We start from the raw sequence: 576,716 nt of genomic DNA on the forward strand, positions 1-576,716 counted from the left end.
GTAAAAGCAAGGGAGATGCATTCTTGTATTTACCTTGATATTTATGGTTATATATCCTTAATGGCCTTGTAAAAATAAAGGTAATCTTTTATTTGAAAGCCTTCTACAAATAAAAATAAACTATATTGTTGACTAAATCTTTAGGTTTTTATATGCTGACATGTTCCAAAAGCACAACAACCCTTATTTGCAAGTATTTCTTTAAACTCTTTGAGAAAGATCTCCAAAATTCCAGAGATTCATCCTAGATGAAGATTTCAAAGACAACGCAAATAGTTCTCTGTCTTTCTAGTCTGTTTCTTATTTCAGATAATTATACTCCTGGGATTACCTTACCACACTGCTTCAGAGCTCCTCTTTTCTGTATGTATTAAAGTTTACAGCAGTAACTTCTTGGTGCACAGACGCACCTTGGTTTTTGTGTGACAGAACACATTTTCCTTTATTCCCAATATGCTTTCCTAATTCTTCTTAAAATTCAGATGACTTTTTAGAACTAATGATACATGTCAGATTTGCTTCTTAGGAAACACTTGCTTAGACATTTGGTTACATATACTTATTGGGTATTCTAAGAAAAGCAATTTATTAAAATATTAAATATGAAAATGTTTAACTTTACTCTTGCTTTCTCTCTATGAGTCTATTCAGGGTCACTATTTTGTTTGTTGTTTAGTTACTAAGTCATGTTGGAATCTTTTGCAACCCCCTGGACTCTTTACTGTAGCCCTATCATTTAAAGAAAAAAGAAGAATAAAAAAACTGTTAAATGGGATTTGGCCAAAGATTTTTGATATAAATATTAACTTGTTTGATTAAATTACCTATACAGTCATGATGTATGACTTTAATCAACAGATTATGCTCACTTATCCAAAACATAATTTTTATTTTTGTGAAGTGGTAGTGAAATCCTGGCATATTCTATGTACATAGCTACTTGCCTGAAATACATTTGATGTAGTAATACTTCCTGCTTTGTTCTTGGTCACAGCCATAGGCAAACAGTTAGTGTTCAAACAACGCTCTACTTGACGTGGCCAGTTTAATATACTTACTATTTCAAGCAAACACACAGGAGATTTTGGCCTAAATTTCTTTAGCGTTCTTACTTTATGTTTTATATCAACAAGACATAGATAGCCAAGGCTACTGCTATATATCAGCATAAGCGTATGTAAATCATTCATTGAGTAAAACCACAGTGTCTGTGAACCATTTTCTGTTCTCTTATTTATTGACAGTTTTGTTTTAAATTACAACACAATGAATTGATGGCAAACACAGAAGAGGCAATAGTATAAAAAGCCATTTAACCCTTCCCTAGGTTAAGACACGCACAGCAGACAAAAACTGCCCACCCAAAACCCCCTTCTTGAATGGAAACAAAATAAATATAAATTAATAAATACAAAACAAATCACTGCACAGCCCTTAACTCTTTGATTGCCATGGCAAGAACCATGCTGATGATCCCAGCTTATGACATTTACGGGGTTAAAGGTTGCCGCAGCAGTCAAAGGGTTATAGCATTGTAAACATAAGTATTTTGTGGAAAAGTTCAGTCATGTTAATGGTCTACAGCAATGAGATTAATATTATGATCCCTTGACCTTTAATGATGCAACATTATTAAGGAGTTAAAGAGATAGTAGCTTGGTGAGCTGTTACATAGACTAGTCAACCATTTTATTTAACAATGTGCTATGAGGCCTGATTTACCAGTAAAAGACAACTTGTGAATAATAAACACTGTTCAATGCACTGATCAATAAATCAATGAAAAAATTAATTTAAGCACCACAAAAGTTTGCCTGATTATATCTGACAGTCATAATACACTTTAGCACCATTTATTTAGCCTTATATTTGCACACAAACAAGCTTTGTGTTTGTCAGTAGAAACTATCTGAAATATATATATATATGTGTGTGTGTATATATATATATATATATATATATATATATATATATATATATACACACACCAGATTTAAGATGGTATAAATGTATAGAATCCTGTGTGGGCAAAAAATCACTAACAACTTGCAAACCTTATAACTCATTCAGCAAATAAATGTGTTATTTATTTCTTTCCTTGCACACAGAAGACTACATATTATCAAAAACTTAATGAAATAGTGTTGAGAGTAATGTGAACAATCCAGACAAAGTTAGATTTCAATGCTCTCTCCAAAACTGAGAATATCATGGGGACTGAAAATAAAGGTAAAGTATTGTCAGAAACCAAGACAAAATGACCTAAATATTTCATTTCGTAGTGTTTCTCTGTGCTTCACAGTTTAATTCTATTTAAATAAAATCTGCAATAATTTTATGTGTTAAATCCTTTTAATTTCCCATCACCACAATATAGAAAGAAATGATTTTTACAAGCTATAAAGTGTGTATTGTTTACCCAAGAGACAAGTTTTCTTTGCAATTGCTTGCATATAATTTTGACTCTGAAAGATCAAAGTCTGTGCAATTTTTAAAAATATATATGGTATTTACTTGACAAACTGAATTTATGGGCATTTACCCTCCATAATCTACCTAGTAAATATATATATATATTTACTAATTATGCCATATAGTTCCAAATATTTATTACCAGATAGCTCATATGGATGGCATAAATTGCATTAATTATCATACTGATCCACTGTTAGAATCAAATAATGTTAATATAGATTACAAGTTTTAAAATATCTTGAAGATAGGTTACTACACTGACAAAGCAGGCAATTTTCTCTACGACAATAATTGATTCTTTTAAAAACCATCAGTAGACTATGGACTAGTTAGATTTTATGTTTTACTAAAAAATTAAGTTCATTAAAAGCTATATCAGCACAAAATTGAAATAGCTAGTTTAATTTATTTATTTCCCTCCTATAATATAAAACAAGATAATTGTTTTAAAATTCTATATCTAAAAAAAAATATCTCAGTTGTGTCCAACTCTTTGCAATGCACTGGACTATAGCCCACCAGGCTCCTCTGTCCATGGGATTCTCCAGGCAAGAATACTGGAGTGGGTTGCCATTTCCTCCTCCAGAGGATCTTCCCAACCCAGGAATTGAACCCAGGTCTCTCGCATTGCAGGCAGATTCTTTACAATCTGAGTCAGCAGGGAAGCCCCAAGACTTTCACACCTGAAGCAAAATTTTATGGGTGAGTCTCTAAAACTCTTGAAAATGGAGGTCCACAATAGAAATGCTGATGTAGTCAAAACCAAGGCAGCAAAAATCTGCCACTATAACACCTCTTAATATCTTATTTTCTCTTTTTAATATATATGTCATTTATACATAAAGGGATATAGACCAAAGAATTGAAGTTTTAGGTATTTATGTACTCATTTTGTACCTTAAAAGGAATACTGTATTATGGTATTTATTTCCTACATATTTAAGATACAGTCACCAGAAGCAAACTTTCTTAGCTGGCTTATCAAGAGACAACAGCCTTCATACTCAGCATTTCACTTTTCTCAGGGAAATAACTCTAGAAAATTTAGAATCCAATGCAAGAGATTTGGAGATGTGTGAAGTTTACTGGGACTAAGTTTTCGCATGAAACTTGTGAGGGACAAACATACTTTCAGGGCACCACATATGATGTACAATTCTGTTCATTTCTGGTTTTCACAAAGGGAAGGGAAAATCAAAAGGGGGTGGGCAAGGTAGAAATAGAAAGGAATGCAAATATAGGCACAGACTGTACAGAACAGCATAAAATAATATATCCCTCCCAACCATCTGTATCTTGGGGTGTCAAACAAAGCAAACAAACACTTCAAAATTGAAGGAAGAGAAAAATCAGGCACACATACTTGTTTGGAAATCATGTTCTTGTTTTTTTTTTTTTTTTTTTTTTGAATTAAAAAAGTAACTGAATTGCCAAATTTTGTATTCAGGAATATATAAAGGAATAATCAGATACAAAAGAAGTGACAAAAATAATTAAAAACCTACTTATACCCAAGCAATATTATATACTAAAGAGCTGTGAGAAGACAGTCAAAAATGTGGCCTCCGTGATATTTCGGTGGTAGCAAAATGATGACATTGATTTAAGGGTTGAATGATTCCTTCAAGAAAAGTATGTTTTCACAACTGGGTTGTCAGTATATAGAGTGGGAACAAGATCAAATTGACAGTACAGAGGAGCAAATGAAACATGCATTCTAGTGACTTGTCAAATTAACAGCTCACACCAGGCTTTATTCATCTATATCTTAGCAAGACAGGCCAATGTAGAAACATACATTCAAATGAAGGTGGCAAGTTCAAGCAGCACATCCTAGTCTATCATGGTCTACCCTAGGAAAAAGCGTCCTGCCGTGCAGTCATATCTCCCTGCATCTCATCATACGTGAGGCATGTATAAAAAGGCCTGTGTCCAGAAGTATTTCTCCTGGGATCCGATCTAACTACAGATCAAGTGCTACAGAAATATCTGTGTTGTGAATGAATATTTGTTCATGGATAAGACAAGTGGATAGGATACTCAAGAAACATCTTGGTAAGTCTAAAAGTGGATTATTTCATTCATGTTCACCATTCTCTCCTTCCAGGTTTTCTATACGAAATAAGAGTTAATAACATCTCTGAAGCTACATGATCTAACATAATACAATTATCATATTTTCATATTTATATTTAACTGCTTTTCTTCTCCCTTCTTAAGGGCACATAGATCTAGTTCTATAGCAGAGGACATGGCAAAGTCACAGCATCCGCAAAACATTCTAGTTTATGACGTGTTTGTCCTACACTTTTCAGTGTGATCTTGAATGTAAAGGACTGCTGGGTGCAAACTTGAACATTATTCCCAGTCCAAAGCTAGTAAGACACATTTTAAGACCTGCTGCTCTTTAAAATGAAAAAGCATAGAGTCTTCATAAATCTTCAGAATTATCTTCATAAAACTTCAGAATATGTACCTTTTTATACTTATGCACTAAACATGGATTACTGGTTACGCCTTCATTTTCTTTAAAGAGCTTTAGTTACAGGTGCCTGAGTTACTGCACTACAGCACTCATGATCCTATACCCTTACTTAATGCAAAGAATTAGCTTTGTTCTAAAAAATAATACATGTCACATCCAGTTATAAGCTCACAACTATGTTTAGAAATTGAAGGCTGATACTTCAGTATTATACCAGTAAATTGACAGAAATTTTGCAACATCACATTGTTTTATACTCCATTTCTCTGAATTTGTCAAATCAATGTTCATTCTTAGGCTTTATATACAATTGGTTTAAATTTCAAAGTAGATATATGTATAAAATGTTGGAAGAGATATTTGCAACTGGGTGTTATTAATTTGACCTGAAATATATCAGAATCATTTCAAAATTACACCAAAGGAAACAAATGAAAAATGATTTGATTAGAACATGAAAGACAAAGCTTACACTTAGATGAGACTAGAACACTAAGGCAACTTCTTTGCTACTGTGCCAAGTGCTTTGTGTTATATGATTATTGAGGTAAATTTCTATCCTAGGGACATGGCTTTTCTTAGGAAATTCTAATATTATATAGATCTTTCCAATTGAGTTTACTGAATATCTAACGTTGACATTTTTAGCCTAGAAGGCAATGCATGAGTACCAGATGTGTTTATGCAGGGTAACAGCTAATAACCAATGTCTAATTATATACATTGATATATCACATGCTCATCACTTCTGCGAAGAGCTTGAAGTTGCATGGTTCTACTATTTTTACAGTGGCTAAAGTAAAATTTCCAGTTGTATTAAAGAATGCAATAGGATGTTTTGTATCTTTTACAAAAACTCATTTTTCCTCTTCTTTCACTTCTATTTAATAAATTTAACATTTAGCATTCCAATTGATAGTGCGATGCAATGCCTGGTTGCTGCATTCTTTATTATGAAGTTTTTCTTCTCTTTAGGAAGCTCTAACTTTTTAATTATAGGTTCTTTGATGAAGCTATGGTTCTCTACTAGGCAACATAGACTCTGTAACACAGATACAATATGCTCTGGCAGTTATAAACTGTGATCATAAATCACATCATAAATAAATCAATCATGAAGGTGTGTGAGATGCAATGTAATGGTTAGATTCTATTGACATGAAATCTTTTGTGATATCATAAGACTGGACTCACAGCTATTTGTAATGGCTCATCTGAATTCAACATTTTTGGTTTAGATAGTTATGTTCTGGTTTAACCTCTGATATTTTGGAATGTGTTCTTGAGAGAATCAAAAGTTAAATGAATTCTCTAATATGTTTGCCGAAAAAGATTTCACCACCAGCTACTAGGTTTTCTCAGTATATGTTACAGTCTCACAGATTCAATACTATCATAAATCACTGCTTTATTCATTTCTGGAAATGATTCCAAAACTTAAAAAAAAAGATTATTTTCATGACTTTTGTGTTAAAAGATTATTTTCAGTCTATTTGATTATAATATCCATTTCTTTTCAGGTAGCACATTGAGTTTAGTCAATATGGACACACTGCATGTTCTACTATAAGATCCACAAAGCATGGATGTGTATTTGTAGCATACTAGAGATACCAGCCTATATGTAGAAATGGAAAGTATTATACTACTATCCCTAGGATCCAGTATATACACATCACCAGGTATTGGAGTTGTCAGTGAAGTTGGGCAATGTTCTCATCACCACACTGTGTTTTTTAAATCACCCATAGAAAGTGAATAAAAACAAGTATATCGTATATGACAAATTATATGCCAATAGAAAAAGATTAAAAGCAATTTGAATATTAGAAGTAAAACTCTCTTGTTTCAGTAAATCAGTCTCTATCCTTTATTACTTAGTAATTATTTTGTAAAGTATTACTTAGTAATTTATTACAATCTGACTCAGAAAAGCCTTGCCCTCTGATTTATAACAGAATTTGTCTTTGCTAGTATCATATGATGGTCTCTAACTTATCCATATTATCTTTGTGATTGTAAAGAGCATCCGTAATCACCCGTTCTGGTGCCATGTCAAAGACAACATTGTTCTAAAACAGGTCAGCAGTTAAATTCACAACCTCCTCCACATGTCTGATGTGGATTTACTGCTTTATAGAGAATACAGACTGATTGGCTATTTTAATATTTCATTCAGTCCAGGTCATAATATATAGAAAAATAATATTTGGCTAAAATTGTAAACTCTATAGTTAATTTATGTAAAAACATTAATTTGTTTACATTTGTATTTATATTAAAGTAATGAGAAATAATGAAACAGAAGGAGAATTATTTTTTGCGATTGTGAATGTGTTTTAATTTCGACTTAGGAAACCCTAGGTCTTAAATTTCCATATTATCAGTGATAGAATGTTGGAAAATACTTGCTGGGTGTATACCTCTATTGATACTAAACTGTTCTTATTATTCACATTGGTTTTGAATCAGTGTGCTAGACCAATTACTCACTCTCCCTTCCACTGTTCCATTAGGATTGACATTTTCCCCAAACCCCAAGTGAAAGAGGAGTTAGCAACCATACAAAGTGCCTGGTGTACAATAAGCAAATAGAATCCCAATGTTTGTGATTATGCCGTACTTAATGTTTTCTTATCTCTTGTAATCTCACAACCTGAAAATTCAAAGTTCTAATAAAGAGATTAGCTATATATACCTTTTCTTATCACATAGATCTCATTTCATATTAAAAAAAAATATGACCCAACATTTTTCCATGATGTTTCCAGAATGCAAGCCAAATGATAGAACCTTTCTCTTCTTAATGCTATGGTTATTTTCTAGCCCTTATATATTTATAGTCTTACGATGAATCAGGATATTGTGACAAATGAGTAAAGAGGCCAAAGAGTGCTTCTTTAGTTTCTTTCTCATTTTGGAGGAAAAAAAATAAATCAATTTTCAATGCAGGTTGATGGAATTCCTCAATGATTTACATATGTCCTCAAATGACATAGTTCCTCATTTCAGTCTTTAGCAAAATACAATTTCCAGTTATTTATTTTTTTTCTTGGCATCAAGGTCTGAAAAATATTAAACCCTCCCACAAGCAAATGTCATATAAATGAGCCTATGTATATGGTCCTTCCTCCAAGCTCAGGAACAGTGACTGAGTATGCCACCAGCACCCTCTGGAATGGAAGCACTGAAGTAAAGCTACGGGCTCGTGCTGGGTCTCTCCCTGCATCCTTGTCCCTCACATACATAATCTCCATTAGAATCTTGTCAAAATGCAGTCTGCTGTTGCATCATGTTTTGCTGTAAAGCCATTAGCAATTCTTCTTTCTTTATTCTTTTTTCATAGTCTCATTTTACGTATAGGTTGTAAGAAATAACAGTCTGCAAGGCTTTGCAACATGCCATCCATGATTACAAAACATTTTCGCCAACCGAATTATAAACATGTAGTTTAACTGAAAGGCATTTTAATTGTCATGCTATGTTGAGTATAAATACAAATTCAAGGCAGCCAAACTATCCATTTCCAAATAAGAATATATACCTACACTCATTAAAATCATCTGGAAATGTGTATCATTAGTAAATGAGTAAGAAATTTTCACTAGTATAAAATTCCTGCTTTATATAAAAGCCACACTGGCCATTCAAGTAGTTTGAGGTGTTTTTTCTTTTAACCCCATAGTTTTATATTTGTACTAAAATGATGAATTTAGACTTGAAATTATGTTAAAGGAAAATTAAAAGTCACTTCTACCTTTAGGGCATTTTTAAAGTGTGCATGTAAAGAGCAAAGTGTCCATCTGTGGATCCACCATCAATGCGCCTTTTCTCTCTAAGGAAACAGCTCATGCTTATTAGGTTTTTAGAGGTCAATTAACACTCCAATGGAGAAGCAACACCAGATTTCCCTCAGTTTGTGCCAGTTTGCAAGTTAAAGGTCAAAGGGCAAAGACATAGAACAGGACTCTTCAAGGAAAATTTTCACGGAAGATAATGTTTAAGTTGTTGTTATTGACAGTCAACAGATCAGTAATCAAGTTCAAGGCAAGCTGTTCATTGTTTCAAAAGCTAATCCCCTCAAAAGCTGGCTTTCACACAAAGCCACTGTCTGACTCGTGGGGTGCATTCCTTCTGACCATCTCTAATAAGTTCACAGCCCAGTGGCTGTAAAGCCTTTCACTGCAAGAAGCAGCTCCTAAAAACATCAATTAAGAGGTCTGTCAGTTGCTGACTTTTCTCTAGGAAAAAAATATTGATACAAACCTGCTCTGCAGGTCACATGGAAATGACAATCCTGCTGTTATAGGACAAATTACACTCAACAATGAGATGCTTTGGTGGTCTCTTGGCTCTGTCAGCGATCAAATGGATGGCTAAATGCCAGAAGCCACACTAACCCTTTGAGAACTATGGTTAACATGCAATAGCTAGTACACTGGAGTATATTCATGCAATCTCAGAGTCATCATTTTAATTCATTCGTAAGATGGCAATGCTAATGGCATGTTCCATGGCAAAACTGATTTTTCATGCAATGGATTTTAAAACAGAAATTCAGTGTGTCTAACGACAACGACAACGACAACAGAAAAGACAGGCTGTTATAATCAGTTGTTCAAATAAAATTTCACTCTTACAAGATATTTAATAAAATACCTTTTTATTTGCCAGAAAATGTTTGGCAAGTAACATCATTTCTGTTTGTTATAAATGCATTTATGTAGTACTGTAAATCACTTAAAATTACATAGGGCTATAGGATATCTGTTTTAAAAACCTGAACTCCTTGAACCTATGCCTGTTTTTACCATTGCCCACTTCTATAATTTACCAGGTCCTAAGACTCTGAAAGCTGCTTTGATAGTTCTCAAAGGGTTACACCACTATATTACTGGAGTCACATACCCTTAGAAAATGACTGGCATTTTAAACCACTTTAAAGACATACTGCTTCTTGCTCCCCTTATAATGAATATTCCTGACAGACCCATGGAAGGCCTGGGGCAATGGCCTAGTACAACTTGGGGAGATTATCACAATGGTGTCGGGGTGAGGTGGCAGGAAGGGGCTTGGAAACACTTCAAAACAACCAAAAGGTCCCATCTGAATGTAGCTGTGAATATAAATGTGATGAAACATTGAAGACATAGCTGAGAACAGCTGTATAAAATGAAAAATGGATGTAGTATTAAGGCTGTTACTATATTGCAGATATTTTGGCCCCTTGTTGTTGGAAAATGGCTGTCCCAACAGTCTAGAGTCCTGCATGTGTGTTCCAGGTCTCCCACCTGACAAAAATGAAGCACGGGAGACTATCCATAGCAGTCAGAGAGCTATCTTCTTTGGAGACGAAGCTGTTTTGGGTCTTCACACTTTACTGAAAGTTCAATGGTGGGTTTTTTGTTTAGCCTTTTCTTTTTCCTTGCTATGAAGCAAAAATTCATGGGTTTTCCATTTTGCTTTTCTCCCCCCAGAAATGGGCTCAGACGTCAGAAAACAAAACAAAACATAATATTAGAAACCTTTAAGAAGAATCTTTTCTTCTTTTTCCTCTTTAGGTAATCCTGAAAATTAACTGGGCATTGAGCGTGCAGAGGAAAGGCCTAGAACTGAATGACAAAGAAAGACAGAGGACTGAAGAACAGCAGATACTGTGCATCATGGAAGCTTCCCCATGAGTGCATTTCCACTCATGTGCAGGGCCAACAACCCTCTGGGTTTGAAAGGTCAGCCCGAATCAGGCTGCCACAAGCCTGCTCCTAGCTAGGAAACCGCATAACAGCTCTTGTCTTGAATCTCAAGTTACCACAAACTCCTAGAAAAGAAAGAAAGGAAGAAACCCTCCATCACACCCACTCTTGCATAGAGCGTTTACAGTACAGTATGTGGCGGGGTGTTCCTTTCCTCTTGAACTGGAACACAGTGTAAACCAGGACAAGTAGGCATAAGGCCAAGATGCAGGGAATGACAATGGCTATGGCTTTCACAGTGCTGGCTGTGTTGTCCAGTTTGATGACAATGTCTACGTCATCTGGTGGGCTGTGTCCTTCTTTCTCTCTGTCTGTTGGTCCATCACAGCCCATAAAATCCTTGAGGATGGATCTGGGATATCCAGGTTCTACCTTGAGTATCTGGTTGTTGAATTTCCAGTACTCCTTTCCTTTGTAGAAATATGTAAAGCCTGGTTGGGGGGAAACACACACACAGGAATCACTTATTTGTAAAAGAGTAGAAGTATAGAAATTTAATTAAATAGGCTACTTAAAAGATGTATGTTAAGGCCACTCAGTTTTTATAGGAAGAAAACCCTATTCCCAGCTCAGCTGTCTGTTGACATGGATCTGGCTGTTGTGGTCCAGAAACTGGCCCTCAAATGCCTACTGACGGCTCAACAGGGAGAAAGAAATACTATTTACACAGTGTTAAAAGCCCATGCTATACGCATCTACTCTGCTGCTAGCTTACAGAGCTGCTGGTGCAGAATTACACATCAGTGTGAGCATACCAACCTGTATGAAAAGATACCGAAACAGCCTTAGAAACAGAAGCCCTGTTAGCCCTAATGCAGCTATTGAGGACACTGCATAATACATTAAAAGGAGGCTTCTCTGCAAAATAGTTCAAGGGAAATTTCTAATCATCTTAAGACTGGGAATAGTTGTACTCTTAAGAAACAAGTTTGTTTTGTCATTTGGAAAAGAAGTCATAAGAAATCATACATCATGAAACTGGAGATGATATCCTTGGTCTGCTAGGAATTTTAATAATTGAATAGATATTTATTGTATTTTGTGCAGTCATCTCATTTTCAGCTCTAGATCATGCCCATTTTGTCTCTCCTTTTGTCCTTGTTATTTAACTTTATTATAGACTAGGTGAAATTTTTATCATCTGGCTATACTTTACAGAACTTCAAAAGCCATTATCAATCCTTTTAGAGTAAAGGGTTAATGAAGTGTAAATAAATCTATAATTCTGTCTTTAATACTGCCAGCTAACCTATATTTCATGGAGGAGGAGGCAGTGGTATGCAGAAGGCTCAGATAACTTAGCAACACATATGATTTGTGTTCCAAAATATTATGGATGCAGATAACAGACTTGCAAACTACAAATACATGTGTTTTTCTGAGGACTATTCTCTTAACTTTTGTTGTTTTTCCCGGAAACAAGTCCAGGTTTTTCTTTCATAGTTTCTTCATGTCAAGTTTCTTTGTGATTTCACTTTAATTCTTGCTTTGAGATAAAATTCAACAAACTAAAAAGAAAGTTGTTAATGTTATAATCACTTAAAAACTATATTTTGGGAGCTATCTAATTTTGAATAGTATGCCTACTTTCTGAGTTAATAATTGTTAATGAGAGTTTTTTCTTCTATTAATGAGCACTTACTATGGAAGAATCTTTGTGTAAAAGCTTAGTAAGTGACATCTTTTAATCCTCACAAACACTCTGTCAGGTAGAATTAACTACCTATATTTTTCAGGCAAAGATACTGAAGCTCAGAGATAAAATGATATGCCCAATACTGCTGGAAAAAGGATTTAAATCTTGGTCTAGCTTTAGAGCCTGAATCTTAATGATTTTTCTAAGACTAGGTCTCTTAGAGATTTCTGTCTTTTCACAAATACTCCTTGGTTCAACATTACAGGTTGTGATAGATCTCACTCCTAAAATAATAACAACAACAACAACAAAAAAAACCTCTGACATCTCTTCAAAAATTTTCAGCTAGGATTGATCGTCACTTCAGGTCACTTCACTCTAGAAATCATTTTGTTCAATGCCATGAAATTTGGCTGTTGCTTTTAGATTTGAAGGGCAGTTTTGCAATCAGAACAAGTTGCCAAGTGAAAACTGGTGTGTGTAGACTCAAATTTTTCTGCAGGGAGCTGGTATTTGATCATGTTAATGAAAGCCAATGTAATTACTCAGAAACCTGGATAAAGAAATGTTGAGGGCCTGCCAAATAACAGTACCTTTGATGATCATAGTTGAATAATAGCATTGATCTAGAATTAAACAGACATTCAAAACAGGTGAACAAACTTCTTACATTTGTAGATAGGAAACCAACAGCTGAAAGTGTCCTTATCTTTAATTTTTAGTCAAAGCTAATTACTATGAAAACCACTGGGTGTCATATAAAAATTCAGAAGTTTGCATTTCCATATTTATCATTTGGTCTGCAGGCCAAATTATACACTATTAACACACTCCATATCAGTAGAATTGTAGTTTGCTCAATACACTTATTAAAGACAAGAAGTTTCATCAGCAGAATAACAGAAATCTGTCCAACCTTGATCCTGAAAAATTCATCTCATTCAATGATTTGGTTTTTTTTAACCCTTTAAGAAATGTCAGTGGGTTGAAGAAAATTTATGTACTTATTTTTTCTTCTTTTGTGAGTAACTTTGATGTTATAATCTTGTAGATATTATGCTTACTAAGAGTAGAAATTTGAGATGAATTCTTACCTGAATTATCATTTTTGAGAAATTCTGAGAAAGAAGTCAGTGAGGTTGTAATGAATTATTTGATGACCTTTTTTCTCCTGTATTTGACTGGTTTTCACTGGTGACTGTTCTATTGCTTAATCCTAAAATGTAAGGAGAGATTGTCTACCGTAGCTGTCTTGTTACAACTTCATAGATGATCCTGCATGGCAGTACCTATGTGTTCGCTCTGTTTTCCACTCATATATTTATTAGTAAGAGGATAATTAATGTTTAATAAATGTGAATAAATTAATTGAATCTTGTGAAAATGTTTGCTTGAATCCCACTGACAGATTTTAACAGAGAGTGAGAGTGGGTTAGAGAATTAATATACCAACAGAATCAAGTCAAAACTTTTACTAGGCTAAAAGTAGAGCTGTAATCAGTAAACAAAATGAAACAGTGTTAGAAGTAGAATTTTGTATTAAACTTAAAATTGCATTTTATAAGGAGAAAATATAGAATACCTAGGAGGTGGGGCTTGACAGCAATTAGAGATTTGAAGGTGGGTAATTGCAGTGATTATTCACTATAATTTTAGTATATGATGAAAAAAATCATGCCACTGCTTAAAACACTGTCAAAAGCAAGAAATAATTTCATGATATTTTACATAAGTAAAATATCCTTTGGATTACTGTAGCTATTTTCAGGGGTGGGCTAAAAATAAAGTGGGAAATAAGAAAATTGTTAAACTAAGAATAGTTACAGGTGAAAATTGGGATGCTGATGGCTTAGGAAGCTACATTCTGAGAAAGTCTAAGGTATGTCAAATATGACAAAGTGAAAAATTTAGCCTGACATGGCAGACTGTCAATTACCTTAATGATAAAGCATAGGAGAAGATGATTTAGCTTTTCCTCTTTGGAAAGAGTGTATTAGAGCAATTCAGTGAGGCTAGAATGTTCTAGTTTCAACCCTTAGACATATATTATCAATTTCATGATCACAAGTAAGTACTTAAACTAGCTGATGTTGGTTTTCTCATTTATAAGTAATTATAAATGAGGCAAGGAGGTATTTGTGTTGGACAATTAAGTTAGATAACACATTTATGTAGCACAGCTGATAGATGGTGGGAACTCAGTAAACAGCACCACAAATTCACATTTCATTGGTCAAGGTGGCAGAGTTAATATCGATAGGTATTGGTATTATAGGAAAGCATATTCCACCTTAATATGAAAATATACTTCAAAAATCTATAGCTCAAGATTAAGCTTTGGGGGATTTTTTTTTCTTTGAAAACTATGATGAGGAGATGATTCCTAGGAAGAAATTCCTACCTTGGTGGAAGGATGAAGAATTAGAGAAAACATTTCATTACTGTGTCATCTCTGATTTTATGACTGTCAAGTACATGTTACCCATATAGGGAATTACTTTGAGTCTAAATATAAATATAAATGTGCTTACTCAATAATTTGAGCTTGCTCTCTTCAATAAGAAACATAAGGGAAGAAGTTGTGTAAAATTTGAGTTCAAGGTTAAAAACACAAGCATGAGATCTGAGTAGAGAATTGAAATTGGAGAATTTGCTATTGGTAAACTCTCTAGACTAAGACCTTCCAGACTGATTAATATTGCTACCCTACAGAACAAGAGTTTCAAACAAATAGGAGATTTCCTTCACTTTATGGGATGAATGTGTAGAGTACTAAAAGGGGTCAAGTTAATTTCAACAACATTTATTGAATGGTTACTGTGCAACTGCACTTGAAGAATTTACACTAGAGGTGATAACAAATGGGCATATAAATTGATGCCTGTAATATGAGATTTTGAGTGCAAGGGTGAGGGTACCAAAAAGAATATACAAGCACTCCTAAAAGTTCAAAAATGAGCTCAGTGTTTAAGGATATTAAAGGAAGGGCTGGACTTGGTAAGGTACAGAAGACATAGATGTGTTGAAGTTTCATCTGTAGTTTTTGTCATCTGGAAGCACTGATTTTTTCCAACATGCTTTGTTTTTTTGCCACTATTTTACAAAGTTATTCTTTGCTATGTAGAAAGAAAACATGAAACTCTGAATGTAAAGAAACCATTTATCTTAAACAAATATTATTTTCAGATGGACAAGAATTTGAAGAACCATGGGGCAAGATTCAGCAAGAATATTTCTTTGTTATTTTTATACAATTATGGTTTATTTACAGAAAACCTGTATCAAATCTCAGTTTTTAGTGGCCTTGTGAATAGAGACAGGGAAAATAAAAACAGTTAATATGCTAGGAATTAAGATTATGCATACTTTTTCAATCTTTTGAAATGATTATTAAAGTTATCTTAATTATAAAAGCTACACTCATTTTAGAATATTAATAAAGGGAAGAAATTTTAGAAACTATTATCAAACTTGCTATACTTAATCACTGCTAAGATCTTGGTATAATTTTCTTTGCATGTATTTCTGTGTAGTGTGTGATGACTTTTATCGAGGGCAGACTAGAGCAGTGCTAGGTATTCTGTAAATGTTAGCTGGAGTCAGTTTTATCTGATCTGAAACAACCCTCTTTAACCTCAAGAAGTCTCCTTTCTCTACTAGATTCCTGGTGACAGCTATAATTTGGGGGGCATGATCTCAGTTTTCTGCCTTCCATATGATCATCTTTCAAATCTTTTCACTTCTTTGTCCTTTGCATTTGCAGAGTTTGTCAAACTTTTTTTTTTTTTTTTTGCCATGTTATTGATATAATTTTGCAGCCTCCATTTTGGTTACATTGTGACTTCCTTTATTTTCTTAATGATTTCCTTTTTATCTTAAACAAACATGTTTCAACTCAATTTGTCCTCTCCTGTGGATTTTTGCTTTTGTCACATACAGGCTATATTTAACTTGGTCCTTTGAGTCTCTGAACCAAGAGAATACTCCAAACACCGCAGTTCCAGTCACTGCTGCAGTCAGGCCTCAAGGTTCTTTCTGAGAGCCTCTGCCTATAGAATTTCACTTGTGGGATATGATTACACAGAATGTGGTATAAATTACATATAATGAGGATCAAAACACAGTTTGCGTTGGACTTTTCTGATTGGTATCATCCTGGGTCTCAGTTCCTTCAAGTATGCATTCAGCGTGAAGCTTATTTACACTCTGGCAATTTGTTGATGGTCAGTCATTGTTTTCAGTGGATGGCACTGATTTTTTTATACCCCCCGATTCTTCCTTAAATTTTTGTGGTTTCTCCTTCCCCTAGATGCACTTAATTTTGCTCTTGCAAGTGATGTTTATTTGGTTATCATTACGTATATGTTATAGAATTTTCATGCTCTTTAGTACCCACATAGTGTATTTTTTTCTTGTTCCTATTATAAACCATTTGATAAGATATGCTTTTTTTTCCCTCTATATTTCAGTTTCATGTCACTTTCCTTTTCTTGGAATATTATGAATAATTTTATTTTGAATTATTATTATGGCTCATTCATACTAATCTTTGAATGAGGAGAGAAATGTTCAAACTCAACCAACAGATATAGGAGTCTCAAATATGTAGAGGTACACATGAAAAATTATAATCCTCAACATGCTGTATTACTAGGTGTCTTTGTGACTCCGCCCACATTTAAAACATTTCTTGTGATCACTTCCTGTCCCACATATGCCTGTTATTATTATCTCTACATGAATTTTAGCAGAAAATAGGTGAAGTTACTTCAATGGTATTAAAAACTCTTCAGTTTTTAAAAATACTTTTTAAAATAAACTAAAATAGGTTGAGGCTGAAGAACATCTTGAGCATTATATTAAATACAAAGTTATGAAGGAAAGTTTATATAAATATGATATAGCCTTAGTAGGGCACTTTCTAATCTTTTAACACAGTGAATGAGTAGGATAAATTATTCATTTACTCAGCAAACTCATGAAATACATAATACATGTGTTGCATACCATTTTCTTTGTGAACAAAGGCTCCCTGAGGAGATTCAGGGATACCTTTCCAGACTGTGATTGGTTTGGGATAGCCAGGATCCATGGTTTTCATTTCTTCACTATACCTCCAATACCTAAAAAGGATAAATAAACAACAACAACAGATGCACAGGAAAGACAATTATGTATACACATAATAACATCCATTAAATCCTTTCTGTATACTACTTGTATCCCTGTTAGTGAGTTATAGAATTGATTCAAATCATGCAAAGACAGTGGACATAAATTATTGTTTCCTTTCCTGAATATGTTAAAAATGGGTATGTTAGTGTATATTTATGGTCCGCTAAAACTAATTTTAAAACACTAGCTAAGCATCATTACAATTCAAAAGGGTATCACCAACCAGTGTAGAAATCAGAGATATTCATGATTTTTAAAACTAAGACAGCAGAATACTTCTTTTGAAATAAGCACACTTTTGATTCATTTACCCACTCATTTATTTAACAAATACTTATTGAACACCTACTATGTTTCTAGCATAATTTTAGATGCTAGAGATACAACCTTAACCCAACAGACATGCCTCAGTTCTTATCTTATATTTTAGGATATGTAGGGATTACAGGAAAAAAATACAATTTATCAATAAATGCATAGTATCAAAAGAGCTGGGAAGATCTATTTAAGAACATAAAGCAGAACAAGTTATCTAGGAATATGTATAAGCCATTTAAAATCACTAGATTGAGAGGTCCTCTTTGATAAGCTGATATTTTGAGCGGACTGCAGAAAGAAGTAAGAAGCAACACGTATAGTTTTGGAGAGTACACCATTCCAGATAGGGTAACTGGTTATCCAAAGTTCCCGTGGCAGGCACAAGCCTGGAGTGCTTGAGCATCCAGTGAGGCTGGAGTGTCTGAAATTGACTTAGCAAAGGGGAGACGAGCTCAGAGTGGGAGCAGGCATCTCTGATTAGATAGACCCTTGCTGCTGCTGCTGCTCTGCTAAGTCGTCCTTATGCTCTGGCAAAACCTGTGGTTTTCCTCTAAGAGAGATGCGAAGCCAATGTAGATTGTCAGCAGAGGAGCTTTAAGATAGGGCTTATTTCTGAAAAGAACACACTGCAGCGGTGAGTGAAACAGACTGAAAAGAAGCAGCACGGATACCAGGTGTGACGTCATTTCAGTAATCCTGGAGCCACAGAGTATGCTGGAGAGCTGATAATAATTCAAGGGGTTGGGAGATTGCTTTGAAGGAAAAGTCCCGAGTGCTTACGAATGCAATGAATGCAGGATGTGAGGTAACAAAGCTGAGCATGACTCCAGAATTTGGGGCCTGAACATCCGGAGGAACGATATTGCCATTTAGTGAGATAGGAAGCGTGGAAAGGTAAGTGAGGGTGGTTAGAGGAATCATGAGTTTGGTTTTAGGTGTGCTAAATTCAGATGCCTGTTAGCAAAGCAGAGTTGTTGATGAGGCAATGGGTATATGAATATAGACTTTAGGGCAAGTCTCGACCAGAGTCCTTGGTGTGTAGACAGATAAGCAGATAAAAGCAAAGCTTCCAAGAGTCAGAACTCTCAGACTCTCACAGGGTGGTCATTGGGCCACTTTCACAGACCTGCTAGATATTGAAGGAACAAACTCTGAACATCTCTACTTTGGATTACTCCTTATTTTATATATGTTCTAAGAGTCAAATATTTTGTATCTATATATTCAAAAGTATTGACAAAACTGGAGTGAAACCATTGGGAGTTCACAGTGATATTGACTATTTTAGAGCAGGCATATAATGCTCCATGCATTAAACTATTTAATCACAATAAACCCATGAAAGAGTTGTCATTGACCCCATTTGAGAGGAGAATTCTTGGAGGACAATGAATGATATGTAGACTTCTAACCAATTCTGTTTGATTTCAAAAGTGTCTACTCTTTCCTCTACACATACCAAATATGTTTGATAACATTTTCTCCCTCCGCTACCATCACTAGACATGTTTTAGTACGTGCTAAAGGTAGCGTTACACCAAAAGATTTGTGGAGTAACACACAATGCATTTATATTGAGATTAGATATTTGGTTCAAACCAGAAGAAGAAAAAAAAATCCAGTCTTTTCTGGACATGCTCCTGTTTCAGGTCTATGGAGAATCCTTTATCTACTGGACTGTGGGCTCTTGTAAAGAATGTTTTGCTACAGATTCCGAGACACCTTAGAAAAGCAACATGCGGAATATTAGCACTACCGCCACCTTCCCGGGTCACAGAGAAAGTAGAAACAGATTGTTTCAGGATATATCCCAATAAGTAATTCACAAGGCAGATTTTATCCAAAAAGGGGAACACATGATGCAGGTGTTTGTCACAGATTCTTATCACATAGAAGATGAGGGCAGATCTGATAGAGAGATCAGGAAAGGCCTCAGGGAGAAACACTGAGCTGAAATCATGGTAGCCGGGCCTATCTTATTGAAGAAGACCAGTAGGGAGTGCAAAGTTCTACCAAAGCTAAAGTGCACTTTCATTCACATTTTTTTCCCATGGAAACACCAGATTTAAGTTATTTTTGAATATTTCATCACAGACCACACTGTGATGAATATAGCATGTTTAAGGAGGTTGAGATTGCACTCAAAATCTCCAGATCTTTTCTCTCAAGGAAATATTTCAATGATATTTACAATAGTCGTATATACTAACTAGTTCCTGAGTTGACCATAAAGAAATGTTTTTGCGGAGAAATCATCAAATGCCTTATTTCACAGATTCTAAGATGCATATATTTGCACATTTTGCATCTGTGTTATGTTTCCATCTCAATGCTATGCAAAGTATACTTGGCAGTTTTTTCCTCAATGATAGATTAAATAATGATGTAACTTTCAATAAGTGAAATTTTTAGTTAGCATAAACCTTAACTTAAAGCAAATTTTAAAATTTGCCTAACCAAGGAACAATTTTACATTCTAGTTGACAATGGGACCACATTCCATACATGATTTAAGGGAGATTCCTACATACTCAGAAACCATGTTTATTCTCCAAGGTTTAGTTACAACAATGTTCATGTTACAGGACCTATTCTTCATGAAGCATTTTGTAGATATACATAATTTTAATCTTATTTCACCAAAACCCCTCACCAATCTTTTATATTACAGATTAAAATGTGCTTATGCTGATGTCCTAACCATAGATTTAGAATATATGGTCACTCAATTTAGTCAATAATAAAGCATTGGGCATCGTATTATTCAAAGGTAATGTCTTAATCATATTTGCTTTTCTTGAATGTCACAGAGTTGAAACTCAAATGCTTTTTGACTCATAGTTTAGTACAATTTTCTACCGCATTACTGCTAGTGTTTCCCTTGACAGCGTTCTTACATCAATCTCCATGCCATCTTACCCTCCTGGGGCCCTCACTGAAATTCATAATGCTCACTGTGTCCATATAATTTTCCTTCATCCCTCACTCTATTCACTCACAGACATATTTACCTACCATTTTTGAGCACTGATATGCAAGGCACATAAACTTTACAGAGATCACAGTTCAAGAAAATATTAATGGAACGTGGATTTCATTTTACTCCTTCAGAGGAACATAATCTTGGTATGAATTTGTTAGGATAAAAGTGATTTTCCCCTCTTTTTGCTAGCTGATAATGCAAAACTATAATTTCATTTCACAGTTTTTTAAAAACTCATAGGTAACTTGGATCCTCAGGTTATCTGCTGTGTCAGCTTTGATACATACTCAGTAAACTTAAATGTGATTAAAATCATCTAACTATATTCAACCATAATATTACTCAGTCCATTATATGATTATATAAAGACATTACATTCAGCTACTTTATAAAAAAGCTGAGGCTTCTGAAGTTCGCATTTTAATTTCCAACAAATGTAACATATTTTAATATGAACAAAAAAGTTCAATCTGCTAATTTTTTTCTCCTGAAAAATAAACTTACAGGTTCATTGAGAAGAATATTAATGTATTCAGATGGAACATGATGTAAATAAATTGGAGGGGTTTAAAATTTAGACATTATAATGGAAAAGTTTTGGAAAGCTATTGTAAATAAATGGTATAGCTTTTTCTTCTAACATATCTACAATCTTTGCAGTAGAATTACGACTTTAAATTGCTGATTCTTTGAGAAATACATTGTAAATCGATCTTCTAAAATAAATCATAAATAGAAATGGGATTTACTCATCATTTTCAGACTATCAGTCATAATCATAAGAGAAAACAGTTATCCATGTAATAAAATACAGTAATCTCTTAAATTCCTTCTGTGTGAACAAATAAATAGTATAGAACATTCTGAAATGATATACTTTAATGTTTATGGATACTGAACTCAAACTGAACAAAAAGTTTGATTTCACATGACCTGGTCATTTCTTCATTCACTTTGTCTAATTTTTTTCTTTTTACTTCAGAGCCAGGATGTCTTTCTCTCTGTTATCACAAAACCAAGGGCCACTTTTTTTCACACCCAAATAATCAAACAAAATTTCTTTCTTCAGAAGCATTATTAAAAATGGAAAATAATCAAAAATAGCAATTTGTACTCTGCTGGATAATTTTAAAAACACAAAAAGGAAATACTTCATAAACACATAACTTAAGCTATAAGAAATAGATATTTTTTTTGGCTATTGGTGGTAATAATAATAAAACAAACCAAAATAGATCTACATTTTGTCTTCTTTCTTTGAAAATGTCTTAAAATCCTCAATGGTTCACCCTAGAATGAAGTATAGCAATAGAGTCTTGGATATATTTGTGAGAAGATGCTAAGAGATGATTTAGGATGATAGCATTTTAGAGCTAAATGTTATGAAGATCAAAATGTATCCAAGTATCAATATAGTATATTAAGAAAAGGGCAAGTAGGAGTCTGAAGGACTGAGCTCCATGCTGTATGTGGAACAGTCAAAGTGGACATTTTAATCTGAATTTATAGATCTGTTTAAAGAACCATCATTTCATCTACACTTCTGCACTTAGGAGATTTCATGTGGGCCCCCACATGCAAGGCAATTTATATGTCAATTACTCTCATATCTGGGCCTCCAACCCACCTTTCCTTGAGAACTCAGGCATCCAACTACCTCCTTGATTTCTCCAATTGTGAGTAAACAGGTATCTACTTACCAAAAGTGAGCATTTCAAACTCTAGATCCCCTTTCCCCAATATCCCTTCTCTTATATGTTCTATCTTCAGAAATGGTACAATCTATTCAATTCCGGTGACAAATCTAGATGTTATTTATTTGTTCTTCTCGCCTCTAAAATCCAAGCCTTAAGACCAGCTTACTATGAGTACATAAAAAACATACACTGTACTCTTTGCTCCATCTACACTGCTACTATTGTGTCAACCTGTACTACCTCAACAGCCTACCAGGTAACTTCCTTGTGCCCACATTTGAAACCCATTAGTTATATAGAGGTCATAGTGATGATTTTGAATACACATCAGAACATGTACTTTCCTGCTGAAAACCCTCCTACGCCTTTCCCTTGTGCTTAAAATGTCTCATCATCTGGTTCTTACCTACCTATGGGACTTCTTCGACCACCGACTCCCTATGCTCTCGCAACAATGTTTTTTTCTGATTTGAACATTCTAACATTATTGCTTTTGCACCACTGCTTCATGAGCCTACACTACACTGGCCTGAATAATTTCATGTGACTGAAATTTCTCCGCTCTTGAGTCCCTGCATTAGGGCATCCTTCACAATTTAGGCCTTCTTTGACTTACACACTAAGCTCCACCCTCTCTTTACCACCCATGAGACTCTATCACATTAGCACCTGTTTTTATTTCTTTGGAGTGTTTCTCAATGTTAAAATATCAAGGTCATTTTTTTCTTCTCTCTTTACAACAATATCCCTGATAGAGTCTAAGGATATTAGGGGCAGAAACCTTGTCATCTTTTTTCCTACTATATCTTTATTACCCAGCACACATCAATAGTATGTGCTCAAAACATGTGTTAAATAAATGAGTGAGGGATATGCCAAAACAAATACAGAAATCTTAAGGAAGCAGGAATTAGAGCTATTGAGAATGGAATGGGCTGCCTCATATTTATCCTGTTACCACAGTTAGTTAGGTATAGAAGGATGCATGCCCGTGGAATGCAACTGAGGCCATCCAGACTTTGGTAGGAAGTGAATAAGACACAGGGCTGACACATGGCAGTGTTTAAACCAAAGCTAATTTAAAGGTGAGCTTTGTTTGTCTAGCAGATTATAGAATTTTTTCTGATTTTCAATGTTCTTCTAGATATGTGTGGTTTGCAGCTCACCACAGTATCCATCACTCCCAACTGCCTTATATATTACTCCTATACATTATTTGTCTGACCCCTTAAATCAATTGGGGCTTCCCAGGTGCTCAGCTGCTAAAGAATCTGCCTGCAATGTGGGATTCGATTCCTGGGTTGGAAAGAGCCCCTGGAGAAGGGAAAGGCTCCCCACTCCAGTATTCTGGCCTGGAGGATTCCATAGCTGTATAGTCCATGGGGTTGCAAAGAGTCGGATACGACTAAAGGACTTTCACTTAAAGCGATTGAGGTTTTTACACCTAGACTAGGTTAGCTCTAAAATTCTTTTCTGATCTTATACTTAGATAAATAGAAGTCTGTTAATATGTTTTTTTTTTTAAACAGAAGAATGTCAATAAGAGGAAGTAATAAGTAAGGATAAAGGAATTTTCAATAAATTTTCTCTAAAAATATACATGGGAAATACATAAAATGTTAAAGTTGATAAGTATTGTAAATAAATAATGTTTATAAGGAAGAAATACACTGAATTTTCATATAAAAGTGACAACCAGATTGCTTTTTACGTTTGAGTTAGTTTAATGTCTTTCCATCTACTTTTAATCTAGAAAGAATATATTAATAAATGTTGTGACTTTGGAATTAAATATACAAATACCAAATAGTATTCTTATAAAACATCTATGACAAATGAACTCATATAAAATCACACACATGAAGATTAATTAGGATCTTGTTTTAAATATTTTTAAAATCTATAAAAGCAGTTACTTGAGCAGAACTTAAAATCAAAGTATTTCTATATGTTTTATATATTTGGCATGCAGTTTGTCAAGTAGGACATAAATTAACTAAAACTCCTTTTCTCATTTACTATAATCTTTATTATAAATTTGGTATCTAACCTTCATTGACTTCACTGACTTGAGACAGCCAACATTTAATTTCTAAACAATTTTTTGAAGAAGTACAAAGTTTTTAGAATGGAACCATTTTTATAAGTGAGGCTAACTGATAATAAAACAGCAGCTTTAATTATCATCTCTGAAATGCTCATTAAAACTGTAATATGAAAGCTAAGCTTTCATGCTCTGTCCTGTAGAAGTTAATTTCTCCAGGGTCTCTTCTCAGCCTTTTGTTTCTACCCCTTTCTGGGGTGGGGGGGGGGCACCCAACAAAATTCAACAAGCAATTAAAACCAGCTGAAGAATTAATCTCTAACAGCCTTGAGGGTCATTAATTTAAAGAGTATTTGTAAGTCCACTGATTTATTTCCATTAGCAGTCACCATGCTATGGCAATCAATTTTTTCATTCTTCTCTTTTCATACTCTAACCACATTTATATCTTGCTGAAAGTCATATACTATTTGTGGTAAGTAATATCTTCTACTATGATAGAGTTTTTTTGATGAACTTGTGATTGATTTAGTAAGAAACATCTAACAAAACTTTAGATTCTTCATAGTGAATTAAACTCTATGAATATTTTGCTATAGAAATATATGCAAATTTAATGCATAAAAAGTTCTTAACAAATAAATGTAAAGCTATACATTTTTATCCATGAATGCAAATGATAGAATCTTTTTGTTCACACATAAAGCTCCATGTTTCAAACCACTTGCTATCAAACATTACAAAGTACAAAATAAACAAGGTTTATATCCTTACTTTTCTCAAGTAGTTGGAGACATTTTATAGGGTTACATTGTTAAGATTATAAGGCAAATTCAATACTAACTTGTTGGTCATTAAAACCTGTTGTTTTTAATGTGTGTTTATGAGTTGCATGTGCTTTAACTACTTGTAAAATGACATACTTAAGTTCTATCTACCAGTGAAGTTTACTTACGAATGTCACATTTTGATCCAATTAGTAATAGTGCAACAAAAATTTGACTTTTCATCTTTATTTTTAACCAATTGCTAATTTAAAATAATAAAATTTTAGCCTTCAACTTTGATTTTATATGTAATATCTGTCAACAAGTGGCCAGGGGTAAAACTAGCATGCCTAGTGGCTACTGTACATCAAGATACTAACTATTCACTTTAAGATCTACAAACCCTGTTAGTAATGTTATAAAAGTAAAAGATGGGACAGAAAGTAACAAGAGACATTATACTTCAAGCTCCAAAGTTTTTAGTCCGGTGATAGTTTGGTTAGTTCATAGCACCTATCTGCTGGTACCTAAAGAACAATGTCTTAAGAAATGGAACTCATGACAAAACTGAAGGTATTTGAAAATGTTCAGAATTAACTGTGTGCAAAGTATAAAAATTTAACTTTAAATATAAGAGCAAAAAAAAAAGACCTGTTTAAAAGCACTTTTAAGTAAAGTAAGTAAAATTACAGAAAATGAATTCCAAGGATAAATATATACTGCCTATACAGCTTTATAGGCATGCTATGATTATGGAGAAGAGAAAGAATATATACTACATATATACATTCATCATAAAGCCATATTATTTGGGAATATAAAAGGAAGATTTATCTTCAATATTATTTTAAAATATGTTTTAAGAGATTTTCAATTCTATTAATTCTTGTATTTACATCCACACAGATTCTTTCATCAAATGTACATTTCTGTTATAGACTAGAAATATTGACTTCTCTAAACATCAGTTAACTGTTTTCCTCATGTGAAGTGTGTACTGACCTGTCCCCCTTGAAGAAATAGGTTTTCCCAACGTCCTCCCACCAAATGGCTGAATCAATACCATGAGGGGGAATTCCGCTTCCAAGAGTAATCAAGTCATGAGGGTAACCAGGTTGAAGAGTCGTGTCCTTGAACACCCAATATTTGTTACCTGTATGAAATAAGTGCAAATGCAGAATATACTAATTTAATGTCAGAAATTACAATATATCTATTAACACAATGCATTTAAAATTCTTTTACATGAAAGCCATGAAATAACTTAGCAGCAGTCACATCTGGAATACTGATGCCATTTTTGAAACATCAATGCTATTTTCAAAAGTGGACATAATGAAAAACTATTTAATAATGTAATCAGAATTTGTGAATTAATTTAAGAAATAAAAAAGATCTACAATTTGGCATATGGGAACAGTTGTGAATTAGAGGTCAAGAATGTTTTCCTCTAGCCTTATTTTCATTCAAGGCTAAAATCATTCCTGTGTCTTGGGCATTCTATATGACCTCAGATCGCCGTACTGATTACAACCTCTACTCTGTTAAAACACTTCCTCTAGGCTGGTTCTCTCCTTTTATTATATAAGCATTCACAAGTCTCTCTAGTCCTATAAAGTCATCCTCCTTTGACCCGATGCCCTTTTTTAGCTGTTACACTATCCTTCTCTTCAAGAGTTGTGACTGAAGGGAGCAAAATTTTAATCCTCATCTTGCTCAGAATTGTCAGAGTATGGCAATACTAAAAAAAAGATGAATTGCAGTCAGCTTTATTGCTGTTTTGAAATTATCTGCAGACAACGCACTTCCTCATGCCGTCCACCCTTGGCAGACTATGTAAACACTCCCCTCTTTGGTATGCACTGAAGTAGTTTGCAACAATTTCTCTTTCCACTAAAAGCTGATTTAATATGTATTGCTACTGATGCTTTTTGTCACAAAGGCACCAATTCCTACAGTTTTCCACCCCTATCTGTTGACACGGTTGGCCCCTTAAGGAACGTTCCTCCCTGAGCTTCTGGAAAACCGGTTTTGCTGTTGTTGCTTCTCTTTCTTCTCTACCTGCTCCCTCTCTGGTCTTCATTTACTTTATTCAGTCCTTGAAGGTTGGCATGTCCTATGCTTCTGTTCTCTGCACCTTCGCTTCTTATTTCACGCAGCAGAGGGGCAGAGTGGTGTCACAAACGCTGTGGCCAGGGTAGAGAGGACAGAAGTGGAGAGACAATGGTATTCAAATATTCTGAGACACAGCCACAAAGTCAGCAAACGTCTACTGCCTTAAAGGCAGTCCACCCTCCTCTGCCCAAGGCCTCGTCTCCTGGGCCTTTGGATCTTTCTATAATCAAGCAACTTTTTGACTTACTGACTCCTCTTGAGATTAATATCTGGCGAAGTAAAATAATATCTTAATATCTGACAAAGTATCTTGTGTCCTTTCTAATAGATGAAAGGCCTTCCTTGTAACATATTTCAATACTATTCTAGATAAGGACTATAATAAACTAGCATTCATGTTATACCTAAGGGACTCTTAAAAAAAAAAAAACCATTACTGGTCTAAAACAACCAAAAAAGCATATCTTCTGGCTAGTTTGGAGTCTCTAGTTTGTAAACAGACTTATCATATTTATCAAGAGCTTCAGCTACCATTTGCCATCATTTTAAATCAAAACAGCTTTTCTGAGTACTTTCAGTGTCCCAAGTATCTTGTTAGAAATTAAGGATACTAAAGAGAACAAGACAAACTATTATCATCCTACCTTCAAGTGAATTTGACAGATGAAAATTAAGAACAGAAAAATGTAATTGTAGTACTTGAAAAACTAATAAATGCTATGAAGGAAACACATCAGGGGCTGAGAAAAAGAAAAACAGAGGGAACTTACTTCAAGTAAGGAGATTAGGAAAGCATCTCTAAAGAAATAACACTTAAGCCAAACTTTAAAGAAAGAGAAGATGATACCTACGCAAAGAATACTGAGAAGAGCATTCCAAGAAAAAGTGTTATATATGATAAAAAAAAAAAAAAAAACAAAAAACCTGAAAGAAGATCCATGGAATGTAATAAGCAGGAAGAGAGTAGCACTCAAACCTACACAATGTGCTTGGATCTTAGTCTGAGTGCACTGGTAAGCCACCAAAGAGATTAAATTAACAAAGGAGTGTGACCCATTTCCTATTTTCAAAAGACGATCTTTGGCATACCTGGCATGTGTGCTAACTTGATGAATGACTCAACTCCTTAATCCTGGCAACAGATCCTTGATAGAGCTCATTTTCATTCTTCTAAGATCCATTTTCAACAAAAGACCAAAGTTATCTTTTGAGAATAGGAAGCAGATCATACCTCTTTGTTAACTTAATCACTTTGATGGCTTACCAGTTCACGCAAGCCAAGATCCAAGCCCATCATATAGATGTTCAGTGCTACTATGGGAGTGAACAAGAAAAACAACATCTCCACTCATGGAGATTAGATCACAGTGAATGGGTATGAAGAAAATTGACCGTAAGTAAGCAAAAGAATAAAGATAATTCCAAAAAGAAAAGTGCTATAAAATACAAAAGAAAACCAATAATATTGCAATGCTGGGGTAGACTGGGGCTTATTTGTACTGGAGATAAGAAAGATCTCTTTATTTGAGTGACAGGTGAATTGTGACTTGTATAACTGAAAAGAGCCAACTCACTGAAGATAGTTTGAAAGAGAAAAATCTTGTTAAATAGCTAGAACATTTCTAAGTGAAATTGGAAGCCAGTGAATAGTTCAATTAAAAAATATTTTTATTAGTAGTATGGATTAAGATTGCATCAGTAGAGATGGAAAGGAATCATGGTATATTGCAGATATAGAATTGATAGGCATTGCTGATGGGTTGGCTGTGTAGAATAACGAAAAGACTGCATGGAGAAAAATCCTGAAGTTCTGGCTTTGTAAATGAGAGAATAATAGTGCTGCATAAATAGACAAAGATGACTGGTGTGGATGGGTTGTTGGAGGTTCAAGTGAAAAGTTTGAGAGATCATTTAGATATTTAAATGAAGAAGTCAAGTAGGCAATTGGATATGTGTTTGGAACTAATAGATTTTAAGTCACAAGCATGAATATGACATTTATTAATTTATGGTTCATGAGATGATACTATGGAATACAGAGAGAGAGTGACGAGTAACCAGGACTGGCCTTCTAGAAACACATGACCCCCAAAGAGATCACATAAGGGAAAAGGGAAGAGCAGGCAAATAGGAAGGAAGTAGAGAAGACAAGGAAGGCAGGCTAAAGTCAAAGAACCCATGAATCCAAAGAAGATAGTGGTCACTAATGCCTTTCTCTAGTCCAAATATGTTTGGAAAGCTATTTCCTACAAAGTTGATACAAAGTTGACCTACATGCTCAAATTTGAACTCATCAGAAGAGGTTTCTTCTTGTTTTCTCTGTTTCGATAGATGACACACTACTTAGTGGCTTACATCTGAAACCTCCCTGTTCATAGTCTTTTCTGTCTATTGGGTTGTTACCTGTAGCTGCTTTGATTTCATAATTCTTCCTTGAGTCTTCCCCTTGCAGATCATCCTTGATACAGGTATTTGGTATGCTTTTCCATCACCCCTTGTAAAGTCAACTGTCTTTTCCACAAGCTCTAAGGTGGATCTTACCGTTCTCCATAGCCTCCCTCTATATCACCACTCCAATTCTAGGGTCAGTTAAAACTCTGAAGAGTTATGGAAATATGACTTAGGCAAATGAGAAGAGAGGAGCATAGCCACCCTTGCCTTTATTCTTGTCAATATGATCCAGGGTATACTGAGAGACTTTACCACTCAGCAGAAGGTAGGGCTTCCCTGGTGGCACAGACAATAAAGCATCTGCTGCAATGTGGGATATCCAATACCATTTTCCTGCCGCACCTTGTATATAATGCCCGAAAAGTAGTAGGCGCTTAAAAAATGGTTATTGATTGAAATAATTATATTTAATATTATATAAATAATTGTATACAATATCTAAAATCTTACATAAAGGGATAAAAATGATTACATAAATAATATCTTGGGCTTTAGCCTTGAGTCTTGCTGAGAGAATAAGAAAAATTTACTTTATAACTATCAGACAGTCTGAGAAACTTTAAAAGCATGACCCAGTACTATGTTGGAGGACTATTTAAATGATTATATTTAACTGTTTGCTGGAAAATATAATCATAAACATATATACCTCTTCTGAGTCACTGTTTAATCTGAATGCTTTATTTAAAAGAAACAAAAACAAAAACAAAAAAAAACACATCCCAAAGGCCCAGGTCACTTCCTTGCCAGAGTTAGTGAGACAGAAGATCCACAGAGCTGTTTTCCAGTTTGTTCTATATTTTAGTCTATGGCATATAAAATAGAAAGCCTTACAATAATGGAAGAAAGAGAATGAAAATCCTGTTCCTTACCTCAATGACTTAAGGAATCCAATCCTTTCATCTCACCTTTAATTAGCAAAGAGTATATGGTTTCAATGCCTCCCGTGAGAGCTACCCAGAGTGAAACGTTTGGCAGCTGGGCTCCGTGGGTTGTCTTTTATTCCCAGCAGAAGCACTCTAGGACGCTTTAGAGCACTTCCTTTAGCCGCCCCTAACCTCTGTGCTTTCCATGAAATCTCTTCACACTCTTTCCAGGCTTTCTGGTGATGCTGCTAGGCTCAAGGACATCCAGCTGTCCTGATGATTGCAGCATGAGAAAATGTCCGCAGAGATGCAGCTTACGTGTTGTCCAGTGTGAGTTAAACATTTAATTTTCCAAGTGCTTATTAAGGAAATACAATTGTATGATTTCTTTTGTATCTTGATGAGGCAAGATTTGAACAAAATTGAAATGACTTTGTTCCTATTTTTCAGATTTTGAGTAAGTATGAGAGATTCATATTCAACTATTTTTTTTTAACAGGAGAAGTGGATTTTTAAACTACCTTAGAACCAGATGGTCTGGTTCTGTAGGAAAATATTGCCTGTTTGGCAAAAAGAAGGCATTTACTGGATTTCATGTGAGGGTGATTTCTGGAGCAAGTGGAAAAAACTGGTCCTTACTGACATTGTACTTGGCAGGATACAGAGGAAAATATCAACAAGTCTGAATTAAAGACAGAGAAGCTTTATAAATAAAATGAATAACCTCAAAGAATGTTTGGAGCCTGCGGATACTTTACAGAACACCTATTCCAATAATTTTTCAATGAGATTCACCCAGTGGTCGGTCCATCCATCCATTCATACACCCATCCATGCATCTATCCATCCAGCCAATGTCTGCTTGTTAAAAGCCTATTATAGCCAGTTATTGAACCAGGAGGTGCAGATACAAAAATATAGGAAATATGCTAGGCTCTTGCTTCTTTGGAGCTGAGGGACTAGCACAAGAAACAAACATTATGCAAATAACACCATAATGCATTTTTAAATCATATGCTTGTTCCTACAAGGAAAAGCATAATGTCTAATTACTTTAAAAGATTTTTATTAGAAGGTCAGTGCCAACTCAGGAGGCTGAAACTCTTACCTGCTTTCCTAACACCCTTTAACTGCGTAAGCCCCAATTAATGAGAGGTGGGCACTATATTTTTCACATGCACTGGGTCAAAAGAAACGGTTGAGAATTCAGCCTAATACCTTTATTTTATAAGTCAAAAAGTGCTCTGCTTAAAAATCACACAACCAGTTGCTAATAGATTTGTACTACAATCCATGTCTCTTAATTCAGTGCTTAATTTACTAATGCAAATTGACTTTCAAAACAGAATATGTTTATACTCTGTCTGGCTTTCAGAACTCCTGATGATTTCACGCTTCCTTCCCCCTTTATCAATGAATCACTCTACATTTATTTTTGGAAGTGTTTATTAATTAATCCAATGTATTGTACTCATGGCTTGCTCACTGTATCCTCAGTAATTAGATACACTTTTTAAATTATTAATTTTTAAAAGAATTGTATTTTTGTCTCTTCAGAGTCTACAAAACTGTCTTTCTGTATTTAGTTTGTATCTTCTATTACAAAAGTGGTCAGTACACTAGAGCCACCCGATGCTGTCTCTTTTTGTAAATAAAATGTTATCTAAACACAGAAACACTAATTCATTAACAAACTATCTGATCTTCTTTTACCCTACAATGACAGCATTTAGTAACTAAATATAGATATAGATATATATCTATAGATATATAGATATAGATATCTATATATATAAATATAAATATAGATATAGATATAAATATAGATATAGAGACCATATCTGCAACCTTTAATGCCGAAGTCCAGCTCCAGCAGCCAGGGAATCAGCCTGAAGGGGTGAGTGGTGTCGGCAGGGGATGATGTAGCCTCTGACTCAAGGGACCGGACTACATGTTTATTTCAAGCTTCAGGTTGTCTTTTATATTTTGACAAAAGCATTAGGTCAGAGGTTTGACATTTTTAGTTTTCCCCACCAGATTTATTGTCCCCAGAAATTATTGTTGCCCTACAAACAGAGTTCCTGTTTCAGCGATTCTCTCAGAATGGGCTTTACTATCTATTATCTACTTCCTCTTATGTGTCCTATACTTAACTTGTGATTACATTGTAACTCATGCTACATTCCTGTTTATTTCTTATCTTTCTAAATCCTGTTTGCCCCTAGCATCTTAAGATCACTATCTCCTAAAAAGGTTTCTAGCTATTCTTAATTATTCCTAAACCCTAAGCTCAGCAAACTTCTTTTGCCATAAATATTTCCCTCATAAACAGGTCTCAGATAACAATCCTTCCCATGGCCTCAAGCTGTGGCCTATGGGCTCATTCTGGGACATTCTTTGTAAAAATCCTTGAACAAATAGTGGTTACTTTATAGATTATTTTCTGGGCACAACTACAGAAGGCTTCATGCTTTCTCATGCTTCACTCAAGAACAATAAGCACCTTAATATTCTTTCCAGCCAACTCAACCAAATAAAGGAAAGAACAAGTCAGAATCACAAAACCTAACTCCTTCATCCTGGGACCATGTCTGCAGGATGAGGAGAGGGGGTTGAGGCCATGCCTCCATTTTGTCTGTAATGTCTCATGCGGCTCTTGACACTTTAACAGAAAAGATTAGAGCATAAATTTCATATTGGCTGGCTTTTCTTCATATAAATAAGCCTGTACTTGGATTACCCAACAATTATGCCTATTTGGCTGATTACTGTTCAAGAGTGATATATTCTTTGAGAACACTATACTTTTTAAATTATCATAAATAATACATTCTTTATTAGACTCTGCATGACTAATACACTTTCACTGTGACTTAGTGAAACATTCAGTAGCTTTGAAATCAGGTAGAACCAAGGGATGATTGTTCTACCAATTATTAGCTGTGAGATCTTGGGCAAGTCACTAAATCTGAGCCTTCCTTTCCTAGTTTATACATAAAATACTGATATCTCTCATTCAGAGTTCTGGAAACAATGATAGATCAAATGTATAATATATCCACATTCATAGTGAAAGTGAAGTCACTCAGTTGTGTCCGACTCTTTGCGACCCCATGGACTATAGCCTATCAGGCTCCTCAGTCCAGGGAGTTTTCCAGGCAAGAGTACTGGAGTGGGTTGCCATTTCCTTCTCCAGGGGATCTTCCTGACCCAGGGATCGAACCCGGGTCTCCCACATTGCGGGCAGATACTTTACTGTCTGAACCACCAGGGAAGCTCAATTCACACTCATAGCACCCAATAAATGGTACTTCTTATTATATAACACAATGTTTTGCTGAACAAATTTGCTTTCTACTTACTCAAATAAATAATGTCAATAATCAATGATTACTGATTGATATCAGTGCCTAATTATTTAAATTAAGTTTTAATTTCTATATTGTTTATAGGTATGTTATTCAAGAAATGTGAATAAATGCTGGAGGCCATGTGTTACCAACGTTTATTATCAAGTAATCAGAGAATTTTGCATACTTAAGCAAATGCGGCAGAGGGTGAGGTATGTAGCTTAGGCCTGCCTTGAAGAAAGAACTGGCCATTCAGCTGAATACCTTTGGATCTGACAGTTGGGCCAAGCAGTCAGCTGAGTGCCTTTGATCAGGTAATGCTGTGCTTGGCAGCTTCCAGGCAATGACTTAACACTAAAGCAGGTACTACATTCTGGCCATTTTTGCCCTACGGGGACCTCTCCAGTGGGCAAGTTTTACTTGGAGCTCCTTTTTGGGTTTGCCAAGACTCTGCCAGTTCTGTTTACTCCCTCATACCTTTAACAGGTTTACCTCCCTCCCTTTTAGTTTATCTTAGTGTTGGCTTCCCAGGGGACTCAGACTCAAACACAATAAAGAAAAGGATGTGACAGACGTGTTTGAAAATGAGGAACATTTAGACACACAAGCACTGCAGATGAAAAATATTGCAGTTGGAAGTAAAAATGAAAACAGCTGTAAGAAAAGCATACCATATACGGTGGTCCTACATGCAGGGCCGCAAAGGAGACACAGATGTGAAGGACAGACTTTTGGACTCTGGGAGAAGGCGAGGGTGGCGTGATTTGAGAGATTCGCATTGAAACATGTACATTACCATATGCAGAACAGATGGCCAATACAAGTTCCGTGCAGGAAGCAGGGCACCCAAAGTTGGTGCTCTGGGACAACCCCGAGGGATGGGGTGTGAGGGAGGTGGCTGGGGGGACTCAGGATGGAGGGGACACACGTGTACCTGTGGCTGATTCATGTCAATGTATGGGGAAACCACCACAATATTGAAAAGCAATTATCCTCCAGTTAAAATAAATTAATGAAAAAAAAGAAAAGCATACCACAGACTTTTTGAAGAATTATAAATTAGTAGAGGAAATATATCACAGGAGATTTTCAAATATTAAACATGTAGCCCTTTGCTTCATATCAATATAAAATATAAATGTTAATATTAAATTTCTATGAATATTTTAAATATTTTAATTTAAAAAATAGCACAGTTTACTTGTTATAAATCTATTATTGTGTACACCAAGGCCACTGAATGTAAAGTTTTCTATCTAGTGTAATTTTTTAAGTATCAATTTTCCATTACTTCCTATAGAGAAATAAGTAATCTTTATATTCACCTATTTATTAAAAGATCTTTTAGATTATGCATTTCACTATGTAAGAAACAATATATTTCTACCCTAAATGAACTTCATTAGCACTTCCTAAACCTTTCAAGAGTGAAAGAAGCATAAAGAAATTGCAGTTTATGAGCTTCTAAAGTAAAGTAATAATGCAAGTCACATAAACCATTTCTTAAGCAAACTATTATTTTTTGTCATCTTCCAGTATCACATATTTTAGACAACTCTTTGCTTTTGATATGGGCTTCCCCTGTGGCTCAGCTGTAAAGAATCCATCTGCAATGCGGGAGACCTGGGTTCAACCCCTGGGTTGGGAAGATCCCCTGGAGAAGGAAAAGGCTACCCACTCCAGTATTCTGGCCTGGAGAATTCCATGGACTGTATAGTCCATGGGGTCGCAAAGAGTTGGACACAGCTGAACGACTTTCACTTCACTTGACTTCACTTTTGATACACGTCTTTTGTATGTCTTTCTTATTCCCAAACTTTATTCCCTTCCTCTTTTCTACCTTAGATATTCTAGTTCCTATTCTATAAGTGATTTTTGCCTTTTGAAATGAAATTGTCAAAAAGGATAAATTCTGCTTAAAGGTTATTTATTAATAACAACGAGAAAACTTTTCAGACAACTATTGAACTACTTAATTATTATTACTACTGATTTGGACAACACGAAAGGTGTTTTTTAAATTTATGTCTGACTCTCGAAGGACATTGCACCAATTCAGTTTCTAACATAGATTTTTGATATTATCAACTCATAACCATTCAGTGTGAACATGACTAATAATTGAGAACATAAATACATGGCTTGATCATCCTTACAAAACATTATTACTGGATATTAGTGATACTTGGATAGCTGACTAGCACAAAGTGTGTAGTAAGTTAAGTTGCTGGAACAAAGCATATTACTTCATTGACATGTGATACATTTTCTATTTCTAGGGCTTTCTCATAAAATAAACCAATTTTTGAAGACACATAAAAGAGAATGATTCAGTTTAACAGCTGTCAATTCAAGGGATAAAGGGTTCTGTTTAGACATCACTATTCTAAAAAAAAAGTTGGCTTAAAGCTCAACATTCAGAAAGCTAAGATCATGGCATCCAGTCCCATCACTTCATGGCAAATAGATGGGGAAACAGTGGAAATAGTGGTTGACTTTATTTTGGGGAGCTCCAGAATCACTACAGATGGTAACTGCAGCCGTGAAATTAAAAGATGCTTACTCCTTGGCAGGAAAGTTATGACCAACTAGACAGCATATTAAAAAGCAGAGAGATTACTTTGCCAACAAATGTCTGTCTAGTCAAGGCTATGGTTTTTCCAGTGGTCATGTATGGATGTAAGAGTTGGACTGTGAAGAAGGCTGAGCACTGAAGAATTGATGCTTTTGAACTGTGGTGTTGGAGAAGACTCTCGAGAGTTCCTTGGACTGCAAGGAGATCCAACCAGTCCATCCTAAAGGAGATCAGTCCTGGGTGTTCATTGGAAGGACTTATGTTGAAGCTGAAACTCCTATACTCTGGCCACCTGATGCGAAGAGCTGACTCATTTGAAAAGACCCTGGTGCTGGGAAAGATTGAAGGCGGGAGGAGAAGGGGACGACAGAGGATGAGATGGTTGGATGGCATCACCGACTCAATGGATATGAGTTTGAGTAAATTCCGGGAGTTGGTGATGGACAGGGAAGCCTGGCTTGCTGTGGTTCATGGGGTCGCAAAGAGTCGGACACGACTGAGCAACTGAACTGAACGAACTGATCTAAACAGTGCCAGGAATACCGTGTGACAGTCACATATATCAAATCATGAGACTGGCTAGCATTGAGCAGAAGGGCTTGTAATTTATATATTTATCTTTGTTATTGTTGTTCAGTGACTTGGTCGTGTCTGACTCTGCAACCCCACAGACTGCAACCAGCCAGCCTCCCCTGTCCTTCACTATTTCCCAGAGCTTGCTCAAACTCACATCCATTGAGTAGGTGATACCATCCAACTATCTCATCCTCTGTCGTCCCCTTCTCCTCCTGCCCTCAATCTTTCCCAGCATCAGGGTCTTTTCCAATGAGTCAGTTCTTTGCATCAGGTAGCCAAACTATTGGAACTTCAGCTTCAGCATCAGCCCTTCCAATGAATATTCAGGGTTCGTTTCTCTTGACTGGTTTGATCTCCTTGTAGTCCAACGGACTCTCAAGAATCTTCTTCAGCACACAATTCAGAAGATCAATTCTTAAGTGCTCAGTCCTCCTAATGGTCCAACTCTCACATCTGTACATGATACTGGAGAAACCATAGCTTTGACTATATGGACCTTTGTCATCAAAGTGATGTCCCTGATTTTTAATACATTGTCTAGGTTTGCCATAGCTTTCTTTTCAAGGAGCAAGAGTCTTTTAATTTCATGGCTGCAGTCACCATCCACTGTGATCTTGGAGCCCAAAAATACAGAATCTGTTACTGCTTCCACTTCTCCCCCTCTATTTGCCAGGAAGTGATAGGACTGGACCCCATGATCTAAGTTTTTTTTAATGATTTTAAGTTTTTTTTCTGTTTCAAGCCAGCTTTTTCACTGTCCTCTTTCACCCTCCTCAAGAGGCTCTTTAGTTCTTCTTCACTTTCTGCCAATAGATATCATCTGCACATCTAAGGTGGTTGATATTTCTCCCAGTAATCTGTGTGTTTTTTAATTTATTTATTTTTATATGAAGGATAATTGCTACACAACATTGTGCTGGCTTCTGCTACATCAACGTGAGTCAGCCATAGGCACACACGTGTCCTCTGCCTCTTGAACCTCCCTCCACCCCTTCCCACCCTTCTAGCTTGTTACAGAGCCCTCCCTGGTTTGAGTCCCCTTAGGCTCACAGCAAATTCCCATTAGCCAATTTACACATCCATTTTACACATGGTAATGTATATGTCTCCATGCTATTCTCTCCATTCGTACCACCCTCTCCTTCCTCCCCCAAGTCCATGTCCATAAATCTGTTCTCTATGTGTGTCTCCATTGATGCTCTGCAATAGGTTCATCAGTACCATCTTTCTAGATTCCATATATATGCATTAATATACAGTATTTGTTTATCTCTGATTCACTTCACTCTGCATAATAGGCTCTAGGTTGATCCACCTCATTACAACTGAATCAAATATGTTCCTTTATATGGCTGAGTAATATTCCATTTTATGTATGTGCCACAACTTTATCCATTCATCTGTCAATAAGACATCTAGGCTGCTTCCATGTCCTAGCTATTGTAAACAGTATTGCTATGAACGTTGGGGTACATGTGTCTTTTTCAATTTTGATTTCCTCAGAGTATTATGCTTAGTAGTGGGATTGATGTGTCATATGGTATTTTTATTCCTAGCTTTTTAAGGAATCCCTATACTATCTTCCATTGGAGAAGGAACTGGCAACCCACCCCATTGTTCTTGCCTGGAAAATCCCAGGGACAGGGGAGCCAGGTGGGCTGCTGTCTATGGGGTTGCACAGAGTCGGACACGACTCAAGCAACTTAGCAGCAGTAGCATACTGTCTTCCATAGCGGCTATATCAATTTACATTCCCTTTCCTCCACACTCTGTCCAGCATTTATTATTTGTAAATTTTTTGATGGTGGCCGTTGTGCCCGCTATGAGATATTTCACTGCAGCTGTAATTTGCATTTTTCTAATAACCAGTTATATTGAGCATCTTTTCATGTGTTTCTAAGACATCTGTACATCTCTTTTGGAGAAATGTCTGTTTAGGTCTTTGCCCACTTTTTGATGTGTGTTTTTTTTTTTTTTTTCTGGTATTCTGTTGTATGAATTGCTTATATAGTTTGGAAATTAACCCTTCGTTAGTTGTTTCATTTGCTAAAATTGTCCCTCATTCTGAGGGTTGTCTTTCACCTTGCTTGTAATTTCCTTTGCTGTGCAAAAGCTTTTAAGTTTAATTAGTTCTCACTTGTTTAGGTTTGGTTTTATTTCCACTACTCTGGAAGGTGGGTCATAGAGAATCTTGCTGTGATTTATACCATACAGTGTTCTGCCTATGTTTTCCTCTAAGAGTTTTATAGTTTCTGGCCTTATGTTTAGGTCTTTAATCCACTGTAAGTTTATCTTTGTGTCCACCTGATCTACCTCTTGAGAAACCTATATGCAGGTCAGGAAGCAACAATTAGAACTGGACATGGAACAACAGACTGGTTCCAAATAGGAAAAGGAGTACGTCAAGGCTGCATATTGTCACTCTGCTTATTTAACTTATATGCAGAGTACGTCATGAGAAATGCTGGGCTGGAAGAAGCACAAGCTGGAATCAAGATTGCCGGGAGAAATATCAATAACCTCAGATATGCAGATGATACCACCCTTATGGCAGAAAGTGAAGAGGAACTAAAGAGCCTCTTGATGAGAGTGAAAGAGGAGAGTGAAAAAGTTAGCTTAAAGCTCAACATTCAGAAAATTAAGATCATGGCATCTGGTCCCATCACTTCATGGGAAATAGATGGGGAAACAGTGGAAATTGTGTCAGACTTTATTTTGGTGGGCTCCAAAATCACTGCAGATGGTGACTGCAGCCATGAAATTAAAAGATGCTTACTCCTTGAAAGGAAAGTTATGACCAACCTAGATAGCATATTGAAAAGCAGACACATTACTTTGCCAATAAAGGTACATCTAGTCAAGGCTATGGTTTTTCCAGTGGTCATGTATGGATGTGAGAGTTGGACTGTGAAGAAAGCTGAGCACTGAAGAATTGATGCTTTTGAACTGTGGTGTTGGAGAAGACTCTTGAGAGTCCCTTGGACTGCAAGGAGATCCAACCAGTCCATTCTAAAGGGGATCAGCTCTGGGTGTTCTTTGGAAGGAATGATGCTAAAGCTGAAACTCCAGTACTTTGGCCACCTCATGCGAAGAGTTGACTCATTGGAAAAGACTCCGACGGTGGGAGGGATTGGGGGCAGGAGGAAAAGGGGATGACAGAGGATAAGATGGCTGGATGGCATCACCAACTCAATGGACGTGAGTTTGAGTGAACTCTGGGAGTTGGTGATGGACACGGAGGCCTGGCGTGCTGCGATTCATGGGGTCGCAAAGAGTCGGAAACGACTGAGCAACTGAACTGAACTGAACTGATGGTATTAGGACGTGTTCTAATTTCAGCCTTTTACATGTAGCTGTCCAGTTTTCCCACCATATTTATTGAAGAGGCTGTCTTTGCCCCATTGTATATTCTTGCCTCCTTTGTCAAAAATAAGGTACCCATAGGTGCATGGGTTTATCTCTAGGCTTTCTATCGTGCTCCATTGGTCTATATTTCTGGATTTGTGCCTCAAGAAAACTTGATTCCAGCTTGTGATTCATCCAGCCTCTCATTTTGCATGATATATTCTGCATGTAAGTCAAATAAGCAGGGTGACAATATACAGCCTTGACTGTACTCCTTTCCCAATTTGGAACCAGTCCATTGTTCCATGTCTGGTTCTAACTGCTGCTTCTTGACCTGAATACAGGTTGCTCAGAAGACAGTTAAAGTGGTCTGGTATTCCCATCTTTTTAAGAATTTTCCACAGTTTGTTTTTATTCACACTGTTAAATGCTTTAGTGTAGTCAATGAAACAGAAGTAGATGTTTTCCTGGAATTCCCTTGCTTTCTCTATGATCCAGGTAGAATCTCCTTGTTTTCTCTATGATCCATCAAATGTTGCCAATTTGATCTATGGTTCCTCTGCCTTTTCTAAACCCAGCTGTACTGGAAGTTGTTGGATCACTAACTGCTGAAACCTAGCTTGAAGGATTTTGAGCATAACCTTAGTAGCATGGGAAATGAGCACAATTGTATGGTAGCTTGAGCATTCTTTGGCATTGCTCTTCTTTGGGATTGGAATGAAAAGCGACCTTTCCTAGCCTTACACAATATGCAGCTACACTGAGTAGCATGTTGACCAGTGAAAGGAGATATTAAGAACTGGTTTCTAAGAAAAAACTAAAACTACACATGTGAGGTTGACAAGAAAATTCCTTAAAATATTAATATTTATATACATACTTATACCTTGCTTCATTATGCAAAAATGTGATAAAATGGTAAAATATAAATAGAAAAAAATAAGACTAAAGAAATTAGAATAGAGAGAAAAATAGAACATAGATAATAATATAAAATAGCAAAGATGAAGTTATTCATAATGTTGGCATCAATATATTTTACAAAGTCAGTTCTAATAGAAACACTTATTGGAAAATACATTATAATCATTGTAAATTGTAACACTGAAATTAAATTGGTATTATATAAAGCTTTGAATATGATATATGTAGTAAATTAATTAATTCTACATTAATATTTAGTTAATTTCTCATGTCACTGTTCTCAGTAGCACAAGAACTTTAACCAAGAAGAGAGGTTGCTGAGGAATAAGGCATCTGTGCCATCAGGGACAGACTGCTTGATTAGCACTAGGTTTAAGTAAGTGACTGAATCATAAAAGCAAATTTGGATGCTCATAATTAATATGCTATGGAACAATGAAGGAATAAAATTTTACCACCCATGGTCACCAATATTTTTAAATTAATGAAATATTTGCTGAAACTATTCCAACATAAACTCAGACAACAAGCAATAAACAGCATGTTAGCAACAAATAATTTAAGTTTCAATATATGTATATCCGATGTATGTATATATTGGATATGTCAACATATCCGATGTATGTATATATTGGATATGTCAACATATCCAATGTATGTAGACAATCAAAATAATGAAAATATTCATCATCTTGAAATATTTTCTCATGCCCCTCTCTATTTGTTACTGCCCAAATCTATCTCATTTTTCCTCAGGCACCCATTGAGGTATTTACTATCACCAGAGATTACTTTCCACTTTCCAGAATTTTATGTTAATGTAACAGTACAACATGTATGCTTTTTGTCAGAATTTTTAAACTCAGCATAATTATTTGAATCTCATTCATTTATAGTATGAATCAGTACTTCATCCTTTTTTATTGCTGAGAAGTATTCTGTTATATAGATATACCATAGTTTGTTTATCCATTAACCTATTTAGAATAAATGAATAGTTTCCAGTTTTTATCACAAATATGTCTGCTTGGAGTATTTGTGTATATGTTTTTGCACAAATGTTTTCATTTATCTTGAAAAAATTTCTGATTGCAATGGTATCTATATGCTTAACTTTTAAAGGAATTGTCAAATTGGCAGGGTTACTTTGGCCTGGTCAGTCTTTTTAAATTTAGTCATTGTAACAAATATGCATCTCATAGAGGTTTTAATTTGTATTTCCTAATTGCCAACATCCACTGTATCATCGAAAAAGCAAAAGAGTTCCAGAAAAATATCTATTTCTGCTTTATTGACTATGCCAAAGCCTTTGACTGTGTGGATCACAATAAACTGTAGAAAATTCTGAAAGCGATGGGAATACCAGACCACCTGACCTGCTCTTGAGAAACCTATATGCAGGTCAGGAAGCAACAATTAGAACTGGACATAGAACAACAGACTGGTTCCAAATAGAAAAGGAGTACGTCAAGGCTGTATACTGTCACCCTGCTTATTTAAGTTATATGCAGAGTACGTCGTGAGAAAGGCTGGGCTGGAAGAAACACAAGCTGGAATCAGATTGCCGGGAGAAATATCAATAACCTCAATATGCAGATGACACCACCATTATGGCAGAAAGTGAAGAGGAACTAAAGAGCCTCTTGACGAAAGTGAAAGAGGAGAGTGAAAAAGTTGGCTTAGAGCTCAACATTCAGAAAACTAAGATCATGGCATCCGTCATGGGAAATAGATGGGGAAATAGTGGAAACAGTGTCAGACTTTATTTTGGTGGGCTCCAAAATCACTGCAGATGGTGATTGCAGCCATGAAATTAAAAGATGCTTACTCCTTGAAAGGAAAGTTATGACCAACCTAGATAGCATACTCAAAAGCAGAGACATTACTTTGCCAACAAAGGCCATCTAGTCAAGGCTGTGGTTTTTCCAGTGGTCATGTATGGATGTGAGAGTTGAACTGTGAAGAAAGCTGAGCACCAAAGAATTGATGCTTTTGAACTGTGGTGTTGGAAAAGACTCTTGAGAGTCCCTTGGACTGCAACGAGATCCAACCAGTCCATTCTAAAGGGGATCAGCTCTGGGTGTTTATTGGAAGGACTGATGCTAAAGCTGAAACTCCAATACTTTGGCTACCTTATGCGAGGAGTTGACTCACTGGAAAAGACTCTGATGCTGGGAGGGATTGGGGGCAGGAGGAGAAGGGGACGACAGAGGATGAGATGGCTGGATGGCATCACCAACTCGATTGACATGAGTTTGGGTGAAATATGCGAGTTGATGATGGACAGGGAGGCCTGGCGTGCTGTGATGCATGGGGTCACAGAGAGTTGGACACGACTGAGCGACTGAACTGAACTGAACTGAATGACTAGTACTACTTAGCATCTTTTCATGTGCTTTCTTGGCATCCATTTATCATCCTTGTTAAAGTTTCTTTTCCAATCCTTGCTCATTTCTGAGTTGCTTGTTTTCTTTTTATTGAATTCTGAGAGTTCCTTACATATGCTGGATACAAACAAATCTTTCCTAATATATGTGATTTTCAAATATTGTCTCCTCACTGATGGCATGCCTTTTTATACTCTTGGTGTCACTGAAGAGCAAATTTTAAAAATGTTGATGTTGTCCAATTTACCATTTTCTTTTATGAATTGTGATTTTGGCATCAAATATAAGAAATTTTGGCTTAAGTCAAAGTCATGTATATTTTAATCCTGTTTTTTTCCTAGTTGTTTTATAGTTATATGTCTCACATTTAGGTTTGAACCACTTAGAAATCACTTTTACATATGGCACAAGGTGTGGATTCAGTTCAGTTCAGTTCAGTCGCTCAGGCATGTCCGATTCTCTGCAACCCCATGAATTGCAGCACGCCAGGCCTCCCTGTCCATCACCAACTCCCGGAGTTCACTCAAACACGTCCATCGAGTCAGTGATGCCATCCAGCCATCTCATCCTCTGTTGTCCCCTTCTCCTCCTGCCCCCAATTCCTGCCACATCGGAGTCTTTTCCAATGAGTCAACTCTTCTGATGAGGTTGAAAGTATTGGAGTTTCAGCTTTAGCATCGTTCCTTCCAAAGAACACCCAGGACTAATCTCCTTTAGAATGGACTGGTTGGATCTCCTTGCAGTCCAAGGGACTCTCAAGAGTCTTCTCCAACACCACAGTTCAAAAGCATCAATTCTTCGGCACTCAGTTTTCTTCACAGTCCAACTCTCACATCCATACATGACCACTGGAAAAACCATAGCCTTGACTAGACGGACCTTTGTTGGCAAAGTAATGTGTCTGCTTTTTAATATGCTATCTAGGTTGGTCATAACTTTCCTTCCAAGGAGTAAGTGTCTTTTAATTTCATGGCTGCAATCACCATCTGCAGTGATTTTGCTGCTAAGTCACTTCAGTTGTGTCCGACTCTGTGTGACCCCACAGATGGCAGCCCACCAGGCTCCCCTGTCCCTGGGATTCTCCAGGCAAGAACACTGGAGTGGGTTGCCATTTTCTTCTCCAATGCATGAAAGTGAAAAGTGAAAGTGAAGTTGCTCAGTCGTGTCCGACTCTTAGCGACCCCATGGATAGCAGCCTACCAGGCTCCTCCATCCATGGGGTTTTCCAGGCAAGAGTACTGGAGTGGGGTGCCATTGCCTTCTCCAGCAGTGATTTTGGAGCCCCCCAAAATAGTCTGACACTGTTTCCCCATCTATTGCCCATGAAGTGATGGGACCAGATGCCTTGATCTTAGTTTTCTGAATGTTCAGCTTTAAGTCAACTTTTTCACTCTCTTCTTTCACTTTCATCAAGAGGCTCTTTAGTTCCTCTCCACTTTCTGCCATAAGGGTGGTATTATCTGCATATCTGAGGTTATTGATATTTGTCCTGGCAATCTTGATTCCAGCTTGTGCTTCTTCCAGCCCAGTGTTTTTCATGATGTATTCTGCATATAAGCTAAATAAGCAGGGTGACAATATACAGCCTTGACATACTCCTTTTCCTATTTGGAACCAGTCTGTTGTTCCATTAAAGTTTATTTACTTGTTTTTTTGCATGTGAACATCCCATGCTTTCACCATCACTTGTTGAAAAATTATGTTTCCACTAAATTTCCTTTGTACTATTGTGAGAAATTACTATTTCATATATGTTTTTAGTTTATTTCTGGATTCTCTATATTATATATATGTCTTATTTGTATATTTATATAATTTATTCTCTTATATATATATATATATATATTTTGTATCTTTACACCAATGTCATGCTCTTTTGACTAATATCACTTTAAAGTAAGACTTGAGGGAATACCCTGGCAGTCCAGTGGTTAGGAATCCAATAAATTTGGCAGGATTCAACTTGTCAAATCTATGAATAAGTCACATTTATCTATTTATTTGTATTCTTTAGTTTCATTTAGCAATTTTTTTGTAGTTTTCAGTGTATAGGCGATCCACATGTTATTTGGCTTTATCCCTAAATATTTGGTATTTTGATGCCTTTGTAATCTTTAAAAAATTCCAATTATTGATTATTGTTTGCTAGTATATGATGGAAGACAATTCTCTGTAGGTCACTTGCTTCTCAGCACCTCTCATGAGCAGAGGCACTGATAGTGTCTCTCTTTTGGACTTTATTTTCAAAGATGTTAGTGTATCAACAATCTTGGGTTATAAAGAATCTCCCTCCATAGTAAAGGGAGGATTTGCTTACTTTTCAGTAAAATAAATAAAATGCCTCCCTCTGGGGAAAATTTGGGCCATTTACAGCTTATTATAAAACATTTAAGTTTGCTAAGAATGTGGTTCCTCTCCTTCACATATCTGATTACAAGTATTTCAATGGGTCAATTTCACATCACCCTTGAGAACTGGGGCTCAGGGAACTCATATAAATGGCTACTTCTTTTGATCCTCTCTTTTTCTCTGAGTCAGGAGTTTCATATCTTCTACCAACATTCATGAAAGTGTGGTAGGCTAACTTATTAGCTTAGGATAAAATCTCAGACTCTTCACAGTCTTGAAAACATATATAAATATAATTAATTTTTGCGTGATAGTATTATAGCTTGCAATCTTGCTAAACTCACTGACCAATTATAGATAAATGGCTGATGGCATCCAATTTTCTACACAGACAATCACATTGTCTGTGAACACTGTTTTAGTTCCTGTTTATTACACTAGTGCATAACACCCAGTACAATGGGGCTTCCCAGGGGGCACAGTGGTAAAGAATCTGTCTGCCAATGCTGGAAATTCAGGAGATGTGGGTTCGATCCCTGGGTCGGGAAGATCGCCTCGAGTAGCAAATGCTAATCCATTTCAGTTTTCTTGCCTGGAAATTCCATGGACAGAGGTACCTGATGGGCTATAGTCCATGGGGTCACAGAGAGTCAGACATGACTGAGCATGTATGCATAAAATATTGAATACAACTGGGAAGTGTGGATACATTTGTCTTATTTCTGATCTTATGGGGAAAGTCAGACACTGTGAATTTTTCCTGACTATATGGATATTTTTGTATCCCTACAATTATTCTTGACCTTAGTTTTAGGACTGTTACTTCAAAACAATGTGATTACTTCAGGTGTTTTAAGATTTGTTAGGGAGGAATGAAACAGTGCTCCTTCTAGGATAAAATTCCCCACTACTGAGGCAAGACTATGTTCACTGTGCACGGACAACCCGTGACTGGTGGCAACAAGTACTTACGTTAGCCCTATGTAAGTGTCAGGCTTTGTTTCTTTTATATCCATTTCATGATTCTTTCTCTAGACTTCAGTTGCATGCTTATACACATATACAGTCCAATTCTCTCTCTCATACGTTAGGAGTTTCCGCTACAAAACTCCACGTCTTCAGTCTGTACAGCTCTTTCCTCTGCATTACTTTGTCTTGTTAACTGTAGGCACCTTGGTGTCCTAGACTCTCAGCTCTGTCTCCTCAACTGAGAGAATCTTTTGAGCTCTACCTGGATTCTTAGATGTTGGTCCATAGCCTAGAATTCTTTCAAGACAGGAAGCTAGGGCAATTTCTGGGCTTACTTCTCTTTGTTTTTAACTGTCAAGATTCACTACCTTTCTTGATGTCCAATGTCATGAAAATTATTGTTTTATATACTTTATCCAATTTTTAGTGGTTTTAGGTGGAAGGTCAAATCTGATCCCTGTTGTTACATATTAGCTGGAAGCAAAGACAACACTGATACTACATCTTTGCATATCAAAAAGCAATAAAATTCTATGAATATAAAACTGACTACATCTATAGATGTTTTTATAATTGTGTATTGACAACTTCCACTGCATAAGGCAGGAGGTACAAGTTAGATCTTTGCATCAGGAAGCCCCCCTGGAGGTGAAAATGGTAACTTACTTCAGCATTCTTGCCTGAAAAATCCCATGGACAGAGGACTCTGGTGGGCTACAGTCTACAGGGTTGCAAAGAGTCAGCAACTGAGCACGCATGCACATAGTACATATTAGAAGAAGAGAAAAACAAGGAGAAAGAAACAAAGAGAAAGAGGGCCAAGAAAAGAACAACTTGGAGAAGAATAATGCTTAAATACATTAGTAACAGTCATTCAGGATGACTGGTAGAGGCTGAGACCAACTTGTGTAGAGCTGTGAATACAAACACAGATTAGGTCTTGCGTTTTATACTTCATCCATTCAATAATTATTTGTTTAGTGTTTACTACATTCCAGACATTGATTAAAACAGAGTTCAGCAACTAGGACAAGCTCCTGTTTTTGTACAGCCCACAATCTAAGAAGAGTATTTACATTTTTGAAGGTTGAAAAATAAAAGGATCTGTAACTGAGATAGTACAGGCTTCAACGGCTGAAATATTTGCTATTTGGTCATTACCGAGAAAAGTTTATCAACTCCTGGTTTGAGGTACTGGAAACAACAGTATTAAAATGAAATAAATAAATAAATAACGAACTAGAGATCTGGACCTTATGAGCCAATATTCCAGTGAGAAGGATACAGATGAGCGATAAACAAGTGAAGCATATAGTTTACCAGACAATATGTAAAAAATTAAACAGGGAGGGAAGTTGGATCCCTAGAGATGAAGTGGTCTCAATGTCCCTAGAGCAAGTTGGCGATGATGGTCTTGAGATGAAAGAGATGATCTGATTACCTACACTTTCAGGTGATAAAGGCCATTAAGAGATGGTGGCAAGCTGGAACAGGGATTTTGATTGTGTGATTGCTTCAAGAAAGATAAGAAAGGGGGTGGTGTGTCACCCAAAGCCCAGAGTTCTGGGACTCTTAATCCTCGTGACAATAATGAGATAGATACCAGAAAAAGGAATAGTCTTATTGGAAGCAACCAGAGCTTCTGGCTCCCTCTGGATAAGCAATGGCATTTGGAATAAAGGAGCTGCATGTCCACCTTTATTTGAAGGTAATGTGAGAAGGAAGCATCATAGCAGGGTCCTTGGAGTGGCAAAGTTTTAAGATTAGACATTTCTTTATAATGACAGTATATCAAGAGGCACCACTGACAAGCTAAACATTCAGAAGTATATATGTGACAAGAGACAGAGTTGTTCTGTTAGCATCTCGACATAAGAAACACCAGACTGAGTCAAAGAAATGTTTAACCATACCACTTTTATCAAAATGTGTGTTGAGCACCTACTATGCACCCAACACTGCTCTGGGCACTGAAAACATAGTGGTGTGTAAGAAAATAGAAACCAGTTCCATCTGTCATGAAATTTACATTTGAATGCTACAGGTGATTTCACATTTTGCAAGGGCTGGTGCAAGCTGGAAGACACTGCTTTAAATGGAGTGGACAGGGAGTGCACTCTGAAGAGATCCCTTTTATGCCAGCTGTTGAAAGATGAAAAGGAGCTAGCCATTCCAGAGTGAGGGAGTGAGGAGAGGCAACATGGATAAAAAGTGAGAAGGCCCTGCGGCAATAAAGAACTGGAGGAACACTGATTTAGGACTGTGGCAGTTTCTCCTCAGGCAGTTTTGTAAGAGAACACTATTGATCCTGGGATGAGAGGGGACCGCCTGGGACAGCCCTCCAGCTGTAGGCTACCCAGGGTTGCGTCTTCCCTCTTTTTTTTTTTTTTTTTTTTTTTTTTGCTGCTACCACACACAGGACCAAAGAAAAATGCAGGGGAGGATAATTTCTTTCCAAGTATCATGGCTCTAAGATCCAGACCCTTCAGATGTATCTTTTCTTTGTCTGCAAGATACAGTACATGTCTACTTCCTTTATATACTTATTATAGAGAGCAGGAGGGCAATAATATTAATAGTAATCGTACCACCAGCAGCAACAGTTGGCACTTATTGAGGGCTTACTTGTACCAAGCACTTCCCATGTACTCTTAATTTAGTCTTCAATCCTGAGATGGGGAACAGTAGTACCACCATTTTCCAGGTGGAGAAACTGAGGCACATGGACTTGAGTAGCTGTATAGTTTATACAGCTAGTAAGTGCTCAAAATTAGCAATATGACTTCAGGACCATGGTATTCTTATAATTAATGTACATTACCCCCTCTTTCTCAGGTTATAATTTGTAAAGACAAAATAAATTCTGAGTATACACCTTGATTTTATATGGGTGGTTTGGACTTCACTTAAAATATGACAAGTATGACAAGTATCTCACAAATCCTGTATTTTCATTACTCTCATCACCACTACAAATTCTTCTAGTTTGGTCCTGAGAATAATTGCTTTATTTTCTTAAGATTCCTTTTTCTTTTCCCGCAATCTCAATCCTTATTTAAGCTTATTCTCAGTCCTTTAGACTCTTAAGTAATCCATTCAGTCACATTCATTCTGCATTCTACTTTTCCTCAAGTCAACTCAAATTTGTTCTCTTCACAGTTCTTTGAATCCTTCAACTCAGTCAGTCTCTTTTCCCTGGGCCCCCTGCCCCCAACAGACTTAAGATCTTAAGAGTTATTGTTTTGAATATTAGCAAAAGAATCCACCCGCAATGCGGGAGACCTGGGTTCAATCCCTGGGTTGGGAAGATTCCCTGGAGGAGGGCATGGTAACCCACTCCAGTATTCCTGTCTGGAAAATCCCCATGGACAGAGGAGCCTGGTGGGCTACAGTCCATGGAGTCACAAAAAGTCAGACATGACTGAGCAACTAAGCACAGAACAGCTTTAGAAGATGGGAGGACCAGTCACTTGACTTAAGTTCAGTTTAATTTAATTCAAATAATCTCACTTTTGCATGCTAGACATTAGTATTTGTGCAATTGAAATTTGTCACTCAGATAAATAACAAACAACAGATTTTATTGGGTAAAATGATTGGGTGACTTTTTTCTATTCATAAGTTTTTCTTATCTTTATGAGTAATTTCTTAGTTTATTGAAAACTATTTAACAGAAATTGACTAAATCATGTAAAGAGATTAAGTTGACTAAATTACATTGAAGAGATTATATATGAAAATAAGTGAAATGAATTTCATTGTGTAAAAACTGCAAGCAATCCCAAATACTCTTAAAAAAAACCCAAATAACTTAGAAAAATTACTTTTAAATAATTAATTTATTAATCTGTATATTTATTTCTCTGGTGCCTTTAGGCCAAATCTAAAAATTCTAAGTGATCACAGTGCCTCTTAAATTTGACTTACAAATGGGGATATTGTATGAGAAAACATAAATTAGAGAATTAAAAATTATCTTTGATCTTGCTTCATTTATATTTGTAGCTAACATATGTGGTTCATTTTATAGAATGAATTAGCTACCTAAACTCACACAATAGGTTTTATTTATTCATCCCTATGTGTACAACAAGGTCCTGGGCAATGAGACCAGGATATAACAGAGCAAGACATGGGAAATATTCCTTACCTTTAAAGAAGACAAAATTTCCATCACTGTTTTCATAAACTGCATCAATACTAGGAGGCAAGCCCCGCCAGAAGTAAGTGATCTGCATGGGGTATCCGTCCATCACCCTGTGGTTTCTCACTCGCCAAAACCACTGGTCCTGCAGAGCGAACAGAAGCAACTCTCAACAAGAGCGAGGCCTCCAGGAACTTCCCTGGACAAGGGTTTAATGCTTTCACAGGCAGTGCTAGCGCTCTTATCACTGTCCTGCATCAAAACAGTCAAATAATCAGTTGAACAACTTGCCCACAATGATCACAAAGATTCTTGTAGTAAACTACCCAGTGTCTAATCTACACATTGTGTTTAAAAAGATAACATACAAATACTTAATCTTAGTAGTTTACATCATCTCTAGATGAAAAACAGAGGTAGCACAGACAAGACCCTGCCAGATTTGTGGATTAAGTGAGCTTTCCAAAATATAAAAGCAGCATAGCAACACACATGCACCTTTGTATTTATAGACATATGCAAGGTCTCTACACCTAAAGTGCTGGGATAAAATAGGGGGGCCATACCTCCTAGCATGCCCATGTTATACTACTGTCTCATGTAATTATAAACAGAGTCCTCTTTCACCTTCAAATGTATCGTGGTTTGGACAATAAATTATACTGTCATTATATATATATATATATATATATATATATACACACACACTATATAAATTATCACTGTATAATTTTTACAGTATAAATTATACTGAACAAAGGAATCTTGAAGGAAGATCATTAGAGTGGATTAAAGAATAGGTCAATTACTTCTATTTGCTGTCATAATAACCTATACTTCACTCAGTCATACCACAGGTCATTTTATATTAAATGTGTTTACTATTATCACCAGCGAATTATGTATCTGCCTTGCCCTGAAGCAGATATTTGTGAATATTTTTCACTTTTTAGACAAAACACAATATATTTTTCACCATAAATTCTGACTAAGGGCAAAAATTATTCCCCCAAAAGTTATATCTGATGACATTAAATTGTTTTCTATTGAAAATTTTGGAATAATTTATAGACTATCCAAAGTGGTTTAATATTATAAAAACAGGTATATTTTAAAAATTAGTGTTCAATAAATTAAAATTAAATATTTAATTATATTTCAAGCAAGGTTTCATTGGAAATTATGTGGTTGTTGTTAAGTTGCTAAGTCATGCATTACTTCTTGTGACCTCATAGACTGCAGCATGTCAGACTCTTTTGGCCTCCACTAACTCTCAGAATCGGAGAAGGCAATGGCACCCCATTCCAGTACTCTTGCCTGGAAAATCCAATGGATGGAGGAGCCTGGTAGACTGCAGTCTATGGGGTCGCTAGGAGTCGGACACGACTGTGTAACTTTCAAGTAGACAACCTGAGCGACTTCACTTTCACTTTTCACTTTCATGCATTGGAGAAGATGGCAACCCACTCCAGTGTTCTTGCCTGGAGAATCCCAGGGACAGGGGAGCCTGGTGGGCTGCCATCTCTGGGGTCGAACAGAGTTGGACACGACTGAAGCGACTTAGCAGCAGCAGCAACTCCCAGAATATGCTCAATTTCATGTTCACTGACTTGGCGATACTATCTAACCATCTTATCCTCAGCCACCTCCTTCGCCTTTTGTCTTCAATGGTCCCTAGCATGAAGGTCTTTTCCAATGTGTCAGCTCTTCGCATCAGATGGCCAAAGTATCAGCTTCACCATCAATCTTGCCAATGCATATTCAGGTTTGATTTCCTTTAGGATTGACTGGTTTGATCTCCTTGAAGTTCAAAGGACTCTCAAGAGTCTACTCCAGCACCACAATTTCAAAGCATCAATTCTTCAGTCATCAACCTTCCTTAAGGATAAAGTCTCATAATACATACTTGACTACTGGAATCAGCTCAGTCACTCGGTCGTGTCCGATTCTTTGAGACCACATGGACTATAGCACACCAGGCCTTCCTGTCCATCACCAATTCCCAGAGTTTATTCAAACTCATGTCCACTGAGTCAGTGACGCCATCCAGTCATCTCATCCTCTGCTGTCCCCTTCTCCTCCCACTTTCAATCTTTCCCAGCATCAGTGTCTTTTCCAATGAGTCAGCTCTTCACATCAGGTAGCCAAAGTATTGGAGTTTCAGCTTCAGCATCAGTCCTTCCAATGAATATTCAGGACTGATTTCCTTTAGGATGGACTGGGTGGATCTCCTTGCAGTCCAAGGGACTCTCAAGAGTCTTCTCTAACACCATGGTTCAAAAGTATCAATTCTTCAGTGCTCAGCTTTCTTTATAGTGCAACTCTCACATCCATACATGACTACTGGAAAAACCATAGCTTTGACTAGACGGACTTTTGTTGGCAAAGTGATGTCTCCACTTTTTAATATGCTGTCTAGGTTTATCACAGCTTTCCTTCTAAGGAGCAAGCATCCCTTAATTTCATGGATGCAGTCACCATCACAGTGATTTTGGAGCCCAAGAAAATAAAGTCTGTCACTGCCTCCACTTTCTCCCCTTCTATTTGCCATGAAGCGATGAGATGGGATGCCATGATCTTAGTTTTTTAATGTTGAGTTTCAAGCCAGCTTTTTCACTCTCCTCTTTCAACCTCCTCAAAAGTCACTTTACCTCCTGACTTCACTTTCTGTAATTAGAGTAGTATGATCTACATATCTGAGGTTGTTGATATTTCTTCCAGGAAACTTGATTCCAGCTTGTGATTCATCTAGCCCAGCATTTAGCATGATTTACTCTGCATCCTGATGTAAGTGAAAGAGGAGAGTGAAAAAGTTGGATTAAAGCTCAACATTCAGAAAACAAAGATCATGGCATCTGGTCCCATCACTTCATGGGAAATAGATGGGGAAACAGTGGAAACAGTGTCAGACTTAATATTTTCGGGCTCCAAAATCACTGCAGATGGTGACTGCAGCCATGAAATTAAAAGACGCTTACTCCTTGGAAGGAAAGTTATGACCAACCTAGATAGCATATTCAAAAGCAGAGACATTACTTTGTCAACAAAGGTCCATCTAGTCAAGGCTATGGTTTTTCCAGTAGTTATGTATGGATGTGAGAGTTGGACTGTGAAGAAAGCTGAGCGCCGAAGAATTGATGCTTTTGAAGTGTGGTGTTGGAGAAGACTCTTGAGAGTCCCTTGGACTGCAAGGAGATCCAACCAGTCCATTCTAAAGGAGATCAGTCCTGGGTGTTATTTGGAAGGAATGATGCTAAAGCTGAAACTCCAGTATTTTGGCCACTTCATACGAAGAGTTGACTCTTTGGAAAAGACCCTGATGCTGGGAGGGATTGGGGGCAGGAGGAGAAGGGGAAGACAGAGGATGAGATGGCTGGATGGCATCACTGACTCGATGGACATGAGTTTAAGTAAGCTCCGGGAGTTGGTGATGGACAGGGAGGCCTGCTGCTGCTGCTGCTGCTGCTAAGTCGCTTCAGTCATGTCCGACTCTGTGCGACCCCATAGACAGCAGCTAACCAGGCTCCCCTGTCCCTGGGATTCTCCAGGCAAGAACACTGGAGTGGGTTGCCATTTCCTTCTCCAATGCATGAAAGTGAAAAGTGAAAGTCAAGTCGCTCAGTCGTGTCCAACTCTTCGCGACCCCATGGACTGCAGCCCACCAGGCTCCTCCATCCATGGGATTTTCCAGGCAAGAGGACTGGAGTGGGGTGCCATTGCCTGGCGTGCTGCAATTCATGGGGTCACAAAGAGTCGGACACGACTGAGCGACTGAACTGAACTGGACTGAACTGAACTCTGCATATTACTAGAGATCTCTTCAAGAAAATTAGAGATACCAAGGGAACATTTCATGCCAAGATGGACACACTAAAGGACAGAAATGGTATGCTGTTAACTTTCTGTTCATAATTTCCATAATATTAGGCAGCTTGAATTGATAAATGTTTTGATCAACATGCAGGAGGCACATTTATGTGATTTTAAGATAAAAATTATGTCATGAAAAGGTTAATCTAATAAAATATATATGGGCAGTAAGGCCCAGAGTTTAATGTCAATACTATGTGGACACATGATATTCTGATAATTTAAAGCAAAAACAAAAGCATTTTGGTCTATCTGCAGCAGGGGTTTTAACTGAGTGGTGAAGTCTTTCCAATCTCCATATAAAACATTTTAAAATTATGGTAATATATATCCTAAAATAAAATTGCTGTAAACTACTGGATTCTAACAAAGAAATAACTGACTATAATTATTTATGGAACAATTAAACAAAACAAAAAGCTCTCTAAGCCGACAAATCAGAAGAAATTGGATGAAATGTCCTGGGAATATACTCAAACTTTTCTCAGAGAAGCACTTCACATTTCTAGCATCTCCCCACAATTGAGACAGGCCAACGCCTCTTTGAGACAAACAAGTTGCAGTCTGAAGATAAGAATACAACCCAACATGCCACTAAAGAAGGAAGAAATGAAACTTCTGCCTCAAGATAAGCAGACCCAATCTGCAGATCTTTTCAAGGTAATGCAGAAGCATAGGTGAGTTCATGACTATTTTTCATTGATAGTAGCCTTGGCAGAGAGCAATATATATTGCAGATTTTCCAGTTGTGATTCTACTCAATATATTCACAACTTCTCTGCTTAGCAGGATTCAATGGTAAGAATAATTAAGCCAGCTTTCTGTCACAGAGGATGTAAATGCACACCATGATCACTATAGATTACCATTTCAAAAAAAAAAAAAAAAGGTGGGGGGGCTTGTGTCTAATTTGCAGAGAGAATAAATTTAAAATGAGGTTTAGGTCTCTGTGCAAATTTCCTTTCAGAGGAAAGCTTCTCTGATCACCTTATCTAAAACTGAAACCCTTCATTCCACCCACTACACTGGCTTTTACTCTGCTCCTCCTGTTTTTCATCATTTGCCTTGGCCAACAAAGTAAAAGTAAGTGAATTTTCTAAGACAAAAGCTATATAAAAGAACATAAAGGTGCTAGGTATGGACAGATGATTAGTGCACATTCCATTTTCTACAAGGGTATGATATATAAAGAATTTTGAACCATGAGCAGATGGGAAAACATGGTTTCACCTTTCAAACAATGTAGATTTTGTTTTGGCCTATGATGCAAAGGAAAGAACGAGGAATCACCTCTCCAGAGTCCTAGACTGCTTGTTTGTATCTTGCCGCTGACCTCCTGTTGGCCAGAGTTCTTACAGAAAAGGGAGGAAGGAGGTAGGATACACTGGAAACCATCACAGCCAGCACATTTATAAAGTCAACTTATGGAAAAGCATCAGGCGTAAAAATTACCAAGGAATCTCTACTTAAACAGTAATATTTTACTTCCAATACAAACATTTTTGAGCTTATGCATAGATTTTTCTTTCCATGTCGTATGGGACTCAGACATACCCTGTTGTTCACCATTAACAAAAGAATACTAATTTTTAAAAGTGAAAAAATAATAATTATCCATACATAATATAATACTATAACTATTTGGTTTTATTCCACTCATATAGGCAAAGAATGTTGGTTATGGAGTATCGCTGTACTAAGTGTGGTTAAACTCTATACTACAAAGATGCGAGGAGCACATGAAAAGACACGTGCGTTGACACTGTTTTGTTTTTAGGTCCTGATATTTTTTTTTTTCCTGTTTCTTTTTGCATCGACTCTTGTTCAGAAACCAGTTTGCAATGATTATGATGAAGAAAAGGAGACTTTACTAAAAAATGCTTCATCATTTGCCTTTAGGGAAAGGAGCCACAAACTATAGATTCAAACGTGCCAAACACTACTATGACACGTTGCTTCCCCCCTCTCCTCTGGGATCTGAGGATCATGCATACTGGCAGGGTGATCTAAATTGTAATTCACATTATCATGTAACTGAGTCGAAAAAAACAGAAAAGATTTTATTCCTCACACTGAACTAGCAATTTTGGAGTTCCAAAAATATGAACTCTTTAAGAATGTACATTCATCCTAGAGGGAACAGAGACAAACAATAATTTCAAAAGGCTGTGTGAAATGCTATTATTGCTGCTGCTATAAAATGGGAACTACCATTTAGTGAATATAATGAGCTAGAAAACAGCTGGGCCATTAGCACACCTATCAAGAATTACCGTCCCTTTATTTCTGACCTGAAGAAAGATGTCTCATTTACAATAAAAACTCTGTTCCTGCTGAATAAAGTACAGGCTGTTTTTTGTGTTGTTTTTTTTTACTCAAGGTAATTGAGAGGGCAGTGTATTCAATTTAGTTTTTTAACCAGCCAATCTAAAATTGTCTCTTCAGTCTTTTTCTATCAACTCATCATGTTTTATTTTCTTCATAATACTTATTGTTCTCTGAAATTATCTTGTTTATATGCTCACCTGTGTCTCATCATAACTTGTACCTCATCTATCGTATTCAAACACAGCACTTCTCGGTTCTGGAACAAAGCCCAGCACTGTGTTAAATAAGTGCTCCAAGAGAGAGAAAAGCAGTGAAAGAGACATGAAACCAAACCTTGTCCGTGGCCTGGGGGATGGGTCTTGATCTGTCAGCATTTAACTAAACTGCCCCCACAGAAATTTTGCCATAGGCCCGTATAGTACCCATATCTACCAGAGTACTTAGATCACTGTACTCAGTTCAGTTGTTCAGTTCAGTTGTTCAGTCGCGTCTGACTTTTTGCAACCCCACGGACCACAGCATGCCAGGCCTCCCTGTCTATCACCAACTCCCAGAGCTTATTCAAACTCATGTCCATTGAGTCAGTGATGCCATCCAACCATCTCATCCTCTGTCGTCCCCTTCTCCTCCTGCCCCCAATCCCTCCCAGCATCAGGGTCTTTTCATATGAGTCAGCTCTTCGCATCAGGTAGCCAAAGTATTGGAGTTTCAGCTTCAACATCAGTCCTTCCAATGAACACCCAGGACTGATCTCCTTTAGGATGGACTGGTTGGATCTCCTTGCAGTCCAAGGGACTCTCAAGAGTCTTCTCCAACACCACAGTTCAAAAGCATCAATTCTTCAGCACTCAGCCTTCTTTAAAGTCCAACTCTCACATCCATACATGACTACTGGAAAAACCATAGCTTTGACTAAACGGACCTTTGTCAGCAAAGTAATGTCTCTGCTTTTTAATATGCTGTCTATGTTGGTCATAGCTTTTCTTCCAAGGAACAAGCGTCTTTTAATTTCATGGCTGCAGTCACCATCTTTAGTGATTTTGGAGCCCCCCAAAATAAAGTCTGTCTCTGTTTCCACTGTTTCCCCATCTATTTGTGGTAAATAGATGGCAAATAGATCACTGTATGGAATTATCTATTTGCCAGCCTGTTTCTATATGCTCTAAATGGGCATCTTTATCATTTGCTTTCTCTCTCCCTCCTTTCTCCTTCCTTTTCTTCCTTCTTTTTTTATTTATGACTTCACCGCCTCCAGGGATATTCACTCTAAAGTATGCCTCTATTCCCCAAGGGCTCCATCCTGCCCTGTGGGTGACCCTTCTGTTTTTCATCTTGTAGTATAGTATTGGCCAAAGTGCCATGCCATGGTCAGGATGTGCAGAGTGGGAAAACTATTTCATGAGTAAGGGATATTTCATGAAGTGACATAACAAGAATCAAGAGTTGAGCTAGAGCTACGGAGTTTTATTTTTATGACTTCCTCTTCAATCAGTCATATTCCGCCCCTCTCCCTGTCCCGCCCCCCACCCCCACCCCCGCCAGTACTAAGTATACTAAAAGCAGGATCTTCATTGAGCTGAGAGAATGTGAAATGTAGAGCAGACAATTAGCAATAAGAAATATATACTGGGAAGAAATAAAGAGTTATGTATAGACTCTATGTGAAAGCTCTAGGCAAGTGCAGAAGCTTAAGGGGAAAGGGATTAAAACAGGCCAGATGCCCAGGAGAAAAATGTGCTAGAAGGGAATTTTTTTTTTTCTTTTCTTTCAAAGGGATACACAGTTATTTATCAACAAATTAGATGTTAAATGCCTATGTTGAATTAAAGGTTTGTTCCTAACAGATAAAGGTAGATGGAGTGGAGAATTCCCAAGGAACTAGGAAGCAAAAAACCCTGAAAGATTCCTAAGGGAGTTTGTTTCAGAGTTCAGGAGCAGTTGTTGCCATAACAGGGGGGACTAATCCTCATTACCAACACCTAATTGCTTTATGCTAATATGGTCTTGAAAACATTCCTTCTGTTGCTCTTGTTTTGTTACTGCTGTTACTGATGGTTTATTTACTTAAATAGGGAGTTCGAAAGGTAACTGCCCTTCCTTAAACTCAAAATCCTCAACAGACAACCTGATGTCCAATAAAATAGTGATGTTCTAAACCGGTCCCGAGGGAAGTCAGATTACCACAATCATCAGCATACCCATAGCAAATTATCACTTTTGCTATTGGTTCACAATAATAATTTGCTATTAGTTTCACATCTACCAACTGAAACTAATATGAGTAACAATATTTGCTTACTGTTAAAGAAATAATTTAAAAAAGGATAAAAAAGAGAATCTCCAAAACAAATATAAGTTAATAAGTTTCATAACTTTTCAGTTAAATAATGGAGGCTTGGACAACTACTGATGCCATTGAATGGTTTTTAAAAATTATTCTAAGCAAGAAGTCATCTGATGACAGATGATTAAATACAATTGATAGATAAGAATGGACAGTTTGTGAAAGTGTAGAAAGCGTACTCTGGCCACCTGATGAGAAGAACTGACTCACTGGAAAAGACCCTGATGCTGGGAAAGATTGAAGGCAGGAGGAGAAGGGGACGACAGAGGATGAGGTGGTTGGATGGCATCACCAACCCAATGAACATGAGTTTGGGAAGCTCCGGGGGTTGGTGATGGACAGGGAAGCCTGGTGTGCTGCAGTCCATGGGGTCGCAGAGAGTCGGACACAACTGAGTGACTGAACTGAATTGAACTGAAAGTATAGAAGCTTAAGATGGTAATATTTTTGCATAAAAGAGATGGTGTGTCTCTTCTACTTAGCTGGAAGATTCATAAATTAAGAAGAATTTCAGAAATCTTTGAAGATGAGGAAAGATGATATTGACTAGACTTTAACAGGCCTTTCACAGAGGTACTATAGAAAAGGAAGTTCACACACATCATACCAAAGGAAGGTATTTAATGTAAAATAATCTATGCTCTACCAGGCTGAGGACAATGATGGACAAGTGAAATACTTCTTTTTCAGAGAAGGGGAAATGAGATGTAAAGACTGGAAGTTATAGCAGTTCTGTGGAGTGTAGTCTGCTGCTGCTGCTGCTAAGTTACGTCAATTGTGTCCGACTCTGTGCGATCCCATAGATGGCAGCCCACTAGGCCCCCGTCCCTGGGATTCTCCAGGTGAGAATACTGGAGTGGGTTGCCATTTCCCTCTCCAGTTCATGAAAGTGAAAAGTGAAAGTGAAGTCGCTCAGTCGTGTCCGACTCTTCACGGCCCCATGGACTGTAGCCTACCAGGCTCCTCCGCCCATGGGACTTCCCAGGCAAGAGTACTAGGGAGTGTAGTCTAGGGAAGGTGAAATGGTAGGAGGAAAGTGACCATTCTAGAAGCCACTCACATAAATGCTGTATGAAATGAAAACAGTATTTTGATGAGATATCAATGCCAGATCAATAAAATAAAATGTAGAAGAAAACAGGGATAGAGATGAAGGACAAAAATTAGGAATAAATAAAATAAAAATAAATGCAGAATTAGAAGGGTCTAACATAAGCTGCATCGTGCTCTGAGTATAGGGCGGAGGCTTACTTGTGTTTAGAAAATAAAGCACTGGGGAATTTAGGAGGCAAGAATATTACTGCAATGACTGGAAAGAAGAAGGCACTTGTTTTAGGTAAAGTAGTAAACAGTAAGTAATGAAGCATATATATCCCAGAATGAGGATGCCAAGTGAATAAAACAATATGGCAGATAATAAAGAGTAAACCAAATTAGTCTCCAAGTGTTAAAAAAAAAAAAGGTGAAGTTAATGAAAAGCATTTAAATTGGTGAGTATATCCCTCTTTGCTCAATCACATGCATTTCAAATATTCATTTTAGCTATGATTATTTACAACTTGTATGTTGGGATATAGCTGAAAGTTCAATTGAGAATACATTATCCTGCCTGCATTTCTTCATGAGGATACAAATTCACATGAAAGTGAAGAACAGTTTATTTAGTTGAGCAATTTAAGCTTTTTTCTGTCTTCCGAAGACAGAAATAAATCCTCATTTATCTTTTTTTGCAAGATTTCAGTGCTATTCAACATTTTTTAACTTGTATTGTATGGCTAAACAATAATTTGCAATTGTAATTCACTTAGTAACCATTATAAATATAGATGAATCCCACTTGATGCCATCCATTCATTCCTTAAAAGTTGCTTATTGATTATTGTGTGAAGCAAGTACTATTTTAATTGAATGCAAATGAATTAATATTCAAAGGGATGATGTTAAAGAAAATCACTTTGCTTAAATTTATAAACACTCTATTCAAGAGTAAATAAAAACAATATAAAATCATTTTGCATTGATACAATGTTTCTTAATGTTAGGTATTCATGGCTCATCTTTTTTAGTTTTTGAATCAGGCTACATTGAGACCATTATTTTCTAAAAGGAAAACTGAGCTGGAGAGTTACTTTATGCCTAAAGTGAGTTGGTGATACATTGTTTAGCTCACCCATTCTCTGGTGTTCAAACTCAATAGCAAAAATGGTCAATTATTTGAAAATTAAAAAAAAATTATTTGTATATTACTAGTTATAACTACAAACATGTCTGTACTATATTTTTAATCGAGTTTTACAAATATGCATTGATCATTCATTTCTAAACCTGAAGTTGAAGACAAAAATAAATATACATTTTAAAAGATTGTCTTGGATAATACTGAAATAGTTTTAACGTTTTGACTATGTCTCATGTGATCTAGTTTATACAAAACTAACATTGCAACCAAATATGAGTCTGAAGCATAATATTTTATTTCATCTGCCAAGCTTGACTTACAAAAGTAATCAAAATTGTTTCTGGAAAATCTTGATAATCGGAAAGGCTTTTCTTCCTCTTTCCCATTAATCTTCCAAAATTATTGTTTTTAACTTACAATAACTTCATTCTAGGGCTTAGTGAACAGTAGGCACTTTCATAGTTGATTACTACAGGTTTTTTTTTTTTAAGATTAATAGCAAGCAATCATCATAATTACAATAGCCATTTGTTTGATTTAAAAAATCAGATTTTTTACTACTATCAATGATAAAAGATAGATAAACTGTTAGTCTGCATTATTTCTATGCTATCAATCATTCTTATTAAACTCTTAGTTTAGTTGAGGGAGAGCAGGGATACACCACAATAATACCTATTTTTTCCCCAGAAGATCCTCACAGACTTTTTTTTTCCTAACTCAGATTTTGTCACTACAACTTTTTTACCAGTCAGAAACACTGAAAATTATGACTGAACACAAAATACATTAAGGGAACAGAGGTTAACTCTCTTTAATTTATTATTGCTTGTATATTGTTTCAATTCAATACTTCTCTTTGTTGAGTTTTGTACCATTACCTCCAAAACCATAAACAGATAAAAACTATATTTCAGTTTGACAAAGAAAACCAACTGTGAAAGTGTAGAAGCAGCGACATGACTAATTCATTATAAATTATAAATACACTGTATTCAAGATATCCTTTTAACTACTATATTAATCAATGCATTTACATTTAAATTAATTAAGTATAACTTCAAAATCAGTTCCTCTGTTGTACTGGACACCTTCCAGGCGTCCAATAACCACATGTTACAGGTGGCTGCCATATTGGACACTATGTATACATAGAGCATCTTCATAATCACAAGTTGTATTGAACCTTGATCCTTGGTACCCTGGTCCTTGGTGGATGTTAGGATTTTTTCCCCATCCTGATTTGTTTTAAAACTCCTATGTTGTTAATGAAATAAATTCATATATGCAGTAGTGGCCTAAGGCTATGGGAAAAATGTTGACTGAGATAATCCTAAACACTATGCTTCTAGAGCCAGTCTTCAGTAGAAACACCGTAACTATTGATGAGAAACTTGGAATGGTCCTACAATCCCACCGATGATGTCAGCTGAAATGTTAATTTTGGAAACATAATTGGATGTACCATGACTACAACTTTCAGAATTCTTTGATGTTGTTGTTTAGAACCTGAACAAAAATGTTATGCTATTCAGTTATAGGAAATGTTACGCTATTCAGTTACAGGTCTAACGGCAACGTCCTTTGCTTCTATGTTTGCCTTGCTGGCTCCTTTTGCAATTTAAATCTCAGCTAATATGTCACTTCTTCAGAAAGATGATCACCCAAATTACAGTAGTCATCTTCCCACCTGTCTCAACCCCTAACTTCTACGATATTACTGTGTTTTCATTTTAATCATTGCATTTATTGATACCTTATACCCCAGGTGGTACAGTGGTAAAGAATCTGCCTGCCAATGCAGGTTCCAGAAGAGACGCAGGTTCAATCTCTGGTTCTGGAAGAACCCACAAAGTAGGAAATGGCAATTGGTTCTGCTATTCTTGCCTGTAACATTCCATGGACTGAGGAGGCCGGCGGGCTAGATCCCGTGGGGTTGCATAGAGTCAGACATGACTGAGTGAATGGGCAGAGCACACTTATGTATATTTATCTGATTTTTTGACTGTTTCCTTCTCCATTCAAAGTTTGCTGTAGGAGAATTTTGGGGTGTTCACTGCAATATCCTGAGGTCTGATAGTCTTCCAGGCAAAGGCAGACACCTTATAAATACATATCACATGAAAAAAATCAATGAATGCATTGGGCAAGAAATGGAGACTTCAGTTATTCATGGTAGAAATATACAGTTCTAAAATATAAAAGCATTTATTCAAATAAAAAGTACATTTTTTTCTCCCAATATGATCTTTGCCATTAATATTTTCCAAACTTTATATTGCAAATGTAGCAACTTCAAAGTTATCCACTGCACACATAATTTACCGTTATGAAAGCTAAATAAGAAGTTAGCCTATAATAGACGGCCATGCACGGCAATGATTCACTCAGAAAATGGTATCTCTTTGGGAGTCTAGGGATGTATGTGAATCTATTGAATAATATCAAAATATGTAAGACTCAGGTCTTAAATATTCTTAAGGAATCCTATATAAGTGGAAGCCTTGAAAACGGGAAATTCAGTCTGCACAAAGTCTAAAATGCGGTAAATATAGGCAGATTTTAGGGAGGAGGGTTCAGGATGGGGAACACGAGTATGCCTGTGGCGGATTCATGTTGATATATGGCAAAACCAATACAATATTGTAAAGTTAAAAAATAAAATTAAAAAAAAAAAAGAAAACTTCAATACCACCAAAAAGATTGTGTGTTCTGAAAACTTAATGCATAACCGTGTACAATTTCAACTATATGCTGGCAGTAACATTGGTTGTATCAAGTTATCAAAAAACAGTGACTCTAAGGACACCACTAAGATTGTCCTTCCTAAGATCCCTTCCAGGGATCCCTGGATCCCTGATCACTGTCTTGTCAAGGCAAAGGGGCTTGTGTAACTCAGTGAAGCTAGGAGCCATGCTGTGCAGGGCCACCCAAGATGGACGGGTCATAGTGGAGAGTTCTGACAAAACATGGTCCACTGGAGGAGGCAATGGTAAACCACTCCAGTATTTTTGATGTGGCGAATCACCCCATGAACAGTATAAAAAGGCAAAAAGATATGACACTGAAAGATGAGCACCCCAGGTTGAAAGTATCCAATATGCCACTGGGGAAGAAAGGAAGGAGGGCAATTACTAATAGTTCCAGAAAGAATGAAATGACTTTCAGTGGTGGATGAGTCTGTGGTGAAAGAAAAATCCAAAGCTATAAACAACAATATTGCATAGGAACCTTGAGTGTTAGGACCATGAATCAAGGTAACTTGGACATGGTCAAGCAGGAGATGGCAAGAGTAATCACTGACATCTTAGGAATCACTGGACTAAAATGGGTTAGGATGAGTGAATTTAATTCAGATAACCATTATATATATACTACTGTGGGTAAGAATCATACAAAAGAAAGGCAGTAGTCCTCATAATCAATAAAAGAGTCTAAAATACAGTACTTGGGTGCAATCTGAAAAACGACAGAATGACCTTGGTACATTTCCAAGGCAAAAGATTTAACATCAGAATATCCAAGTCTGTGTGCCAACCACTGATGCTGAGGGAGCTGAAGATGACCAGTTCTATGAAGACCTACAAAATCTTCTAGAACTAACACCAAAAAAGATAGTACTTTTCATCATAGGGGATTGGAATGTAAAAGTAGGAAGTCAAGAAATATCTGGAGTAACAGAAATGTTTGGCCTTGGAGTACAAAATGAAGAAGAGCAAAGGCTAACAGAATTTTGCGAAAGAACGCACTGCTCCTAGCAACACAAGAAATGACTCCATACATTCAGTTCAGTTCAGTTCAGTTCAGTCGCGCAGTCGTGTCAGACTCTTTGCGACCCCATGAATCGCAGCACGCCAGGCCTCCCTGTCCATCACCAACTCCCAGAGTTCACTCAAACTCAGGTCCATCGAGTCGATAATGCTATCCAGCTATCTCATCCTCTGTCATCCCTGTCTCCTCCTGCCCCCAATCCTTCCCAACATAAGAGCCTGTTCCAATGAGTAAACTCTTCGCATGAGGTGGCCAAAGTATTGGAGTTTCAGCTTTAGCATCAGTCCTTCCAATGAACATCCAGGACTGATCTCCTTTAGGATGGACTGGTTGGATCTCCTTGCAGTCCAAGGGACTCTCAAGAGTCTTCTCCAACACCACAGTTCAAAAGCTTCAATTCTTCAGTGCTCAGCTTTCTTCACAGTCCAACTCTCACATCCATACATGACCACTGGAAAAACCATAGCCTTGACTAGACAGATCTTTGTTGACAAAGTAATGTCTCTGCTTTTGAATACGCTATCTAGGTGGGTCATAACTTTCCTTCCAAGGAGTAAGTGTCTTTTAATTTCATGGCTGCAATCACCATCTGCAGTGATTTTGGAGCCCCAAAAAATAAAGTCTGACACTGTGTCCACTGTTTCCCCATCTATTTCCCATGAAGTGATGGGACCAGATGCCATGATCTTCATTTTCCGAATGTTGAGCTTTAGGCCAACTTTTTCACTCTCCTCTTTCACTTTCATCAAGAGGCTTTTTAGTTCCTCTTCACTTTTTGCCATAAGGGTGGTGTCATCTGCATATCTGAGGTTATTGATATTTCTCCTGACAATCTTGATTCCAGCCTGTGCTTCTTCCAGCCCAAAATGGACATCACCAAATGGTCAATACTAAAATTAGACTGTTTACATTCTTTGCAGCCAAAGATGGAGATACAGTCAGCATCTGTACAGATGCTGATACAGTCAGCAAAAAGAGATCTGGAACTGACTGTGGCTCAGATCATCAGCTCCTTATTGCAAATGTCATGCTTAAACAAAGAAAGTTGGAAAACCACTAAGCCATTCAGATATGACCTAAATCATCACTTGATTATACACTGGAGGTGATGTATAGATTCACAGGATGAGATCTTGTAGACAAAATGTCTGAAGAGCTATGGATGAAGGTTTATAATACAGTATAGGAGGCAGTGACCAAAAGCATCCCAAAGAAAAAGAAATGAAAGAAGCTAAAGTGATTGTCTGAGGAGGCTTTACAAATAGTTGAGGAAAGAAGAGAAGTGAAAAGCAAAGGAGAAAGGGAAATACATACCCAACTGAAGAGTTCCCAAGAACAGCAAGGAGAGAGAAACCCTACTTCAATGAACAATGCAAAGAAATAGAGGAAAACAATAGAATGGGAAGGACTAGAGATCTCTTCAAGAAGACTGGACATATCAAAGAAATATTACATGCCAGGATGGGCACAATAAAGGACAGAAACATAAAGGACCTAACAGAGGCAGAAGAGATTAAGAAGAGGTGGCAAGAATACACAGAAGAGCTATATAAAAATGGTCTTAATGACCGGGATAAGCACAAAACTGTGGCCACTCACCTAGAGCCAGATATCCTGGAGTGTGAAGTCAAATGGGCCTGAGGAAGCATTACTAAAGCTAGTAGAGGTGATGGAATTGCAGCTGAGCTATCTACAATCCTAAAAGAAAACGCTGCTAAAGTGCTGCACTCAGTGTGTCAGAAAACTTGTAAAACCCAATAATGGCCACAGGACTGGATAAAGTCAGCTTTTATTCTAAACCCAAACAAGGGCAGTGTTAAGGAATCTTCAAACTACCAGACATTCATGCTCATTTCCCATGCTAGTAAGGTTATGCTCAAAATCCATTAAGCTAGGCTTCCACAGTACTTGAATTGATAATTTCCTGATGTACAAGCTGGGTTCAGAAAAGGCAGAGGAACCAGAGATCAAATGGCCAACATTCATTCAATCATAGAGAATACAAGAGAATTCCAGAAAAATATCTCTATCCTTGGTTCAGAGACTACACTGAAGCCTTTGTTTGTGTGGATCATAGTGAACTATGAAAATTCTTAAAAAGATGGGTATACTAGACCATCTTACCTGTCTCCTTAGGAACCTAAATGCAGGCCAAGAAGCAACAATTAGAACTGGACATGGAACAATGGACTGATTCAAAACTGGGAAAGGAGTATTGACCATGCTGCATATTGTCAAACTGTTTATTTAACTTATGTGCAGAGTATGTCATGCAAAATGCCAGGCTGGATGATTCACAAGCTGGAAATCAAGATTGTTGGGAGAAATAACAACAGCCTCAGATGTGCAGTTCAGTTCAGTTGCTCAGTCCTGTCCGACTCTTTGCAACCTCATGGACTGCAGCACGCCAGGCCTCCCTGTCCATCACCAACTCCCAGAGTTTATTCATACTTATGTCCATTGAGGCAGTGATACCATCCAACCATCTCATTCTCTGTTGTCCCCTCCTCTTCCCGCCTTCAATCTTTCCCAGCATCAGTCTTTTCCAGTGAGTCGGTTCTTCTCATCAGGTGATCAAAGTATTGGAGTTTCAACTTCAACATCAGTCCTTCCAATGAATATTCAGGACTGATTTCCTTTATGAGGGACTGGTTGGATCTTCTTGAAGTCCAAGGGACTCTCAAGAGTCTTCTCCAACACCACAGTTCAAAAGCATCAATTCTTCAGAGCTCAGCTTTCTTTTTGGTCCAACTCTCTCATCTATATATGACTACTGGAAAAACTATAGCCTTGACTAGACAGACCTTTGTTGGCAGAGTAATGTCTCTGCTTTTGAATATGCTATCTAGGTTGGTCATAACTTTCCTCCCAAGGAGTAAGTGTCTTTTAATTTCATGGGGTTAGTCACAATCTTCAGTGATTTTGGAGCCCCCCAAAATAAAGTCTGTCACTGTTTCCACTGTTTCACCATCTATTTCCCATGAAGTGATGGGACTAGATGCCACGATCTTAATTTTCTGAATATTGAGCTTTAAGCCAAGTTTTTCACTCTCCTCTTTCACTTTCATCAAGAGGCTCTTTAGTTCTTTGTTTTCTTCCATATGGTTGGTGTCATCTGCGTATCTGAGGTTACTGATATTTCTTCTGGCAATTCATTCCAGCTTCTGCTTCATCCATCCCAGCGGTTCTCATGATGTACTCTGCATATAAGTTAAATAAGCAGGGTGACAATATACAGCCTTGACGTACTCCTCTCCCTATTTGGAACCAGTCTGTTGTTCCATGACCAGTTCTAAGTTTTGTCTCCTGACCTGCATACAGATTTCTCAAGAGGCAGGTCAGCTGGTCTGGTATTCCCATCTGTTTAAGAATTTTCCACAGTTTGTGGTGATCCACACAGTCAAAGGTTTTGGCATAGTCAAAAAAGCAGAAATAGATGTTTTCCTGGAACTCGCTTGCTTTTTTGCAGATGATACCATTTAAATGACCAAATTTGAAGAGGAACTAAAGAGCCTCTTGATGAAAGTGAAAGAGTAGAGTGAAAAAGTTGGCTTAAAACTCAGCATTCAAAACACTAAGATCATGGCATCCAGTCCCATCACTTCTTGGCAAACAGATGGGGAAACAATGGAAACAGTAACAGACTTTATTTTCTTGGTCTCCAAAATCACTGCAGACAGTGACTTTAGTCATGAAATTAAAAGACATTTACTTCTTGGAAGAAAAGCTATGACAACCCTAGACAGTGTATTAAAAAGCAGCAACATCACTTTGCCGACATAGGTCTGTCTAGCCAAAGTTATGGTTTTTCCAGTAGTCATGTATGGATGTGAGAGTTGGACTGTAAAGAATGCTGAGCTCCGAAGAATTGATGCTTTTGAATTGTGGTGTTGGATAAGACTTTTGAGAGTCCCTTGGAATGCAAGATCAAACCAGTCAATACTAAAGGAATCAATCCTGAATATACATTGCAAGGACTGATGCTGAAGCTGCAGCTCCAATACATTCAACGCATAATGCAAAAAGCTGACTCATTGGAAAAGACCCTTAGGCTGGGAAAGGTTGAGGGCAGGAGGAGAAGGGGACGGCAGAGGATGAGATGGTCGGATGGCATCACTGACTCGATGGACATGAGTTTTAGCAAACTCTGGGAAATGGTAAAGGACAGGAAAGCCTGGTGTGCTACACTCCATGGGGTCGCAAATATTTAGGCATGACTGAGTGACTGAACAACAAATATTAGAATTCCCACTGCAAATTGATAAGTAGTGATTTTAGTTCACGCATCAAGCAATTTTTGGTTTCTCTGCATTATTAATTGAACGGTTTACAGCTTGAGCCATGGAGGTAGCCTGCTTCATTAATCCAAGGACTAGACATTGAAACACTATGACTTTCACCACCGAAGAACCTGGCCATTTTTAACATTTCAAAGTACAAGCAATTCTGATATATACTACCTTAATTTTTTTCTGCATCCAGATAATGTTATTTCTTTGCATTTCTTCCAAATGAAATTTAAAACAAAAGGTAAAAAATAAAGTCAAGATAATAACAACACAAATAATTGATGATATTTTACATAACCCTTAAATGGCATTTTTAATAGCAGAAGAGACCTCATTTTAGGCTTTACCTGGATAGACGTATTATAAATAATGAAGTGTTATAGCTTCTTTTAAGAGTGTCTAGATTATAGCTGAACACAAAACACAACCTAAACAGTTGTGGTATTTTCCTTTTTTATTTTCATGTTTATACCAGCAATTTCAATGATTCCATAAATGTTTCATGTTTGAAGTGCATAATTACGTCTTTTAAGAAAACAATTTCTATGTTTTCTTAAACATAGAAATGTATGAAAACAATTTCATACATACTATGTCAGAGTTTGCCCAAAACCCATACTGAATTCTCACTTTAATATGAAGTACTATAACATCTATTTAATATAATATGGGTCTGTCTATGGTCTAGACCAAGATGGAGTACATTACTGGAAATAACAGAAAGGAGTCTTTATTTCACATATAACATAACCACATATTCAGAGGCTTTGGGGTATTATAATAGTATATTTTTAATAAAGAAAATTTATATTTAATTATATTTATTTCTTTTTCTGAAACACATTTTAGCTCTAAATAACTATTCTATGATTGTTTCTTCTACATAATGCAACAGAATCCCTGCAAGTAACAGATACATGCTAGCTAACCAGATTCTACTGACAAAGAGAATTATTACCAAAATAATTTACTAAGATTATTTTTGTGCTATTATTAATTTGGAGACTAATATGTTAAAAATTAATTAAAATTATCTGAAATTATTGATAGTAATCCGAAGGATAAAACACCATTAACTAACGACATTGTTAGCTTCTTTTCTAATTAATATTATTTTATTTAAAAGTGAGCCATGGCATTATTTTCAAAATTGTTTATTGAGTAAAACTGTAAAATAAGAGATAACCAAAAGCAAAAGTACATTTCTGCTTCTTATTATGTTCTGGCTATTCTTGAGTTTGTGTAGCACAGATCCAGGGTTAAAAAGGTTACTTCATTTTTGCAATTTATAAAATATCTTTAAAAATATTTATGACATTTCAATATACAGCTCTCAAGGAAATGAAAGAGGTAGACACGGACCAACAATAAATCCCCAAAGAAGTTATGTCTTTGTTTCCCTTAACCAACACTTGGAAAACAGAATTGCAAGCTGAGACGTCAGCAGTGGAAAGCTGGTTCATTTTCTTGGAGGCCTCACGAGAAGCTCAGTGCCGTGTACTGTGGCCGCAGTAACGGGCTTTACTCAGTATGTTATGCAGAGCCTCCCTGGGAGCCAACATGAAAAAGGCCTTTTAAAGGAACATCAGCAGCTTCAGAAACTGCCTGTCAAGAGGACTTCAGTTTTCCTTCTTTGGCCTTCCTAACCACGTTCAAAGGTTTACTTCATTCCTGGTAGTTTCCATTTTATTAATGCATATAGCTTGTAACTGTAATTCAGGGTGGGCCCCATGGCTAAAAAATTATACACAGAGTTGATTAGGTACAAAAATAAAGGCAGAGCGACACAGATTCCACAGTGCATTAGTATTTTACTACTGACGACGGTTGGTATGGTGGAAAAGAAGGCAACGATCTGATGAAAGGTATTAAAAGGAAAAAAGCTCTATTAATTTTGCCTTGAACATTGCCTTAACTTTTCTGTAAGGTTGTTTTTTTTTTTTTTTTTTTTTTTTGGTAATTATTCCAATCATAGATATAAATGTCCAGAGGAATTTTTTAAAAATCTCTTTTTTTCCATTAGCAACATAAACCAAAACTGCCTGCTGGGGAGAACTGACTACGAGCCCTGGGTTCTGGTTTTGACAGCAGCCTCTGCCCTTGGTCTTCTGTGCAAGTCACTTGTCTCTGTGGCCTTAGTTCTGCATCCATACCATGGGAAAAGTTGTCTGAATGCCTCCTGCAGTTTCAATGGCAAGTTGTAGGGAAAATGGGGGAGTTGATAAGTTTCCAGCTCTGTGAAAACTTATAAGAAAATTCATAGGAGCAACTGTCCTATTTATAAATATTAAAAAGCTTCAACAACAACACAATGAAATAGTGAGGACTGTTTGTAAGGTGATTTTTTTTTACAGTTATAGAATATACTTCAAAATTGAGTCCATCCTTTAAATATAAATCTATGCCTGGTTAGCTAATAATTCTATGAAAAAATAAAGGGTGCCCTTAACAGCATCTTTTTGAATAGCATTGTCCAGTTAGTAGCTGAGCATTCAATAGACTTCTTAAATCACTGAATACCAAGCATTCATTTAATAATGATATATTTATTTACCTCCAAAAGCTAAGTACTATGGCAAGCATTGGAAACAGAGTGGTAAATAAGAGTGGTAGAGAAAAGCCAAATATAACTTGCTGAACTTTAAACACAAAAATATTTTACTATTTGTACATCATAAGAATTTGAAACAATAAATAATGTTAATCCTGATATATTGCTAAAGGAAAAATAACCAAAATATTGTTTGCTTACATTGTTGAATGGCATTCACTATATAGGTCACTAATCTATTATCCACAACTCTAAAATTCAGACAGATTGAAAAACAAAAGTTGTTTCTAGAGTTTGTTACAAGCTCATCTGTCATAGAATCTGATTTGAAAGGACATGAGGAATTTTAGAGACATTTTACCATGGTTACTGAGACAATTTATAAGTGTCAATAAAGACATATTAATGGGTTTGATTATGGACCACTTCTCTTGATCTTTTTAGGGTATTTTGAAAACAATATTTCACATATTGAATTAGTAATAAAAATAAAATTCTTGGCCGTATTGTATTAAAATAAAATAATCACTTCAGTGTTCTCATTTCAAATACAAATGCCACTGGCAATGGCATTTTGAACAAAACTGAGAATTTAATTTTGTTTTCGTCTTTCTTCAGAATATTACTGCCATTTTTGGTTTTTGTCTTTTGATGTTTTTGAAATAAACAAGATAAATAGAACTATTATAAAAAACAAACAAAAAAGCAATTTCAGTTCCTGGTCTTTTGTGTGAGGCCTTAGATACATAATTTACTGCCAGACTGAGACAACCCCTGTCAAAAAGATGATTAGAAACCTTCCCAGCAGGCAATATGAAGGCTGATGGAATCCAAAAAATTTGCATCATCCACATGAAAGCCACACTATCTTCTCGCAAGTACCATCTAAACACAGAACTGTGTTGAAGGACGACCAAAATAGCAGAATGGGTAAACCCAGAGCTCACTTCTTCCCAAAGGCACACCGAAACTGCAGTATTCATAGAGTATCTATCCACGGGAGCAGCATGAGGACCACCAGAAAAGCTTATCCACAGCTAAAGTGATAAAGAAGAAACCACGGTCGGGTACAGTCAAGACTCAGACACTGGAGTCGGTGACCCACACACAGAGGCCACTTGAAATTACAGAGGTTCTTTTCAAGGAGAAAGGGACTGAAGCACTGCCCTGGGCTCCCTGGTGCAGGAGTGATACAACAGGAAGATGAACTCCCAGAATATCCGACCTTGACGGCCAGTGAGCGGGACGGCTGCAGGACACTGAGACCATTAGCAGAAGGCATTTAGGGGAGCTCCTTCTATGCTGAGAACACTGCTGCTGGCGAGTGAAATTCTGGAGTCCTCTTAAGAAACCTGAGGGTTTACCTGCCCATCAGCTGGTCTGCATCAGTATGAAGCTTTCTAGGGCGCACAGCCAGCTCTGCAAGGACCCAGGCTAACCCACCGGCAGGTTGGAACCAGCTACCAGGAAACAGGTCCTGCAGGGCAGTTGCTCCAGAATCCACCCTCCTCACCAACAGGCCAACAGCCTCTACAAGAAGCAGGGCCTGGCAGACAACTGGGCTATGGGTCACCCCTGCCTACATGGTGCCCACATTAGTCAGACCCACCACAACATAGAGTGCGTGCAGCCTACATAGAAACTGCTCCTACAGCAGGTAACTCTGTGACCAGGAAAGGGGGTGTGGCTGGCCCCAAGAGGATGTCTCCTATTTGGGCTAACTCTTCCAGTCTGAGAAACTTAATCCAACTACTTACCATATAAAAATAAAAACAGAGAATCAGACAAAATGAGTCAACAGAGGAATGTGCTTCAAGTGAAGGAACAAGATAAAAATCCAAAAGAAGAGTTAAGTGAAGTAGAGATAAGCAATCTACCTAGTAAGGAGCTTAAGGTAATGATTGCAAAGATGTTCAATAAACTAAAGAGAAGAATGTATGAACACATAAGTTTAACAAAGAGTCAAAAAATATAAAGAAAAATAACAGAGCTGAAGGATATAGTAATTGAAATAAAAAATGGGCTTAAACAGATCAATAGTAGATTAGATGATACAACAGAACAAACCAGCAAACTGGAAGACAGAAAAGCAGAAATCACTAAAGCTAAGTAGAAAAAAGAAAAATATTTTTTTTAGAAATGAGGCTAGTTTAAGTGACTTCTGGGCAACATCAAGTGTGCTGACATTTGCATTATAGGGGGTACCAGAAGGACAAGAGACAGAAAGAGACAGAGAATTTAATTGTTGAGATAATAGCTGAAAGCATTTCTAAAGTAGGAAAGGAAACAGGCATTCATACCCAGGAATCACAGATAGTCCAAAAAACGATCAACTCAAAGAGACATGACACACTGTAATGAAAAATAGCAAAAAGGAAAGATAAATAAATAATTGCAAAAGCAGCAAGGAAAAAGCAACTAGATTGAACCTTGAACAAAATGGGCTTGAATTGCATAGACTGACATACATGTGGATTTTTTCCAACAGTAGATGTTACAGTAGTGCTATACAAACTCCAGCTGATCATAGACGCAGAAATACATACGGAAAAATCATGGCTATGGAAGAACTGTGGATGCAAACACCCAACCCTAAGTTATACATAGACTTTTGACTGTACAGAAGGTTGGCAAAACCACCTATGTACAAGGTAACTACCATAAGTCTTTGTACAGGAGGCAGTGATCAAAACCATCCCCAAGAAAAAGAAATGGAAAAAGGCAAAATGGTTGGCTGAGGAGGCTTTACAAAAAGATGAGAAAAGAAAAGACGTGAAAGGCAAAGGAGAAAAGGAAAGACATATCCATCTGAGTGCAGAGTCTCAAAGTATAGCAAGGAGAGATAAGAAAGCCTTCCTTAGTGATTAGTGCAAAGAAATAGAGGAAAACAATAGAATGGGAAAGACTATAGATCTCTTCAAGAAAACTAGAGGTATGAAGGAAACATTTCATTCAAAGACGGGCACAATATAGGACAGAAATGGTATGCACCTAACAGAAGCAGAAGATATTAAGACGAGATGGGAAGAATATATAGAAGAACTATACAAAAAAAGATCTTAATGACCCACATAACCATGACGGTGTGATCATTCACCTAGAGCCAGATCTCGGCGAGTTTGAAGTCAAGTGGGCATTAGGAAGCATCACTAAGAACAAAGCTAGTGGAGGTGATGGAATTCCAGTTGAGCTAGTTCAAATCCTAAAAAAATGATGCTGTGAAAGTGCTACACTCAATATGCCAGCAAATTTGGAAAACTCAGCAGTGGCCACAGGACTGGCAAAGGTCAGTTTTCATTCCAATCCCAAAGAAAGGCAATGCCAAACAATGCTCAAACTACCGCACAATTGCTCTCATATCACATGCTAGTAAGGTCATGCTCAAAATCCTCCAAGCTAGGCATCAACAGTATGGGAATTGAGAACTTCCAGATGTACAAGCTGGATTTATAAAAGGCAGAAAAACCAGAGATCAAATTGCCAACATTCGTTGGATCATAGAAAAAGTAAGAGAATTCCAAAAAAACTATTTCTGCTTCATTGACTAAGCTGAAGCCTTGGACTGCATGGCTCACAACAAACTGTGGAAAATTCTTAAACAGATGAGAATACCAGACCACCTTACTTGCCTCCTGAGAAACCTGTATGTAGATCAAGAAGTAAGAATTAGAACCAAACACTGGAAAACATACTGGTCCAAAATTGGGAAAGGAGTTTGCCAACGCTGTAGATTGTTGCCCTATTTATTTAACTTACATACAGAGTACATCATATGAAATACCAGGCTGGATGGATCACAAGCTGAAATCAAGATTTCAGGGAGAAATATCAATAACCTCAGATATATACAGATGACACCAGCCATATGGAAGAAAGCAAAAAGGAACTAAAGAGCCTCTTAAAGAAGGTGAAAGAGGAGAGTGAAAAAGGTGGCAAAAATGTAACATTCAAAAAACTAAGATCATGGCATCCAGTCCCATCACTTCATGGCATATAGATGGGGAAACAATGAAAGCAGTGAAAGACTTTACTTATTTGGGCTTCAAAAATCACTGCAGTCAGTGACTGCAGCCATGAAATCAAAAGACGCTTGCTCTTTGGAAGAGAAACTATGACAAACCTAGACAGCGTATAAGAAAGCAGAGACAGTACTCTGCTGACAAAGGTCTATCTAGTCGGAGCTATGATTTTCCCAGGAGTCATGTATGGATGTGTGATTTGGACCATAAGGAAGGCTGAGTGCTGAGGAACTGATGCTTTTGAACTGCGGTGTTGGAGAAGACTCTTGAGAGTCCCTTGGACTGCAAGGAGATCAAACCAGCCAATCCTAAAGGAACTCAAACCTGAATATTCATTGGAAGGACTGATGCTGAAACTCTAATAGTTTGGCCACCTGATGCACTGACTCATTGGAAAAGACCCCAAGGCTTGGAAAGACTGAAGGCAGGAGAAGGGTGTGATAGAGGACGAGATCTCTGGATGGCCTCACCAACTCAATGGACATGAGTGAACAAACTCCATGAGATGGTCAAGGACAGGGAAGCCTGGCATGCTGCACTCCATGGGGTCACAAAGATTCAGTCATGACTGAGCGAGTGAACAACATGAAACTTATAGACCAAAATGGAACATCTCACCATGTCTATGATATCCCAGCACTAAGATCCCTGTCTCTTAATTTTTAGTCTTTTATTTCTTCTCAAAGAATATGTTCTTTTTAAAAAAAATTTATTTATTTTTATTTGGAGGATAATTGCTTTACTATGTTGTACTGTTTCTGCCATGCATCAGCACGGATCAGCCATAGAGATATACATATGTCCACTCCGTCTTCAATCTGTCTCCCACCTCCCACCCTATATCACCCCATGCACCCACCCACGGAGCATCGGGTTGAGTTCCGTGTCATACAGCAAATTCCCAGGTGTACTGTGCTTCATCGCTCAGTCGTGTCCAACTCTGTGTGACCCCATGCGCTATAGCCCACCAGGCTCTCTGTCCATGGGACTCTCCAGGCAAGAGTACTGGAGTGGGTAGCCATTCCCTTTTCCAGGGGATCTTCCTGACTCAGGAATGGAACCTGGGTCTCCTGAATTGTAGGCAGATTCTTTACTGGGTGAGCCACCAGGGAAGCCCAAATGGCTCTGCTTTGCATGTGGTAAAAGACGTGCTTCAGAGCTCCTCTCTCAATCCGTCCCACTCTCTCCTTCCCTCCCGCTGTGTTCACAAGTCTGTTCTCTGTCTCTATTGCTGGTCTAAAAGTAGCTTCATCAGTACCATTGTTCTAGATTGCACATACATGTGTTAATACACAGTATTTGTTTTTATCTTTCTGATTTACTTCACTCCGTATAAAAGGCTTTAGGTTCACCCACTTGACTAGAACTAACTCAAATTCGGGATAGCTCTGTCAGTTCACATATCTCTTCTTCAGAACAGATTTTAATGATATTTTTGATCACGTTTTAAAAATTAAAACACACTGTCAGGAATATATTCTTATTACACTATATACCTCTTTTCTTTGCACTTACTACAGGTACAATTTTACTTTTCTTCTTCTAATTTGGTGGTTAAGGTATAATTCCCACATAGAATTATAGTCTCTGTAAAGGCAGTGCCACCGAGGTGATTGCAAGAATCTCCCCTAACAGAAGAAGAAAATCGGGTTCAAAGGTGGAATCCTAATCATACAGTGTTCAAAGCCTAGCTTTTCCGTTTTTACTTTAACATAGTATATTTTCTTAAATACAACAGGGATACAACACACACTCATTAAATAAATTAAAATATTGCTGTATATAAGTAACCATTTCTCCTACTTTCCTACATAACCATTTCCCACATTTATTTATACAAGGAATAAAACCTCTCATAAGGAAGGTAGAGGAAAATTGTCCTTACATGTTTATTTAGGAGACTATAATTTTTTAGTCTTCAGAATTCTAACTCTATAAGGTTTCTTTATTGAAGGATAGTTGACTTACAATGTTGTGTTAGTTTCAGGTATACAGCAACATGATTCAGTCATGTAACTTATTTTAGATCTTCTACTGCTGTTTTGTTTAATGAGAACAATAGGAAAACTAGGTTGATACACATGATAAATATATTGTAACAAACATCGTGAAAAATTTCCAGAATCAACAAGAAGACTTGTTTTTCTTTTCTTTTCTAGCATTTCTCTTTCTGATGACAACAGCAAATAGAGCGGACAACTTAGAAAATATTGTCTCTATTTTAAAGGATTTCAGAATTAAGAACAAGTAGTTGTGTGTATCAGCAGCTCACAAATGGCCAGCTCTTACAGCACTCCTTCGGAGCTTCAGATCAAGGATATAAACAGTCTTTGCTTAATGTTCTGACCAGTAGCTGTTACAAATTACTGCACTTTATAAGTAAAGCAGGGCAGACCAATGAATGCAGAGACTCAGCAACTATTCTAGGCAAGATGCAAAAAACAGTGGTTTAGCAATAGTCACACTTAATTCTCAACGCCTCCTGAGCGTTGATAGCACATACTGAGTAAATTGCACAAATGTTTTCTTAGGTCAACCTCCCAAGGCAATAGAAATAAAAGCAAAAATAAATTGGATTGAATCAAGCTTTTGTACAGAAGGGGAAACCATAAACAAAATGAAAAGACAGTCTATGAACTGGGAGAAAATGTTTGCAAATGATGTTACTGACATGCATTTAATTTCAAAATATGCACATAGCTCATACAACTCAACAGCAGCAACAAAAAACCCAATCCAAAAACTCGCAGAAGACCTAAGTAGACATTTCTCCAAAGAAGACAAACAGATGACAAGAAAAAACATGAAGAGATGCTCAACATTGCTAATTATTAAAGAAATTAAAATCTAAACCAGAATAACATACCACCTCATAACTATTGGAATGGCTATATTTTAAAAATCTATAAAGAACAAATGCTGGAATAGGTGTGGAGAAAAAGGAACTCTCCTACATTGTTGGTGGGAAAGTAAATTGATATAGCCACTATGGAAAACAGTTTGGAGGTTCCTCAAAAACTAAAGATAGAATTGCCATATGATCCAGCAATCCTACTCCTTGGGATATATCTGGACAAAACTATAATTCAAAAAGATACTTGCATCCATATGTTCATAGCAACGTTATTCACAAGCCAAGACAAAGAAACAACCCAAATGTCTATTGACAGATGAATGGATAAAAATGTGGTACATATATAGAATAGAATACTGTGTATGTGTGTGTGTTAAGTTGCTTCAGTCATACCTGACTCTTTGAGATCCTATGAACAGTAGCCCGCCAGGCTCCTCTATCCATGGGATTCTCTAGGCAAGAATCCTGGAGTAGGTTAACATGCCCTCCTCCAGAGGATCTTCCCAACCCAGGAATTGAACCTGCATCTCCTGCAACTCCTGCATTGCAGGTGGATTCTTTACTGCTGAGCCAAGGGGGAAGCCCACAATAGAATACTACTAAGTCATAAAAAAGTATGAAATAATGCTTTTTGCAACTACATGGATGGACACAGAGATTATTATACTAAATGAAGTAACTCAGAGAAACACAAATACCATATGATATTGTTTAAATGTGAAATCTAAAATATGGCATAGACAAAATGATCTATGAAACACAAACCGACTGACAGAAATGGAGAAGGGACTGGTGGCTGCCGAGGTGGAGGTTGTGGTAGGGATAAATTGGGAATTTGGGATTAGCAGACACAAACTATTATACATAGAACAGATAAAAAACAAAGTCGTACTCTCTAACACAGGCAACCATATTCAGTATCCTGATAAACTGTAATGAAAAAGAATACAAAAAAGAATGTATAAATATGTATAACTGGATCACTTTCCTTACAAAAGAAATGAATACCACATTATAAGTCAACTATATTTCAATAAAATGTTTTTTAAAAATATTAAAATATGATGTACCTTTTTTTAAAAAATTAAGTTTCAGTAAACAATAGTTTTCTAGAGAAATAGAAACACTGTAACTTCTTTTTACAGAAACCTCAATAGTGTGGTACTTGAAAGACCTGGCACTTTTCATGCAATTCCAGGGATACCTTCTTGTCATCTGACCCTCTCTGATTCTCTTCATAATTTCAGCTCCCTCTGACACCTAGAGGCAAGCACTATCTTAAAAAAAAATTAGTCCTGGTCATTTACAATTCAGTGACCAGCCACCTATGCCTAGCACTGCAATTCTTAGAGCTGCTCTTTTGTCCTGATCATCAAATCCCTGTTTTTCTAGCTGTCTTCAGCAGCACCTTTTATGAATGGGACTCAGTCTTGCCCTAACCATTTCTTCTCCTAGGAGCCAACATTCAGTTCAGTTCAGTCTCTCAGTTGTGTCCAACTCTTTGCAACCCCATGGACTACAGCACGCCAGGCCTCCCTGTCCATTACCAACTCCTGGAGTGGTCCCAAACTCATGTGCATTGAATCAGTGATGCCATCCAACCACCTAATCCTCTGTCATCCCCTTCACCTTCTGCCTTCAATCTTTCCCAGCATCAGGGTCTTTTCATACGAGTCAGTTCTTTGCATCAGGTGCCAAAGTTTTGGAGTTTCAGCTTCAGCATCAGTCCTTCCAATGAATATTGAGGACTGATTTCCTTTAGGATGGACTAGTTGGATCTCCTTGCAGTACAAGGGACTCTCAAGAGTCTTCTCCAACACCACAGTTCAAAAGCATCAATTCTTCATCTCTCAGCCTTCTTTATGGTCCAACTCACACATTCATACATGACTCCTGGAAAAACCATACCTTTGACTAGATGGACCTTTGTCAGCAACTAATGTCTCTGCTTTTTAATATGCTGTCTAGGTTGGTTATAGCTTTTCTTCCAAGGAGCAAGCATCTTTTAATTTCATGGCTGCAGTCATGATCTGCAATGATTTTGAGCCCAAGAAAATAAAGTCTTTCCCTGTTTCCATTGTTTCCCCATGAAGTAATGGGACTGGAGGCCATGATCTAAGTTTTTTGAATGTTGCATTTTTGCCAGATTTTTCACTCTCTTCTTTCACTTTCATCAAGAGGCTCTTTCGTTCCTCTTCACTAGCTGACATAAGCATGGTGTCATCTGGATATCTGAGGATATTAATATTTCTCCCAGCAATCTTGATTCCAGCTTGCGCTTCATCCAGCCTGGCATTTCACAGGATGTACTCTAAATATAAGTAAAATAAGCAAGGTGACAATATACAGCTTTGATGTACTCCTTTCCCAATTTGGAAACAGTCCATTGTTCCATGTCTGGTTGTAACTGTTGCTTCTTGACCTGCATACGGATCTCAGGTGGCAGGTAAGGTGTTCTGGTATTCCCATCTGTTTACGAATTTTCCACAGTCTGTTGTGATCCACACAGTTAAAGGTTTTATCATAGTCAGTAAAGCAGAAGTAGATGCTTTTCCAGGATTCTCTTGCTTTTTCTATGATCCAATGGCTGTTGGCAGTTTGATCTCTGGTTAATTTCATTAGCTTCCCATAGCACCACACTCCTTCTTACCTCCAAGCTTGGCTAACTTTACAGGGTTTACAGATGCAGATTAAATATCTTCCACAAGAAATCCTTTATTTACTGGTGCAAAAACAGAAATATAGACCAATGGAAAAAGATAGAAAGTCCAGAAATAAACCCAAGCACCCATGGGTACCTTATTTTTGACAAAGGAGGCAAGATTATACAATGGGGCAAAGACAACCTCTTCAATAAATGGTACTAGGAAAACTGGACAGCTGCATATAAAAGAATGTAATTAGAACACTTCCTAACACCATACACAAAGATAAACTCAAAATGGATTAAAGATGTAAATGTAAGACCAGAAACTATAAAACTCTTAGAGGAAAACATAGGCAGAACAGTCAATGACATAAATCAAAGCAAGATCCTCTATGACCTACCTCCTAGAGTAATGGAAATAAAAACAAAAGTAAACAAGTGGGACCTGATTAAATTTAAAAGCTTTTGCACAGTGAAGGAAACTATAAGCAAGGTGAAAAGACAACCCTTGGAATGGGAGAAAATAATAGCAAATGAAACAACTGACAAAGGATTAATTTCCAAAATATACAAGCAGCTCGTACAACTCAATACCAGAAAAACAAACAACCCAAACAAAAAATGGGAAAAAGACCTGAACAGACATTTCACCAAAGAAGACCTACTGATGGCTAACAAACGCATGAAAAGATGCTTATTATTAGAGAAAAGCAAATCAAAAATACAATGAGATATCACCTCACACCAGTCAGAATGACCATCATCAAAAAATCTACAAACAATAAATGCTGGAGAGGGCGTGGAGAAAAGGAAACGCTCTTGCACTGTTGGTGGGAATGTAAATTGATACAGCCACTATGAAAGACAGTATGGAGACTCCTTAAAACACTAGGAATCAAACCACCATATGACACAGCAATCACATTCCTAGGCATATACCCTGAGGAAACCAAAACTGAAAAAGACACATGTATCCCATTGTTCATTACAGCACTATTTACAATAGCTAGAACATGGAAGCAACCTAGATGCCCATTGACAGATGAATGGATACAGAAGTTGTGGTACATATACACAATGGAATATTACTCAGCAATAAAAAGAAACAGCTTTAAGTTAGTCCTAATGAGGTCGATGAACCCAGAACCTATTATACAGAGTGAAGTAAGTCAGAAAGAGAAAGATAAATATTGGGTCCTAATGCATATATACAGAATCTAGAAAAATGATACTAAAGAATTTATTTACAGGGCAGCAATGAAGAAGAACTAAAGAGCCTCTTGATGAAAGTGAAAGAGGAGAGTAAAAAAGTTGGCTTAAAGCTCAACATTCAGAAAACTAAGATCATGGCATCCAGTCCCATCACTTTATGGCAAATAGATGGGGAAACAGTGGAAACAGTGGGTGACTTTATTTTTCTGGGCTCCAAAATCAATGCAGATGGGTGCAGCCATGAAACTAAAAAACACTTACTCCTTGGAAGGAAAGTTATGACCAACTGAGACAGCATATTGAAAAGCAGAGACATTTTTTTTTTTTCAGCAAGGGTCTGTCTAGTCAAGGCTATGGTTTTTCCAGTGGTCATATATGGATGTGAGAGTTGGACTATAAATAAAGCTGAGCGCTGAAGAATTGATGCTTTTGAACCGTGGTGTTGGAGAAGACTCCTGAGAGTGCCTTGGACTGCAAGGAGATCCAACCAGTCCATCCTAAAGGAAATCAGTCCTGAATATTCATTGGAAGGACTGATGCTGAAGCTGAAACTCCAATACTTTGGCCACTTGATGTGAAGAGCTGACTTATTTGAAAAGACCCTGATGCTGGGAAAGGTTGAAGGCAGGAGGAGAAGGGGAAGACAGGATGAGATGGTTGGATGGCATCACTGACTCAATGGACATGGGTTTGGGTGGACTCTGGGAGTTAGCAATGGACAGGGAGGCCTGGCGTGCTGGAGTTCATGGGGTCGCAAAGAGTCAGACACTACTGAGCAACTGAACTGAACTGAAGTGAATGGAAAAACAGATATAGAGAATAGACTTATGGACATGGGGAGAGGGGAGGAGAGGGTGAGATGTATGGAGAGAGTAACATAGAAATTTACATTTCCATATGTAAAATAGATTGCCAACGGGGATTTGCTATATGTCTCAGGAAACTCAAACAGGGGCTCTGTATCAATCTAGCGGGGTGGGATGGGGAGGGAGGTGGGAGGGAGGTTCAAAAGGGAGGGGATATATGTATACCCATGGCTGATTCATGTTGAGGTTTGACAGGAAACAACAAAATTCTGTAAAGCAATTATCCTTCCAAAAAAAAAAATTTTTTTAAAGCAAAAAAAAAAAAACAAAAACAAAAAAACTTTTAAAACACCAAAAGAATGAAAAAACAAGAAATCCTTTATTTACTGATTTATTTTTTGTGGCCTTCCTATGTGTTCCCACTGCATATTGTGTATCAGCCTATTAGAGCACATCACGAGGCACTGTGAATATTGAGTTTCTGCTAACTCTGCTACTCAACTATCATCTTCCTGAAGGAAAGAACGGAGAGTGACTCGGGCATCAGTTCATTCCCAATGTCTAGCTATTGTTTGGTAGTCATCAAAATTTTAAAAATGAAGACATTAGGAGAACTGTTAGATTCTTAAGAGCAAAGATGTTGTCACAGACTATTTGTAATCTCAGGTTAGCTATAGCGCTTTGCACAAGAGCAGTGGTAATAAGAATACCACCACCATCAACTGCTGTTGCAACACTCACAGCAGCTGCTGAACTTATTTGAGCATTTGCTATGTAACAGTCTTGCTGCTAAATGCCTCACACAACTTACAACGTGGTTTATCAGTGTTTGTTCAGCTGACAAACTTTGCTATATGACAGCTCTTACATTGCATAAATTAACAACGCTCTCTGGATTAACTGCCAAAGGTCTTGTCACTTTGCACGACTTAAAAGTATTTCCATTGTAAACTGAATAAATCCTCACCATGGTGCCTACAAAATGGAAAACAGAAGCAAAATATTTAGTAAGCTTTATTTTCTAGAGATTATTCTTACTCAAGATTAATACATAGTGGGCTAGATCCTCATCTAATTGTACCTTTTTGCTAGCCACGTTAAATCACATTATCAAAAGTTATTACTGTATTACATAGCCATTTTTAGTCACAGTCTAAGATAAAATTCAAAGGAGTGTTTAATTGTAGTTTTTAAGTTAAATAAAATGACAGGTTTGTAAGTATTCTTTTCTGAGTACCCTCTTAAATTATTTTTCAATTGAAGTAGAATTCACTGACAATACTATGTTAGCTCCAAGAACAACATAGTGATTCAAGAATTCTATACATTATGAAATGATCACCGTAAGTCTAGTGACTATCTGTCACCATACAAATATAACACTGACTTTATTCTCCACGCTGTACATTTCATCTCCATTATTTATTTTGTAACTGTAAGTTGTACCTCTTAATCCCCCTCACTTATTTCACTCATTCTCCCATCCTCAGGCCATCTGGCAACCACCTCTTTATGTTCTGTATCAATGACTCTGTTTCTATTTTGTTATGCTTGCTCATTCATTGCAGTTTTTAGATTCCACACATAAATGAAACCACACCATATTTGCCTTCCTCTGTCTGACTTATTCCACTTGGCAAAATATCCATTACGTCCATCCATATTGTCACAAATGGTAAGATTTTATTCTTTTTAATGGTTATGTAATATACTACATCATCTATTACATATGCATGTATATGTGTGTGTGTGTGTATTCTATGTATGTGTGTGCACATGCTAAGTCACCTTTATTATGTCTGACTCTGCAACCCTAAGGACTGTATCCTGCCGGGCTTCTCTGGCCAAGGTATTCTCCAGGCATGAATACTGGAATGGGTGGTCATGCATTCCTCCAGGGGATCTTCCCCACACAGGGATCGAACCTGCATCTCCTGCGGCTCTGGCATTGCTGGCAGATTATTGACCACTGAGCCACCAGGGAAGCCCGTATATGTATATGACATCATCTTTACTCATTACTTTATTGATGAGCATTTACACTGCTTTCAAATCTTGGCTATTTCAAATAATACTGCAACAAACATTATGGTGTATATATTATTTTGAATGAGTGCTTTGCTTCCTTCAGATAAATACGCAGGAGTGAAATGCTGAAATGCATGGTAGAAATATGTGGCAGTTCTATTTTTAATTTTTTAAAGAGCCTCAAAACTATTTTCTATATTGGCTGTAGCAATTTCCATTCTTTCCAACAATGTATAGAAGTTCTCTTTTCTCTACACTCTCACCAACATTTATTTGTTGCTTTTTGATAACAGACATTCTGCTAAATGTGAAGTGATATCTCACTGAGGTTTTGATGATGTTTAACATATTTTCATGTATCAACTGGCTATCTGTATTTCTTCTTCAGAAACATGTCTGTTCAGTTCCTCTGCTCATTTTTAATCAGCTTATTTTGATGTTCAGTTGCATGAATTCACTGACTATTTTGGATATTAACCACTTATCAGATATGTCATTTGCAAATATCTTCTCCCATTCAGTAGGGTGAATTTTTTTGTGTTTATAGTTTTCTTTGCTATGGAAAAGCTTTTTAATTTGCTGTAGTCCCATAATTTTATTTTTTCTTTTGTTGCCCTTGCACAAGGACATATATATATACACACATATATATACACATACACACTGCTGAGACCAATGTTAAAAAAAAAAAGAAAACATAATGCCTATGCTTAGGAATTCCATGTCTTACATTTAAGTCTTTCATCTATTTTGATATTTTTGCTGTTTGTTTTGCTTTGTTTTGTATATGGTATGATAAAGTAACCCAGTTTAATTATTTTGAATTTAGTTGTCCAGTTTCCCAACAGCTTTTATTGAAGAGGCTGCTTTTCCCATTGTATATCATTGCTTTTTTGGGTCATAGATAAATTGATCATGGAAGTATAGGCTCATTTCTGGGTTCTTTATTCTGTCTCATTGATCTATATGCATGTGTGTGAGTACCATACTGTTTTGATTAGTGTAACTTAGTAGAATAGCTTGAAATTAGGAAGTTTGTTACATCTAGCCTTGTTCTTCTTTCTCAAGGTTGTACTGTCTATTTAAAATCTGTGATTACATACAACTTTTAGAATTCTTTATCCTAGTTCTATGAAAAATGTCATTGGAATTTTTATAGGTATTGCACTGAACCTGTAGATCGGCTTAGGTGGCATGTCCACTTTAATAGCATTAATTCTTCCAATCCATGAGCACAGTGTATCTTTCTGTAGGTTTGTGTCAAAACCAATTATAGCTCTCTTATAGCTTTCTGAGTAAAAGCCTTTTTACCTCCTCAGTTAGATTTATCCTATGGTACGTTATTTTTATGCAATTTCAAAAGCAAATTGTTAAACTCTCTTTCTGATAGTCTGTTGCTAACATATAGAAATGGAACCTATTTGTGTATGTTAACTCTTACCACAACTTTCCTGAGTTTGTTATGAGTTCTGATGGTTTTTGGTATCTTTAGGATGTTCTGCATATTGTACCATGTCATCTGCAGACAGTAACAGTTTTATATTTTTCTTTCCATTTTGGATTCCTACTAGTTATTTTTCTTGTGCAAGTGCTGTGGCTAGGGCTTCCACTACTATGTTGAATAAAAGTGATCAGAATGGGCACTCATTTCTTGTTTCTTCTCTTAGATGTTCTTAGCTTTTCACCATTGTTTTCATCTGTAGGCTTGTCTTTTAAGACCTTTATTATATTGAGGTGCAGTCCCTCTATACCACATTCTTGAAAGTTTCTTTTATAAATAGGTGTTTAATTTTATCATAAGTCTTTTCTTCATCTATTGAGATGACCACATAATTTTTATCCTTGAATTTGTTAATGTGAGATATTTCAGTGATTGATCTCTATATATTGAACCATCCTTGCCTCCTTGGGTAAATTCTACTTGATTGGGGTGTATGATCCTTTTAATGTATTGATGAATTAAGTTTGCTGATATTTTGTCAAAAATTTTTGCATTTATGTTCTTCATTGATATTGACCAATAGTTATCTTTTTTTTTTTTTCTTTTCTTTTGGCGGTGTCTTTGTCTAGTTTTGCTTTCAGCATTCATTGAGTTCTTGTGAATGAGTTCATTGAGGAATTCTGTTCTATTTGAATGAGTTTTTAAGCATTTCTTCCTCTTAAATTTTTTGGAGTAGTTTGAGAAGGATAGGTTTTAATCCTTCTCTTGATGTTTAGTAGAATTCACCAGTAAAGCATTCTGATCCTAAACTTTATTTTTTAAGTTCAACTTCATTATTGGTAATTGGTCTGTTCATATTCTCTATTTCTTTGAGATTTCATCTATAAGATATTGTGCATTTCTAGGATTTTATCCACATCAATAAGGTTGTCAGTTTCACTGGTGTAGAACTGTTTGTAGTAATCTCTTATGATCCTTTATATTTGTGTGGTTTCTGCTGAAACTTCTCTTTCATTTTTGATTTCATTTATTTTGAGACCAATCTTTCTTTTTCTTTAGACAGACCTGCCAAAACGTTACTAATTTTGTTTATCTTTTCAAAGAAAATAGCTCTTAGTTTCTTTGATCTTGTGGTTGTTTTTTTTTTTTTCCAGTTTCTATTTTATTTATTTCTGCTTGATCTTTATTGTTTATTTCCTTCTACTAACTGAGTTTTGTTGTTGTTGTTGTTCATCGTTTTCTAATTCTTTGGGTGTATGGTTATGTTGTTTATGTGAGATTTTTCTGTTTTCTGAGATGGGTTTTTCTCACTGTAAAGTTCCCTCTTAGAAATGCTTGCTTTTTCTGGGTCCCATAGATTTGGGTGGTCATGTTACCATTTTCATTTGTCTCCAGACAATACTTGAGTCCCATCTTGCTTTTTTAATTGACCCACTGTTTGGTGTCATACTGTTTAGCCTTCAAATGTTTGTGCTTTTTGCTGTAGTTGATTTCTAGCCGCACAGCAATGTGCTCAAATAGGTACTTGATGTCATTTCAATCTTATAGAATTTATTAAGATATGTTTCATAGCCTGGCACTTGATCTATCCTGGAGAATATTCCTGGTGAACTTGATAAGACTATGTGTTTAGGTGCTTTGGAATAAAATGTTCTCTTTATATCTATTTAGTACATCTAGTCTAATGTGTCATTTAAAGTCAGTATTTCTTTATTGACTTTCTGTGTGACCTGTTTATTGAAGTAAGCAGCGTAGTGAGGGTCTTCTACTATTATTGTCTTACTGTTAATTTCTCCATTTATGTTTTCTACTATCCTCTGTATGTATTTATGTGCTCCTTCATTGGGTATCCTTAAATTTACAATTTTTATATCTTCCACTTGCATTGCTCTGTTTATCACTGTGTAATGTTCCTCTTTGTCTCTTGTTACAGTTTTTGTTGTAAAATACATTTTATCTGATATAGATATTACTACTCCAGTTTTCTTATCATTTTAATTTGTGTGCTACACTTTTTTCCCATTCCCTCTCTTGTGCTCTGTGTTAGAATTGAAGTGAGTCCCTTATGGATACACACACACACATATGTGTGCATGTGTGTGTGTGTATATATATATATGCTTAGTCAGTCATGTCCAACTCATGTGACCCCATGGACTGTAGCCTGCCAGGCTCCTCTGTCCATGGGGATTCTCCACGCAAGAATACTGGAGTGCGTTGCCATGCCCTCCTCCAGGGGATCTTCCCAACCCAGGGATCAAATCCAGGTCTCCCAAAGTGCAGGCGAATTCTTTACCATCTGAGCCACCAGGGAAGCCCTGGTGTGTATACATATAAGTCAAGTGGGCCTTAGAAAGCATCACTATGAATAGCGGAGCCTGGCGGGCTGCAGTTCATGGGTTGCAAAGAGTCAGATGTGACTGAAATGACTTGGCACATGCACACATTATACAGCTGCACTTTGTGCTTACCATGAATTGTATATGTAACAAGGTGTGCATCACGTGTTTAAGGATCTTTTTTTAAGGCTTAATTCAAAGTTTCAGCCTTTCATTTTTACTCTTTTACCATGTTTAGTGCTTTAACCATACATTTTACTACTTTTTGTTTGGTTTTGTGTATTCCTTAACTACTTACTATGAATGTAGATTATTTCACTAAATTCTTTTAAACTTTCTACTAGTTTACAGGTGATTTTGATCTACTATCTTTCCTGAATATTTGCCTTTAACCATGAGGCTTTCTTTTCTTTTTACAGTCTTCATATTTCTACTGGTCATCTTTTTTTCTACCTTGAGAAGCCCATTCCTTATAAAGCCATTTTAGTGGTGCTAAGGAGAAGGCAATGGCACCCACTACAGTACTCTTGCCTGGAAAATCCCATGGATGGAGGAGCCTGGAAGGCTGCAGTCCATGGGGTCGCTGAGGGTCAGACACGACTGAGAGACTTTACTTTCACTTTTCACTTTCATGCATTGGAGAAGGAAATGGCAACCCACTCCAGTGTTCTTGCCTGGAGAATCCCAGGGACGGCAGAGCCTGGTGGGCTGCCATCTATGGGGTCACACAGAGTCAGACACGACTGAAGTGACTTAGCAGCAGTGGTGCTAAACTCTTTTATTTTCAGTTTGTCTATAAAACTATTAATTGCATCTTCAAATTTGAGTGATAGCATGAGTAGATAATTCTTGGTTGTAGGCTTTTCCCTCTTATAAATTTAAATATACCATGCCACTCTTTCTGGCCTGCAAATTCTCCGCTGAAATGTCAGCTGATTATCTTATGTGAGTTCTCTCGTATGTACCTAGTAGCTTCCCCTTGTTGCTTTTAATATTCTCTCTTTGTCTTCAATTTTTGCCATTTTAGTTATGTCTATTGTATACCTCTTTGAGTTGATCTTGTTTGGAAATTTCTGACCTGGATGGCTCTTTCCTTTCCCAAGTTAGGGAAGTTTTCAGCTATTATGTCTTCATATAAGTTTTCTGTTCCTTTTTGCCTCTCTTCTCCTTTTGGGAACTCTATAATGTGAATATTAGTTTCACTTGATATTATACCAGAGATATCTTAAAACATCTTAATATTTTTTATTCTTTTTTCTGTTCAGCATGGGTGATTTCCATTACTATGTCCTCCAGCTCACTGATCCATTCCTTTGTAATATCTAATCTGCTTAACTCCTTCAAGAGCGTTTATTTCAGTTATTATGATCCTCAGCTATTTCTTTTTTATATTTTATAATCCTGTTAAGCTTCTCTGTGTCTTCTCTCTCTTCATTCATTATTTTCATTGAGCATATTTACAATTAGTAGCTTACACTCCTTATTCGGGAGGATCTTTATCTCTATTTCCCCTAGCTCTTCTCTGTTCTTATCTTGTTTTGTTTGGAATATATTCTTCTATTGTCTCATTTTGTCTAATTTCCTGTTTTTATTTCTATGTGTTAGGTTCTTTGTTAATATTTCCTAATCTTGGAAACGTGGCCCTGTGATGGAGATGTCCCTCAGGGCCTTAAGCACACTCCTCTCTGTGAGTATATAGGTCAGCAGAGCTACATACTCTAGGAGTGCCCCTTATGCGGGTGGCATGGGTCCTTCTGTTGTAGGAAGGACAAAGTATTATGGCTCATTAGCAAGTGTAACTAACTCCTAACTCAGTTGGCTACAAGGCTCTATTTTATACAGAAGCTGTCAGTGACTGATGGGTAGAGCTGGATCCCGGTGCAGCTGGCTGCCTAGTCTGAGGAGACTCTGGGTTGGTGCTTGTGCACTGGTCGCTGGTGCTGGCTTCTGGCATGACTGGCAGTAAGGGTCCAGGACTGGAGCCAGCCTTTTGTGGGTGCAACTGAGTCCTTGGACACTATTAGTTGAGACCTGTTCCTCACACTGCTGATTGCTCAATTCAGGGGATCCTGGGATTGGTATCAATTGGCGGGTGGGTTGGTGAGCTCCAGATGCTTATAGGCTAAAGGGTGGTGGTGGTGGTGGTTTAATCATTAAGTTGTGTCTGACTCATGTGACCCCATGAACTGTGCCTGCCAAGCTCCTCTGCCCATGCAGTTTTCCAGGCAAGAATACTAGAGTGGGTTGCCATTTCCTTTTCCAGAGGATCTTCCTGACTCAGAAATTGAACCCAGGTCTCCTGCATTGCAGGCAGATTCTTTACAGACTTAGCTATGAGGGAAGCCCTCAAAGGCTAAAGGGAGGATTTCAAAATTGCTTGTCAGCGCCCGTGTCCTCACGGTGGAATAGGTTCTCCCAGTGGTTGTAGCCTGTATCTCTATCTCCAGCAGGAGTCCCAGTTGTCTCCTACCCCTCAGGGAGACTCCAAGGTCAGCATGTGGCTCCGACCCAGAATCTTTTCAAATCACTGCCTCTATACTAGTTGTTAGAGTGTGTGAGATTTTCTGTGTATTCTTTAAGGGCAGAGTCTGTTTCCTACAGCTAATTGCCTCTCTCATGTGCAAGGCACATTTACTCTTAGACTCAGATATTCTGGGGGCTCATATTTCCATTGAAGGACCTGCAGGCTTTGGAGTCCAATGTGGGGCTCCAAATTCCATTGCTCCTTGGTGGAAAACCCCTGCAATTGTGATTATTCTCCCATTTGAGGGTTGCCTATCTGGACGTGTAGGTCTCGACTGTATTGCATCTCCACCCATCATACTCATCTTGCTGTGGTTTCTTCCTTATAGCTTTAGTTGCTGAAAATCTTTTCTTCAGGTAGTTCTCACTGATAGTTGGTCTGTAAATAGTTGTAGTTTTGGTGTGCTCATAGAGAAAGGTGAGCTCAGAGTCTTCATACTCTACCATCCTACCCACACCTTTCAAGGGCATACTTCAAAAGGTTTTGCCTACTTATATTTTTGAAAATTGTATGGCTTCACCATTACTTAGTGTACCACAGCCTTCAAAACTATTTAGTTTTTCCTGTGCAACTATATTTTGAACTCTTAAATGTATAAGCAACATGATAACAATAATTCAACTCAGAATTCCATCATTCTAAGATTTGCCTAATAAAGTTTTTCTATAATTTCTATGCCTTATAAACACACATACTTCAAATGTTACAATTCATGATGCATAAAATCTTATGTTTTACTATTTTATTTGTGTTTACATTATTATCATGTCTCATTATTTCATATATTCACCTTAATTGATCCTTAAGTCATTGCATTACATTCCATTGAATGTACTATTAATTGCTACACCATTACAATACTACTGAATAATTTGGGTTACTTGCAAACATTTTTTCCTATTGGCAAGAAAGTTGTAATAAATATTATTGTTCATTTTAGATTTACTTCATTATTTCTGGATGAATCGCCATGTATGGGATTACTAATTTGGAATCTGTACACATTTTCCTATTTATTTTAAGAAATACTAATGTTGCAGTTTAAACCTGAAATCTTTTTTTTCCATCTTACTCCTAATTATGTAAACAAACATAATATGATGCACTGAAACATTAAAGTATCCTAAGAAGCATATATAGAAGAATGAACAAAACACCTAAGAACCTCCCTCATGAAGATTAAGTGCAGAGAATGCAGAGTTAAAAGTAAAAACGTATTCATTTAATAATAATATGTAATCATTTAATAAGTATGTATTGGATGCTACCTATGGGCTGCTGCTCCTGCTTCTAAGTCGCTTCACTTGTGTCTGACTCTGTGCGACCCCATAGATGGCAGCCCACCAGGCTCTGCCGTCCCTGGGATTCTCCAGCCAAGAACATTGGAGTAGGTTGCCATTTCCTTCTCCAATGCATGAAAGTGAAAAGTGAAAGTGAAGTCGCTCACTTCACTCGTGTCCGACTCTTCGTTACCCCATGGACTACAGCCTACCAGGCTCCTCCGTCCATGGGATTTTCCAGGCAAGAGTGCTGGAGTGGGTTGCCATTGCCTTCTCCCACCTATGGGCTAGGTACAGCTAATTAATTTTAATCCTATGAGTTATGTTACTTTTATGTGAAGAAAATTTTTTTTTGATTATATTCTAAATGCTTATTAGAAAGGCTATATTTCAGCTCCCTTCCCCACCCCCACCCCCCGCCCCTGTGGTTCAGAACATTTTTTTTTTTTTAATATTGTTAATAGCTGTAATTTTTTCCTCTTGACTTTCATGGAATTTTTCAATAGATTGTCAAATAATTTACAAATAATGTGAGTTTTGGCCTCTACTTTGCTTTCAATATTTATACACATTAAGATTGCCTTGCAAAAGATAAAATAAACAAGAGTTTTAAGAAATTTTGAAGAGCTGGCTCAGTGTTTAAATTAGTTCACATAATTTACAAAGTAAACTAACGATCACAACATTGCTAGCTGAAAGTTTAAAAAGGGGATGGAAAGATTAAAGCTTCATTTTTGCTTTACAAAATATGAGGTCAAAAGTGGTATTTTAGCCACAAATGGCAAGTGTGAAGGAAAAACATTGGAAGAATCACTATTTTCATAACTTCTAAAATTTAAACAGCCTACCTTTATGTGAAACATAAATCTTGAACTAAATTTGCATTAAGGTTAAAGTGATATGAACTTTATGATGAATATGAGCACTTTCCACATAAAAATCTAAAGATATAGATTATGACAAACATGGAACAAGAAAATATTTATCTTTGATACTGAAATTATTTAGATCACTAATAAGTGCAGAATAGGAAGATTCATGTTGTTATGGAGTGAAACGATTTTTCAGATTAGCTCACAATATATTTTCAGAAAATGTTTTTGCATGACTATTACAGAATTGCCTGAATTATACTTAAAATTTATAATAAAATGTACATGATAAAATATATTTTAGTCTCCAAAATATGCACTGTAAGTATATATTAAATGTTCTATTTTATATTATTAATAAACATAGTTTTACTGAATCTAAACAAGTATCCAAAATGCTTATGGCTACCCCCAAATAAAAGTGCCTAAGGAGGAAATTGAAAACTCAAGTGACTGTAAATTTATTCTACTGAATTCTTATATATGTGCCCAACAGTTTAAGTAGAAAATGTCCATAAAAATTTAAGTATTTCAAGAGTAAATTTTAAATTTAAATCATAATTAAAAATAATTATCATAATTAAAATTTAAATAATTTTAATAAATACAGATAATTTAATAATCAATTAATACTGACATTAAAATGAAGTATTACACATAATTCCAATTACTGCCTAAAATGTTTATCTAAAACTTTTGAAAGACTATGATTTTGTGCTACAAGGAAATTTTAATTAATTCTCTGCCTATACTATCTTGGCAATTGCTCCCTTTGTTCTTATGTGAATCTAGCCCCAATTACAAAGTACTATAATATCAGGTAATACTTCCTGGCAGTACAGAATTAAACTCTGACTCAGAGTAATTTTAGATTATTCTATTCTGTGAAATTTCTCTAATTATTTTTTGTTTGTAAAACATTTTATGGATTCTCTACTAATAGAATATTTTAAATCATTTTACAGAGTAATATAACCAACAACGATAATGAACTTTTTCCTTTCCCTTATATCTTAAGAATTGGAACCATTTTTTTGTGAGCTTTAATCAACTAAAAGTTACTTTTTAAAATAATTTCAAATAGCATGAGAATTTGAGTTAATAAGTACACTAAGTAATTTAAAAGCCTGAGTCTGTCTCTTTACATAACAGCTACCATTTCCTGAGCTTACTACATACCTATGGTGGAATTTATTAGCCATTGTGAAATGTAAGTTATTTAACAATTATTTATTGTCTACTATGTTCAGAGTACTTTGCAATTCAACAACAAATAGAGAAGTAGACATAGTCCTTGCTTGGAGCCTGTGACAAGAAACATCTGACTCCAAGTCTCTCTCTAATGTCTAGAGATAAGAGTTTAAGTATTCTTCTATAGTGATGTTAACAATGACACACCACCATGCAATGGGAATGAGTGATACCGTTGAGAGCTGGTAGAGAATTAATCCAACTTTAAAAGATAAATCTATTTGTTGTGCTCAAAAAATGGCACAGAATTTATATAACTCACAATAAACCTTTCTGTATTTCTACAAACATTGCTCCCTTTCATGTATCTGACTCCACGTGTACCTATATAACAGCAGACTGTTTGGACAGGACTAGAGACTGGAGATCATATTCTGACTTTTACAAATTGCAGGAGAAATCTAGAAGATGATGTGAATATTTGTTATTTGATAGGGAAGGACCTGCAAAGACAAGAAGGACTGCAAGTTCAAGAAACAGCAGGAAGACAAGAGTGTCTGGAATTGAGTGGGTAGAAGTGATCAGAGTATAAAAATGGAGGTGAGATCAGAGAGGGAAAGGGAAGTGGAATGGTCAAGGGAGCCTTGTGGGCAACTGAAAGAAATTTGTTTTTCTCCACCAACTCCACTGAGATATATTGACAAAGAAAAATTATATATATTGAAGGTGCATGACTTAGTGATTTAAGTATACATTGTGAAATGATTAACTAAAATCTAACTAATAAACATATCTATCACCTCATAGAGTTATCAATTTGAGTGTGTGTGGTAAGAACACTTGAGATCTACTTTATTAGCTAATTTCAAGTCAATGATGCATTATTAACTGTAGTCACCATGGTAATCCATCTTGTAACTGAATACATAAGTTATACCACTTATAACTGAAATACATCTTATAAATGAGTTTTCCCTTTGATAAACATCCCCCATTTCTCCACACCCTCAGCCCCTGGTAGCCACCACTCTCCTCTCTGTTACTATAAGCTTAACTTTTTTAGATTCTACATATAAGTGAGATAATGCAATGTTTGTCTCTTTTGTCCTTATTTTACTCGGCATAATGATCTCTAGATTTACCCATGGCCTCACAAATGGCAGGATTTCCTTCTTTTAAGGCTGAATGATATTCTATTGTATATGTGTGTGTATGTGTGTGTGTGTGTGTATATATATATATATAATATATATATACACACATATCATACATTCTTTATCCACTCATCTGTTGATAGACACTTAGCTAGTTTCCATATATTGGCTTTTTATAAATAATACTGCAATGAACATGGGAGTGCAGATATCTCTGTGAGCTAATGTTGCCCGTCCCTTCTGGATACATACTCAGAAGTGGGATTGTTTGATAGGAACCTTGACAGACATTGAAGGGTTGACATTAGGGACAAGGGAGGAACCAGGGGAACAAGTGTGGAGGATATTACAATACGAAGGTGAGCTGTGATGGTGCATTTGATTGGACTTAAGCAGTGGAAGGAGAGAAAAATGGGTGGATTTTTAATGTATTTTTTGAAGGTAAAGCCAACTGGATTTGGCTCTATACTTTAGGATCTATTTACTAAATAAATGGGAAGATGGAACCGCCCTTATTTGGAGTGAAAAAAGAGAAGAAGCAGAGGAGTAGGTTCTTGAGGGAAGAGCAGTAGCTCAGTTTCAAGTCTGTTAAATTTGGCATCAGAGGTCAAGTGGGAACTTGAATACACAACCCTCATGTGCTCCTTCACCTCACTTCTCTGAGCCAAAAGGTCTGTATCTAGGATCCTTCAAAGCTGACCACAGTGATTTTGACATCTGGAGTTTCTTCTTATCCTAGATCACACCAATTGTTGGAAAGTTACCACCTGGACTCCACAGTCGTCTCTATGATCTTACTATTCCCAGGCTTAAGCCAATATTCTCTTAGGTGTAAAGGGCCATTTTTGCTCTCTGTTTTGTGGGCTTTGATTTAAACAAAGCATTTCTGATTGATAATTACATGTTGCCCCTTCCCTGATAAATTTAAGGTTTTTAAGGGAAAAATCATAGTTTCAACTTCTTTAAATTTCAAAAGTTCAATGTCATTAATACAGAAAAGGCATAATGTACACTTGAAAAACTGACCAAATATTCTGCGTGAATAATGTGATATAGTTACAAAGGTGACGTGAGGAAGGCACAGTTCCAGATTTCAAGAATGATAAGGTTGAAATGAGGAACATGCAGCACAGAAAGAAAAATTTAAAAACAAAATAAAATGAAAGAAAGGAGCAAATATTGGTTCATGGGGAGATGTTTAGCATAGAATGGGAAACACATTGATATTAAATACCAAGAGATTCGAAGCTACTGAAGAGTCAAAAAGCTCAATTTTGATCACTTGTAAGGAGTTTAGTTACAAATCAGTATTGTGGAAATATAATTTATCTCTTTCAATAAGCATCTCCTCTTTCTTGTATAACATCTTTTATGAAACAAAACTGTCTTGCAAATAAAACTGGATCATACTCTGTACTTACTAAACTTGGCTGAATGTACTTTTAATGAATGTCAAAATAGTGTTAACAAATGTGTTTCTATGGAAATAACAAGAAGTATGATTCTTCAGTAGAATTCAGTAGGTGGCTGTAAGAGAAGATGGTCATATTTAAGAACAAATCATTTTGTGGTAAATGAACAAGCAAAAATTTGACGAAGTAAAAGGAACCTAATGATTTTTTTTTGGATAAACGATGAAATGCTCTCTTTGTCAAAGCTGTTGCTTTTCTATATTAACTAGGAAGACACTTTACTGTATTTCCTCAAATGCTTTTCCATGACAGCTTTCAGCTTTGCCTCTTAACACTATCCTTTCTAGCTATATTCTAAAGAAGGGACCCTTGCTTGCTCCGCTTGATGTAAAGAGCAGGTCAGTAGTCCAGAACCACCCTTTCTCGTTTACTTTTTTATTTTTATTTTTTGAGCTATAAGAAACTGACTTGGTGGATATGGTTTTTCTTAGTGTCCTTAGTTTTAGGGAGAATATAGTTACTGCTGCGTTGTTCCACATGGAACAAAGTACTGTGTACTGAAACATACCCTCTACAAGGCAGGCTAATTCCACTTTCATTCTTTTTCATACCACAGCAGACTATACAATGTTTTTATCTTGTCCAAAGGAACTTTGAGAGTATTCATTTGAACAATCAGATTTTATAATTGTTGTCAGCCCAATCACAATAGCAGATTACACTCTTCAGACACTCTTAAAAATCACCTTCTATAAAGTGCAGACAAAGTTATTTTGTTATTGCTATTTCGTTTTTCTGTTCTTTGGCATTTAGTTTTGATTTTAATTTTCTTGCTTTACATTAACCAAAGATTATAAAGCTGCCTGTAAAGATTAACTTTCTCATGAATAAATAAATAATATGTAAAATTATGTTTATAATACTATCCATATATATATATATAATTTACTTATATTCCATATAGAAAGTATATCCAGGTGAATTCACTATAAATAAATGAATTTTTGTGAGCTCAATGTATATCCAACCTCCTAAGAAGACTGCTACCAGAAGAATTATGCTGAAGCTACATTTATAAAGAAAGTCTCCTTCTATTAAGAAAACAAAATCACTTGATGATATTATCTTTTACTTATATCTAGATTTTCTTCTTTTTTACTTAAAAATCATACATATAGAATTGAAGTAGATAATACTCATGGACATCCTGGGCAAGGAATAATGAACTAAAAGAATGGAATACTTTCAATTGATTGATTACTGTTGTATAAACAAGGTAAAGCTATAGTTTCATTCAATACATATTATACTGAAATTACCTAATTTATTTGCTCAAGCACCACGAGGTCCATACAAACCAATCCCTACTCTGAAGTTTATAATCTAGTTAAGAAACACATTACAATGAGAAATAATTAAAGAAAATAGAAATAAAAAAGCATGCAAACTGAATGTAGAGAATAAATATAAAAATCACTAAAAAGAGATTTTGGGGTTGATGAATAGTTAAGAGGGTCTGGGACATGTGGAAGATGTTGAGGATGAAAATTTTGGATAAGCAAAGGCTGTAGAGAGACCCCAAGTAATAAAACTAAAGTGAAATGAGTGTTGGTAAGAGTTGAAGAAACAAAGAGGTTTCCAATTTGCATAAAGAACAGTAATGAAGAAAAGTAGAAAATTGTTACATTATTAAAAGTGAAATCTAATAGTGGGTGATCTTAAAATGCACTTGAAGGGACAGACAATAAGGAGCAAACTACAAAAGTTAATGGTGAGTATGTCAAAGGAAAATTTAAAAAGTAGATGTGCCAAGAGAGACTGGCAACGAGTAACTTCAGGTGGGAAGATCAGGTACCTGGAAAATTATGTTAATTTAGAGGTGAAGGTAGTCTAGACCATGTAGCACAGAGGGAGTAGCTAAAAGGCCTGAAGTTCTTAACAGAGAAAAACAGAATTTGGGGGGCTCAGTCAATGTGGGTGCTCTCCGATTAGCCTTGCATGGCAGGTCCAAACCTCTGTGTGAAGCACTCTCCCCTATACGTCCACTTTGAAAACAGAATGTCAGCTCCAAGAAAGCAGGATCTAGCTTGGGTTTCTTTTTTTGTTGTTGTTTGTTTGTTTATATTGCTGTCTGTTTGTTTGTTTTAACTGCTACACGGCCAATGCCTAAAACAGAGTCTCACAACATAGGTTTGGTAAATATTTCTTGAATATTTACTATTTTAAAATATAGCTTAAAGTCTATTTTTCTTTTCAAACTTTCCCTAGCTCTTTCAGTTAGCAAAACTTAATGTGGAAAACAGATTTTTGGAATTAAGTAAACCTGTAGTCAATTATCGGAGAAGGCAATGGCACCCCACTCTAGCACTCTTGCCTGGAAAATCCCATAGATGGAGGGGCCTGGTGGGCTGCAGTCCATGGGATCGCTAGAAGTCAAACACGACTGAGCGACTTCACTTTACTTTTTCACTTTCATGCATTGGAGAAGGAAATGGCAACCCACTCCAGTGTTCTTGCCTGGAGAATCCCAGGAACAGGGGAGCCTGGTGGGCTGCCATCTATGGGGTTGCACAGAGTCAGACATGACTGAAGTGACTTAGCAGCAGCAGGCTTCCCTGGTGGCTCAGTCGGTAAAGAATCTGCCTGCAATGTGGGAGACCTGGGTTTGATCCGTGGGTTGGGAAGATCCCCTGCAGAAGGACATGACAACCCACTCCAGTATTCTTGCCTGGAGAATCGCCATGGACAGAGGAGCCTGGTGGGCTGCAGTCCACGGGGTCACAAAGAGTTGGACAGGACTGAGCAACTAAGAACACACACGGAGATTATCAACATAAAGTGCCTAGCTTATATTCAGGCACCTATTAGTTACCCAATGCACATAGTTATTAACTAAGAGCAGGTATCACTCAATCATATTCTCTTCCCTGTGATCAAATTTTTGTCTATTTCTGATTTACAACATTTATCACTTTGTAATATAGTTATGATATCTATCTATCTTCTCTGCCGCAGTACATCAACTTTTTAGTATGTCAAATACCAATTGCTTTAATGTGCCTAGGAAGCGTCTCTCTCAAAATTTGGCATAAGCCTTTTCTCAGTCAAGTGTGTTTTATATACTCAACTAGACTTCAGTACTTTTGCTTCATGTCTATTCCTCTTGTATCTTAAAAGTACCTAGGTTAATGTTTATCTTCACTCCTGGAGTATGAGCTCCATAAAGTCAGGGGTGTTACCTTCTATTTATAAATCCTGTGTGTTGTTCAGTCATGCCCAACTCTTTCCAACCCCATGGACTGTAGACTGCCAGGCTCCTCTGTCCATGGGGATTCTCCAGGTAAGAGTACTGGGGTGGGTTGCCATGCCCTCCTCCTCCAGGGGATCTTCCCAACCCAGGGATCAAACCCAGGTCTCCCACATTGCAGGCAGATTCCTTTACCAACTGAGCCCTCAGGGAAGCCCAAGAATACAGGAGTTGGTAGCCTATCCCTTCTCCAGGGGATCTTCCTGACCCAGGAATTGAAGTGGGACCTCCTGCATTGTAAGCAGATTCTTTACCAGCTGAGCTGTCAGGGAAGCCCTGGTCCCTAGTAAACTACCCTGGGCATACATATTCATCATAGGCAATAGGAGACGAGCATGAAAATTATAAACAAGATATCTTCTACAGAATTTATTCCTAGAAGTAGAGCAGGGCCTGGTGAAAGAAACTGAATTCAGATAGTTTAGAAACTCTGTCCAGCAGAGAGTTTTGATTAAGGATCCTAGGTACCATGAGAGTTTAGAGAAGCAGTCCTCACTATATATATATATATATATATATATATATACACACACACACACACACACACACACACTTGCTTGGACATTGAAAATAGTGGCCACTGCATTTTATTTGAGAGTTGGCCTATGTACTTTCAACTCATTCCTGATGCCAAGAACCAGTGGTTATTCAAGAGCACTCACTAAGCTCTCACAGTGTGCAGAGCATAAGGTTGTAAAAATAATCATTAGACATGGAGAGACCCGTCCCTTCTGAGACTGGCAATATAATTAGACAGATAAGAAGAATGAAATGAATGTACTCAGAGTCAATTTCATATCATATTTTCAGATAAAGATGACATTTCGGTGATATCACCATGATATCAAGGAATAATACTTGGATGTGGAAATTCAGCCAAAGCAATGAAATCAGAATCTTTCAGTTGTCATCTGGTATCTTGTAAAATAAGAAAATATTGCATTTTCTGTTCATTTCAACTAGTTGTTGTGGGCTTAGCCACAATGAGTAATGAGTAAGCTTTTTTACTTTACTCCTTGAATCTAAATTTATTATCCTACTTAAATTAAGTAAGAGATATCTAACGGAACATTGTAGGGCATTTATAAAATTCAAAAATATAGTCATGTATTTGAACAAAAGCATTGATTTTTTTTCTGGAAATTATGATGCTTTTGAGCATCTTACAACAAATCCAAACCTTAGTTTCAAATAAAGGAAATAAAGTACTTTGCCTATTAAAATTATATGAAATATATATATTTTAAAGTATGGCCTCTGGTAGATAGGATATTCTGTGTAAGTAGGACAAATTTCATTATTTATTGATTCATACCTACTAAAAAAAAGAGCACATTATTTTATTTTTAAATGAATGGTATTGGTAATATGTAGCTATTTTAATATACTGATGCCAACATAAAACTTAAATTTTTCATTAATCTTTCAGAATGGTTTACAAACATTGAGGAAAAAGTATTTTTCAGTATTATACTACATTCACTTTTTAGTATTATGTAATTTACTTTGATACATTGTTTTTCAGGGTTATTGTTGGAGAATTCAATGTCACTGAAATGCACATTTAGCAAAATATAAAATTAGTTTTAGTTTATAACATTTAAAAAATAATGTAAATTGGGTTCACATTAATTTTTGACATTGGATTTTTATGCCTATAAATGCTTGACTTAAAAAAAAATATATATATATATATGTAAAATCAAAATGACCATCTCAAAGAGATTTAACTTAAATGGCTACTAGCAGACCCTGAGCAAAATGAAATGATCAATACTCCTCTTAAAAAAAGCAGTGTTGTAATTGTCAAGTGAAATTATAAGGATCTCAGAAAGATGTGCAAACCAAAGATAGAGTAGCGGCAGCGCGCCTGGAAGTGGCTAAGCTCCCAAGCAAATCATCTCTATTAGTTCCTATTCATGACTGAAATTACGGTTTTTTTATCTGTTCATAACATGCAGCATTTTTTAGCCTCACATTTCTAAGCATTTTAGCTTTTGCTGACATAAATGCATTCCCCAAATAGAATGTTATGAGAATCTTCTGCTAGACATTTAAGCCCATTTGTGCATTTCTTTTCAAGATACTTTCTTTGAACCTTCTAACTGTGAAAGGCCTGGGAAGGTGGTGTTAGAATGAACGAGAACTTGTTTTCTAAAGCGACACTGTAGACACTTAATCTACCGTTAAAAAAAAAAAAAAAAGTCACAGCTTCCTACCTTGAAAACAAACATCTCACGGCGAAGAATAGCTAGAGTGTTAAAGTTCCCATCGCAGATGTTGGGTTTGGCTCCAGGATACGAAGGTCTGCCCGTGGGAGGCCGCGGAGGTTTGGGCCGGTCGTTTTTCCTTGGGTCAGCGGGAGGAACAGAGCGGTGTGGGGGCACCGTTGGTAGAGGTCTTGTTGGTGGAGGAATCTTGTCAGGCGGACCTTTTGAAAATATGAGGACAGCACTTGGCTCAGTTAAAATTGGAAGAGTGCTAGAAAAAATGCTACAGAGGACAGTCACTCATCAGTGAAGGGTTCTGACTAAGTGAGCTAAGAGGTCTTTAAGATTGTATATTTACTGAAATAACAAACCATTGCCAAGTCCATCAGAGACTGTCTTTATCATGCTGAATTCTAGATCCAAGTAACTAGGCCTTCTTTGTTAATTTTTAATGATTTTTTTTTTTTAATAGCTTCACCACAGTCCTTATTGGATATGGTGCTTTGAAATCTTTTTTGGAAGTAGGTGGTATATTAATAATAAATAAATTAAAATGAATACTGGAACCCTGCATGTAAACGCTACTAAAGTCAATCCTAGATTTTGAAAGATGATTCTGTGCAAATATTTCTAAACATTAACAAATCAAAGTTTATTCTATCCTATGTACCTAACTGTATTTTATAACCTTTTCTTGACTTTCATTATTTTTTTAATGAAATGTTTTGACAAATTGCTAGACTAGTGTTTCATTTGAATACTAAATCTAAAACGCCTATTGATTAAAACACTACGAGGTAAAATATTAATGTGAAGAAGTATTTCTAAAAGGGGGTTTCTAAATCAAGCCAAAGTTTATACATGTAATCTGCTACAGATGTAAAGCATCATTCCTCAAGGGATTTATGTTTTAAAAGAGAAATACAGAGCTGTTCACACTTAATATTTAGATATGGAAAGAATACTCTTTTGCAGACCTTCAGTCTAGACTACTAACTCATGAGGTCATGAGAAAGAGCCTCCTTTCAGTTAACTACTTCGGCAGAATGTCTGATGACACCCGCATAGGCAGAGGCTAGCTCATTCAACATATAAGCCATTTAGTTTTGAGTCCCAGACATTTCTGTTTTCTCAGTAGCACCCCAAAAAAGAGCAGTAACAAAAATTGACCTTTTTTTTCCCCAAAAACTTATTTTAACCCTGAGAGAATTCTCACCACTTTGAAGTTGAAAAACTAATAAATGAAAAACAAATTAGTGAATTTAAACTATGATACTTGAAAAATGTAAATTATAGTTTCTGAATACTGAATATTAATATACGTACAGCACACATTTACCTTTGCATTGTAAAATGAAAGCTTCATTTTATTAATTTAGTAAAGCATATTCTGTACATGTAAATTATAAATGTCAAGTTCTTAACAGTTAAATTTTTGTGTGAAATACATGTCTTTATAAAAGTCAATGGCCATGTTGAGGGAGTTAGGATTTAAATATGTGTAATAGTCTCTCTCCCTTTTGTCTTAATTTTCATTCATTGACTGAATCCCATAAATTAAAACAATTTTACTCTACTATAAATTTATTTTGAATTATGTGTGAAGAAGACTCTTGAGGGTCCTTTGGACTGCAAGGAGGTCCAACCAGTCCATCCTAAAGGCGATCAGTCCTGGGTGTTCATTGGAAGGACTGATGCTGATGCTGAAACTCCAGTACTTTGGCCACCTCATGTGAAGAGTTGACTCATTGGAAAAGACCCTGATGCTGGGAGGAATTGGGGGCAGGAGGAGAAGGGGACGACAGAGGATGAGATGGCTGGATGGCATCACCGACTCGATGGACATGAGTTTGAGTAAACTCCGGGAGTTGGTGATGGACAGGGAGGCCTGGCGTGCTGCGATTCATGGGGTCGCAAAGAGTCGGACATGACTGAGCAACTGAACTGAACTGATGTGTTAGTAAACTTAGCCATTTGTTATTTTTCACTCTTAGTCAATAACTACATGCTTTTGAGTTTATTCTGTTACATCCATTACACAAGATTATTTTCAGCATTTTCAAAAGTGGTTTGTTAGGATCTAACATCAAATATCAGTGAGAATCAATCTGTCAGCTTTTATCAAAGTCTCAGTCTCTTCCAGGAAAGTCTTCTAACTCACTGTGTTTATTGGTTATATTAATTTATTATATTTTACCTGAATTTTAATACTAAAGTTTATCAGATCTTTACTATAATTGCAGGTTTCAATTAACTCAGGAAGGAAAGTTTATCAGTGCCTAAGCTTTCCCATAATCTGCACATTAAGATATCTGCGATTGGTGCCAACTAAACTTGACTGATAGAAGACTTTTGCCAATAGATCAGACTTTCATTCAATATTTTTCTCTCTAATACAACACTTAGAGCACCTATCTCAAAAAAGACAACACAGGAATTCTATACTTCACTACAGAGTTAATCAAACAGAATCAGTGGTGACCTACCGTATATCTTCTGGATGCCCTGTAAGTCATCACTGGGCAGTTTGAAGTTGTCGGTCTCCATGTACTGGTAAAAAGGGGCCATGATGGCAGTAGGGTCGTTGGAGTGTTCCAGCCCCAGAGCATGTCCCAGTTCATGAACTGCCACAAGAAATAAGTCATTTCCTGTGCAAGTGAGAAGAAAAGGCATCATTAGAACTAATATCCAAGTATAGAATTGACAAGGACAATTGGTATTACCAAAATTTTACCCAAGGAAAATAAGAGGAACTCTTTAGTTCAACGATCAGTGTGATTTTTATCATTGGATTACCTTTGGGTAAAATCAAACATGTTACTTTTAAAAGAAGGGGCAGGGTTGGTGGTGAGGAGGTAATGATAGTGAAGTCACAAAAATTTAGAAACTTAAAGAGGAATAAAGAACAAAAGTTGAAGAGAGAACAGTAGCATCAGAAATCGCTACTACTGCTGTTGAAATATCCTAGAAAACATGCAATATACTATATCTCACTTATGTGATCTTCATATTGGACATAATTCTAACAATAATTCAGCAAAAAATACAAGGTACAATCCCTACTTTTACACAAATGAGTAGATTAAGGCATAGGGGGTGACAAATTTTGTCAACAATAGTAAGTCTTTGTATTTACATAGCTGTGACTAGAACTCAGGTTATTATAATTCCTAGAATATGGTTATCTTTCTTACCAGCTTAGAATATAGGAAAATAGGAGTGTAAAATAAAAGTCATAGGCTAGCAGTCATAAAACTAGAAATCTAGTCTTAGCTCTGCAAATACAAATTCTAATCAATTAATGCATGATCTGAACAAAATATATTTATCGTAGAACCCTCAGAGACAGTTAATTTGACTTTGTGTAATCAGACCCCTGCGGATGGCCTCTACATGCTGTCTACTCTTGGATCATCATAAGTCAGCGCCTGAGAACAGAGCCAGTCCTTCATGGATATTTGCTCATTCCAAAAATTTAATTGAGCCTCATGAGTATCAACGAATTGGGGCTGTTATTCTTCCAAGAGTTATGTTTCTAAGTGATAAGTTTAACATGACTGAACATAAAATGCAGTTTTAGGCAGTTGACTTGTTACAAATGCTAAAGAATTCAGTGGACTTCCTGAGTCTCACTTTAAGGAACATTCCTTTCCAACCACTTTTACAATGTAATCACTGTGGTAATTACCTGCAGAGGGCTATTTTTTTAAACATGAAAACTGGATGCATAACCAGTACTTTTTTTAATTCCATTCTGGAGTAGTCTGTCAGAGGGAAGGGGTGAAACTGTGGGGCTGACTGCACAGAGAAAGGAGCTGTTCAAACATTTCTGGGGCTTACCTGAGTTTCAGAGAATATCTGTTTAAATATCAGTGGGGAACAAATTAGAGAGGCTTAAAAAAAATAGAAGTTAAAAGAAAAATAATATAATTTGTATTATCTGTAATAAAAATGTTGACTACCTTTATTAAGTTTACTAACTCTGCACTGGGCCTTTTGACCTGTATTTTCTCACTTAATTCCCACAATTCTCCAATCACTATAATCATGTCCACTTAAAAAATGAGAAAACAAAGCTTGGAGACATGAAATACAATTTGCAAGTTCATGTAGTAAGACATAGGTGGATTTCTGTCCTCCTAACATTACATTCTAATGGGGGAGACCAGAGAGAAACATGATAGAAAAGTAAAATAAACAGGATGTTACATAGTGAAAAATGATACCGATAAATAATAAGGCAGAAAAAGAATAAAGTCAGAGAGGAAATGGAGCCTAGAATATACAGGGAATTTTAGAGAACAGTAATGGTTTTGCTTTCTAGGCTGACTGCAGTGGGGATCATTGAAAGGTTTTGAGCTGAGGAGGGACATAATCTGACTTACATTTTGACAGGATCATTCTGGAAACTACTTATGATAATCAAATGCAGTGGGCAAGGGGCTCGGCATGATTAAATCTCTGATGTTAGTGTAATAATTCAGGCAAAGATACTAGTGACCTGGCCCAAAGGGGGTATAATGAAGGTATACAGAAGCAGTCAAATTTTTGGTACATTTTGAAACAAGAATCACATAGCTTCTTAAAAGACAAAATGCAAGGTGTGAGAAAAAAAAAAAGTAAAAGATAACACCATGTCTTTTGACACCAGCAACTTAAAGAATGAAGATACCATTCAATGGACAAAACACTAGGAAACTTATCATTTGTTGCCTTGCTTTTTTTGTTTGGTGGAGGTGAGAAGTGGACAGCCTTACCAGGAGCTCATTCTTTGAGTATTAAAAATGGCCATAGAAAATTTTTCGAGATTCAAATAAATAAGAGAGTGAGTGTTGACTTGCCAGGGCATTTATCTCATGTAAGGAAGGAAGTGATTACATTATGGGATGAAGGATTGTAGCAAGATATGGTGATAAGATTAAGATCATCTCAAATGATGTTGTGAAAGGATATTTGGTGTCATGAGGCTAGTAAGAGTGAGCTGGAGAGATACTCTGTGGCAGTCATAACAGATATCAGAAATTGAGATTTGTAAGAGCAAGGTCAAGGATATACCTGTGGGAGTGAGTCTCTGAGTTAGAGTGGAATACAAACTCATTGGATGGGAGATCCAATAACTTAGAGGGCTGAACACTGGAAAAATTTATCTACATGACCATTGAGATCACCAAGAATTAAAATAAATGTGGTATTTAGCAGGGGAAGGAAAGAGTAGGACAAATTGAGAAAGTAGCATTGACATATATACACTGTCATGTGTAAAATAGATAACTAGCAAGAAGCTGCTGTATAACACAGGGAGCCCAGCCTAGCACTCTATGACGACCAGGGGGGCTGGAATATAATCATGACCAATTTGCTCTGTTGTACGGCAGAAGCCAACACAGCCTTGTAATTATCCTCCAGTTGAAGTGATATCGAAGGGATTAGGGTCAAACTGGGAGATAAAGTCATCAAGGATTCGGGAGAACAATGTGGCTGCTGGTAGACGACTACAACAAGGAGAGACATGACAGAACAGTCCAACAAAATCAGTCACAGCTTGATATTTCTACGGAGGATACTGGGAGTATGATCTTGAAGTGGCATTAAAAAGAAAAGAAAATATAAGAGGGCATGTATCATAGCTCACGTCCTGCAGTAGAAGGAATGTGGGGGAGAAAACAGCTAGCATTTTGAAGCAATGGAGAGACTAAGTTTAGTTACCGAAAGAATCTAAAGGGAACATTTTCAAAATAAGTTGATTGCTATTAAAGAGGTTTTGCTGACAATGGACTTTGAACATCTCTGGAGTGAACAGCTTCAGCAGAGAGAAGGAAGGAAATGAAGGCAGAAATGGCAATGTACAAATCGTAAGAGAATGAGAGTCCCAGGGGAAAGGGCTGGCCTGTGCTTCCTGTGGTAACAGATGAGAATGGGAGGAGAGGGCCTGAAAATAAACCTCATGATCCCAAGGTATCAAACAAAAGAGATCACTATTACTTTAAGAATACATTTAAAGGGATTAAATAACATAGACAAAGCAGGGAGTGAAATTTCAGGGGGTATACAGGAGGAAAATGTATAATGGGAGAAAGGACAGCTTCCTGCACCCACTTTTGCTTCAGTTTTTGTTATTTTTCCTCTGCCTACAAGATACTTCCACATTCTTCAGCAAGATAGCCAAGATCTTTTATCCATATTCCTTTCTCCTCCTTTACAACATTATTTCCTATTTCTTTTCCTTCTGATACCCTCTTTCTAGTTATATAAGTATGTGCTTGCTCAGCCCTGAAGGTAAATGCATGAACTGTCTTCCTCCTAGAATTGAAACATGCCTTCCTTTGCTTGGTGTGTTAAAGTTAAGTGAAATGAAAGTCTCTCAGTCGTGTCCTACTCTTTGTGACCCCGTGGACTATACAGTCCATGGAATTCTCCAGGCCAGACTGGAGTGGGTAGCCTTTCCCTCCTCCAGGGGATCTTCCCAATCCAGGAACTGAACTCAGTTTTCCCGCATTGCATGTGGATTCTTTTACCAACTAAGCCACAAGGGAAGCCCTCTTGGTGTGTTGGATGCATATCAAGCTGACTTGGTGTGAGTGCTCAAATGTTACCTTCTCTATAATGTCCTTCCCCGAAGGGGTACAATTACCACGTGCTCTCTTTTTGCTCCCATAACCCATTGTGCATCACCTTATCATAAAATTCAGTAGCATTTTATTGTCATCATCTCTGAGTAGGTCTTCCCAATGAATTCTGAACTCTTTAAAGACTGAACTTGTGCATCATGTATCTTCACGCCTTCAGTTCAAAGACATTGTCTGACATCTAGCAGATGATTAATCATTAAATGAAGTCACTCAGTTGTGTCCGACTCTTTGCGACGCTGGGGACTGCAGCCCACCAGGCTCCTCTGTCCATGGGATTCTCCAGGCAAGAGTACTGGAGTGGGTTGCCATTTCCTTCTCCAGGGGATCTCCCTGACCCAGGGATCGAACCCAGATCTCCCGCATGCCAGGTAGACGCAGGCAGACGCTTCCCTGGTGGCTCAGAGGTTAAAGCATCTGCCTGCGTCTTCCTGGAATGCAGGAGACCTGGGTTTGATCCCTGGGTCGGGACGATCCCCTGGAGAAGGAAATGGCAACCCACTCCAGTATTCTTGCCTGGAGAATCCCATGCAGGGAGGAGCCTGGTAGGCTACAGTCCATGGGGTCGCAAAGAGTCAGACACGACTGAGCGACTTCACTTTCACTTTCAATCATTAAATGAGCTGAATGAGTGAATGAGTTCGCAGGAAATGGAGGACTAATTAGAATTTGAATAGTAAAGAACAGAATGTCATTTCCACCTAAATATAGTTCAGATATTTTTCTTCCTCCCACAAAATTTATTGAAGTACAATTGACAAAATTGCAAAATATTTAAATTGCACATTGTGGTAGTTTGATATATGTTTACATTCTGAAAGGATTCTCCTCAATGAGTTAATAAACACATCCATTACCAGCTTGCTTTCTTTGCGGTGAGAACTCTCTTATCAAATTGCAGTGATAAAATTCAGTGTCATCAACTATAGTCCCCATGCTATACCTTAGGTCCTTAGGAATTATTCATCTTATAACTGAAAGTTTGTCCTCCTTTAACAACCTTTTTCTGTCTGTCCACTCCCCAGTTTTTTTTCAGACTATCATGGGTGGAAAGAGAATGAAATGAGGTAAGAGAAATCTGAGGAGACCACTACTCTTATATGGCATCAGACAGTGGGACTAGAATACGCCAGCACTCAATAAATGTCACTAAGTTGCTCAAAAGTGCCAGAAGATAGTTGTGTTTGAAGTAACGAAAAAGGCTATGGTCTATAGGAAATTGGAGAGTGCAGAACAAGCTTGCTTTTGTAAAATATTTTAGAGGAGAAATTACAATGATTGGAGGGACTAAGGATTGAGAGTGGGATGTTCACAGTGTTTTGATAGTGGAAAATCAAAAGGCACAGGAGGTCAGATTTACTGGAAAACAGGACTTTGAAAGATTACATTTTGAGTTAAAAATTAAAAAAAAAAATACAACGAAACATGCTCTTATGGATCATCCAGCAAGCATGCACTAGTCATAGGCAGAGATAACAGAAAGAAGAAAGAAGTCATTTAATTAGAGACGTAGGAACCATGGGAGTGTTTGTGAGTATGCAATATATGAGAAGGCTTCAGATTGTGTCTCAGAGAATACTCACAGGTGGGAGGAAGTAGGGAGGAAATGAATCACAGTTATTTTACATGTCAGACATCTAACACCAATTCTGGAATGAGCACCTTTGTGATTTTATATCAGAGATATATTCATTAAGATACAAATCTAATATTGATGAGATACTGCAACCACAAATAAGGTGCAAAGTGGTAGGACAGGTGTATGCTCAGCATCTGGGCATACTCATGCCCAGAAAATACATTAAAGGGTCTTAGGAAGCATTACCAGAGAAGGTACTGGTACCCCACTCCAGTACTCTTGCCTGGAAAATCCCATGGATGGAGGAGCCTGGTAGGCTGCAGTCCATGGAGTCGCTGAGGGTCGGACACGAATGAGTGACTTCACTTTAACTTTTCATTTTCATGCATTGGAGAAGGAAATGGCAACCCACTCCAGTGTTCTTGCCTGGAGAACCCCAGGAACGGCGGAGCCTGGTGGGCTGCCGTCTCTGGGGTCGCACAGAGTTGGACACGACTGAAGCGGCTTAGCAGCAGCAGTAGCAGCAGGAAGCATTACTACCAATAAAGCTAGTAGAGGTGATGGAATTCCAGCTGAGCTATTTAAAATACTAAAAGATAACGTTGCCAAATTGCTGCACTGGATATGTCTGCAAGTGTGGAAAACCCAGCAGTGGCCACAGGACTGGAAGAGGTCAGTTTTTGTCTCAATTCCAAAGAAGGATAAGGCTTAAGAATGTTCAAACTACTCTACAATTGTGCTCACTTCCCATGCTAGTAAGGGTATGCTCAAAAGCCTTCAAGTTAGGCTTCAGCAGTACTTGAATTGAGAACTTCCAGATGTACAAGCTAGGTTTAGAAAAGGCAGAGGAACCAGAGCTCAAATTGCTAACATTCTTTGGAACATAGAGAAAGCAAGAGAATTCCAGAAAAACATCTGCTTCTGATTCATTGACTATATGGAAGGCTTTGACTGTGTGGATCACAACAAACTGTGAAAATCCTGAAAGAGATGGGAATACCAGACCACCCTACGCATTTCCTCAGAAACTTGTAGGCAGGCCAAGATGCAACAGTTAGAACCTTACATAGAACAACTGACTGGTTCAAAATTGGGAAAGGAGTATGTCAAGGCTGTATACTGTCACCCTGTTTATTTAACTTATATGCAGAGTACATCATGAGAAATGCTGGGTAGGATTAGTTACAAGCTGGAGTCAAGATTGCTGGGAGAAATAACAACAACCTCAAATATGTACATGATACCACTCTAATGGCAGAAAGCAAAGAGGAACTAAAGAGCCTCTTGATGAGGGTGAAGGAGGAAAGCGAAAAAGCTGGTTTAAAACTCAATGTTAAAAAAACTAAGATCATGACATCTGAAACCATCACTTCTTGGCAAATAGAGGGGTGGAAAAGTGGAAGCAGTGACAAATTTTCTATTCTTGGGCTCAAAAATCAATATGGATGGTAACTACAACCATGAAATTAGAAGACACTTGCTTCTTGGAAGGAAGGCTATGACAGCGAATTGAAAAGCAAAGACATCACTTTGTGACAAAGGTCCATATAGTCAAAGTCTTTCCAATAGTCATGTATAGATGTGAGAGTTGGACCAAAAAGAAGGTTGAGTGCCGAAGAATCGATGCTTTTGAACTGTGGTGTTGCATAAGATTCTTGAGAGTCCCTTGGACAACAGGGAGAACAAACCAGTTAATCCTAAGTGATGGCAACCCTTAATACTCATTGGAAGGACTGATGCTGAAGCTGAACCTCCAATGATTTGATCTGATGGGAAGAGCCAACTCATCGGAAAAGACCCTGATGCTGGGAAAGACTGAAGGCAGGAGGAGAAGAAGGTGGCAGAGGATGAGACGGTTGGACAGCATCACTGATTCAGTGCACATGAACTTGGGTGAACTCTGGGAGATGGTGAGAGACAGGGAGGCCTGGCGTGCTGCAGTCTGTGGGGTCAGTGAGGAGAGAACAAATTAGCCAAGATGGCATTTTGAGGCTCTCTTGCCCCACATTTTGTAAATAACGACTATGTAACAGCTGAGATCACTTATAGCACTGCATGTGCACAGCACAAGGTACTCACTTCATCATGGGCTGCTTTGTGCAATACTCCTGTATGAATACAGCTTCGCCATGAAAGCCCTGGCTGCTGCTGCACTGGGACTACATTGGAGCAGCAACATGGTTATGCTATATGAGGTTATGTTATGGCTCCATTATGGCTTGGTTATGGTTATGTTGTGGCTGCTGCTATGGCAGCTGTGCCAGCCAGGAGAGAAGAAATGTGTCTGCAGTTCCTACAGCTTTTCTTATCTTCTTCCAGCCTCTTCGCTCACACCTTGCCTACTCTGGGCTCAAAGAACAGCATGCATAGTGTTAACAGTGAGACAAACAGGATGAGAAGCAGTACAGGTTCACAAAGAGTTGGATACGACTTCACAACTGAACAAGAACTACGACAACTGCAAAGAAGTTGCAAAGTAGTAGGACAGGTGTGTGCTTAGGGTCTGGGCATACTCATGCTTACAAAATACATGTACATTTGGCTGGAATGTGCTATCAGTGTGCTAAAAGTGAGAGAAATTTTTATCAAAGCCAGACCTAATGACAAAACAGCAATCCATCAAGCTTACAATGGACCAACAAAACAAGGCAGTGTAACCAGGAGCAGAAGACACAAAGGTTTGCAGTCAAGGTTCCCAAGATGCTATGGTGACATCCAAGCTTGGCAAGATGATAGCACTGATTTGGAAAATACCCTTAGACTCTCCTGCCCTTCTTTTATCAAAACAGATACAACTTCTTTGTCAGAAAGTCCCAATGTGATTCTTACAGGGATTATGTCTTGTCTTTATTCTTCAAAAGGAAATAAATCCAACCTTCATAACCTTCCTCCTGTGTATTATGTCCCCTTCCCTAGGAAAAATGTAACCTGAACTTTGTTCTTAGATAAATAAGTAGGAATTCATTCTTTCTCTCTTGGTCAGATAAGTATCACTGTTGCTGCTGCTGCTGCTAAGTCGCTTCAGTCGTATCCGACTCTGTGCAACCCCAGAGACGGCAGCCCACCAGGCTCCCCAGTCCCTGGGATTCTCCAGACAAGAACACAAGTGGGTTGCATTTCCTTCTCCAACGCATGAAAGTGAAAAGTGAAAGTGAAGTCACTCAGTCGTGTCAGACCCTCAGCGACCCCATGGACTGCAGCCCACCAGGCTCCTCCGTCCATGGGATTTTTCAGGCAAGAGTACTGGAGTGGGGTGCCATTGCCTTCTCTGAAATATCACTGTTAGCCATGTATCAAACTTTTGGACCTTGTTGAACTAACAAGTACTTCAAATCTCTCACAGGAAAACAGTGTTTTATTCACTTTTTGTTTTCCTTTCAGCTAGTAAGAGAAATGAAGAAAAAAACCACAAAAAGTAAGACAAGGTGATAACAGCAAAAATCATATTTCATATATCTATTCACTTCAGATTAATCCAATTTCTTCTAAGCATCTTTCCTAACAGTGGAGTCATTCCTTGTTTAAGAAATAAAGTAAGGCTTTAGAAGAAAATTAATAGGCTTAGGACATGAACCCATGACCTATTGAGTTTGCCACAGTACTTTTAATCAGAAGTACTGGCTAAATGCTCCAAGTAATTACCATCCTTCAGATGACTGGCAATAATATAATTAAAACTTACTGAAGATTCATAACAGTTTAAAAGGGTAAGTTGTTAAGTAAAGTACCAGTCTGTAGTTTGAATTCTACTTAGAACAAAAGTTTTTGGCCCATGATGAATTTTAGACAATTAAAATGCACCAGACTTTTTGCCTAATGATGAAAATAATAACTGCTTCTGTAACTTATCATTAATTTACATGATTCAAGATTCTCAACTGCAATATGCCTTGATCTTATCAACATGCAGGCGACAAGGGTGAAATCAGCTTAGTGGCTCTTAATACAGAAATAGTACTTGCTTCTTTTGTAAGATTTTGAGATTTGAGTGTGTTGTTTTCAATTGAATCCCTTATCTTCTTCACTTTTTATACTCCAATATAATTTCAGGACACTGAACTGTATATTATTAAATATAATGCATTATTTAAAATTTCCTTGTCATAATTATGTCTTTATATTTCATTCTGAACTTTTTCAACCCTCCATTCATTTCCATATGCAACTCCTTCTGCTAACGGCATACCTTGAATATCAAAAATGACTATACAATATTTCATATGTAAAAAATGTTATATGTAATCATGACATTCATAATCCTATAAAAGTATTAAAACATTAGCATCACTAAATCAATCTCTGTTTTTGCCCTTACCTTTGACTGTCCTGGTCCCTCCAGAGGCAATCACTAACTTGAATTTTAAATTTCTCAATCTCCTGCTTAATCAAATATGTGTCTTTAAATAAATTATAGTTTTATAAATGTAGTATCATTCCGAATGTTGTCTTCTGAAACTTTCTGAAGGTCTGGATTTGTTTTTCTAATATCTTTTTGTTTACCTCTGTCAGTCTTGCAAAAATTTTTAACCCTTCAAAACAAAATTCAGAAACACCTCTTCTGTGAAGCTTTGTCCACCTCCCCAGGTAAATTTAGTTTCTCTGTCTCTGTGTATCCTTGGCCTTTTGCACATAACTTGATTGTAACACATATCATAATTTCCCTGACAGCTTCTGATGCATGGAAATACTTAATATTTACTTGTAGGTAAAATGACTGGGAACACATTTGAGCAAATTCATAATTTTTATTTAAATATGTAATTTAAAATACTCGTCCATGTCTAGAAACAAAACTCAGAAATCATCATGAAATCTCTGATTAGTGGTAGTTACCTCAGTGCCTAATAGATAAATAGGACGGGCCTTCTTAAACTTCTGTTCTTTCAAACTATCCACACACTGGTTTTGCCAGTTGAGAAGCTAAAGAAATACATGGGAGTCAAATCTCCAAGGTGGCCCAAATGACTCCTACCGCCTGGTGTTTCATTATACATACTTGCTGCAGTAGAATATGGTAGAAGTGATGCTATGTGATTGCCAAGGTTAGGTCATAATATTCATTAGGACTTCCTTCTTGGTTATTTGTCTCTGGAGAATTAGTTCCCATGTCCTGTAAACAGCTGTCTATGCAGAGGGTACATGTGGAGAACCAGAGCCTCCTACCAAAGAGCTCCAGGAGAAAGCTTGGAAGTAGATTTTACAGCCTCTTCAGATAACTGCAGCCACAACCAATAATTTCACTACACATTCGCATGTACCTGGAATCAAAACCCCCAGCTAAACTGCTCTTGGATACTTTACCCGCCCCTGCTCCACTGAACTGTGTGAGATAATAAGTGTGTTAAGTTGCTAAGCTTTGGGGTGATTTATTTTTTATGCAGTAACAGATAAGTAATATGGGACATTTATGCACTCTAATTCCTCACTATGGGGTTAGGATTAGGAGATAGGAAAGATAAGCTTAAAAAAAATTGGGTAGAAAAATAAGCTACTCTGAAGCATCTGATTATTTGTACAATAATCCTGATATATATATATATAAAAAGGTGTCTTAAATATTGTCCAGTCCAATTATCTCTACATAAAGTGAAAGGTTTGGTGATAATTCTAACTAAATTTGAGAAAAATCTGTGACTGCAAACTTTCACAGATAAAAATATCAGCTATTTTGCTGCCTCATATGTTTTTGTCAAATATATAAAACCTGATACTTTGGTCGCCCCTTTATTTCTATTCTCTTGGCATCTCACTGAAAGAGAGGGCCTGTTTCTTGGTGGTGGTTTAGTCGCTAATGCATGTCTGACTCTTGAGACCCCCCGGGGCTGTAGCCCACCAGGCTCCTCTGTCCATGGGATTCTGCAGGCAAGAATACGGGAGTGGGGTGCCAGTTCCTTCTCCAGGGGAACCTCCCCACTCAGGAATTGAGCCCGGGTCTCCTGCACCACAGGCAGACTCTTTCCCAACTGAGCTATGAGGGCCTCTTTCTTGCTAGCCAGTAAAACCTGGGGTCCCTGCTGAAGAGCCAGAAAAGCCTGGGACACGTGTGAAAAAATAACAAGAATAAAATGCTATGTGTTGACCACTTATTATGAACTAGAAGTATGTCACTGAACTTGTCACCGAAACCTCATGACTGAACGTTCTCACTCCCTCCGCCAATGACGCTTTTGAGGCCGCGCTACTGGCTCGCTCAGGCTCTCCACACGGGAGCGGCCGCACCCTCCAGCATTCGCTCAGGCTCTCCACACGGGAGCGGCCCCACCCTCCAGCATTCGCTCAGGCTCTCCACACGGGAGCGGCCGCACCCTCCAGCATTCGCTCAGGCTCTCCACACGGGAGCGGCCGCACCCTCCAGCATTCGCGCAGGCTCTCCACACGGGAGCGGCCGCACCCTCCAGCATTCGCTCAGGCTCTCCACACGGGAGCGGCCGCACCCTCCAGCATTCGCTCAGGCTCTCCACACGGGAGCGGCCGCACCCTCCAGCATTCGCTCAGGCTCTCCACACGGGAGCGGCCGCACCCTCCAGCATTCGCTCAGGCTCTCCACACGGGAGCGGCCCCACCCTCCAGCATTCGCTCAGGCTCTCCACACGGGAGCGGCCGCTCCCTCCAGCATTCGCTCAGGCTCTCCACACGGGAGCGGCCCCACCCTCCAGCATTCGCTCAGGCTCTCCACACGGGAGCGGCCGCACCCTCCAGCATGGCCGCCGCCTCTGGACGAGTCATTCCCTACTGAGCTCTGCGAAGTAGGGCGGGAGAGAAGCTGATTTCGGGTAAGGTTTTCACATGTCCCTTATTTCCACTTCACTCTCATTAAGCCTCCAGTTCCTCAAGGGTCTGGTGCACTTCCGTTGCCTTCTTTCTGCCTGCTGTTCCTGGTCTCAACATTTCCTCATTGCCCAAGGGTCTCAAGCTACCGAATGACTCCTTGGCACCTTCTCTGGATGCTTTCTCTCAACCAAGTCATAGTTAACACGATGAAAAAAGCTTATTATTACAATAATTTATTACTTATTATCATACATGAGTTAATATGAGGCAATGAAGTTACAATTTTGAATAGCGTTTACCTGTGTGCCATGCAAATTTGACCGTTTTGTTTAATGACAACTCTAATTTTCTTTCACATATGCTCAAACCTTTAAAGTGTTTTGTTCTGTTAAAGTGTATAGTATTATGAATGACGTCTCCAGACTAGAATTAAAGGAAACAAAAAGTTTTTGTAAAGTGTTAAAAAAGCAACACAAAGAATATCAGTTAATATTCACATGTAGTATGTCTCACTATATTAGTTAAATTTTGTTATTATCACTATTTTCCAGATCAGGAAATGAAGACTTTTGTACATGGCATGACTTGGCCAAAGTTACCTAATAACTGGCAGGAACTGAGTTAAGCCCCCTTACAGTCTAGGCCCTGTACAATGTCACAAATCTTTGTCCATAGTTAATCAGGCACTCTATCAGACCTATTCCCTTAAATCAATTTCTCACTTCCACTGTATAATCATGAGGGATTTGATTTACGCCATACCTGAATAGTCTAGTGGTTTTCCCTACTTTCTTCAATTTAAGTATGAATTTGGCAATAAGGAGTTCATGATCTGAGCCACAGTCAGCTTCTGGTCTTGTTTTTGCTGACTGTATAGAACTTCTCCATTTTTGGCTGCAAAGAATATCATCAATCTGATTTCAGTGTTGACCATCTGGTGATGTCCATCTGTAGAGTCTTCTCTTGTGTTGTTGGAAGAGGGTGTTTGCTATGACCATTGTGTTCTTTTGGCAAAACTCTATTAGCCTTTGCCCTGCTTCATTCCATATTCCAAGCAGATGTTGGCAGTTTGATCTCTGGTTCCTCTGCCTTTTCTAAAACCAGCTTGAACATCTGGAAGTTCACGTTTCACATATTGCTGAAGCCTGGCTTGGAGAATTTTGAGCATTACTTTACTAGCGTGTGAGATGAGTGCAATTGTGTGGTAGTTTGAGCATTCTTTGGCATTACATTTCTTTGGGATTGGAATGAAAACTGACCTTTTCCAGTCCTGTGGCCACTGCTGAGTTTTCCAAATTTGCTGGCATATTGAGTGCAGCATTTTCACAGCATCATCTTTCAGGATTTGAAAGAGCTCAACTGGAAGTCCATCACCTCCACTAGCTTTGTTCATAGTAATGCTTTCTAAGGCCCACTTGACTTCCCATTCCAGGATGTCTGGCTCTAGGTCAGTGATCACACCATCGTGATTATCTGGGTCATGAAGATCATTTTTGTACAGTTCTTCTGTGTATTCTTGCCACCTCTTAATACCAGATGTTCAAGCTGGTTTTAGAAAAGGTAGAGGAACCAGAGATCAAATTGCCAACATCTGCTGGATCATGGAAAAAGGAAGAGTTCCAGAAAAACATCAATTTCTTCTTTATTGACTATGCCAAAGGCTTTGACTATGTGGATCACAATAAACTGTGGAAAATTCTAAAAGAGATGGGAATACCAGACCACCTGTCCTGCCTCTTGAGAAACCTGTATGCAGGTCAGGAAGCAACAGTTAGAACTGGACATGGAACAACAGACTGGTTCCAAATAGGAAAAGGAGTACGTCAAGGCTGTATATTGTCACCCTGTCTATTTAACTTATATGCAGAGTACATCATGAGAAACGCTGGGCTGGAAGAAGCACAAGCTGGAATCAAGATTGCCGGGAGAAATATCAATAACCTCAATATGCAGATGACACCACCCTTATGGCAGAAAGTGAAGAGGAACTAAAAACCCTCTTGATGAAAATGAAAGAGGAGAGTGAAAAAGTTGGCTTAAAGCTCAACATTCAGAAAACGAAGATCATGGCATCTGGTCCCATCACTTCATGGGAAATAGATGGGGAAACAGTGGAAACAGTGTCAGACTTTATTTTTCTGGGCTCCAAAATCACTGCAGATGGTGACTGCAGCCATGAAATGAAAAGATGCTTACTCCTTGGAAGGAAAGTTATGACCAACCTAGATAGCATATTGAAAAGCAGAGACATTACTTTGCCAACAAAGGTCCGTCTAGTCAAGGCTGTGGTTTTTCCAGTAGTCATGTATGGATGTGAGAGTTGGACTGTGAAGAAGGCTGAGCACCGAAGAATTGATGCTTTTGAACTGTGGTGTTGGAGAAGACTCTTGAGAGTCCCTTGGACTGCAAGGAGATCGAACCAATCCATTCTAAAGGAGATCAGTCCTGAATATTCATTGGAAGGGCTGATGCTGAAGCTGAAACGCCAATACTTTGGCCACCTCATGCAAATAGTTGACTCATTGGAAAAGACTCTGATGCTGGGAGGGATTGGGGGCAGGAGGAGAAGGGGACGACAGAGAATGAGATGGCTGGATGGCATCACCGACTCGATGGACGTGAGTTTGAGTGAACTCCAGGAGTTGATGATGGACAGGGAGGCCTGGCGTGCTGCAATTCATGGGGTCGCAAAGAGTCAGACAGGACTGAGCGACTGAACTGAACTGAACAGTCTAGGCCCACAACAAAAAATTAATGTGTGCTGAGGAAGTGGATTTCTTTACTTTGTCCTTAGCCCTAAACATCTTCTCAAGACTTCAGAGTTTGCATACAGGAGGCAAGGTCTACCCTATCAAGCTACCTGTTCAAAGTGCATAGCTGTTGCATAAGAACTCTTTCTAAGCATCTGTAACAATAATTTCTATTTCTTTTCTCCACTAAATGAATGCCAGAGTTAATACTTTCAAATGTACTTCCTAAGTACAATTCCAGCTGCTCAAAAAGTTTTAATCGTTTTCATTGCTTCTAATTTTTAATTAAGTCTAAAAGGCTTGTAGCAAAGAAAATATTTTCAAAAGAAAAGGAAATAGTACTGCTAAAATTAGGAGAAGGGTAAAGTACATGGATTTTCATTTTCACATTACATTTGAAAACATTTCCCCAGATACCGAAGAGAGTTTCTGGGAATGTTTCAGAGTTTGCCTGTTGGGATGCAGTTTCCTTTGGGGCATGCCACTGATTTAGAATAATAAGGCATAATTAAACACCAGGCCATTAAAATATAACAAAAACAAATAGCCATCTAATAGGTCTTCTAAAAATCAGTAAAGGTATTTCCAAAGATATCTACCACCAAACATTTATAGATTCTAATTTAATAAGGACTTTAGAAAAAAATCATATAATTAAAATAACTTAAATATATCTTAGGTAAAGTGGACACCTTGGGATAATATTTGGATAATCAAGGCCAAGGCAAATGTTTTATTCATTTAGGCTATGGTTTGGATATGAAATTTGTTTTTTAGTGAATTAGAGATGTATTCACAACATTTAGGGCTTCCCTGGTGGCTCAGCTGGTAAAGAATTTGCCTGCAATGAGGGAGACTTGAGTTCTATCCTTGGGTTGGGAAGATCCCCTGGAGAAGGAAAAGGCTACCCACTCCAGTATTCTGGCCTAGAGAATTCCATGGACTGTATAGTCCATGGGGTCCCAAAGAGTTGGACACGACTGAGCAACTTTCACTTTCACAATGTTTAAAATAGCCCTTCTAAAGAATAAGATTTGTTGTGGCTAATTGCACCATATTAAGTTTTTATCCCTCTCCTGTTGAGCCTAGTTAGGAGTCTAGAAACATTCTCATTTATGCCCCTTGTCATTTATTCATGTGTAGTTTATATGTGCTATACTCTCCCCCTGGGTAGATCAATTTAATGGTCAAGATGATTCTGGAGGATTACTTTCCTCTCTCTGTAAAGTGGTCATGTATGGATGCAAGAGTTGGACTCTGAAGAAAGTTGAGCGCTGAAGAATTGATGCTTTTGTACTGTGGTGTTGGAGAAGACTCTTGAGAGTCCCTTGGACTGCAAGGAGATCCAACCAGTCCATTCTAAAGGAGATCAGCCCTGGGTGTTCTTTGGAAGTAATGATGCTAAAGCTGAAACTCCAGTACTTTGGCCACCTCATGCAAAGGGTTGACTCAATGGAAAAGACTCTGATGCTGGGAGGGATTGGGGGCAGGAGGAAAGGGGGACGACAGAGGATGAGATGGCTGGATGGCATCACTGACTCGATGGACGTGATTTTGAGTGAACTCTGGGAGATGGTGATGGACAGGGAGGCCTGGCGTGCTGTGATTCATGGGGTCGCAAAGAGTCAGACACGACTGAGCGACTGAACTGAACTGAAACAAAAGCAATAGTGTAATAAATGCAAAGCCATTTCTCAGGAACTTAATTATATATCCTTTCACTGTATGTGAACTTTAAGTACTATCCATTCAGTAGCCATTCTTAGTATGGCTATTATAATAATCCCAGTATTATGTGCTATTTCCAGATCAGCAGCTATTTGACATATTTCTTTAATCATTACTAAGTATCCACTATATGCAAGGAAGTATTTATAGAATCATTGATAAACAATTTATCCTTACATACAGTTGATTTTTCTACTGTGGGCCAGACAATATGAAACACCATAGTCTCAGAGATAAATCTCCAAAGTCCCTTGTTCTTAATTAAGGAACCAAGAGTTTAGCTCAATGATTCTGAGATTTTTGAGGTTCACGAACTCTTCGGAGAATCTGAGAAACTATGGAAATTCTCACAAGAAAAATGAATGCATTAGCAATACTGATGTGATTTTGAAGTTAGGTTTACTTAAGTCATTTAAGACAGATCAGATTCAAAATGCTAACAGCTATTGTCTGTAAAAGTCTAGTAAATTATATAACTCTGTGTGATTCAATTTCTTTGTTTATAAAGTAGGTCTAATATAACTGATTTATAGGGCTGTTGGCGGGTTAAATAATGTAGTGTATATAAAATACTTCTTAAAGACATAGTTATCAGCTAGCATACTACTTTTAATACTACTAATATTATTCCTATTCTTAATACTGCTACTGCTGCTGCTGCTGCTACTATTCTTATTATTATCAGTAGACTTTACAAGTTTTTGAGTGAAAAGTTCCCTATTTTATATAACAAGAAATTGAAGCTCCAGTACATTGGGTTATCAGAGGTCTGAAAACTAAGTGTTAGAACTGGAATTTAAATGTCAGTTTTGACTTGACCAAAACTCATGCACCAACTGGTTAAACGTGGTCTTGACATAAAAATATGTGAGTGGCAATGTTGGAAAGAATGTTAACATCAAGTTTTGAAGAACTCTGAATGCTAGGTTTAAGAGTCAGATCATTGTGTAGGAGGCAACAGAACACCTTGAAAGACTAATATAAAAATGGTATTAAAGTGAAAGTGAAGTCGCTCAGTCATGTCCAACTCTTTACGACCCCATGGGCTGTAGCCTATCAGGCTCCTCTGTCCATGGGATTTTCCATGCGATAGTCCTGGAGTGGATTGCCATTTCCTTCTCCAGGGGATCTTCCCAACCCAGGGATCGAACCTGGGTCTCCCGCATTGTAGACAGACGCTTTACCGTCTGAGCCACCATGAAAGTCAAAAATGGTATTGCTATAGGGTAATTTGACATCAGTATGAAGGTGTGATTGCAGTGGGAAATGACTGAAGGCAAAGGCAGCGGTTAGAAGACTGCTTTAATAATCAGAGTTACTTGGTGACAAGGACCTAAACAAAGGCAGTGATGAAGGGACAGAAAACTGGAAAGGAAAATACTTGAGTCATAGATGATTGAAATCATTTCTTGAGTTATGCTTTTTCCCATTATTAAGTTAGAGTTGATCATAATCCCTTAAACAACAAAATACACATAAAAAATTGTCTCATATTTTACTACCATTGTTGGTTACTAAAGGTAAAAAACTTGAATCTAGATTTTTATTTTAATTTTCAAAGTATACTATTTAGTATACTAAGTGGTTATGATGTTAAAAGTTATCTATTGAAGGTCCTTTTATAAATATTTTGTATTATTTTCACATAGCGTCTAAATTCGACATTTTGCTGCAATTTTTGAACTCAACTAGATAATGAATAATTAACAAGAAATGGGAAAACAAAATTGTAAAATGCTTCATTCACTTGCTTGTACCAACTTATCTAGACTGTGATTCCTGCAAGTATTTAACTATACCCATTTCCTCAATGACATACCACAGAAGAGCTTGCAAGGTTTACGGGAACAGCATTGATATGGTGTTGCTAATACCTAGGGTGGGTCACAAGGAGATAGGTCAGCTCTTTTTGAGTAAAAGCATTGAACTTAGTAAGATGCAAGGAGGCAGAACTGGAAAAAGCATGGCTTCTGTAAATAGCATGCACAGCTGCAAGCTCAAGATCAGTCTGTGTATGCATGCCTTTGTTTCCTGTCAGTGTATCTGTCAAAACCTTCATGATGCTGGAATTCAATTCATGCTGGCATACAAGAAGAATAATTTGTAAAACAATTAATATTTTTTGTTCACAAAATTCCTATTTTTTTCAGTCTAAATATTTGGACACCAGAAAGGTTTTTATTTTACATTGTAGAACCTCCCCTGACACTCATTAAAGACAATCATGAATATGTACAGTAATTTCCAGGAAATTTCTGGGAAAGTAATTTTAGGATGGAGAAGAAGCCCAAGGAGTTAGGATGGAGTGGGGCTTATGGGCACACAGAAAAACTCAGGTATTTAGCTGGTTCATTTCTACTTCCTAAAGGAAAATGAAGACTGGTTAACAGTAAGGTTAAAATTACCAGTTCTTGAGGTCCATAATACAGTCCCACACAGGAAGGGTGTATAAACTGCATCCGTGAGAGATGCAGCAAGGAGAAATTAACAGGAAAGCAAGTGAAAGGATGTTACGGAAAGAGTTGAATAGATTGAGTCGGGTATCGAGTCACTAGAGTGAGTGTGTGTGGCCAGCAGAGTAAACCCATACAGTGTTTCTTCGCACTGGATATTATTTACATGCATGGAAAGGACTGACATATATTCAGGTACAACTGCTTGCTTTCTGAGAGATGGAAACATCAGTTCAGTTCAGTTCAGTCGCTCAGTCGTTTCTGACTCTTTGCAACCCCATGAATTGCAGCATCCCAGGCCTCCCTGTCCATCACCATCTCCAGGAGTTCACTCAAACTCACGTCCACCGAGTCAGTGATGCCATCCAGCCATCTCATCCTCTGTCGTCCCCTTCTCCTCCTGCCCCCAATCCCTCCCAGCATCAGAGTCTTTTCCAATGAGTCAACTCTTCACATGAGGTGGCCAAAGTACTGGAGTTTCAGCTTTAGCATCATTCCCTCCAAAGAAATCCCAGGGCTGATCTCCTTCAGAATGGACTGGTTGGATCTCCTTGCAGTCCAAGGGACTCTCAAGAGTCTTCTCCAACACCACAGTTCAAAAGCAAACATATTAAACAATTCTAGGATTTAAAAGTTAAGAGGATGAAACTTTAGCTGTTTTCTGAAAATTGCTTTTTATATTTCATTGCCACCTGATGATTCATTTTTGGTAATGTTACAGATTTGATTGCTGAGGCATACATAATTCCTGTTTTCAGGGGGAAAAAAGCAAAAGCAAATAAAACCAATTCTTTATACACAATGTATAGAGATTTACTAACAAATTATAAGTCAGTTTATTTTTATAAATCATTAAAATATAATCAAGCAGCAGTGATTATAGTAAAGAAATGATAAAAATTTAATTATTTGTTTAGAATTTATGTTTTTTCCTTTTTTACCTAACATAAGCATTTTCCCAGAAGAACCTATTTTGGGTCAATAATATGGTGTTTTCTTTAACATTCATCTTTAAAAGGAGGCATTTCTTTTTTGTTTTTCTCTAAAGCAATCCTGTTTTTACCTTTTCTAGCCTACTTTCTTTTAGTAAAACCCAACCAAATGTGCAAAATGCAAAAACAATGATAAGTTTAACACTTCACATAATTATGTATTTACACAACAAGCTTCCTATTTTATAAATATATGTGTGTGTGTATACATATAGATACACATATATATTTATTTATAGCTATTGATTAAAGGTGAAAGGTAAATGTGTTTGACTTTCTTCAATGCTTATTTTACAACAGTGATCTAAGTTCATATTTGTGTTCTAAGAGTGATAAGAAATGCATAATTTCATTTGAGTAATTATCATTCATATGTGAAAAAATTAAAATGCAGAATCACAAAATTGATACTTATTTGTGCAGTCAACAATAGAATTAGGTGAATTGACTCTTCAAAAATATTTCAGTAAAGTAGTGAACTTAAAATATATACCTTTATATGGCACATGTGAACAAAATCAGAAGATTCATACTCGGCCCAGTGTTCATAGAAAATTTTGAAACATATTTCTAAATCCTGTGGAAGGATGTGATGTCACCTAAGTGTCTTCCTTGTCTATTTTATTCAGGTTTGTTTTTAAAGTGATGAAACCGAAATAGAAGATGAAAATGTAAGAAAAAGAAAAAGGCATATCTTTTTAATAATAGAAATGCTTTTAATCTGGCTGTGATTTAGTCAACATACTCTGTTAAAAACCCTCATATTATTTTAATTATTTCAGCAGAGGTGTAGCAGAATGGCTTGTTTCATTCTTATTTAGCAAACAAATATTTAAAAGCCTGGGGTTTTAGCTTAGGAATTGGCAGAATGCTCTGTTGGCAATGTGCTTATTCATTTCAGATGTTCTGAAAAATGTTTTCTTTCTCGGATACATGAGTTGGAAGCAAAACTATAACCTAATCATCTTGATAAATGTGTGTGTGTGTATGTGTGTTTGTGTTTTGTAAATAGAGTAATGAATACAGCACCTATGTTTCATGCTTTTACATACCCTATGAAAACAAACTCATGTAATAATTTCAGTGTAGTCTTGGAAATTTCTTCCGCAGACAGGAAGACAAAAATTGTATTACACATATTGACTTAAAAAAGGCAAGGAATGCAAATTCCTTATTTTGAGATTCCTTTGCTTCTAATTACTTTTTAATTGCAAAAGGCCTAATTAACTGTAGTTTCCTCATTTATTTACTAAAAGGGATTGAAATTTATATCCACAGAGTACTCACAATGGTCTAGAAAGTTATCTTCACAACAGCCCATTGAGGTAGGTATAATCACCCCCAAATAATAGCTCAGGAAAGGAAGATTAGGAGTAAAAAACTCGAAAGCTGATTAAGTAGCATAGGCAAGTTTGAACTCCATTCTATTTGAACCCAAAGTCTTTTCCTTGGGCTGAATATGACTTTCAGTTGACTTGTTACCACACACACACAAGGGTGCCTTGATCAGCATTAAAGACCATATGAAACCTTATGGCACAATGAAAAAGAGAAACAATGATGACACCGGAAGGAGTGTCATTTCCTCTAACATTTGCTCAGAAACTGCAGTTTCCAAGAGTTTTAATAAGATATGGAAAGACTGTCCACTGCCACCTAATCAGTAACAGACGCCATCCGTAAGAAGTATAAAAGTCTCTGAGGAGCGAACCCAGACTCCACTAGAGAGCACCTGCTGTCCTATGCTAATGAAACATCCACGTCACTGCATTACTGCCCTGGCTAAAATGGTGTCTCAGCAACTACACTTCAGAGAACCCATTACAGACTATCGCCGTGATATGGTGCAGCCTTTCTTATACAGCTCATTTGCCACGGTTCCTCAGTACGTGGCTTAATTCTTAACAGTCCCCTAATACACCATCAATCTATTAACTAACTTTTTTCTCTCTCACTTTCTTCATGCTAATATCCTATATATAAATCCTATAAAGCATTTAATCATCTTCTGCGTGTTTAAAGTTTTAATGTCTGGTTTATAGTGATGACAACGTTAGACAGTCAATATTGAACTGAATATTAATGATTTTATCTATTCCATCTAATCACTAACTGCTACAAGGGATATGTCTTCTTCACAGGTAGAGGGTCCCTTTGAAACTAACGACTATTTTCATATACTCCCTCTGGCCTTGTTGTGCTGTTTTCTTAGTTAAATTAGCAACAAAATAATGTTTACCAAACACTATTTTTACTGTGTAGGTTTTGGGTATTCCACTAAATTTTTAATTTATCTTTAGCAAAAAAGTAAAGATTTTGTAAGTTTTAATACTTGAAAATTCTTGAAAAAAATCCTTAAAATATATGATTTTCAGATATTTTTTGTTGTTGTTCAGTCGCTCAGTCACGTCTGACTCTTTGTGACCCCATGGACTGCAGCACACCAGGCTCCCCTGTCCTTCACCATCTCCCAGGGCTTCCCCAAATTCATGTCCATTGAGTCAGTGATGCCTTCCAACTCCCAATCTCTTCCTCTGTCGTCTCCTTCTCCTCCTGCCTTCAATATTTCCCAGGATCTGGGTCTTTTCCAATGAGTTGGCTCTTTGCATCAGGTGGCCAAAGTATTGGAGTTTCAGCTTCAGCATCAGTCCTTCCAATGAATATTCAGGGTTGATTTTCTTTAGGATGGACTGGTTTGATAACTTCAATGATCATAACATCATTTTAGTTATTCATTGCTATATAACAAATGAGAAGTTTAAAACAAATGTCATTTATTACCTCACAATCCCTGTGTGAGGAACCTGCTGTGAGAATCCCTGTGGCTCAGGAACCTGCAAGTGATTTAAATAGGTTGTTCTGGACCAGATCTCTCATGAGGGTTTTAGGAAAGCTGTTGGCTGGGCTGTCAAAAGTCATGACTAGGGACAGCTCTGCGACCACAGCTTCTGCTTGTTCTCACATGTGGTTCTCACTGCATGGGCTTCCCTTACATGGCTTAAGTGTCCTTGTGATATGTTATCGGACTTCACAGTGACTGTAAGAGAGATAGAAGGATTGTCTGAGATAGAAACTGCAGTCATTTCCTACATAATCTTGGAAGTGATTTACCAAAATTTCTTCCATATTTTATTTATTAAATGTGAGCCATTATTGTCCAGCTCATACAGATGAACAGAAGGAGAGGATTACACAAGAATAATTACTGAGAAGCAAATCATTGGCAGTCACTTGGAGTTTGGTTCCTCCAACATCAATAATAATAGTGAATGTTACCATTCTGGAGCAATTTCTAGGTTTTAGATATTGTACTAGATATTGCACTCATTATAATAACTATGCAAGGCTGATTCTTCTGTCTATTCTTCTATCTGTCCTTCTAATTGAGAGGACTCCAGGTAGCTAGCATAGTTAAATAACAAGGAATATTACTGATGACTGATAACTGGCAGAGTCAGGATTCAAATTCAGGTCTATCTGTCTTCAAAATCATCAATCTTCCTCCCCTTCAATACTTTGCTGCTGTTTTTTTTGTTTTTTGTTTTTTTTTTTTAAATCTGCAACATTACTGATCTGGCCCATGCTAAGTCACTTCAGGTGTGTCTGACTCTTTGCAACCCTATGGACTATAGCCTGCCCGGCCCCTCTGTTCACAGGATTCTCCTGGCAAGAATACTGGAGTGGATCGCCATGCCCTCTTCCAAGAGATCTTCCCGTCCAGGGATTGAACCCATGTCTCTTAAGTCTCCTGCATTGGCAGATTGGTTCTTCACCATTAGCACCACCTGGGAAGCTAAATATCAATGATGAGTGATCTAAATTATGATTAATTTTATTCCACACAGTTTTTGAGGAATTCATTTTGCTTTAGCATAGAGGAAATGAGAATCTTATCAAATTATCCTGCTGTTCACTTTAATAAATTGGTTTAGGCGAAAGTTACAACCTTCAAAATCTGTTACTTTTCAACATTACACAAATAGATAAAGATTATAGAAGAAATCCAGCTTGCTAAATTCTGGTATAAAATGTTTGTGCTTAGAACTGTTCTCCCTAGAATTTTGCAGAAATGTAGGAGCCTCTTCATCCTTAGCTGCACTGTGAGTTTCCATGAGCCTCCTGAGGTCCTGTTCTTCCACACTGGCTGGAGAACAGGGAGTAAGTGATAAAAAGGGGCTACTGGAGGCTAAAATGAACTTTACTGAATGAGTTAAGATATCTGTTGATTAATGAATAATACACTTTCCAATTAATTCTGCCAAGGTAATCCCATCTCCACATAACAATAAGTAGTCTAGAGTCTTCCCTCTAGATTAGGTAGATATGTTTTTCAGACTAGTAACTCAAGTTTCAGGGGCCAGTATTTTAGAACAAACAAAATTAGAGCTGAAAATACAATGAAGAATTAAATGCAACAATTGAAAGCTGAATTAACAATATGGCAAATATTATTACTAAAGGTAATATAAAAATTTCAATATGTTTTCCTCTAATCATCATAGTTCCTATCATTATAACCATCACATCATCATCTATCATGTTAATTACATTCACTTTTTGTCATTTGTATCCTTCTGATCTCCATCTTGTGCTACCTTCAAGTCAACTATCTAAAAAAATAAAGGGAAAGAAGTGGATTGTAATTCATCAACCATCAGCATGCAGATCATTAAGTACAGTTTTCTGTTACACAGAAAGTGGAATGCAAAAACAAAAGATATAAGAGATCCTCTTTTGAGGACAAAAGCTTCAAAAAATAAGACACTAGTGAAGAGAAATGTAAAACCCTGTGGAAATGTAGATAAAAAATATAATTTTATGTTATTTTATAACATATGCTTTTTACCCAGCTAATTAGAAAACTCCAGCATTATGTTATAAATCCTTACAAAAATACTAATCATATGCAGTTGCTTTCAAAACTCCAGTCTCCTTTGTCCTCTAAGCTATTAAAGATATATAGCTCCTAGTTTAGCAAAATCATATTTCTTCACACTAACACAAATAAAGATCTCTGGTTTTTATTCTTTTACATTTAAATATTCAATATTCAAACTTTAAAGCTATTTACATTTTTCTAAATTATACATCTAGAACAGATCCTCCCCAAAATATTATTTTTACCCAGAGAAGTAGTTTTCAAACATCACATTTTTGTTTCTAAGACAGTTTTCTTTTCAGGATACATTTGGTTCATCTAATATCTTAATTTGATAGCAGTCACCCTTGTGGTTCAGCTGGTAAAGAATCCGGCTGCAATGTGGGAGACCTGGGTTTGATCCGGGTTGGGAAGATACCCTGGAGAAAGGAAAGGCTACCCATTCCAGTATTCTGGCCTGGAGAATTCTGGTTGCAGAGTCAGACCCGACTGAGAGACTTTCACTTCCACCTGTTTTATGGTCTTTGGTATTGACAATTGTCAAATATTTTTGAAAATATAAATAATTTAATTCACATATTTCTAATTTCTTAGCTTAACATATCCAAATATATTAGTAGGTATTAATCTTCCAAGGGACAATATTGTTGTTCCACTAATAAGTTACTTAATACAAATGTTATTTGTACCTACCCTTCATTATTTGCTGTTTTTATTATTTTCTACCAAATTGTTTGACTCTATATATGACCTGCTGGTCTATTTTTCTGCCCACCATTTTATTTTTATTATTATTTTTATTTTATTATTATTATTTTTTTTTTACTTTACAATATTGTATTGGTTTTACATCAACATGCATCCGCCACGGGTGTACACGCCCACCCTTTTAAACACCTGGATTCGGTACTTACATATGTAGACTTGTTTAATAACTTGTTCTGAATATGTAGACTTGTTTAATGACTTGTTCTGAAATATCAATCTATTCATTTCTGAAAATTATATGAATAGAATTTTCCCCAATAAGCTTTTCCACTATAAAAAGATAACAAAAACTCTTTCCTTTTTCCATAATAACTTCACTACTTATCTCACAGTTATTCCACTGATTCTTTATGCATTGTCTTTCTTTCAGCTGTTGTAAAGCTTTACTATTAATCTTTTAGTATCTTACAAGTACATAAACAAAGTTTATTTCAGCTAAACTTAATTCTATTACATGCATTTATTCATTAAGCAAAGACTTATTGAGTGTCACATCAAGTGCATAGACCTGATTGTCCACTAACTTAGCTTGATAGTGAAGACTGATAAACAGAAAAATACAAACAGCTAAAATCACAGAGATACCAGTTTATTCAATGCCCATATGTGCAGTGCTGAGTCGCTCAGTCATGTCTGACTCTTTTCAACCCCATGGACTCTGGCCTGCCAGGCTCCTCTGTCCATGAGGATTCTCCAGGCAAGAACACTGGGGTGGGTTGCCATACCCTCCTCCAGGGGACCTTCCCAACCCAGGGATTGAACCCAGGTCTCCCTCTTGCAGGCAGATTCTTTACCATCTGAGCCACCAGGGAAGCCCCAACACCCATATGCTGCTGCAAAGTCGCTCCAGTCGTGTCTGACTCTGTGTGACCCCACAGACGGCAGCCCGCCAGGCTCCCCCATCCCTGGGATTCTCCAGGCAAGAACACTGGAGTGGGTTGCCATTTCCTTCTCCAGTGCATGAAAGTGAAAAGTGAAAGGGAAGTCACTCAGTCGTGTCTGACTCTTAGTGACCCCACGGACTGCAGCCTACCAGGCTCCTCCATCCATGGGAGTTTCCAGGCAAGAGCAACACCCGTATACTTAATATCTAAAACAATGCCAGTACAGTGGCTTCAGAGACCATAAGATGAAGTCTCAGTCTCCGTCTGTGATTGAAAGGTGAATGTTTAACAAGTATGAGGAAGTTTTTTTTAACAAGTATCACAGGTGCTAAATGAAAGTATGTATACTGAAGTCTCAGATGAGAAAATGAACAGTTCTATTACAATTTTGTTTTAAGACTGAGTCTTGGGAGTTGAAACTGGAGGTAGGACAAGCAGGTATATTCTAATCAAAATGTATGCAGGAGAAACAATGAGAATTTGAAACAAGACAGCAGTGGCATGGATGGCAAGGATAATATAGCCTAATAGAGTTTCAAAAACAGAATCAATTTGACCAAATTAATGTGGAGAGTAGTTGACATAAAGGGCAAAGAAACACACACACACACACACACACAAATTAGGGTGACAGCAAGTTTCTGCTTTAGACAATTAGATAGACGCTGACACGGAAAAGGAAATGGCAACCCACTCCAGTATTCTTGCCTAGAGAATCCTGTGGACAGAGGAGCCTGGTGGGCTGCTGTCTGTGGAGTCGGACACAACTGAAGCAACTTAGCCTGCATGCATGAAACATGTACAAAGGTACAGAACACAAAAACTGCAGCAGATCTGAGGACTTAATGTAAGTTTTAAATATGCTCATTTGAAAGTGAAATTTGGGTTTGGCACTCAGAAGGAAAAATGGCTTAATATTATATTACGCTTCTCCAAATCTGTATTATATAAGTAGTTTAATTCATGGTAGCGGATAAAAAGGAAGACAAAAGGTATGGAAAGAAACCAAAGCAAAATAAAACCAATGGTTAATATTTAAAAGGTGGAAGAGAAGGAAATCATGAAGAAGAATAACTTAGAGTAGTTCAACCAGAGGAACAGAGAAAGTAGCCTAAGAGGAAGTTTAAACTAGCTGAAAGTTCTATGTTAAATACATGGAGGTACCAAGAGAGGGATGAGCTGAAAAGGTTAGTGGATTTGGCAAGTGATTTCTGAAAAACTGAAGGTGGATTTAAACTGAAAAAGTGAAGGAGAAGTAAAGCAGTAGAGATATTCTGCATTGTACAAGGTTGGCTGTAGACAGTATTACCATATTTTGTGGGTTCTCCTGTTTTTCAGATTGCTTGCATGAAGATTTTTTTAAAGTAAACATTTTCATTAATGGAAAATGTACATGTTACAGAATTGAACATGTTCTAAGTGTACAGCTTAATTGATCTTCAAAAATTAAAATCTATGTAATCAATGTTTAGATCAAGAAATAGAATGCTACTAACTATCCATCCCTTTGTGACCCCTTCCTGGTTACTACATCTCCAAAATAACTGTTATAAGATTCTTACAACCAAAGATTAGTGTGGAACTCTATGATAAAGGAATAAAATCTATTTTCTTTTCTGTGAAAGTTTTTTTTTTTTCAGGTAAGCATGTAGTTGGATTCATCCATGGTTTTGCATATTGTTCATTTTCAATACTAGATAGTATTCTGTTGAGTACCTAGCACCATATATTATCTATCATGTTGTTGATAAATATTGAAGGTTTTTCCAGATTGAGGTTATTAACAGTATTTTTTAACATTGTACTACAAGTCTTTTTGTATATGCCACACCATACCACACATGCATGTACACATACATACAATGAAATTTCCATTCATTGGAGACACATGTCACTGTTGTTCAGCTGCTCAGTCGTGTCCAACTCTTTCTGACCCCATGGACTGCAGCACGCCAGGCTTCCCTGTCCTTCACCATCTCCTGGAGCCTGCTCAAACTCATGTCCATCGAGTCAGTGATGCCATCCAACCATCTTGTCCTCTGTCATCCCCTTCTCCTCCTGCCTTCAATCTTTCCCAGCAGGGTCTTTTCTAAAGAGTCCACTCTTCACATCAGGTGGCCAAAGTATCTGAGCTTCAGCTTCAGCATCAGTCCTTCCAATGAATATTCAGGACTGATTTACCTTAGGATTGACTAGTTTGGTCTCCTTGCAGTCCAAGGGACTCTCAAAAGTCTTCTCTGACACCACAGTTCAAAAGCATTAGTCAATCGGTGCTCAGTCTTCTTTATGGTCCAACTCTCACATCCATACATGACTACTGGAAAAACCAAAGCTTTGACTATATAGACATTTGTTGGCAAAGTAATGCCTCTGCTTTTTAAGATACTGTCTAGGTTTGTCATAGCTTTTCTTCCATGGGGCAAGTGTCTTTTAATTTCATGGCTGCAGTGATTTTGGAGCCCAAGAAAATAACATTCAGCTTAAATAATGAAAAATAATTTTCCAAAATATAACTAGCATTTTTCACCTTCTTTAGCAGTATACAAGGTTCTCATTGTTTCAATTCTCATGAACAATGGTTATAATCAATCTTTTTGTTAGCTTTTCTGCAGGATGAGTACTATCTCACTGTGTTGTTAATTTATATTTCTCAGAAGACTAAAGATGTTGAACAATTTTTAGATGTGTATTCACATATTCCTTTTTGTGAATTGCTCCTTCAAATATTTTGCCTATTTTAATGCTAACTTACCTATTTTTAATTTGTTGGTGTGGTTTATACACATTAAGGGCTGGGAAGGATCTGAGCTTTTGTCCTATTTGACAGGTAAGAAATTAGCCTGATACCATTTCAGGCTGAAAGAAGACAAAAGATGCCTGGGTTGGAGACAGAGGATCTTATTACTCATAGTAAATCAAACATCAGTACATTTTTACTAGTTTACCTTTACTCCAAGTTCTATGGGGCTGATTTTGGCCCAATTCAGTGTGATGAATGAAGAATTTTGAGTGTGTGAGGAATAATTTTATGATTGGGTAATAAAATCTCTTATAATGTGTGCTCTTTGTTCTAGATAAAGATTCTATATTTATTATTCTACACAGGAAGCATGACTGCTCTTTAATATCTGTATCTTTCAAGGTTGCCTGTGATACAGATATTGTGGAAAGATAACCCAGAAAAAAAATATAGGTACTAACTCACTTTTAAGTTGTACAGAAATGCAAAAAATTGATGAGAAATTCTATTTTAACAATATATTCTAATTATAGGTAGAATTAGATTCTTCACATATAGGTATTACAAATATCTACTCCAAATAGCTCATCTTTTCGTACTCTTAATGGTATTTTTAAGTGAATATGTGTTCTTAATTGTAATGAAATCTAATTTACGGTCAATGTTTTTTTAATGTGTCTTGCAAAAAACTTTTTTGGACATAATTATGAAGATATTTTCCTGTGTTACATTTTGGAAACTAGATGGTTTTACCTTTCACATTAAAGTACATATTTGGAGGTTAGCTGTCAATGCTCATCTTTTTCTATCCAGGGGTTATCCAGTCAAATTAGAACTATTGATCATAAAAGCCACCCTTTCCCTATTATATTGCTATATAATGACTGTCATAAACAGTGGACTCTGTATATGTGGATTTCTTTTTGATTCTATACTGTTTCATTAATGAATTTCTAAAATTTATGATGCCAATATATCACTCTGGCCTAATGGTGGCTAACTAAAAATCTTGATATCTAGTCTCACAGGCCAGCAAAGGAATGCTTAAAATTCTCCAAGCCAGGCTTCAACAGTACATGAACTGTGAACTTCTAGATATTCAAGCTGGATTTAGAAAGGTAGAGGAACAAGAGATCAAATTGCCAACATCCGCTGGATCATCGAAAAAGCAAGAGAGTTCCAGAAAAACATCTACTTCTGCTTCACTGACTATGCTAAAGCCTTTGACTGTGTGGATCACAAAAAACTGGAAAACTCTTAAAGAGATGGGAACACCAGACCACCTCACCTGCCTCCTGAGAAACCCATATGCACGTCAAGAAGCAACAGTTAGAACCAGACATGGAACAACAGACTGGCTGTATTTATCAAGGCTGTATATTGTCGCTCTGCTTTTTAACTTATATGGAGAGTACATCATGAGAAATGCCAGGCTGGATGAAGCACAAACTGAAATCAAAATTTCCAGGAGAAATATCAATAGCCTCAGACATGCAGAACACCACCCTTATGGCAGAAAGTGAAGAGGAACTAAAGAGCCTCTTGATGAAAGTGAAAGAGGAGAGTGAAGAAGTTGGCTTAAAACTGAACATTCAGAAAACTAAGATCACAGCATCTATTCTGATCACTTCATGGCAAACAGATGGGGAAACAATGGAAACAGAGACAGACTTTTATTTTGGGGGGCTCTAAAATCACTGCAGATGGTGATTGCAGCCATGAAATTAAAAGACACTTGCTCCTTGAAAGAAAAGCTATGACAAAGCTAGACAGCATATTAAAAAGCAGAGACATTACTTTGCCAACAAAGGTCCGTCTAGTCAAAGCTATGGTTTTCCAGTAGTCATGTATAGATGTGAGAGTTGGACTATAAAGAAAGATGAGCGCCAAAGAATTGATGCTTTTGAACTGTGTTGTTGAAGACTCTTAAGAGTCCCTTAGACTGCAAGGAGATCCAACCAGTCCATCCTAAAGGAAATCAGTCCTGGGTGTTCATTGGAAGGACTGATGCTGAAGCTGAAACTCCAAAACTTTGGTCACCTGATACAAAAACTGACTCAATGGAAAAGACCCTGATGCTGGGAAAGATTTAAAGTGGGAGGAGAAGGGGACGACAGAAGATGAGCTGGTTCAGAGGCATCCCCAAGTCTATGGACATGAGTTTGAGTAAGCTCTGGGAGTTGGTGATGGACAGGGAGGCCTGGCGTGCTGCATTCACAAAGAGTCAGACAAGACTGAGTGACTGAACTGAACTGAAGCCCTCCATTGGGGTTTTTCCTCCTTTAGGCTATTCTTAGACCTATACATATCCATCTGCTTGAAATCATGTAGGATTTATTCTAGTGTGGATCTGCTTTATCTTGGATTTTATTTCCTTGAAATGTATTTTCCATTCATTTTTGAGAGGTATTTTTGCAGAAACTGAGTTTTAGGTCGGTTGTTATTTTCTAACATGTTAAAGAGGTCACCTTATTGTCTTTGACTCTCATAGTAATGTTGAGAAATCAGGTGTCAGTGCTTTTTTCCTTTATAAGTAAATTTGACTCTTATCCCCTTTTTTTGCTGCTCCTCACTGCTTCTACAATTTTCTCTTTAGATTTTAGTAGTTTTGCTATGTTTCTCTGAGTAATTTTCTTTGTGTTTTATCTTGTTGGGGTTCTAACATTTTTTTAACTTATGGTGTGATTTTTAAGTTTGTCTTGGAAACTTTCCTGCCATTTTCTCTCTAAATATTTTCTTCACTCTTTTCACCTATTTTCTCCTTTTCCATTATCTGAATTTCCACAGGTCATATCTTTTTCATTGTGTCCTATTTGTACATTTCTTTTCTCTCTTTTTAAGTGTCTCGATTTCTGCATACTTCAGCCTGGATTTTTTTAAAATTGATCTATCTTTAGATTTGATAATCACCTCTCCTACTGTGCTACTCTTCTGTTGTATATACCTCCTGAGTTATTCATTTCACTTAATTTTTTCGACTCAAGCATTTCTATTTGATCCTTTGTAATAGATTCAGTTTAACTGCTGGAATCTTCTCATCTTCTAATCTATTTCTTGGACATAGTCACCATAGTCATTTTAAAGTCTATGAATGATAATTCCAATATCTGGATCATATGTGTGTGGGGATGGGTGAGTGTGTGTGTGTGTGTGTGTGTGTGTTCAACTTTTTCTCTAGGTCTGGTTCTTTGGGTTGCCTAGGAATGTTTTTATTGAAGGCCAGACATTGTGTATAAAATAACCAGAGTTCCTAGATGATATTTTCATCCAGATTGTATTCAATTCTAAAACTAGGACAAATCACCCAAATCTTGTCAGAGACTGAATGGAGTCTGGTATACCTTCCTTTTAAGATCCTGCTACCAAGATATAATAACTCTCTAGATACCCCAGTTGATTAATGTGTTTACCAGAATCTACCATCACTGACAAGTCTTATATTCTAACTTTTGTAACCTTACTTCCATAAGCCAGCTAGAAACTCTGCTCTGTACTTCAGTGACTTTTTTTCTTGTCACTTATGACTTTTATCCTGTTCAGTTTATAAATTTGGCAAAAGCCTGAAGGGTACACCAAAGTATTGGGGTTTATTTCTTGATGTTTCCCTGTTTTCAAAAATCTGTTGCTGTTTAATCGCCAAGTGGTATCTGACTCTTGTGACCCCAAGGACTGTAGCCCACCAGGCTCCTCTGTCCATGGGATTTCCCAGGCAAGAATACCGGAGTGGGTTGCCATTTCCTTCCTCAGGGGATATTCCTGACCCAGGGATTAAACCTGTGTCTTTTGCATCACAGGCCGATATTAAGCACTAAGCAACCTGGGAGGCACATTTTCAGAAATCTTGGCCCTTAATTCCAGGGGCTTCCCTTGTGGCTGAGTTGGTAAAGAATCTGCCTATAAGCGGGAGACCTGGGTTTAATCCCTGGGTTGGGAAGATCCCATGGCAAATAGAAAGGCTACCCACTCCAGTATTCTGGCCTGGAGAATTCCACGGACTGTATAGTCATTGAGGTCGCAGAGAGTCGGACAGGACTGAGTGACTTTCACTTTCACTTTCATATCCTCAAACTCCAATGTTTTGTCTATCTCTTCCAAGTCTATCCCCCAACCAGTAATGCTGAAGAAGCTGAAGTTGAACGGTTCTATAAAGACCTAAAAGACCTTTTAGAACTAACACCCAAAAAAGATGTCCTTTTCATTATAGGTGACTGGAATGCAAAAGTAGGAAGTCAAGAAACAACTGGAGTAACAGGAAAATTTGGCCTTGGAATATGGAATGAAGCAGGGCAAAAACTAATAGAGTTTTGCCAAGAAAATGCACTGATCATAACAAACACCCTCTTCCAACAACACAAGAGAAGACTCTACACATGGACATCACCAGCTGGTCAACACCAAAATCAGATTGATTATATTCTTTGCAGCCAAAGATGGAGAGAAACTATACAGTCAGCAAAAACAAGACCAGGAGCCGACTGGCTCAGATCATGAACTCCTTATTGCCAAATTCAGACTTAAATTGAAGAAAGTAGGGAAAACCACTATACCATACAGGTATGACCTAAATCAAATCCCTTATGATTAGACAATAGAAGTGAGAAATAGATTTAAGGGCCTAGATCTGATAGATAGAGTGCCTGATGAACTATGGAATGAGGTTCGTGACATGTACAGGAGACAGGGATCAAGACCATTCCCGTGGAAAAGAAATGCAAAAAAGCAAAATGGCTGTCTGGGGAGGCCTTACAAATAGCTGTGAAAAGAAGAGAATCGAAAAGCAAAGGAGCAAAGGAAAGATATAAGCATCTGAATGCAGAGTTCCAAAGAATAGCAAGAAGAGATAAGAAAGCCTTCTTCAGCAATCAAGGCAAAGAAATAGAGGAAAACAACAGAATGGGAAAGACTAGAGATCGCTTCAAGAAAATTAGGGATACCAAGGGGACATTTCATGCAAAGGTGGGCTCGATAAAGGACAGAAATGGTATGGACCTAACAGAAGCAGAAGATATTAAGAAGAGGTGGCAAGAATACACAGAAGAACTGTACAAAAAAGATCTTCATGACCCAGATAATCATGATAGTGTGATCACTGACCTAGAGCCAGACATCCTGGAATGGGAAGTCAAGTGGGTCTTAGAAAGCCTCACTACGAACAAAGCTAGTGGAGGTGATGGAATTCCAGTTGAGCTATTTCAAATCCTGAAAGATGATGCTGTGAAAGTGCTACACTCAATATGCCAGCAAATTTGGAAAACTCAGCAGTGGCCACAGGACTGGAAAAGGTCAGTTTTCATTCCAATCCCAAAGAAAGGCAATGCCAAAGAATGCTCAAACTACTGCACAATTGCACTCATCTCACACGCTAGTAAAGTAATGCTCAAAATTCTCCAAGTCAGGCTTCAGAAATATGTGAACCGTGAACTTCCTGACGTTCAAGCTGGTTGTAGAAAAGGCAGAGGAACCAGAGATCAAATTGCCAACATCCTCTGGATCATCAAAAAAGCAAGAGAGTTCCAGAAAAACATCTATTTCTGCTTTATTGACTATGCCAAGCCTTTGACTCTGTGGATCACAATCAACTGTGGAAAATTCTGAAAGAGATGGGAATACCAGACCACCTGATCTGCCTCTTGAGAAATCTGTATGCAGGTCAGGAAGCAACAGTTAGAACTGGACATGGAACAATAGACAGGTTTCAAATAGGAAAAGGAGTAGTCAAGGCTGTATATTGTCACCCTGTTTATTTAACTTCTATGCAGAGTACATCATGAGAAACGCTGGACTGGAAGAAGCACAAGCTGGAATCAAGATTGCTGGGAGAAATATCAATAACTTCAGATATGCAGATGACACCACCCTTATGGCAGAAAGTGAAGAGGAACTAAAGAGCCTCTTGATGAAAATGAAAGTGGAAAGTGAAAAAGTTGGCTTAAAGCTCAACATTCAGAAAATGAAGATCATGGCATCTGGTCCCATCACTTCATGGGAAATAGATGGGGAAACAGTGGAAACAGTGTCAGACTTTATTTTTCTGGGCTCCAAAATCACTGCAGATGGTGACTGCAGCCATGAAATTAAAAGACGCTTACTCCTTGGCAGGAAAGTTATGACCAACCTAGATAGCATATTCAAAAGCAGAGACATTATTTTGCCAACAAAGGTTCGTCTAGTCAAGGCTATGGTTTTTCCTGTGGTCATGTATGGATGTGAGGGTTGGACTGTGAAGAAGGCTGGGCGCCGAAAAATTGATAGTTTTGAACTGTGGTATTGGAGAAGACTCTTGAGAGTCCCTTGGGCTGCAAGGAGATCCAACCAGTCCATTCTGAAGGAGATCAGCCCTGGGATTTCTTTGGAAGGAATGATGCTAAAGCTGAAACTCCAGTACTTTGGCCACCTCATGAGAAGAGTTGACTCATTGGAAAAGATTCTGATGCTGGGAGAGATTGGGGGCAGGAGGAGAAGGGGACGACAGAGGATGAGATGGCTGGATGGCATCACTGACTTGATGGACGTGAGTCTGGGTGAACTCCGGGAGTTGGTGATGGACAGGGAGGCCTGGCGTGCTGCGATTCATGGGGTCACAGAGAGTCAGACACGACTGAGTGACTGAACTGAACTGAAGAATATTCATAAAATTTCTCATAATTTTTCTGCATCCTAACAGCAACTCTCTATCCAAAGTTTCAGAATTTTCAAAGTGCTTCAACATTACCTAATATATAAGTTCCTCTTTTTGTTTTTTGGTTCTTTTTTCACCCGAATCTTTTCTTCTTCAGTTGTAGATCTCGTGGCAGCGCTCAGATATCTTTAATCACAGATATACACACATACACAGTTTTATCTTGTCTTTTAAACTCAGTGACAACATTGGCCTACTAGCACATACCATCATGGCCTTACATTTTAGCCTTTACGAAAACCATACATTTTCAAGGGACCCTCAACCACTCCTTTGATTTTGCCAGTGAGAAATAAAGACATTTAAAATATTTCTGATAATTCAACTTCTAAGCATCACTTTTTAGACATGATTTTCCTAAATTAAGTCTAGGCTATTATCCAAATAGGAAAAGGAGTTCATGAGGGCTGTATATTGTCACCCTGTTTATTTAACTTATATGCAGAGTACATGTGAGAAACGCTGGACTGGAAGAAACACAAGCTCGAATCAAGATTGCTGGGAGAAATATCAATAACCTCAGATATGCAGATGACACCACCCTTATGGCAGAAAGTGAAGAGGAACTAAAAAGCCTCTTGATGAAAGTGAAAGTGGAGAGTGAAAAAGTTGGCTTAAAGCTCAACATTCAGAAAACGAAGATCATGGCATCTGGTCCCATCACTTCATGGGAAATAGATGGGGAAACAGTGGAAACAGTGTCAGACTTTATTTTTGGGGGCTCCAAAATCACTGCAGATGGTGACTGCAGCCATGAAATTAAAAGACGCTTACTCCTTGGCAGGAAAGTTATGACCAACCTAGATAGCATATTCAAAATCAGAGACATTACTTTGCCAACAAAGGTCCATCTAGCCAAGGCTATGGTTTTTCCTGTGGTCATGTATGGATGTGAGAATTGGACTGTGAAGAAGGCTGAGTGCCAAAAATTTGATGGCTTTGAACTGTGGTGTTGGAGAAGACTCTTGAGAGTCCCTTGGACTGCAAGGAGAGCCAACCAGCCCATTCTGAAGGAGATCAGCCCTGGGATTTCTTTGGAAGGAATGATGCTAAAGCTGAAACTGCAGTACTTTGGCCACCTCATGCGAAGAGTTGACTCATTGGAAAAGACTCTGATGCTGGGAGGGATTGGGGGCAAGAGGAGAAGGGGACGACAGAGGATGAGATGGCTGGATGGCATCACTGACTTGATGGACGTGAGTCTGGGTGAACTCCGGGAGTTGGTGATGGACAGGGAGGCCTGGCATGCTGCAATTCATGGGGTCGCAAAGAGTCAGACACGACTGAGCGACTGAGCTGATCTGATTTTAACACACCTAATAAGTTATTTCCTTATTGTTCAGATGCTGACATTTTGTACATCTCATGAGTTGTATTACAAAAACTTTGGTTTAAGACTGTAATAAAATTTTAGAAACAAAAAATGTATATTTGTGTATTTAGGCATCTATTCTATTCTTTGTCCACATATTTATTTACTTTCCTTCAAAAAATATGGGAAATGCAGGGAATATGACCAGTTTTCTACCCTATTCTTTACTTTTTGATGCAAGCAGAAGAACCAAAGTTAATCACATTCCATTTTTTATATAGTGAAAGTCACTCAGTCATGTCCGACTCTTTGCGACCCCATGGACTGACTATACAGTCCATGGAATTGTCTAGGCTAGAATACTGGAGTGGGTAGCCTTTCCCTTCCCAACCCAGGGATTGAACCCAGGTCTCCTGCATTACAGGCAGATTCTTTACCAGCTGAGCCACAAGGGAAGCCCAAAAATACTGGAGTGGGTAGTGTATTCCGCCTCCAGAGGATCTTCCCGACCCAGGAATAGAACCGGGGTTTTCTATATTGCAGGCGGATTCTTTACCAACTGAGCTATCAGAGAAGCCACTCATCAATTAATGACTGAAAGTAAGATTAAAGCTATTAGAAAACTGGCCATATTTCAGTTAATTCTATATGTATATATACATACATATAAATTCCCTTATGTTTCATGTATTATCTACAAAATATTGCTATATTTCTTTGCCTTGAATTTTCTAGGTATTCTCTGAATATCCTTCTTTGCCTTTGTACACAGTTGTTTCAGTTATTTTATGCAACATAATGGATCTCCCCGGGAAAAAATGTATTTAAATAATAGTAATCATTTACTGCCTCTCATGGATTCTGTGGCTCAGACGGTAGAAAGTTGGCCTGCAGTGTGGGAGACCTGGGTTCAATCCCTGGGTCAGGAAGATCCCCTGGAGAAGGAAATGGCAACCCACTCCAGTACTCTTGTCTGGAAAATCCCATGGACAGAGGAGCCTGGCGGGCTACAGTCCATGGGGTCTCAAAGAGTCGGATACAACTGAAGGACTTTACTTATGGATTTTGTGGGCCAGAAATTAGCAAGAAGCTTGGCTCCAAGTTGTGTCTTGATGTCTCTTGTGAGGCTGAAATTAGATACAGGATAGATCTGCATTCTTCTGAAAACTTGCTGGGAATGGAGGGTCCACTTCTGAAGTGGCACACTCTCCTAACTTGCAAATTGGTGTTGGTTATTGGTGGAGGTCCTTCTTCATCTGGACCACTCCACATGGCCTGGGTTTGTGCAAAACATGGTAACTGGATTATAAAGGCAAATATATTGAGAAAGAATGAGGGAATGAAGAGAGAGAGAAGAAGATATCTCACTAGCTCCAAGCAGAAGCTATATGCTTTTTAGGACCTAGTCTCACAACACAGTCACACTGCATCGCTTTTTTCACATTGTATTCATTATAAGTGACTCACTAAAGGGCCCATATTCATTGGGAGAGAAATTAAACTCCATGTTTTGAAGTCACAAGTGTCAAGGAATTTAAAAGCACTACAACATCAGCATGTGCTTTAGTTAAATTCAAATTGTAATTTATTCAATTATGGAAACTTGAAAGATAAAATTAATCTGGTTTCCACTGTTTCTATGAATACAATTCTACAGAATTAATTTTCTGTAAGATATTGAATATATTACTAAGTTATTAAAATATTTTTATATATTTTTCAAAAGTCTTAATAATCTTACTGTGTGAATTTCATAACATTTTGATTAGAAAGAACTGCTGCCTACAAGAACTCAGAAAACCAATTATTTCACATCAAAAAATAGAAAATGGATAAAATACTGTCTGTTAAACCACATTCTATGTTCGAAGAAATTAAGAAATGTTTTTGCATATTATTATAGTGGAAATTTTTAAACAATGAAAAGACAAAAGAATTTATCATTTGAAAAAGCATCAAAGTTCAAATATTATTGAGATCAAATAGTAACACTGGCCTTTTCCAACTTATCAATAAAGTATTTGGATGGAGAAGAAAAAAAAATGTAACATAACACTGGGGAAATAACCTATGCATATCATTCATTTACCCAAGTAAAGGAAGGATACTCCCCATTGGTAAGCCAAATAGAGGGACATCCTAATTTTTCCTCATGAGAGAAGGTATTTTCGCACTCTCCCACTTCCTAAAAGTGACTGAGTGGAAGAAAATCAGGTAAATAGCCAATATCCTTATTATTTAAAGGCCTTTTACAAATTAATCAAATAATTCAGTAGGATGGTCCAATGAGAACAAAGGTGAGAAATAGGTAATGAACATTCACAAAACATATACAGATGAATAACATATATAAAAATGTATGCCATTTAGTCAAAAATATATGTCATTAACAAAAATTGTAAATGGGTGAAATTAACCTTTGCCTACTCAAACTCATAAAGATGAGAAATTAGATGTTACAAGTGTCAAACTCAGGTTTATAGCTTTGGCTGGTCGAAACTTTCTGTGGTTCAGCTATCCTGTATGGGAAGATGACCATCATCCCCACTCACAAACTATGATTTGAGCCTCAGTATTTAACCCTTTGCATTTCACTTTCCTCATCTGTAATTTTGGGATAACAACAGACTATACATGATACAGTTGCAGGGACTGTTGGTGGTGGTCAGTACCTCAGTCGTGTCCGACTCCTTGCGATCTCAGGGACTGCAGCATGCCATGCTTCCCTGTCCACCATCTCCTGGAGCTTGCTTAAACTCATGTCCATTGAGTCGGTGATGCCATCAACCATCTCATCCTCTTTCTTCCCCTTCTCCTCCTGCCTTCAATCTTTCCCAGCATCAGGGTCTTTTCTAATGAGTCCACTGTTCACATCAGGTGGCCAAAATATTGAAGCTTCAGCTTCAGCATCAGTCCTTCCAATGAATATTCAGGACTGATCCTTGCAGTCCAAGAGACTTGATATCAAGAGTCTTCTCCAACACCACAGTTCAAAAGCATGAATTCTTTGGTGCTCAGCTTTCTTTATGGTCCAACTCTCACATCCATAAATAACTACTGGAAAAACCATAGCTTTGAATATACAGATCTTTGTCAGTAAAGCAATGTCTCTGATTTTTAACATGCTGTCTAGGTTGGTCATAACTTTTATTCCAAGGAGCAAGTGTTTTTTAATTTCATGGCTGCAGTCACCATCTGCAGTGATTTTGGAGCCCAAGAAACTAGTCTCTCACTGTTTCCACTGTATCCCATCTATTTGCCATGAAGTGATGGGACCAGATGCCGTGATCTTAGTTTTATGAATGTTGCATTTTTGCCAGCTTTTTCACTCTCCTCTTTCACTTTCATCAAGAGGCTCTTTAGTTCCTTTTCGCTTTCTACCATAAGGGTGGTGTCATATGCATACCTGAGGGTATTGATATCTCTCCCGACCATCCTGATTCCTTCTTCATCCAGCCCAGCATTTCACATGATACATAGGTTAAATAAGCAGGGTGACAATATGCAGCCTTGACATATACCTTTCCCAATTTGAAACCAGTCCATTGTCCCTCATGTCTGGTTCTAACTGTTGTTTCTTGACCTGCATACAGGTTTCTCAGGAGGCAGATACAGTGGTCTGGTATTCCCATCTCTTGAAGAATTTTCCACAGTTTGTTGTGATCCTCACAGTCAAAGGCTTTAGCATAGTCAATGAAGCAGAAGTAAATGTTTTTCTGGAATTCTCTTGCTTTTTCTATGGTCCAACAGATATTGACAATTTGATATCTGGTTCCTCTGCTTTTTTTAAATCCAGCTTGAACATCTGGAAATTCATAGTTCATGTACTGTTGAAGCCTTGCTTACAGAATTTTGAACATTACTTTATTAGCATGTGAAATGAGTGCAAACTGAAAATCTATGGCATCTAACAGTGCTTAAAGCCCAGCATATGGCATTATTATCATTTTCTTCACCATTGTACCATACTTATTGTTATCCTCATGGTCAATGAATTGTACATCCTTCTGTACTGCTGGCTGGAGAAGGCAATGGCACCCCACTCCAGTACTCTTGCCTGGAAAATCCCATGGACAGAGGGGCCTGGTAGGCTGCAGTCCATGGGGTCGCTAAGAGTCAGACACGACTGAGTGACTTCACTTTCACTTTTCTCTTTCATGCATTGGAGAAGGAAATGACAACCCACTCCAGTGTTCTTGCCTTGAGAATCCCAGGGATGGGGGAGCCTGGTGGGCTGCTGTCTATGGGATCCCACAGAGTTGGACACGACTGACGTGACTTAGCAGGAGCAGCAGCATGTACTTCTGGCAGGAGTGTTACATGGTTCTTCAGTTTTGAAAAATAACATAATAATAAGTATAAACTCCCAAGGGCCTGATAGAGATGGACAGAACACTCAACTTAAGGGGAGGCAGATGATGATAATGATTTATTTCCACCTCTCATTGCCCCAACACTTCCAACCTGAACTGAAGAGATAATATTTGGGAAAGAATATAGTTAAGGTTCAAAATACATCAGGGTGAGTCAGGTTAGTTTGACTTAAATTATATCAGTTGATAATAAACCTAGGTAATAGGAACTGTTTCTTAATGCTTCCTCAGTGATTCCTTTACTTAGTCCCAGTGACTTGGAACAGCTAACCTCAGGCTGAAATGTGAAGTATTTTACTTCAAGTCCTCTTATTACTTGATTAAAATGATTATTTTATATTTATTGACAAGATAAAAGGTCTATTCTGTCTGGAAATACTTGTTATTAGATACCTTATCTCTAGTTTGGTTTCATTTATTATGTAATAATTCATTATGCTCTTAAGATTCTAAAGTAAATGTACTATATATATTTGTAGACCACAAGTTACTAATAAAATAGGTAATGATTAGGACCAAGTTTGGTAGGCTGATTAGATACAGACAGGGTATTGAGGGTTAAGTAGAACTTTATGATAGAAGGAGTGATGGGCATAAAATGCATCCATTTTTCCCCCGAAGACAAGAATTCATGAGGAAACAATGAATAAGGTAAGGCAGAAAAGATCTGTGAATATAGTTACATACTCTTTCAGTCATGAGTGCATGGGCTTATGAAGAGGATTCAGGTCAGAATACTGGAGTGGGTAGCCTTTCCCTTCTCCAGGGGATCTTCCCAACCTAGGGATTGAACCCATGTCTACTGCATTGCAGGTGGATTCCTTACCCACTGAGTCATCGAGGGAAGCCCATAATTACATAAACTGACTTCAATTTAAGATTCATGATTATCTGCTAAGGCCAAGGGGAATGAGGTTGAAAGTTTAAGGTAAATTTAAAGGTGCAGCTAATTTATCTTTTTCTGGATCTCCTTGGTGAGAAATAAACCACAAAACAGAAGTGAACCTTTCTCCTGTGTGTTTCTATTAGGTAAAAAACATTAATTTGTTGTTCAGTCACTCAGTCATGTCCTACTCCTTGCAATTCCACGGACTGAAACATGCCAGGCTTCCCTGTCCTTCACCATCTCCCAGAACTTGTCCAAACTCATGTCCATTGAGTCGGTGATGCCATCCAACCATCTGATCCTCCGTCATCGCCTTCTCCTCCTGCCTTCAATCTTTCCCAGCATCAGGGTCTTTCCCAGTGAGTCAGCTCTTCACATGAGGTGGTTAAAGTACTGGAGCTTCAGCTTCAGCATCAGTCCTTCCAAAGAATATTCAGGGTTGATTTCCCTTAGGGTTGACGGATTAGATCTCCTTGCAGTACAAGGGAAATCACAGGGAAGACTAACCAAACTGATCACATGGATCACAGCCTCATCTAACTCAACAAAACTATGAGCCATGCCTTGTAGGGCCACCCGAGATGGATGGGTCATGGTGGAGAGTTCTGACAAACCATGGACCACTATAGAAGGGAATGGCAAACCATTTCAGCATGTGTCCTGAGAACCCCATGAACAGAATGAAAAGGCAAAAAATGTTAATACCACTCATCTAACTAAATTTTTGTTCATTAAATCACTGCTGCAAAAAAAGGCTGTAAATGAGAAGCTTCATTAGGTAAAAATACTTTAAACCAGAGTTTTTCCTTGCTGATTTAATACAAAATCATAAAAATATTTTTAATATATCATAGATATATTTTATTGTTAGTATTTCCTTTGGCACTTTTCTAGAATGAGCAAATCTACTATAACCAAATGCATATCAATTTCCTTATTTTTTTATCAATATGCATCTTTTAATAAATTGAAAATATGAAGTGGCTATGGAAAAAAAGGTTAACATGGCAAATGAAAGGAAAGTTTTATCCAAGCATCAGTTCTTCTTTAAGGAAACCTGAATGTAGTATGCACACATCCATATATATACTCACATACACTTGCACATTTAGAAACCTTACAATATGAAATAAAAAACATGGCAAAATGTGGTTCACAAAGGTAAGATACAATCAGAGAAAGGAGCATTTAAATTGAATAATTTTTGTATGCTACAGATTAATATTGGATAATCTTAGAGTGAAATTGCATTTATATACTGAAAAATAAGTTTACGTAAATAAGAAATACGTTGTGATTTTTTGAACCTTTATATAATAGTAACATACTACTTGAGACAACTCTTACAGCTCTGAAATTGAATACCTTGGTGTATAATCAGAAACAAATATTTACTTTTGTGCATGAACAAATTTAGAACTATATATATCCAAGACACAATTTAAGACTGATCAGAATTTTAAAAAAAAATCTGTAAGGAGTAAGTTTGATAAATTTAAACTAGAATTGTGATAGAGAAGTAATCAAAGCCTCTTGCTCTTGGGTAGGGTATAGTCACCATTTGAATAAGTCAAATTGTTTGCATTTGAATAAGTCAAATCTTACAGTTGAGAAATAAATCTAACAGTTGAGAAAGCGTAAATAAAACATACGTTTATATGTTTTATTTTGTACAAAAACCTCATTTAAAAAAAATCCACTACTGCCTTTAGAGTGCTTTCAAACATTATTCTATTTTTAATACTTTGTAATTTTCTAGTATGTATTTTGTATTAAATGATGGTATAGGAGATAATATTGAACAGAAGTCATGCACCAGTTTCAATAGAGAAATTCACCCTGAACAGATTCAGACTCAAGTCTTCATATTTTCCTCCTTGTATCCTGCAACCTGAATAAAATGGTCTAAAGCATAGGTGTGCTCATTTTATTCTGTTGTTAAAACTCACTTGGTGAATTCTGCCAGATAAGTCGCTTCAGTCATATTGAACTCTTTGAGACCCTATGGACTATAAACCACCAGGCTCCTGTCTCCATTAGATTCTCCAGGCAAGAATACTGGAGCGAGTTGCCACGTCCTCCTCCAGGGGATCTTTCCGACCCAGGGATTGAACCCGTGTCTCTTAGGTCTCCTGCCTTGGGAGGTGGGTTCTTCACCACTAGTGCCACCTTGGAAGCCCTAATGGGCCACAATGGAAATCAACTTCATCAATTTGTCACTAAATAATTTTAACAACTTAAATCAAACCAAACTTTGTCATTTAACTTATCACTACTCATTATATTTATTCTCTCCTTTTCTAGACCTGTGGTCTCAACTGAAGGTGATTTTGCCCCCACCTTCCCCTAGTGGACAGTTGGGAAAGACTGGAGACAGATAAGACTGGTAGACACTTTTGGTCATTTATAATTGAACTTGCTACTAGCACCTATGGATAGAGGGCAGGGATGATGCAGTTAATGTATAGGAAACTCTTTCTTGGCCGTCAAAATTATCTGGCTCAAAATGTCAATAGTGCTGAGGTTGAGAAACTCTGTTCTAAACAGACATGTCCAAGTTATTTTACATTCTATGATTTTTTCCATATAGTTTCTTTGTCTCAGTATTTCCTTCTTCCCATTTCTCTGTCAAAATTTAATTATCTCTCAATGCAAACACTTTTTTTTTTGCATGAAAAGTTCTATTCAATGCAAATGGCATATTTGATTAGGATCTGTACTGACTATGCAATATTGACACAAGTAAAACATTATTCTTAACACATGTAAATTATGAAGCACCACATACTAACATAAACCTGAAAATCCATTATCCCAACTTCAAAATAAATTATTGCTGACTCCTTTATATCTACTTATATATAGTTCATATTTCATTCTTCTTCCTTTAATCACTACACTTAAAATTGTGACATCTTCCCTTTACTTTGAAAAGCATATTTATACGCCTGCATCTTGTTTTGCTTCTTTTTGAATCTTAGAGCAAATGATAACATATTGCATCTAGACTTCTGCAGTTTACTCTTTTTACTTATTATTGTGTCAAGAATCATCTATATTGTTAACTATAGCAGTAGTAACTGTACTTCCCTGCCACTTGACTGTCCATTTTAAAAATAAGTAAATAATAGTTATATATTTATTCCTTTGACAAACATTTTCAAGTCTTATTTTTTTGCTGTTATATTTGATCCTATTATGAAACCATTCTTGTGCATGTGTACTGGTGCAGATGTCCTTTTCATTATAGGGGACTGGAATGCAAAAGTAGGAAGTCAAGAAACACCTGGAGTAACAGGCAAATTTGGCCTTGGAATACGGAATGAAGCAGGGCAAAGGCTAATAGAGTTTTGCCAAGAGAATGTACTGGTCATAGCAAACACCCTCTTCTAACAACACAAGAGAAGACTCTACACATGGACATCACCAGATGGTCAACACTGAAATCAGATTGATTATATTCTTTGCAGCCAAAGACAGAGAAGTTCTATACAGTCAGCAAAAACAAGTCTGGGAGCTGACTATGGCTCAGATCATGAACTCCTTATTGCCAAATTCAAACTTAAATTGAAGAAAGTAGGGAAAACCACTAGACCATTCAGGTATGACCTAAATCAAATCCCTAACGATTATACAGTGGAAGTGACAAATAGATTTAAGGAACTAGATTTCATAGACAGTGCCTGATGAACTATGGACAGAGGTTCATGACATTGTACAGGAGACAGGGATCAAGACCATCACCAAGAAAAAGAAATGCAAAAAATCAAAATGGTTGTCTGAGGAGGTCTTACAAATAGCTGTGAAAGAAGAGAAGTGAAAAGCAAAGGAGAAAAGGAAAGATATACCCATTTGAATGCAGAGTTCCAAAGAATAGGCTTTAGCTTTATGTGAACCAAGAACTTCCAGATGTACAAGCTGGGTTTTGAGGAGGCAGAGGAAACAGAGAGCAAATTTCCAACATTCATTGGATCATAATTAAGCAAGAAAATTTCAGGGAAAAAAAAAATACTTCTGCTTCATTGACTTTGTTAAAGCCTTTGACTGTGTGGATCACAAAAAAAACTGTGGAAAACTGTTAATGTGATGGGAATACCAGACGTCCTCACCTGTCTACTCAGATACCTGTAAGCAATCAAGAAGCAACAGAAGTGAACATAGAACAATTGACTGGTTCCAAATTGGGAAAGGAGTACCACAAGGCTGCATATTGTCACCCTGCTTATTTAACTTATATGCAGAGTACATCATGTGAAATGCCAGACTGGATGAATCACAAGCTGGAATCAAGACTGCTGGGGAAAATATCAGTATTGCTGGGAAAGGCTGAAGGCAAAAGAGGCAGGGCGGAAGATGAGATGTTTGGATAGTATCACTGACTCAATAGACATGCATTTGCACAAACTCTGGGAGACAGTGAATGACAGAGGAGCCTGGCATCCTGCAGTCCATGGATTCGCAAAGAGTAGGAGTCGCTTTAGAGACTGAACAACAACAAATTCCCTGAGTGTCCAGTTACATTGAGTCCTTTCTGTATCTTCAAAAATACAAGACAGATTGATCTAGACAATATTCCCACAGACTATAGCACTTTTAGGTTTCTTGGTAAATCTGTCTGGCAACTATCCCTTCCTGTTCTCAAATATCAAAGTCAAAAACCTGAGAGCATCTGAACATGTTATGTAGCCTAGTATATACAGTTGCAAAATGAGCATAAAAGTTGGGGAGGTGGCAAACAAGTGGCTAAGGCCTAGGTTTACCTCTTGGTAAGCCTGTATTTGCACACTAATGACAAAATCTCTCTTATAGAAGGTTAACTTTCTCTGGCTTGCATCAGGCATGTCCCTTGACTCAAGCATCTTAAACTTGGCCTATTCAAATAATTTTGGGGATCAGATATAGAATTTGAGCATTCCACATGTAAGGGTTATATTTAAGGATGATATTGGTCAGTATTCTTCAGAGAAACACAGTCGATAGGATATACATGGCTATATTACAGTAGTTTGTGAGGTTATTGAGACTAAGAAGTCCAATGATCTACTCTCTGTAAACTGAAGAACCAGGGAACCTGAGGGTATAATTCCATTTGAGTCCAAATGCTCAAGAACCAGGAGTTCTGAAGAATAAAATCAGGGAAAGAAGTACTTTTTATGTGTTTTAGACCAAGAAGGGAGACGGAATTCACTTTTCCTCTTTTGTTCTACACTGGCCCCCAGTGGACTGGATCATGCCTGCCTACATGGGTGAAGGAAGGTCTTTACTCAGTCTACTGAATCAAAAGCTAATCTCTTCCAGAAATAACCCACAAACACATCCAGAAATAATATTTTACCAGCTCTCTGGGTATCCCTTAGCCCAATCAGTTTAACACATAAAATTAACAATCATAATCCAAAATCACTGCAGATGGTGACTACAGCCACGAAATTAAAAGATGTTTACTCTTTGGAAGGAAAGTTATGACCAATCTAGACAGCATATTAAAAAGCAGAGACATTACTTTGTCAACAAAAGTCTGTCTAGTCAAGGCTTTGGTTTTTCCAGTAGTCATGTATGGCTGGACTATAAAGAAGGCTGAACGCAGAAGAATTGATGCTTTTGAACGGTGGTGTTGGAGAAGACTCTTGAGAGTCCCTTGGACTGCAAGGAGATCCAACCAGTCCATCCTAAAGGAAATCAGACCTGAATATTCACTGGAAGGACTGATGCTGAAGCTGAAACTCCAGTACTTTGGCCACCTGATGTGAAGACCTGACTCATTTGAAAAGACCCTGATGCTGGGAAAGATTGAGGGCAGGAGGAGAAGGGGACGACAGAGGATGAGATGGCTGGATGGCATCACTGACTCAATGGACATGAGTTTGAGTAATCTCCGGGAGTTGGTGATGGACAGGGAGGCCTGGCGTGCTGCGATTCATGAGGTTACAAAGAGTCGGACATGACTGAGCGACTGAACTGAACTGAATGATGCAATAGATTTAAGTATTTTGATGTCTCAGATGAACTATTTATCATCATCTCTCTCTCTCCTTAGTTTTTAGATAGACTACCCCAACAGCTCTGAGCACCTCCTGATTACCTTCTGACTTTACAAAGTCACCTTTATACTAATAAACACAGCCAATGTAAGGCATTCTTTTTGCTAATAGAATAGCTAGTAGAACTGCATGGTGAAATAAGCTATGCATCTATATATTTCTCAGTCATGGTTCTATACATTATTTTAATATATAAAATTTCTGTTTGGAGACTGTCACTCTGGACTCCCATGACTGTGGTAAATTACTATTCCTTGTGGTAAGTTCATGTTTACATTGACTTTACCACTTAAATTTTATACTGTAGCCAAAGAAACCATATGATAATGATGACCAAAATGAATTTTAACATTTTGTTAGAGTTAAATTTTCCAACCCACGTTCAGCCAATGCATACTCTTCAAAAATTGTATCACAGTAACACTTTTCTATTAGAATTACTATGCAGATATTTTATTATCCACTCCATTAAAAAAAAAAAAAAAGGCCTTCGGTGGGGGGGGGGAAGGCATTATACTTACGAAAGGTGAATGTGGGGGTGTACTCCTTTATTTATTTTAATGTAACTATTGCATAATTCACTTAATGAGTATTGGATTGAGTTTTCAAATAGTATCATGACTATAAGTAAATTGATAGGAAAGTGGATAACAATGAATTAAGGAGTACTGGCAGCCTAGGTCACTGTTTATCTGTTTAGAGGTAGACAGAATTCAAATTGCCTTCATTAACTGAGCAATATGCTGTGGAAAATGAGCTTGGTACTTATCAAGAGGCTCTTTCATTTGCATTTTTGCTAAACTTTCAACTTTCTCTGTTTTCAAGATGCTTAAGAACTCTGAATAGGAGAGAAAAGAAAATTTTCAGGTAGGTAAGCCAGGGGACATGGGAGGACTAAAGAAACAAAAAAAAATATTACTGAAGATGTCAGTATTGTGCCTGTATATTTGTGATTCAAAAAGACAGTCTTACAGAAAGAAGCTAGAATGTACGAATGCATTTATTCTCCACACATTCATCAGTACCACAACAAAGCGGGAGGTTTTTCCTTTGATAAATGATCAATACTTCATAGGACATTACGCTAGCCACCCTGCTGTTGCTAGTTAAAAGTGTGAATTTCAACTAAGCAGTAAATCTTTATGGAGTTATATATTGAACAGTTAACTTCTCCCTTAATCGCCTACAATTCTGAAAACTATTATTCTGCAGAATCATTTTCTTTAAGCTCACTCAATAGGAAAAATATACTTATTGGACCAGTAAAGAAACATCAATATTTTAATCCAAATGAAACACTAAATATTAATTAATTGTTTTGTTTTGTTTTTAATGATATGCATATGTATAAAATTATTATATTTCTACAGCATAAGTGAAGAGGCGATCAAATGTATTAATACATGTTGCTGTTGTTCAGTCAGAAAGACTAGAGATCTCTTCAAGAAAATTAGAGATACCAAGGGAACATTTCATGCAAAGGTGGGCTCGATAAGGGACAGAAATGGTATGGACCTAACAGAAGCAGAGAATATCAAGAAGAGGTGGCAAGAATACACAGAAGAAGTGTACAAAAAAGATCTTCATGACCCAGATAATCACGATGGTGTGATCACTGACCTAGAGCCAGACATCCTGGAATGGGAAGTCAAGTGGGCCTTAGAAAGCATCACTATGAACAAAGCTAGTGGAGGTGATGGAATTCCAGTTGAGCTATTTCAAATCCTGAAAGATGATGCTGTGAAAGTGCTGCATTCAATATGCCAGCAAATTTGGAAAACTCAGCAGTGGCCACAGGACTGGAAAAGGTCAGTTTTCATTCCAATCCCAAAGAAAGGCAATGACAAAGAATGCTCAAACTACTGCACAATTGCACTCATCTCACACGCTAGTAAAGTAATGCTCAAAATTCTCCGAGCCAGGCTTCAGCAATACGTGAACCATGAACCTCCAGATGTTCAAGCTGGTTTTAGAAAAGGCAGAGGAACCAGAGATCAAATTGCCAACATCTGCTGGATCATGGAAAAAGCAAGAGAGTTCCAGAAAAACATCTATTTCTGCTTTATTGACTATGCCAAAGCCTTTGACTGTGTGGATCACAATAAACTCTGGAAAATTCTGAAAGAGATGGGAATACCAGACCACCTGACCTGCCTCTTGAGAAACCTGTATGCAGGTCAGGAAGCAACAGTTACAACTGGACATGGAACAACAGACTGGTTCCAAATAGGAAAAGGAGTACGTCAAGGCTGTATATTGTCACCCTGCTTATTTAACTTCTATGCAGAGTACATCATGAGAAACGCTGGGCTGGAAGAAGCACAAGCTGGAATCAAGATTGCTGGGAGAAATACCAATAACCTCAGATATGCAGATGACACCACCCTTATGGCAGAAAATGAAGAGGAACTAAAAAGCCTCTTGATGAAAGTGAAAGAGGAGAGTGCAAAAGCAAACCTCAACATTCAGAAAACGAAGATCATGGCATCCGGTCCCATCACTTCATGGGAAATAGATGGGGAAACAGTGGAAACAGTGTCAGACTTTATTTTTCTGGGCTCCAAAATCACTGCAGATGGTGACTGCAGCCATGAAATTAAAAGACACTTACTCCTTGGAAGGAAAGTTATGACCAACCTAGATAGCATGTTCAAAAGCAGAGACATTACTTTGCCAACAAAGGTCCGTCTAGTCAAGGCTATGGTTTTTCCTGTGGTCATGTATGGATGCAAGAGTTGGACTATGAAGAAAGCTGAGTGCCGCAGGATTGATGCTTTTGAACTGTGGTGTTGGAGAAGACTCTTGAGAGTCCCTTGGACTGCAAGGAGATCCAACCAGTCCATTCTGAAGGAGATCAGCCCTGGGATTTCTTTGGAAGGAATGATGCTAAAGCTGAAACTCCAGTACTCTGGCCACCTCATGAGAAGAGCTGACTCCTTGGAAAAGACTCTGATGCTGGGAGGGATTGTGGGTAGGAGGAAAAGGGGATGACAGAGGATGAGATGGCTGGATGGCATCACTGACTCGATGGACATGAGTTTGAGTGAACTCCGGGAGATGGTGATGGACAGGGAGGCCTGGCGTGCTGCGATTCACGGGGTAGCAAATAGTTGGACACGACTGAGTGACTGATCTGATCTGATTGTTTAGTCCCCCGGTTGTGTCTGACTCTTTGCGACCTCATGGACGACACAATCCCTGTCCCTGTCCCTCACCATCTCCCGGAGTTTGCCCAAGCACATGTTCATTGCATCAGTGATATTGTCCAGCCATTTCATCCTCTGATGCCCTCTTCTCCTTTTGCCCTCAATCTTTCCCAGCATCAGGGACTTTTCCTATGAGTCAACAGTTTGCATCATATGACCAAAATAGTGGAGCTTCAGCTTCAGCATCAGTCCTTCCAGTGAATATTCAGGGTTGATCTTCCTAAAGATTAACTAGTTCGATCTTCTTGCAGTCCAAGAGACATTTAGGGGCCTTCTCCAGCACCACAGTTCAAAGGCACCAATTCTCTGGTGTCTGCCTTCTTTATGGTCCAGCTCCTATGACCATATGTGACCATTGGGAAGACCATGGCTTCGATTATATAAACCTCCGTTGGCAGGGTAATGTCTCTGCTTTCAACACACTATCTAGGTTTGTCATTGTTTTCCTGCCAAGAAGCAACCATCTTCTGATTTCATGGCTGCAGTCGCCACCTGCAGTGATTTTGGAGCTCAAGAAGAGGAAATCGGTTACCACTTCCACCTTTCCCCTTCTATGTGTCAGGCAGCAATGGGGCCAGATGCCATGATCTTACTTTCTTTGTTTTTAACATTTAGTTTTAAGCCAGCTCTTTCACTCTCCTCCTTCACCCTCATCAAGAGGCTCTTTAGCTCCTCTTCACTTTCTGCCATTAGCGTGGTGTCATCTGCATATCTGAGATTGTTGATGTCTCTCCCACCTGTCTTGATTCCAGCTTGTAACTCATCCAGCTCAGCATTTCTCATGATGTGCTCAGCGTATAGGTTAAACAAACAGGGTGACAGCAGACAGCCCTGTGGTACTCCTTTCTGGATCTTAAACCAATCAGTTGTTCCATACAGGGTTCTAACTGTTGCTTCTTGACCCACATACGGGTTTCTCAGGAGACGGGTAAGATGGTCTGGTATTCCCATCTCTCTAAGAGCTTTCCAAGATATATGGACTGAGTTAAAAGTCCGCAGACTTTATTGTACACGTCCAACTCATATTTCCTATTTTTTAATTCTTTCCCACATATATATTCCTAGAAAGTCTTCAATCACACAAACCACATAAGCATTCATAATACCATTCATACTCAACTCAGTGGGAAAATTCTCATTTCCTATGTCACTTCAAATGCCCTATACTTTAAAAAAAAAAAAAACAAAAACAAACTTAGTTTTAAAAAGTATTGGTTCATGTCTGGAAAAGTTCAGCTAATAGAAGATACATTTAAAGTATCTGTGAGTCTTTCTTGATGGTTTTAATATTTTAAGAGAAAATACAGACCATTTAATAGGCATCATTTCTTTATATAGATTTTTTAAATTAAATTTATGAGGCCCTAAAGTCAATACAACTTCAAAGATATAGACATAAAATGTTTTTAACAATTAGACTCAATTGGAATAATTTATTGTATTGGAATAAAATACAATTTTCTCTTTTCATTAGTTTAGAAGAATATCTTTTCCCTGAAAGCAAATTTCAGTTTTTCCTGTGTCAGCAAAACTCTACCATTATAAGTGCTACTTTTCTCAATTAGTTAGAATGAAAATATTTTTCCATTATTTAAAACCATTTAAGTAATTGCCTTGAGGAACTGTGAACTACTTCATTAGAATGCCTGTGTGATATTAATAAAAATAAACATTTTATTTTAAATGAATTATGTATCAAACCACTATGGGCCAACTATCATGTTGTAAATATTTTATTATTATATGCTCAGGTATAGAATAAGTTAAACATGCCTGAATATAAAGCATTGCTCCTTATAATATTTTCAGCACTGCAATGCAAGATAAAGAATGAAATCAAGTGTACAGTTTGTTAGCAGTTTCTTGAGCTAATGATCAGTTAGCCAGGAATATACATCTGTTTGACTCCAAAGTATCTGGCTTTTCATTGCACTATAGTGAATTATCCCAGCATAATTGCCATTATTCTTCAAACCAGTTCTTAAAAGTGAAATCATAATTTTATATTATAGAAAATACACCTATTACAATAATTCAAAAGATCATCTTGTTTAATACTAGGCTTTGTATTTCCTTTTGGAAAATAGGATATTATTTATTATATTTTCTTTCTTTGAAAATTAATGTTATTTTAAGTTTAACCTGATCTAGTTCATTCTATCCATAATATATTTGAACCCTGCCTGATCTAAAAATGCAAAGATATTACACTAATCCAGCTAGCTAAATCTTCTAATGAACTAACAAATCTTAACTTGATGGCTGGGCTTAACTCATCAAGGAGGAATTTATAGTTTTACTAATGGATTAGTTGTCATTAAACAATGCATACTTGGATTTTAACATTTTATTGTCGTGAAAAAGAAAACTGTCTTGATTATAAGGATTATGGAGATGCTGATTTATGAATCTTATAAATCTAGAATTTGTAATCCTGTGAATATTTTTAAAACACAATTTGAAGTATGAATTGTTTCCTAGAAAGAAACACATGCTTTCTGTATTAAGGAGCCATATTTTTAGCTGTTGAGCTTTTTTTTTCTGCCCAAAGAATTTCACTGACATTAATTATATAATAATAAAGACATTAATATTCAATGAATGAGAATTTTTCAACATATATTTTTACCCTAACAAAGAGAATTTCCTTATGTAATTATTAAAATACATTCATGAAAAATATATTATTTTTTTTATGCTAATACTTTTTATTTGATCAGATTTTAAAAAGCCTCATAACAACTTGTTATATTATTTTGGTAAAATGCTTCAAATCCTCTTTTAAAATGATAAAGTATAAAGAAACAAACATTTTCAACATTCTTGTTTCAGGCACTGTGTTAGGTATTAGAGACTTAAGTCAAAACTTGGTTTGTATATTATAAGAAAGAACATTGAAGTCTAATGAAAATTAGTAAGAATGTCCCCACCCCCTAAATATATGTCAGTTCAAAGAGATTCCTGAAACTATACATTTTTTCATAGATCTAGAGGTAGAAAAGGATTCATAGGGGTATTTAACACAACTTTTTCCAAATGTGTTCCATGGAACACTATTACATAAGATAGTAGTAGTTTCACGAAATAAATAAATACTTCTTGTGGTCAAATAATCATGGTGTAAAATCAGTGGTGGAGAAAACTGCTGGTGCCTTAGCATGAATCAAGGGAGTGGTGCATGTGAAGTAAAATGTATGTTTTGAAGAAAACCTCTTGTGGAGTTGTTTGAGTTGTAGCTGAACTAGCTGAGCTTTTTTTTAATTATTTTTGCATATCAGAATAATTGCAAGGATTAGAAAACTGATAGATATGTTGCAATGGAGTTGTAAGAATCTAGTTTCTATAAAACTAAAGATATAATACAAAAACAATAACTTATGTAGTTGTATCGGATTGGGAGACCAAGGAAAGGATAAGAGACAAAAAAGAAGCAGAAAAATTTTACAGATTAGAAAGGTGATAATGGAAACCACCCCAAGCCCCCCCCCCCCCGCCCCCCAACACACACACACAGAGAAGATATGGTAGAAGCTACACCACCAATGTCAAACAAGGTTAAGTTTCAAGGGGAAACACTGGAATTAAGTGTTAAAAAACAGGAGAATTTGCTTAATGCATGTCTCATGACTTGAATATTATAGAATCTTCTAAATGACTTTTTATAGAAAACAAAATTCAATTTAGAGTATTTATACAGTACACTATAAAGGTTTAATCTTTAATCAAAAGCCACATGAAAAATTACTATTGTGTAATGACTTATACATATTCTTGTTGTAAAATGCTATAAAAGACCTCATATTGTTTGGTGATTTTAAAAACAAATTATTTGTTGAGCTTAAGTTTATAAATTAGCAAATTACTTGGGCATTATAAAAAAAAACAACAAAATAAAATAATAAAACTATGCACTTACCATCATGATTAGGATTTCCTAGTGTCCATGGCTCATCTGAGTCAAAATGAGTATCTCCCCCAATTCCTGGTCCAGGGAAATAAGCATGTGCCAAAAACCCTCCCTCTCCATCAAAAGGAGAACTGTCTCCATGAAAGCCAGATGCAAAAATGATGGTTATATCCACATCACGTTTGCCATTTTCTAATTCACTGTAGGGAACTTCCTCAAATGTCAGAGGAGTGACATTCTGCCACACGTCAAAGGCACGACGAATAGCTTTACGGGTTTCAGGGTCTCCCACTTTTGGAGTTACGTTCTTTATACTGAAATTTAGAAAAAAAGGATAATCAGTATGACGTTATTATATATAATCTGACCTATTACACATTGACTTTTTACATATTTTCATCACAAGCTGAGTAAAGAAATTAGAAAATGTCTCTTAGTAAGTAGGAAAGAAACTAAGTCTTTCTCTCTATATAGCTAGATTTCACTATGCTGGGTCATTAAATTCTCAGCAGTATAGTATTCATCTACCAAGGCTATAAGAGATCTTTTCTGCAGAATGGTTAACACTGGGGTAGTTAGATCAATCATCACTTTGTCTCCTGAACAATAATAGAAAGGCGGCTTTGCCAAATGATCAAACAGGTACAGCAGTTCTAAGCTGAAATAAAAAATTCAATTTCTGAACAGTAATAATTTCTTTTAGGGGCACACTGTTGTGTACACACGTTACTTTCAAACAATGTCTTTATGCTCATATCATGAACAATTCAGTGAATACGAAGTTATTTCTTTTTTTAAATAAAAGGTCAGCTAACTACAGTTTCTGATGTCGACTGTTCTCTTATATATTTAATTATCCATAGTCAAAGCCATGTGAGTGAATATAGCTCTTTAATACAAATATTTAACAGTTATATGAATTTAAAGAAGTAACTTGGACACTGTTACCTTATTTTTCTTGAGGCTAATAACATATGGGAAAAATTATAAATATATTTTTTTCTATTTAGCACTGATCAGATATTTCTTTTTTATCACTTATTTTACTATTTTATAAATAGAACATAAACAAATATATATATATTTAAGTATTTTATATTGTGGTAGTATAAGTTCATATATCTTTGCAAAAAGTAAAGAGCAAATTTCACAGGGGTTATAAGTAAGTTTCAGACCATTTCAACCAATAACTTTACACTGATGAATCCATGAGTTTCACTAAGGGAATATCTTAATGCATAGGAGGGTATAATATTCAGGTTAATATTATTATTTTATTATTGCATGGAGGCTAAATGATATAAAAATTATGATGTCTCTATTACAGCTATAATATATACAGGATTTGAAATTTTAAATAGCAAAAATGACTTTGCTATTTTCAACTATTTAGCTGTATGGAAAAATATTCAGGATATAATCTGTGTTGGAAAAATAATATGCAGATTGTATTTCAACTATCTGTAACTATGCCAAGATAATTACAACATTAGGCAGGAAATTAAGCATTTAGAAAAAAACACTTAATTGAGCATTTACTGTGAGCCAGGTGAGTTTTTCACACCTGTCATAGAAACAAAGGATCTCGGATGAATTTAGAAAAAATTTAGAATGGTAGAGCTAGTTTTTTAACCCAAATATCTTGACTCAAGAAGCAATTATATTAAATTCTAATGTAGACTACACAACTAAAACAAGGTTTACACTATTTTCTAGTCCATATTCTAGACAAGACTTATAATGACTATTTGATGATAAGTATCATCTATTATATACAAGGAAAATAAGGAGGAAAATCAAGTGAAATTGTTTATTTTTATTGCAGTATAGTTGATTTACAATGTTGTATTAGTTTCAAGTTAATAGCAATGTGAATCAGTTATACAGATACATATATATATGCTTTCTTTGAATCTTTTCCCATATAGCCAGATACAGAGTATAGAAAAGAGTTCCCTGTGATATACAGTAAGTTATCAGCTATCTATTCTATATATAATAGTAAGTATATCTCAATCCTTATCTCCCAATTTACCCTCCCCCATTTAATCCCTAGTAATCATAAGTTTGTTTTCTACATCTGTGATTGTACTTCTGTTTTGTAAATAAGTCCATTTTTACCTTTTTTTTGTGTAGATTTCACACATAAGCAATATCATATGATATTAGTCTTTCTCTGTCTGACTTACTTCACTCAGTATGACAAAGTTTATGTCCATCTATTTTGCTGCAAATGGCATTCTTTTGTTCTTTTTATGGCTAAGTAATATTCCATTGTATATATGTACCACTTCTTCTTTATACATTTCTCTGTTGATAGAACTGAGGTTGCTTCCATGTCTTGACTATTGTAAACAGTGTTACAATGAGCACTAGGGTGCATATATCTTTTTGAATTATGTTTTTTCTCAGGGTATATTCCTAGGAATGGGATTGCTGGGTCACATGTTAGTTCTATTTTTACTTTTTTAAGGAACCTCCATATTATCCTCTGATGCTAAATTCCAATGCTGTAAAGAACAATATTGTATAGAAACCTTGAATGTTAGGTCTATGAATCAAGGTAAATTGGAAGTAGTCAAACAGGAAATGGTAAGAGTGAACATCAACATTTTAGGAATCAGTGAACTAAAATGGACTGGCATGGGTGAATTTAACTCAGATGACCATTATATCTACTACTGTGGCAAGAATCCATTAGAAGAAATGGAGTAGCCATCATAGTCAACACAAGAATCTGAAATTCAGTACTTGGATGCAATCTCAAAAATGACAAAATAATCTCTGTTTGTTTCCAAAGCAAACCATTAATATCACGGTAATCCAAGTCTATGCCCGACCAGTAATGCTGAAGAAGCTGAAGTTGAATGGGTCTATGAAGACCTATAATATCTTCTAGAATTAACACCCAGAAAAGATGTCCTGTTCAGTATAGGGGACTGCGATGCAAAAATAGGGATTCAAGAGATACCTGGAATAACAGGCAAATTTGGCTTTGGAGTGCAAAATGAAGCAGGGAAAAAGCTAATAGAGTTTTGCCTAGGGAATGCACTGGTCATAGCAAACACCCTCTTTCAAGAACACAAGAGAAGACTCTACACATGGACATCACCAGATGGTCAACACCAAAATCAGACTGATTACATTCTTTGCAGCCAAAGATGGAGAAGCTCTATACAGTCAGCAAAAACAAGACCGGGAGCTGACTGTGGCTCAGATCATGAACTCCTTATTGCCAAATTCAGACTTAAATTGAAGAAAGGAGGGGAAACCACTAGACCATACAGGTATGAGTGACAAACAGATTCAAGGTTTTATTTTATTTATTTATTTATTTTTTAATTTTATTTTATTTTTAAACTTTACATAATTGTATTAGTTTTGCCAAATATCAAAATGAATCCGCCACAGGTATACATGCATTCCCCATCCTGAACCCTCCTCCCTCCTCCCTCCCCATTCCATCCCTCTGGGTCGTCCCAGTGCACCAGCCCCAAGCATCCAGCATCGTGCATCGAACCTGGACTGGTATAGAACAGTCTTATGGACTCTGTGAGAGAGGGAGAGGGTGGGAAGATTTGCGAGAATGGCATTGAAACATGTAAAATGTCATGTGTGAAACGAGTTGCCAGATTCAAGGTTTTAGATCTGATAGACAGAGTGCCTGAAGAACTATGGACAGAGGATCATGGCATTATACAGGAGACAGGGATCAAGACCATCCCCAAGAAAAAGAAATGCAAAAAGGCAAAATGGTTGTCTGAGGAGGCCTTACAAATAGCTGTGAAAAGAAGAGAAGCTAAAGGCAAAGGAGAAAAGGAAAAGATACACCCATTTGAATGCAGAGTCCCAAAGAATAGCAAAAAGAGATAAGAAAGCCTTCCTCAGTCATCAATGCAAAGAAATAGAGGAAAACAACAGAATGGGAAAGACTAGAGGTATATTAAAAAAAAAAAAATTGAGATACCAAGGGAACAATTTCATGCAAAGATGGGCACAATAAAGTATAGAAACGGTATGGACCTAACAGAAGCAGAAGATATTAAGAAGAGGTGGCAAAAATACACAGAAGAACTGTACAAAAAAGATCTTCATGACCCAGATAATCATGATGGTGTCATCACTCACCTAGAGCCAGACATCTTGGAATGCAAAATCAAGTGGGACTTAGAGAGCATCACTACAAACAAAGCTAGTGGAGGTAATGGAGTTCCAGTTGAGCTATTTCAAATCCTAAAGGATGATGCTGTGAAAGTGCTACACTCAAATGCCAGCAAATTTGGAAAACTCAGCAGTGGCCACAGGACCAGAAAAGGTCAATTTTCATTCCAATCCCAAAGAAAGGCAATACCAAAGAATGTTCAAACTACCACATAATTGCACTCATCTCACATGCTAGCAAAGTAATGCTCAAAATTCTCCAAGCCAGGATTCAACAGTGCATGAACTGTGAACTTCCAGATGTTCAAGCTGGATTTAGAAAAGGCAGAGGAACCAGAGATCAAATTGCCAACATCCACTGGATTATCAAAAAAGCAAGAGAGTTCCAGAAAACACATACTTCTGCTTTATTGACTAAGCCAAAGCCTTTGACTTTGTGGATCACAACAAATTGCAGAAAATTCTTCAAGAGATGGGACTATGAGACTGCCTTACCTGCCTCCTGAGAAATCTGTATGCAGGTCAAGAAGCAACAGTTAGAACTGGACATGGAACAATGGACTGGTTCCAAATTGGGAAAGGAGTAGTACATCAAGGCTGTATATTGTCACCTTGCTTATTTAACTTATATGCAGAGTACATCATGAGAAACGCTGGGATGGATGAAGCACAAGCTGGAATCAAGATTGCCAGGAGAAATATCAATAACCTCAAACATGCAGATGACACCATCCTTATGGCAGAAAGTGAAGAAGAACTAAAGAGCCTCTTGATGAAAGTGAAAGAGGAGAGTGAAAATGTTGGCTTAAAACTCAACATTCAGGGCATCCAGTCCCATCACTTCATGGCAAGTAGGTGGGGAAACAATGGAAACAGTGACAGACTTTATTTTTTTGAGTTCCCAAATCGCTGCGGATGGTGACTGCAGCCATGAAATTAAAAGACACTTGCTCCTTGGAAGAAAAGCTATGACCAGCCTAGACAGCATATTAAAAAGCAGAGACATTACTTTGCCAACAAAGGTTTGTCTAGTCAAAGCTATGGTTTTTCCAGTAGTCATGTATGTATGTGAGAGTTGTTCTATAAAAAAAGCTGAGAGCGGAGGAATTGATGCTTTTGAACTGTGGTGTTGGAAAAGACTCTTGAGCATTCCTTGGACTGCAAGGAGATCCAACCAGTCCATCCTAAAGGAAGTCAGTCCTGAATATTTATTGGAGGGACTGGTGCTAAAGCTGAAACTCCAATACTTTGGCCACCTGATGCGAAGAGCTGACTCACTGGAAAAAAACACGGATGCTGGGAAAGATTTAAGGTGGGAAGAGATGGGGACAACAGAGGATGAGATGGTTGGATGGCATCACCGACTCTATGGTTATAAGTTTGAGTAAACTCTGGAAGTTGGTGATGGACATGCAGGCCTGGCGTGCTGCAGTCCATGGGGTCACAGAGAGTCAGACATGACTGAGTGACTGAACAGAACTGATACCATCCTCCACAGTGGCTGTACTAATTTACATTCCCACCAAAAGCAGAAGAGGGGGGCCGTTCTTCCACATCCTCTCCAGCTTGTGTTGTTTATAGAATTTTTGATGAAGGCCATTCTGACCAGTGTGAGGTGACACCTCATTGCAGTTTTGATGTGCATTTCCCTAATAATTAATGATGTTGAGTATGTTTCCATGTCCTCTCTGGCCATCTATATGTTTTCTTCAGATAAACGTCTACTTAGATCTTCACCCATTTTCTGATTGGGTTTTTTATTTAAATGAGCTTTATGAGCTGTTTTTTATATTTTGGAGATTAATCCCTTTACAGTTGCTTCATTTGCAAAGAGTTTCTCCCAATTTGAGGGTTGTCTTCTATTTTATTTATGGTTTCCCTTCCTAATCACCTGTTTGATGGCTGATTGGGCATACAGAATATGTTTTAACTTTCAAATTTGTCTAATTTTCCTTGCAGTCTTATATTTTCTTTCCACCTTATCAGATTGCAGAAGCAAGTATTTTTATGATTCATTATTTCAAAGAACATACTACATCATGGGTACCACTTTATGTGCTAGACATATAACTGTGAATAAGTCTCTGATCTTGTAGATCTTATTTTAGTGATAAGAGATAAACAATAAAAATACAATTATATATGGTTATAAATGAGTGGTGAGGAGGTGAGATGAGTAGACGATAAATGAGATATCAGTGACAAAAGGAGCCCCACAAGCCTCAGACTGAGTTTCCAGCCAGTTCAGATAATGCGGCTGCTTAGTGAACTGGTGCAAAATGACCACTCAGTACAGTGATATGAATTGAAAGAGAATTGGCAGGGAATTGGTTATATTCTGTGAAAGCAAACCACTGGAGAGTTTTAAGCAGAGAAGTATTCTGGTATTATTTCAGTTTACAAAGATCACTTTGTGACCCCATGGTCTGTAGCCTGCCAGGCTCCTCTTTTCATGGAATCTTCCAGGCAAGAATACTTGAATGGGTTGCCACTTCCTTCTCCGGGGGTCTTCCCAACCCAGGGATCGAACCCAGGTCTCCTGCATTGCAGGCAAATTCTTTACCATCTGAGCCACCAGGGAAACCTGGGTTATTTTCTGTGAAAGCAAACCACTGGAGGGTTTTAAGTAGAGAAGTATCCTGGTATTATTCCAGTTTACAAAGATCACTACTCTTGATGAAAAATAACAAGGGGGACAAAATTGGAAGCAGTAAAACATTTCGGAAGTTTAAGCAACAGAAATTAGAGACATGTACTAGAGAGGCTGTCATGGAGATATGAAGAGTTAGACCATTTCAGTATGCGCTCTGCTCATAAATTTTTAATGGGAATTAGTGTTGGATTTCGGAGAAGGCAATGACACCCCACTCCAGTACTCTTGCCTGGAAAATCCCATGGACGGAGGAGCTTGGTAGGCTGCAGTCCACGGGGTCGCTAGGAGTCGGACATGACTGAGCGACTTCACTTTCAGGCATTGGAGAAGGAAATGGCAACCCACTCCAGTGTTCTTGCCTGGAGAATCCCAGGGACAGGAGAGCCTGGTGGGCTGCCGTCTCTGGGGTCGCACAGAGTCGGACACGACTGAAGCGACTTTAGCAGTAGCAGTGTTGGATTGAATGTGTAATGGAGCAACTGCTTTATTTTCAAAAACAGGATAACCTTACAATAAAGAAAATAAATGAAATTGTATTGTATGATATACATATAAGTATACAGTGGTTCTGAGAAAAATGAAGCAATATAATAAAGAATATTAAATGTGGAGTACGATTTGGACTTGAAAACACATCATTATGTTTTTCAAAGCTATGCACTGTTGAGTTTCCAAAACGTGCTTAACTACAATATTTGTGATGTCATTAATAAATACAAGACACAAGTATCTTTTCAAATTGTAGTTCTCTGCAAATATATGCCCAGGAATGGGATTGCTGGATCATATGGGAGTTTTACATCTTTTTTAAGGAACCTCAGTGCTATTCTCATTAATGGTTGTAACAACTTACATTCCCACTTGCATGCACTCCAGTGTTCATCGCAGCACTGTTTACAAAAGCCAAGACATGGCAGCAACCTAAATGTCCATCAACAGAGGAGTGGATGAAGAAAATATGATACATGTATACAATGGAATATTACTCAACAATAAAATAGAACAAAACCATATCATTTGCAGCAACACAGATGGACCTAGAGATTATCATGTTAAGTGAAGTCAAAGAAAGATTAATTTCATATGACATCACTTATGTGTGGAATATAATAAAAAGTACACAAATAGACTTTTTTACAGAACAGAAGCAGACTCACAGACCTCAAAGTCAAACTTGTGTTACCAGGGGGCAAACGTGTGGGAAAGTGATAGGTTGGGAGTTTGGGATTTACATAAACATGCTACTATGCATAAAATATATAACTAAACGTGACCTACTGTATTATACATGGAAGTCTACTCATTATTCTGTGGTGGTCTATGTGGGAAATGAGCCTGAAAAAAAATAAATATATATATATAGTTTCACATTATTGTAAATCTGAAACTAACACATAACTGTAAATCAACTCTATTCTAATAAAAAATAATATATATATATATGATACATTAGTGCACTTCAAAGTTAGAGCTGGAATTCTGACTTAGGTGCACACAAAAAACAATTTAGAAATCTGTATGCCATTAAGAAATGTATTTTGTATTTACTAATAACTGAAATAATTAAGGGTGCAGAGAGATCATGTGATATTAAAAGTAAACTAACACTGTTATTCTTGATATTCTAGTATATAATACATAAAATTGCTAATATGTATTTGCAAAAATATGATACAGTAAAATTAAAAAAACATTATATTTGAAAAACAAAGTGACTTAATTTTAAAGTGTTTTTACTTTATCTTTTTTGGCAGAAATAGAATGGTTATAGTTTACATTTTTCATTTTAATACAATATTTTCAGTTTTTAATTCTCTACTGGGCATTTTCATGATGCTATCTTAGTGATTCTCTTAAACTTTCAGTTTGGTAAATTTTGTACACTTTACTTTAAAAATACTAAATATTATCTTTAATAATCACATCTTACACAACATTACATAATAAAATTGACCTAATGAGAAATTTAAGACATCATTTTTCATCAGAACAATTGATACTGAAGGCAAACTATGTTAACTTATTTTTAATGTTGCTGTTAAAAGTCAGGATTCTCTAGTTTTAACTTCATTGAATCGATACCAATTCACTGAATTTTAAAAAATGTGTACTAATAATGGAGTATTTCTCCTTCCTGCTTTAACAGAGTGATGAATCTTTTCCAAAATTAGAGTATCAGTTTCTCTGTAATATGAAAATAAGAAAAAAAAGTAAATATTTTGGTGTTTGGTAGAGAAGGCAATGGCACCCCACTCCAGTACTCTTGCCTGGAAAATCCCATGGATGGAGGAGCTTGGTAGGCTACAGTCCATGGGGTCACTAAGAGTCAGACACGACTGAGCGACTTCTTTTTCACTTTTCACTTTCATGCATTGGAGAAGGAAATGGCAACCCACTCCAGTGTTCTTGCCTGGAGAATCCCAGGGACAGGGGAGCCTGGTGGGCTTTCTATGGGGTCACACAGAGTCGGACACGACTGAAGCGACTTAGCAGCAGCAGCAGCAGTATATACTAGACAGCATATGAAAAAGCAGAGACATTATTTTGCCAACAAATGTCCATCTAGTCAAAGCTATGATTTTTCCAGTAGTCATGTATGTAAGAGTTGGACTATAAAGAAAGCTAAGCGCTGAAGAACTGATGCTTTTGAACTGTGGTGTTGGAGAAGACTCTTGAGAGTCCCTTGGACTGCAAGGAGATCCAACCAGTCCAATATTATATTATATTATATTATATATATCCAATATTATAAATGTATTATAATATAATACATTTATATTATATCCTAAAGGAAATCAGTCCTGAATATTCATTGGAAGGACTGATGCTGAAGCTGAAACTCCAGTACTTTGGCCACCTGATGCAAAGAACTGACTCATTGGAAAAGACCCTGGTTCTGGCCAAGACTGAAGGCAGGGGGAGAAGGGGATGACAGAGGATGAGATGGTTGGATGGCATCATTGCCTCAATGAACATGATTTTGAGCAAGCTCTAGAAGTTGGTGATGGACAGGGAGGCCTGGCGTGGTGCAGTCCATGGGTTGCAAAGAGTCAGGCACGACTGAGAGACTGAACTGACTGATTATATACTAAAAGTTTAAAAGAAAACTTAAACTCTGCTTTTACAATTCTCAATAGAAATGCAAAAATTTATTCATGATAAGTGAAATATTAAGTTTACCCCACTATTTCTAGGGTAATTTTTTTAAATGCGAGAATTTGACATTTAAAGAAACAGTAACTTTGGTGAGAAAGACTAACATAACTCTACAAAAACTATAGGAATTATTTTTCTTTATTAGTTCTTTAAAATAAATTATTGTGAAATGTAAAATTATCATACATTTGTTCATTTAAATAGAAGTTACAGGAAATGTGAAACAAGGACATTGACAAAGGTTTCATCACTTTCAAATCAAATAAACTGTAGGTATTCAGGAGACAGTAAATATTACCCAATGCCTAAAATTACTTTGTAAAGTCAGAATTCTCTAGTTTTTATATATTGGATGCATACCAATTCTCTAATAAAATTTTATATACTGATAATGATTATCGCCCATAAAGTTATGATATGGTAATAAATCTTTTTAAGATTTTGAGTACTGTTTATCTCATTTCAATATAAGAAAAAACTTGAATACTTTTGACATTTAGATAAGATTCAGAAAGTATATGATATACTTATGTCAAGATATTTTGGTATGACCAAGTCTAAATAGCTTTTACTCAATTTGGTAGAAAAAAATAGTTGTTCAAAAAAGCATACTATCATTTTATTAAAAATGACTGCCATCTATGGGGTCGCTAAGAGTCGGACACGACTGAGCGACTTCACTCTCACTTTTCACTTTCATGTATTGGAAAAGGAAATGGCAACCCACTCCAGTGTTCTTGCCTGGAGAATCCCAGGGACGGGGGAGCCTGGTGGGCTGCCGTCTATGGGGTCGCACAGAGTCGGACATGACTGAAGCAACTTAGCAGCAGCAGCAGCAGCAATTAAATGGAATTTATTATACCCAGGAAAAGAGACAACTGATAAGAATATAAAAGAGTAAAAATAATAAACTACATATTTAAATTATCAGCAGATCCTTATCCAGAATGTATCAAAATATTCTATCAGAGGACAACTAAATAGATTAATTTACATTTATACATATTATGTTTGTATAGTTGATGTGGCTTTATTTTGTTTTTGTTTTTTTTTTAAATACAAGAAATCATCAGAGTAGAGATTGACTATAGAGTCCCTCTAGGAAAGCTGATGTTAAATATTTGACTATTTCCAAAGATGCTAGCTTTCCATGTAGGGCATTTGTTGTTGTTGTTCCATTTCTAGGGCATGTCTGACTCTTTGCAACCCCAGGGACTACATGGGTCTTATTTAACTAGTGGATACACAGGTTGGTCAATAGGATAATCAAGTTCAGTGAGCTCACTGGGTTGAGAGAGAATGATAAGAAATGTTTCCAGAGAGGGACTTTCTTTAGCAGTTTCTAGGTTTCTTTTCTGTGTATGTACTGGTAAAGTGAAATAACAACTTCTAGTGTTGTAACCTCGGTAGTCACAGAAGCATGAATTTGAAATCAAGGTTAGCTAAAGGAAGAATTTACTAGGGAAATCTATACAGTTAGTATAACATAGTACTATCATATCAGTTAATAAAACTACCCATTAATTTATAAATAGATTTATCTGGCAGTTGATACCAATCCCATTGACCATTTGTTACATAAAATATTTTGGAGTTTATATTCTATAGAGAAAAGGAATTTAGGCTAAATATATTTTATATAATACTCAGTAAACCTGGGAAATAGAGATCTATGTGATAAAGGTAGGACTCATTCAGTTCAGTTCAGTTCAGTGGCTCAGTCATGTCCGACTCTCTGCGACCCCATGAATCGCAGCACGCCAGGCCTCCCTGTCCATCACCAACTCCCGGAGTTCACCCAAATTCGTGTCCATCGAGTCGGTGATGCCATCCAGCCATCTCATCCTCTGTCATCCCCTTCTTCTCCTGCCCCCAATCCCTCCCAGCATCAGAGTCTTTTCCAATGAGTCAAGTCTTTGCATGAGGTGGCCAGAGTACTGGAGTTTCAGAAAGTCCCGTTAATATTTTGGAGAAAGTTTAACCAAAGTCTACTACAAATTCATTAATTTACTCAACAACTATTTATTGAGAAGATACTCTATGTTGTAGCATAAACTGGGTATGTTCCCTAATGAACTGAAGCTCCTGTATGGTCTTGAAGTAACATGCAATACACTGTTTTACAATTATTCACTTTCATACCTGTCTCCCATACTAGACTACATTCTCCACAGGAGCAGGGCCTTTGCCTAACTCATCTGTCAATGGACAGTTCTGCTTCAAAATGCTGCTCAATAATCATTTACTGAATAACAGGCACCTAATTATCCAAAAAGCAAACTTTGCCAAAAGAAAATTGACCATAAAGATTCAAGTAATAGATGAAGGGCCATCAGTACATCTATTACATTTATAACCAGCATGCATATTATGTATCAGCCGAAGTTATATATACCTGGAGGAACACATACATTATACGGCCTCAGAAGTTCCCAATTCTAGGCATCAAACCTTGAGGGCATTAAAGTGGAATGCACAAGGGCCTAGACATTCCCTTTAAATAGACTGATTATAGAAAGCTCCTTCCAAGCCCACATTTTAAATATAGGAAGACATCTTAAAGTTATGTAATCAAACTTTCCAACCATTCCACACATGTTCCCTAACTTCTCTGACAAGTGAATACATTTCCTGGTTTATATGTTTCCAATGATGGGACAGACTTTTAGGATAGATGGTTTAATTTTCCAATAGCTCAAAATATTAGATTTTTCTGAAAGCCTTTAAATATTTAAGAATAACAGGAAATTTCTCCCATAAATACTCCTTCCGCCATGTTGAGAATCCTTGGCTCTAATCTTGAGCTCTTCCTCATGCAAACTGTATATAAGATCTCTTAATATTTTGATTTCTTTTTATAGGTGTGCATTCATTTGCCAAGAAGCAGCTAAAATGTGGTGGCACAAGGCAAAAAGGATACATGAGATAAGACATGGCCAGCAAAGCAAAGAAAGAAGTTAGCATCTCCACTTTTTTAACACTTTGATTTCTGTAGCTCTAATCTGGACACTGCAGCTTTTTATTTTTGAGCCACATTATACTGTTGGCTCGTAATGAGCTTTCAATCAAATAAAACCTAGATTCAACTACCCTGACTCCAACTTTTATCTTTATTCTCTAATGGCACATTCAACAATCTTTTTCATGAATAATTACTTTTTGAGCTCCAGTGTCATATTTTGCATTTACTTTCCTAAATAAAATAAAAAAGTAGTAGCAAATGATGTTACTTATCATACACAAGGCAACGTCTTAACACCTAACATGTATTAAAAGACAATATGCCTTAGCTCTCACTGTCAACTTTCTCTTATCCTATCATCATATTCTCAACAAATTCTGGGATTTGTCTGATAAATTAAAGGAGTTAAGATACTAATCAGAATTTATTAAGTACTAATTATATTTTTAGCACTGTGCTTTTTTTTTTCCTTCCCCCTACTATCTGACTTGTCTCCCAAGCTTTGTGAGGCAGGTATTGTTATAATACTCTCTTTTCACACAAGGGAAATGAGACTTAGGAAGGATGAGTACCTTGATCCTGACTTCACAGAGAGCGAGTATCAAAGCAACAATTCAAATCCAGATCATTCTTACTCCAAAACTCTTAAGCACATGATGTGCATATCAATAATAGAACAGTTAAAAAATAATCTGGAAGTTTATAGGGATAAACACCTAATTATTTGAAAGTTCAAAACTAACTAAGACAATTGTCAGTATAGGGACTGAACAAAAATAGAATTATGATCAGTTCTAAACATAATCATTCTCGACAGTTTCCCGCTTTCTTTTTAAAATGAATGGTATAGTTAGTACCTAATGATATAGGGAGACTAAACAGGGTATGCCATCAAAAGTTTGGAAATCAGGTCAGAAAAGGAATAATATCTGAAATGAAAAGAGTAAATATCAATATACATAGCTGAGTGAAATTTATAGGCCTAAAATTGATAATATACTTTAATCTATTTTATCTACTTTAAAACTAGTATTTATTGATTTTTATATGGTATAAAGACTCTAATTTCATTCTTTTTCATATAAATAATCAATTATCTCAGAATAACTTAATAAGTAAAATAGCCCATCATTTCTCCACTGATCTACACAATCTACGCTGGCATAAATCATATTTTTAAATATAGGAATAAATCTATTCCTCCTCACTGTTGGACTATTTGTTTATCTCTGTGCTAATACCACATATTGCATTAATTAGTATTGATTTAAGAAAGTCTTCTTATCTAGTAAACGGGAACATTTTGAATAATATTGGACCTTCACTAATAATCAGATATTTTCTAGTCAGTTTGTTAAATTTACATAAAAATATTATTGGGAATTTTGTTAAAATTGTGCTCAATTTATGAAAAATTTGAACATTTATTATACTGAGCCTTTCTATTAAGAGCAAACTACATTTTGCTCTAATTTATTTTTTGTCCTCTTATGTCATTTAGTGCAAGTTCCTAATTTTCTTCTAAAGGGTTTACACACCTTTTGTAAATTTATTTTTTGTTATTATGATTTTGGGTCTATTTTAAATGTCATTTTTGTAAGATTATACTCAGTTTGTATGTCTGTGTACTTTGTATATTGATCTTCTAAAAACACTTCTAGTTTCTGCTCTAATATATGAAGCATTTGGCAGTTGTAATTCCCAACCTCACAATAATGAGAAAAAAAAAAAAAAAAAACGCTGAACAAACAAAAAATAATTCTTAGCTCCATCAGAGAACTGCAGTTACAGAGCAAACTGTCACCACCAAAACTGGAGAGGCAGAAGACTGCAGAGAATCCGAAGCAAAAGTCCCTGAAACATTTTACTGTTCGTTTCCAAGGCAAACCATTCAATATCACAGTAATCCAAGTCTATGCCCCAACCAGTAATGCTGAAGAAGCTGAAGTTGAACGGTTCTATGAAGACCTACAAGACCTTTTAGAACTAACACCCAAAAAAGATGTCCTTTTCATTATAGGGGACTGGAATGCAAAAGTAGGAAGTCAAGAAACACCTGGGGTAACAGGTAAATTTGGCCTTGGAATGCAGAATGAAGCAGGGCAAAAACTAATAGAGTTTTGCCAAGAAAATGCACTGGTCATAACAAACAGCCTCTTCCAACAACACAAGAGAAGACTCTGCACATGGACATCACCAGATGGTCAACACCAAAATCAGAGTGATTATATTCTTTGCAGCCAGAGATGGAGAAGCTCTATACAGTCAGCAAAAACAAGACCAGGAGCTGACTGTGGCTCAGACCATGAACTCCTTATTGTCAAATTCAGACTTAAATTGAAGAAAATAGGGAAAACCACTAGACCATTCAGGTATGACCTAAATCAAATCCCTTATGATTATACAGTGGAAGTGAGAAATAGATTTAAGGGCCTAGATCTGATAGATAGAGTGCCTGATGAACTATGGAATAAGGTTCATGACATTGTACAGGAGATAGGGATCAAGACCATCCCCATGGAAAAGAAATGCAGAAAAGCAAAATGGCTGTCTGGGGAGGCCTTACAAATAGCTGTGCAAAGAAGAGAAGTGAAAAGCAAAGGAGAAAAGGAAAGATATAAACATCTGAATGCAGAGTTCCAAAGAATAGCAAGAAGAGATAAGAAAGCCTTCTTCAGCGATCAATGCAAAGAAATAGAGGAAAACAACAGAATGGGAAAGACCAGAGATCTCTTCAAGAAAATCAGAGATACCAAAGGAACATTTCATGCAAAGATGGGTTCAATAAAGGACAGAAATGGTATGGACCTAACAGAAGCAGAAGATATTAAGAAGAGATGGCAAGAATACACAGAAGAAATGTACAAAAAAGATCTTCATGACCCAGATAATCACAATGGTGTGATCACTGACCTAGAGCCAGACATCCTGGAATGTGAAGTCAAGTGGACCTTAGAAAGCATCACTACAAACAAAGCTAGTGGAGGTGATGGAATTCCAGTTGAGCTATTTCAAATCCTGAAAGATGATGCTGTGAAAGTGCTGCACTCAATATGCCAGCAAATTTGGGAAACTCAGCAGTGGCCACAGGACTGGAAAAGGTCAGTTTTCATTCCAATCCCAAAGAAAGGCAATGCCAAAGAATGCTCAAACTACCGCACAATTGCACTCATCTCACACGCTAGTAAAGTAATGCTCAAAATTCTCCAAGCCAGGCTTCAGCAATCTGTGAACTGTGCACTTCCTGATGTTCAAGCTGGTTTTAGAAAAGGCAGAGGAATCAGAGATCAAATTGCCAACATCCACTGGAGCATGGAAAAAGCAAGAGAGTTCCAGAAAAACATCTATTTCTGCTTTATTGACTATGCCAAAGCCTTTGACTGTGTGGATCACAATAAACTCTGGAAAATTCTCAAAGAGATGGGAATACCAGGCCACCTGATCTGCCTCTTGAGAAATTTGTATGCAGGTCAGGAAGCAACAGTTAGAAGTGGACATGGAACAACAGACTGGTTCCAAATAGGAAAAAGAGTACGTCAAGGCTGTATATTGTCACCCTGTTTATTTAACTTCTATGCAGAGTACATCATGAGAAACGCTGGACTGGAAGAAGCACAAGCTGGAATCAAGATTGCTAGAAGAAATATCAATAACCTCAAATATGCAGATGACACCACCCTTATGGCAGAAAGTGAAGAGGAACTAAAAAGCCTCTTGATGAGAGTGAAAGAGGAGAGTGAAAAACTTGGCTTAAGGCTCACCATTCAGAAAACAAAGATCATGGCATCTGGTCCCATCACTTCATGGGAAATAGATGGGGAAACAGTGGAAACAGTGTCAGACTTTATTTTTCTGGGCTCCAAAATCACTGCAGATGTTGACTGCAGCCATGAAATTAAAAGACGCTTACTCCTTGGAAGGAAAGTTATGACCAACCTAGATAGCATATTCAAAAGCAGAGATATTACTTTGCCAACAAAGGTTCGTCTAGTCAAGGCTATGGTTTTTCCAGTGGTCATGTATGGATGTGAGAGTTGGACTGTGAAGAAGGCTGAGCACCAAAAAATTGATGCTTTTGAACTGTGGTGTTGGAGAAGACTCTTGAGAGTCCCTTGGACTGCAAGGAGATCCAACCAGTTCATTCTGAAGGAGATCAGCCCTGGGATTTCTTTAGAAGGAATAATGCTAAAGCTGAAACTCCAGTACTTTGGCCACCTCATGAGAAGAGTTGACTCATTGGAAAAGACTCTGATGCTGGGAGGGATTGGGGGCAAGAGGAGAAGGGGACGACAGAGGATGAGATGGCTGGATGGCATCACTGACTCGATGGACGTGAGTCTGAGTGAACTCTGGGAATTGGTGATGGACAGGGAGGCCTGGTGTGCTGCGATTCATGGGGTCACAAAGAGTGGGACACAACTGAGTGACTGATCTGATCTGATCTGATCTGATAAGAAAAAATTAAAAGGGTAAGTTAAATTCCAGTGTTACAATTCCAAAAAGTCATATCACCTAAAAAGCAGATTTAATCACAGGGTTATAGACTGCTGCTAAGTCACTTCAGTCCTGTCTGACTCTGTGCAACCCCCTCGACGGCAGCCCACCAGGCTCCCTGTTCCTGGGACTCTCCAGGCAAGAACACTGGAGAGGGTTGCCATTTCCTTCTCCAATGTGTGAAAGTGAAAAGTGAAAGTGAAGTCGGTCAGTCGTGTCCGACTCTTAGCGACCCCATGGACTGCAGTCTACCAGGCTCCTCCGTCCACGGGATTTTCCAAGCAAGAGTACTGGAGTGGGGTGCCATTGCCTTCTCCAATAGACTGCTTCCCCACCCTAATACCTTGTACCGCATCAGTGAGGCTCAGTATAATACAGTGGGTTATAAATGAGAAAGCTGCAAAACACAAAGTCTATTTAAGTGTTTCTAGAGAAAGAAGGACAAGATGGCGGAAGAGTAGGTCGACTCAGAGTACAGTCTCTCTCCATGGATGCATCAGGAATACAGCCACATATGCAGAAGTTCTCACAGAGCACCAGCTGAGAATTGGTAGAGTCCCTAATCACTGGAAAGGAATATATGGACCCAGGCACAAATCAGTAGGTTGAAGGGAAGGAGGGATAATGAGGAGGAGAGTGAACAGGACCTGACCTGCATCCCGGAATCGGGGAGCAGAGGCAAGGGAGAGAGCCCCCCATCAGGTCAATTGATCAGGACAGAAGAGAAGCATTTGAGCAAACTCCTGTGGATGATACACATGCAGAAAGCGGGGTGAAACCACTGCTGAGATCCAGGGGCAGAGCGACAAAGGAAGGGGTCTGAAAAATCTTTCCACCAGCTATTTAAGCGACAGATTAAATTCACACAACCAACTAGACAGACTCTTTGTCTGTAGAATATATCAAAGGACAATGAGTGTTTCCACAAAGGAAAACACTCTAGCTCTGGCAACTGGGGTCACTGGAGACAATCAAATGCAGGAGAAGGGCCAGATAGAGTCTGAGCTGTCCCCACATCAAGTCCAGGGACCAGGCCTCCCCAGCACTGCAGGGTCTCCCAGGGAGGCAGAAGTGAGCTGTGGCTCACAGTGGGAGAAAGGACTCTGAGAGCCGAGACCCGAGAAAAACATTTATTTTTATTCTTATGTTTTCATGTGTTCTGCAATACATTCTGGAATTTTTTTTCCTCTTTATTCTTTCTTTGTTGTTGTGGTTGCTGGTTAAAACAACAAAGCCTGGATGACAATACATCTGTTTACAACATAGTCAACCAAATATTGTAAGCCCACTGTTGAGGCCCTACAACTCAGAAAAACAACAACAAAAAAGATTCCTTTCCAAATATTACTGCTCACTAACAATGCATCTGGTAACCCAAGAGCTGTGATGGAGATAGACAAGATTCATATTGTTTTCATGACTACTAACATGACATCCATTATACAGCCCTTGGATTAGGAAGTGATTTTAACTTTAAAATCTTAATATTTAAGAAATACATTTTGTAAGGCTATAGCTGCCATAGATAGTGATTCCTCTGATGAATTTGAGTAAACTGAAAATCTTTGAGACAGAATTCACCATTCTTTATGCCATTAAGAACATTTATGATTCATGGAAAGAGATAAAATATCAGTATTCATAGGAGTTTGGGAAAAATTCATTCTGATCTTCATGAATGACTTTGAGTGGTTCAAGACTTCAGTGGAAGAAATGACTGCAGATATGGTAGAAATAACATGACAATTAAAAGCAGACATGAGCTTAAAGATATGACTGAATTGTTACAATCCCATGATAAAACTTTAAATGATGAGAAGTTGATTCTTATTGATTAGGAAAGAAAGTGGTTTCTTGAAATGGAATCCACTCTTGGTGAAGATGCTATGAAGATTGTTGGAATAACAGAAAAAAGGATTTAGAATATAATATAAACTTGGTTGATAAAACAGTGGCAGAGTTTGAGAGAATTGACTCCAGTTTTTAAATAAGTGCTACTGTGCATAAATTGCGATTAAACAACACTATATGTACAGAGAAATCACCCATAAGGGAAGAGTCAATCAGTGTAGCAAGATTCATTATTGTCTTCTTTTAAGAAATTGCCTCAGACCATGACTTTCACCAACCACCACCCTGATCACTCAGCAGTTATCAACAACTGAAGGTTAGCAATTTTTAATCAATAAAGTAATTTTAACTAAGGCATGCACATGGTGCTTTGGACATAATGCAATTGCACACTTAATAGGCTGAGTATAGTGTAAACATAACCTCTATACTTATACACACTGATAAACCAAAAAATCATGACATTTATTTTATTTGCTATTTCTGCTTGGTTGATATATTCACTTTACTGTGCTGGTCTAGGACTGAACCCAGAAGATTTCTGAGGGATGCCTGTAACGGCAGACTATTCTAAGTTTATGTGGGATGGTAAGAGATGCTGAAAACACAACAAAATACTGAAGAATAAAATCAGAAAATTGACAGTATCTGATATCAAGACTATAGTAATCAAGAAATGTAATATTGTTTTATGAGTAGACTCATGATTCAATGAAGCAGAATAAAGAGCCCAGAAATTTACCTACACACATAGGCAACTGACCTTTGATAGAAGATCAAAGGCGATGGAGAAAGGATGGTCTTTCTAACCAATAGTGCTAGAAAAACTGAAAATTCATAGGTAAAAAAATTGAATTCTAGACAACTGACTTTACACCTTTCACAAAAACAAAACTCAAAAATGGATCATAATCTTAAATATAAATGTAAAACTATTAAAATATTAAAAGATAATTAGATAGAAATTCTAAGTGACCTTTGGTTTGGATTTTTTTTGATAAAACACCAAAAGCACAATATAGAAAAGAGAATAATTGATAAGTTGAAACTCATTAAAATTAAAACTTCTACAAAATACACTGAAAAGACAATGGAATGTCAAGCCACAGACTGGGACAACAAATTGAAAACATATCTGATAAAAATTTGTGATCCAAAATATACACAGAACCCTTAAAATAGCAACTCAAAAGTTGATCAAAAGATCTAAACAGTCATCTCACAAAAGATGATGTGCAGATGGAAAACAGGTAAAATATGAAAATATGCTTAGCTTCACAATTCATTAGAGGATTGCAAGTTAAAAAATTGAGCAACCACTTATTAGAATCCAGAACACTGACAAGACTAAATCTTGACAAACTTGTAGAGTAAAAGTAACTTTCATTCATTATTGGTAGTAATGGAAAATGGAATAGCCACTTTGAAGATAGTTTGCTAATTACTTAAAAACGCTAACATAGTCTTACCTTATGATCAGCAAAATTCCACTCCCAGGTATTTAGATAAATAAGTTGAAAACTAAAGCCCACACAAAAACCATAACGCATGTTTATATCAGCCTTACTAATAATTGCCAAAAACTGGAAGCAACCAAAAAGTCTTCAACAGATGAACAGGTAACCAAGCTGAGATACACCCATACAATGGAATATTACTCAGGAACACAATAAAAGGAAATGAGCTATCAGGTCATGAAAAGACGGAGGAAACTTAAAGGCATATTTTAGTGAACAAAGGTAGTCTGAAGAGGCATAGCTGAAGTGGCTATGGCTGGTGTATCCAACCATATGACATTCTAGGAAAGGCAAAGACGATAAAGATATTAAAACCATGAGCAGTTTCCAGAGAAGAGGGATGAGTAGGTGCAACAAAGGATTTTCAAGGCAGTGAAAGTCTTCTGTGTGATACTGTAATGCTATGGGACTTCCCCAGTGGCTCAGTGGTACAGAATCTGCTGCAATGCAAGAGACACGGGTTTGATCTCTGGGCTGGGACGATCCCCTGGAGGAGGGCACAGCAACCCACTTCAGTATTCTTGCCTGGAGAATCCCATGGACTGAGGAGCCTTGTGGGTTACAGTTTACGGATAGCAAAGAGTCAGACACGACTGAAGCGACTGAGCACGCACACACGCAGGCAATGTAATGCTATATGATATGCATTTCTCAAAATCTGTAAAACTTTGACACAAAGAGTGAACTCTGGTGCAAACTATTGATTTTAGTCAGTAATATAGCAATACTGACTCAACAATTGTAACAAACACCTAATAAGGGAGAAACTGTGTGAGTGTGTATAGAAGTGGAGGGCGGGGTGAGAATAACTGTATTATCTGCTCAACTTTTCCATAAACCTAAAATGGCCCTAAAGTTAAAATCTATTTTTTTAAAACCTGGATATACTTTTATTATTTCTAAAAAGTTATCTAGCATTTATTCTGGGTGTTCTGTTAGAAAGTAATACAACTATGACTAAAGATAGTTTTATTTCTTTAAAAACCCTTACATCTTTTATTTTCTTTTATTACGTTACAACTAGAAGTAGCTGTGCAATGTTGTTGGAAGGGGGACAGAGAGAGCAAGTACTTTGCTGTTTCCCTTAACAGTATTTTTCCCAACACCTCACTTTATAGTGTTCACATTATATGTGAAATACATAAGGCAGCTGTGATTTTTGTTTTTCTAGATGCCACCTCTGATTAAGTATCTTCTTTGCTTTAATTCCAAGTTTTCATAAATGGAATTAAATTTTCTTGAACACATTTCTGCATCTGTTAAGGTGATCATATAGAGAATTTCCTTTAATACTCCATATTACTTTCAAGACAGAAGAGAGACCAACCCTGGATTACTAAGTTAGGTTGAATGACCATGGCTTGTATTTCTCTGGCATCCTGTTTCTTCCCTTTCAAAACAGGCATCACATTCATATGGCTGTTCAACTTCTCCATATGACTGTAATACCACAAGGAAAGATGAAGTCTCTATGCCTTATTTATCAGAACCTAGCACTGTTCTTTGTCCAAACTGGGACTCAATAAAATGTTGTTCAATTAATTAGTGAATAAATACGAACATCTCCACCAGCAGCCAACTGTCACTCCAGATTGGAAGATACTCTCATCCCTTGGGCATCGTTCATTGCAGACAAGAACGGAAGATACCTTGCATTGTTGCCAAAAATAGAAAGTGAAATGTTTTCACTAATACTAAGTTAATTAATAATTCAAAGACATATTGTTTACATTGCAATTATTTATATACTTTGATTTTTTTATTATGAATACTTGTTAAACAATGTTGTGTATTAGAATACCCATTTGAAAATTTCTCAGAATATTAGAATTCGCTAAAGAAGCTGGAAGATCGAGTTTACAAAAGTATTTCAAGAAATGCCTGTGTACTGGGCCTCCAAATGGACAACTTATTTTCTTAATTGCAATTTTTGGTTCCTTATGTTACTTTGGTTCCTTATGTTACCAGAACATCACTATATGTTACCAAGGAGTCAATATGTATAAGATCTCAAACAAAATGCCAAATCTAATACAGTTATGTAAAGTTTAAAAAATAAAATAAAATTAAAAAAAAAAATGTCAAATGGTTGTAAAAAATGAGAAAAAAAAAAAAACAATAAATCATCCTTAGCTATTTTACCTGTAAGTGATGTGCTTATGCTGCCACTTCTGGCCTGTCAATGCATACCGCTTTCGACGAATATTAAATTTGGAGCTACCTCTTGTCTGGTCGGGCACACCACATCGAGGCTTCTTCATCCAGCTGCAAAAAGCAACGTTTTCCAGTTATTACCCAACAAATCTAAAGATTAATTTCCAAAAGAAGTCCAATGAGAAGTTATGACAGTGATAATAAAACTGGGAAAAGAAATTAATAAAGGAAATTTTATTTTAAAATATATTGAAATTTAAAAAAAAAAAGGAAATTTTATTAGTTTTATTGTATTTGAATCTAAGAAAAAAGTATATGTTTTTTCCTGAATGATCAAGAATCACTAGTTTATAACTCATATCCTTTAGATAATTTTTCTAACTCATTTTGAGCTAAATGAAGAGTAGGTATTCTGAAGCTTCTAACTAGAATCTGCTGTTAACAAGAAATGTGACCTTGGGCAACTCTCATTCATAAAAGGAGACTTTGTACAATAAATTATAACTAAGGCCTCTTATAGCTTTATGTTCAACATTCAATAGTTTTAAAAATCTACTGCTGCTGCTGCTGCTAAGTCGCTTCAGTCGTGTCTGACTCTGCGCGACCCCACAGACGGCAGCCCACCAGGCTCCCCCGTCCCTGGGATTCTCCAGGCAAGAACACTGGAGTGGGTTGCCATTTCCTTCTCCAATGCATGAAAGTGAAAAAGTGAAGTCGCCCAGTTGTCTCCGACTCCTAGCAACCGCATGCACTGCAGCCTACCAGGCTCCTCCGTCCACATGGCCTTAAATTCCAGGACTCAAGGAGATATGCAGATGACACCACCCGTATGACAGAAAGTGAAGAAGAATTAAAGAGCCTCTTGAAGAAAGTGAAAGAGCAGAATGAAAAAGTTGGCTTAAATCTCAACTTTCAAAAAACTAAGATCATGACATGCAGTCCCATCACTTCATGGCAAATAGATGGGGAAAAAATGGAAACAGTGACTGACTTTATTTGGGGGGGGGGGGCTCCAAAATCACTGCAGATGGTGATTGCAGCCATGAAATTAAAAGACGCTGGCTCCTTGGAAGAAAAGCTATGACCAACCTAGACAGCATATTAAAAAGCAGAGACATTACTTTGCTAACAAAGGTCTGTCTAGTAAAGGCTATGGTTTTTCCAGTGGTCATGTATGGATGTGACAGTTGGACTATAAAGAAAGCAAAGCACTGAAGAATTGATGATTTTGAACTGTGGTGTTGGAAAAGACTCTTGAGAGTAACTTGGACAGCAAAGAGATCCAACCAGTGAATCCTAAAGGAAATTAGTCCTGAATATTCATTGGAAGGACTGATATTGGAAGCTGAAACTCCAATACTTTGGCCACCTGATATGAAAAACTGACTCAATGGAAAAGACCCTGATGCTGGGAAATATTGAGGGAGGGACGAGAAGGGGATGACAGAGGATGAGATGGTTGGATGGCATCACCGATTCCATAGACATGAGTTTGAGCAAGCTTCGGGAGTTGGTGATGGACAGGGAGGCCTGGTGTGCTGCTGTTCATGGGTTGCCATGAGTTGGACATGATTGAGTGACTGAACTGAATAAGGAGATATATGCTACTCTTTTCTAGCTTACACATACGCAAATTATTTTAAAAAGGCAAATAATATTTGCATTTTTCCATTTTTTTCTTCTTTTCAGTTTAAGCATTTTCTAAATAACAGCCATTCTCTCTGAATTCTTCATAATAACCAAATTTAATGCTTAAGAATTTTTTTCTGAATATGAGGTTTAGTATCACACAAATAAAATTTAAATATTAACATTAGGAAAATAAAATGTTGGTTTCGATTTATTTATTGTTAATGCTTATATAGATACAGTTGTCTAACCTCTTTTGGAATGTCTCATTTGACCATTGTCATGTTTTCTATGTACTTTCCTCTTGTCTACGGAGAAACATTTTCATGATTTTGATAAGTTTTTCATTAGTGACTCATAAAATAACTTTACCATTCATTAGGATATTTAATTTAACAATTACAAACTAAAGCAGAATCTTCATGATGTTACATGCTTCAGAAAGTGGAAATAAGAAAAGAATCACTTTTCATTATATTTCATCACATACTTAATTTCTATACTCTTTATATATAAATAATTGACTACAGAGATGACTGTCTAAAGATGTCCATTTCATGAAAATGAATGAAATTCATTAACATATTACATGGATAAATCAGCTAACCAGCTTTTATAAACATAATAATGTCATGCAACAACAAAAGCACAATTTTTAGTTTTTAAGAAAGACAACACTTTTCTGATAAGCATTATACATTTGTCCTCTTCTATTCTGTTGCCAGTAATAATGTAAACACTGGAGTTACCAGGCTTAAAAACTCCATTCTCATTTATAATGCATTGTAGAAGTACTTAAGAAAATCACCCTTTTCCTTTTTTTAAAGTCTCCAAACCAAATAAGATGTCTTGCAAATGCTAATGTCTAGAAGGCTATCCAGCTCTATGAAGCTGAAGTCTCTGGAACTAAGAACTGAGATATCTTACTTCCCAGGACTCTCTTAATCACTAAATTTGAAAGACATTTCACTAGACTATGAAACAGTCAAGGGCAGGGGATCTACATACTCCCAGTACCTGTACAATTCCTAGCATTTAAAAGATGCTCAATAAACAAATGAATAGAGACATTTTTAATGAAAACATTTTCATTATATTCTATAAGATCTAGATATACTCAGCTAACAAATATTAAGCATTAATGATGGACTTATGAAAATTTCAATGGCTTTTATATATGAGTATTTCATTAATCATACTCTCAACCAAAAATTACATTTCTTGAGTAAGTACTTATTCTGACTTATCTCCCTGAAAGTATTGTGAGAATAAATAATACTTAATTATTAAATATTAATAAATTTAGTTAATGTGGGATGTGACTACACTTACATTTAGCTAAAGAAAAGATTTAAGCAAACACTCTGAGTAAAAATCATTTTAAAATGGATAGTAGGATAAAAGTTGACAATTTGTATTTATACTGATACATTATCAGGATAAGGTGTATTTTCAATGAGGATATATTCTCTAGAATTACTTCCACAATACACAAAATTAAAAGATGAAAGCAGTCATGTTTTTTCAAACATTCAAACTTATTAATGTGAATCTCCATTTTAAGTTGTGTACATGTTGGATCAGTAAAAATTTTCTCAGTGAAGCACTGCATCTTCCAAAGGACAAGGGTTTTAGAGATGAGTATTAATTTGGTTCCTATGCTCAAAGATGTCTCTGCTAAGTTCCTAATGTATTTCTTTAGCTTTTTCCCACTTCATATAATTTTTTCTTATGCTCCAACTATTTACTCATTCCATCCTGATCCATTTTCCTACAATATTTTCAAGCTTTTATAATATGCTAAGAGATATATGAAAAAAGTGTGGATAAAAAGATAAGACAAGCTCTTGAAAAGCTCCCAGTCTAAGTTAATACAGCATGATAGAAAAAAAAATTACAGTATAATTGGTTAAGTATTCTCACATCTCCATGTAGCCACCTTGTCATTATTTCTAACTTTACATGTAATTTAAAAATTATAATTTTCCAGCCCCAAAATTGCAACAATTCCTCTGACAACTTAACTCAGCCAAAAGTCTTTATAAATGATATAAGCAAGATATACAGGTAACATCTTCCACAGATTTCTCCTCACATCTAATCAGTCATCATGCAGTCTCTTCTGCCTCCAACACTTCTCTGTATCTCTCACTCTTAGCAGTGCCTCCTCACTCCTAAAGATAAATCTTTTCAAAGCACGGACATGTTTCCTACATGTTCTGAGCGCAAAATGCTTTTATAGACAGAATCTTACTCAGGCATACTCTAACCCTTGTTCCCTTAATTCCCAAGATCCACACAAGCTCCTACAGAACTGTATCACTGATCCTGCTCTTGATGCCAACTGTCTTGCTGTTCACACTGTTCACTGAACCCAGGGTAGGCAAGGCATGCGCTGAGGATGGAAGGAGACTCGAGGAGCCACAGGAACTGCAGACACGTTTATTCTCTCCTGGCTGACACAGCAGCCATAACACAGCCTCTCTACTGGTTGCCGCATCAGCTGCAGCAGCAGCCACAACATAACCACAATGGAGCCATAACACAGCCATGACATAAGCTCATAAAAACAACCATGATGCCACTCCAGTGCAGCCCCAGTGCTCTAGCAGCCAGGGCTTTTGTGGTGCGGCTCTTACAGGCATATCACACAAAGCAGCTCATGACCAAATGAGTACCTCATGACCAAGCAAGTTCCTTGAGACCCAGTGAGTACCTTGTGACCAGGTGAGTACCTCGTGAGGAAGCGAGTACCATGTGACCAAGCAAGCACCTTGTGACTCAGTGAGTACCTCATGACCAAGCAAGTACCTCATGAGGAAGCGAGTACCATGTGACCAAGCAAGTACCTCGTGACCCAGTGAGTACCTCGTTACCAAGCAAGTACCTCATGAGGAAGCAAGTACCATGTGACCAAGCAAGCATCTTGTGACTCAGCGAGTACCTCATGACCAAGCAAGTACCTCGTGACCCAGTGAGTACCTCATGACCAAGCAAGTACCTTATGAGGAAGCGAGTACCATGTGACCAAGCAAGTACCTCGTGACCCAGTGAGTACCTCGTTACCAAGCAAGTACCTCATGAGGAAGCGAGTACCACATGACCAAGCAAGTACTTCATGACCCAGTGAGTACCTCGTGACCAAGCAAGTACCTCACGAGGAAGCGAGTACCATGTGACCAAGCAAGTATCTTGTGACTCAGTGAGTACCTCATGACCAAGCGAGTACCACATGACCAAGCAAGTACCTCGTGACCCAGTGAGTACCTCATGACCAAGCAAGTACCTCGTGAGGAAGCAAGTACCACGTGACCAAGCAAGTACCTTGTGACCCAGTGAGTACCTTGTGACCAAGCGAGTTCCTCATGATGTGTATGTGCAGTGCTATAAGTGATCTCAGCTGTTACATAAACATTATTTACAAAACCTGGGGCCAGAGCGAGAGGCTATGGGCCAAGAGAGACAGACCACACCATCTTGGCTAATTTGTTCTTTTCCTACACTGAACCCCTTCCGAGTCTCTCGCCTCATAATCTCCAAGCAGTCCATCTTCCACGATATTTCCTTGGCGAGTAACACTGACCCTTGGATTTACACCTTGCAATAGCAGTAGCTACAACAACAAACAGGGACATCCCCAATACAGGGCAAAACCCAATGTCAGGTATCATGCTGCAGACCTTGCCCTCATGGGCCTAGAAGAGCCATCCACCAGGTGGAGTGCCTTTATCTTCTTTGGCCAAGTCCAGCCCACCATCAGGCCTTGTGGGACTGCGGGAAAGCCTCCACAGGGGCAACTCCACTCCTGCGGAATTTTTATTAAAGACCCGCAAAGCCCCCCACAGGCACCGGGCCCACCCCTTCAAGGAGGGGCATTTTTTGTGTATTTTCCACAGCCCATCCACAAAATTCCAAATGCTTTCACACTGCTCTAAATCTGCACGAGAATCAGAGGTTAGTAGCACATCCTAGGACACAGCCTTTACAGTACACTGTTCTAAATCTACATCATACAACACAGGACAAAGGTTCTGACTTGCTGTAAAGAAGGTTGCATTTGGCACCGGTATCAACCAGGGCCATTACTCTCTGTACATTAGCTAGTGACCAGTGAATTCCAAGTTCTACTTGGAGCCTCTGGTCCCTGTTTGGGTTTTTCGGGCAGGCCCCTTGGTCTGAGTTCTGTTCAAAGTGAAAAAAGGCATCATCGAAAGGATCATCCTCAGGCACCAGGTCATCTTTTAACTGAACTGCCCAGAATCTCTGGCTATGGGTGCTTCTCGAACTTACTAAACTGCTGCTCTGATCTCAGTTCCTCCATAGCTCGAGGAGCAGAGCATTGGGCTGTCCACCAATTTTATTCCTGTCAACTCCCGCTGCCGGCAAATCAGCCCACATTTGCATTCTCATTACTTGGATGGGGCCTTTACCAGCTCGGGTCCCCTTTGGGGTCTTCACACTTCTAATCCCCTTTGCCTGCAGCCGTCCCTCTATTTCTCCCAAGGGAGCCACCATTGATATCACCTCATAGCTGGGGTGCCCACATAGGGGGCAAGAATAGCAGTCAGGGATCCAAAAGTGGTAGACAGGGCATTGTTCAAAATGGCATTTTGAATGCCACAAGTAAAATGCTCATCTTCTGGGCCTCAGGTGTTTGGGTTAAACATTGACTGCTTCATGCCCAGTTCTCTCACTACTTGAGTCAACTCATAGAGGTATACCATTTACTCACAGTATCCAGGAGCTCTCCCACATGTGACCACGTGGTGCAAATGGCAGCTTTAATCCATTTCCATGAGGGCATGTGTTTGGTTAGGTGCACCTTGCGTGAGTCGCCAGGATTCTGCAACCTTTGTCTCAGTGAGGGGTGAGTGGCTATAGATGCCAGTTCTACCTCATCCCCAACACATATAATCCTGTGCACCCCTGTGTCCCAAAGTCGCAAGAGCCATGCTGCCAAGGATTCCCCTTGCTTTTGCCGAAATTTCATGCCCAAGTCAACCAACTCTGCCGGAGTATATGGTCGATATGTCATGAGCTCAGTCACATTGGAGGACCTTTGAGGATGCCACCCTCCCCTCCCCAGGCCATAGGCTTCTCATGCTTCCCTTTCTGCTGTACAATAGGCCTCACTGCCAAGCGGGAACCTGTGGTCTCACAGAGTTCATTATCACAGTCCCTTACTGCCTCGCCCTCAGGGATGCTGGGTTCTTCAGGGCCACAAGTTCTTGCTCTAAGGCCAATATACGTTGTTCAAGTTCTTCTGAGTGTCTCTGCACATTGCATACCAGCGTGGCATCACAGAGTGCACTACCAATATTCACCTTCAGGGCAGTCAGGAAAATCCACCCCACGGTGTCAGCAGCAGTCTGTGCCATCTTGTTCGGCAAATGGGAACTCACGGCCTGTAACGCCATTTCCTTGCTGTCTGGGGACCCATCCATGCTTCCCTGTTTTCCACCAGAGCGCATGCAGAGAGAATCACAGCCACACAGTGCCACATGCTATCTGGTGGCCACTGGCTTCCTCCATCCAGTGGAGCCTCGGGCTCCTCTACCTGCTGGGTATCCTGCTGTGTACACCAGTTGTATCTCTGATCCTGCTCATGACGTCAATTGTCTTGGTGTTTACACTGTTTGCTGAACCCAGGGTAGGCAAGGTGTGAGCTAACAGGCTGGAAGGAGACTCAAGGAGCCATAGGAATTGCAGACAGGTTCATTCTCTCCTGGCTGGCATGGCAGTCATAATACAACCTCTCTCCTGGCTGTAGCAGCAGCAGCAGCAGCCACAACATAACCATGACAGAGCCATAAAGTAGCCATGACGTAACCTCATATAACCATGATGCCACTCCAATGCAGCCCCGGTGCCATAGCAACCATGGCTTTCCTAGTGAACTTCTTACAGGCATACTGCACAAAACACCTCGTGACCAAGCAAGTACCTCATGACCAAGCAAGTACCTCGTGACGTGCATGCACAGTGCTATAACTGATCTCAGCTGTTACGTAAACATTATTTACAAAACATGGGGCCAGAACAAGAGGCTGTGGGGCAAGAGTGCCTGACCATGCCATCTAGACTAATTTTGCTCTTTCCCTACAAGAACCAAATCCCTTTCTGCCTTTGCATACAGTGACTTCTGTCTGGAATGCTTTTTCCGCCTTGTTGACACTGACAATCGTGATCTTCCTGCATTATTTAACTTCCACAGGTACAGTTGACCATCTCACACAGCATGTACTACGGTGTATAACCAACGTGTGCATGTCTGTCTCAGTCTTTCACCAGCCTGTGCGTCCAGCCAGAGAGCACTGTATGGGGCCTGGACCCAGTGACGTTTCCAATGAGGAACATGAAGCAAATGAACGGTCTTCATGTAATTTTTTTTTTTGAACATAATGACCTGCCCCCTACTATCCTATATGTGTCTTAAAGACTTTGTAGCTCATAGCTCTGTGCCTTGAACAAAGGCTTCTATAGATGAATATTATGTGGAAACTTTCATATATGATTAAATCATAGAGTATATGACAAGTGTAAGAAATAAACACAAGAACAGGTATAATGCAATATAAACTAATAATTTAACTTAAAGAACACTTAATGGGCGTTGGTCAAGATAATTCTACGTTAACCTCACCAACATATATATCGAAATATTCTAGCACAGAGATATTAGCAGGTATTAACTATTAAAATCTTGATTCCAGCTTGTGTTTCTTCCAGTCCAGTGTTTCTCATGATGTACTCTGCATAAAAGTTAAATAAACAAGGTGACAATATACAGCCTTGACGAATTCCTTTTCCTATTTGGAACCAGTCTGTTGTTCCATGTCCAGTTCTAACTGTTGCTTCCTGACCTGCATACAAATTTCTCAAGAGGCAGATCAGGTGGTCTGGTATTCCCATCTCTTTCAGAATTTTCCACAGTTTATTGTGATCCACACAGTCAAAGGCTTTGGCATAGTCAATAAAGCAGAAATAGATGTTTTTCTGGAACTCTCTTGCTTTTTCCATGATCCAGCAGATGTTGGCAATTTGATCTCTGGTTCCTCTGCCTTTTCTAAAACCAGCTTGAACATCAGGAAGTTCACGGTTCACAGATTGCTGAAGCCTGGCTTGGAGAATTTTGAGCATTACTTTCCTAGCGTGTGAGATGAGTGCAATTGTGCAGTAGCTTGAACATTCTTTGGCATTGCCTTTCTTTGGGATTGGAATGAAAACTGACCTTTTCCAGTCCTGTGGCCACTGCTAAGTTTCCCAAATTTGCTGGCATATTGAGTGTAGCACTTTCACAGCATCATCATTCAGGATTTGGAATAGCTCCACTGGAATTCCATCACCTCCAATAGCTTTGTTCATAGTGATGCTTTCTAAGGCCCACTTGACTTCACATTCCAGGATATCTGGCTCTAGGTCAGTGATCACACCATTGTGATTATCTGGGTCATGAAGATCTTTTTTGTATAGTTCTTCTGTGTATTCTTGCCATCTCTTCTTAATATCTTCTGCTTCTGTTAGGTCCATACCATTTCTGTCCTTTATCGAGCTCATCTTTGCATGAAATGTTCCTTTGGTATCTCTGATTTTCTTGAAGAGATCCCTAGTCTGTCCCATTCTGTTGTTTTCCTCTATTTCTTTGCATTGATCACTGAAGAAGGCTTTTCTTATCTCTTCTTGCTATTCTTTGGAACTCTGCATTCAGATGTTTACATCTTTCCTTTTCTCCTTTGCTTTTCACTTCTCTTCTTTTCACAGCTATTTGTAAGGCCTCCCCAGACAGCCATTTTGCTTTTTTGCATTTCTTTTCTATGGGAATGGTCTTGATCCCTGTCTCCTGTACAATGTCACGAACCTCATTCCATAGTTCATCAGGCACTCTATCTATCAGATCTAGGCCCTTAAATCTGTTTCTCACTTCCACTGTATAATCATAAGGGATTTGATTTAGGTCATACCTGAATGGTCTAGTGGTTTTCCCTACTTTCTTCAATTTAAGTCTGAATTTGGCAATAAGGAATTCATGGTCTGAGCCAGAAGTCAGCTCCTGGTCCTGTTTCTGCTGATGGAGATCTTTGGCTAGAAAGAATATAATCAATCTGGTTTCGGTATTGACCATCTGGTGATATCCATGTGTAGAGTCTTCTCTTGCGTTGTTGGAAGAGGGTGTTTGCTATGACCAGTGCATTTTCTTGGCAAAACTCTATTAGTCTTTGCCCTGCTTTATTCCGTATTCCAAGGCCAAATTTGCCTGTTATTCCAGGTGTTTCTTGACATCCTACTTTTGCATTCCAGTCCCCTATAATGAAAAGTACACCTTTTTTGTGTGTTAGTTCTAAAAGGTCTTGTAGGTCTTCATAGAACCATTCAACTTCAGCTTCTTCAGCACTACTGGTTGGGGCATAGACTTGGATTACCATGATATTGAATGGTTTGCCTTGGAAACGAACAGAGATCATTCTGTCGTTTTTGAGATTGCATCCAAGTACTGAATTTCATACTCTTTTGTTGACCATGATGGCCACTCCATTTCTTCTGAGGGATTCCTGCCCACAGTAGTAGATATAATGGTCATCTGAGTTAAATTCACCCATTCCAGTCCATTTCAGTTCACTGATTCCTAGAATGTCGACATTCACCCTTGCCATCGCTTGTTTTTTGCCATGTCTTCTGTTTCTTGGACTGGAAGAAACACAAGCTGGAATCAAGATTGCCAGGAGAAATATCAATAACCTCAGATAGGCAGATGACACCACCCTTATGGCAGAAAGTGAAGAGGAACTAAAAAGCCTCTTGATGAGAGTCAAAGTGGAGAGTGAAAAAGTTGGCTTAAAGCTCAACATTCAGAAAACGAAGATCATGGCATCCGGTCCCATCACTTCATGGGGAATAGATGGGGAAACAGTGGAAACAGTGTCAGATTTTATTTTTCTGGGCTCCAAAATCACTACAGATGGTGACTTCAGCCATGAAATTAAAAGACGCTTACTCCTTGGAAGGAAAGTTATGACCAACCTAGATAGCATATTCAAAAGCAGAGACATTACTTTGCCAACAAAGTTTCGTCTAGTCAAGGCTATGATTTTTCCTGTAGTCATGTATGGATGTGAGAGTTGGACTGTGAAGAAGGCTGAGCACCGAAGAATTGATGGTTTTGAACTGTGGTGTTGGAGAAGACTCTTGAGAGTCCCTTGAACTGCAAGGAGATCCAACCAATCCATTCTGAAGGAGATCAGCCCTGGAATTTCTTTGGAAGGAATGATGCTAAAGCTGAAACTCCAGTACTTTGGCCCCCTCATGCAAAGAGTTGACTCATTGGAAAAGACTCTGATGCTGGGAGGGATTGGGGGCAAGAGGAGAAGGGGACGACAGAGGATGAGATGGCTGGATTGCATCACTGACTCGATGGAGGTGAGTCTGAGTGAACTCTGGGAGTTGGTGATGGACAGGGAGGCCTGGCATGCTGCGATTCATGGGGTCGCAAAGAGTCGGACACGACTGAGCGACTGATCTGATCTGATCTGATCTGAACTATTAAAATATGTCAAGTCTTCAAAATATGTTCAGAGCATGTGGTGACACTAAATGTGACATGCAGTGTTTGAGCTAAATCTGTCCTCAGGATTTTTAGGTGATTCCAACCGTTTATTCATTAATTATATAAGCATTTGTTTCTCTCACAGTTTTTAAGTTCTCCATGACATAAAGAGTGGTCAGTGTTTATTAGAACTTATCAATGAATTAAATGCTGTCTAACACTAAAAGAAAAATTAGCATATTAATGTTGCTATTCAGGTAAAGTCTGGTGATCCACTTCTAGTTATCATCCACCAAAATGTTAGTTGTATTCACATATCAATTTGATAAATCCTGTATTTACCTACACAGAAGAATGTAAAACCAGATGCAAAAAGTAAAATTGACTGATTGTCTCACCTAAGATAATAGCTTCATCATATGAAAAGAGAAGGTGTTGAAATGCATTTATGTGTGTGTGTGTGTATTATTTTCAAGTAGCACTCTTTTGTGAAAGAGGCATTACTAAAGCACTTCTCTTTTTCACTGTGACAATACAGATGCACCTGTGTTTCTCTATTGACTTACTTGCTAAGAATTTTAACTTGTCATTCCAAAACAAACAAAGACATGGGGAATAAGCACTGGGCTGAGGATGGGAGCCTCCAAGAGAGACATTCTGTAAAATCAAGGTTTAAGTAATGGCATCACCCAATATTCATAAATATAATGCTGTTATTAAGTGTTGATTTAACTGTTTAGAACCCAGAACACTTTTAAACTAGTTCAGCAGATCACTAATATCTTCATTTAAATTAATTCAACTTAAAAATTAAAATAATTAAAATCAACTTTCTTGTGAAAAGTTATATTATATAAGTTGAGAGCAGGAATTCTAGAGCCAAACTACCAGGGCTTCCCTTCCCTTCCACTGATTCACAAGCCCTGTGCTATTGGTCACGCTACTGTATCTTTCTATGCTTTAGCTTCCTCTTTGAAATGAAACAATTGTACTATTACTGAGTTAATATGAGAATTAAACTATTTAAATCATATGAAATACTTAAGAACAGTTCCTAGCACATAATAATGTTATTATTATTAACTAATAATTATAACACTTAATTCAGTTCAGTTCAGTCACTCAGTCATGTCCGACTCTTTGCGACCCCATGAACCGCAGCACGCCAGGCCTCCCTGTCCATCACCAACTCCCAGAGTTTATCCAAACTCATGTCCATTGAGTCAGTGATGCCATCCAACCATCTCATCCTCTGTCGTCCCCTTCTCCTCCTGCCCTCAATCTTTCCCAGCATCAGGGTCTTTTCAAATGAGTCAGCTCTTCACATCAGGTGGCCAAAGTATTGGAACACCCAGGACTGATATCCTTTAGGATGGACTGGTTGGATCTCCTTGCAGTCCAAGGGACTCTCAAGAGTCTTCTCCAACACCACAGTTCAAAAGCATCAATTCTTCTGTGCTCACCTTTCTTTATAGTCCAACTTTCACATCCGTACACGACTACTGGAAAAACCAAAGCCTTGACTAGACGGACCTTTGTTGACAAAGTAATGTCTCTGCTTTTCAATATGCCGTCTAGGTTGGTCATAACTTTCCTTCCAAGGAGTAAGCGTCTTTTAATTTCATGGCTGCAGTCATCATCTGCAGTGATTTTGGAGCCCCCCAAAAATAAAGTCAGCCACTGTTTCCCCTGTTTCCCTATCTATTTGCCATGAAGTGATGGGACCAAATGCCTTAATACTATTTTACAAATATCAGGAAGTAGTTGTACTTCTACTACAGGAAGTAGTAGAATCAGCAGTATACAGATTTCAATTTACGTTGACTTGTATGTTGACCTAAAGCACTCTGTTATTCAAGACCGCGAAAATTCTAGTATTTTGATAACAAACAACAACAGGTACATTATCCTCTGCTTTATGTAAATAATGTAACCATAAGCTTCTAAACAAGTTTGCAGTAATGCTAAGAGTCACTATACATTAAACAGTATTCATTATCTTCAGTTAAAAAAAAAAATGACGAGTTGGACATTTATGTCAAACATTTGGGGCTACCCATTGTATGACTCCAAGAGGTTCCTTCAAGTTGTAGTCCATCCCCCTGATGCCCCTAGTGGAGCTGCAGGAAGGCACCTCCTCAATAGACTAAGATGAGAATGCTGCCCTTAGGGGTTGAGGTTGTGCCACGCAGTGGCTTTGTGCACATATATCTAACTTTACCAAGAGAAAAAGATGTCAAAATATATTTTTTGTGCATTATGCAGTAGTAATCTCTGAAAAATATTCATCAGCATAATATATTAAACAGGTTTCTATCCTCCAAACTTTCCCAAGTTCTAATGAAAGGTAAGAGTAACATCTACTATTAAAGTTGACCAAGAAATCTTTCTAGAAATTTTAAAAATTGGCTTATTTTTATTGCCTTCAAAATTCTCACATTTTGCTTGTATTCACAGAGCTAAGTTCAACAATCATGAAGGAAATTTTTCAAAAGTTAATTAACTTAGAGTTCAAAATGTAGATAGACTCATAGCTCACTCTAGTCCAGAATCTCTTTTTTTCCTATTAACTTGTTAGCTGTCTGCATGGACACACATGTTATTCATAAAGATGAAACTTCAAAGTTAAACTACTTAAAAACCCACGCAAAGAGAATAAAAGTATTAAGACTCCATGACTATGTAAAATGATAGAATGCAATTTCAGCATGGATTGTTACCACACATACATTTGATATTACAGAAGCTCAGAGAATTGCTTAAGTTGTGTAATTATAGGAATTATACTCACAAAAATGGTACATAATCGGAGCTGAGTATCCTGAGTAACAAATACCTCAAGACTGGGGGCTTCCCTGATAGTTCAGCTGGCAAAGAATCCTCCTACAATGCGGGAGACCTGGGTCCAATCCCTGGGTTGGGAAGATCCCCTGGAGGAGGGCATGGCAACCCACTTCAGTATTCTTGCCTGGAGAATCCCCACGGACAGAGGAGCCTGGCGGGCTGCAGTCCATGGGGTCGCAAAGAGTCGGACACGACTGAGTGACTAAGAGCAGCACAGGATTTTTCAGAGGGAAAAACAGACAAGAGGCAAATGAAGCCACAGAGTTTCTAGTTTGAGTGACAATGAGAATGACACAAAGGACAGAGGAGGCATCGCAGTCTAGGAAGGGAAAATGATGAGGAGTTAACAAGGCTTTAATGGGTTCACCTAGAAATAACTACCAAGTATAACATTCCATTTAAAGGGAAAGGTGCTTTCTCAATTCCAAAATAATTGAGTTAGAATAAAATTCCTTCAAAGAAAAAAAACACCAAAAACAAACAAACAAAAAGCAGAAAAACTGGTTGGTTTTAAATTTAAGGCTGCTTATTTAGTTGATGTTTCATTATAATGCCGTAACAGAAATTTTACTTTAAAGCCTACATGCTGACACAATTCTCTGGGTCTGGAATCTGATCCACTGTATGCCAGAAAAAGACCCATGTCTTTTCCTACACCTCTATACTTTTTACATCATCTTGCCAAAGAAGAGTTACAAACTGTTCAGACCCCTTTCCACATGAAGGGTTCAAATGAATCCTGCACACATTCCTCTTCCATTATCTCCTGACAAAGACCTTTTTTTAGCTACTTTAGAAAATTAAACCTATCCACCTTGAGTCTTTTCAGTGATCAGCAGGGGCTCTCAAATGTGGGAGAGACACAAATGACACCTTTTATAGGACCCAGAGGTCTCATTTTAGTATCTAGTGATAAGCATAACTCAGAGAAGGCAATGGCACCCCACTCCAGTTCTCTTGCCTGGAAAATCCCAGGGACGGCGGAGCCTGGTGGGTTGCCGTCCATGGGGTCACACAGAGTCGGACACGACTGACGCGACTTAGCAGCAGCAGCAGCAGCAGCAGCAGCAATAAGCATAACTAACATAATTTGTTTTCCAGGTCACAATTTATTGTTTTTAAAACTGAGCCATAATTTTCATAAAAAGTTATCAGCTCTGCATTAGGGAATAAGAAGGCTTGTCCACAACACTTTTTAAATTGTTGGGATGAAAGAGTTCTGTATCATTCACAGCAACAAAACACAGAACTTGCTGGAGATTTTGCTTAACAACTTAACACTATATTTATTTTGGATAAGAGGCATGTTATGACTAAAATGAAAATTTGATAGTATACTATTAAGAGAGAATTCCAATGATAATAGGGCAGCAGTACCAAAATTCTATTTTGGTAGAAATAGAAATTCTATTTCAAAATCCTATTTCCAATATTGATAACAGGTTTCTTATTTTCAAAGAATGCATTATACTAATTATTCATTCTTTTTTCACAGATGCAAACCAAAGTTAATATTTAAGTATCTCTTTCAAAATGTTAGGGGAGGTAACGTATTTATTTTTATCAAACTGCTTGCAAACTGTTTAATCTTCAATCATTTGTTGTTTTCTTAATTTGATGAAACAGAAATAGTATGACTAACATACTTATACCATCATAGTTATACCATAAGTATAAGAAGCAAAATACAATTTTAAAATCATATATTAAATTAACTTAATATGTAAGAATTAATTATATATACCTGAGCCCAGATATTTTATGTATTTAAGAAAAATGTGCCATTTCTCAAAGGTACACAGCATGGTATAGTGGGAAGTTCCCCAAGTAAATGTCAGAAATTCTGGACTCTGAAACTAATTTGGACTTCACTTGGACTTTGACTTTCAGTTTTAAAAAAGTAGAGAGAAAAATGCATTCTTATCTTCCCTATTGTGTAGGGTTGATATATATTGATCATTATAAATGCTGAAGTATTTTGAGTATCAAGGACTCAATGGACACAAATAATTCTTCCCTGCACTGAAAGAATGAATCATCTCCTCCTTTGCTATCTAGAAACAATAATTGCTATTTGACAATGTTAAGGAACTGCTATTTGACAATGTTACGGAACTTACAGTGTACTTGTGGCAAAATAATTTGTGACTATGTCTAGCTATACAGTTAACATGAAGTTCCTTTTATTTCTAATAGAAAAACTAAATTTTCATTGACTTTAACATCAATGAAAAATATGTTCAGACATAACTGTCAATAAACCACAGCATCACATTGTTCAGTTCAGTTCAGTTTAGTCGCTCAGTCGTGTCAGACTCTTTGCGACCCCATGAACCGCAGTACGGCAGGCCTCCCTGTCCATCACCAACTCCCAGAGTCCACTCAGACTCATGTCCATCTAGTGGGTGATGCCATCTAACCATCTCATCCTCTGGCATCCCCTTCTCCTCCTGCCTTCAGTCTTTCCCAGCATCAGGGTCTTTTCTAATGAGTCAGCTCTTTGCATCAGGTGGCCAAAGTATTGGAGTTTCAGCTTCAATATCAGTCCTTCCAATGAACACCCAGGACTGATCTCCTTTAGGATGAACTGGTTGGATCACATTGTTATTGACAATTATTAATAATAACAAGGCAACTATTTTGATGAATACAGAATATCATGAAAAAATCACAGAATGCAAAATAACACTTTATTCTTTTTGTTTATCAGTGTTTCAACAATTACTATATTATTTTACTCTCAATTTTTAAATAATGATTTTTATACCTTGCTCACATGCACATAATTTATTTTCCCCCCACTGAAGAAAAAAACAACCAAATATCCACAAACTTGTCTACCAGTTTTTTTTAACTGTTTACCAGTTTTTTAACTGGTAAGTTGCTTTTCAAATGTTGCTCCTTTGGTTAACTTCTATCTTACTGTCTCTGCTTTTTCTCCTTTTACCCTCTGAAAAAATGGAATCTTTGGAAAATCTTTATATTCATTATTAGAATTCTTTCGTGTTTTCTTTTCCTCTCCCATTGAAAAGGACCTTGGTAACTAAGGCACATTCTTCTTTGTGTTATAACACTGATCATAATGTTTTGCTACAAGATGTATTGTACTACTCAAGCTGTTTTCTATATTTCTCTAATTTGTATCTTTCACTCAGAACCTAACATGAAGCAGAGATAATAAAGTTTCAATAAGGAATCAAGTATAAAATCAGTTGTGTTTGCTATATGATAAAAGCTGTATCTGTTTTGTTCTGATTTCTTTTAAGACAGTCAGATACAATATTTTATACTTTTGTGTTTTTATCACAACTAGTCCTCAGTTGAAACAGTTATAAATACATAACAGTGTGTTCTTAATAAGTATTGGTTTTTAGCATAGAAATATCCTTAAGATATGATCTGCTGAACTGTCATTAAAATGAGTCACCAGTCTGGATGAAACCAGACTTACCAAGATGATTACTTGTCTTATTTTTATGCTTCTTCTTTTAACTTTTCCTCTGCCAAAACTAACATCTTATTTATTTGGGGGATGTTTTTACTGAGATAATGGTATCAATTATTTCTCCAAAATCATCGTTTTATACAATCCAATTATATCTATACTGAGTCTGTTGCATTGATATGACTGTGCAAGTTAGAACTTATAAGTTCATTAGCATTATAATACTTATTCAAGATTTCTTCATTCTCTGTACGTTCAGGTGTTTATTGGTCTCAGATACCAGAATATCTACTACATTATTCTTGATGCCGTCTTGTTTAGGAATTATCCAACTGTGAATTTCCATAGAAATTGCTTGTGACAAATGTTGACTTGTGTCTTCCAGATGCTTTTCCTTCCACCGCTGCCACTGATGCCCCTTGCATGTCTCATGACAACTGTCACAGACCATACTGAAGAGTTGTGTGATCGACCGCCCCCCAAAAAAAAATCACAGTGGCATTTTGACCTGGTTTATATTTTCAAATTGCACTCGGTGAATGACTTGCTAAAACACAGGTGGATTACTAGATCTACTATGAAATATCTATGTCGTTGGCCCTTTCACACTCTGTTTTCTTAACAAGTTGTGGGAATGGGCTATAAGGGTGGATTTTAAGCGACAACTTAATTGCTGCAATTAAGTTCCTTTGAAGAAGAGACTATGTTTTTTGAATCTCAACATGCCTCTTTCACAGATAAAATGCCCAGGACAAAGTAACTGATTGAATAAATAAATGAACAAGTGATTGCTAAAAAAAATAAATAAAATAGAAAATATTATTAAAGAGTAGAAATCATCTTGGTTACTAAAAGATTGAAAGCACAGACTTTTCAGTGAAAACTTTTCGCCTGATTTTGCTAGCGTGAGAACTGTCACTAACAGAAAGCTAGTAAGCTATTAGCTGGCTCTCTGACTCTCTCCCCATCGAAAACAGAGCTCTGATTTGCTCGGCTTCTCATTTTCCTTGGTTTCAACATTTCGACTTTGGTCAATTTCAAGCTACTGTGATGACATCATGTGGGGAAAGAGATGTGCACACTCCGCTTCCTCCAGCCGTAGGAGCCCGCTCCGGCGCATCACGGATCACCATTCAGCCCTACGAGCCAGCTCCGGCACATCACGGATCACCATTCACCATTCAGCCGTACGAGCCAGCTCCAGCGCATCACGGATCACCATTCTTATAGTGGCTTCCGCTGCACATCTGTTTTGACTCCCACTGTTGGTATTTTCTTTACTATTTGGAAAATGTATTCCTAAACTCCAGTTAAGTAAACTTAACTTTGTGTGTGTGTGTGTGTGTGTGTGTGTGTGTGTGTGTGTGTGTGTTTAATGAAATCTCAAGGGAGTTCGGAGTTAAAGTAGAGCTTAATAGATTGTTTGGATCTACTAAGTTCCAAAGAAATGCACACGAGACAAACCATTCCATTGGTGGCTGGTGAAGTTCACTTAGAGTTCTTCAGACTACTTAGTTTGGCTCAAGAACTGAGACGGAGAGAATGCAGGTGCCCTTGACTTACTCGATTGTGTTTCGATCCACTTTTCCTGTCATGTTAATGCCGTAGAACTGCTGCATGGCAGCTAAGGCAGACTGCATGGTCTCCGCAGAGCGCAGCACCGACATCCTGGGGTCACTCGGTGGAAGGTAGCCGTACTTCTGTAACCAAACCTGCAATAACAAGCACAGTAACTTTTAGATCAACCGCACCATTTTACAGTATTTTTATGACTATCAGTTTATGTCTCTAGGTGACTTTAAACTTTATTTCCTCTTTAAGGGCATATCTTATTTAATTGCTTTGTCTTTATTAGCTTTAGGATATTTTTCATAATTTCAGTGCTTGTTACAGACCTAACAGATCCAAAACTCTAATTGTAAAGAAAAAGATTAACCATTTGTCACAAAATTATATTATATAAGGCACTATGGTGGAGAAGACTCGAGAGTCCCTTGGACTGCAAGGAGATCCAACCAGTCCATTCTGAAGGAGATCAGCCCTGGGATTTCTTTGGAAGGAATGATGCTAAAGCTGAAACTCCAGTACTTTGGCCATCTCATGCGAAGAGTTGACTCATTAGAAAAGACTCTGATGCTGGGAGGGATTGGGGGCAGGAGGAGAAGGGGCGACAGAGGATGAGATGGCTGGATGGCATCACTGACTTGATGGACGTGAGTCTGAGTGAACTTCGGAAGTTGGTGATGGACAGGGAGGCCTGGCGTGCTGCGATTCATGGGGTCACAAGGAGTTGGATATGACTGAGCGACTGAACTGAACTGAACAGTAGATACTGGATAAAATCACAGAGAAGATCATTTCTGCCCTCGAGGAACTCAAGTTCCCAAAAATGAAGATATTTTTTCAACAGTATGACCCCCCACTGAGATGTCTTTGCTGGAAGCGGAAGTTAACATACATGTGCCACATCTAAAGTGTCACTTTCCTGATCAATCAGAGCACTGACCACAGCTCCCATAGCATCACCACATGTGGCCAATTATTCTATAATGCCATTTGGGGTATGAATTCTATGCAACTGTTCTAGCCAAATGTAACTAGGTATCTTCAGGAACAGAGGACAGTGTCTCATGTAAAGGATATCCTTTCACTTATTCACCGTGGTTCACCTCAAACCAAATCAAGCAAGTGACCAAGCTTTTCATATACAGGTGAAATCAGACGATTTTGTTAAGAATATCTGGCCCTTTTCTTAAGGATTTCCTTATTCTAACTCTGCTCTTCTAAGGAAGAGAGGTTTAGGGGGATAGGGAGAGGAAGTTGTCGGTGTTGAGCCTAGTCTTGATTACAGCCAAAAATCAGTCATTTCAGGTTAGATTTTTTTTAAATAACCAAAACTCGGGTTATTTGAGGGGGCTGGGGAGAAACTCTACCAAGGAGCAGATGGTTTCTGGCCTTACAATTCTGTGCATTCATTTTAAATGCACAATTATATGTCCAGCCCGTATCTTATCCCATTGTCTCTTATTTCAATCTTCCATAGAGCTCTAAGATTTCTTAAAGTGCAGTGAACTAGCTGTCAAATGCAGAAAGGCCAAGTAATTCTGACTTCGAAACAGAATAAAAATTTCTCTATTGAATGGAAGATATTCACCAGTATGTGTTTCCCCTCATACCTGAGTCTACTCATCATATAAATAATAATCCTATGAAATTGTGACTTTCCCCCAATACCTGAGACAAGTCCATTATGACCTTATAACTAAAACACAAAAATGCTATTTTCTCACTGAACATAAACAGCAATTATAGAAGTTAAATTTCACCAAAAGATTTTACTTGATATTAAATACATTTGTCAAAGCCTTAACATGTAAAGTATAAGGTGGACTCTTTTGTGGTATGTCCAAGAAATCAACCCCCCAAAATACAGCACAACCCCTTGAAAATAAGACAAAACTTTATTCTAAAACTAATAAATTAGCAAATGCATCACTGTCAGGAAGGTTTATTGTTGAAACTCCATCTAGTAGATTCATCTACCACATAGTGAAGACATGTGAAGACACTCTTCTCATCTAACCTATAGTGAATAGGCTGCCAGGTAAGACACATATTTAGTATCCTAGTCAACTGAAATAGTGCAGTCTGAAACAGACCTTTTTTCCCCCTGAACGAAGGAGAAAGATTTCACTGGCAAGATATTATTGCTAGGAAATTCAATATGATTGCCATGCAATTTCACCCAAATTAGAAGATTCCATCGTGCTTTTTAACAGTATACATGCACAAATATTCTGAAATTGAACTCTTTATTTCCACATAACATTTTGTTTGCATCCATTCCTTATTCGCTATAGAGCTGACGTTGCTAGGTTACACGTGGGTGCTCAGCTACTGGCAATCATGTTTATGAGAACTGCAAAAAGAAAATTGTTAATAAGCCCTATGATTTATATATAAATAGAGAAACTATAAAATGTATAAATTAAGTGCACAGTGAAAAACAGCATGTTCTAAAATATACATATTTGATTTATGACTTAGCCTTTCAAACAAATGAGTTAGAATTACATAAAAAAATGAATGATTATATTTCTCCAAGTTTTATATCATATCATTCATCACAAAAGGCTTTTTTTCCAAATGAATGAGATGTGAACAAATGTTTTTAATTGTAAAATATCAGAAAGGTTAGATCTACCATTTTATGATCCTGACTAACAAACCAAAACCATCACCCAATAAGATGATGGGTCACTTTGAGTTGACCTGACCATTTTTAATATCATTGTTGTATGTTAGTCAAGAAATCTTCTCTGACATCAACAGCTGACCAGGAGTAATTCTCAATTGAAATTTGCAATGCATCTCCCCACAAAAGAGTGGAAAATCAAGCATGACTATATTTGGTATCATATTAGAGTATGAAACCAGCAAGCTCTCAATAATATTTCTTATTGAAGCAAAACATGCTGTAGACAACCTTACTCCAGGTCAAGTTAAAAAGCAAGTGACTAAATCTACAATTGCTTTCAAGTATAAACTTTATCTTGTGTGCTTATCTACATACATGATATTCAAAATGGAAAATATAGATGAAAAGAAGTACCTGCTTAATTTTTTTTTTTTTTAGTCACCAAGGAGGTAACTTCTCTTGAGTTCACTTTTGCTTTACATTATTTCAATTAAGCTGTTGAAACCACAGCATTCTGAGAGTCTGATCATTTTTGGTATGATAGGGAAAAGGTCTGTACAAAATAGTCCTAAACAGTAAGAAGCTAATGTTCTCTGGATAAGAATAATTTCATCAACATGGTGATGCAAAATTAGCCAAATAAAAGCTGAACTGTACACTCAGCATCAAGGGTAGGAAAGCTCTCTGGTCAAAATTTACAGTGCTTTGTAAACACTGATACTTGTTACCAATGAATTAAGATCAGGTTCAAATAGTGAAGATCAGGAGTAAACACTGACTTGAAATCATCATATAAGCAAAGGAGTCTCTGGTATAAGTAAACTCATTTTCTTCTTATAGAATAAAACACGCTTGTAGTACAAATAAAGCAAGATAGGTGGCTTAGCACGTCATCATTCTGTAATAGTGAATGGGAAACTGGGATACAATGTAAGTGACATAGGAAAAAACCTTCATTCACACCTCTTTTTTGCTTTCTACTAAATTATAATCTCTTATTTGATTAAGAAAAACTAAATCTACAAAGTAAAACTTGAAGGTATGCCCTATGCTACCAAGACTATTCTATAGACATCCATCCTCATATATTGTTATTTGAAATACATTCCTATTTTCAATATTAAAAACATATTGCTTCTCCTGGTTGATTGAAAATCAACTTGATCTATAATTGTTTGTGCCTCGATGCCTTTTTCAGTGTTTTCAAATGCACATACTGGATAGTCGAGGAAAATTTTCTTCATGGGTGTGCATTTGGGGGAAATGATAGTGAACTTGTACGGTTGATGTGTATAAAGTCACCAGCATAATTTTTGTTCAGCAAGTCATATTATACTTTATGATTACTGACTTGTCTGAGCTCTTGAAGTTTCTCCTAATGAAATTAGGATCTGTCCTTGGAATGAGCAAGACTGAAAATGCAAGTGAGATTTAAGTAGTCAGAATTGTGAGGAAAGACAAACTACAGAAGATACAGAATCATATACTGCTTGACTATTCCCCAAATCCCAAAACAAAAAGGAAGGATGTAAACCGTGGCAGTCAGTTTTTATTTTATTTTGCTCAAGGGATTGGCATGTGTATTCAAGAGCATAGAAAAAGTGTTGAGACAAAGGTTTCTCTGAGGGAAAACTTGACTCCTTTTACAGTCTGGGATTCAGCCTATCTCATTACCACCAGAACAACCAACTACAGAACTTCAACTGGTTCAACACAATTTAAGCTTGAATTACATTCTCCCTGTATTACTAATATATTCAAATACCTTGCCGTCTTGGAGACAAAACCAATTTCCTCACTTAGTGATTATCTAAATGCAGGTACAACCAGAAGAAGTCTGTTTTTTTGCAGAGCAAGAAGATATATCAGGCAATAAAAGGCAAAACCTTTACTATTAAGTCAATAGATTTTGCCATTACTAGACTGTGATATAAAGAAGGAGGAGCAGGCACTCAATGTTTCAGTAAGCTCTTTAAGAAAAAATGTCTTTGTCGCTAATATAGAGTGTAATCGTATAGTGAAAATCTATATTAGTTGATTCAGCTATGCATATCCATATAGCAAGATGGTACCCTGAAATATGGCTTTAAGTAGTAATAACAACAGAAAGGAGACATGAATGGTTCTTATGCCTAATGGAAAATGTAAGAGAGCACTTCTAGAATATATACCCTTATTTCATCTCTCAGGCCAGTAATGAAATCTAGAGAAATAAATCTCGATCCAGCTGTTGATTGTTTTATTATTCTTGTTTGAAGTCACATTGGAATTTTTGTGACCCCATAGACCGTAGCATGCCAGCCTCCTCTGTCCTCCACCATCTCCAGGACTTTGCTCAAATTCATGTCCATTGAGTTGGTGATGCTATCTAACCATCTCATCCTCTGTGCCCCGTCTCCTTTTGCCTTCAATCTTTCTTAGCTTCAGACTTTTTTCCAATGAGATCGCTCTTCGCAACATGTGGCCAAGGTATTGGAACTTCAGCTTCAGCATCAGTCCTTCCAATGAATATTCAGGGTTGATTTCCCGTAGAACTCACTGGTTGGATCTCTTTGTGGTCCAAAGGACACTCAAGAGTCTTCACCACCACAATTCCAAAGCATCAATTCTTTGGTGCTAATTATTTTTAATAGTTGAGCTCTCACATTTAGACATGTTGTAGTTCAGTCACTCAGTCGTGTCAGACTCTTTGTGACTCTATGCACTGCAGCACCCCAGGCTTCCCTGTCCTTCACTATTTCCCAGAGTTTCCTCAACCTCATGTCCATTGAGTCGGTGATGCTATCCAACCATCACCAAATGGAAAAACCATAGCTTTGATTATACAGACCTTTGTTGGGAAAGTGATATCTTTGACTTCTAATATGCTGTCTAGATTTGTCATAGCTTTCTTTGCACAGAGTAAGTGTTTTTTAATTTAATGGCTGTAGTCACCATCTGCAGTGATTTTGGAGCCCAAGAAAAATAAATCTGTCACTGCTTCCACTTTCTCCCCTTCTATATGCCTTGAAGTGATGGAACCAGATGCCAGAATCTTAGTTTTTTAATTGCTAAGCTTTAAGCCAGTTTGTTTTTGTTTTTTTGTTTTTTTACTCTCTCTCCTCTTTTAACCCTCATCAAAAGGCTCTTTAGTTCCTCTTCACTTTCTGCCATTAGAGTGCTACCATCAGCATATCTGAGGTTGGTGATATTTCTCCTGGCAATCTTGATTCCATCTTATGATTCATCCAGCCTGGCAATTCACATGATGTACTCTGCACATAAGTTAAATAAGCAGGGTGACAGTACGGAACCTTATATATACTTGTACGTACTCCTTTCCCAATTTGGAACCAGTCTGTTGTTTCGTGTCTGGTTCTAATGGTCCCTTCTTGACCCACATATAGGTTTCTCAAGAGACAGGTAAGGTGGTCTTGTATATCCATCTCTTTGAGAATTTTTCAAAGTTTGTTGTGATCCACACAGTAAAAAAGGCTTTAGTGTAGTCAATGAGGCAGAAGTAAATGGTTTTCTGGAATTCACTTGCTTTTTCTGTGATCCAACAAATGTTGGCAATTTGATCTCTGGTTCCCCTGTCTTTCTAAACACATATTTTGTATCTGAAAGTTCTAGATTCATGTACTGCTGAAACCTAGCCAAAGGATTTTGAGCATAACCTTTCTAGAAATGTGATCTGAGCACAATTTTAGGATAGTTTGAACATTTTTGCCATTGCCTTTCTTTGGGATTGAAATGAAAACTGACCTTTCCAGTCCTGTGGCGACTGCTGAGTGTTCCAAATTTTCTGACATACAGGGTGCAACACTTTTACAGCATCAACTTTTAGGATTTTAAATAGCTCAGCCATAATCTGTCACCTCCATTAGCTTTGTTCATAGTAATGCTTCCTAAGGCCCACTTGACTTCCTGCTCCAGGATATCTGGCTCTAGGTGAGTGACCATACCAACATGGTTATCCAGGTAGTTAAGATTGTTTTTGTACAGTTTTTCTGTGTATTCTTGCCACTTCATTTTAACCTCTTCTGCTTCTGTTGTCCTTACTATTTCTGTCCTTTATTGTGCCCATCCTTGCATGAAATGTTCCCTTGATCCAATTTTCCTAAAGATTTTCAGTCTTTCCCCTTCTATTGCTTTCCTCTATTTATTTGCATTGCTCATTTAAGAAGGCCTTCTTATCTCTCCTTGCTATTCTCTGGAACTCTGCATTCCGTTGAGTTTAATCTTTCTCTTTTCACCTTGCTTGCTTTTTCCTTCTCTTCTCCCCTCGGCTACTTGTAAAGCCTTCTCAGACAACCACTTTGCCTTCTTGCATTTGTTTTTCTTTGGCACCGTGTTGGTCACTGCCTCCTGTACAGTGTTAAACCTACATCCACAGTTTATCAGGCATTCTGTCTACTAGATCTAATGCCTTGAATCTATTTGTCACCTCCATTGTATAATCATAAGGGATTTATTTTAGGTCGTACCTGAATGGTCTAGTGGTTTTCCCCATTTTCTGCAATTTAAGCCTGAGTTTTGCAATAAGGAGCCAATGATCTCCAGGTCTTGTTTTTGCTGACTGCATAGAGCTTCTCCATCTTTGGTTATAAGGAACATAATCAATCTGATTTCTGTATTAATCATCTAGTGATGTTCATGTGTAGAGTCATCTTTTCTGTTGTTGCAAAAGGGTATTTCCTATGACCAGCATGTTCACTTGACAAAACTGTTAGCCTTCACCCTGCTTCATTCTGTACTCCAAGGCCAGACTTGCCTGTTACGCCAGGTATCTCTTGACCTCCTACTTTTGCCTCCCTATCCCCTGTGATAATACGGACGTCTTTTTTTTGGTGTTAGTTCTAGCAGGTGCTGTAGGTCTTCACAGACCTGGTCAACTTTGGCTTCTTCTGTATCCATGGGTAAGCACAGATTTGGATGTTGAATTGTTTGCCTTAGAAACGAACCAAGACCATGCTGTCCTTTTTGAGATTGCACCCAAGTACTGCATTTCAGGTTCTAGTTAACTACGAGGGGCTACTCCATTTCTTCTAAGGGATTCTTGTCCTCAGTAATAGATACAATGCTCAGCTGAATTAAATTCGCCCATTCCCATCCACTTCAGTTCACTGAGCCCTAAGATGTCTATGTGCAATCTTGACATCTGGTTGACCATGTCCACTATACCTAGATTGGTGGAACTAACATTCCAGGTTCTTATGCACTATAGTTCTTTACGTCAGCAGACTTTATTTCCACCACCACACACATCCACGGCTGAGTGTCATCTCCGCTTTGGCCCAGCCACTTCATCTTACTGGCGCTACCAGTAAGCACCCTCTGTTCTTCCCCAGTAGTGTGTCGGACACCTTCCAAGCCGGAGAGTTCATCTTCTAGCATCGTATCTTTTTGCCTTTTCATACTGTCCACGGGCATCACCAATTCAATGGACAGGAACTTGGGCAAACTCTGAGAGATAGTGAGGGACAGGGAGGCCTGGCATGCTTCAGTCCAGGGGCTGCAAGGATTCAGACACGACTTGGGGACTGAACAACAACAACAGCTGTCCGTGGGGTTCTCCAGGCAAGAATACTAGAGTGGGTTACCCTTTCCTTTTCCAGAGAATCACATTTTGTCTAACTCTTCAGTATGACCTATTCATCTTGTGTGACCCTGCATGGCATGGCTCATAGCTTCATTGATTTATGCAAACCCCTGCCGCGACAAAGTAATGATCCATGAAGGTGTTATCAATGCTCTTGTATAAAATTAAGATATTGCTACTCAGTTACTCAAGTGAGTCACAAAGGCAATAGCCATATTAAAACTTCCTCACTGACAGGCCTCAACATGCAGGAAGAACACATTAAAGTGATGCACAGATAACCTAACCTTCTTCTCTGAAAAAAATTAAATGATTAAACTATTAAATTTATTAGGGCATGAAAGGATGTATTTTAGATATTAGTGGAGAGGAAGCAAAGGGAGGTAGATTTAGAGTTTTATTTAAACCTGAAAACTCACTTTGCCAGTCCATATTCCTAGTTGTGACAGTTATTTCAGGTATAGTTTTCATTTCGGCTAATGTTTGGTATGGTCAAATGCAAGTTTCACATACCCAGTGATTAAATGATCTCAGTTATAGTATTTAGTATGGAAGAACATGGAAAAGGGTGATACGTATATTTTTATAATAACACTTCCACTTATATAATTATATATATATATATTTAATTATATTGGGACATATAGTTTAAAAGTTATTGGCTTCATGTTAAATTTAACATTTTTACTAAAAAAATATTTAAACTATTCTGATATAATTAATGCTGTTGCTGCTAAGTCACTTCAGTCGTGTCCAATTCTCTGTGACCCCATAGACGGAAGCCCACCAGGCTCCCCCGTCCCTGGGATTCTCCAGGCAAGAACACTGGAGTGGGTTGCCACTTCCTTCTCCAATACATGAAAGTGAAAAGTGAAAAGTGAAAGTGAAGTCGCTCAGTCGTGTCCAACTCTTAGTGACCCCATGGACTGCAGCCCAGCAGGCTCCTCCATCCATGGGATTTTCCAAGCAAGAGTACTGGACTGGGGTGCCATCGCCTTCTCCAGATATAATTAACAGAGTTTCTTAATAAAATGCAACTGAAAGAATGCACTTTTAATAGGTAAGTTCTTAATATTGTCAAGTTAGTTTCCATTTTCCAATATGAGACTTCTAACAGTTAAATTCTGTTATTAACCAAAGCAAGCAATAAAATCTGATCATCCCTTATCTTTTGCGATCATCAGCAAAATTATTTAAATTTGAGGACATTTTCCACTGATATTTCATATATTTACTGAGTATAAAGAATGGTAGAATATAGAACCTGGATTTTCTATTCTGAAAAGTGTATATAAATATGAATTATAGCTACCTATTAGCCCAAAAGTGCTTCCCTGGTGGCTCAGTGGTAAAGAATCTGCCTGCAATGCAGGAGACTGACTCAAGAGATACAGATTTGACCTCAGGGATGGGAAGATCCCCTGGAGGAGGGCATGGCAATCCACTCCAGTATTCTTGCCTGGAGAATCCCACAAACTGAGGAGCCTGGCAGGCTACAGTCCATAGGATCAAAAAGAGTCAGATATGACTGAAGCAACTGAACACATTAACCAAAAAGTTTTGTGAGAATAATAATTCAGAATAGGTCAAACTGAAAATTCTTAGGGTAAGCTAATGAGGCAGAAATTAGCCCCCTTGGTAAAAAAAAAACCTCTTGGAGGGCTGGGTCAGATCAGATCAGATCAGATCAGTTGCTCAGTCATGTCCGACTCTTTGCGACCCCATGAATCCCAGCACGCCAGGCCTCCCTGTCCATCACCAACTCCCGGAGTTCACTCAGACTCACGTCCATCGAGTCAGTGATGCCATTCAGCCATCTCAGCCTCTGTTGTCTCCTTCTTCTCTTGCCCCCAATCCCTCCCAGCATCAGAGTCTTTTCCAATGAGTCAACTCTTCACATGAGGTGGCCAAAGTACTGGAGTTTCAGCTTTAGCATCATTCCTTCCAAAGAAATCCCAGGGCTGATCTCCTTCAGAATGGACTGGTTGGATCTCCTTGCAGTCCAAGGGACTCTCAAGAGTCTTCTCCAACACCACAGTTCAAAAGCAGCAATTCTTCGGCGCTCAGCCTTCTTCACAGTCCAACTCTCACATCCATACATGACCACAGGAAAAACCATAGCCTTGACTAGACGGACCTTTGTTGGCAAAGTAATGTCTCTGCTTTTGAATATGCTATCTAGGTTGGTCATAACTTTCCTTCCAAGGAGTAAGCGTCTTTTAATTTCATGGCTGCAGTCACCATCTGCAGTGATTTTGGAGCCCACAAAAATAAAGTCTGACACTGTTTCCACTGTTTCCCCATCTATTTCCCATGAAGTGATGGGACTGGATGCCATGATCTTCATTTTCTGAATGTTAAGCTTTAAGCCAACTTTTTCACTCTCCACTTTCACTTTCATCAAGAGGCTTTTGAGTTCCTCTTCACTTTCTGCCATAAGGGTGGTATCATCTGCATATCTGAGGTTATTGATATTTCTCCTGGCAACCTTGATTCCTGCTTGTGTTTCTGGGTCACCTCAGGCCAAAAAACTACCAGAGAAGAAATGCAGTCCCACCCATCAGCAGATAATTGGATTGAAGCTTGACCTCCCTGGTAGCTCAGTCAGTAAAGAATCTGCTTTCAGTGCAGGAGACCCAGGTTTGATCCCTGGGTGGGGAAGATCCCCTGGAGAAGGAAATGGCAAACCACTCCAGAATCCTTGCCTGGTGAGCTGCAGTCCATGGGGTAGCAAAGAGTCAGGCACAACTGAGTGACTAACACATCACTTACTGACAAGGTCCTGCCCACCAGAGCAGATCCAGTTTTTCCCACTTTCCCCCTCCAATCAGGAAGCTTAAATAAGATAGAGATAAATATTAAAAGCAAAAAGGGAGAAAATGACAAATAACATACAAGGGAATTCCCATCAGGCTATTAGCTGATTTCTCAACAGAAACTCTACAAGACTGAAGGAAATAGAATAGCATATTTAAAGTGATGAAAGGGAAGAACCTACAACCAAGAATAAATACTCCACCCAGCAAGACTCTCTTCAGATTTGATGGAGAAATCAAAAGCTTTCCAGACAAGCAAGTTAAGAGAATTCAACACCACCAAATCAACTTTACAACAAATGCTAAAGGCAATTCTCTAGGTAGGAAACAAGAGAAGGAAAAGAAAAAGAAAACAAACTCAGAATAATTAAGGAAATAGTAATGCTTATTGATAATAACCTTAAATGTAAATAGATGCATGTGCACCAACCAAAAGACAAGCTGACTTAGCAGATGAAAGTGTGTGTGTGTGCACTTCCACTTACCACATCACTCTGCTTCACCCCCCAAATTGCAGGTAATTATTTTACACTGTTAGGTTAATCATGTTCCCATTATGTTTTGCAATTGTAATCTTTCATTTTTTGTCTGGCTATTGACCGTAAAAACTGATAAACATCTCTTACTTTTGTGATTATGTAACTATTACTCACTTAATACCTTTGTATAATGATTGGTCAACAGAAATATAATAGAATTCTGTATCATCAAAACTACCATTTAATACAAAACCTGTAATCACTTTTTAAAATCCAGATGCATATCAGAATTATCTTGGAATTTTTTTTTAAACTACAAATGTCCAGGTATTGCTTTTTATTTATTTATTTTTTTGCCAGAGCTCCAGATATGTTTCTAATGAGCAGCCATGTTTAAAATGTTTAAAAACAACTGGACTATAAGAGATCTTTTACTTTTATCTAATTTGCTTCACTTTTTCTACTTCATATTCAGTGCTCCCATTTCCTTGTATTTTCCAGTTTCTTCATTTCTTGTTTTTTATGTTCTTTTTCAAGCCTTTTTTATATAGAGTAGTAAAAAGCTTTTGTATACACATATATAAATATTATATATAATATATATTTTATAAAACATTAATATTGGCCTAACTAAAAAATGTATGACATTTTGATTCTACTTGTTTGACTTATTAGGAATAGAATGCTAGATTTCTAATTTACAAAAATAGATAAGCAACAAGCAACAGAGATTTACTCTATAGCACAGATATAGTCAATATCTTTTAATAACCTATAAGGGAAAATAATTTCAAAAATAATATATGTGTATACATAACTGAATCACAAAAAAAAGAATTCTACTTTTTGAAATTTAGTAATGTTTACCTTTTGCCAGTTTTTTAAAGTGTCCTATGGATATCTAAGAATGTATGAGATACAAAATTTTAAGTATATTTGTATATGATATAATTCATATAAATTAATAGAATTATAAATCTATTACACTTAATTATTAACATCATTCAAGATGTTTCTATTCTTACTTTTTCTGTACTTGATAAAATATTCTCAGAGGAATATTAATATGTCTTAGTGTGATTATATATTTTTTCTTTTCCCTCATATTTCTTCTGATTTTTGCTTTATGCATCTTTGTTTCTTTGTTGTTAGGTGTTTAATGGTTTATGACATACATTTTCTTTGTGAATTATACCTTTTATCATGAAAAATAATCAACTTTGTTTCATTTAAAATATTAATTAACTAATTTTTAAAAAAGACAACTACCCTTAAGGGGATTCCATTGTATGCTAGTCATTGTGCTGAAGAGTTAGAGTACCATGATACACTGTCTCTTCATCAGTCTTTATTGTGAATTTTCTAAAAGACATTAGTAGTAGTGATAGTCACTCAGTTGTGTTCAACTCTTTGCGGCTACACAGACTGTAGCCTGCCAGGCTCCTCTGTCCATGAGATTCTCCAGGCAAAAATACTGGAGTGAGTTGCCATTCCCTTCTCCAGAGGACCTTCCTGACTGAGGGACTGAACCTAGGTTTTGTGCATTGCAGGCAGATTCTTTACCATCTGAGCTACAGAGTTGAGCCTAAGTCACACGGAAGATGTACTGAACTTGCCTTTATTGAGGCGATGGACAGATTTAGTCTCACCAACACCAAAAAATGATGAATAAATTAACCTGGATTAGGTTCTTTGAGGTGGAGGTAAAATATGTGTTGGAAATGTAGGCATGAAATACCTGAGCATTGTATAAAATGAACACATCCACACATTTATCCATGAACTTCCCTAATTACAAAATAAGAAAAACCATAAACTTCACTTTTATTTACTGCACAGACTGATTCTGGTACCCTCCCTGGGACAGACTTCATGCATTCATTTGTCACTTGTGTTCCATCAAGTGTCCGAAGGAAGGAGGTGGGGTTCCACAGTCAAAGGGGCTTAGAGTGTTACCTTCAGGAGTTAGCTTGATGCCAGAACATTAAAATAAATAAAATAAAAATAACAGGCAGCTATATTTAAATGGATTCACAGATTATCGTTTTAAAAAGTGGAAATTGTATAATATTTTGAGATATGAAATGACCGAGAAAATATTTTGTTCTCACGTAGGAGTTTCCTGCCTGTGTGGGTGTACGCTCAGTCATGTATGACTCTTTGCAACTCCATGGACTGTAGCCTGCAGGCTCCTCTTTCCATGGAATTTTCCAGGCAACCATACTGGTGTAGTTGTCTCTTCCTACTCCAGCAGGTCTTCCTGACCCAGGGGTTGAATCCAGGTCTCTTGTGTCTTCCTGCATTGGCAGGCCTCCTCTTTGCCACCATGCCACCTGGGAAGCCCATTTCCTGCTTTACAAAGTACATAAAAAGTTGTCACTCTTAAATAAAGTTTTCATTTCTTTTACAAAAAGATAAAGTATATATTGTCTTTTTTTTGTAAAGACAAGTAGTTGCAAATACAGTTGACTCCTGAACAATGTGGGGGTTAAGGGTGCTGGCCCCCACTGTCCTCAAAAATATGTGTTTAACTTTTGTTGTTGTTGCTCAGTCCTCCAGTCATGTCTGACTCTGCAGCCCCATGGAATACAGCACACCAGGCTTCCCTGCCCCTCACCATCTCACAGAGTTTGCCCAAGTTCATGTCCACTGCATCTGTGATGCCATCCAGCCATCTCATCCTCTGACGCCCTCTTCTCCTTCTGTCCTCAGTCTTTCCCAGCTTCAGGGTCTTTTCCAATGAGTCAGCTATTCATATCAGATGACCAAAATATTGGAGCTTCATCTTCAGCATCAGTCCTTCCAGTGAATAATCTCCCTTAAGATTGACTGCTTTGATCTCCTTGCTGTCCAAGGGACTTTTGGGAGTCTTCTCCAGCACCATGGTTTGAAGGCATCAATTCTTTGGTGTTCTGCCTTCTCTACGGTCCAGCTCTCACAACTGTATGTGACCACTGGGAAGATTATACAGACCTTTGATGGCAGAATCATGTCTCTGCTTTTCAAGAGTGTCTAGGTTTGCCATCACTTTCCTGCCAAGAAGCAACTGTCTTCTAATTTCAAGGCTGCAGTCGCTGCCCACAGTGATTTTAGAGCCCAAGAAGAAGAAATCTGTCACTACTTCCAACTTTCCCCCTTCTGTTTGAAATACAGTAATGGGGCTGCAGGCCGTAGTCTTAGTTTTTTTTATACTTAGTCTTAAGCTGGCTCTTTCACTCTCCTCCTTCACCCTCATCAAGAGGCTCTTTAGTTACTCTTTGTTATAACTTTTAGCAACCCCAAAATGTAACTACTAATAGCCTATTATCATGAGGTCAGTGGCTAAGTGGTAAAGAATCTGCCTGCCAACACAGGAGACACAGGAAATATGGATTCAATCCCTGGGTCAGGAAGATCCCCGGGAGAAAGAAATGGCAACCCACTCCATTATTCTTGCCTGGGAAACCCTGTGGACAGAGGAGCCAAGGGGGCTGGAGTCCATAGGGTCACAAAGAGTAGGGCAGACACAAATGAGCAACTGAGCACATGACCAAAAGATTTACTGACTACATAAACTGTTGAATAATACATATTTTGTATGTTATGTATATATTTTATATAGTCATGACATATCTTTTCTTAATTTTGGTATTTCTAGGCTATGATGTTCATCTGTAAGCTTTCTTTTTTTATATTACCATAAATTCCGCCCAAAATTTCCAATACATACATTTAAATGGTTTCAAAATGTATTAAAGTCCTATATGAAGACCAGAAACTATAAATCTCTTAGAAGAACACATAGGCAGAACACTCTTTCACATAAATCACAGTAAGATCCTCTATGACCCACCTCCTAGATTATTGGAAATAAAAACAAGAATAAACAAATGGGGCCTAATTAAACTTAAAAGCTTTTGCACAGTTAAGGAAACGATAAACAAAGTGAAAAGGCAATCTTCAGAATGGGAATGGGAGAGAAAAATAGCAAATGAAACAACTGACAAAGAATTAACCTTCAAAATATACAAGCATCTCATGTAGCTCAGTAGCAGAAAAACAAGCAACCCAATTTAAAAGTGGGGAGAAGACCTAAACAGACATTTCTCCAAAGAAGACATACAGAAGGCTAATAAACACACGAAAAGATGCTCAACATCGCTCATTATTCGGAGAAGGCAATGGCACCCCACTCCAGTACTCTTGCCTGAAAAATCCCATGGACAGAGGACCCTAGTGGGCCACAGTCCATGGGGTCACTAAGAGTCGGACACGACTGAGCGACTTCACTTTCACTTTTCACTTTCCTGCATTGGAGAAGGAAATGGCAACCCACTCCAGTGTTCTTGGCTGGAGAATCCCAGGGACAGGGAAGCCTGGTGGGCTGCTGTCTATGGGGTCACAAAACCACAATGAGGTATCATCTCACATGGGTCAGAATGTCCATCATTAAAAATGTCTACAAACAATAAATTCTGGAGAAGGTGTGGAGAAAAGGGGACCATCTTACAATGTTGGTGGAAATTCAAACTGATACAACCAGAATGGAGAACAATATGGGGATTCCTTAAAAACCTAGGAATAAAACTACCATATGGCCCAGCAATCCCATTACTACTACTGAGAAAACCAGAGTTGAAAAAGGCACATGTACTCCAATGTTCATTGCAGTACTATTTTCAATAACTAGGACATGGAAGCAACCTAGATGTCCATAGACAGATGAATGAATGAATGAAGAAGTGTGGTAGATGTATACAATGGAGTATTACTCAACCAGAAAAAGGAACACATTTGAGTTAGTTCTAATGAGGCGGATGAACCTAGAGCCCATTATACAGAGTGAAGTAAGTTAGAAAGAGAAAGACAAGTATCGTATACTAAGGCATATATATGGAATCTAGAAAGATGGTACTGATGATCCTATTTGCAGGGCAGCATTGGAGATACAGACATAGAGAACAGACTTATGGACACGGTGGGGGAAGGAGAGGATGGGACGAATTGAGAAAACAACACTGAAACATATACATGACCATATAGAATATTAAAAAGCAGGGGAAATTTCCTGTATGAGGCAAGGAGCTTAGATTAGGTGCCCTGTGACCACACAGAGGGCAGGATGGGCTTGGAGGATGGAGGGAGACTGCAGAGGCAGGGTACATAAGTGCACACATGGCGGATTCATGTTGGTGTATGGCAGGAATCAACACAACAATGCAATTATCCTCCAATTAAGAACACATTGAAAGGAAAGTTTGCATGTATGCAGGGGCTTCCCAGGCGGTGCTAGTGGTAAAGAACCAGCCTGCCAATGCAGGTAAACGTAAGAGATGTGGGTTTGATCCCTGGGTTGGGAAAATCCCCTGGAGGAGGGCATGAAAACCCACTCCCAGATTATTGCCTGGAAGATCCCATGGACAGAGGAGCCTGGTGGGCTACAGTCCATAGGGCTGCAGAGTCGAAATGACTGAAGCCATTTAGCACGCACGAACATGTAAGCAGACCTGTACAGTTCAAGCCTGTGCTGGTCAAGGGTCAGTTCCAGTATACTACTCAATAGTTATTTTGTGAGTATATATTAAAAAAAAATAAATTTAGTCTCCCCTATTAAGATGAAAGTTATGTATTAGCAATTCAGGTGAAAAAAAAAAAAAAACAGCTTTTGAAAGAAAGATGCACCATGTAGAGAGTATTTTAAAGATGCATGTTTGGAAATGTTTCCATTATCACATGACTTCATTCTCAAAAGATATAAATACATTAGCTATTGAAATTGTCTCAGAATTTTGTACTTTAAAATTCCAGGAACAGATTTTTCCACCTGTGAAATAACCTGCCAAAAGACTAATTTCAGTAGGCTGTAAGTCCATTTGTTAAAAATATGAAAATGCAACACCTGATTTGTTTTTAGAAATGACTGATAGATAGCAGGAAAGATGAGAATTCACCATCTGAACTTTACCAAAAAACATTGCATAACTGATGAATAAGCCTAATGATTTGTAATTAGCTAATGACATAGCTCTTCCTGCTGCATTTACAGATATTTATGAGGTGTCTTTTGGGCCATGGTGACTTTTAAGATTAGAAATAAATGCTTATTGAAGTAAGTCAAAGAAAGACAAGTACTGTACATTTTTACTTAATGTAGAATCTAAAAAATAAGACAGATGCATGAATACAACAAAATAGAAATAGACTCAAATATATAGAGAACAAAACAGTGGCTGCCAGAGGGGAGAGAGGCATGGGGAGGAGCAAGACTGGCAAAGAAGATTCAGAGGTGGAAACCATATGCATAAAAAAAGTCAGTTGCAAGGATGTAATGTACCATACAGGGAATACAGTCAATATTTTATAATAATTTTATATGGTGTATGATCTATAAAATATCAAATCATTATCTTATACACCTGAAACTAATATAATATTGTAAGTCACCTATACTTGAATAAAAATGAGAAATAAAATGTATCTTAAAACTGTTTTACTTCAAAGTGTTGAATCAATATTTTCAAAATAATAAAGCATATCAAAAATCATTAATTTTGTCATCCTTAGCTCATCTTAATATTTCTATTTTGAGTTTGTTTTATAATATATATAATGTTTAGTTAGGGCTTCCTGCTGGCTCAGGGTAAAGAATGCACCTGCCAATGCAGGAGATATGGGTTCAATCCCTGGGTTGATAAGATCCCCTGGAGAAGGAAATGTCAATCCACCTAAGTATTCATGCCTAGGAAATCCCACGGACAGAGGCGCCTGATGGGCGAGTCCATGAGGTTGCAAAAGAGTCAGACATGACTTAGCGACTAAACAACAACAACAAATGAATACCAGTTAGTCAGTTCAAAGATAATGATAAAAAAAGAAATGGCTGATGGAGGAATACAATGATCTTATAGAAACTACTCTAATTTTTAAAATGAAACTAATGCCTTAAAATTCTCCCTGATGTGATATACTTACTCTCCCTAAGAGAAGAGACCAGAGTCTACCAATGTCTATATATTATATTCTGGCTTTGACCATTCCCAAGCTTTTCCTTTCTGTCAGCTCTATTGAAGCTACTGAAATCCTGTAGAATCAACTCCTTAGAATAACTTTCAGGACATTCATAATTTGATCTCTCGTTACTTTGCTATATGGAATCCATTTTTCAGTTGCAATGAAATTTCAGCCCCAGTCTCAACAGACCTTGATAATATCAACTGCGGCCAGTTTTTTACTGCCCGCTATACGCTAGGCCATGTACATGCATTGTCTTACAGTTATAACAATTCTGCGAGTTAAGCATTATCATCTCTATTTTACAAAAGACAGAATAAAACACCAGAAAGATTGAATAACATACCCAAGGACACACAAATAAGAGAGGAGTAGTCAGTATTAAAACAGAGATCTGACTACACCCAAGCTTGACTTTGTTGTTCAAGGCGGCCTCTCTGCCACAGAAGGGACTCAGTGGCCTGTCTAGACCCTAGGAAATCCTAGGATATCCAATTCACATTTCAAAATGAGAGGGCAGGCTGTCTGAAAACATATCTACAATAACTGATTTTTTAGTTTCTGTGCTAACAAAATATTCCATTTTACATCATGAAAGGAGCTGTAGTTGCATGAAGTTGCATAGGTATAAGACTAATTCCTCGGAGAAGGCAACAGCAACCCACCCCAGTACTCTTGCCAGGAGAATCCCATGGACGGAGGAGCCTGGTAGGCTGTAGTCCATGGGGTCGCGAAGAGTCAGACACGACTAAGCGACTTCACTTTCACTTTCATGCATTGGAGGAGGAAATGGCAACCCACTCCAGTGTTCTTGCCTGGAGAATCCCAGGGACAGAGGAGTCTGTTGGGCTGCCGTCTATGGGGTTGCACAGAGTTGGACACGACTGAGGCGACTTAGCAGCAGCAGCAAGACTAATTCTTACTTCTGAGGGCTTATTTAATTGCCAGTACAAAACAACCTTGTGTGTGTGCATGCTAAGTCACTTCAGTCGTGTCCAACTCTTTGTGATGCTATGGACTCCTCTGTCTATGGGATTCTCCAGGCAAGAATACTGGAGTGGGTTATCACGCTCTCTTCCAGGGTTTCTTCCTGACCCAGGGATTGAACCCATGTTCCTTAAGTCTCCTGCATTGGCAGGCAGGTTCTTTAACCCTACTGTCATCTGAGAAGCCCACAAAAAACAGCCTTGCACAGTCCAATTTGCTCAATATTCTTATTTCCAAACTAGAGTATTTCACTTCTGGCCATTCCTGTTTTGCAGTTTAAAAAAAAAAAAAAAAAAAAAAACACAAACACTGCAACCATCTTTGCCAGAGAATTATCCTTTCTTTTTACATCATTAATTTTTCACAGCACTTTCTAAAATAATAAGACTACAATAAATGTCAGTATTTCTGGTCAACTGCATCTACAGTTTCCTCACTAGTCCTTCAAATACCATCTACCCATTGATGATACACCAATTTAACACTTAAGTCATGTCTGACTCTTTTGCGACCCCATGGACTGTGGCTCGCCAGGCTCCTCTGTCCATTGGACTTCCCAGGCAAGAATACCGGAATGGATTGCCATTTCCTTCTCGAGGAGATCTTCCTGGTCCAGGGATCAGACTCATGTTTTCTGCATTAGCAGGCAGATTCTTCATCACTTTAAAACTGATCTCAGCATAATGCCCAGACTTTGTCATCACCCTACTGTTTAAATAAAAAATATAGGAATCATCCTTAATTCTCCTTTGCTCATCATTCATACTCAATGTATCATCATGCCTTAGCTCCAGTTATACAGTAAATTGAAATTCTTAATTCTGCTGCCACTTCTCAGTCCAGGGCACCCACGAGAAGTTATGAGATTTTCTAACCCACCTCTGTGCTGTACATATGGTTACTATACTCTTTCTTCCCCAACTAGTGAGAAATGTTTTTTAACTATAATAAAATAGATGTAATTTTAAATTTACCATTTTAATCAACTGTAGGATTTGGTGACATTAAGTACATTCACATTGTTATGCATCCATCACCACCATCCATCTCCAGCACTATTTCATAATTACAAACTGAAATTCTGTATGTATTAAATAATAACTCCACATACTCATCTCCCATTTCTTGATAACCACTATTCTACTTTCTGTCTATGAATTTGACCCCTCTAGCTACCTGGTATTCTGCAGTACTCTTGCCTGGAAAATCCCATGGATGGAGGAGCCTGGTAGGCTGCAGTCCATGCGGTCGCAAAGAGTCGGACACGACTGAGCAACTTCACTTTCACTTTTCACTTTCATGCATTGGACACGGAAATGGCAACCCACTCCAGTGTTCTTGCCTGGAGAATCCCAGGGACAGGGGAGCCTGGTGGGCTGCCGCCTATGGGGTCGCACAGAGTTGGACACGACTGAAACAACTTAGCAGCAGCAGCAGCTACCTGGTATTAGTGGTATTATTCAGATTTTGCCCTTCTGTGTCTGATTTATTTCATTTAGGATGTTTTCAACATTCCTCATATTACAGCATGCAATATTACACATGCAATTTTTAAATTTGAATACTATTGCATTGAATACATATACTATATTTTGCTTATCCCATTGATTCACTGATGAACATTTGGGTTGCTTCCATCTTTTGAATATTATAAATAACGGTGTTATAAACATTGGTGTACAAATATCTATTTTGATCTCAGCTTTCCGTTCTTAGAGGTTATATCTAGAAGTAGAATTGTTGGATTATATGTCAATACTATGTATAATTTTTTGAGGAACTGCCCTACTATTTTCCTCAGTGAAAGTGAAAGTGTTAGTCATTCAGTCGTGTCGGCCTCATTGCGACCCCAAGTACTGTAGGCCTGCCATGCTCTTCTGTCCATGGAATTCTCCAGGCAAGAATACTGGAGTGGGTAGCCATTACTTTCTCCAGGGCATCTTCCCAACCCAGGGATCGAAGCCCAGTCTCCCACATTGCAGGTAGATTTTTTTACCTTCTGAGCCACCAGAATCCTTATTATTTTACATTCCCACCTGTACTGCTAAGTCATTTCAGTCGTGTCTGACTCTGTGCGACCCCATAGATGGCAGCCCACCAGGCTCCCCCATCCCTGGGATTCTCCAGGCAAGAACACTGGAGTGGGCTGCCATTTCCTTCTCCAATGCATGAAAGTGAAAAGTGAAAGGGAAGTTGCTCAGTCGTGTCCAACCCTCAGAGACCCCATGGACTGCAGCCTTCCAGGCTCCTCTATCCATGGGATTTTCCAGGCAAGAGTACTGGAGTGGGGTGCCATTGCCTTCTCCGTCCCACCTGTAGGGAAAGAGCAAATTAGCCAAGATGGTGGTAAGAGAGCAAATCAGCCTCTCTTACCACATGTTTTGTAAATATTGATTATGTAACAGCTGAGATCACTTATACCACTGTGCCTGTGTGCCACGAGGTATTTGCCTGGCCAGAGCTACTTTTGTTCTCTAAGCATATACAAAGTGAAAGTCGGTAAGTTGCGTTTGACTCTTTGCAACCCCATGGTCTATACAGTCCATGAATTCTCCAGGCCAGAATACTGGAGTGCATAGCCTTTCCTTTCTCCTGGGGATCTTCCCAACCCAGGGATCGAACCCAGCATATATAAGCTTCACCTGAAAAGCCCTTGAGGCTAAGCTAGGTCTACCTTATGGCTGCATTATGGTTGGTGAGGCTGCGTGACGGCTGCGTCCCCAGGGTCAACCACGAGAGGAGAGAAGGCAGCATGTCTGCTGCTGCTCCAGCTACTGTGCCCGCAGAGAATAAACGTGCCTGCAGTTCTGAAGGCTGCTTGAGTCTTCTCCCAGCTCCCCCGCTCAGGCCTTGCCTACCCTGGGTTCAGTGAACAGTGAGATACAGCAAAACAGCTGGCATAGTTGGCAGGATGAACAGCAAGACACCACCAGTAACGCACAAGGGGTTCTATTTCTCCACAACTTCTCTAACACTTGTCATTTTCTGTTTATTATTGTGTTTATAAAAGCAATCCTAATGTGTGTGACATGGCATGAGCGGTCTTTTTAAAAGTAGATCAACTTACATCATTCATTTGATTATAGCCTTTTAGCAGTTATCCACCAACTTATTATAAAATTCAAACTGAATACTACTGTCCACAAGTCCATGCACAGCCATTGTTAACCATTTAACTTCTTTTCATAGCACCTTCTCTTGACATCCCAGGCACAGAATTGTTTGTTTTCCATTTCGGGAGCAAGCTAAGTTCTTTCCTGACTTTGTGCGTTGCATTTAATTTTCCTATGTATGAAATACAAAAATACATTTCTCTTCATATTTAAAAATTTAGTTCAAATCAGATTTCTTCATAGAAAACTTCCCTGACTCCACTCTATGATTACCACCAATACCACATAGCATTCCATTTGAATCTCTCACTGCATTTATCATAATCGCTGCACAGGAGCTTTGGTTTTATACAACCTTTATGTTCCCATTTAACCAGATAGGAGTAACACCTAAAACAGTTTATGGTATTTTCTGACCTTGGGTGATTAGAATAATAAGGCTAGCTAAGCTATATATTAATGCCCAATTGATATCACAATTGAAACCTTACAGGTAGTCTTAGTGTTTCCTGCTCCATGGGTTAACTTCTTGAGTATTCATCCCTTCCCCACCCTAAAACACACAACTAGGCCCCAGTTAGAGTCCTCAGACTCAACATTAAGAGCATCAAGTATGAACAGCACACTTGTTTATCACATTCACAGAAAAATTAACTTCCAGGCACCTCTAGATAAGCTCTAGGAAACACAGAACAAGGTAAAATGTGAGAGACAACTTGCATCATTGTTGGGAGCTTCACAGTTTTTAGCTTTTTTATCATTGCCAGTTCATATTCTACCTTTTCTCCCCACACCTGGAGATAAACATCAGTATGGACCTGCTTTTTTACTACTTGAAAATTGCTGTTAGGAAAACATCGATATCCAGTGTAAATAACATATCAATGTTAACATTTATTAATTCAGGCAGTGTGCTCATCTCTCTTGCTATATTAAGTCATGCAATTATTACAAGCTTGTGAGGTTGGTATTATTATCTTCATCTTACAGGTAAGCAAATAGATTGAGAAGAGTTAATAAACTTGCTCAGGGCTACCTTAGAGCAGGTAGGTGATATTCAGGAATACAAGTCTCAGCAAGAATCTAAAATGGCTCTTGAGCTTAACAACTGCCGAAAGCCAAGGAGACTTTGGCAAATCTAACCTTTATTATCTAAGATTAAAGATGATCTACAGTGGTCACTCTAGGTCAGAAATCAGCTGTGTAGCTTTACACAGTGGAATCCCATCAGTGGGAAGATGGGCCATTTCACTGTAAAAAAAAAAAGCAAATGATAAGCACATTAAGCATCAGCTATCTGCCCAAGAGGCTTCCCAGGTGGCACCAGTGCTAAAGAATCTTCCTGCCAATGCAGGAGACAAGAGATGTGGGTTTGATCCCTTGTTTGGGAAGATCCCCTGGAGGAGGGCATGGACACCCACTCCAGTGTTCCTGCCTGGAGAATCCCATGGACAGAGGAGTCTGGTGGGCTGCAGTCCATGGGGTCACAAGGAGTCGGACACCTGAAGTGACTTGGCACACAGCCACACAAGCATCTGCCCAACAACCTATATGCTACCAGTTCCAAAGAGAAAGTGTGAGCAGCAGGCTAGAAATTGTGATTCTCCAGACGTTTGAAAGTAAAATCTCGCAAAAATAAAAGTTTTAAGTTTTCCTTCAAAACATCACAATGTTCTGACGACAAAGGAGAGGTATCTTCTGTCTCTCTGATCTCTGCCGCAAGTTAAGAAGAGAGGTTTGATATTGCCAATCCACTTTTATATTTTAATTTTGGAAGCACTCAACATAAAGTCAGTTTGATGTAGCGGAGATGAGTTAATGAGGTTTGATTCTCATGATATAACCCCAGAAAATAGAGTGAACAGAGCAATAATATTTAAAAACAACAGCAAACATGTATTCCACTTTGAATACTGGGGGCTCTCACAAAACAGCTTTCTCTCTCCAGGCACAATCCTGTGCTTCAGAATCTGAAAGCATCCTTTGCCCCTAGGGGCATATAGTTCCTGGAAATGTGATTTATTTTTCTTTTTAAGAGGAGTAACACAGCACTGAAGGTTGAAAGAGTTTAACATTTGCTATAATTAAGATAATTAAAAGGTCAAATGCTTTGTGACATTAGAAACTTTTTTTTTTTCAAAATAAGGTTATCTGTTTTCTAAAAATACACATGCTTTAGGTTTAATGAGTTAATAAAAGTTTCTCAAGGGCTAAAGGCCCAATTCTAGGTCCCTCTAAAGAATAAGGGTTTTAGAACTCAAGCAAACCTCTTCCATTGTAGGTTAATTCAACAAGTATTAATATTTACTGAAAAACCATAATGTATAGGTTTTTGACAAGGGTTTGGGGTCATATCAGTGACTAATCCATGAGTAATCCTTGGTCTAATGGAATTTACAGGCTGATGGCTGGGAAGACAAGCATTAAGTAAACATCCCCTTTCAGACTGTAACAAGGGCTTTAAAAGAATGGAGTATTGTAAAAGTCTAACTAAAGGATCGAATTTAAATGTCAAGATAAGAAGCCACATGGAGTAAATTGATAGCTCAACTGAAATTTGAAATGTAAAATTAGAAAAGAAAGAGAGGCTCCTATTAAGGAGACAGATAAGCAGGTACAAATGCCCAGATGCTTGAGAAGTGGCTGTAACATATATAAACGTTATTTGATACCTGTCCCATCAAAACGAGTCCAATATCCCCTCCACATGCTTATGGGCAAGTCCTTGTACATGCTTTTGATGAATAGAAAATGATGGAAGGGATGCTGTCAGACTTTTGAGGCTATGTTAGAAAGGTAATGCAGTTTCTGCCTGGTTCTCTCTTTTGGGAGACTCAATCTGCGAATCCAGGCTCCATAGTGTGAGGAAGCACAGGTTAGGTGTAAAAGCCACACACAAATGTTCTCAGACGGCTTCATCTAATGCCTCAGCCAATCAGTCAGCATCGATTGCCAAGAACTGAATAACATGCTTTCAAGTGATTCCTGCTCCTAGCCTATGAGTAGTTCTCAGAGACAAACTCCCCTCGCTAAGCCTTGCCCAAATTACTTATTTGTGAGCAAAATTCATGTCATTGTTTTAACCCATGAAGTTTTGGGGTAGAATGCTTCATTGCAATAGGTAACTAGAGCATCCTGAAGAGCTCTGAGTTTTCAAAAAACTGAAAGAAAGTTATGCTGGCTGAAAGGGAGTGAATCTAAAAAAGAGTTATATCATAAAATTATTCAACGACTGGTGTCAGTTCACTTCAGTCACTCAGTCGTGTCTGACTCCTTGCGACCACATGAAAGTCCGCTCCTTGGACCACAGCACACAAGGCTTCTCTGTCCATCACCAACTCCTGGAATTTGCTCAAACTCATGTCTGTTGAGTCAGTGATGTCATCCACCCATCTCATCCTCTGCCATCCCCTTCTCCTCCCACATTCAATCTTTCCCAGCATCAGGGTCTTTTCCAATAAGTCAGGTGGCCAAAGTACTGGAGTTTCAGCTTCAGCATCAGTCCTTCCAATGAATATTCAGGACTGATTTCCTTTAAGATTGACGGGTTGGATCTCCTTGCGGTCCAAGGGACTCTAAAGAGTCTTCTCCAACACCACAGTTCAAAAGCACCAATTCTTCAGCGCTCAGCATCCTTTATAGTCCAACTCTCACACCCATATATGACTACCAGAAAAACCATCAGATCAGATCAGATCAGTCGCTCAGTCGTGTCCGACTCTTTGCAACCCCATGAATTGCAGCACGCCAGGCCTCCCTGTCCATCACCAACTCCCGGAGATCACTCAGACTCACATCCATCGAGTCAGTGATGCCATCCAGCCATCTCATCCTCTGTTGTCCCCTTCTCCTCTTGCCCCCAATCCCTCCCAGCATCAGAGTCTTTTCCAATGAGTCAACTCTTCACATGAGGTGGCCAAAGTACTGGAGTTTCAGCTTTAGCATCATTCCTTCCAAAGAAATCCCAGGGCTGATCTCCTTCAGAATGGACTGGCTGGATCTCCTTGCAGTGCAAGGGACTCTCAAGAGTCTTCTCCAACACCACAGTTCAAAAGCAGCAATTCTTCGGCGCTCAGCCTTCTTCACAGTCCAACTCTCACATCCATACATGACCACAGGAAAAACCATAGCCTTGACTAGACGAACCTTTGTTGGCAAAGTAATGTCTCTGCTTTTGAACATGCTATCTAGGTTGGTCATAACTTTCCTTCCAAGGAGTAAGCGTCTTTTAATTTCATGGCTGAAGTCACTATCTGTAGTGATTATGGAGCCCAGAAAAATAAAGTCTGACACTGTTTCCACTGTTTCCCCATCTCTTCCCCATGAAGTGGTGGGACCAGATGCCATGATCTTCGTTTTCTGAATGTTAAGCTTTAAGCCAACTTTTTCACTCTCCACTTGCACTTTCCTCAAGAGGCTTTTGAGTTCCTCTTCACTTTCTGCCATAAGAGTGGTGTCATCTGCATATCTGAGGTTATTGATATTTCTCCCGGCAATCTTGATTCCAGCTTGTGCTTCTTCCAGTCCAGCGTTTCTCATGATGTACTCTGCATATAAGTTAAATAAACAGGGTGGCAATATACAGCCTTGACGAACTCCTTTTCCTATTTGGAACCAGTCTGTTGTTCCATGTTCAGTTCTAACTGTTGCTTCCTGACCTGCATACAAATTTCTCAAGAGCAGATCAGGTGGTCTGGGATTCCCATCTCTTTCAGAATTTTCCACAGTTTATTGTGATGCACACAGTCAAAGGCTTTGGCATAGTCAATAAAGCAGAAATAGATGTTTTTCTGGAACTCTCTTTCTTTTTCCATGATCCAGCGGATGTTGGCAATTTGATCTCTGGTTCCTCTGCCTTTTCTAAAACCAGCTTAAACATAAGGAAAAACCATAACTTAGACTAAATGGACCTTTTTTGGCAAAGTAATGTTTCTGCTTTTTAATATGTTGTCTAGGATTGTCATAGCTTTTCTTTCAAGGAGTAAGCATCATTTAATTTCATGGCTGCAGTCACCATCTGCAGTGATTTTGGAGCCCGCAAAAATAAAGTCTCTCACTGTTTCCATTGTTTTCCCATCTATTTTCCAAGAAGTGATGGGACTGGATGCCATGATCTTAGTTTTATGAGTGTTGAGCTTTAAGCCAACTTTTTCACTCTCCTCTTTCACTTTCATCAAGAGGCTCTTTAGTTCTTCTTCACTTTCTGCCATAAGTGAAGTGAAGTGAAGTGAAGTCGCTCAGTCGTGTCTGACTCTTTGCGACCCCATGAACTGTAGCCTGCCAGGCTCCTCCATCCATGGGATTTTTCTGGCAAGAACACTGGAGTGGGTTTGCCATTTCCTTCTCCAGGGGATCTTCCCAACCCAGGGATCAAACCCGGGTCTATAAGAGTGGTGTCATTTGCATATCTGGAGTTATTGCTATTTCTCCCAACAATATTGATTCGAGCTTGTGCTTCATCCAGCCCAGCATTTCTCATGATGTACTCAGCACAGAGGTTAAATAAGGAGAGTGACAATATACAGCCTTGATGTACTCCTTTCCCAATTTGGAACCAGTCTGTTGTTCCATGTCCAGTTCTAACAGTTGCTTCTTGACCTGCATACAGATTTCTCAGGAGGCATGTAAGGCTGTCTCGTAGTCCCATCTGCCTATGAATTTTCCACAGTTTATTGTGATCCACACCGTCAGAGGCTTTGACACAGACAATAAAGCAGAAGTAAATATTTTTTCTGAAATTTTCTTGATTTTTCGATGATCCAGTGGATGTTGGCAATTTGATCTCAGGTTCCTCTGCCTTTTCTAAGTTCAGCTTGAATATCTGGAAGTTCACAGTTCATGTACTGTTGAAGCTTGGCTTGGAGAATTTTGAGCATTACTTTGCTACCATGTGAGACGCATGCAATTGTGCAGTAGTTTGAACATTCTTTGGCATTGCCTTTCTTTGGGATTGTAATGAAAACTGACCTTTTCCAGTCCTGTGGCCACTGATGAGTTTTCCAAATTTGCTGGTATATTGAGTGCAGCACTTTCACAGCATCATCTTTTAGGATTTGAAATAGCTCCACTGGAATTCCATCACCTCCACTAGCTTTGTTCCTAGTGATGCTTCCTAAGGCCCACTTGACTTTGCATTCCAGGATGTCTGGCTCCAGGTGAGTGATCACACCATCGTGATCATCTGTTTCATGAAGATTTTTTTTTGGTACAGTTCTTCTGTGTATTCTTGCCACCTCTTCTTAATTTCTTCTGCTTCTGTTAGGTCCATACCATATCTGTCCTTTATTGAGCCCATCTTTGCATGAAACATTCCCTTGGTATCACTAATTTTCTTGAGATCTCTAGTCTTTCCCATTCTATTGTTTTCCTCTATTTCTTTGCATTGATCACTGAAAAAGACTTTCTTATCTCTCCTTGCTGTTCTTTGGAACTCTGCATTCAGATGGGTATATCTTTCCTTTTCTCCTTTGCCATTATCTTGTCTTCTTTTTTCAGCTATTTATAAGGCCTCCTCAGACAACCATTTTGCCTTTTTGCATTTCTTTTTCTTGGGGATGGTCTTGATCACTGCCTCCTGTACAATGTCATGAACCTCCATCCATAGTTCTTCAGGCCCTCTGTCCATGAGATGTAATCCCTTGAATCTATTTGTCACTTCCATTGTATAATTGCAAGGAATTTGATTTAGATCATACTATGATGTCTAGTTGTTTTCCCTACTTTCTTCAATTTTAGTCTGAATTTTGCAATAAGGAGTTATAAGATTATGCAAAAACTTGTGTACGGTTTTAATTTGAAAAGCAGAAAAGGGTTTTAAGCCTCTTAGTTATATAATCAAATTTGTACTAGAAAAAATATCATTATGAACGCTGCACAAACAATGAGTTGAAGGGAACATGAGAACAAATGGAACAGTTAGTAAATGCAATTCTGACCATAGCTGAGGATATGGATTAGGACATGAATTAATGATATCTCTCAGAGGTAGTCAAAACTCTGCAAAGCTGTAAAGTATGTTACAGGTATCATTATCATGATTATTACTACTATCTTATTTAAGGTTCGGAGAAGGCAATGGCACCCCACTCCAGTACTCTTGCCTGGAAAATCCCATGGACGGAGGAGCCTGGAAGGCTGCAATCCATGGGGTCGCTGAGGGTCAGACATGACTGAGCGACTTCACTTTCACTTTTCACTTTCATGCATTGGAGAAGGAAATGGCAACCCACTCCAGTGTTCTTGCCTGGAGAATCCCAGGGACAGGGGAGCCTTGTGGGCTGCCGTCTATGGGGTCACAGAGTCGGACACGACTGATGCGACTTAGCAGCAGCAGCAGCAGCATTTAAGGTTGGTGCATATTCGGGTTCTTTGGTCTGTTTGTTTTTTGTAAAGAATGGTAGGCAGTAGGATACACAGAAATAGCAAAGTGTTTGCCATCAAGGAGTTCATAGTTGAGTCATCAGAGAAACAGCAGATATTCTGATAGAATCTTATGTGGACACTCTAGGTAAGCCTGCACAGGGCTACCAAACCTCACAAGGTAATGGCAACAGAATTTAAACACAACTTGAAAAACATTTTAACATTTTTATACAAGGCTCCTCTGTCCCCTTTCCATGTTCAAGTTAACGTCCCTAGGCCAGGCTTTCCTTACTTGTACTTGAACACTGTGACACTCTCCTAATTGCCTCATTCATTTCCTGGCTCCATTTCTTTCCATCTTAATCTATCCTATTTAGGACTGAAAGATTAATTATCCTAAAATATCATTTTCTTTTTTTAACTTTCCTGTTCAAGACATTACGATTGCTATCATTACTTCCCGTACTGGTTTAAAACTTGTTATCCTTGCATTTAATGAACTTCAAAAGTTCATACGCATCTGCGTCTGCAAACTCAACTCTGTCTAAAGACCTATATACTCCATGGGTATTATCCAAAGTGGTATATTTATGGAACAGACAATATGTTTCCTGGGCTCTGCCTATGTTCACGCCAGCCCCATACCACTATTGTTCTGAATATACCAAAATGCCTAGGGTGATCAATTCCTCATCTTCCTTGCCTTTGGTATCTCCTCCTCTTAAGTATACGTTCTTTGAGCTATACCCACTCTCTACCATAAACTCTGTTTTCTACTTGCTTGATTCCTCTCACCTCCTATCTTGTCTTATAATTTATGTTTAAAACACTTTCAAGACACTAGCTCAAAGTCTGCAACAGGCATCAAAGGTAGTTTTTCATCTGTCCTGAGGACGTCCCTAATTGATTTATCTGTGCAAATTGCTAGCTTGTCTGCACTTTACAAATCCATGGATTAGTTTTCCTAATGGATCAAGTGTTGTACATATCAACAGTCTGCATTCCCTCACCCTTAACTGACTTCTCTATGGCAATGTGGCAGGTAAGCTACACCTTCGTCATCGTACACTCCCTGGAAATACGAACACCAATATAACCAGAATAACACAATTATAACAGCGCTGCGTTTCGAGGGCAACTGTGGGACAGAAAGGCTTCCCTGGTGGCTCAGAGGTAAAGAATCTGCCTGCAGTGCAGGTGATGCAGATTTGATCCCTGGGTCAGGGAGACCCAGGGCATGGCAACCCACTCCAGCATTCTTGCCTGGAGAATTCCATGGACAGAGGTGCCTGGTGGGCTACAGTCCATAGGGTCGCAAAGAGTTGGACATGACAGAAGAGACTTAGCATGCATGTGCAGTGGAATAGAGAGAGGGGAATCAGCAATATGATGCAGAGGGGAAGAGAGGCCACAAAAGAGGAGGATGAAGCATCAACACTAGGAGCGCCAAAGGAGAGAGATCAACAGCAGAGGAAGAGGAGATACTAGGAAGCCAGAAGAGTCAGAGGTGCCACTGAAGTTGCGAGGGAATTATTTCAGGTCATAGCCCTTAAGAGTAATAAAACCTAAGAAAAAATACATTACGAAGTACTGGCAAAGTTGTTAAAAAAACAGGCCTACTTCCATACTGTTAAAGGCATTTAAATATACATAGTATCCTGGGGAATTATTTGGAATAAAGTAGATATAAATATCTATACAGCACATTCATTTCTGCATATATCCCTTAGAGAAATTTTTGTGCATGTATACCAGGATAGTTGTGCACAAATGTTTATAACAGTATTTCTCTACTAGAAAAAGAAAAGAAAGAAAGAAAACTTTTAACTAGAGAATGAAATGAATTAATAATATGTCAATAGCTGCTGCTGCTGCTGCTGCTAAGTCGCTTCAGTCATATCCGACTCTGTGAGACCCCATAGACGGCAGCCCACCAGGCTCCGCTGTTCCTGGGGTTCTCCAGGCAAGAACACTGGAGTGGGTTGCCATTTCCTTCTCCAATGCAGGAAAGTGAAAAGTGAAAGTGAAGTCGCTCAGTCGTGTCTGATTCTTCGCGACCCCATGGACTGCAGCCTACCAGGCTCCTCCATCCATGGGATTTTCCAGGCAAGAGTAGTGGAGTGGGGTGCCATCGCCTTCTCCGTTATGTCAATATAATAGTGTGGAAAAGAGACTTTGACCTTCTCCGAGTGTCTCACTGCTTCCTTTCAGTGTTCCAGCTCTCAGCTCAAATGGCATCTCCTCAGACAGAATCCTTTCCAAATCATCCTAAAAAAATACATCTCTCCTATTACTTTATATCTGTATAAGCTATTTGATTCCTCTAAAGTATATTCCAAAATAAGCATTGAATTTGCTTGCCTTTCACTCTCCAGACTCTAGGTTCCATTAGGGCAGAGACCATGATTTTCCTAATAAACTACAGAAGTCCCTAGTATGGATTAGGTACTCAATAAATATTGAATGAGTAGACAAATAATTATAATAGAATATTATGTACTAATAAAGAAGAATCAAGAAGAATGGCATTGAAACATGTAAAATATCATGTATGAAACGAGTTGCCAGTCCAGGTTCGATGCACGATACTGGATGCTTGGGGCTGGTGCACTGGGACGACCCAGAGGGATGGAATGGGGAGGGAGGAGGGAGGAGGGTTCAGGATGGGGAACACATGTATACCTGTGGCGGATTCATTTTGATATTCGGCAAATCTAATACAGTTATGTTAAGTTTAAAAATAAAATAAAATTCAAAAAAAAAAAAGAAAGAAAAAAAATTGAATGTAAAAAAAAAAAAAGTAAAACTGAAAATAAAAGTACTAAAAAAGCAAAAAAAAAAAAAGAAATATTAGAGAATTGATATTAAGAAAGGTACACAAAATAAAGAAAATGAATTACATTATATTGATCATCATTATTAAAAATATTTCATGTAAAAAAAAAAAAAGAATCAAATGGACCCATATGAATAGATAAAACACATGTACATACACATCTAGATGCTATGCTTACATGTACATATTAAATTTGTACGTTTGCAAAAAAAAATCATTCAACGTGTTTGCTTCTTATGAGTGGAATTTGTGGGTAAAACATTGAAACAGAAGACTATTTCTGTAGTATTTAACTTTTCTTCAATTATGATTTTAAAAGACCTAACAAATATATGTTTCAGGATTTGAAATAGCTCAACTGGAATTCCATCACCTCCACTAGCTTTGTTTGTAGTGATGCTTTCTAAGGCCCACTTGACTTCACATTCCAGGATGTCAGGCTCTAGGTCAGTGATCACACCATCGTGATTATCTGGGTCGTGAAATCCTGAAAGATGATGCTGTGAAAGTGCTGCACTCAATATGCCAGCAAATTTGGAAAACTCAGGAGTGGCCACAGGACTGGAAAAGGTCAGTTTTCATTCCAATCTCAAAGAAAGGCAATGCCAAAGAATGCTCAAACTACCACACAATTGCACTCATCTCACACGCTAGTAATGCTCAAAATTCTCCAAGCCAGGCTTCAGCAATATGTGAACCGTGAACTTCCTGATGTTCAAGCTGGTTGTAGAAAAGGCAGAGGAACCAGAGATCAAATTGCCAACATCCGCTGGATCATCAAAAAGGCAAGAGAGTTCCAGAAAAACATCTATTTCTGCTTTATTGACTATGCCAAAGCCTTTGACTGTGTGCATCACAATAAACTGTGGAAAATTCTGAAAGAGATGGGAATATAAGACCACCTGTCCTGCCTCTTGAGAAACCTGTATGCAGGTCAGGAAGCAACAGTTAGAACTGGACATGGAACAACAGACTGGTTCCAAATAGGAAAAGGAGTTCGTCAAGGCAGTATATTGTCACCCTGCTTATTTAACTTCTATGCAGAGTACATCATGAGAAATGCTGGGCTGGAAGAAGCACAAGCTGGAATCAAGATTGCCGGGAGAAATATCAATAACCTCAGATATGCAGATGACACCACCTTTATGGCAGAAAGTGAAGAGGAACTCAAAAGCCTCTTGATGAAAGTGAAAGTGGAGAGTGAAAAAGTTGGCTTAAAGCTCAACATTCAGAAAACGAAGATCATGGCATCCGGTCCCACCACTTCATGGGGAAGATATGGGGAAACAGTGGAAACAGTGTCAGACTTTATTTTTAGGGGCTCCAAAATCACTGCAGATGGTGACTGCAGCCATGAAATTAAAAGACGCTTACTCCTTGGAAGGAAAGTTATGACCAACCTAGATAGCATATTCAAAAGCAGAGACATTACTTTGCCAACAAAGGTCCGTCTAGTCAAGGCACAGGTTTCATCCTGTGGTCATATATGGATGTGAGAGTTGGACTGTGAAGAAGGCTGAGTGCCGAAGAATTGCTGCTTTTGAACTGTGGTGTTGGAGAAGACTCTTGAGAGTCCCTTGGACTGCAAGGAGATCCAACCAGTCCATTCTGAAGGAGATCAGCCCTGGGATTTCTTTGGAAGGAATGATGCTAAAGCTGAAACTCCAGTACTTTGGCCACCTCATGTGAAGAGTTGACTCATTGGAAAAGACTCTGATGCTGGGAGGGATTGGGGGCAGGAGGAGAAAGGGACGACAGAGGATGAGATGGCTGGATGGCATCAGGGACTCGATGGACATGAGTCTGGGTGAACTCCGGGAGTTGGTGATGGACAGGGAGGCCTGGCGTGCTGCGATTCATGGAGTCGCAAAGAGTCGGACACGACTGAGCGACTGAACTGAACTGAACTGAACAAATATATCAAAACCGAGGCACACTCTGGTTAAAAGCAATTCTTTTAGTGTATAACATATGATATCCCACACCATTTTAAAGATTGTTTAAAACAATATATTTTAAATGAATATCAGGGGTTATACTTGTACTGATTAATAGAATGTATCTGTACTTTTGTAGCAATGTCATTAGAACACTAATCCAGTAAACATTATGCTAAGACCTTCCACAATGACTCTTGTTTGTTACTCATCTGTGTTTAGTTTAAAATGTTATTTTGACTTGATAAATACTTCAATTAAAATTTGAAATGGGTCAACCCTGAAAACCCAAATGGTTTGAAAATGAGGAAAACTGGTCTGTGAAACAGAATTACATGATTACATTTGCATTCATTTAAAAATATTCTACCTCATACAATATTGAATGCTGCTCTCAGAAATATATTGAATAGGAGTAAAATAGAAAACATTGACATTTAAGGGTAAAAGAATAGATACGACGATAATGCCAGTGGCAAAATTTCCTAAAATTCAGAGCAAAGGCAGAAAAATCTTCAATTATAAGATCAAACACAGCAGTCACAGAATTGTTTTAGAAAGAGCCCGTATTTTTTTTTATAGTGCTAATCCTGTGTTATTTCTCTCATGAATTTTGTGACCATAGGACTCTGAAGCTATGTACTTAGCCTTATGATTACAGACCAAAGAAAAGCAGTTTGGAAAAAGAAGTCATCACTTAGACTAGTTAAATATAAAATTGGAAAAGAAATCAGATGGTTCTTTCTCTTTCTACTTGCTGATGTTTCTTCCTTCCCACTACCCCTCCCCCACCCCCACTCCCATCAAAATCTGACTTAAATTTCTCTATCCTTAGAGAATTCATCTTCTGCTAAGGAAACAGGTTACTGAACTTCTCCGAGTCTACCAAGCAGCTAGCAAATTGTGGTTTTTCAACGCTTGAAGCCTGCTAATTATAACAATGTCTTAAACCAATACCTAAATGCTGATGACTCCTCTATGTGTGCCCTCAGTTGAGCTCTCTCTCCAGAGCTCCAGAAAACGTGAAATACATATTCTCCCAAACCCACCATCTGCACTTAGATATCTCTATAGCACATCAGTCACCACGTTTAAAACTGAACCTTTCATCACTGCTCATGGGGCTCCCAGTGCAGGGAAAACATTACCAGTCTATGTTATTTATGGAGGTAAATGACACAATCTAGTCAACCAAACTCCAAATCTGGAACTTATCTCAACACTTTTTTTTTAATCCCTTTCAACAAATCAGTCTATACATCTCACTGACTGTGCACAGTAAATATATCTCAGATCCACTTTGATCTCTCCATCCTCAGCCTTAGATTGAGACTTCAAACTTCTAAGACTGAAAAATGGTAATGATCTCTTAATGTGTCTTACTGATTCTACTCTTGATCCAACTCCCTCTCACTAGTGTGATCATCTATAGCCAGAAATCTCCCAAACACTTGAAGAGCATACGATAAGGGGAAGAATTCATCTGGACTCATTCAATGAGTAAATTATCATTCTAATCCTAAATCTGAAAAGAAACAGATGATAAATTAGAGGACACTTCATGACTGAAAAGATAGGAAACTAAATAATAGCCACTGAATCTAAAGACACCGCTAAAAATGCTCTATGCTTTGGTTTCCACTTGCCTTTCTAGAGCTGGTTTTCTAGCCTCTCTGACCTGTACCCTGGGAGGCTGACTTGCATGGACTGTACCACTGAGGGCCCCTTGCCATGATGACCGTCTGGATTGTCCTCCTCCACTAGTGGAGGACAGAGGAGCAACGAAAGGGGCAGTTATGCTATCTATGCTCCTTCTCCTGCCCTCAGGGCATTTCTTTAGGTCACACATCTGGGGAAGTGATTCTTCCATGACCGCAGATTTCACCAGGCTCTGAAAACTGAATCACAGACATTTGCCCTCCTAATACTAGATAGTAACGACTGCCTGCTGTTGCCAATCTCAAGGTCCCTCACTATCCTCTGCAGGTTCTCTTAGCCCTCCCTAAATCTCAGAAAATAGTCCCTTCATGTAGTTCTTTTGGGTTAGGGTGCCACTTTTTTCCTTCCAGGATCCTGACTGACGTGCATGACTGAAGTATATATCAAGTTGAGCTTCTTCCATAAATAGAGAAAAGCAGGAATATAGAATATATCGAATCAGTTCAGTTCAGTTGCTCAGTCGTGTCTGACTCTTAGTGACCCCATGGACTGCAGCACGCCAGGCCTCCCTGTCCATCACCAACTCCCGGAGCTTACTCAAACTCATGTCCATCAGGTCAGTGTATCATATGTAATATAGAGCAATGCTCTTCAAAGAGTGGTCCAAACACTGGCACAAACTATTTTTGTGCCATGACTATTTCTGGCTGATGTGTGACAAAGTAAAGTACAGAAAATAAGAGTAACCTTTTAATAACTGTTATAACACTTTTACATGGCTCTCATTCTGGTGAGGTGACAAAAATAACAACCAAAAAAAAGTAAATATCATGACAAAAGGTAAATATATAGAATATCACATGGAGATAAGGGTCACAGGAAAAAAAAAAAAAAAAGCAGGAAAGGAGGACTGGGGAGGGCAGTGCCCAATTAGCAGGACAGGCAAGCAGACCCTCAGTAAGAAAATGATATCCTAAGAAAAAGCTGGAGGAAGGTGAAGGAAGGAATTGTGCAGATCCAGTCAGAGGCAGCAGTAGTTGTCAAAGACACAGGGAAGAGCTTGTTTTTAGAGCTGGAATAGGGTAAAGAAAAGGCAACACAACAGGAGCTAGAGTCAAAAAAGTTTCAGAGAACCAAGAAATGCAGCCTGTTTTAAGGACTTTGGCTCTTTGCATAAGAGCCAACTCATTGGAAAAGACCTTAACGTTTGGAAAGATTGAAGGCAAGAGGAGAAGGGAGTAGCAAATGATGAGATAGAGAGCATCACAGACTCAATGGATGTGAGTTTGAGCAAATTCCAGGAGATAATGAAGGACAGAGGAGCCTGGCATGCTGCAGTCCATGGGGTCACAAGGGGTCGGACATGAGTTAGCAACTGAGCAACAACAGTTGCATAAGATCATGGACAACTACAAAGTGATCAGCATGGAAATAATATAGCACATAAGAAAAAAAGAAAGACTATGACTTTATTGACTCATAGAACTTTTGTTACAGTAGCCATTTGGGATCAGAGTCTCATTCATTTTAATAATTTATAGACCCAGCCCTCTGGAGAAGGCAATGGCACCCCACTCCAGTACTCTTGCCCGGAAAATCCCATGGATGGAAGAGCCTGGTAGGCTGCAGCCCATGGGGTTGCTAGGAGTCGGACATGACTGAGTGACTTCACTTTCACTTTTCACTTTCATGCATTGGAGAAGGAAATGGCAACCCACTCCAGTGTTCTTGCCTGGAGAATCCCAGGGACGGGGGAGCCTGGTGGGCTGCCGTCTATGGGGTCACACAGAGTCAGACACGACTGAAGCGACTTAGCAGCAGCAGCAGCATGGGACAAATAGGTATTTAATAAAACATTTTATACAATGACAATGTTCACTGGATAATAAACAGAACTTTATAATATTCCAGGGTTATTTATTCAATATCCGGCTCTGATCAGATGCATATTTCAGTGTAGACATAGTAGTTTCAAATGCAGAGCTTTGCCTTACGAATTGTAGGCAAGCATCCTTAATTTGTGTTTTGAATTTTGAGTTGAAGTTTTCAGAAGTAGATACACTCATGTTTTTGAAAGGAGTAAAACTGCCTTTAGTTTTTTGTTATTACTATTACTTTAAATCAGACAAAAGTAGAAATAATGGTAAATGAATCTAATGTACACACACATCTTCAACAATTATCAATATATTCCTGATCTTGTATCATCTCTACCTCTACTCATTCCTTTCCCAGATTATTATAAAACAAATCCAAGATATCACAAGGCATGATATCATTTCACTAATAATTTACTTCAGTATCTACTTTTTAAGAATTTCATTACCATTATCACTCCTAAAACATTTACTATAATTTAATAATATATATCCACTCACTTTTCATATTTCTCCATTTGCTTTGTCATCATAATGATATGATTTATTGTTATAGTTTGCTTTTACCAGAATCTAAATAACGTTCTCAAAATTGTGATTTTTAAGTCTTTTAGGCTATTATAGTTTATAACTTCCCCAAGTTTATCTTTTTATTTTCTTCCAATTATTTATTAAAGAAATTTGATGGTTTTACAGAGATTTTTTCAAACTATATGCCTAGACTCCACTGATTACATCTTCATGGTATCATTTATCAAGTCAATTTGTATGTATCTAGTAAACTGGTAGACAAATGTTCACATTCAGATTGTGTGGGTGTAATTTTTTTTCAGCCAGAATCAGTCACTGATAATCATTGCCTAGGTATACTTATTTGTTAGGAATTGCAAGGTCTTTATTTCTTAGAGGAATAATTATCTGCACAGTGAGAATCAAAAAAATAAATAAATAAACTTATATCACAAAAGAAAGAAAATCACTTCCGTAAGGTCAATATGAAGTGGATGCTATAGACCAATTTGCTTTTAGTACTATATCATATCTACGTACATATAACTTATATCTATATCATATCTATGTACATATAACCTAAAATACTAACTTTTTACATATGTACAAAGGACATATTTAAGATTTCTGGCAGATTGAATCATTTATTTATATTGTCATGAATCATGAATTTATATTGTCCCCTCCTGAAACTCCACTAAATAAGAAAAGAAATAACCTCACAATGGATTATCTAAAAGTTGTATAAGGATCAGTCAGATTCTCAAGAATCCAGTCTGGCTCATCTGTGCACCCAGATTAACTATCCTGCAATCAAATGAGCTTTAAATTCTGAGAAATTTTAGCCAAAACGTCTCAGAAATGAGGGATGGGAGGCATGGTAGAAGTTCGGGGTGCAGCACAAAACTTCGGCACTGGAATGGGGGCTGGGGGAATGGTTGGTTGAGTGACAGTCTACACACTAAACGCGGAGGTCCTCTGTCCCTCCTGGGTCCCAGGCTGGCAGACCGGGTTATTTTCCTCAGGCAGGAACAGTTTTCTAGGGAAATCAAAAGCTAAAAGAAAATTCTATAACTGATAAAAGCCTAGAGGCCAGATCAATACACAACTATATCGAGTGAGACCCCCAGTTGCAAGTTTGGCCTCCATATTCAGCAAGCTTTTCAGTGCCCATGTCTTACATAGGCACAGAAAGCTGAGACTGCTCCATTATATTATGCAAATAACATTAGGCAAATGTTATATTATTTGCTTCTTATCAATTCTCAATTTTTCAAACTGAGAATTGACAAGAGGGAAATAACAAAACATTTAAAAGAAAGCAGAAAGAAATTACAAAGAAAATTACAAAGAAAGCAGAAAGACAAATAATGTCAAAAAAAAACAAGCCAAAACAAAATCTTTATAATTAACAACCACAAAGAAAAGAAAATTCATATGCAAAAGAGTAGGAATCAAAAAATAAAACTCTCTTGGAAAAACATATATATATACATAATATTACATATTTTATATACAACATAATATGTAATTATAAAATATATATCATGTTATATATATATATCATTATGTTTTACTGCAGATTGTGACTGCAGCCATGAAATTAAAAGACGCTTACTCCTTGGAAGGAAAGTTATGTCCAACCTAGATAGCATATTCAAAAGCACAGACATCACTTTGCCAACAAAGATTCGTCTAGTCAAGGCTATGGTTTTTCCTGTGGTCATGTATGGATATGAGAGTTGGACTGTGAAGAAGGCTGAGCACTGAAGAATTGATGCTTTTGAACTGTGGTGTTGGAGAAGACTCTTGAGAGTCCCTTGGACTGCAAGGAGATCCAACCAGTCCATTCTGAAGGAGATCAGCCCTGGGATTTCTTTGGAAGGAATGATGCTAAAGCTAAAACTCCAGTACTTTGGCCACCTTATGCAAAGAGTTGACTCACTGGAAAAGACTCTGATGCTGGGAGGGATTGGGGGCAAGAGGAGAAGGGGATGACAGAGGATGAGATGGCTGGATGGCATCACGGACTCAATGGATGTGAGTCTGGGTGAAATCCGGGAGTTGGTGATGGACAGGGAGGCCTGGTGTGCTGTGATTCATGGGGTCACAAAGAGTCAGACACGACTGAGCGACTGAACTGAACTGAACTGATGAAATACTGCCAAATGACTATAAAATATAATAAACAGATAGACAAGTTGGAATAATATATATATTACTGCCAAAAAAATAAGAGATGGAAATATCAGACCACCTTACCTGACTCCTGAAAAATCTGTACACAGGTCAAGAAGCTACAGTTAGAACTGGATATGGAATAACAGACTGGTTCCAAATCAGGAAAGAAGTACGTCAAGGCTTATATTGTCACCCTGCTTATTTAATTTATATACGGAGTATATCATGAGAAACGCTGCGCTGGAGGAAGCACAAGCTGGAATCAAGATTGCTAGGAGAAATATCAACAACCTCAGATATGCAGATGACCCCACCCTTAAGGCAAAGTGAAGAAGAACTAAAGAGCCTCTTGATGAAAGTGAAAGAGAAGACTGAAAAAGTTGGCTTAAAGCTCAACTTTCAAAAAACTAAGATCATGGCATTTGGTCCCATCACTTCATGGGAAATAGATGGGTAAACAGTGGAAAACAGTAACAGACTTTATTTTGGAGGGCTCCAAAATCACTGCAGATGGTGACTGCAGCCATGAAATTAAAAGACACTTGCTCCTTGGAAGAAAAGTTATGACCAACCTAGGCAGCTCATTAAAAAGCAGAGTCATTACTTTGCCAACAAAGGTCCATCTAGTCAAGGCTATGGTTTTTCCAGTAGTCATGTATGGATGTGAGAGTTGGACTATAAAGAAAGCTGAGCGCAGATGAATTAATGCTTTTGAACTGTGGTGTTGGAGAAGACTCTTGAGAGTCCCTGGGACTTCAAGGAGATCCAACCAGTCCATCCTAAAGGAAATCAGTCCTGAATATTCTTTGGGAGGACTGATGCTGAAGCTGAAACTCCAATTCTTTGGCCACCTGATGCGAAGAACCGACTCACTGGAAAAGACCGTGATGCTGGGAAAGACTGAAGGCAGGAGGAGAAGGGGAGGACAGAGGATGTGATGGTTAGATGGTATCACAGATTCCATGGACATGAGTTTGAGTAATTCCGGGAATTGGTGATGGGTAGGGAAGACTGGTGTGCTGCAGTCCATGGGGTTGCAGAGTCGGACAGGACTGAATGATTCAACTGAACTGAACACACTTAAGAAAAAAATTAAGTATGAGAATATCAGAAAATCTTCACCAGGCAGAAAGCACTGGATAGGGACCTAGAAACCACAGTTGAATAGTCAAGAAGAAGTAGAAATGAGCACTAGCCACATGACAGAGGACAACATGAGCTCCAGAATACAAAGACTGTGAAAGGGAAAGTCATTTGAGAAATTAATCTGCGTGGCAGTGAATCAAAGGGATGAAAACATGAATGAGGCTTCTGAAGGCTTGTGAGGAAAGGACAATTATGATGAATGTTTAAAACAGTTTCAAAACTTTAAAATGTTAGTGTTGGTCCTATGTATCTGACAGTAGTTTATACTAAGAAGGAAACTGATCTGTTCTCAATCTGTGAATCCACGTGCGTGCATGCTAAGTCACTTCAATTGTGTTTGACTATTAGCAATCCAATGGACTGTCGCCCGCCAGGCTCCTCTGTCCAGGGCATTCTCCAGGAAAGAATACTGGAGTGGGTTCCATGCCCTCCTCCAGGGGATCTTCCTGACTCGGATCAAACCCATGTCTCCTATGGCTCCAGAATTGTAGGTGGATTCTTTACCACTGAGCAACCGGGGAAGCCCTGTGTATCTACACTGCATGCATGCATGCTAAGTCGCCTCAGTCATGTCCAACTCTGTGTGACCCCATGGACAGCAGCCCACCAGGCTCCCCTGTCGACAGGATTCTCCAGGCAAGAATACTGGAGTGGGTTGCCATTTCCTTCTCCAGTGGATCCACATTACACTATAAATAAACTTAGGTTCCTTTTTTAGTTGCTCTTAAAGAATTTACAACAGGATTCTGGACACTGTTTAATATGAACCATATGTCTGACTAGAATATACATAATCATCTAGAAGGCACTCAACATACAGCAAACTACAAATATAATAAATGGATACTGGGGGGAGGTAATTTTTTTCTATCAATAATTACCTTTCCCTAACATGCATATGTTTATTGACTGTGGAAAGATTTTTCTTTAGGAGAACTTATAATAATTATCAATTATGATATCTGTATATCAAGTCCTTAGAACTTTTTTTTATGACTTTATATCAAACTACTACTTACTGCTTTTTTTTTTTTACTTGTTTTGAGAATGATCTGAATGAATTAACCATGCAAGACTGTTGGAAACAGCTATTTTGACCTGAAAATAAATCTGTTACTAAGCTTGAACTGAAGAGTTTAGCACATTATTTCTCAAATTATAATTTTACTTTCATGACATGTTAATAAGCAATCCATGAAAAAATAAACAAGATAAAAGATAATCCCATAGTCAAATTTATGTGGTAAATGCTGAATTCAAGTTAAATAGCTTTCTCTGATGGAGAAGGCAATGGCAACCCGCTCCAATACTCTTGCCCGGAAAATCCCATGGATGGAGGAGCCTGGTAGGCTGCAGTCCATAGGGTAGTTAAGAGTCAGACATGACTGAGTTACTTAGAGCTACTTTCACTTTTCCCTTTCCTGCATTGGAGAAGGAAATGGCAACCCACTCCAGTGTTCTTGCCTGGAGAATCCCTGGGACAGGGGAGACTGGTAGCCTGCTGTCTATGGGGTCGCACAGACTCGGACACGACTGAAGCGACTTAGTAGCAGCAGCAGCAGCAGCTTTCTCTGATGGATCTCAGAGAGCCAATATGAACCGAAAATCAACAAGAGAGGATTAGAGCAGACAGTATTCCCTAAACTTATCTGACCATACAACCTTCATGTATGTTTTTCCAGAACCCATTAACATCTATAAACACAGTTTGAGAGCATCTCTGGCCTAAAGGATTAGATAAACGTCTGATCTTTTCTATTATGTTTCCTGAGGGAGGTGTTAAATAAATCCTCACTAACACCTGAAATCATTTATGAACAAGCACCACCTGTTTAAATATTTCAACTACTATTATTATACATTGAAGCATAAAGGGTCTCTTCTAAATAAAAAAATACATTCTGAAACCATATAATTTAAATTTAAATAATTTTCATGTGAAACATCCAAAAGATATTTTATGTGTTTAAAATGGATAAAAATACACTGAGAGAAAACAGAAGAGCTCACACTAAAATTATTTATTTCAAATTAAAATTTCACACTTCCCGTGAAATGTTTCCACAGCACAGTAAAAATGTATACAAATTGTTGCTTTTCCATTTTCTTGCTCTTAAAATTTATCCAGCTTATTTTACCCAAGTTAAGTACAGAATTTATTACCATATTTATTTGAATTGGGGAGCTTATTTATAATCTTTAGAGATATTTCTTTGTAGTTATTTAAAATATTTTTTGTTTTAATTAATTGTAATAATCTTTCTTTAAGTATAATGGAATACATATATTCACACATGAAAACACATTTATTGGAGAAAAATATAATTGATAACATTAATCCTGCTTATTCAACTATAGGACTGCAAGAATGAGTCAGTCCATCCTAAAGGAAATCTACTTGAATATTCATTGGAAGGACTGACACTGAAGCTGAAGCTCCAGCTCTCTGGCCACCTGATGTGAAGAGCTGATTCATGAGAAAAGATCCTGATGCTGGGAAAGATTGAAGGCGGGAGAAGAAGGGGACGACAGAGGATGAGATGGTTGGATGGCGTCAGTGAATCAATGGACATGAGTTTGAGCAAGCTCCAGGAGACGGTGAAGGACAGGGAAGCCTGGCATGCTGCAGCCCATGGGATTGCAGAGAGTCGGACATGACTGAATGGCTGAACAGCAACAAATTCAACTATAGCTATGATGATCACGTCAGTGTTTCAACTTCGAATTTTCAACTTTAAGTATTTGTTTATGCATTCACACACCCATAAACACTGAGATAGATCCATAAATCCATGTACACACCCCAAATACACAAACATATCTCCAAATTCCCACAATTGTCCAAACCCACAAACATTATCACTTAAATACATACCAAAACTCATACTCTACCATATACACTAATACCCAAATATACAAACACACACCCCAGGTGCCAGTGGTAAAGAACCTGCCTGCCAATGCAGGAGACATAAAAGACACGGGTTTGATCCCTGGGTCAGAAAGAGCTCCTGGATGAGGGCATGGCAACCCACTCCAGTATTCTTTCCTGGAGAATCCCATAGACAGAGGAAGCTGGCAGGCCACAGTCCATAGGGTCGCACAGAGTAGGACATGACTGAACAGAATTAGCATGTACATACACCCCGATCTACCCCCAAACACAGACACATAAAATCATGCACACAAAATTATGCATGAGATTCATGCTGAATATAGAATCTACCTCATGAATATTTTTCTATATCACATGAACTGTAGTGGTTGCAGTGGATTCTTATGTATAAATTTACCATCAATTAAGCCATCTCTACTTCCCTGTAGCTGGAAATGTAGTTTGTTTCAAATTAGCCAAAATTATCACAAGCTTTTAAACAGCTTTTTTGTGTAATTCTCTATTCCTCCTGTGAAAATTCCTAGAAGTGCCAAAGTAGAATCAACATGAATAAACATTTTAAGGTTTGATACTGTTAATACTGTCCTATACAACGTTTGCACCATTTTTCACTTTTCCCATAATCCATGTGTGAGACCACACATTTCCCTACTCTCTGGATAACACTCTGAATTATAATTGTTTTTGTCAATTTCATAGGAAAAAAACGCATCCCACTCTTCCCATTTATATCTGTTAGATTACTAACAAGACTAGATTCTGTGTATGTGTGTAGGACTTGCAGATTCATATTCTGTCCATTTTTATATCGGTGTGTCCCCCATTTCTTATATAATTTTGATATTAAAGTTTGAAAAACTTTGTGAAAATTAAAAATATTTTCTTAGTTAGATATTTGCCTTTCAATTGTGTTCATGTCAATGCACAACTAGATGCTTTAAAAAATCCAGTCCCTGTAAAAAAACATGCAAGACAAATATTCTTCCTGAAATATTTTAAAGCAAGAGATACTCAAAGGGCCCACTATTTTTTTCATAGACATAAGTAGACAAATATATTTAAGAACAGTAAAACAACAATTAGAGAGTCAATATAGAGTTTGTTCTTCTCTGTTCCCTCTTCCTCCTACTTAGAAATATACAAGAGTAATCTACAAAGAATAAACAAATCAGTCAAATATGTTTTTAAGGAAAATGTTCTATAAAATAGATGACCAAGAAAATTAAAATGAATGATATTTAAGGGTAGTCAGCCAGATTACAATTTGTATCACAAAGACAGTTAAGTACCTCTGCTTTCAGACAACTGGTTAACTCATGCAAGAAAAAGAAAATCATTTAAATTCATATAATATACATATAACATAACTAATAAGATTTTTGTAAAGAAATGCTTATTTAATAACACATCAGGGAGGAGTGTCCATGATTAAAAGTGATGGGAAATTACCATAGAAATAATGATATTTTTAGGGGCTTCAGTGGTAGCTCAGTTGGCATAGAATCCGCCTGCAATGCAGGAGACCCCGGTTCAATTCATGGGTCAGGAAGATCCGCTGGAGAAGAGTTAGGCTACCCCGTCCAGTATTCTTGGGCTTCCCTGGTGACTCAGCTGGTAAAGAATCCACGTGCAATGCAGGAGACATGGATTCAATCCCTGGGTTGGGAAGATCCCCTGGAGAAGGGAAAGGCTACCCACTCCAGTATTCTGGCCTGGAGAATTCCATGGACTTGAAAAGTGTTGGACATGACTGAGCAACTATCACTTTATACTTTTCACAATGATATTTTTATATTATCAAATTTAAATTCCAAAATCTATAAAATTACAAATATGATGAATTTTTATGAAGCCAAAATAACTCTGTTAGGAAAATTTGACAAAGATATATCAGCCTTAGTTGTGTATGTGTCTTGATTCTACTCAATTCCCCATTCCCTAAGATAAGGTGATAAAAATCTTACCCACACAATAAATCAGCATCCTAAGTGGTTCCTTCCTTTTTCAATCTTGCCTCAACTCTCATATACTTTTCTCAGGCTCTATGCTTCTTGTTCTCAACATACAAATTTGGTTGTGTTTTCTACTCTTGCTCAAAAGAATTAAAAGACTGCAATATCTATAGAATAAAGTATGATTTCTGCTCCATGGTCTACAATTCTTCATAAGCAGACCCTTCATTTCTGAAGTCCAATAATCAATTTGTTTAAATTAATTTTGAAGAAAAAACTCCCTAAAATATGTAAGAACTTAAAAAATAATTGTCATATTATTTTATAACATAACTTTAATTGACAAAGTTTTAGTATCATTAACATCAAGTAGAACACCATACAAACACAATTAAGAAGTTGGTAATGACTATATACAGAATTCCTAGAATACAAATGACTAATGAACTTGAAAACATTCAAATATGACTAATCAAATAAATGCAAATTAAAACAAAATGCTATTTTCCCATATAAATTCAGCAATGATTAAAACATTATCATCTTCAGTACTAAGAAATGGAGCATTGAATCAAGCAATATCATATCCTGCTAATAGTGTAAACTGTCAAATCATTCTGGAAACAATTTTAGCAAGCTGTTTCAAGAGCTTTAATTTATAAGCATACTCTTTGAGGTACTTTTAGAAAATTAGCATAATAAAATAATTTTGAAAGCTACATTTGTACAAAATTTTTCCTGACAAATTACTTTAATAGACATATCAAAGTAAGCATAATGATTAAATGCCAGTATCCTTTAAATGAAATATTACATACCCATTAAAATGATTTTATAAATTCTAATGACATGATAAAATGCTTATGTTAAATATTTAAAATATTTAACATATTAATACATTAGTTAATATTATATTAATATATATTTAATATTTAAGTAATAGATGTATGGTACAAAGAATGCTCAAACTACCACACAATTGCACACATCTCACATGCTAATAAAGTAATGCTCAAAATTCTCCAAGCCAGGCTTCAACGGTACATGAATTGTGAACTTCCAGATGTTCAAGCCAGATTTAGAAAAGGCAGAGGAACCAGAGATCAAATTGCCAACATCCGCTGGATCATGGAAAAAGCAAGAGAGTTCCAGAAAAACATCTATTTCTGCTTTATTGACTATGCCAAAGCCTTTGACTGTGTGGATCACAATAAACTGTGGAAAATTCTGAAAGAGATGGGAATACCAGACCACCTGACCTGCCTCTTGAGAAACCTGTATGCAGGTCAGGAAGCAACAGTTAGAACTGGACATGGAACAATAGACTGGTTCCAAATCAGGAAAGGAGTACATCAAGGCTGTATATCGTCACCCTGCTTATTTAACTTCTATGCAGAGTACATCATGAGAAACGCTGGGCTGGAAGAAGCACAAGCTGGAATCAAGATTGTCGGGAGAAATATGAATAACCTCAGGTACACAGATGACACTACCCTATGGCAGAAAGTGAAGAACTAAAGAGCCTCTTGATGAAGGTGAAAGAGGAGGGTGAAAAAGTTGGCTTAAAGCTCAACATTCAGAAAACTAAGATCATGGTATCTGGTCCTGTCACTTCATGGCAAATAGATAGGGAAACAATGGAAGCAGTGACAGACTTTATTTTTAGGGGCTCCAAAATCACTGCAGATGGTGACTGTGCCCCGGAAATTAAAAGATGCTTGCTCCTTGGAAGTACAGTTATGACCAACCTAGATAGCATATTAAAAAGCAGAGACATTACTTTGCCAACAAAGGTGCGTGTAGTCAAACCTATGTTTTTTCCAGTGGACATTTATGGATGTGAGAGTTGGACTATAAAGAAAGCTGAGTGCTGAAGAATTGAAGCTTTTGAACTGTAGTGTTGGAGAATGGATGCTTAAGAGTCCTTTGTACTGCAAGGAGATCCAACCAGTCCAACCTAAAGGAGATCAGTCCTGAGTGTTCATTGGAAGGACTGATGTTGAAGCTGAAACTCCAATACTTTGGCCATTTGATGCAAAGAGCTGACTCATTTGCAGAGACCCTGATGTTGGGAAAGACTGAAGGCAGGAGAAGGGGATGACAGAGGATGAGATGGCTGGATAGCATCACCAACTCGATGAACATGAATGTGAGTAAACTCCGGGAATTGGTGATGGACAGGGAGGCCTAGCATGCTGCAGTCCTTGGGGTCGCAAAGAGTCGGAGACATCTGAGCAACTGAATTGAACTGAACTGCTAGGTAGGAAGTTTGATATGAGCAATGAGGAGTGGCTGGGCTGAAAGGGATGCAAGCTGATCTCTAAATTCCATCCCAGACATACTGAGGAGATCCCATATGTATGTCACAAAAATAACCACAGAAATTTTTTGTGTCCTAGGCACACAGTAAATATAAATTAACCCTGGGGACTTTTCCAAGTAACCTTAGGCTGCTAGGAGCCCCTAAGGGTTCATAAATATTTTATATATATATATATATATATTTATAATATATAAATATTATATATACTTCCTGTCTGTTCCTTTTGATTATGCCCCATGAAAAATCAGGCTTGTACCCACCACCAGTCAATGAAAGGGAATGCAAATTGGAATATGCTCAACATTGACTGACAGTTGCAAGTTATACAACAGCAGGCCCTGTTTCTATCTTCCCAGAATTCAGCCCATTATACTCAGATGTATATATGTGTGTATATATACACACACACACATATATATATACATATACTATATATATATACATATACTATATATACACATATACTATAGAGTCCATGGAATTCTCCAGGCCAGAATACTGGAATGGGTAGCCATTCCCTTCTCCAGGGGATCTTCCCAACCCAGGGATCGAGCCCAGATCTCCTGCATTGCAGGAGGATTCTTTACCAGCTGAGCCAATAGGGAAGCCCATGAAGCCTATGCCTTCTCCATCTTCTCCCCAGGATTACTGCAGTCGCCTCCTACCCGATGTCCCTGCTTGCAGTCTTACCCCTCACAGTCCATTCTAAACACAGGGGCCACAGTGATCTTTTAAAACCGTGAATCCAATCACCTCTCCCTCACAACTCCCTCTCTCCTCCTCCCACTCCCCCACACACATGGACACCCCCTGAACAGGTGGCACATTATAAATGATTTTTATTTACATACTTAAAATATTGAATGAGGGCTTCCCTTGTAGCTCAGGTGGTAAAGAATCTGCCTGCAGTGCAGTAGACCCAGGTTCGATCCCTGGGTTGGGAAGATCCCCTGGAGAAGGAAATGGCAACCCACTCCAATATCCTGGCCTGGAAAATCTCATGGATAGAGGAGCCTAGTGGGCTGCAGGCCTTGGGGTGGCAAGAGTCAGGCACGACTGAGTGATTAACACTTAATATTGAATGAAACAACTTCCTTTCTGAGAATCAATCTTAATAACAAAAATATGGGTAATTGGAGATATACAAAGATTTTTTTTTAGGTCAGTACTTAAAAAGGTTACTTCTATCCCCATGATATGGCCTGAAATAGCCTGAGTGTTAAATCAGAGGGTAACTATTAAATAAAGAATGGAACATTTCTTCTAGGCTATTGTGGAGTAAATGAAATTATTTTTAAAAGCAAAAATTTAATAGCACCCAAATTTTTGTGTTAAGCACTACAGAAAACTGAATACTTCAGGAAGATGAAAAGACAAGCCATAGACTGGGAAAAAGTACTTGTAAAGAGCACATCTGATAAAGGGTTATAATCCAAAACATACAAGCAACTCTTAAAACAAATTTTAAAAATCCCTGTGAAAATATGGGTCAAAGACTTCAATAGTTCACCAAAGATATACAGATGGCAAGCAAGCATATAGATAGTTCATGTTATATGTCTTCAGGAAAAGGCAAATTAAAACAATGAGATGCTAAATACATATAGATGATTACAAATCAAGAACGTGGACAACATCAAATGCTGGTAAAGATGTGGAGCACCAAGAACTCTCACTCATTGCTGATGGGAATGCAAAATTGTACAGTCACTTTGGAAGACACTTTTTTGGTTTCTTATTAAACTAAACAGACTCTTACCATATGATCTAGCAATCATACTCTTTGGTATTTACCCAAAGGAATCAAAAACTTATGCCTACACACAAAAACAGAGAAGGCAATGGCACCCCCACTCCAGTACTCTTGCCCGGAATGGAGGGAGAAGCCTGGAAGGCTGCAGTCCATGGGGTCGCTAAGAGTTGGGCATGACTGAGCGACTTCACTTTCACTTTTCACTTTCATGCATTGGAGAAGGAAACGGCAACCCACTCCAATGGTCTTGCCTGGAGAAACCCAGGGACAGGGGAGCCTGGTGGGCTGCCGTCTATGGGGTCACACAGAGTCGGACACGACTGACACAACTTAGCAGCAGCAGCAGCACACACAAAAACAAATGTAGATGTTTGTGTTTCTAGAAGCCTTCTTCATAATTACCAAAATGTCCTTCAGTAAGTGAATGGATGAAGATACACTCAGACAATGCAGTATTAACAGTAAAAATAGGTGAGCTGGCAAGCCATGAAAAGACATGGAGAAAACTTAAATACATATTACAAAGTGAAAGAAGTAATTTGAAAAGACTAAATGCTATAATGATTCCAATTATATGATTTCCTAGAAAAGACAAATATATAGAGGCAGTGAAACGAATCGTGGTTGCCAGGGTGAGAAGAAATGCGCCAGTGGAACAAAAAGGATCTTTAGGATCGTAAAAATACCGTTGATACTATAACGAGGAGCACACGTCATTATGTTTTTGTCTAAACGCATCGCATGTATGACACCAAGAGTTGACAATAATGTAAGCTATGGCTTTGGTGATTATGAAGTGCCAGTGTATTTTTATCAAATGAAACAAATGGGATGCTGATAATCAGGAGACTATGCATGTGCAAGGATGGGAGTTATACGGGAAATCTCTGTGTCTTCCCACCAATTTTTCTGTGAACCAATGTTACAACAATGGGAATATACAAAAGAGCAGGGTAAATAATTGAATCACTAAATAAAAGTGGTAAGAATGAACTGACATGGAACCATATTGCTATTCATGTTCTGTTCATTTTGTGTTATGTTTTGAGTTTTCCAGAATACATATTTCTTAAAAGGGGAAAAATTGGTCAAAGGATGGAAACTTTCAGTTGAAAAAAATAAATTCTGGGAATGTAATATACAATACAGTGACTATCATTAGCAGTATTGTATTATATACTTAAAATTTGCTGATAGAGTTTAGATTTTAGTGTCCTACTACCAAAAGAGAAAAAAAGAAAAAGATGCAGGTGCTAATTAGTTGATTATGATAAACACTTCTCAATATTCCACATATCAAATCATTGTCTTATATACATTAAATATCTATAATTTTTGTCAGTTGCATCTCAATAAAGCTGAAAAAATATGAATGAGTTCTGTTAGATGACCACATTCTATGAGAACATATATTCTAGAGCAAATGAAGCCATGAGGCAACAACATCAAGACAAAAAAAAAAAAAACACAGAGTATGTTCTCAAATCTCAATTTGACTAGAAAACATAGGGCAGAGCCTGGGGAGAAGTAGAACAGAAAAGACTGGTTACAACAAAATTACAGAGAAATCTTAGCCATAGTAAAACATTTGACTTTTATGAGGTAAGCAAGAGCTTGTTATAGGTTGTTTTTTTTTTCTTTAACAGATAGATGAACTATAGGATCAGAGCAGTATTTTAGTGACTTTGACCTGTACACATCATATTAGATTAAAAAATACTACAGGCACTTGATCACTTAAGGGGAAAAAGCCACTACCTAATGCCCTGGTGAATGTGGGAAGAATGATGTATACTAAAATTGATGAATTTATAATCAATGAATGTGGGTAATAAGGGAGATGAAAGCAACTCTTGCAGATGTGTGTTCAAAACTATATGACCTTGAGAATAAATAATTCAGCATTTAAAAAGCAGAGGAACAAAGGAAGGAGAAGATGGCAGAGTAGTAAGACCCTGACTTCACCTCCTCCCAAGGACACACCAAAATTACAACTATTTACAGGGCAGTTATCAATGAGAGTGACTTGAAGACTAGTAGGAAAGATCTACAATTAAAGATATAAAGAAGGAATTAAAACCATAAAGAAGGAATTAAAATTATAAAGATATAAAGAAGGAATGGTGGAGACACAATTTGAGGGTAAAGAACCACACCCTCAAATAGGCTACCAACACACAGAACAATTATTACAACTGCAGAAGTTCTCCCCAAGGATGACAGATCCACATTGGGCTCTTGAGCCCAAGGAATACTGTCATGGGAAGACAAGTCGTCAGAATGTTGGGCTTTGAAGGCCACTCATGCTTACTTTTGGAAGAGTCAGAGGGTGTGTGGAAGAGAGAGACTCCACTCAAAATCTAACAAACCCAAAGCCTTTTCCTGACCTTAGAGAACCCCCTGAAGAGGCAAAAAGCATTGGGACACCCTTTAGGAACATAAGATGCTGACTGCAGCCATTTCTGGGAGCTCATCCCACACAGGGACACCGGTGCTGGCAAGAGCCATTTTGACATTCTCATTCTAGCTTATAAGAGCCAGGACATTATCCTTTGTTGTTGTTCAGTTGTTAACTTGTGTTCAACTCTTTGCAACCCCAGGAATTGCAACATGCCAGGCTCCTCTGCCACCATTATCTCCCAGTGTTTGCTCAAATTGATGTCCATTGCACTGATGATGCTATCTAACCATCTCATCCTCTGCCACTCCCTTCTCCTTTAGTCTTCAATATTTCCTAGCATCAAGGCATTTTCCAATGAATTGGCTCTTCCTCGGGTGGTCACAACCCTATCCACCAGCCAGTCTGCATTCCAGCATTCCCAGGCTAAGCAGTTAGCTGGGTAGTGGTCCAGCCCCTTTCACTAGCAGATCTACTGCTTTAGCACCCCCTGATCCCCCAGCAAGCTGGAGATGTGATCCTGCCCACCAGAGTTCAAATGACCTGGTATCACCCAGGTCAATGGGTTGGCACTAGACCCAGAAAGCCAGTTTACCTACTTGTGATAGGGAGACCAGTCCAGGGCCCCCTGAGACATGGCACCACCCACCAGTGGGCTAACACCAAGCCCTGGACTTCTGTGTCCCCACGTGTAGCCATGTCAAGACCTAGTCCACACACCAGGAGGCTGGCCTCACCCCAGTACACGCTGGGCCCTGGCCCCACACAATAGGAAACCAACACGAGTTCCAGGAAAACTTGAGTACTTCAGCCAGCCATTCTGGAATCTAGCCTAATTTATCAGTGTAATGTCACCAGCCCGAGGTCACACTGGTCCCTGCAGCTAGCTATATCAGGAACCAGCCCCACCCACCAGGAGGCCACAGTAGCTCCAGGGTTACCAACCCCACAGTAGCAAGCCAATGACTGAGCTCTACACACAAGTGGGCCAACGCTAGGCCCAAGGACCTTCTGGGGCTCCACAGTCACCCACCCTATTACCTAGCCCCAAACACCAGTGGCCAATACCCTCTGCACAAGGCAGGGCCTGGAAACAACCAGAATGGGAACCCGGCATACTGACCAAACCACCTACAGTAGTCAGCAAACCACAACAGAAGGATCCAGGAGACCAGGAGACCACACAGTGGGGACCCCTAGAACATAGAGCTCTGGTGACCAGACAGGAGAGGTCCTGCTGGGACCCATAGGCCACTCCTCTAAGATTGGGAAACACCAACTTACCAAATACAAAGAAACAAAAAGGGTGAGGGAGGCAAAATAAGGTGCCAGAGGAATATATTCCAAAAGAAAACACAAGATGAAACCCCAGAAATAGAACTAAGTGCAGTGAAAATTAGCAACCTACCCAATAGAGTTTAAATTAATGATAAAGATTCTAAAGAATTCAGGGGAAGAATAAATGAACAGAGTTAAGAGTTTTTAACAGAGTCAGAAATTTTACAGAAGAACCAAACAGAGGAAGAATACAAAAACCAAAACAAGGATTGCCGTAGAAGAAAACAACAGTAGATAAGATGATAGTGAAAAACTAGACAGAGTAGTGGAAATCACTCAAGTTGAATAGAAACAATTTTTTTTTTAATTTATAATATTTCTAAGACAGGATCAAGCATATTAACATTTATATTATAGGGGTCCAGAAGGAGAAGAAAGAGAGAAATAGAAAATGTATGTGAAGAAACACTAGCTGAAAAATTCCCCAGCCTTGGAAGAGAAACAGACATCCCAGCCCAGAAAGCACAGAAAGTCCCAATCAAGTCAACACAGAGAGGATCACACCAAGACACACTGTCAGTAAAACAGCAACAATTAAATATACAGAGAGAATATAAAAAGACTGAAAGTTAGTGGATGGAAAAAAGGTCTTTCATGCAAATGAAAATCAAAAGATGGGACTGGAGGAATCAATCTGTCTGACTTCAAACTATACTACAAAGCTACCATAATCAAAACAATAAGGTACTGCCACAAAAACAAATATAGACCAAAGATATAGGATAGAGAGCCCAGAGATAAACCCACACACCTATGGTCACCTAATTTATGACAACATAGACAAGAGTATACAATGGAAGAAAGCTAGCCCCTTCACTAAGTGGTGCTGGGGTCTGGACAGCTACATGTGAAAGAGTAAAATTAGAACTCTACCTAATACTATTCACAAAAATAAACTCAAAATGGATTAAAGGTCTAACTGTAAGCCAAAACATAATGAAACTCTTAAAGAAAAATGTAGGAAAAACAGTCTTTGACATAAATAACAGCAAGATATTTTCGATGCGCCTCCTAGAATAATGAATATAAAACAAAAGTTAACAAATGAGACCTAATTAAAAACTGAAGCTCTTGCACAGCAAAGAAAAGCATAAACAAGACAAAAGACCGCCCTCAGAATGAGAGAAAATATTTGCAAATGAAGCAAGGGACAAAAGATTAATCTACAAAATATATGAACAGTTCATTAAGCTCAATATTAAAAAAACAAACAACCCAATCAAGAAATGGGCAAAAGACCTAAATAGACATCTTTACAAATAAGACATACAGATGGCCCAGAAGCACATGGAAAGATGTTTAACATCATTAATTATTAGAGAAATGCAAATCATAACTACAATGAAGTATCGCCCCACACCAATCAGAATGCTCATCATCTAAAAAACCTACAAAAAATAAATTCTAGAGAGGGTATGGAGAAAAGGGAAGCCTCTTGTACTGTGGATAGGACTGGAAATAGATACAGCAACTGTGGAGAACTGTATAGAGGTTCCTTTAAAAACTAAGCATAAAACTACCACACAACTGAGCAATCCCACGACTGGACATAAACCATGAGAAAACCGTAACTCTAAAAAGACACATGTACCCCAGTGTTCACTGCAACACTACTCAGAATGGCCAGGACACGGAGGCACCCCACATGTCCACCAACGGATGAATGGGTAAAGAAGATGATGTGCATACCTAGAATGGAATATTGCTCAGCCATAAAAAATGAAAGAGAGTCATTTGTAATGATATGGATGAACCTAGATTCTGTCATAGAGAATGAAGTATGACAGAAAGAGGAAAACACATATCATATATTAGTGTATATATAAGGAATCTACAAAAATGGCACTGATGAACTTATTTTCAGAACAGGAATAGAGATGAGGAGAATGGCCTTGTGGGCACAGTAGGGGAAGGAGGGGGTGGCATGACTTGCTAGAACAGCACCGACATATATACATTACCATATGTACAATAGATAGCTCACAGGAAGTGTCTGTGAATCACAAGGAGCTCAGTTCAGTGCTCCGTAACGACCTAAGGGTGAAGGATGTGGGGTGGGAAGGGGGCTCAAGGAGTGGATATAGGTACGCATACGGCTGATTCACTTGTTTACAGCAGAAACTTACACAACATTGTAAAGCAATTATACTCCAATTTAAAAAAAAAGAAGCAACAAGGGAAAAGTGACTAGCTATGTACAAATGAATTTCCATGAAACTATAAACAGAATTTTCAGCAGAAAATCTGCAGAACAGAAGGGAGTAGCATGATATATTTAAAGAGATGAATGGGAAAAACCTACAACCAAGAATATTACCAGCAAGGCTTTCTTAATAGAAAGAGAAATCAAAATGTGTTTACATACAAGCAAAAGCTAAGGGTTCAACACCACAAAACTAGCTTTACAAGAAATATTAAAGGGATTTCTCTAAGCAGAAAATAAAAGTTACAAGTAATAATGCAAAAGTTATAATAGAAAAAATGTGACTGCTAAAGGCAAATATACACTAAAGTAGCAGAACAATCATTTACAAATCTAGAAAGAATGTTAAAAGATAAAAATAATACAATCATCTGTATCCACAATAAGTAGTTCAGACATGCAAAAATCAAAAGGATTTAATGTCAAAACCACTTAATGTAGGTGGGAGAGTAAAAATGCAGGGTAGTTCAACATTAAGAGTTCATCAACTAACACACACACACACACACACACACACCTCTTGGTAACCAGAAGTCAAAAATCAATAATAATTATAGTAGGTAAACACCTCAAAAAAGAAGGAAATCCAAACATAAAGTCATAAAATCATGACAAAAGAGCAAAAGAAGGAATAAACAAAACAAGACTACAAAAAAAAAAAAGGAAAAAAAAGTAACAAAATGGCAAGCAGTCCATACTTATTGGTAATCACTTTATATTTTTTTAATTTTATTTTATTTTTAAATTTTACATAATTGTATTAGTTTTGCCAAATATCAAAACGAATCCGCCACAGGCATACATGTGTTCCCCATCCTGAAATCACTTTAAATGTATGTGGAACAGTGCTCTAATGAAAAGACATAGAGTGGTTGAGGGTTACACAAACATAAACAGTATTTATGTTTCCTACAAGAGACTCACTTCATATGTACAGACACACAGGCTGAAAATGAGGAAACAAAAAACGGTATTTCATACAAATGGGAACCAAAGGAAGAATAACAATACTTACGTCAGACAGAATGAAATGTAAAACTAATACTGAAAGAAGAGACAATGAGGAGCATTACACAATGACAGGGAGATCAAACCAGTCAGTCCTAAAGGAAATCAAGTCTGAATATTCACGGGAAGGGCTGGATTAAGCTGAAGCTTTGGCCAAATGATGTGAGGGGACAATTCACTGGAAAAGACCCCGATGCTGGTAAAGAATGAAGGCAAAAGGAGAAGGGGATGGCAGAGGATGAGATAGTTGGATACCTTTACAGACTCAATGGATTTGAGCAAACTCCAGGAGGTAGTGAAGGACATAGTGAAGGAGATAGTGAAAGGCAGAGAAGCCTGGCGTGCTGCAGTCCATGGGGTCACAAAGAGTCAGAGGTGACTTGTTACAATTGTTATATCTTCAGTTTAGTGACTGAACAACACAAAGCATCAGTCAAAGAAGATGATGTAACAATTGTAATTATATATGTGAATCCAACATAGAAGAATCTATATGCCCAAAGCATATATTAACAAATACTCAGGGCAAAATTGACAGCAACACAATTATCATATGGGACTTTAACAACTCACTTACATCAATGGCTTTAAATTGGCCTTACAAAAATTGATTTTAAATGACACATTAAATCAAATGGACTTCAGGCTTATACAAAGTGTTTCCACCAAAAGCAGCAGAATGCACATTCTTTTCAAGTATATATGGGACACCCCACAGGACAGATTACATTCTAGGCCAAAAAACAAGTCTTAATAAATTTAAAAAGAGTGAAATTATATCAAGCATCTATTCTCACCACAATGCTCTGAAACTAGGAATTAATCATAATAAAAAAACCCACAACACATGGAGGGTAAACAAAATGCTACTAAACAACCTGAAGAAATCAAACAGGAAATTTAAAAATACCTAGAGACAAACAGAAACAAAAACCTTACAATCCAAAATCTATTATCATTGTTAGTCGCTCAGTTGTATCCAACTCTTTGGGACCCCACAGATCGTAGCCAGCCAGGCTCCTCTGCCCACAGGATTCTCTAGGCAAGAATACTGGAATGGGTTGATATTCCCTTCTCCAGAGGATCTTCCTGACCCAGGGATCTAACCAGAGCCTCCTCCATAGCAGGGAGATTCTTTACTCTCTGAGCTACAAGTTGGTGGGAAATAGCAAAAACAGTTCTATGAGAGTAATTTGTACCAGTAAAAGCTTATATCTCAGGATACAAGAAAAGTCTCAAATAAACAAACCACTCTTACACTTCATGGAACTAGAAAAGAAGAATAAATAATACCCAAACTTATTAGAAGAAAAAATAATAAATATTAGAACAGAAATAAGTAAAATAGAGGATTAAAGATCACTCAATGAATCTAAGAGCTGGTCCTTTGGAAAAATAAACAAAATTGATAAAACTGTGATCATGCTCATTGAGTATGAAAGAGAGAGAACACTAACAAATAAAATCAGAAGTGAAAAAGTAGAAGTTAAAACTGATAGCACAGAAATCAAAGGACCACAAGAGATTAATATGAGCAATTATACACTAATAAAGTGGACATCCTAGAAGGAAGGGGCAAATTCTTATAAATGTACAATATCCTAGGACTGAATCAGGAAGAAATAGATTTAAACAGGCAAATTACCAGGAATGAAATTAGTAGGTTAGAAAATCCCAACAAACAGAAGTTCAGAACCAGATAGCTTCATGGATAAACTTTACCATACATTTAGAGAAGAGTTAACACCTATCCTCAGCAAACTTCTGCAAAAATATGAAGAGGAAGGAACACTACTGAACTCATTCTATGAGGCCAGCATTAACCTGCTGCCAAAACCATGCAAAGATATTACAGAATAAACAACTTACAGAGTAACATCACTGATGAATATAGGTGCAAAAATTCTCAACAAAATACTAGCAAGTTGAACTTAACAAAAGTTTAAAAGAATCACACACCATGATCAAGTGCGATTTAGCTCAAGGATGCAATGATTGTTTAGTATTCACAAATTGAGGAAATAAATACAGGAAAAGCTTTTGAAAAATTCTATACAAACTCATTATAAAAACTCTAAAAAGTGGGTACAGATGGAACTTACTTCAATATAATAAAGACCATGTACAACAAACCCACAGAAAACATCATTATCAATGGTAAAAAGTGAAAATATTTCCTCTAAGATCAGGAACAAGACAGGGATGTCCATTCTCACCACTATTATTAAAAACAGCTTTGGAAGTCATAGCCACAGCAATCAGAGAAGCAAAAGAAAAAATTAAAAAAGAACTCAAATTGGAAAAGAAGGAAAACTGCCATTGTTTGCATATGACATTCTCCTGTACATAGAAAATCATAAAGATGCCTCCAGTAAACTACCAGAGCTCATCAATATATACGGTAAAGTTGCAGGATAAAAAATTAATACACCAAAATCTCCTGCCTTCCTACACTAACAACAAAAGATGAGAAAGAAAATAAGGAAACAATCCCATCTACCATTGCAGCAACAAAAAAAAATGCACAAAGATGCAAAAAAGCAAAATGGTTGTCTGTGGAGTCTTTACAAATAGCTGAGAAAAGAAGAGAAGTTAAAGGCAAAGGATAAAAGAAAAGATATACCCATCTGAATGCAGAGTTCCATGAAAAGCAAGGAGAGGGGGGAAAAAAAAACTTTCTTAAGTGAACAGTGCAAAGATAGAGGAAAACAATAGACTAGGACAAACAAGTGATCTCTTCAAGAAAATTAGAGATACCATAAGATACCAAAGAGAACATTTCATGCAAAGATGGGCACAATAAAGGACAAAAATGGTATGGACCCATTACAAGCAGAAGATATTAAAAAGAGGTAGCAAGAATACAGAGAACTGTACCCCCAAAAAAAAACAAGGCCTTTACCACCCAGATACCCATGATGGTGTAATAACTCACCTAGAGGCAGACATCCTAGAATGTGAAGTCAAGTGTGCCTTAGGAAGCATTATTATGAACAAAGCTACTGGAGGTAATGGAATTCCAGTAGAGCTATTGAAAATCCTAAAATATGATGCTGTTACAGTGCTGCAGTCAATATGCAAGCAAATTGGGAAAATTTAGCAATGGCCACAGGACCAGAAAAGGTCAGTTTTAATTCCAATCTCAAAGAAGGGCAATGACAAAGAATGTTCACACTATTGCATAATTGCACTCATTTCACATGCTACCAAAGTAATGCTCAAAATCCTTCAAGCTAGGTTTCAACAGTAAGTGAACTGAGAACTACCAGATGTACAAGCTGGCTTTAGAAAAGGTGGACAAATCAGCAATCAAATTGCCAACATCCATTGGATCATAGAGATCTCTTCAAAAAAAATTAGCGATACTAAAGGAACATTTCAGGCAAAGATGGGCTCAATAAAGGACAGAAATGGTATGGACCTAACAGAAGCAGAAGATATTAAGAAGAGGTGGCAAGAATACACAGAAGAATGGTACAAAAAAGATCTTCACGACCCAGATAATCATGATGGTGTGATCACTCCCATTCACCTGGAGCCGGACATCCTGGAATGTGAAGTCAGGTGGGCCTTAGGAAGCATCACTATGAACAAAGCTAGTGGAGGTGATGGAATTCCAGTTGAGCTATTTAAAATTCTAAAAGATGATGCTGTGAAAGTGCTGCACTCAATATGCCAGCAAATTTGGAAGACTCAGCAGTGGCCACAGGACTGGAAAAGGTCAGTTTTCATTCCAATCCCAAAGAAAGGTAATTCCAAAGAATGCTCAAACTACTGCACAATTGCACTCATCTCACATGCTAGTAAAGTAATGCTCAAAATTCTCCAAGCCAGGCTTCAGCAATATGTGAACCATGAACTTCCAGATGTTCAAGCTGGTTTTAGAAAAGGCAGAGGAACCAGAGATCAAATTGCCAACATCCGCTGGATCATCAAAAAGGCAAGAGAGTTCCAGAAAAACATCTATTTCTGCTTTATTGTCTATGCCAAAGCCTTTGACTGTGTGGATCACAATAAACTGTGGAAAATTCTGAAAGAGATGGGAATACCAGACCACCTGACCTGCCTCTTGAGAAACCTTTATGCAGGTCAGGAAGCAACAGTTAGAATTGGACATGGAACCACAGACTGGTTTCAAATAGGAAAAGGAGTATGTCAAGGCTATATATTATCACCCTGCTTATTGAACTTCTATGCAGAGTACATCATGAGAAACGCTGGGCTGGAAGAAGCACAAGCTGGAATCAAGATTGCTGGGAGAAATATCAATAACCTCAGATATGCAGATAACACCACCCTTATGGCAGAAAGTGAAGAAGAACTAAAGAGCCTCTTGATGAAAGTGAAAGAGGAGAGGGAAAAAGTTGGCTTAAAGCTCAACACTGAGAAAACTAAGATCATGGCATCTGGTCCCCACACTTCATGGCAAACAGATGGGGAAACAGTGGAAACAGTGGCTGACTTTATTTTTGGGGGGCTCCAATATCACTGCAGATGGTGATTGCAGCCATGAAATTAAAAGAGGCTTACTCCTTGGAAGGAAAGTTATGACCAACCTAGACAGCATATTGAAAAGCAGAAACATTACGTTGCCAACAAAGGTCCATCTAGTCAAGGCTATGGTTTTTCCAGTAGTCATGTATGGATATGAGAGCTGGACTATAAAGAAAGCTGAGCGCAGAAGAATTGATGCTTTTGAACTGCGGTGTTGGAGAGGACTCTTGAGAGTCCCTTGGACTTCAAGGAGATCGAACCAGTCCATCCTAGGGGAAATCAATCCTGGGTGTTCATTGGAAGGACTGACTGAAGCTGAAACTGCAATATTTTGGCCACCTGATGAGAAGAGCTGACTCATTTGAAAAGACCCTGATGTTGGGAAAGACTGAGGGCAGGAGAAGGGGACGACAGAGGATGAGATGGTTAGATGGTATCACCGACTCAATGGATATGAGTTTGGTTAAACTCTGGGAGTTGGTGATGGACAGGGAGGCCTGGCGTGCTGCGGTTCATGGGTTCGCAAAGAGTCGGAGTGACTGAACTGAACTGAACCAAGAGGAAATCATAATTCAAAAAGGTACAAGTATGCCAATATTCACTGCAACACTATTTACAATAGCCCAGATATGGAAGCAAGCTATACACAACAGAATATTCCTCAGCCATAAAAGGGAATGAAATTCTGCCATTTGCAGAGATGTGGTTGGACCTAGAGACTCTCATACAGAGTGAAGTTAGTCAAAAAGTGAAAAACAAATATTGCATTATATCATTTACATGTGGAATCTAGAAAAATGGTACAGATGAACTTATTTGCAAAGTAGAAATAGAGACACAGATGCAGAGAACAAATGTATGGATACCAAGGGGGGATTGATGGTGGGATTAATTGGGAGATTGGGATTAACATATACAATACTATGTATAATATAGATAACTAATGAGAACCTACTATAGAGAAATGGGTACTCTTACTCAACACTCTGTGGTGACCTACATGGGAAGAAAAGAAATTTAAAAAGACACAAAATGATGGAAAGATACACTGTGCCCCATGGATTGAAAGAATTAATATAGTACGAATGACCATACTATCTAAGGCAACCTACAGACTCAGTATAATCCCTATCAAAATACCAGTGATATGATATTTAGTTTCAGAGAACTAAAACAAATCATTTTAAATCTTATATGGAAACACAAAAGTTCCTGAATAGCCAAAACAATCTTAAGAAATAAAAGCAAAGAAGTGGAATCAACAGACCAGAAAAAGTGAATAGATTCTATAATGATTCATTGAAATAACAAGGATATATGCATCCAGCTCAAAGCTGAGCCATTACTTAACCCAATATAGGTATACAATTGTTAATTCTTTAGTCAATATGGGATTTCCAGTGTGTGCTACAGTTAAAGTAGAACCTAAAATTATTGAACCTCTCTTTACCTAAAATCCTTAGCAACAGCACAGGAAAGAGCTTAAAGAGCACACATTCCATCAAGTCTAGAAAGGAATGTCCAGTGGTAGCAGAAAATAAAACAATCACTACACATGTCACATTTAAACCAGGCAGTTCTCCAACTAAAGCTTATGAGAGCCACAGAAGTTCACCGGAGGTCACCCAGGTAACAGCTTGTAAGTGTTAAATGTCTCCTAGCCTTATAGAGCTTCAATAATGCCTGAGAAAATACCTGGCTGGCTCCCTCTCTACTCCATCTAAAAATATCAGCTTCACCAAAATGATTCTAACTTCCTTATTTTCAAATGTTAAAGATGAAACAAGTTCTGTATTAGAATATGGCCATTTAAAATTTTTTTCTCCAAGATATTTTAGTGTGGTTAATGTATATGCTCAGTTTTAGATTATAACCTTAAAAATGTCATATTCTGATGCATTGTCTTATCTAGAGTATATTAAATCATTCAAAATTCTAGCATGAAACACTGCTAAAGAGACGTCCTGAGTCAGGGTATTTTAAAACTCTAGGTTATTTTGCTGCATAGATATCAAATCATATGAAGAATGATTGGGGGGAGGGAGAAAACCTGGAGGTTATCATTCATTTACTTCTTCAGACTTTGATCTATGAGGATCAAATTTCATTTATGGGCAAATAAAGAAGTGATCCCCATCATCAACTTAAACCTTGATGGATATTTAATGCCAATTTGAACTTCTGAAATAGCTTTCATCTCAGATTTCAAAGTGCTTTTGTAAGAAACTATGCTATATTTCTTTAATTGCATTGATTTAACCATATACTAGAAAATCATTTTACAGATGAGAAAACTGAATCAACTTTCCAGTGAATCACAGACCCATCTCTAAGTTGTGTCCGACACTTTGCAACCCCATGAACTGCAGCACACCAGGCTTCCCTGTCCTGCACTATTAGCCACAGTTTGCTCAAACTCATGTCCATTAAGGTGGTGATGTCATCCAACGTTCTCAACCTCTGTCACCCCCTTTTACTCCCGCCTTCAATCTTTCCCAGTATCAGGGTCTTTTCCAATGAGTTAGCTCTTCACATCAGATAGCCAAAGTATTGGAGTTTCAGCTTCAGCATCAGTCCTTTCAATGAATATTCAGGACTGATTTCCTTTAGGATTGACTACTTTGATTTCCTTGCAGTCCAAGGGACTCTCAAGTCTTCTCCAACACCACAGTTCAAAAGCATCAATTCCTCGGTGCTCAGCCTTCTCTATGGTCCAACTCTCACATCCGTACATGAGTACTGAAAAAGCCATAGCTTTCTCTATACAGACCTTTATCGGCAAAGTGATGTTTGTGCTTTTTAATATGCTACGTTTGTCATAGCTTTCATTCCAAGGAGCAAGCGTCTTTTAATGTAAAACTGCCCAAATACTTTCCGAGTTCCACAGAGTTACATTTACTACATGTTGAAGACTATTACATATTTCTGAGTTCTCGCTAGCAAATATCAGACCATTTTTCATAATTTTCTCAACAGAAATGTCACGGGTCCAGTTAAAAGCCAGGATTATAGACCAAGTGATCCTCACATAGGTTTGTGATTTGAAACTCTTCACAGATACACACAATCACAGCATATTCTGAATTTTTAAAAATATTTTCAGTCTTAAGAGGAAGCACTCCAGTCCCCTTCACATCTAATGTTAATATTGGGGGAGTTCATCAAGAGACCACCAGTTGAACTAAGAGCTGCCTCTGGGCTACTGGGGGCTCCCTACATCCTCCTCTGTCTTTGGAATATGCCTTCCATATTCCCAGAAGCTGCCCCAAGACAGCCTTGAGACAGGCATGTAGCATTGAGACTATTCAGACTACACACGTGACTGACTCCAGTTAAGTCCCTTATACAAGCTCAAAGGTTCTGATGAAGATCTACTCTCTGGAGGCCACTGATGGCAAGGGCTCATAAGTAATTTCCCTTACTTAATAAACTTGCTACCTACCAAACTGGAGTGGTCTGCCTCTCTCCTTCATCTCTTCCTGTCCTCTGTCCACATTTACAAACTAACTAAATATGACTATGATGCAAGCACACTTTTCCTGGCAACAGAGCCAACGCCAAGTCCAATACCTATCTCACACAAAGAAATGAATCAAACGCTGTCAATATAAACAGCAAACAGACTTTCAATATAAATGGACAATTTCTTTTCGAGCATCAACTCTATACAGTATCCAGTTAAGGCTGTGTGGAATAGGATTAACAGTAAGAGAGGCAATTCTTGCTTTCAGTGAATTTAGAATCTACATAAAGAAAAGACGCATTCACATACACAAAACAACTTAAGAAAAAGCAGTGGTTAATATAAGCTAATAATGCATAAACATGTAAATTTTGTATATCATATGGATTAAAGGTATCCTTTAAGTGTACGCTAGTTAAAAAGGAAGGTCTTTCTTCTGGAAATAGTAACATCTAGGCCAAGTTCCCTGCTTTGATCTTTGCACTGATCCTAAGACCCATTCCATGTGTTCCCAGTCATAGTATTTCTTTAAAAAGAAATGTGCATTTATTTATTTGGCTGTGTCTGCTCTTAGCCGCGGCACACAAGGTCTTTGTGGTGGTGTGTGGGCTCAGTAGTTGTGGGCCCTGAGGCGTGGCATGGGGGGTCTTAGCTCCCAGACCAGGGACTGAACATGTGCCCTCTGCACTGGAGACTCCTAACCACTGGACCACCGGATAAGCTCTAAGTAGTACTTTGATTTCATTTCTCATTACATTTCTCACAGCCTGGTTTCTTTTATCGATGATCCACTGTTTCTAGAATCAGCTTCCTAAGGTTAAAGGTCAGATCATGGTATAGTAAATAAGGGAGATTCTGGAGGGCATCCAGGTTTGAACCCTGGCTCTGCCACTTACCTTAAGTGACTTGGGCAAATTACTTAAGGTGTCTAAGGCACAGATTATTCCTCTGTTAAATAGGGGGAAAAATACACATACTTTGAAATTTTCCATTAGGGATTAAAGAAAATATGAATATTCCTAGCAGAATACTCAGTACCTAGAAATATTCAGTAGATGTGAGATATCAAGTTGCCTATCAAGATAAATTTCAAGCTTCTGAAGGAAATGGCAACCCACTCCAGCATTCTTGCCTGGAAAATCCTATGGATAGAGGAGCCTGGCAGGCTGCAGTCTAGGGGGTTGCAAGAGCTGGACATGACTTAGAGACTAAACCACCAACACAAGCTGGGCTCTTCAGTGTCAGAGACAGAGCCCCTCTGCACAAAGCAATATTGAAATAAACGCTGAATAATGATGAATAAGTAGACTTAACAAAAGAAATGTGGGAAACAGCCTTCCCTTAGCAGGGAAACTTCTCATACAGAAGTTTATTCACATGAACCAATATTTAATATACAGGATACAAAAGCACTGGTCTTTCTACTATCACTCAGTTGCTTTACATAAAAGGTCCCCAAGGTTAGTGTCAAGTCTAGTTATTTCACAGTAATGATTCTATTTTATGGCAAACATACAAACTGACATATATTATGTACAAGTTCAAGCAGGTAAGTCTAGTCTGTTAAAAACAGCACTATTCAATTAAAGATTTTTTTTTTAACCTAGCAATGAATGATTAAATCAGAGTTTCATTGACTGTATGCTTTAATAAATAAAATCTATTTATGCTTATTTTTTAGAGATGGAAAAAACCTCAAATCACTTATCCTTAATAAAGCAACATAAAGTGGAGTTGTGCTCATATTACCAAATAGCAGATGGATTACTTAGAAACTCATTTAATTAACCAAATATGTTTATTCATGTGAGTCTGTCATCTTGAAGCACTAACTTCATCTGAAATATAAACTAGAATTTTAAATATGCCACAGATCTAAAATGTGGTATTCATGTTTTCCTGAGAGTTTAATGAAAGTTAAAGTATTCTGGCAAGAGTATGATATATTCCAAACGAAGTGTACACAATTACTTTTCTTACCCACCCATTTCAGGAATAGCATTGGCCTTATGACTTATGTATCCAAGCTCTTTCAGATTTAATGGCTCAGGGTTCTATGGGTCTCCCCAGCAATGGTTTTTAACTTAATAACTGCTTTCTGATTTAATCATTTAACTAACTGTTCTTTCCTTGACCCTTCTTTAACTGTAGTGGATCTTTTGTTTCTTTCAAAAGTCTTTAGGCCAAATATAGACAATTCAGGGTTAGACTCTGACCTTTACGTCCAGACATAATTAGCACTGGGCCCTTTTAGCCCCTGTGACTCAGTCATGCAGACCCGCTATAAAGAAGGACAGTAAAGGAAGGTCAGAGACTAACGGAGGAAAGGTGCTAGATGTCCTTTAAAATCCCAGAGTGTACACTGCCTTTTATTCCATTTACTCATTCTCTTTTTAAATGTCTCAGAAGGGAATATAAAAAGCTTACCGCATTACTCAAGTTACCATGTGTGAATAAATAAAGCTTCAACCATGGATCAGGTGTTCTTAACCCATGGCCCTAGGGAAGGCTTCAGACTGCCGCAACTTCCCTGAAGTGTGTGAAAACATTGTGTCAATACACATTTCTTTCTTTCTTTTGGCATAGAGATTTCACAGGCTCAACTTTCTGAAGGATTCTGTATCACCCCCAAATTTTAAGAATCACTGATTAAAAAAAAAAAATACTGTGTTAGAAATCTATGTTAAAATATAGATTGAGTTACACTCAATGACTTTAACTAAGTTTTACATATTTTATTTTCAAAACCCATAACATCCAAGTGAAGCAACTTCCACATGGGCTTAGGTGTCTTCAGTCAAACTGGGCTTAGTCAAATTGGATTTCTTAGAAGAAATGCACAAGCAATAAACTAAACCAACTTTTTAACCTTGAAACTGATGATTTTTTTAAAAATAGGAATTTCATAAAGTGAAAAATTTGTGCATAGAGATGGAAATTGGAGGTGGAAAGCATACGAAGAGCATGTAAAACAGAGGAGGCAAAACAGAGCAATCAGGAGGTAGTGTAGGAGAATGGTTGGGAGTCTAGACTCTGGACTCAAACAACCTGAACTGGAATCTGAATGGATGGCTTTACAGTTAGTGCTGTGACCTAAAGTATGTCTCCCAATTAGTTTTCATGAGGATTAAATGTAATGTGCTTAGAACGGTGCCTGGCATATAATAAGCACTCTGCAACTGTTAATTGCTGGTGACATTAGCTGCTGGTGGCAATAATCACGACGGAAGAAGGTCCTGCCTAAAATGAGAATAAGTGATTAAAACTGACCCCGGACTGAATCTGTTTTCTTCTCTCTCCTTGCTGACTTACTGGGCCAGCACTCATCTCACCTGCTGTAAAACGTATTCCCAGGAGAATTAGTAGTAATAAAAAAACTATGCATTCATATAATACTTTACAGTTTCTGTCATATAAGAAAGTCAGTCCAGGTTATAAATATCTCTCTTTTCAGAGATAAAAAATTTATTTCAAAGATTGCTCAGAGTCTTATATAAATTAATTATAAATGAGCATATGAGCATCAGATTGATTGGTAACTAATAATCTCCCTAAATTTTGGCATTTCCATTTTACCGACAAGACCATTTTCCATATGATTTTCCATAAAACTTCTGACAAGAGTTTTGGAGGTGGCCAGATCTTAAACTCTTTTAGTCCGACAGTCTTATTTTATAGATGAAGAAACAAAAGCATGAACATAATGAATTTTAGCTCAAAGACATACATCTAGTTAGTAACTGGGCTGAATCAAATTCACATTACTGACTTCAGCTTTTCTTAATTGTATCTTGTCTCCTATATGTACATGATGCAACAAAGTGTTTGCTAAAGAGGATGAAACTGGTGATCTCTGTGTGTGCGTTTGCTTGCTCTCAGAGACTGAAAATGAATGCCTTGACAGGCAAATTATTGTATCAGTATGAGTAATCTTATGTCTTAGAGAAGATATTGGCTAGTTAGTATCCCTGCTGCTGCTGCTGCTGCTGCTGCTGCTAAGTCACTTCAGTCGTGTCTGACTCTGTGCGACCCCATGGACTGCAGCCCACTAGGCTCCCCCGTCCCTGGGATTCTCCAGGCAAGAACACTGAAGTGGGTTGCCATTTCCTTCTCCAGTTAGTATCCCTACTAGTTACTATAAGTAACATAACACAGAAAACAGTACACCATTCCTTCTCTCAAAGAAAACTGAGGCATAAGTTAACCTAAAGTTCACAGGAAGAACTTCAAAGTCAATGCATTCCCTCCAGCCTTATAGGGGTTCCCTGGTGGCTCAGCTGGTAAAGAATCCGCCTGAAGTGTGGGAGACCTGGGTTCAATCCCTGGATTGGGAAGATCCCCTGGAGAAGGGAAAGGCTGCCCATCCAGTATTTTGGCCTGGAGAGTTCCATGGACTGTATAGTTCAATTCATGGAGTCGCAAAGAGTTGGATACAACTGAGTGACTTTCACTCCACTCACTCAGTCTAAATTGGTCCAAACAAGAAATGGTGAAAGTGAAGCCAGAAATCTTATAACTCTCTTAGGAAAGATAGTATTTTTCATACCTTTAGGATCTTTGGGCTTCCCTGGTGGCTCAGACGGTAAAGAATCTGCCTGCAATGCGGGAGACCTGGGTTCGATCCCTAGGTTGGGAAGATCCCCTGGAGAAGGGAAAGGTTCCCACTCCATTAATTCTGGTCTGGAGAATTCCAGGGACTGTATAGTCTATACATGGACTGTATAGTCTACACATGGACTGCATAGTCCATGGGGTCACAAAGAGTCAGATACAACCGAGCAACTTCCACTTTGTTCACTAGCCTTGTAAAAAGATATTAATTATAGGGAGATGAATTGTTTCCATTGGAATGTGGGGAGCCCACCATAGGCCAGGTATAGGACAGGCCGTCCTGCCTGTCTCCTCACCATACTCCGGATTAGACAAGCAATGCTCTATCAGCACCACTTATAAAGGGAAAACCCACATATCAATGGAGATCACATATAAGGTTTTTACTTTTTGTCTTCTAGTCATCAGTATTTTTCATCCCACATGTATGTGCAACTTTGGCAATACTTTGAAATATGTTTAAGAGTTTATGATATTTCTTTAGCCAGTGAGAAAATACTGTGATAGAAGAAATGAAATGCCCAAAAATCAATTTAAAATCTTTTTCTTTTTAATTGGTTTATCTACTTTTTACAAAGAGTCAGCTTCAAGTTTTAATTTTTATCATTGAAATATTCTACTAAAATAAATATTAATTATGTTTACCTCACCTCATTGTAGAAAAAATTTTGAGGTGCACAGATAAAAATACAAACCATTATCTCATTATCTAGTATATGTTCTCTGAAAACAGTTCAGTATTAAAAAAAGAAAGGAAGAAAGAGAGAGAGGAAGGAAAGAAAAAAGGAAGAAAGTAAAGAAAGAAGAAAAAAGGACTAAAGGAAGAAAAGAAAAAGTAGACAGATTACTGAAGAGAAACAAGAAACATTGTTTCCACAGATGTAAACCACATATCTACATGATTATTAAAATACTAAAAATTTCCTCTAAAGTGCCTATTGTTGTTCAAATACAGTCCTTTTGATGAAGACAAACCAGATGATGATATACCATAAATCCTTTGTTAAAACCATTTTAATTATCTGCATAATTTGCATAATTCTTTTTTGGTTTCTTTTTTTTTTTTAATTCAGTTGGAAAAAAGTAAAAAATTAACACTAAGTAGAATAGATTATAATTTTTCATTCAAAAATCAAATATAGAAATTATATACTAATGTTAATAAAAATGACACTTTTCTACTTTTATGCATTTTTTTAAAGCATAGGTAAAAAAGGTCAGGGATTTATTAAGAAAGTCCCCATTTTGCAAAGCTAACTTGTGTGATCTACATACAAACTCTCCATCTTTCTGGATCACATGCCTGGAGGCTGCCATCACAGGGCTGCACAAGGTCTACACTGTCAGTGGGCACATGACCTCCTTAATCTGGTGCCAGGAACAGCTGTTGAAAGGTGTCTGTTATGTAACCCTAAAAGAGGAAGATGAGAAATGAACAGAAGTGACTCCTAAGCTATATCGTGGGGACCTAAAGGTCAACTTACCACTAACCAGCTGCGAGAGTTGATTTTGTGTGTCAATTTGACTGGCCACAGCACCCAGACACTTGGTCAAACACTAGTCTAAATGTTGTTCTGAAGGGATCTTTTAGAGGAGATTAATACTTAAATCAATAAACTTTAAGTAAAGCAGCTTTACTTTTCATAATGTAGGTAGATCTCATCAAATCAGTTGAAGGCTTTGAAAGGAAAAAGCCAGTCTTCACCTAGGAAAGATGGAAGCTTGCTTCTAGACTGCCTCAGACCCTAGAGGACACAGTGACTCTTCCCTGGGTCTTCCGTGGCCTGCAGATTTTGAACCTGCCAGCCTCCACAATCGCTTTGACTAATTCCTTAAAGTCTCTCTCTCTCTCTCTGCATGTTTAGTTTGTTACTATGTAAAATAGGGTGATGATGTAAATTGGGTTGGCCAAAAAGTTCATCCGGGTTTTTTGTAATATCTTACGGAAAAACACAAGCAAAAAGTTTGGCTAACCCAAAACTTACACATTTTTAAATGATTATATAAGAAAATGTGTATATAGCACTTTTTATAAACTAAATATTAGTCATTAATAGAGCTTTATTGAGAAGATGCCCCTTTTCTTTACCTTCACATTATTAACTTCAGCACAGGGGCAGTATCCAGGAAAGAGTGACTGATAAGGAAAAAGGCATTGTGGACAATCTAAAAAAATTATAAATATGGGTGCCACCATTAGTCTTCACCAACTGAACACCACTATGCACTGGGCATTATAATAGAGCATTAACACGTGTTTTTATTTAATATCCAATCACAGGAATTTTATTAAATTTCAGTTTCTCATTTTTAGATGTGGTTATTGAGTCTTAAAAGGATATCAAATAATCCAATCATGATCCTAAAAATAATAATATGAGAAAGAACTGCAAACCAAGATTTTTTTGACTACCTTCTTAATCACTGCATGGGAATAAAGTGGTTTGTGCCCAATCAGAGGACAGCTTCCTGGACCTGTGTGTGGTCTGAACTCCCAGGTGAGTGACCTTTGTCTCGACCATCTGTGCCTTAGCACGGGAGACCCAGCCCTTATATGAGAGCTGGCTTCCCTGGTGTCTCAGATGGTAAAAGTGTCTGTCTGCAATGTGGGAGACCCGGGTTCAATTCCTGGGTCGGGAAGATCCCCTGGAGAAGGAAATGGCAATCCACTCTAGCACTCTTGCCTGGAAAATCCCATGGATGGAGGAGCTTGATAGGCTACAGTCCATGGGGTCGCAAAAAGTCAGACACAACTGAGCGACTTCACTATATCACTAAACCTAAATGATGGGAGAGAGTAAATACATCAAAACCATCAGTTAAACAAGTTAGAATTACAGCTAAGTCACCTTCCATAACTGGAGGACTAAGCCTAGGAATCAAATGTCAACTACTAAGAACTGTCAATTACCTACAAACATGGCAATATTGTCATACTTCCCTTCTATTTCTCCTCCATACTTCTACTTTTAACATTTTGAATTTTTCATATTTGAAGCCGTACCAAAGATACCTGAACTAGCTCTTCTTGCAAGAATGATCAGCTGACATCATAGACATAGGAAGCATTGCCTTACCAATTGTCTCTCTCAGTCAAGCCTCAGTGTCTGGCATTAAATTTTTTTTCTTTGCAATCAGAGTAAGTTTTTACAAGTCTATATGTCTACTGTAAAAAAAAAATTATATATGAAAATTCTATCATCTTTGTGAACATTTTTTATTTGGATGACTTTTCTCTCCTTCAAATAATTTCCCTGCATTGCAGATGGATTCTTTACCAACTGAGCTATCAGGGAAGCCCAAAAAACAGACAGGGGGTATTGCTTTCACTCTCTTCTCACTCATTCTTTGGACTAGCACTACTCTAAAAAAAGATGCTGATAAACAGATGTTGACAGATGTATCTCCATATAAATAGATATAGTTTAAGCCAATTAAACTCAAAACTAAGAACGAAAAAATAAAAAAGATGCAGTATGTCCCTACTTAAGATCACTTATTTTATGGTTAAGACTTGACATCAGAAAAAAATGATGACGTTAGCATAATACATACACAAAGAATAATAAATGACTTTTTCATACCCCTTTTATCTATGGGTTACCATAGGTAAAGGACAGGTTAATCTAAAAGAAATATTTTTTTTCATGCAAAAGTAAAGTGATTATATTCAATGCTATTTTCTACACTGTCTTTATGACTTTTAACTATAGTTTTAGAAGATTTCCAATACAGAAGTTAAACACACAGTTTCATAGTTATCATAATTTTTTAAAAAGAGATAGCAATTAGTGATTCTACCAATATTCAATATTTCTCTTTAGTTTTCTTGTAGCCAAAACCCATGCCGATGATTACAGGCAATTTTCAGAACTGTATGTGATAATTCACAACTACTAATTGAAAAATATCTAGAATAAATAGTATAATACTTGTTTCTCTATTTTTAAACTTAGTATTTGCTGTTTTCTTATCTCCAATATATGCAGACTTTCTTACTACTATTTCTGTGGAGAAGGAAGTCATACAGAAATGACTATGTAAATCCATCAACAAGGAAAACATAAACTCGGTTACATCTTTGTTATACAGCACGACTCAGCAATTAAAATGAATGAAGTACTGATAAACACAACATGGATAAATCTCAAAATAGTATGCTGAATGAAATAAACCAGACACAAAAGAGTTTATACAGAATGACAGCTTTTAGATCTCAGTAAAATTATAACTAATCTGTACTACAGAAACCAGGTCAGTGGTTGTTTTGGTACTAAGGGGACAAGCAGAAAGAAACACGCACAAAATGGGATTATACATACATCAAAACTTGTCAAATCATACATTTTATATACATGCAATTTATTGTATGTTATTCACACGTTAATAAAGGCATTTTCAAAATCTCTGTGTAAAATGAATAGGTTGCAATCGATCTTTAAACATCTTCATTCCATCTTTAATTCGTTCAAAAGTACTAACTAGAAAAAAACAGGCTGATGGGAATCCAATAGTCACGTATGGATGTGAGAAAGCTGAACTCAGAAGAATCGATGCTTTTGAACTGTGGTGTTGGAGAAGACCCTTGAGAGTCCCTTGGACTGCAAGGAGATCCAACCAGTCCATCCTAAGGATCAGTCCTGGATGTTCATTGGAAGGACTGATGCTGAAGCTGAAACTCCAATACTTTGGCCACCTGAGGTGAAGAACTGACTCGTTAGAAAAGACCCTGATGCTGGGAAAGATTGAAGGTGGGAGGAAAAGGGGATGACAGAGGATGAGATGGTTGGATGGCATCACCGACTTGATGGACATGGGTTTGGGAAAACTCCGGGAGTTGGTGATGGACAGCGAGGCCTGGCGTGCTGCAGTCCATGGGATTGCAAAGAGTCAGACACGACTGAGTGACTGAACAACAAAGGAGAACATGGTGGAAAAAAACAAAGTGCCATTATGGAAAGAATATCAATGGTGGGGAGTCTAAGGCTAAAGGAACTCAGTACATTTTAGCAACAGTTGAAGAGGAAAATAATGTGGTAGGAGAGCAGTTACCAAGGACAGAGCAGGAAGAGATGCAAATGGAGAGGCGGAACCAAGATGATGTCTCTTTCAGGAAACATCCTTTCCCCTTAGACTAGCAAGACATCATTTTTGGCTTATAGTTAGTCAGAAGAGTAGCATGATTACATTTTTTTGTAAACTGATCATTTTACTGTGTCGATAATGAACAGAGAGGACTTGAGAAACTAGTCTAGAGGACTGATTTTAAGGCCACTGCAGTGATCTAGAAATTGTTCCAGTCCATCTAAGTTTGTTGAGCTTATTGGCATAATATTCTCTTGTTAGTGGTTCAGCCTCTGTTGTAGCAAACATTACATATCTACTTCCAGTGTAATTGAACCTTCCTTTTTTAAATTATTAATCCTACCAGAGATTTGTCTATTTTTATTAGCTTTTCAAAAATGAATGAGTCTTTGTGGATCCACTTTATTCTATGTGTATTGTATCATGTGCCTTTTTTTTCTACATCATTAATTTATGAATTATGTTCACTGTTTCCTTCTTCCTAAAATCTTTGGATATATTTAGCTATTATTTTTTTACGTTGAATGCTTAGCTAATGAATTTTTAACTTTTATTCTTTCTAATGCAGCATTTGGGTATAAATTTGTTTTTCGAATGCATTACTTCAGCTATAACCCACATGGATGAGTTGATAGGGATTGAGTAAATGGACAAATTGTACTGTGTCATTGTAATATCACTCAGTCCTATCTGACTCTGTGACCCCATGGATTGTAGCCCACCAGGCTACCTCTGTCCATGGAATTTTCAAAAGAGATGATTAAATATGCAATCTCAGCAGGGCATTGTAAGTACAAAAACTATGAGAAACTCCTGTCAGTTAATGATTCTTAACCTCAAACCCAAGTAGGCACGCTTAGCAACAAAACCATGCAACAAAAAACGTGAGACATGTCCCCAAACAATAACACAGTGGGGGTGTGGGCCCCACATCCTGCCCAGTGAGCTCAGTCAGTTAGGACAGGTTCTCTGCACACATAAAAAAAAGTCAACAACTCGTTATGAACCTAGCTTGACAATGTAGGGACAAGAAAATTCCCTGCTCAACCTGGTAAAGGAACTGATGATGGAAGCATGACATCTGCTCAAGAAAGACAAAGAAGGTCTTCCCCTCCCACTTCTGCTTTGATTATAAAGCTGCAGCACACTAAGTTCTCTTACTAAGTGGTACCCTCTTGCCTGCCCACGTGTCAGCCTCACGAGCATCCTGTTCTAACAAACCACTTCTTATTTATCACTTTGCCTCTCACTGAATTCTTTTCTGTGCAGAGACATAAAGGACTGGAGCTCGTCAGAGTCCCCCAAAACGACACCCGTCAGTTTCATAGTAACTGCTTTCATTCAGTTCACACTTTATCATTTCCATAAAGATTTTTTTTAATCTCTGAGTCATTTAGAAGCATGCTTTTAAATGTTCAAACATGTTTTTCTTTTTCTTTTTTTTAGTCTAACTTACTAATTCCAAAAAAATGGGTTCTGCCTGAAACGGTTGACTTAAAAAAATATTCACAACCTGAAAGTTGAGAGTTATATTTTAACTGGTGGGAATTTTTAGGACATCAAGTCCAGGAGATAGCATCTCAAGTAACTCTGAGAGAACAACTCTGAGAAAGTGAAGGGAGCACCCAGGTTATATACAAGTTTGGCAACAAAGGGCAGGTAGCCCGCACATCAAAAGAGTATTGTTTCTTAAAAAAACCCAGATATCCCAGGTTAAGGAAATTAGTACTTTTCTATGTATGGAAAGATACAAGGGTCTGGGCTCACTGAAATCACTTCTTTGATATGCACCTCACCTCTTTTGGGCTGGTTACCCTGAGTTTTTCACATTCCGAGTTTCCTTTCAGCTGGATGAGTGACTGAAGTCTGATGGCTGCTAGATTAGAAGCATTGGCCTTCCTGAGTGCCCTTAGGGCTCACGAGCTTACTCTGGAGGGCTGCAGTCACTGACATCTGTGACATCCTCTCTGTTGATATGGCAGGAAATATTCCATTTCTCAAAACCTTGCTTAACGCACTTAAGCTAAGTTTGTAGTCCACCAACAGGCATGTACAGTGCTTCATACATTCGTGATAAACATGTGCATTTCCCTTGGGACTGAATGAAATTACCTAGGTGGAGAGTTTAATATGATAAAAAGTGGAGGGAGCCATTCTGCCCTTTCTACCACACAAATGTTTGCCATATAATAGAGAGCTCCTGACTTACACGTATTACTAACAGCAATCTACAACTGTTCACTGTCCTATTTATTTCTCCATGCTTTCACAGATGCTTTTTGCTCTTCTTGTACACCTGCCCTCACTTTTCAGAAAAAGCATGTTTTTTTATAGCGCTAGTGTGGAGCTGTCTCTTCAAAAATCAGCTAACTCACCAACTCCTATAGAAACACACTATGAAAAAAAAAAAAGAAACACACTATGGTTTCCTGGTTTGGTTTTGATGCCTTGCCTACATGCTCCCCATGCTTGAGTGCTTGACTCACTAACCAGTGATTCCCTCCTCTATTAGACTTTGAATGTCTGTGGACAGAGACATTTAAGCCGTTGCATTTCTTGGCCTTAGGATAATGACTCAAATAGTGTAGGTGTTCCAAAATGCCTCGATTTATGAATGGATAAATGAGTCAGTGAGTTTGGTTTAAGCCCCCAAAGAAACCACATTAGCAGAATAATCAATTTTACAGCTTGGTTGTACCATGAGCAACATGACAGGATCACTTAAAATTAATTTTGTTACAAGAAGAAAAAACTTTATATCAAATTGATTGTAAGATTAATAAATCCTTTAATGAACAGAGAATTCCCTATACCAAGAAAGTTCAATTAAATAGTGAGTGTATTAAAGACATTTCCTAGTATTGAACAAGAATCTGACCAAAAAAAAAAAAAAAAGGAGCAATTTATGACATTTTCTATGTTCTCCATTGTAGGTGGGAACAATCATGTACCCCTTAGCTTGAAATAAGGAAAAACACAACTGTATTCAGCATAGAAACATCATCAACATCTCTACTGTGGAAAGGCAATGTTTAGCTTGGACCAGTCATGCTTATTCACTCATTCAGTCAGTCAGGCAACCATTCATCATTCGCATGTGAGTTTGTACATTGCCTGCTATATCTGTAAACAAAGGGTGCTGCTTCCATCAAGCCATCGCATTACAGCCTCGCAGAGAGTGATCCCTCAGTGATCCCTGAGGGAGACTCAGGATGGAGGCAAAGAGGACTGCCCACTGCCAAGCCCAGCCAGCACTCAGCACAGCCACACATCCACCCTCGCCCATGAGGCACCCTGAGGAAACTCAGGATGATGAAGCACAGGATACTGGTCCCACATAGCTGAGGTGATATCAGTGAGACCAGACTCTTGGATTTTTTCATACACACAAAGAACTAAATTCTTTAACTTGAGATATCTGGCTTATTTTTCTTAGCAGTAATCTTTTGATGTTGCAACCATCTGGCTTTGTTGCAAAAACTCCTATATATCCTGGCTCCCCCACTTCCTCTTCAAAACAGCTTCTCATCATCTGAGATGTTGTGTTTCAGGCTCAACGTCTCAGATTTGTCCACCAAGTAAAACACAGCTCTCAACTTTTAGGTTGTATTTTTTTTTTCCCCAGTCGAAAAAATAACATACTTAATGAGGATCTACAATGTAGTACTTGCTATTGACCAGTCACCAGTCTGACTCTCATTAAGTAAACAAATCACACAAAATGTTTGCTTGCATGGAGGTGAAAAATGAAGGATTTCCTGCCATATCAATGACAAGGATGTGACAGTCATCAGTGACTCCGGTCCTCCGAATGTGAATTTCTGAGCCCAGTGGGTGCCCAAGAAAAACCATACCTGCGATCAGGCTGCCACCACTCCTACTTGAGCAAGGAACTAAGGATGTGAAAAACCAAATTGCAGGATGCTGGCCCCAGATAGCTAAGATACATATGAGAGGGAGGATTTTAGGCCCAGGCTCTTGCATCTTCCCATACACAGAACAGTGTGAAAATCCCTAACTTGAGATATCTGATTTTCTTAATTAATAGCAATCTTTTGATGTTCAGACTACCTGCCCCTTGTTCAAACTTCTATTTAACCTGACTCCTCCCCCCACCTCCTTAGAACAGTTCTCTCATGGTTATCTGAGATGCCTTCTCCCAGGCTTGAAGTCCTAAAATTCTCACCAAATAAAACATAACTCTCAACTTCTAGGTTGCGACTATTTCTTAAGTCAACAGAAGTTAAATTCATTACTGCATATTAACAAATCTGAAGCAAATATTTATGAGCATAAGGATTTTCCCAACAAGGAAATTGTTCATGTGTCTGAACAACACTCACTAGGGAGAAGATGTAAGACTGTGGGTACATGATCTTAAACATTAGAGAGGAGTACTGAACAATGCTGAAAATTATTTCACCAGGAGTCACTTTAACCTAGAAGAAATATGTCTAAGGAAAAGCCACCTTTTAACCACATTTCTACGCTCATGAAACAACCTACGAGAAGTAGTTCTGCTTCCCAATTCCCAACCAGGTCATGTAAATGAGCAGGGCAGCTGAAGCGCCAATACTTTGGCCACCTGGTGTGAAGAGCCAACTCATTGGAAAAGACTCTAAGGCTAGGAAAGATTGAAGGCCAAAGAAGAGGGCAGCAGAGGATGAGACGGTGAGATAGCACCACTGACTCAATCAATAGACATGAATCTGAGCAAACTCGGGGAGATAGTGAAGGACAGTGAAGCCTGGTGTGCTGCAGTCCATGGGGTCACAAAGAGTTGGACATGAATTCGTGACTGAACAATAACAACAACAAGGGCCCTTTCCAGGACAGACTCTTCCCCAATATCCTCTTCTTTAGCTCATCTCTGAAGTACATAAATAATGGTATGTGATACACATTTTGAGAGTCACTTTACACATGCTAAAGCCCCCAGGAAATAGAAAATGTTAACTATTTGATGACCACGCGCACATAGCCTCCACGCCTACTGGAGCCTGAGAATCAATAATGTTAACCCCTATGACACTTCCCTGTTACCTCACCCTCAACCAATCAGAGAACTGTGCATGAATTGATTACATACCCCGTGTGACCACTGCATCCCCAACTTGAACCTGAAAAACGCTTTCATGAAACCCATCCAGGGAGCTCTGGTATTTGGAGTACCAGCTGCCCTGGACTCTTTGTTTGTTGTCCTGCAATAAATCCCGCATTCCCTTCACCACAACTCAGCATCAGTAGACTGACTTCACCACAGACAGGCCAACACACCCAAGTGTGGTTCACTAACAGTAATTTTTTTTTATAATTATTAAAAGAACTGATTTTAATGAAATATATTAAAATGATACTGTCCTTCAAAAAAAAAACCATAAATATAACCAAAGGCCACCAATGAAAGTCTAGTGAACTATAGGACTCTCTGCCAAGCTTATGACCAACTATGGTAAGATTTCCATTTCATATAAAGACCACATCATCTCAGGGACATTACAAAGCACCAGATACCTCCTTCAAAACATCACCATATTAAACAATAAAACTTTGGAAAAGTACTTTGTATTTCATACATATAAAATGCAAGAAAAAGTGAAAGTGAAGTCACTCAGTCGTGTCCAACTCTTTACAACCCCATGGACTGTAGTCTACCAGGCTTCTCAGTTCATGGGATTTTCCAGGCAAGAGTACTGGAGTGGGTTGCCATTGCCTTCTCCAGGGGATCTTCCCGACCCAGGGATCGAACCCTGGTCTCCCACATTGTAGGCAGACACTTTACCCTCTGAGCCACAAGGGAAGCCCGAGATTTCCATTTGGTATAAAGACCACATCTTTTCAGGGGCATTGCAAAGCACCAGATACCTCCTTCAAAACATCACCATACTAAACAATAAAACTTTGGAAAAGTACTTTGTATTTCATACATATAAAATGCAAGAAAAATTATAAACTGTGAGCAAACTGTGGTTGAATAATATCAGCCCACCAATAAAATAATCAATTAATTTTAAGGAAAAAAAATGTCTACCAAAAATTAACAATAGACATGCTTATCCTTAATTTTACTTTATATCGTGACTGAAGGAGATGATTTTAAATGTAAAGAAAAAACACTAAGTATTTTTTTAGCTAAAATGAATAGGCAAAAATATTGTATATTAATGCGTATATATGGACTCCAGGAAAATGATACTGATGAACCTATTTGCAGGGAAAGAACAGAAATGCAGATGTAGAGAATGAACTTATGAACATAGTGGGAGAAAGAGAGGGTGGGACAAAGTGATAGAGTAGCACTGAAATACATACATTACCATGTGTAAAACAGATAGCCAGTAGGAAATTAGGAAGTTTGCTACATAAAACAAGGAGCTCAGCCAGGTGGTCTGTGACGACCCGGAGGGATGAGATAGGGGTGGGTGAGAGAGAGAGGCTCAAGATGGGAATATATGTAGACTTATGGCTGATTTGTGTCATTGTACAGCAAAAACCAACACCATATTGTAAAGCATTTGTTACAGAGTCCAAGATCGCTGTGCTCACCGCATTACAGGCCAATAAATCCAAGACCAGGTAGTGAGCCAAGGGAAGAAATTTACTCAGGAGTTGGCTGACCAAGAGATGGCAGGCTGAAAGTGAAAGGGTTAAGTCACCCAGTCCTGTCTGACTACTTGCAACCTTATGGACTTTAGCCCATCAGGCTCCTCTGTCCATGGGATTCTCCAGGCAAGAATACTGGAGTGGGTTGCCATTCCCTTCTCCAGGGGTTGCTCCCAAAAAGAGGATCGAAACCCAGGTCTCCCTCATTGTAGGCAGATTCTTTACCACCTGAGCCAAGGAAACTTTCAAAAGGCAGGCTAGGGCCTCAAACACCATCTTGTCAGGGTCTGAATGCCAGGTCCTTTTATGGATCAGAGATGGGGAGGTGAGGAAACATTATGGATCAGAGATAGGGAGGTGAGGAAACAAAGTAAAAAGACCATTTAATTCCTGCAAACAATGCATCATGTGAAATGCTGGGCTGGATGAATCACAAGCTGGAATCAAGATCGCGGGGAGAAATATCAACCACCCCAGATATGCAGATGATACCACTCTAATGGCAGAAAGTGAAGGGGAACTAAAGAGTCTCTTTATGAAGGTGAAAGAGGAGAGTGAAAAGCCTGGCTTAAAACCCAATATTCAACAACCTAAGATCATGGGATCTGGTCCCATCATTTCATGGCAAATAGATGGGGAGAAAATGGAAACAGTGACAGATTTTACCTTCTTCGATTCCAAAATCCCTGCAGACAGTGACTGCAGTCACAAAATTAAGATACTTGCTCCTTGAAAGAAAAGAGTCAGACACGACTGAGCGACTTCACTTTCACTTTTCACTTTCATGCATTGGAGAAGGAAATGGCAACCCACTCCAGTGTTCTTGCAACTTATGGACTGTAGAATACCAGGGACAGGGGAGCCTGATGGGCTGCCGTCTATGGGGTTGCACAGAGTCGGACACGACTGAAGCGACTTAGCAGCAGTCACCATCTGCAGTGATTTTGGAGCCCAAGAAAATAAAACCTGTCACTGTTTCCATTGTTTCCCCATCTATTCACCATGAAGTGATGGGACCAGATGCCATGATATTCAGGAAATCAATCCTGAATATTCATTGGAAGGACTGATGCTGACGCTGAAGCTCCAATACTTTGGCCACCTGATGCAAGTAGCCCACTCGTTGGAAAAGACCCTGACGCTTGGAAAGATTGAGGGCAAGAGGTGAAGCAGAAAACAGAGGATGGGATGGTTGGTTGGTATTACTGACTCAATGGACATGAATTTGAGCAAACTCTGGAGATGGCGAATGACAGGGAAGCGGGGCATGTGGCAGTCCATGGGGTGGCTAAGATCTGGGGAGGACTGAGAGACGAACAATTCCCGCAACTGTCTCCTAGAATAGCAAGCCATAGGAAAGGGGATGTGTTAGTTTCACTTCCTTACAGTCATTTCATGGGTGGTGTGAAATGGAATATCTCCTGTCATATCAACAAAGACGTCACATCTCTCTGTGGTTCTGGCCTCCCCAAATGTGAATTTCTGAGCCATGCCAGTCAGCAGCTGAGGAGGGACACCGTGCCCTCTGCCACACAAAGAATTCAAGAATGTCACCATCCTTCAAGGGTGGGCAGAGTCAGGTTATCTCCCTGAGGCAGGCCTTTACGTATGCCTTTCATAACAACAGCAGCAAGACAAGGATTAAAGTCACAGAAGCAAATCCAACATAATCCAAAACTAACCTTTCTGGATTATATATTTATCCTGTAATTAAAAATAAATAAAAAAATAAGCAAAGATAACAAAGGGTAATTCAGTGTAGAAAACTGGAACAAAAAAACAAACATGAAAATAAAAAAAAAATCCAAAGATACTAAGGATTATATGATTTTAAAATTATAGGTAAGTATCTTAATGATGATATTTTAGAATACATGTTTTTGCTGTAGCAAAGCATAAGAACTTAAAGATTAATCTAAATATTACTTGAACAACTGAAGTACATATACTTTTCAGTTTAAATGAGGTTTTAAGGGACTGGACCAAAATAGTAAATAGGCACCTATTTCCCTCCTCTTATATACGTACCGAATGTACACAGGTATACCTAGAGCTGACTGAATTCTTCACATGGGGTAAAGAAGAAAATCACACACCAAAATCCATAGGGAAAGCTGAGACACACACTGACTTTAAAACCCACACCTAGCACAGTGCCATCCAATCTGGAGGCAACCCTCAACTCCCAGCTTCTCTCCGGGAGTAAAGGATTTGGAACACACATCTGGTGTCCGTACTTTTAGAGCTCCCACCTGAGTGATGGCCTCCCGAAACACCTAGCTCGAAAGTAAACAAGGCTTGCGTTCAGATGTGTGCTCTGTCGCTCAGTTGTATCCAACTCTTTTGCAGCATCATAGATTGTAGCCCGCCAGGCTCCTCTATCCAGAGTTTTCCAAGAAAGAATATTGGAACAGGTTGCCATTTCCTACTCCAGGGGATCTTCCGGAGACCCAGAAAATGAATTCTTGTTCTTGACTCTCCTATACTGGCAGGCAGATTCTTTACCACGGTGCCACCCGGGAAGCCCCAACTCCTGCATTCAGGAGTCTTACGCTATTTTTGCAAAGAAGCAGTTCTTAAAAGGAACACGAGCGCTTGCAACATTTATTGTCACAAGGCTCAGCACAGAGAGAGCTGGCAAGCACTACCATCTCCCAGGCTTTCCCTGGAAAGGATCTGACTGCAGCTTTACAAGCTGCTGCCTGAGGGTTCAGCTTTTAATGAGCATGCATCTTCACACTGTACTGCATGTGAGCCTCCTCAGAGACTAGGGCAGTTAGTGGGCACTTTCCTGTCTTCTCCCTAAAGCTCCTTCCAACAATAAAGCCAAGTTGCCTGTATGTTAGGAAAATACCTCAGAGTATTGGATAAAAACTGTATACATCCAGGGTCCAATGTTTACAGCTGCCATTCAAGGAATAGGTCCCCAAATCATTTATCTCTGATAGCTAGTGGGGCTCAGAGAACTAAGTCAAAGAAGTAGTTAATGGGTTTGTGAGCACTTGCCACACTATATCACAAAGATTCAGTGCAGAAGGAGCAGGCAATAATGTTCACCTCCCAGTTTCTGCCTGGAAGGACTGTGTGGTTAACTGCATATGTGCCTAGCTGCTGCCTGAGGATCTGGCTTCTAATCAGCCTGCATCTAGGTGCTGATTGCAATCCTCCTCTTCAGGACACTGAAAGGTCTTGAGGCTTCTGCGACACCCTCGAGTACTGGCAGCCACGAAGAACAAAGACAGTGGTTTGGACAATTAGAAAGGCTTGAGCAGTAACTAGGAGCCTGAGCTAGGTTTATTGACAAGGTTCATGTCCTGCATAAGACCAGTCTATAAGGATTGGAATAAATGATTGTTTTTGCCGCTGGGCAGAAACAAACACAGAGGGCTTCCTTGGTGGTCTAATGAGTAAGAAACTGCCTGCCAATGCAAGAGACATGGGCTCAGTCCCTGTTCCAGGAAGATTCCACATGCCATGCAGGAAGATTCCACATGCCACAGAGCAACTCAGCCTATGAGCCACAACTACTGAGCCAGCACTCCAGAGCCCACAGGACACAACCTCTGAAAGTCGTGCATCTAGATCCTGAGCCTTACAAGAGAAGCCACCTCAATGAGAAGTCCACAAACTGCAACAAAAAGTAGCCTCTGCTTGCCACAACTGGAGAAAGTCCATGGGCAGCAATGAAAATCCAGTGCAGCCAAAAATAAATAAATAAATATTTTAAAAAATAGTAACAGAAATTCAAGGAAAATCAAGAAACAAAGGAATATATTTCAAACAAAAGAACAAGAAAAATCTTCAGAGACCAATATTAATAAAATAGATATGAGCAATTTACCCAATAGAGAGTTCAAATCAACAGTCATAAATATGCTCAACAAAGTAAGGAGTTCAAATTCTGAACATGAGAATTTCACTAGAGAGAAAAGTAGAAACAGAAATTGTAGTGCTGAAGCACACCATTGAACTGAAAAATTCAATAGAGGCACAGCTAGAATAAGCAGAAGAAAAGATCAGAAAATTCAAAGACAGTGCTATGGAATTCATCCAATTAAAGGGGGAAAAGAAAAATGAATGAGAAAGAATAAAGATAGCTTAAGTAGTATATGGGACACCATCAAGCAGAGCATATTTATATGTGTGACTATATATCAGATCAGATCAGTCACTCAGTCGTGTCCGACTCTTTAAAACCCCATATATACATATATATATATATACACACACACACACACACACACACACACACACACACATTTATGTCAAAAAGCTAACACAAAGAAATAATGGCTGAAAAATACCTAACCTGGGAAAAGAAACAAGACATCCAAGTCCAGGAAGCCTAAATAATGTCAGGATAAAACTAAAGAAGCCCACAACAAGATACATTATAATGAATTACCTTATAATTAAATTGGCACAAGTTAAAGAATCTTAAAAGCAACAAAAACAACAACAGCAACAAAAAAAAACTTGCTATATAGAAAATAAAACCTTTAAGACTGTGAGCAGATTTCTCAGCAGAAACCTTGGAGGTTTAAAGGCAATGGATGCTATATTAATATTGCTGGAAAAAAAAAAAACAAAGACTCAACCAAGAATACTCCACCCATGAAAGCTGCCATTCAGAAAGAGAGAAGTAGTTTTCCAAAAAAAAAAAGAAAACACAAAAGCTAAACATCACTGAACTGACCTTACAAGAAACATTAAAGAGAGTTCTTCAAGCTGAAATAAAAAATACTAATCAGTAACATAAAAACATATGAACGTATAAAACTTGCTGGTAAAGGTAAGTATGCAAGCTACCTGAGAATACTGTAATAATATAATGAAAGTGAAAATGAAAGCGCCAGTCACTCGGTCATGTCCAACTCTTTGCAACCCCAGAGACTGTAGTCCTCCAGGCTCTTCTGTCCATGGGATTTTCCAGGCAAGAATACTGGAGTGGGTTGCCATTTCCTTCTCCAGGGGATCTTCCCGACCCAGAGACCAAATTGCAGACGGATTCTATACCATCTGAGCCATGAGGGAGGAAATATTATAATGGTGGTGGGTAAATATAATACTGGTATGAAGATCAAAAGACAAAAGGACTAAAATAACTATAATAAAATTTGTTAATGGATATACAGTATAAATATGACACCAAAACCTTAAAATTTGAGGGGACATGTAAAAATGTAGTGCTTTGTTCTGCATTTGAAGTTATCAGCTTAAAGTAGACTGTTATCACTGTAAGTTTTTTTTTTTTTTTTGGTAAGTATCATGGAAACCACAGGACAAAAACCTACTACTAGATACTTTAAAAAGTATAGAGAAAGAAATCAAGGCATGCCACTACAAAAAAATAAAAATAATCAAATTGCAAAGCAAGAGATAAAAAGAAGCAGAAAAGAATAAAGGAACTGCATAAAAGCCAGAAAACAACCAATAGTATGGATACAGTAAGTCCATATATACTTAACATGTAAATAAAAAAATTCTCACATTAAAAGACATAGATTCATTGAATAAATTATAAAACAATTCCCACTATGTGCTGCATACAGGAGACTCACTTCTGCTTTAAGGACACATTTAAGCTCAAAGGGAAGGAATGAGAAAGGATATTCCATGCAAAAGGAAAACAAAAAAGGCAGACATAGCTATACTATATCAGATAAAACACTTAAGCAAATAGCTGTAATAAGAGACAAAGAATATGATCCAATTATAAAGGGGTCAATTCATCAAGAACATATAATCAAATTTACATATGTATATACCCAACTTCAGACCAACTAAATATATAAACATTAACAAACCTAAAAACAGAAATAGAAAGCAATACTATTATAGAATGGGACTTTAATACCCAATTTTCAACAGTAGCTAGGTCATCCAGACAGAAAACCAATTAAAAAATTTGTCTTATCATACATGTTAGACCAGATAGATCTAACAAATGTATACAGAAGAGTCCACCCAACAGGAGCAGATTCCACATTCCTTTTAAGAATATGGATCATTCTCCAACTTAAATCATGTGTTAGATCACAAATAAGTCTTAATAAACTTAGGAAAACAGAAATAATATCAAATATAGTTTCCAACTACAATGTTACAAAACTAGAAATCGATAACAGTAAAGAAACTGGAAAATTCACAAATATGTGAAGATTAAACTATATGCTACCAAATGACCAATGGCTAACAGAAGAAATTAAGAATAAAATACCTTGAGACAAATGAACATGGTAATACAACATACAAACTTATTGAATGCAGCATAATTTGATCTAAGAGGAAAGTCATAGTCATAAATGCCTACATTAAAGAAAAGGAGATCTCAATTAAACAAATATACTTTACATCTAAAAGAATCCGAAAAGGAAGAACACATTAGGCCCAATGTTAATAGATGAAACTAAAAAAGATAAGAATGGGAAAAATTTAAATAATGACTAGAAAGGAAATAGAAAAGATCAATGAAAGTAACACCTGTCTACTTTTGGGGGTGGGGAGAGACAGGGGGAGATAAAAGATGTGGTTCAAATTTTTCTCTTTAAGGTATCTTGAAATTATAGATTCACTCTCCCTAAAATTTCAAAAAGTGTGAACATCTCCCAGGACCAGTGAGCACACCCCCCAGAAATTGCTTTCAAACCTGGGCCACCCACAGAGCCCCCCACTCCCCCCATGAAAACAGCTGAAAAGCAAAGGGAATGACAAGGACTTTGTGACTGTCCGCAGACCTAAGCCAAACCGAGAGAACTTTCCAGGTGTTTCTTGGGACTCCCTTCCAAACGAGCTACTCCTAAGAATCTTTACCTGTCTGTGCCTCCCTGAACTCCTGAAAGTCTCCAGTGTTTGTAAAAGATGGTATCATCTAGCATCTGACGAGTCTCTCTGGCAGACCATAGACCTCTCGAGCTTAAACCTCTAACCAGACGTGATTGGTAGACTGCTCTCCCGAGGGGTGGTTGCCTTCTGCTGCCCAGGATCATTTATGGACCAGCCGTTAGTTGAACATCTCAGCCCTTTTTGTCTACAGCACCTGCCTCTGTGGAACTCCCCGATGGGTGTGTCTACCCTCCACGGCCTTCTGTCTCACCGCTCCAAGTTGCAGCATCTCAGCCTGGAAGGCATCCAGCTTTCAGATCCTATTGTAGATAATCTTGCTCAGAACACAAATTTATGGCGACTACACCTTTCTGGGTGTTCTGGATTCTCTGAATCTGCCCTGGAGACTTTGCTGAGCAGCTCTTCCAGACTGGATGAGCTGAACCGCTCTTGGTGCTATGACTTCCCTGAAAAGCACATACAGCTGGCCGTGGCACACGTGTCAGAGACCACCACCCAGATGTGTCTCAGTGGGTACCTAAAGAATCTGCAGAGATCAGATGTCTCTACCTTAGTTGGAAGATGTCCCAATTTTGTCCACCTAGACTTAAGTGATAACGTCATGCTGAAAAATGACTGCTTTCCAGAATTTTACTAACTCAACTACCTCCAACACCTATCACTCAGTCAGTGCTATGACATAATACCTGAAACTTTACTTGAACTTGGAGAAGCTCCCACACTAAAAACACTACAAGTCTTTGGAATCGTGATGGACGGTACCTTTCAACTGTTAAAGGAAGCCCTCCCCCATCTAGTTAATTGCTCCCGTTTCACCATCATTGCCAGGCCGATCACTGGCAACAAGAAGAACCAAGAGATATGGGTCATCAAATGCCGACTGTCACTAGAAAAGCCCAGTTGTCTATGAAGCCTTTATTGCAAGACGATGTCTCCTCTTTTCTTTGAACAGGGAAAGTAGGCAGGAAGCCCCATTGTGGAGAGCTCAGCTATTTATATCCTTGGTTTTCCATTGCCTTCCTTCTACAAGTATATTAGAGAACCACTGGAGAGAGAAACCTATGAAGTGTTGCTTTTTAGAAAGGACTATGAAAGCTTTTATCACTGCTATACCCTTAAGAGCCTAAGCTCTATGCTTTTTGAAATTCCATTGGTAGTTTTTTTAATAAAATATTAATTATATTGGGATTCCCTTGTGGTTCAGACAGTAAAGCATCTGCCTGCAATGCAGGACACCCGGGTTCAATCCCAGGGTCGGGAAGATCCCCTGGAGAAGGAAATGGCAACCCACTCCAGTACTCTTGCCTAGAAAATTCCATGGATAGAGGAGCCTGGTGGGCTACAGTCCATGGGGTCTCAAAGAGTCAGACAGGACTGAGCAACTTCACTCACTCATTGCACAATATATAACTGTAACTTATTTTATACACAGCAGCTTGCACCCCTCAGTCCTCTGACTCTACACTGTCCCATCCCTTCTTCCCTCTCCAATACTATGTTCTCTATAACTGTGAAGCTGTTTCTATTTTCACTAGTTTGTTGTTTTTTTTTTGATTCACTAGTTTGTGGACTTTTTAGATTCAACATATAAATGATATCATATTACATTTCTCTCTATCTGACTTATTCACTTAGTATAATGCCTTCCAAGTCTATTCATGTTGCTGGAAATGGCAAAATTCCCATTTTACTCTTTTTTATGACTGAATAGTACTTCACTGTATATATGTATATATATATATACATGTACATATATATGTGTGTGTGTATATGTATGTATGCTGCTGCTGCTAAGTCGCTTCAGTCATGTCCGACTCTGTGCAACCCCAGAGATGGCAGCCCACCAGGCTCCCCCGTCCCTGGGATTCTCCAGGCAAGAACACTGGAGTGGGTTGCCATTTCCTTCTCCAATGCAGGAAGGGGAAAAGTGAAAGTGGGGTCGCTCAGTCTTGTCCGACTCTTCGCGATCCCATGGACTGCAGCCTACCAGGCTCCTCCGTCCATGGGATTTCCCAGGCAAGAGTACTGGAGTGGGTGCCACTGCTTCCTCCGATGTGGAGTACTACTCAGTATATGTACATATGGCTTCCCTGGTGGCTCAGTGGTACAGAATCCGCCTGCCAATGCAGGAGATGCAGGTTCTATCCCTGGATTGGGAAGAACCCCTGAAGAAGGAAATGGCAACCACTCCAGTATTCTTGCCTGGGAAATTCCATGAACAGAGGAACCTGGCGGGCTACAGTCCATGGAGGGTCATAAAAAGAGTTGAACATGAGTTAGTGACTAAAGTATATCTATACATATATACACACATACACACACATATATATATCTTTATCCATTCATCAGTTTGATATTTTTATTCATTCATCCATTCATGTTTACATATATATATATATATATATATATATATATATATATGCCTGTTGATGGACACTAAGTTTGCTTTCACATCTTAGAAGTTGCAAATAATGAATCTTTTCAAATTAGTGTTTTTGTTTTTTTTTCAGATATATACTCAGGAGTGTAACTGCTGGGTAGCTGTACTTTTAGATTTCTGAGGAACGGCCACACTGTTTTCTGCAGTGGCTGCATCAATTTACATTCTCACCAAGGGTGTGCCAGGGCTCTCTTTCTCCACATTTCTGCCCCCATTTATTAGTGTCCTTTTGATGATATTCAGATATAAGGCAGTATTTCATTGTGATTTTGATTTGCATTTCCCTGACGATTAGTGATGTTGAGCGTATTTCCAAGTGTCTGTTGTCCACCTACATTCCATTTTGGAAAAATGTCTATTCAGGTCTGTTGCCCACTTTTAGTAGGGTTGTTTATTTTTTTAGTTGTATGAACTGTGTATATATTTTAGATATTAATGCCTATCGGTCATATCCATAGCAAATGTTTTCACCTGATTCAGTGTATTATCTGAAATTTTTTTCCATCTTCAATATTATCATGGCTAAACGAAAGTGCAGATATTTTGATAAATCTTTTTTAAATGTATGCTGATATGATAGCTGTCACAATACAATGTAACAAAATTGTTTAAAATGAAATTTAAGAAAACTAAACTCTACTAGAGCCATCTCAGGGGAAAAAACCGAATGACTGTTTTGGTCACCCCAGTAATACAGCCACTATGGAAACATTACGGAGTCTTCTCATGAAATTAAATATAGAGCCAGAATATGATCCAGCAATCTCACTGCTGGATCTATATCCAGAAGTGAATGAAAAGAAGTAAAGGAAATGAAACCATAATCTCAAAAAGATATCTGCACCTTCACATTCACTGCAGTATTATTCACAATAGCCAAGGTGTGGAAACAATCTAACTGCCGTGAGTTTGAAAGAATAAAGAAAATGTGACATATAAAGTAGCATATTATTCAGCTTTAAAAAGAAGGAATTCCTGCCATTTAGAATCTGAATGTACCTGAAGACTATTATGTTAAGTGAAATAAGCTAGACAAAGAAAAACAAATATTACATGGCATCACTTGTATGTAAAATCTCAAAAACAGAAACTCAAACTCAGAAACAGAATGCTGGTTGCCAAGGGCAAGGAGTAGAAGAAATTAGGAGAGGCTGGTAAAAGAGTACAAATTTTCAGTTATAAGATGAATAAGATCTTTTGTTCTCCTGCATGACCTTGTGACTCTAATTGATTATACTGTATTATATAACTGAAATTTGCTAAGAGAGTAGAACTTGTATTCTTATAAAAAATGATAAATATCTGATGTGATAGGTGTGCTAATTACTCCAATTGCAGAAAAATTTTCACAATGTATATCAAATCATCACAATGTATGCTTTAAAATATTATAATTTTATATCTTTTATAAATAGGTAAAGGTGAAAAAAATGACATATTAGAAAATACACAATATTTACTTAGGCCACAGGGTAATATATACAATATTTTAGATGTAGATAGAAAATAAGAAAGAAAACTTAGAAACAACTCCTGTTAAATCTTGAAATAAATAATAAAACAGATACATTTTTATCTCTTAATCATGACAGGCATAGAGCCCACAATTGTATTTAGTAGTATTTAAACATGAAAAAACTCTGCTTATCACTTTGTGTCTATTTTACTTTTGTGGCTACCATCTGTGTCTTACATTTTATAGTAAGATAAAATTCTAGGCAAGATTTCTAGGTGAATTGTCAAATGGTTAGACAGTTACCTTGCCTTACCAAAATTTAATTTTTGGACACTTCCAGACAAAGATTGCAGTGGAAGAGGAGATATTTTAAGCCAAATGATACTTTACAATAAAGTTAAGTATATTTCCCTTGAGCAGACATAGCAATACAAAGAATTGTGCACCACAGAAGAATCAAAACCAAGCTCTCCTAAACTGTAGAGGGTGCAGGTCCACAGACTCACACTGTTATTGAGTTGCCCACATAACTTCCACTCAGGCGTGGTGAACTCCCAGTCTGAGTGCTGGATGGACTCTCAAAATCATGGCTTGAGTCCCTTCTAAAGTAAAAACAGTACTCTGAAATTGTAAATATAGAACAACTTAATCAGAGCCAACAAGCCACAATAATAAAGGTTTGGATAGTCACAGTTTAAAAGCTATGACTAGAAAATCTTGATCTTTAGCCTTCCTCATGTTAGCCAACAGACAGTAGTTAATCCTTATATCCCTATAGCAGTGGAAAAAAAAAATGAGGGAAGAATGTTATTTGGTAACATATATTACCCAAGCATTTAATGGAGAAGGAAATGGCAACCCACTCCAGTACTCTTGCCTGGAGAATCCCAATAAGGGAGGAGCCTGGTAGGCTACAGTCCATGGGGTTGCAAAGAGTCGGACATGACTGAGCGACTTCACTTCACTTTATTTTAAATGACCTTAGGTTGACTAGACAATCATTTGGTTGGATAATGATGGTACACCTATATGTCTTTAACATATCTAAAAGTAAATGCCCTGTGATCTTGTAAGCCAAAGTTAAATATATTTGCAAGAAGGCTTTACTGGATTTTACATTCTCCAGAATGTAAGTTCTCAGTCCTTTCAATAAGCTATCATCTTCCTCCCAAACCCAGACTTCCAGGCTTAAAGAATTGTGCCCCCAAATGAAAGCTACAGTTGTCAACCAGTTTGAGGATAGGAAGATAAATATATTCCCAAGGTTATATATGTTTGCTGAAGTCTAGATTTTGATTAGATGCCATCAAAATCATTCTCTGTGGCATGATTTTGGAAGGCAGAGATACTTCCACTTTACACAAGCTGTAGAAAAGCTAGAGGAAAAGACTCCAGAGAGTGTTGATGCCCTAGTATATGCCCTAGGTAGGTAAAGGTCAACACATGGTTCTCACTTCACCACATTCAAGGATCCATATGTGATTATGAGTAACAGCAGGCGTGGCCTTCTTGAGACTGCTGCTGCTACTGCTGCTAAGTCCCTTCAGTTGTGTCCGACTGTGCAACCCCATAGACGGCAGCCCACCAGGCTCCCCCGTCCCTGGGATTCTCCAGGCAAGAACACTGGAGTGGGGTGCCATTTCCTTCTCCAATGCATGAAAGTGAAAAGTGAAAGTGAAGTCGCTCAGTCGTGTCCGACCCTCAGTGACCCCATGGACTGCAGCCTACCAGGCTCCTCTGTCCATGGGATTTTCCAGGCAAGAGTACTGGAGTGGGGTGCCATTGCCTTCTCCAGGCCTTCTTGAGACTAAAGGCATTTAATTCCTGTCATGTTTGTCTTTCTAATTTTATTTCTCATCATCATGATCAACAGTAGAATCTGGATGGAGTTCGAATAAGATTGTAGAAGCTTAAAAAGCTGCATTTAGGGCAAGAATACTCAAATTTATTATGGAATGGCATTAGGTATTTGCTTTCTGCTGATGTAGGTAAGTTTGGCAATTTTTTTTTTTCTACATTAATAGTTGGAAGAAGGCCCAAGGCTTTCCTGGACTCAGAACTGTTTAGTAAGCAGGGATTTTTGTGCTGCATGTTAATAAAATGTATGACACCATTGTTTAATTTGGGCAACTGCTCAAAAGAGATGAATAATGAGCTGCTTTCTAGGTAAGAGTCCTTGAGTTGCTGTTGAAGATACTCTAAAGCTCAGGTTGCTAAAATTTACTCTTAAAGCCATTCATTTGAGACAAATCTTAACCAAGTTGTTGTTATTCAGTCGCTAAGTCATATCTGACTGTGACCCCATGAACTGCAGTATGCTAGGCTTCCCTGTCTTCACTATCTCCCCAAATTTGATCATACTCAGGTCCACTGAGTTGGTGATACTACCCACCATCTAATTCTCTATTTTACCCTTTTCCTCTTGCCTTCAATCTCCTCAGCATCATGGTCTTTTCCAATGAGTCAGCTCTTCACATCAGGAAGTCAAAGTATTGGAACTTCAGCTTCAGCATCAGTCCTTCCAATGAATATTTAGGGTTGATTTCCTGAATGATGTGCCTGGTGGCAAAAGTAAAGCCTGATGCTATAAAGAACAATATTTCATAGGAACCTGGAATGTTAGATCCATGAATCAAGGTAAACTGTATGTGGTCAAGCAGGAGATGGCAAGAGTGAACATAGACTTTTTAGGGACCTGCTGCTGCTAAGTCACTTCAGTTGTGTCCGACTCTGTGGGACCCCATAGACGGCAGCCCACCAGGCTCCCCCGTCCCTGGGATTCTCCAGGCAAGAACACTGGAGTGGGTTGCCATTTCCTTCTCCAATGCACGAAAGTGAAAAGTGAAAGTGAAGTTGCTCAGTCGTGTCCGACCCTCAGCGACCCCATGGACTGCAGCCTACCAGGCTCCTCCGTCCATGGGATTTTCCAGGCAAGAGTACTGGAGTGGGGTGCCATTGCCTTCTCCAACAAAAGCAAAAGACAGTTGTAATTTAGTATTTTACAAAAGTAAATTAGTTATCAGATTTTATTATTATTAAAGGTAAAAATAAACTTTATTTTTAATTTACCTTGTGAAAAATCCTAGTAAAGAATCTTTAAAATTAATTTTATGATCTTTCCTATGCTCAAGGCAATAGATGATCACCACTCTAATTATAAATGTTTTTCTGACCTGATGCTGGCTCTATTCTCTATCAAATCACATGTTCATAAATATAGGCTTCTAGCCAGAGTTACTTTTCTCATCTGTAGAGTTTTCCTCCTTATCTACTTCAAAAAAGTTTTATAAATTGGGAAACAAAAGATAAGAAATTGCTATTATGTTGTGAATTTATAAAAAATATATTGTATTGCAGTATCTGAAATGTGTCCTGAAATGGACCTGAAAATAAACTCCTTATCAAAATCTAAGAGCAAGTTTCTGAAAACTACTTGGGGATGAGTAATTCAAGGCTAGATGATAAAAACAGGTCAAATTCCCCTTTCCTTTATAACATTATAGTATTTTCATAACTACAATATTTTTATAACAATATAATACCATAATTACTCTCATGGCATTTTTAGCTAACATGTATTGAGCATCTTTTTTTTTTAATGTACCAGGCACTCTTATAAGTATTAATACTTTACATTAATTAACTTAACTGATCCTGACCATAGCCCTGTGCTACACACTCTAACATAGGAAAACCAAGACAAAGAAGAAGTTAAATAACCTGCCCAGAATTATAGAGCTGGTAAAAGAGAGACCTAGATTTTGAAAAAAAACAGTGCTGCTCAGAGTCTTGGCTCTTAACTACTCTGTTGTAACATCTCTTTTAATTTCATGAGTTTCATAGACATGAACAAAATTATGTGTCATAAAGATTTTGAAAACTCTTGTGCTATTACTCAATTATCATCCTTTCTAGTCTCCACAGATATTATTTATATATCTCCCTGATACCCAGGGATTTATGTTCCAAGGGCTATCAGTAAACCTCAGGCCCAACATATGTCCTCAGCTCCAGGGAAACTTCTCTTAGCTCCTTTGCATCCACACCAATACACTGGAATGTGAAGCTTAAGGCCCATACTGGTTTAATTTTAATTTGCTTTTCTTCCCTGAGCCTTTAACACAAAATCTTTATTCTTTCTTTGCCATATATTTTACCTGATCTTTCTTCTCTCAGTGTTGAGGTGTCCTTTTTTTTTTTTTTTTTTTTTGCCAATCATGGCTAAGAGGTCTGGCTCTCAATACCCACATATTAGAAAAGAAATTCTTCTGATTAAACATATATATATATATATATATATATATATATATATATATATTCCCACATCACAGTTTTACCATAAAAGGTCCACTCCACTAGAGAACCAATAACTAAAAAAGCCATCTCCCATGATTAAGAATCTAAGCATGGTAGAAGTTGATGTCCTTAGCAGTTCCTAAAATTTCAGACTTTCTGAATTTGGCAGCAGTACAGACGTTGCCTCTAGAGGAGCTAGTGATCACCAGTTACAGTATTTTGACAGGTGAGCTAGTCTCTCCCAGGGAGAGCCTGTGTAAGTGCAAACAGAAAGGCTTTAATACTGGAACTGCCTCAGAGGAAGAAAGTACAGGTGAGATATTATGAGATTACCCTAGACAGATTATAAAAGGAATATAGACGACCACGTCTTCATGAGATAGAGAAAAGAGTCTCCACAGATTCCACCAAAATAAGGGCAAAGATCCAACAAAGCTGGAAAGAATCATTCTTTTACCAGACAAGCAAATGTTGAATTTTGATTCATTTAATGTACTCTGAAGATGGCATCTTTTACCACTTTTATTTAATGGGGACCTCTTTTAGATGGGAGAAAATCAGTCAATTATGATCAAAAATAGGCTGACTATATTCAGGCTTTAATAAAACATTCTAGAGCTCACAGGAAAAACAAAATTCAATCAACTTCTAAGTATAAGAAAGTCCAGAGTGACAATATAGTAACATAAAATTAATTTTGTAGCAGGTTAAACATCAAATAAAAGAACAACCAGTGATCTGATAAAATAATACAGGTTAAACCTTATTTAAAAGATGGCCTATCCTGAGCAAGGAGATCCAACCAGTCCATTGTGAAGGAGATCAGCCCTGGGATTTCTTTGGAAGGAATGATGCTAAAGCTGAAACTCCAGTACTTTGGCCACCTCATGCGAAGAGTTGACTCATTGAAAAAGACTCAGATGCTGGGAGGGATTGGGGGCAGGAGGAGAAGGGGACGACAGAGGATGAGATGGCTGGATGGCATCACTGACTCGATGGACATGAGTCTGAGTGAACTCTGGGAGTTGGTGATGGACAGGGAGGCCTGGCGTGCTGCGATTCATTGGGGTCGCAAAGAGTTGGACATGACTGAGCGACTGAACTGAACTGATCCTAAGTGTTTAAACGTCTTTGAAAATAAATTAATATTTTGAAGTCCATGCGATAGTATTTCCATTGTGTATGAAAAAATATGTAAGGATCCTGTGGTATGGATTACACTATGCTGCTACTCTCAATCTCCTGTGTTCTATAGGTCACAACCTCTAAAGAAACATGAAGTAAGGGATTGCAAAGTCAGATTACATTTTAAATGACCTTTGATAAGCACTGTGTATAAAGCAATCTATTTCCATTTTTAGCTAAAATAGTGCTGACATTCGCTTTGCCAAGATTTTGACTAATCAGAGCTGGCTGTTTTCTAAGAGAATATATTTTAAATTTAATGATATGTTTTATTTTCCTCATAGGCATTATCCTGTTGGAAGGTATGATGGCACAAATCACACTTTATAACAGGAATATGTTTCCTGTGCAAGCCATGCATGACAGAAAACATTACAGAGTGGTGAAATGACCTATTTTAATCAAGTATCTAGGTGAAGTCAGCATGCTTTATTTCCATATAACAGTGCCTTGATTTTTAAAAAATGAAATAAAGATATTTAAATTTTTATTTGGAGATTATAAGAAAAATTTTTATATTTTAGTTTAATATTTTACATTCAGCTGACTTGTCCAATTGTACACCAAATGTTTTAATGAACCAGTTGTTATATCTAGACAATGGAATCCATCAAATAACCTGGTTATTTCCAGTTCAGTAATGTGCACCTTTATATCGCTTTTAAAACACCCCTAAGAAATAGACTAAGAGTATATCTAGTTTTGCCTATAGCCTCTGGGTTATAGGGAAAACTATGAGCAGACAGCTAATCTGATCACCTTTAAGTCTGATTGTCTAGCAATCTTACATCAATTCTCAAGATGGATGAAAATAAAATTTCAGTTTCGTGACATATCATCTTGTATAAAGACAATTTTATACAAACTCCACTGAGTAAGCACTATCCAGCCCATTCACTTTAAAAGATATTAGATGCTTATGGATATGTTTCATGGAATCATCATAGTATCTGTTATGGGAATCGGTAATGTACCCTAGATTTAAAAAAAAAAAAAAAACTGTTTATAAGCTAATGAGTGGAGGGACAAATTCACGTCTATTATTGTTTAAGGGAAATACACCAGGAGATAACTGCAACTGTTTAATTAGAGTAATTGTCTCTCTCATCTAGTGGTTATTTAAATATAGCAAATGTAACTATCTGGATTTAAGTTCAAGACAAGAAATTTGTCAAGCACTGATCCTCAGAATTAAAATAATTCAAAATTTTTTGTATTGAATTTTGTTCATAAAATTCTCTCACTCTGAGTGTATTAGTTTTTATATGATTCTAAATATGAATATCCCTTTATTTAAATGATTACAGAATAAACCAGAGAATCAGAGAAAGCAGTTATTCTGAAGGCCATAAGGAGCAATAATAATAACCAACTAACAATAATAATAGCCAACTATTGGACTTCCCTGGTGGCTCAGATGGTAGAGTCTGCCTGCAGTGCCGGAGATCCAGATTCTATCCTTGGGTCAGGAAGATTCCCTGGAGCAGGAAATAGCAACCCACTCCAGTATTTTTGCCTGGAAAATCCCACGGACAGAAGAGCCTGGCAGGCTACAGTCTGTGGGGTGGCAAAGAGTTGGACACGACTGAGCAACTTCACTTTAATTAAGAATATTAAGAAGTCTTTCTTATCTCTTTTTCCTGTTCTCTGGAACTCTGAACTTAATTAGATATACCTTTGCCTTTCTCTTTTGCCTTTTGCTTCTCTTCTTTTCTCAGTTATTTGTAAGACCTCCTTAGTCAACCATCTTGCCTTTTTGCATTTCTTTTTCCTTGGGATGGTTTTGGCCACCGCCTCCTGTACAATGTTATGAACCTCGGTCCATAGCTCTTTAGGCACTCTGTCTATCAGACCTAACCCCTGGAATCTGTCACCTCCACTGTATAATCATCAGGGATTTGATTTAGGTCATACCTGAATGGCCCAGAGGTTTTCCCTACGTTCTTCAATTCCAGTTTGATTTTGGCAATAAGGAGATCAAGATCTTAGCCACAGTCAGCAACAGGTTTTGTTTTTACTGACTGTATAGAGCTTCTCCATCTTCAGCTGCAAAGAAAATAATCAATCTGATTTTGATGATGACCATCTGGTGATGTCCATGTGTATAATTATCTCTTTTGCTGTTGGCAGAAGGTGTCTGCTATGACCACTGTGTTCTCTTGAAAAAACTCTCCCTGATTCTGAAGCTGAAGCTCCAATACTTTGGCCACCTCATGAGATGAACTGACTCATTAGAAAAGACCCTGATTCTGGGAAAGACTAAAGGCAGGAGAAGACAGAGGATGAAATGGTTGGATGTCATCACCAACTCAATGGACATTGAGTTTGTGTAAAGTCCGGAGATAGTGAAGGACAGGGAAGCCTGGCGTGCTGCAGTCCTTGGGGTGGCAAAGAATCAGACATGACTGAACGACTGACCAAACAAACAAACGAAGAATACAATTGTTAAACAGTTCCAAGAAACGCAAAGGCATAGTGGAGCAGTCAATAATATTCATTATGATTATCTAAAGTCTTCACAACATGTTTAAAATATACTCAGAAATCAGCATTTACTACAGCAGCAAATATTTAAATGATGTGTTAAAAATTTTAAGAAATTACATTGGAATATTTCAAGTAGAAATATTCAACAGATATATTTCCTACTATAAAGCATATGTAATCTTGCCATTTTAAGAATTTTACAGCTTTTTAAATCATGTAAACTACCATCATTATAACAAATGACAAGGTACCAAGGTGGTATAAAGAAGTGACAGCCATCAGGGAAACATGTGATACATGAGTCTGCCCTTGTGAAGCAGTGGTTGGTCCTATGAATTCTCTGCCACTGTTTACAGGGAAAAGCTAACAAGCCAGAGATTCACACTTGCAGTTCCCAACAAAAATGTCTGCCTGTCAGTCCAGGAGAGGGCGCACAAAGGAGAGGGAAACTGATGAGAAAAAGTGGGAAATCCCCAGGGCAAACCTAGGTTGTGCAGTCCAGTGAAGGGGCAAGTCCTGGGTTACGGATGTGGTGTGGGCTGGAGGATACTGGTTTTCCCTTCGCCTCGCATTGCTCAGGGCGGATCACTCACTAACCGCTTAATTTGCCATTCCCCGCTGCATGGAACACACTGCAGAGTAGGGATGCCCATCTGTCCCCAAGCATTTCCTTCTCACAGTGATCAGGTTCTGAGGTTCCCGAACATGGCTGCACATTGACTCCACCAAGGCAGCTTTGAAGAAACTGAAACTTGGGCCCCATGTCAGACCAACTAAATTAGACAAGAGCCCGCATGTTCAGGGTGGTATGGCCATAGACTCAGACCAACAAAATTAGAACTGAATAGTGGGCAGGGAGAGAGTCAACAAGATGGCATGCACACACACAATTCCAAAGATTCGGGGACATAAACTGAGTCTGAGGTTTCATTAGCTAATGATCTTTGGAGATTCCACCCACCTATAACACAATCTGTGTAAAAGAAAGACAATGAACAAAACCATCTACTCCATAAAATCAGAATTAATGAAACCAGAAGGACAAATATTTTGAAGAAGTATATTAAATATCATCAAATATATGAGAAGTTTAATATTTGTACAGGCATAAAAAGATATAACATGAATACAACTGGAGATAGTGAATGCACAAAATATAATTGTGGATATAATAAACTCAACATATTGGTTGAGGAGTGTAATGATTCAGGTAGAAGAATGGATTAGTGAATTAGTATCGATTAAGGAGTATCCCCAGAAAGCATCAGGAAAGAATAAATAGAAAATGTAAAGAAAAGTTTCAGAGATGAAGTAGACAGAGGCAAAAAAAGCCAAAACCTTCATCAAAGGCATAAGTTCCCATAGATGTTCTTTTTCCCCCTTACCTTTGTCCCTTTTCCTTCTTACCTGGAGAGCTATCATTTCCAGAACCTCCTGGCTTAAGCCCATGATTTCCAGTGCTTCCAGTATTCCTACTGTGGGGCTCAGAAGATAATAATCTCTAATACGTATGTTCATCATAACATACACAGAAGGAACTGCCTAGTGTGGGAACTGGAAAAAAACGAACTGAGATCCAGGCAGAAGTTGGTGAAAAGAATTTTGTTGCTGGAGCTGTGTTGGACATGTTTAAAAATAAACTTTTAATGTGTTTCCCAATCACAATACAGTTAAAATTATTATGACCAATATCTAGGACTTAAAAGAGTATTTTCATCAAACTTAATTTGAAATTTTGCTCGTTATGATTTTGGGGAAATTTTATATTTGATCTCCTTAAAAAAAAAAAATAAGCCTACTACCAACACAACTCTTTAAATTAGTTGACTGGGACAGATAGAAGTTCAGAGTGACTCAGGGATCCCTGGAACCAGAAACCCTCATACTAGAGGCAAGGGTGGACACCAAACTGTAGAAGCAGATAAAACTACATGATACACGGAAGAGTCAAGGTTCAAAACGTCACTTAAAATGTGTAGGGTGGAGAAGGGTAGGCAGAAAATACTTGTATCTGATGGGGACAGAGGTTGATTTATGGAAAAAGCCAAATCTGAAAGCCAGAGAGGCAAGAATGAAGATCTTAGGTACTGATCAGAAAGAAGGGACTGAGCATGGACTGTTATTTGTCACTTGCCTTTAGGTCCAACAGAGGCCTAAAGAATGGGTGAACTGAAGCACAGCAAACATGCAAGGGAGAAGAAGGGAAGACTGTTTAGATATTACAATTACGCTAACATCACATTCCCAGCCTTAAGAAGAGATTCATCTCCTAAACTTTAATGAGAACACCGACTCTTTCTGACTCCTGGGGTATCCTCGCCACTCAAAATACTTATGTCACGAGGGACTTTTGACTGAAACTGATTCAGGAATAGAAGCCACATTACAATAACTGGCACCTAAGAATGTCCTTTCCCCAGCCAGACAAATATTGCTCTGGAGTATCATTCCCCTACCTCAGCCAAGACCGCCTCTAGACTGTGGCTTTAAGGAAAAGTAAGAAGAACGCCTTCCTGTAGCTGTGAAACCTTACAAGTCTGAGGTAGAGCCCTAAGGGTAGAGAAAAAGAAAAACCTATGAGAAAAGGGAGCAAGAAGGAACCATCTCTTTATCAAACAAGATGTGTTTCTAATATTCCAAAGCAAGTGAGCTCAGCTAGAAAGTCCATTCTAAGATTTGGTTTGCTTTTCAACAAGCACTAAAGTGTTTAAGAAAATTAGGTATTTTGTTGTTCAGTCACTCAGTCATGTCTGACTCTTTGCAACCCCATGGACTGCAGCACACCAGGCCTCCCTGTCCCTCACCATCTCCAGGAGTTTGCCCAAGTTCATGTCTATTGTATCAGTGATGCCATCCAGCCATCTCATCCTCTGATGCCCTCTTCTCCTCTGCCCTCAATCTTTCCCAGCATCAGAGACTTTTCCAATGAGTCAGCTGTTCACATCAGAGGACCAAAATATTGGAGCTTCAGCTTCAGCATCAGTCCTTCCAACAAGTATTCAGGGTTGATTTCACTTAAGATCTCCTGGTTTGATCTCCTTTCCAAGGGACTTTCAGGAGTCTTCTCCAGCACCACAGTTCGAAGGATTCTTTGGTGTTGCTGCCTTCTTTACCGTCCAGATCTCACAACTGTACGTGACCACTGGGAAGACCATAGTCTTGACTATGCGGACCGTAGCTGGCAGAGTAATGTCTCTGCTTTTCAACACATTGTCTAGGTTTGTCACAGCTTTCCTGCCAAGGAGCAATCCTCTTCTAATTTCATGGCTGCAGTCACCATCTACAATGATTTTAGAGCCAAGAAGAGGAAATCTGTCACTACTTTCACCTTTCCCCCTTCTATTTGCCAGGAAGTAATGGGGCCAGATGCCATGATCATAGATTTTTGGGTTTTGTTTTTTATATTTAGTTTTAAGCTGGCTCTTTCACTCTCCTCCTTCACCTTCATCAAGCGGCTCTTTAGTTCCTCTTCACTTTCTGCCATTAGAGTGGTATCATCTGTGTATCTGAGGTTGTTGATGTTTCTCCCACCTATCTTGATTCCAGCTTTTAGCTCATCCAGCATTTCTCACGATGTGGTCCGCATATAGGTTAAACAAACAGGTGACAGCAGGCAGCCCTGTTGTACTCCTTTCTCAGTCTTGAACCAATCAGTTGTTCCACACAGGGTTCTAACTTACATCTCCTTCACCGATCACTGCCTTGTCATGTCGAAGAGGTTGCATAAATCAATGAAGCTGAGTCAAGCCATGTAGGGCCACCCAAGACAGCTGGGTCATAACAGAGAGTTCTGATGAAACGTGACTCACTGGAGGAGAGAACGGCAAACCACCCCAGTATACGTGCCATGAGAACCTCATGAACTATATAAAAAGACAAAAACTAGGTATAAAGTTCCTAAAATATTTCACTTCTTTTATTTTGGCACCAATTGCACACATTAATAGTCCAGTTGTGTAAGCAAACATACATCTATCAGCTGCTTCTACTATTTCCCCTCCTTTTAAAACATGCTCTAGCTGCATAGAACACCTATCCCACCCCTAAATTATTTCCTCTCTTAATATCTTGGCTAAACAGACATGGTCAATGTCTCAAATACTCCATTTCTGCCTTACAAATTTCTATTGTATTTTCATGATCCAACTTTAGAAATGATTAATACTTAGTTCCCTAACTGGGAACTTTGCAAAACTCTATATAAAGGTCAGCTATATCAAATGTATTGCCCAAGATTACAATCTGTTTGCTTAATAGATTGAGCATAAGTATCATGTATTTCTTAATTTTTAATTCCAAGTATCTGATACAATGACAGAACATAGAAGACACTTAATAATTTTTCTTTTGAAATGTTAATATTAAAAAGAAAAAAAGTTCCAAGTTTTTCATACTCTTAACTAAAAAGTCATAAAAATTTAAATGTGATACTACTAATTTCATTATGAAACCACTTAATCAAATAAGAACAATTTTATTTTTTCTTGGGATCAACTTATTTTTCCTTGGCCAATCATAAATGGAGCTCAACTAGCAAATCAGATTGTTTTGTAAAGTAATGAGCAAATTATCAGTGAAAACTAATTTAATATAAAATATGCAAAAGGCCAGTTGATAAATAACAAAAATATTTTTCTCTTAAAATTCATGATAAGTATGTACAAGATTGTCAGTAAGAAGTCCCTGAAATCTACTAAATCAGCCTTCAGTGTCTGTAGTTCTTTGGTATAGTTTTATCCTCCTCTAGTTTTTATGACTCTCTGAAAGTTGCAGATTTTTCCATGGTGCTTGGTATTACCCCTCTTCCACACATGCTGTTTCTAGCTCGTGGTGCTCATTATCTTAATGGACAATTACAGTTCTCCAACTGTTTTCTCAATCACTACAACTAAACAGAAAGATTTTCATTATTGGCAACACTTTCAGCTTTTCAATAGCAAATGCATCTTACTTTATTTCCCCTTTGAACTATTTTCTCAGCTTTGTAAAAACAAACCACTGCTCTCTCAAACATTAAGAAGGAATAATAAAGTTTCAAAATCTAATATCAAGATCTAGGTAAAAGTGAAGTTGAATGGCATTTTTATGAGCAAAATTTTAGAAACAAGTATTTTCCTGCCTCTTAACAAAGAACAGCTGATACTTAACAAAATTTAGCTGAATTTTAGGAATTTAAACCTTATTTCACATTGTTTTCCAGAATTTTAATTATACATCCAAAACATGTTAAGTGCACAATAAAAATTAAATAATTAAATAAACTTAAAATTCTCAGAATATCCAGAATTAATACTTTAGCCCAGTCAAAGCTTACTTTATTGTAACATTAATTTCTAAGAGTGATATATGTTCTTCTAGCCTGAGAAACCCAGAAAATTTTAATACACACTTTCTCAAAATAGAAGGAAAGCATTATTATTTTTTTAATTTCAAATGAAGATATATGAAACAGTGCTCTTACTAGAGGTCAGTAGCAAATGTAACTCCCAATAATCACTTATCTTCATCAAACACCTACTGTGTTTTCACAAACATCCTCTTTGTAACTCTAAACTTATAAAACAGGTACAGGACAGCTTAATGAGTTGTTTGAAAATCACACAGCTAATAAATAAATCAGCTGGGATTCAAACCCAAATCAGTGTTCCACTAGCTCTTGGTTTCTCTCAAGTTGAAGGACTACGAAGGGCTTGAATAACAACCTTATTCTGGATTTTAAGGAATTCTCCATTGGTCTCAAAATTCCAAACCAATCATTGCAAACGCTAGGATCTAATTAGTTGCAGGAACTCTCCAAACTTAAGTATTTGAAAAATAATATGTACCATTGACTTTCATTGTCAGTTTAATACTATCTCTGTGTAAAAATGACTAAAAACCACAGACTTTATTTTCAACATTTCACATAAATATCTATAAATGTATTGTGTCTGGTTCAACCAACTTTCATTTCTAGGTAATGACAATTTAAAGTTTTGACTTTTATTTTTGTGTTTTCCATTCATTGTGTTTTTTACCCTTAAAGATATTACCAGAACTTTTCTGGCAAAATGAATTACAAAGGTGACTGTTTTCTTATAAGACTTTTGTAGTTTTTGTTACATGAACACTGAGTATGCTTATCCACTGAAAAGCAATTTTCTTCATGGACATTCCCTTAAGACTGAAGTTTCAGGATATATATATACACACACACACATATCTCCACACACTCCTGGGTGGCTGCAGTCACTTATTCTTACATGTGTGCGCACGCTCAGTCAAATTCAACTCTTTGCAACCTCGTGGACTGGGGCTTGCCAGGACCTTCTGTCCATGGGATTTTCTAGAATACTGCAGTAGGTTGCCATTTCCTCCTCCAGAGGATATTACCAACCCAGGGATGGAACCCACGCCTCCTGCGTCTCCTGCTTTGGCAGGCAGATTCTTTACCACTGAGGTACCTGTGAAGAGTTGCTTTTACTCCCTGTTCTGTTTTTCAGATCCAAGGGGCACACATAAAATAAAATAATAATAGCGTTGCACTTTTCCATATTTTTGTATCACTCAATTTTACACTGAAAAATTGACTGTAAAGGAAGAGTCTATAAAAAGCTTGGTATGTAAAAGGATAATGCAAATTGGACAATGATTTATCTGGCACAAACCAGATTTGAAAAAAGCATATGCCAACTAGGCAGTAAATTTGAAAAATAAATGAGCACATCTCTGTGAACTAGTTGTGAATATTTGGTAAACAGTGGAAATGAATTTATTTAGAAAGACTATTGCTTCCTTAATCAAAATATTATTTTCTTGCTTTTCATCTATTCCCTCAGCTTTATAATTGAGTTGTAAGTTACTTGCAGAGATGCTGTTTGACAGCATATCTTGCATGTATTTGACAGTCTTACTATGATGACCATCACTAATAATATTTATTTAAATAATACAGCATATTTCCCAAGCCTTTTATACACAGTTTTGTTTATATGCATTTAGTTGTAACAATCTCTATCATAAAATAGTTATTTTCTTGAAAGTAAAGCATAACTCCAACCTTCTGATATGTGGGCTATGTATGGTGATTTCTTTCCAAAGTGTACAGTATGAAAAGGGGGAGAGAAAACTAATCTCATAGTACAAAACCTCACCCAAATGATCAAAATGAGCAACAGTGTTAGTATATAACCTTGATATTATGTGATGAACACGGTATTTTTCCACTGTAGTCTTCCTCTGAAAACCTGTAACACTAATCTATCCACAAGGAAAAAAAAAAGAAAAAACACTGGACAAATATCAATTAAGGGTCATTCAACAAAAACATCTGACTGATAATTTTCAAAATTGTCAAAGTTATCAAGAGCAAGGGAAATCTAAGAAACTGCCATCACAGCAGAGATGAGCAGAAGGTGTTATAACAACTAAATGGAATGTGGTGTCCTGAATGGGATCTTGGAACAAAAGCTGGACAACAGATAAGCTAAATAAATTCAAATACAGTGTGGACTTTAGCTAATAACAGACTATAAATCTTGGACAATTAATTGTGTCAAACACACTATACATATGTAAGATGTTAATAGTAGAGCAAATTTTTTTCTGAAGAATATAGGATCTGTATTATCATCACAACTTTTCTGTATTTACTCTAAATTTACTCTAAAATAAAACAAGAAAAAAAACCGGGAAAGAATTCACACACACACACACACACACCCTAAGTTACAGTTAGAAAACAGCTTCTCTGAGATCCAATGATCTGTCTGGATCACTAGTAAAGGTTGATTTTGAACCAAAAAACAAAAAAAAGATTTTTAAACTAAAAGCAAAGCTTTCCTCTAATATAACAGAGTTACCTCTTGAACAGCATTTATTGTAAATAAAGATTTGACACATTTAATTAAAAATAATAGATCCTTATTTGCCCAAAATGAGTAGAAAGCAAAGGGCTACTTTAGAAAATTTTATGTATATGCATTAAACACAGAAAATTCCCACACTCATACACACTAATGAATAGTTGAGTAAAAGTCTAATTTATTCACTAGTAAAATATACAGCATGGGCAGTCCTTTTGTGAAAATGGTGAAATCCAATCGTTTAGATCTCCATTTCTGTAGTCATGGCTTTAAGGAACTTTTCTGCAAATGCTAGTTTCATTTTCTCGTACTCTATCTTTTCACTTATTCAGAGGTCATTCCTATCTCTCCCCTTGGTTGAACCTCAAGGTTATCCCAGCTTATCTTTGTAATGTCTGCACCTGGTGTTCCAGATCTTCTTCAAACAGCTCATCTCCGTTTTCAGCTTGTGAATTTTCTGGACAGAATTTTTAACCCATTTATTCCAAGCGAAGATTATAATAAATAATGTTCCAAATACTTAAAAATAAAGACAAAAGGTTTCTATCACTTTCTTCATTAAAGAAAGGACCTAACAAGTTTCTATGTTTGTATTTGTAAGGACAATTTTATTAATTCTATTATAAAATTTTGTCTAATGTCTTATTAGCTTATAACTAATAAGAACCAAAGTTTTCGGTAAAATAAATGGGCTAATATTCTTTCCAAAATCAAAAATTAAATGGTCAAATGGATTTTCCATAACCATCTTTAATGTTAAATACTTTACATATGTGGTCATGTAACCTAATGCTTTGTTTTTTCCTTTTAAATAAAACTGTCTCAGGTAGGATTCTGACCTCCTTCCCACTCTAAGAAGAGAAGTCCCAAGACATTTAGAATTAAATAAATTTTCCCTGAACCCAACACACAGTCATAATTCTAACTATTGGTCACTAAACCAGCACCACCACACAGCATCAGAAGCTAAAACATGCTCTTGTTGGTACTATTAAAGATCCCCAATGCCAGGCATCAATCTTTGCCCTCACAAGTCCTTCCCAAGAGTGAGCTGGATTAGTCACAGTCCCTGTTGCCCATGGCCATCCAATATAGCAACTGCTCTATGGACATGTGATCAACATCTGAAGAAGCAGTTTCTGGAGCCCCTGGGATAGAGATCTGGGAGCAGAGCAGAGGCAGGGCCCTAGGCAACCGTGTGAAAAGGACTTGATGCAAAGGAAAACTTCTGAGGGCTACCAAAGCCTGGAAGATGGGAAGTAGAGAACACACTTCAATATCAATCCAGGCAGTGACCTAGAAGAACATGGTTCCTGGACCTCTGAGTTCTGAATTCTCAGTACCACCTTTACCTCCCTACTTATGTCAAAGAAGAACTAGACCTGGACAGTAGTTAAAGCAGTGAAACAATTGTTTTTAGGACTATTACACTCGATCAGGAGAATCCCAAATGCAGCCCAAGTTAGCAGGAATTTACAGCCAAGGAGTAGGGTTGGGACTGGGGATTATTCAGTAAATGAAAAATTACTAAGAGTAAGCATCAAGGGTTAGAGTTCTAGGTTAAACAGACCTCATAGAATTCTCCCTGAAGACAGGCCAGCGTGATCAGACATCTCTTGGAGGGACAGGGATGAAGAGCCTGATCAGATATTGAAGGCGATCATATATTTGGAGGGGAGAGGTGTTCTGGTTAAACTGACCAAGCAGGGTTCTTGCTAAAAACTTATTTTATAAGAAAGTGCACAGTTAGGTCTGGGAGAAGGTTCAAGAGCCTGCTTAGAGTTTGACTAAACACAGAATCGTGTCAGTCCCACTTCTTGTCCAAGGAAAGAAGGAACATACTTCTTTCCTTTGAATGACAAAAGTCCTTTTCTCATCAGGTTGCCTTTCATTCATTAAGGACCAGTTGAATCATCTGTTGGGAATTGGTAGTAGAGAGTCTTTGCAAGATGATTCTAGCAGTCAGGCATTTAATGAGGAGAGTTTCTATGAAAATAAACGAAAAGCAAAGGCTAGTGCTTAAAAATCCAGTTTCTGAATTCAGTGTGCAGCCAGTTAGGAAGATTTCTAGATGACAAACTTGAAGCATCATTAAATGGTGCAGTGATGGCAGCACTGGTCAGATCAGATCAGATCAGTTGCTCAGTCGTGTCCGACTCTTTGCCACCCCATGAATTGCAGCACGCCAGGCCTCCCTGTCCATCACCAACTCCCAGAGTTCACTCAGACTCACGTCCATCGAGTCAGTGATGCCATCCAGCCATCTCATCCTCTGTCGTCCCCTTCTCCTGCCCACAATCCCTCCCAGCATCAGAGTCTTTTCCAATGAGTCAACTCTTCGCATGGGGTGGCCAATAGCATCATTCCTTCCAAAGAAATCCCAGGGCCGATCTCCTTCAGAATGGACTGGGTGGATCTCCTTGCAGTCCAAGGGACTCTCAAGAGTCTTCTCCAACACCACAGTTCAAAAGCATCAATTCTTCGGCACTCAGCCTTCTTCACAGTCCAACTCTCACATCCATACATGACCACTGGAAAAACCATAGCCTTGACTAGATGAACCTTTGTTGGCAAAGTAATGTCTCTGCTTTTGAATATGCTATCTAGGTTGGTCATAACTTTCCTTCCAAAGAGTGAGCGTCTTTTAATTTCATGGCTGCAGTCACCATCTGCAGTGATTTTGGAGCCCAGAAAAATAAAGTCTGACACTGTTTCCATTGTTTCCCAATCTATTTCCCATGAAGTGATGGGACCGGATGCCATGATCTTTGTTTTCTGAATGTTGAGCTCTAAGCCAACTTTTTCACTCTCCACTTTCACTTTCCTCAAGAGGCTTTTGAGTTCCTCTTCACTTTCTGCCATAAGGGTGGTGTCATCTGCATATCTGAGGTTATTGATATTTCTCCATGCAATCTTGATTCCAGCTTGTGTTTCTTCCAGTCCAGTGTTTCTCATGATGTACTCTGCATATAAGTTAAATAAACAGGGTGACAATATACAGCCTTGACGAACTCCTTTCCCTATTTGAAACCAGTCTGCTGTCCCATGTCCAGTTCTAACTGTTGCTTCCTGACCTGCATACAGATTTCTCAAGAGGCAGGTCAGGTGGTCTGTTATTCCCATCTCTTTCAGAATTTTCCACAGTTGATTGTGATCCACACAGTCAAAGGCTTTGGCATAGTCAATAAAGCAGAAATAGATGTTTTTTTGGAACTCTCTTGCTTTTTCCATGATCCAGTGGATGTTGGCAATTTCATCTCTGGTTCCTCTGCCTTTTCTAAAACCAGTTTACATATTGCTGAAGCCTGGCTTGGAGAATTTTGAGCATTACTTTACTAGTGTGTGAGATGAGTGCAATTGTGCAGTAGTTTGAGCATTCTTTGGCATTGCCTTTCTTTGGGATTGGAATGAAAACTGACCTTTTCCAGTCCTGTGGCCACTGCTGAGTCTTCCAAATTTGCTGGCATATTGAGTGCAGCACTTTCACAGCATCATCTTTCAGGATTTGGAATAGCTCAACTGGAATTCTATCACCTCCACTAGCTTTGTTTGTAGTGATGCTTTCTAAGGCCCACTTGACTTCACATTCCAGGATGTCTGGCTCTAGGTCAGTGATCACACCATCGTGATTATCTGGGTTGTGAAGATCTTTTTTGTACAGTTCTTCTGTGTATTCTTGCCACCTCTTCTTAATATCTTCTGCTTCTGTTAGGTCCATACCATTTCTGTCCTTTATCGAGCTCATCTTTGCATGAAATGTCCCCTTGGTATCTCTAATTTTCTTGAAGAGATCTCTAGTCTTTCCCATTCTGTTGTTTTCCTCTATTTCTTTGCATTGATCGCTGAAGAAGGCTTTCTTATCTCTTCTTGCTATTCTTTGGAACTCTGCATTCAGATGTTTATATCTTTCCTTTTCCCAGTGGAATTTCTGGTCTGCATTTGACTGTCTCTGGTGTTGGCATGGGGAACTCCAGGGAACCTTCTGAGCTCACACACCTGTGGGCATGAAGCTTGCCCACACATGACCTGTCATGTGGATTTCTTTTAAAGTTTATATGAAGCCATCCAGCTTCAGATTGCAGGGCCTTGGAAAAAGAAAATTTTATTTCCCAATCATTCCAATTAAGAAAGGAGAAAAATCAGAAATATTAATTTGGATAATTTTAGGCAGATATTAAAGGAAACTAGAAAAATTCATATTCCAGTCCAGTTTATGGAATAAATAAGAAAGCCTTAAAGACAATGAACAGGACTAGAATTTAACATTCTCTAGAGTGTCTTATAGTTTTCTACTGAAACAATTTTTCTTTCTATAATCACCACTATTTCTATCTGTCTATATTGACAAAGTCCATATAGTCAAAGCTATGGTTTTTCCAGTAGCCATGTATGGATATGAATATTGGACCATAAACAAGGCTGAGCACTGACGAACTGATGTTTCTGAACTATGGTGGTGGAAAAGACTCTTGAGAATCCCTTGGACACCAAGATCAAGCCAGTCAATCCTAAAGGAAATCAACCCTGAAAATTCATTCAAGGACTGATGCTAAACTGAAGCTCCAATACTTGGTCACCTGATGCAAAGGGCTGACTCATTGGAAAAGGCCCTGATGCTGGGACAGATTGAAGGCAAGAGAAGAGGACAACAGAGGATGAGATGGTTGAGTGGCATCACTGACTCAATGGACATGAGTTTGAGCAAACTCAGGGAGATGGTGATGGACAGGGAAGCCTGGTGTGCTGCAGTTCGTGGGGTCGCTAAAAGTTGTATACAACTTGGTGACTGAACATTTCTACTAAAGATGGTCAAAGTAAGGTTAATGTGTTGCAAAATAAGTCTATTTTCATTAAGCTTGGCCTGATTATTCACAAAAATGCAGCAAGAATAGAGATTGACAACATAGGTCTTCGGAATTTGTTCTACTGGAAGTTCCCATAAGCAATCTCAGATTAGACCTTTAAAAGCTTCTTGAGGGTAGGAAGACATGCCAAGAGCTCACCTTCAGAGTTCACCTGCAATACCTGTATGTTTGAGGAAATTCTTTCCTTCTCCAGATCCCCAAACTATCCTGAAATTCCTGGTCCTAAAACAAGTGACCTTCCTTACTAACCTTACTAACAGGAAAACACCAGATCATTTTTTGAAGGAAGACTTTATTGACTCTATAAACAATCATAGTTCCTTAAAGATGTTTGTCACCTTTAATTATATGTACAGCTTTCTCAAATATGATATTCTAGTCAAAGTCTTGGCAAAATAAGCAATTTTCCAATGGTGAGGTGTTACAAAGAGAACAGATTCATATTAAATTTACACTAAAAATATATTTCCATGAAAATAAGAATACTTATTAAAAGTTTCTAAATTCTGGAAGGATCATATATGGAGAAAAAGATAAGCTGTTTAACTTCTGTTTACAAAGATACATTTACCAAATCGCTCTAAATTATAGCTTAAGAGAAGAGAATTAAAAAAAATGTCTTAAACCTGGAAAAAATTAAAGAATCAGCAATGTTTCAAATAAAGAGCCACAAAATTACAATTAACTTCATCAGCTTGTTTAGCTTCATGCATATTTAATATCTGGCTTGCTTTATCTTGAGATGGCAGTTTTATTAATCCAATTTTTCCATTAGAGTTCTGGAGATTTTTACTCACTTTGGTAACATTATTAGAAATCTGTACTTGTCAGAGTCCTTTGCATGAGTCTCTTATTAGGTAAAGCACTTCTGCAAAAGCAACAGAGTAAAACAATAACTCTAACACAGCTTCTATTCCTTCCAGAGATTAGCCTCTTAGAAATGGAGTAGTCTAAGAATCCATCTCAGTCTCTGCTTATCTGGGATTCTAAGTCAGCTTTTAGTGTATACTTGTAATCTTAAAAACCCAAATCTGTCCCTACCAGCTCCAACATATGCTTGTCTGGAGCAAAGGTTTAAGAGTCAGTCTCACCAACAGATCCCCAATCAATCAGTCAGCAGTGAAAGCAAAGGTTTCAAAGGTGTGTACTTAGGGTCCTGGGTGAGTGGTCTGGGGTTCCAATGATGAATCTGATCCTACCCAAGTTGAAGCACCAAAACTGTCAAAGGAAAAAACAGAGCTGGACACTAGTTAAAGCAGTGAAAAACAAATTTTATTTGAGACTATGGCAATAAGGGGTAAGAGACCTTAGTACAGAACTGAGCTCAATTCCACATAGACCATGGGCAAGTGGCAAGAGCCAAGAAGCGGAGAGGGAGTCCACGGATGGAAAATACCAAGAGGAACCCTGAAGGGTAGTTGGGGGAGGTTTTTGCTAAACCAACATAACAGGATTTTTACTAAAGACAAGCCAAGGGGATCAGCCATGACTTGAAAGATGGTGACAGATGAGGAACCTGAGCAGATATGGTGGCAGGAGGTGGAGTTCAGATTAAACTGACTTAGCAAGTTCATGATAAAACTAGATTGTACAAGGAAGAGACAGATGGGCTCAGGAGAAGATTCAGGAGCCTAACTAAAGTCTGGTCAAACAAAGAACATTTTTCACTTACTCCATCATTTTAAAATAATCTTGTTTTGTGCAAAATTCCAAGGGTACTCAAATATTCCCCCAGGTAAGCACATGGCTTAAGCATACTTATCCCCAGGGCATAATTGAGCTTTGTCAAGTACCAGAACTCCCATGTTTGCTGAATTGTGACAGACTTTACTTTTGGGGGGCTCCAAAATCACTGCAGATGGTGAGTGCATCCATGAAATTTAAAAAGACACTTGCTCCTTGAAAGAAAAGTTATGACCAACCTAGACAGCTTATTAAAAAGCAGAGACATTACTTTGCCAAAAAAGGTCCGTCTAGTTAAAGCTATGTTTTTATCCAGTAGTCATGTATGGATGTAAGAGTTGGACAATAAAGAAAGCTGAGGTCCAAAAAATTGACGCTTTTGAACTGTGGTGTTGGAGAAGACTCTTCAGAGTCCCTTGGACTCCAAGGAGATCCAACCAGTCCATCCTAAAGTAGATCAGTTCTGAATATTCATTGGAAGGACTGATGCTGAAGCTGAAACTCCAATACTTTGGCCACCTGATGTGAAGAACTGACATTGGAAAAGACCCTGATGCTGGGAAAGATTAAAGGCAGGAGGAGAAGGGGACGACAGAGGATGAGATGGTTGGATGGCATCACCAACTTATTGGAGATGAGTTTGAGTAAGCTCCGGGAGTTGGTGATGGACATGGAGGCCTGGCGTGCTGCAGTTCATGGGGTCGCAAAGAGTCGGACATGACTGAACGATTGAACTGAAGTGAACTGAACTGAAGCACATGGCTTAAACATACTTACCCCCCAGGCATAGTTGAGCTTTGTCAAGTAGCAGAACTTCCATGTTTGCTGAATTGTTGACCCCTTTTGGGATAGAAACTAAAACTAAACTGTTAAGACCATCCTAGAGAAGCGAGTACATAAAAGGACTGCAGTTTAATTTTGTTTCAACTTGCGTTATCACTTTTAACAACTTTAAAATGGCCTATGGGACTCAAGAACAAAATAAAACTTAGAGAAAATAGTGATATGAACCTCATTCTAAGATTTTTTTCTTTCCTTCAATAATGATAGGCTGTTAAAAGATTGTACACAGCTAGAGTTACTGAAAATAGGTAAGTCTAAAGTTAAAAATTACTAAAAGGACCTTTGAAATAAAGTTGATAATCCTTCAGGACAGCTATATTTAACTATCATTATTGTGATTCCACCATTATTGTTGAAATCAATCCATAAACAGAGCTTTCACGTTTAACAAATTTCAAATCAGTATCCTGTCCTTTCTGACGTCAAACCTGCCCCTAAATTGACAGAGATGCTACTGCACATTTCCCTTCAAACAATACTATTTTCGTGAATGAAGGCAAGAAGAACAATGAGAATAGCATGCTTAATGAAACAGCATCTTCCCACTTTTCTGACCAAATTAAGGTTTTCCTCTGCTTCAACACTGCTGCTTCCCTGAGGTTCCTATAATAACAAAGAAACATGGAGGTTTACTGTTGGTGAACATTAGTCTCAACTCATGCTGTGTCCTTCAAGGTTTGCCAAAAGCTTCTGGAGTCAACTCTATGATTCAGTGATTCAGAGTAATTTTTAGACAGCAAAAAGTCCCTGGAAGAGTCCATCCATTCACTGAACGGGTTAAAGAGTTCTAGGTTGCAGAAACTGGAACAGTTTCTTCCATTTGGCCCACAATCTCTGTTTTATTTTCAGAAACATCCTGTACAAAAATTTCTGCCAATGATATTTAATATAAATTTAATATTCTCCAAAGATTTTTTTATGGTTACTCTAATAGAACTAGTATTTTAGAGCTGAAAAGACTAGATGTCAACTACTCTAGCTCAAAAAGCTCCTGAGTCCAATGTTATATAGCTAAAAATCCTAAGACAGGAACCTAGGTCTTCTGATTATAAGACAAATGCTATTTTACCAAAATCTTCTTTTATTCAATAAACATTTTTGTGTAGAATAACAAAAACAAAAAAGCTTAAAAGATGAAAAAGCCTTGAAGCATAATTTGTTTTCCTCCTTAACAGTCAGACTATTTGTGATTAATTAATTAGGCTCAATCTTCTTTTAAAATACAGGACTGGAAAAGGTCAGTTTTCATTCCAATCCCAAAGAAAGGCAATGCCAAAGAATGCTCAAACTACCCCACAACTGCACTCATCTCACACGCTAGTAAAGTAATGCTCACAATTCTCTAAACCAGGCTTCAGCAATACATGAACCATGAACTTCCAGATGTTCAAGCTGGTTTTAGAAAAGGCAGAGGAACCAGAAATCAAATTGCCAACATCCGCTGGATCATCAAAAAAGCAAGAGAGTTCCAGAACAACATCTATTTCAGCTCTATTGACTATGCCAAAGCCTTTGACTGTGTGGATCACAATCAACTGTGGAAAATTCTGAAAGAGATGGGAATACCAGAACACCTGACCTGCCTCTTGAGAAATCTGTATGCAGGTCAGGAAGCAACAGTTAGAACTGGACATGGGACAGCAGACTGGTTCCAAATAGGAAAAGGAGTGTGTCAAGGCTGTATATTGCCACCCTGTTTATTTAACTTATATGCAGAGTACATCAAGAGAACCCCTGGACTGGAAGAAGCACAAGCTGGAATCAAGATTGCCAGAAGAAATATCAATAACCTCAGATATGCAGATGACACCACCCTTATGGCAGAAAGTGAAGAGGAACTCAAAAGCCTCTTGAGGAAAGTGAAAGTGGAGAGTGAAAAAGTTGGCTTAGAGCTCAACATTCACAAAACGAAGATTATGGCATCTGGTCCCATCACTTCATGGGAATAGATGGGGAAACAGTGGAAACAGTGTCAGACTTTATTTTTCTGGGCTCCAAAATCACTGCAGATGGTGACTGCAGCCATGAAATTAAAAGACGTTCACTCCTTGGAAGGAAAGTTATGACCAACCTAAATAGCATATTCAAAAGCAGAGACATTACTTTGCCAACAAAGGTCCGTCTAGTCAAGGCTATGGTTTTTCCAGTGGTCATGTACGGCTGTGAGAGTTGAACTGTGAAGAACGCTGAACACCAAAGAATTGATGCTTTTGAACTGTGGTGTTGGAAAAGACTCTTGAGAGTCCCTTGGACTGTAGGAAGATCCAACCAGTCCATTGTGAAGGAGATCAGCCCTGGGATTTCTTTGGAAGGAATGATGCTAAAGCTGAAACTCCAGTACTTTGGCCACCTCATGCGAAGAGTTGACTTATTGGAAAAAGACTCTGATGCTGGGAGGGATTGGGGGCAGGAAGAAAAGGGGACGACAGAGGATGAGATGGCTGGATGGCATCACTGACTCGATGGACGTGAGTCTGAGTGAACTCTGGGAGTTGGTGATGGACAGGGAGGCCTGGCGTGCTGGGATTCATGGGGTTGCAAAGAGTCGGACACGACTGAGCAACTGAACTAAACTAAGCTGAAAGAACTTCACAAGGCTTTCCCAAATTAACAGTAATTGATTCATGTAAAACCTTCCTCCCAACATATAAATTCCTTTTTGGGGAAATATGTCTAATCAACCAATTGTGCAAGCCTTCTACTTATAGGAAAACGTCCTAGACACCAATAGTAACGTGATAAGACTTTGGAAGCAACCATATTTTGAACATGTACCTTCTAGCATATAAATGAAAACGACCACATGTCAATTAAGGAAAAATATTAGTTTAAATTTAGTAAAATATAACATATTAGATAAGATCTAATTTAATACAAAGAGTTGAATACCCACTACTATCGAAAACCGCCCTGAGCTGCATTTGTTGGTTGTTGAAGCCCTTCAGTATTCGAGGGCTCTGGAGCCCTGACCGGCTCCTCCCACAGCAGCCGGAAGTCACGGCTCCTGAAAGCAGGACCAGCTTCGCCAGCACAGGTCAGGCCGCCCTGCGGGCCTCCCGCCGCTTCTCCTCGCCCCTGTTCACACATCTGCGTGCTTGGTTTCCTGGCTGGGACTGAGCAACTAAACACCAGCTTACACGCAGAAAAGAAACAGGCCAAGTTCCTTTTAGGGCCAATTCTGATGGCTTTCTCTGAAACAAAATACCAACCACTGACGTAAGCACAAATGTGTCCCTTTGTCGTCATCTTGCTTTCTTCCCTTCTCCTTTCTCACTCTACCTTTCCGTAATCACCCTGTCTCTCTCTCACACACACACAATCTCACACACAGTCACACACAACCACACAGTCACACACACACAATCACACATACAGTCACAGTCACACACACACAACCACACAACCACATACACAATCTCACACACAGTCACACACACAACCACACACACAGTCACACACAGTCACAAACACACAAAATCACACACAATCACACACACAGTCACACACAATCACACACACAATCACACAATCTCACACAGTCACAATCATACACAATCTCACACACACAATCACACATAGTCACACACACACAATCACACACCCAATCTCACAGTCACACAGTCACACACACAACCACACAACCACACACACACAATGACACACACACACACACACACAATCACACACACATCATGATCTCTTCCCTGTCAGAAGAGCAGGAACACACATTCCTAACTTGGGCTCACCAGCATATAACCTCCCTAACAGAAATTTTCTAAGTGTCCATGTTTTATGACCTGCTTTTCTTACAAGAAGTGTATGTTGGGTCATCATAGCTGAGGCATTTTTCTTCCTTTGTTTCAGAATATCTTTGTCTTTGTTTGTTTCAGAACCTACTTAAGCAATTCTGAATGTAATAATATGACAGTTTTCAAAACAAGAATCATAGATTCATTACGATTTTGTGGAATTTCTTTGGTTGTTCCCTAAAGAAGAAAGACCACTGCTTTCAACACACCTTTTCTCACCTTATTTTACTTCAAATTCAATTATTTACATTTCTCAAATATTATAACTAGTTGTCACCTTGCATCCTCTTAAAAGCTCTTCTTGAAACACTTAAGGAAGATGAATTTGATTGTATTTCAATTGATCTAGTTAATCTACTCTGAGATGAAAGGTGGTTTCATTTAAATTTAAGGACCTGCATTTATTCAACACATACACAGATAGTCCTTGCTCTTAAATAGTCCAGAATGTCTTAGGAAGATATCCATTTATACACAATAGTAAATACTTGTGGACAATGCTCTCTAGAAACCTGTGTAAGGACAAGAACAGAGGAAGGAGTCACCTTCCAGCAGTAAAGAGTTACTAGGGATCCTGTCTGTGCAGAATTTTGAAGTATATGTAAAAAGTGCAGCTAATATAGAAACAGAAATACAAACAATTGAAAAGTTAAATATATTTTATAATTATTTTTCAAACACATTGGAAGGGCATCTAACTTCACTGCCTATATCTAGCTGAGACACAGTTCAGTGATCTGTCTTGCCCAGGACTTACTTCAAATCTTCTTCCCCACTGCTCTGTCCAAGCTGCCTGCATAAACGCCTCTGCTTGTTGTCATTGTTCAGTTGCTAAGTCATGTTCGATTCTGCATGGACTGCAGCATGCCAAGCTTCTTTGTCCATCACTATCTCCTTGAGTTTGCTCAAACTCATGTCCATTGAGTCAGTGATGCCATCTAAACATCTCATCCTCTGTTGCCCCCTTCTCCTCTTGCCCTCAATTTTTCCCAACATCAGGGTTTTTCCAGTGAGTTGGCTCTTCACATCAGGTAGCCAAAATACTGGAGCTTCAGCTTCAGCATCAGTCCTTCCAATGAATATTCAGGGTTGATTTCCTTTCGGATTGACTGGTTCAATCTCCTTGCTGTCCAAAGGCCTCTCAAGAGTCTTCTCCAACACCACAGTTCCAAAGTGTCAGTTCTTTGACACTCAGCCTTCTTTATGGTTCAACTCCACATCCATACATGACTACTGGAAAAACCATAGTTTTGATGATACGGATGATAGGTTTGACATAGCTATTCTTCCAAGGAGCAAGCATCTTTTAATTTCATGCCTGCAGTCACTATCCACAGTGATTTCTGAGCCCAGGAAAATGAAATCTGACACTGTTTCCACATTTTCCCCATCTATTTCCCGTGAAGTGATAGGACCAGATGCCATGATCTTAGTTTTTTGAATGTTGAGTTTTAAGCCAGCTTTTTCACTCTCCTCTTTCACCTTCATGAAGAGTCTCTTTAGTTCCTCTTCACTTTCTGCCATTAAACTGGTATCATCTACATACCTGAGGTCGCTGAAGTTCTCTCAGCAATCTTGATTTCAGCTTGTGATACATCTAGACAGACATTTGGCATGATGTACTCTGCACATAAATTAAATAAGCAGGGTGACAATATACAGCCTTGACAATATCCTTTCCCAATTTTGAACTAGTCCGTTGTTCCATGACCGGTTCTAATTGTTGCTTCTTGTCCTGCATACAGGTTTCTCAGGAGGTAGGTAAGGCATTCTGGTATTTCCATCTCTTTAAGAATTTTCCAGTTTGTTGTGATCCACACAATCAAAGGCCTTATCATAGTTAATGAAGCAGAAGTAGATTTTTTTTTTTTTTAATTTTCTTGCTTTTTCTATGAAGCAGCATATGTCAGCAATTTATCTCTGGTTCCTTTGCCTTTTCTAAATTCAGTTTGTACATCTGGGAAGTTCTCAGTTCCTGTACTACTGAAGCCTAACTAGGCTAGTATATAATTTCCTTTCTTGCCTGCCTTTATGAGTGATGATTAAAATGCCCCTAGTTCTGCAGTTAGAAACCTATACTTAAGATCAGTAGCTAAAATAGACTTTCAACTTCAAAAACTATGACTAGCTTACCAAAATGAGTTTCCAGTGAGTCAGCTATAAAGCATACTAATTCTTGTCTAACAATGCACCAGGTCTTTCCCTGACTTGAAAGATTACTCTTTGCTTAAACCTTCATTCTCTTGTCCTAAATCTCCCCTACCTTAGTAGACGTCTGTCCTAAAACAAAGGGCATCACTAAAGAAACAAGACTACATAAACCCTTATTTGTGAAAAGTATGCCTTTTGAGAAAAACCATATCCTGTGATTTCCATATGACCCGGTGCACAGTAAGTGTTCAATAACTGTTTATAATAAGAGAAAAGAGTAAAGGGTTATAACTCCAAACACATTTTCATTTCTGACCTGGTCAAAATGAATCATGTTCCCATTGTTCTCCTATCCCAACAGCTTAGAAATTTGCTATTTATTTATACAGAGAGGAGGCATGTATAGAAGCTGTAATACTACAGGGGAAAAAAGTGAAAAATAAAGAACTATAACTTATAGAAAATAATTTGAAATAAAAATATTTGAGTTACATGTAACATATAAATTGCACAGTCATGACTCAGAGATTTCATCTCCCATTTAGAACAACATGAGAATTTTAGAACCACCATAAAATTTCAAGGAACTTCATGTGGTGACTGCCTGTGGGAGCAAGCTTCCTTTCTTCTTCCCTTTCTTTCTTCCTTTCTTCCTTTCACCAATCATCATCTCTATGTTATAGATGAAGAAAATGAAGACTGCCACCCAAAGAGATAAGCGCCTTGTCTAGTAGCTGAATTGTTTCAACTCATGTCTGTCTTAGTCCAGAAGCAGGATCCTTAGGGAGCCAGAGACAGATACTATCTACATTATAACATCTCTATTATAATCATCTGGATACTTTATGTCATGCCAAAATTACAGCTTTAGGGGAAAAAAAAATTGGTTAAGCTAGGAAACTGGATGAGTTCTCATGAGAAATACCTCAAAGAGAATAGAGTATATTAGATCAAATATTCATGGAAGTATTCTGTTAGAAAAACAAAAATGAAAATGATAAGGTCCATATACTGGAAAGGATGAAGTTTGTATACAACTTAAGGCATCTTATATTTTTATATCCCTAATTCTATATTGCTACACCTCTACTGATAGTAAAATCTACCACAATCTAAAATAGTAATAGATTTTTGCAAAATTTATCCTCCAAATCCTTGACAAATAATTAAAATTTGCAGAAAAACTGAACTGTACAGAGAGATCCACCCTATCATTATTTATAACAGAAATAAATTCCTAACAATTAGGATTACAGTCATGTTAACAATTTAACACTGACTGCATTAAATACAAAGCATAAAGGAAAAAATACTAATTATTAGAAAGTTATTTTAGGAAAAAGTACACACGCTCATGTTCCATGTTGATCCTACCCCTCAGCTCTAGGCACTAAGGAGCATCCCACCTTCCCCATCATTTGTCAGCCAGACCAGAAACAATCTGACTGGAAGCTGGATTCCTTAAGAGTTCAGTCATTCTGGTAAACTGATGTGAACAAGTCATAGAAAAATAAGTAACTACATCGTTGGCTCCGTGTTCTGCACCCAAGAAAAACTTTACTTGTTGCTACTAAAGGTAGAAAGTATTAGTTTAACTTAGTTGACTAAGTGAAGTGAAAAGCTACATATGGAAAAAGTATATACTAGGGAATAGGAAAAACAGGCTCACAAATATATCATTGGAAAAAAAAAAAAAACAGACCATTAAGAATACTGGAAGTAATAAAAGTTATGTTTCATTTTTCACCTTTGTTCTACATTTCTATATACTGTCCTATTGCTTTTCAAAAAAAAAAAAGTACAATTTCTTATCAGCATGGTAATATGAAATATTTCACAAAACACTAGCAGTTAATGAGTCTGTTTGTTTTGCAAAATAAAATAACAAATGAAAGCATAGTGAAGATAAAAGACCTATTTTCGTTGACTTTCTTAAGACATCATCACTTCCTCTTGCTTTTAAACCAAAAGACTTGTATTTTCTCTGATTTCTAGAGTTATTTATTCAAAGTCTCTGAATAGGTTGCTAAAATAATTGCTAAAATTTTTCTACTATATATAATTCCAACAGAGCATTCAGCATATTATCTCTCCATTGTCTAATATCGTAAATGACTACATCCATTTAAACATAATATCCAAAAGAATTATCTCATCTACTACCAAGAAGGAAAATTGATTAAATAAAACCAAACTATTAGTGAAAATAAAAATTAACATTTCAACCAATGACAGATGAGATTTAGGAACTTTAGTATAGATTAAAAATTAGGAAAAAGCATATATAAAGAATATAAAAGCATATATAAAATATAAATATAAAAATCCTCATGTTTCATTAATGAATTCTGTCATGTTCCTCAGTTAACATGTACTTTAACCCCTGGCAACCAGACTTCAATATATAAATGCCTTATGAGTAAATTACACCCATTTGAAGGGCATTATTGTTTTAAGTCATATATGCTTCCAATATACTTAATGGCAAATTTTTACATTAGTGATCTCAGAAAATGAATGCATTTCAAGAAACACCTCATACTCAAAAAAATTCTCAGTCCAGCCTGTCATAGGAAAATGCTGAGAATACTTAACACTTTTTATTGAAATAAGCCTTCAACATTGTATAAATGTCCTAGTTTTACTAAGCAGAACATATTGATCCCAATTTAATCATTCCCCTATGCGTTAAGTAAGGGCATCACTATAAACAATCATTTTACCATGATCTAGTGTTAGGTAGTAACTCACAATGGGCTGAAACTTTTCAAGCAATTGAATATGCCTCTTTGATTCAAATATTATTTCACATGGACAGTCATAATACCATCCCAGAAAAAAAAATGTTATTATATGTTCAACAGTCCAGCTTTATGAGGGAGCAAAAAAACCTCTACAATTTAAAACTGTACTATATTTCTAAACTACAATCCCCTGAACTCCTGTTCTACCACTCATTTTTCACTGCTATATAATCAATACTTCTCTCTCTATTTTACTATTCAGGATGTATTTTCCACCCAGCCATTCAATTAAGACTCCTTCTCCAATTCAGACTCTCTACCAACCACTGGGCCAAAAGATATCTGGAAAAGTAAATCAGGAATCATCATCCATCTCTAATACTACAGAAGGACTGATGTTGAAGCTGAAGCTGAAATACTTGGGCCACCTGATGCGAAGAGCTGACTCATTTGTAAAGACCCTGATGCTGGGAAAGACTGAGGGCAGGCGGAGAAGGGGACTACAGGAGATGAGATGATTGGATGGCATCACCGATTCAATGGACATGAGTTTGGGTAAACCCCGGGAGTTGGTGATGGACAGGGAGGCCTGGCATACTGCAGTCCACGGGGTCTCAAAGAGTTGGACACGACTGAATTGAACTGAACCTTAAAGCACTTTCCATTATAGATAGATAGATACATCCCATATGTATAATATGCCATGTAATCAACCACAGATGGAAGAAGAATAACAATATTTATTGTTATTTATCCTATTTATTTATACATATGTATCCTTTGTACTGAGCACTATACCTAGCATGATACACATCTTATATTATAATTCCCAAAGCAAACCTGTCAGGTTATAAATACCTGAAAAAAACTCAGAAAGTAACCTAGTCAAGACTACTTAGGTAGTAACTAAGTATCTCTAAAGACTGAGTTCCTTAAGACAAAGGACTATGTCACGTTTTTGTGTATCCCAGTGCTAACACAGGGATTAAACAAATATTTCAATGTTTGGGAATAAAGTTGAATTCTGGTCAATTCAAGCTAAAGAGCCACTCTCCCCCAAAATCAGAAACAAACAAATGAAAGTATTAATATAAAAAATAAACACTCAGGACTGTTTGCAGTAAAAAGATACATTGTTAATAGAAAAAAAAGTAGGCAAGGGAAACATAAAAGCTATAAACCTTTTTTTTTAATCGTTTTAAAGTTAATTTATTTTTTAATTGAAGGATAATTGCTTTTCAGAATTTTGTTGTTTTCTGCCAAATATCAACATGAATCAGCCATAGGTATACATATGTCCCCTCCCTCGTGAACCTCCCTCCCATCTCCCCCCCCATGCCACCCCTAGGTTGTTACAGAGCCCATGTTTGAGTTCATACAGCAAATTACAATTGACTATCTGTATTAGATATGGTAATGTAAGTTTCCATGTTACTCTCTCCATACATCTCACCCTCTCCTACCTCCCTGCCCCAACCCATGTCCATAAGTCTATTCTCTATGTCTGTTTCTCCATTGCTGACCTGCAAATAAATTCATCAGTACCATCTTTCTAGATTACATATATATGCACTGGCATACAATATTTATCTTTCTCTTCCTAACTTACTTCACTCTGTATAATAGGTTCTAGATTCATCCACCTCATTAGAACTGACTCAAATGTATTCCTTTTCATGGCCGAGTAATGTTCCATTGTGTATATGTACCACAGCTTCTTTATCCATTCATCTGTTGATGGATATCTAGGTTGCTCCATGTTCTAGCTATTGTAAATAGTGCTGAAATGAATATTGGGGTACCTGTGTCTTTTTCAATTTTGCTTTCCTCAAGGTATATGCCTAGGAGTGGGATTGCTGGGTCATATGGTGGTTTTATTCCTAGTTTTTTAAGGAATCTCCATACTGTCTTCCATAGTAGCTGTATAAATTTACATTCCCACCAACAGTGCAAGAGGCTTCCGTTTTCTTCACAACCTCTCCAGCATTTATTGTTTGTAGACTTTTTGATGATGGCCATTCTGACTGGTGTGAGGTGGTATCTCATTGTAGCTTCGATTTGCATTTCTCTAAATAATGAGCGATGCTGAGCATCTTTTCATGTGCTTATTATCCATCTGTATGTCTTCTTTGGATACATATCTGTTTAGGTTTTTTTTCCCACTTTTTGACTGGGCTGTTTGTTTTTCTGACATTGAGTTGTATGAGTTGCTTGCATATTTTGGAAATTAATCTTTTGTCAGTTGCTTAATTCACTATTATTTTCTCCCATTCTGAGAGTTGTCTTTTGACCTTGTTTATAGTCTCCTTTGGTGTGCAAAATTTTTAAGTTTAATTAGGTCCCACTTATTTTTGTTTTTATTTCCATTACTTTAGGAGGTGGGTCATAGAGGATCTTGCTGTGATTTATACCACAGAATGTCCTCCCTATGTTTTCCTCTAAGAGTTTTATAGTTTTTTGTCTTACATTTAATCCATTTTGAGTTTATCTTTGTGTATGGTGTTAGGAGGTATTCTAATTTCATTCTTTTACACATAGTGGTTCAGTTTTCCTAGCACCACTTACTGAAGAGACTATCTTTGATAATTTGTATATTCTTCCCTTCTTTGTCAAAAATAAGGTACCCATAGATGCATGGGTTTATCTCTGGGCTCTCTAACTTGCTCCATTGATATATATTTCTGCTTTCATGCCAGTCAGTACCACACTGCCTTGATGACTATAGCTTTGTAGTATAGTCTGAAGTCAGGAAGGTTGATTTCTACATCTTCATTCTTCTTTCTCAAGACTCCTTTGGCTATTAAGGGTCTTTCGTGTTCCCATATGAATTGTGAAATTTTTTGTTCTAGTTCTGTGAAAAATGCCATTGGTAATTTGATAGGGATCACATTGAATATGTAGATTGCACTTGGTAGTATAGTCATTTTCACAATATTTATTCTTCCAACCCAGGAACATGGAATATCTCTCCATTTGTTTATGTCATCTTTGATTTTTTCATCAGTGTCGTATAATTTTCTGTATACAGCTCTTTTGTCTCCTTAGGTAGGTTTATTCCTAGATATTTTATTGCTTTTGTTGCAATGCTGAATGGGATTGATTCCTTAATTTATCTTTCTGATTTTCCATTGTTATTATACAGGAATACAAGTGATTTCTGTGTATTGATTTTGTATCCTGTAACTTTTTTAAATTTACTGATTAGCTCTAATCATTTTCTGATAGTATCTTAAGGGTTTTCTATATATAGTATCATGTCATCTGCAAACAGTGAAAAATTTACTTCTTCTTTTCCATTCTGGATTCCTTTTATTTATTTATTTTTCTTCTCTGATTGCCATACTTAGGATTTGCAAAACTGTTGAATAACAGTGGTGAAAATGAACACCCTTGTCTTGTTCCTGATCTTAGAGGAAATGCTTTCAGTTTTTCACCATTGACAATAATGCCTGCTGTGGGCTTATCATAATGGCCTTTGCTAAGCTAAGTTCCTTCTATGCCTACTTTTTGAAGAGTTTTCATCATAAATTGGTGCTGAATTTTGTCACAGGCTTTTTATGCATCTATTGAGATAATCAGATGGTTTTTATCATTCAATCTGTTAATATGGTGTATCACACTGAATGATTTACATATATTGAAGAGTCCTTGCATCCCTGGGATAAACCCAACTTGGTCATGGTGTATGAGGTTTTAATATGCTGTTGGATTCTGTTTACTAGAATTTTGTTGAGGATTTTTTCATCTATGTTCATCAATAGTGGCCTGTAATTTTATTTCTTGTGTGTTGTCTTTACCTGGTTTTGGTATCAGAGTGATGGTGGCCTCATAGAATGAGTTTGGAAGTGTTCCTTGCTCTGCAATTTTTTGAAAGAGTTTTAGAAGGATAGGCATTGGCTCTTCTCTAAATTTTTGAGAGAAGTCACCTGTGAAGCCATGCTATAAACCTCTTCAGTTCAGTTCAGTTCAGTCACTCAGTCGTGTCCGACTTTTGCGACCCCATGAATCGCAGCACGCCAGGCCTCCCTGTCCATCACCAACTCCCGGAGTTCACTCAGACTCACGTCCATCGAGTCAGTGATGCCACCCAGCCATCTCATCCTCTGTCATCGCTTTCTCCTCCTACCTCCAATCCCTCCCAGCATCAGAGTCTTTTCCAGTGAGTCAACTCTTCACATGAGGTGGCCAAAGTACTGGAGTTTCAGCTTTAGCATCATTCCTTCCAAAGAAATCCCAGGGCTGATCTCCTTCAGAATGGACTGGTTGGATCTCCTTGCAGTCCAAGGCACTCTCAAGAGTCTTCTCCAACACCACAGTTCAAAAGCTTCAATTCTTCGGCACTCAGCTTTCTTCACAGTCCAACTCTCACATCCATACATGACCACAGGAAAAACCATAGCCTTGACTAGACGGACCTTTGTTGGCAAAGTAATGTCTCTGCTTTTGAATATGCTATCTAGGTTGGTCATAACTTTCCTTCCAAGGTTTAAGCGTCTTTTAATTTCATGGCTGCAGTCACCATCTGCAGTGATTTTGGAGCCCCCAAAAATAAAGTCTGACACTATTTCCACTGTTTCCCCATCTATTCCCCATGAAGTGATGGGACCGGATGCCATGATCTTCGTTTTCTGAATGTTGAGCTTTAAGCCAACTTTTTCACTCTCCTCTTTCACTTTCATCAAGAGGCTTTTTAGTTCCTCTTCACTTTCTGCCATAAGGGTGGTGTCATCTGCATATCTGAGGTTATTGATATTTCTCCTGGCAATCTTGATTCCAGCTTGTGCTTCACCCAGCCAGGCATTTCTCATGATGTACTCTGCATATAAGTTAAATAAGCAGGGTGACAGTATACAGCCTTGACGTACTCCCTTTCCTATTTGGAACCAGTCTGTTGTTCCATGTCCAGTTCTAACTGTTGCTTCGTGACCTGCATAACCCTCTTAAGAAATAATAAAACTTACTTAAATTTAGCTCTAAAGAAGACTGCCTGACATTTTTTAGAGTAGAGTCACACGACAGGTTTGACTAAAGAAATAAAACTATGTCTACACTTATTAAAGCTAGGAAAGGTAAGTATTTTTTTAATATCTCCTTTTTGCAGATTGTGTTTGAAATTTATTTCATTCTCAAGGTTTTCTATGACTTTGGCATGGTAATATAGACTACCTACCAATTCTAAAACATTTTTCTAGAACTTCAGCAGAAACAGAGGTTGATCCACCCACTTCTTCTTTACTGTTTCTGCATCCATTTGGCAGAAAGTACACACCCTGGGGCTCCTTGCTGGAAGAACTGCTCACTTCTCAGCAGAATCTGCAATTCAGGTTTGTTGGTTTCCATTAATACAGTGTCAGTTATATAGGCCACTGGTTGTTTCCTTTTTAGATTTCTGAATTTCTTCAGGCTTTGCAAGCATTTCAAAACTCTTGGTTTTAAAGCCGTCTTTTCAGGTAATTGGCAATTTTGGAGTAAGTTAAAGTTTTTGAATTCAAGAGGCAGGCCTATACACCACTATCTTTGCTACCACACTTTTACATAAATTATAAATATTGGAAAGCAATTGTGAGAATCAAGAGTCTCTGCTCCATGCATTATAATAATGTCATTTTCCATTGTCTCAAGAAACATGTTCAAAAACAAGTATAACACAAAGAAAGATGTGATTTCCTTAAAAAAGCAATTCAACTGTTCTTTTCTTTTTGGATGTCTAGCTATACTGACTTCAGTTTTCCAAAGTGATTTATCCTTTCAGATGTATTACAGCATATATCAACTGTTCTGCCATATTACTAAGAGCAAAGCTTAAATTACATGAAAGCCACAGCAGAGAGGGGCCCAGTGAAGATAAATTCCTACCCTCTCTGCATACTAGCGTGACAGTGCTGAAGTAACAAAGTTCCACAGACTGAATGACTTAACAGATGAAATGTACTGTCTCATAGTTCCTGAGGCTAGAAGTCCAAAACCGAGGTGTCGGCAGGGCTAATTCCTTCAGAGGACTGAGGGAAGAGCCCGTTGCAGACCTCTCATCTTGGTTTGTACATGCCAGCTTCACCCTATGGCTCTTCATATCATTTTCCCTCTATGCATGTCTCTGTGTCCATATTTCTCCTATTTATAAGGACACCAGTTAAATTGGATTAGGGCCTACTCGAATGATTTCCCTTTAATTTAATTACCTCTGTAAAATCTCTGTTCTCCCTATGAGGTAAAATTTTGAGGAACTGAGGATTAGGACTTCAAAATATAAAGTTTGTGGGATCACAATCCAACCAACAACACTGCCCAATCAGGGGTGGGTTCTTATAAATCCTCTAAAAAATGTATGATGTGCATGGATATAATTTTCTTTTAAAACCTCCACACCAAAGTATATAGTTGTATATAATTATCATATATGTATTTGTATATATAGGTATTTATCACTTTAGGTTAGTGCTAGATACAGGAACGAAGCTGATAACAATTTATCAGAAATAAGTCCATATTTTTCATAATATACAAATATTCTGCAGGAATTAAACATTAGAAACCTAGAGTAAACACTAGGAAGAATCATGACAAACTGAGCATCTCCGAATCAGGCACATGCATGTGATTATCTCAATTCTCACAAAAATTATCTGAGATATGACTTAGGCCATGCTCAGAATGCTCTGCTATGCTCAGAATCTCCTGGGTTGCAGGCACATAACTACCATGTCATGGATTAGTCATTATTACACAGTAGTGGTAATGTGGCTCTTCTGTGATAACTAAACATTATATAACACAGGGCTTTTATAATATGGATGTATTGCAAAAAGAGTGCCTCAAACTATATCACAGATAGTATACATAAATGTATAAAGAAATTTGGCTTACAGTTTCATATACCAGGGCAAGAAAGCCCTGAGAGCTTTTGACGATTTGGCAGGATATTACTGGGTATTACCCCTCCCCAAGTATGTCTTCCATGGTATAATTAGAGACCTGTAAATTAGATACTACCTAAGAGAAGGAAATGGCAACCCACTCCAGTATTCTTGCCTGGAGAATTCCATGGACAGAGGAGCCTGACAGGCTATACAGTCCATGGGGTTGCAAGAGTCAGACATGACTTAGCAACTAAATCACCATCAAGCAACTGTTTGCTAGAAGCAACATTCTTCAACTTTACTGCAGAAAAGCTTAACTTGAATATAACCAATATGACTAAGCATTCATTCTTACCAATCCTCAAACTCAGTTCTCAGATAGACAAAGTCAGGGTAGAAATTAACATTTCTGTTGTCCAGAAAAAAAATACACTGAGTTATAGAGAGGTCAAGTGACTCTACAAATTCATAAGACTAGTAATTTAGCTGGGACAAGCTCTTAATTATGGTCCTTTAACTCCAAATCCATTCTGGATTTCCCAGCTAAGGTTCCAAACATTCAAGATATTATGAAAGCCAGAACTTGCATGAGGCACTGATAATTCAATTGTGAACAGAGCATATCATCTTATCTTTGTTCTTTCAGAATGTAATATTGGTTAATCCATGACTACAGGGAGATTTATGCTTTGGAAGAAAATATTCAATAATATAATCAGAACAAAAAGCTGATAAATCACATTACATTTTAGACAACTTTTGTCCAAAAAGTTTGGTGGTGGAGTTTCCCAAAGTAGGTGGAAAGCAAATCTATGCTGACAACAGGGGCTTTAAGAAAATAAAGAAATGGAGTTGGATAACATGGTTGTCAGAGGAAACCTGGGTCAGTCACAAATTTACTCAATGTTCACAATCATTATATCTCACGTCTCATATTTCATGCAAAGATGAGCACAATAAGGACAGAAACAGTATGGACCTAATAGAAGCAGAAGATATTACGAAGAGGTGGCAAGAATGCACAAAAGAACAAAACAAAAAGGATCTTCATAACCCAGATAATCACGATGGTGTGATGACTTACCTAGAATCAGACATCCTGGAGTGTGAAGTCAAGTGGGCCTTAGGAAGCATCACTACGAACAAAGCTAGTGGAGGTGGTGGAATTCCAGCTGAGCTATTTCAAATCCTAAAAGATGACGCTGTGAAAGTACTGCACTCAACATGCCAGCAAATTTGGAAAACTCAGCAATGGCCCCTGGACTGGAAAAGGTCAGTTTTCAATCCAATCCCAAATAAAAGCCAAGCCAAATAATGTTCAAATTACCACACCACTACACTTTTTTCATACGATAACAGTAATGCTCAAAATTATCCAAGCAAGGCTTCAATAGTACGTGAACTGAGAACTTCCAGATGTTCAATCTGGATTTAGAAAAGGCAGAGGAACCAGAGATCAAATTGCCAACATACGTTGGATCATAGAAGCAGCAAGAAAATTCCAGAAAAACATCTACTTCTGCTTCATTGACTATGTTAAAGCCTTGACTGTGTGGATCACAAAAAACTGGAAAATTCTTAAAGAGATGGGAATACCAGACCACCTGACCTGCCTCCTGAGAAACCTGTATGCAGGTCAAGAAGCAAGTTAGAATCAGACATGAAACAACAGACTGGCTGTATATATCAAGGCTATATATTGTCACCCTGCTTATTTAACTTATATGCAGAGTATATCATGTGAAATGCCAGGTTGGATGAAGCACAAGCTGGAATCAAGATTTCCAGGAGAAATATCAGTAACCTCAGATATGTAGATGACACCACCATTACGGCAGAAAGCAAAGAACTAAAGAGCCTCTTGATGAAAGAGAAAGAGGAGAGTGAAAAAGCTGGTTTAAAACTCAACATTCAGCAAACGAAGATCATCGCATCTGGTCCCATCACTTTACGGCAAATATATGGGGAATAAATGGAAACAGTGACAGACTTTACTTTCTTGGGCTCCAAAATCGCTGCAGATGGTGACTGCAGCCATGAAATTAAAAGACTCCTTGGAAGAAAAACTATGACAAACCTAGATAGCATATTAAAAAGCAGAGACCTTACTTTGCCGACAAATGTCCATATAGTCAGAGCTATGGTTTTTTCCAGTAGTCATATATAGATGTGAGAGTTGGACCATAAAGAAAGCTGAGAACCAAAGAATTGATGCTTTTGAACTATGGTGTTGGAGAAGACTCTTGAGAGTCCCTTGGACTGCAAGGATCGCAAGCTCTGGGAGACGTTGAAGGACAGGGAAGACTGGTGTGTTGCAGTCCATGGGGTTGCAAAGAGGCAGACATTACTGAGAGGCTAAACAACAACAACATTTATAAAATGAGAGTTTGCTTTACTATTTTTTTCTGAATTGGTATTGGTATTCTGTAAAAGACAATTCTTCATCATGTAGGACAATTCCCAACATTATAAGACTTTAGCATCACTGTCCCCCAAAATTCTAGGGGTGTCCCTATTACTGTGGCAAACAAAAACACTCCTCCCCACTTCTAAAGTCCCTCCTGAAACCTCCAGCTAAAACAATAATCATGGCATCTGATCCCATCACTTCATGGGAAGTAAATGGGGAAACAGTGGAAATAGTGTCAGACTTTATTTTTGGGGGGCTCCAAAATCACTGCAGATGGTGACTGCAGCCATGAAATTAAAAGATGCTTTACTCCTTGGAAGAAAAGTTATGACCAACCTAGATAGCATATTCAAAAGCAGATTGGAGAAGACTCTTGAGAGTCCCTTGGACTGCAAGGAGATCCAACCAGTCCATTCTGAAGGAGATCAGTCCTGGGATTTCTTTGGAAGGAATGATGCTCAAGCTGAAACTCCAGTACTTTGGCCCCCTCATGTGAAGAGTTGACTCATTGGAAAACACTCTGATGCTGGGAGGGATTGGGGGCAGGAGGAGAAGGGGACGACAGAGGATGAGATGGCTGGATGGCATCACTGACTCGATGGACATGAGTCTGGGTGAACTCTGGGAGTTGGTGATGGACAGGGAGGCCTGGCGTGCTGTGATTCATGGGGTTGCAAAGAGTCGGACATGACTGAGCGACTGAACTGAACTGAACTGAAGACCTAATAGACTAGATAAAGTCTTAATTTCCCTCTGACTCTGTGATCTATAGATGTGTTTAGGCTAACATTATCTGAGTATTACTGAATATGCTATTCTTCAACATAACTTTCTTCAGTTGAAAAAAAAGTGAAATTCAAGTTGAAGTTCAACAACTTTTTATATAGTCACAGTATTGTAGGCAGTTTTACAGATTAGCTAGTAGACCTGTATCATTTTTTAGATCAGACAACACAGTGAAATTGTCAAATAATTACATAAGAAACAGGTTTCCTGCCACCTCACCCAGGGATCATTTTGTGGCATCATATTTCCACCCATCTGACACCCAATTTTCCCAAGATCCCTCCTACAATGGAATAATGGTCATGTTAAGACTTTGAGGAAATTCGTCATAGCATATAGTTCCATTTAATGCTGAGATGATCCACTTAGCAGTTCGTAAAAATATAAAATGTGCCTACCTGAGGTGAACAACTGTTTTGCTTTTTAACAGGAGGCCCTAGAGCATGAATAAGGGAACACATCACAATCTTTTTCCAACCAGTTTTTTCATTTGGATTTCAATCATGCTGAATCAGTGGCAATTACCTTCAAATAGCTATTTCATGACTCTTGAAAAACTTTTCTTTCTATGCTTCCTCACAGAAACTGTCCATGTTAATTGAGAATCTAGTAACTATTCTAAAATAGGCCCTAAAGAAGGAATAACACGGGAAATGAATATGTGTATACACAGAAGATGCGTATATAAGTGCTCATTTATATGGAACTTGTGGGATACTATGATATTATTCTTATTCCACATTTTCCCATCTGACCCCTGCCTATAAATATCGTGAACTTTCATTTGCTTTTACATAGCAGGACCTAGAGGGAGAGAGCCCTAAAATTTCTACAGAACGTCATGAATTGCAAAATACTTTAGAAAGCATGGCCATCTCATTCTCACAAAATTTTGGAGGTGATCCATTGCCATTTTACAGCTGTGAAAACGAAAAGCTGTTCAAAAGGTTAAGCAACTTGTCTAAGACACTATTGGGAGCAGCGGTCAAGTCTCAAATCTAAATCTTTTCAGATTTCAAGTGCTTTCTTGTAACCAAGACTCGCTCCCATTTACTGTGATTTCTCTGCTGACATAACACCCGTGTGCTTACTAATCTGCCTACCTCCTCTCAGAAGACTGTGAGCTCTTGTAGGCTAAGAACCACACCTGCCCTACTTTTATATAGCCAACACAGCACCTGCTGAAGAGCAGGCACTTGACTCACTGAATGCAGAAAAAAGAATGCCAGCTCAGGGTCAGCTGAGAATTTTGCTGTGTTAAAAACTAAGGGCTATAGAATTATCAGATACAGCACATTGTAAAATGATACTATTACAAACACTGAAAGGAAAATTCATGAGGAAATTTAGGTTGTATATATATTTAGTAGAGTCAAATTTGTGTAAGCTCATCATAGTTTACTGACAAGTAAATAAAAAGTGGAAAATACAGAAATTAGGGAAAATATTTAAGAAAATTGTATTGTTCAGTCGCCCAGTCATGTCTGACTCTTTGCAGCCCCATGGACTGCAGCATGCCAGGCCTCCCTGTTCCTCACCATCTCCTGAAGTCTGCTCAAGCTCATGTCCATTGCATCCGGATGAACATCTTGTGATGCCATCCAGCCATCTTATCCTCTGATGCCCTCTTCTCCTTCTGCCCTCAAGTCTTTCCCAGCATCCAAGACAGTTCTAATGAGTCAGCTGTTTGCATCAGAGAAACAAAATACTGGAGTTTCAGCTTCAGCATCAGTCCTTCCAATAGTATTCAGGGTTGATTTCCCTTAAGCTTGACTGGTTTGATCTCCTCACTTTCCAAGAGATTCTCAGGACTCTTCTCTAGCACCAAAGTTCAAAGGCATCAACTCTTCAGTTCTCCCACTTCCTATGGTCCAGCTCTCACAGCCATACGTGACCACTGGGAAGACCGTAGCCTTGACTACATGGACCTTTGTCGGCAGAGTAATGTCTCTGCTTTTCAACACACTGTCTAGCTTTGTCATAGCTTTCCTGCCAAGAAGCAATCATCTTCTGATGTCATGGCTATAGTCACCATCCGCAGTGATTTTAGAGCCCAAGAAAAGGAAATCTGTCACTACTTCTACCTTTTCCCCTTCAATTTGCCATGAAGTAATGGAGCCAGAAGCCATGTTCTTAGTTTTCATAATATTTCGTTTTAAGCCGGCTCTTTCACTCTCCTCCTTCACCCTCATCAAGAGGTTCTTTAGTTCTTCTTCACTTTCTGCCATTAGAGTGGTATCATCTGCGTATCTGAGGTTGTTGCTGTGTCTCTCCCCAATCTTAATTCTAGTTTGTAACTCATCCAGTCCAACATTTCTCATGATGTGCTCAGCATTTAGATTAAACAAGCAGGGTGACAGCAGACAGCCCTGTCATGCTCCTTTCTCAATCCTGAACCAGTCAAGTTGTTCCATACAGGGTTCTGACTGTTGCTTCTTGACCCTCACAGTGGTTTCTCAGGAGTCAAGTAAGATGGTCTGGTATCCCCATCTCTTTAAGAGCTTTCTACAGTCTGTTATGATCCACACAGTCAAAGACTTTAGTGTAATGGATGAAATAGAGGTAGATGTTTTTCTGGAATTTCCTTGCTTGTCTGTGATCCAACAAATGTTGGCAATTTGATGTCTGGTTCCTCTTCATTTTCTAAAACCAGTTTGAACATCTAGAAGTTCTTGGTTCACATAATGCTGAAGCCTAGCATGCAAGATTGTAAGCATGCTAAAATTTAAGAAATTTTAGATAACCTAAGAGATTTAGGAAAATTCTATAACTGGTTCTAAAATTCACAGCACTTTCTTATTCAATGACATTGAAAACTGCATTATCATTATATACTAATGGGAATGAAGAAGTCAAAGGAAAGAAATTGAAGTTTCTAGTATGGTGCACATAGAAAACAGTAGATTAATCACGATGGTGTGATTACTCACATAGAGCCAGACATCCTGGAATGTGAAGTCAAGTGGGCCTTAGAAAGCATCACTACAAACAAAGCTAGTGGAGGTGATGGAATTCCAGTTGAGATATTCCAAATTCTGAAAGATGATGCTGTGAAAGTGCTGCACTCAATATGCCAGCAAATTTGGAAGACTCAGCAGTGGCCACAGGACTGGAAAAGGTCAGTTTTCATTCCAATCCCAAAGAAAGGCAATGCCAAAGAATGCTCAAACTACTGCACAATTGCACTCATCTCACACACTAGTAAAGTAATGCTCAAAATTCTCCGAGCCAGGTTTCAGCAGTATGTGAACCATGAATTTCCTGATGTTCAAGCTGGTTTTAGAAAAGGCAGAGGAACCAGAGATCAAATTGCCAACATCCGCTGGATCATGGAAAAAGCAAGAGAGTTCCAGAAAAACATCTATTTCTGCTTTATTGTCTATGCCAAAGCCTTTGACTGTGTGGATCACAATAAACTATGGAAAATTCTGAACGAGATGGGAATACCAGACCACCTGACCTGCCTCTTGAGAAATCTGTATGCAGGTCAGGAAGCAACAGTGAGAACTGGACATGGAACAACAGACTGGTTCCAAATAGGAAAAGGAGTTCGTCAAGGCTGTATATTGTCACCCTGCTTATTTAACTTATATGCAGAGTACATCATGAGAAACCCTGGGCTGGAAGAAACACAAGCTGGAATCAAGATTGCATGGAGAAATATCAATAACCTCAGATATGCAGATGACACCACCCTTATGGCAGAAAGTGAAGAGGAACTCAAAAGCCTCTTGATGAAAGTGAAAGTGGAGAGTGAAAAAGTTGGCTTAAAGCTCAACATTCAGAAAACGAAGATCATGGCATCCAGTCCCATGACTTCATGGGAAATAGATGGGGAAACAGTGGAAACAGTGTCAGACTTTATTTTTCTGGGCTCCAAAATCACTACAGATGGTGACTTCAGCCATGAAATTAAAAGATGCTTACTCCTTGGAAGGAAAGTTATGACCAACCTAGATAGCATATTCAAAAGCAGAGACCTTACTTTGCCAACAAAGGTCCGTCTAGTTAAGGCTATGGTTTTTCCTGTGGTCATGTATGGATGTGAGAGTTGGACTGTGAAGAAGGCTGAGTGCCGAAGAATTGATGCTTTTGAACCGTGGTGTTGGAGAAGACTCTTGAGAGTCCCTTGGACTCCAAGGAGATCCAACCAGTCCATTCTGAAGGAGATCAGCCCTGGGATTTCTTTGGAAGGAATGATGCTAAAGCTAAAACTCCAGTACTTTGGCCACCTCATGGGAAGAGTTGACTCATTGGAAAAGACTCTGATGCTGGGAGGGATTGGGGGCAGGAGGAGAAGGGGACAACAGAGGATGAGATGGCTGGATGGCATCACGGACTCAATGGACGTGAGTCTGAGTGAACTCCGGGAGTTGGTGATGGACAGGAAGGCCTGGTGTGCTGCGATTCATGGGGTCGCAAAGAGTCGGACATGACAGAGCGACTGAACTGATCTGATCTGATTTTCTTATGAAATGGAAAAATCTTACCAAATACACTAGAATCTCCAACAAAAGACAAATTTTCCACCTGAAATTAAGCCATTCATCTATTCAACAAACATACTGATGAACACAAGGAAGAACTCTGAGGAGTGTGTGTAGTCTAATTCTACAATTTGCATTCCTTTTTTTGCAGATATTTCTTTTTTTTTTTTTTCTTTTTTCCCTCCTTCAAATAAAAACCTTATAGGAAGTCCTACAAATAAAAGAGATAAAACAGAGGCCTCACTGGTTTAAAAGGGTGGAAGTTGGGGCTGGAACCATAATAAGAATAACATTTTTTAAGCAAATTTCTCTCAAGAAGCCAGTTAGAAAATCATTGATCTAGTCTTCCAAGAAAATGGATTTTAAACAAAGATTTTGATTTTCCTTCCTGTCCATCTGACAGACATTGGTGCAAATGCAATGCGTTCATTCATTCTCATGTCAACAGATATGTTTTCTATTTCAAATTCCCCACTTTTTATTGCTCTTTGTTTCTTAATATCTCTACTTACTAGCTTTCCATTCTTTCCGTCCCCAGGGTGACACCTCCCATATTGAAAACATTAAACACCTGCCATGCTTCTTAGCTGCATCCCCTATCCAAAGGCAGGCTGAGTTCCTTACAGGAATTTGGGATCGGGAATCTTGGCAGAGTTCCTCAAGTATAAGAAGCTAATGCCCTGGGTTTTGTGTAACAGGCAACCAGAAACCATGGCACTCGCTGATAAGGGAGAGATACTTATACAGTTCACAGATCACACAAGAAAGTTTGGGTATATTGGTAATGTCCCAAGGTGTTTTGGGGCTTCCCAAGAAGCACAAGTGGTAAAGAACTCACCTGCCAACACAAGAGATGTGGACTCGACTCCTGGGTCAGGAAGATCCCCTGGAGGAGGGCATGGCTACCCGCTCCAGTATTCTTGTCTGGAGAACCCCATGGACAGAGGAGTCTGGCAGGCCCCAGTTCATAGGGACGCAAAGAGTCAGACACAACTAATGCAACTTAGCACACAAACGCAAGTTGTTTCAACATTAGCATGTCACTGCCTTTATAATTTTTACAGATTTTTCATGGAAAATAATACCAACTGGTTATTAAGTGCATTGTAATAAAATTTTAACACACCCGGGTGCTTCTGCCAGGGTCCAGAGAAGATTTGACCAGTATACGATGTGACACTGCAATTCACAGAGAGAGTGGTCCTTCAGACTTTATCTGCAGCCACGAAAAGGGCCTGATCTATGGCATTCAAGCCCAAGCAACAGTGTCCCTGCTATAAACACCGCGACTTCTCTTTCACTGAGAATGCCCTAAATATCAAGAAGAGCAAAGCAGCAAGTACCAGCACTATAATAAAACACTCCATAGGGCAACCAGGATGAGTCATGACCAAAGTAGAAAAAGACCTAGCACCATCTCAGGAATGAAACAGAGAAACAGGAAGAGAGATCATAGGAACGCACATTTAGTCAGAAACACACAAAAAATGATCAAGAAAAACAAATAACACAAAAGTGAGACCAGGGTGTATTTCCTGGCATCTGACGCAGGTCTGGGAATGGCATCCACACTATTGGTCACTGGAGAAGGCAATGGCAACCCACTCCAGTACTCATGCCTGGAAAATCCCAGGGACGGAGGAGCCTGGTGGGCTGCAGTCCATGGGGTCGCTAAGAGTCGGGCACGACTGAGCGACTTCACTTTCACTTTTCACTTTCATGCATTGGAGAAGGAAATGGCAACCCACTCCAGTGTTCTTGCCTGGAGAATCCCAGGGACAGAAGAGCCTAGTGGGCTGCCATCTATGGGGTTGCACAGAGTTGGACACAACTGAAGGACTTAGCAGCAGCAGCAGCAGCAAGCTCTATAATCTATTAAAACGTTTAGTATTCTCCTGATACACCCATTTGAAATGGAAGAGTTTTTAGGTGGAATTCAAAGAAAAAACTAGACAAAATATGAGTTTATTTTACAAACAATTCTTTTAAAATGTTTATGTTGGGACTTCCCTTGTGGTCCAATGGTTAAGACTCTGCCTTCGAAAGCAGAGGGGCAGGTTTGATCCTTGGCCAGGGAGCTAGGATCTCACTTGCCTCGTGGCCAAAAAACCAAAGCAAAGAACAGGAGCAATATTGTAACATAGTCAATAAAGACTTTAAAAATGGTCCACATAAAAAAAAAATCTTTAAAGAAATTTAAAACAAAATAAAATGCATATGGTTCACATGTTCACTGAAACTAGAATAATTAGTATTCAGTTCAGTTCAGTTCAGTTGCTCAGTCAAGTCCGACTCTTTGTGACCCCATGGACTGCAGCACTCCAGGCCTCCCTGTCCATCACCAACTCCCAGAGCTTGCTCAAACTCATGTCCGTCAATTCGGTGAGGCCAACCAACCATCTCATCCTCTGTTGTTCCCTTCTCCTCCTGCTTTTGATCTTTCCCAGCATCAGGGTCTTTTCCAGTGACAGCCTGACTTTCCAATGAGTCAGTTCTTCACATCAGGTGGCCAAAGTATTGGCACTTCAGCTTCAGACCTTCCAGTGAATACTCAGGACTGATTTCCCTTAGGATTGACTAGTTTGGTCTCCTTGCAGTCCAAAGGACTCTCAAGAGTCTTCTCCACCACCACAGTTTTAGACCCAGGCATAAAAAAATCTTACCCCTTGTTTCTTTTATCTACTTAGAATCCAGACTATAGCATCATTTAACACTGTTACTGTGGGATTAAATCACCAGGCTCACATTCAAGCACTTCAACACTTCTGGGATGGCACTACCTTCATAATCAGCTACCACAGAGGACATTACTATATCCTAAGAATCCAATATAGTGACTCAGAGAATTTAGTAAATATGTGTTGAATAAATGCAATACAGCGTTATTCAAATGTCATAACTTTGAAGTAGGAAACTTAAAACCAGACTTGAGTCATGCAGTCAGTTAAATATTTTTAATGAATTTGGGACATCTGGGGACGACAGAGGATGAGATGGCTGGATGGCATCACAGACTCGACAGACATGAGTTTGGGTGAACTCCAGGAGTTGGTGATGGACAGGGAGGCCTGGCATGCTGCAATTCATGGGTTGCAAAGAGTCAGACAGGACTGAGTGACTGAACTGAATCTCTAAATACCCGGGAGAAAAAGAAGACAACGTGAATAACCTGTGCAGGAACCGGAGAACTGGGTCAGCAATTGCTGTAGTCCCACTGCAATCCATACAGTATCTTACATATAATTAGAAGCATAAGAAGAGAAATTATTTGAAAGTCAATATATAGTTTACAAAATCATTTACAGATATCTCACTGAATATGTAAACTATTAGACACAATTTATTGATATGGACACTGAAAATTAGAGAACCTGCTCACAGTCATAAAAAGAGCCAGGGATGAAATGGTTATTGAATTAATCTATGCCTGGGCTAAGCCTATTAAAAAAAAAAGTCCTTGGCACAAAATAAAAATCTAGAAGCAACATGTGTATGTTCCATTGGCTGTCAGACCAACTGTCATTTCCTTCAAAATCTTTCCTTAAAAGCCTCAATAAGCCAAAGCTGTTTTGTGCCTCCAAAATCTTCTGGTGTCTCTTTTAACACTCATCGAAACTTATTACTCTTATGTAATGAATTATTTTCCCATCAGAGTTCCTAGAAAGAGTTTGTTATTTGAGTCAGACTCCAAACAAGTTCCAGACACTCCAGCAAGTGTCTTAAAGATGAATAATAAGCGTATCTCCCTTGTTTACTTCTTTATGTACAGGAACTGGTAGAGTAGCTGGCATTCGCTAGATGCATAGAATTAACTGGACGAGGAGAAGGAAATGGCAACCCACGTCAGTACGCTTGCCTAGAAAATTCCATGGATGGAGGAGCCTGGTGGGCTACAGTCCATGGGGTCACGAAGAGTCGGACATGACTGAGCGACTTCACGACTTCACGAAAGTAGGCACAGTTGATTTGGACCTAGAATATTATTTAAATTCCAGGAGCACTTAATATAAGATTAATGAGGAAAAATGCAATATTCTTTAGGAATGTATACAAAGATTATCAAATCAGAATAAAGAAGTAATAATTTCTAGATTGCAAAACTTATAGGTTATAAAAAGAGACTTATGAGCAACTTTAACTACTTCTGACCTACTAGAATTCTAATTTACTATGGAAGAACACAGATGGGTTAATTCTTGATGTACTTTCTGTCATTCTTCCCTAACTTGTATTATGGAAGTAAAGAAAGATGTTCATCTCTATATGTGTCTCTGAACAACAACAGCAAAATAAAAAAAATATTTCAGTAAACTGCATACAAGAGGAATCTTGAAAAGAACTTATTTATATATGAGCTGCTGCTGCTGCTGCTGCGTCATGAGCTAATGAATGGCACATCAGGCACTGTCAGTCATGGGTTCAGATTTTAGGAAAGTTGATTCTCAAAGCTCCAGATAATTAGTAAGACCACATTTACAACCAAAATGGAAAATATCTAAAAACTGAGCATTACTGACAAAAAATGCTGAAATGTTAAAAGTGAAGTAGTAAGAAGCACAGCCACAAAACAAGTACACAGGAACTTGCTATATAATAAAGTTTTTATTTAAATATGTAAAATTTGTATCTCTATATTGCATTACAGTTATATATATATGGCTCTGGGTCTACAGGAGAAGGCAATGGCACCCCACTCCAGTACTCTTGCCTGGGAAATCCCATGGGTGGAGGAGCCTGGTGGGCTGTAGTCCATGGGGTCGCTGAGGGTCGGACACGACTGAATGACTTCACTTTCACGTTTCACTTTCATGCACTGGAGAAGGAAATGGCAACCCACTCCAGTGTTCTTGCCTGGAGAATCCCAGGGATGGGGGAGCCTGGAGGGCTGCCGTCTGTGGGGTCGCACAGAGTCGGACACGACTAAAGCGACGGAGCAGCAGCAGCTGGGTCTACATAAGACTGGATATGAACACTAGTTCCGCAACTTAACAGATATTTAAGCTCTCAATTCATCCATCTATAAAATGGAGGCAATACCTACCTCATAAAAGGTTTTATGGAAGCTGAATGAGAGCGTGTATCTGTTAGTAGCTGATGTCATAGATCATCATTATCATACGAGGGCTGTCATATAAGGAGTAAAATTATAATTATTTATAGCATCACATCCTCATCATCAAAATCATCACCATTAATCTCCAATCATCTCTGAATCTCACAAAAAGAGAACATGGTATTAAGTCATGCCAGAATAAGAAAAATAACAAATAAGATATACAGCTTAGTGCTTAAAACATATGTGCAAGATCAAAATAAATTCTATTTTGTGTCTATTTATCCATGAGGAAAAAAACACTGCAAACAGTGAAAGAAAAAACGTGATTAAGAGAAAAGTGAGACGACCCTCTTGCACTGTTGGTGGGAATGAAACTGATACAGCCACTATGGAGAACAGTATGGAGATTTCTTTAAAAAACCAGGACTAAAACTACCATATGACCCAGAAATCCCACTACTGGGACATACTCTCAGGGAATCAAAACTGAAAAATATAAATGTACCTCAGTGGTTATGGCAGCACTATTCACAATAGCTAGGACGTGGAAGCAGCCCAGATGTCCACTGACAGATGAACGGATAAAGAAGTTATGGTACATATACCCAATGGAATATTACTCAGCTATAAAAAAAAAAAGGAATGCATTTGACTCAGTTCTAATGAGGTGCATGAACCTAGAGCCTACTATACAATACTGTAAAGCAAATCAGCAAGAGAGGACAAATATATATTAATGCATATATATGGAGTCTGGAAAGATGGAACTGATGATCCTATTTGCAGGGCAGCAAAGGAGACACAGACATAGAGAACAGACTTTTGGTCACAGTCGGGGAGGGAGAAGGAGGGATGACCTGAGAGAGTAGCATTCAAACAGTTATATTACTATATGTAAGGCAGATAGCTAGTGGGGATTTACTGTATGATGCAGGGACAAGCTACAGGGGCAGGATAGGAAGGGAGCGAGGAGGGAGGCCTAAGAGGGTGGGGACACGTGTATGCCTGTGGCTGTTTCATGTTGAAGTCTGGCAGAAACTATGACAATATTGCAAAGTGATTATCCTCTAATTAAAAATAAAATGAAAAAAAAAAAAAAAAAAAACAGGAACATTGAGACGAAGACCTCACTACTGCTGCTGCTGCTGCTGCTAAGTCGCTTCAGTTGTGTCCAACTCTGTGTGACCCCATAGACGGCAGCCCACCAGGCTCCGCCGTCCCTGGGATTCTCCAGGCAAGAACACTGGAGTGGGTTGCCATTTCCTTCCCCAGTGCGTGAAAGTGAAAAGTGAAAGTGAAGTCGCTCAGTCATGCCTGACTCCTAGTGACCCCATGGAATGTAGCCCACCAGGCTCCTCCATCCCTGGGATTCTCCAGGCAAGAGTACTGGAGTGGGGTGCCATTGCCTTCTCACTACAGTTATCTTTAAATCCAGGCAAATAATATTCTGGAGAATATAATTACTATAATATTATACATCTATAATTTGATGTCTATATCTATAGCCAATAAATGGAATAACTTCCAGGTAAATGTGATCACATAACCATGATGGATATCTGTGTTGTCACAAAAAAACAGGAAAGTAGCCAAAACCTAGGGTCATACCACTGTGAAACCTATGAAAAGGTTGATAAGAGACAGATGTTCAAAATTATAGACCAGTCAGCACTGATGGCTGGAGAACTTCTAGCAGAGATGTTTTGTAAGCATTCTGTAAGGGGAGTAATAGTCACCGAAAGGGAATGTGTTCCAGAATATTAAATGAAACCCTTGACTACCTGACCTTGAAATTTCTTCCACAGAGACTAGGAGTCAGAGTCCCATGATTCCATAATTTTAGACAAATCAAATGAAATAGAACGTAATGGGATTCCAGAGCTCAATCTCTGCTACCAGTCTGGCTTCAAATAAATCATTCCAGGAAAAAAAAAAAAAAAAAAAAGTGTCTTCTCTTGCTTGGAATAGCTAAATAGCAAAGAAGCTGGCTTTGCTGAGAGACTGGTCCCGAATCCTCTGAGTTCCTGAAGCCCCCAGGGATCACTGCTATGCTAGTAATTCTCACTGAACTAGAGGGTGACCCTCCACCTGTTATTACCAACAAAAGGTGCAAAGTGGGAGGAAGACTATCTCATTTAGATTTACATCTCGAGTACCCACTACTGCTCCTGGCATAAAGTAAATAGTAAACAAATTTAAAAAGTGTGGAATAAATGTATGGAAACGAAACCATGGACAACATGGAAATTCATGTGAAAACATATTCCAGTAGGTGCACTGCCGAAATGTAAAAGAGTCAGTCTGTTAGCCCTGAATGTTAACTCTGTGAAAGGGAAATGACTCTGATCAGATTCCTACTCCTATGATCTTGATGAAAGGAAGGGAACTGATCTTTGCTGTATCTCTGAGTGTGACATGTCAGAGTCATACCAAAAAATAAATTTGCACATAAAGGCATATTTATTCATCATTTCCCGATTTTCTGATCTATCCTTAACAACAACAACAAAAAAACTTGTCTTCTAGAAAATGAGTCCCATTAAAGAGTAAACAATTAAAGTCGCTACAGTTAAAGCAATGATTAGCCAGGCAAGATAGTTGAGAAGAACTCAAACACCTAAAACAGATAGGAACATAAATAATTTATAGTCTTATAGTGCTATTTCTGAAAAGGAACTATGACAATCAAAATTGTAGGTCAGTCTTCTCATTATGTTCTGTGAGCCTAGATAATGATCAAAAGGAACCACAAACAATTAAAATAGTAAAAAAAAAAAAAAAGACAATTTGGAATAAAAATTTTATGTATTAATCAATAATTATAGAATATTGCTAAGTAGCTATGGAATGCAATTCTTAATATCTTTAAGACCAAGATAGATTACCCATGCTCATTGATAAACTTTTCAAATAATGATATTTAATCCAATATATTTTGCCAAGAGGATGCACTGGTCATAGCAAACACCCTCTTCCACCAACACAAGAGACAACTCTACACATGGACATCACCAAATGGACAATACCAAAGTCAGATTGATTATACTCTTTGCAGCTTAATTTGGAGAAGCTCTATACAGTCTGCAAACAAGAACTCTATTCAGTCAGAAGCTGACTCTGGCTCAAATCATGAGCTCATTATTGCAAAATTCAGACTTAAAGAAAGTAGGGGACACCTCTAGGCCATTCAGGTATGACCTAAATGAAATCCCTTATGATTATACAGTGGAAGTGAGAAATAGATTCAAGGGATTGGATCTGGTAGACAGAGCCTGAGGAACTACAGACAGAGGTTTGTAACATTGTACAGAAAGTGGTGATCAAAACCATCCCCAAATAAAGAAATGCTAAAAGGCAAGATGGTTGTCTGAGGAGGCCTTACAAATAGCTGAGAAAAGAAGAAAAGCAAAAGGCAAAGATATACCCAACTGAATGCAGATTTCCAAAGAATAGCAAGGACAGATAAGAAAGATTTCCTCAGTGATCAATGCAAATAAATAGAGGAAAACAGAATGGGAAAGACTAGAGGTCTCTGCAAGAAAACTAGAGAAACCAAGGCAACATTTCCTGCAAATGTGGGCACAATAAAGGACATAAATTGTAATGACCTAACAGAAGCAGAAGATATTGAGAAGAGGTGGCAAGAATACAGAGCAAAACTATACAAAAAAAGGTATTAATGACCTGGATAACCATGATGGTGTGGTCACTCACCTAGAGCCAGACATCATGGAGTATGAAGTCAAGTGGACCTTAGGAGGCATTACTAGAAACAGAGGTAATGGAGGTGATGGAATTCCAACTGAGCTATTTCAAATCTTAAAAGATGATGCTGTTAAAAGTGCGGTACTCTATATGCCAACAAATTTGGAAAACTCAGCAGTGGCCACAGGACAGGAAAAGGTCACTTTTCATTCAAACCCCAAAGAAAGACAATGCCAAAGAATGCTCAAACTACCGCACAGTTGCACTCATTTCACATGTTAGCAAGATAATGCTCAAAAGCCTTCAAGGTAGACTTCAACAGTATGTGAACCAAGAAATTTCAGATATTCAAGCTGGATTTATAAAAGGCAGAGGAAGCAGAGATCAAATTGCGAACAAACTCTGGGTCATAGAAAAAGCAAGAAAATTCCAGAAAAACATCTACTTCTGCTTCATTGACTATGCTAAAGCCTTTGACTGTGTGGATCACAAGAAACTGTGGAAAATTCTTAAAGGGATGGATGTACCAGACCACCTTAACTGCTTCGTTAGAAATCTGTATGCAGGTCAAGGAGCAACAGTTAGAACCAGACATGGAACAACAGACTGGTTCCAAATTGGGAAAGGTGTACGGCAAGGTTGTATACTGTCACCCTGCTTATTTAACTTGTAATCTGTATGCAGATTACATCATGTGAAAGGCTAGGCTGGAGGACTCACAAACTGGAATCAAGATTGCCGGGAGAAATATCAATACCTCAGATATGCAGATAACATCACCCTTATGGCAGAAGGTGAAGAGAACTAAAGAGCCTCTTGATGAAAGTGAAAGAGGAGAGTGAAAAAGCTGGCTTAAAACTCAGCATTCAAAAAACTAAGATCATGGCATCCAATCCCATCATTTCATGGCAAATAGATGGGGTAAAAATGGAAGCAGTGACCGACATTTTTTGGCTCCAAAATCACTGCAGATGTTGACTGCAGCCATGAAATTAAAAGGCACTTGCTCCTTAGAAGAAAAGCTATGACCAACCTAGACAGCATATTAAAGAGCAGAGACATCACTTCGTCGACAAAGGTCTGCAGGGTCAAAGCTATGGTTTTTCCAGTTGTCACTACCAATGTGAGAGTTGAACTATAAAGAAAGCTGAGTGGCAAAGAATTCATGCTTTTGAACTGTGATGTTGGTGAAGATTCTTGAGAGTCCCTTGGACTACAAGGAGATCCAACCAGTCCATCCTAAAGGAAGTCAACCATGAATATTCATTGGAAGAATTGATGCTGAAGCTGAAGCTCCAATACTTTGGCCACCTGATGCAAAGAGTAAACTCACTGTAAAAGATCGTGATGCCGAGAAAGATTGAGGGCAGGAGGAGAAGGGGACGATGGTTGGATGGCATGGACATGAGTTTCAGCAAACTCCAAGAGATAGTGAAGGACAAGGAAGCTGGCATGCTGCAGGACACAACTGCATGGCTGAACAAAAAATAGATTTGCCATTTTGTTCAGAATCCCATGTTGCTATTCAATCCTTGTTACATACTACTTAATATCAATATATCAGAATTGGATCTAATAAACTGTATCACGGGGCCCTTTTATTAATGCTCATAGTTACAGTAACAATTCCAGAGAACACAGCTCACCAACATTATAAATATGCCATTGTCAACATTTGAAAATGCTTAGTAGTGCTCCTTTTCTTTTTAGACAAGATAGGAATCTATCCTCATATTCTCATAAGCTATAAATCTAATGTCCTCATGTCTGACCTTCATAAAATCAACATAACAGCACTACCAATCCTTTTGCAAACAAAAGGAATGTAATGATGCCATAGATATCCCTATTTTCTAGCTGACACTTTCGAAACATGTTTTTGATATCCAGTACACACAACTTTTTAAAGGCTGGTATAACTCAGATCTTGTAACATTATAAAAAATTAAAATGTTAAGCAAATAAATTTCAAAAAAAAAATAAATGTAATACAGAGAATCAGGCCATGAAGGATATATTAAGAAACAATGGTATTAGTGATGTCCCTATAACAAATGTATAGATTAAATTGCAAGAGTTTATGTAACTTCTTATACCTCTAAAAGTGTAAATGTGTGTGTCTGTATGTGTGTTAAATGTTTGCCAAAATGTGTTTATGTACATATGTATAATATTTGGCCAATATTCTGTGGTCTGCTGTATCTTTGGTCTGGAGTGTTACTCATTTCCCTTGAGGATAGTCCTGCTGTCTCTACAGAAGCTTAAATAAGATTTGAAAGTAATTCTTTGCTTCCTGTATTTTAAGCTCATTGCTTGTATCTGTGAATGCTCAGTTCAATCTCTTGGCAAATTCCAGAGAAGAACTATCCTAAATAACTGTGAAGACAAAATTTAGTTACCTGTGATTTCAAAGAAAATATTTTTAAATAGGATTTATAATACTAAAATCTCTTGCTTCATCAGTTCATGTCTCATGTCCTGAAGGGAAGTATATAAAACAGTCATTTCAGTCATTTTGATTCATATATTTTTACTCAATTCTACTTAGGGAATGGTAATTACCTGCCACTGAAGAGAAGTTTTCACTTCCCATCTCTAAATTATAAATATGACAACCCTGTAAGTTCCTTTAATCATTCTGCATTAGTTTAATGAATTAAATGTTATTTAGGCCAAGTTTCATTCCATCTGCTTCTATGTTAAGAAAAAGAATTTTAAATACCAATTCAGTTGAATGTATATATCACAGATATTCACTGGTAATACACTAAATTAAAGCAGTTATTTTTACTGTTTGCTAAACATTTTTTCACTCTATAAGATTTTCACAATAATGGATTTTCTTTTTCTGTTTATTGAACATTAGTAAATTTAGAACATCTTATCTACATTACACAGTTTAAAAGAGTAGTGATATAAATCTGCTTTAGGGAAAAGAATATATGCAATACACATTAACTATTCTTAAGCCATCAAAATAAAAGTAAAGACGTTCAACATTCACATTTTATTTTTTTAATTCCCACTTTAAAACTTTTGGAATTTTGAATATGAGCAAAAGCAGTGAAAAGCTCTGCAGCTCAATATTAATTACTGTGAACGTATCTCTGCTATATTCTTATTTTGTCACTATGATTAGCAGTATTTTCTTCAAATCCTTATAATTATGAATATTCTACTCAGGCTATTCAGACAAAGCCCCAAAGCCTTCAGATTTACATCTACATCCTGGTGTGCTATTAGGGGAAAATTCATCTAAGCTTTAGGAAGATTCTAATCAAGGTACTCATAGATGTCTTCCAGAGATAGTATACTGGATACAAACATGTATCATCCTTCTCTTTTCTGATCTACCAGAAACTGTGCACCAAGCAGATGAATTGATACCTATCCAGGCTTGAAAGCACTATTGTGAACCATAGTGGTGATTATGTTTAATTAACTACTGCTAAGGGATATGTTATAAAATTGGTACTCTTTGGACAGTAGATTTGACATTGAATGAATTTATGATCCACTACCAAGCCTGCATTTTGTGTATAACTAACAACACAAAGAACAATTTTTAGAACATTTACTTATATTATCAATATCAGGTCCAGTGCATTCTCAGAATGGCACTCTTGTTTCTGATTTAAAAAATCAGTAAGACAGTCCTGTCCTCATCTTCTGATCGGCAGTCATTCATGCAGTGATATTTGATGCGCTACGATCTTAAAGCAATTCATAAGATATTTCTCAGCACTATTAACTGATTGAAATCCCCCAAATTTATTGAGCATCTTCACTGAGTAAGATGCTAATGCTGGGTTACACGTACTTGTTTATATGTAGCAAAAAAAATGGCTGAAATATTTGAAAGAAAAGCCTAGAAAGGACAAATACAAACAGTCATCACTGATCCCTTGAATTTTCTCTTCCTCCTACACTCATAATTTTTAATCCATCGCCACTCAAAATAAAATCTTGAAACCTGTAATTTTGGCTGTCCTGATATCCTTGTTTGCCCTGATCCTCCAGGTAACACTAAGCCCTATAACATGGTTCTAAAGTATAGGATTTGTAACGGATTATGAGAACAGTACTCATCTACGGCAGGGGAGATGCCGCTGGACAGTGATCGGGTCAGTTATAAACTGCAGCAGTTGCCACGTTTAATCCTGAGACTTCCTGTTGCTGTTCAGTTGCTAAATTATGTCTGACTCTTTGTGACCCTATGGACTGCAGCATACCAGGCTCTCCTGTCCTTCACTTTCTCCCAGAGCTTGCTCAAATTCATGCCCATTGAGTCGGTGATGGTATCTAACCATCTCATCCTCTGTCTCCCCCCTCTCCTTGTGCCTTTAATCTTTCCCAGCATCAGGGTCTTGAGAAAGTCAATTCCTAGGCAAGTTGATAAGAAGTCCAGGGTCCCCGGGGATGAAAAGGGGGTCTCGGGTTCTTAAGGAGGAGGAAAGGGCAAACTTTTTTCTTTCCTCTACATTCCTTAGTCTTAGTCACATAAAACTTTTTTTTTTTTTCTTTAAGCCGGGAAGTGATGGTTACACAGCTCAGTTTAAACTCTGCACTACGGATTATGTAACAACAATGTATTCTGCTTGTGGACAGTTTCTCCTTCCTGGAAACCTTCTGACTAATCCTGATATTTTAGAATGTATATTATGGGAGTGGGTCTGGTAGGCTCTTTCTTTTGTTAAATTCTAATCCTGTTAGCCGAAAATGTAAATTGTGGGAGTGGGTCTGGCATAATGTTCACAAACTTGAGACATTCTTCTGATTTATTGTAATAACTAATTAAAAAGTCTATAATTCCCTCGCTAAAGACTAGCGAGGGGGGCACTCTGTCCCCCTTCTGATGTCCACGTCAGAAGCTTCCTCTGTCCCTCTTTTGCTTTAATAAATCTCTACTTCACAAAAGCTCTTGAGTGATCAAGCCTGGTCCCCAGTCCCGAAGTTAATCTTCTTCGGAGATCACGAATGAATCTGACACCATTCACCATAAGCTATCAGTCTTTTCCAATGAGTCAGCCCTTTGCATTAGGCAGCCAACATATTGGAGCTTCACCTTCAGCATCAGTTCTTCAAATGAATATTCAGGGTTAATTTCCTTTGGATTGACTGGTTTGATCTCCTTGCAGCCCAAGGGACTCTTAAGAGTCTTCTCATGGTACTTCTCAAGGTACTTTCAAGAGTCTTCTCCAGCACCACGACTGAATTCTTTCTTCAGCACTCAGCCTTCTTTATGATCCAACTCTCACGTATGTATATGACTATCGGAAAAACCATAGCTTTCACTAGATGGACCTTTGTCAGCAAAGTAATCTCTCGACTTTTTAATATGCTGTCTACGTTTGTCATAGCTTTCCTTCCAAGGAACAAGCGACTTTTAATTTCATGGCTACAGTCACTATTCACAGTGATTCTGGAGCCCAAGTAAAAAAATCTGTCACTGCTTCCACTTTTTCCCCTTCTATTTGCCAAGAAGCGATGGGACCAAATGCCACAATCTTAGTTTTTGAACGCTGAATTTCAAGCCAGCTTTTTCACTCTCCTCTCACTCTCACCAAGAGGCTCTTTAGTTCCTCTTCACTCCCTGACACTAGAGTGGTATCATCTGCGAAACAGAGGTTGTTGATATTTCTCCCAGCTAGCTTGATTCCAACTTGTGATTCTACCACCCCGGCATTTCGCATGATGTACTCTGCATATAAGTTAAATAAGCAGGGAGACAAAACAGCCATCCCCTCCTCCAGTGGAGCATGTTTTATCAGAACTTTTCGCTGTGACCTGTCAGTCCTGGATGGCCCTGCACAGCGTGGCCCACCGTTTCACTGAGTTACACAAGCCGCTTCATCGTGACAAGTTGTGGTCCATGAAGACCCCAGAGACGTGGGTATGTTGTAATCCTGGTGCTACAGTATCTTCGTGTAGGTTGCTAATTCCCTAGAACTCGGATGTGATGAGAACTATAAGAGACATATGGTTGGGGATATCCAGTCTTAGAAGAATTGCAGAAGTTATATAAATTACTGTGGAACATATGCCAAGAGTATAGCTGAAGAAATGACTCAGGCTCCAAAAGATGCATAAGTGAAACTCTTCTAGATGGTGCAGAATTTTTTTTAAAAAGATGGTAATATGAAAGGACTTCCCTGGCCTCCAGTGGTTAAGACTCCAGTGCTTCCACTGTTGGAGGAAATAGGTTCCAACACTGGTGACAGAACTGAGATCTCACGTGCCAGAAGGTGGGGCCAGAAAACTAAAAAAATAAAAAACTTAAATGGGAGCTTGAGTGGATTTTCGTATATAACTGAAATTTCACTGACATGAAATGAAAGAATGATGGGCACATCATGTCTGCAATTTGGTAGAAACAAAAGATCGTCTTAGAATGGGAAAGTTTTCACATTTTAGAAAGCAATTTGAGGAGATGTTATAAGGTTATGAGTGGAATATGATGACTTTATTATCTGGGGACGTCATATAATATGAATTGGAGTGTTTGCATGGATAGTATAGCTACAAACAATTAAAGAAGGGAAACACAGACGGTGAATTACTGACCCAACACTACACTGTCCATTACAAGGACAGATGTAATAGAAACATACGGCTGTGTAAAACTTGCATTGTGGCTAGTGGAACTGAAGGAAAACTGAAGCAGGACACAAAAGTGAAAATATTTCATCAATAATATTTTATTGATTATATGTTGAAATGATAAAATTTGGGGGGGGGGGAGGTTGTTGTTATTTAGTCACTGAGTTGTGTCAAACTCTTTTGCAACCCCATGGACTATAGCCCACCAGGCTCTCTGCCCATGGGATTTCCCAGGCCAATATATTGGAGTGGGTTGTCCTTCCCTTCTCCAGGGGATCTTCCCAATCTAGGGATCAAATCAATGTCTCCTGCATTAGAAGGCAGATTTTTTATCACTGAGCCACCAGGGAAGCCCAATATTTTGGATATATTTCATTAAAGAAAATATATTATCTAAATTCAATCTGTTTTACATTTTTAACATGGCCATCAAGTATCTATAATTACCTGTGTAGCTTGCATTATACTTCATTTGGGCAGAACTGGTCTAGTATCAAGTAAGGGCAGTATTGCATGGCAAGGTAACATCCTTCTGAAAATATTTCAGAGGTTTTAGGACAACATCAAAGGACACTGTATAAAACTTTTAAGAGTTTGAATTACCCAGTGCATTGTTCTCAAGTACAATTAGGACAGCGAGATTTGTAAAAACCACCTCACAGAATTGTAGGCAGGACTTTCTGGGATCTTACTAATTATGGCCTCAAAGAGGGCAATCTCCACTTAGTCATGAAAGGTGCCACTGCATTTGATGGTCAAGAGGAAAAAATAAAAAATGGGAGAACCCTTTGCCACACATTCTATTGGAACGTACCCTCTAACAAGCAACAAAGTCTTCAGTGAAACAGATGAAGCCTCAGAAATCCATGGTACTTATAAGTAAGAATCATAAAACTCCGCTGTAAAGAGTTAAAAAAAAAAAAAAAAAAAAAGACAAATGCCCAGAAGACAGAAGGCTAGTGGCAGGAGAAATTAACCGGAGGGCCCCAGGGGCGGATGAAGCTAGGTGGGTCAGAATTCAGTGGTCTCTCAACAGTGCCCACACCTCTCCTGCATCTCTCGTGACCGAGCAGAGTCTCCATCCATGGATACTCTTGAAGAATCTGCCTGTGCTTTTATAAGATCATCAGAGTTAACAAAAAGCCAAACTGCATCTGTTTCAAGTAGCACAATTTTTACACATATGACTTGCCTTGTATTTTCTTTCTCCTTGTCCCATAATTTAACAAAGTTATACCAAAATCAGTACTGCAATATGGTCGTGTTCACTTAATTCATGCCATTTTTTTTCCATATAGAGAATAGCCATGTTTCTGAAAAGCATTCTAAAGCTGAAACCACATCAGCAAAATTTATTTTCATATGCATCAACATGGAAAAAAGGTATTTACTTGTAGAGTGAAGAGAACTCCACCCATACATGCTGCTATAAGCAAGTATAAAAAAAAAAAGGCAAAAGATTAAAATACCAAATACCATCTCTATATGTTTTTAAAAAGAATGATTCAGGTTTATGTCTTAAGATGTGAGTTTACACAGACATAGAATACAAATTTATGGTTACCAAGGGGAAGGGAAAGGATAAGTTAGGAGTTTGAGGCTAGCAGATAACAAACTACTGTATTTGAGACAGATAAACAAGATCCTACTGTATAGCACGTGGAATGCACTCAATATACTTTAATAAACCATAACGAAAAAGAATATTAAAAAGTGAATATATAGATATATAAATGAATCACTTTGCTGTATACCAGAGAGTAACAAAGCATCATATTGATAAATTAACAGTACTTTAAGTAAGCCAGAAAGAAAAACACCAATACAGTATGCTGCTGCTGCTGCTGCTAAGTCGCTTCAGTCATGTCCGACTCTGTGCAAGCCCATAGACGCAGCCCATCAGGCTTCCCTGTCCCTGGGATTCTCCAAGCAAGAATACTGGAGTGGGTTGTCATTTCCTTCTCCAATGCATGAAAGTGAAAAGTGAAAGTGAAGTCGCCCAGTCGTGTCCGACTCTTAGCGACCCCATGGACTGCAGCCTACCAGGCTCCTCCGTCCATGGGATTTTCCAGGCAAGAGTACCAGAGTGGGGTGCCATTGCCTTCTCCGCTAATACAGTATACTAACGCATATATATGGAATTTAGAAAGATGGTAACAACAACCCTGTATGCGAGACAGCAAAAGAGACACAGATGTATAGAACAGTCTTTTGGACTCTGTGGGAGAGGGAGGGGAGGGATGATTTGGGAGAATGGCATTAAAGCATGTATAATATCATATAAGAAACGAATCGCCAGTCCAGGTTCAATGCAGGATACAGGAAGCTTGGGGCTGGTGCACTGGGATGACCCAAGAGGGGTGGTATGGGGAGGGAGGTGGGAGGGGGGGTTCAGGATGGGGAACACGTGTACACCGGTGGCGGATGCATGTTGATGTATGGGAAAACCATTACAATATTGTAAAGTAAAAAATAATAATAAGTAAAATAATAATTAAAAAATAAAATATATTTAAAAAATGAGTTAAATGGACAAAAGAGTATTTCATCTAATTAGACACAGAGAGATGACAGATAAATATAAAACACTTTTATGGGGTTTTTGTGAGAAAAAAAATCCACTGAAATTCAGACTTAAAATGGAATTTGTAAATTTGATGTAATAGGACATTGGTCTATAATAGGAACTTTATCCATCACAGGCAATGTGGAAGTTAATCTATTGAGGAGATGGAATAAAATATTAGAACTTCTTTTTATATTGACTTATTAAATCTTAGTCATTTTTACTTCCATTTTGGGGTTAGTCAATGAATATAATCTATCAATAACCAAATAAAATAAAATATAAAATAGCAAAATGAACATTGAGGCATGCTCAAAAAATTTAACCCTTAAAGTACTTGATCAAAAATTCTGACAATCACTACAATTATTAACTAGGGCTAATATAAATACATCATTTAATAATAAAGACTAATTTCAAACTGTGCTGAAGCAATTTTTAAAATTGTATCGAAATCTGAACAGCTGCAGGCCTTTAATCAACGCATCTGTCGAAGCCAGCGCTGAGACCTGATGACATTTAACCCAGGGAACCTGCCCTGCATCCTGAGCAGCACCGCGCCATGATGACCGCCTCAGGATGGACAGCCAGTGCTTTCTGACTTGTTTCCCTAAATCTACCTGTGCCACACTATCGGTCCAGGACACTGTTGTCTCAGAAGTGTCTACTCATTTTTCTGGAAATTTCTGAGAGCATCTCCTAAGCATTCCCCTGTCCAGATCACCCCTAATTCATAAACTTAATGTCCCACAGAAGGGTTTTTGTATTTTGCACAAATAGTCCCTGCCTGTTCTTTGGCAACTAAAATTATACACATTTGTTTTAAAGAAACACTAACAGGTATCAGTAAGGAATTAATATTAAAGGCTGAATGTTTTAGTCTTTTCACATGGAAACAATAAGTTAAAAAATACAACAAACAGAAAACTATAAATATGCATTCAATTGAATCAATGACAACGTTGAATATGTCATAATTTCTTCTAATATATATGTGTTTCTTTCTTCCTCTTTCCTAATTACACCAATGGGAGCTTTAACGACAATATTAACAACAGTGAACATGATCTCTTTTCAGTTATTTTCCCCTGAATTAACTAAAAATGTTTCAACTGAAATATTATTTTTCTTGAAACTGGTAAATATATGGTTATTAAGTAGGCAGTCATTTAACTGAATTCAACTAAAATGTTTTTCATTTTTTTAAATAAAGAGTTGTGGAAGTTAGTTTATCAAAATCTTGGCATTCTTTGAAAAGGCCATATGGTCTTTCTCTGTAACCTATTATTACAGCGTAGGATACTAATAAATGACTTAATTTAAAAACATTCTTTACATTCCTAGACTGAACATTTTACATTACGTGGTATGTACATGGAGTCCTGATACAGACGCATGTATTCATCACCCTTAATTACTAGGTATCTTTTATGCATAGTATTCTGGCCCTGACTCAAATGGCAATAGATTCTGGATTTATGCAGGTAGATCATTTAATAAGCAATTTAATTACTCTTCTTCATTGGAATTCTGGTGGTTCTCTTTGACTGTGGGACTTGAAGGATAATAGGGGTTAAGATGATATTGGATTTTATTATTATCGTGGCCAAATTTTATTATATACAGAACCATTGTACTCATATTCCTTTTTGTTTATCTTTCCTTGTTATTTTTTCCTTTTACATTAACACAATCTAAAGCAGAGTGTTATAACTATTTTTCAAAGCATGTACTGGTACTAAAATTTCTGAACTGAAGCATGGAATAAATGTTGCAGTAATTAGTGATCATGATTAAGCATAAATGCATGGAGTTTCACAAATCATTTATCCCAAAGTATCATCCCCTTTTGTTCACAAGCAATATTTTCTAAGAAAATTTACTTGATGAGACCATTAAGATATTTTTTCTGCCATTTTAGTAAGAGTAACTTGAAATGGCAATAGGTGCTGGCTCTATGAAACCCAGGGCAGCCCAGTACTGCTGTTAACTCTCAAAATACACAAAGCAATGTTTCATCACACCAATCTTTTACAAATGATGACGCTTATATATCACATACAGTCATACGTAAACAGCTTTAAATAATTTCTGTCAACACTTGGCTTTTACCATTAATGTGATACATACTGCATATGTGCATATCTAGTCTATAATAACAATATAATAACAATGATAAAGACCTGTTTAGTTAGAAGTACCTGAAGGATCATAGAGCTTAATTTCTCCCGTTTACGATGATGACACTGACTTTAAAACAGAAATTAAATAACTTGGCCAAGGTCTTATAAGCAATGACTGATACTAGACAGTACTAGATGTGAGTCAGGAGATTCCTAATTCGATTCAATACACACTGTTGTCTCCTTAAATCCAAGTGAACACAAGCACCATGGTCTGGAAGCACTGGGAAATGCTTCCGAGAAGTAGATGACAGACAGTGGATATGGCCAGAATGCTACTGAATGGCACTACTCACCATGGGCACATTTGGCCTCTCTCTACAGCTCAAGTTTTTGCATCAAGGCTTCCTAAAATAATTCCACTCCCGCCAACTGAACACTGCTTTTTAATTCCTTTCTCGAAAGCTTCAAACTCCCACTTCTTCCTAACAGTACTTCCTTTATTTTATGGTTGTTTTTTTTTTTTATTTCTGTGTCAAAAATACTCTTTCCCTGTCCTTATTTCCCCTTGAATAAATCCTACTTAGCCATAAGACTGTGACTTAAATGTTATTTGCTCCAGGTAATTTTTGTTTATTCCTGATAGTCTCTACTGTGCCCTTGTTAATAGGCTCCCACAACTGGATTTTATTCTATACAACAGCATTTAGCAAATGTCACTGTTATTTCTTTCATACTAAAAATTTTCTTTCAGATCTTACTTAAAAATAGTCATTTCTAGCCATTTGCAATAGTTTATGTTCTGTAAAGTCGCTGTCAACAGTTCAGTTCAGTTCAGTTGCTCAGTTGTGTCCGACTTTTTGCAACCCCATGAACCACAGCACGCCAGGCCTCCCTGTCTATCATCAACTCCCTGAGACCACCCAACCCATGTCCATTGAGTCGGTGATGCCATCCAACCATCTCACCATCTGCCATCCCCTTCTCCTCCCACTTTCAATCTTTCCCAGCATCAGGGTCTTTTCCAATGAGTCAGCTCTTCGCATCAGGTGGCCAAAATATTGGAGTTTCAGCTTCAGCATCAGTCCTTCTAATGAACACCCAGAACTGATCTCCTTTAGGATGGACTGATTGGATCTCCTTGCATTCCAAGGAACTCTCAAGAGTCTTCTCCAACACCACAGTTCAAAAGCATAAATTCTTTGGAGCTCAGCTTTCTTTATAGTCCAACTCTCACATCCATATATGACCATGGGAAAACCATAGCCTTGACTAGACTGACCTTTGTTGACAAAGTAATGTCTGCTTTTTAATCTGCTTTCTAGGTTGGTCATAACCTTCCTTCCAAGGAGTAAGCGTCTTTTAATTTCATGGCTGCAACCACCATCTGTAGTGATTTTGGAGCCCCAAAAAATAAAGTCTGACACTGTTTCCCCATCTATTTCCCATAAAGTGATGGGACTGGATACCATAATCTTAGTTTTCTGAATGTTGAGCTTTAAGCCAACTTTTTCACTCTCCTCTTTGACTTTCATCAAGAGGCTCTTTAGTTCCTCTTCACTTTCTGCCATATGGGTGGTGTCATCTGCATACCTGAGGTTATTGATATTTCTCCCAGCAGCTTGTGCTTCTTCCAGCCAAGCTTTTCTCATGATGTACTAATAGCAGTGAATGCCAAATCATGGCTCCAAAAGGAAACACACACACATATACACATCTCACATAGATTATAATCTTAAATCCTAAAACAACGCAATTAGTAAATTCTATTTTCTTTATTTTACAAAAAGAAATCAAGGCTCAAATTGTTAAGTGATTTGCCTGAGGCTATTGCCAGGAGAAATATCAATAACCTCAAATGACACCACCCTTATGGCAGAAAGCAAAGAATTAAAGAGCCTCTTGATGAAAGTGAAAAAGTTGGCTTAAAACTCAACATTCAGAAAACTAAGATCATGGCATCTGGTCCCATCACTTCATGGCAAATACATAGGGAAACAATGGAAACAGTGACAGACTTTCTTTTTTTGGGCTCCAAAATCGCTGCAGATGGTGACTGCAGTCATGAAGTTAAAAGACGTTTGCTCCTTGGAAGAAAAGTTATGACCAACCTAGGCAGCGTATTAAAAAGCAGAGACATTAAAAGGTCTATCTAGTCAAAGTTATGGTTTTTCCAGTAGTCGTGTATAGATGTGAGATTCAGACCATAAAGAAGGCTGAGCATTGAAGAATTGATGCTTTTGAACTGTGGTGTTGGAAAAGATTCTTGGGAGTCTCTTAGACTGCAAGGAGATCCAACCAGTCCATCTTAAAGGATCGATCAGTCCTGAATATTCATTGTGGCCACGTGACGTGAAGAGCTGACTCATTTGAAAAGACCCTGATGCTGGGAAAGACTGAAGGCGGGAGGAGAAGGGGACGACAGTGGATGAGATGGTTGGATGGCATCGCTGACTCGATGGACATGATTTTGAGTAAACTCGAGTTGGTGATGGACAGGGAGGCCTAGCGTGCTGAGGTCCATGGAGTCCCAAAGAGTTGGACACGATTGAGCAACTGAACTGACTGGCCCTACAAACAGGTACCTGAGTTGGGGCTCAAACCCTGTGTACTTAAGTCAGAGCCCCTTGCACTGTGCTGGGCTGTGCTACCCCAGGCGTCTCCATCCTTGCTTGGTTTCACTGGGAATGTGCATATTAGTGACACATTTTTTTGCCTCTATGTCTGTCCCTGTCTGTGAATTTACAGCTAAATATCATTGATTGATTTTGAGGTTAACATCAATCATAGCAAGCAGGTAAACTTACAAATATGGAATCCATGAATAACAAGGATGGAGTATACAATGGAAACACTCATATTCACCCACATTACACATCATGTCATCTTAAGATATATATGTAGAGAAAAATGTAGCTGTGTGCCTGTTTTACATGTGGTACACTGGAAAGGGCCCTGCCAGCTTGGGGCCTTCCATTTAATAGCCTTGCTACTGAGACAGTCTATAACCTTTTTGAACTTTTCTGTATAATGAGGAAAAAAATGGATTCTATAATTTCAGCATTTTCTTTAGACCTCATTTACGGATGACTAAGGTTTTTCCATCTCTAAATATGTTCTACTTCAAAGGTTTTATAACTTTGTAGACCTAGTGGCTCAGTGGCAAAGAATCTGCCTGCCAATGCAGGAAACGTGAGTCTGATCCCTGGGTGGGGAAGATTCCCTAGAGAAGGAAGTGGCAACCCTCTCTAGTATTCTTGCCTGGGACACCCCATGGACAGAGGAGCTTGGGGGGCTGAAGCCCATGGCGTCACAAAAGAGTCGGACACAATTTAGTGACTCTACAACTACAAGAGACATGTATTGCTTAGCTATCTAACAGTAGTTCAAAAAGCCCCACCTCACTTGTGCAGCACAATTTGAATCCGCAACACTATAAGGCACAGAACAGGGAGAGAGGGATGAGAATTCCTGATCTGTTTCACACTGAATCTAAACACCAATCCCAAATTGATAAAAAAAAAAAGCAAGAATAGTGGTCACCAAATCATGACAACTTATTTATTTATAATCTTCTGGATACACAAGTAACCATAACCTAGGCTGCTGCTGCTGCTAAGTCGTTTCAGTCGTGTCCGACTCTGTGCGACCCCTTAGATGGCAGCCTACCAGGCTTCCCCATCCCTGGGATTCTCCAGGCAAGAACACTGGAGTGGGTTGCCATTTCCTTCTCCAATGCATGAAAGTAAAAAGTGAAAGTGAAATCGCTCAGTCGTGTCTGACTCTTAGCGACCCCATGGACTGCAGCTTACCAGGCTCCTCCGTCCGTGGGATTTTCCAGGCAAGAGTACTAGAGTGGGGGCCATTGCCTTCTCTGTAACCTAGGCTAGTTATATATATTTTACTCAAAATGTGCCTAGACTGTGGAATAGGAAAAATTCCCCTAAATATTCAACAACTGAAGAGACTGTCTAATTTTAATGAGTAAAACCTTATTAACTTGACATTTGAAGTCAGTTCAAAAATAAGGTTGGATTTTAAAGAAAATAGACACTGCTACATCTTTTACTATGGATGTGGCTAAAATATTTAAAGCCCTTATCAATTTAGCAGTACTGTTGTTTGCCAAAACCAATAGCTAGTGGAAGCTACAATAATAGATACTACAATGAAATAAGTAAGAAAAGATCTAGAAAGATCTTTCTTTCTGTAGAAAGATTTAATGCCTTGGACAGGCACTTCAGGGCTTTGGTCCAAGGGTCATTGTTCACTCCCTGATTTCACTACAGGTCAGAAAATAAACTTGGTGCTTTAGAGTGAGGAGGCATAGAGGCATGAACTTTTCAAGACTGGGTAGAGGTAAACTAAAGCTCTCTCTCTTTAACTAGAAAAATATACTTAGAGTGAATAAAATAAATAAAAGCTGAAGAGGATAATAAAAAGTACAAGAGAAGGCCGAGCCTAGAGATTTAGACAATGATTATTAGTAACATTTTATTTCAAATTAATATTCAGAGTAAACTGATTAAAATAGAAATAAGAGAAAATTCAGTTCAGTTAAGTCGCTCCGTCGTGTCCAACTCTTTGCGACCCCATGAACTGCAGCACACCAGGCCTCCCTGTTCATCACCAACTCCCGAAGTTCACTCAGATTTACGTCCATGGAGTCAGTGATTCCATCCAGCCATCTCATCCTCTGTCATCTCCTTTTCCTCCTGCCCCCAATCCCTCCCAGCATCAGAGTCTTTTCCAATGAGTAAACTCTTTGCATGAGGTGGCCAAAGTACTGGAGTTTCAGCTTGAGCATCATTCCTTCCAAAGAACTCCCAGGGCTGATCTCCTTTAGGATGGACTGCTTGGATCTCCTTGGAGTCCAAGGGACTCTCAAGAGTCTTCTCCAACACCACAGTTCAAAAGCAGCAATTCTTCGGCGCTCAGCCTTCTTCACAGTCCAACTCTCACATCCATACATGACCACAGGAAAAACCATAGCCTTGACTAGATGGACCTTTGTTGGCAAAGTAATATCTCTGCTTTTCAATATGCTATCTAGGTTGGTCATAACTTTCCTTCCAAGGAGTAAGCGTCTTTTAATTTCCTGGTTGCAATCACCATCTGCAGTGGCTTTGGAGCCCAAAAAATAAAGTCTCACACTGTTTCCATGTTTCCCCATCTATTTCCCATGAAGTGATGGGACCAGATGCCATGATCTTCGTTTTCTGAATGTGGAGATTTAAGCCAACCTTTTCACTCTCCTCTTTTACTTTCATCAAGAGGTTTTTTAGTTCCTCTTCACTTTCTGCCATAAGGGTGGTGTCATCTGCATATCTGAGGTTATTGATATTTCTCTCGGCAATCTTGATTCAAGCTTGTGCTTCTTCCAGCCCAGCGTTTCTCATGATGTACTCGGGATATAAGTTAAATAAGCAGGGTGACAGTGTACAGCCTTGACGTACTCCTTTTCCTATTTGGAACCAGTCTGTTGTTCCATGTCCAGTTCTAACTGTTGCTTCCTAACCTGCATACAGGTTTCTCAAGAGGCAAGTCAGGTGGTCTGGTATTCCCATCTCTTTCAGGATTTTCCACAGTTTATTGTGATCCACACAGTCAAAGGCTTTGGCATAATCAATAAAGCAGAAATAGATGTTTTTCTGGAACTCTCTTGCTTTTTCCATGATCCAGTGGATATTGGCAATATGATCTCTGGTTTCTCTGCCTTTTCTAAAACCAGCTTGAACATCTGGAAGTTCATGGTTCACGTATTGCTGAAGCCTGGCTTGGAGAATTTTGAGCATTACTTTACTAGCCTGTGATTCTGACAGAATGTGGTCCACTGGAGAAGGGAATGCCAAACCACTTCAGTATTCTTCCCTTGAGAACCCCATGAACAGTATGAAAAGGCAAAATGATAGGATACTGAAAGAGGAACTCTCCAGGTCAGTAGGTGCCCAATATGCTACTGGAGATCAGTGGAGAAATAACTCCAGAAAGAATGAAGGGATGGAGCCAAAGCAAAAACAGTACCCAGTTGTGGATGTGACTGGTGATGGAAGCAAGGTCTGATGCTGTAAAGGGCAATATTGCATAGGAACCTGGAATGTCAGGTCCATGAATCAAGGTAAATTGGAAGTGGTCAAACAGGAGATGGCGAGAGTGAACGTCAACATTCTAGGAATCAGCAAACTAAAATGGACTGGGATGGGTGAATTTAACTGAGATGACCATTATATCTACTACTGTCGGCAGGAATTCCTCAGAAGAAATGGAGTAGCAATCATGGTCAAAAAAAGAGTCTGAAATGCAGTACTTGGATGCAATCTCAAAAACAACAGAATGATCTCTGTTTGTTTCCAAGGCAAACCATTCAATATCACAGTAATCCAAGTCTATGCCCCAACCAGTAACGCTGAAGAAGCTGAAGTTGAACGGTTCTTTGAAGACCTACAAGACCTTTTAGAACTAACACCCAAAAAAGATGTCCTTTTCATTATAGGGGACTGGAATGCAAAAGTAGGATGTCAAGAAACACCTGGAGTAACAGGCAAATTTGGCCTTGGAACATGGAATGAAGCAGGGCAAAGGCTAATAGAGTTTTGCCAAGAGAATGCACTGATCATAGCAAACACCCTCTTCCAACAACACAAGAGAAGACTCGACACATGGACATCACCTGATGGTCAACATCGAAATCAGATTGATTATATTCTTTGCAGCCAAAGATGGAGAAGCTCTATACAGTCAGCAAAAACAAGACCAGGAGCTGACTGTGGCTCAGATCATGAGCTCCTTATTGCCAAATTCAGACTTAAATTGAAGGAAGTAGGGAAAACCACTAGACCATTCAGGTATGACCTAAATCAAATCCCTTATGATTATACAGAGGAAGTGAGAAATAGATTTAAGGGCCTAAATCTGATAGATAGAGTGCCTGATGAACTATGGACTGAGGTTAGTGACATTGTACAGGAGACAGGGATAAAGACCATCCCCATGGAAAAGAAATGTAAAAAAGCAAAATGGCTGTCTGGGGAGGCCTTACAAATAGCTGTGAAAAGAAGAGAAGCAAAAAGCAAAGGAGAAAAGGAAAGATATAAGCATCTGAATGCAGAGTTCCAAAGAATAGCAAGAAGAGATAAGAAAGCCTTCCTCAGTGATCAATGCAAAGAAATAGAGGAAAACAACAGAATGGGAAAGACTAGACATCTCGTTAAGAAAATTAGAGATACCAAGGGAACATTTCATGCAAAGATGGGCTCAATAAAGGACAAAAACGGTATGGACCTAACAGAAGTAGAAGATATTAAGAAGAGAAGAGATGGTAAGAATACACAGAAGAACTGTACAAAAAACATCTTCACGACCAAGATAATCACCATGGTAAGATCACTCACGTAGAGCCAGACATCCTGGAATGTGAAGTCAAGTGGGCCTTAGAAAACATCACTACAAACAAAGCTACTGGAGGTGATAGAATTCCAGTTGAGCTATTCCAAATCCTGAAAGATGATGCTATGAAAGTGTGGCACTCAATATGCCACCAAATTTGGAAAACTCAGCAGTGGCCACAGGACTGGAAAAGGTCAGTTTTCATTCCAATCCCAAAGAAAGGCAATGCCAAAGAATGCTCAAACTACCACACAATTGCACTCATCTCACACGCTAGTAAAGAGAAAATTAAAGACATATAAAATTGTATTTTCAGTAGATCGCAGCTTTTAAAATGTGAATAACAGTGAGCATGTTTAAAGAACTTAGTGTTTACCATAAGCTTTATAAATATCTTTAATCCTCCTACTAACAGTCCCAGGTAAGCTTTATTGTCTTAGTTGATATATGAAGACACAGACTCAGAAATACTAAAAAATTTCCCTAAAGTTATACAGTTAGTATTTTGAAAAGATGCTATTTTTACCTTAGATCTACCTCGATACAAAGTCCATTCTCATTCCATTGCACAATGGATGCTGACTCCTGAAAATAGTACCTTGAAAGCCCAAATCAATAGTTACTAAGTAAGAATTAGTCTAAAATAACTACATGCTTTGTTGGAAAGATTAACATTTAATAAGAAATTATATTTGTAGATTAGAAGTTAGCAAAATCCTTTGGACCTCTTTTTACCTGTTACTATTTTTTCCTTTCTTTTTCTTTTTTTTTTAAATATTAGTTCACATTGCCAGAAGTTTTAACTCCTAGTTGTTGGGGAGGGAGTATGAAGTCCCTTGAGAATCTGAAGAAAAGATCCTAAGAAAATACTCTTGTAAAAATATTGCATTTAACTTCATAGAGTTCACAGTAGCCTGATGTGCACATACTTAATTCCCCATGGTGCTGTGCACACCAGGTGAGGAACCATCAGCATTAAGTGTAAGTACTCTGTGAGCTCAGCTGGTAAAGAACCCACCTGCAATGCAGGAGACACCAGTTCAGTTCCTGGGGAGATCCCCTGGAAAAGGGATAGGCTACGCACTCCAGTATTCTTGGGCTTCCCTGGTGGCTCAGCTGGTAAAGAATCTGCCTGCAATGTGGGAGACCAGGGTTTGATCCCTGGGTTGGGAAGATTCCCTGGAGAAGGGAAAGGCTACCCACTCCAGTATTCTGGCCTGGAGAATTCCATGAACTGTATAGTCCAAGGTGCCACAAAGAGTCAGACACGACTGAGCAACTTTCTCTTTCACTATGCTAGCTCAAGAGTCTTGACATTATACTGGTTATTATGTACTTAAATTGCCAGTAAGTAAAAAGGTTTCTAAAAATCAATAAATATTGGAAAGTTAAATATGTAACAGAAATCATATCACTGTAAAATGTAAATTTATAAGTCATAAAAGATCACTGATTGAGGTCTTAACAAAAGAAACTGTATTTATCATCTAGATAACTAAGCAACATTTCTTTCATGGGTATTCATAAAAGCCCAAATATGAAAATCTATAAACTTTACTAATTCAATTTTGTTATTTAATTCAATCACAAATATCAAATATTCATAGAAACACTTTGTGAGACACATTAGCAGTTAATTAGAAATTATGATTGTATATTAAAAATTAACAAAAACCCATAAACCTCTTTTCAGTTCAGTTCAGTAACTCAGTCATGTCCAACTCTTTGCGACCCCATGAATCGCAGTACGCCAGGACTCCCTGTCCATCACCAACTCCCGGAGTTCATTCAGACTCACATCCATCAAGTCAGTGATGCCATCCAGCCATCTTATGCTCTGTGGTCCCCTTCTCCTCCTGCCCCCAATCCCTCCCAGCATCAGAGTCTTTTCCAATGAGTCAACTCTTTGCATGAGGTGGCCAAAGTACTGGAGTTTCAGCTTTAGCATCAGTCCTTCCAAAGAACACCCAGGACTGATCTCCTTTAAAATGGACTGGTTGGATCTCCTTGCAGTCCAAGGGATACTCAAGAGTCTTCTCCAACACCACAGTTCAAAAGCATCAATTCTTTGGCACTCAGCTTTCTTCACAGTCCAATTCTCACATCCATACATGACCACTGGAGAAACCATAGCCTTGACTAGATGGTTTTGGTTCAATCTAAATATTCTTTTTTATGTTAACACACAGTGACAGTAGTTTTAACTCCTAGTTGACAGCGATTTTGGAGTCTTTGAGAATCTGAAGAAAGAGCCTCTGGAATACACACACATATACCACTACACATGACTGCAGGGAGTTAACAGCGCCCTGAGACACATCTACTTCACTCTCCAAAGCTCCAGAGACATCAGGGAGAGAAGACTCAGCTGTGAAAAGTACAAATGGGAGATTTTTAAAGTAAATTAATACCATAATTCTAATTTTTGGTCATATCATAAAATATACCATAGATGATTTTTTTGTAGATTAAAAAATTAGTCAAAACAAGTAATACTCAGCTATAATAAGGAATGAAACTGAGTCATCTGTAAACGATGTGGATGAACCTAGAGTCTGTCACAGAGAGTGAAGTAACTTAAGAGAGAAACAAACATCATATACTAACACATACGTGTGTAATCTAGAACAATGGCACTGAACAATGGCACTCTCCTATTGCAGAGAAGGAATGGAGGTGCAGACATAGAGAACAGACTGTGGACACAGCGGGGAAGGGGAGGGGGGATGAACCGATAGACTCGCACTGACACACATACTCGACCATGCAGAACAGACAGCTCATGGGAAGCTGCCACATCACACAGGGAGCTCAGCTGGCTGCTCTGGGATGACCAGAGGCCCAAAGGATTAGACTGGGGAGTGGAGGATGGAGACTCAGAAGGCAGGGGGTAGATGTCCATTTACAGCTGATTCTTACTGTTGTACAGCAAAACCTATCACAACATTGGAAAGCAATCATCCTCCAGTTAAAAAAAAAAAAAACAAAAACACTCTAGAAACAGAAACAACTATAATAACACTAAAACAAAGCTTTCCAGGTTCTGAGAACTTATTTTTATGTCTTAGTACTTCCTCCCCCTTCACTGCGTCCTCTGATGTCGATCTAAACTAGTGCTCTCTCCAAAATGACCTACCTTTAAAAAAGACAACTCTAAAAGTTCATGAACAAAGTTGAAGGTAGGAAGTAAGGCCCAATATAATCAAATTGATTTTCAATTAAAAACATGTTGAAGTGAAGTGAAGTCACTCAGTCGTGTCCAACTCTTTGCAACCCCATGGACTGTAGCCTACTATGATCCTCTGTCCATGGGATTTTCCAGGCAAAAGTACTGGAGTGGGTTGCTATTTCCTTCTCCAAAGGATCTTCCTGACCCAGGGATCGAACCCAGGTCTCCCACACTGTAGGCAGATGCTTTACCATCTGAGCCACCAGGGAACCTGGGTTTCCTACATTGCAGGCAGACTCTTTGCTGTCTGGGCCACCAGGGAATCCCTATTAAAAACATGTTAGAGTAACAAAATCCAATTTCATTAGCTATTGTTCTTTCTTTCAAATATCACCATTTAAATGACAATGAGAACAAATACTTTTTTAAAAATTTAAATCACTCCTTTTAAAGTGAGCATTACCCACTTTCTTTGAATTTGAAAAACATACACATAAATATGGTATTGGTTCAGTTCAGTCACTTAGTCATGTCCCACTCTTTGTGACCCCATGGACTGCAGCATGCCAGGCCTCCCTGTTCATCACCAACTCCTGGAGCTTACTCAAACTCATCTCCATTGAGTCAGTGATGCCTTCCAATCATCTCATCCTCTGTCGTCCCCTTCTCCTCCCACCTTCAATCTTTCCCAGCATCAGGGTCTTTTCCAATGAGTCAGTCAGTTCTTCACATCAGGTGGCCAAAGTATTGGAGCTTCAGCTTCAATATCAGTCCTTCCAATGAACACCCAGGACTGATCTCCTTTAGGATGGACTGGTTGGATATCCTTGCAGTCCAAGAGACTCTCAAGAGTCTTCTCCAACACCACAGTTCAAAAGCATCAATTCTTTGATGCTCAGCTTTCTTTATAGTCCACCTCTCACATCCATACATGACTACTGGAAAAACCATAGCTTTGACTAGACAGACCTTTGTTGGCAAAGTAAAATCTCTGCTTTTTAATAAGCTGCCTAGGTTGGTCATAACATTTCTTCCAAGAAGCAAGCATCTTTTAATTTCATGGCTGCAGTCACCATCTGCAGTGATTTTGGAGCCCCAGAAAATAAAGTCCGTCACTGTTTCCACTGTTTCCATCTATTTCCCATGAAGTGATGGGACCAGATGCCATGATCTTCGTTTTCTGAATGTTGAGCTTTAAGCCAATTTTTTCACTCTCCTCTTTCACTTTCATCAAGAGGCTCTTTAGTTCTTCTTCACTTTCTGCCATAAGGGTGGTATCATGTGCATATCTGAGGTTATTAATATTTCTCCCAGAAATCTTGATTCCAGCTTGTGCTTCATCCAGCCCAGCGTTTTTCATGATGTACTCTGCATATAAGTTAAATAAGCAGGGTGACGATGTATAACCTTGACATACTCCTTTTCCTATTTGGAACCAGTCTGTTGTTCCATGTCCAGTTGTAACTGAGTCTTCTCCAACACCACAGAGGATATTGGACACAAAAAGTACACTGTATATTTATAAATCTCATTGAATTCTCAAAATTTTATGAGATAGACACTATTATCTTATTCTCCATAGAATAGGTAACTTAGAAAAGCACAATATATTAGAGTATTTAAGCAATTTATCCAAAACTACAAAGCATATAAGTAAAGTTAGAATTTAAAATCAGGCAGTGACTGTCCCCTCTACAAACCCCTACATTATATAAAGCATCGCTAGTTATTCCAAGTTTTGTTTGCTAATGTTTGATGAGCAACTATTATGTGTCAGACACTTTCATAGGCATTTTCTAAATTGATAAGGAAGGAAGTGAAGGAAAAAGAAAAAGAAGCCTGAAGACATACTAAGACACTTCAAAATTAGACCCAGCATCAGTATAATTGTTATTACCAGTCATTCAAACTAGCATAGATGGGAAAGTTATTGAAACTTGATATATGAAGGTATTTGCGTTTTTTTTTTCTTTTTTTTTTCCATTAATTTTTTTTAATTTTATTTTATTTTTAAACTTTACATAATTGCATTAGTTTTGCCAAATATCAAAATGAATCCGCCACAGGTATACATGTGTTCCCCATCCCAAACCCTCCTCCCTCCTCCCTTGCGTTTTTAATTGACTTCTCATTAGAGTGGTTTTAGAAATCCTAACATCCCATTAACTAAGGAAACTTTATTGTCATATCTATATATACACATGTGCATGCATGCACACACAATAAGCTTTCTTGAGAAACCATGTGGGCTTAGGTACAGTTCCCTAAGGGAACATCTGGAATTGAAATCCATACCAAACACGAGGCTGCATGAATCGATGATTAAGTTGTCTGTGTGTATGTATGTGAGTCAGCGTTTTGATTTGTCTTTCTTTTTGTTGGTCCTAACACTTTCACTATTAGTAATGAAATGCAGGGGGGAAACATACACTTAAGGTCTCAATTCCTATTTTTAAGGAATCAGTGTTGTAAGTATCTCCTTCAACTTACAAAATACTGTAAATCCTTTGGGATGCGGCATGAAAGATGTAGGAATTAAACCTCATCCTAATTCACAGATGTGACTAGTAATTAACAAGGGCACACATTTGCTTCCACATTTCCTCCTGGATTTAAAATTAGTCTCCACTTATTCAGAAGCTATGTTCCACAGTGAATTCCAATTTTCCATCAATAACGAAATACTTGATTGCTTTCCCCTTGAATCCAGAATGTAGGCTCTCCAAGGACTCAGGAAGGAAAATAACAGCTAAGCAAAACTGAACCAAGTCAAGTGCTATTACTGCTCTACTGGTAGCAGTAACCCACATGAGAAGTTGAAGAAGACAAAATGGAATAGAAGAAAAGGTGCCATACACTTATAGCCGGCAGAGCCCAATAAACTCTGTATTTATAGACTCTTTCCGAGACAACTTTACATAATAGAGAAAATGTCCTATACCTCCAAAGAGCAATTTAAGTTATGTGTGCTTTCAATGATGGTCTCAGTTTTCCAAAGTGGCTGAGTCTATCAAAGAAAAGATACTTTCAAATGCCTTTTGTTTTTATTACTGTTCAAATCTAATAAACATGCTGGTTTCTGGAAATAATTCAGAAATGTTTTCCAACCCTTAATCTGTTTCCATAAAACACATGTTGGTTAAAGAAACAGGTAATTCTGGAAATTGTGCAGTAATTTCTTTGGAAATTATAAGTGAAGCACAGATGGTAATACATTGGTTTTACATGATATATTTTTATATGCAGATGATATTATCATGAACCTTGCTCTGTACCATTTTTCTCTAACAAGACATAAAGCAGCACCATAAAATGTGCATGAGTGAAAAAACTTGAAAAATCAAAACTTTAGGCATAACATTTTGCTGGAAAAAAGATTCATAATGGAAATATATACATATATGCATTTATATTAATTATGCATTAATCCTAATTACTAATTTATACGAATCTGAATAAAATCCAAGAATAGGTTTATAATCCAGTGTTTTTATCCCACATTAAACTTCCTCAGTCTCCATTTTTCAACAATCATTTATTTAGCATCTGTCAATTTCCAGCCATGATGCTAGGATAAAAAGGTGAATAAGAATATAACTCTACATTCAAGTACTCTGGCCACCTGGTGCAAAGAGCTGACTCATTGGAAAAGACCCTAATGCTGGGAAAGATTGCGGGCAGGAGGAGAAGGGGACGACAGAGGATGAGATGGTTGGATGGCATCACCGACTCAATGGACATGGGCTTGGGTGGACTCCGGGAGTTGGTGATGGACAGAGAGGCCCGGAGGCTGCGGTTCATGGGGTCACAAAGAGTCAGACACGACTGAACGACTGAACTGAACTGAACTACATTCAAGAATTCTAAAAGCTATATTAAATGAAGGGAATTATTATTTAAACTGATGGCTTCAGCCACATTCACTCCTAACAATTTATTTGGTATCATTTTTCTTTTAAAGTAGAATAAGTTAAACTTGAACTTGGGCAAACTCTGGGAGATAGTGAGGGACAGGGAGGCCCAGCAATCTTCAGTCCATGGGGTCACAAAGAGTCAGACACGACTGAGCGAATGAACAGCAATAATGGAATAAGATCAAAATAAGTTACTATTTGAGACTAGAAAACCTACAGTTATTTTTTAAAGTAAAAATAAGTTTCTAGTATGGTTATTGTAAAGACATAGTATATTATGGTATTTAAACTTGGACTTTCAATAGTCATCTTTAATAGTTCTATTTTAACAGATTTTCTAAGATATTACTTTGTCCATAGGATTAGCTCCCACAAAGCTAGACACATATGCCAGACACTCTATGTATGTACTCAGATCTGAAAAAAAAATGATCTCGCAAGAGCAGTTTGTTAAAGCATGAATGAATATTTCCATTACCTGTGTTATTAACAGAAGAAAAACTTCAGAGCACTCTAAGCATAAAATGTCAATATCTGGAAAAGAAGTCCTATAGAAGAAGTGCTTCTCCCAAACTCATACAATTTCTCTGTAATAACCAAGAAGCTCTCTGAGACCTGAGAATAGTCCCTTTTGCCTGAGTGTGCTCTAGAGTTACACTGTCTGGAATTGATTCCCAAATTCCACACTCACTTACTAGTTTCAAGTTAGGCAAGTTTCTCAGCTTCTCTGTTACCTCAGTTTTCTTGTTTGTAAAATGAATATGGTAATAATATTTTATATAGAGAGTTAAAAATGGAATAAGGTAATATATATAACAGCACAGTATATGGCACATGTGCAAAATGCTCAGTAAATCTTGGCTATTTTTCAAGGCAAAGAAGCCAAGTCTGTGTAGATGGCAATTGAGAAATGATGTTCAACACAACCAAACTTACAATTCTATGATATGCCAGTGAGTTCAGTAAGTTCATCTGTACAGAAAACAAAGATCTGGACTTAACAGAAGATAGCGAAAAAAATTAAAAGGTAGCTAAATCATACCTGGGCTTATTTAAAGTGATTAGAAGGTAAAAACAAAAGGGGAGAAAGCCAATAAAAGGTCACCACTAGAAAACAATAAAAATGCAGCAGGAATATTTTGAGTACAGTCAGTTAAAACTCATTGTAACCTTAAAATATTTCACCTCCTCTCGCCTAAACATTCCACATTAGGAATAGTGTAAGAGTAGATCCATCTAAGCATCAAAGTGTCGACTGGGAGGTAAAAAATGTATTGCTTGTAATTGCCAAATTTACATGTGGAACAAGAGATGAACCAGAGAATTACAGGCCAATAAACCTGAATTCAATTTAGAGAAAGAAATGGAAAACACGTGTAACTGCTCAGATAACAATCCTTGAGGAATTTCTATAACTGTGCTTCTCAAAGCCAGATCAATAGTTTGGCAACAACATTAAAATCACTTGGGGGGATGGGAGACATTTTTCACAACGTAGAATCTGAAGTTCTACATCAGACATCCTGAAATAGACCTTCTGGAGGAAACAAGAAATCATCACTTTAGACAAGCTCCTCCAGATGACTCATCTACACACTGAAGTCTGAGACTCACGGCTCCATGGCACAAAAGAAGCAACAGCAAGACTTCTCAATTCAGTGCTATTTACTCTATGATTGCCTATATAAATAATGTGTTATCTATTTTGCTTTTTAAGTGGTATCGTACTTCAAATACACGTGTTACATGGCAAGAGTACATAGTCTGAAAAGGCAAATTAAATTTCAAAACATCATGATAATTAATTTTAAATGGATCCACTGAATTTTTTACACATGGACAACCTATTGTCTTAGCTCATTTCTGACATTTGCAAGGTTACAACTTGCTTAGTATAAATCCAAATCTTTTTTCCCAAGCTTAACCTTTTAAAATCACACAGTATGAGGGAAATGGAGTGATTACCTTCCATAGGAGAAAAAGTACAATGGACAGAGGAGTAAAATTGAGTTTATTTGGTGAGAAGCTCAATCATGTTTACCAACACTCTGTAGCTACATCTGTTCCCAATTTGAAAAAAAGATATCGCAAACAGATCAGTTCATTTTCTTTCATGATTGGCCCCTTCTGCTCAGAAAGTTAATATATAAATTCCTGTCTCATGCTTTTGTTTATCCATTTGTATCAATATTATGTTTAAATAAAAAGGCAAAAAATTAAAGTCTTCCAAACTCCAAATTTTTCCATTAATGCTAACACCATGTCTCTTGATTCCCTATCTGGATCCCACCTAGAAGTAGTACGCCAAAAAGAGAAGGATCCTGAAGGTGAGGTCCCACTGACAAAAGCAATACAATAGATATTCATAAAATACAAACATAAAAGTGAATGACTCTTAAACTTAATTTTGAAGCTATCTAAATATTTACCAAAACTTCTTGCCCACCTAAGACTGAACTGTGACTGTGTCATCAAATGAGTCAGTTTGAACTGATTTGTAAAGATATTGTTATACTGTCTGGAATGTATCCTGCAATGATAAGACTTGGAAAGAAAAAGAAAATGGTCAATTTTGTATCTCAGAAAACAAATAAAAGCCCTTGTTGGTCAAAAAGTCATTCCTCTCTGACCTTGAATAAGAGAGTTTATAAAGGAGTTCATCAATGACAGCTTGTATGAGAAACATCAGAACTTGGAAACATACGGCCTTTCTATACGTGTTCCGCAGCTGCAGTCCTTGTTTCTCCTGACGACATACAAGCAGAGGCTTTAACGTCTACTCTCTGTGTGTACTAGAATCTAGACAGGAACTAGAAAGTATATTAATACTTAGGTTTATATTTCTTTCCTATTAAAGTGAATATAAATGTCTGCCATGTTGGGAAATGCCAAAAATTTTACATTAAAAATGTAGAAGCAATGTAGACCATATGGAAAAAAAAGTGGCCGGTATCTTTATAGTATTAACTACCAAATTTAAATACATTCTATCACAGAAGATTGATCTGAATTCTATTATACTCCAGTCATATCTCTTAAATTATGAGATTCAAACTTTTCTTATTAAAATATCATTCAATAATTATCTGATATAAATAGTATATTCACTCCCTCAACCCCTCACTGGAGAGAGAATGAGAGAGCGCATGGGAAAATACATAAGCCTTAGAGTCCTCTAAGATCGAAAAAAAAAAAAAAAAAAGCTGTACATGAAAGGCTTGCTCTTAATGTGTCTGGAATTAGGGTAACTCTTCTAACAGCTAATAAAATGCCATCAGTCATGAACACAGAAATGACTTTGAAACAATGGGAGAAACAAAAAAAAACACAAAGTTTACTATTTTCTAGGGGTGAATTGAAAGGTGTGGAGAAACAGGGCGCTTAAAGATTAACGTGAGAGGAGGAATCACTTAAATTTTTCCTTTTGCCTTAGATTAACCCATTAAAATTTAATCAGTCACTTACTTCATCATAAAAACAACCCCAATCCTTTATTTTAAACCTAGCTAATAAAAGACTAGGATTACCTCTCACAGGGGTCCATTCAATAATTCTAGAAAGTGAAGTCGCTCAGTCATGTCCAACTCTTTGCGAGGAGCCCACCAGGCTCCTTTGTCCATGGGATTTTCCAGGCAAGAATACTGGAGTGGGTTGCCATTTCCTTCTCCAGGAGATCTTCCCAACCCAGGGACTGAACCCTGGTCTTCCACATTGTAGGCAGACACTTTACTGTCTGAGCCACCAGGGAATAATTTTAAAGCAAAGGACAAATATTCATTTTTTTGCAATGCTGATCATTTTATGGATAATGAGCAATGGGACAGAAAAGTCCTTTCTCAGCCTTCTCTTGTTCCATAAATATTTCACCTTCTCAACTGCTCTCCATATATCTACAATAAGTCATATTTATGTAAGACCTAAAAAAGAACTTTTAGAGTTTTGACTGTCTGATTCTCTTCTGGAAGAGGGAAAACAGTTATCTCCTTTAATATCACTCTGACTTATTTGCTATAAAGTTTTAAATTAAGATGAAAATCTCTAGGTTTATATCAAAAGCTAGTTATTTCCCCAAATCTCTCAGAAAGCTGTTTCAATATACACATGAATACATATGATGCCTTCCAATCCTTTCCATAAATATGCATGAATATAGCATTGTGTGTGTATAGTTACAAATGTGTCTAATTGTAATATTATATATAAATTTAAACAAAGGTGAAATGAAGACACTATTTTATAGTGGGGAGAACACGTGAACATCTTTGCCACCAAGGAAGAAAGCATTTTTCGAGTAAAATTATTTGGGACAGAATGAATTTGTCAAAGTCTGAATTTAGAAGGCATTTGGTAATAACCTTATGTTTTCTCCCTATCCTTTTGCCCCATTAAAACTTGTTCTTAGGAAATATATAAAGAATAAATTCATATATCGATATTCAAATGTCTAAAACATTTTATTGTTTCACAAGGTATTTTTGTCAACAGAGGGCCAGAGCCCAAATAATATTAACATTTCCAATCCATATTACAACAGTAATTTCTGTAATTTGGTGGTGGCATCACCAGTTCAATGGACATGAGTTTGAGAAAACTCCAGGAGATGGTGAAGAAAAGGGCAGCCTGGTGTGCTACAGTCCATGGGGTTGCCAAGGGTCAGACACAACTCAGCAACTGAATAACCACCACCACCATAGCAAAATGCCCATTTTTCAATAACAGCACAGTTCTTCATAAAATGTCAAAGAACGCTGGAGTCTGAAGCCCTGTTTTCTACTCTGCTTTCTGTCATGAACTTTCTGTGAAGCCCGAGGTGAAGTCATGTCCACAAACATGTCCTCAGACTCCTCATCCAGAAAAGCGTTGATCTAGATTATGGTTAAATTCCCAGCACTAAACATACAGACTGGGGGGAAGGGGTAGCGTGCAAAGAGCAACAGACTCAAACCTTTGCTGTCACCTCTCATATGAAATCAGTCAAAGAAGTTTCAGGAGAAAAAATGTATTTATGCTTTAACTGTTGAATACAAATAAAGAGTGTAAATCCAAAAATTAACTTAAGGCTTAAACACAAACTTAAGTCTCTTGGATTTGTGTTTTCTCGGTCACACTAACTCAAAACTCTACCTGGTTTATTACAATTTCTGTTTTTGTTATAGAGTGATCTCTGAATCATGAATATTCTTCCTCTTTCTCAACTGAAACTTCACTCCAAATTAGGGAACAACCCTACAGCAGAAGGCGTATCTTAATCCTAACCTGTCCAGAGAAACGGAGGGAAAAAGTGAACTGAAAACGGAAGTGAAAGACAGTCAGGAAGGTAAGTGCACATGTGTGTGTATTGAGGGCAGCACAGCTGGAAATGAAGCAGCGGAGAGGAAACAGGTAAAAGGGGAGAGCAAAAAGAAAAAAAAGGAGATAAATTAATTCACCTGCTTTAGACCTCTACAGCTGAAGGTCTGTACAATAGGCGGAACTCACTTTTCTGAGGAAAGCGCTATTCCTCCCCTATCCAACTGTATTATGAGCTGCCATTCATGGACCCCCAAAATTACCTCCAGCTACAGGAATAGGCATGTGATTCTAACTGGGCTAATCGGAAAACCTTTCTTGAGAGTTTTACATAGTTGAACTGGAAGCGTATGCATATGGACAGAGGGAAGTTATTTTCTCCCAGAAATGTCGTAAAGAAAAATGGTTGCCAGCTGATAGAAAACCCACACCACATGGAGAAAAACGATCTGCAGCAAGAGCGAAGGAAGCCAACCAAGAAACAGAAACAGAGATGTGGGTAAGAGAGAAAGCTCTGCAGAGGTCTCAGCTTTAATACATCTGCAGCTGCCCCAGGTTCACTTGGTCAGCCCTTCTGCACAATCTGTGAACTATACTGCTATTTTCCAATGCACCTCCTCTATCGCTCAGGGTAGTTCAAATTAGCTTTCTCTGCATGAACAGAAGTCTAGAATAAAATGCCCAAAGTCATCACAAAATTAACCAATTTTTTTTGTTTTGTACAAAAATTGATTTTTGTCTACCTAACCACTGTGATTGGAGAAGGCGATGGCACCCCACTCCAGTACTCTTGCCTGGAAAATCCCATGGACAGAGGAGCCTGGTAGGCTGCAGTCCATGGGGTCACTAAGACTCGGACACGACTGAGCGACTTCACTTTCACTTTTCACTTTCATGAATTGGAGAAGGAAATGGCAACCCACTCCAGTGTTCTTGCCTGGAGAATCCCAGGGACAGGGGAGCCTGGTGGGCTGCTGTCTATGGGGTCACACAGAGTCGGACACGACTGAAGCAACTTAGCAGCAGCAGCAGCAACCACTGTGATATTCATGCAAATACTACAATAAATAACTCAGAGAGTCAAACTTTCAAGGAAACTACCAAGAAATATTAAAAGACAAACCCATGCTAAAATCAAGGAGTAAAGAACATTAATAATAAGACCAAATTTTAATTTCTTGTCATGCTAAAAATGCTGTGTAGTCATAATCAATCTTAATTTAAACACAATATACAGAGATTCTAGAAGTAACTATCCTGGATAAAGCAACTAGGATTTTAATTATTTTAAAGGCTAATGATGGAGAATTGAAAACAAATGTGTCTTCATTTCCCTTAAAGTCAGATTAAAGACAATGCATCTAGCATCACAATAATTATTTAATACTACTTTGGAAGAACTAGTCAGTGCAATTACCCAACAGAATGAATTAGAGAAAAAGTGAGGAGGTATATATTATCTTTGCATATAAATGACATAACCATGTACTTAGACAAATGAAGAGATTCTGCAAAAGGATTATATGATACAATATGATTTAACAAGGTATTTACTTAAAATAATATATAAAAAATCAATAGCTTTTCTTTAAATATAGAAGTTCCCATTCTAAATAGCAACAGAAAAGAAAAATATTAACTCCTTGTCTATAGAAACCTGCAAAACACTACTGAAGGGAATAAGCAAAATCGCTTGATATTTTCCCAGGAAGGTTTAAATAGATGAATGGACAAAATTATACTCAGAAACTGGCTAAGATATATGTAAAAATTAATATATAATTAAGTGATTAAGTGAAACTTGCTTAGTTGTGTCCGACTGTGATTCCATGGGCTGGAGCACACCAGGCTATCTAGGTTGGTCATAACTTTCCTTCCAGGGAGTAAGCATCTCTTCATTTCATGGCTGCAATCACCATCTGCAGTGATTTTGGAACCCAACCTAGACAGCATATTAAAAAGCAGAGATATTACTCTGCCAACAAAGGTCTGTCTAGTCAAGGCTATAGTTTTTCCAGTAGTCATGTATGGATGTGAGAGTTGGACTATAAAGAAAGTTGAGCCCCAAAGAATTGATGCTTTTGAACTGTGGTGTTGGAGAAGACTCTTGAGAGTTCCTTGGACTGCAAGAAGATCCAACCAGTCAATCCTGGAGGAAATCTATCCTGAATATTCACTGGAAGAACTGATGCTGAAGCTGAAACTCCAATATTTTGGCCACCTCATGTGAAGAGTTGAGTCATTTGAAAAGACCCTGATGATGGGAAAGATTGAAGGCAGGAGGAGAAGGGGACGACAGAGGATGAGATGGTTGGATGGCATCACCAACTCAATGGACATGGGTTTAAGTAAACTCCGGGAGTTGGTGATGGACAAAGAGGCCTGGCGTGCTGAAGTCCATGGGGTTGCAAAGACTCAGACACAACTGAGCAATTGAACTGAACTGAACAGAGGAGACAGATTAGAAACATATTGTTGCAATTTATGTCAAAGAGTGTTCTGCCCATGGTTTTCTCTAGGGGTTTTATAGTACCCAGTCTTACATTGAGGTCTTTAATCCATTTTAAGTTTATTTTTGTATACAGTGTTTGAACATGTTCTCATTTCATTCTTTTACATGCAGCTGTCCAGGTTTCCAAGCACCACTTACTGAAGAAAGTGTCTTTTCACAATTACACATTCTTGCCTCCTTTGTCGTAGACTAGTTGACCATAAGTGTGTGGGTTTATTTGTGGACCTTCTGTCCTGTCCCACTGATCTATGTGTCTATTTTTGAGCCTCTATTATTCTGTTTTGATCACTGTAGCTTTGTCATACAGTCTAAAGTCTCAGCTCTGTTCTTTCTTAAGATTGTTTAGGTTACTCAAGGTCTTTTGTGTTTCCATACAAAGTTTAAAATTGTTTGCTCTCATCCACAAGAAAGAATGAAATAATGCCATTTGCAGCAACATGAATGGACCTATAGACAATTGATCACATGAAGTGAAGAAAGAGAAAGACAGATATTATATGGTATCGCTTATATGCAGAATCTAACATATGATACAAGTGAAGTTATTTACAAAACAGAAGTATAAAAAACAAACTTATGGTTACCAAACAGGATGGCAGAGGGGTTGGAGGATAGATACATTAGGACCTTGATTAATATATACTGACTACTATATATAAAATAGATGTAAAATAAAAAACAAGGACCTGTATAGCGCAAGTAACTATATTAAGTATCTTGTAATAACCTACAATGAAAAAGAATCTGAAAAAGATCTATATATGAATGTATATATATATAAATATATATATATTAAATACTAACTTAACTAAACTTCAATTTTCAAAATGGTTTAAAAAAAAGAAAAAATATGAGACTCCAGCAATTTTTTATGTCAGATATTAAAGGTATTTGAAGAAGAGTAAAACAATGTCTTTTTTGACTACTGTTCTCTTATAAAATTTGTTTTTCATAAAAATGTCATCTGTGTTAATATATTAACTTAAAGTTGGTTTTAAATGAATTTCTAAATAAATGTTTTTAAATTGTAGCAGGTTTAATTGTCTAGAACTGTAAACACAGATATAAATCACACAATAAAAACTTTCAGGGGTTTTCAATAATTTTAGGCCTGTATAGGACCTTTAGTTCGACTGCTGTGCTAAATCAAGACCACAGTAGATAAACCTGGAGCTATGAAGCTAGAAAGAGGGGTGGGGTCTGATCATGACAGGTCGTGCAGGCCACGAGATAATATACTGAGTCCAGAACAGGGATACAGAGGCTCCAAGTAGAGCTGGAGCCAAGAAATGAGAAATGAACAGACTCTTCAGTCTGTTATAGGAAAAGAGACATGCATACAGACATATTATAGGAAAAGATAAACATACATGTTATAGGAAAAGAGACAACTGATTAGAAGTAATTAGCGAAAGGCAGGAAGTTGGGGTATTGGTGCCCACTATTTTACTATTAGTACACATGAGGAAGGTGGTGCCAAGTCAGAGAAATCACTGAAGGAGGGCAGTGTAGATAGACTGGCGTTTCTCCTCTTTCCGTATTGTGTCTTCTTGCTTTTTTGTATGCTTGGTGACTTTTATTATTGGAGGTCGGGCATTGTGAATTTTAACCTATTAGGTACTGGATTTTTGTATTCCCATATCTCTTACTGAGTTTAGTCACTAACAAAACGTTTGCTCCCTTAAGGTCTTGCTTTTAAGACTTTTAAAGCAAAATTAGATCTGTTTTCTAGGAATATTTTTTCCCCCCAGTGCTGGAGCCTCCTGATGAAGGTGAAAGAGGAGAGTGAAAAAGCTAGCTTAAAACTCAACATTCAAAAAAACTAAGATCATGGCATCGGGTCCCAACACTTCATGGCAAATAGATGGGGAAACAATGGAAATGGTGACAGACTTTACTTTCTTGGGCTCCAAAATCACTGCAGATGGTGCCTGCAGCCATGAAATTAAAAGATACTTGCTCCTTGGAAGAAAAGCTATGACAAATGTAGACAGCATATTAAAAAGCAGAGATATTACTTTGCCGACAAAGGTCCACATAATCAAAGCTATAGTTTACCCAGTAGCGATGTATGGATGTGAGAGTTGGACCATAAAGAAAGCTGAGCACTGAAGAATTGATGCTTTTGAACTGTGGTGTTGGAGATTACTCTTGAGAGTCCCTTGGATGGCAAAGAGATCAAACCACTCAATCCTAAAGGAAATAAATCCTGAATATTCATTGGAAGGACTGATACTGAAGCTCCAATACTTGGGCCACCTAATGTGAATAGCCAGTTCATTAGAAAAGACCTTGATGCTGGGAAAGATTGAAGGCAGGAGAAGAAGGAGACAACAGAAGATGAGATGGTTGAACAGCATTTCCGACTTGATGGACATGAGTTTAAGCAAGCTCCAGGAGAGGGTGAAGGACAGGGAAGTCTGGAAGTCAGTCCATGGGGTCACAAAGAGTTGGACACAACAGAGCGACTAAACAAGAACAACAACCGGAGCAAGATGCTTCTGAGTCCTCTATCCAACACCCTGTTAATCATGAGGTTTCTTGGTGTGGCTGGTGAGAATGGACACTATTCCCAGCCCTGTGTGGTTTGCAGGCATGGCCCCCTCCAATTCTGCTGATTGATTCTTTCTTTAGCCTGCACCAGCTACTTCAAAGGAAGGTGCAGATCAGGTCTTAATTGAATGATCAAGGGGAGTGCCCTGCGGATCTCCATGCTTTTACCCTACAGAATGCTCCTGGTATTCTGACTTGTGAATTCCAACCTCCTTGATTTCTCCATATGCCCAGCTTCATCTCCTTGATTCAGGGAGTCTGCTTGGCTCTGTCTTCCCTGTATTGTCACCTGGAAACTCTCCCAATGAAGTAAATTGACATGCGGGCTCATTTTGGGTCACATCTTTCAAGGATGACTATCCTTCATTACCTGACGTCCAATGACTGAAAACCCACTGTTTCATGTTTTTTTCCATTTTTTTTTTTATTTCAGCAAGAGATAGTAAGTCAGAAGCCTAAAAATTATCTTGACCCATTATCTTTTACCTCTTTAATCTTAGAACAACCCTCGAGTTGAGTATTATTACCTCTATTTTACACATGAGAAAATTGGAGCGCAGAGTCAATAACTTGGCTCACTCAAGTTCACTGAGCTTTGGTGATACAGCTGATGTTTAAGCATTTTTTCTCAAAGTTCTTGAACACAGCCATTATGATACTGCCTATAAAGGAAGTGAGAGACAGCTGAATGAATATTTAACACTAACTGTGTTTTATAAAATCACCTTTGTAAATTGGTTTAGAAATAGTCTTTCCTTAAAAGGCTAATAAATGGACCAAGTGATCCTTGAAAGCTATACACAGCAACAAGCTTAAGGACTGAAGTTTTGTTACATCCTTAGGTCAACCACCAAGATGAAGTTCTCACTCCCTCTCCAATAAAGACAAATATCAAGCCTATTCTGAAACAGCAAGCTCTGAGTCACTTCATCTATCTGAAATGATCTATCTATAAGTTCTCTTTTACATTACAGTAAAGAAATGTACTGGACTTCCTAGATCACACTAGTGGTGAAGAACCTGCCTGCCAATGCAGGTAGATGCTGGAGACAAGGTTGGGTCAGGAAGATCCCCTGGAGGAGGGCATGACAACCCACTCCAGTGTTCTTGCCTGGAGAATCCCATAGACAGAGGAGCCTGGCAGGCTACTGTCCATAGGGTCACAAGAGTCAGACATGACTGAAGCAACTTCACACACACACACAAAGAAATATATTAGAAGTGATTAAATAAACCTGTTTCCTTGTAGCTTCTACCCAATCAAAGCAATATATAAAAATAATAAACTCCAGAACTCATGACAGTCAGCAGCCATCCACATAAACATTCTTTCCCAGCAGGACACTGGAACACAGATCTAACAGGCTTTCCTTTCCATGTTCTAAAATGTTCTATTCTTTTCATCCTGGAATGTAATCAGATCTTCCTAAAACCTTTGAAAATCACACTTACTGTGAGGGCATGCAACATGACAAACAGTTGAGGAATGAGATGTTATGATTAATTTAATGTTATATATAACTTAACTATTATTTGCAATTGAATATAGGTTACCAGTTTTCTATGAGTAAAAACTTATAAAAGGTATTAAACAGTAACTTTATATTGAGTACCACATAATCAATCCTGAATCAACAAATCAAATAAATAACAGTCTATTCAGTTTTTATTCCAGGTAAGTCTCCATACTAGGATGGATTTCACATTTTCTTTATGCGTGTCAACGATTCCTTTTCAGTTTGGAATATACAACATGTAAACGATGCAAGTGGATTACACTGTCCCTACTGGAAACCCAGGAGTTAATTCTCGCCTGTTAAGACTTGGTTAAGACCCTGGGCTTCACAGCCAACCTGCCTGCTTTGATTCTGAGCTATTTCACTTCAGAAGAATCCAGAGCTATGTGGCCTTGGCAAGTTCCTCAACATTTCCATACCTCAGATTCCTCAACTGTGAAACAGAAATAGTAGTACTAACTTACAAGATTGTAATAAAATTTAAATGAGTTAAGAGATATGAAACAGAACACTATCAGGCACATAGCAAATGCTCAACCAGTGCTAATTAACATTGCTTTTATTATCATCAAAATAAGGTGTTCGATGAAATCAGTTCCAGGCACGCCCATTTTACTGGTTATTTGGACCTTGTCTAATTAGAATATTATGCCAGCATATAATTGCTTCTATATTCCCAGTTATAGGCAAGAATGAGGAAACAGATAAACCCTGTTCTTAAGAAGGAAACCACTTGGGATTGTCTCAATACTGTCATTAAAAGACCTGTGCTATAGTCAAGCAATAAAGAACACAAATCCACTTTATGAATGGTCAAAATAAATCAAAGACTGTTTTAGTAATTTGTCTGAGTCACCCATGGGACAATAATTTCACTCCATCTACATAGTAAGTAGTAAGGAGCAAGTCAGTAAGTTCTATGACAGAGCTGTTGTAATATTAAAACACGCAGATGTCCAAAAGAGTTTTATCTGAAACCATGAGAGCTTTTTTATAAGTTGATTACCAATTTCAGGCAAATCATTGAGTGTACAGCGGATTCTGGAAATTCTTTGAATCTATTCTGCCTTATCCACAGTGAAAAAGGAGAGGAGTAAAAAAATGTGACTTCTTATAAAATTTTACCCAATTTCCAGGTCAAGTGTCCTGTAATATGTCTAAAACATAAAGTCCCACAAGATTCCAACTAGAAAAATAACAAGCAGGACCACAAGAAGGAAGTGGCTTGCAATTATTTAAAGGAGGAATAAATGCCCAGGTATTAGAAGCCTCACATTCAAATGCCTCATTGCCAAAAACAAGGAGAACCCATTAACACATGGTATGAATTCAGCAGGGAAAAGTTCATGGAAAAACTGCCTCCACTGACATGACTTGGGTCTGACTGCTTCAGCCACCTGCAGAGGCCCGCTGAATGCCACTGACATCACCGCAGGTGCGTGCAGTTTGGGGACATGAAATCAAGTTCATAAAAGTATCCCGCTTCCTTGAAAAAAAAATGGCAGTTTATTCTCTTCTAGTTTGAGCATGACTAAAACAAGGACTCATTGGAAAAGACCCTGATGCTGGGACAGATTGAAGGTGGGGGGAGAAGGGGACAAGAGAGGATGAGATGGTTGGATGGCATCACCAACTCGATGGACATGAGTTTGAGTAAACTCCGGGAGTTGATGGACACGGAAGCCTGGCGTGCTGCAATCCATAGGGTCGCAAAGTGTCGGATACGACTAAGTGACTGAACTGAACTGGACTGGAAACAAGGACTGTAAAATTCCATTCCAGTGAGTAATCTATTTGGGTTTGTTTATTTTGTCATTTGAATACATCATTCTAAGGACTGTCACTCCTGAGAATATCCGTCTGTGGGTCCATGGCTTACTTCATTTATCCGTATTTCCCTTAATTGACAGATGAGAACCTTTAAAAATCTAACTAATGCTTGTGAGTAAATTATAATATCTTAATTAAATGTTAATATTCCCCAATGCATTAGAGACTGCCCCTTTTTGAACCCCCGCTTACGGAAAAATCTGCTCATCCGAAAACCTGTTAAAGCTGCCTACTTAGAGATAAAGCACTGTTTCACACTTCAGTGGCTCATTCCTTACATATATTTTAAAAGATGAAGAGGTAAAACCTATATTTTAAAATGTCCTTTCATCAAAAAATATTCATTCAATAAATTCCCCTGGTAAATATTAAAAAATAAAATAACCATAGTCTGATAAGTTTCTAAAGGCAGATTTTTGCTACATATAATCTAAAAGGCATAGTCAAATTAGATTTATCCCTCCTTTAATCTGTAAGATACAATCATTTCATTCATTTTAGTTAAAGTGAGAATACCAAAAGCACCTACAGTCACTATTATGGATAGTGCTGACTTATTCTACACTTAAAAGGGAGATATAAAGTAGCCCTACATTATAACCATCTTTGTCATATTGTCATGCCCAGAACTCCCCCCATATTCCCCCAAAAGTATTAATTTCCTTCTTAGTTCATCAAATATGTAATAACCGGCACCAAGTGGCTATCAGTAAACCTTTAAAGCTCACACATTCAATCATGAATCATTCATTGATTTCCTTAAGCTCCCTATGATTGGCTATGATTCATTTTTAGATATCTAATTGCACCTACTGGCCTTGATTTTTAAACCAACCTCTCCCATTGGAATCTTTAAACAGCTGACTAGCTCCCTCTAGCCTTCTTTTGTATACTACACCCACAGGTCACAGTCTAAGGTTAGGGGCCTGCTGTGGGGTTACTCTCACTCTCTTGGCTAAGCTTATTACTGTGGCTCATCAAGATATTCCACTGATCCAAACCCAAGGAGGCACAGTGCCAAAAGGTAGTGGTGAGACTAACACGAAGAACATCCATTCAGAGCGCTAAATGATAGGAATCAACAGTCAAACACAATTGCATAAATAACCTCAAAATCTATAAATGACTTTCCCAAGGGAAGAAAGCAAAAGAAAAAACTTGAGTGTCACATCTATTTTTACTCAGCAAGTTTATCCTTTTTACCTGGAATATGTCTGCTGTCTGCATAAGCTGCATATTTCATAAAACAAATGCAGTCAGATTTTCACATTCAAAATCAAATGTGAAGAACTAAAATAACCCTCAAAGAGCCAGGTGCCAAAATTATTTTCCACAGTGGGCAAAAGGGACATACAGTATAAGCACTTCATTTCACTATAAAATATGTATATATATTTTATATATAGATAGATGGATTTGAATTTTGAGACTCCTTCCCCCCCGGAAAAAACTATTTTGATCTCACTCCAACTTGCCTTTTTATGACTGAAGTACCACTTGTAGATGATATGTATTTTTCAAAATAACATCAAGCCATGTTTTTAACATTAAATTTTTAAAGTTTGCTACCTTGGCCAAAAATTTATTTTCAAATTACATATAATTTGCTGCCAGTGTTTTTACTACTCAGCAGAAGGCTAGGATCATTTCCAAAATGGAATGCCCTGTGTCACTACATATGATAACAAATGTTAGATTTAAGTTGCACATTCTGTATTTCCTCATGATAGGCATTTCAGTAAAAAAAAAAATCTGAACACTCTACCTTGGCTGTCTAGTTGCCCCCAAATGTACAGAGTAAATATGTACAATTCCCCTCTCTGGCTATATAAATTAAAGGTTGGAAGTGAATACAATAGAACATCACATCTGGAAATGGTTTTAGTGACAGTTAGTTCAATTGTCATTTTGCCCAGATCAAAGCCATGTTGGGACAAGAACCAAAATTAAAGGCCATGTCCCTTGACCCTCTGTTCTAGGTCTCCATTACCCTATATTGCTAGTTATCTTCTGTTCCCAATGTGACATGAACAAGTTGCTTTATTTTAAACCGTACTGTCATTGAATAAACCACTTTAATCTTTTTTCTGCCCATCCTCCTCCTTCCCCTATTAATTAAAAAAAAAAGACTTATGTTCTAAATTTGGGGTACAACATAGAGCTAGCTGAAGTCATATATCAAATCCCACCCCTACCGTGAATAGGAAGCACTTGGGCATTGAGTCAATTAAAATAAACAGGCCTACTAAATCATAAAGGCCTATTTCTTTTCCATGGTATTAGAAAAGATGAACAGATTTCAGCAAACCCAGTCTTATAAAAGAAGGTGTGAGCTGAACTTGACATTCTATGATAGTAACAGATGACAAGACAAAATGTGAAAATCACATTCTTGAACTAAACTATCTAAGAAAAACCCACGGGAAGAAAATGTACCGATGTTAGCTTGGTTGACTTTCAATATATTACATTTTGTAAAAATTAAAAAAGTATTAAAATCTTCCTAGACCAGCTGGTATATTCTAACCTGATAGACTTTTCTGTAATTAGATGCTATCATGCCAAGTACCTTTGAATCAGCATTTATTTTTACCAATAACATCTAAAAAGTATGGAGTTAAATATCTATCCACTATCTACCAAATATGATGTACATCTCTTCATTCAATCATCACAATAACCCCCTACGAGAAAAGTACTGTTAGTATCTCTGTTTTAAAGACATGTGCATTGAGGCTCGCATAGACTGTCTTGTCTGTTACTGACTTAATCATTAACTTGCAAGTAAAAGACCTGGGGTTAGAATTCAGGCAATCTGGCACCAGAATATGAGCTCTTTTTAAAAAAAATTTTTACTTGATTTACAATGTTATGTTAGTTTTTCACAAAGTGATTCATTTTATATGCATATATATATACATATATATATATACACATATGCATATATATATATATATATATATATATTCTTTTTCAGGTCATTTTCCATTATAAAGTAGTACAAGATACCGAATACAGTTCCCTGTGCTATATAGTAGGTCCTTATTGTTTACCTACTTTATATATAGTAATGTGTATCTGTTAACCTTAGACTCCTAATTTATCCCTCCCCTTCTTTTTCCCCTTTGGTAACCATAAATCTATCTTCTATGTCTATGAGTCTCTTCCTGTTGTGTAAATAAGTTCATCTGTATGAACCTGTGCTCTTAATCACTAACTATAGTCTACCACAATAAAAATGAGCTGATGAATATAATTACATTCACAGATATATAAAATAAATTGTGATGCAATGTGACATAAAAGAGGACAATCTCAATTTTAAATAAATGTGCTAAAGCCTCAGAAAGCTCCTGAAGGAGCATGATGAAATAAATCTTTCTCTTTGACAATGAACAAATTTAACTAATTGATTCAAATGTCCAGTGTCTCTTTTTGCAGTCCAGAAATAAGTTCAATTGGTCATTTACCAAATATTCTGAAGAGTACATTTTGAGTAGTACTCTGAAGTAAGTCAGGCCTTAAAAATAAGTTTATGTAAAATAACTGATTAATCCAACTTAAGAGAAAATACTTATACCACTGAAAAAGTGCATTGAAATTTTCTTCTGTTACTAACCTGAAACAGCATGAAAATGAAAGAGGAACTTCAGCTCTGTCACTTTTAACCTGACTCTAAAGATTAGAAAGTTATTACTGAAACCAACTCTATTCTTCCTTGAAAAGGAAGAAGAGACTAAAAAACAAAACCCAGCTGTACAGAGGGATGGGCTTGGATGGTTGTTCTTTGTGGATTTCTCGGGGGTGGTAAGAGACAATATACCTCACTTGTATAGGCTCACCTGTAAGCATTTCATGAAAAACGCTAGATTTGGGCAACCTGACCAAGAACACTGAATAGAGAAACACACAGTTAAGGTGGAACACGCAGGAGAAGCTGAGGATCCTGAGGACAAGTGAGTCTTCTGGTCTCCTGGTCACAGTTCTTAGCCCTGATGACATTCTGAATAGCCAGCACACTTGGGATTCCAAAGCATGGAATCTTGCTGCAGGTTAAAAACCTTAATGAATCAGTTATGCAGCACCTGCTATTGACTGGTATAAAATTGTTACAGTGGAGAATTAAAGGATATAGTTAGAGTACCTTATTCAAGGAGGCTGACCAGACAATGTTGTCACCATCCTTCCATTAGCAAATAAAATAATGCATGTTGATTATTTAAGCAAGTGAAAACAAAAACAGGAAAAGGTCCCAACATCTGACATTTTAAAATCTGTAAAATACAATTTTTTACCTCAGAAATGTCTCACCACTAATTACTGCTAAGATTATACGCAGTACAAAGCTAATCCAAGCAAACTCTGAACTTATAGGTAGATTCAGATAAACCTGAGAAAGGTAAATAAATACTAAAGAAACATACTGCAAGAAAAATGTAGAAGGATTACGCTCACAATTCATAGTATTTGTCATAGAATAGCCTTTTGAAATCTAGAATCTCTCTTCTTTCTTTAAGAAAGAGACAACACAATCAATTTTTGCTTTATAAGGTTTTTTATCTGTGCATCATTCAGAGCATCACATGTTTTTATTTTACCATTAAATTAGTTTAAAATAAATTTCCTCACTAGAGGAATAATGTGTGCTATTATTTTTAAAAAATAAAGAACATGTTGTTCACATAAATACTTAACACGTGACAAACTATGAAAGTTGATGATGAAAGTTATTGATTATGAACTATATTCTACCTTAAGTTTCAGGATAAAAGTGCTTGCAGTCTTAAGGAGTTCTAGAATCATTAGAATTTCCACTACAACAAGAACATTATTCTAGAGACAAAATGACTTTTTAGAATGTAGAGAGTAACTCAGGATTCTTTGTTAGCAATTTAGCTTCTTCTGACTAATGAACACCTCTAATCAAAAGACAACAGTCTTTGAGTTTTAGTTAATATTAACAATGTACCTCCTTTGCATCATGATAATGATTACATAGAGAAAGGCCCACTCCCCAAAACTGGATCCAATGATATACAAAAATCAACAAAGGTATACAGAAATGTTAACATTAAAAAGTGTTCTACCTGAAGTATATAAGGAGGGGAATTAATTGAATGTCTTCCATAGTACTACTTCAGGTAGTGCCTCACCCTTCTTCTTAGCTGTAAGAGATGTTCCTTTTTGCTTCTTAAAAACAAAACAAAACAAAAAAAACAAAATGCACTCTTCCTCTGTAACAGGCTTTCATCAGCATATTAACAAATACCTCCTGCTTGAGTAATTAAAAATTTCAAATATTTATACTCTCAAAAATCAGACAGGAAAGAAATAACATGAATAGCTCTAACCAACTTAGTCCCACCTAGTGGGGAGGGAACACAGGTTTTTAAACCTTAAATTGTAGAAAGGAAGAGTATGGGGGCCCCGCCAATTGTAAAGTTCAGCAAGAATTAAAGCACTGTAATTGCAGTTCTCAGCACAGAAAGCTTCTCTTAGAAGCTTCGTTCCAAATATAATAACTTAGTGTGCCTGCTAGCAAAAAAAATTTATGATACAAGCTTCATGCATGATTGATACCATTACTGTTTATTTTAAGACGGTCCACCCATCAAATAAAGCATTCTCAGTGTATGTTTTGCAACCAGAATGGGAAACACTATATAAATGCTTTTTTGAAGATGTGATGGATTATTTTTCCCATTAGTGTTTCCTACCAAAAAGAAACATCTAATAAAAGTGAATCAGACAGAAATTCATGTCAGAAAACATCCTATCCTCCTGTGTTTTTTATAGTATGCTGAATTAACTAGCATCTATCCTTACGATTTTTAAAAAATAAGAGATTATTATTACACATATATAAGTATATAAACCCAACTAATGATATGTTTAAATGCTTTAAAAAAAAAACTATTTGGGAATAATGCAAACTTTGAAACATAATCTTAGAAAATCTTTGTATCAGACATAGCACACGCCTCTTATCTTTCATAATTAAATTTTTGCATCGTGTAATAAATATGGATGAACTTAAATAATCTCCAAATGGGGGGAAAAAAGCTACTTTTTCCATGAACTACTTTTAAACATATATCTTAAAGAAAGAGAATGATGGAAATTCTAAAATAAAATCTTGATTAGCAAAATCATAACTTTTTCTCACATAATAATATCTTCTGGAACTGAATGAGAGATTCAAACTATGAACAAATACAAGCCCAGTTATGTTTAGGCTCAAAAGGAAACCTAAAATAATCATCAGTATACTGATGTTATTCCAATAATCTCTGAAAGCAAATCTAAGACTTTTCCAAAACAGGTAGCCAAGAACCCAGGCTCCCGCTTCCTTTTCAGAGTGAGCAAGATAAAAACTAACGCCTACTTTTAACCACCTCCCAACACCCCACCTCCCCACCAGCACTTCAACCTGAAGCAATAGGCCCTTTTCTTTATAACCTTATAAACAGCAGCTTGCCACGTTCATTCCTCTAGTCTATGAACTAATTACTTCTTCATTTCCACATTAAACTGTCTCTTAAGTGTTAGAAACAAAAATCCATCTGTGGCATGCAATTCCAAAAGTTCAAATTGGCAACCAAGGAAAGTGTGGACTTAACAGTTCCTTTCCTCTTTGTATTCAGAAAAACAAAGTGGTATTTTTCAAAGGATTTTGGTTTGAATTGGGGTTTTGGTGTAATATGATCATACTTAATATCTGCAAAGTTAGCTTTTGATGAATGCTCTTACTTTTTCAAATACTTTGTTTCTCTACCAACCATCACTACATGCAGTCCTAAGAACAGTTCATACAAATGCAGAATTATATTCAGAATATGCCCTCACATATACCATTTATTATGCACACTTTGTATATAAATCTGTTCTATGAAACATGGTCAAATACTGTGCAACAGGTTCTGCTGTTGTGTAAACACACACTCGCAACAAAATGACAATAAGCTTTAAAGAGTCAAAGATATAGGGGGAAGAAAATCACATTAGTCTTCAGAGACTTAATCATAATTCTTTTGAGGTGACTGAAGATCTAACCAAAAAGAGTATACTTTGTCTTTACAAAGACAATAAGCCCTTCTTATTTGTATTCCGCCCTGTAGGTGATAAACTGACTGAAAACCAGGTGTTTACAAGGTTCCATTGATGTACTGAATGGTACTGGCTTTAGTGCTGAGTTGATGACAGGAAGGGTACTTTGGCAGAGCTCTGACAAGTCGTTATCCTTAAGTTCCCTTTTGCTTTGTGTCTGTCGGTTCCCAAAGCTATCCACGTAAAACAAATGGCAATCTACATTCTCTCTGTTTTGCCATGAGAGCGTGAAATCCAATTAAAGACACACCTCAGAACTACTACACTGGGTCACATTTATTTTCACTTGGCGGGGGAGGGGAAGAGAAGACACTTTAAAATGAGACGGCTTTCATGCCCTCTGTGTAGCCAGATCCAGTTACAGTGTATTAAGTTATGTCTAAATGAGAAAAAGATTCTGTCTAGGCAAGTGTTTTATCACCAAGCCATATTATTAAACAGATCAAGGATTCCCACGCTCTCCTCTAGACTCTTTGATTTTTAACCTCCTTTGTTAGGCACAAAACACAGGGAGAAAGATTTCAGGAACAATACCAAGGCAGCAAGCACATGATGCCAAGCAGTGAAATCTGTGTTACCCGAGCAGAAGCAGCTTATTTATCACCAACTCAGACTGCTTTTATTCGACTACACGTTTGCTCTAGGTAGGCGTTCGCCTCCTTCCTTGGTAAAAAGAATGGACTGGCCACGATCGTGTCTTTGAGCGCGCAGCCCCGCGCTTTGTGCTGCCGGGGATAACGGATTCTGTCTCAGGCGCATCCATCACCTAAGACGCAGGGAAACTCAACACGGGTCCCGGCGGCTGGAAGGGGAACAATGTCTGCAGACCCCGGCGGCCGGGGGCTACCGGGATCCAGGGAGCGGACGGAACGGTCCGGGGAGCAGCCCCGGCGAAGGGGAAGGAAGAAAGCCCCAGCGCTCTTACCTCCACATTGAAATACTGCTCAGTTCCGCACACGGTAGCACATAAAATCCAAAGCAAGGTTTGCAAGTACAATATCCCCGAATGGTGCACGAAATCCAGCCGTCTCCCAGTGCTGGAGGTGAGTACGCTCATAGTGAACTGTGCCTCCGCGGATGGCCTGAATCCCCCCGGGCTTCTCGTCTCTCCCCGCTCCTGGTTTCCTCTCAGAAGTCCTCGGTGGGCGAGGAGCCTGCAGGTTCACCCGACGCCGGGCAGGGGAGGGGACGCGGCCCCCGCGCCTGGCAGCCCCGGAGAAGCCGCGGCGGAGGCAGCTCAGCAGCAGCTCGCCCTCACCATCCTCGGGGGCCCGTGGCGCCCAGGTTCCCCCGCGGGGCCGCCTCTAGGCTCCGAGTCGCCGCCGCCGCCTCCAGCCCGAGCGTCCACCGCCCCCGCCGCCGCCGCCGCCGCCTCCCGCTGCGGGCAGGGCCTTGCCGCTCCGGCTCCCTCGGCTGCGCCGTCCCTCTCCCCGCGCCCTCCGAACGCGCGGCCAGAATCTACATAGCTCCGCCTTCCTGGGGTCCGCCCCACTCCCGGGCTCGGCGCTCGCGCGCGCGCGCGCGTATACACACACACACACATACACACACAACCGGACACGCGCACACACACACATATCTGCACACGAATACACAGATACACACATACACACATCTGCGCACGAACACACACACACATCTGCACACGAACACACGCATACACACATCTGTACACGAACACACATACATACACACACATCTGCACATGAACACACACACCTGCACACGAACATACACATACACACACCTGCACACGAACATACACATACACACACCTGCACACGAACATACACACACGACCGGACACGCACACACACAGTCACACACAGACACACATCTGCACACGAACACACACACATCTGCACACGAACACACACAACCGGACACGCGCACACACACACACGTGCACACGAAAACACACACAACCGGACTCGCTTGCGCGCGCACACACATCTGCACACGAACACACACATCTGCACACGAACAGACACACACACACAAAACCGGACACGCACGCGCGCGCTTCTTAAAGGAGCCGGCTAGTAAAGGGGAACCGCGACTGTACCGCACTGCGAGCAGCTACCCCGGGAGAAGGGCCCGGGTTGAAGCGCGGTCGGAACCCGACACCCACAGCCGATCCCAAGGCGCGCATCGGACAACTGGGAAGCCAGGTCCTTGGATCTCGGCCACTCTCTGTCGAGCACCGAGAAACAAGTGCGCCCTTCCCCTGGCAGGGGCTGTGGGGCTACGGCCGCGCCCCTAGTGTGGGCTGGGGAGCGGCCCGGCCCTCGGGGGCGACCGGCACCCTCAGTCGGACTGGAGCCGGGAATCCGGGGAGCCCCCGCATCCCTGGGCGCCGCTGGGGGGCGCGGGTCCGGGGCCCGCTGGCCAAGTTTGAGGAGCAGGAGATGGCAAGTCTGCGGCGGCCAAAACTTTGCTGGGCCCCCGGGATCAAGCCTGTGGCCTGCTGCCCCTCTGATTCCCTCTGCCGTCACTACTGCACCCTGCCTTTGGGGGCTCCGGCCGGGGCGGGGAGAGGTCGGGCAGGGGGCGAGACGGAAACCTGGTTTCGGGAAAAGGCGGCGGGGGGCGGGGGTGTGAGAGGGAAATCCCAGTCAAAGGAAAGGCTGGCTTGCCAAAGATGCTCTGTCCCAGGGGACCCAGTGACACACTGGACCCCAAAGAGGTGGTCCAGGTGTTCACAGAAGGCCGGGCGAGAGGGGGCGCGGGCAAGAACCGGGACGGTGGAGCCCCGGGGGAGAACCGGGTCGGGAAGGAGAGGAGGGCTGCGGGCAGGGGCGGGAGCCCCGAGCGGGGAGAGGCTGCCGAGAGCCGCGGGCAGAACGCGGGGGCTGCTGGCACGCGGGCCGCGGGATGAGGCCGCGAACAGGGGCGGCAGCCGCCACCGGCCCTGGGCAGGTGATGGTTCGGCTCCAAGAGGAAGGGGGAAGGGAGACAGGCAGGCAGGCATCTGTGTGGGGCCCTTGCCAACAACTGCGCTTCTCCGGGGCGGCCAGCAGAGGGGCAGAAGGGCCCACCGGAGAGAAAGGCAGGCCAGGCTGAAAAGGGAGACTATGCCAGGCATGACAGCTACCTCGGGGGTGGAAGGAGTTGACAAAGCAGATTTCATGGGTGAGCTGGTAAAGGAAGAAGTTGAACTGCAAGAGGTCATGCAGATGGAAAATGTTGAAAAACACCTTGCCAAAAAATTGCATTGGACTGTAATCGTTTGTATCCTAAAGAAAAACAAAAAGGCTGAGGATTGGAACTTTTTGAGTAATGCTTTAAAAACTCTAGGATATGTGAACAGGGCTTTCCTAGTAGCTCAGTTGGTAAAGAATCTGCCTTCAATGCAGAAGACTCCGGTTCGATTCCTGGGTCGGGAAGATCCCCTGGCGAAGGGATAGGCTACCCACTCCAGTATTCTTGAGCTTCCCTGGTGGCTCAGCTAGTAAAGAATACGCCCGCAATGCGGGAGACCTGGGTTCAATCCCTGGGTTGGGAAGATCCCCTGGAGAAGAGAAGGATTCCATGGACTATATGCAGAGAGTCAGACATGACTGAGTGACTTAAAAGAAAAAAAACATGACCTACCCAATTCGATTCAAGTCTCTCAGAGAGCCTTTCCTGACAGTCCAGTCCGTTCCATGCACAGCATGTCCTGTCAACAAAGGATTTTGAAGATATAAGAAAAAGAAATACTTTATGTTGTACAGCATATTAAAATCTGCAGAATGTTTCCACACATAGTGTCCCATTTAATTCTCACAAACATCCCTGAGGCTTTTGTGTTCATCTCACAGATGGAAAAAATGATGGTAATAAAAAACTTTCCAGCAGATCATTCAAGTGGCAGAATTCAGACCTGAGTTTTCTGACTCCCAGTTCTGTGCATTTCTCAATAGACTCCACTGACTTTCCATATAGAAATCTATATCTGCTCTTAACAGTTGCATAACCCATAGGTTAAATGACTTACATAAATGAACAATTAGAAGGTGACATGAAAGCAAGATCATTGTGTAGAAGGTATAAGGTGCTGTATAAACCTTATACCTTATACCAATATAAAGTAACTTTTATATATTGGTATATTGGTATACTTTATACCAATATAAAGTAACAAAATGTGATCGGAAATATCAATAAATCAATAACAGTTTTAATGTATACATTATACCCAGCAAAGTACAAAATTTAAGAGGGAAGAGATACAGGGGGGAAAAAAAAAGTTCATGTTCTTTTTCTAACCCTTGAGATATCATTGAAGGAAGAGAGGTAAAACAAACTTACACAACATTTACATGAGACTACAGTTCTAAATGGTAACATCCTTACTAAATGAGCCGGAGTATTAGAAGACTTTATCAAGGAGGGAGAATGTCAGTTAAATGCTGCTGGGCTATCAACAGGAAGGGATTTCTCACTGCAAGCAATCTGTTTGTCAAAATATTTGAGCTCAGAACAGAGAGATACATTAACAGAGTATTGATAGAAAGCAAGATATAGAGAAGGGCTTATAATGTAATATTTAGTTAACATTTGCTTAAATTAGCAAACAAGGCTTACTAAAATATTTTGTACAAAAATGGGTATCTAAGGAAGATTATCTTCAAAGTTATGCATAAAATTGGACATGGGGAGGACTGGGTGAAAAGATAGTTAAAACAATGTCTCAGTCCAACTGTGAAAATAATGGACTGTATTAGTGAGGTGTCCTTGGAGACCCATCCTAAGGGAAATGAAAGTAGGGAATACTAAATTCAAAAGGTAATCTCAAATTAGTGATTAGTAATAATGGCACTTTTTAAAAACATGTTAAAATTCATTAGTGAGCATTCAATGAATGCATGAGCAATGAATAAATGAATATACTAAAATAAATGAATATTCAATTCTACAATACAGAAATAATAATGTAATTATATTTTATGTAGTAAAGACTCAGATAATTACATATGCAAGATGCTATAGAACAAAGTGGAAGAAGTAGTTGATTTTCCCTGAGGTCTTTGGACAATACATCACAAAAATAGTTGTTCTCAAACTGTATCTTGAAGAAAGACTAGAAATTTAATAGGCAGGTAAGAGAAGGAAGGATATTGCAGACCTGTGTGCAGGTGGAGGTATAAGATCTGGAGAACTACAAATGGTTTGTCACACCTGGAGGCCAAGGTTAAGATCAGAAGTCGCATGGTTGTGCAGAGATCGGATCAAAAAGAGTCTTGAGTACCATTTCAGGCATTTTGTTATTCAGTCGCTCAGTCATGTCCGAATATTTGCAACCCCATGGACTGCAGCCGCCAGTCTTCTCAGTCCTTCACCATCTCCTGAAGCTTGCTCAAACTCATGTCCATTGAGTCAGTGATGCCATACAACCATCTCATCCTCTCTCATCCCCCTTATCCTCCTGCCTTCAATCTTTCCCAGCATCAGGGTCTTTTCTAATGAGCCGCCTCTTCACATCAGTTGGCCAAAGTGTTGGAGCTTTAGCATCAGTCTTTCCAAAGAATATTCAGGATAGATTTCCTTTAGGATTGACAGGTTTGATCTCCTTTCTGTCCAATCTCCAACACCACAGTTCAAAACCATCAATTCTCCAGCACTCAGCCTTCTTTATGGTTCAACTCTCACATCCACACATGACTACTGGAAAAGAAAAAAAAAACATAGTTTTGACTAGAAGGACCTTTGTCGGCAAAGTAATGTCTCTGCTTTTTAATACACTATCTAGATTTGTTACAGCTTTTATTCCAGGGAGCAAGCATCTTTTAATTTCATGGCTGTGGGCACCATCTGCAGGGATTTTGGAGCCCAAGAATATAAAGTCTGTCACTGTTTCCATTGTTTCCCCATCTATTTGCCATGAAGTGTTGGAACTAGATGCCATGGGGCAATTATTCGTTTCTTCTGACTTCCTTATTCATTTTCTCTTTACGGTTCTCTGTTCTGATGTAATTTTGAGATTGTTCATGAGCTTTGTGAAATTGTGGGAAGAAAGTATTTGACAGAAATCACACACAGTGAGAGAAAAGTGTTCTGTCTTACTAGTGAAAGACATGGCATCTAGTGTTGAAACTAGATGCCATGATCTTTGTTTTTTGAATGTTGAGTTTTAAGCCAACTTTTTCACTCTCATCTTTCGCCTTCATCAGGAGGCTCTTTTAGATCCTTTTACTTTCTGCCATAAGGGTGGTGTCATCTGCATATCTGAGTTTATCGATATTTCTCCTGGCAATCTTGATTCCAGCTTGTTCTTCATCCAGCTCACATTTCAGGCTTTAGACTTTACCTTAAATAAATTCTTCAGTTCAGTCGCTCAGTCGTGTCTGATTCTTTGGGACCCCATTAATCACAGCACGCCAGGCCTCCCTGTCCATCACCAACTCCCGGCGTACACCCAAACTCATGTCCATCGAGTCGGTGATGCCATCCAGCCATCTCATCCTCTGCCATCCCCTTCTCCTCCTGCCCCCAATCCCTCCCAGAATTAGGGTCTTTTCCAATGCGTCAACTCTTCTCATGAGGTGGCCAAAGTATTGGAGTTTCAGCTTTAGCATCAGTCCTTCCAATGAACACCCAGGACTGATCTCCTTTAGAATGGACTGGTTGGATCTCCTTGCAGTCCAAGGGACTCTCAAGAGTCTTCTCCAACACCACAGTTCAAAAGCATCAATTCTTTGGTGCTCAGCTTTCTTCACAGTCCAACCAGATAGTCCATCCATACATGACCACTAGAAAAAAACATAGCCTTGACTAGACAGACCTTTGTTGGCAAAGTAATGCCTCTGCTTTTGAATATGCTATCTAGGTTGGTCATAAATTTCCTTCCAAGAAGTAAGCATCTTTTAACTTCATGGCTGCAATCACCATCTGCAGTGATTTTGGAGCCCCCAAAAATAAAATCAGACACTGTTGCCACTGTTTCCCCATCTAATAAATTTTTAGGAGAAGATAATTGAATTTTCACTACCTCTGTTGTATACTTTGCTAATGCTATGGAAATTGTCACAATCTGGAAGGTTTTATATTTTTTCTTTCATATGTTCCATTAAGCATTTCATATCTATGACCTTATAAGCCTGATAACAATTAACTATGTGACCTCATCTAGGTACATATGGAACCATAATCATTTTCTTTATCTGGTGATTTATTATTTCATCTCTCACCTGTTGAACAGGTTTATATTTCAAAGGGTAGAGTTATGAAGAAGTTTCTATTCTCCTATCTTACTAGTGTAAGCTTCTTAGTTGGTGGTCCTCTTGAAGAAGGACTTGTTTTCCTATCCACAGTAAGTTAAGATATAAAATATCACGCTTCCTTTTATAGTGTTAATGAAATCTTGACTCAGACTCTTTTCTCTCACTGTGTGTGATTTCTGTCAAATACTTTCTTCCCACAATTTCACAAAGCTCATGAACAATCTCAAAATTACATCTGAACAGAGAACCGAAAAGAGAAAATGAATAAGGAAGTCAAAAGAAATGAATAATTGCCCCTGGTGAAGGTTAATAGCAATTCAATAAAATATTACATGGGAGAGAAATGGTCTGAGGAAGGAAATGATATAACTCTCAAGAAGCGAGTGATGAATACTTAAAAGTGAGCAGCTGAGTGGCATGTTGTGATGTGTCAATAATTATAACTACCTAAAATAATATAGGAGGTAAATAATATATTACAACCACCATTGAACCATATTTCTTAATAAACTAGAGCTTTAGAAATGACTTTTATGCCTTTGTAAAATTACATAACCTTGTTCTTTCTTCTATCATATCAATTAATATGCTTTCTTCCTTACTTCTATCACTTGAATCTACAGTGTTGCTTTTTTTTAATCCAGAGAATATTGAATTCATGCTGAACTATGGGCATCTCTCATGCATCTTTTTTTTTTCAGGGGCATGCATGTGTAGAACAATCATTTAAAGCCTTATTATTTGAGGCATGCTTCTTGGTGGGACCTCAAGTTCTGAGAAATGTCAAAATTGTGGAATCTCTGGCTAGACCAAGATCCCCCTTGATTCATGTTGCTGTTGTTCAGTCACCAAGTCGTGTTCAATTCTTTGTGACCTCATGGACTGCTCGCATCAGGCTTCCCTGTCCTTCACTATTGCCCAGAGTTTGGTGAAATTACATCCAGTGAGTCAGTGATGATATCTAGCCATCTCATCCTCTGTCTCCCCCTTCTCCTGCCTTCAATCTTTCCCAGCATCAAGGTCTTTTCCAATGAGTCGGTTCTTCGCATCAGGTAGCCAAAGTATTAGAGCTTCAGCTTCAGCATCAGTCCTGTCAATGAATATTCAAGGTTGATTTCCTTTAGGATTGACTGGTTTGATCTCCTTGCAGTCCAAGGGACTCTCAGGAGTCTTCTCCAGCACTACAATTCAAAAGCATCAATTCTTCAGGTCTCAGCCTTCTTCATGGTCCAACTCTCACATCCATACATGACTACTGGAAAAACCATAGTTTTCCCTAGATGGACCTTTGTCGGCTGAGATGACCTTGCTTTTTAATATGCTCTCTAGGTTTGTCATAGCTTTCCTTCCAAGAGCAAACGTCTTTTAATGTCATGGCTGAAGTTACCATTCACAGTGATTTTGGAGGCCAAGAAAGTAAAATGACCCATACATGGGGTAAAATTAAAAAGTTGCTAACTATTACCACAGTCTGTGAAGATAGTTTGATTTTTCCATTTCCTTCATTGACTTATGCTCTCTTTCCACCTCCACAGCTATGAGTGTTTTCACAAATATTTGATTTTCTGCTCATTTATTTGCTCATTTGTCCTCTCCTGAACATTCACCGACCGCTGTAAACTACCAAGCAATTGAGGATGTAAAAAGATAAATGTGAAGTGAGTTGAGATAGACCACCTCAGTTGGTTAGAGTCTAAGACAGATGAAAATGAAATCTTGAACCTTACATTTGTTCTCACATGGATTTATTATCAACATAAGGAAATAGATATCAGTGTGAAACTTAAAAATAAGATTTTGATGTAAGCGAGTGGAAATAACCTCCAGTGTCCCCTTATTATTTCTTCATCATGGATTATCTGAAGTTTGGAGGTCCAAGATAACCGGGGAGTATTGGGAACATACCAGTTGAAAAAAGAAAGGAAACAGTGGATACGCAACCATTTAATACCATAGGCTCTGGGGGGAGTCTTGTCAGTGCCCACAGTTATGTCCATCACCCTATGAGTCCACTCCTCCAGCACGTCAGGTATATTCTTCCCAGGTACTTAGGTATGCTACAGCACATACCAGGATTTGCAAAATCTCAGAGTCTGATGCCGCTCCTCTCTACCATCTCCTTCAGAAAGTTTTGTCTGTAACTTCTACTCTGGTGATTTTCATATCTCCAGACTTGAACTCAACCCGATGGTCTAGAATTCATTTCATCACTTTCCCCTAAAACTCAGCACATTCCCAAACAAGTTCAGCACTTTCTCCTTAGATAACGTACCCTTTACTTTTCCCGTTTCAACCTGGACCAACTTTGCTACAGAACCTTGGACACACTTTTGACTCTAACAGTAATTTATACTCTGTGCTGAGTCAGTCACCAGTAGCTGCCCTGTCTTTCTCCTCAGTGCTACTCTGACCCGTTTCTTCCCGCGCACCTGTAGTTTATCTCTGGTCACGCCCTTTTCACACCCTTGGCATTTCATGACTAACCACTGCAGTAGTCTCCAATATGCTGTGCATGCACATGTTCTTTTCTCCAATTATTCTTCATGCCCGTCCATTGAAACCTTCCCTTTATAGTAGGCTTACATATCATTTTCAACATAGACATGGCATTTATATGCTGAAAGGGCACTTTTTAAAGTTCTCTTCTTCAAATTCCTCCTTATACAGAAGAGGAGACTGAGGCTCAGTGAGGTTAAATAAGTCACGTGCCTAGCAGACCAAGGTAAAAAACATGTATTCTGACTGATTCATAGCTGATTGCATTTTTTAAAAAAGAAGATTCATTATAAGCTACTTCAACATTCAGGAAAACACTGTGAACAAACAACTTCGTTTAAGAAATCGTTTTGTTGCTATTTCACTCATGCCATATAAATAATTATAGTATAATGGAATTGAATAATATTCTGCCGATTATCAGACTTATCACATGTAAATATTTAAATGCTAAACAATATAAGGTATCATTATAGCATGTGACTATTGCATGTTATACATATGCAAGCAGGCAGAAAAGACTCATTTGAGACTCCAGTTAATAAAAGAAGTTAACAAAAAAGAGTTAGAAATGTTCAGAGTGAAGACACTGTAAGAACATTCCTAATAGGTTATATTGGAGAGGAACAAGTACTGTATATTTAACTAATTTTAATAGAAATGATACAGGTTTTCATTTCTTAGCAAAAGAAAAGGAGCTTCAGAATGGCAGTTTTTAACATTGTTATCAAAATATAATTAATCCCTTTTGAACTATTACTTAGTATATTAAATGTACTTTTTATTAATTCATAGGCAAAGTAAAGGAAATGGAAAGTCGAATGGAAATTAAATTGACATCCATAAAAGCCATAAGATCACAATAAAAATGTATGACACAGAAGTGAATATTCTAGATTAAATTAGAGGCATTGCCTTGGAATTAAAGTTAAGGAATTCAGAAAATCTTTTATGAGCTAATTTCCGGCAGTAATGAGAAACTAAAAATCTTAAGTTGAAATGTTCTTTTTCTACAACTAAAACCAAAAATAAAAGTGATTTAACCCATAACAATATAGTTATAATTAGAGGAAAGACAGTAATAGAAAGACGAGAATAGATATAATCTTAGTTCTACTATATCTAGTACTTCCATGGTGTGTTTCTTCGTTTTGAAATGATATAACTTCACTTAGTGGCAACCCACTCCAGTAATCTTGCCTGAAAAATCCCATGGACAGAGGAGCCTGGCAGGCTACAGCCATGGGGTTGCAAAAAGTCAGACATGACTGAGTAGCTAACACACACACACAACTTCATTTATCTTTCATTTCCTTTATGCTGGAGTAGGAAGACTCATTCATATGTTGCTTATTACTGTTAAGAAACTGAATAAAGTAAACTTCATTGTCCACTACCTCTTTCACTAACTCACTTGCCCTCCCTTTGTTGAAGAAGACATTTTAATGGTCAAGTTAATCTAAAAGGCAGTTACTATCCACACATTTATAAAATCCCCCCCAAAAGATTCACTTTCCCTACCATATGTATTAAATGTTGTCATTGTTTTATTAATATCAGCAAGATATGTCATTCTGTTTACATTGGACTAGGTGTATTTTTATGTCATTCACAAGATCAAAAATAAATGACTCATTCACTATAAACTGTAAAGTAATCAATGTCGGGGAATATGGAGACTTACATGAATTTATTTCTTCCTTTAAAAAGTGGCTATGGTCCTTTCAAATGAGCTAAGAATTACAGAATTTTTGTCTATACAATCAAAATCTAAGCAGTGTGATTTCAATTTAAGAGCATTAGTCAGTGTAAGTAAATAGGTATTAGTATAGGTATTTGACACTATAGTTATTATAATACTTAATCATTTTTGGTAAAATATGTGGCTATTCTCTGTAAGATCAAAATTTATCCACCAAAAGTCTTAAAATGAATTAGAAAAAATTATCTAATTTTTAAACAAATTTTTATCTCTGATATCAGATATCATCATATATTTCTAAGTAAAATCATTATCCCAAGAAATCAAAAAAATATTTTATGCCTTGGTTTAGATTCTTATAGCTTCCATAAGACAACCAAATACACTACACACAGATACAATGTTACAGTAAAAATTCTAGAACAGGAATATATACATATATGTATGCATAATAATGCTTTCAGAATTCTGTCTGTATCAATGTTACATCTGCACAAACCAATTTTTAATTACTTACTTTAAAAAAATTCTTAGTGTAGTTAACTTAAAGATAAATTTTATTTTCTATCTTTAAAGAATCTTATTCAACTGATGGTTTTGCCTTGGAAAATAAGACAATGAAGTTAGTTGGATATTGTTTGCATGAAATTTTGATTAATGCTTAACTTTTACTTAAATGAACTGGGACTAAACTTCATAGAACTGTGAGGACTGAACTGTTAATCTAAACTTTATAGATTGAAAAGGCAGTGTATGCTCTTACCCAATGAAAAAATTAATTTAACTATTCCTAATAGATAGTTATTCAACAGTTCTTGAAGACATCCAGGAATGGAAGTTTTACTACAAAGCAAAATATTCAATGACGTTTCCAAGTACATATAACTTCGGCATTTTAATCAACTTGTCTAAACTAAAATTGCATAGTTTTTCATAGCTAAAACTATTTTAAATCATATAAAATATATATAACACCCTATCAGAAGCCATTCAAATACCTCCATTTTAAAATTAAAACTCATAAGATTGGATACTGACCAGGAAAAGAAAAATATATTTGATATTTGCTGATGAAACTATAATTGGTTTAAATAATCCATAAATACAGATCCCATAAAAAGTTAAATTTCAAGGCTTCTGGAGACTTTAGGTAGTTCATTTTTCCTATCTGCGATTTGAATCTTCTCTACAATGTACCCAAGTTTTTTTTTTTTATACTCCATTATTAATCATAATTATTTAAATATTTATGAACTCTTACTCAAATGTCATACTAAAATTGAATGTGAAGTGTTGTTCTCTGTTCAAATGAAATCTATATTTTCAGAATATTGTTACATTTCTTGATCCTCTGTTATTATAATATTTTAAAGTTATTAAACTCAATTTTAATAACTTCCCAAATTGTATTTGTCACTGATATACATATACTTAGCTATGCCTTTAACTTTAATCAGAATATAGGGCTTTTTTCTTGCCTCTTTGGGTATGAATATATTCTGTAGAGAATAAGAGTAATACTTTCCTTCGGAAAGGTGTAGACTTACTTTAATGAGTTTTAGGTCCCTATACAAAACCACACATTTCTGCTCTCTTTTCCTCTTATAGTAAATATTGTGACTTTTTAATAAGGAGGCACTGGTGGTTATTAGAAAATACACTGAGATGGTAGTCTAAAGACTTTCTTAGTTCTAGCTCTGGCAGTAAATAGCCAATAGAATTTAAGCAAGCCTGTAAATCATTCTTTGCTCAATATATTATTTTCCAAAAAGCTTTTTATTTTGTGTGGGGATATAGACAGGTAACAATGTTGCCATAGTTTCAGGTGAACAACAGTAGGACTCAGCTGTACATAGACATGTTTGTTCAATATATTCTAATTGTCAAATGAAGAATTTGAATCAGATACTTTCTGAAGTATTCTAAATTTCTCAACTTCTGTGAATATATAAATTGATGTTAACTCAAAGTCATAACCAATATCTGTTTTTCTTAGAAATCAAAAATTAAAATTTATCACTATATACTAGAAGGCAATCGCACCCCACTCCAGTACTCTTGCCTGGAAAATCCCATGGATGGAGGAGCCTGGTAGGCTGCAATGCATGGGGTCGCGAAGAGTCGGACACGACTGAGCGACTTCACTTTCACTTTTCACTTTCATGCATTGGAGAAGGAAATGGCAACCCATTCCAGTGTTCTTGCCTGGAGAATCCCAGGGACGGGGGAGCCTGGTGGGCTTCCGTCTATGGGGTTGCACAGAGTCGGACACAACTGAAGCAACTTAGCAGCAGCAGCAGCAGATATAATCTATTTTTCTGTTAGTTTATTAATAGTAAGTTTCATAACCTGCCTGTACTAAGTACATTAAAGTATATTTATATTACCCAGAATTAAATTCAGAAGAACACATGGATTAATGTAACAGTAAGATGAGCCTTTATACCTACATGAGGCTTCTTAATTAAAAACTGTTCTGTGTCTGGGTGTGTCTGTATATGCCTGGTACATATGCTTACCTTTACCACTAGGGGCCATCATAACGTGCATGTCTGAGAAAAGGAAGCCTTTGAAGCCTGTCAGTGACTCTGTGTGGGGCGGGGCGGGGGTAGGGGGAGGGAGTGGGTGAGTCTGAGTGTGTCTGTATATGCCTGGTACATGTGCTTGGCTTTACCATTAGGGGTCATCATAATGTGCATGTCTGAGAAAAGGAAGCCTTTGAAGCCTGTCAGTGACTCTGTGTGTGTGTGTGTGTGTGTGTGTGTGTGTTGGTGCAGCAATGCATGATAATTACTTTCTTTATGGATTATATAACTTAAAACAGGACTCGTTTAAAAATAGATTTTCGTGTTGACATATATGTGAAATTCTTCTACCGTGAGAATTACTTATATGGAAAGAGAAAAAAATTATGTTTTGTTTCCCATTCCCTATACAGTTGCATCTGATTTAGCATTGTAAATCAGTTTCATTACAAACTTCCTGTATTTAATTTGTATTCTATATTATCAGTTGCTCAAGGATGGCAATAAATTTCTAAATGTTTTCGAATAGGTTAGTATATTGATTCAATATAAGGTAGCTATTTACCTATTTGTAAACAAATGTGTCCATTTTTAATTCCAATAAAATAAACCAGAGATAGGCTATAATAAATAATACATTCAATTATTTTTATAAAACTTAAAATAGTTTTATTGTGACAGGTATTACACATCATAAGGAGTTTTATCACGTTAAATTTGGCAAATTTTAATTTTCCTGATGTAAATGTTGTTCACATCTCCCTGGTGGATAACTGACACAGTTTAACATTCAAAATTATGAAATGATTTTAACACTGCATTATTGGAAAACACATTTATCAAGCCTGTAAGAAATACTTAGGTAACAATTGCCAAATTTAGCAAACATCAACAAAAATACAGTTAAATGTGAATTTCAGATAAACAACAAATATATTTTAGTATAAGTTTATCCCATGTAATATTTGTGACATACACTAAAGAATTATCTGTTACTTATTTGAAATTCAAATTTGACTGGGTATCTTCTTGGCCTTATTGGCCAAAGGATTTATTTTTTTCCATAAAATGACTCTAGTAGCACGTAACTGTCTTTAACTTCATTTGAAATAAGTTTGTTAGATTGTATTTTGATAGCTGTCATATCAGCATGCATTAAGAAAACTCATCAAAATTGGTGAATTTTTGTGTAGCCATTTTTAATATTGAAGATGGAAGGAAAAAGCAACATTTTGGGCATAGGTTATGCTTTATTATTTCAAGAAAGGTAAAAACACAACTGAAACTCAAAAAAGATTTGTGCGGTGTTTTGAGAAGGTGCTGTTGCTGATTGAATGTGTCAAAGATGGTTTGCATAGTTTGGTGATAGAGATTGGTGCTGTACAATGCTCCACGGTTAGGTTGACCAGTTGAAGTTGATAGTGATGGGGTGGAAACAATAATTGACAGCAATCAGTGTTATACCATGCAGGACATAGCCAACATACTCAAATATCCAAATCAAGCACCCAAGTCATGTGCACCATCTTGAATATGTTAATCACTTTGATGTTTGGATTCCACATAAGTTAAGTGAAAAAACTTTCTTGACTGTATTTCTGTATGCAGTTCTCTCCTTAAATGTAATGAAAACATTTCATTTTAAAAACAAATCGTGATGGGCAATGAATATTGGATACTGTACAATGATATGGAATGGAAGAGATTGTGAAGCAAGGGAAATGAACCCCTGCCAACCACAGCAAAGGATGGTCTTCATTTAAAGAATGTGATGTTGTGTATATGGTGGGATTGCGGGGAGGGAATCCTCTGTTATGAATTCCTTCTGGAAAACCAGATGATTAATTCCAACAAGGACTGCTCCCAAATAGACCAACTAAAGGCAATGCTTGACAAAAAGCTTCCAGAATTAGACAACAGAAAACACATCATCTTCCATCAGGACAAATCAAGACTGCATGTTTCTTTGATGACCAGGCAAAAACTGTTACAATTTGACTGGGACGTTCTGATTCATCTGCTGTATTCACCAAACATTGCACCTTCAAATGTCTATTTATGTCCATTTATTCTGGTCTTTATAAAATTCTCTTAACAGAAAAAATGTCAATTCCCTGAAAGTTTATAAAAGGCCCCTGAAATAGTTCTTTGCTCAAAGAGATAAAAAGTTTTGGGAAGATGATGTTATGAAGTTGAGATTTATACATTGTTCAATAAAGTTCTTGGAGAAACTGAAAACTGTGTCTTTTATTTTTACTTTAAAAAAAAGCAGGAAATTTTGGCCAACTGAATATTTCATATAACAAATGTTCTTAGTGTATAAATATGTACAATTAAGTAAAGTTTGCTTCCCCTGTGGCTCAGCAGTAAAGAATCTGCCTGCATTGCAGGAGACCCAGGTTCAATCCCTGGGTCAGGAAGATCCCTGGGAGGAGCGAATGGAAACCCATGCCAATATTCTTGCCTGGAAAATCCCATGGACAGAGAAGCCTGGCAGGTTATGCTCCAAAGGGTCACAAAGAGTTGGACACGACTGAAGCAAATGAGCACACAAAAGTGAAGTTATTTCTAAACTATATATACATATAAAATTATATTATAAAATATACAAATAGATCTTAATGACCAAAAAAACCATGATAGTGTGATCACTCACCTAGAGCCAGACATTCTGGAGTCTGAAATCAAGTGGACCTTAGGAAGCATCACAATGAACAAAGCTAGTCAAGGTCATGGAATTCCAGCTGAGCTATTTCAAATCCTAAAATATGATGCTGCTGCTAAAGTGCTTCACTCAACATGCCAGCAAATTTGGAAAACTCAGCAGTGGCTACAGGACTGGAAATCATCTTTTAGGATTGCATTCCAGTCCCAAAGAAGCGCAATGCCAAAGAATGTTCACACTATGACACAGTTGAACTCATTTCACATGCTAGCAAGGTAATGCTCAAAAATCCTTCAAGCTAAGCTTCAGCAGTACGTGAACTGAGAACTTCCAGATGTACAAGTTGGATTTATAAAAGGCAGAGGAATTCAATTCAGTCGCTCAGTCATGTCCGACTCTTTGTGACCCCATGAATTGCAGCATGCCAGGCCTCCCTGTCCATCACCAACTCCCGGAGTTCACCCAGACTCACGTCCATCGAGTCAGTGATGCCATCCAGCCATCTCATCCTCTGTCATCCCCTTCTCCTCCTGCCCCCAATCCCTCCCAGCATCAGAGTCTTTTCAAATGAGTCAACTCTTCGCATGAGGTGGCCAAAGTACTGCAGTTTCAGCTTTAGCATCATTCCTTCCAAAGAAATCCCAGGGCTGATCTCCTTCACAATGGACTGGTTGGATCTCCTTGCAGTCCAAGGGACTCTCAAGAGTCTTCTCCAACACCGCAGTCCAAAAGCATCAATTCTTCAGCGCTCAGCTTTCTTCACAGTCCAACTCTCACATCCATACCATGCATGACCACAGGAAAAACCATAGCCTTGACTAGACAGACCTTTGCTGGCAAAGTAATGTCTCTGCTTTCGAATATGCTATCTAGGTTTGTCATAACTTTCTTTCCAAGGAGTAAGCATCTTTTAATTTCATGGCTGCAGTCACTACCAGAGGCCAAATTGCCAACATCTGTTGGATTATAGATAAAGCAAGAGAATTCCCGAAAAACATCTACGTCTGCTTCATTGACTATGCTCAGTGTTTTAACTGTGTGGATCTCAACAAACTGTGGAGAATTCTTAAAGAGATGGGAGTACTCAGTCCACATTACCAGCCTCCTGAGAAACCTCTGGAGAAATATGCAGGTCAAGAAGGAACAGCTAGAACTGGACATGGAACAACAGACTGCTTCCAAATTGGGAAAGGAGTAACTCAAGTCTGTATATTTTCACCCTGCTTATTTCACTTATGTGTGGAATACATCATGAGAAATGCTGGGCTGGATGAAGCACAAGCTGGAATCAAGATTGCCAGGAGAAATATCAATAACCTCAGATATGCAGATGACACCACCTTTATGGCAAAAGCAAAGAGGAACTAAAGAGCCTCTTGATGAAGGTGAAAGAAGAGAGTGAAAAAGCTGACTTAAAACTCAACATTCAGGAAACTAAGATCATGGTATCTGGTCTCATCACTTCATGACAAATAGATGGGGGAAAATGGAAACAGTGACAGATTTTATTTTCTTGGGCTCCAAAATCAATACAGACAGTGACTTCAGCCATGAAACTAAAAGATGCTTGTTCCTTGGAAGAAATTCTATGACAAACATAGAGAGCATATTAAAAAGCAGAAATATCACTTTGCCAACAAAGGTCCAATAATCAAAGCTATGGTTTTCCTGGTGTTGTGCATGAATGTGAGAGTTGGACAGGAAGAAAGCTAAGCACTAAAGAATTGATGCTTTCAAACTGTGGTGCTGGAGAAGACTCTTGAGAGTTCCTTGGACAGCAAGGAGTTCAAACCAATCAATCCTAAAGGAAATCAACCTGATTATTCATTGGAAGGACTAATGCTGAAGCTGAAGCTCTAACACTTTGGCCGCCTGATGGGATGAGCTAACTCATTGGAAAAAACCCTGAGGCTGGGAAAAATTGAGGGCCGGAAGAGATGAGGTGACAGAAGATGAGATGGTTGGGTGGCCTCATCGAGTCTATGGACATGAGTTTGAGCAAAGCCCGGGAGATAGTGAAGGACAGAGAAGCCTGGTGTGCTGCAGTCTGTGGGGTCACAAAGAGTTAGATATGACTGAGCAATTGAACTAGAACAAGATGGGGAAAAAAACCCCGTGTGCAAAAAACTATAAGCCACTGATGAAACAAAGCAAAGGTGACATAAACCGATGGAGAAAAATTTCATGTTCTTGGATGGAAGTATCAATGTTGTGAAAATGACCACAGTACCCAAACCATCTACAGATTTGATGCAATCCCTATTAAATTACCAATGGCATTTTTCACATAATCAGAAAAAAAAAAAGTTTACAGTTTGTTTAGAAACACAAAAGACCTTGAATAGCCAAAACAAACCTGAGAAAGAAAAATGAAATGAGCAATCAGGCTCCCTGACATTGAATATACTACAAAGCTACAGTCATCAAAATAGTATGGTATTGAGAGAGTCAATTCCTAGGTAGGTTGATAAGCCCAGGGTCTCCGAGGAGGAGAAAGGAGTCTGGGGCTCTCGAGGAGGAGATAGGGGTCTGGAGTTCTCAAGAAGAAGAAAAGGACAAACTTCTTTTTTTTTCTACATTCCTTCATCTTAATCACATAAAATGTTTTTTCTTTAGGCCCAGAGTTGATGATTACACAGCAAAACAACTCATCTTAAACTCTGTACTAAGGATTATATAACTACTATGTATCCTGTTTGAGGACATGTTTCTCCTTTTTGAGAATCTTCTGACCAATCCTGTCATCTTAAAATATATGCTGTGGGAGGGGGTTTGGTAAGATCTTTCTATTGTTAGTTCTAATCCTGTTATCTTAATGTATATTGTGGGTCTGGTAAGACTTTTACAACCTTGAGACATTCTTTTGATTTACTGTAATAACCAATTGAAAAAGTATATAGCTCTCTTGAGGAGACTAGCGGGGGAGGGGGGCACTCTCTGTCCCACTTCTGATCTGTCCTCTTTCACTTAATAAAACTCTGCTACACAAAACCTCTTGAGTGATCAAGCTGGGTCCCTGGTCCTGAAGCTAAAGTCCCTGGTCCCAGATCTAAATCTTCTTCTTCAGAGATCACAAATCCAACATTGTTCACCATAAACTGGCACAAATACAGAAATAGAGATAAATGTAGCAGGATAGAAAGCCCAGACATAAACCTATGCACCTATGGTCACCTTGCCTTTGACAAAGGAGGCAAAAATATAGAGTGGAGAAAATGTAGCCTCTTCAATAAATGGTGCTCATAAACTGGACAGCTACATGTAAAAGAATTAAATTAGAATACTTCCTAACACAATACACAAAAATAAACTCAAAATGGACTAAGGACCTAAATATAAGTCCAGTCACTATAAAACTCTTATATGGAAACACAGGCAAAACACTCATAAATTGCAGCAGATCCTTTTGGACAAACTTCCTATATTTAAAAAAGAAAGTTTTAATTGGACCTAGTTAAACTTAAAATCTTTTTTACAGCCAAAGAAACAATACACAAAGCAACAAGACAACCCTCAAAATGGGAGAAAATATTTGCAAATTAAGCAACTGACAGAGGATTAATCTCCAAAGTACACAAGCTGTTCGTGCAGTTCAATAGCAAAAAACAAACAACCCAATCAAAAAATTGGGCAGAAGACCTCAACAAAGATTTCTGCAAGGAAGTTATTCTGTTTTGCTGCTTAGTCTCTCAGTCATGTCCAAGTCTTTGCTACCCTGTCCATGGGATTTCTCAGGCAAGAATACGGAAGGGGCTGCCATTTCCTCCTCCAGTGGATCTTCATTACCCAAGGATTGAACCCACATGTCCTTCATTGCAGGCAGATTCGTCACCTACTGAGCCATTGGAGAAGCCCTATATAGAAATCATACAGGTGGCCAAGAAACACATTTCAAGATGCTCAAAATCACTCATTATTAGAGAAATGTAAATCAAAACTACAATGAGGTATCCCCTCACACCAGTCAGAATGGCCATCAATAAAAATTCTATTAAAAAAAATGTTGGAGAGGGTGTGGAGGAAGGGGAACACTCTTGCATTATTGGTGGGAATGTAAACAGATATAGCCATTACAGAGAACAGTATAAAACAGTATGTTTTCCTTAACAAACTAAGAAAAAAATGACCATATCCCCAATAATCCCACTACTGGGTATACACCCCAAGAAAACCACAATTCAAAAAGACACATGTACCCCAATGTTCATTTCAGCACTGCAGTAGCCGGGACAGGGAAGCAACCTAAATGTTCATCTACGGATGAATGGCTAAAGTTGCAGTATATTTATACAATGGAACATTACTCAGGTATAAAAATGAACTAAATTGATTATTTGTAGTGATGTGGTGATTTGTAGTGAACTTAAACTCTGTCATCCTGATTGTAGTAAGTCAGAAATAAAAAAACAAATATCATATATGGACATATATGGAATCTAGAACATATGTATGGAATCTAGAAGAATTTTAGTGATGAATCAATTTGCAGTGCAGAGATAGAGACCTAGATGTAGAGAACAGACTTGTGGCCCCAGGGAGGGAGGGAAGGAGAGTGTGGAAAGAACTGAGAGAGCAGCCTTGACATATGTCCACTACCATATACAAAATAGGCAGTTATTGAGAAGCTGCTATGTAGCACAGGGAGCTCAGCTCAGTATGTCGTGACGACCTAGAAGGGTGGGTTGGGAGGAGTGGGAGTGGGAGAGAGGCTCAGGAGTGAGGGGACGTGTATATATACACACACACACACATATATATATGCACATAGCTGATTCATGTCATTCTATGGAGAAAACAGTCTTGTAAAGCAATTATACTTCAATTGAAAAATAAATAAAAAGAAATAATTCTTCAGGCCAGAGAATATAGAAGCAAAATGTAATTTGAGTAACAAAGATTGTTGATAGATGGCTTAAACTAAAACCACCTAAACAGTATGACTATTTCTATCCATTCTGGCATTTCTCTTGCTCCAAACTTAGCTTTAAAATCCCAACTCTTTTTTCCCCTCTAGTTAGAGCATGTTAAATGTGACCGCATGGTGAGCTTTGTACCCAGACACTATTATTGCTTTTTCTTTGCTATATTAACATATACATCTATTAACAAATTAAAATATTTCCTTGATTACGTGCTTATGTTTTTAAAGGTACAATGAAGCAGAAATTTAGAAAACATTTGCGTTACCAATTTAAAAATCACTACAATAAATTGGAATGTACTATCCAGATTCTGTAAGAAAAAACTAGTAGTTTATATTTAGTAAGAAGTAAACTACAGTAAATTGCCACCTTTGAGGAAAAAAGTACTGCTCCGTTTCCTCCAAAATAGTGTTTCAGTGCATTGTTTTTGTGAAGCAACCCTTCATATGGATGCCATTAAGTTACTACTACAATTAAATATAAACAGATGTTAGCAAATACAATACTTACTAGGTTTCTTATGTAAAGCATGTTTCTACAGGGTAAACATGTATTAATCTTTTTCAGGCTAGAATTTCAGCATCAACAAGTGCTTCCTTCTTCGATTGTGAACTATATATATCGAGCAGGAACCTGTCAGCTTTTCTTGACCCTGTCCAGCTCACGAAGAATCCCCCATGAATTACTTCCATCCTTTCTTGTTCAACTAACATCTTACCACTCTGTATGAGAACACACAGTTTCTGCATAACTGTGATATTTCTGGCTAATCTGAGTAATGGAAATAAATACTTGAACTTCAGTGAAATATATACACATCGAGGGCTGATTGTATGATATTCATAGATAAAATACAAGAGATATCACCCATGCAGTTTATGGTCTTTCTCCATTTATGATGGGGTAACTTCCAGATAAACCCCTCATAAGTTGAAAATATCATATCAAAATGCATTTAATACACCTAACCTATCAAAGATCATAACTTAGCCTCCCAGAGACTGAACCCAGGTCACCTGCACCGCAGGCAGATCCTTTACCATCTGAGCCACCAGGGAAGCCCTCAGTTCAGTTCAGTTCACTAGCTCAGTCATATCCGACTCTTTGGGACCCCATGAATTGCAGCATGCCAGGCCTCCCTGTCCATCACCAACATCCAGAGTTGTTGCACCCAAACTCGTGCATCCAGTTGGTGATGCCATCCAGCCATCTCATCCTCTGTCGTCCCCTTCTCCTCCTGCCCCCCATTCCTCCCAGCATCAGGGTATTTTCCAATGAGTCAACTCTTCACATGAGGTGGCCAAAGTATTGGAGTTTCAGCCTCAGCATCAGTCCTTCCAATGAACACCCAGGACTGGTCTCCTTTAGGATGGACTGGTTGGATCTCCTTGCAGTCCAAGGAATTTGCAAGAGTCTTCTCCAACACCACAGTTCAAAAGCATCAATTCTTCGGCTCTCAGCCTTCTTCACAGCCCAACTCTCACATCCATACATGACCACAGGAAAAACCATAGCCTTGACTAGATGGACCTTTGTTGGAAAAGTAATGTCTCTGCTTTTTAATATACTGTTTAGGTTGGTGATAACTTTCCTTCCAAGAAGTAAGCATCTTTTAATTTCATGGCTGCAGTCACCATCTGCAGTGATTTTGGAGCCCAGAAAAATAAAGTCTGACACTGTTTCCACTGTTTCCCAATCTATTTCCCATGAAGTGATGGGACCAGATGCCATGATCTTCGTTTTCTGAATGTTGAGCTTTAAGCCAACTTTTTCACTCTCCTCTTTCACCTTCATCAAGAGGCTCTTTAGTTCCTCTTCACTTTCTGCCAGAAGGGTGGTGTCATCTGCATATCTGAGGTTATTGATATTTCTCCCAGCAATCTTGATTCCAGCTTGTGCTTCTTCCAGCCCAGCATTTCTCATGATGTACCCTGCATAGAAGTTAAATAAGCAGGGTGAAAATATACAGCCTTGACATACTCCTTTTCCTATTTGGAACCAGTCTGTTGTTCCATGTCCACTTCTAACTGTTGCTTCCTGGACTGCATATAGGTTTCTCAAGAGGCAGGTCAGATGGTCTGGTATTCCCATTTCTTTCAAAATTTTCCACAGTTTATTGTGATCCACACAGTCAAAGGCTTTGGCATAGTCAATAAAGCAGAAATAGATGTTTTTCTGGAACTCTTTTGCTTTTTTGATGATCCAGCGAATGTTGATTTGATCCCTGGTTCCTCTGCCTTTTCTAAAACCAGCTTGAACATCTGGAAGTTCACAGTTCACATATTGTTGAAGCCTGGCTTGGAGAACTTTGAGCATTACTTTACTAGTGTGTGAGATGAGTACAATCGTGTGGTAGTTTGAGCATTCTTTGGCATTGCCTTTCTTTGGGATTGGAATGAAAACTGACCTTTTCCAGTCCTGTGGCCACTGCTGAGTTTTCCAAATTTGCTGGCATAATAAGTGCATCACTTTCACAACATCATCTTTCAGGATTTGAAATAGTTCAACTGGAATGCCATCACCTCCACTAGCTTTGTTCATAATGATGCTTTCTAAGGCCCACTAGACTTCACATTCCAGGATGTCTGGCTCTAGGTGAGTGATCACACTGTTGTGGCTATCTGGGTCATGAAGATTTGTTTTGTACAGTTCCTCTGTGTTGTCTTGCCAACTCTTCTTAATACCTTCTGCTTCTGTTAGGTCTATACCATTTCTGTCCTTTATATCCATCTTTGCATGAAATCTTCCTTTGGTATCTCTAATTTTCTTGAAGAGATCTCTAGTCTTTCTCATTCTGTTGTTTTCCTCTATTTCTTTGCACTGATCCCTGAGGAAGGCTTTCTTATCTCTCCTTGCTATTCTTTGGAACTCTGCATTCAGATGCTTATATCTTTCCTTTTCTCCTTTGCTTTTCACTTCTCTTCTTTTCACAGCTATTTGTAAGGCCTCCTCAGACAGCCATTTTGCTTTTTTGCGTTTCTTTTTCTTAGGGATGGTCTTAATCCCTGTCTCCTGTACAATGTCACGAACCTCTGTCCATAGTTCATCAGGCACTCTATCAGATCTAGTCCTTTAAATCTATTTCTCACTTCCATAATCATATGGGAAGCCCTAGTCTACCTTAAACGTGCTCAGAACATGCACATTAGCCAACTGTCGGGCAAAATCACCTAATGCAAAGCCTATTTTATAATCGTGTTGACTGTGTAGTATAATTTATTGAATTACCACTGAAATGGGAAAAACATGATGGTCATAACAGTTGTTTACCCTTGTAAACAATGACAGACTAGAGCTGTGACTTGCGCCACCACCCAGCATCAGGAGACAGTTCTGTACTGCATGTTGCTGGCCCAGGAAAAGATCAAAATTCAAAATACAAAGTACTGTCTCTACTGAATACTTATGGCTTTTTCAGCACCCTAAAGTTGAAAAATCATAAGTTGAAGAATCTTAAATCAGGGACTATGTGTAATTCTATAGATAACAACACTAAACTCATATGGGAAGCATTTGTTCATTAGGAAAGAGATTCTGAATTCCAATTATTTCCCTAAAAGAGTCAATGTAATTTTTATCAAAATTATAATTATGTTTAGTGATAATTTCACATTACTCTTATTGTTAGGGGACAATTTTCAGTGGCTCTTGTGTGTGTTTGCATGGCTCATGGGCAAGTCACTAATTGCCCTTTGCTCTGGACCCTCTTTTCAAAGATGTTTGCATAGTGATCAGACATAGGAGGTACAGTGTCTCTGAAACAAAGAGTAGGCTTGCTTGCTGTTTAACATAATGAGACAATAATTCCCACAGAATCAAAGGGCAAACATACTTGCTTTCTATTACAGAATATGCAAATCCCTGAAAGCCACTATATTTGCATGAGTCATCTGGCCTTCTTTATGTCTCCGTGGGAGAATTGGAATTCATGTTATATACATATATAAAGAAATAAAGTCCTTTGTCTCTGACACAGGAGACTTGTGTCTTCTCCCACCACCCACAAAACTGTGTCTGTTTTATGGCACTCTTGCTCAATATCTCACAAACGAGGTAAAGATCTCAGATCTTTCACAGTTCTTAGAAGATGTTTAGGTAATGAAGATGCGACGCTGATAGAAGCAAGAATTTCTGAAAGAAGAAGAATGAAAGCCATACAGGTTAATAGAATTTATGGGAGTCCATGAAAATTGGTAATGAACATGTTGATCAAAGTGTATGGTCAACCAGGAAATAAATGATTCTCAAATTTATTGCATGTTAATGAGAAAGAAAAATTGAGGAGTGGTTGCATTCTGACAAGTGAAAATTAGGTTCAAAGACAGCTATCTGAACTGTGTGCTGTAATTGTTAATTCCCCCACATGTGGGGACAAGGACGGAGCAAGGAGATGGATGGAAGGGGGAGTTTCTTACCAATGTGTTGAGCAGCCTCAGGTCCACCCATTCTATACCCAGTGCTAAGACTCTTCCTGGAATGACAGCAGGAGTTCTAGTTACTTTCAAATAAGTTAAAAGAAATGGGCACCTAAGTAGCATGGGAGGAGGAGCATTCACAAGAGGTCTCGGCAGAAGCGATGCAAACCTTTAAAAAAAAAAAAAAGGCTATTTCATTTCAGAAAAGAGGGAAAGGATTGCAATGCTCCTTGAAGGACAATGGAAATACCTGGGCTCAGCCCTTCTTGCTGTTGGAGACCTGAGGGCTTTTATTTTGTTTGTGTTTTTGTAACAGGTTCTAGATGCTATAAGAGAGATTCTATACTCTAGGAAAGAATTCTCCAAGGGGCGGGCAGGGGTTGGGGTGGCTTTTATGGGAAATCATAGACTAGGTACTGACTAAAATTCAGGCTCTTGCTGATCCATATCGTTTACAATCTTGACAAAGGTGACCTGCTAGAGAATGAAACATGATATCCAAAATTCAAATTCTTGTGGAATTAACGTAGATAAATTCTTGTGATCATGTGCAGCATCTCTGGAAACCAAACCTTGCTTGTTGGTGTACAGCATCTCTCTTTCTCCTCATTGATCCCTGCTCTCCCTCAAGGCCAACTTCAGCTGCTTTAATGAGAAAGCTTATTAAGACTGAAATGAAGGTCTTATTGTCTCTATGAAAAACACAGAGATAAATTCCAAGTATGTTGGGAAACTTTGGGGAGGGAAGTTTTACATAATGTATGACATTGTTGGATAGAGTCCTCAAGTCATCATCTGGTCCCATGGGAGGAAGGGGTACTCAAGTTCAATATATAATTTTAAGGCAGTGTTCATAACGGGAAGGAAAACTAAGTGACCTGTTGGTGGATCCAACTGAGCCAATTCAATGCACTGCTGAATGTATAATTAATTGTATTGATATTTTATATGCCGAATTCTCTTAAGTACTAGAGGGAACTCCCCTAATTGGAAAAAGTCTTTTGGAAAATTCTTAGAGATGGGGATTCCAGACCATCTGACCTGCCTCCTGAGAAATCTGAATGCAGGTCAGGAAGCAACAGTTAGAAGTGGACATGGAAAAATAGACTGGTTCCAAACTGGGAAAGGAGTATGTCAAGACTGTATATTGTCACCCTGCTTCTTTAACTTCTAAGCAGAATATATCATGTAAAATCCCAAGCTGGATGAATCACAAACTGGAATCAAGATTGCCTGGAGAAATGTCAATAACCTCAGATATGCAGATGATACCATCCTTATGGAAGAAAGTGAAGAAGAATTAAAGAACCTCTTGATGAAGGTGAAAAAGGAGAGTGAAAACGTTGGCTTAAAACTCAACATTCAGAAAACTAAGATCATGGCATCTGGTCCCATCACTTCATGGCAAATAAATGGGGAAACAATGGAAACAGTGACAGACTTTATTTTCTTGGGCTCCAAAATCACTGCAGATGGTGACTGCAGCCATGAAATTAAAACACGCTTGCTCCTTGGAAGAAAAGCTTTGACAAACCTAGACAGCATATAAAAAGCAGAGACATTACTTTGCCAACAAAGGTCCGTCTAGTCAAAGCTATGTCTTTTCCAGTATTCGTGTATGGATGTGAGAGTTGGACCATAAAAAAAGCTGAGCGCTGATGCTTTTGCACTGTGGTGTTGGAGAAAACTCTTGAGAATCCCTTGAACTGAAAGGAGATCCAACCAGTCCATCCTAAAGGAAATCAGTCCTGAATATTCATTGAAAGGACTGATGCTGAAGCTAAAACTCCCAATACTTTGGCCACCTGAGTGAAGAAGTACTGACTCATTTGAAAAGACCCTGATGCTGGGAAAGATTGAAGGTAGGAGGAGAAGGGGATGACAGGATGAGATGGTTGGATGGCATCACCAACTCAATGGACATGAGTTTGAGTAAACTCTGGGAGTTGGTGACGGACAAGGAGGTCTGGTGTGCTGCAGTCCATAGCATCACAAAGGGTCAGACACAACTGAGCGACTGAACTGAACTAAACCAATAAACAGTGCTAGTACCTGGAGTCACACACCCTAATATCCCATTTGAGTTACCAGTGTTGAGGATTTCAGCACTGGAGCCTCTGACAATGAAAAGTGGCCTCCACACTATGGTATCTCTCTGAGTTTTGCATTTATGTCTCCTCTGACATGGTGACCAAGGGAACGCCTTGTGTAGAGCAAATGCTGATTTGTCACTAGAGCTGTTATGGAAATTAAATACCTGAACCATAGAGATATGACTTTCCATTTGATATTTTCATTTTGAGGTGGCTCAGTTCAAACTCAACAAACAAGGTGAGAAGAGCCAACAAGCCTCCCTTGTTAAATGGAAATTGTATATCCAAGAATGCAGTAGGCTAAACCCCAACAGCATTGCAGTTTTATATGGAAAAAAGCCTGTTATAATCTTGGGAGAATGTTTATTCCTCCTCAGCCTCCAAAAGTGAAACTGGCTTCATAAACGGTCTTGATTCACAGAGGTTTCCTTAAATTCCTGAGAATAGGTCACTCACATTTGAGTGAACTAAACTTTGATAGTGACTAAGGAGCTATCCCACGTTGAAGGTCAGGAAGGGCGGCAGTGAGGAGATACCCCTCGTCCAAGGTAAGGAGCAGCAGCTGTGCTTTGCTGAAGCAGCCGTGAAGAGATACCCCACACTCAAGGTAAGAGAAACCCAAGTAAGACGGTAGGTGTTGCAAGAGGGCATCAGAGGGCAAACACACTGAAACCATACTCATTAAAAACTAGTCAATCTAATCACACTAGGACCACAGCCTTGTCTAACTCAATGAAGCTAAGCCATGCCCATGGGGCAACCCAAGATGGGCGGGTCATGGTGGAGAGATCTGACAGAATGTGGTTCACTGGAGAAGGGAATGGCAAACCATTTCAGTATTCTTGCCTTGAGAACCCCATGAACAGTATGAAAAGGCAAAATGATAGGATACTGAAAGAGGAACTCCACAGGTCAGTGGGTGCCCAATATGCTACTGGAGATCAGTGGAAAAATAATTCCAAAAAGAATGAAGGGATGGAGCCAAAGCAAAAACAACACCCAGCTGTGGATGTGACTGGTGATAGAAGCAAGGTCCGATGCTGTAAAGGGCAATATTGCATAGGAACCTGGAATGTCAGGTCCATGAATCAAGGCAAATTGGAAGTGGTCAAATAAGAGATGGCAAGAGTGAATGTTGAAATTCTAGGAATCAGCGAACTAAAATGGACTGGAATGGGTGAATTTAACTGAGATGACCATTATATCTACTACTGTGGGCAGGAATCCCTCAGAAGAAATGGAGTAGTTATCATGGTCAACAAAAGAGTCCAAAATGCAGTACTTGGATCCAATCTCAAACAACAGAATGATCTCTGTTCGTTGCCAAGGCAAACCATTCAATATCACAGTAATCCCAGTCTATGCCTCAATCAGTGACGCTGAAGAAGCTGAAGTTGAATGGTTCTATGAAGACCTACAAGACCTTTTAGAACTAACACCCAAAAAAGATGTCCTTTTCATTATAGGGACTGGAATGCAAAAGTAGGAAATCAAGAAACACCTGGAGTAACAGGCAAATTTGGCCTTGGAATACGGAATGAAGCAGGGCAAAGACTAATAGAGTTTTGCCAAGAATATGCACTGGTCATAGCAAACACCCTCTTCCATCAACACAAGAGAAGACTCCATATATAGACATCACCAGATGGTCAACACCAAAATCAGATTGATTATATTCTTTGCAGCCAAAGATGGAGAAGCTCTATACAGTCAGTAAAAACAAGACCAGGAGCTGACTGTGGCTCAGACCATGAACTCCTTATTGCCAAATTCAGACTTAAATTGAAGAAAGTAGGGAAAACCACTCGACCATTCAGGTATGACCTAAATAAAATCCCTTACAATTATACAGTGGAAGTGAGAAATAGATTTAAGGGCCTAGATCTGATAGATAGAGTGCCTGATGAACTATGGACTGAGGTTCGTGACATTGTACAGGAGAAAGGGATCAAGACCATCCCCATGCAAAAGAAATGCAAAAAAGCAAAAAGGCTGCCTGAGGAGGCCTTACAAATGGCTGTGAAAAGAAGAGAAGGGAAAAGCAAAGGAGAAAAGGAAAGATATAAGCATCTGAATGCAGAGTCCCAAAGAATAGCAAGAAGAGATAAGAAAGCCTTCCTCAGTGACAATGCAAAGAAATAGAGGAAACCAACAGAATGGGAAAGACTAGAGATCTCTTCAAGAAAATCAGAGATACCAAGGGAACACTTCATGCAAAGATGGGCTCGATAAAGGACAGAAATGGTATGGACCAAACAGAAGCAGAAGATATTAAGAAGAGGTGGCAAGAATACACAGAAGAACTGTACAAAAAAGATCTTCACGACCCAGATAATCACGATGGTGTGATCACTGACCTAGAGCCAGACATCCTGGAATGTGAAGTCAAGTGGGCCTTAGAAAACATCACTACAAACAAAGCTATGGGAGGTGATGGAATTCCAGTTGAGCTATTTCAAATCCTGAAAGATGATGCTGTGAAAGTGCTTCACTCAATATGCCAGCAAATTTGGAAAACTCAGCAGTGGCCACAGGACTGGAAAAGGTCAGTTTTCATTCTAATCCCAAAGAAAGGCAATGCCAAAGAATGCTCAAACTACTGCACAATTGCACTCATCTCACATGCTAGTAAAGTAATGCTCAAAATTCTCCAAGCCAGGCTTCAGCAATAGGTGAACCGTGAACTTCCAGATGTTCAAGCTGGTTTTAGAAAAGGCAGAGGAACCAGGGATCAAGTTGCCAACATCCTCTGGATCATCAAAAAAGCAAGAGAGTTCCAGAAAAACATCTATTTCTGCTTTATTGGCTATGCCAAAGCCTTTGACTGTGTGGATCACAGTAAACTGTGGAAAATTCTGAAAGAGATGGGAATACCAGACCACCTGATCTGCCTCTTGAGAAACCTGTATGCAGGTCAGGAAGCAACAGTTAGAACTGGACATGGAACAACAGACTGGTTTAAAAATAGGAAAAGGAGTATGTCAAGGCTGTATATTGTCACCCTGCTTATTTAACTTCTATGCAGAGTACATCATGAGAAACGCTGGGCTGGAAGAAGCACAAGCTGGAATCAAGACTGCCGGGAGAAATATCAATAACCTCAGATATGAAGATGACACCACCCTTATGGCAGAGAGTGAAGAGGAACTAAAAAGCCTCTTGATGAAAGTGAAAGTGGAGACTGAAAAGTTGGCTTAAAGCTCAACATTCAGAAAACGAAGATCATGGCATCTGGTCCCATCACTTCATGGGAAATAGATGGGGAAAGAGTGGAAACAGTGTCAGACTTTATTTTTCTGGGCTCCAAAATCACTGCAGATGGTGACTGCAGCCATGAAATTAAAAGACGCTTACTCCTTGGAAGGAAAGTTATGACCAACCTAGACAGCATATTCAAAAGCAGAGACATTACTTTGCCAACAAAGGTCCATCTAGTCAAGGCTATGGTTTTTCCAGTGGTCATGTATGGATGTGAGAGTTGGACTGTGAAGAAAGCTGAGCACCAAAGGATTGATGCTTTTGAACTGTGGTGTTGGAGAAGACTCTTGAGAGTCCCTTGGACAGCAAGGACATCCAACCAGTCCATTCTGAAGGAGATTAACCCTGGGATTTCTTTGGAAGGATTGATGCTGAAGCTGAAACTCCAGTACTTTGGCCACCTCATGCGAAGAGTTGACTCATTGGAAAAGACTGATGCTGGGAGGGATTGGGGGCAGGAAGAGAAGGGGACGACAGAGGATGAGATGGCTGGATGGCATCACTGACTCGATGGACGTGAGTCTCAGTGAACTCCGGGAGTTGGTGATGGACAGGGAGGCCTGGCATGCTGCGATTTTGGGGGTCGCTCAGAGTCGGACACGACTCAGTGACTGAACTGAACTGAACTGAAGCATGTTTTATTTGCATTTATATAAAATGTCCTATCTTCTTAATCTAATTACCTTCTCTTTATCCTTATAGGATTTCATCTTGATTGTATATACGTTATACGTGTTTTTTTCAGAACATATATTTTAGTTTCTAATGTTTCTATCTGCAAATTTAATCAAGTAAATTAAAAAATAATAATCCTAGAGTTTGATTCAAAAGATCTAACCTTTAAAATTTTAATGCATCCTCAAAATTAATAAATTAAAATGCCATTCATTTCCCAGTAGACACAAAGTAAATCTATTTAATGAATGGGCTTCCCAGGTGGTGTTAGGGGTAAAAGAGCCCACCTATTGATGCAGAACACCTAAGAGACACAGGTTCGATCCCTGGATCAGGAAGATCCCCTGGAGGAGGGCATGGCAACCCACTCCAGTATTCTTGCCTAGAGAATCTCATGGACAAAGGAGCCTGGTGGGCTACAGTCCACGGGGTAGAAAAGAATAGGAAGCAACTAAAGCAACTTAGCATGAAGCACGAATATTGTGCTACAATATTCGAGGCAAAGTACTCTTGTGTAAGGAATCACATGTGAAATTTAATCACAAAATGTTAAAAGCATACAAAGGTATAAAATGGAAGAGAACATAAGAAATGTCACAAAAATGTCATAATGGATTGAGGTAAAATAAAAGAGCTAAAAGTGTTACCTAGTTTAACATGAAAATATAATAATAATAGGTATAGTAAAAGAAGAAGAGAAGGGGAAAATGAAGAAAGGGAAGAGCAGAAGAGCTAATATTTATAGAATATTTAATTTAAGCTAAGCATGTGATTACCACATTCAGTTCTTATACTGTTCTCTGAGATGAGAACTACATTTCACAAAGGAGAAAATTGAATTTTGGGGCTTTCCTGGTGGCTCAGAGGTAAAGAATCTGCCTGAAATGCAGGAGACTGACCGCCTGCCATTGCAGGAGACACAGGTTAAGCCCCTGGTTGGGAAAGTTTCACTGGAAGGAAATGGCAACCTGCTCCAGTATTCTTGCTTGGAGAATCCCATGGACGGAGGAGCCTCATGGGCTACAGTTCACAGGATCCCAAGAGCTGGACACGACTTAGTGACTAAACCACTACCATAGAAAAATAGTTAGGAAATACACATTGAGATCCATAGATGGGGAAATTTAAAATAGGCAAAAAGAAGCATCTTCTTGAAATGTAAGTGGATTTCCTGAGTATAAAAATTACTCAGTTCAGTCCAGTCACTCAGTCGTGTCTAACTCTTGGCGACCCCATGGATGTATTCAGCATCTTCTTGTTTTAATTTGCCTTTTCCTGAAGACATATAACATGAACTATCTATATGCTTGTTTGCCATCTGTATAACTTTGGTGAACTATTGAGGTCTTTGACCCATATTTTCACAGTTCAGTTCTGTTCAGCCACTCAGTCATGTCCGACTCTTTGTGACCCCATGAACTGCAACAGACCAGGCCTCCCAGTCCATCACCAACTCCCGGAGTCCACCCAAACCCATGTCCATTGAGTTGGTGATGCCATCCAACCATCTCATCCTCTGTCGTCCCCTTCTCCTGCCCGCAATCTTTCCCAGCATCAGAGTCTTTTCCAATGATTCAGCTCTTCGCATCATGTGGCCAAAGTATTGGAGTTTCAGCTTCAACATCAGTCCTTCCAGTGAACACTCAGGACTGATCTCCTTTAGGATGGATTGGTTGGATCTCCTTGCAATTCAAGGGACTCTCAACAGTCTTCTCCAAACCACAGTTCAAAAGCATCAGTTCTTCGATGCTCAGCTTTCTTTATAGTCCAACTCTCACATCCATACATGACCACTGGAAAAATCATAGCCTTGACTAGACGGACCTTTGTTGGCAAAGTAATGCCTCTGCTTTTTAATATGCTGTCGAGGTTGGTCATAGCTTTCCTGCCAAGGAGTAAGCATCTTTTAATTTCATGGCTACAGTCACCATCTGCAGTGATTTTGGAAGCCAAAAAATTAAGTCCGTCATTGTTTCCACTGTTTCCCCATCTATTTGCCATGAAATGATGGGACCAGATCACATGATCTTGGTTTTCTGAATGTTGAGTTTTAAGCCAACTTTTTCAGTCTCCACTTTCACTTTCATCAAGAAGCTCTTTAGTTCCTCTTCACTTTCTGCCATAAGGGTGGTGTCATCTGCATATCTGAGGTTATTGATCTTTCTCTCAGCAATCTTGATTCCAGCTTGTGCTTCATCCAGCCCAGATAAAATTACTACTAAAGACAAATTTCCTGAGTTTGAATTTCAGCACACCTTTTTTCTGAGACCTTGATCAAGTTATTTAATCCCTCATTGCCGCAATCTCCTAACCCATTGATTGGAAACAGCAACAGTAACGACCTCATAAATTGTGAGGACTAAGCACAAGTATCCATGTAACAGCAAATATGATACTGCTTCCTGTGACACAACCTCAGAAATAAAATATTTTTATAACTTTATTGTTATTATAGTATTCTTTTTCAGTAACATTTTTGATCAAGAGAATGATACGGTAAGAACTCTTTTACAAAAATTAATCTAACAATATAGAAATCAAATTTAACAAAAAAGAGGAAGCAATAAAAGTATGGATACCAATTAAGAGCAGAAAAATAATTCTGATACTGCCTGTTGTCCAGTGTCTGAAAGCTGCTGTTTCACATATTTTTAGTTTATTGATCTACTGGAGCAGTTCTTGTTGCAGTTCAATTGTTATGGATGGTAGTGGAAGACCAACATACTATTTGAAAGTTAACATTCTACAAAATTCTATGCACACCTTTACATTCCCACTATCATTTTCTTTTCTTAAGTCTCCAGCACTCACCTGAACACCACATGTGCTTTTAGCCTCACCGTTATTCTAATCCTCCCCACATTAGCACCAGAATTATCTTTTCAGTGTGGAAATTTAGAGGTTTATCTTTTCCAGCTAACTGTCTCTGAGCTCTTTGAGGGCAAGGATGCTATCTTGGCATTTAGTAACTTGTGTGCAGGTAAATCAGTTTGCCTGGGCAGAAAAAACCCCAAATCCCAGCTAGCTAACATTTGCCCATGCAGTTCAGTTCAGTTCAGTTCAGTCACTCAGTTTTGTCCAGCTCTTTGCAACCCCATGGACTACAGCACACCAGGCCTCCCTGTCCATCACCAACTCCCAGAGTATACTCAGATTCATGTCTATTGAGTCGGTAATGCCATCCAACCATCTCATCCTCTGTCGTCCCCTTCTCCTCCTGCCTTCAATCTTTCCCAGCACCAGGGCCTTTTCAAATGAGTCAGTTCTTCGATTCAGGTGGCCAAAGTATTGGAGTTTCAGCTTCAGCATCATTCCTTCCAAAGAAATCCCAGGGCTGATCTACTTCAGAATGGACTGGATGGATCTCCTTGAAGTCCAAGGGACTCTCAAGAGTCTTCTCCAACACCACAGTTCAAAAGTATCAATTCTTTGGCACTCAGCTTTCTTTGTAGTCCAACTCTCACATCCATGCATGTCTACCAGAAAAACCATAGCTTTGACTAGACAGACCTTTGTTGGCAAAGTAATGTCTCTGCTTTTTAATATGCTATCTAGGTTGGTCATAGCTTTTCTTCCAAGGAGCAAGCATCTTTTAATTTCATGGCTTCAGTCACCATCTGCACTGATTTTGGAGCCCCAAAAAATAAAGTCTCTCACTATTTCCACCATTTCCCCATCTATTTGCCATGAAGTGATGGGACCATTATCCATTATGATGTTGCAAATATTCCATGATGGCCCAAACTGCCAATGTAATGTTACATGTAATACAGACACTTGAGGCAATGCATATAATAAGCTTTCTTTAAGTAATGCAATTCCAACTCAGCACATATTCATGAGACAAGTCAATTCAGCTTCAGGTCCATTGTAGATGTTTGATAAGCATTTTTCAAATGAAATATTGTTGAATTATTTGTGTTAAATAAGGAAAACTAGGGGCAACTATGCCAAAGCCTTTGACTGTGTGGATCACAGTAAACTGTGGAAAATTCTGAAAGAGATGGGAATACCAGACCACCTGACCTGCCTCTTGAGAAATTTGTATGCAGGTCAGGAAGCAACAGTTAGAACTGGACATGGAACAACAGACTCATTCCAAATAGGAAAAGGAGTACGTCAAGGCTGTATATTGTCACCCTGCTTATTTAACTTATATGCAGAGTACATCATGAGAAACGCTGGGCTGGAAGAAGCAAAAGCTGGAATCAAGATTGCTGGGAGAAAGATCAGTAACCTCAGATATGCAGATGACACCACCCTTATGGCAGAAAGTGAAGAGGAACTCAAAAGCCTCTTGATGAAAGTGAAAGAGGAGAGTGAAAAAGTTGGCTTAAGGCTCAACATTCAGAAAACGAAGATCATGTCATCTGGTCTCATCATTTCATGGCAAATAGATGGGGAAACAGTGGAAACAGTGACAGACTTTATTTATTTATTTTGCTTCAAAATCACTACAGATGGTGACTTCAGCCATGAAATTAAAAGACGCTTACTCCTTGGAAGAAAAGTGAAAATGAAGTAGCTCAGTCGTGTCCAACTCTTAGCGACCCCATGGACTGCAGCCTACCAGGCTCCTCCGTCCATGGGATTTTCCAGGCAAGAACACTGGAGTGGGTTGCCATTTCCTTCTCCAATGCATGAAAATGAAAAGTGAAAGTAAAGTAGCTCAGTCGTGTCCAACTCTTAGCGACTCCATGGACTGCAGCTTACCAAGCTCCTCCATCCATGGGATTTTCTAGGCAAGAGTACTGGAGTGGGGTGCCATTGACCAACCTAGATAGCATATTCAAAAGCAGAGACATTACTTTGCCAACAAAGGTCCATTTAGTCACGGCTATGGTTTTTCCAGTGGTCATGTATGGATGTGAGAGTTGGACTGTGAAGAAGGCTGAGCACTGAAGAATTGATGCTTTTGAACTGTGGTGTTGGAGAAGACTCTTGAGAGTCCCTTGGACTGCAAGGAGATCCAACCAGTCCATTCTGAAGGAGATCAGCCCTGGGATTTCTTTGGAAGGAATGATGCTAAAGCTGAAACTCCAGTACTTTGGCCACCTCATGTGAAGAGTTGACTCATTGGAAAAGACTCTGATGTTGGGAGGGATTGGGGGCAGGAGGAGAAGGGGACGACAGAGGATGAGATGGCTGGATGGCATCACTGACTTGATGGACGTGAGTTTGAGTGAACTCCAGGAGTTGGTGATGGACAGGGAGGCCTGGCGTGCTGCGATTCATGGGGTGGAAAAGAGTCAGACAAGACTGAGCGACTGAACTGAACTGAACTGAACTGAATTGAACTGAGGGGCAACTAGGAGGAGAAGGGGGCAACAGAGGATGTGAGGCTTGGATGGCATCATCAACTCAATGAACATGAGTCTGAGCAAGGTATGGGAGATGGTTGCCAGGGTCCAGCCCTGGCTGATCCAGGGTATTTGAAGGAGAGACAGCGTAGGTGAGGGTCAGGAAACAACTGCTTAATTAAACATTAATTAATGATATAAAGAGTAATAGAATGAGGATAGCTCAATAGGAAAATTCAGTGGAGAAAAGAGGCTGAGTAGCTTGGTTTACGCAGGAGACCAATAAAACTTCAAGACAAGAAGTTTGCACCACTTACGTAGGCCGCAGGCGTCCTTCCGTTCTCCCAAAGGAGAGGAGACACTGAGGCCTCCCGGGTCGGATCTTAGAAGCCCAGGCATAATTAGCAAGCATGGCGGGTTCCACGCTCCAGATGGAGACTCAGCTAGAATTTGAGAGAGAGAGCGACATGGGGAGACCAAGTTTCGGTGAACAAGGCCCGCACTTTATTTTCCAAAGTAGCTTTTATACCTAAAGTTGTGCATAGAGGATAATGGGGGAAGGGGTAGAGTCATGCAGCAAGCCAGGCTTTCTAACTTATCATATGCAAAAGTTCAGGTGATTTACATTTTCTTCTGGCCCGGAGGTCTGTTAACATTTTAAGAAATTTATTTTTTCTAAAGGTGATTATTCCAAAGTCAGGCACCAGCCTCCAAAAAAGCATTGGACAAAGCTGCATTTTACATTTCTATACACCCATTATATCAATCAATACACTGCCAAGGACACAGTAGGTAAGGAGTATGGAGACTTAGCAGCAAACATTGGCTCAATAAGTGAAAAACCCTTCACCAATACAATTTCTAATCAATCTTTTAACTACTCAAAAGAATCTGTGTTTAGACAGTTTAGAACATCTCCTGCCTCTCACAGTTGGGAGGCTCTGAACAATCACATGTGGCCGGAAAAACCTATTCAGGCAGGCTAGAGGATTTCCAAAGGAGTTTGTAGGTTAAACACTGTCACACCCAGGAATTATTAACTGGAGCTGTAAGCTAATTCTTTTTTCAGAGAGAATTTATGGGGGGACAGCCCCCCGTAAAGTCAGAGGTGTAGGTGAAAGCACAAAGCAGAAAGTAGGCAGACTCTGGTTTTGGGGGTAGATGCTTGAGAATTTCCAGGGAGACTCCTGAGGCTCGATCCCGCCTTTGTGTATGCCGAGCCTCCTTCCTCAGGACCTTTGTCATGGGTGGAGTGCCTCACGCTGGTTCCTGGCAGTGACAGAATTCCAGTTGAGCTATTCCAGATCCTGAAAGATGATGCTGTGGAAAGTGCTGCACTCAATATGCAATATGCTGGCTCCTGGCAGATGGTGAAGGACAGGGAAGCCTGGTGTGCTGCAGCCCATGGGGTCTCGAAGTGTCAGACACAATTGAGTGACTGAACAACAAGTACATAGTTAATGCATGCTCCAAAAATTATCATCAACAAGATGCATTTATCTAGTTATATAAGAAAAAAAAAAAGATCTTAGCTGGAAATACACATGTATTAATAATTTTGTATTTAAATATGGTTCTTTGTATGGAAATTTAGTATAGCCTTGCTGAGAACCTGAAAAATAAAAGTTAATTGAATTACTTTATGGTAATTATTTTGCATTTTCAGTGAGAATTGTAGCACAGAAAATAAATATTATCTGGCACATAGTATTGATCATTTTTGCTATCATTTAAAAATATGAATGTCCTACCTTTTAAACCAGTCCCCAAAAAACAACTATTACCAGTTAAATTGAGTATAAAGCACACACTATATTATCAACTCATTTGTCACTTAGCTCTCCCAATTTCTGTCTCATCTGAGAGAATTAAAAGGAATATATTGACTGTATTACTTCATTTGAAGCATTACAGAAAAACTACCAGCATTCTAGAAACGGGACTGAGGAAGAATGTGGTGGAAAAAATATGTTTAACAGTTTTCTTAGGGTCAGACAGAATCAAAATGACCAGGCGAAAGTGTAAATGTATGTTAGCAAAGAGGTAAGGAGAATCGGTTTGTCGGGGGAGTGTGTAATTTCCTTGGTTCTGTCTCACCACAGCAAAACTGAAGCCATGGACCAGTGTTGCAGCTCTGTTACAGCTCAGTTTTATTTGGTAAGCAAAGGAAAATACATCCTCGAGGTCTGAGGGCCAGCCGACCCAAAAGATGTGAAGAGAAGAGAGAGGATCAATTTTGGCTCCTCTTTTTATATGTTCTTTTCTCCTCCCCCTGGGCCTGCCCTCTGTAAACTGGCCAGCCAGGAAGGCTGTTTGCTTCACCTGAGGTTCTCACTCCAGTCCTCAGACCTTCCTTTGATCTGTTTTCCTGGGCTTTTCCCTCCTTTGTCTTTTAGCCACCGCCATTTTGGACTCCTTTTTCCTATTTTAGCTACCTAATAAATATATTTATAGGTAATTAACTTAGTTGGAGAAGGCAATGGCACCCCACTTCAGTACTCTTGCCTGGAAAATCCCATGGATGGAGGAGTCTGGTAGGCTGCAGTCCATGGGGTCGCTAAGAGTTGGATACAACTGAGCGACTTCACTTTCACTTTTCACTTTCATGCATTGGAGAAGGAAATGGCAACCCACTCCAGTGTTCTTGCCTGGAGAATCCCAGGGATGGGGGAGCCTGGTGGGCTGCCGTCTATGGGGTCGCACAGAGACGGACACAACTGAAGTGATTTAGCAGCAACTTAGTTACTTCAATGTGAATCTACTTTAATATAATATTAAATATAATATAATGTTAATAAATTAAAATTTATTTTAATAAGATAATAAATTATATTTATTTTAAAACCAATACAATATTGTAAAGTTAAAAAATAAAATAAAATATATATAAAAATAAAATCCAAATATTTTATATATTTATATATTTTATATAAACTTTATATATTTATACAATAAATATCTATTATAGAATAAATAAAATTTATTTTTAACCAACCTAGATGGTTGAAGTTACAGCTTCTTTCTGATACAAAATAGATAGAGTAAGCAGAGTTTGAAAACGTCCCATGGGAGACCTACAGGGCAGGACCAGTGCCAGCTACGTGTCTCTTCTTCATTTATTCTTCTTATTTAATAAACATACACATATCCTCAATCCAGTTCTTCTAGCCTCGCAGAATTAATGTTTCAATTCTTCTAATTTTTCCAGATTCTGATGTTTTACCCCATCCTGATGTTTCTCAAAATTTCATCCTCCTATGCTGTGCTGTCCTTAGTCACTCAGTCATGTCTGACTCTTTGCGACCCCATGGATTGCAGTCCACCAGGTTCCTCTGTCCATTGGGATTCTCCAGGCAAGGATACTGGAATGGGTTGCTATGCCCTCCTCCAGAGGATCTTCCCAGCGCAGGGATTGAACCCAGGTCTCCTGCCTTGCAGGCGGATTCTTTACCGACTAAGTCACCTACCTAAATCAAATGCTTATTCAAAATGCAAATTTCAAACCCCATTAGAGAACACTGAATCAGTTGCTGGGAAAGGGTCCAAATATTTTCTCTTCTAACAAGTACCTACTGTGATTCTTATGTATATTTGAGTTTTATAATCACTACTACATGTCTTTGGATGAGGCAGCCATTAACAACAATAATAATGTCCTACACTATATGTAAGACAACATATTAAAAAGCAGAGACATTACTTTGCCAACAAAGGTCCATCTAGTCAAGGCTATGGTTTTTCCAGTGGTCATGTATGGATGTGAGAGTTGAACTATAAAGAAAGCTGAACACCAAAGAATTGATGCTTTTGAACTGTGGTGTTAGAGAAGACTCTTGAGAGTCCCTTGGACTGAAAGGAGATCCCACCAGTCCATCTTAAAGGAGATCAGTCCTGAGTGTTCACTGGAAGGACTGATGCTGAAGCTGAAACTCCAGTACTTTGGCCACCTGATGCGAAGAGCTGCCTCTTTGGAAAAGACCCTGATGCTGGGAAAGATTGAGGGCAGGAGGAGAAGGGGACGACAGAGGATGAGATGGTTGGATGGCATCATCGACTTGATGGACATGGGTTTGGGTGGACTCCAGGAGTTGGTGATGGACAGGGAGGCCTGGTGTGCTGCGGTTCATGGGGTCACAAAGAGTCAGACATAACTGAGCGACCGAACTGAACTGAACTGAACACTATGGGAGTTAGCATTTACCTGGACATAAACCAATATAATAGGAAGAAGGGAGGGAAACATATATTTTAGAAAAAGAGAGATAGAGGATGAATTAGAATTAGCTCAGAATGAATTGCTGTATTTTCTGATAGACCTCTGTATTCCCAAATGTTGAAGATCATTCCTCATATTCTTTGAATAAAGTACAAAGCAGGAAAAACAGGTTATGACAGAATTTTTTTCTTTAAATGTGTTCAAGACATTTTATAAACTTAGTGGAAATTGTGTTTAGAGTAAATGCTATGAATTGTGTGAAATTTCCCAAAGTTCACTGAATTTTTGCTTTTATAAATGATAATTGAAACAGATTGGGAAGCAGATTGTGTCCTTTGAGTTACAGTAATTACCTGAAAAGAGAGACCTATAAAAAGAAAACAGAGAAGGAAAGAAGAAAGATAGAAATGAAAGAAAGAGGAAGGAAGAGAAGAAAAAAAATGGGAAATTTTCATATTCATAAAATAAAATGTCTTCCTTTCAAATGTTATCTCATTAGTTTTTCCTTGTAAGACATGGACCCTCCTTTCACCAAATTTCATTATTTTTGTCTTCAAAGAAACATTTGTTAAACTACACAGTGTTTTGGAACAGTCATTGAAAGAATGAGTTTTAGTAATTACTCAATTACAAACTGAGAAACAAGCCCACATTTACCTAAAAAACACAATCTGCATAATTTCTAAAAAATAAAAAAATTATTACTTTTGTTAAATAATTTTATCAAAGGTAAACCGGCAAGGCATACTTTAGGAATACTGCATCAGCAGAGAGAGAGATAAGTTCAACTCTGCTGAATTAAAAGGTAGAAGAGTTTTTAGCGCTGAGGTGAACTAGTGCTACATCACAGGTGGACACTGGGGGAGACTCACGATGTGATGAGACCATCGGTGTCTGTTATTTGCCATTTAAAGAAGTTAAGCCTCTACCCTCCCCCAGAGACGAGGAGAGACAAGGGCGCTATTTTCTCAATCATTATGTTTCAAGGGAATGGCCCCCAGATCTTTGGGGAAAACACTTCCTTGCCTGTAAAACTGGGTAGAGGCTAAAAGAAGACAAATCTCCGAGGCTGGGGCAAAATTTACAGTTAAGTCTTCTAATGTAAATTTCTAAGAAAAGAGAAGTCAGAGGTCTACAGTGAGGAAGAAAGTGAAGTCGCTCAGTCGTGTCCGACTCTTTGTGACCCCATGGACTGTATAGCCTATCAGGCTCCTCCGTCCATGGGATTTTCCAGGAAAGAGTACTGGAGTGGATTGCCATTTCCTTCTCCAGGGAATCTTCCTGACCCAGAAATCGAACCCAGGTCTCTCGCATTACAGGCAGACGCTTTACCGTCTGAGCCACCAGGGAAGCCCAGTGAGGAAGAAACCTGTCTAAAATTTGGTCATTCTGAGGAGAACCTTAAAGCCACCTTGGTCAGTTCCCTTTGTTTAAGCTTTCAGAAGATGGAGAGTTTTCACGTGTATTCGTTCACATGCTGTAGTTATTTATTAAACTTACGTTACCTTAGGGGCTTTCCATGTGGCACAGTGGTAAAGAATCTGCCTGCCGATCTGGGAGACACAAGAGACACCGGTTGGATCTTTGGGTCAGGAAGATCCCCTAGAGAAGGAAATGGCAACCTGTTCCAGTATTCTTGCCTAGAAAATTCCATGGGCAGAGGAGCCTTGCAGTCTACAGCCCACGGTGTCACAAAAAGTTGAACATGACTGAGCACCTGAGCATACACACACACACACACACACACACATTGGCCCAAACATTATTTCATGTAAAGCTAGTGGACATAGGCTAGTTGCCTAATTCTAAGACTCGTCTGTCATATTTAATTACAGATTGCTTTGATCTATATCAAAATTCTATTATCTAAATTGCCTTCCTGTTCATTGATTTAAGCAGAAATTTTCTTTTTAGAGAACACCCTAGTTTATGGTTTTTGGTTAAGAATAGCATTTGGCAAGCAGCTTTCCTAAAACTGTTGTCTAAAAGAATGCACAGTGTGAGAGTTGTGAGTTAAGTTTTATGTGGGGCAGAATGAAGACTGCAGCCTGGGAGACAGCACCTCGGCTAGCTCTGAGAGACTGACTGCTCCAAAGAGGCAGTGGGGGAAGACGAATATATAAGATTGTGGTGAAGGGGGCAGTTCAGTGCATTCAAGCACTTACTTCACAAAAGGCTTTCTGCTAATCACGAGGAGCTGATGTCACCATGAGGGGATTTAGTGTGTTTTCTAGATATGAAGAGATACAAGGATCGGAATCATGAAGTGAGTTCCTGAAAATATCTATCTGAAGACCTGTCCCATCAGTTTTCCTTGAGCAGAGTGTCTCGCTCTCCACCCTGAATCCTACTCAGAGGGTGTTGAAGGTCAGCAACTAGAGCGGCGCAGGGTTTAATCTCCAGAGGCAGGTGGCCAATGCTCCTGCTGCTGTTGTTCAGTCACTGGCAAATGCTCCTGGCCAGTGCAAACGTGTAGTTGTCCCTGTTGTTTCATGAAAATTCCTAAGGATACATTAAAAGAAAAAAACAAAAACATAAAATCTCCAAGGCCAGCTAAGGAGAGGGAAATAGAATCTATCCATTGATAGAATATGGCAAGAGTTGGATAAAAACAGCGTTCTTGCCTTGTGTCGCTTCACTGAAATACAAGAACTGAGAGAGAGGATTAAATCACCTAACCCTTTGCCACCAACTATCGCTGAGTCTAAAAACAAAGAGTATTAAAAAAAAAAAAAAAATCAGTAATCCTAGGGAAGTACTGTTTTTTTGAGGTAATGAGAATATTGTTTCTCGATTTGACTCCATCACCTCACACGTAGTCATTAAATCTCCAAAGTTCAAAATGTCACCGGGCAGGAAATAAAAGTAAGGGCTTGCAGCACTTTGCGTTTGAGGGGCTACGGCCCCAAATGTAAAGCATTGTCAGATCCCTGGAGAGAGAAGGTAATTTGACACTAGAGCGTAAGCCCTTAAATCAATCAGATGAGAACAGCACGACTTGGAATAGAAGCTGTGCATGAGTAAGCTTTTTAACAACTAGTTCATTTCTCAGCATCTGGAATACATTTGTTTGGTTCTGATGATCTCAAGTAGAATCATCTCTTTCCCACAAGGATTAGTCTCTGACAGTCATACAGATGAAGTTCATGATAAATCTACAGCTGAGACCAAACAGTACATTAAGGTGACAGTGTTGAATTTACCTTAGTGAACGCTGTGATCCTGGAAAGCAGAGATGGTTAAATAAATCTTTCCCCACCCCCAATGCTTTGTGTTTCAGAAATATCTTTTTTTTTTTATTGAACTTCAAAACTGTCTTGAATAACAGTGATAAAAGTAGACATCTTTGTCTTGTTCCTGATCTTACAGGAAATGCTTTCAGTATTTTTCACCATTCAGTATGATGTTAGCTGTGGGTTTGTCATATATGATGTTTATTATGTTGAGGTATGCTCCCTCTGGAGAAGGCAATGGCACCCCGCTCCAGTACTGTTGCCTGGAAAATCCCATGGATGGAGGAGCCTGGTGGGCTGCAGTCCATGGGGTCTCACAGAGTCGGACACGACTGAGCGACTTCACTTTCACTTTCCACTTTGATGCATTGGAAAAGGAAATGGCAGCCCACTCCAGTGTTCTTGCCTGGAGAATCCCATGGACGGAGAAGCCTGGTAGGCTGCAGTCCACGGGGTCGCACAGAGTCGGACATGACTGAAGCGACTTAGCAGCAGCAGCAGCATGCTCCCTCCATGCCTACTTTCTGGAGAATTTTTTTTTAATCATAAATGGATGTTGAATTTTGTCAAGAGATTTTTCTGCATCTATTGAGATGATCAGTGGTTTTTATTCTTTAACTTGTTAATGTGGTATATCACACTAATTTGAGGATATTGAAAAATCCTTCATCCCTGGGATAAATTCCACTTGATCATGGTGTATAATCCTTTTACTGTATTGTTAGATTTGGTTTGCTCATATTTTGTTGAGGATTTTTGCATCTATGTTCATCAGTGATACTGGCCTATATATTCTTTGTATTATCTTTGTCTGGTTTTGGTGTCAGGGTGATGGTGCCCTTATAGAATGATTTGGAGAGTGTTCCTTCCTCTGTAATTCTGGGAAGTGTTTCAGAAGAGTAGTAGTTAGCTCTTCTCAAAATGTTTGATGGAATTTACCGTTGAAGCCATCTGATCCTGGGTGTTTGTTTGTTGCAAGTTCTTTAATCAGTTTCCATTTCAGTACTTTTGATTGTTCTGTTTATAGTTCTTATTTTTCCCTGGTTCAATTTTGGGAGATTGTATCTTTCTAATAATTTTTCCATTTCTTCTAGATTGTCCATTTTATTAGCATAGTTGTTTACAGTAGTCCCTTAGGATCTTTTTTTATTTTTATCCTTTTTATTTCTAATTTTATTGATAAATTCACTCCTTTTTTTTTTTTTTTCTTGCTGAGTCTGGCTAAAGGTTTGTTAATTTTGCTTATTTTCCCACAGAACCAGCTTTTATTTTCACTGTTCTTTTCTATTGTTTTCTTCTTCTCTATTTCATTTATGTTTGCTCTGGTTTTTCTGATTTCTTTCATTCTACTAATTTTCAGTTTTTTGTCCTTCTTTCTCTAATTGCTTTAGGTGTAAGGTTATGTTGGTTATCTGAGATTTTTCTTGTTTCTTGAGGTACAGTTATATTTCTATTAACTTCCTTCTACGAATTGCTTTTATGGCATCCCATAGTTTCTAGATCACTGTGTTTTAATTTTCATTTGTTTCTAGGTTTTGTTTTTGGTTTTTTGTTTCCTCTTTGATTTTGTCAGTGATTTATTCATCTTTTAGTGGCATGATTCATCCTCCACATGTTCTTTTTTATTTTCTTTTGGATTTTTTTTCTTATAGCTGATTTCTAATCTCATTGCGTTTGTAAAAGATACTTGATATGATTTCAATTTTGAAAGATGTCTTGAGGCGTGCTTTGTGGCACAGTATATCATCTGTCCTGGAGAATGTTCCATGTGCACTAAAAGAATGTGTATTCTGCTGATTTCAGATGGTATGCTCTACAAATGTCAATTAAGTTCATCTGGCCTAATGTGTTATATAAGATCTGGGTTTTATTATTGATTTTCTATCTGGATAATTTGTCCGTTGATGTAAGTGGAGTGTTAAAATCCCCCGCTGTTATTGTGCTGCTTTCAACTTGTCCTTTTATGCCTGTTAAGTTTGCCCTATATATTCTGAAGTGCTCTTCTGTTGGGTACATATATATTTATGAATGTTATATCTTCTTGAGTTTATCCCTTGATCATTATGAGGTGTCCTTTTTATTTTGTAACAGTGTTTTTTTTAAGCCTGTTTTTTCTGATATGCATATTGCTGCTCCCACTTTCCTTTGATTTCCATTTGCACAAAATACCTTTCCCATCCCTTCACTTTCATTCTGTATGTATCTCTAGATCTGAAGTGGGTCTCATGTAGACAACAAATTCATGGGTATTAATTTGTATCCATTTAGCCAGGGTATATCTTTTGGTTAGAACATTCAATCCTTTCATGTAATTATCAATAAATATTTTTATTGCCATTTTGTTAGTTGTTTTGGATTTGCTTTTGTAGTTTTTTTTTTCTTCTTTTCCTTTTTTTCTCTTTTCTTGTGAATTGATGACTTTTTAATTATTGCATGGAATCCTTTTTGTCTTTTGTGTACATATATATTTTAGATTTTTGTTTTGTAGTTACCATGAGGTTTTGATAAAGCAGTCTATGTACATACACATTTGTTCTAAGTTGTTAATCTTTTAATTTCAAATGAATTTAAAATATTCTGCACCTGTATTATCCTCCTCTGACAATTATTGGTTTTCATATCAAATTTGCATGTGGATCATTTCTTACCTTACTGTATGTTTGCCTTCACTAGTGAACTTTCCCATTTTGTAACTTTGTCATTTCTAATTGTGGCCTTTTCTTTTCCACCTAGAGAAGTTCCTTTAGCATTTGTTGTAAAGCTGGTTTGATGGTGCTCAATTGTTTCAGCTTTTGCTTCTCTGTAAAGCTTTTGATTTCTCCATCAAATCTGAATGACAACTTTGCTGGGTAGAGTATTCTTGGTAGTAGGTTTTTTCCTTTCTTCACTTTATTTTTTTTATTTTATTTTTTAACTTTACAATATTGTATTGGTTTTGCCATATATCAACATGAATCCGCCACAGGTATACACGTGTTCCCCATCCTGAACCCTCCTCCCTCCTGCCTGCCCGTACCATCCCTCTGATGTCACACCAATACTTTCTAGCTTGGAGAATTTCTGCTAAAAAATCAAAGGATAATTTTATGAGGATTCCCTTTTATGTTATTTGTTGCTTTTTCCTTATTGCTTTTAAATTTTTCTTTGTCTTTATGTCAACTTGATTAACATGTGTCTCACAGTATTCCTCCGTGGGTCTATCCTGTATGAGACTCTGCACTTCCTGGACTTGGGTGACTGCTTCCTTTCACATGTTAAGGAAATTTTCAGCATATTATCTCTTCAAATCTTTTATCAAGGTCTTTCTCTCCCTCTTCTCCTTTTGGAACTCTTGTAACATGAATGTTGGTGTGTTTAACACTGTTCCAGAGGTCACTTAAACTCTCCTCATTTGTTTCATTTGTTAGCTTGTCTTTTCTTTATTCTGTTCTATGTCTGTGATGTCCACCATTCTGTCTTCCAACTCACTGATCCATTCTTCTATCTCAGTTATTCTGCTTTTGATTCCTTCTAGTGTATTTTTCATTTCAGTTATTGTATTCTTCAACTCTGCTTGGTCATTCTTTCTGTTTTCTAACTTTTTGCTAAAAACTTATTGCAATTCCTTGCTCTGTGCATCCATACTTTTTCTAAGTTCTTAAATCATCTTTATAATCATTTCGTGGAACTCTTTCTCAGGTAGGTTGGTGGTCTCCACTTCACCTAGTTGTCCTTCTGGGGTTTTATCTTGTTCCTTCATCTGCAACATATTCCTTTGTTGCCTCATTTTGTTTAAATTTCTCTTTGTACATTTATGTATGGAGTAGCTATGCTATGTTTCTTGACCTTGCAGAAGTGGCCCTCTGTAGGGGATGTCCTGTGTGTCCCAGAAGTACGTTCCCTTATTGTCACTCAAGAGCCAGGGACCAGCTGGTCCCAGGATAGGTTCTAACCTGTGTCTGTGGACTCAGTTCTGCAGGCTCAGGGTCATAGGTCCCTTGCTTCTGGTGTCTGCCCCTGGTGGATTAGGCTAGTCTAGAGACTTTCTGGTTGTTGTTGTTCAGTCACTAAGTTGTGTCTAACTCTTTGCGACCCCATGGGCTGAAGCATGCCAGGCTTCCCTGTCCATCACTATCTCCTGGAGTTTGCTTATATTCATGCCCATTGAGTTGGCAATACTATCTAACCATCTTATCCTCTGCTACCGTCTTTTTCTTTTGCCTTCAATCTTTTCCATCATTAGTCTTTTCCAAAGAGTTGGATCTTCTCATTAGGTGACCAAAGTATTAGAGCTTCATCTTCAGCATCAGTCCTTTCAATGAATATTCAGGGTTGATTTCTTTTACGATGTACTAGTTTGATCTTGCAGTCCAAAAGACTCTCAAGAGTCATCTCCAGAAAGCATGCATGCATGCTCAGTTGCTTCAAACATGTCTGACTCTTTGCAACCCTATGGACTATAACTCACCAGGCTCCTCTGTCCATGGGATTCTCTAGACAAGAATACTGGAGTGGGTTGCTATGCCCTCCTCCAGGGGATTTCCTCAACCCAGGGATCAAGCCTGTGTCTCCTGCATTGCAGGCAAATTCTTTATAGCTGAATCACTGGGGAAGTCCTTTCTCTAACACAATTAAAAAATATATCAGTTCTTTGGTGCTCAACCTTCTTTAAGGTCCAACTCTAACATCTTTCCATGACCACTAGAAAACCATAACTTTGACTACAGGAATCTCTGTTGGCAGAGATGTCTTTGCTTTTTAATACACTGTCTAGGTTTGTTGTAGCTTTCCTTCCAAGAAGCAAGCATCTTCAATTTCATGGCTGCAGTCACCACTGCAGTAATTTTGGAGCCCAAGTAAATTCCTGGAGAGAGGGGTAATTGCCTACCCAGTTGTGCGTAAAACTGAGTCTTGGCCCTCTGATGGGCAGGGCTGTGTCAAGGGGCGTGTCTAGATATGACTATGAGTTGAGGAAGTCTTTAGGCAGCCTGTCTGCTAATGGGTGGGGCTGTGTCCCAACCTGTTGACTGTTTGGCCTGAGGCTTCCCAGCGCTGGGGGCTACAAGCTATTGAATGGAACCAGGTCTTGGTACTAATGACCCAAGCAAGATGTCTGACTCAGGAGAGTTCATGTAGTTGAATATTTCCCCATATCTCCACTACTAGTGTCTAGGTTTCCAGAGTGAACCAAAGCTGCCTCCTGCCCTCTGAGGAAATCCTTCAAGTCCAGCAAGTAGGTCTGGCCCAAGCTCCTGTGGAGTAATTGTTTTTGCCCTGAGTTCTGGTGTGCATGAGACCTGGTGTATGCCCTCCCTCTATATTAACCCTAGTCTTGTGGCATTCCTACAATCAAGTCCTGCTGCCTTTCAAAGCTAAATGTTCTGAAATCTCCTTCTCCTGATACAGAGCCCTTTGACTGGGGAGCCTAGTGTGGGACTGAGAGCTCTCACTCCTGTGGGAGAAGTTCAGTGATATAATTATTCACCATTCTGTGGGCCACCCGCCTGGCTGATATAGGGTTTGAGTGTACCACACAGGCACTCCTCCTACTGCTTCTTGGTTTCTCCTTTATGTCTTTGGATGTAAGATATCTTTTTCTTTGGTAGATTCCAGTCTTTCTCATCAATGGTTGTTCAGCAGTTAGCTGTGATTTTGGTGTGCTAATGAAAGGAGGTGAGTTCAAGGTTCTCCTACCCTGCAACTTGTCTCCCTCTCATAAACATCTTGTAGCATGGAACCATTCTTTGGCTATGACTTAGATAAGGCTCAAGAATGCCCCACTTTTTTTTTTAACCTATGACCAGGTCACACATAGACTCTCCAAATTCCATTCTTTTTTCATAAATGATTCACTGAACAATTTGCTCCCTGATCAACAGGGACAAAATGCTTATTAGCAAATATTGCCTTAAGCTTCTTTACTTCTCCCAGGACCCTGAACTCTGACTTGGTCTGAATCAACGTTGCAGTACTGCCTTGAGGCCTCTCTGAAGTACAGGTTGGTATCAGGGTAAAACAGTCTCTGATCTACTCTAATCATGCCAACTTTCATCTCACTTCCAAAAATCTGGTTTTATTCAGTCTTGTTTACTCCTCCCTATAAAGAAAAGCCTCTTTCGCCTAACCCTTGAGAATCTTGAAGGACCCATGGTACCAATGTTCCCCAATTGCAATAGTAAGCATTCCTTTTCCAGAGTCCCATTTCTGTCCTCTTGAAACAAACATATCAAATAACATCTCTTTTACTTAAACAAAAATGAAGTATGGACTTGTTTTTTATCTGACAAAGGATTCTTCTAAATTCCATTCATACATTGTCTCTTAGTGTTTTATTTTAGAAATTTTATTTCTCTCAGAACTAAGCATATGCTTTTCTATTGCAAATCACCTTATATTAATAACCCATATCACTTTACATTAATAACCCTTCATACATCCTTTTTAGATATTGTTTCCTTCAAGAGAAGTTCTCTGACCTAAACTCTATGCTCCCACGAGGCATCATGTCCTAAATTCTAGTTGTTTTATTTTCACAACAGACTATAGGCTCTTTGAGAGATCACCATCTTATTCTCTCAACACCTAATACTGAGACAGGCATATGGTAAATGTTCAAAGGACGTTTTTTGAATTCATAATTTTTTTTTTTTAATCAGAAGGCAATTTGCCTTAGCTGTGCCTTTTTTACACTCTAATTAATAATTTAATGAGATGAGGAGTGGGCTCAAAACCAACATACTTTCCAGGTATGACTGTGTCCGAAGTAGTTAAGAAAATGTATTTATGTACCAAGAGGCAGATAGAGAAAAGCAGAGGGCCTTTTTATCTTCAGTCAGACTGGCAGTTGTGTACCTAATACTTATGAGAAATTCAGATTAGTTTTTCAATTCAATTCCATCTGTGTTATAAGTGATGAATATTTCTCTGACTCTGGCAATAGCATATGAAGCATTCTTAAGTGTATGGTGTTGAGAGTCTCCATATTTATTCTGTTTTCTGAGTTATGGTTTAGTTGCTAATTCATATCTGACTCTTTAGCCGCCCTATGGCCTGTAGCCCACAGGCTCCTCTATCCATGAAATTTCCCAGGCAAGAGTACTGGCGTGGGTGGCCATTTCCTTCTGCAGGGGGTCTTCCTGACCAGGGACTGAACCCACATCTCCTGCATTAGCTGGCAGATTCTTTACCACTGAGCCAACAGGGAAGACCCTTTTGTCTGGGTATTTGAGTGGTGATTTAAGAGAGGTTTTATAAAGACCATTAGCTAGAGAACATTTTCAACCACAGAAATAACTAGAGAAAATTGAAAGGCAATTTACCTGCAAGATTTCAGAGTCAACCCTCAGAGTAAGAATTGTTTTTTCTCCCTCACTCTACTCTGGCTTTGATTCTTTTGTCAGACTCTTCTATCCTCAACACAAGTTTTTACAATAGGAAGGTATACCAGAAAAGAAAGGAGGTGTGATCTCAGTTACACTTAGAAAGTGCCTAGTATATTTGGAATGATGTAGTCATAATGCATTAACTCTGAAAAATTAGTATCTGGAATAGTTAGGGTCCCAGTAGAAAATATCCTGGACAAATTAGGACAATTTGGTTAACCATTTATAAAGTCACAGTATAGGAAACCATAAGGCCAGTGCATAAGGCCAGGGCTGGTAATGCTGGAATCCCTTTAATACACCTAAAGCTGAAAAAACAAATGAAAGAAACCGTTATGAGAACATAGAAACAGAGAGATCTGCATATAGAAGGCTACCTGATAAGGATTAAAACCTCCAGGTGGAAGAACGAAGCCTTAAAACCTCCAGTCGGTGTATGCAAGCAACACGCAATAATTCCACAGAGAGGGCCAGCGACAGGGGAATAAATACCTGAAAGATACTCTTCCCTGTTTTATCAATCCTTTGGCAGTATTACCACTGACAAACCCAACCAGGAGTCAGTGGGTAAGAAAGCCTATTGATGTAGTCCAAATTGACCAGATCAGCAAACTTGCACTCCAGACCAAATTCAGCTTGCTACCTGTTTTTGTATGGGCCTCAAGCTAAGAATTACTCATTTACTTCAAGTGTGTACGCATCTTGTTATCCTTTTAAAACAGAACAGGTTATAGTTTATTTTCTTATAGAATTAGTTGTGTTTATAGAAATATTGTGTTTATCATTCAAATATAACTGTGTTAAAAGAATAGAATATATATTGATATGTATTGATGTCAACATAAGCACTTATGACAATATTCTTAACTTACAGAAGAGAGATGAAAAACTATGAAAATTTTAAATGGGATATTTAAAAATGCCAGAATTTCTTCACAAAAGTAAAACTAAAAATGAGGCTGGAACTATAGCTTCTGAATGGCTCATTCGTAAACCAAAGAACCCCATTTTATTCAATTGTGTCAGATGCTTCCCTGGTGGCTCAGATGGCAAAGAATTCATCTGTAATGCAGAACACCTGGGTACCATCCCTGAAATTAGGAAGGTTCCCTGGAGGAGGGCATGGCAACCCACTCCAATATTCTTGCCTGGAGAATCCCCACAGACAGAGGAGCCTGGTGGGGATGCATGCATCCATGGGGATGCAAAGAGCTGGACACGATTGAGCGACTAAGCACAGCACACGGCAGTGACCAAAGTACTCAGAAAAAATGAACTTGGTTAGGACTAACAGCTTTTGAGTGAGAACAATTGTTGAAAGATTTGAGAATTTGAGTAAAATAGCAATAGTCAATGAAGAAAAAAAATACCAGTTGATTTCAAGTGGTTTTCTGTAGTTCTTGATAAGTCATCAGATGCTGATACTGCTCACAGGTTACTATTTGAGTCAATGCCATGTTTGAAGTGGCTGAAAATTTTATTAATGTGAATATTCTCTGTGTACAAGAAATAATGGTTTCAAAGGAGCTGAGTAACTATAAATTCAGTAAAACCTGAAGAAGAATCCAGTAAGATATATTGGTAATAAAAATGCATGTATAGTAGAAATGGGAAAAGTTGGATAAATATTAAAAGCTTGTGAAAATGCAGTATGGCTAAGGCCTATATACATTCTTTGTAATATTCTTGCAGGTATCTGTGGAAAACATTTGACCTCTGTCATTTGTTGTTGTCATGATGAGATTCATCTGCTCTTATGATTTAACTGTTGTCAATTGTGTCAGGTTTTGTAAGAAACAGAGGAGCAAGAATCTGACTTGACTTACTTCACAGAAGTTGGATGGCTCTGTAGTGGTAACATTTCATTGAGGGCTTGTTGTTGTTGTTTTGTTTTTTAGAACAGGACCAAAACATGTTTTCTGAATGAAAAGAATTTCTTCAACCACAATTAATTATACAGATTATAATATTTCTTAATTGTTGTGGTTCAGTCACTCAGTTGTGTCTGACTCTGCAACCTCATGGACTGCAACACGCCAGGCTTCCGTATCTTTCACTATGTCCCAGAGTTTGCTCAAACTCACATCCATAGAGTCGATGATGCTATCCAAGCACCTCATCCTGTGTGCCCCCATCTCCTCCTGCCCTCAATCTTTCCCAGCGTCAAGATCTTTCTCAGTGAGTCAGCTCTTCACATCAGGTGGCCAAAGTATCGGAGCTTCAGCATCAGACCTTCCAATGAATATTCAGGACTGATTTCCTTCAGGTTTGACTGCTTTGATCTCCTTGCTGTCCAAGGGACTCTCAAGAGTCTACTGTATCACCACAGTCCAAAAGCATCAATTCTTCAGTGCTCAGCCTTCTTAATGAACCAAAGTAAAAGGCAGGATGGTGCTTCTGTGCAGCTCAGGCAGCAGTGTACTCATGTCAACAACCGATGTTTGAATCACAAGTACTGTTAAGCTGTTTTAACACTTATCATGCTGTCAAAAGTTAAAACAAGAAGTGAGATCTCTTTTCCCATACAAATCTGTGCTAGATATATTTCCTGAGCTGAAGCTACAGATTCAGACAGTCAGGGCGTGGTGGGGCGGGCGGAGGGGGGAGGTGATGGTTGTGTTTTTTAGACCTTTGTGCAAGTGTAAAATAAAATTTCACATTTCAAAATCCATTCAATCGTATAATTGAGGCGCTTTCACCTAATTTTCAAATAGAAGTGATTAATCCTCAGTATAATAACATACTAAAAGATACATATCAAGAGAAGAATCTAATAGAATCCTGTAAATAACTCCCAAGTGATGAATACATTTAATTGAAGTTATAAGCTTGTGGATTGATCTCACTATTTAACAGCACTAATCTGTGTGGAAAAACACTAAATCAAATATGTAAAATCTAATTACATAGTAGCACTAAGCACTATATTCAATCTCCATTAAGCAAAATGTTATCCAGAATTGCTGAGATCAAAGCTTATTCCTTATTTGAACTGTGGTTTCTAATGTTTCTATGGACTTCTGATTGTTTTCCCTCCTACTATTGAATTCTGTACCTTTTTCCTTTCTTTTAGATTCTCCAAATTTCTATCTTGATATCCGTTCTATTATACATCCATTTTTTTTTCCCTTAAAGTCCTCTCCTGTGACTACCAACCCTTTTCCTCTTTATCTACCTTGAATATTTATCCCTAGCCATGTAGCACAGTTTTCTTAGAGGACTCTAAGAGAAGTTGAATTTCTACCTATTCTCAACCCCATATTTTATGACAGCTAGTTGTTTTTTCTAAGACTCTGTTTTAGTAAATTCCTAAAATAGGGTTCATGAGATATATTTCTGGACCTGAAAGTATCTTTGTTTTGTCCATATCTGATGAAATTTTTGACTGGATATAAAAATCAAGGGCTTCCCAGGTGGCTCAGTGGTAAAGAATCTGCCTACCAATGCAGGAAACATGGATTAGATTCCTGTGTAGGAAAGATTCTCTGGAGAAGGAAATGGCAACATATTGTAGTGTTTCTGCCTGGAAAATTCCATGGACAGAGGAGCCCAGTGGGCTGCAGTCCTTGGAGTCGTAAAGGTTTGGACAGGACTGAGCACAAAAATCAAGACTGGAATTATTTTATTACTCTCATTGTTTTTCTCCACAACCTTTTAGTATAGCTAGTTTGTTGTCATTCAATGCTCATTTATTAATGATGTCGTATCATGATTTATTCTCAATCTAGAGTATTTCACAACTTCCAAATAATTTGAATGCTGGCAATTTTATAATCATGATCTATGTATGAGTCTCGTTCTTCCTTCTATTCAGAACTCTCTAGATCATCTTCTTGACGAAAATTCTGGCTTATTTGTTTCCACTAACTTTTATCTCACTGTTAAATCGTCAAATATAGGACATCCTTCACTGATCTTGAACATCTTTGATTTCTCTTTTCAAAACTTATATTTACCAGCTATTTTTTTTTCTTTTGTTCTATATCTTTGGAGAGTTCTTCAAAATTATTTTCTTGTAGTTTTATTTTTTAAATTAGCAATTATATGTTTACTTCCTTAGAGCTCTGTCTCCAATAATTCTAATTAAATCTCCCTAAGAACAAATGCAAGTGTTAATTGTTAATGTTTTCGATATACTTTTGGGTTCTTCTAGGACATTCTTTTCTATTTGTATTGGCTTTTTAAAGTTAATTGTTGACTGATTTTGTACCATCTATTCATATTTTAAATTAAGGCAATAAAGAAAACCTCTATGTACTTAGGTAAGTAAGTATAGTCAACTGGCTTTTGCTTTAAGGTAATTGGATGAGGTACTAAATATTACACTGGAAACCTTAAATGACAAAAAGAAAAAAAAAATTAATCCAATGTGATAAAATTTAAAGTATCAACTTTACCTTTACAGCTAATTTTTATAATTTCCATTGAGAATAAATTTCTGATATATTTACTTAGGCTTAAGTGATTAGCTGAAAGCTTTCTGTATCCACACAGGGTAGAGAGGAGCTGAGTGAGTAAATCAAGAGTTCTATGTATAATTAGTTCCTCTGCTTGCAGCTATGTACTTAATCTCTGCCTCTCCCTTTGCCAAACTTGTTTACCTTGGCTCCCTCTCTGAAAGCAGCTTCATTAGCATACATTCTAGACTAAGAATTCCTCTGCTCTCTCTAATAATCTATAACTGTAATTTCCTTTTGTTTTTTCAGATATTGTTGAAAAATATATTCAGTAATGTCATATCCTCATGTTCTTTTTTGTTTTAATTCATTCCATATACTTTAATGGGGTATTGAGAAAGAAGAGAGAAAGTGAGACACGTCTCAATCTGCCATATTGAAATGGAAACACACAAAAATTTATCAAGCTCATATTGTGTGGCAGCAGTTTGCCATATTTATTTGAACAAGACAAAACTGTTTTTAACCTTATAAATTTTACCTTCCAGTGGCAACAACAGTTAATAAGTTACAATATAATTTAAAATTAAAATAAGTAACATGAAGAGAAAGGACAGTATCCTGTGAGAAGGAATGTCAGAAGAAAGCAACTCTAAATTTGAGGGTTAGAAAACAAAAAAAGTATAAAATGACTGTGTCCAGCCTTGAAAGATAAGAAGAAATTATGCAAAGAGAAAGTAGCCAGAATATTATAAGTGAAAATATCCCTATTTGGAAAAATCTTTAGATAGTAGAAATGAGTGCAATGAAGCAAAAGCAAGGCAAGGAGTCTGTTAGTCAGACGGTAGGAGATGGAGTAGAGTTCAGAGACAGAAGCGGAGGCTGTATTCTTCAGGCATAGATTTTATGCACTTTGAAATGTTTTATTCAGATGTATGAAGTAATTTATGTTTTAAGAAGATTATTTTACTTTTCCAAAGAGAATAGATTAGAGAGAAAAGGCAGGAGATAAAGCTGAATGTCAGGGGCTTATCTCAGTTATTCAGGTGAGAGAAAATGGGGACCTAAGCTGAGTAGTAGAAGAGACAAGAATACATTCTGTGTGTGTGTGAAAGATTGAATTACTGAGACTTACCAATAAATTGGTTGTGAAGGGTGAAGAAAAGAGAACAATCTAGAAGTCTCCTGAGTTATTTACTACAAAACATATTGTTCTGTAGACATTTTATTAAGATGGGAAAGAGTAAAGAAGAAAGGAAGAATTCAATTTTAGACTCGTTAAGTTTAAGATGCCAGTTTGAGTCCAAAATCACTGTGGACGGTGACTGCAGCCATGAAATTAAAGGACACTTGCTCCTTGGATGAAAAGCTATGATGAACCTAGACAGTGTATTAAAAAGCAGAGGCATCATTTTGGCAACAAAGGTCTGTATAGTCAAAGCCATAATTTTTTCAGTAGTCATGTATGGATGTGAGAGTTGGACCGTGAAGAAGGATGAGCACCAAAGAACTGATGCCTTCAAACCATTGTGCTAGGAAAACTCTTGAGAGTCCCTTGGACTGCAAAGAGATCCAACCAGTCCATCCTAAAGGAAATAAGTCCTGAATATTCATTGGAAGGACTGATGCTGAAGCTGAAGCTCCAATACTTTGGCCACCTGATGCGAAGAACTGACTCATTGGAAAAGACCCTGATGCTGGGAAAGATTGAAGGCAGGAGGAAAAGGGGACAACAGAGGATGAGATGGTTGGATGGCATCACTGACTCAATGGACATGGGTTTGAACAAACCCCAGAAGGTAGTGAAGGACAGGGAAGCCTGGCATGCTGCAGTCCATGTGGTCACAAAGAGTTAGACAGGACTGAGTGACTGAACAACAATGACAAAACATTCAATTGGAAATGCCAAGACAAGAAGGCTACATTGAGAATTTAAATTTTGTTGTATTAGTATATATGTGATAATTAAAACCATGTGGCTGGAAAAGAAGATCTCAGGAGATAAAAGAAAGAGGGTAAAGAACCTGGTTCTCAAGTCAGATAGAGGCAGAGGAGCCAGAAATAGAGACTGAGAAAGAAATAATAGAATCAGAATGGCACGGAAAAAAAAAAAAAAAAAAAAAAAAAAAACCAGGAAATTTAAAAATCAATCATGAAAGTGAAGAAAAATAGAGTTTAAAGAAGGAAACTTTCAAATTAAAGACAGAGAAATACTCAATAGATTTGTTGATTTTGACAATGGCAGTCACAGAGAAGTCAAATTGACTAGAGTATTTTGAAGAGTGAGAGATTAGGAAAAGTGTGCACAGAAAATCTTTGTAAGAATTTTAAATATGAAGGAGACCATAAAGGAGCTGAATAGGCTATATGGGGTAAAAGAAGGTTTTGTTTATTTGCTTCTTTGATTATAAAATAAAAGACATTGCATCTTTATATGTAAATATTCCTACATGAGTGCCCAGGCCCACCGTTTCGCCTGTAATACATCAGTTCAGTTCAGTCACTCAGTCATGTCCAACTCTCTGTGACCCCATGGACTGCAGCATGCTAGGCCTCCCTGTTCATCACCAACTCCCAGAACTTGCTCAGACTCGTGTCCATCCAGTCGGTGATGTCATCCTACTATCTCATCCTCTGTCATCCCCTTCTCCTCCTGCCTTCAATCTTTCCCAGCATCAGGGTCTGTTCCAACAAGTCAGTTCTTCTCATCAGGTGGCCAAAGTGTTGGAGTTTCAGCTTCAGCAGCAGTCTTCCAATGAATATTCAGGACTGATCTCCTTTAGGATGGATTGGTTGGATCTCTTTGCAGTCCAAGGGACTCTCAAAAGTCTTCTCCAACACCACAGTTCAAAAGCATCAATTCTGCACTCAGCTTTCTTTATGGTCCAGCTCTCACATCCATACATGACTACTGGAAAAACCGTAACTTTGAGTAGAATCAGATGACCTAAGAGAAGAGCAGCCACTTGTCTCAGTAATTGGGCACTCTCACCAGTTTTCTCCAGTGTGATTCAAAATTATTATAACTTTATATGTATGTCATGATGTGAAACATGTTGTGAAGGAATGACCTCTGGCATATGAAAGCCATTTAGGGGAGAGAGAGAAAGTGAGAGACAGAAAGAGAGAGAGACACACAGAGAAAGAGAGAGAGAGGATAATGATGCAAGAACAGAGAAAATCACCAAAGAGATAAAATCATAAAGAAAAAGCAAGGTGACCATTGCCAAGAGAAAGAAAATTTTCCCCACTTCTTCAGTAAATAAGTTACTGGCAGGCGCAAGTGGGTTGCATATTTGATAATGAGATGATTGGACATTTTTTGAATGGTTTCCATTCTTTATGTAAAATATAAAGAAAGACTATAAATGAAGAGGAAAAATATAGGGCATTGGAAAATCAAGGAAGAAATGAAGACTATGTGCTGTAAAGAGAAAAAACTATAATACTTGATAAGATGTTGTATCCTGCTTTCTGCTAGGTTATTCTGATCAAAGAAGATGAAATATTTCTCAATATAGTTATGAAGCCATGTGTTCATATAGCTTAAGCCTAGAATGTAAACTCCTGGAGGCTTGGGATTTTTATTTCCCTTAGGGCTTCATCACTGACAGTTTTGCAAAGTAAGGACAGAATACGTATTTGTTGAATGAATGAACAACAATCCTGACTCCTATAAAAGGATTTTAAGGGACGAGGAGATTGATAAACGAACTGAAACATTGCTTTTGGAGGGAAAACTCACTTTTTGTACAATTATTTATCTTTCTCCATCTTTTCCTTCTCTATTTTTTCCCTCTCATCCAAATAAATCATTGGTGTCATCATTTCTGGCCAAAACCTTTTAAAAATATTGCTCCCTAATGTAAAGGTTGACTTTCAGCCAAATGCCTCTAACTGATTTAATTGGACAAATATTAGAACAAATTAAAATTTTAATCATAAATCTTCCAAGTAAGAATTATCTTTCTAGCATATTTCAATCCTGGATGGTCTTTTCACATAGAATGCCAAAGTCAGCACTTTTCCATGAATCCTTTGCTATCAGATTTAAGCTACAACTGTAGCTTGGTTAATCACCTTCTTTTCTGCTTCAAGGAAAACTATTGCCTCCGTTGTCTTATTTACTGCTTCCCTTGAAAATGTATGGACTATCCCAAGCAGAACGTGACCACAGATGATGTGTGAAAGGTCACTTTAATCAGCCGCTTGCTGTGTTCTTGGGACTGCCATAGGCAAGCCCCACTTCACGGCTGATTGTCAGTACCCAGCCTGTGCACACGCGTTGTGTGAAGTGCTAATTGATTTAATTTTAATAGAGCACATTGTACCACTTCACGTAGTTTTTAAGAGAGTAAATATTTATCTTCAGATGTTTCAAGGATGAATTTTTGGTCTGAACTAGGAGATTCCGTATACTGGAACTTTCAGTTGAAAACAAGTAGACAGATGATGTGAAACGTTTTGATCTTCCCCAAGTGGCTATAGTCAGTTCAAACAGTATTTTGCTTCCTCAGACTAATAGAAAAGGGCATGGCTTTTTATACTAGCCAAAAAGACATCATCATTTGCTTCTGTGAAAACAAAACTCAGGCTTGTTCGCCAGTCTCAAGTAGAAAGTGCTGTGTGATTGCCTGGTTCAGATTTTAGTGGAGAATGCTGCCTTTCATCTGTGCAGTTATCACACCTGTTTGTGAAATAGAACTGTAATATTGGAAGAGAATTCATCCTCAATTAGCTGCAGGAAAATACAGCATTTCTAGCTGCTCTTAAGGCCTGGGGCAGAATATCAGGAAAGAAATTGAAGTCACTCAGTTGTGTCCAACTCTTTGAGATCCCATGGACTGTAGACTACCAGGCTCCTCCGTCCATGGGATTTTCCAGGCAAGAGTACTGGAGTGGGCTGCCATTTCCTTCTCCAGGGTATCTTCCCAACCCAGGGATCAAACTTGGGTCTCCCGCACTGCAGGCAGACCCTTTATGTCTGAGCCACCAGGGAAGTCAGGAGAGTAGAGGAAATGCAGTATAAAACACGACAAAAGCAGTAATCTGATTAGGCTGAATCTGCTTCATGTATCTTAGTAAATCACAGAGGCAGAGTAGAATATTGTCTTGGGTTGTTGCACAAATCTACAACAATGAAAATTATTAAGCTAATTTACAAATAGGAAAAATTAGATCTGATTATTCTAATATGTTGTGTACACATTCTTCCCTTCCGTTGAATGAATAAGATATTCTGAAATATGAGTTACAGTGTTATATTTACTGAAAAATACTCTGTAAGATTTCTTCTACTTATCAAAAATCTGTTCCTAATATAAAACTTTAAGAAATAGATGGGAAAATTCCTAAATCCTGCCCTAATTTATCCTTTGTTCAAATTTAATTTCACAAGTTTTGTTGTTTTTTTGTGAATTTTTTGCCTATTAATTGAATTTTTTAAATGCACCCAAAAAAAATCCAGACAACTTAAGAAACATAACTTTTTGGGGGGGGGGTGATATCCAGACACCATCTAACATTAAGAGAACAAATATTGAAAGTTAGATGAAAATTTCAACAGGTTGAGGAGAGTTTCAAGATGGTGGGGGAATAAGATGGAGAGATCACCTTCCTCCCCACAAATACATCAAAAATTCATCTTCATGTGGAACAACTCCTACAGAACACTTTCTGAATCCTGAGAGAAGACCCCAGGCTTTCAAAAAGGCAAGCCAATATCCTCAGAATGAGGTAGGGCAAAAGATAAAGATTAAAAAGATACAATGGATGTGGGATGGGACCTGCACCCCGGGGAGGGAGTCGTGAGGAAGGAAAAGTTTCCACACACTTAAAAACCCCTCACAGGCAGTTCTGGGGAGAGATTCCGAATCTCAGAGGGGAACAGAGCAACAGGTGCTTGGAAGCCAAAATGGAGAGAATTAGCTACAGAGATCATTGCTGAACAGCACTTCCCAGCCAGAAAGTGGCTCACTCACCCACCACAGCGAGTGATGGGCTGGGTGCTCAGCCTCAGGCTTTCAGAGTTGGACCCAAGGGATAGGACCAGGGTTGATGGCCATGAAGATACTCTGAGGGGGTTAGCACAGCAGAGAAGAGGGAGTTCAGGAAAAACCCTCGGCCCACCAGAGGGCCAAGAAATCACTGCTGCTGGAACATTCTATCTCGGCATGCTTGCGGAGGGCACGACTCTGCCTTCACAAGGGCCACAGGTGGGACAAGCCAGTTGTGGTCTAAGACTCGCGGTTAAAAAGCTGGCACAGTTGCAGCTTGCAATACCAGAAAGGGGAACATGGGCCACTTGGGTACCAGGGCCAGTGTGGGTGCCAGAGGTGGAGGAGGTATTAAGCTGCTGTGGTCTCAACCCCAGGAGTTGCAGCTGCCCCCAAACTGTGAGAGGGCACGGATCACGGCCCATACCTTCCTGAGAACCTGAGCTGCTGGGCTCCACAGACAGACCCAACATCCAGGGCCAATCCCCCCTGGGGAGGTGCAAAACCCGCCTCAGACTGTGGCGACTCTTCACAGGTCTCGGCTGTGGTGGGCTGTCTCCACACACCCCAATTGTGTGGGCCATACCCTTCCATCTCCCCAGACCAACTGAGCAATTGAGCCCCAGTAAGCTGCTACTTTCACCCCTTCGCTCTGGGTAGAGAACAGACACCATAAAGCGGCCTACAAGCAGAGGAAGGTCCAAAACCAAAGAGGAACACCAGGGGTTGGGTAAGCAGAGGAGAGAAGGGGAAATCTCCTGCAGCTGTGGGTCAGTGGATTAAATCCCCACAATTAGCCTGAGTTAGCAGACTTTAGGTGCAAGTGTGGACTTTGGGAGCAAGTACAAGCTGAAGTAAGGCAAGATCTGAATCTGAGCTGATCCCATACCATCCACCACAGGTCCAGAGACCTTCTAAGATGTGCTGGAGGATGCGCTGAGGAGGCAGACTGACAGGAGCATGCTTTGAGGAGAGGCCCCGGCTGGGTCCCGAGGAAATTCTTCTTAATACCACTCTCTATGTATTTATTTCTTTTTCATATTGTTCTAATGTTGTTCTTTATGATTCCTTTAGTTTTTATTTTTATAACCTGCTTTTTTTCCTGTTTGAAACCATCTTTTTAAAATTTCATTTTATTTTTTCTTATTTTTCTGTACTCAAGTTATTTTGCATTTTTCCATGTTTTTAATTTTGTGCTTTTGTTAGTCTGTATTTTAGTATTCATTTTCACTTATGGGTTTGTTTATTGGCTTGATTGCTCTCTTCTGTTTTGAGTCCTATCTTTATCATTTTTTATTCTCTCTCTCTTTTTTTTTCTTTGCCTCTTCTTTGCTCTTTCTAAATGTGTGTATTTCTTTGGGTGTTCTGGGCTGTTAAGTATTGCTTTCACCATTAGTTTTGGTCTTTTGTGCTGTGTCTGTGAAGTCTTATTACACAGTAATGAGTAGGGCCTGAACCCCAAGATGGGGAGACCTAAGTCCAGGACTTTGGACCACCAAAGAACTTTGGACCACCAGAGAACTTCCAACCCCATGGAACATTAATTGGCGAGAGCTCTGCTAAAGGTCTCCATCTTAACACTAGGACCAGACCCTATCCAAAGGCCAGCAAAATCCAGGGCTGGATGCCTCATGCCAAACCTTCAGCAAATAAGGAACAAAATACTGCCCATTAATAGACAGGCTACCCAAAGCCATACTAAGTCCATAGACACACAAAAACACACTACTGGACATGACATTGCCCTTCAGAGAGACAAGATCCAGCTCCATCCAACAGAATGCAGGTGGAAGTCTCCCCAGTCAGGAAACCTTCACAAGGCACTGGTCCAAAACACCCATGGAGGGCAGATTCCACAAATGAGAGAAGCAATGACCTTCCAACCTGCAGAAAAGAGACCCCAAACACAGTAAATTAAATGAAATGAAAAGACAGAGAAACATGCAACAGATGAGGAAACATGGTTAAAAAAAAAAAAAAACCAAAAACACAAGAAAAAGCAAATCCAAAGGAAATAGTCACTCAACTGAAAAAGAATTCAGAGTAATGATAGTAAGCAATATCCAAAATTTTGAAAATAAAATGGAGAAACAGATAAATAAGCTGAGAAGATACACTAAATTTTTAATAAGGACTTAAATTAAAAAAAGAGTAGATAATCAGCAATGAATAAAACAATAACTGAGATTACAAGTACACTAGAAGGAACCAATCACAGAATAACTGAAGCCGAAGAACAGATAAGTGACTTGAAATATAGAATGGTGGGGAAATCTGAAACAGAACAAAAAAAAAAAAATTTAAAGAAATGAGGACAGACTCAAAGACTTCTGACACAACATTAAGCACACCAGCATTCAAATTATAGGGGTCCCAGAGGAAGAAGAGAAAAAGAAAGAGTATGAGAAAATATTTGAGGATATTATAATTGAAAACTTCCCTAACGTGGGAAAGTAAATAGCCACCCTAGTCCTGGAAGCCCAGAGAATCCTATATAGGATAAGCCCCAAAAGAAACACATCAAGATACATATTAATCAAATTAACAAAAACTAATGACAAAGAAGAAAAGTTATGATCAACCTAGATAGCATATTCAAAAGCAGAGACATTACTTTGCCAAAAAAGGTCCGTCTAGTCAAGGCTATGGTTTTTCCTGTGGTCATGTATGGATGTGAGAGTTGGACTGTGAAGAAAGCTGAGCGCCGAAGAATTGATGCTTTTGAACTGTGGTGCTGGAGAAGACTCTTGAGAGTCCCTTGGACTGCAAGGAGATCCAACTAGTCCATTCTGAAGGAGATCAGCCCTGAGATTTCTTTGGAAGGAATGATGCTAAAGCTGAAACTCCAGTACTTTGGCCACCTCATGGGAAGAGTTGACTCATTGGAAAAGACTCTGATGCTGGGAGGGATTGGGGGCAAGAGGAGAAGGGGAGGACAGAGGATGAGATGGCTGGATGGCATCACTGACTCGATAGATGTGAGTCTGGGTGAACTCCCAGAGTTGGTGATGGACAGGGAGGCCTGGTGTGCTGTGATTCATGGGGTTGCAAAGAGTTGGACACGACTGAGTGACTGAACTGAACTGAATGACAAAGAAAAAGTGTTAAAAACAGCGAGGCAAAAGTGACAAATGATATATAAGAGGTTCCCCATAAGGCTAACAGCTGATCTTTCAGCAAAAATTCTGCAAGCTGGAAGAGAGTGGCAGGATATACCCAAAGGGATAAAAGGAAAAAACTACAACCAAGATCAGTCTACCTAGCAAGGATCTTATTCAGATTCAACAGAGAAATCAAAAGCTTTACAGATAAGCAAAAGTTAGTAGAATTCAGCACCACCAAACTAGCTTTCATTCCAATCCCAAAGAAAGGCAATGCCAAAGAATGCTCAAACTACCACACAATTGCACTCATCTCACACGCTAGTCAAGTAATGCTCACAATTCTCCAAGCCAGGCTTCAGCAATATGTGAACCGTGAACTTCCTGATGTTCAAGCTGGTTTTAGAAAAGGCAGAGGAACCAAGATCAAATTGCCAACATCCATTGAATCATGGAAAGAGCAAGAGAGTTCCAGAAAAACATCTATTTCTGCTTTATTGACTATGCCAAAGCCTTTGACTGTGTGGATCACAATCAACTGTGGAAAATTCTGAAAGAGATGGGAATACCAGACCACCTGATCTGCCTCTTGTGAAATTTGTATGCAGGTCAGGAAGCAACAGTTAGAACTGGACATGAAACAACAGACTGGTTCCAAATAGGAAAAGGAGTTCGTCAAGGCTGTATATTGTCATCCTGCTTATTTAACTTATATGCAGAGTACATCATGAGAAACGCTAGACTGGAAGAAACACAAGCTGGAATCAAGATTACTGGGAGAAATATCAATAACCTCAGATATGCAGATGACACCACCCTTATTGCAGAAAGTGAAGAGGAACTCAAAAGCCTCTTGATGAAAGTGAAAGAGGAGAGTGAAAAAGTTGGCTTAAAGCTCAACATTCAGAAAACGAAGATCATGTCATCTGGTCCCATCACTTCATTGGAAATAGATGGGGAAACAGTGGAAACAGTGTCAGACTTTATTTTTTGGGGCTCCTAAATCACTGCAGATGGTGACTGCAGCCATGAAATTAAAAGATGCTTACTCCTTGGAAGGAAAGTTATGACCAACCTAGATAGCATATTCAAAAGCAGAGACATTACTTTGCCAAAAAAGGTCCGTCTAGTCAAGGCTATGTTTTTCCTGTGGTCATGTATGGATGTGAGAGTTGGACTGTGAAGAAAGCTGAGTGCTGAAGAATTGATGGTTTTGAACTGTGGTGTTGGAGAAGACTCTTGAGAGTCCCTTGGACTGCAAGGAGATCCAATCAGTCCATTGTAAAGGAGATCAGCCCTGGGATTTCTTTGGAAGGAATGATGCTAAAGCTGAAACTCCAGTACTTTGGTCACCTCATGCGAAGAGTTGACTCATTGGAAAAGACTCTGATGCTGGGAGGGATTGGGGGCAAGAGGAGAAGGGGACGACAGAGGATGAGATGGCTGGATGGCATCACTGACTCAATGGACGTGAGTCTGGGTGAACTCCCAGAGTTGGTGATGGACAGGGAGGCCTGGTGTGCTGCGATTCATGGGGTCACAAAGAGTTGGACACGACTGAGCGACTGATCTGATCTGATCTGATCTGAAACTAGCTTTACAACAATTGCTACAGGAACTTCTCTAGACATGAAACAAAGAGAAAGAAAACTCCTATAAAACTAGCCTCAAGAAGAGTAAATGATAATAGGATAATACATATCAATAATTATCTTAAATGTAAATGGATAAAATACTCCAACCAAGACACAGATTGGCTGAATGGATATGAAAAAAAAAAAAAAAATGACCCCTATTTATGCTATCTACAAGACATCCACCTCCAACCTAGGGACACATGCAGACTGAAAGTGAGGGAATGTAAAAATATATTCCATTGTAATTGAAAAAAAAAAAAAAAAAAACAGGAGTAGCAGTACTCATATAAGATAAAATAGACTTTAAAATAAAGGCAGATACAAGAGACAAGATAGGACACTACACAACAGTCAAAAGATCAATCCAAGAAGGTGTTACAATTATAAATAAATACATACCCAACATAGGAGCACCTCAAAACATAAGGCAAAAGCTAACAACTATAAATAGGAAATTAACAGTAACACAATAAGGTGGGGACACTTCAATACTCCACTCACAGCTATAGACAGATTACCCCGATAGAAAATTAATAAGAAAACCTAAACTGTAAATAATACATTGGACCAGATGGACCTAATTGATTACAAGGCATTTTATTCAAAAAGTACATTTCAATTTTTTTCTCAAGTTCACACGGAACATTCTCCATGATTGATAACATCTTGGGTCACAAATCAAGCCCTGGTAAATTTAAATATACTGAAATCATTTCAAGCAACCATAGTTCTATAAAAATAGATATCAAAAACAGGAAAAAAGTCTGCAGAAAATACAAACACAATGAGACCAAACAATACCCTTCTAAATAACCGAGAGGTCACTTAAGAAATCAAAGAAGAAATAAAAAAATACCTAGAAACAAATGACAATGAAAAATGATGACTCACACCCTACAGTATTCAGAAAAAGCAGTGGTAAGAGGTAAGCTTATAGCAATACAAGTCTACCTCAAGAAACAAGAGAAACATCAAATAACCTAAATTTACACCTAAATTTGAACTGATGCCTTTGAACTGTGGTGTTGGAGAAGACTCTTGAGAGTCTCTTGGACTGCAAGGAGATCAAACCAGTCAATCCTAAAGGAAATCAGTCCTGAATATTCATTTGGAAGAACTGATGCTGAAACTGAAGCTCCAATACTTTGGCCATCTGACATGAAGAACTGACTCATTGGGAAAGACCCTGATGATGGGAAAGATTGAAGGCAGGAGGAGAAGGGGACAACAGAAGATGAGATGGTTGGATGGCACCACTGACTCAATAGACATGAGTTTGAGCAAGCTTCAGGAGTTGATGATGGACAGAAGATGGATTTCAACAGAGATATTTTGGGAGTCTGGTGGTGAACACTCAGACTATGGCATAGCCTATAAACTTACCTGACTTCACCAGGACAATTTTTGCATTTCTGTGAAATGTAATGAAAAAAATAGTCTCTTTTGTCTTGGCTATCTTATTAGCCTATTAAACAGTAGATAGTACATGTCAGGAGGCCTTACAAATAGCTGAGATAAGAAAAGACATGAAAGGCAAAGGAGAAAAGGAAAGATATACCCATATGAATGCAGAGTTCCAAAGAATAGCAAGGAGAGCTAAGAAAGCCTTCCTCAGTGATTAATGCAAAGAAATAGAGGAAAACAATAGAATGGGAAAGACTAGAGATCTCTTCAAGAAAATCAGAGATATCAATGGAACATTTCATGCAAAGATGGGCTGGATAAAGGACAGAAATAGTATGGACCTAACAGAAGCAGAAGATATTAAGAAGAGGTGGCAACAGTATGCAAAAGAACTGTACAAAAAAGATCTTCACGACCCAAATAATCACGATGGTGTGATCACTCACCTAGAGCCAGACATCCTGGAATGTGAAGTCAAGTGGACCTTAGGAAGCATCATCACTAGCAAAGCTAATGGAGGTGATGGAATTCCAGTTGAGCTATTTCAAATCTAAGTATCAAAAAAAAAATAAAAATAAAAATGACAGGCCGTGTCAGTCTATGCCAACAGCTTGCAAACATATGCCTGCAACAATGGGCAAATCCAATGAACAGATTTAAGCCTAATGCTCCCATACCATTTAAGTGCAGGGACAAAAAATTAACATCTTCCTGGATAACAAATGCAGGTAAAATTGCCAAAATTTGTGCTTAAAATATTATCAACCAGGATAGTATGCTATAAAAAAATAAAGATTATTATGGATATTTATTTGATTGTAAGCTCTTTAAGAGCAAAAATCCTTTCTTGTCCATATTTCCCCATGCTATGTCACTGACTTATTTTTGCCGTGTACCTCTGGACAAGACATGTACCAACTCCAACAGCCTACCTGCTTCTATCCCGTTTAAAGTCACTCTGTGTCCTGGATTCCATTCCCATTAATTTCTTTCAAGGATATTGCTTCTTCAATTACTTTTCTTCTCTCCTGAGTTAATAAATTATGTTTCTTTCTCTGCTGGATCATACTGATTGGCATATAACATGACTTAATATGATTCTTCCTTAAAAAAAACCATCACCTGTCCTCACATTCTTTCCAATTACTGTCCCATTTTCATATTTTTCTTTCATGCAAAACTTCCATAAAAGATTTGCTAATTTTATTGTTTTGTCCCTTTACTAACTTTCCATTCTCTCTCTAACCTACTTCCACAAGGCTCTTTTGCTTGAAATGCCAATGAAAACACTTTTTCCAAGGTTATAAATGACCAGAACTAATAGTCAATTCTGGTACCCACCAGTACCAGAACTAGTATTCAATTTTACTTGACTTTTAGCAGCATTTGACATAAATTATCACAGTTCTTTCTTGAAACACACACTATTCTTGTATTCAAGGATATCTAAAATACCTGATTTTCTTTCTATGTCATAAATGTCTTTCCAAAGTCCACTTCTGTGACTCCTGTTCTACCAGATATATAAACATCATATTACTCCAGATGTTTTCTTCTTCTAGGCATCCTCTAAATAATCTTATCTAGACCTATGACCTTTTATTACAACCAATTCATAGATGACATTCAAATTCATTTCTTTCCTGGAACACACTACTGAGTTCCAAATTTTTCAGATTTAAAATGGTTCAAGTTTTCCTCATAAAAATAAATATAGCATTCTATCTTGAACCATGGAGAAGGAAATGGCAACCTGCTCCAGTAGTCTTGCCTGGGAAAATCCATGGACAGAGGAGCCTAGCTACATACAGTCCACAAGCAAAGAGTTGGACAGAACTAGTTATATGCACACACACGCACACACACACATCTTGAACCATTTGCTTATTTCAAAAATTTAGATCGCTGTTGATGCCTCACTTATTTTCACGTGACATACTCCATTCATCAGTAAATCTCCTTATCTCCACCTCCAAAATATTTCTGTAGTTCAATTACTTATGTTTTAAACCCAAACCCATAATGCTGTTCTCTTTCACCTAGACTATTGCAATAGTTGGAAAAGGAAAGGGTAACCCACTCCAGTATTCATGACTGGAAAATTCCATGCACAGAGTAGACTGGTGGCCTAACGTCCATAGGGTTGCAGAGCTGATCATGATTAAATGACTGAGCACAGCACTTGCAATATATTCTAATAGTAACTTCACATTAATTTTTGCCTTGTTAGGATTTATCATTTACACAGCATCCAGATTCTTCTTCCTAAAGCATAAATCAGATTATGCCACTCCATTGTTCAAACTCTCCAATGACTATGACTTATCCTTGAAAAATAATTGAAAACTCTCTATTGCGAGTCTTTTCAAGACCACACATGATCTAGTGTATGCCTATCTCTGAGACTAATCTTGGAACGATTGACTCACTATGCTCTAGTTACTTTGGCCTTCTTCACACACACAAAAAAAGCTTTTTTCCAATTTAGGGTGTATTTTATTTCTCAAATCCATTTTCCATTCCTTTAAATGACTAACTTCAAGTAAGCTATTCTTCTGAGAATATCACCTATTCAGAATCTCTTCCAGATGCTCTAGAGTAGTTTACCGCCATTACTTTCATATGTCACCTTCTTTCATTTGGCTTGTAGCATTTATACTATCTACAAGTAGTCTCTTTGCTTACCTATCCATTTATTTGTGTGTGTATTTACTTACTCTCTGTATTATCCTAATCACCAGCTACTGGAGTATAAGACTTAGGACAATGAAGATCTTGTTTCATTTATTCATCACTACTAAGAGGACAGCTCCTGAGTCTTTGCAAACATTGGTGTAAAAGATAATAAGGGAGAAATTATGAAAAGTAAAATAAAGATATACCGTCATTCCTACTGAGAAAAACAATAGCTATGTAATTATGTTAAGATTAAAACTCTACAATGCATGTATAATTTTTCCTTCCAAAAGATGTTATTCGTCATACAAATATATCATTGCTGTGTAACTCTGATGAGATTCAGTAGCCTTTAAACAATAACAACAACAAAAAATCTCTGCCAGAGAAAAAGAGATTGCCAGAAGCACACAAAAAATAAAGCTTAGAGAAGATATTAATAGATGGACCCTAGAAATAGTTTTCTCTATGCCTCGATCTGTTTCTCTCCTTTAGAAAATAATTTTCTGACAGCAAGCAATTGTACTTTAGTTTTTTTATATTTTTCCTCTGGCTGTTTAGGCTGCAGTCGTTTGTGTCTTTTTCTTTCTTTCTTTTTTTTTTTAATTTTATTTTATTTTTAAACTTTACATAATTGTATTCGTTTTGACAAATATCAAAATGAATCCGCCACAGGTATACATGTGTTCCCCATCCTAAACCCTCCTCCCTCCTCCCTCCCCATTCCATCCCTCTGGGTCGTCCCAGTGCACCAGCCCCAAGCATCCAGTATCGTGCATTGAACCTGGACTGGCAACTCCTTTCATACATGATATTTTACAAGTTTCAATGCCATTCTCCCAAATCTTCCCACCCTCTCCCTCTCCCACAGAGTCCATAAAACTGTTCTATACATCAGTGTCTCTTTTGCTGTCTCGTACACAGGGTTATTGTTACCATCTTTCTAAATTCCATATATATGCGTTAGTATACTGTATTGGTGTTTTTCTTTCTGGCTTACTTCACTCTGTATAATAGGCTCCAGTTTCATCCACCTCATTAGAACTGATTCAAATGTATTCTTTTTAATGGCTGAGTAATACTCCATTGTGTATATGTACCACAGATTTCTTATCCATCCATCTGCTGATGGACCTCTAGGTTGCTTCCATGTCCTGGCTATTATAAACAGTGCTGCGATGAACATTGGGGTACACGTGTCTCTTTCCCTTCTGGTTTCCTCAGTGTGTATGCCCAGCAGTGGGATTGCTGGATCATAAGGCAGTTCTATTTCCAGTTTTTTAAGGAATCTCCACACTGTTCTCCCTAGTGGCTGTACTAGTTTGCATTCCCACCGACAGTGCAAGAGGGTTCCCTTTTCTCTACACCCTCTCCAGCATTTATTGCTTGTAGACTTTTGGATCGCAGCCATTCTGACTGGTGTGAAATGGTACCTCATAGTGGTTTTGATTTGCATTTCTCTGATAATGAGTGATGTGGAGCATCTTTTCATGTGTTTGTTAGCCATCTGTATGTCTTCTTTGGAGAAATGTCTATTTAGTTCTTTGGCCCATTTTTTGATTGGGTCATTTATTTTTCTGGAGTTGAGCTGTAGGAGTTGCTTGTATATTCTCGAGATCAGTTGTTTGTCAGTTGCTTCATTTGCTATTATCTTCTCCCATTCTGAAGGCTGTCTTTTCACCTTGCTAATAGTTTCCTTTGATGTGCAGAAGCTTTTAAGGTTAATTAGGCCCCATTTGTTTATTTTTGCTTTTATTTCCAATATTCTGGGAGGTGGGTCATAGAGGATCCTGCTGTGATGTATGTCAGAGAGTGTTTTGCCTATGTTCTCCTCTAGGAGTTTTATAGTTTCTGGTCTTACGTTTAGATCTTTAATCCATTTTGAGTTTATTTTTGTGTATGGTGTTAGAAAGTGTTCTAGTTTCATTCTTTTACAAGTGGTTGACCAGATTTCCCAGCACCACTTGTTAAAGAGATGGTCTTTAATCCATTGTATATTCTTGCCTCCTCTGTCAAAGATAAGGTGTCCATATGTGCATGGATTTATCTCTGGGCTTTCTATTTTGTTCCATTGATCTATATTTCTGTCTTTGTGCCAGTACCATACTGTCTTGATAACTGTGGCTTTGTAGTAGAACCTGAAGTCAGGTAGGTTGATTCCTCCAGTTCCATTCTTCTTTCTCAAGATCGCTTTGGCTATTCGAGGTTTTTTGTATTTCCATACAAATTGTGAAATTATTTGTTCTAGCTCTGTGAAGAATGCTGTTGGTAGCTTGATAGGGATTGCATTGAATCTGTAGATTGCTTTGGGTAGTATACTCATTTTCACTACATTGATTCTTCCAATCCATGAACATGGTATATTTCTCCATCTGTTAGTGTCCTCTTTGATTTCTTTCACCAGTGTTTTATAGTTTTCTATATATAGGTCTTTAGTTTCTTTAGGTAGATATATTCCTAAGTATTTTATTCTTTCCGTTGCAATGGTGAATGGAATTTTTTCCTTAATTTCTCTTTCTGTTTTCTCATTATTAGTGTATAGGAATGCAAGGGATTTCTGGGTGTTGATTTTATATCCTGCAACTTTACTATAGTCATTGATTAGTTCTAGTAATTTTCTGGTGGAGTCTTTAGGGTTTTCTATGTAGAGGATCATGTCATCTGCAAACAGTGAGAGCTTTACTTCTTCTTTTCCAATTTGGATTCCTTTTATTTCTTTTTCTGCTCTGATTGCTGTGGCCAAAACTTCCAAAACTATGTTGAATAGTAATGGTGAAAGTGGGCACCCTTGTCTTGTTCCTGACTTTAGAGGAAATGCTTTCAATTTTTCACCATTGAGGATAATGTTTGCTGTGGGTTTGTCATATAGCTTTTATTATGTTGAGGTATGTTCCTTCTATTCCTGCTTTCTGGAGAGTTTTTATCATAAATGGATGCTGAATTTTGTCAAAGGCTTTCTCTGCATCTATTGAGATAATCATATGGTTTTTATTTTTCAATTTGTTAATGTGGTGTATTACATTGATTGATTTGCGGATATTGAAGAATCCTTGCATCCTTGGGATAAAGCCCACTTGGTCATGGTGTATGATCTTTTTAATGTGTTGTTGGATTCTGATTGCTAGAATTTTGTTAAGGATTTTTGCATCTGTGTTCATCAGTGATATTGGCCTGTAGTTTTCTTTTTTTGTGGGATCTTTGTCAGGTTTTGGGATTAGGGTGATGGTGGCCTCATAGAATGAGTTTGGAAGTTTGCCATCCTCTGCAATTTTCTGGAAGAGTTTCAGCAGGATAGGTGTTAGCTCTTCTCTAAATTTTTGGTAGAATTCAGCTGTGAAGCCGTCTGGACCTGGGCTTTTGTTTGCTGGAAGATTTTTTATTACAGTTTCAATTTCTGTGCTTGTGATGGGTCTGTTAAGATTTTCTATTTCTTCCTGGTCGAGTTTTGGAAAGTTGTACTTTTCTAAGAATTTGTCCATTTCTTCCATGTTGTCCATCTTATTGGCATATAATTGTTGATAGTACTCTCTTATGATCCTTTGTATTTCTGTGTTGTCTGTTGTGATCTCTCCATTTTCATTTCTAATTTTATTGATTTGATTTTTCTCCCTTTGTTTCTTGATGAGTCTGGCTAATGGTTTGTCAATTTTATTTATCCTTTCAAAAAACCAGCTTTTGGTTTTGTTGATTTTTGCTATGTTCTCTTTTGTTTCTTTTGCATTTATTTCTGCTCTAAGTTTTAAGATTTCTTTCCTTCTACTAACCCTGGGGTTCTTCATTTCTTCCTTTTCTAGTTGCTTTAGGTGTAGAGTTAGGTTATTTATTTGACTTTTTTCTTGTTTCTTGAGGTGTGCCTGTATGGCTATGAACTTTCCCCTTAGGACTGCTTTTACCATGTCCCACAGGTTTTGGGTTGTTGTGTTTTCATTTTCATTCTTTTCTATGCAAATTTTTATTTCTTTTTTGATTTTTTCTGTGATTTGTTGGTTATTCAGCCTCCATATGTTGGAATTTTTAATAGTTTTTCTCTTGTAATTGAGATCTAATCTTACTGCATTGTGGTCAGAAAAGATGCTTGGAATGATTTCTATTTTTTTGAATTTACCAAGGCTAGCTTTATGGCCCAGGATGTGATCTATCCTGGAGAAGGTTCCATGTGTGCTTGAGAAAAAGGTGAAATTCATTGTTTTGGGATGAAATGTCCTATAGATATCAATTAGGTCTAACTGGTCTATTGTATCGTTTAAAGTTTGTGTTTCCTTGTTAATTTTCTGTTTAGTCGATCTATCCATAGGTGTGAGTGGGGTATTAAAGTCTCCCACTATTATTGTGTTATTGTTAATTTCTCCTTTCATACTTGTTAGCATTTGTCTTACATACTGCGGTGCTCCCGTGTTGGGTGCATATATATTTATAATTGTTATATCTTCTTCTTGGATTGATCCTTTGATCATTATGTAGTGACCATCTTTGTCTCTTTTCACAGTCTTTGTTTTAAAGTCTATTTTATCTGATATGAGTATTGCTACTCCTGCTTTCTTTTGGTCCCTATTTGCATGGAAAATCTTTTTCCAGCCCTTCACTTTCAGTCTGTATGTGTTCCCTGTTTTGAGGTGGGTCTCTTGAAGACAACATATGTAGGGGTCTTGTTTTTGTATCCATTCAGCCAGTCTTTGTCTTTTGGTTGGGGCATTCAACCCATTTACATTTAAGGTAATTACTGATAAGTATGATCCCGTTGCCATTTACTTTATTGTTTTGGGTTCGAATTTATACACCGTTTTTGTGTTTCCTGTCTAGAGAATATCCTTTAGTATTTGTTGGAGAGCTGGTTTGGTGGTGCAGAATTCTCTCAGCTTTTGCTTGCCTGAAAAGCTTTTGATTTCTCCTTCATACTTGAATGAGATCCTTGCTGGGTACAATAATCTGGGCTGTAGGTTATTTTCTTTCATCATTTTAAGTATGTCTTGCCATTCCCTCCTGGCTTGAAGAGTTTATATTGAAAGATCAGCTGTTATCCTTATGGGTATTCCCTTGTGTGTTATTTGTTGTTTTTCCCTTGCTGCTTTTAATATTTGTTCTTTGTGTTTGATCTTTGTTAATTTGATTAATATGTGTCTTGGGGTGTTTCGCCTTGGGTTTATCCTGTTTGGGACTCTCTGGGTTTCTTGGACTTGGGTGATTATTTCCTTCCCCATTTTAGGGACGTTTTCAACTATTATCTCCTCAAGTATTTTCTCATGGTCTTTCTTTTTGTCTTCTTCTTCTGGGACCCCTATGATTCAAATGTTGTAGTGTTTAATATTGTCCTGGAGGTCTCTGAGATTGTCCTTTCTTTTAATTCGTTTTTCTTTTATCCTCTCTGATTCATTTATTTCTACCATCCTATCTTCTAATTCACTAATCCTGTCTTCTGCCTCTGTTATTCTACTATTTGTTGCCTCCAGAGTGTTTTTAATTTCACTTTTTGCATTATTCATTATATATTGACTCTTTTTTATTTCTTCTAAGTCCTTGTTAAACGTTTCTTGCATCTTCTCAATCCTTACCTCCAGGCTATTTATCTGTGATTCCATTTTAATTTCAAGATTTTGGATTAATTTCACTATCATTATTCGGAATTCTTTATCAGGTAGATTCCCTATCTCTTCCTCTTTTGTTTGGTTTGGTGGGCATTTATCCTGTTCCTTTATCTGCTGGGTATTCCTCTGTCTCTTCATCTTGTTTAAATTGCTGAGTTTGGGGTGTCCTTTCTGTATTCTGGCAGTTTGTGGAGTTCTCTATATTGTGGAGTTTCCTCACTGTGTGTGGGTTTGTACAGGTGGCTTGTCAAGGTTTCCTGGTTAGGGAAGCTTGTGTCGATGTTCTGGTGGATGGAGCTGTATTTCTTCTCTCTGGAGTGTAATGAAATGTCCAGTAATGAGTTGTGAGATTTCTATGGTTTTGGGGTGACTTCGGGCAGCCTGTATTCTGAAGCTCAGGGCTGTGTTCCTTTGTTGCTGAAGAATTTGCTTGGTATGTCTTGCCCTGGAACTTGTTGGCCCTTGTGTGGTGCTTGGTTTCAGTGTCGGTATGGAGGTGTTTGATGAGCTCCTATCAATTAATGTTCCTTGGAGTCAGGAGTTCCCTGGAGTCAGGGTTTGGACTTAAGCCTCCTACTTCCAGTTATCGGTCTTATTTTTACAGTAGTTTCAAAACTTCTCCTTCTATACAGCACCATTGATAAAGCATCTACGTTAAAGATGAAAAGTTTCTCTACTGTGAGGGTCACTCAGAGAGGTTCACAGTGTTACATGGAGAAGAGAAGTGGGAGGAGGGAGTTAGAGGTGACCCAAATGAGATGAGGTGGAATCAATAGTGGAGAGAGTGGGCTAGCCAGTAGTAACTTCCTTATGTGCACTCCACATCTGGACCGCTCAGAGATGTTCACGGAGTTATACAGAGAAGAGAAGAAGGAGGCAGGAGACAGAGGTGGCCCAAAGGATAAAAGGGGGAAATGAAAAGGAGGGAGACAGATCCAGCCAGTAATCAGTTCCCTAAGTGTTCTCCACCGTCTGGAACACACAGAAATTCACAGAGTTGGGTAGAGTAGAGAGGGGTTAGGGAGGAGATACAGGCGACCTGGTGGAGAAAACGGAGAGTCCAAAGGGAGAGAGAGCAGTCAAGCCAGTAATCTCGTTCCCTAGTGAAAAATGGGTCCTGAAGATTGGGTTCTTAAAGGTACAAAATTGGTAACAAATACATAAAAGCAAAAATTAAAAATCTAGAGTAGAGTTTGGAATTTCAAAAATGTGATGTTAATGAAAAGAAGAAGGAAAAGAAAGAGAGAAAAAACGAATAAAGAAAAACAAACAAGGTTGCAAAAATTATAAAGAAACTACAGGTACAAAATTGATAACTAATACCAAAAAGCAAAAATTAAAAATCTAGAGTAGAGTTTGGAATTTCAAAAATACAATGTTAAAAAAAAAAAGAAGAGGAAAAATAAAGAGAGAAAACAAACAAACCAACAAAAACAATGTCGCAAAAATTATAAAGAAAATACAGGTACAAAATTGATATCAAATACCAAAAAGCATAAGTTAAAAATCTTGAGTAGAGTTTGGAATTGCAGATATACGATGTTATATAAAAGAAGAAGAGAAAGAAACAGAGGGGAAAAAAAGAGAGAGAGGAAAAAAAAGTCACAGAAATTATAAAAAAAAAAAACTATATGTACAAAATTGATAAAATATACCAAAAGGCTAAAATTAAAAATCTAGAGTAGAGTTTGGAATTTCAAAAATACGATGTTAAAGAAAAGAAGAAGGAAAAGAAAGAGAGAAAAAACGAACAAAGAAAAACAAACAAGGTCGCGAAAATTATAAAGAAACTACAGGTACAAAATTGACAACTAATACCAAAAAGCAAAAGTTAAAAATCTAGAGTAGAGTTTGGAATTTCAAAAATACAATGTTAAAAAAAAGAAGAAGAAAAATAAAGAGAGAAAACAAACAAACCAACAAAAACAATGTCGCAAAAATTATAAAGAAAATACAGGTACAAAATTGATATCAAATACCAAAAAGCATAAATTAAAAATCTTGAGTAGAGTTTGGAATTGCAGATATACGATGTTATACAAAAGAAGAAGAGAAAGAAACAGAGGAAAAAAAAAAAAAGTCACAGAAATTATGAAAAAAACTATAGGTACAAAATTGATAACATATACCAAAAGGCTAAAATTAAAAATCTAGAGTAGAGTTTGGAATTTCAAAAATACAATGTTAAAGAAAAGAAGAAAAAGAAAAAAAAACAAAAAACAAAACAAAACACGGTCAAAAAATTATAAAATATATATATGAAGTTTGCTGAAGAAGAAAAAAAAAAAGAGTCTTTTTTTTTTTTTTTGCAAAGTAGTAGTTATAAAAGTGAAAATTAAAGGACAATAGAGGACTTAAAATTTTTTTTAAAAAAAATTAAAAAAAAAGAAAGAAAGATTGATCGTAAAAATAGTAAAAATATATCTAGGTCTTTCTTTGGTTTTGTTGTGAGTATTGTGGGTTCAGTTTATTTTTGGCTAGTTCCTTGGTCTGCCTCATATTTCTCAAGATCTATAGGCCCATTTCTATGCAGTCCGTAGTAACCACAGAGTTTTAATCTATGGCCTGTAGCTTCCAAGGTGTTTCCCTCTGTTTATAGCTTCTTCTGTTTGCTGGTCTCTTCAGTGTCTGGTTCCCGCCCTGACACAAAGGGGACGGTGGAGGACACTATTTTTTTAATTTTATTTAGGCTCACTTGTTCAGCTGCCCTGTGGGGAGGGAGGGAGGGATGCTGCAATCAGATAACACTGGCGTGCGCTCACAGTGCCTCAGCCACACTGGGTCTGCCCCTGCTCACGGCACGTGTAGCCTCCCTGCCCACACTGCTCGGGCTCTAGGTTGTTCCACCGGGAACAATCAGAGGCCGGCCCTGGGCTGAGCTCCCAGGTCCAAGCCGCTCAGGTTCAGGCACTCAGGTAGTCCTCAGAGGCGCAGACTCGGTTGGGCCTGCGTTTTGTGCTCTTCCCAGATCCGAGCAGCTTAGGTGATGTGTTTGGCGGGCACCAATGCTGCGACTTATCGCCTCCCCGCCACTCGGTTATCTGGGTGTAAAACCGGCGCACCTTCTCAGGCAGCTGTTGACCGTCCAGACCCCCAAGAAGTTTTAGTTAGCAAAGAAGCCTGCTTACAGTTTTATAGATAGTGTCTCTTTGGGGCTGCGATTGCCCCCTTCCGGCTCTGGCTGCCTGTCACCGGAGGGGGAAGGTCTGCAGCCGGCTATCTCTGTTCAGTCCTTTGTTCTGTGCGCGGGCCTGGCGGTGTCTTAGGTTAGGGCTGGCTTTTCGCGTGGTAGATATCCCACAGTCTGGTTTGCTAGCCCAAATTATTTTGCTCAGATCGCGCTCAGGACATTCGGGCAGATTCTTAATCTAAGGGACACAGCCCGCGCCGCGCTTCCCTGCCCAGCCCCAGCTTGCTAATGCCGTGTGCAGGCGTCTGTGCTGCTTCTCCGCTGGGGGAGTTACTGTAGGGCTCACAATCTGCGATTTTTAATTATTTATTTATTTATTTTTCTCCCTTTTATGTTGCCCTCTGTGCTTCCAAAGCTCGGCACAGATTCGGCAGTGAGAAGGTTTCCTGGTGTTTGGAGACTTCTCTCTTTTTAAGACTCCCTTCCCGGGACGGAACTCCGTCCCTCCCTCTTTTGTCTATTTTTTTGTCTTTTATATTTTTTCCTACCTCCTTTAGAAGAGTTGGGTTGCTTTTCTGGGTGCCTGATGTCCTCTGCTGGCATTCAGAAGTTGTTTTGTGGAATTTACTCGACGTTTAAATGCTCTTTTGATGAATTTGTGGGGGAGAAAGTGTTCTCCCCATCCTACTCCTCTGCCATCTTGGCTCCTCCCCCCGTTTGTGTCTTTTTCATCCACTGAGGAGATAAAACTCACTGAACTCTTTCTAAATTTTAAAATTCCACTAGATTTTAAATCCAGATAAAATAATATTGGTATATTTATGTTGGGCTTCCCAGGTGGCACAGTGGTGAAGAATTGGCCTGCCAATGAAGGAGACACAGAGATGTGGATTTGATCCCTGGGTCAGGTGGATTCCCCTAGAGGAGGAAATAGCAACCCGCTCCAGTATTTTTGCCTGGAAAATTCCGTGAACAAAGGAACTTGATGGGCTACAGTTTACGGGATTACAAAGAGTAATTCCAATCTCAGACATGACTGAGAAGCAGAGCATACACATATCTTACCGTGATATTCTAGCTAAACAAAACTCCTAGGACCTCATACCTATCAAAATATTTTAGGAACTCTATTTAACACAGACTTCTCCGTGTTTTCTCCTTAATCCTCATAAAAGGAACACAACTTAGATTTTATTGTTTTTTCTGAGATTAAGTATGGAAAGGAAATGGAGACAGAGAGGTTAATTTGTACCATGAAAATTGCATGGTTATAATTAAAATGTCTGGTATTCCAACCTAATTAGTGAGATTCTAGTGATTCATGCTTATAATCACTTAGCCAAATAATTCCCAAACGTAGGAGGACAAAGGAATCATATGGATTATTTCTTTTAAAGGTGAATTTCCATTTCTCAACTCAGATCTCAGATATTCCATTCAGAAGTTCTTAGGTGAGGTCAATGGCTTTGGACGATATCACAGTGATTACATTTTTGGAGGGAAGAGACCCATTCTTTGAGGGACAGCATAATAACTGACACAAGATGCAGAGTCCATGGGACTGCAGAGTCGAACTTGACTTAGTGACTAGAACAACATCAATCCCATTGGACTTAGGCATATCATAGGCATTCAGTGCTGCTACTGCTAAGTTGCGTCAGTCGTGTCTGACTCTTAGCGACCCCATGGACTGCAGCCTACCAGGCTCCTCCGCCTATGGGATTTTCCAAGCAAGAGTACTTTTTTTTTTTTTTTTAATAGTGATGTAATGTCAAAAGACATAATGGAGGCATTCAGTAATACTTACTAAATAGAAAATAATTAATTTGGAAGAATGGAGTCTTTTGACATAGTGTCACTATTAAATTAAAAAAATATGTCAATCATTCTCTCAAATATCCTCATATTGCCTATAACATATCAAAAATATTATGTGTACAATAGCAGAAACACTAGAATTAATCCTTCAAGAATATTGTATCTTTCATAACATCACATAATTCTTTTTTAAACAATTACTATAAAACCTTATGAACCACATAACCTCATAAATGGGCTGTTAGCCTCAATAATAGCTCACTGCTATAGTCATCTCATATAGTCTTCAAAGTGAATTTACATTACTGTTTTGGAGCCTTTAAAATCAAATAATGGAGATAATCCAGACCTCATAAGTAACCAAGCTTTTCATTAATCAAAACATTCAAAAACTTTGGTCATTTTCATCTTTTCAATCATTACCTTTAATTGACCTAACAGAAGACTCCTTCCATCTTCTATTAAAAACTTTTAATCTGGGAAATGTGTAAACTAAGTAAAAAATAAGGATATGACACATATGAATGTGATTTAGTTTGAGACTTTTAATTTAGATATTTAACTATAAAAAAAACCCTTAGTTTTCACTATTTAGTTTTTAGCACATAAAGATCATGATCAAAGTTTGAAGTTTATTATGATTATGTTACCAGGTGAAGAAAATCTAAATATTATCTATTTAGGATCTTTGTTAGAGGCAGACATATTCACTCAAATGATAGTCAAAGTAGAAAAAAAAAGTCTTGCTCACTCAAGAACAAAGATATAAAATATACCTCTACAAATATAGAGACAAAAACAATACATATAAAATATAATAATGCAATCATATAGCTTATTAATATTCTTAATTTAACAAACATGGGGCAATGAAATATAAATCAAGGCCTTTGCATTGTCACAAGGAGAAAGTGTAAACATATTAATAATGCTAGCATTTTTTAAGCAGGTGGATAGGGAGTCATGGGCCCTATCCGACTACTATGGGTATCTCATAGTCACCCATATTTTGGAATTTATGGCCGGTTATCCACAACAGAAGTGAGAGCTAGGAAATTGGTTAATTGATAATAAAGGAGCCATAGGAACAGGCTCCTTGATGTTGTAAGGAGACCAGTCTTCATTACAAGATCTAAGGGAAACACACCGACCTAATGTTAACTGTCCAAGCCTATCAAAAAAGCTATTTTTAGTAACAGGTCAAACTGTATATAATAAGATGTAGATGTCTTAAAGACCATATGTGGGTCACCCCCTTCCACCTTCTCGTGTCTGTGCCAGAAGCTCTCTCTATTACTTTCTGACTTTAAAACTGTAACACTGCTGCAAAGACCTTTGGGACTGTGTTCCTTTGATCTCGGAGTGAATTCTTTCCTTTGGAGATCAGGAACCCACAGCCAACACTGGGAACAATAACGTGTTAATTAAAAAGATACCTGATGGCAGAATATAAACAAACTTCTTTTTCTCTTGCTCTTTTTGTGAGTATTTTAAAGATAAACATATAATAAACACAGCAGGGGAAAATGTGCCTTAATTTTCCATCCCTGAAGAGAAGCAATTTGCACCGATCTACTAATAAACAAATATTAGCCAAGAATCAAATCACTTTGTTTGTCATAACAGAAACAAGTAGAAAATATGAACATACTTCCTATAGTTCAAAAGCTGAAAGATTGGTGGAAGCACTTTGTAGACTTTATATTCTAATAAAAATAAATAAGGAATAAAGAGAATCATGTCATAGGGTGTGTATATGTGTACACACACCTTCTTTCCTATAATCTGATATGTATGCATATATCAGCTGTTTTAGGAATGTCCTCATAAAGAAGGAAGAAGTTAAGATGAATCTTGAAAGAGAGACCCAGGCTAATTTAAAAGACAGGGGCAGGGGTTATTTTTTGGTTTTGATATTTACCTACATGAGCTATTTGTATATTTTGGAGCTTAATCCCTCATCAATTTCTTCATTTGCAAATATTTTCTCCCTTTCTAAGGGTTGTCTTTCTGTTCTGTTTACAGTTTCCTTTGCTGGGCAATAGTTTTTAAGCTTAATTAGGTCTCATTTGTTTATTTTTGTTTTTATTTCCACTACTCTGAGAAACAGATCAAAAAAGAAAAAAATGTCTTGTTCGATTTATGTCAAAGAATGTTCTGCCTGTGCTTTCCTCTAATAGTTTTATAGTATCCGGCCTTACATTTAGGTCTTTAATCCATTTTGAGTTTATTTTTGTGTATGATGTTAGAGAGTGTTCTAATTTCATTATTTTACACGTATCTGCCCAATTTTCATAATACTACTTATTGAAGAGACTGTATATTCTTGCCTACTTTGTTATAGACTAAGTGACCTTAGGTGCATGGGTGGAAGATCTAAATAGACATTTCTCAAAAGAATACATACAGATGGCTAAAAAGCACATGAAAAGACGCTCAACATCACAATAATTGATGCATCGACATCATAATAATTGAGCATCTTTTCATGAGACGTGAAAAGATGCTCAATTGTTACAGAAATGCAAATAACAACTACAGTGAGGTATCATCTCACACTGGTCAGAAGGACCATCATCAAAAAATCTGCAAACAATAAATGCTGGAGTAGATGCGTAAAAAAGGGAACCCTCTTACACTGTTGGTGGGAATATAAATTGGTACAGCCACTATGGAGAACAGTATTCAAGCTCCTTAAAAAAACTAAAAATAGAGCTTCTGGTCCAGCAATCCCACTCTTAGACATGCATCCAAAGAAAACCATAATTGAGAAAGATACATTTACAATAGCCAGGGCATTTCCATTGGATGGCATCACCGACTCAAATGGACATGAGTTTGAGCAAGCCCTGGGAGTTGGTGATGGACAAGGAAGCCTGGCATGCTGCAGTCCCTGGGGTCACAAAGGATCAGACATGACTGAGAGACCAAACTGAACTGAACTAAATGTATTACAGCCATATGTGAAAATTAATCAATCTTAAGGATATTTCACAAAAATATTTATATTATGTTTAGTTGTAGAAATAAATATCTTAGTGGATATAGGTTACATGCCAATGCATGCTATTAGTTAAAGCAAAGTTATTTTTGATAATACTCTAAATTTCTTTCTCCAATGATTCTCAGCAATTTAGGAGTCATCTAATGTCACACAAAGAGAAATTTCAAAATTTGCTAGCTCATCCTCACAGATTATAACTGTATAACATCATTATGCAATAAAGGTTTCCCCTTCTTAACCTCTTTGGTTCCTGGTAAATTCAATGCCTTCACATAAAGAAAGAAAAAAAAAAATCCTGTTTGATTAATATACCAATGTCTACTATCTACTGTTTAATAGGCTAATGGGATAACCAAGACAAAAGAGACTATTGAGACTATTTTATCATTACATTTCACAGAAATGCAAAAGTAGCCCTGGTGAAGTCAGATAAGTTTATAGGGTGTGCCATAGTCTGAATGTTCACCACCTGACTTCCAAAATATCTATGTTGAAATCACAACTCTTAAAGGTTGGACCTTTTATAAGTATTAATAGGTGGGACCATTGGGAAGTGACTAGGTCATAAGGATGGAACCCTCACAAAGAGGATTAGTGCCCTTTAGGCAAAAGACACCACAGAGTTCCCCAGCTCTTTCACCATGTGAAGGTATAATGAGAAATCTGTCACATGAAAAAGGGTTCTTCCCCAAATATTTTGCTATCTTTCTCTTGGACTTCCAGTCTCCATAACTGTAAGAAATAGACTTATACTGTTTATAAGCTCCCCAACCTGTGGTATTTTATTATAGTAATCCAAACAGACTAAGACAGGCTTACAAAACAAATTTTTAAAGAGTGAGCTAAGACATAAATGCAGGACTTGTTCCCATTCTAGTGATACAGCTGCTATGGAAGGCCACCTATTGGTAAAAGCTCATATCAGTACAACCAGAGGATACCAAATTCAAACAACTAAAAAAATATTAATTTAAAATTTTACAATTGTATGTACCATGTTAGATTCTAAGAATATATTTTCAAAGAATGTTAAGGAATGATAATTACAAATACATACATACATGATACATACAAATACATACATCTGCTTGTACATAAAGCAGATACAAAATAAGAGAAAATGAAATCCTTAAGATTTTAGTTTTCATTTTCCAAAGTGATCACTTATGTTAAGTCTGTGAGAAGTAGGGAATCAACAAGCACTCCATCTCAGTTTTTGTTTTCCCGAGTGGCCAAAAAAAGTAATTGCTAGAATTGTCATTAATATGATAAATATCGACTTTCCCTGAATTAATCATTTTGTTCTTACACAACTGAAAATAAAATCATGGTCTTTTATTGCCATACATCTACTCATCATCCATAAAGTAAAATTTTATATCACTCTCCTGATACAAATGATAGTGATATCTTGAAATATATGAATTCTTGGGGAAAACCTTACTTTTTGAGAAATCAGATATGAAAAATATCAACACTTATGGGATAATAAACTTATGTAGATCATTCAAAATCTATACAACTTTGTAATCAGAACCCAAATAAAATAAATATTAATTTAAAATAGTAACACAATTCAGAAGACAGGATAGAGTCCTAATAAATAAAGCAGCTGTCCAGTGGTATCCACATCACCTGGAAAGTTTTTGAAATGTACATTTTCAGACCCACTGAATCCTTTGCATGCGGGCATGCTAAGTTGCTTCAGTCATGTCTGACTCATTGTGATCCTATGGACTGTAGCCAGTCAGGCTCCTCTGTCCATGAGATTTTTCAGGCAAGAATACTAGAGTTGGTTGCCACGGCATCTTCCCAACCCAAGGATCAAACCTGCGCCTCCTGCATTGCAATCAGATTCTTTACCACTGAATCACCAGGAAAGCCCTAACCAACTCAGCCAAAAATTCTGGGACAGAGTCAAGCAATCTTAAGCTTTAGCAAGCCCTCCAGATGACTCCAACGCAATCCTGGGCTAGTGAATCACTGTGCTACTCTATATAAAACATTTTACCTTTCAAAGTAAAAAAAAAAAAAAGTGAAATTCCTAGGCAACAATAAAATAAGAAAGTAATTCAGGTTGTTAAATTATGGAGTCAATGGCAAAATATACAAATACCTGGGAAGTAGACAGCCTCTAAAAGATTCCTTATGCCTCGGCTTCCATGATATCAATGCTCTATAAATGCAGTGAGAGTTAGTGACTAGCTTCTAGTGAAGATAATACAACAAAAGTAACACAGTGTCACTTCCGAGATTAGCTTCTGTCTTGCTTCGCTCTTGTTCCTTCAGTTGTTCATTGTTAAATTCTGAGCTGCCCACTTGGCAAGATAGCTTAGATCAGAACCAGGGAGGAAATAGGGTTCTCAGGCCAAAAGCCAATGAAGAACTAAAACCTGCAAAGAGACACACACAGGAAAGAGCTTAGAAATGAATTTTCTCCCAGTTGAGCCTTAGGTGATTGCGGCTCTGTAAGAAATCCTTAGCCCAATGATCTAATCCAGACGTCCCATATTTCTGATCCAAAGAAACTAAATATTTTTTAAAAGCTTATTGCTTTACGACTAAGTTTTAGTGAGTAATTCCTAATATAATCCAAGCAAAAGTACTTCTGCTAAGTGGGCAGACTGTACAACACCACTTCTTCCGTTTGTATCAGTGTGCTTTGTATTCAGTGCAGTTATTTGATAAATAAAGCATGAAACACACTGGGGACGGGGGATCACAAATGATCACAGGAAACTACACGAGTTATTGACTTCATATAGTGACTGTGAGTGAGCTAATTTACTTCACAGAAACATGCATTTAATGTTGAGTCTGCTTTTGCAGAAGTACAGATGTTTCTCTTAAGAATAACTGTATAGCTCAATTAAATACTTTTCCAGTTTCTAAGGTTTTTTTAATTAATTCATCAATTTTGGGCTGTGCTGGGTCTTTGTCGCTGCATGGGCTTTTCTCTAGTTGAGGCAAGCAGGGGCCACTCTCGTTGTGGTGCATGGGCTTCCCACTGTGGTGGCTTCTCCTGCTGCAGAACATGGGCTCTAGGCATGCAGGCTTCAGTAATTACAGTCCATGGGCTCATTAGTTGCAGCTCCTGAGCTCTAGAGCACAGACTCAGAATTTGTTGTACACAGGCTTAGTCACTCTGCAGCGTATGAGATCTTCCCCGACCAGAGATCGAACCTGCCGGGAGCCGGCATATTGCATATTGAGTGCAGCACTTTCCACAGCATCATCTTTCAGGATCTGGAATAGCTCAACTGGAATTCTATCACTGCCGGGAGCCAGCGTGAGGAACTCCGCCCATGACAAAGGTCATGAGGAAGGAGGCTCGGCATACACAAAGGCGGGATCGAGCCTCAGGAGTCCCCCTGGAAATTCTCGAGCATCTACCCCCCAAACCTGAGTCTGCCTACTTTCTGCTTTGTGCTTTCACCTACACCTCTGACTTTACAGGGGGCTGCCCCCCACTACCTCTCTCTGAAAAAAAGAGTTAGCTTACAGCTCCAGTTAATAATTCCTGGGTGTGACAGTGTTTCAACCTACAAACTCCTTTGGAAATCCTGTAGCCTGCCTGAATGGGTTTTTCCGGCCACATGTGATTGTTCAGAGCCTCCCAACTGTGAGAGGCAGGAGATGTTCTAAACTGCCTAAACAGAGATTCCTTTGAGTAGTTAAAAGATTGATTAGAAATTGTATTGGTGAAGGGTTTTTCACTTGTTGGGCCAATGTTTGCTGCTAAGTCTCCATACTCCTTACCTACTGTGTCCTTGGCAGTGTATTGATTGATATAATGGGTGTATAGAAATGTAAAATGCAGCTTTGTCCAATGCTTTTTGGAAGGCTGGTGCCTGACTTTGGAATAATCACCTTTAGAGAAAAATAAGTTTCTTAAAATGTTAACAGGCCTCCGGGCCAGAAGATGATGTCAATCACCTGAACTTTTGCATATGATAAGTTTGAAAGCCTGGCTTAGATTAGAACCAGGAACTGCTGTCCTTGCATGACTCCACGCCTTCCCCCATTATCCTCTATGCATAACTTAAGGTATAAAAACTACTTTTGAAAATAAAGTGCGGGCCTTGTTCACTGAAACTTGGTCTCCCCATGTCACTCTCTCTCCCAAATTCTAGCTGAGTCTCCATCTGGAGCGCGGAACCCACCATGCTTGCTAATTATGCCTGGGCTTCTAAGATCCGACCGGGGAGGCCTCAGTGTCTCCTCTCCTTCGGGAGAACGGAAGGACGCCTGCGGCCTACGTAAGTGGTGCAAACTTCTTGTCTTGAAGTTTTATTGGTCTCCCGCGTAAACCAAGCTACTCAGCCTCTTTTCTCCACTGAATTTTCCTACTGAGCTATCCTCATTCTATTACTCTTTGTATCCTTAATTAATGTGTAATTAAGCAGTTGTTTCCTGACCCTCGCCTATGCCGTCTCTCCTTCGAATACCCTGGATCAGCTGGGGCTGGACCCCGGCACGAACCCATGCCTCATGCACAGGTAGGCGGACTCTTCACCACTGAGCGACCAGGGGGGGTCCTCAAATTTCTAAGGTTTAATCCATTCTTATAATTCTTTTAAAAATTACATAATGGGCATGATAGGATAGGAACAATTTTTCTCTTTGGCCATCATTTCCTTTGCTTTGTTTTTTTTACCCTCCTGGCAAGGAGTTCTTTGATAGAATGTTAGGGAAAGATTTTAGCATAATAATACATCAAAAAAGAATTACTGTCAACGGTACAAACAACAGGAATTGCCTTGCTCTAGGAAGAGGACTTTGACATTCTGAGCTTCATCTCATCTTGCTCTGCCAAATCTATTTGATATTTGTGTCTTTCCAGAAAGAAAATACTGTATCTAAGATTGCAGAAGAGTGGGGAAAAGTAGTGAAATAGGAGCTGAGACAATAATCGAGGTTCCTAGATATATTTTAAAGGAGGAGTCTATGAACAAAAATGTGATTTGTTGAGAAGAGCAGAAAATACTTGTGTCACATTTTGGATGCACGTATGTCCATCATCGGTGCTTAAATAGCACTGTTTCATTTCTTATAATGACCTACGTATATGCACAGCTTTCAAGGCACTGTGAACCTACTGAAGAGTGACATAATTATTTTCATTATTTATTATTCACTTCTCTCATATGTCGAATTGTGAAAGCATTAATGTGGCCCATTTAAATGAGATAATTATGTAATATTGAGGGTGCCTAAAATAATCAGTATTCAACAAATATGAATGACTAATTCTGTCGCTTGTATGGTATTCATGTTTAAATATATGACTACAGCAGTTCAATAAACTTTGATTAATCAGAATCCAACAGAAACAACTGCATTTTGTCTTAATCTACAGCTTACTTTTACTGAAATAAGCTAATAAAAGAGAAATACTTTCTTATACTTACTTATACTTTCTGCTACAGGAATCTGAAACTGAGGGAATTATTGCTCTGGACATGATTCATTAGGGACTCAGAAAAATGTACTAACAACTCTAACACTAAATCTAACAGGGAATCCCCTTGGAATTTGTTCTTTCTTTGTTTACATCAATAGCCTTTAATAAATAATTTTGTGAGCTGAGCATTATGCTAGAAACCAAGAAGAAAGTAAGACAAAAACAACAAAGATAGCTCCTGACATGAAGCTAGGTTTGAAGAAGACAGACCTTAACAAATGAATGCAGGTCATTAATAAAGTAAGTGCAAAAATCAGTTCAGTTCAGTCACTCAGTCGTGTCCAACTCTTTGCAACCCCATGGACTGCAGCACGCCAGGCTTCCCTGTCCATCACCAACTCCGGGGAGCTTGGTCAAACTCATGTCCATCAAGCTAGTGATGCCATCCAACCAGATATCTTATCCTCTGTCGTCCCCTTCTCCTCCTGCCTTCAATCTTGTCCAGCATCAGGGTCTTTTCCAATAAGTCAGTTCTGCACATCAGGTGCCCAAAGTATGGGAGTTTCAGCTTCAACATCAGTCCTTCCAATGAATATTCAGGACTGATTTCCTTTAGATGGACTGGTTGGATCTCCTTGCAGTCCAGGGGACTTTCAAGAGTCTTCTCCAACACTACAGTTCAAATGCATCAATTTTTTGGCCCTCAGCTTTCTTTCTGCTGAGCAAAAACACTTCAAGAGTAAAAGGTGTGGATGACTTAAGTCACTCAGCACAATGCTACATGTCACTGTATCTCAAAAACATAGCAATGACTTTATGTCAAAATCAGCAGTTATCCTCCTGAAACATTGAACAAGGATTTCCTGTCCCAATTGTGATAGAATATCTGATAATGAGGCAGAATTTTCATCCCTTTTTTGAAAGGGATCAAATGGAAGTATGCTGCTGCTAAGTTGCTTCAGTCGTGTCCGACTCTGTGCCACCCCATAGACGGCGGCCCACCAGGCTCCCCCGTCCATCACTGGAGTGGGTTGCCATTTCTTTCTCCAATGCGTGAAAGGGAAAAGTGAAAGTGAAGTTGCTCAGTCGTGTCCGACTCTTCGCGACCCCATGGTCTGCAGCCTACCAGGCTCCTTTGTCCATGCATGGGATTTTCCAGGCAAGAGTACTGGAGTGGGGTGCCATTGCCTTCTCCAAAAATGGAAGTATGCATGGGTTCAAATTAGAAACTTCACTTTTTGGGAGCAAACAGAGCAAAACTAACCATCTTTTCTACTACTCGGAAAAATAGAAGTAAAAGAAGTTTTGTTTCAGGCTTTTGCTGAACAATTTCTGATTTCCTCTGGCCTCCTTCTTCTTTTGCTGTAGCATGCGTGTGTGCTATGTTGCTTCATTTGTGTCCTACTCTTTACGATGCTATGGACCATAACCCACCAGGCTCCTCTGTCCATGAGATTCTCCAGGCAAGAGTGGGAGTAGGAGTGGGTTGCCATGTCTTCCTGCAGGGGATCTAACTCGCCTCTCTTATGTCTCCTGCATTTGTAAACAGGTTCTTTACCACTAGCACCACCTGGGAAGCCCCTTTTCTTGTAGCACTCTAGGGCAATCAACAACTCACCTCTCATCAGTTTTCTGAATAGATAAGCCTGAATTTCACCACGATCATCACCTGCCTCCAGCTTGCTGTCACTCAACCACCCAGGTCTCTGTGTGATTAATGAGACCGCGGCTAAGGGCTCAGCTTCAAGTAGAGCAATTTGTCTCAATCAGCAATGAAATAGTTTTGAAACAGATTCTTGGAGTCAATGTGCATTCAGTTTAGTTAGCCTATCTTCTATGGCATTAGTATTATTTTACAGTCTGATCAGTGATATCCGAGAGAAAAAAAAAAGTCATCCAAGACACTAAGAAATGAAGAAATACATTACTTCCAGTTCATTTAAAGTATTGCCGAAAGCCAGGAACTAGACCATACTTAAGAACATTTTTTAATAACAAATTAAAATCAAAATGTGTTTCTGGCTTATCTATTATATTCTCTGTTCCCTCTACTATTTGGCTAATCAGAATTGATGTAATAATATGAAAATGTAGATATTATGTTTCAAGTCATAAGTTGGTTTCAACAGACTGTAATATAATAATTTAATCAGCTTTATTAGACTAATTTTTAAAAAAGGATAGAAAATCCATGTAACATCTTGCACTATAAGCAAACAGCGTTAATTCAGATATGCACTATGGAGCTTATGTTAAGGATGGGCAATAGATATTAATACATTTTTTAAAAATAACTAAATATATGCACTCTAAATGGTATATTTTTTACCTTATTGACTACAATGAATATTCAAAGTATGAAGCTTGGATTTGTTAAAAAATAAAGGAAAAAAGTTTAAGAACCCCAAAACATAGTGCTGTCAGCTTATAAAAAAATAAAGCACAATTTGAGAGTTGTGAGTTAAGTTTTATTGGGGGCAGAGTGAGGACTGCAGCCTGGGAGAAAGCACCTCAGATAGCTCTGATAAACTGCTCCAAAGAGTTAGGGGGGAAGGTCAATATATAAGTGGTTTCTGGTGAAAGGGGAATACTTGCAATCAAACACATCTTTTTCCAGAAGTTTTCTACTAGTCTTGTGAAGCCTTTGCTAGTTACTAAGAACATTCATCACCATGAAGGATTTTAGTGCTTTTCTAGATATGGGAAGATACAAGAACTGGGCTCATAAAACTGGCTCCTGAAAATATCTAACTATCTAACTGTTCTGCCAGCACCCTTCTCTTCCCAGTACAGAATGCCTCATCTCTGGTCTCCACCCTGTACTCCTTTCAAGGGGTACTGAAGGTCAGCCACTGTAGCAGCACATGACTTAATCTTTATAGAGGTAGGTAGGTACATGGCAAGTGCCCATGGCAAGTGCCAATTTGTAATTGACACTGCTTGCCTTTTTAAACCAAGATCTTAAATAAAAATGAGAAAATTTAATTTACAATAAACTACTTTTCCCTCAACATTAAAATTAAGTGGTCACCACACATAAAAGTCCTTATTTAAAATAATTAAATAACTTCTGGCCTATACACTAAATTAAAGGTAAATTTTTTCCATTTTTTTTAACAGAAATATAGTATGAGATCAAAAATGAGTTTATCAAACACATTAAATACCATTGTCTCTTTCAAACATTGGGATGGATATAATATGTCCAGTGGGTTTATGAAACCAGTTTTCTGTTTTAGAATATAAATCCTGGATTGAACAAAAGCAGTGTAAAATCTTGGATTTAAAAATTAATCTAGGGAATTGAAATTGTGTATTTTAATGTATGCCAGTATACCTGTTCTCAATGTAAACACCTGAATTACCAACAGAGCTCCCCACTTGGCAGGCATAGTTGTGAGAAAATGGGTGGGGGTAAATAGTATTGTAATTTCTTATAATAAAGATGCTATCTAGCCCTTTAAAACACATTAAAATCCTGGAATAGGAAAGTAAACTAAACACAAAGAAATAACCCAAAAAAATCAGACAGGCTTGATTGTGGAAGTTCCACCACAGTGCTTATGAACTACGCTTTTAAAATGTAGACCTCAGAGTAGACACTTTCACTGGCGGCCTCATCTTCAATAACTTGCTTCATTCCTTGATCAATTATTGCTGCTTTTATCCTTTCCAGTACTCCTGAGTTGTCCCTCTAAAGAGTTTACACTGCTCAGTTGCACCTTTTCAAGCTTTAATAAACAGCACATATCATTATTTGTGAAGATTACTTAAAAAGAATCTTCTGATTCATAGACTTAGTAGCTCTAAACTGGGCTGTGTTTGTTTGGTATTCTTCCTGTTTTCAGTATCATAGAGAGTATCTCTTGTCACTTTTAAGCAAAGAATGTAGTTTTAAAAGAAAAAAGATAAAGGAAAAAGAACCTATGACATATTCACTGCCATAGTCATATTTGTACAATGGGTGTACAAGTCAAACTTGTAGAGTCACAGGAGTTAAAGAAGAAATGGGCCTTTCACAGCCAAACTGTGTGTTTCCTATTAAGTTTCTGCCTCTTCATCTTCCTTTTGTTTATGCCTCTGAAGTTTCTTCTTGGAAGCTATTGATGTGATGGTAAAAGTAAAAACTTGCTTTAAGCACTCATCATACAAATTAAATTTCAAGTAAAAGCAATTGGTATTGCTGCTGAGTAAGTTCTTCCAGTAGATTGCTCAGACACTCTGCAAAATTGCCTGCTGACCTACTGCATGGGCCAGAGATGCCAGTGGCCTGATAGCCAATAGTATCTATCATAGGTGACATTTATAGTGGAGAGCTCTGCGCAGTTGTGCCAAAAGTACACAGCAACTGCAAACAGGCTATTTGAGATGAGATGATATATTAAATCATATACTGCACTTTCAATTGAAAAATGAGCATCCTGGAGAAATAAAACATTCCTGAAACCAAGCTGGAAAAAAATGAAAATGTGAAAGTAGCTAGGTACTTTTATTTTGATAACTGGATATGTAAAGAGTTGGCATAGGCACACTTATGAAATGTAGAGTACATCCATCACTTTAATGCTTTAGGTTTGGTATTGTGACATATACAGAATTATCTCCATTTTACAGATGAGAAAATTGAGGCTCAACTAGATTGATTTTATCTGAGTTTAAATGGGCTTCCCCGGTAGCTCAGCAGTAAAGAATCCACCTGCAATTCAGGAGATGTGGGTTCAATTCCCGAGTCAGGAAGACACCCCTGGAGGAGGAAATGGAAACCCACTCCAGTATTCTTGCCCGGGTAATCCCATGGACAGAGGAGCCTGGCAGGTTACAGTCCATGGGGTCACAAAAAAGTTGGACACAGCTGAATGACTGAGCATGTACGCTGAGTTAGAGCATTTGTTAAGAAGGATTCACATGCGCATAACATGTTCATATTGATCCTGAAGCATATTTCTTTCCATTTTTTATCATGTTCTACATAATATTGTTTAGTTCTGAAGAATCTTGTCTATGAATTATTCTCTAGGGGTTAAAGGGACTAAACATATGCTATGGTTTCAAGGATGCTAGGAAAGTTTCTAATTCCCCAAAGTACACATTATGTGGGAATCTATATATAGGTATAGACATAAAATAACATATATCTTGGACTTGATTGTGAAACTCTGAAAGTAAAACTGACCTGATGATTAATCTAGTTCTACTGTATCCTTTCATGCATTATGGGTGCAGGGCCAAGAGAGAGGATATCTTGTTTAAGCCTACTCATAATCATACTTGCAGACATAGGGATAGAATTATAGTCTTTAAAAATTTTAAGTTCTTTGTTCTATACCACTTCGCCTTTCTTATCAATAATTTATGACAATCTGATATCACATGCTAATATTCTGAGACTCTGGTGAATTCATTAAGGCAAAGTTCTTTTCAGTCCTGACCTGAGAATCCATAGCATTCATTATAGGAGACATAATGAAGTAAAGTTTGTTGATATATTAATGAGTAAGAATAGGTTGGCTAGAATAACTCTTTAAATTTTAATCAGTCTCAGAACTCTATTATAGGGAAAAGTTATCACCTGTATTTTAGAACTATGCTAGTGCCTGTATTTAAGCTTTTAGTAGTGAAAAATGAAAATGATCAAAGATTGGAGCCTTATTGTATATACTCCATTTTATTTGGATTTTTACCAAAAATATTTTTAGGTTTGATCTTTGTTTATTTTTACTTCTAGAGGATTCAGATTAAATTAATGAATTTTTAAAATTCTCTCAGCTAGGTTTCTGATAGTTGGAGATGCCATAGTGGGAAACAAAATCATTCCAAATTAGCTCTTTGGAAATCAAAATCTATGGCTTAGGAGAGCTGTTCTGCGAGCAATATATTCAGGAGCTGTTGAACCTCATTTCCAGCTTTCCCTCTGGCAAAGGGTACCTGCCCAAGTTTATATTTAAGACTCAAATGTTCATCTGAGACCTCTAGGATTTGGGGGGAAATATGATTCTCTGTGTTTCTAGGGTTTCTTCCCACTCTATTTCTGCTGAGTCTATGGGGACATTACTCTTAAAGACAATTGCTTCTGATTCATACAGCTGAAAAGAACTACCCACAGGTGATTACTGAGCAGAGTCTCCTCCTCACACATCAGCAATAAAATAATAGTTTACTAGCTCATTTTCTACAAACAAATATCATTAAAATCTTCCAGGTCATCTGCAAAGTTATGATTTGGTTCTGTCAAGAAACCCTGACTTTTAATGATGCTATAGAAATACCAAATCATGGATGACCATTAGTGAATTATAACATACTTCAGGAGACTCGGTAAACTGAGGGGAAAGGAAAAATCAAGATAAGTAATTAGAATTATTAATGCCTAGATGGTAAACCAATAAAAGAATCAAAAGATAATTTAAGTAATAATAATCTCAAAGAATTAGGGGGAAAAAAACCTTTCTGAATTAGAAAGTACGATTTCCAAATTTAGAAGAATTCTAGTTCCAGCAACTTGGCAGTGTAGGTAGGAAGGGCTTGAAAGCACAGCCATAACACCACCTAAAAATGCTGAACACAATGTTAAATGTATCATTAAACCTGCAAAAAAAGCACAAGGTATTGATAACAAATTGAAATTATAATGGAGTAATCACAGTTCAGGCATACAAAAAAGGGGTCAGCTGGTCATCAAGGATCTGACCTCAGACATATCTCAGGATCACTGAGAACTTGGACTTCCTTTGAAGCATACCAGACCCAAGGACACCAACAGCCATATTCAGAACAACACCTGCCAGCTGCAACCTTATGGTCTCAAATTCTCCCTTTGTAACTATGCAAACATTTTAGATCCCAACCAATCTTTATTTAACAAGGACCCTTACTTCTTACAGGTTCCAGTTATAATTCTTAATGAACAGCACATGTACTTAATGATAACCTTGCATTTTTTGTTTTTCTTTGCCTTTATAAGCCTCTCTCATTTTCAAATGCCTTCTTGAATCTGTGTCTCCCAGGCTAGAGTTCTAAGAACTCTCTGAAAATGTTCCCATGAAAAATAGAATAGTTTAAAGCAAATAAAATATAATACACAAACTAATTTTAGTTTCTTCATTATTCTGAAAAGTTTAGCTGCTAAAACTTAATCCTTTTAGTGTTATTATATTCATTTAAATTGTGTTTTACAGATACCAATCGTGTTTGAATATTTCCAGTCTGTAAGATTAAATACATATGAACCCAAGCTAAGAATTTCCCTAATGTTTTTAGTATCCAAGTTCAAATTAGTAGGCTCAACCATGTAACATTTATACCTTAACTGGCTTCCTGGCCAAAGACCCATCTTAAAATGGTTGCAAACCAAGATAGAAAATTCAGACACTCTTGGATGACAGATCTTTGAACCTGTTCAAGAATAGAGGCATTGGCTTGAGGGAGGAGAAAACACAGCATAGATACATGAGGATAATGTAGGAAATCAATTTTGAACTTATGCCTTTCCTCTACCCACTGCCTTGAGACAATAAAAGCAACTCAAACTCTTCCTCAACTGTCTTTAGGAACAAAATTAGGATGACACAGAAACTCTGTGCTTGAGAAGACTTCAGGAAAACAGATTGTGACTCAAAGGGTGGTTGCTTCCCCTTTTTTGCTCTATAAAGCACATGACTGGGGAGTTAACATGTAGAGTTGTTTTCTTCTAATGCTAAGGTTAAGAGTTACTTTAAAGGGGATGTTCAGTTCAATTCATTCACTCAGTCGTGTCTGACTCTTTGAGACCCCATGGACTGCATCACACCAGGCCTCCCTGTCCATCACCAACTCCCAGAGCTTGCTGAAACTCACATCCCTAGACTCAGTGATGCCATCCAAACATCTCATCCCCTGTTGTCCTCTTCTCCTCTTGCCCTCAATCTTTCCCAGCATCAGGGTCTTTTCAAATGGGTCAGCTCTTCACATCAGGTGGCCAAAGTATTGGAGTTTCAGCTTAAACATCAGTCCTTCCAATGAACACGCAGGACTCCTCTCCTTTAGGATGGACTGGTTGGATCTCCTTATAGTCCAAGGGACTCTCAAGAGTCTTCTCCAACACCACAGTTCAAAAGCATCAATTCTTTGGTGCTCAGCTTTCTTTATAGTCCAACTCTCACATCCATACATGACCATTGGAAAAAACATAGCTTTGACTAGCCGGACCTTTGTTGGCAAAGTAATGTTTCTGCTTTTTAATATGCTGTCTAGGTTGGTCATAACTTTTCTTCCAAGGAGCAAAAATCTTTTAATTTCACGGCTGCAGCCACCATCTGCAGTGATTTTAAAGCCCCCAAAAAATCTCTCACTGTTTCCACTGTTTCCCCATCTATTTGCCATCAAGTGATGGGACCAGATGCCATGATCTTAGTTTTTTTAATGTTGAGCTTTAAGCCAACTTTTTCACTCTCCTCTTTCATTTTCATCAAGAGGCTGTTTAGCTCCTCTTCACTTTCTGCCATAAGGGTGGTATCATCTGCATATCTGAGGTTATTGATATTGCTCCCAGCAATCTTGATTCCAGCTTGTGCTTCTTCCAGCCCAGCGTTTCTCATGATATACTCTGCATATAAGTTAAATAAGCAGGATGACAATATACAGCCTTGATGTACTCCTTTTCCTATTTGGAACTAGTCTGTTGTTCTATGTCCAGTTCTAACTGTTGCTTCCTGATCTGCATACAGTTTTCTCAGGAGGCAGGTCAAGAGGTCTGGTATTCCCGTATCTTTAAGAATTTTCCACAGTTTGTTGTGATCCACACAGTCAAAGGTAGCTCAGTTGGTAAAGAATTTAACTCAGATGACCATTATATCTACTACTGTGGGCAGGAGTCCCTCAGAAGAAATGGAGTAGCCCTCATGGTCAACAAAAGAGTCTGAAATGCAGTACTTGGATGCAATCTCATAAATGACAGAATGATCTCTGTTCATTTCCAAGGCAAACCATTCAATATCACAGTCATCCAAGTCTATGCCACAAGCAGTAATGCTGAACAAGCTGAAGTTGAATGGTTCTATGAAGACCTAGAAAACCTTCTAGTACTAACACCCCAAAAAGATGTCCTTTTCATTATAGGGGATTGGAATGCAAAAGTAGGAAGTCAAGAGATATCTGGAATAACAGGCAAATTTGGCCTTAGAGTACAAAATGAAGTAGGGCAAAGGCTAACAAAGTTTTGCCAAGAGAACACATTGGTCATGGCAAGCACCCTCTTCCAACAACACAAGAGAAGAGTCTACATATGGACATCACCAGCTGGTCAATACCAAAATCAGATTGATTATACTCTTTGTAGCCAAAGATGGAGAAGCTCTATACAGTCAGCAAACACAAGACCAGGATCTGACTGTGGCTTAGATCATGAACACAATATGGCCAAATTCAGCTTAAATTGAAGAAAGTAGGGGAAATCACTACACCATTAAGGTAAGATCTAAATCAAATCTCTTACGATTATAGAGTGGAAGTGAGAAATAGATTCAAGGGGTTAGATATGATAGAGTGCCTGAAGAACTATGGACAATGTTTGTGACATTGCACAGGAGGCAGTGATCAAAACCATCCCCAAGATAAAGAAATACAAAAGGCAAAATGGTTGTCTGAGGAGGCCTTACAAATAGCTGAGAAAAGAAGAGAAGCAAAAGGCAAAAAAAAGGAAAGGAAAGATGTACCCATTTGAATGCAGAGTTCCAAAGAACAGCAAGAGGAGATAAGAAAGCCTTCTTCAGGGATCAATGCAAAGAAATAGAGGAAAACAATAGAATGAGAAAAACTAGAGATATCTTCAAGAAAATTAGAGATACCAAGGGAACATTTCATGCAAACATAAGCTCAGTAAAGGACAGAAATGGTATGGACCTAACAGGAGCAGAAGATATTAAGAAGAGGTGGCAAAAGTACACAGAAAGACAGTACATAAAAGATCTTCATGACCCAGAGATCATGATGGTATGATCACACACCTAGAGCCAGACATCCAAGAATGCGACATCAAGTGGACCTTAGGAGTCATCACTACAAACAAAGCTAGTGGAGGTGATAGAATTCCAGTGGAACTATTTCAAGTCCTAAAAGATGATACTGTGAAAGTGCCGCACTCACTATGCCAGCAAGTTTGGAAAACTCAACAGTGGCGACAGGACTGGAAAAGGTCAGTTTTCATTCCAATCCCAAAGAAAGGCAATGCTAAAGAATGCTCAGACTATGGCACAATTGCACTCATCTCACACACTAGTAAAGTAATGCTCACAATTCTCCCAACCAGGATTCAACAATATGTGAAGCGTGAACTTCCAGATGTTCAAGCTCATTTTAGAAAAGGCAAAAGAACCAGATATCAAGTTGCCAACATCCACTGGATCATCAAAAAAGCAAGAGAGCTTCATAGGAACATCTATTTCTGCTTTATTGACTATGCCAAAGCCTTTGACTGTGTGGGTCACAACAAACTGTGGAAAATTCTGAAAGAGATGGGAATACCAGAACACCTGACCTGCCTCTTGAGAAATCTGTATAAAGATCAGGAAACAACAGTTAGAACTGGACATGGAACAACAGACTGGTTCCAAATAGGTAAAGGAGTATATCAAGGCTGTATATTGTCACCCTGCTTATTTAACTTATATGCAGAGTACATCATGAGAAACACTGGGCTAGATGAAGCACAAGCTGGAATCAATATTGCTGGGAGCAATATCAGTAACCTCAGATATGCAGATGACACCACCCTTATGGCAGAAAGTGAAGAAGAATTCAAGAGCCTCTTTATGAAAGTGCAAGAGGAGAGTGAAAAAGTTGGCTTAAAGCTCAATATTAAAAAAAACTAAGATCATGGCATCTGGTCCCATCACTCGATGGCAAATAGACAGGGAAACAGTGAAAACGGTGGCAGACTTTGTTTTCTTGGGCTCCAAAATCACTGCAGATGGTGACTGCAGCCATGAATTTGAAAGACACTTGCTCCTGGGAAGGAAAGTTATGACCAACTTAGACAACATATTAAAAAGCAGAGACATTACTTTGCCAACAAAGGTCCATATAGTCAAGGCTATGGTTTTCCCAGTGGTCATGTATGGATGTGAGAGTTGGACTATAAAGAAAGCTGAGTGCTGAAGAACTGGTGCCTTTGAACTGTGGTGTTGGAGAAGACTCTTGAGAGTCCCTTGGGCTACAAGGAGATCCAACCAGTCTGTCCTAAAGGAGATCAGTCCCGAATGTTCATTGGAAAGACTGATGTTTAAGCTGAAACTCCAATACTTTGGCCACCTGATTCAAAGAACTGACTCATTTGAAAAGACCCTGAAGCTGGGAAAGATTGAAGGTGGGAGGAGAAGGGGACAACAGAGGATGAGATGGTTGGATGGTATCACCGAGTTGATGGACATGAATTTGGGTAGGCTCTGGGAGTTGGTGATGGACAGGGAGGCCTGGTGTGCTGAAGTCCATGGGGTCACAAAGAGTCAGACATGACTGAGCAACTGAACCGAACTGAACTTAAAGTTATTTAAGCAACTGAAATGTTGAATATCTAGATAAAGGAGCCAAGCTACCCTACACAATGAATAGCTTGCAAGATATGTAAAATGGTTTAGCACATAACCCACTTAAGAGCAAATTAGGCAATCAGATTTTTTCATATTTAAAGTTTTTTTCTTCATGTTAACTTTTTTTGTATATACAGCTTTTAGAGAAAGAATTATGGAATATAATCTTTATTTAAAATGCATTTCTTTTACTGCAAATTAGAACTGAGAAAATTGTTAAAATGAACTCTCCTACAAGTCTCATATACAGTAACAATATCTGAAGTACACTGACATAAATTTCGTGCAAATCCAGGATTTTAATTTTATGCTTATTATGATGATGATATTTATTTAAAATTTTTGTATACATGTTCAGTGAAAGAATGGCATTTTCAATTAGCCATAGTTCTATATCTTAGACATATAAAATATACTTTAAATAAAAAATAGTTTTCAGGTTATTTATGAAACAATCAGAATATAATTATTCACTTGGTTTGCCAATATAAAAGATAAATATAAAATCTCTCTTTTAAACAACTAAGTTAGTGATTTTTGATGATTGTACAGCATTAAGACATGAATAATGGTTATTATCTGTTTACTTTGGTTTAATATGATCTAAAGAGAAGCCTGACATGCTACAGTCCAGTGGATCGCAAGAGGTGGACACAACTTAGCAACTAAACCACCACCACCACAAAACCAGCAGAATGAAATAAATGAAATAAAACTAACAAAAAAATGTATGGAAAGATAAAGGATTTACCCTTTCCTTATAAACAGTTAATTGTGGAGAATTAAAAAGAATATCTGCATTAAAGTGTGTGTCTCTCCTGCTATTGACTACGCTTCTCAGTTCAGAGGGGGTGGCTTTACATCCTACCTCCCAGCTCTCCGGCAATCTGTCCCTGACAGGACCATCCATCTGCTTAGCCTGAACAGCCCTGCAGTCGCTTCTGCGGTTATTCACAGATGTGAGTAGGAGGTTGACTACAGGTTTTCTGACTTATACTTGAATCCAAGCTAATGTGACACATTTGTAAGCATAGCTGCACATGTTCTGATTTAATTAGGAAATCTCTCCTTTGACTTTCAGAATAGCACAGAAACAGAGAGATTCTGCGTCTAAACAGACCTAGATTCTGAACCGACCTGAGGCTGCTTGAAGAAGCCTGGGAGTGTGGTGAGGAAACAAGGGCGATCAGCAAGCAGGGATGGCTCTAGAAGGGCTGAGCAGCTGCCTTCGCTCTCAATGTCCTCTTCAGCAGTGGCGGGAGGCGGAAATCTTGGGCAGAGTCTATTGACTTAACCTGGACTCTGTGATCCCAAAGGGCTTCCCCCGTGACACAGTGGTGAAGTGTGTGTCTGCCAAAACAGAAAATGGGGGTTCCATCCCTGAATTGAGAAGATCCCCTGGAGAAGGAAAGGGCAACCCACTCCAATACTCTTGCCTGGAGAATTCCATGGGCAGAGAAGCCTCGTGGGCTACAGTCATGGGGATGCAAAAGAGTCGGATTCGACTTCATGACTAAACAACAACATCACAAGGATCCAAAATGTCATAAAGTTACAAATTAATTAGGAACCACTTCATTTCCATAGCTGTGATAGACACTCATCTACAATTCCTATGATACTCTAGCTGCTTTCGTGTGATATTTTTGGATCCTAGAATTATTTACGCGTTTGGAATGATATTTTTCAGTTGGAAAATTGAAATGTCTCAGACATAAATCAGACACTGGACTTCATTCACACTTCTCTAGATCTTAATCAAGATACCTTATAAGCTATGTTGGATATTGTACAATGTTTACAAGTGCAAAACATACTGAGCCTGTGTCTAGCATTTACAGAATCTGCAACGGTGGAGCAATACTCCACCATGATTTTTATGCTGGTGTCTCTGCCCCCTAAAGTATTTTGCCTACTGGTGGTAATTGCTTTACAAGTGAAAACTAGCCCCTCAGTTCTCAGAACACGGGTGGTCATTCAAGCATAGCACATCTCCACATCTTTGCTTGTGTTTCTTTCCCTGTATCTTTTATCTTCTTAGGCTATTTATTTCAGCTCAAAAGTCATTTATTTCATGAAGACTTCCTCCATCCCCTCAGTCAATATTAATCACTTACTCCCTCTATATTCCCATAGCACTGTTTCATCTGTCCTGTCAGGCATCACAACCTGAATCGTGTCTTGCTGTACACTTGTTTGTATTTTCTAATAAACTCATATCGTATTTCTGTGTGTGTGACCCTGACTTAGTAAAGGACCTTACATAAAGTATGCTCTCTATAAATGCTGTGCTAAGTCACTTCAGTAGTTTTCAACTCTTCAACCCCATGAACTGTAGCCTGCCAGGCTTCTCTGTCCATGGAATTCTCCAGGCAAAGATAACAGAGTGGGTTGCTATTTCCTCCTCCAGGGGATCTTCCTGACCCAAGGATTGAACCCACATCTTTTAGGATGGAGAAGGCAATGGCACCCCACTCCAGTACTCTTGCCTGGAAAATACCATGGACGAAGGAGCCTGGTGGGCTGCCGTCTATGGGGTCGCACAGAGTCGGACACGACTGAAGCGACTTAGCAGCAGCAGCAGCATTGGAAGGAGTGTTCTTTACCACTAGCGCCACCTAGGAAGCCCCTATAAATGCTAATTGGGTTGAATTTTAGATATTCACAAAATGCAAGTTCCAATAAAACTTTTTATAGCTGTATGCAGATAGTTCAGTTTCATAAACAAATAGAGATCTTATAATTTATATATTTTATATTTGTTTACCCCTTTATCGTTTAGAAGTCCCTTTATAATTTACAGATGGCTTCCCTCATAGCTCAGTTAGTATAGAATCTGACTACAAAGCAGGAGTTCTGGGTTCGATTCCTGGGTCAGACAGATCCCCTGGAGAAGGAAATGGCAGCCCACTCCAGTATTCTTGCCTGGAAAATCCCATGGACAGAGGAGCCTGGCAGGCTACAGTCTATGGCGTATAATTGCTTTACAATATAGAGCTGGTTTCTGCCAAACATCAACATGAGTCAGCCATAGGCATACATATGTCCCCTCCCTCTTGAAACTCCATCCCACCTCCCGACCCAACCCACCCTCTAGGTTTTCACAGAACCAGGTTTGACCTCCTTGCCTCATACAGCAAATTCCCACTTGCTGTGTATATGTTTATGCTTCTATGTATATGTTTGTTTCTATGTATACATGCATATGTTTCTATGCTACGCTCTCAATTCATCCCACTCTCTGCTTCCTTGACTGTGTCCACAAGTCTTTTCTCTATGTCTGCATCTCCGCTGCTGCTCTGCAAACAGGATCAGTTCAGTTCAGTTCAGTCTCAGTCGTGTCCGACTCTGCAACCCCATGAACCCCAGCACGCAAGGCCTCCCTGTCCATCACCAACTCCTGGAGTCCAACCAAACCCATGTCCATTGAGTCAGTGATGCCATCCGACCATCTCATCCTCTGTCATCCCCTTCTCCTCCTGCCTTCAATCTTTCCCAGCATCAGGGTCTTTTCCAATGAGTCAGCTCTTCGCATTAGGTGGCCAAAGTATTGGAGTTTCAGCTTAAACATCAGTCCTTCCAATGAACACTCAGGACTCCTCTCCTTTAGGATGGACTGGTTGGATCTCCTTGCAGGCCAAGAGACTCTCAAGAGTCTTCTCCAAAACCACAGTTCAAAAGCATCAATTCTTCTGCACTCAGCTTTCTTTATAGTCCAACTTTCACATCCATACATGACTACTGGAAAAACCATAGCCTTGACTAGACGGTCATTTGTTGACAAAGTAATGTCTCTGCTTTTTAATATACTGTCTACGTTGGTCATAACTTTTCTTCCAAGGAGTAAGCATCTTTTAATTTCATGGCTGCAGTCACCATCTGCAGTGATTTTGGAGCCCAAAAAAATAAAATCAGCCACTGTTTCCACTGTTTCTCCATCTATTTGCCATGAAGTGATGGGACCAGATGCCATGATCTTAGTTTTCTGAATGTTGAGATTTAAGCCAACTTTTTCAGTCTCCTCTTTCACTTTCATCAAGAGGTTCTTTAGTTCCTCTTCACTTTCTGCCATAAGGGTGGTGTCATCTGCATATGTGAGGTTATTGATGTTGCTACCAGCAATCTTGATTCCAGCTTGTGCTTCTTCCAGCCCAGTGTTTCTCATGATGTATCTGCATATAAGTTAAATAAACAGGGTGACAATATACAGCCTTGACGTACTCCTTTTCCTATTTGGAACCAGTCTGTTGTTCCATGTCCAGTTCTAACTGTTGCTTCCTGACTTGCATATAGGTTTCTCAAGAGGCAAACAGGATAATCAGTACCAGTTTTCTAGATTCCATGTATATACATTTATATACGATGTTTCTCTTATTTACTTCACTCTATAGAATAGGTTCCAGGTTTTTCCATCTCACTGGAACTGACTCAGATGTGTTCCTTTTTACTGCTGAGTAATACTCCGTTGTGTATATGTGCCACAGCTTCTTCATCCCTCCATCTGTCGATAGACGTCTAGGTTGTCTCCAAGTCCTCGCTATTGGAAACAGTGCTGCAGTGAACAGTGAGCTATATGTGTCTGTTTCATTTATGGCTTCTTGAAATATATACCCAGTGATGGGATTGTTGGGTCATACAGTAGTTTTATTTCTGGTGTTTTAAGGTATCACCATACCATCTTCCATAATAGCTGTATCAGTTTGTATCCCCAGCAACGGTGAAAGAGGGTTCCTTTTCTTCACTTCCTGGCCAGCATTTATTGTTTGTAAACTTTTTGAGGATGGCCATTCTGACTATAGTTTTGATTTAATTTCTCTAATAATGAGTGATATTAAGCCTAGGCTTTTGCCTGGACTTCCTCAGCAGTGTGGTACAAGACCCATCCGAATATCTTCATGTCAGTCACCCCTGTCTTCTCCCTGGGGCCCATACCCCCTCCCCCGAGCCTGGACCTCCACACCCAGCCCCACTCTCTGCTGCAGATGGGGGCCCGTGAGTCACTTCTTGACTGGGAAGTGCTGTTCAGCAATGATCTCTGTGGTGAATACTCTTAACTTCACTTTCCAAACACCTATTGCTGCATTCCCGTCTGAGGATTTGAGGCTGCCCCTCTGCCCTGCCTGTGAGGGGGTTTCTGATTAGGTAGAAACTTTTATTCCTTCACAACTACCCCCCCACCCCCCGAGCACAGGTCCCCATCCTGAAATCCTTTGTCTCGCTCTCTTTTTTTTTTTTTTTTTTATCTTTTTCCCTACCTTGTTCTAAGGTGATTTGCTTGCCTTTTTGGAAGTCTGGGTCTTCTGCCATTGTTCTGTAGGAGTTGTTCCCTATACAGATAAATTTTTGATGTGTTTTTGGGGAGGGAGATGGTCTGATCTTATTCCTCCACCATCTTGAGCCCAATAATATACTAAATGTTAAGCTCAGTACTAGGGATTAAGGTAAAAACATCTTGTAATTCTTATCATTAGCTTTAAAGGTCTACATGGTAGCTTACACAAGAAAATACCTATCTACTCATCCTGTTCCCATAACACTAAGTCCCACATATAATGGCTATTGATGGTTTAAAGGGGCTTCCCTGGTGGCTTAGCAGTAAAGAATCTGCCTGCCAATGCAGGAGACATGGGTTCAAGCACTGGATCAGGAAGATCCCCTGGAGAAGAAAATGGCAACCCACTCCAGTATTCTTGCCTGGGAAGTCCCATGGACAGGGGAGCCTGGCAGGCTAGTCCATGGGGTCACAAAGAGTTGGATGTGACTTAACAAATAACTGCTACTGCTACTGCTAAGTCACTTCAGTCGTGTCCGACTCTGTGCAACCCCATAGACGGCAGTCCACCAGGCTCCCCCGTCCCTGGGATTCTCTAGGCAAGAATACTGGAGTGGGTTGCCATTTCCTTCTCCAATGCATGAAAGTGAAAAGTGAAAGTGAAATCCCTCAGTCGTGTCCCACTCTTAGCGACCCCATGGACTGCAGCCTACTAGGCTCCTCTGTCCATGGGATTTTCCAGGCTAGAGTACTGGAGTGGGTTGCCATTGCCCTTCTCCATAACAAATAACAGCAACCGCAAATGGCTTAAAGACAGGTCAGCCTGAAGTTAATTCTGATTCTTTCATTTTGAGTGTTCTCCTCAACTCTGAGCCCCTGTTTTTTTTTTTTTTTTAATCAGAAAATAGTTATTAGAATACCTTGAGTATAGTGTTATAAAAAATAAATTGGTAGAGTCTATAGTAGAATTCTATCACAGCATTTAATTGGTGATACAGATTATCACTTAATGTTTCTTAACATCATTATCAGCCTCATTTTTGTGACTATTTTTATGCTCAGGGTAAATATTTAAGGTTCTATATATAGTTAATTTCTAGTGGAAATCATATTTTACTCAAGAAATGATTTATATTCTCCTTGTGACATAATGGAAAATAAAAAGTAAATTACTAGATATTCCTCCTAGGTAGAGGATTTTCTAAATCAGATGGATCCAAGCAATATTTACAGTCACAATCCTTGACTTCTTGGTGCCAGCTACACATTTACTAGTATTCAACATAGACTAGAGATTGGATAAAGTCTTTTCATGTCTTGCGTGGTTCATTTTGACATATATCATTTATTGTAATTCTTACAAGGTTATGTGATGTGGATAGGCCAGTTATCACCAGTTATTTTTAATAAAGAGCTGAGATTGAGAGACTGACTTGATTTATGTCTAACAGTTACTTCTTGGCAAAGAAACCTCAAAATCAGTGTTTGGAGCTCTCAGTACAGTGTGCTTTATCGGAAGACACAAACGCAGAATATAATAAATCTAAGTGTGAAGTATAATTAGTCAGCTTTTTTGGAATTATTGGGCAGTTTCTATTCAGAAAATAAAGCCCCACCATTGGAACACTGCTGTTGGAGAACCACAATTCTATACTGTTAAGTGTTATATAATGGGCCTATTTTGACCAGTCATTTTGTGAAGTAGATGATATAGGGAGGTAATCAAAAGTAAGACTTTTCTATAAATAAACTCCTCAGAAATTCAAGGAATTGCTACTTTTTAACCTAACTCTTCAAAAAAAAAAAAAATTCAGCAAATTCAATTCAGTAATAATCTGGTTCCTTGTTCCTAAATCCATCAAATTAAGTCCATCACAGACAGACCTGGCTCAGCCTATGGATTCACCATAATTTCTTATACAAGAGAGTAAAAAAGAACAGCAAATACAGCAATAAAATAATTTAACACATTGCATATTTTTATTCTGAGTTTTTCTCTGATCTTATACTCCAGTTAAACTACTGTGTTCTTTTTTTTTTATGAATTTATTTCAAAAAATATTTATAATGAATCTACTCTCTGACAAATTTTATGCTAGATTCTAATACCTGTCCCTAAATTTCAAAACTTTCTTTTTTCCTAAATTTCAAAAGATCTCCATGGGCATAGGACTCCTTCTCCTGAATTCTGGAGCCTAATATTTGCCTCCATGATTTGATATATATTGCAAATTGTTCCTTTTAAGCTATAATGTTTATTTAGATATATTGTTAGTTTTGCTGAAATTTTTCATGTTACCAAATATTATTCCATTGCTATCTGAATCTACCAGTGTGATGGTTTGCCTGCCCTTATCATTGGTTATTGACCTTCCTAGGTGTACAATCTATCCTGAACTATTAAATTATCTTCCTCCATGATTATCCAATATTGTGCATTTTTTTAACATTGATGTTTTCTCTTTTTATATACTTCACTTGATAATTTATGAGAACTGATTATCTGACAAACGTAGGCTTAATAAAAACAAATTTAGGAGTACATGTAAGTGGTTTTCTAACTGGATCAAAGTGATTTGCTACAGAGATGTCATGGAGACAAGAACAGCCTGGGAACATAGAAGGCTTGTTTATCAAATACATACTTAACTCAAAGTTAAAAGAAATAGTAGTTGTGGTAAATGATGACCTTAGATGACACCACCCTTATGGCAGAAAGTGAAGAGGAACTCAAAAGCCTCTTGATGAAAGTGAAAGTGGAGAATGAAAAAGTTGGCTTAAAGCTCAACATTCAGAAAACGAAGATCATGGCATCCGGTCCCATCACTTCATGGGAAATAGATGGGGAAACAGTGGAAACAGTGTCAGACTTTATTTTTCTGCGCTCCAAAATCACTACAGGTGGTGACTGCAGCCATGAAATTAAAAGACGCTTACTCCTTGGAAGGAAAGTTATGATCAACCTAGATAGCATATTCAAAAGCAGAGACATTACTTTGCCAACAAAGGTCCATCTAGTCAAGGCTACAGTTTTTTCCTGTGGTCATGTATGAATGTGAGAGTTGGACTGTGAAGAAGGCTGAGCACCGAAGAATTGATGCTTTTGAACTGTGGTGTTGGAAAAGACTCTTGAGAGTCCCTTGGACTGCAAGGAGATCCAACCAGTCCATTCTGAAGGAGATCAGCCCTGGGATTTCTTTGGAAGGAATGATGCTGAAGCCGAAACTCCACTACTTTGGCCACCTCATGCAAAGAGTTGACTCATTGGAAAAGACTCTGATGCTGGGAGGGATTGAGGGCAAGAGGAGAAGGGGACGACAGAGGATGAGATGGCTGGATGGCATCACTGACTCAATGGACGTGAGTCTGAGTGAACTCCAGGAGTTGGTGATGGACAGGGAGGCCTGGCATGCTGTGATTCATGGGGTCGCAAAGAGTCGGACACGACTGAGCGACTGAACTGAACTGAACTGAAACTTTTTTAAAATCTTAGTGTTCTATAATGATGAATATCACTAATGCTTTTTATGGGACTCCATAACCTTAAGTTAGTATATAACTTAAAAATAAAAATAATAGTAATCTCTTCACTAGAAATGGTTAAACAGATGGCTATGTGGTAAGAATCAAGTAGAAAACAACCATTTATTGGAAAGGCGATCAGCCAGGATGATCTTTCAAGAGCCTTACAGAAGTCAGATGCTCCAAGTTATAATTCATGTGAGCCTCATTCAGATCATATGTGGAACAGTAATGCAGTTGTCAATTACAAATTGGCACTTGCCATCTACCTCTACAAGGATTAAATTATGTGCTACTGCAGCTGCTGGTTTTCAACACCCACTGAAAGAAGTTCAAGGTAGAGAGCAGAAATGAATCACTCCATGCCCAGGGAAAACTGGCAGGGCAGGTCTTCTAGCAGTTAGCTATTTTCAGAATCCAATTTTATGAGCCCAATTCTTGTATCTTCCCATATCTAGAAAAGCACTAAAATCCTTCTTGAGGACAACTGTTCCTCATGACTGACAAAGGCTTCATGGGGCTAGCAGAAACCTGGGAAAATGTGTGCCTGATTGCACGTGTATCTCCTCCACCAAAATCACATATATACTGACCTTCCCCCTATCTCCTTGGAACAGTTTCTCAGAGCTGTCTCAGGTGCTGTCTCCCAGGCTGCAGTCCTTATTTTGCCTGAAATAAAACTTAATTCACAACTCTCACATTTTGCATTTTTTTTTAAGTTGACATAGTCATTAGCACAGTGGGACTAGAACGTGTGCCTCTCTTATCATCCAGTCTGTTTTCCCATTACAGGTGCTTTTATTCATCTCATATATAAAGTTGAATAATACATCTGAAAGGCAGTCAACACACCATTACCAAAAATGGAAAATGCCAGATGCTGTCGACAGCTGCTGTTGTTTTAGTTGCTAAGTCGTGCTTGACTCTATTGCAACCCTATGAACTGTAGCTCACCAGGCTCCTCTGTCCATGGGATTTCCTAGGCAAGGGTACTGGAGTGGGTTGCATTTTCTTCTCCAGGGGATCCTCCCTATCCAGGGACTGAACCTGTGTCTCCTGCACTGGCAGATGGATTCTTTTACCTCTGAGCCACCGGTGAAGTTGTTCACAGTATACCAATAGAATTCATCTTAAAGAGAAGGCAGAACACACATAATCACAACATTAAAAGGACTGTACTATGATATTGGGTTTCCCTGGTGGCTCAGTTGGCAAAGAATCTGCCTGCAATGAGACTGCCTAAAATGCAAGAGACTCAGCCTCAATCCCTGGGTTGGGAAAATCTCCTGGAGAAAGAAATGGCAACCTACTCCAGTATTCTTGGTTGGGAAACCCCATCAACAGAAGAGACTGGCAAGCTACAGTTCATGGGGTTACAAAAGTCAGACATGACTTAGGAACTAAACCACCAGCATTCTATGATATTAGATATTTATCCAAACCATCATATTCTTACTCAAATGTACTTTCTTATTCATCTTATTTCTAGGAAGATTAAAAAAAAAATGTTGAGTTTGGAAATCCTGAATACAAAAAACGTTTATAAAAGCAAGTGTGCTGTACTAGATATTTAAAAATAAAATCCAAAATTAACTAACAAAGTAATAGGAAATGAGTGAATTACTGATGGAGAAAGTAGCATTGACAAATACACACTATCATGTGTATAATAGATAGCTGATTAAGTAGGAATAGATAACACAGGGAGCCCAGCCTGGCACTCGGGGAGGACCTAGAGGACTGGGATGGGGGAGGGAAGGGAGGTTTAGGAGGAAGCGAATCTATGTAGGATTGTGGCTGCCTTGAGTATGGCAGGAACCAACCCAACATTGTAAAGCAATTTCCCTCCAATTAAACTGCCCTGTAAGGGTTATAAAGAAAGCTGAGCACCAAAGCATTGATGCTTTTGAACTGTGGTGTTGAAGAAGACTCTTGAGAGTCCCTCGGATTGCCAGGAGGTCCAACCAGTCCATCCTAATGGAGATCAGTCCTGAGTGTTCACTGGAAGGACTGATGTTGAAGCTGAAACTCCAACACTTTGGCCACCTCACGCGAAGAGCTGACTCATTTGAAAAGACCCTGATGCTGGGAAAGATTGAGGGAGGGAGGAGAAGGGGATGACAGAGGATGAAATGGCTGGATGGCATCACTGACTCAATGGACATGAGTTTGAGTAAACTCTGGGAGTTGGTGATGGACAGCGAGGCTTGGTGTGCTGCAGTTCATGGGGTAGCAAAGAGTCGGACATGACTGAGTTGCTGAACTGAACTGAGGGGTTAAATGCCACCTCTGTTGTTCTCTTCACAGTAGACCTTTTGGATAACCATCCAATATTTTCCATTTGCCTGTTAAGAATTCCAGAAGGCATTTTGTCCAGTGACCACATAATTTTTCCAGTAATCCTAAATCTTCACAGTTATAGAAAGGTAGTATATTTCCATTTTTGAAGTAAAGGTATGACTATAGAAATCACCTGGGGAAGTCTGAGCAAAGTATTATCTATTAATCTACTATAGCTGTCTTCAATTTCACCACCTTATGGAGCTTGGGTTCTCCTATGAATTTTAATTAACTCTTTTCATCAGAAGGTAGGTTTATTGGAATCTAAATATTCTTCCCAACTAAAATTTTCGAAGAGATATAGGAAAAATAATTATTAGCAATATATATTTTGCTGTGCTGTGCTTACAATAGTATCTGACTCTTTGCAACGCCATGGACTGTAGCCTGTCAGGCTCTTCTATCCATGGGGATTCTCCAGTCAAGAATATCAGAGTGGGTTGCCATGCCTCCTCCAGGGAATCTTCCCAGCCTAGGAACTGAACTCAGGCCTCCCACATTGCGTGTGGATTCATTACTATCTGAGCCATCAGGGAAGAAACTGAGCAAAAACTTTACTTTTATCCTACCATAAATATTTTCCATCTCTGCAATCTTTGGACCATGGTGAAAATGCAAATTAGTCTAATCAAGTATCTTTCTGTGCATGCTCACCATTTTACTGTCAGTGCTTCTTCCCTCTCATTGAATTTCCCCCCATTATATTCTGAAACCCTTGTGAAGTTCAGTTCAGTTGCTCAGTCGTGTCCAACTCTTTGCGACCCCATGAACCGCAGCATGCCAGACCTCCTTGTCCATCGCCAGCTCCCAGAGTTTACTCAAACTCATGTCCATTGAGTCAGTGATGCCATCCCACCATCTCACCCTCTGTTGTCCCCTTCTCCTCCCGCCTTCAATCTTTCCCAGCTTCCAGGTCTTTTCAGATGAGTCAGTTCTTCGCATCAGGTGGCCAAAGTATTGGAATTTCAGCTTCAGCATCAATCCTTCCAATGAATATTCAGGACTGATCTCCTTCAGAATGGACTGGTTGGATCTCCTTGCAGTCCAAGTGACTCTCAAGAGTCTTCTCCAATACCACAGTTCAAAGGCATCAATTCTTAGGCACTCAGCTTTCTTTATAGTCCAATTTTCACATCCATATGTGACTACTGGAAAAACCATAGCTTTTACTAGATGGACTTTTGTTGGCAAAGTAATGTCCTTGCTTTTTGATATGCTGTCTAGGTTGGTCATAACTTTTCTTCCAAGGAGCAAGCGTCTTTTAATTTCATGGCTGCAATCACCATCTGCAGTGACTTTGGAGCCCAGAAAATAAAGTCTGTCACTGTTTCCACTGTTTCCCCATCTATTTCCCATGAAGTGATGGGATCAGATGTCATGATCTTAATTTTCTGAATGTTGAGATTTAAGCCAACTTTTTCACTCTCCTCTTTCACTTTCATCAAGAGGCTCTTTAGTTCTTCTTGCTTTATGCCATAATGGTGTCATCTGCTTATCTGAGGTTATTGATATTTCTCCCAGCAATCTTGATTCCAGCTTGTGCTTCTTTCAGCCCAGCGTTTCTCATGATGTACTCTGCATATAAGTTAAATAAGCAGGGTGACGATATACAGCCTTGATCTACTCCTTTCCTGATTTGGAGCCAATCTGTTGTTTCATGTCCATTTCTAACTGTTGCTTCCCAACCTACATACAGATTTCTCCAGAGGCAGGTCAGGTGGTCTGGTATTCCCATCTCTTTCAGAATTTTCCAGTTTATTGTGGTCCATACAATTAAAGGCTTTGGCATAGTCAATAATGCAGAAGTAGATATTTTTCTGGAACTCTCTTGCTTTTTCAATGATCCAGTGGATGTTGGCAATTTGACCTCTGGTTCCTCTGCCTTTTCTAAAACCAGCTTGAACATCTGGAAGTTCACGGTTCATGTATTGCTGAAGCCTGGCTTGGAGAATTTTGAGCATTACTTTACCAGCATGTGAGATTAGTGCAATTGTGCGGTAGTTTGAGCATTCTTTAGCATTGCCTTTCTTTGGGATTGGAATGAAAACTGACCTTTTCCTGTCCTGTGGCCACTGCTGAGTTTTCCAAATTTGCTGGCATAGTGAGTGCAGCACTTTCACAGCATCATCTTTCAGGATTTGAAAGAGCTCAATGGGAGTTCCATCACCTCCACTAGCTTTGTTCGTAGTGATGCTTCCTAAGACCCACTTGACTTCACATTCCAGAATGTCTGGCTCTAGGTGAGTGATCACACCGTCGTGATTATCTGGGTCATGAAGATCATTTTTGTACTATTCTTCTGTGTATTCTTGCTACCTCTTCTTAATATCTTCTGCTTGTACTTAGGTCCATACCATTTCTGTCTTTTATTGTGAAATATTCCCTTGTTATCTCTAATTTTATTGAAGAGATCTCTAGTCTTCACCATTCTATTGTTTTCCTCACTTCTTTGCATGGGTCACTGAGGAAGGCTTTCTTATCTCTCCCTGCTATTCTTTGGAAACCCTTGCATTTTGAAAAAATTCATCTCTGTCTTTAGGATCAAAATAATTTGCTTCATCTTTTGCCTCCACCAAAGCCCTGTTCTCTCTCATAAGTACTATGAGCTCTGTTACTTTTTAGAATGTAAATAGCTCCATCTCACACTCTTAAATACCACAGGGCAGGGGAAAAATGCTGTTATTTCTGGTATTAAGTCAACACCAATTCTTCTTCATTTTAAGAGCACTGCTTTTTTGAGATTCATGAAACAACTTTAGTGAATTCTTAAGCTTTCTTTTATTATTATGTCCAGTTTTTAGGTTATTTTTCTCATGTATTTAAGAGTCAAATAAGGAACCATTTGTAAACTTCTTGATGAAATTCCTACTATGATCAGAGAAATAGTTCAATATCCATGTGAAAACACAGCTACGAACATAGCTGTAAAGACCTCCACAATCTCAAGCCTATACCCCAGACTCCATTTCAACAGCCTAGTTTATAGACATGTCTGGGGTCTTAAAGACATTGCAGGCTCTTCCAGTTTTTCTCCCTTAATCTCTAAAATCGAATAGGACACGGAGTTCAGCTCAGTGCTCTGTGATTACCTAGATGGGTGGGATGTGGGGTAGGTCGCAGGGAGGTCCTAGAGGAAGGGGATATATTTATACGTATGGCTGATTCACTTTGTTGTACAGCAGAAACTAACACAACATTGTAAAGCAATTATACTCCAACGTGGGCCAGGGAGGAAACAGATGTACTCTGTAGCTGACTTTTCAAATCATTACTGTAGCTCAATACTGCCTAAGGAAATCATAATATTTTATAGACTTATGATACAAATTCATCATCTCTAACCTAGCTTAGCTATTATTATACCTAACCCTGGTGAATCAAACATTTTCTGAGATTTTTGCTAGCTTTCTCTCTCAATCTCCAAAGTATTTATTCCAAACCTTCTCAGATCCTCCATTGCTATATTCAACTGTCCTACCTCTCTCTCTTAATGTACAATGACATAAAATTGTGTGAAAAACATTGATATATGCACAAGTAAAAATTACTCCATTTTCTAGAGTAAGAAGCCTTAGAAGGGTTTTCCTCATAGCTCAGTCAGTAAAGAATCTGCCTGCAATGCAGGAGACCTGGGTTCGATTCCTGGGTAGGGAAGATCCTCTGGAGGAGGAAATGGCAACCCATTCCAATATTCTCACTGGAGAATCCCATGGACAGAGGAGCCTGGCGGGCTACAGTCATTGGAATTGCAAGAGTCAGACACGACTTAGCAACTAAACCACCACCACCAAGAAGACTTAGAAAAGGGTTCCCACCCAAATTCAAGGAAGGTTTACCTGAGCAAATGCTGGCCTCTGCATAAAGCTTGAAAGAGTATGGTCGACTGGAGAATGACAAGAAGTCATGCCTGAGAGGAACATAATTCACATGGTGTTATCTGGTAGGAGCAAAGGAAGGAAGGGTAGGTTGGAAACAAATGGAACAGATTTCAACTTGATGTTTTCATGGTATATGCCTTTCACAAAAATAAATATTATGTTCTTAAACTTCAGGCTACATGAGTAAAGTACATTTATTCAAATTTAAAGAATATTGGGTTAGCAGCATGGACATTTTAATAATAGGGAACATTGAGGGGATGTCAGGATAAAAATTATCAGTTTAAAAGAGAAAGAAAGAAGGGGATAATTTAATAGTTATATAATTTGAAGTCCTTTTAGGGCAGTTATTCATTTAAAAGGTTGGTTCACAAATTTAACTTATAAATGGAGCAAATTAAGAAAATGATAGACTAGGAGGAGATTGCACACTGAATGTTAGCCTAGAGTTCATGCCAGCAGGGTACTGATGAGGCTGAATAGAAAGAGATTAAAAAGCGGTTTTTCAACTGTTAAAGAGAGCAGAAGTAAACAAATTTGTGTGCCTGAGAACAGAGTTTCATAAATAGCTATTTTTTAGTGCTAAATAATTTCTTCTTTTGTTATTGCTGTGTTACTAAAGCTTGCACCAAAGTTTAATAATTCCTTTAAATAAGACTTCTCAAATCATCTTTTAAGTTATATTCCATTTGAAATTAAAATCATTGATTACATAAACAAATTAGGAAACACTTAGAACCACGCATTAAGTAAATTGTTATGTACAAGTCTTTGGCTTTCAAAGTGTGTTACTTCCTGTTAAGAAATTTAAAACTACATAAAACAGATAGGAAAATAATAAATTAAATAGGTTATTTTTAATGTGATACCTAATTTCTAAAACAGCAAATTCAAAAATAGCTTAATCAATTGATGAAGTACATAATGCTGTACAATGTGATGTGTGTCAGGAAAGAAGAGTAATCAAGGCATGTTGCTGCTGCAGACTATCTTAGCAGCGGAAAAAAGAAGCTTGTGCACCTGAATGCATTTTTAACTAAAATGGTACTACCTAGATTTGCAATGGCATACCTTTCCTCACTCTCTCAACCAATGATGAGAAAGTACAATCCCAAAGAAGGGCAATACCAAAGGACTTTCAAACTACTGCACAATAGTGCTCGTTTCCCAAACTAGTAAATTTACGCTGAAAATCCTTTAAGCTAGGCTTCTGCAGTATGTAAACTGGGAACTTCCAGATGTACAAGCTAAGTTTAGAAAAAGCAGAGGAACCAGAGATCAAATCGCCAATATTTGTGGATCATAGAGAAAGCAAGAAATTCCAGAAAAGCATCTGCTTCGTTGACTAAGCTAAAGCCTTTGGCTGTGTAGATCACAACAAAATCTGGAAAATTCTTATGGGAATACCAGACCACCTTACCTATGTCCTGAGAAACATATATGTGGGTCAGGAAGCAACAGTTAGAACCTTACATGAAACAGTAGACTCGTTCCAAATTAAGAAAGGAGTACAAGGCTGTATGTTGTCACCCTGCTTATTTAACTTACATGCAGAGTAGATCATGTGAAATGCCAAGCTGGGTGAATCAAAACTAGAATGAAGACTGATGGGAGAAATACCAACAACCTTAGACACGCAGACAATACCACTCTAACAGCAGAAAGTGAAGAGGAACTAGAGTCTCTTGAGGAAGGAGAAAGAGGAAAGTAAAATGAACTGGCTTAAAACTCAACATTCAAAAAAGTAAGATCTTGGCATCCAGTCCCATCACTTTACAGCAAATACAAGGAGAAAATGTGGAAGCAATGTCAGATTTTATTTTCTTGGGCTCCAAATTCACTGTGGACAGTAACTGCAGCCATGAAATGAGATTCTTGCTCCTTGGAAGGAAAGCTCTGACAAACCTAGAGAGCATATTAAAGAATGAAGTTTTCTGACAAAGATCTGCTTAGTCATAGCTATGCCATCCCAGGAGTCATGTATGGATGTGAGAGTTGGAGTATAAGGGAGATTGAGTACCAAAGAATTGATGCTTTCGAATTGAGGTACTGGGGAAGACTCTTGAAAGTTCCCTGGACTGTGAGGAGATCAAACCAGTCAAAGCTAAAGGAAATCAACCCTGAATATTCATTGGAAGGAATAATGCTGAAGCTGATGCTCTGATACCTTGGCCAGTTGATGCGAAGAGCCAAGTCTTTGGAATAGACCCTGATACTGGGAAAGACTGAAGGCAAAAAGAGGAAGAGGTGACAGAAAATGAGATGGTAGCATCACAGACTTAATGGACATGATTTTGAGCAAACTCTAGGAGATATGAAGGACAGGGAAGCCTGGTATGCTGCACTCCATGGGGTCACCAAGAGAGATAACTTAGCAACCAAACAGCAACAATCAAACTATTTGAAAAGCAAGAACATTAATTTATTCCAAGGTTTCTTAACCAAGAATCTAGCAAAGTATCTAATTTTAAGCATTAACAATAAAAAAAAATTTCTTCTGAAGCTGTTCCATTTTAATGAATGTAAAGTGTTTATAAATGTATCAACTGAAACACACACACACACACACACACACACACACATACAAAAAGCTTTGAGTTAAGTTTATTAGGTGTCTTACTGACCACTACATCCCAGAGATAGCCTCTCAGATAGCTCTGAGAAACTTCTCTGAAGAGGTAAGGGAGAGATCGGTTTACATGTGATTTTGGTGAAGTGGGTCCATGCAGTCATGGATACATCTCAGCAGAAGGTTGCTGCTGGTGACAAATGAAAGATATCCTAGTTTCCAGCATTTTTCTAGGTATGAGAGGATTCAAGAATTTACGTTCATAAAATTTTCTGAAAATACCTCTCTGAAGGTTTTTTGTGCCAGTTCTCCTCGAGGACAGAATGCCTCATTTCTGTTCTTTGCCCTGAATTCCTTTCAGGTTCTGTTGAAGGTTAGCAACTGCAGTAGCTACTGACTCAGTCCTCAGAACCAGACGCTACGTGACATTCTTTAGTTGGCAAGTGTTTTGACAGGTTAGCTTTGAACCTAACATTTGAAATCTTCAGCCTTTAATTTTTTTCTTCTTTTTATTTTCTTCAGGAATTTAAACTTAGCAACAAGGGAAGGTCTATTTTCTATATAAAGATAGAACTATAAGGTGAAGTCTATCATACTTTTGTATATGAAATTTTATTGTGAAATGTGGTAAACAAACATTCTCCATAGTCTCAGAAAGCTGTAGAAATATAAACTGAATTAAATACTGGATGAAAAATTTAATGGAGAGTGAAAGAAAATGTTTGAGATAAAGACATTTGCTATGTATTAAAATAAGTCCTGAAATAATCTTCCTGAGATTTGAGTGACAGGAAAGGGCTTAATCCCACACATTCTATTTGACTATGTAATTAACAGGAGGTTTTTCTGTTAATGCTTTCTAATAAATATGAATTAAATGTATCACTGACATTATTTTCACATTTCTTCAAAATATTTGCATGTGGATTTATGGTTGCCTAATATTTGTAATGACAGTTTTAGAGTGTGAAACAAAATATTATTTATTTACTCACCTACCTAGTCCACATAAAATTATAATATTCTTGAGAACAGAGAATGGTGGTTTGCCTTACTGCTCTCACTTGCTTCTAAGCATTATTATTATTATTACTATTTTATTTATTTTTTGAATTTAGCTCTGCCAGGTCTTAATTGCAGCTGTGGACTCTTTAGCTGAAGCATGAGAACTCCACTGTGGTATGTGGAATCTAATAATAGTTTCCTGACCAGGGATGGAACCTGGGCCCCCTGCACTGGACCACCAGGGAAGCCCTGCATTTTATTTTTACCATCAATTTTAGTAGAGATAATTTATATATATAATTTCATAAGATATATATGTGTATATATATACATGTGTATATGATATATAGATATATATAAATATGTATATAGATACACACATAGATATAATTTACATATCATAAAATTCAACCATTAATATTTTTAAATTTAGTATATTTTCAATGATGTGCATTCTCATTCAGTTAGTTATTCCCTAAGTCCAGAATATTTTTATGTTCTCCCTAGAACCCCTTAGCAATCACTTCCTGTTTAACTTTTTCCTCATCTTCTGGCAATCACAAATCTACATTCTGTATCCATAGATTTGCCTATTCTGACTGTGTCACATCAGTGAATATCTATTTTGTGACTTGCTTTTTCACTTAGCATAATGTTTTGAAGATTTGCATATATTTTAGCATATATACTTCACCTTTGAACAATACGAATTTGAATCGCCCAGGTCCAAATAGCAACCTACTCCAGTATTCTTGCCTGGAAAATCCCACAGACAGAGGAGCCTGGCAGGCTACAGTCCATGGGATCACAAGAGTCATACGTGACTTAGTGACTTACTTGTTGCTATTTTTAAATAAATATGCTGTTGGCCTTCCATATCCACAGGCTTCATATCCTTGGATTTGACCAATCTTGGGTCAAAGTTTTTGTCTGCAGTTATTTGAGACTGAGAATTCAAAACCTGTGGATATAGAGGAATGATTGTACTATGTTATTTTACATAACAGATTTGACCATCCAGGGATTTTGGTGTCTGTGGGGGATCCTGGAACTAATTACCCACGGGTACACAGGGTCAACTGTGTTAGTATTTCTTTCATTTGGTCAAATACTATTCTATTGCATGGATATACCGTATTTGATTTATCCATTCCACTATTAGTGGATATTTGGGGTGTTTCAACTTTTTGGCTATTTTGAATAAAGTCAGTACACATATTAATATGCAAATATCTGTGTGGAGATTTGTTTTGATTTATCTTGGGTATTTAACTAGAAGTGGAATTGCTGATTCATGTAATAATTATAACATTTACATTTTTAGAAACTGTAGACTGGTTTCCAGAGTGTGCAACCATTTTGCAATCTCAACAGCAATTTATGAGTTTCCATTTCTCTACATTCTCACCAACATTTACTGTTGTCTGTCTTGATTATAGCCATCCCAGTGTATATAAAGTTGGGCCAGATTGTAGTTTTGATTTTCATTTACATGATGAAAACTATTAATAATTTTTAAAATACTTATTGGCCATTTGTATAGCTTCCTTGGACAAATGTCTATTTTTATCCTTTGCCCATTTTAAAATTGTGTCATTTGTCTTTTTGTTGTTGAGTTGTAAGATTTATTTATATATTTTGGATAAAGCCCCTTATCCAATATTTGATTTGCAAATTATTTACTCCACATTTGTAGATGTCCCTAAGCATTTGACAATACAAACATAGCAGATCAGTAATTAATTATTGCTTTGAATTGCTATTCAATACGTTCCTGTTCAGTGACAAATTTGCAAGCTGGAGTCAACTTCACGGCACCTAAAGCAGGGATATTTATTTGTCCATTCTACGTTTCCTCTCTGAAATTCAGAGAACTCCAACTTTCAATTGGCACACTGCCTCCTTTTAAAAAGGAAATATTTCCAGCTTCCTGTGAAATAACTAGCTGACTAAGTTATTATCTTTAAGATAAGAATGAAAGTCCTATGTAGGACTTCTGAGGGGCTCTTGAAATGAGTTGGTACAGCTTTTTCCAGGCTGTTGCCAGCAATGTAACTGAGAGCTGGAGCCATCAGCTCTCTTTTGTTGTAGCAATCAAAGCTACACCCTAGAGTTTGCAGAGGTGTGAACCAGGAGGAAGGCTGGTCCCTGATGTGTTCCTGGAAATACCAAACTAGTCTGCACAGTTTGCTTATATACTTCTTCTACCTGAGAAAGAAATGCTAGTCATATTTAAGCCACTGCTTTGAGGGATCTCTATTACTTTTATAACTGAGTCAGAACCTGTGTGTCCAATACTCTTTTATTTCCAACAAAATGAACTTTTGACTAGCTAAAAGGTTATGAAACAAAAGGGCAGGTTTCACTGACTTTACTCAAAGTGGAAGACATTTTATAGACTTCATCTAGTCCTTGATGGGTAGCAGTATACCGTATTTAGTCTTGTATTGATTCTTCTGTGCCTGAAGTGAAACCTAGTCTATTAAAGAGAGGAAAGAGGTAGAGGAGAGGGAGTAGAATGAAAGACAGAATGACAAAGATTTCATCTGGTGAATTAAGATAAAATGAAGCCCAACTTTTTTTTATCTTAAAATGTCTCCCAAAATGGAAAAAAAAAAGTCTGTGACAGTAAGTTTTAGTTCAACAAAGTGCAAAAATCAGTATCACATCTAAGTTTGGAAATTGGGACCACATGAAGTGTTTGAGTCTTCTCCTCACTGTTAATGTAATCAAGATTTTCTTCTGCTATTGCACTTGTTTTATACAAATGACATTCACTTTTGCATCCTTATCATACATTGTACTTTGGTTACTCTAACAATTAAGAATTTAATGTGTCAATCATTAATAGCTTGAAACCCATTTGCAAAGCTCTAACTGCATATCCATTACAAATTAGAAATGGACAATAAAAATTAAAACCATCCTGAACATGTTAGATATGTGTAAATTGATAGAATGAATTTAAAGGTATATTGTCTGCTTTTAATATTGATAGACTTTTTGGTAAGGAATTCAAGAACAGTTTCTATATTTCTAAGTATTACTACCCTTATGCAAGTATGCATGAGGCTCCTATGTACATTTTCTTGCAACTTTCTGTGAATCTGTAATTATTTTCAAATAAAAAGTTAAAGTTACTCAAAGAAAATAAGCCATGAATCATCTATCAGTTCAGTTCAGTTCAGTTCAGTCGCTCAGTCATGTCCGACTCTTTGCGACCCCATGAACTGCAGCACCCCAGGCCTTCCTGTCCATCACCAGCTCCCGGAGTTCACCCAAACTCATGTGCATTGAGTCAGTGATGCCATCCAGCCATCTCATCCTCTGTTGTTCCCTTCTCCTCCTGCCCCTAATCCCTCCCTGCCTCAGGGTCTTTTCCAATGAGTCAACTTTTTGCATGAGGTGGCCAAAGGATGGGAGTTTCAGCCTCAGCATCAGTCCTTCTAATGAACACCCAGGACTGGTCTCATGTAGGATGGACTGGTTGGATCTCCTTGCAGTCCAAGGGACTCTCAAGAGTCTTCTCCAACACCACAGTCCAAAAGCATCAATTCTTTGGTGCTCAGCTTTCTTCGTAGTCCAACTCTCACATCCATACATGACTACTGGAAAAACCATAGCCTTGACTAGATGGACCTTTGTTGGCAAAGTAATATCTCTGCTTTTTAATATGTTATCTAGGTTGGTCATAACTTTCCTTCCAAGGAGTAAGTGTCTTAATTTCATGGCTGCAATCACCATGTGCAGTGATTTTGGAGCCCAGAAAAATAAAGTCTGACACTGTTTCCACTGTTTCCCCATCTATTTCCCATGAAGTGATGGGACCAGATGCCATGATCTTCGTTTTCTGAATGTTGAGATTTAAGCCAACTTTTTCCCTCTCTTCTTTCACTTTCATCAAGAAGCTTTTTAGTCTATAGGATAACAATATTCTCTGTTGTCTTAAAACCTAGAAGAATGTCCAGTGTGTGTGTGTGTGTGTGTGTGTGTATTTCATAGAAAGTTTCATAGAAAGTTGCAAGGAAATGTACAAGGAGGTCCCAAGCATACTTCACAGTCTTCCCCAGTGTTAACATCTTGCATAAGTATAATACAATATCAGAACCAGGAAATTGACGTTAGTAAAATTCACAGAAATTTTTCATATTTTTCCAGTCCTACATACACAGATTAGAGTGAGTGTGTGTATGCTGTTATGTGTAGAACAGGATGTGTATGTCATATGCACATGAAGGGATGTTTGAGTTCCTTAAAACTTCATGTGCTGAAACCTAATCTCCAGTACTGTAGTGTTTGGAGTGAAGGCTTTGGGAGGTGATTAGGTCATGAAGGCTCTGTTTTCATGAATGGAACTGGTAGAAACCCCAGAGAGCTTCACACCCTTTCCACTGCATGCATGTGTGTGTGTGCTTAATTGCTCAGTTGTGTCCGATGAACTGTCCCATGGACTGTAGCTCCTCTGTTCATGGGATTTCCCAGGCAAGAATACTGGAGTGGGTTGCCATTTCTTTCTCCAGGGGATCTTCCTGACCCAGGAGTTGAACCCACATCTCCTGCATCTCCTGCATGGGCAGGTAAGTAGTTTACCACTGAGCCACCTGGGAGGCTTCCACTGTGTGAGGACACAGCAAAAAGATGGTTGTTGATGAACCAGGAAGCAGGCTTTCACTAGACAGTAAATCTACAGGTGCCTTGATTTTGGACTTCCCAGAGTCAAAAACAGTGACAAATATATTGGTGTTGTTTAAGCCACTCAGTCTATGGTATTTTTGTTATAGCAGCCCAAGCACAATCAAGTCATGTATATGTCTTTGAAGTTTTATCACATGTGTAGTTTAGAGTAACCACTACCGCAAATAAGATGTAGAACGTGCCGTCACCACAAGGCTCCCTTGCTCTACCCAGTTACAACCAGTCCCACTGACCCCATCCTAAATGCTGGCAGCCACTAACCTGTTTCCACTGCTATGATTTTGTCCTTTCATAGATGCTACATAGATAGAATCATACAGTAAGTAGCAGTTTGAAACTGGCTTTTTTCAAATCAGCATAATTCCCTTAAAGTTCATGCAAGTTGTTTTATATCTCAGTACTCTATTCTGTGGTAAGCCAGTCTCAGCCTGTAAATAATCAGTGGTGTGAATGGACTTGGCCTTAAGAGTCGTCTTATGATTGCAAGACAACCTCAGAAATAAATATCAGAAAACATTGAAAGAGATATGATTTTTTTACTTACCAGTCTTGGGAAGTACACAGAATATAAAATAAGGTTGTGGAAAGAAAATAAAAGTGTGGGCCTGGGGTTTTGCCCTTTTTTCTTTTTTTCAAGTGAAGCCATTTTCTTCAAGGTAGAAATACCTGCAGTTATACGTCATGTTTTCTTTTAATTGAAGTATAATTTATATGTATTAGTTTCAGGTCTACAACAAAATGATTAGGTATTTACATAGACTGTGATGTGATCGCTGTAAGTCTAGTTTCTGCCTAACACCATACAAAGTTACAAATTATGCAATGCAGTTTATTATCTATAGTTATTATTCCAACTGCAAGACATGTGTTTTATGATTGGAAGGTTGTACCTCTTGCTGCCTTTCACCTATTTTCCCCACTCTACAGTCATATTCCCCTTGGCAACCACCAATCTGTTTTCTATGTCTAGAGTTTTGTTTGGTTTGTTTTTTTATCTGCTTCCACATATATGTGAAATGATGTATTTGCCATTCTTTGTTTGACCCATTTCACTTAGCATAATATCCTTAAAGTCCATCTATGTTGATGCAAATGGCAAGATTTAATTCCTATTTATGGCTAAATAATATTCCATTGTGTCAATATACCACATTTTCTTCATCCTTTCATCCATCAGCTGACACTTAAGTTGCTTCCGTATCTTGATTTTGTAAATATTTCTGCAGTGAGCATTGGTGTGCATACATCTATTTGAATTATTGTTTTCTTCTGACAAATATCCAGAAGTGGAATTACTAGATAATATGGATGCATTATTTTTAATTTTTTGAGAACCTCCATATTGTTTTCCATCGCAGCTGTATCAATTTACAGTTTGCGGGATTCCATTTCTCCACACCCTTTTCCACATGTCATTGTATATTTTTTTGATAACAGCCATTTTAAAAGGTGCAAGGTAATATCTCACTGTGATTTTGAGTTTTCATTTCCCTGAGGATTAATGTTGGGCATCTTTCTATGTGCCTGTTGGCCATCTATATGTTTTCTTTGGGTAAATCCCTATTCAAATTCTCTCTTTTTTTTTTTTCTTTTTAATTTATATTTTTATTGAAGGATGATTGCTTTACAGAATTTTGTCTTTTTTAAAAATTGGATTTTTTTTTGTTACTGAGTTTGAGTTTTTTACATATTTTGGATATTAACCTCTTATCAAATATCTGACTTGCAAATAACCTTCTCCCATTTAATAGACTGACTTTATATTTTGTAGATAGTTTTCTTCTCTGTACAGAGCTTTTTAGTTTGATAGTCTCATTTGCTTATTTTTATTTTTGATGTGATTACTTTTAGAGTCAGATGCAAACAAATATTGCTAAGATCAACATATAAAATTTTACCATCAATGTTTTCATCTGGAATTTTATGGTTTGTGGTCTTACTTTCAAGCCTTTCACTCATTTTGAGTTAATTCTTCTGTAATTAACTATAAGGTTGCATTCTTTTGCGTGTGGCTTTCTGATTTTCTCAACACCATTTATGGAGGAGACTACCCTTTTCCTGTTATATAGTCTTGACTCCTTTCTTATAAATTAATTAGCCAAATATGTGTGTGTTTATTTCTGGGCTTTCTGTTCTATTCTGTTGATCTATCTGTCAGTTTTTATGCCAATATCATGCTTTTGATTACTGTAGCTTTGTAGAATTGTGTAAGATCAGAAAGCATGATATTTTCAGCTTAGCTCTTCTTTCGCAAGATTGCTTTGATTATTTGGAGTCTTTGATGATTCCATGCAATTATGGGGTTAGTTTATTCTATTTCTGTGAAAAAATGCCATTGGAAATTTGATAGGGGTTGCATTGAAGCTATAGTCTGCTTTGGGTAACATGGACATTATAACAGTATTATTTTTCAATCCTTGAACAATAAATGTCTTATTTGTTGTGTCTTCTTCAATTTTCTTCAGCAATAATTTTTAGTATACAGGTCTTTTACCTCTTTGGTTAAATCTGTTCCTAGGTATTTTATTATTTTTTGATGCAATTGTAAATGGGATTCTTTTATTTCCTTTTTTGATATTAATTCTTGTTGTGTAAAGATATAACAGATTTTTGCATCTTAATTTTGTTCTCTGCAACTTTACTGAATTTGTTTGTTAGTTCTAACAGTTTGTGTGTGTGTGTGTGTGTGTGTGTGTGTACTCTTTAGGGTTTTCTATGTATAGTATCATGTCATCTGCAAATCATGACAAATTTACTTCTTTTTAATTTGGATGACTTTTCCCCTGCCTAATTGTTCTAGTGAGAACTTCTAACGCTATGTTGAATAAAAATGGTGAGTTTGACATTCTTGTCTTGGTCCTGATCTCAAAATAAAAGCTCTCAGCTTTTCATCTTTAAGTATGAGGTTAACTTTAGGCTTGTCATACATGGCCTTTAGTATGTCAAGGTGCATTCCATCTGCATGCACTTTGCTGAAAGGTTTTTTTTTTTTTTTAAATCATAAATGGATACTGAATACTTTTTCTGAACATATTTAAATAATTATATGATTTTTTCCTACATTTTGTTAATGTGGTATATCACATTGATTAATTTGTATATATTAAGCCATTCTTGAATCCCTGAAATAAAGACCACTTGTTCATAATCTTCGATTATTTTAATATACTGTTAAAATCGTTTTGCTCACATTTTGTTGAGGACTTTTGCATTTATGTTTCTCGGGGATGTCATTATTATTTTATGTCCAACTCTTTTGGGGCCCCATGGACTGTAGCCCGCCAGCCTCCTCTGTCCATGGGATTTCCCAGGAAAAATACTGGAGTGGGTTGCCATTTCCTTCCCCATGGGATCTTCCCAACCCAGGAATTTGAACCTGTGTCTCCTGCATTGCAGACAGATTCTTTACCACTGAGCCACTGAGGAAGCCATTTTATAAAGAATATTGGCCTTTAATTTTCTTTGTGTGTGTGTGTGTGTATGTGTGATATCTTTGTCAGGTTTTGGTATTAGGGCAATGATGGCCTTTAAAATGTGCTTGGGTGTGTTCCCTTCATTTTATATTTTCAGAGACTTTGAGAATGATAGTATTAAATCTTATTTGAATGTTTAGTAACACTCACAAGTAAAGCTTTCTGGACCTGTACTTTGATTTGCTGGGGACTATTTGGATTACTGATTTAATCTCCTTGTAGCAATTGCTTTATGCAGATTTCTATTTATTCATTGTACAGTCTTGGAGTATTGTATGTTTCTTAGCTTTATACATTTTTTCTAGATTGTCTAATTTGTTGGTGTATAATTGCACATAGTAGTCTCATGATTCTTTGTGCTTCTCTGTTATATTATTTATAACTATTATTTTTTGTTTTTTATTTATTTTTCTTAATGAGTATAACTGTTGTCCATTTTATTTGATTCTTTAAAGAGCTATCCTTAAGTTTAATTGATTATTTTCTTTTTTTCTTCCAGTTTTGTTGAGATATAATTGACATATAGCACTATATAAGTTGAAGATATACAGAATAATGATTTGACTTATATACATATCATGAAATGATTTGGACTGTGAAGAAAGCTGAGCACCGAAGAATTGATGCTTTTGAGTGTGGTGTTGGAGAAGACTCTTGAAAGTCCCTTGGACTGCAAGGAGATCCAACCAATCCATTCTAAAGGAGATCAGTCCTGGGTATTCTTTGGAAGGAACGATGCTAAAGCTTAAACTCCAGTACTTTGGCCACCTCATGTAAAGAGTTGACTCATTGGAAAAGACTCTGATGCTGGGAGGGATTGGGGGCAGGAGGAGAAGGGGACGACAGAGGATGAGATGGCTGGACGGCATCACCAACTGGATGGACATGAGTTTGGGTGAACTCCGGGAGTTGGTGATGGACAGAGAGGCCTGGCGTGCTGCAATTTATGGGGTTGCAAAGAGTCGGACATGACTGAGCGACTGAACTGAACTGAAATGATTTCAGCAATAAATTTAGTGGCTAAGCCATCATATAGATACAAAATTAAAGAAATAGAAAAAAGTATTTTCCTTGTGATTAGAGCTCTCAGGATTTACACCATTAACAACATATATATATATATATATATATATATATATATATATATATATATAAAATACCTCAGTTTTAATTACATTTAGCATGTTGTACTCTACATCCATAGTACTTACTTGTATTTTTCGACTGCCTTCCAATTACCCCACCCCTTACCTGTGGTAACTGCAAATGTATTGTCTTCTTTTTAACATGTTTGTTTATTTTGTTTTTGAACTAATTGACCTATAATACTATGTCAGTTCCTGTGTCACAAGAGAGTTGTTTGACACTTCTGTATCTTTCAAAATAATCACCGTGATAAATCTCATTATTGTATGTCACCATACAAAGATATTTCATAGCTTTTGATTGTATTTCCCACAACATACATGTCAAACTTCTGACTCTATTATTTTGCTCCTGAAAGTGTTACTGCTTTATCACTGTCACTTAGTTCTTTGTCACCCTATCTCCCTTCTCTATGGCAATTATCTCTTTGTTCTCTGTATCTGTGACTCTGTTTCTATTTAGTTACAGCTGTTGATTTTTGTTATCTAGATTTCACATATAAGTGAAATCATACAGTATTTGTTTTTCTCTGTCAAACTTATTTCACTTAACACCCTCTGGGTCCATCCATGTTGTTATAAATGGCAAGATTTAATTCTTTTAATGACTAACTGATGCTTTTTGTTAAATTTTTAAAATTTTTTAATACGTACTACACTTTTTTTAAATTTTATTTTATTTTTAAACTTTACAATATTGTATTAGTTTTGCCAAATATCGAAATGAATCCACCACAGGTATACATGAGTTCCCCATCCTGAACCCTCCTCCCTCCCCATACCATCCCTCTGGGTCATCCCAGTGCACCAGCCCCAGGCATCCAGCATCGTGCATTGAACCTGGACTGGCGACTCGTTTCATACATGATATTATACATGTTTCAATGCCATTCTCCCAAATCTTCCCACCCTCTTCCTCTCCAACAGAGTCCATAAGACTGTTCTATACATCAGTGTCTCTTTTGCTGTCTCGTACACAGGGTTATTGTTACCATCTTTCTAAATTCCATATATATGCGTTAGTATACTGTATTGGTGTTTTTCTTTCTGGCTTACTTCACTCTGTATAATAGGCTCCAGTTTCATCCACCTCATTAGAACTGATTCAAATGTGTTCTTTTTAATGGCTGAGTAATACTCCATTGTGTATATGTACCATAGCTTTCTTATCCATTCATCTGCTGATGGACATCTAGGTTGCTTCAATGTCCTGACTATTATAAACATTGCTGCAATGAACACTGGGGTACACGTGTCTCTTTCCCTTCTGGTTTCCTCAGTGTGTATGCCCAGCAGTGGGATTGCTGGATCATAAGGCAGGTCTATTTCCAGTTTTTTAAGGAATCTTTTGAACTGTGGTGTTGGAGAAGACTCTTGAGAGTCCCTTGGACTGCAAGGAGATCCAACCAGTCCATTCTAAAGGAGATCAGCCCTGGGATTTCTTTGGAAGGAATGATGCTAAAGCTGAAACTCCAGTACTTTGGCCACCTCATGTGAAGAGTTGACTCATTGGAAAAGACTCTGATGCTGGGAGGGATTGAGGGCAGGAGGAGAAGGAGACGACAGAGGATGAGATGGCTGGATGGCATCACTGACTCGATGGACATGAGTCTGAGTGAACTCCGGGAGTTGGTGATGGACAGGGAGGCCTGGCGTGCTGTGATTCATGGGGTCACAAAGAGTCGGACACGACTGAGCGACTGATCTGATCTGATCTGATCTGATTCCATTATATACATATATATGTCACATCTTATATATATATATATATATATATATATATCAGATATATCACATCAGATATAAAAATATCATATATGTGTGTGTATATATATATATATATATATATATATATATATCCATTCATCTCTTGATGAGCATCTAGATTGCTTCCATATCTTGGCTATTGCAAATAATATTGCAATGAAAATAAGGGTGTATATATTCTTTCTTATTAGAGTTTTTGTTTTCTTTAGATAAATACCCAGGAGTGAATTACTGGATTATATGGTAGTTCTTGGCTTCTCTGGTGCCTCAGTTAGTAAAGAATCTGTCTGCAGTAAGGGAGACCTGGGTTTGATCCTTGGGTTGGGAATATCCTCTGTAGGAGGGCATAGCAACCCACTCCAGTATTCTTGCCTGGAGAATTCCCAACGACAGAGAAACCTGGCGAGCTGCAATCCATGGGGTTGCAAAGTCAGACATGACTGAGTGATTAATCACATGGTAGTTCTATTGTTAATTTTTTTGAGAATTGCCTGTATTGTTTTCCACAGTGGCTGCACCAATTTACTTCCTACCAATAGTTCATGAGGCTTGCCTTTTCTCCACATCCTTGCTAACGATTGCTATTTGTTGTCTTTTTCCACTCTGACAAGTGCTATGCAGTATCTCATTGTAGTTTTGATTTGCATTTCCGTGATGATAAGTGATACTGAACATATTTTCATGAGTCTATTCATCACCTATATGCCGTCTTTGGAAAAATGTCTATTCAGATCCTCTGCTCATTTTTAAATTATTTTTTTTAATGTTAAGTTGTATGAGTTTTTGTATTTTTTTATATTAACTCCTCATGTGATACATCCTTTGCAAATATTTTTTTTCCCATTCAGTAGATGGTCTTTTTATTTAATTGATAAGTTGATAGTTTCTTTTCTCCACTATGCAAAAGCTCTTGTTTGATGTAGTCTCATTGGTCTTTTCTATTTTGTTTTTATTTTTATTTATTTTATTTCTATGCTTATCTTCATAATTATTTTCCATCTGCTAACTTAGTGTTTTATTTGTTCAGTTTCTTTGGGTGTACAGTTAAATAGTTTATTTGAAACTCTCTTGTTTACTGAGATAGGCTTGTATCAATATGAACTTCCACCTTAGAACTACTCTTCTTGTATCCCATAGATTTTAGTAAGTTGCATTTCCATTTTCATTTGCCTCAATGTATTTTTAATTTATTTTTTAAATTTCTTAGTTGACTCATTTGTTGTTTAGTAGCACATTGTTTAATCTCCAAATATTTGTGCTAATTTAGTTTTCTTTTGGTGAATAATTTCCATCTTCATACCATTGTGGTTAGAAAGATGCTTGATATTAGTTCAATCTTCTTAAAATTGGGACTTCTTTGTGACTTAAGACGATTTATCCCAGAGAATGTTTCATACTCACCTTGAGAGGCATGTGTATGCTTCTGCTTTAGATAGAATATTTTGCCTATATATATATATATATATATATATATATATATATATGGGAGGGGAGTGTTAAAATCTATTAGTTTAACCTGTCATTTAAGGCTGATGTTTCTTTATTGATTTCTGTCTGGATAACCTACTCATTGGTATAAGGAAGTATCAAAGTCTCTTACTATCTTTGTATCAACATCTTCCATTAGGTCTATTAATATTTGCTTTGTATATTTAGATGCTCCTATGTTGGTGGCATAAATATTTACAAATGTTATATATTCTTCTTGAATTGATCTCTTTATCATTATTCAGTGCACATCTTTGTCTTTACTACAGTATTTGTTTTAAAGTCTATATTTTTCTGATATAAGTATTGCTACCCCAGTATTATTTTGGTTTCTATTTGGAGGAAACCTCTTTTTCAAGCCCTTCATTTTTAATTTGTATTTGTCCTTACATCTGAAGTGAATCTCTATAGATAGGTGTTGTTTTTGGTTTTTATCCACTCAGTCACTCTGTGTCTTTTGATTAGAGATTTTAGTCCATTTACATTTAAAATAATTCTGGAAACTTTATGTAGTTACTGCCACTTTGTTCTTTGTTTTCTGGCTACTTTGTAGTTTCTGTTTCTCTTTTCTTCTCTTGTCCTCTTCCCTTGTGGTTTGAGAAATTTATTGTTATATTTAGATTCTATTCTTATTTTTGTGCATCTACTTAGGTTATTGCTTTGTGGTTACTATAAGACTCACATGTATTAGCTTACATATATATATATATATATATATATATATATACACACACACACACAAGCTTCCCTGGTAGTCCAGCTGGTAAAAAATCCCCCTGCAATGCAGGAGACCCCGGTTTGATTTCTGAGTTGGGAAGATTCCCTAGAGAAGGGATAGGCTATGCACTCCAGTATTCTTGGGCTTCCCTGGTGGCTCAGACAGTAAAGAATCTACCTGCAATGTGAGAGACCTGGGTTCAATCCCTGGGTTGGGAAGATCCCCTGGAGGAGGTCATGGCAACCCAGTCCAGTATTCTTGCCTGGAGAATCCCCACGGACAGAGGAGCCTGGTGGAGTACAGACTATGGGGTTACACAGGGTCAGATAGAACTGTAACAACTAAGCAGTATATATATATATATATATATATATATATATACACACACACATATATATACACACACACACACACATATGTATATATGCTACACAGATTTGTATATATAGATACGTATGCTATATTTTGTTATCAAGTTACATTTAAACACATTCTAAAACTTTGTGTTTTTACTCCTTCCTCCTACATCTTATGCTTTTGATTTCATATATCGCATCACTGTGTTTGTATCCCTTAACTAGTTCTTTGGGTTATAGCTTTTTGGGGAACGCCAGGCAGGGCAGGCTTGGTGGGGTCCAGCTGCGGGGCAGGGCAAGCAGGTCTAGCGAGATGAAGGGAGGCTGCAAAGGTAGCATTCACGGTGCTGTGCTGGCAATGTAGAGAGTGAACGCACCAACGGCACCCTCCAGCGCTTCCGTACCCGGAGGGAGTTTCAACAGACCCCCGAACCTCTGGCAGGTGCTTTAAGATTAGCAAGTGAATCTCCTTCACAGAAGGCCGAGGGACTGTTCAAAGTGTTGTTTTTGTGCTAGGTCCCAGGGTGAATGAGGTTAAGGTTATGCATGGACCCTTTTATAATCAGTATCTCTGTTTTCTACAGCTCTTTAAATATCCTCAGCATATGTCCCATTGCTTTCAAAGCCAGCTTTTAGGAGCTTGTCTCTTTGGTCTGTGTCTCAAATGCTGAAGCATCTGGTGTGGGGCTTCAACCCTTTACTCCTGAGGGAGATGTTCTGTTTTGATGATCCCCCATCCCAATTGTGGGTCCCTGAACCAGGAGTGGAGTTTGGGGAGAGACTAGGCCTCTACCTCTCCTCTCATTTTAACATGCCCTCTTTATCCTTTTTGTGATGGGACGGTCCAGCTCGTTCTCAGAGCTTTTTAAAATAGAGTTGCTCAGTCTGTTGCTACAGATCTGCTGCGTCCATGGGAGGAAAAGAGTTCAGAATCTTCCCACAACTCCATCTTGAAGCACCTCTCCTGGGGTTTTGTTTTATCGGGATTGAAACTGGTGGCCTAGTGTTTCATGAGTTCACTTTTTAAAGTGTGGGGTAAAAAAGACAAACAACCTAAATGACCAGCTGTCTAAAACAAACGAGCCTGGGCTGGGGTGCGGGGGAGGGACAGCCTGGCTCTTTATCTAGTCATGGGGCTGGAAATGTGTGTTTTCAAGATAGTTCTCTTTGAAATAGATGCCTCTTTGAAGTGGATGCCTCAAACAATCAAAGCTGAACTCAAACACTTGCTTTACAAAAATAAAAACAACTTTTCAGGGCTTATGCTAGTTTTTTTTTTCTTTTTTAATTGCTAAGTAGAATTTCATGGTTTAGATGAATTTCACTTCATATAATCACTCACCCATAGGAAGATAGTTGGATTGTTTCCAGTTTTTGGCTATTAAAAACAGGAACATTTGTGTTCAAGTTCTGCGTAAGCAAGTTTCATTTTTCTGGGATAAATGTTCAAGAGTGCAGTTACTGGGTCTTATATTAAGATCTTTTTCTGTTTGTTTGTTTTAAATGAAACTCACGAGCTATTTGCCAGAGGGGCTGTAGCATTTACATCCTCAAGCAATGTATAAGTGATCAACTTTCTCTACTTTGTCAGCTTTTGAAGTTATCATAAGCTTTTATTTTAGTCATTCTAGTAAGGATGCATTGATGCTTCATTTTGGTTTTCACTTACATTTATCTGGTAATGACATGCAGCACCTTTTCTTCCCAGATTTATTGATGTATTATTGACATATATGCAATTTTACACTGTACAACATGATGATCTTATGTAAGCATATATTGTGAAATGATTATCACAGTATGGTTAGCTAACACCTCCATCCCTTCACGTAGCTAACATTTTTTGGTGTGTATGGTCATAACATTTAAGATCCACTCTCTTAATAGCTTTCAGTTACGTCACATTGTGAATTACATGTTAGTCACCATGTGCATATTGGATCTCCAGAATCTATTCATCTTATGACTAGAAGACTTTACTCGTTGACTGGCATCTCCTCATTTTCCCTACACCCCAACCTCTGTCAATAACCACTTTAGTCTTTATTTCTATCCATTATGTATGCTGCTGCTAAGTCGCTTCAGTCGTGTCCGACTCTGTGCAACCCCAGAGATGGCAGCCCACCAGGCTCCACCGTCCCTGAGATTCTCCAGGCAAGAACACTGGAGTGGGTTGCCATTTCCTTCTCCAATGCATGAAAGTGAAAAGTGAAAGTGAAGTCGCTCAGTCGTGTCCAACTCTTAGCAACCCCATGGACTGCAGCCTACCAGGTTCCTCCATCCATGGGATTTTCCAGGCAAGAGTACTGGAGTGGGGTGCCGTTGCCTTCTCCATCCATTATGTATAGAGATTGCAAATAAGCATGTGAACAGTGTTCTGTGTCATATGCCATCAGGGAAATAAAACAATAGTGAAATACTACTATTAGAATGGCCAAAATCTAGAACACTGACCATACTAAATGATGGCAGAGATAGGAACAACAGGAACTCTCATTCATTTATAATGAGAGTGCAAAATGTTACAGATACTTTTGGGGGAGCATGGAAGATACTTTGGTGATTTCTTATAAAACTAAGTATATTCTTGCCATACAATCCAATAACCATATTCTTTGGCATTTACTCAAAGAAGTTGAAAAGTTTTTCACACAAAAGTCTCCACAGGACATTTACAGCAATTTTTTCCTAATGGTCAAAACCTTGGCAGTAACCAAGATGTCTTTCAGTAGGTGAGTGGAAATGGAATATCTGTTGGAGGAAGGGGACCCCTTCCAGGACCCCAGAGTGAGCTCCAATACTCAGAAATGAATTGTCTGAGGAGACACACCTGCTGCCAAAGCAAGAGATTTTACTGGGAAGGGGCCCTCTGGTGGAGGGCAGGAGGATAAGGGAACGCAGGAGAACTTCTCTGCCTTGTGGCTTGCAGTCTCTGGTTTTATGGTGATGGGATTAGTTTCCAGATTTTCTCTGGCCAATCATGGACTCAGGGTCCTTCTTGGTGGCGCAGGCATTACTCAGCCAAGATGATGCCAGCGAGAAAGATTCTTAGATGTGGTAGGACACCTGGGGTCTCCTTTTGACCTTTTCCAAATTCTTCCAGTTGGCGGTGGCTTGTTATTTCCGTGTTCCTTCCCAGGACCTTCTGTTGTAAAATAACTCATGTGAATGATTACTATGGTGCCTGGCCAGGGTGGGTGGTTTCATTCAGCATGTTTCCCTTAACAACTTACCCCTCCCCGAGAGACTTCATACTCAAGATACACCTTGGGAATTGGGGTGGAAGTGTCTTTCTTCTGTAACTTCTTCCATCTGGGCATGGGTATTGTCCTGACTAAGAGAGCAGAAGTCTCTCTCTACCTGATCTAAGTCAAGGTATTCTGTGCCTGAAACCAGCATTCACCCCCCCCCCACCCCCAGCAGTAACATCAATTTAGCCTGAAACTGTTGGACACATCAGAGATGAAGCAGACAGGGAGCAAACAGGAAGCCTACCAGGGTGGTCATCACCGGTACCCAGAACAGGACGGCAAAACTGGGGTAAGGGCTTTGGAGTGTATAACTTTCTTCTGATTAATTGGTGGTACGGTAGTAGGGTGTTGCTCCAGAAATCTTGTGCTCAGCCTGAAGTTACCCTCCTCCAAGTGGATGAGAGCCCAGCTCTGCAGAAGAGCTCAAAGGTATCATTGTGCATATTCCTTGAGTAAGAATGAGGGCCTTGCCTCAGTGCTGTACCACCTCTTGATTGCACCCATTTCTGCATCCCCTCCCTTCCCTGATCAAGAATTGTTTGAATCTACCCTTTGGAACTCAGGGAAGTTCAAGCAGGCTCAATGAAACCTATATTCTACAAACAAGAAATCAGGGACACAAAAGTCCTTTCTTAACTTTCTTAACAGCATGAGAATGAGAATTTATTTGGTATACTTCTTCTCCAGTTTGTGGATTGTCTGCTCGGTGACTCTATGGTGGGGTTAATGGCGATTTCCCAATAGGACTTATGCCCCATGCTGTGTGACCCAGGTCTGCTACACACAGAGCCCCTGCCCCTGTGGCAGGCCACTGCTGATCTCTACCTCCGCAGGAGACACTCAACACTCAAAGGCAGGTCTGGCTCAGTCTCTGTGAGGTCTCTGGGTCCTGGTGCACACAAAATTTGTTTGAGCCCTCCGAGTGTTTCTGGTGGCTATGGGGTTTGATTCTAAACATGATTTTGCCCCTCCTACTGTCTTGCTGGGGCTTCTCCTTTGCCCTTGGACATGAAGTATCTTTTTTTGGTGGAATCCAACATTCTTTTGTTGACGGCTGTTCAGCAGTGAATTGTAATTTTGGAGTTCTCACAGGAGAAGATGAGCGCACATCCTTCTAGTCTGCCATCTTCCCTGCTCTCTTTAGAGAAGATGGGACAGATGATGACAATGTATCCCTTTCAAAGGAGGGATGAGAGTCACGCCATGAGGTCACCACAAGGGATGCAGGGTCCCATTCCAATTCAGATTTCAAAGCAGCCCACTCCAGAACTTCCACGTACACTGCAGGACATCAGATGGGTTGTTTTTTTTTTTTTTTTTCTCTCTCTCAATGAGGATCCCCACTCCCCTATCTGCTGGATATCCTGCCAACTACACCAATTGTATAGCTGATCCTGTTCATGATACCAGTTGTCTTGCTGTTCACACTGTTTGCTGAAACCAGGGTAGGCAAGGTGCAAGCTAGTAGGCTGGAAGAAGACTTGAGGAGCTGTAGGAAATGTAGACACATTTAGTCTCTCCTGGCTGGCACAGGACAGTCTCTCCTGGCACACAGTCTCTCCCCTAGCTGATGCAGCAGCCAGAGCAGCAGCCATAACATAACACAGCCATAATGTAGCCATAACGTAACCTCATATAACATAACTATGATGTCGCTTCAATGTAGCCCCAGTGCAGCAGCAGCCAGGGCTTTCATGGCAAAGCTCATATAGGCGAACTGCACAAAGCAGTCAGTGACCAAGTGAGTCCTTCATGACGCGCATGTGCAGTGCAGTAGGTGATCTCAGTCATTACACAACCATGCAAAGTCATTGTTTACAGAACATGGGGTGAGAGGGCGTGAGAGCGTGGGGTGAGAGAGCCTGACTGGCACCATATTGTTAATTTTCCCACAAGTCATGTAGTAATACTTACAAATCTGAATTAACTGGTCTCTAATGGTTTCCTGTAAAAAAAGAAGTGGTAGGTAGCAGAATCAGGTATATTAGAAATGCTAAACAACAGCATTAGCAACCTAATTGAACCCTTAGTGCCTACTCTATTCAAACTTATATACATATATTCTTCCATTATATGCTGAAATGCAGCTGAGTATATGCAAATATTAACATGGGTCTGTTGGTATTTATTTTTTAATAGGAGTTCAGGTATTTTGGTCACATGGAGTACTGAGTCAATTTTTCAAATCTATTACTACCCAGCAGCAAACCAAGAGCAGTTGATTAACATGAGAGAAGGATTTGCTAAAAGGACAATTTTTTTTTTTTTTTTAAGTAAGAATGGGATTCTTTTTCAGGCTTTTAAGCAGTCTCCATGGAGTATCTTGATTTTCACAGACTCAACAAGTATCACTGAATCATCTGGGTCATAAAAACAGAGAGCTAGACTTTCCCACAAAGAAGACTGAATCAGGTAGAAAATCTTCTTATGCTCTGGGTCACACTCAAAGATGATAGGTTTATGAGTTCTTTGATAAATAGGTATTCTTCAATAACACACGAAGTATATATCAAGGCCTGGGAAGTACGGATTGTGTTTTAATTGAAGAGGATATGAGCACCAAGTAGGGCTTCCCTCATAACTCAAGTTGGTAAAGAATCTGCCTGCCAAGAAAGATACCCAGGTTTGATTCTTGGTTTGGAAAGATCCCCCGGGGAAGGAAAAGGCAGCCGACTCCAGTATTCTTGCCTGGAGATACCAGGGGCAGAGGAGCCTGGCAGGCTACAGTCCATGGAGTCACAACAGTCAGACACGACTTATTGACTAAACCATCATGAGCAACAAAAACTTGTCTTTGTACTTGAAAAGAATATCACAAAGTGGTACAGACGACTGGAATCCCTGAATACTTCAGTGAGGTCGCGCTCTTGGTTTTGAGAGGCTGCTGTCCAACCATCTGGTGTGAATGTTTTGAACTATGTAGGATATCTACTGTTTCCTGCTGTATAAGACCTAGCTGCATGTTGTCATCAGTGCTGTGTGGAATGGCTGTATGACTATTTTAAGGCAGAATTGAAGAGTTTACATGATCCTGATTCAAGGTGGTTAGGTGAATAACATAATCAGTCAACTTTTATTTCATTCATAGAAAACAAGTAAATTAACAAACAGCATAGTTGCAGGTACCATAATCAGTACAGCTTTATTCCAGTAAAAGGTCTATGTAAAGAATAGTAGTTACAAATTGTGCAAGCTGTTTGAGCTTATGTTTGAGACATTTCATCAGTTCAGTTCAGTCATTCAGGTGTGTCCGACTCTTTGCGACCCCATGAACCGCAACACACCAGGCCTCCCTATCCATCACCAACTGCTGGAGTTCACCCAGACTCACGTCCATCAAGTCAGTGATGCCATCCAGCCATCTCATCCTCTGTCGTCCCCTTCTCCTCCTTCCCCAATCCCCCCCAGCATCAGAGTCTTTTCCAATGAGTCAACTCTTTGCATGAGGTGGCCAAAGTACTGGAGTTTCAGCTTCAGCATCATTCCTTCCAAAGAAATGCCAGGGCTGATCTCCTTCAGAATGGACTGGTTGGATCTCCTTGCAGTCCAAGGGACTCCTAAGAGTCTTCTCCAACACCACAGTCCAAAAGCATCAATTCTTCGGCGCTCAGCCTTCTTCACAGTCCAACTCTCACATCCATACATGACCACAGGAAAAACCATAGCCTTGACTATATGGACCTTTGTTGGCAAAGTAATGTCTCTGCTTTTGAATATGCTATCTAGGTTGGTCATAACTTTCCTTCCAAGGAGTAAGCGTCTTTGAATTTCATGGCTGCAGTCACCATCTGCAGTGATTTTGGAGCCCAGAAAAATAAAGTCTGACACTGTTTCCACTGTTTCCCCATCTATTTCCCATGAAGTGATGGGACCAGATGCCATGATCTTTGTTTTCTGAATATTGAGCTTTAAGCCAACTTTTTCACTCTCCTCTTTCACTTTCATCAAGAGGCTTTTTAGTTCCTCTTCACTCTCTGCCATAAGGGTGGTGTCATCTACATATCTGAGGTTATTGATATTTCTCCCAGCAATCTTGATTCCAGCTTGTGCTTCTTCCAGCCCAGCGTTTCTCATGATGTACTCTGAATAGAAGTTAAATAAGCAGGGTGACAATATACAGCCCTGACGTACTCCTTTTCCTATTTGGAACCAGTCTGTTGTTCCATGTCCAGGTCTAGCTGTTGCTTCCTGACCTGCATATAGGTCTATAATTCCTCGGTGTCTTTACAGTTTATATTCTGTCCTATTTCCACCATGCATAACAACTTGAGATGTAAAAGGTAGAAATGATTAAGAGATATCATTGTTTTTATTTGCAAGCATTATCATGGATGCAAGAGGTATTTCAGAAGCAGTGGTAACAGGGAATCCAGTGTTCAATCCCCAGCTTAGTGGTCATTAGAGGTAAATCTTTTTTGCAATGCCAAGACTGAGAAATTTTTATCCTGCAGACTGTAGTTAGATTTCCTGATTCCTGGATCCTGATAGAGTTGAAATGAGTAATTGAGGTTGCAGCTTCTATATTTCTGGCTTTTGGATTAAAGAAAAGATATGAGTTTCCTTGGAAAGCTAGTTCTGTGCTGCTATTCTGGTAATCAATCCAGGAAGGCCAGCCTGGAGCCTTCATTTTTAGCCATTCCGAAGTATTTGTAAGTATCTAATTGCCTTATTAAATCTCTTTCTTTTATATTAGGTTTAATGGTTCAAAATATATATGAACAAGTTCTGACATAGCTACATAGATTGTCAACTCCTACAGGATATGGTATATCATGATTTTAAACACTAGTCTTCTTACTGCTCTTAATCAAGCAAATGATCTTATTCAATTTTTATTTTTATTTCTTTTTATGGAACTGATCAGCATAATAGCTTCCTTACATTTTGTTTTTAAATAATTTCATCTACTACTCAATAGGAGCCATGAATATGAAAATGTAAATGTACATATAAATACTATAAAGAATATTATGCATTTGAAAATGTGTACAATATTCTAAGATAAACATTTTACAAATGTCTTCAAACAGACAACCAATAGGGGCAAAATTTCTAGTAAAGAAAGTTTACAAAGAAGTGTTAGTAGCAGCTGGCCTAGGGAACATTTGCAAGAACATTTGTACATTTAGACTGGGCCAGAAAAACATTTGTTTTGTCATAATGATTGAAATAAACATTTTAATTTAGGTAGAGTTTGAGACCAAAACATGTGTCTCCAAATAAAATAATATTTAGGAAATAAATACTCTTGTAAATATGTTTCTTTACAAAGCAACTATTTTTTCGTTTTTGACAGTGCAGGTGGTACGGTACTTAAGTAAGGTGTGGGTATGATTCTTCATGGTAGAATAAAGGACACAATGTTTTACTTTTCTGCAATGTTTTCCTTATCTTCACTACGTAGTAGGAAAAAATGATCAATGCAAATAATAGATAATAAAATTATAAATAAGTTGGATAATATTTATTATCTTCATTGAAATGTATCTGTTAAATGTAGTAAAGCAATCTAAACTTGCTCCACTCATAGTGTTCTGTGAATGTTGGGATATAAAGGACTTTTGATTATATGGAATATAACGTTTACAACTGTGTTAAGATCTTAAGTTTAATTATGTTTCAAAATATATGCATATGGTTCTATAAAGTGTATCTGCCTATTATATCTATGTTACTTCATGTCGTCTGAGGACATTCAGCATATTAGACCCAGTGCAAGCTGCCTTCTTGGAAGGTGGCTCTTGCAGCTGAATGCATGATTGATTTCCTTAATATGGTAACTGTGGATGAAAGCCTTGCTGATTAACAACAATCTGCCTTAGGAGAGCACGTGAATGTATATGATGGTGGTGGTTTAGCTGATTTTCCAGTCTGCATGATCTCTCCATTGATGTAACTGGTTTAAAATCATCTCTTGGTATTGTGCTCCTGTCAGTTTCTTCCTTTACATTTGTTAATATTTGCTTTATATATTTAGGTGCATATATGTTTACAAGTTTTACATCTTCTTGGAGCAATTTCTTTATCATTATATAAAGTTCTTTCTTGCCTCTTGTTACAGTCTTTAAGTCAATTTTTTCCAATATAAATGTTGCTATCCCAGATTTCGTTTCATATTCATTTTCATGGAAAACCTTTTTCCATCCCTTCATTTTCAGTCTGTATGTATCTTTAACACTGAACTGAGTATCATAGACAGTATATATATACGTGTGTGTATCCATTCAGCCAGTCGGCATTTTTGATTGAAACTCTATTTACATGTAAAATAGTTCTTGATAGGTAAGTACTTATTGCCATTTTTTTTCATTGCTTTGGGGTTGTTTATGTAGTTGTTTTTTGCTCCTTTCTTTTTTGGCTCTCTTCCCTTGTGGTTTGATGATTATTTTAGTATTATTTTGTATTCCTTTCCCATTTTTGAAAAATATAGATTATCTATTATAGATTTGTCTTTTGTGGTTACTTTGAGGTTCATATTTAACAATGGTTATAAATACATAAATGTATTTATTTTAGGTTGATGATCTTTTAAGTTTGAATTTATGCTAATAGCCCTGTATTTTTACTGCCCATTCCCCACAATGTTTAATGGTCTTGAAATCATATTTTTCATCTTTTTGCTTACATTCTTTTATATCCCTATTTACATCCCTCAGCCACTTACTGTGGATGTGGATGATTTTACTACTTTTGTTTTTTAATCGTTTTACTAACTTCATAAGTGGTTGAACTATATTACCTTTACTCTATGCTTGCTTTCATGAGATTTTTTTTCTCTTGTGATTTTCATATTTCTAGTTGTTATCTCTCTCTTTTGAGTTTGTGGTGAAGAATGCCTCTGGAGGAAAGCGAGGCAGCCATGGAGGCAGCGTGCTACTGCTGAGTCGCACGCAGTGGGGGGAACACTCACTGCTCTCTCTCCCCACACACCAGTGCTGGCACTTAATAGAGAAGACCCCAGAGATGATGGCCTTTTGGGTGCCCGGTGTGCTAAACAACAGAGAAGAAACGCAGCCCGAGGGGGTGGGGTTTGAGCACCTGATGCACTGATCAACAGAGAAGGACCAAAGGACCAGCCAGGGATGCCAGCCGTCAGACACTAAAAAAAGGTTCTGACAGTGCCAGATCTTCTGCGCCCTTGGCCACCAGCTTCCCTGTGCAGTGGGTGTTGTCACGGTCCCCACAATCCAAGCAACCACACCACCTCCACAATTGGTCCTCGCTGGGGCAGAGCTGCCAGAGGCTAGAAAAAATCCTAAAAGCATCATGCCTCCTGTGCCTGTGGCTGCAGGATTCCCTGCATAACCAGCACCGTCAGGGTCCCCACGATCCGAGCAACAGCATTGCCTCCACAACTGGTCCTCACTGGGGCAGAGCTGCCAGAGGCTAGGAAAAACCCTAAAAGCACCATTTCTCTTGTGCCTGTGACTGCCAGCTTCCCTGTGTACCTGGCACCATGATCCCTGCATAACGGGTACCTCCAGGATCCCTGCAATCCAAGCAACCACACCACCTCCACAATTGGTCCTCATGGGGGCAGAGATGGAGAATGCTAGAAAAAGCCCTAATAGGACCATATCTCTTGTACCTGGGGCTGCTTCCCTACATACCTGGCACTGCCAGGGTCCATACAGTCCACGTTGCTGCACTACCTCCATGTCTGGTCCTTGGTGGGACAGACCCCCAGCCTCCACGGCAGCCTCAGGAGCAAATTCCTGTGGATTACCCACAAGCAGAGGTGGGAATAAAGCCACAGTTGAGCTCCTGGGACAGAGTGGCTAAGGAAATTTGCAGTTATTTGCAAGAGGACTTTTTAATCTTGACCCATTCACACAAGTTACTGACATTATAGGATCCAGAAGGGAAAAATGAGGACCATAAATCCAGGGGCTTCATTCTTCACAGATTTTTCCATCACATATGCTTACGTACATCCACATTCTACCACCACCACCAACAGCAACAAAGTTTGTGTATTTATTGGCTAGAAAATATGCAGAGAGTTTCTAAGACAAGTTCATTCTTCATCTTCTTCAATCTGGATGGCACACTGAGAGATTCAGAGGAAGAATTCAAGAGGTAGGAGGTAAGATCTAGCTTTTGAATGTAATTTTTAATTCCTGTTTAAAACAAAGCTTTATGTTTCTTCACTTTTCCATTAAAATTCAAATATACAGGAGGTTTGATTTCATCTGCCATATGTCAAAAGTTAATATTAAAATTATCTGATAGCCAAAACAAAATCATTTTCACAGTCACTTTTTGTGTTACAAATACATTTCTAATAACCAAGCACATATTTAGAATTAAATTCAAAAAGTGAAGCAGTTTAGCATAGATTATCTTAATTACTTCTAACTGTAATAACGCTTACCAATTTTATAGTTGAGGAGCTAAAGCTCAAAGAGCTTATATTTAATAAGTTCTAGAGTTTATATTGGAATTTTATTAAGTGTGTTTTTTTACTCGCAATACTTTAGAATCCTTCCCATAATGCTGCAGAACAGAAAGCAGCTGGGCTGTTTCCACTTGTGATTTCCTAATACAAAGTGCTTGAACTGTCCTTTTCCATCAAAGGAAAATAATTTGTTTCTGTTTTTATTTATTCACATTATGATTTATCACATTACTAGAGGCTATCAAATGCTTCTAGATAGTCATTATTTTTATTGTAATCCTCAAGAAGTTTTCCATTTTAAACACAGTATGCAAAAATAGTTCTTAAAGGTCTTACATGCCTAGACACTTAAAAAATTAGATATTCTAACACATGGAAAATCTCATATGTGAGCTAAAGAGAGAAATTCAGTAATAAATCAACTGTTCGTTGTTATACATTCCTTAGAGTTTAAAATAGTTTATGTCTATCCATTTGATTGTCCAAGCCACATTTAAAGGAAATGGATTATGTCTTCTGCCTTCTTACTTTCTCCAAACCACCTCAAGAACTGTTATATACATAATTGTTAAATGAGATTTACAGATGTTTATAGATATTAAAGTTGACCTGCACTCCATTTACCAATCATACTTAGAGGATGCAGTTCTCTATTTTAAATGCAGTGAATTACATGGCATTTTATAACTACTCTGATTTTTTTCCCCTTAGTCTCCCTTAGCTGGTGCCAATAATTTATCTTATGAGGTTCAAAGTCTTCTGTGATGAAGTACTTATTCCCTAGGAAAGGTGACATGTGGATTTATATTCTTTCTAACTTGTAAATGTATTCTCCGAGAGCTTTTGGGAGGACAGATTTGATAAAGTGATTGAGTGCACCTGGGCTGAATGGAAGTCTAAAAATGCTATAGATGTGTGCCAGAGCTGTGAAATGAGCAGAAAAAAAAGTGAGGAAAGAATGTTTAAATCACTTTATTTTTTGTCTATATCAATTCCCTCTCATTCTCTCTCTGTCTCTCACTCATCGCATACATTTTTTATGAATTCACAAAATGAACATCAGCATCAAAATCTGCACTTAAGGGGACATAGATAAAGGTGACTTGTAATCGTTGAGCTCACTGCTGGTTTTGATTTTCACAAATTGAATGGCATATCACATACAAATGGTCATTTGCTTACTTATATTGACGTTCATATTAAATTTGGAATTTCACTGAACCATTTTTGTGAAAGACCAAAACTGCTTCTGTGGCATACACAGGAAACTGGATCAGGGTTGAATACTACATTCTTCTATGTATGAGTAGAAGTATTTTGCTGTTCTCTTTTTTCAAGGACCTCTGATGCAATCTTAAAGTATTTCTTTTTAACCTACCTTTTCACACTTCACCATCTAAGTATAAGTCATCTGTGCATTTGTGTGTGTGTTGAACATTCCTGTTGTGTACACATTCATTCATAATTCTGAAACAGCACAGCATATGCGGTAATTTGCAATTATAAAGTATTCTTTTACAAGAAAGTGTAGGGAAACTGGAGTTCGCTCTCGATGGTGCATTTTTTTTTTTAAAAACCAGTTTGGTGCAGAGTCGAGCTGTAATGAGTTGAACTAATGAGCTTCCCTGTAGTTCAAATGCAAAGTGACTACTTTTAAGGAGGAAGAATGTTAGTCACATTTTTCCCTAACCATCTCTAAAAGAGTTCAGTCCTTTTATTTTACCAAATGAAAATTGAAATCCAGTCTGGAGGAAATTTACTTCCACCTTTCCTCATTGTAGCCTGGAACAACTCTCTCCGTTTGTCTCTGACAGCTTAATAAAAAGAAGGATCCTCTGAAAGGTAAAAACACTGAAATTTATTATTACTCTTCCTTTGCAATTTCAAATGATAGCATTAGAGTGTTTTGTTCTTACATGCCATTTTTCTTCCCTGGACTAATTGTGTTGCTCCTTTACCATTTATCCATCTGTCACCATGCACCCTTTGTACAATGGACGCCTCTCTTCAACATTTACAGTATCATAAGCAACAGCATTTAAGTGACTTGCCAGAACCACAGCCACTTACTTGTCAAGTCTTCATTGAAAAAACAAATAAACATGATTTCCAATTCTGTGCCCATAAATTACATTGTGTAACATAATAAATGAGGGATCAATTTGTTTTTAAGTTGTGAAAGGAGCTAGTAACACTTGGCAAAGTGCTTACTCTCCACAGTACCCATGTTGCCTTGATACTATAGACTAAAAATGTTTTGGCTTTATAATAGTTCGAAAGGGATAGCATTCAGTAGAAACTTTACTCTTTTTTTATTTTTTTAAATAAGAAATCTCAAATTATTTTTTATCTTGACAGGATTACCCCCACGGATGCTGCTGAAAAAACAGCAGTTCAATAGAATCCTCAGGCCATACAGTTTTTCAACCGCCCAGGCCCTGAGGGTCGGCCAGGTTGCCCTCTGCTGCCAGTACCCTCGGAGCCAGCGGTCTTCTAGTCCTCCATGAGAAGCTCTTAGCCTCGCCTATTCCAGGGCCCTTGCCTTTATTGCGTGCGCATACATCCTTTTTGGGTCTGTGTTGCACAGCCCAGGTAGCTCTTGAAGAAGAATTTCATTCGCCTGGGGGCCAGGCTCAGATGAATGGCCCCCTCAAAGTTATCCCAGACTTCCTGCTGTCTGACATGCATGTAGATCAACCAGATATCCATGTGGCTTTGGGTAGATGGCTCAGCATTTTTCTCAAAAATGGCTTTGACATTCTCCACAACCCCCAGCTATACTCTTAAATTTTGAATTTTGATCTTTTCGCAGGTTGGCAATACCCTCATGACGCTGGGCAGCGGCACCCCAGCCCCCAGACAGCTACAGTCCTGAGGGTGAACAAGCAAAGGACAAGCGTTCTGTACCTAGATGGCTGTCCGTGTTTCACTTAGGTACAGTTTCAGTTCAGTCGCTCAGTCCTGTCTGACTCTGCGACCCCATGGACTGTAGCCCACCAGGCTCCTCTGTCCATGGAATTTTCCAGGCAAGAGTACTGAAGTGGGTTGCCATATCCTTCTGCAGGGGGTCTTCCTGACCCAGGTATCGAACCCAGGTCTCCAGCATTGCAGGCAGAGGAGCTTTACCGTCTGAGCCACCGGAGAAGCCCCATATATTGGATACATATACGTTAATGAGTGAAATATTCCCTTCTGTTATTGATCTCTTTATCATTATATACTGTTCCTTGTCTTTATCAACTTTGTTTTAAAGCTTGTTTTGTCTGATACGAGTATTGCTATCCTTGCTTTCTCCTTGTTTCCATTTACACGAAATGTCTTTTTCCATCCACTTACTTAGAATCTTTGTGTGTCTTTCACCCTAAAGTGAGTCTCTTGTAGGCAGCATATTGTAGGTTCTTATTTTTTATTCATTTTGCCACTCCATGGATTTTGATTTGATCATTTACTTCACTGGGATTTACAGTAATTTTTGATAAGTTTGTACTTACTGATATTTTAAATCTTGTTTTCCAGTTGATTTTGTAGTTTTTCTTGTTCGTGTCTTCATTTTGTTTTTCCTTTTGTGGTTTAGTGGTTTATTTTGTATTATGCTAGAGTTATTTTCTTTTTGATTTCTCTAAATATATTGTGTGTTTTTGATTTGTGGTTACTTTGGTTTATAGATACATCAACCAATAGCTATATTTACCTGCTTTATACTGATAGTCATATAAATTCAAACACATTTTAAAAGATCTACTTTTTTTACTCATCTCTCTCACATTTTGTGACTAGTATTCCTATTTTTAATTTTAATTATTATTCTTTTGATATTAATTGTAGTCATAATTGCTTTTACAAGTTTTTGGAGTATTTCTGATCTAGTTGCCAACTAATTTTTAATGATCTTCAGTTCTCTTATATATTTGCCTTTCTTATTGTAATTTTCCCTTTCTTATACATTCTTGCTACCTTGATAGGTTTAGTATTGCTATGCTCTTTTAGTTTTGCTTTCTATATTTTTTTAGTTAAAAGCAAGTCACTAGATCCTGTCCACTCTTAAGGGAATGGGATTGCATAAGAGTTGTAATAATAGAAATCTAGGATCGTTAGAGCTATCTAAAAATCTGTCTATCAATGAGGCAAAAATAAAGACTTTGTCAGTACCTACTTTTCTGCCCCCTCTCCCAATTTAATCAGTTAAATTAAATTAAAACTTACAATATACTCCATGAATTATGTATAATAAAGCAATGTAAAAGGGGTTTTAAAATAGAAATGGTAAAAGTATTTCAAAACAGGAAGAAGGAAAAAAATTAATAAGACCAGAGTAGAACCTTTTGATGCAAGAGAAAAACTACATTCTTCTGAATACCTGTATCAAGAATTAGTTCAGACATTTTATATAAATTATAATAATGAGTAGACGTGAACATGAAAACATAAAATCTATATAAAAGACTAATGTTATAAATTCTGAATTAACATATGATTCAGTTTCATTAAAAATTATTTGAAATTGAGTAATTTAATAGCATTAAAAATTAAAGGAAACAGAAAATATCACCTTTATTGATAAAATAAGAAGTAAAATAAAACTGATTTTAATATGTAATTCAATAATTTTTGGATTTAACTGACCTGGAAAGAGTTTGCAAGCAGTAATAGTTTTAATTATTCATGAAGGAATACATGCATAGATATAAAGGTGCATATGGAAAAAGAGAGGACAGCAGTTTCATGAAAATACTCTAAAACGTGATAGTTAATGTTATATTTTGTCACCTCAGGAAATAGCCCTGGCTTTTTTCAACCTCCAAAAGACATGATTCAGAGCCAATAGCAATCACCCTTGCACTTTTAGTACCATTTCAGATGGATTTGTCCAACATAGTGTTCCATCTGCTACTTTATCATCCATTTATTGGTTTGACAAATGTTCATTGAGTATCAGGCACTATTTTAAATATTTTTCTATGCACTAGTATTGAGCTTACATTTGTCTCATGTGCACACATTGCTTCTTGTACACCATCAAGAACAGAAGCTGTAAAATACTTAAAATTATGTTCATACTATTTTATCATTATATAGGTTATATTCATATCCATGCTTAAGTACTTTCACTTACAAAGTAAGGAGCTCTGTTTTAAGTATCATATTTTTAGAACTGAATATACAGCTAAACCTAAAGTAAAACCAATAGATTACGTGCATCTGAAAAACTGCTGGGTTCAATTCATCCCCAAGTTCATGTACTGTCTAGCACTAGCACAAATGTTTAGTTCTTTGAAATAGTAATTTATGTATTAAATACAAATGCCTGGAAAAAGGAATCTCTACTTCTACTTTTAGCCAAGTTAACTACATCAGAGCTTTATAGGGATTGAAACTACAGGCAGTAGCTTAATGGTATATATACAGAAAGGATTTTTTTTTAATATGCATACAGAAATAAAAGCTTTGGTCCCAAGTAGACACAAAGAGACAGAGAATAAAGCAGAAAAGCTGTCACATGCTTTCTTGATCAGCTAGAATCGCCTTAGCAAACCTACACAAAGGAAGAAGCAACCAAAGAGAAATGCCTTGAAATTGAGGAAGAGAATTGTATATAGTCATGTGGGAATCATGTCTAGGGACTACTTTACAAAATAAATCATCTATATTTTGAAGCCTAGTTGTCATTTAATAGCAAGAGGATAAAACAACCCTAGGATAATGTTTACTGCTTCCTTTTATAATCTACAAAATGGATTAGAATCAATCTGAATATTCTTTGGAAGGACTGATGCTGAAGCTGAAACTCCAATATTTGGCCACTTGATACAAAGAGTAGACTCACTGGAAAAGACCCTGATTCTTGGAAAGATTGAGGGCAGGAGAAGGGTGTGACAGAGGATGAGATGGTTGGTTCTATATGAGATGGTTAGGGATTGAGCAACATTGTTTCAGTAAACAGAAAATGAGACCAGAAGGGTATGAAGGAATTAGGACTTGTTTATAAATTATTTGGAATTTGAAGAAAAGACGGTAATCTAACAAACTTTATTTTAGATAACTGAATAATTAGTATGATATATACATGTAATTCTGGAGGAGGAAAATTTTGTTTTGAGTAAAGATATGTTTAAAGCATCTGAGAATCATGCAGTTGGTTACTGATCTACAAGAAAGCTGAAACACCATCTGACTCATGGAATAAAAAAGTCTACTTAATGATGCAAGTCTTGAGAATCATTATCTGAAGACATGGATGAAAATACATCCACCATTAGAGTATAAAAATAGTAAAAATCTATGTGTATAATTCTGAAAGATACTTATCAGTAGATGATTGTACTAAAATGACTGGAAATTAGAGGAGAAGAAGAACATAAGATGATGTCATGGATGACGATAGACCTTCAAGAAATATGGTATGATTAATAGTAACATGTCATTAAGAGTAAGATCAGAAAATATACCACAGTTACTAGTGAGAATCATTACCGGCTGTGATAAAAAGGGCCCTAAACAGCTAACTGCACTGGTAGTCTTAAAACAAATATAGAAATACATATGACTGAAAAAAAAATCATAATTGTAAATCAAAGGGGAAAAATTTAAGAATAAGATTTTGAAATGACGATAGTAAAGATATAAAGAATTCATATAGGCTGACATTTCTGTATAATTTGTGTCAGCAATGTATGTACTCATTCAAACCATATGAGAAATAACAACAAAAACCTGAGAACTACAGAGTCTCATTCAAACCTCATAAGAAATAAATACCCGAGAGACACAGCTTCAGTTTCACAGATATAAAGTTGCTTAAGTTCACTCAACTGGTAACTGACAGAACTAGAATTTTAACCCACATAGATTTTTAGCCTCTACACAATACTCAGTTTTGCCACATCTAGTCCATGGGCTCACAAGAGTCAGACAAGACTTCCCAACTAAACAACAGCAATAAATAAAAGAGAGTGGTGGAACATATAGCATCTACTTGTGAATGGAAGAAGTAATTGGGCATGTCCTATTGTTTTATGAATCTTCAAAGAATTCAAGGATGTCCATGATGCTTTTTGTGTTAAGTAATTTTAAAGAATATTCTAATAGTCAGTCAGACAGTTCAGTCACTCCAGTCACTCAGTCGTGTTCGACTCTGCAACTCCATGGACTGCAGCACGCCACACCTCCCTGTCCATCACCAATTCCTGGAATCCACCCAAACTCATGTCCATTGAGTCGGTGATGCCATCCAACTATCTCATCCTCTGTCATCCCCTTCTCCTCCTGCTCTCAATCTTTCCCAGCATCAGGGTCTTTTCAAATGAGTCATTTCTTTGCATCAGGTGCCCAAAGTATTAGAGTTTCAACTTCAGCATCAGTCCTTCCAATGAACACCCAGGACTGGTCTCCTTTAGGATGGACTGATTGGATCTCCTTGCAGGCCAAGAGACTCTCAAGAGTCTTATCCAACACCACAGTTCAAAAGCATCAATTCTTCACCACTCAGCTTTCCCTATAGTCTGACTCTCACATTCATACGCGACCACTGGAAAAACCATAGTCTTGACTAGACAGATCTTTGTTGGCAAAGTAATGTCTCTGCTTTTGAATACGCTATCTAGGTTGGTCATAACTTTCCTCCCAAGGAGTAAGTGTCTTTTAATTTCATGGCTGCAGTCACCATCTGCAGTGATTTGGAGTCCAGAAAAATAAAGTCAGCCACTGTTTCCGCTGTTTCCCCATCTGTTTGCCATGAAGTGATGGGACCAGACGCCATGATCTTCATTTTCTGAATGTTGAGCTTTAAGCCAACTTTTTCACTCTCCACTTTCACTTTCATCAAGAGGCTCTTTAGTTCTTCTTCACTTTCTGCCATAAGGGTGGTGTCATCTAACAATCTGACCAGCATAAATTCATGTGTGTTGCCCAGCTATATCTCATATTTTAGGGTTGTTGTTGCTGTTTTTCAGCCACTAAGTTGGGTCCAACTCTTTGAGACCCTATGGACTGCAACATGACATCATTTAGTGATGTCCAGTGTAAAGTCATGTCTTGTGTTGCTGAAAAAGTATGTTTGCTATGACTTGTGTGAATACACAACTCTTGGCAGAATTCTGTTAGCCTCTGCCCTGCTTCATTTGTACTCCAATGCCAAACTTGCCTGTTACTCTAGGTATCTCTTGGCTTCATCCTTTTGCATTCCAGTCCCCATTAAAGCAAACAAATGTGAATCAGTGGTAGTGAAGTGGATGAACCTAGAACCTGTAATACAGAGTGAAGCAAGTCAAAAATAGAAAAACAAATATCATATATTGTTGGGGGCCGGCGTGAGGCACTCCGCCCATGGCAAAGGTCATGAGGAAGGAGGCTCGACATACGCAAAGGCGGGATCGAGCCTCAGGAGTCCCCCTGGAAATCCTCGAGCATCTACCCCGATAACCAGAGCCTGCCTACTTTACTACTTTGTGCTCTCACCTACACCTCTGGCTTTACGGGGGGCTGTCCCCCACCACCTCTTTCGGAGAAGGAGTTAACTTAGAGCTCCAGTTAATAATAATTCCTGGGCGTGATAGGAGTGTTTTAACCTACAAACTCCTCTGAAGGTTCTCTAGCCTGCCTGACAGGCTTGTCCGGCCACATGTGATTGCTCACAGCCTCCCAACCATGAGAGGCACAAGATGCTTTAAACCTTCTAAAAACAGGTTCTTTAGAAAAGTTAGAAAATTATTAGTATAAGTGTAATGGGCTGATTAGAAATCATATTGGTGAAGGGTTTTTCATTTGTTGAGCTGATGTTTACTGCTAAGTCTCCACATCCCCTGCCCTTATACACATTAATGAATATATAGAAGAAATAAGTATTAACCTTTGATATTAATCACGTTAGACCTTAGGCTAAGTAAATTCTTTCCTTAACTAAAACCCACTACACCCTCACCCTATAGGAATGTAACTTTATTTGGGTGGCGTCTGTTTTAAGAATAATCACCCCTGGAGAAATAAGTGTCCTGGTTGACTGACCGCTGTCACAAGGAGAGGGTCATAAATTGTCAGCAGGCCCCCTGGCCAGAAGATGATGTAACACCCCTAAGACCTCTGTATACATTTGTATGAAGCACCTGACTTTGATAAAAGTCAGGACTGCTGACCCCGCGTGACTTTTGCATAACATCTCAGTGTATAAAAGTAGACCATGGAAAATAAAGAATTGGGATCAGTTCCTCGAAAGACTGGTCTCCCCATGTCTCTCTCTCTCTCACTCTAGTTGAGTCTCCATCTGGAGCGCGGAACCCACCATGCTTACTAATTATGCCTGGGCTTCTAAGATCCGACCGGGGAGGCCTCAGTGTCTCCTCTCCTTCGGGAGAACGGAAGGACGCCTGCGGCCTACGTAAGTGGTGCAAGCTTCTTGTCTTGAAGTTTTATTGGTCCCCCGCGTAAACCAAGCTACTCAGCCTCTTTTCTCCACTGAATTTTCCTACTGAGCTATCCTTATTCCATTACTCTTTATATCCTTAATTAACATTTAATTAAGCAGTTGTTCCCTGACCCTCGCCTATGCCGTCTCTCCTTCGAATACCCTGGATCAGCTGGGGCTGGACCCCGGCAATATATATATATATATATATATATATATATATATAGAGAGAGAGAGAGAGAGAGAGAGAGAGAGAGTCTAGAAAAATGGTATTGATGGAGCTAATTACAGAGTAGAACTGGAGATGTAGAGAAAGGACATGTGGACACAGTGAGAGAAGATGAGGGTGGGAACTGAGAAAGTAGCCTTGGCGTATATGCACTTGTAATTGCTATATAACACAGGGCGTCTGGTGCTCTGTGATGACCTAGAGGGGTGGGGCAGGGGAGGGGAGGGAGGCTCCAGAGGGAGGGAAGATGTGTGTAGCTACAGCTGAACTGTTCTGTAGTACACTGTACAGCAGAAACCAGTAACATTATAGATCAATTTTCCTCAAATGAAAAAAGTAAATTAAAAAATAAAACAATATTGTTCAGAGGGCTTCTGAAAGACAAAATTTATCAACAACCTAAAAAAAAGTAAATCTGTCAACATCTTTTGTTTTCCTGTGAAACTTCACTTTGCATAGATGTTTCATAATATTTTAGGCATATGAATAAAGGATTTCTGCACAGCTCCTTCGGAGAAGGCAATGGCAACCCACTCCAGTACTCTTGCCTGGAAAATCCCATGGACAGAGGAGCCTGGTAGGCTGCAGTCCATGGGGTCGTGAAGAGTCGGACAGGGCTGAGTGAATTCACTTTGACTTTTCACTTTCATGCATTGGAGAAGGAAATGGCAACCCACTCCAGTATTCTTGCCTGGAGAATCCCAGGGACGGGGGAGCCTGGTGGGCTGCCGTCTATGGGGTCACACAGAGTCGGACACGACTGAAGCGACTTAGCAGCAGCAGCAGCACAGCTCCTTAGAATCTAATTGTTTCTAAAAGACTCTTCTATGCTCACTTTTATGGCTGTTTTGAAAATCATTGCTTCACACACTAGGTACTATTTTTAGGTGTATATTGTGGGCTAAATAACAGTTCCCCAAGATATCCGTGTCCTAATCACCAAAACCTGTGATTGTTACTTCATGTGATAACAGGGATTTTAGAGATGTGATTCAGGACCTTGAGATGAACAGCTTATCTCATATTAGCCAGGCGAGTTCTAAAGTTAATCACCGTAGTTCTGTAAGACGGAGGCAGAGGAGATTTGACTTCAGAGACAGAAAAGGAAAAAGAGATGTTATGATGAAATAGATTTAAAGATGCTATGCTGCTGGCTTTAAAGCTAGAGGAAGCAGTCATTAACCATGAAATGTAAGAACTGCTGCTCTAATTGTTAGAATAACCAAGGAGATGGATTCTCCCCTGAGAGCTTCCCAAAGGAACACAACCAGGCTGGCACCTTAGTTTTGGCCTAGTGAAACTGATTTCAGACTTCAGAACGCTAGAACTGTAAAAGAATAAATGTGTGTTGTTTTGAGGTTAAAAAATATGATAATCTTGATAGATGCAGAAAAAGCTTTTGACAAAATTCAACACTGATTTATGATAAAAATTCTCCAGAAAATGGACATAGAAGGAACCTACCTCAACATAATAAAAGCCATATAGGACAAACCCACAGCAAATATTATGCTCACTGGTGAAAGACAAAGCAGTTCCTCTAAGATCAGGAACAAGACAAAGGCGGTCATTCTCACTATTATTATTCAATGTAGTTTTGGAAGTCCTAGCCATGGCAATTAGAGAAGAAAAATAAATTAAAGCTATCCAGATTGGGCTTCCCTGGTGACTCAGATGGCAAAGAATCTGCCTGCAGTGCAGGTGATCAGGGTCATAAAGATCCCCTTGAGAAGAGAATGGCTACCCACTCCGGTATTCTTGTCTGGAGAATTCCATGGAGAGAGGAGCCTGGTGGGCTACAATCTATGGGGTTGCAGAGTCAAACATGACTGAGCAAATAACAGGAGAGGAGGAGATCCAGATTGGAAGAAGTAAAGCTCTCACTGTTTGCAGATGACATGATAGTAAGCACTTTTTTAGACTGTAGGTCTTGTGATCATAATTTTTTTAAGCTTTATTATGCTTGAAAATATATTCAATCTACATATTTAAAAAATATTTTTGTTGCTTAATATTTTAAGGTTGACAAATTTCTCTATGATACTTTAAAGATGTTTCTTCACTGCCCATTTGTGTGGATATTTTCTATATCTGTTGTCACTTTTATATTTGTTCCTCTGTATGTAAAGCATATTTTTATCTCTGGCTATCTTTTTTACACTTTCATTTTTCATTACAATTATTCAATTAATCATGCAATTTAACTGTACAATTTAATTATTATGTGCTATAATTGATTTCATTTTTTACATGGGATTCATTAAGCTTATTTGATTATAATTTTTATCAAACTTGAAAGCATTTTTCTATAATTTTGTCACAAAACTTTTACATCTCTCTTTCTTTTCTCTTGTTCAGATCTCCAATTACTGCTGTATTTGTTTGTTTAGCATTGTCCCAGATTTCACTCATACCTTTTTCTTCCCTCTATGTTTCATTTTAAATAGTTTTCATTGTTATGTCTTCTATTTTATTAATGTTTTTTTCCAAAGTGTTTACTCTCATGGCATCCTCAGCCAGTATATCTTTATTCTAAAATATATTTGTTTTCATATTCTAGAATTTGATCTGGGTAACTATATATCATCCATGTCTTTACATAACTTCTTCAACATATGAAATATAGTTATAATGAGTACGTAGGTGTCTTTGTCTGATAATTCTGACTCCTGATACTGTTCTGTTTTATTTTAATTATTTTTCTCATCACAAGTTTTGTTTGTCTGTTTCTTTGCATACCAGACAGTCTCTGACTGAAGGCAAATTTTACCTTTTTGGGTAATAGATAATTTTGTGTTCCTACAAATGTTCCTAAACTTTGTTCTGGGACTCAGGTTACTTGGAACATTCTGGGGTTGGAACATTACTTGACTTTCTGGGGTCTTGTTTTTGCAACATTTTAGCGGTACCTGAGAAGAATTTAGTGAATGACTAATTATTCTCAATTACTGAGATAATACCATTCTCCATTTTCTACTCAATGATCATGAATTTTCAGGCTTTTTAGTCTGGCTGATGGGAATAGTTGATATTCTTTGCCTTCAAAACTATTCCTCTAATTCAGATACTAGTTTTCTCAGAAAACTTCTCCCTGGGTTTCATACAGTTTCCTCAAGGGTGAATGTGTTTCCATATTTCATTTAATACTCAAGAGAGACCCTCTGCAGAGCCTCAGTCCTCTCTGCATGTAGCTTTCTGCGCTCTGGTGTTGCATTGTGAACTGGTCACCTCTCTGCATGTAGCTTTCTGCGCTCTGGTGTTGCATTGTGAACTGGTCACCTCTCTGCATGTAGCTTTCTGCGCTCTGGTGTTGCATTGTGAACTGGTCACCTTGGTGTCTTTAGCTGTCAGCTTCACCCCCTCAACTCGGCAAATTCACCTGGCTTCCCGTGAGTTCCATGCTTCTTTATGTTGGTCTGGAAATTCCCTCAGTGAAGTGATCTGGGATGTGTTTCTTTCTTTTCAGGGAGTATTGTCCTTCTTTGCCTAATACGCAGTATTCTGAAAGCCACTGCCTAATATTTTTTTGTCTGATTTCTTGGCTGTTTCAAGTGCAGGTAAAAATCCAGTCCTTTTATACACCTTGGTCTATGGTTTTGAATGTTCATTCTTTTCTATACATAGTAGAGGTAATATAGTGCCTCTAATTTTCATCTCAAAATAGCTCATGTTCTATTTGTTGTTGTTCAGATTTTGGATATCATCTTTATCATTATTTTAAGAAAGAAGCAGCCCAGTTAACAGCTTTATGTAATTTTTAGATTGTTATTATGGGTATAATTGATTATTCAGATATGTGTTTATTAGTTTATGTTTTATAAATTAGTTTTACTTGTTCTTAGAATATAAAAAGTATACTTACTTTCTATTTTCATGATGTACCTCATTCAAATCTAAACTATATTTTTCATATGTTTTCATCATTACTGTCATTACAGATAAGTGCATGTGTTTATCTCTGGGCTTTCTATTTTGTTCTATTGATCTATATTTCTGTCTTTGTGCCAGGACCATACTGTCTTGACGACTGTAGCTTTGTAGTATAGACTGTAGTATAGTTGTATATCTTCTGAAGTCAGGAAGGTTAATTCTTCCAGTTCCATTCTTCTTTCTCAAGATTGCTTTGGCTATTCGAGGTTTTTTTTGTTTCCATACAAATTGGGAAATTATTTGTTCTAGTGAAAAATATCATTGGTAGCTTGATAGAGATTGTGTTAAATCTATAGATTGCTTTGGGTCGTATACTCATTTTCGCTGTAGTATACTTTGGGTCGTATACTCATTTTCCAATCCACCAACATGGTATATTTCTCCATCTATTTGTGTCATCTTTGATTTCTTTCATCCCTGTTTTATAGTTTTCTATAGGTCTTTAGTTTGTTTTAGGTTTTATATAGGTCTTTTGTTTCTTTAGGTAAATTTATTCCTAAGTATTTTATTCTTTTTGTTGCAGTGGTAAATGGAATTGCTTCATTAATTTCTCTTTCTTTTTTCTTGTTGTTAGTGTATAGGAATGCAAGGGATTTCTGTGTATTAATTTTATACCCTGAAACTTTACTATCTTCACTGATTAGCTCTACTAATTTTCTGGTGGTATCTTTAGGGTTTTCTATGTAGAGGATCATGTCATCTGCAAGCAGTGAGAGTCTTCTTCTTTTCCCATCTGGATTCTTTTTATTTCTTTTTCTTCTCTGGTTGCTGTGGCTAGAACTTCCAAAGCTATGTTGAATAGTAGTGGTGAGAGTGGGCACCCTTGTCTTGTTCCTGACTTCAGGGGAAATGCTTTCAATTTTTCACCATTGAGGATAAATTTGCTGTGGGTTTGTTGTATATGGCTTTTATTATGTTAAGGTGTGTGCCCTCTATGCCTACTTTCTGGAGAGATTTTAGCATAAATGGCTGTTGAATTTTGTCTAAGGCTTTCTCTGCATCTATTGAGATAATCATATGGTTTTTATCTTTCAGTTTGTTAATATGGTGTACCACATTGATTGATTTGAGAATACTGAAGAATCCTTGCATCCCTGGGATAGAGCCCACTTGGTCATGATGTACAATCTTTTTAATATGTTGTTGGATTCTGTTTGCTAGAATTTTGTTGAGGATTTTTGCATCTATGTTTATCAGTGATATTGGCCTGTAGTTCTATTTTGTAACATCTTTGTCTGGTTTTGGTATTAGGGTGTTGGTGACCTCATAGAATGAGTTTGGGAGTTTGCATTTTTCTGGAAGAGTTTGAGTAGGATAGATGTTTTTTCTTCTCCAAATTTTTGATAGAATTCATATGTGAAGCCCATCTGATCCTGGGCTTCTGATTGTTGGAAGATTTTTGATAACAGTTTCAATTTCCATGTTTGTGATTGATTTATTCAGATTTTCTATTTGTTCCTGATTCAGTTTTAGAAGGTTATGATTTTCTAAGAATTTTTCCATTTCTTAATGTCATTATAGATATAGTTGATTTGATCTATTAACATTTGTTAAATTTCTTACTTTGTATTTCTACCAATTTACTCTTACATGTCTAGTAACTTTTATTTATATATCATGGTACTATGTTGATCAGGATTAAAGTTTTATCATTGTTTACTGTTTAGTACAGATTTATATTTTGCAACTCCACAAGTTTTTAGAGGGACTCCAAATTTAAACTAAAAGAATAAAGGTAAAACATGTCAATGATTCATTTCTGCAAGTAAGCTTAGAAGATTAGTGAGAGAACCATATACATCGATGCTAGGGAAATCTACTTTGTTTTCCAGTTCTTAGAAAAGCTGGTGCATCTACTGGTGTTTTTGTAGCTTCTTTCACAGCATCATATTCATTTGGAATACTTCAGCATACTCTTCTCAGGAGTGACCTATATGTCATTTCTCTGTGGCTTCCTTCATCCTATTCTGCCTAGTATTAGTTAAATACAATAGTATATAAATAAGCACCATCAAGTAATCCTTCTTAGTTTGCAGGGCCAGTGTATGTTTCCCTTTATCTTTTCTTGATAATGGAATGCACACTTGATAGGGAATGAGAATAGGGGTTAAACTTGACACAGTCATACTCCTGCAAGTAAAGTTACCTCCAAGGCTCCAGCAGATACTAGTGGCTGGATAAAGAGAGCTGTTGTGTGTTAGGGGCTTCCCTGGTGGCTCACATGGTAAAGAAATTGCCTGCAGTGCAGGAGACTTGGGTTTGCTCCCTGAGTTGGGAAGATCCCCAGGAGAAGGGAATGGTCCAGTTACGCCCAAAGCTCCAGCTCGTGCTGCTGCTGCTAAGTCGCTTCAGTCGTGTCCGACTCTGTGCAACCCCAGAGACGCCAGCCCACCATTCTCCCCCGTCCCTGGGATTCTCCAGGCAAGAACACTGGACTGGGTTGCCATTTCCTTCTCCAATGCATGAAAGTGAAAAGTGAAAGTGAAGTCGCTCAGTCATGTCCGACTCCTAGCGACCCCATGGACTGCAGCCCTCCAGGCTGTCCATGGGATTTGCCAGGCAAGAGTACTGGAGTGGGGTGCCATTGCCATCTCTGCCAACACATGCTAGTGGCTGGTGAACACAGCTATTACCTAACTTATTTATACCTTATATTCTTCATCTGTAAAATTGAACTATTATTTGTAGTTATAGCATGATGGTTGTGTAAGCTAATATATTCAAACAGAAAGCACAGGATCTATCATAATTTAAGAACACAGAAGTATATGCCATTATCATGATTATCATTAACTATTAATCAAAAAAATTGAGATAGAAAAGGAACAGATTCTTACAATATAAACATTATTGGAAGAGAGTAATGCTTAGGTCTGAAAAACCCTAAGTGAGAAATAGAATATTTGAAGCATTGATATAGTATCAAATTTTAAGAAAATTTTTTCCCTTATGAATGACTCAATATCTTGTACTTTTAAATCAATTCTTAAAACATTTAAAAACTAAGCATATAACTAAGGAGAAGATTAAAATGCTTAAGTTTGTAACAAATTAAGTTTAACTCAAATTTACTAGACTTAATTTCTGGGGGAAAATTAAGAACACAATATTGTCTAGTCTCTCTCTCTCTCTCTTTTTTTTTTTTTAACCATAAGATAAAGATAATAATAATTAGCTCATAAGAACACAGCATGTAGTAGGTGCCTCATAAATAATAGCCATTATTACATAAAGGAATGAAGACAGTACTCATATCAGTACTATTAAAATGTTGCAAACATAATTTCAGAGATTCTGGACTATGCTTCTGAGGAACACAGTTGGTAGTTCCATTTAGAAAGAAAGCTCTTTGTTTAAAGCGGGAATTTTTGTTTGTTTTCTTTCTCTTTCTTTTTTCTACTTAATGTGTCTGATTACTAAGTTGTCTTAATTTTAATATTTACACTTTTAAATCTTAACAAGTATCCATCCTTTAAAAATCTTTACCTTCATAATTAATTGTACATGCAATATGTTGAAGAGAGAAGGTTAGAATAAATTTCCAACTTACCTAAGTATTCACAAAATTACTTGTAATTCTTTAGAATGTTTATTGTCATGGTTTTATATGCTTCTCCATTGCATTTAAAGTTTTGATTGCTTTCTCCAGTTCAGTTGCTCAGTCATGTCCGACTCTTTGCAACCCCATGGACTGCAGCATGCCAGGCCTCCCTGTCCATCACCAACTCCTGGAGTTTAACCAAACTCATATCCACTGAGTCAGTGATGCCATCCAACCATCTCATCCTCTATTGTCCCCTTCTTCTCCTGCTTTAAATCTTTCCCAGCATCGGAGTCTTTTCAAATGAGTCAGTTCTTCGAATCAGGTGGCTAAAGTATTGGAGTTTCAGCTTCAACATCAGTCCTTCCAATGAACACTCAAGACTGATCTCCTTTAGGATGGACTGGTTGAATCTCCTTGAAGTCCAAGGGACTCCCAAGAGTCTTCTCCAACACCACAGTTCAAAAGCATCAATTCTTCGGTGCTCAGCTTTCTTCACAGTCCAACTTTCACATCCATACATGATTACTGGAAAAACCATAGCCTTGACTGGATGGACCTTTGTTGGCAAAGTGATGTCTCTGCTTTTTAATATGCTGTCTAGGTTGGTCATAACTTTCCTTCCAAGGAGTAAATGTCTTTTAATTTCATGGCTGCAGTCACCATCTACAGTAATTTTGGAGCCTCCCAAAAATAAAGTCTGACACTATTTCCACTGTTTCCCCATCTATTTCCCATGAAGTGATGGGACCAGATGCCATGATCTTTGTTTTCTGAATGTTGAGCTTTAAGCCAACTTTTTCACTCTCCTCTTTCACTTTTATCAAGAGGCTCTTTAGTTCTTCTTCACTTTCTGCCATAAAGGTGGTGTCATCTGCATATCTGAGGTTATTGGTATTTCTCCCGGCAATCTTGATTCCAGCTTGTGTATCTTCCAGCCCAGTGTTTCTCATGATGTACTCTGTATATAAGTTAAATTAGCAGGGTGACAATATACAGCCTTGATGTACTCCTTTTCCTATTTGGAACCAGTCTGTTGTTCCATGTCCAGTTCTAACTGTTGCTTCCTGACCTGCATACAGATTTCTCAAGAGGCAGGTCAGTTGGTCTGGTATTTCCATCTCTTTCATAGTTTTCCACAGTTTACTGTGATCCACACAGCCAAAGGCTGTGACATAATCAATAAAGCAGAAGTAGGTGTTTTTCTGGAACTCTCTTGCTTTTTTGAAGATCTAGCGGATGTTGGCAATTTGATCTCTGGTTCCTCTGCCTTTTCTAATACCAGCTTGAACATCTGGAATTTCACGGTTCACGTATGCCTTCTTAGCATAACACAATAATTGCACTTGGTAAAAGTCTTATACACAGTTCCACTAATTGATTAAAAATTATTTTTTCCAAAGGCCATATTTCAGATGGAGGTTTTCAATTCACATCAAAGAAAAGTTCCCTGTATTTTTGGAATTTTGTAATTAAAAATGGAGTTAAGTAGAATACAACTTAGAAAACATTGATCAGGGTTTTACTAAGATTCTAAGCTTGTCATTATAAATTTAAAAATTAGTTTCTTTACCATGTACTAAAATATAAAAAATAGGGAAATAGTAACTGAAGAAAATTAGATTTTACTTGAAATGAAACTCATGATTGGTCTTTATTTCCAACTTGCTATGTTCTCAGACAAAAGAAACTAAAAATAAAAATAACAGCAATATTCCTCATACCTAAATAACTACAAAAATTACTTTTAAAATATAGCATATGCTCATATATCATGAAAAATGCATAAATTCAATTTTTTTAAAGTTCTATGTGTTCTGAAAGAAAAAATATATTCATTGATACAATCTTTCTGTACACAATCAGGCAAACATCTTCTCCTCTAGAGTATTTGATAAGTAGTAAGACTTGATGAAGGTGAAACAGGAGATTGAAAAAGTTGGCTTAAAACTCAACGTTCAGAAAACGAAGATCATGGCATCTGGTCCCATCACTTCATGGGAAATAGATGGGGAAACAGTGGAAACAGTGTCAGACTTTATTTTGGGAGGCTCCAAAATCTCTGCAGATGGTGACTGCAGCCATGAAATGAAAAGACGCTTACTCCTTGGAAGAAAAGTTATGACCAACCTAGATAGCATAGGATTTCCCTGGTGGCTCAGATGGTAAAGCATCTGCCTGCAATATGGGAGACCCAGGTTCGATCCCTGGGTTGGGAAGATCTCCTGGAGAAGGAAATGTCAACCCACTCCAGTATTCCTGCCTGGAGAATCCCAGGGACAGAGGAGCCTTGGTAGGCTACAGTCCATGGGATCTCAACGACTGAGCAACTTCACTTCACTTCAACTAAAGGACATCTGCCTTATCTTTCGGAGAGGGAAATGGCAACCCACTCCAGTATTCTTGCCTGGAGAATCCCAGGGACGGAGGAGCCTGGTGGGCTGCCGTCTATGGGGTCGCACAGAGTCGGACACGACTGAAGTGACTTAGCAGATAGCATATTGAAAAGCAGAGACATTACTTTGCCAACAAAGGTCCATCTAGTCAAGGCTATAGTTTTTCCTGTGGTCATGTATAGATGTGAGAGTTGGACTGTGAAGAAAGCTGAGAGCCGAAGAATTGATGCTTTTGAACTGTGGTGTTGGAGAAGACTCTTGAGAGTCCCTTGGATTGCAAGGAGATCCAACCAGTCCATTCTGAAAGGAATCAGCCCTGGGATTTCTTTGGAAGGAATGATGCTAAAGCTGAAACTCCAGTACTTTGGCCGCCTCATGCAAAGAGTTGACTCATTGGAAAAGACTCTGATGCTGGGAGGGATTGGGCGCAGGAGGAGAAGGGGAAGACAGAGGATGAGATGGCTGGATGGCATCACTGACTCAATGGACGTGAGTCTGAGTGAACTCCGGGAGTTGGTGATAGACAGGGAGGCCTGGCATGCTGAGATTCATGGGGTCGCAAAGAGTCAGACACGACTGAGTGACTGAACTGAACTGAAGAATTCCTTCAACCTTGAGAGCAACATGGAAACCACAACAAAGGTAAAGTTATAAAGCTGTCAGTAAGCACTGTCCATTAATTCCTAGGAACATGGCAATGATTGATACTCATCTGTTATTTTGACCCATATTCTTCAGAAGGATCTTAGTAACCTTAGCTAGTAATTTCCATTTGGTTTCTATCTTGTATCAGAATTTATTCACCATGTTTATAGTCATCATGGAAGCCATTTAATTTCAACATCTATTCTTTCAGGAGAGTCTCCCAAAACCTTAGTAAAAGTCTCATAAAACACTAACATCCTTAGTCAAGGTTTTATTAAAAACCTGACTAAATCCAAGGGTATAGATCTCATGTATCAATATGACAATGTAACCCACTAGGGGAAGGAAGTAGAGATCTGAGAAAGACTATGGATGATCTAACCACAAAAAATAAATTGATTTACACTGAATTAATTGACTTCTTTATTCTGAATTTAATTTTCACTCAAATATTTCCCTGCTAAGAAATAAAGTTCTATCATATATGTGCTTAATAATATTGGAAAAATATGTCTTACATTTTCTGATTTGTAAGTTAGGTGAAAACGGAGAAAGCTGATGAAATAAGTGCTATCCCACATTTTAACACTAAAACTGTTAGTTTTCTTCTCTAGAAAGTTTTAAAGACAATTCAATCAATACAATGTCACAGTTGTTATTGTGTGCTTTACAGTCAGTGTTCATCATTTCAGCAGAGAAAATGGGTTTTTTAATCCCTACCATCTTCTTAAATATTTTACAAAATGCATGTTAAAGTCATTTGAAGTTTGAAAATAACTTTGATTTTTCCCACTGTGATATAAACTGAAGTAAACTCTTATCACACTTCTGCTTTACCTTTCTCTTTGACACTGGCTCCTTCTTTATTACTACTTTTAATGGTTATTTTCTTCCTTTGTTATTCTAGTATACTTCTAGGAAGCTCTGTTTAATGATAGCAGGCCCATGACCTTCAGGGAAATTAACAATTCCATCCCTTTTCTGGATTCCATTTCTTAAAATTAATGCTTATAAATTCTTCACTGCCTTCAGATTTAGTCATTATTGTATGTGGCACAAAGCCAGGTTATGGTGAAATATTTCATTCACCTATCCCAAGATACACACAAAATCAGGGGGAAAATAGTAAAGCAACAGACAATTGTGGTTTCTTTGAGAAGTCATAATTGCACCAATAATTGTTCCCTACAATGTTAAAAGCAATCAGATTCCAAGAGTAGAATTTACTTTTATATCTGGCCAAATTAGAATGTAGTTACCAAGAAGAAATATTGCTTACATCTGTTTCTTCCCTAAATATATTGTGACATTATATAAATACCAGCTTACTTTGAATAGATGAACATAATTATTTATATATTCCTGCTTTGAAAAAAATTCTACCATAATTAGGATATATTAAGTTGGATTCAAATCATAGTGTGCTCAAAGCATTTTTGAGTCATATTTTGATCTCTTGGATGAAACAAAAGTCTTTTGGTATTATTTTAAATCATTTGACAGATAAACAGCAGGACAAATTCTGCCACAATTAAGAATGGACACATTGTAAAATGAGCTGCAACCAGCCATCTGTACATAATAAACACTACCTATCCTCTAAAATAATCAGCCCTTCAATTATCCATTGAAACTTGGACCTAGATTCTCCAGTAATATGTCTGTTACTTGTTACCAACCCGTTCTAAAAGTATTCCTTTTGTAACAAATTATAAATGTGAAAAGCAGACATTAGACAGAGTACAGTTTCCTCTGCAAAAATAGTATTCTGCTTTGAAAGTAAGAATCTTTTGCTAGATGATTTTGAAAAGAAAATGGCATACTATCCTACTGTAAATATTGAAAACATTGTTTATTTGGTTTGGGAAGAAAACCTTTAGATGTTAGAGTCATTGGTATTGCTGTTTTCGTAATAATGACTTTGCCATCATTTTGAAATAATTATTTTGATAGACAGGTACTCCTTCTCAACTACACCCCACCCTAAATTTATATTCCAAGAATTGGCAAAGCTAAAGGTCTGGCAATCTCATCCTGGCTTCACATTCCTGGTATTTTCAATGAGCTAACGGAAATTGCAGCATATGGTATACTCTGTCACACTCTTAGGTGATTTCATCTGATCTTCATATTATTTCTCAATACTCTTTTCATTAGCTTGTGTTATTGAATATTCTGGTAGGTGTGGTACTGAACTCAACTCTGTGGAATGAGCAAAACTAATCTTGGATGTGTGCTATTTACCCCAAGGGAAATATACACTAAGGTCACTGCTTTGAAATACCCTTCAAGACAGAGAAACAGTTCATGATTCCCTAGAAAATGGAGATAGCAGCATATGCAGAAGATAAATCTCTAATATTTAATGAAAAATAAAAACAGTATATTTTTATTTGATAAAATTTTCTGTTTTACTGTAGAAGTTTGGTGATATATGAAGAAAAATTGGGATTCATTTCCTGCTTTTTCTTTACTCAGAAACTATGAATGTTATCAACATGGATTGAGATTTATATTCTCAGCTAGGCATCCTATATATTTTAGAGTTTATTTTTATTCTATAAACTAGAATAATTGGAATAAAACTTGAACTCCAGTTATATAACTCTCTGCAATTTGTTGGTGCTCCTGACCTCTCAGGAACACCAACCAATGAAATGGTTTCTTTCTTAGTGTTTTATTAAATTTGGCAAATACCTTTGAGCACCCGTGGTGTGTCAGGCAGTTTGTTATGCACTGTGAATGCCGTGCTAAATAAAATAGACCCAGTTGCTATCACCGTGAAGCTGATGAACAGAAGAAAAAAAATACACAAATAACTACAACTGTGGCAAGTGCTATCTGAATAAGAGTGCAGGATATAAATATTTGGAAGAAAGAGGTAAAAATGCAAATAGAATTTTTTTTGTCCTCAAATGACCAGCAACCTTGTCTCAAAATCTAAGCTACTCTAATTAACTATTAAAGCTAAGAACAGCTTTTGTCAAAGAGTTAATATGCATATCAGTGGAAATGACAAACATGGATGATCAGTAGGACAAGAAGTACTCATGGAAACAACATTTCAAAAGAAGCTTAACTGATACTTGTAGGAAAATATTTCATTCATTGTATTAGTTTCCTGGGCGGCAGTAATAAAGGATCACAATATAGCGGTTGAAACAGAAATGTCCTGGCTCACAGTTCTAGATGAAGGAAGTCAAAGATGAAGCTATCAACCAGTCTGGTTCCTTCTGAGAGCCATGAGACAGAGTCTATCCCATGCTTCTCCCTTATCGTCTGGTAATTTGTTGTGACCCTTTGGTATTCTCTGGCCCAGTTCATTACCTTCACCTCTGCCTTCATCTTTCCTTGCTGTCCCTGTGTATGTGTCTGAACCTAAATTTCTCCTTTTTATATGCACAGCAGTCATGTTGGCTTAGGACACCATCCTACTCCAGTTTGACTTCATCTTAATCAATTATACCTGTAACAACCCTATTAATATTCCTAACCAAGTCACATTCTGAGTTACTGAGAGTTAGAGCATCAGCATGTTGATTTTGAGGAGGTACAATTCAACCAATAACACTCATATTTGTAAATACCATTAAAGTATTGCACTGTTAATTCAGTGTTGGCAGCAGCGTGAAGGAGTGACTCTCACATATACGGGTAGAATTCTATATTAGCGATTTGTGTTTATAAATGGCGCTTGGGCTGAAACTATCAAAACTTTAAAATGTGCTCAACTTCTGCTTTAGGAATTCCACTTCTAGAAATCTATCAATAGCTTATACAAATACATGAGTGAACAAAGATTAATACGCAACTGAAGAAATAAAAAATCCCAGTTTTCTTGAATTCGCCCCTAAGTATTTCATATTTTAGGCTATTATAGCTAATATTTTTTAATTTTCAATTTCCTTTTGATTATTTTTAAAAATATTAAATGGAAATGCAGTCAAATTTGTATATTGACCTTGTACCCCACAACGATGCTAAACTCATTTAATCTTCCTTGAAGGTGTTTTTGTATATTCATTGGGACTTTCTATGGAGAAGAATATGAATGAAGAAAATTTTATGTTTTCTTTTCCAATATGCCTTTTATTTATTTAACTTAGTGCACTTCTGGGACTTATAGTGGGAAAAAAAGGGTGAAAGAAATATTCTTGCATTTAGTCAGTTCTAAAGAGAAAGCCCTGCGTTTTTTAAAACCATTAAGTGTGAGGCTAACTGCAGTTTCTTACTGTTTTGCTCTTGTTCTTTAGGGTTTATTTGTGGACGCTGCTGAGGAGGCCTGAGATCCGTTTATGAGGATGCCCTCATATTCTTAATTTGCTAAAGTTTTATTTAAAATATACATTGAATTTGGTTTACATCTATTGAAATTATATTACATTTAAAAATTTTTTCTCTTTTCTTTTTACTTCACTAATACAGTGAAAGACATATACTGACTTTATTTATTTTTAATGTATAGTTGAGATCCTTTATTTTCTATTGAGGTATAATTGACATTGTGCTTTTATACAGTTCATGAGGTTCTCATAGCAAGTAAACTGGGGTAGTTTGCCATTCCCTCCTCCAGTGGATCATGTATTCTCAGAAGTCTCCACTATGATCCATCCATCTTGGGTGGCCCTACACGGCATAGTTCATAGGTTCATTGGGCTAGGCAAGCCCCTTCGCCATGACAAGACAGTGACCTGTGAAGGGGAGAGACCTATTAGACACTGAAGAGATCGAGAAGAGATGGAAAGAATGCAGAGAAGAACTGTACAAAAAAGATCTTAATGAACCAGATTACTACAATGGTGTGGTTAGTCACCCAGAGCCAGACATTCTGGATTATGAAGTCAATGGGCCTTAGGAAGCACTGCAGTTAATAAAGCTAGTGGATGTGATGGGATTCCAGCTCAGTTCAGTTCAACTGCCATCATGTCTGACTCTTTGCGACCCCACGGACTGCAGCACACCAGACTTCCCTGTCCATCACCAACTCCTGGAGCTTGCTCAAACTTATGTCCATCGAGTCAGTGATGCCATCCAACCATCTCATCCTCTGTCATCCCCTTCTCTTCCTGCCTTCAATCTTTCCCAGCTTCAGGGTCTTTTCCAATGAGTCAGTTCTTTGCATCAAGTGGTCAAAGTATTGGAACTTCAGCTGCAGCATCAGTCCTTCCAATGAATATTCAGGACCTTTAGGATGGACTGGTTGGATCTCCTTGCAGTCCAAGGAACTCTCAAGAGTCTTCTCCAACACTACAATTCAAAAGCATCAATTTTTGGCACTCAGCTTTCTTTATAGTCCACCTCTCCAAAAATCACTGCAGATGGTGACTGCAGCCATGAAATTAAAAGACGCTTGCTCCTTGGAAGAAAAGTTATGACCAACCTAGACAGCATATTAAAAAGCAGAGACATTCCTTTGCCAACAAAAGTCCATCTAGTCAAAGCTATGGTTTTTCCAATAGTCATGTATGGATGTGAGAGTTGGAATTCCAGGAGAGCTATTCAAAACCCTAAAGGATGATGCCATCAAGGTGTTGCATTCAATGTGTCAGCAAACCTGGAAGACCCAGCAGAGGCCACAGGACTGGGAAAGGTCAACCCTCATTCCAGTTCCCAAGAAGGGTAGTATTAAAGAATGTTCTAACAATAGGATAATTTCACTCATCTCCCATGCTTAAAATCTTGCATGCTAAGCTTCAGCATTATGTGAACCAAGAACTTCCAGATGTCCAAGCTGGGTTTAGAAAAGGCAGAGGAACCAGAGATCAAACTGCCAACATTTGCTGGGTCATAGAGAAAACAAGGGAATTTCAAAAAAACATCTACCTCTGTTTCATTGACTTTGCTAAAGCCTTTGACTGTGTAAATCATAAGAAACTGTGGAAAGCTCTTAAAGACATGGGAACACCAGACCATCTTACTTGTCTCCTGAGAAACCTGTATGCAGATTAAGATGCAACAGTTAGAATACTGTATGGAACAGCTGATTGGTTCAAGATTGAGAAAAGAGTATGACAGTGCTGCCTGCTGTCACCCTGTTTGTTTAACCTATACACTGAGCACATCATGAGACATGCCAGGCTGGATGAGCCACAAGCTGGAATCAAGATAGGCGGGGGAAACATCAACAACCTCAGATATGCAGATGATACCACTCTAAGGGCAGAAAGCAGAGGAACTAAAGAGCTACTTGATGAGGGTGAAGGAGAAAACTGGAAGTTCTGGCTTAAGACTAAATGTTAAAAAAAAAAAAAAAAAAAACTAAGATCATGGCTTCCGGCCCCATTACTTCATGGCAAATAGAAGGGGGAAAGGTGGAAGTAGTGACAGATTCCCTCTTCTTGGGCTCTAAAATCACTGCAAATGGTGACTGCAGCCAAGGAATCAGGAGATGATAGCTTCTTGGCAGGAAAACTGTGACAAACCTAGACAGTATGTTGAAAAACAGAGAGATTATTCTGCCATAAAGCTCTGTATAGTCAAGGCTCTGGTCTTCCCAGTGGTCACGCATGGTTGTGAGAGTTGGACCATAAAGAAGGCAGAATTCCAAAGAATCGATACCTTGAAACTGTGGTGCTGGAGAAGACTCCTGAGAGTTCCTTGGACAACAAGGAAATCAAACCAGTCAATCTTAAGTTAGGAAATCAACCCTGAATACTCATTGGAAGGACTGACACTGAAGCTGAAACTCCAGGAATTCGGTCATCTGACGTGAAGAGCCGACTCATTGGAAAAGTCCCTGATGTTGGGAAAGATTGAGGGCAGAAGGAGAAGAGGGAGTCAGAGGGTGAGATGGCTGGATGGCATCACTGATGCAATGGACATGAACCCAGGCAAACTTCGGGAGATGGTGAGGGACAGGGAGGCCTGGTGTGCTGCAGTCCATGGGGCCACAACAAATCAGACATCAGTGGGTGACTGAACAACAATGTATAATAACACTATACTACTTTCAAACATACAACATAATTCAATATTTACATATATTGCAAAATGATTTCAATAAATATAGTTAATATTTGTCATCATAGTTACATTTTTATTCCTTGTGACAAGAACTCTCCCTACTCTCATAGCAACTTGCAAATATTCAACATAGTGTTAAGTTGTACCTTACATCCCCATGATTTATTTACTTTATAAGTGGAAGCTTGTACCTTTTGACCCCCTTCACCAATTTTGCTCTCCTCTCTCCGCCACACACACTCTGCTCCCTATTCTCTGTATATATGAGGTTTGGAGGAGTTTTCATTTTGGGTTTTTGTTTGTTTAATTTTAATTCAGGCATAGTTGATTTATAATGTTGGTTAGTTTCAGGTGTACAGCAAGTGAATCAGTTACATATATATATATGTGTATATATATATATATATATATATCACTCTTTTTTAGATTACTTTGCCATACAGACCATTACAGAGCATTGAGTAGAGTTCCTTGTGCTAAAAAGTAGGTCTTTATTAATTATCTATTTTATACATAATAGTGCTTCCCTGGTGGCTCAGATGGCAAATAATCCGTCGGCAATGCAGGAGACCTGGGTTTGATCCCTGGGTCAGGAAGATCCCTTGGAGAAGGGCATGGCAATCCACTCCAGTATTCTTGCCTGGAGAACTCCATGGACAGAGGAGCCTGGTGGGCCACAGTCCATGGGATCACAAAGAGTCAGACACGACTGAGCGACTAAACACAGTGCACTTATGCCAATCCCAATTTCCTAATTTATCCCTCACCCTTCTTTCCCTTTGGTAACTGTAAGTTTGTTTTCTAAAACTGTAACTCTATTTCTGATTTTTAGCTATGTTTGTGTGTATCCTTATTTTGAGATTCCACATATAAGTGATATCACATGATATTTGTCTTCTTTTGCCTGACTTACTTCACAGGGTATGATGATCCCTAGGTCCAGCCATGTTGCTACAAATGACATTGTTTTATACTTTTCAAGGCTAAGTAATATTCCATTCTGTGTGTATACCACATGTTCTTTACCCATTCCTCTGTTTAAGGACATTTAGTTTGCTTCCATGTCCTGGCTGTTTTAAATAGTGCTGCAATGAATATTGGGTGCATGTATATTTTGAATTTTTTTTTTTTTTTTGGATATATGCCCAGGAGTGGGATTGCTGGATCATATGGGAATTCTTTGTTTTTTAAGGAAACTCCATATTGTTCTCCATAGTGGCTACTCATTTACTATCTTCCTAATGGTGCAGCAGGCTTCCTTTCTCCACCGTGTCTCCAGCATTTATTGTTTTTAGATGATGTTTTTGATGATGACCATTCTGACTAACAAAATGTGATACCTCACTGAGTTTATCACTTGCATCTCTCTAATAATTAGTGGTGTTGATCATCATTTCATGTGCTTTTTTAACCATTTGAATGTCTTCTTTGGAGAAATGTCTATTTAGATCTTCCTCACATTTATTGATTTTTTTTATATTGACTTCCATGTGCTGTTTGTATATTTTGGAGATTAATCCCTTATTGGTTTCTTCATTTGTGAATATTTTCTCCCATTCCGAGGTTTATTTTTTTCATTTTGTTTATGATTTCCTTTGCTATGCAAAAGCTTTTCAAGTTTAATTAGGCTCCATTTATTTATTTTTGCTTTTGTTTTCATTACAACAGAAGCTGGCACTAATGGTAAGGAATTTGCCTGCCAGTGCAGGAGATGAAATAGATGTAGGTCTGATCCTGGATTGGGAAGACTGCCTGGAGTAGGAAATGGCAATCTTTCCTGGAAAATTCCATGGACAGAGGAGCCTGGTGGGCCACAGTCCATGGGGTCTCAAAGAGTTGTGTACAACTGTGTATGTCAAGAAGCTGGATTGAAAAATATCCTGCTGCAATTTATGTCAAAGAATGTTCTGCCTAAGTTTTACTATAAGAGGTTTATAGTATTCAGCCTTGTATTTAGGTCTTTAATCCATTTTAAGTTTATTTTTGTTTTTGGTGTTTGGGTGTGTTCTAATTTCATTCATTTACATCTAGCTGTCCAGTTTTCTCAACCTCACTAATTGAAGAGACTGTCTCTTCTACACTGTGTATTTTTGCCTCCCTTGTCAGAGATTAGGTAATCATACGTGTGTGAGTTCATCTCTGGGCTTTGTATCCTTTTCTGTTGATCTCTATTTCTATTTTTGTTCCTGTACCATCAGTTCAGCTCATTTGTGTCCTACTCTTTGCGACCCCATGGACTGCAGCACTCCAGCTTCCCTGTCCATCACCAACTCCCAGAGCTTGCTCAAATTCATGTCCATCGAGTCGGTGATGTCATCCAACTATCTCATCCTCTGTAGTACCCTTCCTCTCCTGCCTTCAATCTTTCCCAGCTTCAGGGTCTTTTCCAATGAGTCAGCTCTTCACATCAAGTGGCTGAAGTATTAGAGTTTCAGTTTCAGCATCAGTCCTTCCAATGAATATTCAGGACTGATTATCTTTAGGGTTGACTGGTTGGATCTCCTTGCAGTCCAAGGGACTCTGAAGAGTCTTCTCCAACACCACAGTTCAAAAACATGAGTTCTTCAGCATTCAGCTTTCATTATAGTCCAACTCTCACATCCATACATGACTACTGGAAAAACATAGCTTTGACTAGATGGACCTTTGTTGGCAAAGTAATGTCTCTGCCTTTTAATATGCTGCTTCGGTTGGTCATAGCTTTTCTTCCAAGGAGCAAGCATCTTTTAAATTCATGGTTGCAGTCACCATCTGCAGTGATTTTGGAGCCCAAAAAAATAGAAAAATCCAGTACCATACTGTCTTGATTACTGTTACTTTGTGCTATAGTCTGAAGTCAGGGAGGCTGATTCATTTTTGCTGAGCACTGAGCTCCATGGCTGTTTCAGTGGCTTTGTTCTTTGCTTTGAAACAAAGAAAAAAAGAAAGAAAGAAACTATACAACAGAGTATACACTATTTTTCTTTTTAATAGAAAGTATGAACATCTGAATTATTGAATTTTTTAAAATATATTTGAAATGCCTTTTTATTAACATGTATTACATGTTAGAGTAGTCAAAGGTGGGTGAGAGGCACAGAGCTCTATTGTCTTCCAAGACACTATAGATAGATGTGTTAGAAAAGAAACAAGTGGAATATGATAAAAGGAACTAATAGTATAGGTAAGTTTGGAAATGAAATAAGCCAACTATAGTTGGCTTTGTGTGTTCAGAGAAGTTTATTTGTATCAAAACTAGAGATTATTTCATATTTTGGATTTTCTTAAAGGATACCAATGATTGTAATAGACTAAGAGAAAATACAAACATATATAACATATATATGTTTGGGTGGGTGCCATCACTTTTCAGATTATAAAGATAGGAAGTAGTTATAGGAACTCTCTTTTATCCATAGGGATTTCAATGCTCAAAGTTTATTAATATTTGTTGATATATTTGGCTCTCACCTGTGAGCAGTCAAAAGTATGCCTGTAGCTATACATATCCATAAAACGAACATACATTTAAATATATGTTCATGCATTCTATATTGTACATTATATCTATAAAATGAATATATGTTCATTTATGCATGTTCATCTTCAATATGCTACATATATTCATTTACAAGCATAAAGATTCAGAGGATTAGAAAGTAGTGAAAAGATTATGTTCTGAGGACAAAATTTGTACTTTAATCACAGTTTCATTGTTTACTCAACATGGGTACCTCATTTTTGTCCCTTAGCCTCAGTTTTATCATTTGCAAAAAGTGAATAGTAGTAACTAAATAAATCTATAAAGTTGTAACAGGATCAAGGTGAACAGAAGACTCACTAATTGAAAACCATGGAAGAGGATTATTTGACTCTTTTGTGTATTGGTTCATGAATCAATTACCCATTCATTCAAATAACCACATTGTCATTCTCTCTTGAAACATTTACTACTTCCTTTCTATGTGCCATAGATTGTTCTCAGAATTAAAAATTCAAAGTTGGGCTAAGTAAATTCTCTTCTCCAAGAAACTTTCATTCTAAAAAGAACACATTCATTTGGACAGTTTTGAACTTGCACTCTGGAGAAGGAAATGGCAACCCACTCCAGTGTTCTTGCCTGGAGAATCCCAGGGACGGTGGAGCCTGGTGGGCTGCCGTCTATGGGGTCGCACAGAGTCGGACACGACTGAAGCGACTTAGCAGCAGTAGCAGCAGCAGAACTTGCACTCTGGGTCCTTCTTTTTCTTCCCATTTTGTGTATATAGACCCACCCTCAAACTTGGTCCATTAGTCAACCATAAGCTAAATTACACAAGGATAATACCTGCTTGCTTTGATGAAATATGATTATATCATTCAGACACAAAACTTTATAGGCTTTAAATCTTTTTTTTAATTTAAATTTATTTATTTTAATTGGAGGCTAATTACTTTACAATATTGTATTGGTTTTGCCATATATCAACATGAATCCGCCACAGGTGTACACGTGTTCCCAATCCTGAACCCCCCTCCTACCTCCCTCCCCGTACCTCTGGGTCATCCCAGTGCACCAGCCCCAAGTATCCTGTATCCTGCATCGAACCTGGACTGGCGATTCGTTTCTTATATGATATTATACATGCTTTAAATCTTGTGAGATCACAGTTCCGTGCTCAGAGATTAGGTCTGT

The 576,716-nt window shown here is 38.1% G+C and overlaps 1 protein-coding gene and 1 pseudogene across 1 annotated transcript; one reads left to right on the top strand and one right to left on the bottom strand.

Moving 5' to 3' along the window:
* Nucleotides 1-9,606: 9,606 nt before the first annotated feature.
* Nucleotides 9,607-400,711, bottom strand: MMP16 (matrix metallopeptidase 16). Its single transcript, XM_025265002.3, has 10 exons — nucleotides 400,234-400,711; nucleotides 204,557-204,705; nucleotides 185,523-185,645; nucleotides 162,596-162,900; nucleotides 106,499-106,660; nucleotides 104,022-104,233; nucleotides 51,391-51,529; nucleotides 26,336-26,486; nucleotides 17,357-17,472; nucleotides 9,607-11,144 (listed from the first exon to the last, which is right to left on the bottom strand). Exons 1-10 carry the CDS (start codon nucleotides 400,363-400,365, stop codon nucleotides 10,810-10,812), a joined length of 1,824 nt encoding a protein of 607 aa, XP_025120787.1. The 5' UTR covers nucleotides 400,366-400,711; the 3' UTR covers nucleotides 9,607-10,809.
* Nucleotides 286,632-294,548, top strand: LOC102397983 (annotated as a pseudogene).
* Nucleotides 400,712-576,716: the final 176,005 nt, after the last annotated feature.

Source organism: Bubalus bubalis, chromosome 15 (assembly GCF_019923935.1).
Source record: "Bubalus bubalis isolate 160015118507 breed Murrah chromosome 15, NDDB_SH_1, whole genome shotgun sequence".
Taxonomy (NCBI): Eukaryota; Metazoa; Chordata; class Mammalia; order Artiodactyla; family Bovidae; genus Bubalus; species Bubalus bubalis.

What these genes read in the sequence shown, in the direction of transcription:
- MMP16 (XM_025265002.3), bottom strand. Translation starts at nt 400,365, where the DNA reads ATGAGCGTACTCACCTCCAGCACTGGGAGACGGCTGGATTTCGTGCAC. An exon ending in AGGAAATCCTAATCATGATG is followed by an intron (nt 106,661 to 162,595) that starts GTAAGTGCATAG and finishes TCACTTGCACAG; the next exon opens with GAAATGACTTATTTCTTGTG. An exon ending in AAATTTTGTCTTCTTTAAAG is followed by an intron (nt 26,487 to 51,390) that starts GTAAGGAATATT and finishes TATTTCATACAG; the next exon opens with GTAACAAATATTGGGTGTTC.